This window comes from Lycorma delicatula, chromosome 1 (assembly GCF_047948215.1).
Source record: "Lycorma delicatula isolate Av1 chromosome 1, ASM4794821v1, whole genome shotgun sequence".
Classification (NCBI taxonomy): Eukaryota; Metazoa; Arthropoda; class Insecta; order Hemiptera; family Fulgoridae; genus Lycorma; species Lycorma delicatula.
Window position 1 is genome coordinate 174,081,908 of NC_134455.1, and position 558,218 is coordinate 174,640,125.

General features: G+C 31.0%; 1 protein-coding gene across 3 annotated transcripts; it reads right to left on the reverse strand.

Annotated features, from left to right (window-relative positions):
* Positions 1-34,650: 34,650 nt before the first annotated feature.
* Positions 34,651-422,057, reverse strand: LOC142325557 (uncharacterized). 3 transcript variants are annotated; one of them, XM_075367460.1, is made up of 9 exons: positions 421,990-422,057; positions 417,590-418,000; positions 254,764-254,936; positions 114,728-114,941; positions 110,105-110,161; positions 88,544-88,734; positions 82,967-83,129; positions 62,372-62,518; positions 34,651-34,778 (listed from the first exon to the last, which is right to left on the reverse strand). In XM_075367460.1, exons 2-9 carry the CDS (start codon positions 417,708-417,710, stop codon positions 34,666-34,668), a joined length of 1,179 nt encoding a protein of 392 aa, XP_075223575.1. In that variant the 5' UTR covers positions 417,711-418,000; positions 421,990-422,057; the 3' UTR covers positions 34,651-34,665. The 3 variants fall into 3 exon arrangements, with proteins under 3 accessions (XP_075223575.1, XP_075223565.1, XP_075223585.1); XM_075367450.1 differs by lacking the exon at positions 421,990-422,057 and adding an exon at positions 421,040-421,125; XM_075367470.1 differs by lacking the exons at positions 34,651-34,778; positions 421,990-422,057 and adding exons at positions 51,811-53,343; positions 421,040-421,116.
* Positions 422,058-558,218: the final 136,161 nt, after the last annotated feature.

The window sequence follows — 558,218 nt, forward strand, 5'->3', positions numbered from 1 at the left end:
TTTGCTTCAGTTTCAAGGAAGCCCAAAAAATCTCTGAAAAGCTGGAATAAATCTAACCTTCGTCCAAAAAAATGGCCCAAATCTTTTTAATCCTTTTTACACTTATACGTATAAGGTATTTTTGGCTATAAATTTTCAATCAAGTAATTTAAAGTATTTTTAAATGAATTTCTTCAGGTATATTAAAGATTTACTTAACAATAGTTAATTAAATCTAGTAATTCTTACTATTGCATTGTTGATACATTTGTCATTAATATTTATCTCTTACAGATGGTGATTTTTATCTCGTTGATATACTTTAAACTAAAGTATTCATAAATATGTTAGATAACAAATATTATTTTTGGCAGAAACAATTTGTTGGGTAAAGTTAACAAAAAATAGAAGAACACACAGCTCGTATTTGCCAAAAGAAATTGGACTTTAATTAGAAAGAAAACAAATGAACTTATGTTAACCTTAGATTAAATGAAATTATGAAATAAACATGATTTAATTCTATATAAGAAATATCAGCTGAAATCAGCATATCAGTAATAATATTAAATGAGAAAATACATGAATATACATTTTTCAAATACACATTTTGAAAATCTACAATTTAACAAAGCCTGAAAACACGAGAACAATAAACACCTTATTTACAATTATATACTTAGAAACACATAACATCAACAAACATAGTATGATTGAAAAACTATTACATTACTGACATATGCTGTAATATTGAAAAAATAGCAATGAACAAATGGCATTAACTTAGAAAATTAAACTACAGTAAATCTCATTATTGGCACTGGTCTTTTCTAATTCATGAACATCCAACTAGTTTCTGTAGAGTTGTCTAGTTTAGTGTAGAAAAAGGCCACAATAATGTTCTAGTACAAAAAAGGTTAATTACAATAATCAAATTGAAATAAATAAACATATAAATAGAGTTCTTTATAGAAAATAAGTTTTCTTGAAAATATTAAGTTACAAAGAAGCCCAAAAACGTAACTTCACATCAGGAGAAATTTTCTTTAGATTAATTTAAGAAAATATGAATTCAGTTCATGCGTAGATAATAATTAATCTTAGCGATTAACAAGTTAAATTAGATTAAATGATAGAGTTAATTGCAATAAACATTTCAAGTAAAGGTAATTTACTCTGAGTAACTGACGTTTGAACACAAACTTTTGATGAACAACCCGAAATATAATAATGGTTAACAATAATAATACATGAAATACATATGTTTTATAATTCTGAAGTAGTTTAAATTACAAGTAGGTTTGATAAGAACGATAGTTGGCATTTAATAACACATAGAATGTGCTATACATGAACAATGATAACATAAACGTTTAATATGAATAATAATGAATAATTTGCACTTGCCTGTATCACACACAAATATAAGTAAGAGATGAACTCGTGAAAGCAAGTACATATGAATACATACAGTAATCCTAGGCGTAGTCTGTCTGCAATGGTGTATCAGGAATACAGGGGTGAAACGTGGTTTAAAGGTTGAGCAGGATGTGGGGCCTCAGATATGTAGCAACGAATTTGGAGAGATTCTGCATCGATTAAAATGTAATCAGCAGCTGGAGAAGATTTGGCGTCGATAGAATTGGCAGTTTGTATTGATTGAAACACTGACGAGTAGAAACTAGCGAATATTTTGACAGAGAAACACCACAACGTTTATGAGAGTATGAAGACGATGAAAGTATTTAAACATTATACGAGAGAGACAATTGCAAGCAGATCCTCCAAGTCTGGAGGATCGCCTTGTGCATCCGCACAACGTGAAAGCCTGGACTAGAATGCCAAAATGGTGGCGTGGTGAGAAGTAGGGGGAAGCAAACCTAGGCAGTGGACAGGAGAGTGTGTGTGTAAAATACAAGAGATATGTGCATGTATTAGTATGGGAACGAATGAAAAACAGGGTGTGTGAAGGCAATAATAAATAATACGAGAAAAGAACAAGCGGTCACTAATAAGATGACAGAAATCGCCCGTCTGACTGACGGCAGGTCTCAAACAAATATAATCAAACAGATACAGATATGACAAGCCCAATACGAAACATAGTAATAAATTTACCAAGCCGGTAGCAAACAAGGCCCAACCCTAGCTTTGAATTCATAGGAAATAACGCAACTTTACGCAATGGCGTCAACACAAGTCTTATTGACCGGAAAAAAATTCCTAAAATATTGATGCCTAGAAAAGGTTAACTTTATTAGCAAAGTATTTTCTGACGTTTCTAGATGGTTTCTCAAAGTATTTGACGGTTTAGACCATAATAGATAGAATAATTTTCAATGGCTCCGGTGATTTTAAACAGCTAGATGAATGGAACTGCATAATTTTTTTGCATGTCATTCAATAGCCTAAAATAAAAAAAAGTCATTGTTTAATAGAGTCATTTTTGAGGAATATTTTGAAACTTTAATTATTGTATTTAATGTAATGGCTGTAATTATTATATTACCAGCATTATTATGTACGTATTTTAGGCAATAAATTTCGCTTTCATTAGAAAATTATAAACACTGTGTTTTTTTTTTTCTGAGAGTAATGAAAGATAAATATGTTAGCTATTGCATAAGAGTATTTTTTTTTGGCAGAGACAATATTATTTGATTGAAAAATTTGCTAAAATATTGATGACTAGAAAAGGTACCAACTCATGTTAACACACGAATCGTGATTACGGTACCTTATTTTATCGTGCTCAAACATCCTCAAATAAATCACATTACAACTTTGGATAAACAATACTATTTCAAAATAACTCGGTAAATTAGTTAAAATGATTATTATAAGTCATATATTATTTCCCTGGCGCAATTTTTTTTTTTAATATAAATATATATATATATATATATATAACTTCTTAATATATTAATTTCTTCACTTATTTAATTTGTTGTGTGTTATAAATTATCTTAACTATAAATCAACTTATTGCAAAACTGTTGAAATATTTTATGGTATTTTATAATAAATGATAATAATTACTATACAAGTTATACTTTTCTGATTGATTCAAAAAACGTAGACGTTAAAAGTAAAGCGTGCACGTATTGTGATTAAAAATAAATTAGATTAAAATTATAAGAAAAGTTACAAAATTCTTCATATTTATCAAAAACATTCATGAAGATATTTTGAAGAGATTATTTATATTATACTCTACATTATAAGTGGCATAAATAATTAAATGGACCTATTTTTTAACCAGCTACAGTCTAAACCCACCAATTAGAGCTCCTGATAAGAAATAAAATTTTGTAGATAGCAAAACCAAATATTGTAAAAATTCTACTCAATTATAAAGTAATAACAATAGAATTACGTGTAACAAATAAAATTATTTTTTATCAATCATAATTATTTTTTTTCTATTATTTTATAATTTGTGTTAAATAAAGAGTGTAAATGATCCATTTACCAGTTCCGAGCTATTTTTATTAAAACAAAACAATTTCGTAGTGGTTACATAAAGTAAATGTAATTCAACTTTAATATTTATATATATGAAAAAATATGATTATTAAAATAAATAATACCATCTGTATATACCTAACTAAATAAATTCATTTACTTTGAAGATATTCATCATATAAATTCATAAATCATTGTTCACGAGCTAGCTTGTAAAAAGTGTTATGTATAATATACATAATTAGTTGAACATAAATTGAAGTAAAAATTCAACTTTGTTATTGTAAATAATCAAATCTAATTAAGTTAGAGAATGTAATATTTTATATTATGTGTATAAAAAATATAATTTCAGGTGTTATTTTTTTTTAATAATTTTATTTCTAAATTTAATTTTGTGGAATTGAGACATTTCGATATGTGATATATGTTTTATGTTAAATGTTACTTACTAATAAAGTGTAGATTTTGTCACTTGGATTATTGCAATAAATGATTGTTTTAATTTAAACCACACAAACGGCTAAATTCAATGTGGATTATAAACGGCACAAAGTGCAGTATAAAGGTTAGTGAATTTATTATTTAAGAAAAATTACATTTACCTTGATACTTACCTACTATAATTGTTATATGTTAATACATTTGTTACATGTATGTATTATATTTTCGATAATACAAACCGGATTAGTTGCATTATTTAATAAAGGAACTGTTTGCTACCCTTCCCGCCAACACTAATGACCGATTAAGTAACTTATATTATAAGCTGAATTACCCGTCCCCTACATCCGATAACTTTCATATATTGTGTAATTCTTATGTATTTTAGTAAAATTCAGTTTTTTGTTTGTTTTAGATACTGATTCTGTTATTATTTAAACTATTTATCACTACTCACTGTCTCGTTGCTCAATACATACCGTGTATTACGTAGACTGATACTATTGGAGGTAGAAGTACATACCAGTGAAATTATTTTAAATGTTTTTTTTATTAACTTTGTTTTTTAGTATAATATACTCAAACATTTATAGATTAATACTTGAGATAAGGTCATACTAGAACAAAATTACCTTTATTATAAGAATAATTGTTTAGACTATTAAATTTTAATAGTGTAATTTTAATAGTTCTTCTATTTAAAATTTACTGAAATTCAGTGTTTTAACGACTGTTTTGAGATAATTTTTCATTTTAATGTTGCAAACTCATTCAAATTTTATTATATTTTAAGAACTACGTAAGTTATATTTTACTATTTTATTTTAAGCATCTTAGAATTTTGAATATGTTTGAAAACAATTGAAAGTCTGCATAAACGCCGTTGATTAAACTCCAATACCACTGTAGTACATATAGCAGCAAGATGTCAGTTGTGTTCCGTCTGTTTCATATTACATTAAATAATAATGCATGACAAAAACAAAAATCCATTAACATGTGCAATGATTTATGCGTAAAATACATAAATTCTATTTTTGATTGTATTCAATAATTTAATTAACTGTATTGTGAAATTATTTAATGTAATTAATTTGATTATGGAAAGAAAACACTTTCCATAAAACTTAATTTTACACTTTTAAACTTTATTTTTCCTTTTTTAATTTTAAAAAAATATAATTTTTTTGTTTGAGAAAGAAAGTATAAAAATCTATCAAACCAAAGCAGATAACAAGTAGAGTGTTTTCTTTGGAGGTTCTTTTATCCAAAGAAAATTTATTAATGTTTTATCCAAATTTTAAAACTTGGATGTGTAGAAAGGGTTTTTTCTAAACTACAACCTTTAAGAGAAAGATAGATGTCCATAGTGTTTGCCAGGACAGTAATCCTAAGTATGTAACAGATAATAAATGTGTTCTCGACAAACTTTATATCAATAAATATCAATGTTTTCTTTTAATTCACCATTTACAGAAGTTCTAATTATTATATAATGCAAATTAATATTAGTAAATTAAAATCATTATTTATAAACTAATTTTTTAATGTTAACCATTGAATTTCTCCGTTTTGAAATTACAGTAAAAAAAAGTCAGCTTTAGTTGTGAGCAATTAGTTCCAGCAATGTTGGAAACAAATAACTAAAGTTTGTTAAAATTAATTTAAAACATCGACCGTTTGCCTTTATAAATTTAATATTTATTTGTTCATAATTTTATTACTCGCTTCCGGCATCTTAATTTACTGTATTATTTAAGTGTATTTTAAAATTCATTAAAATTCTAAGAAACTAAACACCTTACTACATCCATAAAATATTCACTTCGAACTAGAAATATATATATATATATATATATAAGAATAGATTTTAATAACAACAGATGAAACTTGATCAGGATAATTTTTTTTTGCTGTATTGTTTTTTATTTACAATTACTTCCTCTTACGTTGAAACCAGAAGTAAATTGTATAACAAAACAATACTATGAAAGAGAAGTATCAAGCGATACTTCTCAAAAGAATAAAAAGTATTAGCGTGCAATACATGTTGTTTGAAAAGCATTACACTGTGAAATATTATAATATAGAACAATGAGTAACGTAACGAAAATAGAAGAATTAAAACAACAAAACCAATGAAATAACAAAACTAAACATAACAAAATCAATAATAATTAGTAGAACGATGTAATGAAGAAGAATTACATATGAAGGGAGAATTCTCATTTTACTCATCACGTATTACTCCCCAGATTCAACAAATTATCAATATAGCATAACGACTATTCTTCGATAAAAACAAGGTAATGAAGTATGAAATCAAAACAGGGGAGAATTATCATCTCGGTTGTTAGCAAGTATTTCCCAGATCTAACACATAGAGTCTTTTTAGCCTTTTTAATATCTTCGCTATTGTCTGATAAGATCACAGATAGATGATTTACATAGGTAGGAGTATTTAGCTTAAATATGTATTTCGAGCTTGGTCGTTGATCTCCTCACGAACCTATGAGATCCCAGATACTCATGGGTCTACTTGTTTCTTACAATCCATGGCGCTTCAGCTATATTCCTGAGTATTTTATTCTGAAACAGCTGGATGACGTCAATGCCGCTGCTGCATGCTATACCTCAAAGTTGAATGCCTTAACTCCATATCGGTTTCAAGCATACCTTATAACAGCACTTTGTTAGATAATGACAATTGAGACTCTCGCCCATCAACCAGTGCATCCGCTTAAACTTAATATTTAGTTGTTTTCTTTCTTCTCCCACATTCTCTCCTTCATGTCAAATGACGGTTCAGATGCAAACCTAGGTACCGGACATGTTCGTGTATAAGGTACAAACATTATCCAGATGGATTCGTGGGCAGTTTCCTCTCCTCATTGCAAACGTTTCATGACTTTACTTTGCCGGATTAAATTTTATCTTCTATTTACTTAGTTTCTCGCAAATATCAGAATGAATCCGTACAAAGTGCAGTTTAGCCGAGGCCAGAGTCGGGCCACCGTCAACTGTCAAGATTGAAGTGTCATCAGAAAACAGTGACATAATACAGACTAGGAAGGTCTGAAGTGAAGGTGAAGTGTATTATCGGTTCCAAAAGTGAAACTTGAGGAAATCCCGACTGGGTGACAAAAACGTTAGATAGCTACCGATTAAATTTAACCTGCGAAAAACAACTTTCCAGGGAGCTACAAGTAGTACTATGAAAAAGGAATAAGATAGACTCGACTTCAACTTACGAAGTAGACCAGACGATCAGACTTTGTCAAATTCCTGCTGCACATACAAAAATGGCGCTGAAATATACCTTCCTTCCAAACACCTGTTAGTAACATTAATAATTCTGGAATAATCACTTCGGAGGCCAACTGCTGATAAGGAATAACATCTTCGCTTAATAATATAGGGCATAATTTTCGAAGGAAGAGAGATCTTAGAAATACTTGGCAATATGTTTATAGATCTGTTCGAAGACGCATCTAGCACAGGTTTACTCGGTTTCAATAACATTACTGTCTGCTATAATTTTCATTTCAACGGGTAATACTGGTGCGAAAGATTGCACGAAAAAAGGGAGTTATGTACAGTATAGATTTAGATGGCAACATAAATATCATCTTGTGAGTAATTAATTCGAATCCTGGAGCCTTTTTAAATTCCCTATTCTTCTGAATTCTTGCGATATCTCTGCTAATGAAGACTGCCTTATAGAGCGATAGAGAAATCGGGCTTTTCAAGAATTCAACTGTTTTTTCGTCATGAGCTCTCCTTATCGTATGTAGCTGAAAGACCTTGCTGAGGTACGCTGCAAACATTTTAGCCTTTTTATTGCCGCTACGACCCCACTAATATTCTTAAAGGTGGAAACTAGATTGGAAGTTGTTGAAACTTCTATGTGGCTTTCCACAAGGAGCAATCATTTCTACTAAACGGGGAAAGACTTTCAACGTAACTCATAAACGTCTCATTATTGATAAATTTTAACTGCCTATTAAACCTCCAAGCAGCTTTATTCAAAAGTGTTCGATTTTCAGACCTCTTTTAACGCTGGAATCTCCTCTTAAGCAAGGCTAAATAACTGCCTAGGGCAATCTGTGCCTTCCCACTTGTTATGAATCTCCTAAAGTGCTGAGCGCCATGCTACCTCCTGTAGGGTTGAAGTCAAATTTAAGTTGCATCATCGATATCAATTGCAGATTTAAAAAAAAACAGCTGCAGGCGACTCGTCTTCTATCCAACTTTTCCAGTCTGTCCTATAATTATAGAGGATAGGGGAAATGCTGTTTTTTATAACCATTGTACTAACACTTAAGAAAACAAATGAGTGGTCGGACGTAGATTCGGAGTTATTCTTGACGTCAGTGTAAAAGGTATAAACTCCTAAGATGACGTTGCATGTTGATTATATAATCCTTACGGCCCTTGTACGAGCTATCATGAGTGTAGAATCCCAAAGCAGATGTTTTTGTGTTTCAGTGCCTCCAACTATAAAACAGGAACCTAGTATCGAAGTATTCAGGACACATGTAACCTATGACCCCATAGCAAGGGGGATATTGCACTGCTGATAGGTCTAAGCCAGTCCATTATCTGAACCGAGGTTACTTGAATTTGGTCAGTGCTAAATGGTGGAAGCTGATTTTGCCTTAATGTATTTTTTAAAAGAACCGCAGAATCTCCAGGTACTCACCCGATAGTTAGTCGTGTACACTGAATATCCTCAAAGATTTAAATAACTGCAGTCAGTAAAATGTGTTTTAGAAGTAAGGATTACGTCTAACAATTCAGTGTAGACCATTGCCTCCAATTCTTCTCGTTGATCGTAAGACCATTGATTTTCCATGTCGCAATTCGCAGATATTTTGTCACCAAAACATTTAGCAATCACTTTCGTGAGAAGGCCTATCACGTTCCCGATCTGTTATAACAAAAATTCAATGTTGCATGTCAACTTTTGAAATTTCTCTTCAGTAACACAATCACCATAGTTGTTACCCTCTACAGCCTCAGCATTTGACGGGAAGATTATTAGAACGTACATTCAAATTTCCAACTGTTCTCCGATCCAATTTGCGAAAATTAATATTACCTAAGGATCAAAAGACGTGTCCAACGTACCTCAAAACTCTGAAGAAGGAACAGGTTTTGCTGCATAATTCATCCGCAGTTTTCCCTTTCTTTCTAGAATTTCTTTGTAGTTTACCCTTTTTAGTTTGCAGGGTACTTCAAATTGCTTAAGGCACAAGTAGCCGGAGTACTTGTACCATTCTTTGGGCAATCTTCGATTCTATGGCCATCCGTGCATTTCACTCAAGTTGTTCTTGGTGTGTACATATTCTTGGTAACGCATACATTGAACTATCTCAGGAGATCTCCTAGGTATTTCAAAGTTAACACTACAGTTAACAACCTAATTCAAACAGATTATCTCCTTTTTTGACGTTGAATGTCTTTCTTGATCATTTCAATTAGAACTGAGTAATGAAGATTTTTAGCACTACACGAAATGCTCGCTCATCTATTCTCGTAAATGTGTGTTCTATAAGACTGTGCTTCCGGACTATGTTAATAACTGTAATGTAAGCATTGAAGTCATTTGATACTACTTGAAAATGTATGTAATTAATTGCTCGTACACTATTGTCGGAGTTAGTTACAACTGATTCTAGTAGCTCAAGTTTCTTAATGTGTATGATACCGTAGAGAACTAATGGTGGGGAATTAACATCTCCCTGCTGATTAATTTGCTCGCTAGTTACTTCTAGCGTTAGGTGTGATCAATGAATAGACTTCGGTGTACGCAGTATCGGTAGTCTAGCACGGTAGATTGTCTGTTACCAAATCCACGATATCAGCATCACCCTCACTCCCCGAAACGTCACTTATATTTTCGACAATATCATCCCTAATTAGTCTACAACGTATTGTTTTTCTAGGATCTCGCCTTGAAGATATAAGAGATCCTCACTTTCTGTTGTTACTAGGAAAAACTAGCAGATGATCCGTAAAAGTCTGCCGAACAATAAGATATATAGGTTAACTTTACAAATTGATACTGATGAAAGTCTTAACAAATGCTCTAAGAAAAAAGAAAAAAGCAGCAAAAATAATATTGTGTAACACAATACCCACCTGAAGTTTATAAATATTAAAAGAGCACTCAGTAAACACAATAACAGCGGATATCGACCAATTTAAATCGCATCAGAAAATTTTAGAAGGAGTTATTCAAAATCGGCACTGATAAAAGTACACATGCTACAGGTTAATTAATAAATAATGGATTTTTTTTTTCAAGGATTTAGGTGTTTTTGAATTTCCAGTGGATGCTAAACTATTTGTTTATATCCTGTAAAAGACACTAATATAAAAAAATATATATTGGTATATAAAATGATCCTTTGACAAAAATCATAGCATAAATTCATATAACATTTTTTTGTACCTTTCCCTTTTTATTTTTTGCATGTATAGTGTTGTAAAAAATCCAAAATTTTAAATTGTTCTTTGTTCTTAATTGAACTGCTGAGTTATGCAATGAAATTAATAAATTGATTTGTGTTAAAAATATATTTTAGCAAATCACTAAATTCGTTTCAGACATTAATAAAAAATGAGATAAAAAATATATTAATAAAAATTACTTCAAAAACAAAATGTCATCCTATTTAATTATACATGTTTTGGAATCAAAATAAATAAATAATTTCTACGTTTCAAAACGTAGCAGAATTGTAATATTTCATATTATTAAGACGAATTGTTTTACTTTTTTTTTACAAGATTTTTATTTTTTTAATGAAGAAAGAATTTTTTGTTTCTAAAGTTTACTTATATGTAAAGCAATATTGATGAAATTTCAATAAATAACCTATATTATAGATAAATTGTTATTCAATACAAAAAAAAAATTTAATTTCAAAAGAAAAGTGAATTTTTATATTCTTGATATACATTGATAAAAAATGCATATAACAAATTTATTATTATTTTTTATTTTTTTACTCTTGCAATTTGTTGGATTTATAGGCCTATTTAGTGAGTAATTTATTTTTCAATAGAATAATAAATATCAGGCATTACTTATTAATTATACTCTTTCTCTTATTTATTGTATTGTATGTTTTTTTACTGTTTTGTGCTTTAAATATCATTTTATTAATTTTTTAAAATGAGATTTTTTTATAATTAAAAGGTTATTGATGTACAAAGTATTAACTATTATAATGAATACGTTATTAAATAATTAATGAATAAGAAATTAGATGTAGATAAATTTATTAAATAAACATATTTTGAAGAAAAGAAATTTAGTTTGTTTTCTCCATACCTGTTTAAAAGTCCCTTATTACATACATTTGTCAAATTATAAGCAACTAATTGTTTCCAAAGAAATATTTATGCTTTGTCTTAATTCATTTTATTTGACAAAAATTTTGTTTTTTTTTCCACTAACTATAATTGCAACTTGTAAAAATTACTGAAATGATGAAAAATTATATACAAACCGAAACATTATTTATTTCTTAGCGTATTAAGGTTTCCTTAGTTTAAAAATACTGAAAAATAATGTATTATGGTTGTGTCTACTTATGTTTGTACGTTTGTATATATATATATATATGAATAAATATACGAGTATGTAGGTATGTAGGTACGTTTTGTGACTGTGACTGTTAGCCTATAATTAGCAACTAATTCAGTCAAGATCAATGTTCATGAAGTAGGTAGGACAGATTTTGGTAACTACAGAAAGGGTATCTTAATTAAACGAATTAATACAATTTAACACGCGTATACTGAAATACCGTTTGAACATGCCATTGAAAAACATTTGAAAAAATATTCTAATTTCTCTAATTTTCTCCAGAATTTAGAAAATGACTGCTGCAATTTGTTGGGGCGGTTGGAAACTATATAATATGTTTCAATAAGTTAATCATTTTTAGAGTGTTAATAATTTTCAATCGTTACTCAAGGGTTACGGGTAGTATAGGTAAGCATAACATTTAATAAAATTTTCAAATTTTTATTCAATCGATCAATCGAAATGGATATTTTTTTTATGGTTATTTTATTAAGGGAAGAGTTTGTAAGCAGAATTATGGCGGTAGAGAAGTAAATTATGTCATTTTTATTAGATTTTGTCAGAATAGAATATTATACATTATTATCACTTTTCATGAAAACTCCAATAAACTTTAATTTACATTACTCAGAAGCCCTCAGTAATTTACAATGTTTTACAGATTAATCTAAGAATAGCAAAATAAATTTTGGAGTACAAAGTAAAAAGTACTAGCTATACTAAATAATGATTAATATAAAGAATACTAATGCAAGTTTACGTATTAAAAATTTTGTCTTTTTTAAATTGTTGTATTTTTTCAAGTAATAGTTTTTTTTAAGCATTAACTATGTGTCAATACTGTTTTGAATTACCTTGAATTACGTAACATCCGTTCCTAAACATAAATACAGGTAATAACTTTTTTTGTAAAATTAATTTTTAATGCAATTTTTACAATTCTAGGAGTGCTGAAATGAATCAGAACTGCACAGTTGAATTGCTGTATTATCATATTATCACAAAATTTTCATCTTTTTTATCCTATATCTTATTTTGCATTTTATGTCTCTGTCTCTAAATAAGTTATATATTTTAAAGCAGATGTTTAATTATAATTCCCTATTTATGTAGAAATATAAATATAAAATATTTATATTAATAGTTAATTAATAGCTTAACAAAAAAGAAACCTATTCAACAAGGATTAAACAGATTGAAAGCAGAAAATCGTAAGGTTGGCGTCTCCAGACTGGATTAACTGATTTTTTTTTATTATGAAATCTTGTATCATGACTTCAATCTATATAAGGGTAATTGATGTCATTTACTTTTGGTTACAATTGATCAAAAGGTTGGAGATACGGTCACCATGGGTACCGTATCACAAAATTTTAATCAGAGTAGAATAATCTATTTAAATAATTTTTTACTTGCATATTTTATTTGCATTTAATTTTTCTCCTAAATATTTAGCCACAACTGCATAACTCGTTTTCGGTTATTTTTATAGATATGTTCATGAGTTATAATATTAAAATAAAACTACGTAATATAATAAATGTAAACTTTCAATGTAATATGTGTAAAACTCTCAAATAATAAAATTTTTAAGGTTTCGGCGAGAGTTTGACGTCAATTGAAACATAAAAATTCAACTATTTATTTATTTATAGTTCCTGAAAAAGACATTGTCCGAATCAAAAAAGTACAGATATGTATGAAAGGCGAGATAATTGTTATATATTTTTCCTTCTTCATTTTCTCAAACACAACAATATACACCGTTAAATATTTTATTCCTATATATTAAATATTTATAAATATTAAATATTTTATTCCTCTACTAATATTGCAACTGAGTGATAGAACATTTTTAATCCAAAACAAATATGAAATCATCGAGAAATAATTCGAGATAAACAATTTTTTTGTATACTTGTATATATATTTAATAACGCAAATCATATAATGAAAAAATTCGTCAAATTTTCTCAAATATGTTTATTGAAATTTAAAAAACTCTTTCCGGCCTGATTTCATACTTTTAAGAACGAATCTGAACGAAACTTCGGTATTTGACACTTAACCTTATTTTTTATTGTTCCAAGCAAATACACTTAACTTAAATCAGTTTCTGATTTCAATAAAAAGATCACTTAATGAACCGATCAAGAATTGATCAAAGATCTATAGTATTAAGAGCATACACAAGTATGCCCTAGTACAAACTAGGGACATACAAATACTATAGTACTAGTGGCAGTACGAGTCGTTGCGACAATTTAAAGTGAATGTTGTACACCTTATTATGTGAACTAATTATCATTCGTAGGTTTCCATTGATACAGTTATCATATGTTCCTATTGGTTAAAAAGTCACAGATATTAATCATATGTAATTTTACCTTTAATATAATATTTCCTTGATAGTTTGAAAATTCAAAGTGACGAAATCATTTCTAATATCACTCACTCTAAAGTATCATACTACCAGTATAGCCTCTAATTAGCTTGGGAAAAAATTAACTTGGTGAATAAAAAAATTATTAAAACATATTTCAATTTTTTGAACGAAAATTACGTTTTGTTTTGTTATTTTGAAATTGTATAACATTTTTTCTAGAATGGAATTAATTTTCGAAACAAAGAAAATTACGAATCGTTAATATTTTTTCAGCTAATTAATTAACTATTTTCTACCATTGAATCATTTGATACTGTCATGAATTAAAAATAATAGATCGATTTTTTTTTCATTAACTTTAAATATTGTCAAAAAACCAAAAATAAAAAATTAAGTTAAGAAAAATTCGAAATAATTATACAAATTAAGATGCACATTATTTTCCAAGATACTTCCGAATTGCATCAAATTATTTTATACCATAGAAGTTCTTATAAATGACTAATTAGGATTTAGAACTAGAGATGATCATTCTCATATTTTTTTCATTGGGAATTATGGTCTTTTAAAACCAAGTAAAGAAGTAAAACACTCACTTATGGATCATGAATTATTAGGATTTATGAAGTAAGAAATCAGGCCAGCAAGATATTTAGCATTTTTAATCAACATATTTGAGAAAATTTGACGAACTTTTTATTATATGATTTGTTAAGTAAACGAGTATACACAAAAATAAGTATAAGTAAAATGAGTATATAAAAAAATTGTGTATCTCCAGTTATTTCCCGATGATTTCATATTTGTTTTGGATTAAAAATGTTCTATCACTCAGTTGCAATATTAGTAGAGGAATAAAATATTTAATATTTATAAATATTTAATATATAGGAATAAAATATTTAACGGTGTATATTGTTGTGTTTGAGAAAATGAAGAAGGAAAAATATATAACAATTATCTCGCCTTTCATACATATCTGTACTTTTTTGATTCGGACAATGTCTTTTTCAGGAACTATAAATAAATAAATAGTTGAATTTTTATGTTTCAATTGACGTCAAACTCTCGCCGAAACCTTAAAAATTTTATTATTTGAGAGTTTTACACATATTACTTTGAAAGCTTACATTTATTATATTACGTAGTTTTATTTTAATATTATAACTCATGAACATATCATATAAAAATAACCGAAAACGAGTTATGCAGTTGTGGCTAAATATTTAGGAGAAAAATTAAATGCAAATAAAATATGCAAGTAAAAAATTATTTAAATAGATTATTCTACTCTGATTAAAATTTTGTGATACGGTACCCGGATTTCATATTTGTTTTGTATTTAGAAAGTTCTCCATCACTTAGTTACAATATTAGTAGAGGAATAAAATATTTAATATTTATGAATATTTAATATTCAATATATAGGAATAAAATATTTAACGGTGTATTTTGCTGTGTTTGAGAAAATGAAGAAGGAAAAATATTAACAATTATTATCTCGCCTTTCATACATATCTGTACTGTTTTAAATTACCTGGACGTTATTTTGATATCGGAATCGTACTTTACTGACCGGAACTACCGCAGGCTTCACGATTATTCTGTGTATGTGACGAATCACCCAGATGGAAAAGCACATGGAGAAACCGCGATTCTGATTCGGAGTTCTCTGCGGCATCATCAACTTCCGGGCTTCTGCACTGACCAGATTCAGGCAACCACGGTTGAAATTACAGACTGGTTGGGGCCTATTAGGCTGTCCGCTGTGTACTGCCCTCCACGGCATACTGTAACTGATGAGTTGTTTTCTGATTTCTTTGCACTCTGGGTTCTAGATTTATTGCCGGAGGAGACTGGAACGCGAAAGAACCATTATGCGGTTCCCGGTTGACTACGAGCAGGGGTACATCGCTGAGGAGATGTGTTCAAAATCTGCACCTGGACGTGGTATCGAGATTCCAGCCTACTTACTGGCCTACGGACCTGACGAAGATCCCGAATTTGCTTGAATTTTTTGTTACCTCTGGTATATCATCTGCATACACTCTGGTGGAGAATAACTATGATTCATCGTCGGACCACCCGCCCGGGTTCTACTTACATTGAGCACGACAGTGTTAAGGAGGAAAGAGAGGCCTATTCTTCATACGAGACGAACGGATTGGATTTCTTACCAGGATTGGATCGAAGAGAAACTGACCCGTTTCCACACGATACCCCTGGGGATATTCATTACGCAACGTACTTTTTGACGTCGGTCAGGCAGGAGGGAGCATGGCGATCTGCACCTGATGATTTCCACTCAGCCAGAGACAATACCTATCCGAGGGAAGTGACAGAACTAATTGTCTCGAAGCGACGTCTTCGGCGGAATTGGCAGCGTTTCAGAAGGCCAGAAGATAGGACTGTTCTTAATAGGACGGCACGGAGGCTGAGGAGGTTGTTGAGGACTATCAGAGACGTGACATTCAAGGAGTACATAGGAAATCTTTCTCACCTGAATGGGTTAGGAAGCTCCTTATGGAAGACTACAAAGGGACTGCAACGATCATCAGGAACACTCCCCTCCCTACAGAGGCGTACTGGATCGTGGGCGAGGACTGACAAAGAAACGGTAGCTCTGTTTGCTTCACACCTAGATGTAACGTTCCGACCCCACCTTGCAGAGGGCCCCAGTGATATGGATGTTAACGACTTCCTTGAGAGCCCGATGCCAATCAGCTTCCCGATTAAACCGATCTCTTCAAGGGAGATACTGAAATTAGTCATCCAAGGAAGACGATTAAGGAAGGCCCCAGGCTTTGAATTAGTGACGCACAAAATGGTTGTCATGTTACTCCTTAAAGGCATCGAATACATCAGGAATTTTGTTTAACGCTGTTCTGCGGACGTCTTACTTCCCAGCGGTATCTGGGACATCACCTGGATCGGCGTTTGACCTGGAAGTGTCACGTCAGGATGAAGAGGAAACAGCTAATCGCAAGGTTCAGGGAACTTCATTGGCTGCTACAGAGGAACTCAGGCCTCACGTTATCCAACAAGATCTTAATCTATAAGGCTACCCTGCGCCCAATCTGGACGTACGGTATAGAATTGTGGGGAACGGCTAGTACTAGTAATGTGGAAATTATACAACGATTTCAAACCAAAGAAGCTCTGTGGTTCACGCGGAATGATGAGATTCAGGATTATCTGGAGCTCCCATCGGTTCGTAAGATTGCACAACAGCGCAATGTCAAATACCTGCAGAGGCTTGAGAATCATGTAAACTACTTTGCAGTTAATCTACACGATAACAGCAGAGACGTCCAACGATTGAAACGAGCCCATGTACTCAACTTAGGGTCTGCGTAACATTTTGGAATCTAACACCGTCAAGTTTAGTGGTGTCGTATCTAATTTCTTGTTACTTCTCTTTCTTTTTCTTTTTTATTTGTTATTAAAGTTTGTTTTGTGGACTATATGGTGCTGAAATTTATGGTTTGTGATTTATGACTGAGCTTGAAATTTCATATTTGACTTTAAATTTGCAACTATTTATTGTGTATTATTTACTTTGGGGGTTCCTTAAGGACCTTCTTATCATGGGCTTTTATCAGTAAACTTACTTATGGCTCCGTAGAAGAGCCGATTGTAATTATAATTGTTATTGAGCAAAAAAAAAAAAAAAAAAAAAAATATATATAATTTTCTAGTTGATAAAGTTTTCAACTTTGAAATTAGATACAAAAGTATTTTTATTCATTAAAATATTAGAAATATCAAAAACTTTATTTTATTTATTCGTTTATTTATTTGACTAACAAATGCTTAAGATATGCCAGAATAAGGTCAATTCATCTTCAATGAAGTTTTTAGAAAGATTAAATTTTTAGTGTTCTCTGTGAAGCGGTGTATCATGAAATTGTTACGAAGGTTATCAAACTTTACTTATTCAAAATAATAATAATTGTAAAATTATTATAATTGTAAAATTTATAATCATATTCAGACCTTTTTTATTCACAATATATAATATCTGTTAATGACTAAATAAATGTTAAAATTATGTTATTTGCTAGAATACATTTCATCTTATAATTAAGTAATTTTAGTTTAGCTTTATATCTCTAATGTGATTATGTTAATATTATAATCAAGTTTTTACTTGAAAAAAATATGAATTGGACGTATACTATCTACAATATCAACCTAATAAAGACCTATCTAAAATTAATATTTACTTATTTATTCAAAGGTAAAAACAAATTAGGTTATGTTAAACTGAAGCTATTATTAAAAAATATTTTTGTTTTGTGTTGATATTGTTATGAATGAGAACATCAGAATTATAATTCAAATTACGTATGAAGCTAATAATACGTAGCTGATGATCAAGTTGAAAAGATTTTACCAAATGCACTGAAAAAAATTTAACCTAAGAAAAAGAAAAAGATTCCGCTCAAGTAGAACAGTAAGAATATACTAAATCTGAAATACAATTAGTTGATTGGTCGATATATCAAGTCTAGTCAATAACTACTCATCCTAGTTAAATTGTTAAAAATAACAATTTTACCAATTTATTTCTGTTTTATTTATTCCTTTTCTAATAAAAGCAGTAGAATATCTTTTAAATTTTATTATTTCAAGTACGCGATACCTAGTACTATCAAGTACTGCTATCTAGGGATGCGATTCGTAAACGGGTTAAGAAAAAACTTAGGGTTAGAAGAACAAAATGTCACATTTTCAAATAAAAAAACGCAAAATTACAAATATTATCACATATTTATATTAAATAAACCTGTATTCATTAAGAACATATATTTCTGCGATGATATGTAGCTTTATTTCAATATTATTTTATATTTCAAACAATTTTTTAAAATTTTTAAATTTTGATTTGCGAGTTGATCAGAGTAAATAAGTCTTCGGTGTTTCCGCCTCGGACAAAGTCTCGCTGGCGTCATTCTACCGAACGACTTGATAAATAATTTGTTATTATAGAAGTACCAATATTTATTTTTAACGGCATAGTTTATTACACTTTAAAACGATTTATTATCATCTCGTCATTGTAATAATCAAACCCCATTTTTCTTAATTTCATTTTTACGTAAAGTGAATATATTCTATTGTATATTATATTCATGTTATTTCTCATTATATTATTTTACTATATATATATTTTTAGCTATCATTTAAATAATTACTCACATAAACAACACTATGGAACTTCTCATTTCATAACGTGTAATCATGGAATATAATACACTATTAAATACTGCATGCTCGCGTATAACGTAAAACCGTATAAAATCGAAAAATAAATATAAATTATTTACCATGAAAAATTAGTAAAAATTTGAATATAATTAAATAATACTAGTTCGGACTAATAAAAATGTATCAGAAAATTACATTTAATAATAATTATCGTATTTGTTTTAAATAATTTTTTTTATCTCAGATTAAATTTACAATCGGTTTCATGATTAGAAACCTTAAGTAAATTTCATCCCGATAATCAAGTTATATAATAAAAGAATTTCCCTTGAAATACCTTAATTACATTTTAGACATCAACAATAAATCAAATGTAGCACAAGCATTGATAAAGTCCAGCCAGTAATGAATTAGCCAGTAATAATCATAATGCCTAGTACTGCGTATAAAGCCGCAACATAAAAGAATAGTAGCAATGTAGGAACAATTACTTAGATGATGCACAACTTAAGAAGAAATGACTTGTCCTGGGTATTACTTTTAGGTTCCCAGAACCAAAACATTTACAGGCATTAATCTCCTTACATCTTCACCATTTTTCTAAGGGTTAAGAGCTAAATAGTTTACATCGCTTTAACTCTTATTTTGCAGTAAGGTGCAAATTAATCGACTTCTCGAACACACGGTAACCCTAAGTACTCGGGAATACTGTTGTTCCGTATGAATCAAGGAGTCTGTGTAATGCATCTCTCAAATTTATTCTAAAAACGCTGAATAACACTGAAAAACATAATTTTTGTTTCCTAAAATGCGATACATGATTTTAATCTGCTTTTTGATGCCTAAAACGAATATGAACTCAGAATCTTTCTATCATCCACATGATATCAAACATTTGTAAAACACTTTAAACATTTTGTAAACAACAAACATTTCATTCAAACATTTGTAAAATTTTATTAATGGATTTTTTTTTCATTTTTCAACGTATAGTTAGCATTTTAAGTTCCTACATTATATATTTTGTTGACAGTGTCCACTGCACTGCGGCCCTGTCGAAAACCACATTGTTTATCAGAGAACTTCCTGAATTCTGTAGCTCCTCCTGCAGCCTGTTCGTCAATATAATTTCGAACAGCTTACCCAGGCAACGAAGCAAGCAAACTGGTCCAAATGTTGCAGCATCACTCTCTCCTCCAACTTTTTTAAGCAGGAAGACCACCCTCGCCATCTTCCATGGTGTCGGAATACTTTCTTTAAATAAGCAGCCGTTGAAGACCTCGAAACAGGTGGGAGCAGAGGCTATCACCAACGCCTTCATCCCCTACACAGACATGCCATCCTTCTGGGCTCTTCTTCGGATAGAATCGAAAAACCGTGTACCGCAGCTCCTCCGAAGTAACACGCTGAATTCCGCCATCTCCCTCTATCTCAGAGCTACATCTCTCGGAAACAAAACTGCCAATTTATCCCGGAGGAATCTCAGAAAGTCTGGGCAATGACTTTCCTAGCCTCCTTGTCAGTAACTTAAACGCCAAGCCCCAGGATTCTCATCTAACTGGGCGCAGACCTTCCTCCATCTATCCTGCTAAGAAGTATTAATAGACCTTCGTGTAGAATTTCTCCATTCTACCATAGCTTTCTCGGATGCCTCTTGATTTTCTCTTCTTCGTATACGCCTGTTGCGGAAATCCTCCACAGCTCGGCGATCTCCTCCTACCACCAGTAGATCTGCTTCGGATGCGTCCACACCGTTCTTCTATTCAGGGCCAATGTACATGCGTCCTGGATGACGTTATCAATATTAACTTCCTCTCCGTCCTCTTGTGCTTGCGCCGATTTCTCTATGAAGGTCATCTATAAACGCTGGATGTCCGAGGGCCTGAATATTCATGGCCCATCCCGTTCTTCCTGGCACTCCTCCCGAAGCCCAATGACCACCTCAATACGTCGATGGTCGCTGAGCATCTCTTCATAGAGAACCCGCCGTCGTCCAGCAGCCGCCATTACCTCGGAAACAAATTTCAGGTCGATGACGGATTCCGATGCTCCTCTCTAGAAGGTAGGTACCCCTGCATTTTGATATATACCATGTTCAGCGACGCCATCACCTCTGCCGGCAGTCTCCCTCTCTTATTGAGGGTCATTCCTCCTATTTCTGGGCTCTTGGCGTTAAAATCACCGAGCATGATTATAGTGTCCGTGTGACCTCTTACCGCCACCCACAAATCATCCAGAAACCTTCTTTAATGCTCTATCCAACTGATGGGGGGAGGCATAGAAACTAAAAACCACCTTCCTCTCAACACAAGCTCATACAAAGCCATCACCCCAACCCTGTCGGGTGACAACTAACCCCGGGCTTGCCATCAATATCGCACCGCCCAATTTGGCTCAACAACTGCCATTATATCTTCCCAAACCTCCCTAGTAATAGCCCATAGGAGGTCGTGGAAGCGCCTACATCGTTTACAGTTAGTTGTATTATCTTCAGTTTTTGGCACATTGTCCGCTGTGCTCATAATGGCCCTCCGCGCCACATCTTCTGCAAACACTCTTTCTCGGCATCCCGCCTTAATGCGACCTTCCTTGACACATTGAAAATATTTATTTGACCTATGTGGGCCATTACACGAGGCCGCCTTGTGGCCAAGGTCCCAGGATCGGTAACACCTCTCTTGTTCCAAACCCGCGGCCAACCTGCCAGACAACATTCTTATCCGCAGGCGACCCTTCTGTGTTAAATTCTCAGCTTCTCCACCGGAAACGACCGGAGAGTCCACTTGGGTGTTGAAGTGAGGAGGTCTCAGTTATATTGCCTGTTTTCTCTGCTCATCCAACTTGATTACCGCCATAGCTACCTCCTCCTTGTTGGTAAGGAAATCTATATCCTTAATATCGATTCGCTGTAGTCGTTCTCCTTTCCGCAGGGCAAGCTTCATTCCCTGAACCCCTCCTTTTAATTTTTTAATCAATAATTCCGGGCCCTTCGCTTTATTTGTGACCCTTGTAAGAATATCTCCTCCTTGACTTCTTTCCTTGACATTTTTTAAGCAGGTCAGCAAACGTCTTCTTCCCCACCATGCCGGCTGCCTTAGCAACCAAAGTCATGGTATTCTCGGCAGGTGACCTACTGGCCGATATCTCCCTATTGACCTTGTTCTTGGCCTCTCTTTCAACATAAAGGCCAGTCATTCTATTTATTCTGTTCCCCGCATACTCAAAAACTTTCCTGGTTACGCGGACCGCATCACCTTCCTCTACTCCAAAGACTGTTGTCTTTCTAGCGGCAGAAACTGGAGCACAGAACTTTATCACAGAACTTTGAAGTAGCAAAGACTGTAGTCTTTGGAGCAAAGCAGGAAAAGCTGCTCCAAAGCTGTTTCCTGCTTTGCTAGCAGAAAGATCTCCACAAGTCCTTTCCTTAAATGAACAATGTTCCCCTCCCTGATCGATGAGTTTATCACCAGAGTGAACACCCTCGAAATCTTCCAGGTCATCTTGAATAATTGTGGCCATCTCCGTACAGACGAGAAGTTTGCCTACCTTCAACTGTCGGCCGCAACCAAGTCCGTAATTCTCGGAGCCGCTCTGAAGATGGACTCCGAGAATCTACTCTTCGATTTTGCCAGATCGAAAATAACTGGTAAGTCCTTCTCCGTCTCCGAGAATACGGATTCTTTCAACTCTACTATCTTTAAGGACCATTCTCTGTTCCACTTTGTCGCAACAAGTTCATCTATTTCGTTATTTTTTACTCCTTCCTCCAACTGACGCAACAGTTCACTGTCCCCCGTATCAGTCCTGATCTGGCATGCTACCTCCTTTTTCTCCATCTTTCCCTCGAATGAATCAGATTCTAAAAATCCATGAAAGGCCGCCACCATTCTCATCATGTCTACAACAAGGTCGTTCAACTCTCTGGCAGTATGGCTCTTCTCCGCATGCTGGATGAGCGTTCCGCTCACATTGAGTAGTTCTTTAACACATTTTACTAGCTCCCCCTGCGAGGTGACCTAAGTTTCTCCTCCCTCTCCATTTCTATACCAACGGAGACTTTTTTCACACAGCAGCTTCTCTACCTCCGCTCCTTCCTCTTCTCCTCAACCAATGAATATTATGCTTTTGCTGATTCCTGCTTCGTTTAATCACTTTTTAGGATAACAGAACGACTGAATTGACTTTAACCTTCAAAACATTCTGTAGCACTCAAAACCACAGTAAAACTATAAAACGGTAAAACGATGAAGCGGTAGATGTAAAACTTCAAAAAAAAGGAAGTTAAAGAACCGGGTCCAAGTCGAGCCACGGGGGGATTGAAATTCCCAGTTAATTTTGCCTGCGTGGGAGGTAGGAAGAAAAGGCGATGAGGAAAGAAGAAGAAAGGTAAAAACCGGGTCTAAAACGGACCACGGAGTATTGAGAAATCCCCGATTTAATAAACCAGCTCGTGTCACTTCACTTACCCTACTATAGTTAGAGTGTCAAGTATCTTCATTACAAAAATAGACTATAGAATAATTTAATTTTCGAGATGACTTTAATTTAATTTTAATAAAGTAAAGTCATCTCTTATATATGATAACACAGAAATTACAAATTCTACATGTATAAATCAGAAAAAAGTACACGAAAGATATAAAAAACACCTATAAAAACCTATACGATCTATAAACACCTATAAAAACACTCTCACACAAAACGACTAACATTCAATTACAGTACGAACACTCACGCACAGATACATAACAAACACTCCATAAAAGATTCAAAAACACTATCAACAAAGTACAGTAACTCAGATGAGAAACAATACGTCCTCTGTTTCAAACCAGCAAGAAAAGACTCCAGGAAATTAATCATGACATTCTTAAACTGTTAACTGCAATATGAAATCAATATTTCACTACCAAATTATCCAAAAGACAACTTTTAAGACAGTTCATCAGTTAGTAATAAAATACTTACTATCTTATAAAAAGTTTTCAAACAGTAGAATGACTTGTAGAATAGAATATACTTAAATGAAGTTTTCACTACAGTGCACTATTATTCATCAGATGTCTAGCGTACCGAAATGAAAAAGTCATTTAATATTGCATGTTATATGACACTTTCTCAATTTATTATTATAAAGAGCATATTATTACTCTCGTTCCCCATATAGGAAGTATAAGATCTTGATATTAGTAGTGGTCTTGTGTAAATCATTAATTCTGAGCTAATAGATAATAGCTAATAGATTACCTTCCAAGGCAGACAGGTTGAATTTTGTATTCTTCACAAAATTCCCTGTCGATATCGATATACAGGCAGATCTACAGGCAGTTAATCTACAGGCAGAAGTCATTGGACTACCTCCCCATATGATTCTTCAAGTATTATGTTAATGGTAAACTTTACTCTCGTCAAATTATTCGGAGATAATATCACTTCTCTTTTATGGAAGAGGAAGCAATTAGAGAATTTAAGCGTAAATAGGCCTGATAAATGGAAGAAGATTTCTAAAGCAAGCAAGTTAAAAAATCTAAATGAGAGATATAGAAGAAATAAGCGAAATGGATAAAATTAATGTAGGGAGAATAAGAGTTGAAGGAAAATGTGAGGTTAAAAACGATAAGTTACATGATATCACTCAGGAAATGTAGAAGAAAGGAATAACCTAGAAATCATTCTAAAAAAAATACGCGTATAAAGAACGATTTATACTATTAGAGGATAATTGCAGTCGTTCAAGAATGAATGAAAGGATTCACTTTTAATACAAGTGTACAAGGCAAGTGGTCAGTAGGAAAATGATGCAGTTGAACACAATACCAGTTTCATAAGGAAACTAAAATTGATACATTACCAATATAATTACTTTTTCCAAAATTTCCAAATTAAAGAACTAGAGACTAGTAAAATCTTTAATATTTACAAAGAAACATCGTCTGGTCACGAAAAGTATGAGCATTTGTCTTGTCTACTCATTAAAACCATTCGCATTTATATATTCACAAAAAAGCTCGAATTTTGTTACAATTAAGCAGCAGTTTAGTTATCAAAATTCAGAAAAACATGTTGAAACATGTTGTTCAAAACATTATGAAGCTTTGCATTTTATCATTTCCCTGTACAATCGGTTCCAGTTTTATCTAAATGGCAATAATAAGAATTCATTTTGGGAGAGGTAAATATATCAGTATCATTTACGTCCTACATAAATTTCTTAAATAGTACTTACTTCTTTTTTAAAGTTTACTCATATTATCTTTTTTCAGTATCCACTTGACAGAATGAATTAAATAAATAAACTTCATTAATATAATTTAGTGAAACAAAATGTTGAAATTTTACATTTTTCTTGTTTAATTTGTCGGTATTAAATTTAATTTTTATCTTTTTCTTTTATTAATAACTGCGTATTGCTCTCCAAACTTTCTAAAAGAAATTAAATTTTCCCTTTAAATGGCTGAATATAGTCGGTTGTTCTAGACGTAAAATACCTCACCCGCTGGCTGTAAATTAAATGGGAAAAAATCTAAATTAAAAATATAAATAAGTAGGTAATATATATATATATATATATAGTTAAAAACTGATTGGTTTAATGAATTGTTAATAAATCTGGTTCATTTCCAGTTGATGCCTAACAGGATATTTATGTAAGGAAACGTACTTAAAATCTTGCTGAACTAATTTACTTCTACTTAATTGTGACTAAGTGAACTAACTGTTCGTTACATTATACTAACATGCAAAAATTCTCTAATTGTAATTTGTATATTTTAATTACATAAGAAATAAATAATACTCACATTAATTAAGGCTAAAATGTAACTAAATATCAAGCTTGTAACACCTAATAACTTTTGAATAAGGCAAACAGTTATATATAGTTCATAATAATATGTTAAAACAATTACAATAGTAATTCCCTGAGAACGTTTTCACAAGTTTACAACACAACATTGTATACACGCAAATGTTTACCTCATTTGCATGCAGAATACCGGAATACTAATACAACTTCAAATGGTTCAGGTGAATGTGGGTGCCTCGAAGTAGGAGGTAACAGAAAGTTGCGCTATCTTAAGGTACTGTCTTGAAACTAGTCATCTAAATGTAAGCAATCCACCCCTGTCTGCATTTAAATATTTCTACTTTTTATTTGCTTGTTTTCAATTTGCTTGTTTTGTTAATTCTTTTGTGTTAAGATTAAGAAACAAAATAAAAAACTAAAATTTGCTGTTATTGTTGTGAGACAACTCTGAATTTTATCGGTGTTAAAGAAATTAAAATTTAATTAAAAGTAACTACACTTGAAAACGTGAAACTGTGCCTTGCAGCAAATCATAATAGCTATCCTAACAGCTGTACAAATAATAACTTAATTAATCGTATGGTTTATCGTAATTTTCGTTGAATTATTATTAATATTATAATCATTATACTAATACGTTAATTAATATCGCACATAGTCAAACATAGTCAAACATTTGAAGGAAGAGAATTTAAATAATTTCTTTATTAACCCCCTCCCAAAAAAAAAGAAAATAGGAAAGAAAATACAGAAGCTCATAAAAGTAAATTATTGCATAATTTAAATTAATTATTTTACTTACCATTGTTATATTTCTGAAATATTTCATCATAAATATGATTTAAAATATGATAATTCAAGAGAAATATTCAATTCTCTTTCGTTTACCAAAACTTTTCTTGTAAATTTTACCATGTTAGGAGTTACAGAATATCTAACCATTCAAATCATGATTACTAATTACGCATACATTTTTTAATTAAAACTAGAAAGAAGGTGGGCCTTTTTAGAAAAAAAGTGCCACGAAAATGATACATGGTTTATGCTTTATTTGACATGATTTTCTTATATGTTTTTGGCAACTGCAAGTAAATAAATTCATGAATTTAGCGTACTAAAAACAACAAACACGTTTACCACGAAAAGTTTCAAAATCTTGAACATTTTTAGCTGTTTCTTGACATGGGATTTTATAACAGAGCTCTACTCTAAACCCAGTTTTTTCCTTTTTTATTCCCAAAACAAATATAATTTTAGATAAATCGTTTGTATCACGAATAATAAATAGTTTGTACGCTGCGCCCTGCTGCCCGACGCACCACGTGGTCAACACTGCTAAATTAAAATATAATGTGGACAACACATGACTTCCTTGTACGCCTACTAAATTACATTTACACGTTTTTTTTGTTTTTTTTTAAGTACATAAAATGTTATTTCATTAAAAACTTCTGTTTTTTTATTTTTTATTTTTTGTTATTGAATTATTATTCAACGTAAAAATATTTTACAATGAGAAGTTTTGAATCAATATATTTAAACTTAAAAAGAAAAAAAAAGGAGATGAAATCTGATTCGAATCGATGTGCCTTCCCCTAAGATCCAAGTATTTCATTAATTAAAATTTTCTTTGGCTCTAACTCTGGAAAAAATGAAAATAACTACCACATATAATACATTTTTGAAAAGCTCTTAATGAGAGCTTATTACTGCAGTTAAGAAAAAGTCCGAAATCCAAGTGTTTTGGATTTTGGGCTTCTCTGGACACTTTTGGTCCAGTCGATTGCAATTAAAATGGAAGGTGCACAACTAGTTGTTTCTACACTTTGAATTTCAACACGCTACGGCTTATCGTTTTTGATTTATGCGAGATACATACGTACGTACAGAAATCACGCCAAAACTAGTAAAAATGGATTCAGGGATGGTCAAAATGGATATTTGCTTTGAAATCTGGAAATCGAGGTTCTTTCGCGATCAAAATTCTTCCTTAATACGTACAAAGTAAAAAAAAAGTGAGCACATACATCAAACAACACACGCACCTGCCATTTTTATTTGTACGAAGAAAAGGAAGTATTATGATCGCGAAAGATTTTGGTTCAGGGATGGTCAACCCTTAATCCATTTTGACTAGTTTCGGCGTGACGTCTGTACTTACGTACGCATGTACGTAAATATGTACGTATGCATCTCGCATAATTCAAAAAGGATTAGCCGTAGGATGTTGAAATTTCGAATTTAGGACTGTTGTAACATCTAGTTGTGCACCTCCGTACAAAAAAGCCCAAAACCCAAAAAAATTTGGATTTCGGATATTTTCTTAACTTCAGTAATTTGAGAGCTTTTCAACGATACATCATAATTGGTCCTTATTTTCATTGGTTCCAGAGTTATAATAAAATAAAATTTTAATTAATGAGATATTTGGATCTTACAAGAGGAAGGCACATCTATTCGAATCCCACTTCATTTCCGACTTGTTATTTTTAATTTAAATATATTGATTTATTAATAATTATTAGCATCTGATCGTAAAAAAAATGTTTACAGTAAATAATAACTCAATAATAGCAATAAAAAAATAAAAAGTTATCAGTGAAATAAAATTGTATCTACTTTTAGAAATGTGTATATGTTACTAGAAAACACGCAGCAAAAGAACGTTTGTTACATTATAACCAGATTATCTCTAATTATTAAAAGAAATAATAAAAATTTGATATTGTTAAATAGGTTGACTGATTGGATTGTTAATAAAGCCGAAATTATTAACATTTTTGTGTATTGTTTATTACAACAGGGATTGATACATTTATGACACAAAATCTTTTTCTTCAACCCTTTTTCTTTTTCAAAATTTTTGTTATCATATGTACCCAAAAAACCCCAAGAAAGGGTTTTCTGTGTTTTTACTTTTCAAACATTTGCGTATAATGTTTTTTTTTCTTACTATCACAGTATAGAGTTTTACTATTTGGTTTTAGATCACGTAAAATTAATATTTTTGTTTTGATATGATTTCAAACAATTTGAAGTTAACTTTAAAAACATAAACATTAAAAACTTAAAAAAAAGGAGCGTAGAATACAGTAATTGTACGTGAAGAATTAATTTAATATATTTTATTATAGTTATAAGATGGTGGTTGTAAGACAAAAAGAAACGAAAAAATGTTGATTACAGTCGGCAGACAGCTGCTATTAACAAACATTAAAGGAAAAAACATATGTGACAATCTTCCAACAAGGAAGTTGAAATAGGTCAAACAAAGCATATTAAAATTCGTTTATAGTATTTTGATTGTCTTCCTTACTTAAAGCAGTTATAACTAAAGATGATGATGATATTAAAATAGGAAGTTTAAAGCAAAGGATTATAGATTAATTTATTTCACGCATAGAAAACTGGCCATACCATTGCAAGAAATGATAATTTAAGATATAAATTTATATTAAAAACTCTTCATTACTTCAAGCTCAAAAAAATTACGCTTTATGAAATACAATGCAAAGAAATAATGTGGTAAAATCTTTAATGGTCGTCATCTTGCAAAACCAAATACCATTCCATTTGTTTTTGGTAATGTAGAACCACAAACAAAGAGAAATACTAACGTAGGTACAAATTTATTTCTAAATTCATTACTATATATTCCAAAATTTGAATTATCTAAACAATGTAATAAAAGCTATGATTGTACTTCTTTAATATAACATGTACAATGATGTAATATCACTGTTGAGATATTAAGAGTACCGATTGATTGTGCCAATAAAATAAAATAAATAAATACAATCAACGTCTGTATTTGACCCATTGTATTTACGAGATTATTTGAAAAATTAAAATGTTTATCTCCGCCTGAAATAGTAGAAATTATAATAATAGAATCCCTGAATAGAATGAAATATTCTCGGAATTCAGTATTTCAGTAGAATAACAAGTGGAAAATTCCTTTTGACCAAGAAAATTATTCCACACCAATTTCCATTCATTATTATGTAAATATATTATATATATTCATTATAACAGACACGTATTTGGAAAATGGAGACTGATCGATCAGTAATTACAGAAAAAATGATTTTCAATACTTTTCAGTCGTTGAGAAATAAAGTACAGTTTATTAATAACTTCTTCATAAGATTTGGAAGTTAAATTTTTACGAATAGGTCATCGGAATTTAAATTAACAATGCACGTCGCTGTCAGTATACAGGGAACTTTAATTAAATTTAACAAACTTTAGGCGACGTTATTTTATTATCTACTGATCAAGGCTACTAAAAAAAATTTTATCCATTGTCTGTTAATTGCCTAAATGAATTAAGAAGATTAAACTGCCAGAAAATTTTATTTACCTGTGAATTTAAATTTGTAAAATTTCCAATACTTCAGTGAAAAAATGTGACCTTAAAAAGTAATTTAATATATATTATGTAGTAAAATGTAGGAAACATTTTAAAGGATTAGAGAAACTTTTCAATATAACAAATGTTAAAAAAATAATATAATGAAACAATAGTTATTTTAAATATTTCAGATTCATCTTTACTTACACTTTATAGTACATGTTTAAGTGATTATATTGATATTTTCTAATCTTCATAACGAATTCGTAGAGTCTCTGCCTTCAATTCAGAGATTCTGGGTTCGAGCTCCGGTCATAATTAGCATTTTACATAAGCTACAAAGAGAGATTCATTTATCATTATCATCAATTCGCAGTTATTGCAGGGTACCAGCTAAATAAGCGGAATATGGAGGAGTTATTCGGTGTTCTGCTTTCTAATCTTCAAGTCATATACAGAAAATCAACATATTTAATCATTATTCCAAGAGAAAAGATTGTAGATATATAATTTTGTTAAAATATTGACGTATATTAATATAAATTTTCTGTAAATATTTAATAATATGGAAAAAAGTTTCCTATTAGAATGTCAGTGACCTGTCTCCTACGCATTATTTGTTATCGAAATTTTTCTTTTAGTTATTGAATTACTTGATGCAGTAAAAGCCAAAGTATAAAGTAGTTATTTATTTATAAAATAATAGTCTAAGTTTTAGTAGAGACCGAATTGTATGGATTTACATATGCATTTGCATATTAGGCTAATTCTCACCGGTTATTGCACCTTTTCCTTAAAATCTAGTGATGATACATCCTCATATTTTTGATATATTTACAATATTTTCGGTAGGGTATCTAGTTAATAAATGAGATCCTACGTTGTCGCCGCTCAAACCTATTACCCGCACGGCTCGTAGATCGCAATTAGCAGCCACCTGTCTGTTGTTTTTGTGGGATAATATTAAAAGACCAAGTAAAACACAGACCCACGCGAGAGAAGGACGGACGATACCGTTCTGCGTCGCGCACACCTACTGCAGCACTCCCTCCAGCCAATTAAATTACGCACGTTATTGTTGACGCGCTCATTGCGTCAGTTTAGTTGTTTATTTATTTGTGTACCATGTCTCCCGAAAAAAAGTCTATCTTTGTGGATTACTGACTATCCTGGAAAATTTACATACGCCGGAAATATTTTATATTGTCGAGTTAGCGAGAAAAATATTTCGTGCAGAAAAACGTTTCAAATAGACCAGCATGTCAAGTTGCCTTGACATGCTGGTCTTGTCATGCTTGACATGCAATATGAAGACTTGCGTCTTCATATTGCAGTATTGCAAGAGATAGGTTTACGACAACAACTTATAATAGCGGCAGGTAACAGTGATTTCACTTCCCAAGGTAAAAAAAAAAAAACTCTAGAACTCTAGCATGGATTTATGTGTAAGCTCTGCTTACGAGTAATATTCCTCTTCACAAACTTACAAATCTTACCTTCAATAGTTTTCTGCGAAAATATTGCTTGAATTAAAATATACCAAATTAATCAACATTGCGGAAAAATTACATACCAACAATTTATATAGAAGGATGGAATTATTAAAAAAATTATCTGGAAGAAATACGCAGTGAACTCAAGGATAGCATTATTTGGATTTCAGCTGACAAAACTACCGGCAGTTGTGACCGTTACCTTGCGAATTTAATTATCGGTGCATTAAAATTAGAGACTTCTTCTTCCTATTTGATGACAAATCATTCTACGATCGCCAGATTTATGTGAATAAGGGTATTAAGAAGTTATTTCCTGAATCTTCTGCAGATGAAAGAGTGTTTATATTTTTCTCAGATATTGCTCCCTATATGATCAAGGCAGCCAACGCCTTCCAGGTATTTTATGACAATTAGATTCATGTGACGTGCTTTGCTTACAGAGAACATTGACTCGCTAAAGAAGTACGATCACCTTTGGGAATATAAATAAACTGATTTCATCAATAAAGAAAGTGTTTTTTAAGGCACCTGCTCGCAATAAGGCCTACAAAGAAAAATTGCCAAATGTGCCTTTACCTACCGAACCAGTGGTAACTTGATGGGGAAAGTAGATTGAAGCTGTACTGCTTTACAGTGAACATTTCGAGGCCATCAAAAATGTAGTAAACGACTTCGATAGTACAGAGGTTATGGCAGTTTGTCAGTCCTAGGAAGCATTTACCGATCCTATTTTTAAAAAAATATATAGCTGTGATTAGCACTCATTTTTTCCATATACCTGCGAGTATTAAAAAGATTGAAACTCAAGGTTTGGCGTTGACTGAATCTATTCTGTTAATGAATAACATCCGCCAAATGAACTCCGCATTGCCAGAGGTATTCCCGTGTAAGCTTAAAGAACAATTTTTAAATATTTTGAACAATAAACCAGGCTTTGAACGTTGCGTGAAATTGATAGTTTTATTAATGGGACGGTTGAACCTTTGCCAGAAACAATAAGTGCTTACATAGCATTCAAATTAAAATACTGCCCAGTTACCTCAGTGAGTGTGGAACGATCCTTTTCCACTTACAAAAATATTTTGAGTGATCAAAGACACAATCTTACTTCCGAACATTTGAAACAGTACCTGTTTGTATACGTTTACAAAATAACAAAATTTTAAATAATTGTTTAATCATCAAATTTATCGATATATTATTCAATTACTAACTATTTGTATGTTGATTTTAATATTAAAAAAAAAACTAAAAATGACTATTTTACTTTATTATTTAAAGTTGCATATTTTGACATTTTTCACGCATATTTGAAGTACTTTTTATACATATTTCAAGCTTTTTATGTTGCATATAATCCGGTCCGTGTTATTATTATTATTAATATATTATTATAATCTCATCGTGAGTATTATTATTAGTAATAATAATCATGTGATTATGCATTATTACTCGATGGAATTTATCGCAGAGTAAAGTTTAATTGAAACAAATTTCATTGGTAATTGTTTTTTATGCTTGTTTTTAAATAATAAAAAAAATCGTTATTCAAGGGAAATATCTATAACGTTTAAAATGATTGCATTGTACTCTAGAATATAAAGGATAAAAAACCTATTTGAAATAAAGAAAAAGGAGTAAATGAATTAAAGAACCGAAGAAAGAAGGGAAATAAAAAAGAAGAATAGTTTTAATGCTATATTTACATGTTTCAACCCTCATTCTACGTTCGTGGGCTGGTTCGTTTTCTCTAAGGCGGTGTGAATATCAAAGAAGCCCTACGGCTATAAATCTGAGAAAACCACTTCTAACCGTCATGCAAATAGGAAAATAAAGTCAAAAGAGTTATGCTGCAGGAGGAAACAAACACAAAGAATAGTTGATGGCGTGCACATATATACACCGTATATTCATACTCAAACCACTTACCTACTTCCACATATCAACACTAACGTATTTGCTGAGACAATTTAATAAAAACGGTACTTTGTTTCAACTTAAAGTAATAAATCAATTTTAACTTTGTAAAATAAGTATTTAATTAGCTATTTTTAGGCAATACTTTTAATTCCTTGAAAGCAGAATATACAGTTATAAAAAAAAAAGTAAAAATTTGTAAAGTTTCATTTCATTCCGTTTTAAAAAATAAAATTAAAAGATAATAATAATTAATTCAGTACTTACTGTTTTTCCCAGCACTGAATTGCAGTAATTGTTAAGCTCTTTTCTATCGGTTTATACTAAGCGGCATTGACTCTTCCCATCGTTCTTTATCCGGGAGTGAAATATTTTGTAATGAAATATTCTCGACTTATTTATAATTTGAATATTCGTATGTGTTGAGTAATATGCCGCCTTTGTTCAATACTGCGGTTATATTTAATTATTCTAAATATTTTATTATTCGCTGGTTCGTTCTAGTAAAGAAAAGCCTTTATTTCGTTTATAATATAATTTTTTTTTATTATAATCTTTGAACTTATAATTAATATATATAAAACATTATTGTATTAATTAATAATACATTCGTAATAAACACATAATGAGTCTTTGAAGGATGGAAAAATACTGGGTAACTAATAATAGAGCATTATACAAATTCATTTAATAAGAGTAACAAAACAAGTTAGAATTTATAAAGAGTAAAAGAAAAAGTGACAATTTTTATTTTTAGAAATAAAAAGTAGGAAATGAAATCTGAATCTAAACAATATGATGTGATATTTATAGTATCAGCTATCTTAATAATTTTAACTATCTTGCACTGTAAATTTTTGAAATCTATTTTTATTTTAATGATCCCTAATTTCCTTACGCTTTTGTTATAAAAAAAGTTATTATAAATATGTTGTTATAATGACTATTTAAAATTTAAAAATTCCTCGGTTTTACCACACGTAGCCCTAAGGGTTTTATATGAAAATATTATTTACGAAGATAGTAGGAGCATGTAAAATTGCCTGACCAGCAATCAAACCAAGAAACGTCTGAATTTAAGGGTAGACTACCGCTTTTAAATTCCATCATACACCAGTATCCTGAAAGAAATTAACACAAATTCTCTTAAACAACTATGCACTTATTTATGATTTTAAAGAACATCAAACGTTTCTCCAAAAGAAGCATTTTTTGTTGTTGTTTCATTTCATATCGGCCGAATAACTTAAGCGCAATCATATTTTTTTATTTATTTTTTTTATTATTTTTTTTTTGTTATAGATGAGTCTGAGAAATGCCATTTACGCACACCCTCATAAATGGCGGAGTGTCGTACTCGCACGAGTTCGGCTATATGTTATTAGGAGCTTATGTGTATCCGCACCCTACCGACTAAAACTCATATCTCACCTTTTCTCCTCATCCGGGTTCGGGCCTGCAGTTTAAGCATTGCGTGGGCCCAGGAGGAGACTTTAGGGTCCAGGGGTCCAAAGTTCCCATGCTTCATCGCCGTCGCCCATCAGCACAAGTGCAGACGCACGACGGTTACACAGAGGGCTGTCCTTCACCCCTTCACCTTCAATTTTTATTTTTAGTCACTTTCTTCGCGTGAGTCTCAGATCTTGTGTATGGAACTCCGATTCCTTGCTGGTGATCTTCAGTCCTCTTACTGTTCTGGATCCTGAATCAGGCTCTATCCCATTCTCTAGCTTCTCTCGCTTTAGTTTTCAGGATTCTAGTAGCTATGTGTACTTCCTTGTTCCATTCCGTTCTTCCTGTCAACATGTACGGAACTGTTTCTTCCGGAGAAAGTCAGCTTAGCCCGACATTTTGTCTTACCACATCCTACCGCTGGCATTGGTAGATGGTGTGCTCAACGGTATCCTCAAGATCGCAGTACCTGCATAGAGGAGACACTCTCCTGCCAAATCGATGCAGGTAGGCTTCAAATTCGCCATGTCCAGAAAGGAGCTGGGTTGTATAGAAACCTACCTCACCCAGTCCTCCCTGCACCCATACATCTATTCTTGGAATTAATTTACGCGTCCATACACCAGTAGGTGAGGTGTTCCAGGCCTCCTGCCACTCGGCCAGAAGTAAGTCCTTATCCTCGGTCTTAGTCATACCAAGATAAACCCGCCGGAGCATCAATGCACGCAGCCACACCGGGGAAATCCCGGAGATAACCTCAATAGCGTTTCGCGAAACCGTGAGGTATGCGGCTGCAACGTTCAAAGCAGCACGTCTTTGAAGTGGCAATCATAATTTAACTTTTTAGTTATTAATCTCTTTTTTTAGCGTACAATGAACTAGCTTGAATAGGGAACCGAGTAGATAAATAAATAACCATTTACAGCTTACTTTCAGAAACCTCGATTGCCAGCAGAAATAATAAAAATAATTTCAATGTCATAGATACACAAAATGTTGCATAAGTAAGTAAAAACTACCAAGTAAAATCTCTCTCCGTATTCTCTCTCCGAGAGTATTCTCTCTCCGTAAAGTAAAATCTCTCTCCGTATTCTCTCTCCGAGAGAGTATTCTCTCTCCGTAACATTATAAATTCTGAAAATTACAAGCATATACCAATCTAATTAATTGTATCCGTATAAAAGTTTAACCTATGAACGAAACTTCTGTAAACTTATCAAGACAAGACAACGACTTTTTGCTTAAAATAAAATTTAATGTTAGAATTGGCGTTGGCAGGAAATTATTGTTTTGTAATTACAAAAAAAAAATGTATATAGACATATTAATATATATTTCAACTGTAAGTAATTATTTTCACCCAAATTTATCCAATTTTCTCTTTATGAAAACAAAAAAAGATCTCAATATTTACTTAATGGTATGTTTTTCTGTGTTGAGAGCTTTTGCAGAGATCTATTATTTCATTTAAATGTACAAATATGAAATTATGTTTTTATAACATCGTTTTAAAAATCAAAGTAAAGAGGCATGTTAACACACAGTCTCTGATAAAAATGAAAATATACTCAATCTATTTTAGTCTGTGGCAGATAATAAAACAGATGTTTGTTGATGCCATAAATGTAATACATTTGTATATTTAAATTTGAATAATTTATTTTCTACTACTTTCTAAAGCAATCATCATATTGATAATACTTTACTTGTACGTTAATAAAATTTTTCTACATATAAAAAAGAATATATATATATATATATATATATAAAATTAAAAAAAAAATATATATATATATAAGTACTGTTATTAACAGAAAACATATATTATTTTTATTATTACAATATCTATTTTCTGTTTATAATAATGCTTGTTCTTAAACTGTTGCTGGAACCGATTTTTTTTATTTTTGTAATTCATTTCTATGTATATTTTTTACAATTTGGTTTTCCTCATTCAATTTTATACACTGCTGCTTTATTATAAATATTATAATAGATTTCTCATTAATTATTTCAGCTAATTTTTTATTTGTTTTGAAGCAACTTTCTAATTAATTAGTCTTTTATTTGGTCTCGTAATTATAAATTGATTTATTTCATGTTTATGCGTAAATTGACATATTCTAATTATATTAATTATGAGTGTGTTTTTTGTAAATAATTATATCCTCTTTTTAAGATGGAATTTTCTAAATTGGTAAACAATTAACAGAACATTCTACAATCTTGTCTTGTAAATTAATTTAAATTTGTTCTAGCTTCAGAGGACAGAAAACTTAATAATTTGAAGATCATATGCTAGTAACATTAAGCAGTATGATCTCGTTTTATAGAATTTTCAATTATAAGGGTAAATTGATATAATAACGCTTTTTCATTGACGTTAAATACATACTGTGGTTGATTCTAACGCAAATGAATTTAATTTGGTTAAAAATTAACAGTCTTAATGAGGAATTACTCTTTTCACTTTATAAAATCTAAACACAACTGAAAAGTACTGAAGTACTGAAAAGACTGAAACTTTTATTGAAATTGAGAAACCATTACCAATTTTTTTGTCCTTGAAAGACTGCCTAGCTTATTCTTACTTATATTAGACGGATCTTAATGAAATGCAACCTAACACCAGTACATATACATATTTTAACCGTTATACAACACTAACAAGAGTTGTTATACACCAAATGGTATTTTTTTTTAAATTTATAACCTATTACAATAATGGTAAGGTCTGTTAATATTAGATTTTGACTAATCAATGCAATAAAAATCATTTTTATAAATTATAATAAACGAGAGAGGATAGCTACCCATATTCAATTTTATATAATCAAGATATTTTTGAAAATTAATTTTTGTGGTATGAATTTTTATATGAATATGGATTACAATTTGCATTGTTCACGTAAGTAGAAAATAAACTGTGTAATCTTACAAGCTAATTATTCATTGCATGTTGCAACATTATTATACCTTCTAAAATTGAGTGTTAAATAACGAACAACAAATAATCCGTAAAGTAGCCGGCTCAAATAAAGATAACGAATACGACAGAATCTTTTATACTAACAGTATCGGTAATATTGTAGTCTGTATGATGCCTACGGCTTTTAGTATGATTCAAAAGATCTCTTTACCTAATAAATTTCATCAGTTTGTTTATGGGTTAAATTACATCAATCAGCTTACATACTGATATAGTTATATATTTATGAAATACAATTTTGAAATATAATAGTGCGTATCTACTGCCTTAAATATTATAGTTTTGTATTTTATTCTAGCTCATCTAATACTATGTTACTATAAAAGAAAATTAATTTGCTAGCTTTTGGGATTTTCCGTCAATCATTAAAAGTGGCATTATACTATATTTCCTTTACTGACATCGATATGCTTAAAAAAATAATTAAAAGTTCCTTTTTAATGAGGGATTGAGTAACATGATATATGAAAAGCTTCCGCTAATGTGAAACAGATTTATTTAGTTAGGACCCAAATTATTCGTTTCTTATTTGTAAAATTAGTGCACGGTAACCTTTGTACATTGTAGTTTTGTCAGGCAAGATTGTATTATTAATTAAAATTTAATAGCAGATAATATCCTGATCAGGAAACCTACGAACCGTCTGTTACAGTGTTAAATTCTATTCGAGCTATTGAAGTTATCCACAAAATAAAAAAAACATTTAATGTTTTTTCTCCAGACCTCATAAAAGAAATCTATGTGGTTAAACCTTTTTTCTTTAATTCCACTTTATTCTACACGTATACTATAACATTTACGAAACTGGTACAGTAAAATTATTATTATCATAATGATGATTTTTCGGCTAGTTAGGCCTGCCTAACATCTTAGGTCTTCTTTTACTTCCTCTAAATCCTTTTCTTCTTCATTGGACTTACCCTCCAGTTTGATTTCATTCAGCATTTTACTATCTCCTTTCCTCCCTCCAAAAATGTATACAACAATGCATTACATTCTTATCCATTACTAGATCGAGTTTTGGCCTCTCTTTTAAATGGGATTCAAAATTAATACCTAACATCCCTCACTTCTCACTCTTTCCCACCCGATCAGTTTTTTCCACAAGTAAATTTATCTCAAACTCTGAAAATTAGCCTTCATGATTATCTCCTTCGTTTTAATCAAGTACTTTACCCTGTGTTTCTATGCTGAAATATTTTAATTAGTTTGGTCCTTCGATATGTCACAAAATTTTGAAATAGATATGAATTTCTAAGGAGGCCTGTGCCTGGTACCTGAAGGTTAATAAATATAGGTTAAAAAAATAATTGTAGCAGTAAAGAATATATATATGTATTCTGTCTGAATAATGAGTATAATCTATAAGTGTGTAATATTTGAATTTATGATGTGAATAATGTGTTGTTGTGTTCCGAGTAATAATAAACCCGTAACGTTAGAAATTGTAGGTGGAATGAAAGCTCACTTCCCGAAGAGCACTAATTAATTAAACACAGATTTTCACGTTTATACATTTCAGTTTTGTCCTTATAATTGAGTAGAATCGTACACATTATATTGCTTCTAAGGTCATGATGCTTTAACAATGTTACATTACACTGACAATTATAAATTTTGCTGATTTCACTATGTAATAAATTCCAAATATCCGGCGTGTAGGACGAAATTATGTTTCGTTAATGTTAAGTGGACTGGAAATAAAACAAATACTGATTGGAATTAACAAATGTACGAGGGCAAGTCAAAAAGTAAAGTGAAATTCAAAGAATGAATATATCTATTTGAACTTAAATTAATGATATGTGCATTATTTCCCAACATAATCCGTAATTAGCTCTATGCACTTAGTCCATCTTTTAAGAGCTTTTGAATTCCTTCCTGGAAGAAAGTTTGCAGTCTGATGTGCAGAAACATTTTCAACGCTTCTATGGCCTCTTCATCAGATCGATAATGATTCCCTCGCAACTTTTCTTTTAATGGGCCAAAAATATGAAAATCGCTTAGGACTGTATGGTGAGAGATCCAGCAGCTCAAAACCGAGATTTTTATGGCAATGGACTGCTTTTTTGACCATATGAGGTCGAGCGTTATCTTGAAGAAATTCACACCTTTATAAAGTTTACCTTGTCTTTGGATTTGATGCTTTGCTTCAGTAAACCCAGTAGTTGTCATTGTTTACCGATTGATCTTTAGGTGTGAAGTAAACCAGAAGTGAATATTCCATATTACAGAATATCGCCATCACCTTTCCTGCAGACATCTTAGTTTTAAACTTTTTTTTGCAATGGGAGATGAAGGGTGTTTCTGCACTAAACTTTATCGCTTACTTTCGGATTCCAAGTGATGGACCGTATTTCATCAAAAATTATTATTCGCTTAAGAAATGAGTCTCCTTCATCTTCGTAACTTTCCAAAAGCTTCTGGGAAATTTTCAAACGATTCTCTTTGTGGATGCTGGTCAATCGACTTGAAACCCAATGAGCACAGGCTTTTAGAAAGTTTAAAGAATGATGGATGATTTAAAATGCTGATCCATGGCTTATATTCAACTCACTTGCAATGTCATCAACTATAATTCGTCGATTACCGAGAATCATTTGTTTAACCGCCCAAATATTGTCGTTAGTTTTTGAAGTGGAATCCTAAAATGTTTAAAACGGTCAATCCATTCGTAGATCTTACTTCCACTCAAACATCTATTTCCATATTGCTACTGCATTTGACGAATTATCTCAGCTGGTTTTACCCCGTCTGAACTGAGGAAACATATCGCTGCTCGAATTTCTTTCTTGGTGCAATCAGACAAAGGAGTATTCATTTTAAACAGATTTTTAAACATAATCACAAATAGCTAACAATGAAACAATACTTTCAATAGATATCTGATAGAGGTTACGAGTAAAAGCAGAACAATCATTGGTGCCATACGTGTGATTGGGAGGAAATCAAAGTTTCTCTTTTCTATTTGACTTACCCTCGTATATTAACATGATCATGATTTAATTAATTATGTTGAAAATAAGGAAAGACTAATATTTAACATCACATGTAGCCAGACAGCAGTACTGCCTGTACAACCTTGTTTCCAGGTATCTATGAGAGTAACTGTTTATTTTACACTGTCCATTACTTTTGTGAATGCCTGATTTTCTTTCCCGTTACTATTCTGTAGGGTTTACCTAAATATCTCCTTCATGGATTCATGGCAAATCCGTATATTTTGTGCTTTCTTGCTGTTTATAAAGTTAGTTGAAAGCAGATTTTCTCTACAAACTTTATATGACTTTTTGACTAGCTTTATATGAATTTATGATTTTACGACCTTTATATGACTAGATTTAAAGTTGTTTTCAAATCTAGACATCTTAATCATTGTTTGCTCTTAAATAAGCTAGCTATTTTATAATGAAAAAATTAAGGTACTGATATTTATGCATTTATTTTCCATAGTGGTTTGATTGGGCAAGAATTATTTTTTGATGAAAAAATGTTATCTCCTGAATTTAAGTTTTAAAATGCAAAAATCGGTTAGTAGGATCTTTAACTCCTACATAAAATTTCGAAAAAAAAAAAAACAATAGATTAATTTTTCTTGTTATTTTAGAGTAAAATATGAAAGAAATTAAGTAATTTCATTAATAAAATATAGCACAATTTAAATGTTCAATAAATTGTTTTCCAATTATGAAAAATGTATCATTTAACTCTCAAGTAAAGTACACTTTAAGTAGTTGAATCTTAGAAAAAATATTTTAATTTACCAATAGCTGCCGAAATAGATTTACAAAACATATCATAAAACAATTTGAAAACAAAACATATTACATAATTGCATATCATTCTATATTTAGAGAGGATATCCATTTGTATTAATGAGTAAACTGATATACGTTTTTTTTAAATCCATATTTATTAATTATTGAAGAATACAATAAAGTTTTTGTATCAAAAATCTGTAATTTTTTTACCGCTACATTATCGAAATAACCCGCGTTCTAACGGTGTTTATGAAATAGTTGCATAACTGATACTTGTTTCCTAGTAAAATTCTTCTTTTCGGAAAATCTTAAGTAACAATTTTATTAATATCTACCAAATACTACTCAGAACTTCAATGCAAATGAGATAATAATAATAAGACAAACACAAATTAATAAAGATAATTTATATGTTTATTTCTTAAAAAAGAATTTTGTTATTATTGTTCTAATGATAATCTTTCAAAAACCTAAACCAGACACGAATTACAAACTTATAAATTTTGAACATCAATAGCGCTATAGACGCTATTCTCAAATTGTTAAAGCGTATAAAATTACGTTCTTGTTAATCTTTGTGGCCGCATTTTAAAGAATACGTATTGATCGAGTATTCTTGGAAAACGAATTAAAACTTAATTAATAAACTTATTACAAATAATCGTAATCGATGCTATCTATAAAAACACAAAGTATGTTTTGTATAAAAAAAATTTAGTAGCTTTCGAATCAAAACGAAGAATTCCTACAATTTTAAAAGCGATTCCTTCAAAAATTCTATATAGGAAAATATATAGTAATATCATCACCAAATAACCTGTAATTGACCTTTCTTTTGTACTGCTTCATGGTAATAGATAATACTATTACTACACAACCAATGCAATTTATAAATAATATTCAACTAACGATGCATTCTGTAAGTCTTTTACAAAAAAAAAAAATAAATAAATAAACGTACCATACGTCCATAATCTTTGGAATTTGATTTTTGATGACCAGAATCATCGCTAGAGTTGGCGAGGAAGTTCCTATAATCTTCTTAGACCCCATATTGGACTTTTACATTCTAAGCCCCCGTTTAATTAACAAAAAGTGAAATATCCTGGAATTCAAATGTTACTTGTAAAAATGTGTTCATCAATCTCAATCCTAATATAAAATAGTCACTCTGATTAAAAGGCTCAGACCTTGTACTTTCCTCTAAGTAAGTAAGTTTTTATTACCAAGCCTTTTTATCCTTTCTAATGCTTTCAGCACAATTAACAAAAAATTGAATTGTTTGATATTTGAACTACTTTATTTTTTAAATGGATTTTACTTAAAAAACAACTAAAGTATGAACAACTAAAGCCTTTTATCCTCAATGGCTTCCATCCTGTATCTTAGATAACTGAAAGTTTATAATATTCAAAGTTTATTTAAAATATAAATTGTTTTTCAAGGAAAAATCTCATTTATGTTAATGATATTATGAAAATATGAAGATGATAGCTCCTTCTAGAGTTTTCACGTGTTTTTTAAGCCCCTTTTTCCTATTACTTTTTTAGGGTAGGTGGAATTTTTATCGCAGGATGAACTTTCTGATCTCAAGATGCCATCACTTTATATTAGAAGGAATTAATCATGAAAAGTATTTATAATGTATTAAAGAGGTAAGATTTTAGTTTGTTTGTCCCTGATGATTTCACGAACTGTGAGTCGACTTGGAAAAATTATCTAACGTTTTTAAAGGAATATTCCTTTCCAAGAAATACTGGGTAGTAATTTCATAACTCCCTTCTATTTTAAGTTCTTTGACGCCTCATTGTAATAATTATTGTTAAAAATAAGTAGAAAATAAGAAATTGTGAAAAGGAGAAGACTGACAATCACCGGTATACGAACAGGTTTTTAAGGGAGTGGAAAATCTCTTACCTGTAACCTTTCTAGTGTAGGATTATTACAAACAGAAATTGAAATATTTAGAAATTTTAACATAATTTTTTTACAAAAAATGAGTTCAACTTAAATAAAAACCTAAATAAAACTTAAACAGTACTTAAGAGGTTAATATTAAGACAAAGTAGTGTCTTATCAATATTTCTTTCTTCAGCTTGATTTCAGTAATTATCAGACGATTCCTTTTAACATTATTTTATTTATCTCCTGTACTACTACTACTACTGTATTGACTTAGTTATTCTTCCGCTAATTTACTTTGACATTACAAGAAGGAATTTAGATAAAAACAAAACATTTAGTTTAAAAAGTTTTTTTTTTGAGTTGTTTTAAAAATCTTAAACCATTATGTATTATTTCTATTTGGGTCTATATTGTAATTTTTAGACTTATCGAATATAAGCGGTAATAATGCTATATCTAAATATAACAAGGAATTTTAAAAGAAACATTTTTTTAACAGGAAATACTAAGAGAAAATAATGGTAATCACTAAACTTTATAAACTATATCACTAGCCATCATTGAATATAAATAATACTATTATTTTTATTGTCGTCGTTGTTTTTGTTGTTGTTATTGTTATTATTACTTTATTTTATAAGCATATTTTATTTTTTGTTACTTACTCCGTTATTATATTTTTTAACAAAACTTAAGCCTGAAATATTAAGGATTACATCAACTTTCTCTCTTCTAATCCGTGCATTGTATGTGGAGTGAATAATTGTACGATATGAGTGTTATAATGATGTGCGTTGCACACTATGTTGTATATACAAGTATGTATTCATGGCAGTATAAAAACCGTACCCTTTGTGCGTACCTCTGCCTGTATTTTGTGAGTCTGTGTAAATGTTATGCGTACTAATAGAGATACACTATACATTTACGTTTGTGTTTCATACTACCTAGCCAATAGTAAGTAAAACAAAATCATGAAAATGCAGTTGCATTTTATCTTGGAGAGAAATATTAACTCAATATATTCATCATATTTTTGTAGTGTTAAAATTTTTGTGACATAATTATAAAAAAACCCAATTTTTTATACAATTTTCTTTAAATTATTAAAAAATTAAAATAAAGTAAACATAAAGAGAACATTTTGACGATAAGCAAAGTCAGTTCTGATTTACAAACAAAAAAAAAAAAGATTTGCTTATTTAGATTTATTTAAATTTTTATTTTGCAAATGAAATTTTATATATATTTACTTCTACAAAGTTAAAATAAATTTAATTTCTTTCAAAAAAATTCCACTCAGCAAAATATTTAATTGACTTAATTAATTAATAGTTATTAATTAACGAAGAGTAAAATATCAAAGTAAAACTTTTATTGATGAGGGTATAACGTTGAAAAAGTAGTTCAATCGCGAATACATACAAAAGTTGGAAATGATGCTGACAAATTGATCTCTATTTAACTGTTTTTCCAAATAAATAAAAATCTAAAATTTAACATATTTTTTATTAAGGGTATTTTGGAAAAGAAAAGAAAAGTTTTTTAACAGAAACTTATGAATTAAAAAGGGATGGTGAGATGAGAAAAGCAAGAAACTTGAATAGTCCATTTAGATATTACTATAAAAAAAAATTTTTCCTACTACTTTAAAATAAGCATTAAAGGGACTTCTTCCTCGCTTTCCTTTAAAAGGGTGAAAAAAAAAGGCACACCGATCTCTTAAAATCATAGTACCTGGCTCTAGATACGATAAAACTTGAAATTTGTTAAGAACATTTAAATCAACAATATGCGAACTGGGATTTATTGTTTGTTTAAAAATTTCTTCTAGAAGACATATAGAGCATTTAACTTTCATTCGCTAAATCACTGTATATCTCATTATGTGCTGTAAGAGAAAGTGAAATTAAACACAGATAATAAATCAAAATTCTATCAAAACATAATCTGCGTTTATGTTTTATTCCTCCTTCAAAAAGGTGAAAGTGATTTTTTTTCTATGTTCAGTGCTGTTTACTTTTCTTAGCTTCATTCTTTTATTACATGTTGACGGGTTTCGGAACCACTTCACTATCAAAATTTATTCTACTGGTACTTTTAAATTTCTGTTAAATTTATATAGAGTTAAGTCTACGCCCCTCCCTAAGGCGAGATAAGGCATGACGTCAAATAAATGGAGAAACGTTGACCAAACGCTATATAAAAATTAACAGAAATTTAAAAGCACCAGAACTATAAGTTTTGACAATGGACTGGTTTCAATTGCATCAACAAGTGATAAAAAATAAAGCTAAAAAATAAACAGTACTCAACATAGAAACTATGCAGTAATCTTAAGAGAAAAGATAATAGTTAATATTATTTTAATAACAACAATTTTAACAGGGAGAAAGTGATTTGAAGTTGGATTTAATAGTTCTCGCACAACTTGCAATTCTAATGCGTTAAACGTTGTAATTGAGGTTTGGAAGAAACTTCAAAAATTCGGATAAAAAATTAAGACTTCCCTTAAAATAACTTTTATGCAAATCTTTTGAAAACATATTTCTGATTTTCCTTTAAACCAAATAAATATGTCCCTTGTTTCTAAATCATGAATATGTATTTCCAAAGTCAAGGAAAGATTTAACATATATTACATAAGACAATACACTACTACCAGATAGACATTTATGAACAGAAGTATCCCGCTGTAGATGATATGCAAGAACAAAATTAAAAGTTCGGTTTTTGCAACACAAGTGAAGTTAAAATTTTGAACTAACTGATTACAGAAATTATTTGTTAATTTGCTTTCACAGAATAGTTTTTTTAAGTCAAAGTGCCAATCATCACTGTAAAGAGAGTTTAAGATTTCATAATTTACCAATGCCTAAAACGAGAACGTCAGGTGGTCGTGTAATTTTTAAGAATTAAACTTGTTTGGTTTGTATTAAAACTTTCGATAAGATTAGTTAATATTTTATTTTACATTATTTCATTATATGCATTCTCTTTTGTAGTTGAAGAAAATAATGTTTAATTAAGGTTGCAGAGATTACTCAAAATATGACTGAAAAAAGAACACAAAATAAAGAAAATATTTTCTAAATTTAGTAATAAAAAATAACGCAAATTTTATAAAATTATATTTTTTTGTGATTGAAATAAATCTGTTTTTGGTATTAAAATAAAGATGATGTCCACTAATTCTTTATGTGATAATTGAAATCTGGTGGCTTCTTATTAATGGCGAGGCTTCTCCGGTGAATTATGCCGCTAGACTGTAGAACTACTTTAATGTTGATACTTCACTCGATTATCGTTGATAAAATTGGCTGAGATCTTCAGACAACCGACGAAAAAACCACAAATATAAACTCTTTGGCATAAGCGATCAGGCAGCTCAATAGTTGCAAATCATCCTATTTTTTAAGGTGAAAGTTTATTTCAGAGTTACGCGTATTTTAATTCTGGTTCAATGGTAAGTTTATTTTTTTTTAATAAAACCTCTATTTAGCCAATTTATTAGAATGACTGAGGGAAGCGACATATACTTAAGAAGGATTGAGCGGTATCCTCTTAGCTATTAATTTATTATTACTTTTAAATTAAATGTTTAAAATAAAATCATCACTGAATAATTTAGTTATTAGTAAGAATTTGTTGAGATAAACACCTGTTCTATGATCTTAGTTGTTCCAGAAAGGAAGTAGAGGAAGTTATTATTAAGGAATAATTAATTCACCAATTCCCGAAAATTATGCTGCAGTTGGGAGATCAATAGTGACGTTCGGAGCAACGGTATAAAAAGGGTAACGTAACTTACTGTATACTAAACTGTTTCATTGGAAAGATACTTTACTCAAATAATGAAAATTTAATTATCCTCGTAGTTAAAAATAACTGCTTCGTTGCAGCTTAATTTACGTCTTCTCTAGATGAATTGTCTTTGCACTTTTACATACACACACAAACGGTTGGAGGGTGAACTTTCTTTACATCTGGTGACAATAATATCAGTTATGAAATGATTAACTGAAAATTTTAATTATAGAAATAATATAGTTATGCTGAACGCAAAAATAACGCTTAAAACAAGGTACTTACAAAATACAGAATTCAAGCGTAAATGATGTGAATAAGACAAACAACTACTGGTTTTAACATGAATGAGAGTTTACGGAATGTTGTAACTATTTATTTCACAAAAAAAATCGTATACACGTTAAAACCAAAAAAATACATTTGTATTTATTGATTCTGTGTTCTAATTACATATCAAAATAGGAAAAACTCTTCTATAAAAATATAGTATGTTTATTTGTGATTAAATAAAATATGTTTCAATAAAATACACAGGTTTTTGTACAAATTAATAACAACAATAATTGAAAAAGCTTTTAACAATATGGTAAAAACTACACGAATACAAGTCTAAAAAATATTAACTTTAATGGTAATAACTAACATTTATTTTGCTTTTACAAAAGAGTTAAACATTTTTCAGTTCTAATTGTTCATTTATTAATCAAAAAAGATAAATATAACTGAAAGTATTGTTAATAAAGATAAAAATAATGTGTATGTGTGTGTGTGTGTGTGTGTGTGTGTGTGTGTGTGTGTGTGTGTGTGTGTGCGCACGCGCGTGGGTTAATTTTAAACTGTAAATGTAGTTTTACATGAATTATTTTCTATTTTAATTTATTTTTTGTAGTGTAACACTTTACAATGTATTTTAATTTTTTTTTTCTTTTAAAATAACAAACGGGTTTAGTAAGATATAGTTTCTTAAAGAAGGCAAAGTTACCCACCGATCAGTTATCATTAATATTCATTTTAATAGATTAATATTTTTATATAAAAAATATTAATGTTTCATTTCGTTAGAAAATAATTTTTTTGTTAATACAGTAATGAAAAGAAGCAATAATTAAATTCTATAAAATAATTTCCGTTCTTGAAATTTTTCCCGAATATTTTTTTATATTTCATGAACCAAATAATGATTGCAATGATTTATGTTATACGGATTTACTCTTTATTATTGGCTTTATTGAATTCAGCAAAGGAACAGACAGATATTTTATAAAAACAGAAAACTTTTATCAACGATAATGAAAATGGCATAAAGTAAATGACGTGAAAATATAAAATAATAATTGTCGGAAAAATCCATAAAAATAATAAGGCGTTTCAAACTCCTGGCCTTTCTGGTTTGATATAATAAAAGAACAAAAGTGATTTTTATAATTGTCTTAATAACTTTTAGGGTAGTTATATAAAAATAAATAACATGAACTTACTTTTTTCAATTGATATTTTTATTTAGATTTTAGAAATAATTCCGTACACGAGACCATATAAAATATAAATAAAAATCCGCATGTGATAGAACTTGTAACTATAGTGAGCGTGGCATATATAATTGGCGTAGTTCCACCGAACCGTTTGAAATAGTATGCGACAATTACTGGAAAAAACATGTGCACATGACGTTGATGTAATGGTATACTTGATTCTGTTTCATTTTAAAGCACCTAATAATTGCGAATTGTATACGTATTATTAACTAAGTTACTTAATTCATGAATGTTTGGTAGAAAATTTTCAACAATAATTCTGTTTTAGATATAAATTTTTAAATACATTTCCTAACACTATAAATTTAACATGTATTTTAGAACATAATTTTCTTCTTTGCATGTCTTAGTTTTATAATTTCAGTTGTATTTATCTTTTTATTTTTCAATTTATATAACAATGTTAGTAACAAATCAAAATAAATCAAACAATGTAATAAAGGAAATAAAAAAAAACTTGGTATTATTTCTTTAGTTAAATGTATAACTGATATAACATCGAGGAACATAATAAAATAAATTATCATAACTATGAATTTAAATCGGGTAATATATACATAATTACAAAAACTTCAATAAATTACTAATGTAAAATAATTTTATTACATTGTATACAATCCTATAAACTAGGGTAACAATTCACACACATTTTATTAAGCAAAAATACTTTAAATAAATTGTTGTAAATAACAGTATTTTATGAAATAAAAAAGACAACATTTTCATTGTTAAGTAAAATATTTACAAAATATTTTATTAAATAAATTTTTGTTTTACCCTTTAATTTCCAACATCACGTGCAGGTGACACTATTTTAAATTAATTTTATTATTTTTATTTAACCTGGTTTTTAGGAAGTGAAGGGTTGAAAACAAATATTAATGAGGTAGCTACGAATAATAATATATCTAAAAGAAATATTTTTAAAATTATTATTTACAAAAATTGTTTGTCCAAAGATAATTAAATAGGTATCTGAATATAATTTTTTTATTTTTTTATAACTTTATACAATAAAATCATTACGGTGGTTATGTATTTCTTGTTTTGAATTTTATTGGTAAAATTAAAATAATACAACTACACCGATTGCCGGCCTTTCATCCGGAGGTCCCGGGTTTGAATCCCGGTCAGGTATGGCATTTTTCATACGCTACAAAATTCCATTTCCATATCCCACGCACAAGCTTCAAGCTTATGTAGCGATATCATAAATAAAAAATAAAAATTAAGTCCATTCGTAAAATACATTCAATGCGTTATTTAAAGTAAGTTATATTATCGACTATTCCTGAAAATTTTAAATTAATACATAATTCATTACTCATAAGATTATAAGTTTTTAGAGAAATGAAATTTATATATAAATTATTTATTGTTCTTCAACTTAGACGAAATATATTGCCTAGGATAATTTAAAAAAATTAGCTGAAAATTTTTCAACTTTGTTTAATAAGAAATTCAGCAATATTAACATTAAATAATTAGAAAGTAAGAAAACAATATAGAATGGAAAAACTCAACTTTTATATACTGTTTGCTTGCAAATATTTAATAAAATAATTTTGCAAAAAACTATCATATTAATAAATTAATTATTAATTCTAGTAAAAAAAAATCAGTTTAAATTTTATTCCTTTAATGATTTACAGTAAACAGTATAAACATTAATTGCTTTTCTATAATTTCTTTTCATTCAGTAAATATATATAAATATATTTTTTTCTTAAGTAGAGTTTCAAATCATGTTTTAATGTTTCAATTTCAAAATCCTTTTAATTGTTAATAAAAACTCATTCTTATTATAAATCTTAATGTAAAACACATTTTGTTGACAGTAATTTTATGATTACAAAGACAGATTCATATAATTCTTTTAATACTAGGCCTACTCTAAAAAATTTCCATTTATTATTCTTTTAGATGAATATAGATTCCTACATGATTTTTTAAAACTTTTTTCATTTACTGAAGCAAGTTCAAACATATTTTTTCAGAAAGACCGACGTGGTTTATCGACTAATGCGAGATCCTTAATACATAAATGTGTATTACATAATGTATGTATGCATGATTGCTAGAAAGTTAGCTTGACGGGTTTTACAAATAGCTTAAGTATTTACATTTCAAACAGGAGTTTAAGGCGTGTGAATTGATAGGAAGATTTCGATACCTAATTCACGAAAGTCAGTGTAACTGTTTTTGACTCATAATGTCATTAACATTTATGCAATATTTTTAAATCATTTTACAAAATTACTGAATGTGGATCACAACTATTAATATAAAACTGAAGAAGATAAAAACGTAATTACGTACAATAAAATTAATTACTCTACAAGAAAAAATACTGACAGAAATGTGATTGGTTTTTCTTTTTATGTATTTTTGTATAATGTACTATTTGCAACTATTGCAACTGTTTACATTATTATTATTAAAAAGAAAAAAATTTAATATTAATATATACTTCAAATCTCTTTTATCTTATCGAATCCATATTTTTTTATTTTATCATGAATTAAAAAAGTGTATAATAAACTATTTCTTTTATTGATTATAAATTAATATTATTATTTATTCCAAAAATAATTAAAAGATTTTGTAATGAAATGAAACGTAAAAGGAAATTTAAAAAAATTTCCTCCACTCGTATTTAATATTAAAAAAATTAATATAAAAAAATGATCATCCGATAAAACTTCTGTTTTATTGTTAGTTTAATGCTATGAAATTATATGATTTAAATTTATTTGTTTCTGAGTGAATATCTTTAAGAGGCTTAATACATTTTTTTAATGTAATAATATTTTGTAATATGATTAGAACCGAGTTATTGGAGAATGATATATAAATACTATATTTATGCTAAGCTAATAAAATAATTGTGGAAGTACCTGATGATAAATAAAGCACACTTGTTTTACTATTTTATTAGTACAAATTATTATTTTTCAACAATGCAAAGCTGAATTAAACTGTTTATTGTTTTCTTAGAACAGAGTAAATCCAGCTAGGAGGAAAATCACTCCAAGAGAATAATCATAAAAGAATATTAAAAAAACATAATAAAATTTAGATTAGAAGAAAGAAGAGTATAATGGATTTACTAAAAACCTATTTTAGATTTTTAATTATAACAACGAGTGCTGAGTAAATATAATTCGTTTTTGTTGAAGAAGTTATATTGTACAAATTTCAGACTCTTTAAAACAGACAGGATATTTGTTAGTAAATTAAAGAGCTCTTAATTTTAAAATACAGTATCGAAAAGTGAAGTTTTTGTGGATTAATCTTTTTTTTCGATTATATTATTATAATCGAAATTTTTATATTAGGTTTATTTTCTGCTATACTGTATGTGAAAAATGAAATACAATTTATGAAATGGAGTACCGTGTTGGCTGTATGTAGGATATTTAATTTAATGAAATTTGATAATATAAAATATTATGGAAATAAAATAAAACAAGTGAGTTTAGATAAACACCACAATTTTTAGTTACTTATACACATTCATCTTTTTACACACCATGTACTTCCTCCCTCTTCAAAAATATATATTTATTACATTAAATACAATGAAAGTTAACACAATGGAGGTCAGAGATGTTAGGCAAGCAATCGATATGCATAGTTATACAAAAATAAAATACTTTTTCAGTTACGAATTATTTTATTACTAAACACATTTTAAACTATTCATAAATTCTTCCTCTCTTTACTTACGCGTTTTTTGTTTTGTATAAGGCCACTTAAAATAAGTATATTAATGGCCAGTAATTAACGTACATTTAATTCCATTGTATAAGTTTTCCAAAACATCAAGCCGATTTCAAAAACTAAAGCGAACATATTATTACTATTATCTGAAGTATAAATAAGTATTAAAAATTGCTTTTCAAAAGCTAGGAATGCATGGAAATTATATATTATTAATTATATAGTATCACAAATTTTAATTAAAATGTAAAAACTAAATTACATACACTCACGTGTGCTTAAATTTTTATTTTATACGTTATTGTAATGTTACTTTAACTATTTTGAAATCAAGCTTTTTCATCAATATCTCATTAAGGGTTTCTCCAAAAAGGAAAGATCATTTCTAATAAAAGTTTTCTTTATAAGAAGAAATACAAAAACATCGTTCTTCTTATCCTTGACCGCTTGGGTCTGATCAACAGGAACTTTCCCAAATCTTGAACTTGAGAAATTTATTTATAACAGGCACCTACAAACATTTGTTAAGTGTCATAAAAATTATAACAAATATCACATTATTTTTACAAAATTTGTGTAGATTATAATTTTTAATTATAAATACCAGTGAAAAAGAATTCCTTCGTAAAGCCAACAATGGAGAAAATAAGAAATTTTATAATAAAATATAAAACACATTTCTATTTATAAAAATATAAATAAACACAGCAAACATTTTGAAAAGTACGGCACATAACAAAAGGAAGTAATTAGCTTTTGTAAATCAACATCTACAAAACGAAGATTTAAATAATTATGACAGAATAAGATTATGATTATTATACATCAATAAGAAATAAAGAATAAGAAAAAATATACCAAATGATTGTAAAAATAAAAATACAATAACTTATTTAAAAATAAACAAATAACTCAACTATATTCTCACAATATAACTATTGTATTGCAAGTAAATGACGTAGTATTACAAATGATTCAGGACAACAACCAATATTGTAAATCGTATTACAAATCACACAAAGGCCAATAGATTTTATTACAATGGAAATACCGGTATTTGTAAATCTGATTATACTTATATAAATATAAATATTTTATAAATATAATAAATAGTTTATACTTATACTGATTATACTTATATAACAGAAAGCCTGAACTTTGGAAAGACATTGTTAAGTGATCAAAAAGGAGATCGATTAAAAATCGATACAGACATAAGGGAAATAAGATATTTTACAGAATCTCCTTTATCGAAAATTAGGTCGTAGGAAGTTTCTAAAGTTCTTGGGACCCAGTCAAATATATATTTTTACTCAAACAACTGCAAAGGTAGGATTGAAGTAACTGAGCATTAATTCTTCCGCTTTTACTATTAAAATAGAAGTAGAAATTGTATTGTCAGTAGAAATTTTAATCGTGAATTCTAGGACCGGTAGAAGGTTTTTAGCACCTTAAATTATATCCGAAACCAGTGAAAGATAAAATTTTAGATAGTTTATAGTAAGGATATAAGAAAAACTACGAGTCAAAACTTTTGAAAGCAATCCCAATAGTTAACAGAAGAGAATAGAACACAAACAGGGGTTACAAATAAATCGTAACTAATCGTTTATCCATCTCTAATTAGTTTCTTCTACCTTTATCGAAATATAGGTAGAAGAAACACACTTTAAACGTAGTCTCCACTAGGATCTAGACGATCAAACAAGAGGTTTTCTTTTACCAGCAAAAATTGATCATTGTTTGGTGTGGTCACTATGTTTACGAAAAGTCAAGGACATAAAACTTGAAGACTTTATGAAAATTATTTGTAAGTTTTAAGTTGTGAAATTTAAGTTTCCATGTTCCAATAATTAAGTTATTTTTAAACAAGTATTTGCTATGGGTAATACAATAAAATATCACAATGTTATTGCATCTTGTAATAATTGTGTTAATTCTTATGCAATTATATTATGAGTTTCAAATAAAATTAAAAAATAGTAAGCAAGAATTAATTCACAAATTCTATTTTACAGTATAGTAGGTTGTTTTCTTTAACGTGGTGTTTTATTTTGATATTAAGTTTTCAATAGGGAGTACATGTCGAGATCTGAGAAAATGAAGACGTCTTGCTCGAGCTCCGATATTGACATACGATTATGCGTGCTTTCGTTTTCCGTTTTATGTTGTTCGTTTACGTTATTAGTTATTTTATTGGTTGTTTTGTCCTGTTTTGTAGTTTTTTTTTGGGGGGAAGGTTGAGTTTTTTTTGGTTTTGTTGGATAGTACCCTTTTGTTTAGCTTCCATGCGAGCTAATCCTCCATTAATCACCAATTTATTGTTTGTGACTTATTTTATTTTATTTAAACGTTTTCCTTGTGTTTTGTTTGTTATTTGTTGTTAATTTTATTATTTTTCGTGTTTTTTGTTTAATATTTGTAAGTATAGCCTAAGGTTGCTAAGGTATATTTATATTACTTGCTTATGTTCGACTTGTATCAGTTCCTAAGTCGAACAACTCTGTTGATATAGACTAAAAAACTTTTTATTTATTTTTTAGGTCAGCTGATTGATACGAGGAAATTTTTGTGAAAAATTTCCTCATACAGTGTTAATTTGTTATTGTGATTGAACGTGATCGATTTGGGAGTATGTACCCTTCTATAGAAGATGAATTTACTCCTGTGGAACGGCAGTGGACTAATAGGACGCCAGGTGTTCGCGTCTCCGTGAGGTCCTTTCGAGGGTCAACGGCACTGATAGTGCATCGAGCTGCGACTGTGAATCACATCGCCGGTAGTTAGCTCGGCAATTAGAGGCCGCCAGATGGAAGTCTGTACAGGTGAACGTATCCAAGCGTTGTCAACGGGCTGAGGCTCTGTATATGGAGTTGAGCGATATTGATTTTAGTGGAAATGAGATTGAGCCCCCTTCACCGCTGGCTTCTTTTGTTGAGAATATTGGGGAACCATCAGCGGAAAAATCATCAAAACGCAGGTTGCGGTTCTCACCCCCCCCCCCCCCGGAAGAGAAGCAGGAAAAGCCTCCTGCGGCTGGGTAGTCTGATCAGGATGTTATAGTTGGGCTTCAACGGTGGAGCCGGGTACGTTGGCGAATAGAAAGGAATGTTTCTTTTACAATCTATGTTGTCTTCTTAAAGATGTCTCTGACCTGAGTGGGTTAGTACATCACACTAACATGAAATAATAAATCAAAGACTGTTCCATTTCGAAGATTGTTCCTTTGAAATGGATAGTATTGTGTTTGTGGTTGAAAAGTTTTGAAACATCTGAAGGAACTACCCTCAAAGGGCATGAGGACGCCAGTGGAGGCTGTGACGGTGGCCACCAAAAAGGCGATGGTGATGGAATCGAGGGCCGTCCAGACGGAGGACAAGTCTTCGCATGGACGTACGACAAGCACTGGACAAGGGTGAGGCTCATGGAAATCATCCTCGGTTGATTCTTCATCGGTGGCCCAAGAAGGCATTTGTAGCTATTGAAGTTCTTGAGAATGTTGCTGGTGTGGATGGACTGGCCTGGGTGATGGACTTAGCCCAGGGTGTGGAATCTTGAGCTGACTTAAAGATGTTGGAGGAAATGCCCTTAGCAGGGCCAATGCTCCGGTCGGGCTCGCTGCAGGCGAACCAGGTAGTCGCAGGTAGTACTCGGACCGAGAAACTGGCTGGTAGGGCGGAACCAGTGGGTAGACTGAATGGCAGCATTTGATTTTTCCGACGGTGACGAGCGGGTGGTATCACGTATCGTGGAGTCCGCCAGATTAGCGTTGGCCGCAAATCTTAGAGTTTGTTTTTGTGGGCTTCAGGTGATGATGGGGCAATACATTCATAAGGTGGCTGAATTCTTGGCCCGGAGGTGTTCCACTGAGTTTCGAATGCATTATGATGGGTCTACGTTCGGGGTTAAGGGGAGCCAGGCGAAGAATTCACTGCCACCCCCCCCCTGAGACCCAACCTCGAATGTGGAGATGGAGGCGACGGAACGATCATACGCGAATCTTCTTCGAACGGGTCGAGACACTGTTTCATTGGATGAAGTGAACATCTAGTCGGCACGCAGAAGTCAGGGAGAGGACCTTTACACACGGGTCCAAGACACAGGAAATGGGGTTACCATGTTAAGGCAACCAAATATTAGACAAGGTTGAATCCAGGTAGGGCCTTCAACCCTAACCGGTGGGTAAACATGCTCATTATGGACGTTGACACCCTTTTCTCGGAGGAGGATTTGGTGTGTGAGATGCGCAAGACTCTTTGTGATTCGGTTACCATCGATGTCCTCTCCCAGAGGGCGTCATACGGCGAAACAAAAATGGCAACGGTGGCGGACCCTCCTCTGCTAGTGACAGAATTATTGAAGGTTGGTCCAATTAGAGACGGATATCCAGGAAGTCCGACGAAGAACGTTGCTATCGTTGTTGGGGTATAGGGCACCGGGCGGGGACCTGCGGCGGTCCGGCCAGAAGGAGGCGATGTTTCAATTGTGGATCTCAGAGGCATCTCTTAAGGACTTTCCTACGGAGGCTAAGTTTCTGCACTGCAATGCCTGTGGGTACGCTCTTGGGGGCCCTGGCTGCAGGGCTGGCGCCCGGAAATGAATTCTGTCCAGGAGAGGTGGCCCGCTTCCGTCCTCCACTTTCGATGACTGGGTGGGGACTTCCACGTGGCTTCGGATTTTGATGGATAAAGTAAGACCGTAGTTCTGGCGAGGGATCCTTCCAGGGGTTCCTAACTAGAGGTAAAGCAGAAAGAACCGAGTTCCTGTAGAGAGACGTCGTTGGGGCCCCCCATTAGAGGCATGGCATATTACTAAAAGACCCCCTCCCCGGCTGTCTAGGGACAATTAGTTCTCAGCGAGGTAGTTTGAGGCGAAGTCAGCTCCTGGAGCTGTGTTAAGGCTTAGTTATGTGTCCAGCTTCGTGAGGGGGGGGGGTGGATAAGAAATGATGCATTCAAAATGAAAATTTAAATAAGTAAAGAATATAAATATATCAAAAAATTTATACAGACTGATATTTAAGAATGGAAACAGCGTTATGTTTCATATCTTGAGGTATTTGAAGGTAAAAGAATTGGGGTTCAACATGGTTAAAAAAATTTGTATTATGGTGGTGTTTAATTTTTGTTCACCATCTTGGACCAGCCATATTGAATCAAACTTAATAATTTTTAAATAGAAAAGTTAGAAAATGACACGTGCTTTTGGTTTGAAATTTTACAAGAAAAATATCCTGAAACCTGTTTTATTGTTAATGCCTTATAAGTGTTCCAAGTTACAATGACGGAAAAATGTGTTAAAATAAAACGAAGTAAAACGCTCTCCATATACAATTTTATTGCATTTTACATTCGTAATAAATGCAATAATGAACTATAAACAGTGCTATAATATTGATAATGTTAAACAATAACTAATAATTAACAACACAAAAACACATTAAACGACTACATCAACTGATGTGATTTACTTAAATATTAAAGTATTTATTTTAAAATGTTAACTTTTTCGATGGTAAATCAATAATTAAATAAATTTTGAAAGCATAGCATTCAACGATAAATGTGCAAAATGCTTTCCTTTTACAGCTTGGCAATGTGCTAACCTCAAGTAATATCCGTTTATAACTTGTCTGGTGGTACACGAGCAGTTTTATTGTTAACACGATTTTCCCGTCATTGCAACCTTGAAAGCTTATAACTCGATAACCAAGTCATTAACAGAAAACGGTTTCGCCATTTTTTTCTTGTAAAATTTTAAATCAAAATCAAGTGTCATATGTCGATCTCCCTGTTTATAAAAATTAAATTTCTTGAATATGGCAGATCCAAGATGACGGACAAAAATTAAATACCCACAATAATGCAGATATTGTTTTAAATATGTAGAACCCCATCTCTTATTGCCTCAAAATACCTCTCAGATTAAAATATATAAAGCTGCTTCTGCACTTAAATATCGTCCGGTATATAAAGTAAAAAAATAACAATAAAAATTTTAGAATTTTAATTGAATCGGTAAAAAATTAAAATTATAAAATAATTTAAAATTAGACTATTATAAAAACTATCACTTTTAATTACCACAGTATCACTGCATCATTATATGTTTTATCCTTTTAAAGAAATATAATATAATTTTTTTTTAATGAAATTTAGTTACAAATATGAAAAACAATTTTCAAAATTTTTAAAAACTTTCTTTATACTTTATAGTCAATCTTTAATCAAATTATTATCATATATTGCATGAGTTTAATTTGCAGGTTGATTTTAATTTCAAAAGATAAAATCATTTATTGAAATTTCTAATATATTTATTTATAAAGTATCAAAAAAATTTCAAACATTTACTAAAAAAGGTAACGAAATTGTGAAGTTTTACTAAGTAACTTTGTAACAAACAAATCTAGTAACTTTGTAATAGCAAAATTTAATCAATCGGCAATATCTGGAAGTATGTCAAATTAAGGGTACAAGATTTGTGAATAAACATTAAAAAAACATTCTGAGTTAAATAAAAGCAGTAAAAAGAATCTTGCTTCAAAACAAAATTTTTCCGGTTCTCGAATTTGAATTTTCTAATCGACTGAGTCTACGAATTCCATGAGCATTCTGCTTGCAGTTAAGAATTTTAATCATGAAACTGAATTTAAATAGAAATGGGTCAGGAATACTTCTTATTTTAGATTACGCAATATGAATATTTAATGTCACTTGAGTTTTAGTAAAATTACACTGGTCTACAAGTGTTTTCTTACACGTAAGTTTGGCTTACTCATGATTTCTGGACGCTAAATCCAAATTGACTTCAAAATTTGTCCTAAGTGCTTCATTACTTTTTTCTTTCGTCCTTAAAAATGAAAGTTGGTAAACTGCATAACATTCTATAATAGATCTAAACACTTGTAGTGATTTGTTGAGTAAAGTTTATACGTATTAATAATGAAATATCAATGACTGAATTTATTTATAATTAGTTCAGAGTGGAATAATTTGGAGGAGTGTTCAGTGAGATTAATATGATGATATAAATCATAAAATGACATCGTAACTATCTGTTTATTACTACTCATTCCTTTTTGGAAAACACAGTTACATGATCTAATTAATAACCTTTATTAATAAGACCATATGGTCATTTCAATCGTTATTTTTACTAAGGAATTACCCAAACCAGAGATCAGTTTCATTCTCACTTTAATGCTAATAAATGCGAGTTTATTTCTTAGCGAGCGAAAATCTTCATTTCATACATATTGTTTCGTTTTTTTTTTTATTAGAAATTTATACAGAAATTTTTCGTAATAGTATAAATAAACGAAAAGTCTTTTCTAATTGTTTGGTGAATTACATTTTAGGGGTAAAAAAAGAAATAACAGTCCTTTGATTAAAAAGTTTTATGAACTCTATTTTGAGCGTAATTAAGCAGGTCAGTACCTATCATATCTACTGTAATTGTGTAACTTTCCCACCCAGGTGGCCTCGACATATGCTTTTTGTTGTTTCGTTTGGCATGGAGAGAGCCTAAAGAATACTTCACAGAACGTTATTATTTTTGAATTACAAAATCAAAGGCATCAAAAGAAAATTCAAGAATTTTGTTGCATATTCTAGTCTTCCTTCAGCCATAAGAACTATTCCATATAGTAATAAGTTACCTGTTCTTGCTCCGCCAGAATATGGAGTTCAGAAGAAAATGGTAACGATTATACAGGTTACGGTGATTTAAGAAATAATGAGAAAGAAGAGTATCATAATTTCCAAGGTGAGATCATTGAACTTTACAAAGTTATTCAAGCAGAACTTAATGATCTGATCTTAATGAACAGTAATCTTAATCTCTCTAAGTTAAGTCAGATGTATTGTCTTCAAGGTTGTTATTTAATGTTATTGTCTTCAAGACAGGAATCTTCTCGAAAGTGACAGCTTTTTCGTGTTAGGCAGCAAGAATTTAAGCACCTCCTTAAAAATATAGATACTGTACTACAGTGATGTAAATGCTTTATTGTCTATGTGTAAACTGTAGGTAAATTCTTTATCTTTATTTACTGGGAAAGCACCACATTCCTACGGAGGGAAGATTTTTTATAGATATCTCTAAAAAAAATAAAATAAAATAAATAAAAGAAACCTATAACAATATGATATTTACTGACGATGTTGAATTAAACTAAGTGTTCTTAACACGTATGTGGAAAGGTAAAGATGATTAATTAGGACTGCAGTTCTGTTATACTAAGCGCTGTTAATTCTTTTTATACGAGTGAGGCACTAGATAAAAAAAAAATTAAAAACTACTGGTCATTGGAAGCATCATAACTAGACAGAAAAACGTTATGCGGTTGTGAATCTAATGAATGTTTATCTTTCACCATCACAAGTAAACTTTATCATAGAATGAATCGAAATGTCTAAGGTTTCATATATTTCTTAAGAGCAAGTCTCCCAGGATCAGTGAGAAAAATTCAAATTCAAATTCATTGAGTGTTTTTTGGAATACATGTACGTAAACTAATGAAGGGTTCAAAGTTTGAACGAATCTGTGAAAGCAGCACAAATATCATTTCAAAATATTGTTAAGTCATTCACTGACAAAAAAAAGGTTGAAAAAATTGTAGAATTAGTGACTGAACTTATTGAAAACTTTAAAAAATTAAGATGCAACATGTCTCTAAAAATACTCATGTTGCATTACATTCTTGACTCAACTGTCATGAACCAGGATGTACTAGTATCAATGATGCAAAAACGCTACCAGGGAAAATAAAATCTACATGTGCTTACTGATAACTGCAGACTAAAAGGGAATATTACAGAAGCTGACGATAGGATTAACCTAAAGAAAATCAGACATTTTCTGTGATAATATCCTGCTACCGTCTGTATATTTCCTTAAAACTTAGGTTTTGTTTAAACTCTTAGGTTTCCTTTGGATTTAAAAAGTAGATTTTAATTATCAACTGATATCGATGTTTAAAGTGTACAAATTATGTTAACTAACTTTGACATAACAAAATAAGATTCGTTTTTTAAATAAATAAAATACTTTAAACTTTTATGAAGTTTAAGAATATTGCCTTCCATTCAGTTTTATTTTGCAGATTTGCAAACAACACAATGAAAATTCTACGACAAACGGTTTTCCTTTGTACTTCTATTATGTTTTAAAAAATGTTATTAAATAGTCATGGTTTGGTTACATCTTATAACTAATCTATCATTAACCTATCAAGTTAGTCTAGTGATTAAATTCGTCATCGCGAAATCAGTTGATATTCGAAGGCAAGAGTTCTAAGGTTCGAGTCCTTGTAAAAGGCAACTGCTTTTACATGAATTTTAATACTAGACTGTACATACCAGTGTTCTTTGGTGCTTGGGTCTCAATTATTCACATTGGGAAAGCAATGCCAAACCACCTGTAAAACCTGCCACGAAAATTCCAAGGAGTTGGAATCCCCAAGGGTCGAACACGACTGACTGGCTAAATTTATATTTTTATTTTAATAACATTTTAATATTACTCGTAATATACTTTACCTGAATTTCTCCAATTAATTTTAAGTTCCTTAAAAAATGTAAACAATACAATAAAAATGACTGAATGAGCATTCGAATGAATTTTTTGGATTGACGAACTAGAATGCTGACCATCTCCTTGTAAGCCTATTGCTTCCATAACCCCTCCTGAAACAATATACATAAATATAAAAATGAAATAATTCAAACTAATAAGATTATGATGTAAATAATGTTATTTTTAAATTATCACTTTTAAATTAATGTTAGATAATTTTTCACTTAATTATATTATTTTACAAACATTTTTGTTTACTTCCCTCTTTTGATAGTCACAACAATGAGCTAAAAATGAATTAATTAGTTATTATTTCATCCAATCGGCTCTTATAAATATGAATAAATTTTGCATTTTTAGAATTGACCAGCCATGCTACCAGAATGATACGGGTTTCATAGTTTACCATATATTCCTAGGAAACTTTGAAAAAAGTTAACATTCCTTCCCAGATCCTTTAAAAAAATTGGTAGAGAATTTCCTACCTTTTCTTTGTCATTTTCTCTCTTATTTTACCTTCTATCAATAATGCATCGAGAAAATAATTTTTCTGAAGCTTTATGTTTACATATTTTTATGAACATTTGACAGGAGCTGAATTCCACTTTCAACAAAAAATTATTTTGTAACTTAAAAATACTGATGTTGTTTATTATAATAAAAAGAACGATGGATAAAATTAAATCCTGTAGAATTTTCAAACATGTTAATTTTTAAACAATTCATCTTTTTCCAATCTTAACGACCACTTTAACATCTGCTTGATATTTTAATTTTAAACTATGTACATTTATAACATTGTTTTATTTCTCTGATAATTCTGCTTATAGATTAATAAGCTTACGTTTTCAGTTAAAAGGCTCATTTGAACTACATTAAAATGGTCCATCTCTTTGAAATAACTTACAAGCCCATGACACTATAGATATTTGTATTCGATTTCTGAATTTTATTTACATATCTTAAGTATCCTTTTTTCTTTCTAACACCAAATACCTACTTTTTCAAACAAATCCATCCCTTCATATTATCAGTTTTTTTTTATTTTAAAATGCCTTGCTTACCTTAATTTACAATTGATATCAATATATTAATTTTATAAATTATGTTAATCTTGATATAGCAAAATAAAATAATTCTATTATCTCTGAACTCTGATATTGGTATATCTTAGAAGTGTGAAGATTAATAAGAAAAATAACATAATATATATATGTAGATAAATGTATATATATCTACTAACTAAACCAAGAGCTACAAATACATATATGTCGGCTTTAAATCTTGGTTTTTAACTATCGCCCAAAATTTGAAAACTACTGAAGGGTGTAATAAAGCAATTATGGGCAGGTAAATTAATTTTCCCTATCGAGGAATATATTAAAAATAAAGAAATTATTTTTGTTATAGTCAAATAAAATGTTTAAGATACAATTACGAGGGTCATCCAGAAAATAAAATCCGCTTATATTTTGTAACACATTTAATGTTATTTATTCTACATTTAATATATTTATCGTAATCTACATTTTTAAGCTATTTTTAACATAATCATCTTCTAAGCTTAAGCATTTGTCATATCTTGACACTGGTTTTTACCGTCGTGTTTTTCAACCTCGCCAAAGAAGTCTGCTGCCACTTTATTAAATTTATTAAACCACTTACGAACAGCTGTCTTGAAGTCATCGTCACTTTCATTCCTGCCAAGAAACTCCTTTAATTTTGTAAACAGATGGAAATTGCTTGAAGCTAGATCTGGAATGTCCAGCGGATGAACAAAAACATCCTATCCGAAACGTTTGAGAAGTCCACAAATTTTTTTTTTGGACGTGGTTTTTTGTGACTCATGTGAATATGCATTGTCACAAAGCAAACACACTCCACGACGAATTAGACCATTTGAAAAACTGTCGCAATATATGGTAGTAATTTGACGATGAATTTTCACAGGACGAACACCTTGCACATTCAGAAATACATATGACCGATCGTAGCTCACAATTGCCCGGATTTTCAATTTTTTATTCGTTGTAAACACAAGTAAAATAATGCCTTGTCACAGAACAGCTACGAAATTTTGAAGAGCACTTGCAGAATAACAACTGAGACCGGCTTGTTTTCAATAAAACTTCGACATCGAATGTTTTAAATATGAAGCCAAATATAAACTCGGTAATTTACCAACGTCAATAAACCAATAACGCTGTTCGTTTAACTTTTCAAAAACTTTAAATAGTACTGTATATAACTCAATTTATTTAATTTTAATCTATCAAAACTTTATAAACATTCTTCTGTAACAACATATTACGAAAACCTCTACTCTTCTCCTGCAGCATGTTATGGTTTTATTCGTAGTACTGGACATTATTATAATGTCTAATTCATTACTTTATCAATGCTTTTTCTGAATTTGATTTTATATTAATGTCTAGAATGTATTTTATTAGGGGGTTTAAAGATAAACTCATGTATTGATGATAAAATTTACTTATGGTTTCTAATCTATGAACCCGATTGTAAATATAAATAAAGATCCTTTTTAGTAGCTGATTGTTTCTGTAGTACAACTGGATACGAGTGTTTGAGTTGTGCAGGCTTTGTTGGGTTATGCCTGTTTGTTGATTTTAAGAAAATCCTTACTCCATTTATATTTTTTATCTAAATAGCAAATTCTCCAAAAAGCAGAAAAGTATGTTATTTTAGTAAATTTTAAAATGCAATGAATAAAATTTATTTTGTATACAAACGAATTTATTACTATGTAAATTTAAAGATGTTTTTAGGCCAGTTAGATAGTTTTGGTAATAGAAATAACTGGTATTCCTGAAAGAAAAAATACAAAAGTGCAAAGTAAATAATTTAAAAAAATAAATAATTAAAGATTGCAGACGAGAAAAATAAAATTTTAATATTAAAAAAAAAATGGATTAGTCGGTTCTGCAGAAAATGTAAAAATCCAGTAAATAATAACATCTAAAAAATTAGTGAAAGGGTAATATATATAAGTAGTGTCTGGTGATTAATGGTTAGTTGTAAGATCAGTGAATAGTGTATGAAGAAATAAAATCAGTAAGTTCGTAAAAAGCATCTGAAACCTATAATGTTGGAAAAAATATTTTAAATTTATTAGATCCGAGAATATTTTGAATAAAGAAGGCCCACTTTACAATAATTACTGAAAACCTGATTTATTTACCACTATATATGTATACTCCACAATCCCAGACTTGCTCCGTAATATTTTCATAAAATTTAAATTGACAAATTACCACAATATACTTAATAAAGTTTTGTTATTTTTGAAAACATTAAAGAAGATTCATTTTTTTATCAAAGGTAAAATTAAATATTTATCAATTTTAATTTTTTTTAAATGCTATTTTAATGTTAGTAAACGTTTATGGAATATAACTGTTTATAAATTTGAAATGGTGCTTGAAAGAACTGTTCTACGTACTAACTCAATTTGATGTTATAGAAAAGAAAATTTAAATAAATATTAGGAAATATGGATTAAACGGCCCCGAAATACCAATCATGCAATTTTAAATTATGGGTGTTTGAATTTTTTTATATTGAAAAAACGCTGTGTAGAATATAATTTTTATTTATGCGGGTTACGCGGAATGCTTAAGTCTACTCATCTCATTACAAGATTCTAATATAAACTTATATTGAAGGTACAAGATCCCAAATAATTCTCTCATATTTGTCTTAAGACTTCTTCATTTTGTATTTTATTAATATACTTAATTTTACATCCTCGGGTAAAACTACCCGAGGATGGAAAATTATGTATTTTAAAGGCTTGCAATGTTTTCATTTCTGTTTTTTTTTTTTTTTTAACTTGGTGGTTTCGCTAGCATACGTTTCTACACTATTCATCACGCAAATATTTAACAGAAAATCCTAATTTTTAGATCTATATTATATGCTATCAGATTTTATTCTATGTAAAAGCTCCCCTCGATTGTGCGAGTCTGTTTATGATGTCTAAATTGCAGCTTCCTTTTTTTGTAATTTTGTTTCCTAAATAATAAAACTTGTATGACTTCTTGTTCACTACTTTCATACATTTTAATATTAAATTTTTAATTCTCTCGCGTTTTATTTGCAGTGTTTTACATTTCTTTCTTTTTAAACTGAATTATTCTCCTACTAATTAATTCATGCCGTTAAAATTTCTTCAGATATCATTTTTTGTCAAAAAATACAATTTTATCAGTAAATATGAATGTTTTTATATTTAAATCTAGGGTAGTTACTTTTCTCTAAAATTTTTCTTTCAACTCATAGATTTCTTCTATCATATAAAAGTGAAAAGCAGTTGGCTCTCTCTTATCCTACGATTTTCCTGAAACCGTAATGATTTTTATCTAATACTCCTGTAATATGTTCTAGTCCCATTAAATTATCGTAGTATTTTAGGTACATTAGACAGTGCAGTGATAGCTGAATAGTTACTCTAGTTTATCACTACTACTTTCTTTTCTAACTATACTAATTAATCAAATTTACAAAATTATTTATTTTCATATTTCAATTTGAGATTTGTTAATAATTACGAAACTAAAATAATTTCCACACATTTCCGACAGTAATATTTACCAGTCTGTTTGAATTCTTTTTAAGAAGTTTTCAGACAGAAGCGGGAAGTGGAAAATTGCCTTTACTAGATTATAAATTGATACAATTAATATCTGCTTTAAAATATTTTTTATTTCGTTAAACCTGACAGTAAAAAGAATGTTAATTCATATTACCTTTTATTTATTTCTAATATTTATACTAATTTTGTTTTTATTTTTTCATTATTCATTAATTAGCAGTTTTATTCATAATTCAGTAGGCGGTAGTTAGTTCAAGCGCCATTGAGGTTATGTTGCCGCGACACTATCGCAACATTAGCTAGTTCCCGGCCATCAGGGGAGATACCGGCTGGTGAGTTGTATCGACCTGATGATAAAGATGCAATAATATATGCCAGTTGTATCACTTTACTTACTCGAATACAGTCCAGTAAAGTTACTTTATAAAGATACTCAGTCTGTCAAATACCATCAAATACCAATACGGAGTGCTACAAAAACACTGCAATGAAAAAGGAAGGTGTCATAAAATTTCTGGATGATATTACCGATGATATTTCCAATTTACTTATCGAATCTATCTCACCACTGGATTCTATAAAATTCAATATCGCTAGACTGTACGTATGAAACAACTGTCTACGTGTATATCAAAAGAAAGAACTTTATAAAGAGAAACGACGCTGAAAAACAACATAAAAAAGAGTATGTTGAAATGTGTAAGAGGGAGGATATTGAGAGTATTACTGAAGGTGCAATCAGTGAATTAATAGAAACGGTGTTTACATCGAAAGACTGAAACACATGTAAACATGTAGACGGTTTACTGATGGAAATTAAAACATATAAATCACCTTTAAAGGTTGGTAGGTACATAAATGGTTGACTGATCGAATACAAATGGGATGTGAGAAGTACAGTTTGGTTTACTAAAGATATTCCTTAATATATCAGTATATATTAATATATACTGATATACTAATATAGACTAATATAAAGTATATTAATATATACTTTTATTCCTTGGTAGTATAAAAAGGTGAAGTGTCAGAAATTATATTAATGGAAAAATTCAAATGTACTATGAAATCGCATTGCATGTTCCCGGCTCGATCAGGATATTGAGAGACTAACAATTTAAAAAAAATATTTATATAAATATTATTTATTAATTTAAGAGCATAGAGAATAAGGCAAATCAATAATAATAATAATAATAATAATAATAATAAAAATAATAATAATTTATAATTTACATACAGAATAGAATTTCCAATAAGGTCAGGATTAATTTGAAGGTAGTTAAATCATAAAAACCAGAATATAGTCCTATTGACTAAAGGCATTATAATGACCGCTAATACTAATACCAAGTACTACATTAATAACAAGATAAGATTAGACCAGTTTACGGTTCATACAATTTTATTGACTGCGAATACCTTTCCTATTTACAATAATACTACTCTAACAATTTAGGAATGGATTTAATACTTTATCGCTTTCACTAATGTCTATTAGTAACTCACAATTTCTTGTATTCACCCCCGTCCACACTGGAATGTTTGTGACTCACTTAGAACTTTGTTACTGTAACGCGTCGAACACTCCTCGCCAAGCTACTCGCTTATCCTCGCTTCATATTCCTCGCTTAATACTAACTTTATCGGAATGGAATGGAATGGAATGCAAAGTTGGCAGGAGTCTATTACTCCCTACTTTATCGCAGAACCTGGACAGAGTCCCTTGCTGCTGGATCATTCTAATCGGGCTTGTTTTTAAAAGGGTTATTTTTTAATCTCGGATCTAATTTTTCAAGTTTTGTCTATTATTATTTTAGTGAATTTAAGACGGATTTAATTGCATTCCAATCCGTTGTTAAACCAGCGTTATCGAACCCATTTCATGGGCCGACCGCGGAAGGCTAGGCTTATAAAGCCTGTCCTCCCGACGTAATTCCCCTTCAGACCGTCCACTGAAGTCCTTTCGGTGCTAACTCTTTAATAGGCTAGCAGGAATACGCCACAACGGGGCACTAGCTATAAGGAGCGAGCAATGCGTCCCCTTTTCCGGAGGAGTCGCAATTGCTGGGATATTTTGTCTTACTGTAAGTTTTTTTTTTTTTTTTTTTTTTTGTTTGTTTTTTTTAAATTTAGACCGCGTTTTTGTTTTATGCGCGACTTACCGTGTTTGACGTCTTCAAACTATATAACTCGCGAAAACTTTTCACTCGCGACCCCGGAAACGCGTCTGACGCACTATTCCGTTTATGGCTCATGCGATATGGAGGCCCCTAAGCCTGGTTTGTCGATTTTCGGCTACCGCACCGCACCATCACGGTGGTTCGTCCAGTACGGCGTGAGGCCGCTTCCTTACAACTGTCGGAGTTGGCTCCTCTCGGCAGATGTCCCGAAGATGACTGTGTTCGGACACAGCCGCTCTCCCGAACAGTCTGCGCGCCTGCGCCACCCTCACCTCGGACACGGATTGAAATCTCGCATCAGATCGGAGAGTGGCGTTCCTGACGAACCACGGAGCTCCAAAGATCGTCCGCAACGCGATGTTTTGGACGGCCTCGATCTTCTTTTGAAGCGAGGAGCTCAACACTGCCCCCCATGCCGGGTAAGCATATGTTAGAATCGGCAGTACGTACAGCCGAAAAATGAGGAGCTTAGTTGCCAGTGGGTACGGGCTGGCACTGTTCAGCACTGGGTATAGCGAGGCTCTGGCGGCCTTAGCCCTCCGGGTCGCATAATTTACATGTTCGCCGAAGGTAAGCCGCCTGTCCAACACCACCCCCAGGTACTTAACTGTTTTCTCAAAAGGGATTTTCTCCCCTGAGATTTCCAGCTCTCTGGTCGGTTTACGTGTCTTGCATGTGAACATCACGGCCACCGATTTTTCACCGTTGACCCTGATTCTCCACATGTCGAGCCACGGTTCCACTAAGTCCAGCTGCCTTTGGAGCCTCCGGACCGCGTAATCCACATTTGCGGATTCGTAGAAATATGCCGTGTCGTCTGCGTAAAGGGCCGTTTTGACCCCTTCCGACAGCGGCATATCGTTCACGTACAAAGTGTACAAGAACGGGGAAAGTACTGCTCCTTGGGGAACCCCAGCGGCTATTTCTCTGGTAGAGGAAATCGTTTCCCCTACGCGCACGACAAAATGTCGGTCTAGCAGATATGACCGCATCAGTCTGACATAGCGGTACGGGATCGCCGATCGCGCTAGCTTATAAAGCAGCCCGCTATGCCAAACTTTGTCAAAGGCCTTGGCCACATCCAGAAAAACGGCTGCAGTCACCCGTTTCCTGTTCAGGCCTCCGACAAGGTCGTCTATTATTTTTACCAGTTGGAGGGTGGTTGAGTGACCCTCCCTGAACCCAAATTGCTCGGGCCGCACTTCTCCCTCCATGTATCGCCTCAGTTTTTCGAGAAAAATCCTCTCGAACAACTTAGACAATACCGGTAACAGGGAGATTGGCCTATAATTCCGTGGGAAAAGTAAACTTTTCCCCGGTTTGGGTAAACATACGACTTTGGCCGTTTTCCAACAATTCGGGAAATATCCAACGTACAAAATGGACGTGAATATCACCGAAATTGCTGTAATCACGGAGGCCGGTATGTTCCGGAATGCACGGGCGCTGATCCCGTCGACACCCGGGGCCTTGTCGGGGCTTGTGGCCTTAATGGCTGCGGAAACTTCCGCTTCAGTGACTTGGTCAATCTCTAGAGGGGCGTCCTCCACCTGTGAGAAATAATCTACAAGAAAGGATTCCACCTCGGTTGTGTGCTCGTCGTTCGGGGAGGGAGGGGGGTTTGGAGTGAACTGCTCCTCCAAGGTATCGGCGAATACCTCGGCCCTCTCCGCCTCCGAGTATGCAAGAAAACCTCGCTGCCCCACAACCGGATGGCGAGGCTTCTTCCCTTCTCGCAGTCTCCTGTTCAACCTGAACACCGAGGAGATGTCGTCAGAGACCGAGGCGAGGTATTCGTTCCACGAATCCTCTCGATGGCTTGTCAGCAGTTGTTTTACCCTGTCCGTTTGATTATAAAAGGCCCGCTTATCAGCGGGGGACAGGGTGATTCGATATCTCCTCCTCAGTCGTCGTTTCTCCGTTATGGCTTCGGAGATATGAGGAGGGAGGTCGTTTCGAACAACTGCTCGAGTTTTGGCCGATGAGCTGCCTGCCAGGGCCTCGGTCATTGACGACGTGACGCGCCCGACAGTGTCGTCGATTTCCTCCGGGGTGTTCAGGAGCTCAGGATTTACCGGCCTGTACTCCCGCTGGAGGGTCTCGTAGAACCTTTTCCAGTTGACTGACCTTCGGGGTATAGGCGGGGGATCTCGGCCACCCCCTGCCTGACCTAGTTCCAACAGGACAGGGGAATGGTCCGAGCTGAGGTCTTCTATCGTTTCAATCATGAATGGGAGGGTACCCCCCTTCATGACTGCGATATCCAGCACGTCAGGCCTAGATCTGCCTGAGCGATGCACGAACGTGGGCACCTCAGGGCCTACGACGACCAAGCGGCGGGCTCTCGCCCTTTCGTACAGCAATCTGCCATTCGGATTTGTCAGAATGCTGTTCCATGACACGTGTTTGGCATTGAGGTCGCTCATGAGTATCACGGGCCCATCCCAATTTTCCAGCACGGCATCCAGATCTGCGCCGGTTACCGCGTCGTTCGGCTTGCTATAAGCCGAAACCAGCCGATACACCGTGCCCAGATGCTCCACATGCACACACGTTTGCTCCATCACGTTTGTATGAAGAACAACGCGCGTATGCATGTGGCGTCTGTGGACTAAAACCGCAGTTCCACCAGAGGTGCGAGATCCGGGTCGAACTGGCCTATCCGTCCTATATGTAAAATAGTTCCGAAGGGTCAGTTGCTTGTTTGGGTTCAAGCACGTCTCAGACAACAGTATCACGTCTATCAGTAGATCCTCGGCCAGACGGCATAGTTCCTCCGTCCGGCCTACTACTGAGTTAGCGTTCCACTGCAAGAGTCTGAGGGTGGGCCTAACCATACCTTGACAGTACAGCCATGAGGCACTCTATTAAGGACTGAATACAGTCCTTGAGAGATTTTGCCTGGAGCAGGCGTGGCAAAACCATCATGATATCTGGCAGGATATCCTTCACTGTCATCTGCGACAGGAAGTCCATGCCAGTGGTCTCCAACGGGGTAGCCGGTTTCGGATTGCCGCTGGGGGTGCCTTTTGGCGCGGCCGCCCTTTTGGTGGGGCGCGGGGCCACAGGGGCCGCGGTGTTTTTAACAGCCTGCTTGGCCTTCCCAGCCGGAGCAGGCTTTGCCTTTCCCGTCGAGGAAGGCTTGGCCTTCTTCGCCGGGGCCGGCTTTGTCGCCGCCTTTTGTTTTACCACCTTCTTGGTGGTTGCCGCCGGTTTTGGCTTGGCGGGTGTTGGGGAGGTTACCTCCCCTTTTTTCACGACCGCTTTTGCCACGGGTGCCGGCACCTCCGGTTTGGGGACTGTTTTTCCCCCACCGGCAACACGGGCCCAGCTGCGGCCGTCCAAAGTCGCGGGCTTTTTAAGTCCCTTGACTTTGTTTGTCTGCTCCTTATAATAGGGGCAGCCCCTGTAATTGGCCGGATGTGGCCCCTTACAGTTGACGCATGAGGCTGGTTCCTCACGCGGCTTGACGCAGGCAGAAGTGTCGTGGTTTCCACCACACTTTACGCATTGCTGGGCCCTCTGGCAGTAATTGGACGAGTGTCCAAATTTCTGGCATCTGTGGCACTGGGGTGGCCCCCCTCGTGACACAAATGCAGTCACTGCGACCTTGCAGTAAAAAATACTGCCAAGGTCATAAATGGCCCGGGCCAAAGGGGTCCTCTTAAGGGCCACTAGGCAGGTCGGGGTTTCCCGACCGTCCCTTGTGAGGAGCTTCTTAACCGAAACCACCTCATAGCCAAGGGAGGTCAGTTCCTCCCTTACTTCCTCCGGGGTAACTTTATCCCTTGTCCGAGAAGACTTATATATACTCTGATCTACACAGATTTCCTAACTGTTGAAGAGTGAGTATTGTCATCCGCGCCCTTTTATTTCCCCAAAAATTTCTTACGCTGGTTCAGTAATCCTTTTCATCCAAGAAGCTGTTGTAGCTATGCCATTGACACTATTATAAAAAGGATTGTTTAACGGTCATTTTACCTGAGAAAAGGATCCCTTCTTGATTCCTTTAACTGTTATTTTCTCATACTTTCTTTTTAATTGGAAGGAATCGGTTGCCCAGGTCCGTTATACTGGTTTTGTAGCAATACATTTGGGTATTTCCTGAAATGAACAAAGGCAACAAAGAACGTGAAACTGTTGAAGTTGCCTTTCACAACAGAAATCGTTTTGTACTAGACGTAGCACAAAACAAATTTGAACTGTACAAACTGTACGTGTACGATGCTACACGTTATAAAATCAACGATCGTTTCAAAAATTCTAACAGAAAGGCATCAGTTGGGTGATGAGAGAGATTATAATAATCTTTCTTTGACTTGGGAGCTGTTATTTCTGATTCCTAAGTATCTTCGCTTTAATGCTATATTTATTAAATTTCCATAAATATTAGAAAATACTGCAAAGTTGTTAAAAATTATAAATTTATTAATGATGTAATAGTTATTATTACTTGGATTTACAGCTACGACTTATCCAAAATTATATAAATTCAAACCATGCACTGCTTCTTTGAATTTAATATCCTGATAAAGTGATATCATCAGATAAAAGATAATCTTAATAGAGATATCCAGCGCATATAATAATAGTGAAAAATGAAAATCTGTATAAAGTTCAATATTTATCAAAATAGAAAATGTCAATTCGTTAGTAAACTACTGAATATTTTTTTTTTGACACTATATTTGAATTAAAGTATTGTTTTTTGAAGACAGTTGTTATCAATGCAAATTTTAAAAGCATTATACCTGGCATGCGCAGTTCATTTACAAAATAATATTTCTTACGTTGGACACACAAAAGATCTATACGTTGATTAGAATTTAAATAAATATTTATGATTCAACCATTGTAAAATATTCAATGTTTTACAATAACAATGTTTTATATTTACCATTAAAAAGGGATAAAATTACATTTTCGATTAAAAAGATATTTTCATTTAAAAAATATTAATTATAAATAAATTTAATTCAAGAGTTTTAAAGTATTCTGTATCATTTTTACATTAGTAATTAGTAAAGTTTATGGGGTTGAATAATAATGACAACCGTATATTTCAAGGTAAGTAGCTTGTAGTGCACTAAATTTGGAAGGAGCTGACAACGTTTTCTCATTTGATATCTGCTACACTGTTAGCTAAATCTGATATGCTTCCCTATTTTAAATACTGGGCTGTCTGATTTAGATTTTAGTAGTTTAGTAAGGTAAGCTTGATGTGGTTCAAAATCATGACTGACTACTTTTAGTCGTAGTATCATGGTTCAAAATTACTCTTTACGTTAAATATATTTTTTTAAATTGGAATGATCTTGGTACCACGTTGACCTTAGTATCTTAATATTAATTTGAACTAGCTGTAATGAAATACTATAAATGAATAAATAGCAGTACAACATTAATACTGTATACTGTACTCAATATTTCGATGTGTCTTCTGTGTTAGTTTATGTTTCAGGCGGAACTAAGCTATAGATAAATAATGAGCTAAAGTTAGCTGTTGCGAATAATCGATAAGTTACATAGAGGAGATCTACAGTAATACTGTGATTGATTGTCGATTGAGGAACAGGTTATTTTATAATACGAAATATATTCTTGTAAGGTTAACTTCATAAATCAGTTGAATTTTTCCTGAGACAAAGTCCTGAGGGATCGGGTTTTGTCATGGATGTGTTGGATGGTAACTAGTTTACTATTCTTTTTCTTATTATTTTTTTTAATTGTGTGTGAATATCATTGTTTTTCTTATCTTTCTTCAATTAAAGTATTAAAATTGATAGTTATCCATTTATATGTATTTATGGTGTGTTTTTCTCCGTAAAAGAAAAAGGTTTATTGAAATGTTTCACTTTTTCGATTTATTAAATCGTTCTAAGTGTATGTATTAGAACTTATTTACCTATTATAATTTATTAAGGGATCATTTCTTTTTTTTTTTTGGTGTTGTTTTATATTTTTATTTGCGTTGTGGTAATTAAAGTATATATATATATATTACCAAGTTGTAAGTAAATTTGGAACTTTAAATTTTATGTTAATCAAACATACTTTAATGCGACTCAAATGCCAGTGTTACAAGGTACTGTGAAAGAAATTCAATTTACACCATGAATTAAAAATCTGTCAGACTTGTACATAAAATGCACATTCATCTATGTTTAGTCGAAATCAATTCCAATATATAAGATTAAAAATCGTATCATTATAGTCCTCAATGAAACCTTGAAAGATCGAAATTTATGTTTTATTGAACACAAAGTATACATAAAATCTAATCTATCGAACTACAGTTAAACTAAGAAAATTAATATAAACAAAGCAAACATAAATAAATTGAGGCAAGTTAATTGAAAAGGACGTATCTGCTAAAAACAAAACTTTTCACAAATAAAAACATTATAGCTGGGCTATTCGGTTTCAGGAAGATCTAAAAAAACAGGATCAATTAAATTTAAATTGACTATTTATTTATAAACTTAATCGTTTCACTTAACTATTTTAACATTTAAATAGAATTCCCTTGAAAATGTTGAAAGTGCCATCACGGTTTCATAGAAAACATGATTCTGCTTCTGTCTGTGATCTTGATAGCTGTAAGTTCAATAACTCTTGCATTAGGAAAGGATGTAAGTGGCTTCTGGGTTATTTTACAACATCCAATTTTAACATGGCTGGGTTTGAGATTCAACCTTTTTCGTAAAACCAGCGGGTGACTTCCACCCATCATGCAACCTCGAGGCAGTTTTTAAGAAATAAACAACATTTTTACGTTTCATTAAACCTTTTTCACGTTTTTGGTGATGCTACTTTAATGAGAATAATTTTCTGGCACTTACAGCCTTTTTTATTTACATGCCTCAATCAAATATTATTAAAAAGATTTTAGTTAATTATTTAACTAACAAATTTAACAACAATTAATTATTTAATTAACAAATTTAGTTAATTATTAGGTGAATAGATTAATGGTACACTCGTAAATTCAAACAAAATTTAATTTTAATTGATATTTGAATAGCTAAAACGTGAATTTTCAAACAGTTAAATTAAATAAAAAATTTATTATAGCAAATTAAAAATTAAAATTAAGATTTCGGTTTATGTGTTGTGTTTTGAAAAAAAAACTAAATTTTATGTTATAAAACTTATTAATACTTTCTAATAACTTAGTAAGTGAATTTTCCCTTTCGATATTTTTCGTTATGGTTTGATATAAATACGGTTTAATTATATTAAACACGTTTCAGCAATGATCGGCCTGAGTATGTACAAGTCTACATTTATATGTCATAGATGTCATTCTCATCAAATTGAGTTCGGGGGGAGTTACTTATTGTTCCCTAATTGAACAAATAGCAAGGTACACATTAGGAAAAAGGGATACTTTGAAAATATTTATATTGGAAATTATTTATTTTTTTATTTTCATAGAACAGTTTATTTGCTGGCCAACTAATAGTCGCCTGTTAATTATTACATAATTACTACTAATAATAATAATCTTTTCGTAGTGCCAAAATTTTAAACTAGGAACCCTATTTGTAAAATTTTGTTGATACTTTCAGTTTACTGATGATTTTTTTTTGGTAATAACAAACTAGTCTAAAAAACGAGTTTTTAATAACCTATAACATGACCATTACATCTTATGGTTTTAATATCAAGATCATAATTGTATACTCAAGATCAGAAATTAAATTTTAATATATTGCACAAGACAGTCAGTCTGCATACCCAATCTCCGGGATCTAAAATTACAGAAAAATTATAAGTTCGAATTTTTCTTATTGAATTATGTCATGTTCTGTAGTTAAATAAAATAAAACGCAAATATTTAAAAATTAATAATGTATTTCTGGTAGTTAGTTCTTTTCTCCATTTTATGTTTGAGAAAAGCTTTTTATGTTTTGTTCTGTCTATTTTTAGATGGATTTAATGGTCGAGAATAAATTAATGAGTGCTTCTTCTAAAAATTTTTTTCTGTTTAGCTGTAGGGCGTTAAACGTTTTGTAATGCAAATTAATTGCAATAATAATCAGATAGCTGCTTATACTTTACATTGAATTAGCCAAGTATTTTCACTTTAAATGAAAGAAAATTATTTAAAAAGTTATTTATGGACATTTCTGATATTATGGATATACTTGACAAATGGTTCAGTAATTAGGCATACAGTTTTTTGTATAAAATTAGGATAAAAAAATAAAAACATTGTTTTGATTTATAAGTAGATTAAAAATTTGGTTAGTAAATATTTTACGGTAGAAAAAAAAACAGAGTTACTTTTGCAGTTTTTTAAAATCTTTTTAACTTTGTTAACATTTTATAAAGTAATGCTGTTACACTGCAGACCAAATTTTAAAATACATTGTCAGGTTTATGATTGTACAATCAATTGAACCATTCTAAAATTCACGCAACTTGTAGTAGTACCAAAAAGTAACAATTATAACAAACACCTGTTGGAAAAAAGACAACTATGTTTATTTAGAAAAAATCTGATGTGGACAGCACATAGTTTCCTTGTACGTCAATTAAATTACATATACACATTTTTTTTTTTAAATGAAAAGTATATACAATTTTATTTCATTAACAACTTCTGATATTTTTTATATATATTTATTTTTATTGTCACTATTGAATTATTATTTATCGTAAATTTTTTTTGCAATCAAAGGTTAATAATTATTAAAAAATCAATATATTAAAATTAAAAAAAAGTAAAAAAAAGGAGATGAAGTCTAATTCGAACCAATGTACCCTTATAAGATCCAAATATTTCATTAATTAAAATTCCATTTGGCTGTAACTCAGGAAACAATGAAAATAAGTATCACTTATGGTATATACTTTAAATGCTCTTAATGAGAGCTTATTACTGCGAAAAAGTACAAACCTGAGTTAAGAAAAATTACAAAATCCAAATTTTTGGGTTTTGGGCTTTTTTGACACTTTTGGTTCGGCCGATTGCAATCAAAAAGGGAGGGACACAACCAGATATTACAGAAATTCTTATCCAAAATTTCAACATCTCACGGCTAATCGTTTTTGAGTTATGCGAGATACATACGTACGTACATACAGATGTCACAACGAAACTAGTTATTATGGATTCAGGAATGGTCAAAATGGATATTTCTGTTGGAATGGAAATCTGAAAACCAAAATTTTTCGCGATCATAATAATTCCTTTACTTCCTACAAAGAAGTAAACAGGATATTTTTGAAAATGTACAAAATTGTTCTATCCTTTTATTTTCTATTTTTGAATAGAAATAAAAAACGTACTATAATAAATTGCTCATTTAGATGAGCAATACAGTTAAATGCTTGCTCAGAATTATTTTATGTCTTTATTGTACTCTTATGCCAAGAAAAAAACGGTACACTCCGTTTGCCTCTATGCATTTGTCTATTATAACGCATTAATTTGTTTGCAGGCTTTTAAGATGCAATGGGAATGGTCGGTGAAAGCTCCATTACTATAAATATATATTGTCTTAGTCATCAGCTTTTTAATAGAACAGCTGTGTAAAAGAAGTGGAGGAATAATCAATAACTAAAAACGTTTTCCTTCGATGTTACCGTTATCTTTGTTTACCAACCAGTTTTGTTTAATTATAAAATAGAAATCATTAATAATATACTGATTAATATTAAAAGCCGATGGTTTGTTTCATATTTATTATTTAAAAGAAATGTATCCTTTCTCAAATATTACACAGTTACAATTATTTCTAACACATACGTATACCGCAAAGGACAAACTTTAACTGAATGTTTGCCACAAAAATTCTTCAATAAAAAATCCAGTAATAATAATAATAATAATAATCAATAATAATTAATAATAATAATCCAGTAATAATTAATAATCGTGTAATAATAATAATGTATAACAGAAGAAATTTCTTTCTTTCAACAAATTAAAAAAAAAGTGTGAAAATAAGTTTTATCGGAAATATATCTAAGAATAAATAAATATCGTTTTATGAAAATGTACATTCTCAACTTGTTCATAAAATAAAATTTGCGTTATTGAAAAATATTGTCGTATTGCTGTTGCCTTTGAAGTTTTTTTCTTTACTTATGCATATGTTGTTTCAATAAAAAAATAAAGAAATATATTTTTCAATTATTATTAATTATTCATGAGTCATTATCTCATTTATCATGAATAATCCTTATTTTCTGATAATTATTTTATAACTTGAAATAATAAATAATGATTGGTTATAGTTGTAATTTTTATTGCGTTTCTAAATTAGTAACTTCAATTCTAATTTATGTTGACGCTCAAGTTTCACGTCATATTTAATATATGAACAGAGACAGATTATATTCTATTTAATTTTATGCTTTGTAATAGATTTATAATTTAGCTACTGAGTTCAGGTTAATTTAATATATGAATCAGTTACATGCCAATTATTATAAATGAATCAGAAAATGTCTCTACTTCCCTAAGCTTGCACAATAAAAATTAATTATTTTATCGCAATATAATTATAATTCGTAATTAGGAATTTTTTTCTGTAATCTCTAAATTTATATGAAAAATTTACACGAAAGTAGTTAACAAGATTGAGTTTTATAGAGGTTATTGTTCTCAAACTAGACTCCAAATTTTGAAATCACTGCGCAACAGATAAAGTTACACAGAAGATTTGCATAATTTTCTGTTAACAAAATTAGCAAATAAGTTAACAGAATTTTATGTTTGAAATCGTATTATTTCAATGTGTTTTCATTAAAATATCTTTTACTTTTTAATATTTATTCGTTTTTGTTTAAAATAAAATAAATTTATTTTTGAACGATAAGTAGTGTTTACCTAATACATTATCTCAAACATCTTCTGGCAGAAAGAACTTTATTAACGTATATTTATAAAAATGTTGTCAAAGAAAAATTATGTTTTGATATTTATTGGGAAGAGAAATTTCTTTCGTGTTGATTCACAAATAAAATTATTGCAGTTACGAAAAACACACAATTTTTATTTAAAGATAACAGAATAAAAAAAAAGGAAATAAAGGATTGGCGGTATTGAAAATATAAGAAAGAATCACAGGTGCGTGTATAGCTGTTTCTGCTCCCTCGGGGAAATAAGGGAAATGTTAGACCATGTGTAACAGACGAGGAGACGGGAAGCGGTGAAAAAAGCAGAGAGGTATGGTCTTGTCAATGCTTTTCCCCCTTTATCCCCCTATAGTACTTCTAACAAATATTTTCCCCTTCAGCCGACTGTACCATCAATCCATCTCTTTATAGTCTCTCATTCACTTCCTTTTCCTCCAGCCCCTTCTATCTTTTGTATCGCACCACATGTTCCAGAATCATAGTCGCTGATCCTTTTGTCACATTCTTTCAATATATTTGTAGTACTACAATGAATACAACTGCGTCTTCAGGTGGCTTCATCACAAATGTAAAATATTCATTCGATTGATATAACGCAATGCTGTGAAACTATTCTGTAAATTTAATTCTACATAAAGCCTTTCATTTTAATGCATGTTTCGTTAAAAATAGAGTTTTTTTAATCATGGGTTTTTAGAAAAAATAATTTACTCAGAATTAACATGAAACAATAACTAATTTTATTTAGTCAAAATGTAGAACTAAATTTACTATTAAAAACATCAATTTTTTATCTCATTTAAAGAGATTTATAATGCTACAATTAAGAAAAAAGAAATGGGTCAAGAAGAAAATATGTTGATAGAACTACCAAGCTGACAGAATGAGAAAATTAAATAAAATATTTTTGAACTAGTTTCATTTAGAAATTACAAATAAATTATCGATAGATTAAAAAAATGATATTAATGATCTACCAAATTACGCTGTATAAAATTTGTTCATTACTGCTATTTGTCTATCATTTTGTATTACAAAAAGTAATTCACTTCTATCGCAAACATTGGTAAATCATCTTTTGAAAGTGAGTTTCAAATATCTGCAAATTTAAGTAAATTTCTACATTAAATTAATGATCTTAACATTGTTTGTTTTATTCTCATTTTTTCGTTTCGCTGTAACAACACAGCGAACAATTCATTGCCGATCAACAACACGGAGAATTAATGAATTTGTCAGTTCAGATGAACTGAAAAATTCGATTTTTTTAGACAACCTGTTATAAAATATTATTCCTTATGATTGGTACTGAAAATCATTTGAACTGACAAATACATTAATTAAAACTAAATACTGCTTTCAACCACTCTACTTTAAATATATATTTACGACTAACAAAAATAATTATCGACATTTTGACATTTCTTCCATATTTTACTTTACAAAAATATAGTGGAAAATAATAAATTCACGTGATATTCTTTATGGTATTTAAAGGCAACCGGAAAAAATTTATTCTTATAGAAAATTAGTAAATGGAACAATCGTTATTTCCATATCTTTCAATTACAATATGATAAAAATCTCCACCGAATTATTTTTGGATGCAAATGATTTTAACGTCTAACTACATGTACATAATACTCAGTAGCATAATGTACCAGAATTCCATTTTTCTTTATATTATTAAACGTGATATGACATGTATTACTACTAAAAAGATAAATATTTATAGATCGGTAGGTGAAAACGTACATGATCTTAACCGGGAGCAGAAATCAAGAGCAACTGATCTGGAGCCCAATTCGCTTTAACTTTACTAATTAACAATTATTATATCTCTCACAAAATTCAATTAACGTTGATTTCAACGTACGAATTAATATTAATTTCTTCTATATTGATTTACAACTATATTGCAGTATTTATATCGTTTTCAGTTTATATATTTTATTTATTATTACTAACTAATATTGTTTTTTAACTTTTGTTTCCTGTTTGTATGGGCGTTGACTTGCTGTTGAACCTTACTCAACAATATTGTTAAAGTCGCGTTTAAAAAAATTATATTTGATAAACAATTATAAATCTCGAGAAACGGATTTTATGAACGTCCATGAGGTAAAATCAACCATAAACGATTACAGGGAATATATTTCATGTTTTTAGGATGTGACTGTTTACACCATATTTAACTTATTGTTTGTACAATAATAAAGTGTACTATTTGATTTACGTAATGAAATTTATTGAATTTTTTAGTGATCTATATATATATATATATATATAGATATGTATACTCTTTTTTTAAATGTATATAAATGTATTACGTACATGTTGTTTGCTAAGGGAAAAACAAATTGTATAAACTATAAAAAAAGTTTTGTAATCAAAGTTAGATTGTAATTGTTTAGTTTCATAATATTTATATCACTGATTAGCATTAACCAAGTCATTTCAATTGTGTAAGTTATAGGATTGCAGTGCTAATACATTTTTTGAGAAGCCGAGTTCAAAACTTGATTCTTAATAAAATATATACTTATAGACTGTGCTTAAATAGCACAATACTATTTACTTATTTATTTGTAATAAAGTCATAACATATCTCTAAACAAGAACTGTATACTGTGTATCATGAATTTAACTAAATAATTTCGACAAATATATTTCTAATAACTATAAAAAATCTGTCACAGGAAACCATCATCTGATTAAAAAAAGCATAAAATACATATATAGTATATAATGTTAAAAAAATAATAGAATTTGCAAAATCAAAAGAAAATCTAGTTCATATTTTTTTTTTTAATATTAAAAAAATAACTTAAAAGTAATGACATGATAATTATTTTCCAGTAAATACAATAATGAAAATTGTTTTAATTTACCATCTACAACAATCAGTGTTACGATTGCAGGTGGTGCGTTCAATGCTCTGCAAGTGTACCTTCCAGTGTCATCATCAGTAAGCCTAGGCAACGTTAGTCGACTCCACACATGACCATCACTTGTTCGATCAGTATCAAGGTAAATACCCCCTTCTCTTGGTGACTGAAAACAAAAATTAAATTTTAATTTTATTCCTTTTGGTAAAATTATATGATAAAACTGTGTTTTGAACTAATAACAAAATAATAATAATAAATTGGCAACATTTATTCATTTTATTTCTTATTCTTGTTCTTTGAGGTAAGTTTTTATAAAAGTAAAAAGTAATTTGTATTTTTGATAAGGAAAATTTCGACATGTAAACAAATGGATGAATATTTTATAACAGGTTTGGTTTATTCATTCTTCGGTACAAAATTTGTTGAACTAATTAAATAATAGATTTCTCTTTACAACTTGCTGATATTTACTGTGATCTCGTTCAAAAATATAAACATTATTATATTACTAACACAAATTAAAAGGCTTCTTTTATTGTTTGGCTTGAACAAGGCAATTATCACCAAAAATTATACTCGTATATATGTATTGTTATCACATGCTGTTCTTCTTATCGGCGAGCGCAACTCTAGCCGGTAAGTTATCAGGGAATCTTGCAATTTACATATTCACCTACCAGCCACCAACCCACCCTACCAATCCAGTTGAGTTGACAACACCCCACCAGCACCGGCGGCTTTATAAGCAGCAAGACGATAATACGCAGCAATTTTGGAGATCCCACATTGGGGAGGACTGGCGAGTTTGTACCTCCTAAAGAAGCTGAAAGTCGTCCAAAACATCGCTCTGAAGACGATATTCGGAATCCCGTGGTTCGTTATGAATTAAGCTCTGCGCAGAGATGCCAGAATACAAAAGTTTGTTAGGTGGAACTGGAGCAGGCGAGGCGGTTCTTCAATTCAACAGCTTCGTCAGAGTTCCAGCACATCCGAGACATATGCTGGGAAGACCCGCAGCCAAAAGAGGTCAGGAAACGGCCTCATGCAGTCTTGGACCAGCCACAATGTGGCAACAGCCAACCAGGTGAGGTAAAATCTCCAAGGACAGCAACAGAATAGCGTGTTTGACCAAACTCCTCAAAACCCAATGTGTTCCACGTAATATGTGCCGATAACCAACAAATACCTCCAGAAAATCTCACTTAATAGGGGAAAATATCACACCAAATTCCTTACCCTCCATCCGAACCCCTTTTTTCCACATACTATGCAAGCTCCGTGACGCAATGCCCTCGAACTGCCCAACCAAAACAAATTTCTTTAATATTAAACAAACGTAATGAAGTACAGACCCAAAAATCGCCTCCGGCGCTCTCTCCTGTCAAGAGGACAACACCTTAAACAAAAGATTTCAACCAATTCTGGGCGGAAAGACAGAACATCACGAAAGATAAGCTCATTATCGCATCGTTCCGACAGATCCCTACAGTTAAAAACCTTCATTGGATCGGAACGCAGTCCAAATTTCACCAAATAAATCAACGCCACATTCTATTTAAAACTCGTCAGCTCATTAGAATCATCCAGCAGCAAAGGACGCAAGTCCGTATATTGGGATTAATAGGAGGGTATTGCATTCTTCCACATCCTTGCGTACCGTTCCATTCCGTTATCGAAAGAATTCACTCTCGGACCACCACCCTAAAATGACTAAGAAGAAGAATAGGAAGGAAGCAGTCTCCTGACCGGCCGCAAAGTGGAATCTGTTAATGTCACCACTACAGAATTTCCAACAGCCCTTTTTAGGTTTACAGCTACCACAAGGTTTATATGGTGCCATTTGCCGTCGGAACAATTTGGTAATTTTATATATATATATTTTTTATGAGAGATCGAAATTAATATTGTTAGAAAAACTTTCGTTTCTACTAGCTCTTAGGCAAATTCTTCACACCAACACACGCACACTTGAAAGGTGTGTGTTTTTAAACGAATAGGCAGTTGTAAGAATCACAATTTTATTTAAGCTTACAATCAAGAAAAGTAAGGTGAAAATCGACAAATTTTATTACTATTATTGAAAGTGTATGGTAATCCACATCATCAGTTTTTAAAATTAATACTAATTGTACGCTAACTGTTTAGATATTCATAAAAAATCCACAAATTAAACTCAATGTTATATTTTTTACCTTTCCTTATATACTTTTGCAATATAATCTACTTATGTACAATATATATATATATATATATTTTTTTTTGAGGTTTTTAGGGGCATCGACTACTTTGGTCATTAGCCCCATCACACTTCAAAAAAAAATAAAAAAAGGGTTCAATATTTCACATTTTCATGTGCCAAAAAAATGATCAAAATTTTACTTTTTCTTATAATTTCTGATCCAATTAAATTACTTTCTAGGCTTTCCTTTCGGCCATCCTTTTTTACACCGTTTTTCCATTCTGCGAACGGCCTCAACTTCCGACGACAGTGTGTCTGAGGCTTCGGACATGGCATCGTCTTCTCTTTCTGACGCCAATGACGTTCGCCGGCTTACATCAGGTGATGAAAGCTTCAATGGTGCTGTGAGCATCGTTGCAATTGAATCTAAACTTGCAACCGATGCACTTTCGGCGGCTGATGAACTTGATTCAATGTCTAAGGCTGTGCTTGGGCCGGCTGATACAGATGCTCTCGCCACAGTTGTTCTCTGAGCTTTTGGGGCCTCTGTACGTACAGTTTTATTATCGTCTGTGTCTGGTGCTTTTTCGATAGTTACTTGCACCTCCATTTTGGTTGACGCAGATTTTTCCTGTACTCTTGTCACAGTATCCTTAACTATATGACTCGTCATCGGGGTGATCTTTTGATCTTTGTCGATAAATCAAGATTTTTCTTCATTACGTCTATTGATGGAGATATAATCGAAGATTTTGCCGGTTTTTTAAACTGCGCTGGTACGGGTCTTCTGTCAACGACGTCAGTCCGGGAATGAGCCTTCTCATGTTTACTTTGTTGTGTCTGATGAGTCGACTCGATCTTGGAATCAATGATTCTTTCTATCATTGTCGCGAGACTTGGTGCCATCGTATTAAGCAACTGCTCCACGTTGATTTTAGGTGTGGGGGGAGCAGCAGCAGCTTCTGCGTATGTAGTCGATGGTCTAGGTGTACGTAGGTTTACAATCTTCTTCGCTTCAGGGTAGCTGACTTTTTGAAGCGTTTTAACCTCCTGAATGGCTGTTTCTGATTTGTATACTGGGCAGTTCCTAGATCGACAGTTATGGTGCCCTTTACAATTAATTCAGACTGGAGGGTCTTTACATGGATCGCCCTCATGTATCTTCATTCCGCATATACAAATTTCCTGCGCTTCACATCTAGCTGCAGTGTGTCCGAAACGTTGACACCTAAAACATCTCATCGGCTGCGGAATAAATGCCCGTACATCAAGCCGATGGATGCCAGCTCGTACCTTTTCAGGAAGATTTGGCCTATTGAATGTCAAAACATGAGATGCCGAAGGAAGAATCTCACAATTTCGTCTCATAGTAAGTCTGCGATAATGTGTCACTCCTTGACTAGACATTTCCTGCACTATTTCTTCTTCAGTACAGTTAAGAAGATCTCGGCAAACAACAACTCCTCTGGATGAATTAAGTGTATTATGCGGTTGGACAGTAACCGCAAATTCACCGATCTTCTTCAACGCCGGGACTTTCTGGCTTTGCATGTCGTTGATAGTTTCGACATGTAATCCATTAAACGTCTTACGGATTTCCTTGACAGGACCACCAGCACAATTTGTAATCTCTCTGGCAATTAAGAATGGACTTACCTTTTGGAAGTTACCATTCTCTTTCGTAATGACCAAAAATCTTGGTTTGGGAACATTATTTCCAAACAAAGCTCTTCTTAAATCTTTACTGATTTTATCAGCATCTTTTCTCATGTTATCACTCTCCTTACTTTTTTTCCTCTTCGCTTGTGGCGAATCGGCGGTTTCTAAACGAGGGTGTTTACGTGCACCCTCTGCCACGTTAGTTGGTTCAGGAAAATTCATGAACATTGATCCCTTCTGTAGCAAGGCTAGCCGCCGGGGTACACCCCCACTCCAGGGCTACTATCCTTGGAGGTCCGATCCGGTACTCCGGTGGAACCGGCATATGTCCTGGCAGAGAGCGGATGCGCAGTCTCTGCACTGACTCCAGGCTCCTACTCACCGAAGCTTTCAAAGCTCCCATGCACCGACATACATGGGCACCATTGCTACATGCTTGCCATCGCAGGGGGCATGTGGACAACGGAAGGGTCTCCGTTACACCTGCAATAACATTGACCCTGGCCGCCACACCGCCAGCTCTAAGAGTGGTATGAATCCATTTCCAAAATCGTTTGTTATTCCATTTCCTGCAGGTAGCCAAAAATCCAGTCCGTTTAGTGACCTGAAGTTGGAACCAGGTCAAACTTAACAAAGCATAACCGAGGAATTTACTCGGAACCCCGTTAGCCAGCTATATGTAATGTACGAAAGTACAGCTGTTGCCGCCCTGGACGTGGAACATAGATGTTGTGTTCCGGACGTGGGGATTATCTACCTCAGGGCTGTACAATATATTATCCACATTATCTATTTTTTTATAATCATATAATAATCTACTTTTATTTTTGATAGAACTTCTCCGGTAAATTTTCTCATCTCATTATGTGTTCAATACTTTTATTTTTATATAAAATTTATATTATTATTTGCAAATTCTATCAATTTTTTTTTTCTTATCTTTTACTTCTTAATGAAGAATAAAAAAAAAAGTTCAGAACCATGGCATAATTTTTCTATTGGGATCAATTGCTGCAATGTAATTGAAAAACAAAAAAAAAACAAAAAATGATACTACAGCTTAACATTTAGAATGTAGGAGACCACTTTTTTATTCATGGTTTGTACATAAAAATACCTTCCATCCCTTTTCAATAAGCAGCTTAAATTTTTACTTCTAATCATGATGCATTTAAAAAATAACTCAACCCAATATATGTAAAATAATGGTGATGAATAATTAAACTACAATAATACGTCGATAAAAAAAATACTGAATCACAAAGTATATTAAAATAAATCAATTAATTCATTTAACAATAATTACTAATTAAATTAATTTCGTCTTTTCCTGCATTATAATCTTGGTGGTTGTTTTGAACTATAATAAGGAACATAAGTTGAATAAAACAGTGAGTGCATAAATACACTTGCTTGGAAATGATTTCAAAGCAATTTAATTCATAAATAAACAAAATTATGAGTACATTTCAACCAGCCATTCACTTGGAGTTATCATTCTTCAATGATGTTCAAGACTTACAAAAATTGGTGATCATAATTGGTTTTCCCTGAATGCTTAATACAATTCGTTTTAACTACAACATATAAGTATCTCAAAGTCTCAAGAAACGATGTTATTTGTACCATTATTAAATCTATTCTGTTTAAAATAATTATTACATCTGATGAATAAATTATATAACATATTAATCTAAAGAAGTATATTCTATAACATTTGTTACTTTAAATTAAGTTACCTGATAGTTCAGAATATGTCCTTCAAATAACCAGTCGACTTGTCTTATTGATGGTTGCACATAAATTTTAGGTTGTGGCATTGATTGCTGTGTAACTGGAATATTGGTTCTTACTTCACAAGTAAGTGTTATTGTACTTCCTTGATTAACCATTTGTTCTCTTGGACCCAAGATTCTTGTTAAACCTACAGCTGCAAATAAAAGGATTTTATATTAAAAATTCATAAATATAAATTAAAAGATGATAATTTATCCGAATATCATCGATCATTCTTTGAACAGAAATGAGCAATTTCTAATATCAATTTAGTAATAAGTATGGCCTCTACCGTACGATTTTTTGAAGGATTATCATTTATATATATATATATATATATATATATACATAGGGTATATATATATATATTTATTATCCGCAATTTAGTTATATTTTTGTTTATGTTGGTAGTACTGGGTGACGCATGTGTGGTTTAATTGTTGTAATGTCTGTGCAGGTTTGATTCTGCTAGGTTAATTCCATTATCGTTGCCCTGCCGTTAGCTGCTCCGCTTTCTGTTTGCACCAAAGAAGATCAACGTTCAGTGACCCGTATTTTGTGGTCGGAAGGTGTATCAGGGACCGAAATTCAGCGAAGACTTTCGGTACAGTACGGGAACAGTGTGTTGTTGCAACGAAGTGTCTAGGAATGGATTGAAAAATTCAAAAATGGTCACACAAGTGTTACGCACGACGAAGGAGCCGGACAACCGTTTACCGCCACAAATGAGGAAAACGTTGAGCGTATACGTGATATGGTTTTCTTAGACAGACGATTAACTATTGATGAAGTGGCACATCGTCTGCAAAATAGTCACCGTTCTGCCTACGAAATCATCCGCAACATACTTGGGTTTCATAAAGTCCGTGTAAGATGGGTCTCAAAACAACTCACACAGTTGTTATCTGCCAAATACATTTGGAGCGCTATGGTAACGAACGGGACATCTTCTTAGACAGAATTATCACTGGTGACGAAACATGGATCCATCATTACGAGCCGGAGAGTAAACGGCAGAGTATCGAATGGAAACATCTAAATTCGCCCTGCAAAAAAAGTTCAACCAACCGTCCGCAGGAAAATTAATGCTTACGGTTTTTTGGAACTCACAAGGCCCAGTACTGGAACATTATTTAAAACATGAAATATAAAATAATTTTACTGTATTAAAATTATTAAGATGCAGCAATATTTCCTGCATTTTTTTTTGTAATAGTTAAATTTTAATATTATTTACTTCAGCAGGTATATAATTCTTTTGTGCAACCGGATTCGTGATCAGCCCATCGTCAGGTGCATTATTTTAATATATAAATTCCACGTATCTTCAAAATTCATATACAACAATAAAATCATACACATCATATATAATTATAAAAAGTCTGTGAAGCATTTCATATTGTTACTATTTTAAAATCTTTAATACAAATAAGGATAATATCCTTGTTCTTTGAAAACTAATGTTGAACAATTATATTGTTAATTATATTGTTATTGCAATATAGTATATTGCATACTTTTTTGCATTGACTGTCCTATTTCTTTTTGTTCATTTGTTACTATGTTGTTGATAACATTCTTAAAGATATTTAAAGCCTCATATAATGTTAAATTTCCTTCCATTGTTTATTTGCTTAATCAGTTTTACATTATGTTCTGGAAATGTATGTTAATTTTTTAAACAATGAACGACTCTATTTGATTGATAGATTTTGGGCTTTACGTGTACATTCCTATGTTCTTTATACCTTTGAAGAATAGATTATTTCATTTGTCCGATATAGACTTTACTGCAAGATGAACATTTTATTTAGCCCGTTTCTTTTAAATTAACGTTTACATTTGAGATGGCTGGTTTCATTTTTACTTTGATTGCTATGCCAATATCATTCATACGAAATAATTTTGCTATTTTGTTAATGCTGAAATAATTTTTATCATGATGGATAATCCAATTGGTAAATTTTTTATTTGTTTTGTCTTACAATTTTTTGGGTCTAGATTGTTATTAATATACTTATCATTATATTCATTTTCTTTCCCAATCTGTGATGTTTATTTCGCTATTTTTCACTCCTTTTTGAATGTATTTATTCTTTAAGTAGTGAAGGGTTGAGAGTATCTTTAATAATAAAATTTGATTTTTCAGAAAATAATTTGATTCTGAAACTTTTTTTTTTGTATGTGATATATGATGATATAAACTGCAAGGTATAATTGAACTGGTTTTTTCCAATTTTTGTGTAAAAGTTTATCAATTTTTTTTTTTGTTTAGTTAGTTTGAATTCTAAGTAATTAATTGTGTTATTAACTCTACTTTTTGAATAGTAAATTGATTTTTTTTTATTAATTTCACAGAGAAACAACAATAACTCATTCAAATTAATGCTATAGTTTATATAAAAAAAAATAATCGTAGATGTCTTTTGTAATAAACGTTTATATCGAATGTTTTTAATATATATTATAAATATTTTCGTCAAATTCTTGTTGGAAAATTTTTGATTGCTTACTATTTAATGGACATTCCATACGTAGGCCATCTATTTGCGTGAATTATCTGTCATTAAAATTGAAGTAATTTTAATTTAAAATAATTTTAATAAATTCATTAATTCCTCGCTATATTTATCCTTTATGTTATTATTACTTTATAGTTTATTATGTATTACTTTTAAAGTGGTATTTACATAGAGGTATATAGTGGTATATTAGAATACACATTTACTATATTTAAAAAAATCATTATAATTATTTTCGAAAATGTTTTTCTTTTTTATGCCTTCTAAGAATCTATTACTATTTTTTTTTTAATTCTATTTTCTATTTCAATATACGTTTCATCTATTATAAATTATTTTAGAAATTTTGCAAGGAGGAGCTGTTGTAAAATTCACTATTCGTCTTCACTATTATGTGTTTGTTTTGTTTCTGAATTTTGATAATAGTTATCAAAATAAATTTCAGAATCAAATTATTTTCTGAAAAAATCAAATTTTATTATTAAAGATACTCTCAACCTTCTACTACTTAAATCGATAAAGAAAATGAATATAATGATAGTAAAAAAATAATAGTAAGACAAAACTAAACAAAAATTACTAACTGGATCATCCTTCCTTGTACGAATTATTCTAGTATTAACAAAATAGAAAAATTATTTCGTATGAACGATATTGGCATCGCATATAAAGTAAAAATGAAACATCTAAAATATAAACATAAAATTTGAAGAAAATGTCGTTTATGAAATAAAATGTCCATCTTGCTATAAAGTCTATATCGGACAAACAAAAAAATATTTATTTTGAAAGGTATAAAAAACATAGGAAGACATACGGTGAGCCCGACTTTTTTCAATTAAATACAGCAGTTCATTGTTTAAAAAATAAACATACATTTTCAGAGCATAACAATATAAAGCTGATTAAGCATATAAATAAAGGAAGGAAATTAGCATTATATGAGGATTTTTTTGTCTTTATGAATATTATCAGCAACAGACTGATAAATGACCAAAATAAATACAAGAGGCAATGACAGAAACATTCAGTTATTAATATCATCAGTTGAATGTAATAAGGTTTTATTAGAAAACCTTACTTCTATTAAAGATTTTTAAATGGTAACGTCGTGAAATGTTTCACAGACTTTCTTTAATAAATATAGTTGTACATAATGAGTCTATTTTTAATGTTACATAAAATTTTTGGAAACTATATGGAATTTATCTATTAAAATAATGCACTTGTCGATGGGCTGTGCCCACCATGTACAAAAAAAACCGGTTGTACAAAAGAATTATATTCCTCCTAATCTACGTAGTAATAAACTAACGCCTCGGATAAAATCCAAACTATACCTCTGTGCAATAACATCTACGCATACGTCCTGAACGGGCAACAACATGGTATTTCGTTACTTTCGTAAAGGCAAAGGTACAAACAGAGAAAATCACTATTCAGAAATTGAGCTACTATAAAAGAAAGAGTTCGAAATCTAACGATGAAGCCTCCAAAGCCAGAGATGCCTTTAAATGACAGGCTAAGCACTTCAGCCACCCAACATGCTTTAGCGGGGAGTTCGTAGGATCTTGACTCTGATGCATTGCTGAGCGAAAAATCAGAGCCAATGCGAGGCCTCAGATACCCTGGAGTTCGATATTGAGGCCTTCAGCAAAATTTAAAAAGAAAGAAGAAAGGAGGATGGATGACTTAATTTAAACCTAGGCGATAAAATTTAATATGTTATTTTATATGTGCTAATAAAATTAAATGTGCTTTATATATATTACTTGATTATTTTTTGACAACGTTTCATTAAAATGTTAAGGGTTTTTTTAGTGTCTTAATTTTAAGTGTCAAGGGCCCATTACACCTTTTTCTATCTTTGGTTTCTTTGGGATTTTAATATCCTTCGATATTTCTATGTGAACATCTATTTCTGTACGTTCTGTTATGGCAAAATTAATCATTGGACTACGTCGCTAGTGTTTTTGTCAGGCAGGGAAATAAATTTTAACCTTTTTTTTGTATATGTTGTGAAAGGGACTAATGAAGTCTATACCCCAAAAACTTTTAAAAAAATCTAATGTAAGTAACCTTATTTCTGGCCTTATTATCACCGCTCCTTGTTGGAGTAACGATATGTATTAGCCTAAGATTGAAACCTCCTCTGCTCCCACTTCTGAAGCATCAAGATAATAGACTGTTAGAGCTACTTGTTTTGAAATAGAAACTTGCACGAATTTCGCATACTGCAGAATTGGTTACCGGGTTCTGTCGATCACCTCAAGAGACGCGTAAATCAAATCCTAATTGAAGTTTAGTTAGCAGTTTGGCACCCGCTTTGCTCACTCCTAGTCGACAATTGACTCATACAGAATAACTAACTACATTAAGTTATCTTAAAGCTTTTTAATTTTATTTTTATTTTTATTAATCTTAATAATAATTTGACCCTGCTAAGATAGCATAATAATACATTTTTAATTGAGGCCTGGAATGAATGGTTTGACGAGAAATATACTTTATCAAAGATATTTTTTTTAAATTTTTTTAAGTTAAAAGTTTAATTACGAGTGTGTGTAATGTAATGTAATATAAAATTAAAGATAAAATAGAAGGTTGATATTGAAAATTGGATCAAATTGTTTACTTTATTCTAAATTTTTGTTATTGGAAATACTGTATATAGATTAAGGATTGAAATAAATTTCAATTTAGTCTAGAATAGTGACATAATAAATGGCATTATCTAATAAACAGTACAGACAAAATTCGATTGCGAATAATGGTGAACTGGTATAAATCAATATTTGCAAGGATCTATAATTAAATTTAATATTATTTCCAAGGTACTTTATTGTTCTTAAATTATGGTTTTATTCTCAAAAACCTTTATATTGATTGAAAGTTTTTATACTGTTAATAAGGAAATTTTAGTTTACAAATTTTTACCAATTCTTTGTTAAGACAACTCTATCAGCGTGATACAAGCAAATGTTAGTTTTAATTTTCTTTATAATTTAAAAATTTGTTTAAACTTGAGGATTAACTTTGTTGCAGTAGCTGATAGAATATGACTGACGGATGATATGATTATGAATGATAAATGAATATTAGAATAGTAGCTGATACAAATGTACTGTAAATAGGTTTATAATCTCTGTTTAATTAATTATTTTTTATAGTATTTTTATAAACCTGCCTACTTTTGTAAATGTTAGTGAGCAGGTGCATCTACGTCATGTTTGATTTGAATTTGATGAACAAAAAAGAAAGATGTTTTATCGCTTTTCCCGGTTACAACAGATAATTTTAAGTTTCGTTATCTGAAATTTAGATGATTTTTATCCATCGGTGTAGAAAAAGGACACATCTATATTATATTCTTATTGTTTATTGTAATTTCATGCTCCCCTGAATTTATTATTCTACTTTTCTAATTTTTTTTTTTAACTAGGTACAAGTGAGTTTTTTTTAACGTTATATTATAAATCATAACTCTTTTTATATGGTATATTGTTCCAAAAGAGATTATTTTAATAAAAAAATTAGTTTTTGGCAGTTCTACGCAAGAAGATCGAATTTTCGTTTCCGATGCCCAGTCTAAACTGCAGACAGAAACGCACTGATTTTCAGGGTACAACTTATTACATACGTTCGATAACCAATAAATACTACACACAAACAACAAGTTTCAACACGCTAACCAGTGTGACTCACTGTATAAGAACGTATGAAAACTGTACCACTCCACAGCCAACATAACCTCACATTTCTTAGACCTTAAATTGAGCGAACTCAAAAACGACTCAACCTATCTTCATCAAATTTTCACATGCACAACTTCAGGTACGCTATTACAGCATAATGAAATTGATCTAGAAGTTCAGAAAGATTTCCACATAAGCCAATAAATATGTAAGGAAACACCATTTTAAGTGAATAGTGTTTTCATACTCCTCATATTACAAAATGTAAAGAAAATCCATTTTCACTTCTCACTTCCACCATGCTATCAAACGTAATACCGTACTTTTCTTCGAAAAGTCGGTAAAGATTCAGGAAAACACATTCTCTTACGTAAAATTTACCTTTGTTTATGCACTGGAAGTATATATACAAACTGAAACACCATTAAATCAAAAATTTATTAGACAATCCTTTTATAAAAATTAATGTCATAGACTATATAAAATAACGAGCGTTTATGAAAAATACTACATTAAAACATACTATATTATTTATTTTTTTAAACTAAACCTTTTTTTTTACAAAACGCAGAGCATGATCTCAGAAAAGTTTTACTCCCCACAAAAAAAGTATCTGTAAAAACAAATTTTTACCAAACTATTTTATTAAGAAAATTTAACATACTACCCATTTTAACATTGTGTCTAACTAAAAAAAAATAATATAAAATTATCATAATGGATAACAATAATGTTTACACATTTATAATGTAAGATTATATAAATTACAAGATGAAAAGACGCTTAAACACATAAAATAAAGCAAGCCTAAAAGAAAGTAAATCATTTATGTAAATAAAAATGAGAATCACCAGATTAGAGAAATTCAAAAAATTTCAACCTGAAATGAACAACACACACAGATCTCAAATGGAATTAGAATCCTATCATACTGCATTTTGAAAACCTTATTAATAACAATCTATAATTTTTATTTGTTTATAACACTATTCAATTGAATATTAAATAATCTTTTCCAGAAGTAATAGACAAAAAACTCATTTACCCTCAATCTGTATTATTGTGAACTGCACAACAGCCAAGCGAAATTTTAATCAGGGAAATTTAATTAATTTAATTGTAAAAATCTTAATACAGCTAAACGTTTGATGATATTGGTTGGAAGTGAATTTTCAATAAAACAGCCGTTAAAAGAAATGTGGTTCGGGAAGGAGTTCAATTATTTGTCACTACCTTCAGCAATCAGAAGGGATTTGGAACGGTTCATTCTGTATCATAATAGCTCTAATTAATTTTTATAAAGAAGCTTTAATTAGAAATAATTTTCTTTGTTTATCTTGTTTAGCATATAAACCTCTAAAGAATACCTAATAGTATGAGTAATAAGAAATAATACTTTCTTATATACAGTTTAAGTAAATTAATAATTATTTTTCCATTCCTCTTAATATAGCTTAGCAAATTCCGAATGTTTCTATATGTTTTTTACTTTATTAATAACAATAAAACATCGTGTACATTTTCTTCAAGGAAAGACATTTATGCTAATTATAAGATATTCTTGACTTAACTCAATATTTAAGTAAAAAAAATGTTAATTTGGTAAGAAAAATATAATAAAATATGATATTTGATCGTAAATAAAGAAATAAAAGAATACGCAATTAAATTTGAATATATATACAGCCAGTAGTAATTAAATTTACACGTTACTGATATACACATAATATTGTTATTTGTCGCTTCAGGAAAAAGCTTAAGGGAACAGGTTTATTTATTTTCATGAAGGTGTTAATGTATTTATTAATACATTCGATTCATTTACAATAGATTTTCGTATTATTATTATAATGACTTATTAATACAAAGTTGTAATACAATATCATAAAAACGACTAATAATTCCAAAAAAAAATAATAATAAAATAAAAATAACAGATGAAATTGATGTAAACAAAATAATTTTCGCTGTAGAGTAATATTATAAATCAGTGACAGAATAAATTTTGCCTACAGGATTCATTACAGGTAAATAACAAGTAACTGAATACAGTATGTATTCAGTTCCTATCTAATGTTAGTGAAGAGTGAATTTTCCAAGAAATACAGGGCACTGAAGTTGCTCGTTATTACTAAGTTATTCATTACTATGATTTATACTCATATTTTATTTGATTATTATAATAAAAATAATGTGAAATTGACTGATTCTATTTTTTTAATACAGAGAGTAATATTTTAGTTTGTATTTAAAAATTTAAGCTAATTGAATGAATAAAACGACAGAAATAAACAAATCAAAAAATTGAGAATACAAAATTCATTTTCGAAGTAGGTTCTGAGAAGGGAAATGTATGGAAAAAAGCGGATTAATTAAAAGTCATTGACTACTTTAAAATAAAAACCAACTTCAATATCGTTGATCAATTCTGTGGAAAAGGTTATAATAGAAGATTTAATCAATGGGGAAAGAAGGGTGTTTTTTTTAGATCTAGTTGACTGAAATGAGTTACTTTTTTTTTTTTTGGTTTGAGTTACTTATGTAAAAGAAACAATACTACCTGTTTTAAAATATATACATATAATGTTATAATTTTAAATATTTATTACTTTTTTTTCCGGTTTTATATATTCAAAGAGGTATATAGTGATTGTTATAATAAAAGCGAGTTTAGATTTTGAGTTAACATAATTTTTTAAAAAGTATTTTTGAGTTTTTTTTATTATTTATTCTATTATGTGTTGTAAGGGATTTTTTATGTCGCTTTAGTACATTTATTGTTTTACATTTTTATTATTATTTTTTAGTTTATTATTTTGTTATTGCTCTAAAAACCAAACATTAAGCCTACTCACACTTAATTCAGTCGAAAAAACAAACCTTAAACCTAAATCATACACAAAAAATATTTTACACTACATCAAATAGAAACAAATCCTCATGTGTGCGTGTGTGTATATAGTAATTACAAGAGCAGGAGGATTAATAATTATATATTAGAACTTAAATAATTCATAGAGTAAAATAAATTTCCTAATAAAAATAAGAATTTTTTTTTTGCAAAAAATAATTGACTAGAATAAGTAATAATATGCAAAAAAAGATTTTTCTTTTTTGTATTTAGTTTTAATTGAACTTTTCTTGTTTTTGAATATATTTTAGTTAATTTTGCAGATTCAATAATTTTAGCTCGAACCATTTTAACCTGGAAAATTACGAATTAATTCATTGTTATTGAATTGATTAGTTTATTGTTGGTAGATTTTAAAGCAAGGTTGGACTGTATGTTCATAGGTGATGAATGCAGACAACGCCTTGTTTGTTGAATAATGGTTTAATGAATTGTCGTCTTGACAATTAATGAAATGAATTGTAACATAACGTATAACTTGACATATAGAAATAAAAAAATATAAAATTAAATAAAACATTAAAGCTAACGTTCATCCAAACAAAGAATGGAGTCCATCCGGACGAAATTGTATGACGACCGCCTTGGATAAGATTCGAACGCCGAATGCTAGTACGAGCGGAACTCTCCGGTGAGCGCTAACACCCTCTAGATCGCAGCACCGGGCGGCTCGACGTGGAAGGGAACAATTGTTTTATCTAATTACAGTGTTTTTTTTTTTTATTAAAGCAAAAGATTACAATTAAAAATAATTACTTTTTTTTAAATTTTAAGTTAGACTTACTGGAATTTTATTATTTTTCTTTATCTTATTTACGAAAATAGATTTACTGGAAAGTATACTGTGTTTTCGTACATTATTTTTCTACAGTAAAAGCAGTACGTTTGGCTGTTTACTTCAATCAAAACTGATTTTCTTTTTTTTGTTTAATTTTTTTTTAATGGTTTTAATTGTTATTGAGTAATAATTGAAATTACAAATTTGAAAAATTGTTAGTGGAATATTTCCTTGTTAAATACACGGTTCTACTTATAGTCATAAAATCTCCCATAAAATAAAATTAACTTCAAACATCAAGATTTATTTCAACTTGTAATTATGTTTGTATGTGTCGATTAATAATAACGATAAGAAAAAGATAAATTTTGAACGTTGCATGTCGTTTTATTACAACACATAAATCCAGCACATATTTGCAAACATTTTAATGAGAAATTCAACATTCACAGTAAATTATATGTTAATATGCCAAGGGAATAGAATTACATACTTTTAGGAATTCGACTTCAGTATTAAAGCAGGTAAAACTATAAACTTTATTACACTAATAAACTTTGTAAATTATTGCATTCCAGAACTGACAGTCACTGAATCAAAATAAAATAACATTTAAAAGTTATTTAAAACATTGCGAAAATATTAATCGGTCAATAAATACTAAATTTATTTATTAAATTATAATTTTCAAAAAACAGTTAAATAAATATAAATTAAAAGAATGCAAAACGTCATCAAATAATATCTTGAACTAACCATTAAAAATAAAATGTAATTAAATAAAACCAAAATAGATACATAAAAGTATAAATTACGTAATACGCAACAAAAGATTACCAAAGAAGCACTCAAACATAAACGTATAACGTAGTAATTCAAATTAATTTTAGTAACAAACTTTAAACGAAGGATATATAACGTAATTAAGAACTAAAACATTTTTAGTACAAGCGAATTTATACTGTTATATTGCTGAAATTGTCCATGTTATTTAATACCAACACACGCTATTTAAACCTCTGTTAAATCTAAAAATCTCAGTTATTGCGTACGTTACCTCTTCATTGAAAATGGAAGCAGCTTGCATTCTTTTAGCTTGTGTAATTTAATGATCTTCTAAATGTGTAAGTTTATGTGTGTGTGTATATATATATATATATATATATATATATATATATATATATATGTATATTTTTTATGTAAAGGATCATGTGGGACCACGTAGAATAGTTCATTTCTGGCTAGTTTTTAGCCCTCCAATACTTCACTTTTCCCTGTCTTTCTTCCGACCACATTAAGTTAGAGCATCCTTTCTTCTCCTTTCTTTTAGACCATTTCTTTTAATTCAAAGATTACTTTTCTAAGCGCTTTCCTGTCTTTTAAATCCATCACATTTACGTTTCCTACCCTTAGGTCCTCTTTTTAACTTGCTTGAACCATAACGTTTTATTACATAATGTTTTCAAAAATAAAATTCCTACTGTATGATGCAAACCACTTTTTCTAATTTATTTATATGAAAATGAAATGTTAATTTCACAGCCATAGGTAATCACAAATAATTTATATAATTTTTTTCTTTACTTAACTATGTCACAAATATAAGGTAGTTTGTGGTGTTTAATTCTGATTATTAAAATAACCAAGCCGCTCAGTTTGAGAGTTAGATGCTAGTGTGCAAGATGTTTTGTTAAATTTTAATCAATCCGTTTCTTTATAACCACCATTTTAATTTGCTTAAGTCATTTTCTACTATTTTACAGAATATATTACTTTTGAGAGACTTATAGCAAAGGACTTTAGCATAAACAAAAGAAATAATCTTCCACTGAAATTTCCTGTGCATAAATTATTTATTTTAATTAAAAACAAACCTCCTTCTGATAATGAACCTGTGGTACTCTATGTTTAATTATTATTTGATTACTATAATAAATGTTTCATTTACATTTTGCATCTTACGATGTGAATAGTTTATAAACGAATTGCTATCGTTTCTCTAATTCTAGCTGTATTCAATTTGTTAAACAGGTCATGTTAGGGTACAAAAAAGCTTATTGCATATCAATAAATAGACCACGCTTTTCAGTAATTTATTTTTAATAACCCTCAGTATTTAATATCCAGTTGTTTTCGAAAGTCAAATCTGTTATTACTTTGATAATAGTTTTTATTTAAAAAATTGATTAATAGAATTTTACCTACTTGCTTCTCAAGCCCGATAAAAATTGAGTTAATGAGCTGCAAGTACTGCAATTGAGTTAATAGGTCTGCAATTACCGATTGAAAATTCGCAAACTTTTTGTACACTGAAACTATTATAGTTTTTGTATCAGGAAATATTTATATTTCTAAGGTTAGATTAAATAAATATTAACCTATTAAATAAACTAGAAATTACAGCTATTTATAATTCCACGCAAATTTAGTCAGATTCTATGGGAATCTAGTTATCGATCATAATTGTTTTCAAAAAATTGTTTTAACTTATAATAAATTTGAATATTTTTTTTCAATATAGTTTTTATTTTTTTTTTTAAATTATTAACAATGCAAAAAAAATAAGAGACAAATTTATCAAACATCCCTTTTATGACCTTAATCAAGTTCTTCTCATGATTTCTTTCAGCAATGTTTTTTGTTTTGAAATTACACCTAATAAGGTGTTAAAATGTTTCAAGTTCTATTTCGTTTTCACAGTTTTACTAACATCATCAAAATTAGAAAAAAAGTTTTATTATTCGCTGCCATAAAGCTATCTATCTAACACCTTATTTCTAAAGAACATTAATTTTTACGTTGAGTATGATTATGGCTTTAAGAATTAAATAATTTAAAAATAATAATTGTATTTTTTTTTTAGTTTAGTATTAAAATGTAGTTTGATTTTTACCATTTTATTTCAAAGATGATAGAATTTCATGTGTACAGATTAATAACATCTAGAAATAAGTTCACTTCTTTGTTTACTTTGTTCACATTATATTACTTTCTTTCCATTATATAATACATCCTAATTAATTTTACTTAATTCTTCCTTAAAAATGTTATAATTCACATAAGTAGATTTTTTGTATCTTTTACTTTACCAGAGTCGTGTAATAACAGAATGGAATTGAGAAATTACCAAGTTGTCATTTATCAAATCTGATAATAATATGGTCAAAGCTTGAGTTTGATTGCAACCTTATAGGCGTATTTATAAGAGATATTCCATACAAAACTATCATACAACTACAGGTAGTAACCAGTTTATAAAGTGATTAATAGGTCCGGATTTATTCATGAGGTCTCAGGTTGAATTTTGCACAACAATCGGGCAAATTGATATTTGTCCGAAGAACAGCCGAAGTCTTCTCCTATACTACCTGGTAATAAGGACTTAGTGAATCTACAAACACTCAAGTCCTTCTTAAGGGGTCTATGCGATATTTAACAAACAACGTTAGAATAACTAAGGAAGAAGGGATTGAAGAAAAGAGATAGATGGTGAGAAATGGTTATTCAATCCGCAGAAGGAATACAGAATGAAACAAACAAACCCGCCTAAGTAGCTCCTGAAAGGAGCTTTGAATTGTGGAACTTTAAGTCTATCCAAGACCATTACATAGATCCATTCGGCAGAATAGGAGTGTAATAGCTTTTAAATGATCATCATAATAAATTAAAGGATCTACTATTAGTTCGATATAACTACCTTTAGTTACTAAATGTTTATTAACCAATCCCTACTATTTCAATATTAAAAAAAAAATTTAACTGAAGAAATTAATTTCAGAAATAATAAGTAGTTAAATCATAAAAATGGCTCAGAAAAAGAAAATTCTACTAAAATAAATTTTCTTTCACTGGTAGAAAAGGTAGTTGAAGATTAATATTACAATGAAAGGTCTGTATGTTTTAACCGGTGAATCTTAAATTTTTCGGAAGATATTAAGAACAATTAAATAAAGTTATAGTTAAGGGGTTTGTGTATTTATTGCACTGCAGTTACAGTTCATCCACATTATGAATAATGATACCCAAAATGAAATAATAACACTGGTTTGAGATTTTTATTAAGTAAAATTCTTACCATAACTCTAATTTTATTTTTATTTTCTGAGTCATTGAAGTGCATCAGCATATACTGCAAATTGAATCTTTGTGACACATTATTGGTAGTCTCATGGATTTCATTAAACATCAGTGAAGATATAATTCATAGTTGGTTTCTCTTAAAATTCTTACTAAACTAAAAGTAATGTTCTGTTCACCAACTAAAACGGCTGGAATTTTATTCAATATTATTACTTTATTATTAATACATACTCTTTGACGTAGATTGGAATTCATTTATTATTAGTGACGGGTAATTCATAATGTACTATTTATGTAATAGAAAAGGATACTTTTATACTTTTGATGAAGTGATTGAAGATTTTTTTTTGTAATTAATGTTTTCAATGTTATAGTACATAAAAAGTGTAAATTATAGTTTTAATATCGAATAAAATAATTATATTTTATGCTTTTTCTGGTATTTATATTTCGTAAATAGAAGAATATGCTTAATATAGAATTGATGTAACAGAAAAAAGGGGTGATGCAATTTACATGAACAAAATTGAGCGTCCTCTCATTTCATGGCAACTCATCCCTTTCTATCGAAACGACTACTTTAAAAATGACATCAACCCAGCCGTCCTCTGTAATACTATGCTAATTTTTAAATGGAAAATTTTACCACGAATGAATAAGCAATAAGAATATTGAGATGAAAGGTTTCATCATGTGGTAAAATTATTCTAACCAATTGATTCATTGAAAAACAATTATTATATATAAAAATTTCCTGGAAAAAAAAATCACTATAATTTATATTATATAATTATTATTTTTTCAATTAGGTTTAAATTAATAAATTCCATAAATACATTTTAATCTTTAACTTACAAAAAAAAAAATTATTTGTATGAAGTCCTAATTTTATGTAACATTTGCTTATTTGTTTAATGTAAGATGAAGGACAACATCAATATTCGTATGATTCAAAAATTACGTAGGATATAAAGATTTTTAAATATCTTAAAACATAATTTATAATTTAATTTTGTATAATTTTTGCAGCAAAAAAAAAACCGTTAATTACGATGGAATAAACATTGCATTATAAATAAATAAATATTAATAAATAATAAATATAATTAGTAAATAAATATTAATGAACAGATAATATTTTAGCTCACAACTACAGAAAAAAAATCCAATTTGCAATTTTCGACTTAGAAATGGTCGGCCTGAGTCTACAAGACCTAATTTATATGTCATAAATAACTTTCTTATCTCATTGGGCCGCGGGAGAAGAGAATAGTTGTACAGATTGCAATGTACGTATTAGGAAAAACTATTTAAAAATGTACGATTTAAATGATGTACCCTAATGTAAACAGTGTACTGCGAAGTTCTCCGTAATCTTTCATAACCTATCGTACTTGTAAAAACAGTGGAAACATTTCTTATAAACATATGTCCCAAAATGCTTCGTTTGCGAGTTACGGCTACTGAAAAATTTCGTCTGGATTTCAGCTACCTGGAGAAATAAGATCATACTGAATTTTTAGGAAGTTATTCAAGCAACAGAATTAATCGTTTCTAATGGTTTTGGCCTGAAAAATCGAATAAAATAGGTCGCAAACCATTTAACCAGTAGTTTTTGGGAAATCTGGTACGAAAACCAATAAATTGGTGTAAAATATCGTGCTTCTTGTGGTCGACGTTCAATAACTTTGTTAAAAGGGTAATAAACACGTAACACTTTAAAAGAAACTTGTAATTTTATTCTAAACAAAATAGTGTAAAATAACTTGAATAAATCAAAGAAGAGTTAGAGAAATTCAAGTTTTATTTAGAAAAAGTATTTAGAAAAGGACTAAAGTTCATTATACTTACCAGTTTATAATAAATATTCAATAATAAGCCCCCCATTTTCAACGCATTTCTTGAACACTTCTGTACTGCTTTTGTTACTCTTTTCAGTTCTTGAGGGCTGTCCTTATGTTACTCAGTCGCTTAAAATATTTCCCTCACGACAATGTATTTTTGTTTTATACAATATTTTTTATCCATCCCCAGACAAAAAAATTTAATGGTGTTAGATCAGGCGATTTTCGTGGTGAGGAATGTGGACCTCCAGGACCGATAAATTTTTAAGAGAAATGATTTAAGTCATTAGAAACGGCACATGAGATGTGGGGGGGTGCAAGCATCGTGCTGCGAGCATACTTTGCGTCTCAGCGCTAGAGATCTTCAAACAGCTGCGGCAATTCTTCTTGCAGAAGAATTAGATTAAATACGTACGTTTTTGACAACTGTAGTAATGTACTGTTTTTTAAATAAAATTACAATTATTCTAATTATTCTTTGTTTATTGAATTTATCTTAGAACATTTTATTCATAATTAAATTTTTACCGGTTTTTTTTTAAAGTTTTATGTATTTATTACTCATTTAACAAAGTTATTGTACGTTGAACATAAAAAACATGGTTTTTTACACCAATCTATTAGCTTTCACATCAGATTTCTCAAAAACTATTGCTGATACAGTTCTTAAACTTATTTTATTCAATTTTTCAGGTCAAAAACCATAATAAATCATTCTTTAATTATGTTCCTTGAATAACGTAATAAAAATTTCAGTACGACCTCATTTCGCCCGAATAGCTGAAATTCGAGCGAAATCTTTCACTGCCTGTAACTCATAAACAAAATAATTTAGGACATATGTTTATATGATCTTTTACGTTATTTTTTCGATGATAGTAGGTTATGAAAGAGCTGGGGAGAACTTCGTGAGACACTCTGTATATCAATTTTTTTAGTAATACAAAATTATAGTTACCCAAAACCGGTAGAAAACCAGAGTTTACAATGTAAAAATAGGGAAAACTTTCTTGAAACAAGCAGTTATATTAATAATGTTTATTTATGAATAAAAGAATATTTCATGAATGTGTTTTTACATTAGCAAAGAAAGAAGAATAGGATACTGAATTTACATTAAAAGAATAATTAAAAAATTAGTTGGTTTCTCAAAGAATAAAAATGAAAGAGCTTTAGGGCAGCTGTAATAATGTATTATTTTACATATGTATATATATATATATATATATATATATATATATATATACAATAGAAGTTATAATTAATTATATAAAAATTTTTTTTTCAGTTTTTCTTAAGGCTAATCTTTAAAAGATAGATAAGAAAATCTTCAGACTTTAAAAAAAATTAATTCCAGCAAATATCAACTGTTAATAATAATAACATACCCTTTTTTATAATTAAATGGTTTGTGATACATAAAATAAATATCAATATTTTTATTTAAAATTTATGTTTTTAATTTTGTTTTGTTCTTATGACAAAGAAGTAATTACAGAACAAATATGAAAAGTTAAGCTGTATTAACTCTTATTTTCTCCTCCAAACTCACTACTTTAATCGCATTTTTGATCGCAATTGGGTCGTTTTTAGAATGTCTTTCTAGGTTAATCGGATGTAGATTTGACCAGACTTTTACGGACCTTCTTAATCTATTGATTAACCATTGAATTTCTGATGAGAACTAATTCTGAATTCGTTCATTTATGTTCGTTTCATTCTGCTATATTTAATGAATAATAAAAAAAAAAATGCTTGCAAAAGATAAGTAGTATAAAATATATTCTTACTAAGGTAAAAAGTAGTAAAAGATATACTTAATTTGACAGGTTCTCTTACATTTCTAATGTTTAATTTGTTTATAGAGAAAATATTATATAAAGAAAAGTAATTTAAAATAATATCGCAAACGACTATACTCTACGTATCCAAACGTCTAAGGTTAAAAAAATAAAGTATAAAATAAAACACTATTAGTTTTGATTGAAATTCACTAAAAATGAAAGAAATAGAGAACCGATAATCATTTCCTGTTTTCAATCGCAGTCTTAAATTAAACGTAGATTGAAGTACATTTTGTAACAAATTTGAAAATAACATTGCTTGGTAGATAAAAGTTGGCGGTGTGTTACTTCATACACACTTTGATACTTTGAATCGAAATATCTTATATATATATATATACACACACACATATAATATGTTACGTGAAAGACTGAAATTTGAAAATGTCAATATTCTCGAATGTCGATACATACCAAATATGCCGTTGAAAACCCGAAATATTTGATTATATTATTATCCGAAACGTCGTACATTCGGACCTTCGCCGTTGTAAGCGACAAATACAGATAAACTCTGTATATCTGGGAGTCAAAAGTATAACTAGAAATTATAAAAAAATTATCCAATATCACTCTCTAAATTAAATTACGAGAATCCTTTGTAAAAAAAAAGGAATTTAAGCCAAACATTACCTACGCTCGCTTTGCTCCTTAACCTCGTCTAATATACAAATACGTTAAATATACAAATGATGAAATATTTATATATCATTGTCTAACGTGAGAAGCGATTGATCAAATTTACCGCATTCAGCATGCACTGATGGCTTTATAAAAATATTTTTATAAAGCAATTGAACAAAGGGCAAATCATCTGACCATTTATTTGAGTCGTTATTGTTCATCCATGCAGTTAACATATTCTGTATATCCTGAATGACCCTTCAATTTGTAAACAGCTGAAAATTTGATTAAATTCTTTTATAAATGCGGTAAATTTGATTTATCCCCTCCATTGGAGAATAACTTATATAATTTGTACATTTAACGTTAATTAGTCTACGTTAGCGAGCGAAGGGAGGGTAGGTTTTGTTTGGCTTAAATTTAAACTTCCTTCTTTTCTTACCAGAGTTTCTCGTAATCTGCTTACCTTAGAGATTGGTACAGGGTGATTTTTTTTTTTTTTAATTTCTAGCTATCGTTTTACCCCACCAGAGCTTATCTGTGTTTGTTGACATATGCTGGCAAAAGTCCGAGTAAGTAAATATTTCGTCCTTTCACCGATGTATTTGGTATGTGTTGACATTCACCGGAGAATATCAACATTTGCCAGCTATCGGACTTTTACGGTAACATATATATTAAATTGATACAATAAAAATACAATTATCTAACATGTATTCATTCAGAGATTACACAGCGGCAACACAAAATCGAAGCAAATACAATTGGATTCTTTATCCATTTTATTGGAAACATTATACAAAGTATAATGTTTAATTTAAATCTGTGCGAACGTTTTTTGACACTTCAAACGATGAACACAGCTACAGTTTAATTACATCGACTTTTACTGAAATAGTGGGTCTGTTTCCTTTCAGCGAACCCTGAACGTTTTGTCCGTTTAATAATTTTATGTATTTTCTATTCTGTAATAAAATGTGTTCTGTGGAAGTCACAATAAAATTTATTGAAGATTTTCACTCCTTACCGTAATCACCCGATGTTACATCAGGCGACTATCAAAACATAAATAAAAAGAAAGTTCCCTTGAAAATATATTGAAAAATCCGAGTTTTTAGAAATTTTTTTTAATCTTTACTTAGAAATTTTTTATGTATATTTTTTAAATAAATTTTTTTATCATTTTTTTTTTTTTGCTTCTGTGTTAACAAGTGCATGGATTGAAATTTCAATTTCGACTCGGAGCACATTTTAGATCGTTTTGAAATCTATTACAATAATTTGAATCTCTGATAAGTACGTGTACATCTACACCGTTTTTTTCTATTTTTAAGAATTCTTTCTAGCTTAATTACCACTGTTAATGTACAAGCAGGCTTTACAACTTCAACCGATATTGTTTTGGGTACTTGTGAAGCCCTACAGACAGCGGCGTAGCGTGGGTTCAGCCGCCCGGGGCGTACTTCAAATTCTCCGTCACCTTATTTAGGTGTTTAAATCCATAAGACTCCAAAATTTACAGAAATTCTAAAGAACTTTTCGGCAATAATAAATTTGTTATTGTGTATTGCACAGGGTACAAATAAAGATGTCATGTATGTATGTTTTATAATATAATAAACACATTTGTTACAAAGGTTCTTACACGTATGCTACTTATTGATATATACACATTTATAATACACGTCGACAAGATTAAATTATTTTTATATAAAATTAATAACACAAAATGTTTCGACAAAGTTCAATAATTTAACAATCAAAAATCACAACGTGCACTTAAAGAAAATATTGAATTGAGGTTAATCGAGTGAATGTGAATTGGACGACTGATATTGCAGGTGTTATTAGACAATATTGTACTCTATTCTTTATATCAAACAATTACGTCTCGCTGAATATTCGTTGTCATCAATCTGAGCACAAAATAAAACACCGGGAATTACCACAAGGCAGCTGGTTAATACAGACGGAGTTGCCAGTTGCTAAAGCCAGCGAGATCACTGCATTCACTTAAAGAAAGAAGATTCCCGGTCCTGTTGCAGATTAAATAATAAAAAGTTCCTTGCTCATTTTAATCGGTCCAAAGGTGCGACAAAAATCTGTAAAGCAATGGTTCAGATCTTTACTTCAGATTACAAGATATTATTATTATTTATTGTGAAATTTTGCCATCCCCAAAAAGTGCCACTCGAGGCGCGCCGCCTCCACCGACAACGCTACGCCAATCCTACAGATTACAAAAAATATAATGGCATGCGTTATAGAATAAAAACGGTATCTGAACTGATTCGATTCTTCATTTTAGATGCAATGCGTATATAGAGTACATACACAATGTATCAACACTTTGTATTCAAATGCACTCGTAGTTTTACGATTACCATTAAGGTAAATATACAATAATAGTAAATATATTGTCACGGCTAATACATATTTACGGAAAGTAAATACACCTTTTTCACCTACTGAGTAGTAACAGTATATAAAATATATTTCTTCGACGTTGTTGAATATTATTGTTTGAAATTATCTGTCCTAATTTTTATATTCTCATGATAGACTATCTAAGGTACGCAATACTTTATACCTTTTAGTCATAGTTGGATTCTCCTACATTAATTCAGTGGTTACTAAAAAGACAGCCCCTGCTGTGTAAATAGTAAAGACATTTTCCTGTTATGAGGCTAAATCACTGTCATTACGGAGGGCATGATGACATACTGATTTGCAGATGTAAATATCTGAGTAACAATTCGCAAATAAATCACTAAAATTCTCATCTTCACTAATAATCTTGGCAGGGAACGTTGTTTTTGGGAATGGCTATTTAATTTTCGTGATTGATTTGTTTCTTGCTTCAGGTCACCTGTACCTGTCGGTTATTGCATTAAACATAATTACGATCAGTTACGTTTATACGATAACTATCAATTTATGCTTTGAGTATTTCAATATACGTAATAAGGGAATTCAGTTATATAAATTTCAAATGGGTACAGATTTTTCTGTATTTATGTTTTAAGGTAAAGAAGATCTACTATTATATTTCACATGATAATTAAAAAAAAAATAACTATTATAATGTTTATTATATCAAAAAATATTTAAAAACTACCTATAATTAATATTTAAAACTATAATTAATATTTAAAATTATAATTAAAAAATTTGTATTATGATAAAAATAGATACTACAGTAATTATTTTTTTGCACTTTACTTACTGCTGTTTCTCCTATCGTTCGAATAAATATCCATTGGGGAATCTCCTAGTTCAATTTCTGAAAAGGAAGAATATGAATATTCCGTGAATGCATTCAAAAAGTCATTTATTAATAATTTTGAATTATCATTTTATTTTAAAAAAACGTACGAATTAAAAAACAAATTAAAAAGTGATTCCTTGTAATTATAGTAGGTGGTCTATGTAATAAATTGTAATATAAAATATAGTTTAAAAAGTAATACATAGCATCGAAACTTATAACAATAATGATTATTAAGTTGAGATACAGAATTACTTAAAAACTGCAGTTGCGTCTACCAGTTCATCTGAATATCTCAAGAAAAGTATTTACTGATACTGCGTTTTGGCTAATATCTACATTTCAGGTAATAAAATGGAAATTAATTTACTCATAGTTTATACCAATTAATAATGTATAAATTCTAAACAAATTAATAACATTTCTGTGAACACAATTAGTTAGATATTTATAACCTGTTCCTTTGTAACAACAAATAGATAAGGTGAGAATGATTATAAATGTCTTGAAGAAGAACAACTTAACAGCACTTAACATATAATTACCTATATATTCGTACCCTATATGTTAATTCTTACAAGCATTTAATTTAACAAAAAGCAAGCAAGATGTAAACGCCGTAAACGTTGATTCACTGTTTTACAATCGGTTATTTGCCAGAACATTTGGATGATCATTGAGTCTTGAGTACACTTTGAAGCAAACCTTGACATCTCTTCTGCAACTATAGGTAAATTAATATAAGGTAATATATAGGTAAATATATATATAAGTTTCGATATACAATATTATTTGCAATCAACCAAGATGAATGTTTGGAGGTGTGTAAATCTTTTGATTGCAAACTTACTCTTATTAAACGTTATTGAGGTTCACCATAACTGGATACCATAGGTCCATTTCGGTTTAAGGATTGCTTTGCAAATCCTTGACTTGTCAGAGAAAATTTTGAGTTTTTATTTAAAATCCACCATATATACCAATTTTAGTATCTATTTCTTTCCTTTTTGTCCAAATGTGAACTTTTGAATAATTTGCTGAACCAAATCGTGGTAAGTGAATGTTATTCAGTGTAACATGTGGGCAGATGTTTGTTCGGAAAGTGAAAGTAACACGTGTACTTTTATTTTAGTTATATTTTATACGCCTTAACTTCTGCCATACTTCAATGTTGTTTAACTGTTTTTGAAGATACTGTGACGCGGTATCTGGTGGCTCTTGAGTTGCTTGTACAGCGATTTCATCAGCAAAAGTAGATATTTTATTGCTTACGAGGGGCAGACTTATCGGTGGTGAATATAGAGAACAGGTTCGAAAATAGAACTCCCTTGAGGAACCCCTGTATTTGTGAAAATATTTGAGACGATTCAGTTTGGAATTTAACCATTAAATATCTATTACTTAAAAAGAAACTGAAAATGTTAAACACTAAGGATTTGAACACTAAAGGTCGGTTTGAATTGAAATAAATGTTCGATGTGACACCCTTTATGGAAGGTTTGCCAAATGTAAAAAAAATCAGGAGACTAGAATATTTTGCTTCTAAAGGAATCTAAATAATAGACAACACAATGAATCTATTTGATGGTACTAATCACTGCTTGAAAACCAGACTGGTGGCCAGGTATGTCGTTATGACATAAAAAGATTATAATTTTTTAAGTAGAAGTTCGTTTTGAAAATTTTTGAAAGTACATGTAGTAAGCTAGTCAGCCAATATAATGTAATATCATTAGATATTGTACCTGGATTTAGAACCGCAGATGATTTCTTCTATATTACGTAGTTTTACGAAATTTTCAATTTTGATAATGGCGTTACAAAACAAATTAATTATTCTAAATGTAATTTTGTGGCAATTATTTCAATGTACTTCCAGTAATGATGTCCAAATTTGGAGATTTAAAAAAAAGTAATTTTCTATTAACGGTTTAAGAAATTTCGTAAGAAATGTTTTAAGAGAGGAGATAAAAGTTTGAAATAGAGACGAAAGAAACTCAAAGATCTCATCATTGTTTGGATTAGAAAGGAAAGATTAAATAAATATATTTGAAAAATGATGCGTAAATCCTTCGCGTTTTCCTTTTTGGCTTCTTGTCCAATTGCCATCAGAAAAATTTAAACGTATCAAACGTTTTAGCGACCTCTACAAAAAAAGGTGTTGTCGTTTGGAGACAGTTATTCCAGATATTCTTACAATAATTTATTGAAATATTTTGTAGTATTCTTTGAAGATAATGCATAGTTGTAGTTTTTTTTTGCCCAAGTGACTTCGCAAAATCTGTCATACTGATCTTAGGCTACGTGTTTGAGGGATTAAATTTTTAATGTTCATTGGAATATATATTTTTGTATTATAAATGTTGTCTTTATTACATTGCGTAGGATGTAGAAAGTCTGATACAGCCTGGGTTTTCTTAGTTAAATAGTCTAAAAAATTATTAATATCGGTTTCAATTTTCAGTCTGAAGTTACAAGTGGTTTTTTTTTTTACCCACGCACAAAATGGGTTTTTTGCGTGGGTCAAGTGCGTGGCTTAAGTACTACTATCCTTCATTGGAGACTTTCAGTCAGTTGCGGACTTGACGCTCCAAAATGGGTGTCTACCGTACACTTTTCAGTGTTCATAACCTTAGCACCTTAGACAATAAACAACATTTAATTTTAACGTGGAACATTTCAAAAGAAATTTTAGCATGAAGTATATCTATGTTGTTAATGTTGCTTTGAAGGCCAACAAAAAAATATTGACGGCTTCTTTGAAATTCTATGTCGTATATTAAAAATGAGAAACACTGTGTGGTCTTTATTCTTTATTTCAAGCTTAATATCATCGAGACAAGCTATGTAATACATGCTTTTAAGAATTACCCTGAACCATCTGTTGGTGATAACTGATAATTATGAAAACTAATATCACAGTTCTCAGGTTTAGCGTTGACAATAGTATGATTTTGTGAATTTGGGCATCAATTTTATTTGAATTTAATTTTCTAATTTTTAGCTTGTATGAGTATAATTTATTTCTAGCTTTCTCGAGAGTAACTATAATTTTAAAACTTCGTTAATGTTAAGGAAATTTATAACGAGAGTCTTCTATTTTTCCACAATGTTTTCTTCCTCCTCCTACTCTTTCACTTTCATACATTCTTCACCAGTGAGTGATAATTATTTAAACCTATTTGATAAATTGCCCTGGATTGAATTTCTTTAAAAATATGAATATTGGTAGAATTTTTTGTTTTGTGCTGGGTGGTTCTTCTAAATTTATTTGCACCGACCGATGAAATAGAAGAATCATCACTATAACGCCATCTCTTCGATTTTTGCACGGTTAAGAATCAAATACAATCTTCAATAACAGTTATCATGTTATTAAGAAGGACGCCATATTTAAAAAAGGATAGCTTAATTAATCGACGAAAACTTTCAACTGAAAATTCGCAGACATCAAGATAAGTAATTATTATTATTACTTTCATGTTTATTAATAACTCGATACATGATATGAAAATGAAAATAGTTAATTAAAATAAAGTTATGACAAGGATCTAGTTACATTAAACTTGTCAAGTTAATATCAGCTGTTCAACTTATAGGGCTGTAACTGAAAAAAGGTAATAATTAAATGTTTTTCATTAAGAATTATTCTTAATCTAAATTATCTGTTCTCGATGACGTATCAGTTGAAAAATGATTATTTACTTAAAAATTTAGTAAAATTTATATATATTCCTCTTTCATTTCAGCCATTTATTAATATTTTTATTTTATTTATTAATTTTTCCATGATATTTACATTTTATGTTAAGTTGACTTCTCGTAATAATTTTGGCTTGTAAAGTTTGGTTAATTTACTGTATGTTGTTTATATAATAAGTTCAGTTACTAATTACGTACCGTATACATGTTAGTTTTCTAATGTAAAAATTTATACGAAAATTTTTTTTGGTCGGAAGATCATGAACTCTCATCATTATTAATTTGTAATATGACATAAATTTTACATTTCTAAATTTAAATTTAAAAAAAAATCTCTTACATTAACTTAACTTCTTGTCAATTTTTACTATAATTTTTTTAATAATTGTACATTCTAAATTTGAACAAAAATAAAATTTAAATGTGAAAAACTGTATTATATATTCTTTTGCAGGATTTAATTATTAAGAATATGCTATTATAAATATATCTTTGAGCGTAATTACATTTTGTAAATTATCTATTATTTTACATTCTAGATCAATTTTTTCTGTTTTTGAGCGATTTAACTTCATTATAACGGGAAAATTTAGGCAAAAAAAAAGAAAAAGTACTAGAAGCAAAGTCTTTATACTCTTAAAGTTTTTAAAAACTTTTTATTCTTTAAAAACATAGTCAATACATTTGAAGAAGAATAAAAAACAGCAGGGTGTTGTTAATTTTTAATAGACATACCTAATAGCTGGTAACCCGTATTTTTTGTTTACTTAGTTTAGTGCAAATCTAGATGGATACATATGTATAAAAATAAAAATTCCTACATGTAAAGTCAGATTATACAATATCAGTTGTCTGATATATTTTACAAAAAATACGTACCAGTAATGGTTAGCATAACAGCTTGTTTCATTTTAGGTTCTGTGTTAACTTGACACTCGTATAGCCCTTGATCTGCAGGACGAGCACTTTTTATTTTTAAATCCCAAGAAGCTGAATCTCCATCCGGATGAGAAACAGAAAATCGAGAATCGGATGTGAATATGAAAAAACTAGAAGATAATATATGTAAATCCTTAGTTCGAATCCATGATACCTAAAAATAAAGAATAGATTGATTTTATTACTTACTAATTAAGGTCTAATTTTTAATTTCTTATAAATGGATTGATGATCAAAGTAAAATTCGTAATATGAAGGTACAGTCTCTCTCTAATTCGTGAATAGAAATTGGTAATTACTGAAAAGAAAAAAAAAATGTGAAGCGCAGTTCTCCGTGACAGAGAGTTGGCATCTTCGTCTATCATCCGGAGGTGCCAGGTTCGTATCCCGGACAGGAATGGCATTTTTCAAACGCTAAAAATTTCCATTTTCATATTCTCATATGCAAAGCTCCATGTTAGCTTTTGTGGTAAATTAATCCATCAGTAAAAAAGCAGCTAATGAATATTACTAAAGTACGATTATACATAAATATGCATATACTTTAAGTACGTTTTGAACAAAAATATAATAAATTATATATTTGTACTTGTCGAAAAGATATTTTAACAAAAGAGAAAAAATTATAATTGAAAAACTCTAAAACCGTACATGGAAAATATTGAATTTCTTTCACTCATTGAGATGCACTTTGCATGTTGTTTTTTTTTAGATATTCACAAAAATTAATGATTTCTTTATTTCAATAATTTTTTATTATTACAAATGTCATAAAGCACTGTTAGAAAAAGAATTTATCGTCCGAGTTACGCAGTTTAATTCTTTACAATGGTCATTTGTTAAACTTTACTTCTATATTCGTGTCTAATTTCCTACATATGTGGAAACTTAAAGGACATGTTAAAAGAAAGATTGGCTATAAATGATGAATTCTTGGGAAAAAAGATAGTTTTCGTTTTGATAGAGAAGTTACTATTCCATGTTGTGTGGGAAATTTAATATTAAGCAATATACACCGTTTAAAGCAATGTGATTTTTAAGACAAAATAACTAAAATTACAGCCATATATTTAATTACTGTAATACCGTTTCTGAAATTGTTTAACAAAACATTTAACTCCCTTCTCCGTTGCACCAGTTACTGTGACTTGTTGTTGAGATTTCATGGAGTTAGGCGTAGTTCTTCTTCATCAGTAATTACCTTCGTACCCGAAAATCACATCTTAAATTTAACACTTTCATCCTCTTAAAATTACACACAGTCATTCAATTAAAAAACACAAAAAAACAACAAACTTATCAATAATATAATGAAAATAAAAAAGTAGGTTTCAACATTTATAAAGTATTGTATAGCAACATTAATAATAGCATAATTACCCCCCCACTAACATTCTAACTTCGATTTTTGCTTAAATACGTTTTTCTACAATAATACTTATAAGAAGTACTACAACAAAAGTAAACTGACCAATATTATCCTTCCCTAAACAGTAAAACCTATCGGTTGCCCTTGTTTCACATCGTTTCTTATTCTCATCCCTATTCCGTTCACTTCATTTCAGCTGAATCAGCTTATTTCAACCAACTAAACTACTTTTGTTGAACTTCCAAGTTCATCTTCTTTCAACCACTTTCTTCCATTTCTCTCTGCTATACTTACATGTAATACACTAATAAAAATAAATGGTCGCTAAGAAAAGCGAACTACTAAAAGAACCTAACTGATATTAAGTATTCTTTTGTTATTTTATAAGCGAATAAAAAAAGGTTTTACTAATCTTAGAAAATTAGAAAGTCTTTTATAAAGATAATTAAAAAAGATAATCGAAGAAATTATTTTTTTTATTAATTTCAGTACTGCCACTATTTACCGTAAAGTGAGTTTTTATTCTTGAAACAGAAATCTTTTTTTAAATAAAGATCTTACAAAATCATTGATTGCTCTACTTCTAGAAATACTAAAAATATAATACTGTGTTTGCTCACTAAAAGTGAAAGGCTTTGAATTCTACATGATCTTATAAGCTTAAATTGGTTCTAATGGGGATCTAAAAAAAAATATTCACGGTTAAGAAGGGATCAGTGATACGGAGGTAGAATACCTGAAAAGAAATGGACAATCTACTATTAGAGAGGCTGTGAAAAAGGATTCAGAATTCAGCCAAAATTCACCCAAATAGATAACAGAAAGGATTTTTCCGTCCTGTCTAAACTTTGAAAAGACGAAATTATCCTTTGAGGAAGGGGGCAGTACATTACCAAACAAATAATTTCTTGTTCACATGCTCAAACATATATAAAAAATTGTCTTACTAAGATAAATATTGAAACAAATTTTTCCTTCGACATATGAATATTAATGAATCACCTGATAACAGGCTTTACACGACGAAATCGTTTTCGTATATCCATAATAACGTGAAATTTTGAAGTTTCAACTGTATCAGAACTGTTGAACTGCATAAAATTTTGGAAATACCAGAAACTGTGTATCTATTCTTCAACTCGTTACATTCACGAATGAAATGGATGTTCAATTATTACGAATCCCGGGATTGTCTAAACACAAGTTAAGAAGTTCTGCCAGAAAAAAATTGGTGGAGATAATCACTTCGTTTGGGAGACAAAATATGACCCGTGTAAAGCCTAGTATATGGTTAAATTTACATGTAAATAAACACGTATATTTACTAGGGGTAAAATATTTTCTTCAATGCTCATTTGACTGTTTTATTATATTATTCTTTTTTATTGAGCGTCAGTGTTTTAATTTAATAATAGGTTGATTCTATATTTTGAATTATTTGCTTTAATTTCTCTTGTTATATTCTTAACCTTAAACTTCATTCTTTAAAAATTGTTACAATATGTTCTTGTTTTAAAAATTATTTTTTAATAACCTTTCCGATTAGTTAAGTTACAATAAACTTTTTTATAATAAAATCTATATTTGATAAGACGATTTTTGTTCCTGTGTGAAAGTCATTTTTTACATATTTTGTGCTCTTTTAAATTTGATATTTGGCTTTTAATGACGGCTTTTTATTTTTACAGCCTAAATAAAAAACTTTATTTTTTTAAGAGATATTTCCTTAATAATCAAATTTTATTAATTTGCATAAGAGATGTACTCTTATTTAAATCCTTATTGATTTTCTCTTATTTAATTAATTTTTCTTACTTAATTCTCTCTTACTTTCCCTTAATTAATGTTGTTTGGCATTTTTAAGATAAATACATATTCTCATGAAATATTATTTCCTTAATATATTCATTTCCCAATCAATAACATTATAAACTCAACGTAAACGCGGAAATAAAGTATAACAGATTATTTATCATCATTCGAAATATAGTTTAAAGAAACGGTTTGTAGAATTTTATAAAAAAAAAATTAACATGAATTGTAATCAGCATGTTGTATTTCCAAATTTTATAACATTTTCGTAGTAATTTAAATATAAATATTGCATAAAAGGCTGAAAAGTTTCAAAAATGGCTGGGGGCTTTTTTACACTAGTTAAAAGAGGAGTTTTACGTTATATAAAATAAAAATACCAAAATCGGATATAAAAGAAAAGTTAAGTAAGTTGTCTGTCAATCGACAGACAATAAGAATCACATATAATAAGGATTATTACGACAAATACGGTCATCCAAACTTGAATTTTTTAGTAGTTTCGTCAACAGAAACTACTAAATCTTGTTTTTAAATAAATCAAACATTATTTTAATGTCATTATTTTAAGATCATTCTGGTGCTCGCGTATAAACATAACTGGTTTTCAGCATGTAGTAGGACAACATTTGTGATTTTTAATTTTAGGAAGTGATAATAGGCAAAAATTACTTTTAATGTAGTAAAATTTTGCGTGCTGTTTTGATACATACTTAACATTTTAATCAAATTTATTGATTAATAAACCAAAAATAAAAGTTTTTCATTAATTACTGAATTTAATAGACAACACAAAATCTTTTCCACTTGCATAATTTTTATTCACCAATAAATAAAATTCAGTGTCTGAAAAAATACAGTGCCAATACTGAAAGATATTGCATTACTAATTTTTTATCGTTCTAATATTGTAATTTTTAAGAGCAGATGCTAGGAATAATGTTTACACTTTTTATGACTCATTACCTTTTATATTGCTATCCTGAAAACCTCATACAGGAAACATTATAAAATAAATTGTAATCAAGATGAAAATTTATGACGTTAATATCACTTTGCGATTGTTTTTTTTATTGAATAAGTTCCTCTTTCTTTGATTTTAATGGAACGAATACTCTCCAAATTAAAAAAATAGATGAAAAATACTTTATAGATGAAAGAACACAAAAAAAGATTTAAACCGGATATATTACTGAGACGGAAGTGTAAAAAAGGATTTTTATATCTTCATTGCAGTAGTACAAAGAACGTCGACATTTTCCTAATAAGAGTCGGGTACATCTAGGTAAGTTAAAACGTACACAAAGGGATGGGGACTTTCACTAAACCTTTTGTTTTCACCAATTAAAGTGTCCTTGATGTGAAATAAACCCTAACGAAGATTAAAATTGCTTAAGGGTACGAATTCTACTCATTTACAATTCCAGCTGAGTTCTCCAATTTTACCTGAATCCATTCTCAATGTAAACTAATGTATTGTATAATTTTTGTACATTCATTTAAATATTTATAGAAAATTTGAATTTTAAAACATACTAGAAAAAATAAAAATTATAAATTTTTAAACAATTATTTGATAATTTTGGTTAATAAGTAATTCACATTTTTTTGCGTTTTATATAGTTATTACATTTATCTGCATTTTTGAACAAATATATTATACTAATATAAATAAAGTACAATATAATTACAGTAACTCAAAAATAAGAAAAAGGGAGGTAAAGAAATAATTTTTTCATAAAATATTGTAATTATAAGTTAAACTTTTAAATAATAATATTAAATATTAATATGAAAAAAGTAGAGTCGAAATCTGGAACAACCTAAATCATCTAAATCGAGGAAAGTCCAACTGAAGAGAAGTTACCTCATGTCCGACAAAAAATTACATTAAAAAATTTAAAACTTTCTTTATTGTACTGTTTAATTAAAATTAGCATTCGCTTATTCTTGCTACTTATTATTCTATCCCTATGTACTGGTTAGAAAATTTTACCACAAAATAAAAGAACATTTATAAACAATTTATTGTTTATTCTCCGATATGGCAATATAAGTATATATAATGTAACAATATAATCCTTTGTAATAATTTATTTAGAATTAAAGGTCTACAACGAAAGTATTGTTATATACAACTTTCCTAATTTAATTTAAAATCAATGTTTAATTTACACTGAAATTACCAGTATTAATTTTTTCAATTGACCTATACTAAAAAAAACTGCGAATTATTGAAGTTTAGAATAGCAGTCTTGTTCTGTCGTAGAATATTTTATATACATTTTACTTTCCTACATTTTATTTTTTGATAATTTCGTCTTTAATATGAAGTAATAAATTCTACAGTTCACTAAAAGATTATGTAATATTTAGCAATACTAATTGATTTATATTTATATTCATTTTACAGTAACATTCCTTAAATTTAGGCATTAGAGATTCTAAAATTTTAACCCTCATTGCAATTAAAAGTTAGATATTCAATAAATATTAAAATTTCTAGAATTATATTCAACTAGTCTCTTCATACGATTGTTTAATTTTGTCCAATTTACCAGAAGTAATAGTTGATTCAATAATTCCTTATTATTTATTTTCCGGTTCTATTATGATCCAGAAATTTTGATAAATATTATATACTTCATAATGTTTTTTTTTTTTTTTTTTTTTTTTGAGTTTTATGGACATCAAATGCTATGGTCATTAACCCGATGGAAATTTGTAGCGTATGAAAAAATGCTATGCCTCACCGGGGTTCGAACCCTGGACCTACGGACGAAAGGCCGAGAAGTAATATTTTGAAATCTCATAAAGACTTCCGTAATCTTATCACTGTTAGTTGTGATTGAATGACAGGGTGAGGTAGTCGACCGCTGCTATCTGAAGGTCATCTGAAGATCTGAAGGCTTCTTTTCCAACTAAAGCAATACTAAAATATTGTCACCGAATGGCTTCAACGGCACGTGGCACTTCATAACCTTATGGTGGCCCTGAAAATAGCCGTCTTTGTCGTCGATTGGCTTCGACAGCTGGTTGTAATTTCTAACCTTAGGGTAGCCCTAAGAAGGGCTGTAGTCGTCGAATGGCTTCGACGGTTCGTAATCCATAACCTTGTAGTGGCCCTGAAAAGACCGTTCGTTTGCGTTAGCTCTGAGAAGAGCAGTTCGGTCCGGAAGCTGGTCTCCGGCGAAGTCGGGAAGTTGCGGCTCGTCCATTGAATTCCGACTGGGCTTTCCATCAGCGGCAGTTGAGTCCCCACTGCCACAGCGTGACAATGGTGGCCGCCCAGAACCCCGCAGTATCGGGTCGGCGTCGGTCGTCCTTCGCCGGTGCGGCCGAGGCTGTTCTCCCCGAGCAATCCCACGCTGCGCCGGCTACTGCTGCTGAGTCCGCCGGCCAGGGCGATTGAAGCCCGTTGAGCTGGAGTTGAAGCAGGAAGGTAGCATCCACGTCCAGCGACTCCCTCGGCGGACCGGCCAGGCATGCTACTCCGGCGGGGATGTTGGCATCCGCCGGGAGGTCCAACGTTGAGCCGGCCAGGGAACTTCCATCTTCCTCTTCTTCTTCTTGGTCTTCTCCAGGTGAGGGTCGTCGATGAATTGCGTTCACTCTTGTGTGAACGCTCTATTATTATTATCATGTTGGGAGAACTGCGCGGTCATCTGCGCAGCGGTAGTGATGCTGTATCAGCGCGTCCGTATACTTTGCGCCAGTTCGCATCTGAGTTGCTATATCGTATTCGGCCGCCAATATTAAATTAGGCAAATATGTGGCAACAATATACAACATTACTAAAAACCCTGAATATTAAATTTTTTTAATAGACTAGTAGAGTTCCGTTTTTTTAACGATATTAACTCATAAATCCAGTTGAATACTAAGTAAAAAAAAAAAAAAATCCGGATGTAAAGAGGTGAAAGGATAAAAGACGAAATATATTAAACTCATTTTGATCCTGCCGTCTTATTCTTGCTTAAAATGCTTACAGTGTTATTTTATTCTGGCTAAAACGTAGTTTAGACCTTTTCCCTGAAATCATCGTCAATTTCTTTTCACTGAATTATCTCACTAATTATTTCAAACTCTCAGAGTTTCTCTTCTTTCCAATATTGTAATATGTTTATTTATTTTTCCAAAGAGCATGCATCCATCTTTATCTGTTATGAATGCTCATCCATTTTTGTGTCATTTTACTCATTTTTTTTCTTCAGAAAATATATCATTTTTTTAAATTGTGGTTCGCAAATACAGATGAAGTATGAGATCCCTAATGTTAGGGATGTGACCTAACTAGTCAGTTGCTGCCAGTATTTTTAAAAATAAAAGTAGAAGCTGATCCACATGTTCAATGTTCAAAATTAAATTTAATCTCATTAGATCAAAGCACTGTTTTACGGTAAAGTAAGAAATTATGGAAGAGTTCTCATTTAAATCGAACATTTTTTTTTCTATTATTTCCATGTATTGGGATTAGCGTTTGACGGTTTTTTACATTATTCTATTTTTCATTATTCTCTCTTCTGTTAATTTAATTTAACCTAAATGTATATGATAATATAGTCTTTAGAAATCCTCAACCAACCTATTAATTTTTTTTATAAAGTTTCCTAAATTCTGGTCTTTCTTCCACATTTATCTTCAAACTTTACAATATTTTTCAAATTTTACAAACTTCAATACCTAAACATCATTGCTATTCATTATTTTCCTGAGTATCCTAGAGCACATTAGTTTCTGTGAAGCCTTAATTTTCAGATAAATATGTATATAGTTCTTATGGGTATTTGATACATTCAAACATAATTTCAAACTTTATTTTGGGCTGATTTTGTTAGTACATTAACTTGTACACATATGTAATTTTATTAATTTAATCTTTAGATATCTGCGTAAGACAGTTAAATAGCTAGCTGCATTTAAAGATTAATTTTACATTTATAAACTAATATTTTCATCTTATAAACAAAATTTCCGAAATATCTGTTACTAATGTTGTATCAATATTAGAATTGTCAATTTCACTCTTTTCTTTTGCACTTGCCTTTGTTTTTATATTGTTTATTTTCAGACTGAATGTCTCTCTGAGCAATAAATCCACGGTATTCGGTATTTCTTCTAAACTTTTTCGTTTCCATCAAAAGAACAATGTCATCAGCGAATCTTAACATCTTCGTTTTATCTGTTTGTATTGAACTCCGCTCTCAAATTTTTCTATCTACTCCTTTATTGCCTCTTATGTATACATCTTGAAAAGCAACATGGATATCCTTATTTCATTCCTTTCTGTTATAGATCCTAACTTTTACGTATCTCTACTCTTATTCTAGCTACCTTGTTAGTTCACATAAAAAAAGTACAAGTTAACATGATAAATATTTAAATGTACGAAGAAAAATTAACTTTTATATATTATATGTAAATTTTATTTATGTGATTGTGAGCTTCATGAGCAATTTTTATGCAGGGTGGTTGGTCAATTTAAACAAAAACAATTGTTTGTAAGTAGAAAATTTAAAACAGTTGCTAACTTTGAATTTTTTATTATCTTTTCTTGTGTCTTTTGATTAAAATCTTTTCAAATATTTATGTTTTGTTTTTTGAATTTCTGCAAATTTTATACGATACTCAGTTTACAACTTACTTCATATTAGATCTTTTATTAAAGCTACTAGTATTCAGAAAGAAAACAAATAACATTATTACTCGAATTTCCAAGAATACCCTGAAAACTAATATAAAAGTTTTAATTAAAAGTAATGTAGCAGGCCTACTTCTTAATAATAATAAAAGTTAAAACAAAACTTTAATCCATTTAATAGATGTCACGCTTCAAAAATCAAAAGAAAAACTCGTAGTTATTATGTTAAATCATTTCAAGAAGGCTTAAAGATAATTAAGTATGAGTTTTATATTACATCAATATTTAACAAGATTTTTGCATGACAATTTCGTTAAGACATTTTAAATATTCCATATCAGCTACTCTAGGCTCTCGATACCTGGCGAGGGTTATAATTTTGTAATTTAGTACTTCATTCACAATCCTTCCCTTTCAACTACGTATGCAACTTGTCCAAACATTAATACTAAAATATTGTTTCTTAATCAAAATTTTATTTATTGTTCATTATGTTTTAACATTTACTAAGAAATATTTTCCTCATAGATGTGAGACAAGATTTAATAAACAGTTACCTGTAATTTAAATTTAATAGAATAATACTTCCTTTCTGTTTAGCCTCCGAAACCACCGCAAGGTATTACTTCAGAGGATAAATGAGGATGATATGTATGAATGTATGCTATTGGTGCCGTCCAGAATAGCGCCTTAATAGTGTCAAGAGTGGTAGGATAAAGATTGGCTGGGTCTCTTGCCAAGTTACTCCTAGCAAAGATGTGGAAAAATGTTACAGGTGTTGGGCTGTAGATCATAAGGCCAAAAAATGTGATGGTAAGAACAGGAGTAAGTCCTGTTTTAATCGTGGCAAGGTCGGGAACTTTAAGCCCAACTTCACGGAGTACATCAGATACGGAGTACGACGGGAGGCAGAGAGCGCCAGACATCTACGAAATGCAGATATTGCTGACAAAGACCAATAGAAGTCCTCATTCTCATGAATTATTCTAGGAAATCGCGAGCCGATAAGACGTCAATATCATTTTGACCTCTGAATCGAATAAGGCTGTTGCTGCTAAGAATGAATAGTGCACGAACAAGAAGGGTGATGTGGACATTCTGATATTAGTTGCAGACTGGGCTGGTGGTTGTTTGAGAGGAGGAGCGGCCTGGTATTGGAAGAAATCGCAGATGCTGTGCTCATAGGAGCATATATATACGCGAATTATGACATCGTCCAGTATGAGGAAATCATGATCCATACAGCAAGAGGCAATACCCCGAGCAACTAGGAAAACTATTCTTATGGGGAACTTCAACTGCAAAGCCATTGTGCAGGAAGTGATTAAATTAACAGGCAGGAAGAGATCCTTACGGAATTGAAGCACCTGATGGGGCTTTATAGTACTAATGACGGGATGCTAACTTCTGAAGCTAGAGGGAACACATCCATCCTGAATCTAACCATTTTGGATGGAAGGTTGAATCACGATTTGAGCACCTGGACGGTGCTGCGAGATGATGCTGCTCCATCATCTCCTAGACCATCTCACCTAGTTTTTATAGGTGCGGGAACAATCATTCAGAGTTACGGACCATGGACTACCTCCAAGACTGTCTGATCACTAGGTGGACACCATAGTTAAGAAGAGACTACGGGACGGGCTTCAGTAGTCACGGTTGGATACTGGAGTTTGTCAAGGACAAGATATCCTGGATAGCAGGTGGACGTAGGAATCATAAACCAGTTTACTGGTGGATGCCACCTTTGGCATCCACCATGGTAATGACCTTCAACGGAGTAGGAGGCTTATACAACGTCTATGACGGTCCGGCAGAGAGGATCACGAGGAGGCTTCCCGACAGTATAGGGAGTGCAGGAGAGCCTTCAATATCGAAATCAAGAACGTCAAACGACAAAAATTACGAGAGTTACGTGAGGATCTTGACAATGATCCCTGGGGGCAGGCTATCTACATCGTTATGAAGAGATTTGGTAGGCGTCTGCCAGTAACCCATCGGTTTGGTTAAGTGAAGAGCTTGTCTTCGCAAATCAGCTTCATTTGGAAATCGAGAGTTCCAGCGTTCAAGTCCTAGTAAAGACAGTTACTTTTATACGGATTTGAATACTAGATCGTGGTACCGGTGTTCTTTGGTGGTTGGGTTTCAGTTAGCCATGCACTTCAGAAATGGTCGACTTGAGAATATACAAGATAAAAAAGTCTGGGACATGATGGGATCCCGGCCAGAGTGCTCAAGGGCCTGATTAGTCAGATCCCGTGGAGCCTTGTGGATATGGTGAACCGGGAATTGGAAGGCGGGTCTTTCCTACATGCTGGAAGGAAGCATGCATGGTCTTCCTCCCTAAGAATAGTAAGAAGGACTCTGTTGAAGTGTACCGCTCCCTTTGTTTGCTGAAAAATACAGCTAGCCCGGTTGAGAGGATGATAGCAGTCCATACTGTGAAGAAGTTAAACTGAAATTGATTCACGCGAATCAATACGGATTTGTTAAGGGTAGATCAACCATACAGACCATCTCTAGGATTTTGAGCTGGGCAGCTTAAGCCAGAAGTGGAACATGGAGGACAAGGGGCACTTCGACGCTTGAGCTACTGAAAGTCTGGATTCATTTGGCTCAGTACCGTGGAATTCTACTTTGCCAGCCCTGAGGGATTAGGGCATATGCAGTACCTTTTAAGACAGGTCAATGAATATCTGAATAACAGGTGAATTTCTGCTGAGACGCTGGAGGATGGTCTCCGTTTCCAAATGTTTGCGAGGGGTGTTTCATAAGGTCAGTGTTGGGTTCCCTACTTTGGAAAATCATTTTCTACTGAGTTTTTGATGTCTCGATCGCTTTTGGCGATTCACATAAAATTTGTTCTAAACTGAGAGACAGTTAATTACCTATTGTGTTAATCTTATTCTAAAATGCTTCGCTCATGAAATTACTTTTTTCCATATTTCCTTGTTCCTTGTACTTATTCCAGGAAGTTGAAGTTGAAAGTAAATACATGAGTTTCCTTTTCTTGATAGTCTAAATAATTACAATATCTGTGTTTAATTCGTGCAAAAAGTCTGCATTGATCACAAAATAAACGCAAGAAATCCTAAACTTTTCCCAATATATCACCAGCTCAAATGTCTTTTTTTTATAAAAATCTTGCCTAATAGTATGCATCGTAATATTCTTTAAAACGTACATATGAGGAGGTAAAAATTATTAAATTTAATTAAAATTTATTATTAATGTTATTATTTATTGTTTATAAATATTTAACAAAAAATCTTGATTTTTTGACGAGCATCATCAACTTATATAAAAGAGAATGTCCTGAAAAATTAATTATGTCACTGACTCATAATCAATGTACAACAAAAACTATTATAGGTAGAGGCTTGAAATTTTCACGGTATCTTCGTATCTTTTTTACTAGAAAAAAGAGGATAACCGAATAATGTTTTACAATTTTTCTTGTAAACCTCTTTCAAACTTTAACTAAAAAATAACTATGTAATACTTCAAGATTGCTAAACAGAAAATGCACGATTTTATACAGTAAAGAAAACAAGATAATACTACAAAAATAAACAATGTACAATATTTTGTTACTTCTTTCCTTCAGAATCTTCTCATTCATCGATAAGTAGGTAATTGTATTCAAAATTTCTGAATAAATTGAGTGATTAAAGATAAACATTCATATTTTAATGATAAACATTCACATTAATTAATTTACTATTAAATATGCTGCTGCCTAAATATTACAGAAATGTTTTGTCTTTAGTAAAAATTTGACTAGACTGGATGCAGCCCTCCAAGCTTCCCTACCTGGTGCTAGTTGTTTCATTCCGGTATATTCCCTACACTCTACATTCCTGGCAATCTGTTTTTCTTCTTCCAAACGTTGCCTACCTGCAAACTTTTTCCCATTAACCTTTAATCTTTATTTTTTTTTTTACCACTTGAGAGCAACCGGTAACCGCCTAGAAGACGTTACTTCGGTCGCCCCAAGTGACGTGGCTGAAAGCTAGCCGCCCCCTGTTGCCACCAATATCTAAGTGACTATTACAGGATGCTTTAAGATGTGGCCTTTAAGTCTGCCTCTTCTTTGAGCTAGAATTTTTCAAATGCTTCTTTCTTCATCAATTTGCCGCAACACCTCATCATTTGTCACTTTATCCATCCACGTGATTTTTAACATTCTCCTATAGCACCATATTTTCAAAGCTTCAGATCTTTTCTTCTTGGGTACTCCGATCGCCAAGTTTCACTTCCATATAAAGCTACTCTCCAAACACATACTTTCAAAAACATTTTCCTGGCGTTTAAATTAATTTTTGATATAAATAAATTATATTTCTGATTGAAAGCTCGTTTTGCCAGTGCTATTCGGCAACCTATATCGCTCCTACTTCGTCCACCATATTTAGTAATCCTACTTCCCAAATAACCTTAATAAATTCTTCTACCTCCATAATATGTTATCGTCCTATTTTTATATTTAATGGTCCATATACTTTACTTCTATTACATTTCATTTTTGTCGTTTTGTTCTTGTTTATTTTCATGTAGTAGTTTTTGCGTAGGACTTCATCCATGACATTCATTGTTTCTTCTACATATTTTTCACACTCGGCTAGAATTACTAAATCATCTGAAAATCGTATCACCTTTATTTTTTCACTTTTCACAGTTAGTCCAGATTTAAATTGTTCTTTAACCTCATTAACTGCTAGTTCTATATGAAAATTAAAAAGTAACGGGGATAGGGAACATCCTTGTCTGATTCCTTTTTTTATTACTGCTTCCTTCTTATACTCTTCGATTGTTACTGTTGCAGTTTGGTGCCTAGGAGCCTTTCCGCCACTCAAATTTTTTAGTGCTTTATTAAATTCAGATCTCCCTTTTTATACTTCTTCTACCTCTACCTCTTCTACAAACAGACTACTTAAACAAAATTATTAGTATATTTAAAATTTTTTAATTATATTTATTTGTATATTCTGTTAAAAGTTCATGACATTACTAAATAAAATTCTTTGTAAATACTGCAAATTATAAAAAAATTAATAATAATTTTAAAAAAAAATTGAATAATACTGGATAAAACGGAAAGTAGCCAAAACACATAAAAATAATTGTATCAATTTACTCCAAAGTATTATTAGAAAAAAAATTTAAATTTCTTTCATGAATTAATTCACGTTTAAATTAACCAAAAAATTTATTAAAATGCGTTCAACAAGAATTACATTTATAAGTACAATTATGACCAAAAAATACAATGGAATTACTTTTTAATAAAAATTTTTTAACTAAATAAAAAGTTGTAAAATATTCTACAGCAACGAGGAAAATGTAAAAAGAAATCAATTTATTTTGCCGGCATAAAAATTATAAAAAAAGGAAAGAGAACGGATCCGTGAATATTAATTTCGTATGAATATTCTGTGATCATAAATATTCAAAAGATTCAATGAGAAAATCCAATAACAGCTGAAGCTTACGTATATGTTATTCCTGCTGCTATACTGATACCGTAAAACACTTAATAAAAATTTCACACAAGAAAATGCTTAATTATTCAATTACCTTCATATTTAAAAAAATAATAATTTATTGTGCTTTTAAAATATTACTTTTTAAAAAGTATTTTTAAATATTTTTTAAAAAGTAATTTTTAAAAAAATTAGATTTTGGGATTATCTCCCGTAATCCCATTAATTATTACATTCAATGTTTATGTACTGGCAAGAATTACGAATCTAGTTTACAGTCGATAAGAATCTAAACCCCAATTAAGGACTTATTCATCTATCAGGTAACAGAATAAAGGTCCCGTAAAATCATTTAAGTTGAAAAGCTCATAAAAAAAAAGAATATAAAAATTTTAAGAAATCGTAGCGGTGATGATTTCAAAATTCTGGAAAAGTTCAAGTAGGCGGTAAGCTTAAAATATCACAGAATACATCATTTTGTAACAAAGGATTGGATAAGGAAAGTTTTGGTCTGTTTTTAAGTGTTTCAAAATACTCTAATTATTTTGGGAAAGCACCATGGAATTTTTAACGGGTTTACGAGGTCAACATTTGGTCAGCTACATGGTAAATTTTGAATACTAGAAATTAATACTAAAAAATAAATATGTATTCTTAAAAAATAATGCCTCAAAAAAAAAACAGAATTTACTTTTTTTTATTTTATTATATTTTATAATTATTTATATAACGATAATAGAGAATCTATTAGTAAATTTAAAAACGTTTTAACAGTAACTTTTTCAATCGAACTTTGAATTCGTTAAAAGTAGAATTAAATATAGTAAGTATTTACGGCTTTCAAGAAAAATTAATTTTTCATATTACAATTGTTCGAGAGAAGAAATAATTTATATGTTTAATAACTAATTAATCTAACACTCCAAATGTTGTAAAATATATGGGTTCCATTTGATACAACAACCCAATATATATATATATATGTGTGTGTGTGTTTAATATATGTAATATATATTTAATTCTTGAAAAATATTTCATGAAGTATCTGCCCGTTGCTTGGTCAATTAATTAAATACTAAAATACAATATTTTTTATTTTTGATTCACTCACTATATCCATACTCCTCTTACTAAAAAAATTAATCTTCTACTGGTAAAAATAAGTAATAATGTAAAGTTTACTAGTATAAAAAAACTAAAAGGGTATCGGGATCTTTTATTATCATAAAAAGGAAGCAATCAAATTCATTTAGATAAGCAAGCAATTATATGAAGTGATAGGAATATACGTGCGTGAGCCTTAAAGAATGTTTATACGAACATACTCTACGAAATGTCAAAGCTCATTATATGAAAAAATAGAATTGATTATAATGGTAGTCAAATACTCCAAAGTTTTACTGGTGAAAACGTTTGTCGTATGCAATTACTCAAATATTTCAGTTTAATGTAAAATATTAAAACTGGGATTATTAGAAAGACTATTTGAAATCCATTCGATCTGATGAATTTCCTTTGATATATATATATATATATATATATATTAATGTGCTTGTTTGAAGACGTTATTTTTTACAATACATAAAATTAAATAATAAATAAAAAAAGTAAATTAACAGAGTACTTTTTAAAAAAGTAAATTAATTTATTTATGCTACAAAGAGATAACTTTGTTTCTTTTACATCAGTGTTTCAGACCTCTTTTGTAAATATTCAAGCGAGGAGATGAGGATAATGAAATGGTATTACAAATGAAAAAGGAAAAGACTAAATCCTAAGCGGCATTGAACTCGAGTGCAATTGATGCAGATGTAAGAATGCTGAGCACTATACAAAATTTTGATTTTAAGATTTGTCAGTTACTTTTAAGATTAAGGTTTTACGTCTACTTTCCTTTCTTAAACGATGAAATAATTTTTAACGCCCTTTGAAGTGATTTCAATAACATAGATTCATTAATCTATCAAAATTAAAAAATCAGTCTGTATTCTACTACAATTTTTTTTTTTTAAATTGTATATGAGTACAATTTACTCATATACTGATGAACGAAAACAGTTTTAAGTAGTACCATTATTTAGATTTAAGAAAAAATAATTCTGCCTGTTTATAAAAAAACATTTCTTTTAGTTATTTATGTAAGGTTTGGCCTGCTCAGAGATTTTAAATAGCTGCAGGCTATTGAATTTTTTCAGTTTACGATTTTTATTTCAGTGTATAATTCTAGAGGATGAGTTGTTGGATTACATGTATGGTTGTTGGTTATATATGGGTCTTATTTTATACATTTACTTTTTTATTTGAAGATATTTTATTTTAAATCGATTTTTGGGTAATCTAACTTCTAGTAAGGACTGCAAGTATGAATGAGCCTTTATCTCTGTCCATCTATGAGAAAAGGTTGGCAACCAATAGTTCCGGTCCAACGTCTTCTAGAAAGTGTGGATATACATCGGCTTCTAGTAGAGATCCAATAAAACAGTCTCGACGCAGAATTATCAGGGACGATATTACATTTGATGTATCCGATGACAGCGAAACTGAAACTTACAATACAGAACCGCTTGCAACACAAGTAAACTTTTAGTAAACTCGGATGTGAGTATTTTGCATTATCTCTCTACTCTTAATTTAAAATTTTTTATACGTACTTTTCTTTTTTTTTTACATCGATTCATCTTTTTTTACTTCTACTTATTATGATACATTGTTTGCTTTCTATTGTTCTAGTGATGTTGAGTGTCATTCATCATTTTTAACTTTATGTGCTTGGTTGGAATAAACGTTTTTATTATACTGTTGTTTACTTTTTGAGGAGTTTCACTGATAATTCCTTACCGCGTGATTTCGGAAGTAATACAATTTACTAAATGTTTATGTAAATGTAATCGATTGTAAATAAGCTATGAAACAATAAAAAACATATACAGATTTATACACAATATTATATTATTACAGCACAATATTATAGAATAATACGTCCTGAATCATTCGTAATCAATGCCCAGCAAAGAGCTACTAAAGATAAATGGATGAAAATTTGTTTGCCCGTTCTTCTTATGTTGTAACCGCACACTAGGAAAAGATTTTTTTTTAAATTCGACCATGTAAAGAATACTTACTCTATGATAAATTTCTATATACGTTTGCGTTATAGTATAAAGCTTTCTTTTAGGATCTATTAAATTATGCGTTTAAGTTAAGATTTTTAAAATGGCCGATTTAGTAAGCTACAGAAGTTTCAATTTTAAACTTTCTAATGATAAGGATTGTTGACTTTTTATCAGAAAAAATATTTTGGTTGGCCTGATGTAGAGTAAAGTTTCCAATATTGTGAGTGGGAAAGCCGATCAAACATGAAATATTTAATTTCATGTTTGATCGGCTTTCCCACTCACAATATTATCGATTCTTTTAATTTTTTATGCTTTTTGGGTTTATTTAATCATTTAATCGTATTGAAGATTTAAACAATAGAATTTTTTCAATAATATTACAGTAACATTTCATCATAATTCACTGCCCTATCTCCCAAAAAATCTTAGATAACTTTTTATTTGTTGTACATTTTTTGGTAGATTTTTTTAGTTACTTCCGTTTAACATAGTAAAGACAGAAAAATTTAAAAAAAGGTTTGGAAGGTGATTTTTGAGGTGATTTTTGATTTATTTTAAAATAAATAAATATCCATTTTTTTAATTTTGAAAAGGTTTTTGATATATTTTAATATAAAATACTGATAATTTTACAATAAAATTTCATCAGAAATTACTCCCACCCGAAAAAACCAATTTTAGGTAACTTTTTTAATGTATAATTTTTTTTCCACTATATAAGAATAAATAACCAATGCCAGGAAATACTTAAAAGTTTTTTGTCGGATTTCTTTGCTGAATTATTGCAAGATATGATAGATTGAAAATAAAATGATTCTCATATTTAACGATTAAACTAGATGTAAATAAATAAATAAATATAGCCCAAACAAGAACTTTATAAATGAATGAGAATGTGTTAAAAATGACATAAAATATAAAAATGGAGGAAACTAATAAAAAAAAATTAAGGTGGAGGGAAGAGTGGCTAATAAAATTGAGGAACGTAGAGAAAAGAAAAAATTGAGTTGGAGTGAAGAGTAGCTAACACGAAGAAAAAAGATAAATAGACGATGGAAAAAAATAGAAGTAAGGGCAATATTGCAACACACCTACCTGGAGAAGTTCCAAGAACCTCACTTTACCATGCATACCCAGACACTTCACCGAGTCTCGTGAGAAAAAGCTTACCAGACTAAAGCAACTAAGCCCCGAGCATTAATCTTGTTGGAACTAACTTCGTGTTTCAACCATCAACTGTAGGTAACTTTCCGCCTAAATTCTCTGACAGGCTACTGTATTCACCGTAAAAAAGTGTGAATTCCTTCAAGGGAAGGGGTAGTATTTTTTTATAATTACATTATAGCTCTTATTTAATATTATTAAAGTACGTTTAGAATATCGTAATATTATATCTAAAATAAAGTTATTTCTCTCTTTCTCCAATCTAATACTCATTTTAATCCAGCATCTTAAAAAGAAAAGAGAAAATTAAATATTTTCAAGAAAATCTTTCCAAATAGGTAATACACAAAATAGACTTGGTATCAGTTAACTTCGTTGAAATTATTTTTTCTTTTCTTTAGAAAATAATATGTTAAATTTCAATTGTTATAGTTATTAAATGAATATTTTACATTAATCAGAATATTAGGGTACTTTATTTCTACATATAAATTAATAAATACATACTTTACGATTTATGAACATATATCTAACAGTAAATATAAATTGTCATTTATATGTACTACGAAGAGTATCTAAAAATTAGAATAATCAAGTTGAATTTTTAATATCATTACAGATTGCCCAGGCTCAAGGTACCAAAAATATATTAAGAAAACCAGTTAAAACATTTAATTAATCATTTTATAATAAGCACAGCAACTCACCAAATTTTAATGTACGTAGGTTAGTCTAGATCAATATGTGCACATTTTCTAGACGTCTAGATGATAATCTAAATCTTGTCAGGTGTTCAGGAGCTTCTGTGGGGAAATTAAAGCAACGGCTTCAACAATTTTCTGTTATATATCGTCCATATCTGTATCTCGTTGGAAACTAAAGTCTGCAGAAACCTGAAGAATAGTAAAGTTCTTAAACATGTGTCCTCTCAGAGTGAGCTTCATGAAAAAAAAACCGACCGATGACGTAATTTTTGTGTAATACTAATCAGAAATTGGCTTTCAGAGTGTAAACCTTCCATTTTCGATTACTGTGTGGAAATTTTCACTAACGAAAATTCGACAATTGCTTACTTTCGCGCATGTATAAAAGTTGCTTCATCAATAAATCACAACGTACCAATGTAATTAGCATTTTTTTCGACATGGTGTGTGTTACCTTTGCATCTTAGACTGCAATCATTTTGTTAATATGACAAGGGAGTTGTAACTTGTACGCTAGCAAACAGGGTCTGTTTGCTAAGCGACCCGCTTATGAACAATCTCGTGAACAGTGGAACGAGGAAATTGCAGATTATAACTAACCCGTCTAACTGACTTTCCAGGACTTGCAGTGATTGCATCACATACACGATCTACAGTCTGATCACTCACTGAATCATTTGGATAGTTTTCAGTTTGTTAAAGCGAGCTTCCCGTCTCGCTTAAAGTCGCATCCCACTGACAAATAGACTTGGATGTAAGAGGATCGATATTCCTTTCAGTTCGTGCAAGCCATTAAACAAGTGGAACTGATTTAAACTCAGCTAACCAAAGCACGCATTAAACCTTCTGTGTGGTGACCACAACTCTATTGACAATTGCTGACTACAATTCCACTGTCAGTTGGATAATCTACGCATGCATATACCACTGTCCATGAGAGTACACGGAACGAAACATGGAGATATTTACTGTCGATTGAGTCAACGTTTAAGAGATTACAACGACTGGTTTTCTAAATATAGGGCATTAACTCTGCATACGTTTAGGCCGGATATCATGTTTTTATTTTAACGAACTAAACAGTAATATAAATAAAATTACACCATAATAATACATTATAATCAAACAATATAAACGGACATTTTTGATAAGTAGTGCGCGATGAGAAAATAGGAAAGTAGCAGTAATATAAAAATAACAAATAAGTGAATATGTAATGCTATAACATTAAGTAGAGTATTAAATGACGTAGATAGATTAAGTCTATTGTGATAGTTAATAGCAATGGACTAAACCACCTACAGACTGTCTACATATGTAAACAGACACAGTGTTAGCGTTTGTTAGATCATTCAATTACGCATCAGTTAATTGCCTCATGAGACATATCAATTAATAAAAGCGTCGTATACTTATTTTTTGTTATCGATTTAGTCATTTTATATCGTTTAAAAAAATATTGCTCATACTTGCTCAATAATATCAAAATAATTGTATTATCAATCTGTTAATATATACTCACATATTTGTAAAATAATAATTTACTAAAAAAAAAAAAAAAAAAAAAAAAAAAACACTATTCAGTAACAGAAAATCTAACTTCTTCAAAACACTATAAACGATTCCATTTCTGTTATTAAAGTTTTATAATTAAAGATAGTTTTTAAATTTGTAACTGCTTTCCGAATGACCAAACAATATTTGATTTTATTTCTGTGTAAAACATCAACATGTACAAGTCATGGAATATAAATTATTCCTAATATTAATTATATTTTATTTAATCTACATGATCTAAGAGTTTCTCACTGAGAGAAATAGAAAAAAATTCTAGAACTGAAAACTAACACTAAAACCATAATTCCCAAAAAACCGAAAATAAGATGAAGCAATTGAAAAAAGTTACAATATATGATTTTACTAAGATTGCTATCAAAAGAACAAATACATAGTTTTTGTTTATGTATGAAAGTGTGATGTTAAAGAGTTTACTAATAAACGTACACCAAAAAAATATATTGTGCGAGAGCTGTCTATGTGACGTGATAGTTGTACTATTTAAGTGACCTATTTTCAATATATTTTTATTTAGTTTGTGACTTCCAAGTTAAACTGTTTCGACGTTCGGCCCACCTGATCGTCGTTAACAAATATCTCAACTGTGCTGCTTCCTCTGAGTACAAGGGAATAATTATGATTGTGACAGACCAAGAACAGATTTGTAAAAACGTTTGTGAGAAGACACCTAAGACACCTGACAGTGAACCACAGAAAATCTTGACTAAACATGGTGACCAATTGAATGAATCTGATCGTTCTGGGAATGACACCCGTCTTACTGGACAGATGAAGAGACCAGGAAGTTACGCCACCGTGGCCCAGAAACTGACTTACCCTAGCAAAACTCAAGCCATCGTACTGGATGCCACAGGACATTTTCCGATTAGTGCGTATATCGTGGGCATTGGTAAGCTGGTTATTCCTAAGAATATCTTACATGTAACTAAGATCTCTATGATCCGAATTTGTATCTACCTGTCAAATAGAGATCTTGTTAAATCAATTACCGAGAAGCACAATAAAGTTAATGTTGGGGATCACCTCCTGGAGATTCGCTTTTTGTTAACTAATTTCAAAAGAGTAGTCCTCTCTAATGTGTGCCCAGTATCCTGAATGAGTTATTAGAGAAAGAACGTAAGCATTCTGGCATCCGCCTTGGGTCGGCTACTACCTCCCTGCGTGTTGTTGCCCCAGAACCGGGCTACGAACATGTCCTTAGTTTTCGTCGCCAGGTATAGTACACCTTGAAGATCTTAAAGTATAAAGTTACCAAGAACCATGGACCTAACCTACGATGAGTGGTAGTACTGGATATATCTCTCGGCCGATGCTGTGTCCTGCTTCCTCTGTAAACAACCACGGCATGTAGCGAAAAATTGAAACCTGAAGAAGGAAAACCTTGCAGACTAGGAATATCTCAAGGACCAGATTTCAGAGACCGGTTTTCCTAGCCTTTGCCAACCTTCAGGTGCTCCGAGTAAGGCACAGAAGAGGGCACTGTCCACCAACTCTAGCACAGACGATCATCAGGGAGACATTGGGAATGTAGTAGGGGCGCTGAACGATCTTCCTTGCCAGAGACCTGTCAGAAATACAAGAAGCCAAAAAATGATAATGACAGGCTTGACGCGGGCCTAGAACCCCTAGCAGAGCACTTGCAAGCCAAGGATTACCTTTATGTCTTGAATTACGTAGACTTCAAAAGCTCCCAGGAACGTTGCAGGGGTAACTCAGCAGTACTAGTTATAACGAGATTAAACATCTAATACGATGGAACTGATATGATATGCTTCCGGAAACGTACCTGAAAGTACCAGAAAGAGGTATTAAAAATAGGTCCACGTGTGTAATAAATAAATTGGCGCATCATGTCTCGACAATTGAAGCTCCTGAAGCTACGAGTATGTCTGATGAGGATTGTAATGACAGCACCGCCGAGTTACCTCTCGACGGTAGTCCGCTCGCTGATATTACTTTTAGTCGCTCTTGCGGAGAACTTATATACAGACAAAATTCACCATCTCCGTGATCCAATCCTACAATGGAATATCAATGGGCTCAACCCCAAGACAGAAAATTTACAGTTTCAAGCACTGAGTCGATTGACTCAGTGCTTCTCTGATATGCCCGCAAGAGACTAATTTTAAGGATAACCACTACGTAGTTCTGAAAGGTTACAATATCGTTCTCAAAACAGGTTGGATGTCTCCCACGCCACACGCCAGCGGTGGTGTAGCCATCTTGGTTAGTGATCAACAAGCCTGTAGACAAATTCATTTGCATACTAGCCTTGAAGATTTAGCTGTGACTTTGACACTTGCTCCTGGAGCGTTTCAGTATGTAATATCTATCTTCCTAGCAGTCGGGTCTTTACTGTAGAGGAACTGACGGACGTAGTTAGATAACTCCAAAAACCATTTCTATTGATGTGTGATTTTAATGCTCACAGCATCAGCTGGGGCTGCAATAATTTGGAAACTAGAGGTAAGTTAGTGGAAAGTTTCCTTGAGAGGACGGATCTGGCTTTTCTTAGCCTGGGCTCACATACACATCTCAACAGCTCGTACAGGAATTTTAGTGCCATTGATTTAACAATGTGTGATGCCTCCCCAGCCCACCTCTATGAATGGGGAGTCCTACAGGAACTACACGGCAGTGACAACTTCCCCATTGAAAAAGCGATCAAACACTGCAGTGTAACCGGTATTCCAACCCTAGGTGGCTACTGCAGCACGCTAACTGGGATAGATTTAAGGAACTGGTTACTGAAAATGTTGAAGATTTACATTTGACAGGTGACGGAGCTCAAATAAATAAATACGTTAAGGACTTTGCCGTTCTTGTGATGCATGTTGCTGAACTCAATATACCCAAAAAGTCTGGATTCATTGGTAAGAAATGTATTTCCTGGTGGAACAATGAATGCTAATTAGCGATGCAGGCGTCAAAGAATGCTTTTAACAGATACAAACGGATTTAACAGATACATCGCAGTAAGACAACATTTCTCGCATATAAAAAGCGACGCTCGAAGGCTGCAAGGACATATAGAGATAGTAAACGTCTAACCTGCTGCAATTCCCTAGCCTCACTTAATTGACAAACTCCTATGACTGAGGTATGGAACAAGATCAACAAAATCAAGGGAATGTATTAGACCAATCATGCCCTTGATCTGGTTGAAAATAGTCGCGTAATTCACAACCCTTACGAAATAGCGAATATTCTGGATGACAGGTTTTCACGGAATTCAATGACTCAAACCTTGTTAACAATTTTCTGAGAATTAAAAACAGCCCTGAATTCAGTTAAGAGGACATACTTCACGGAATAACAAGATGAACCAGGATCTGAACTCCCCTCTCACGTTGAATGAATTACGAGATGTACTTGCACGTCTAAAGTCTTCTAGCCCTGGCCCTGATGGAATACTGTATGTCTTCATACGGGAAATTTCTAATTAGGGTCATTAGCAACTTTTAACCTATGTTATGTTTTTAGAGCTAGTATGAACTGTATTCGGATGAAATGAACTGAAACCATATTTTTCTAGGACAGTTAAATTGAATTTTGCCACATTAGACACATTTAAAACATTACCCAAGACAAGCCTCATTAGAATACTGAATGAATGACCGCACCAGACGGACTTATACACTAGGCTGTTATTAATGAACAAAATAAGTCCCATTAGACTGTAGAATAACAAATTCAACTAATCACATTAGACTACGAATTGCATAACCGCCCAAGGCGGGATTCTTTACTAGAATGAATGTATGAGCTTGACTCACAAGCCAGTGCTAGTAAAATCCAGAGCGCAGCATAAGAAGGCTCAACTAGGAACGTAAAAACCTGTTCAACATTATCTTAGAGGTAGGAGTGTTTCCAGACGTCAGAGAACGGCTGTAGTCATCCCTGCGGCTAAGCGTATTCGTGACTTCACTTCAGCAGAGAACTACCGTCGGATTGCTCTAACGTGCACCCTTTGCAAGGTGATATAGAAGATGATAAATAACAGACTGGAATGGTATCTTGACAGAATCAAATTCTTCTCCCATTACCAATACGGATTCAGAGAAAAGAGATCTAACATGGACCACCTTGTATCTATATAGAAAGATGTCGTGAGACATTCGCCTCCAAGGAACACCTCCTTGCGCTGACCTTAGACATTAAAAAGGCTTATGAAATGGCTTGGAGAGAGAGGATATTTGCTACCTTGTTACAGAACGATGTTAATATGAATTATTATAAAAATATGTTGCGATTTATAGCTAATTTTCTGAGTAAACGGACAATCCATGTTAGACCTAATGGGGTCCTTTCAAAGATTTTCAAAATTGAATATGAAGTCCCACAGGGATCAGTCCTTATTTTACTGCTCTACTTGGTTGCTATCTATGATTTGGCTGATGTCATCACTCCGACAGTCAAGAAATATCTTCGCTGATGATATCACTATCACTTGACAGTTAAGAAAATTTGAACTACGAGAAAAATAATGCAGAATCCGTTGAACTCGGTGCACAGATGGACACAATGTAGTGGTTTCAAATTTTCACTAACCAAGTCTACATTTATTGTTTTCTCTAGGCAACCAGTCAAATGCAAAGACTTGGTGAGACTGCACTTAGATGAAGACTAGATAATGGGAACAAACGAGATTTAGCTTCTTGGTGTAAATTTTGATGACATTCGCATGTCAATAAGGGCATTCGCCACTTACCCTATATCAAGCTTACTGGTGGAATCCGATGAATTCTCCTTACGTTACAGAAGAAAATACAAGACCATCAAGCACGCGTTCAACTTCTCACGGCAAATAACCAGACACGCTCGCACTTTGCTACTCGAAGGAAGAACGTCCTTACCGCAGTCTTTCAGCCTCAGGCTGCTTCGGTAATTCCAAGAGCTACATCTGCCTGTCCCGAAGATCCTTGAAAAGGGAATAGGATGCGGCGCCCTTTGAATACGCGCGTCTCCAGAGATCGTATACTTACAACCTGGAAGTTGTTAACGGGACACAGGATTTCAGCCTGTTAGAGACCAATTTAACAACATGAATCAATTTAACACGTACAATGGGTACACTCTCATCTACACAGACGGATCTGTCTCAGCCGATGGATGTGGCTGTTCTTCCTAACACCGAGATATTATATAAACTTAATGCCTGTTCTTCTGTGTTCTTTTGCAAGGACTTTGCGATTTACTCCGTCTTGAAATTTATCAAAACCCGTAGCTATGACAGCTTCCTAATAATTACAGACTCTAGGAATGTACGCGAGAGCTTGAGCTGCAAACATTCTGAATTCATCCTCCGGAATAATCATGATTTCCTTTCAAGGATAAATAAGACTGTGGTACTAGTATGGGTCCCTGGTCATTGTGACGTTCTCGGGGACGAACGGGCTGATGAGGCTGCCAATAGAGCTGCAATAAATGGCATCCGAGTACAATCGACGTGTGAGAGAGAGTTCATGAGATCAGTCCGAGTAAAATTGTAGGCTCAGTGGAATAGATTCTGGCTGCTGAGTCCTCCCACGGCGTTACATAACAACCGGGAGAATGTTCTCGAGAAAGCTCGTTCCCGAGCAACAGAAGAGTCATGACTTGGACTCTTTCAGAATGGACTCTTTCAACTCGGTTCAGAATTGTACACACCAGGCTTACCCATGCTCACCCTTGACTCTCCTTAGAAGATCTGCGAGGCTTGAAAGGTCAAATGGTCCCTGTACCACCTGCTCTTTGATTCCCCAATCTTTGGAACCATCCGACAAAATTTAGGCCTGGGTTCGGGTATGAAATTTCTATTAAACCAGAACTAAGGTCTAAAACAATTGTTGCGGTACGTCTCCTACGGTGGAATGAAGAATACGATTTAGTGATCTTTGTCTGATTTATGTATATTTTCTTTTATTTATTGTTGTCACTTGTCTATGTTTATTATTTATTATTCCTGTTTCTATATTTTTTATTTTTGGTCTTTATGATTTTTGTTGTTTTATGTAATAATACATGATAGTGTTACTGTAGTCGCTAATGACAATAATAATTGTTGATGCGTCTGTAAATAAAAAAAGCATTAAAAAATAGATAAAATAAAAAATAAATAATTTTGGCACAGATCGTTGTTTCTGGCTTTGAAAAACAAAATTAAAATCTGAATTTTTGTTTTTGAAAAATCAAAATTTTATAGTTTATTTTTTAATTAGATTTTTTATGAATTTACTGTAACAACTGTTATTAAAAATAAAATAACACTATATATTTATTACTGTAAGAAAAATGTGCTATATTCTGTGCTGATCACCCTTCTAAAATTTAAAACAAACGTATATCAGTATACATTTCTTTAAATAAATAAATACGTAACAGTAATATAGTTACGATTAAGTAGCTGTAGAAAGAAAAAGCAAATCTTTACTCCTTATGGAAAAATCTTTTCTTTTTTATCTTCAGTCATTTGACTGGTTTGATGCAGCTCTCCAAGATTCCCTATCTAGTGCTAGTCGTTTCATTTCAGTATACCCTCTACATCCTATATCCCTAACAATTTGTTTTACATATTCCAAACGTGGCCTGCCTACACAATTTTTCCTTCTACCTGTCCTTCCAATATTAAAGCGACTATTCCAGGATGCCTTAGTATGTGGCCTATAAGTCTGTCTCTTCTTTTAACTATATATTTCCACATGCTTATTTCTTTATCTATTTGCCGCAATACCTCTTCATTTGTCACTTTATCCACCCATCTGATTTTTAACATTCTCCTATAGCACCACATTTCAAAAGCTTCTAATCTTTTCTTCTCAGATACTCCTATCGTCCAAGCTTCACTTCCATATAAAGCGACACTCCAAACATATACTTTCAAAAATTTTTTCCTGACATTTAAATTAATTTTTGATGTTAACAAATTATATTTCTGACTGAAGGCTCGTTTCGCTTGTGCTATTCGGCATTTTATATCGCTCCTGCTTCGTCCATCTTTAGTAATTCTACTTCCCAAATAACAAAATTCTTCTACCTCCATAATCTTTTCTCCTCCTATTTTCACATTCATTGGTCCATCTTTGTTATTTCTAATACATTTCATAACTTTTGTTTTGTATTTGTTTATTTTCATGCGATAGTTCTTGCGTAGGACTTCATCTTTGCCATTCATTGTTTCTTCTAAATCCTTTTTACTCTCGGCTAGAATTACTATATCACCAGCAAATCGTAGCATCTTTATCTTTTCACCTTGTACTGTTACTCCGAATCTAAAGTGATGGAAAAATAATAACAATGAATAAATTCTAAGATAAAATTATAGAGTTTGACTGATCAACTAGATAATTAAGAGAAAAGCCTTCTTTCTTTTCCTGTTTAGCCTCCGGTAACTACCGTTTAGATAATACTTCAGAGGAAGAATGAGAATGATATGTATGAGTGTAAATGAAGTGTAGTCTTGTATCTCAGTTCGAACATTCCTGAGATGTGTCGTTAATTGAAACCCAACCACCAAAGAACACCGGTATCCACGATCTAGTATTCGAGTCCGTGTAAAAATAACTGGCTTTACTAGGACTTGAACGCTGGAACTCTCGCCTTCCAAATCAGCTGATTTGGGAAGACGCGTTCACCACTAGACCAACCCGGTGGGTTAACAAAAAGAGAAAAGCCTATATTTTCGCAAGCTGTTTTGTCTTCTTGTACGGAGTGAAGTGTTTGAGATACTGGTAAGATGTCTATTAATGCAATGAGGAGGGAAGTACCCTCTCATTGATCAGGTTGTACAAGAATTGACTCATATTTATCGAAAGGTAACTAGAAGTACAATCAATAAGGGCAACGGAAGATTAAATATTCCTTTCCCCTTTGCTTCTAATCTATCTTCTCTTAAGATAGTGGCTACTAGACTGTTTTTTATTTCTTTTATATATATATATATATATATATATATATATATAAAATCAGAGGTGAATTTTGTAGCGCGAAAAAATTCCAAGTTAGTCCGGTTTTTTATCACAGACTTTTCGAAAGCAAGGTTAAGGTCTACACGATTTATTTTATCCCATTCAGTGTGTATTGATCTAACATAGATTACGTTCTCTTCACCTCAATGAGTAAGTCCCTAGGGAAGAATTAACTTTCTAGTTCAAAGCTTCACGGTTATACCTACTGCTGTATTTTATGACGGAATAAGAAGGTTAATTCAGTTCAAATAAAAACAATTAACTATAACCTAATTAACCCATACTTTTTATATTTCTATTTATTTATTTTTTATTTTTTGGGTTGAATTAATTCACCGTAGAACCTCGAAGTTTGTATGAGAGAATAAAACATAAAATTGGAGATTTATTAGTGTATGAAAAATTCTATGCTGGACCGGGATTCAAACCCAGAACCTCCGGATATAAGGCTGAGACGCTACTATTCCACCTCGGAGATCGGCCGATATGTTTACGTATTTTATTTTTGGTAAACAAGAATTCTACAATGATTAAAACAATTTTTATAAAATGGTTTCTATTATAAACGACATAAACTTTATCGCATATAATTTTTATTAAATTGCACATAAAAAAGCCACAAGCCTTTACGAAAGCGAAGTAAGAATTTAATATAAAATTTATCTAATAGATTACATTCTGCGCTACGTGAACATTTTTCCAACAAATATTTCTGAATTTAATCATTGTGTGATGAATAAATCGCTTAGTTTCCCGATTATGAGCTAATTTTTCAGTTCCAACGTATTTCTATTTTCTGTAATTTCAATTAAGTCATGAACTTATTGTAATATTTATATTCCGAGGATGATCAAAATTTTCAAAATTCAAATTTTAAAAGATTGAAATAAATTAAAATTCTCTCTCGTATTTACAGCCACGCTTCTTCAAACTTTATCTATCCTATTTTAATTATAACAAATTTATTAAAAAAATTAGAAAAATATATACATATATTTAAAATTTCATATTTATATTTAAAATTGTAATACTCAAGTTGTATAAGTAATGCATGTTAAAGAAATTTACTGATAATATCCCTGTCAAATGAAAATGTTTTTATAAATAGCAAGTGAGAGAAGTAACGCTTTACTGAAAGTATCTCCTCAAATATAGATATTTTATAAATAAATATAACTGAAACTATTTTATTTTTTGTTTTTCTGTTGTGGTCTGAGAAAAAATATTGTGTGACTTGAGGAAGAAAAGGTTTCCTTGCTGATTTCAAGAAATGAGAAAGTATCATTATTTTTTTTCTTATTCCCCTCATACAAGAAATAAGTTCAGGTATACAAATCGCACCTAACATTAAGGAAAATAAAATGGTAAAATTATGCTTGGGAAAGAATAATATGCCTAATATTATTTGACTGTTGTATTTGGTGGCTTGAGTTGTGTCGAGATTTATTTTTCCACTTATTTCCGTTAAGGTAACAGAGAGTAGCTTCATGACAAAAACAATTCATAAGATAATTCAAAGCCCTACTCGTTGTATTATACAAAATCATTCAATAATTTGTTATTTTCTAATGTGAATTCCATATTTATTTTTATTATTTTTAATTTTTATTGCTTGTTTGGCTACATTTTTACCTTTTATAGGATAGTTCTTGTCCTTTTCATTTTTTTACTTAAGTGTGATATAACCTAAAAAATTGTTGGAAGTGACCGTAGTGGATTAATCAATCTCCGTAGAACTAGACCATTTTTTGTATGTAAACATATACTTGCAAACATATATTAATATTCATTTATCTAGAAGAAAATTGCATACAGTTGGATTCAATGAAAAAGCTTCATTGGATTCAAAAAAAAAGATTGACCTGAAAGCTTACAATTATAATTTTTTCTCCTTTTCAATATAATTGAAACCAAATACATTCCTTTATTATAAATTGAGTATAATTAAGCGGTTTATTTCAAATTAAATATACCCCAGTAATAAAGAAGTTTAAATTTAATGTAGGTTAAGGTGTCCCGAACAGGCTTAATGAAGGAAAAAATGGAACTTGCAACTATGCCGGTTAATTCACTAAGTTTGGTAGTAGATATAAGTATCTGCAAGTAACGATAATACAGCAAGAATCACGAATCAGACCGTGTTGTAGAGGTCGTATTTAATGTTTATGTAAATTAGAATTTTGTTTTATAGCCTACCTGTTATGACGTAACATACAGTAGAAACTAAGGTGAGATTCACTACTCCCTGGATTGTAACGACTTGAGTATGCAAATATGAAACCATTGTCAGCAAACTTTGATGGTGTAGCACAATCACATGTCGTGTGTTGTACCCCTGAATTGTGGTGCTTGGAGTAATAATTTGACATGGAGAGAACGTAAGATACGTTACAACTTGCAAAACATATAACCATCTAGTTAACTGCGTGATCATGCATATAACAAAATCAAATTGAAATACCAAGTGAAACCAAGTTGACAATTCTACTTTTTATAAAACCTTGCATAAAAATTTTATAATCCTATAAAAATCTAATGTCTGTTAATTTTAAATATAAGAGAAAATATTGACAATCCGTCTATCTCCAAAATCTTTTGTACTAAAATAAGAGGTAAAATAATCAAACAATTTCTGTAGAAAATCAATGAAATCGATCAATAAATTTTTAGGGTATTTATAAACTTAAAAAAGTTTACAACTCTCCTGCAATATCACTAACGCTCATTATAATTCAAATATTTAATTTTATAGGCTTCTGTTATAAACTTCGGATTACCAATTAAAATATTTCATATTTATATTAGGAGTCCGCCAGGCTGCACTGTGCTCCCAGGTACAAGAAAATCATTAGAAACATATAAAATAATACAAAATTAAACAATGATAGTGTTTCACATATATTTGTAAGCAAGTAACAAAACATGAGACTGACAATCCTTTGTTCCGAGTGTCCGAAAATTATCTGAACAACTTTGATGTCTTGTTAGGAAAAAGTAATATCACGATTAATAAATGGTTTATCACTCTTTAACCAGTAAATCGTAGTTTTTCTTGGAAAAAACTAGATAGCTCTGTGATTGCATATGTAACCGCATACATCAGTCGCCTTATTGGTGGCCTTATTGGAACAAAATCAGACACAAAAGTTCGACGCAGTTTTAAAACTCGGTGTAACTTAGAACCACCCTCTAGAGCAAGTATTTCTTCGTGATATGATAAATTTAAAGAAACTGGCAGTTTTGTAAATATGAAGGGCAGGCCTAGAACATCAAATGAAAAAATGAAGATCATTCGTTTGTGTTTTGTTACACCCCTAGGAAGTCAACTCTTTGTGTAACATGCAAATTAAACCTTCCGCGATCTACCATTCATAATGTTTTAAAGAAACTATTAAAATCGTGTCATTATAAATTTGTAATATTGCTGCTTGTTACATCACAAGTTCACATTCCTAGAAAGAATTTGCTGTGAAAATGACTGTGTGTGAAAAAATTGAAAATGATTGTTACCTTAAAAAATTTATGTTCTCAGATGAGGCTACATTTCAAGTGTCTGGAAACGTGAACACACAGACGTTCTGATATGGAGATCAGAGAACCCACATGTTACGTTTCACCGTAATAGAGTTAACCCAAAAATTATTGTTTCGTGTGGATTGCTTCAGGATCGTTTGATACGACAATTTTTTTTTATGGAAACGACAATTAACTTGAATATCTATCTGAACTTGTTAGAAGGAAATGTTTACCTTCAGCCTGAAGAGCTACAACAAGAAATCATATTCCAACAAGATGAAGGTTCTCCACATTGGGATTTATTAGTGAGTGATTCCCTCAACAACAAATTTTCAAATCGCTGGGTTGGAAGCGATGGACCAATCGCTTGTCCACCTCGTTCACCGGATATAACCCATGTGATTTTTTCGTAAGGGGTTTCATCAAGGATAATATTTATAAAACTAAAGTAGTGAATATTGATAACCTTAACGAAAGCATTGATAACGCCTTCGAACACACACATGTGGATATGTTACATTGTATATGGCATGGAATTGACTACCGGCTGGATATTTTGCAAATTACTAATGGTGGACACATTGAATGTCTTTGATGACAAGAAAAAAACTTTCAGTTTTAATATTTCTAAATTCATACAACCCGTTTTTGTATCTTAAAAAATAAATTATTTACTGAGTATCAAAGTTGTTCAGATTATTCTCGGACATCAGGGTATTGTATTCGATTGGAAATATTTATTGTGCTGATTCTTTAGTTGAAGATGCTGATAAGAAATCTTGTAAAAACTTTACTGTAGTTACACCTTTTCTAACTAGTTTCTAGCAAGATTTCAGATGTGGGTCATTTTAGGTATTGAGAAAATTTATCAATAAATATACATGTTTAAACTGCAAGAAAATAGGATATTTCAAAGAATATAAATGACAACCGTCATTTATATTCTTAAGCAAGTAATTATCACTCTTAGTTGTGTTAAATCATTGAAGCAATTAGTGAAATAATTCGCTATTTTGCGGATAAAATTTTGCTAATTTATTTGACCTATAATACGTACTTTACATATAAATCTAGTACATTAATGCTAAACATTAAAATCTAGTATTAAAATTTACCAAAGTAAATAATAATACGATAACATTGAAAAAGTGAAATGATACCAACAGATCAGGTATTACATGTGGTCTGCAACAAACAACAAAGCTCATCACACATTGCGAAGTGATCAAAAAAGACTTTCTACATTGTTACAAAGACGTTTATTTTAAATATTTATTACGAACATCGGTATTATTTTGAAAAATAAGGCTGAATAGTTGGTGTCGTGGTCGCCATATTCTTCCCATTTAACAGTTTCCTATTTTTCTGGTTTCGATTACTAGTAAGACTCTGCAACTTTGATTACATCTGTTGTGGTAGTAAATGTAAGTTCATATCTATATACAGATACTTTAATGCTAATTCATTTAACAAACTGCAAGTAAGTAATTTTCCAGCTTTCCCACCTAAAGAAAGGGAATGTGTTTTGTGGTATTTTTATTTGAAAACTGGTTTATTAGCAAATTTATTTAGTAAATAATATATATATATATATATATATATATATATACACACACACACACAGTATAGAAAGAGATTATAGGATGGAAAAAAATGAAAAGAAAATTATAAATTAATATATATGTATATATAATACATTGATCAGCTGAAACATTTTTCAAGGACAAATGTGAAATTTTCCTTCGAAAAAAGATATATCTCAGAAAGAGCTGTATGAATGAAAAAGTATTTCAAACATTTAACTGCCAAAGGTACGCAAGGAATGATTAATGATCTCCCCAGCAGCAACCTTTGTATGGAAATGTCAATACAATCAAATGATAACTATGAGTGGAATTTAATGGTACCAATCAAACTCATATCGCAAATGCATTTTTATAATAAATAAAAGAAAAATATGTAATTAAAAAAGAAGCTTCATCTTAATAAATAAACCATAAAATAAATTATGATTACCGTTTCGAAAAATATTAAAATTTGTTTTGATAATTAATTAGCCCATTTTTTAAATTAATTGGTCTAATTAAGTTCTCTCTAATCAAACTAATCAGTTTCTTTCTTTTAATTATCCTCTTTTTCGCTATCGTGTACTATGCATTAATTTTATTAAGTCTTTCCATCGATACCAAAATTTACTTAGCTTCAGAGTTTATTCATTAGAGCAATTTCGTATTTGATATAGTCTTGACGTAATATTTTTATGCCTGGGCCAGACTTCAATTTTATTAAATATTATTGTTAATTTTTTTTTGAAACTAAAAATAATTATTTCTTATTGGTGTTAATTTAATTATTAATACGTTTCATTATTTTCATTAAACACATGTTTCTTATCGGTTTATTTCCATAATATTTTTTAATGTTGTACATTAATTTTTTCTTAAATAATTAGTGTATGAATTGGTGTTTTATTTTATTATTATTATTTTTTTTTTTAATTATAATCATTTGACATCTACCTTATGCTTTAAAAAATTACAAATTCATTTTCGTTAGCTAAATTATACAACACCTACAAATGTAACTGATTTTGTTTATGTTTTTATTAAGTCTTTTAAAATAATTTATTTCATGTAAATAAGAATGTATATTTAAATATTTCATTATTAATGATGTAAAAATAACTAGAAGATATTTGATATTCCGGTTTCATTAAATCGACGTGAGTTGAGACGAAAAATGATGTACTGACATTTTTGTTTGTAAATTTCAAAGACGTATTATGAAATAGATGTACGTTATATATATAAAAAATCAAGTTAACTGAATTGTATTTTGTCAATATAGCCTTTATGACTAAACACCTGATATTTAACTGATTTCAAGCTGTTGCTATGAGCATGGGCGCGAGTGTGTGCTCGAATAATGCGTAATTAATATGTATTTAATACACGAATTGATATACACCTAATAATTTTAATATTACTTCATAATACTATAGTAACATAATTAATATTCAAATAACATTATACATTTTATGTTATAAGAAAATTATAATTGTACATTTTTATGTTTTTCTAATCGTTTTATAAATTTTAAGATAATTTTACTGAATATTTTCTCATAATGGTTACATGTTTGATAAAAACATATATTATCTCTATATATATAAATGTTAAGTTCGTTTGTGTACGCTTCAAAAACTCAAAATGTTCAGCACCGATTGAGCTCAAATTTTAACACGATATATCACCCGCATCAAAGATTGTTTTCATCTATTTTTAATAAATCTTTCTATCTATTTTTAATTTGGAAATGTAAACAAAGGAAAACCAATCAGATCAATGCAAGATGGCCGCTGTCAAACACAACGACCAAATTTCTTTGAATTATATTTAACAGCTAAAACATCTGTATTTTATTATAAAAAAAAAAAAACACGATAAAAACATTTTTAGTATGATATATAACACGCATCAAAGATTGTTTTCATCTATTTTTAATAAATCTATCTATCTATTTTTAATTTCAACGCAGCGTTGAACGCGAATAGATTATTTGTTTCAATTTTTTATTTTTTTAATATATAGAACAATGTATAAGAAGGAGAAACAAATGATGGAAATTGATAGATTGAATAAAGATTTTAAACGTAAACATGCGGCTTTCATGATGGGTTTAGCCGAAAAGGAAGCTTTATTCGCTAAACGTTTCAAACCGAAAATCGAACCGATCCAAGAAATTAGAGAAAAAATAGATAAACCAAAACAGTTTCCTTCACCACCGACCGATGGGGAAATTGATATAGATAGATTAGGACGCGAATTGGGCGATGGACTGATGAGTAATTTAGAGAAACATCAAGAGAGATGTGAAGAGAGTATATTGGAACAAGATTTAGAACTTTCAGATGATGAAGAAGACGTAGCTTCTTCTACCATGCTATCTCAACAAACAACTCTACCATGCGAACAAACTCAAACTGCGTATGAAGGTGACGAAGACCCTGTTAAATATATACATATTTTGCCAGACACTCCATCGACACAAATTTCTGAGACGCAAGAAATAATTACAAGTGAAGATTATTCAGAAGCTATGAAACCGTACATACAAATGTTGAAGACTGGTCCAAAGGTATCTCTAGATCATGTATACGGTGTGAAATACGATAAAAATACAGATACGGCTTCATTGGGCGATATTAAAATTGAATTTGTCGGTGATAAAATACATTTGGGAGAGATGATATATTCGGCCACACCGGGCGTCCTCGAGCTGTTGTTTAAAAATCCAGATCTGACAAAAGTTCACACGGCAGATATGCAAACTTATGGTGAAATGTTGAAGCGTACCGGTGCTCACTTGACGGACGCCGGCGCAGTAAAAACAAATAAATCTTTCAAATGCAACGAAGTCATCAGAAAACTTTTCCCTTTAAAAAGACCCGTCAAATCAATTTCGCCTTATAAAACACCATTAACATCGTTCAGCGGCACCGGGCTGTTGCACGCGCAACTCAATTAAAATCCGGTCTATTTATATTGGCACGATCCAAACGATCTGGTAGCTAGATTGCATACTCTTGTAGGCGAATATGACGCCGGAAACAAGGGCGTTTCTAACGAACTGATATCCATAACAAGTTGAATTTGAAGAATAGGTTATTTGTTTTTAATTTTTATTTTTGCAAATATAGAAATGTCACGATTAAGATTAGGTCGTAATGGACGTCGAACAGCGAGAAAACGAGGGCCTCCTGGGGAAGGTTTTTCGTTGACTAGTGATGGAAATTATGATATAAATCACCATAGATTGTGCAACGTGTCCGATCCTATCGGTGATTCGGATGCGGTGAATTTGAAACATGCCAAACAAATTTCGTCGGGTTTCCCCAACACAACCGATGGAAATTACGATATAAAACATCATAGGTTGTGTAACGTGTCCGATCCTATCGATGATGCGGACGCGTTGAATCTGCGTCGAACCAAAAGTATGTTTGATGAATACACAATCAATCTGTATGAAAAGTTTATAGGTTTGGAAAGATTAAATGCATACGATGCGGTTATTAGAAAATACATAGAAGATGAAATGGAAAGGCTTGCTAACGTTACTTTACAATTTATAAATGATGAAAACATCAAGCTTAAAACAAAAGTTGATAGATATATAGATTATGCGATAGAGACGGCCATTAAGGAAATTTTGGAATCGATTAATAAAAACAATAATGATGGCATAAAAATAAACTTGGTTTGTCATGATGAATAATTTATTTGAATGAAAAAATATTTTTTTTATATATAGAGATATGAAGGTAAAGAAGAAGAATATTTCCAAGAAAAAAGGCGGACGCGCTATAATCGGGTCAGTAATCAATAAGGCTGTAGATTTATTACCGTTTGAAGCTCATATTCCAGGTTACAATTATTGCGGTCCGGGCACGAATTTGGATAAGAGCTTGAAGCGTGGTGATAGAGGTATAAATAAATTAGATGAGGCGTGTAAACTGCACGATATAGCTTATTCGAATTATTCAGATAATAAAACAATATCTCAAGCCGATAAAGCGCTTGCCGAACGGGCTTGAGAACGAGTGCTCGCACCAGATAGCAGTTTGACTGAAAGAGCGGCCGCCTACGCAGTAACTAACGCGATGAAACTTAAATCCAAATTTGGCGGTCGATTGAGATTGAAGAAAGGCAGCGGTACGGCGCTTTGTACGATCGCGAAATGATTGAATACGCGAAACAATTGAAAATTCCACACTTCCGCGGTGTTTTTATGTTGGACGCTTTACCGAAAAAGATTGGGAAAAATGAATATTCGATAGTGAATTTAGACACTTCAAACGGCCGCGGTACGCATTGGGTTTGTTTCCGAAAAATTGATAAAAATGTAGATTATTTTGATAGCATAGGCGATGCGCATCCGCCTCCAGTACTGATGAATTATTTCAGAAACTCCAACGTAACGTACAATTGCAATAGATATCAAACCGACGATGAAGTGATTTGTGGTCGATTATGTTTAGAATTTTTATCCGAATAAATTATACGTTTTTTGTTTTTTATTTTTTCTGAATAGATATGTCGTGTCTATTATCGATTGATGGTAACAGTCGATGATTAAAAAATCATTTTTTCCACCGATCGACCTTTCAAAAGGCCAATACGAATTGGGTCTCCAATGGTTGATGAACGCCAACACTATCCCGAACGTCCAGGAAAACAAAAATAATAAATTTTATTCGCTTTGGAAAAGGATGTCAAAAAAGATGAAAATAATAATTATGTGTTGACAAAACAGGAATACATAACAATATCAACAGGTAGTTATTAAATTGAAGATATCAGTAACTATATACAGAATAAAATGAATAAAATTAATCAAACCATCATATTGCAAGCAAACCCAAATACGTTACAGTGTGAAATTAAAAGCACCGTATGGATAAACTTTTCGGATACAGATTGCAGTATCGGCATGCTGTTGGGCTATGGGTCGAGAATTCTCAAAGCGAATGCGACGCATCTTTCGGATGAAATAATAAATATCGCTCCCGTGAATGAAGTACGCGTGAAATGTAACATTATTTCGGGCAGTTATAGAAATGAAAATCAAGACCGCATTTTATATGAGTTTCCGCTGAATATAGATCCGATCGATATGATTGAAGAATATCCTCCTTATATTAAATTTCTGCCAGTAGATGTGAGAGCAGTTTACGATTTAGTTATATCGTTGACCGATGAAATTGATAATTTATTAAATTTGCGCGGCGAACGAGTAAACATGATGTTAGTTTTGAAAGAATCAAGGACCCATCGGAGTTCCTGAATAGAATATTGTAATTTGATTTTTATTTTTGTAATTTTAGATAGACATGCCGCTAGTATTTGAAAGTGATGATGAAATTGATGTTAAAAAACGTTACAAATTGACCGAAGAAAGCGTTAAAATATCAAAATCTTTAGGTTTTGAAATCGTCGAAGGGAAACTTAAATGCACCATTACGTTATTGAAATAAAAAATTAAACTTTGTCTATAGAGATGAACTATTTAACAGTTAATAAGATAGCGCGTTCAGATGAGTCCCTAACATATAATCAATTTCACAATCACTATTCCTTAGCGAATAAAATCGAAAAGGAGACTAAAATCCCTATAAATCAACCGGATGTGTATACCGTACCAGGTGAAAGTTATTTGATTGTTTCCGGCAAACTCGTCGGAACAGACGGAAAAAAATCGACTACTTCAGAATTAGTTAATTTTGGTGTGGCCTTCTTATTCCAGGATATACGATATCATATTAACGCGCAAGAAGTAGCTTCGGTGAGAAATGTAGGCGAGACAACTGTTATAAAAAACGTTCTTTCAATGAAAAATTCTATGCTGCCTTGTGCTGAAATAGCGGGATGGATTAGTGGAAAAAATAAAGTCGATTTAGATGAGAATGGTAATTTCAATTTATGCATACCGTTATGAAGACGATAAAAAAATAATCATAAACAACAGGCAAAAATTGGTGTTGAGACGTTTTGATAGCGATGTGAACGCGATACACGCTACGGTTCCCGACCTCAAATCTAAGATAGAATTAACAGACATCGTGTGGGTTGTCCCATACCTCAAGGTGGCACCCGAATATGAATTGGAATTAGCTAAAATAAGAGATCAAAATAAAGATGTGCGTATGGCGTTCAGAGCATGGGACCTTTATGAAAATACAGCGGTTCCTCAAACGAATTCTTTTATATGGAATGTGACAACGTTGTTGCAAATAGATAAACTGCGCTATGTTATTGTAGGTTTTCAAACCATAGGAAAGATAAAGCCATGAAGGATGCGTCAGAATTCAATTCGTGTAACGTTAAAAATATTTGTGTAATGATCAATTCCAATAAATATCCGTATGAAGATTTACGAGGGAACCAAGCGATGATGCATAGAATGTTTATTAATTTTCAAAAATCATATTATAAAAATATAGATTCGCTGTACACGTTTTCCGATTACAAAACCAAATATCCTTTATATGTGATCGACTGCTCGCGTCAAAATGATTCTGTAAAGATTGGTGTAATCGATTTGAAGATTAAAGTTGAAGCGGAAGAGAATTTTAAACCAAATACAGTAGCATATTGTTTATTGATATACGATAATGTAATCGCGTATTCTCTGCTGACGGGCAAAGTGATAAAGCAAGAAATATAAGTGAAAGGTCGCAGATATTTTTATTTTTTTTAACATCAGTAGATTATTAGTTTTACGCGAACATAAGTCAACGCTACAGACCAGGGAATCCCCATATGTGATGCACACGCTTTATTATGTTATAATAAAATACATTTAGTAACAAATAACAAACTATGAATTGTGATGTAGAAGCTGTTTGATCGATAAATTTACTGTATTTTGCGGCGTCTTGCAAATCTGAAGGAAGATACATTAAATAAATATATAATTTTTTTCCCTCAATAGAATATTAGTTTTGTATTATTTATTTTGTAAATACAGACATTTCAGATGTAACTTTTTAAAATTAAGAAATTGAATAATTTCGTTGATTTTCCTAAATACGCTACCGAACAAAGCGCCGGTTTAGATTTAGTTTCAACGATCGATACGATTTTAAAGCCGGGCGAAATAAAAATAATCGCGACAGGCATGCTATATCGCTGCCTAAAAAGTATGAAGCGCAAATAAGACCTAGATCGGGTATGGCGATGAGCTATGGCATTACAGTTGTGAATTCACCGGGCACGGTCGATGCTGATTATCGCGGTGAAATTAAAATCGGTCTTATAAATTTGGGCGATAAAGAATTTACGGTGCAAAGGGGAATGAGAATCGCTCAATTGGTAATATCGAAATACAAACGCATATCGTGGACGGAAAACGAAACATTAGATGGAACCGAACGTAATGATAAGAGTTTTGGTTCGACTGGTCTGAGACAATAATCTGTTACTTAATTCGTATGAATGAACTATGTACAGATAAATTTATCATCAAGGCCGCGCTGTTAGATAATTTAACATTAATAATGAATATAATGTTTATTTATATAGAACGATAAGTATATTTTATTTTTTCGTTTTTGTAAGTGTTGTTCAGTAACGTATACAATAATGAATCATTAATAAGAAAATTGTGATTGCAAAAGAGTGTGAAATATGTAAATTTTGCTTGTAAATGCTACATGATATGTAACTTTTGTCAAAAATAGAGTGTGCGCGGCTTAAGTGAGTTGATTAATAATAATAATTATTATAATCGTTAATGAGAAAATTGTGTTTGCAAAAGAGTGTGAAATATGTGAATTTTGCCTGTAAATGCTGTTTTGCTAAATCGGTTCGATATTGTATTTGATTGCAAGCGGTATAAAATGTTCATATATGAGATGGTAACGTAATCGTGTATTCTCCATTGGCGTCTCGACTAATTATTAGTTAATTAGATAATTAAATAATTATTAATGAGAAAATTGTGTTTCCAAAAGAGTGCGAAATATGTGAATTTTGCCTGTAAATGCAGCATGTATATAACTTTTCTCTAGAATTGGACTAAGTCGCCTGCTGCTCTCTGATTGATCCTTCCTTAATGTATAGTAATAATGCTGCTCTCTGATTGGCTGTTGTGCTAGAAGGAACGTATTATAACTACTAATACAGCCACCAATGACCGCGAACTTTGGCAGTGGGCTCTTAAACGGCGCACTCGAGCGGACGTTAATAAAGAGCTGCCAGATCAATTTCCCAGCCGGTATTAGCAGCCAAACTTATATTTTTATAATTTTACGTATTCTATTATCATCTTGAGCAGTAACAGCTCAAAGTAAATGACTCTATTATTCGATGTTTTACAACAATTTCTGGAGGATATCAGACTCACTTTTCAGTGGAGATCGAATGCCAGACTAAAATGAAACATTCTTTTACAACCAAGAACAAAATATACTGTACGTAAAAGTTCAGCACTAATCAAACATTATCGACGAGACAATTTTTAAGACTAGATTAATGGCGCCGCGAATCCGATTCCAGCGAGACTCCGAAGACAATTGTCGCATTCCATCGACAACATTATAAATAAAACAAATCAGTTTGTCCCACGACTTAGCAAATCAGTCTTAAAAATCGTCGCTACCTCTCGGACTATAAAAAAGTGATGAGATGTGTGTCCTATTTGTTTAGTATTCATCCTCGTATTAGTTGACTAAACTGCATGGTTTCATAATCATCAGTATTTCATTATATTGTCATTTTCTTAATTATTGTTAAATTCTTGTGTTTTCCCGAAATCTTCCTCTTCTGAAAGTTTTCCTTCATATTTGCTACAACAATGAAAATTGTTTAACTTACTGTACTTTTAATTGGTTATTAATTACCCTACCTATTACTTTCTTCATTTAATGAAAAACTTTTGCACAGATTTTCCTAAGGCGCACAACCAGTTGATATTATAACGTAAAGTTTGCTTACATTTTGCTCCTGAATTACTGATGTTTTTTTTTGTTTAAAAGTAATATCTCGAGGATGAGGATTAGGACATAGCTTAATTCAACAAAATGTTGTATAACTGATTTTTATTTATTTGTTTTTCTGTTCTAAATCTATTTTGGGTTAACCTATATCCTGGGCAGGAGGTCGAATGAAGAACAGTTTTCAGCTTTTCCAATTGAAAAGGATGAGCGACAACTAGTGGTCACTGTCAAATATCGTTTAGAAAGCTTGGACTCAGTGCTATTGAAAAGGAAACCAAAAAGCAGTTCCGCCGACTGAGAGGCAATTAGAGGCAATTTGGCGTTTCATGTGCATAATGCCTCGAAGGTGACACTGATTTTCTCACCACAGACTCGCAGATAGCTTCTGTACAATGGCAGACAGTGCCAGTTTTGCGTGTCTCGAAGGTATCACATTCTCACGTTTTTGCTACCGATTTGGTTGTACACGTTCTGGACCTTACTAATTCTATAATGTAATTATACCCGCTGAGTGTGCATTAATTAATTCTTCTTTCCTTTACTCTCTGTTTCTGTTTTTACTATATTTTTTTTTTTTTTTTTTCTAAGTTTGCATCTATCTGCTATTTTTAACATTCTTATTATTAATATTATTTGTTACTACATTACTGATAGTACACAGTTGCCCAAAACTATCTTGTTTACGTTGTAGTACCTTCAGAAGTTCTGTATAGTACTAGTACATAATTTTTGAGGAATTTAAATGGGGATTCCTTTTTAATGTGAATATATGTGACATAGTTTACTTAAGGCTACAACTATGTAACCGATTATAATAAAAATTTGAAACAAAAAAACGTTTCCCCTAACGCTACTTTCTTCACACCTCTTCACAGCTGTCAATATTTCCATAAAATTCCTGTAGACGACACTTTAGAATATATTAAAAACCTAAAAGTAATTCTTTATTTCAAAACAACGCTTAAAATGTTTATTTTGAATTGAGGCAATTTTCTTTATAAGTACTACATGGCAGAAACGTTTTCCCTCATAAATTAAAAAAAATTCTAACAGATTTTAAAATAAAATTATTCTTTTCGTTCTGTCTCTTGAAGATTATTTATGCGTTAGTGTTTGTCAATTTTTATTCTCTACAAGTAAACCGCAAAACTTTGAAATTTTATAAATTCATTATTGTATAGAATTTATTTAGTGAATTATTAAAAAAAAAAAAAAAATTAAAGATTAAGATTATTCTTTACTTGTACAAAATTGTACTAAGATCTTTTTTTTCTCTTTTAATACTTTTATTTATAGCCGCATCAACAAATATAGTCATTAGAGACTACAGTAAAACTATCATGTAGTATTATACAAAACAACAAAAACATAAAGAACAAAAATAAACGATAAAGAAGTAGGAACAATAAATAAAAAAACATACACAAGTGACAACAATAAATACAAAATAAAATACATAAATCACACAAAAATCACTAAATCGTATTCTTCATTCCATTGTAGGAGAGGAACCGCAACAGACATTTTATAACTTCGTTCTGGTTTAATAGAAATCTCCTGCCCAAACCCAGGTCTAAGTTTTGTCGGTTCAAAAGATTGTTCAATGAACGAGCAGGTGGTACACGGACCATTTGACCTTGCAAGCCTCACAGAGCTTCTGAGGAGAGTCAAGTAAGTGAGCGTGTGTTAGCATGGTGTATCCAATTCTTAGCCGAGTTAAGATGACTTGGTCTCTTCTGTTGCTCGGGGAAGGAGGTTTCTCGAGCACATTCTCCTGGATGTTGTGTAATGCCGTGGGAGGACTCAACAGCCAGAATCTATTCCACTGAGCGCACAATTTTACATGGACTTATGTCACAGCTGGGCCGAACGTCGAAACAGTCAAACTTGGAAGATTATATATGGTTATGTAGCTGCGTCACCCCAATTATAGGATATTAATGCTCCAGCGGCTATTTTAAATATTGTCTACTACTTACCAGCCCCAAGACCAATTTAAACACAAATAAAATAAATAGAAAATGGCTCACTTAAATAGTACAACTAACACGTCACATAGACAGCTGTTCTTAAAAAAAAATAAAAAAAGATCTTTTTTAAATAATAAGAGACAACCGATTTATCTTTCATGAACAGAGAAAATCACTCTTTTGATTTTACCGTGGTTTGCCGGGATTGTACATTTTTAAGTGAAGTAACATAAATAAAACAATTTCAATCAACATGAATTATCTTAACTTAAAAATAATAATATTAGTAATACTAACAAATAAAATCAACAACAAAAAATCGATTGTCCTGTCGTTTTCTGCACAAATTTTTTAATTTTCACAAACCAATTATTAAAAATATGTACGTGTTTAAAATTTTGAAATGGTGGTTGAAAAGTGTACTTAAATATACGTATATTTAATTCTCAACCGAACAAAATAAAAAGTATTATACCAAGATTAAAAAAAAATAATTTTATACATATACGGGTAGAATATGTATAAAAACGGTTATATTTATAGATTTATAATGTGAAACAAAATATTAGAATAATAAATCTTTTATATAAGGTATGTGTGAGTGATATATATATATATATATCACTATTTTGTAAAAGATCTGGTGTAGAAGTCGAGGTTAAATAATCTGAAATTAGATAGGAGTAACGATAAAGTTCGTATGTTAAAGTTGTCTTAAGCACTGTATCCTACTATGCCTTAGTGAATTGCTCTGCCTTTTAGGGAGAACGGTTAGAACTGTTAATTTTTGGTATTAATAGACCAAACAACATTGTACAGATTGGTTAAGCCATTATTTACTTATTAATTAATTAACCGCCGTTTTATATATGCTGTTAGTAATTTTATACGTATTAATTCTCTACCTTTACATCATCTGTAAGAACAGGCTACGAATGGATTTTTATCCTAAGGTTTAGTGTAATCATAACCAATTCCTTTATGTTATCAACTGCTACTGTTTTCTGAGAGTATGTTTATGTTTAATTCCTCTCAAATCTTTTGTTTGAGTTCCAGTTTTTTTTTCAGTAAAATTAATTGAAAAGATATTGTTATAATCAGTTTGCGCTTGATTTACAACGCGTAAGCAATATGCATTCAGCAAATTCTTAGATAAGTTATTTTGTGTTAGAGACAGAAAAAATCTTGATTTTTTTTTTTTTTAGAATAAAATCATACCATTAGAGTTGGTATCGACCTAGCTATTATATATTATGATACACTATGCCCCTAATATTAATGCAGTACGCAAACATCACGCACTGTCGCTGCATAAATATTTTCTTATTATCAAGAACAAGCTGTGTTTTGAATTTCTTTTTTCTATTAGTTAAAACAATTTTTTTTTAATAAGAAAATATTATTTTTAATTTTAAACAGTATTAATTAATCCGTGAGATTAAGGGCTGAAGCAAACACTTTTAAACATTTTTATTTTTAACATACTCTTTCTTTCAATTCATGGTTATCGGTTGAACGTATTGAGATTTATATCAGCATTTTGCAACTACATTTTCATTTATCATTTTAATTTATTGTAAGAATAAAATTATTTATCGTTAATTGTTTTTTATATTGTTAATAAATAATAATAATGAAAAGAATAGCTATTTTTTATTTATAACTATTTTTGCATGAACTCGACATAATTTTATTAATGATCTGTTGGAGATTGCATATTCCAATTATTTGTATAAATAGTAGCTTCAATATACTCGAGAGAATACTCGTGGTTTTGTATTAATTTGTAATTACCCCTCAGGAAGTTAATTAATGTCATGGTTGTTGATTGATAGTTGATAATGGTAAGCGCCAACTATCACCGTTATACATTACACTTCACTTCAACTGCATTTATCTAATGTAATGAGAATGAATATATTTTTAAATAACCTTTAAATTTTCTTTTTTTCGTAGAAACACAGGATCAGAGAAAAACACGATTTAAGGTTTTATTAAAATTAACCTAATTTTTAGTTTGTATAATTAAACCTATGTTCTATTTAAAGGTTTATTTAACTTAGACCTAAAGATAATTACAGAAATTAAACAATATTGAAATCTAGACTTCGTATAGTATTACAAACTTTATTTTGACTTTAGTCAGAAAAGTTTTTATAATAATTGCCTTCTTCTTACACTACATATTAAACAGAAATTGTATAACATTCCTGGCTTCAGATCTTCATTCATAAAAATCCTAAGATTTTTATTTTAAATATCTTTATTTAAAATGGATCAAATCAATTATAAAGGACAAGATGGAAAACAATTTTGATTTTAGAACCGAATCTAGTAAACGATTTTAAATATCAATTTCTGTAGATTGTTTCTAAAGGTTTTGGCGATATATCACAAGGTGATCGGAGATTTCCGAATATAGCAACGTTTACTTCTCGTAATTTTTGTTTCTGTTTTGATTTCAAAGTAAGAACAAAAATACTCTTGCGAAACGCATCAATCTCAGGCTGGAGAAGACGAAATTTAATTGAGTTTGGTTTTACCGTCGTAGAATAAAAGAATGCCACAAATACGTAAATCTTTAGGAATAATCAATATCGTAGTGTAATTATTTTTTTTTCGATTTTGCAAACTATTTCTAGAATAGTTAAACTATTTACAACCAAATTATGCAAGTATTTCTACGCAAGGGATTGGTGTTTGATGTTGAGCGTGTAATTTCTTTTTAGATAGTTGTGAAGACATAGTAAACATTTAATGCAGCCTCACCTGCTTTAATTTAAATGTTGAATAATGGCAATAGACGAAACAGGATAAATGTAAATCTGAAATTGGGTATTGCCTTATCCTGTTGTCTGTAGAAATCCGAAACCTAATACAATTATGCATGTGAATAGAAGTATTATAGAAGTACTATATCATATGAATAGAAGTACGTACTTTGGCCTAATTTGGTATTTAGTGGTTTTTCTTTTCTCTCTCCTTATTTACCCCGTCCCTTCAGAGCCGGACCCGCACTTAATCATAACAAAGTTCCGGGGGATGCTATTGCCTCAAACCGCTTGGGCCGAAATCCTGAGCCCCCGTTCCCGTGGCCCACCCAAGCAGCCGGGACTCCGGTCTTCACGGTTCCATGCCTCAAATGAGAAATCCTCGAAGGGATCCCTGACCAGAACTGCAGTCTTCACTTTCTCTCCAGGTGCTCCGGAAGGAATCCCTGCCCGATCATCGAGAGTAAGACGCCGCATCCCACCCCTCCCGGCTATGGATGTCCCTCTAGAACCACCAAATAGCCAGGCGTGGTAGCAGCCAAACCTCACGCCGCACAGCTCAAACCCGTTCCGCAGATGAATGACCAACATGGCGTTCACGAGGTCCTGCAGCTACGACTCCCGAGTGAATATCCCCACTCATTGAAAGAAAAATACCTAGCCTCTTTCTTGCAATCCTTACGCTGGTGACCAGCTTTCTCACAATTAAAGCATTGTTCTCTCCTACCCGGCCCGCTGCAGGACCCCGAACGGTGTCCTACTTTCCAGCACCGAAAATAGCGTTCTTCTTGTGACCACCGGCAGGCTATCCCCCGATACAGATGCGACCTCCGGTCAACAACGCACCCGCTAAGATGGATGGCACAGAGACACTCGCCACCAGCGTGGTCTCATACCCCGGACGCATGAAGAGCATGTCGACGGTCACTGACACCCCAGCGAACAAACTCAGATATCGCAGTTCCTCCTCAGTCGTGAGAACATCAATCTCTTTAACCAGTAGGTGAACCCGCCGGGTGCCACCGCCGGTCAATACTATGGTGCCCTCCACCTTCTCCCTTCTCGAGATGAATAAGGAGCGTAGTTCCACATCTCCTCCCTGCGTATTCTAACAGACGGTGCAGGATCTGCTCCACCGGCCCGGCAGGTCCACAAAAGCAAACCGAACAATCTTTTTCCACTATCCGTGGAGTGGCCGTAGCAAGGCTGGAGACCACCTTAATCTCACCTCCAGGTGTATCAACAACGATATCATACCTCATACCTCCAGTATCCAAGTTCTCCCCCCTCGCCAAAGTAAGATCAGCAACACTCGTTTTCAAAAGGAGTATTTGACCCTTCTGCAGCTTTCCAGAATGAACCAGGTGCCCCATCCAAGGCAACTGCTCTAGGAAGCGACCCCGCTGTTGATGGCCCACAACTGTCGCCAGATCAAAGAGCCAGACCTGCTGACTCCTCCACCAACTTTCACGATTCAAAAACGTCCACCCCCCTCCCCTGTAGGATGAGCTGCATCAACTTATCGGTAACCACGCCGCTCTCAAGCGCTTGTCGTAGATTAAAACTTCCAGGCGACCACCGTATGTCTGGGCTGAAGCTACCCTCTGTTCTGAGTAGCCGTGATCTGAAGAACCACAGATGTGGACGTAGCATCATCCACTGTCTAAGGAACCGTGTCGTACCAAATATCGTGGTTAATATTCTTCGCGATCCAACTGAGCTCCTTTGGGCACGTCTTAATTTCCACTTTAGTATTAGGATTCCTCCGAACTAGGGACTTCAAGCTTCTAATACAATCAAGCAAGTCAAGTATATCAGCCTGGAATTCCTCCGACAACGAAGAGGCCCTACATCCTCGTCTGCATCGTCTGTCTCCTCCCCAAACTCCATTCTGACCGTCCCATCTTGCTCCTTGTCGGACGTCCCCACCACCACTGTGGCTTCCATCGACGACGATGGAAGGTAAGTTTTATATAGTTACTTTATTCGATTATTTTAACTTTTATATTTTAACGACTTCGTCTGTGGTATTAGTTTTGAGTTTTATTTTGCCTTATTCGCATGTTTTAATAAATTTTTATTATATGATTAATATTACATTTACACCTTATAACTTTGGAGTTATTTTACCCTTTTATTAATAAAATTCCGGAGGCGTTTTTCGCCCACAAACAAACAAAAAATCGCGTTCCTTTCAGCGACCCGTACCTTCTTTTGATCTTCCGCGTCAGAGGAGAGGCACTTAACCGTGATTCGCTGAAGACTTCTGTAGCAGCCTTCCGTCATCTGTACCCATATTAAGACCCTCTCATGACATCACTTCAACGGCGGGAACTCCATCTCATATTAATCAATACTGATATCCGTCAAGTCACCTTCCTCGACTCCGTCATAAAAATCGTCATGATGAACCACATCAATGTCTCCAGGAGACACCGTCAGGTTACCCGGTTCCTCCAACCACTCTTTTTATCAGGGTCAGTCATGTTGAAAAAGAAACACAACAAACAGCTTCGAAAATGTAAACAATTTGAATACTGGGCACTTGGCTACCAAAAATTTTCAGTGCCTAGCAACCGTAGGCAACTGTGAAAAACCCACTGCAGGCGTAAATACAGAAACAAAAGAAGCCAAAAGCACCGAAAGTGGTTCAAAAATAACGAATTGCAATATGCAGCACTAGAATATACCACAAAAAGTAATATTACAAAGTTTCGTAATATAAATACGAAAGTAAATAAACCCACTTAGCAACCAAATCAACAATCCTTGATTACCGTAGTCTAATAGACAAATAAATACTGTTAAACACTAAATTACCAAAAAATCACACACAAAAAATTAACATAAAAACATAAATAAACGTCTAACACAACGAAATAATAAACGGAGCACGTAACGTAAACAGGTCAAACCACGAAATAACGAAACATAATAGTTCGAGTAACCAAGATGGTTACCCGGCCAGGCCACTACAGAAATTAATACTAAATTTGATAAAATAAAACAAAATAACTACAAAAACGAAACGACAGCAAAAGAAACAACTACGAAACGAAACAACACAAAAGACGTATAAGGGAAAATGTGAAACATCAGCAATAACAGCAGGTAAGCGCGGAGCGTAACGAGACCCACGCGCAACTTCGCCAGCCTCCGTGGCGCGAATGGTAGAGTCTCGGCCTTTCATCCGAAGGTCCTTGGTTCGAATCCCAGCCAGGCATGGCATTTTCACACACACTACAAAAATCACTCTAATCTTCTGAAGCCAAATACCTAACAGTGGTCCCGGAGGTTAAAAAAAAGAAGAAAAAACCTCGAGTCTTCATCGTAACCTATTTAAAGGTTAAACTTGACGAAAATAAATTATTTTGTTTATATCTTTGTCAGATTGAAGAAATATTTAACAAAAGTTAAATTTTTTTCAATTATGAGACTTGGAAAAAATTTCCAACTCACATGATTATTTAGCTAATTAATTTTTAAAAATAAAAATTCTAAAATAATTAAGCTAATTATTTACGCACCCTTATGTCCAACTCACTTAAAATATCAGAAATTTATACTACACATACAATACTACCATGGCACCAAATTTCAAGCTCCTACGATGTCTACAAAAAATGCAAATTTTAAAACAACTGCAAATATCTCACATCCTCTGTCTGACGAAACTCAATATTTAATGATATTAATATTTCTTATATAGAAATATTTAAGCCAATTTTCAAGTTTTAATGTTCAGGCAGTTCTGCTGTATTTATCAAGAGGCCAATCATATGAATTCCATAGGTTTATCATACCAATTTTTTATTTCTCGACCGGAGAGATTTATAAAACATCAAAATTTGCAAACAAATTTTAAATTTGTAATAGATCTTTATGGGAGTACAGTAAAATTAAACCAACTGTTGTCAGTTAAGTAAAATTTTTCTTATTAGAATATAAGGTTGTTGAATACAAACGATGCAATAAAAGTTAATGAAGAAATATTTTCTTGAAATATAGCAGAAAAATGTAATTCGACTAATGGAATAGTTTTTTATCGGCTCTATTATATATATATATTTTTTACAAAATATCCTATACTGTTTTAGTCGTGGACTAGATTCGCTTTGCTTCAATGATTTGGAAAATAGTTATCTCTATTAATGTGCAAGTTTTGCAGGATAGAGTTCCAATGCATTTGTAGCAAAATAGTTTCATACTGCAGAATGAGGTTTAGAACTATGAAGCGTAACGTAACAATAAAGTAAGGTCAAAGTGATGCAGTTAACATCGGTACTTGATGTCGAGTTAGTTACAGGAAAATGTAGTTGTCATTTACTCTTTCTGGTTGGGGGAGAAAAGATAATATCTAATAAGTAGCAGAACTGTTAGGTAGCCACCTAACAATTCTGCTACTGAATTATACTTTGAAGAAATTAAAAACAGACTACAATTAAAATTTCAAAATCAATGACATTTAAAATAGAAATATGGCGTTCATATTTTATAACGTAATTTATGTAAATATTCCATTGGATTAATCCACTAAAGAGTTGCCGAAACTGTATTAATTAATTGGTACTTTGAAAAAAAAGAATGTTGACCGACCATACTTTCAGCGCAATTTGTAGGATATATTGTAAATGTAATTTTTAATTTATTTATTTTTTTTTTTTTGTCTTCAGTCATTTGACTGGTTTGATGCAGCTCTCCAAGATTCCCTATCTAGTGCTAGTTGTTTCATTTCAGTATACCCTCTACACCCTACATCCCTAACAATTTGTTTTACATACTCCAAACGTGGCCTGCCTACACAATTTTTCCCTTCTACCTGTCCTTCCAAAATTAAAGCGACTATTCCAGGATGCCTTAGTATGTGGCCTATAAGTCTGTCTCTTCTTTTAACTATATTTTTCCAAATGCTTCTTTCTTCATCTATTTGCCGCAATACCTCCTCATTTGTCACTTTATCCACCCATCTGATTTTTAACATTCTCCTATAGCACCACATTTCAAAAGCTTCTAACCTTTTCTTCTCAGATACTCCGATTGTCCAAGTTTCACTTCCATATAAAGCGACACTCCAAACATACACTTTCAAAAATCTTTTCCTGACATTTAAATTAATTTTTGATGTAAACAACTTATATTTCTTACTGAAGGCTCGTTTAGCTTGTGCTATTCGGCATTTTATATCGCTCCTGCTTCGTCCATCTTTAGTAATTCTACTTCCCAAATAACAAAATTCTTCTACCTCCATAATCTTTTCTCCTCCTATTTTCACATTCAGTGGTCCATCTTTGTTATTTCTACTACATTTCATTACTTTTGTTTTGTTCTTGTTTATTTTCATGCGATAGTTCTTGCGTAGGACTTCATCTATGCCGTTCATTGTTTCTGCTAAATCCTTTTTATTCTCGGCTAGAATTACTATATCATCAGCAAATCGTAGCATCTTTATCTTTTCACCTTGTACTGTTACTCCGAATCTAAATTGTTCTTTAACATCATTAACTGCTAGTTCCATGTAAAGATTAAAAAGTAACGGAGATAGAGAACATCCTTGTCCGACTCCCTTTCTTATTATGGCTTCTTTCTTATGTTCTTCAATTGCTACTGTTGCTGTTTGGTTCCTGTACATGTTAGCAATTGTTCTTCTATCTCTGTATTTGAACCCTAATTTTTTTTAAATGCTGAACATTTTATTCCAGTCTACGTTATCGAATGCCTTTTCTAGGTCTATAAACGCCAAGTATGTTGGTTTGTTTTTCTTTAATCTTCCTTCTACTATTAATCTGAGGCCTAAAATTGCTTCCCTTGTCCCTATACTTTTCCTGAAACCAAATTGGTCTTCTCCTAACACTTCCTCCACTCTCCTCTCAATTCTTCTGTATAGAATTCTAGTTAAGATTTTTGATGCATGACTAGTTAAACTAATTGTTCTGTATTCTTCACATTTATCTGCCCCTGCTTTCTTTGGTATCATTACTATAACACTTTTTTTGAAGTCTGATGGAAATTCCCCTTTTTCATAAATATTACACACCAGTTTGTATAATCTATCAATCGCCTCCTCCCCTGCACTGCGCAGTAATTCTACAGGTATTCCGTCTATTCCAGGAGCCTTTTTAATTTATATAATATTAAATAAACTGTATTATTTACAGTAGCATTTGTGCTAATTTTGTTACAAAAAAATAATGCTATATGGAGAATTGTAAATTCATTTTTTTTTTAAATATTAGTAAGAGTACAACAAACTGCAAACGTAAGCAAAATGCATTATTATTTTATCAATAGTATTGGAACATAATTTTATTATAATAGAAAAAACATATTCATTATTTAGGTCAATTAAATCAACTTTTATAACCAGTTATTCCAATCATTTATACCAATGTGTTAGTGTGCTTTGTAATGTGTGTAGTTTACTTATGATAATTTTAAGTGGTAACTATTCGAATACATGTCGTTGGATGGAAAAGTTTACATTGTAATATTTTGTTATTACTTTCTTCACCTGTTTTTTAACTCCGATAAGTACTTTTTGCTTTTATTGTTTTAGAACTCTCTTGATTTTCGTTTCTATTTAATCACAAATTCATTTAATTTTTGGTCCGGTAAAATCATGGTTAAGTTTTATAATTATTAGATTTCTACAATAGTGACTTTTCTTACAATTTCCTTTTTTATTGTACATGTATATATTTAAATGAACTAATTGTTGCATCAATCTACATCTACATAGAATAAGTATGTTTTACCTGGAGAATTAAGTTTCTTTAAACACTCTCAGTTCAAAAGGATGCAGTTAACAAAGATCTTAGTTGAGGTTGTTCTATTGGATCTCTGGTGTCTTCTTAGTTGTGTGTCCTTTTTGTCCCTGAATCTAGGTAGGTAAGAAACGTCTAAAAAGGAAGATGGGAAGTTGGGAAATATTATTTTTATTATCAAGCTAACCTTTCATTTTTAATGTACTGTATATCTACAGATGGATGAAAAAAGCCTAAACTGTTTTGTGCTACTTGATGTTGAATGTATATATATATATATATATATATATTTAATTATTAAATTTAATTATTTTCTTATTCACAAGTTATATATATATATATATATATATATATATATATATATATATGCAAATAATTGTTTAGCTTTATATTGTGCTTTCAAAGTCGATTAGCAATATTGTATAATTTTCCCTCAAGAAATAAAATGCAAATTTTTAAAAATATTAATTAAAATTTGTTGCATTGTCTATTTAAACCTAGTAATATCCGTAATTAACCAAGTGATGTACGGAAATATAGAGTAATACACTTTATAAGCACCAAAACAATTCCTTGTTAAGTAAACAAGGCTTAATATAATTACAGGCCGTACACCATTCGTGTATAAACATAATCAAGTGCGCGCGCGCGCACAGAGATAGAGAGAGATACGAATGGTTATAAACAAATATATATATAACTATTAGCTAATAGATATATAAGCTAATTATTTGACATTTAATTTTTCCTCCAAACGTATTTTAATTAAGACAGAGAAATATTCATTTTCTCTAGAAGGAATTACAATTGAGCTAATGTAAATTAAATACAAATATTTAAAGTTGAAAGAATAAAACATCCGACCATAATGTATATGTCATCAGTTTCCAAAAATACAGTTACTATATTTGAGTTGTTTTTATACGTTTCTTCTGAAATAATGTAATTAATTTAAAGAAAAAATTATAAGACTGAAAATATTAGAATTTACGACCTAACCATAAGTTTGTAAGCTATAAGGATATTTGCCTATTTTTAATATCCTTCTACCATTGGCATTTAACAGCACGACACAATATAAAAATCCCAACAGTTTAAAAAAAAATCATTTAGACAGGGTCTAATAAAACTTTTAAAGGTATTTATGTTTCCTCTTAGTATAACATTTATGTAAATTCTTTTGTACAGTATGTTCTAAAAAATAGAGAAGTATAAATACAAATGTTTGCTTTAAAATTATCACGATAATTGTAATAGCGTATGCTATTACAATATAACCCCTACGTTAGTAAATAAATAGATTTACAAATTTAGAATTAATTTATATGTATGAAAAAACATGTCGTATCATAAACAATGCCGAACTAAAACTACTGAAGATAATTGATGAAAATTTGTATACAGTTCTTTTTATAGTGTAAGTGCACTAAGAAAGGATTTTTTGAAATTCCTAATTGAAAGGGTTAAAATGAATGATATTAGATTTTATAATTATTATTTTTTAATTTCTCTATAGCAAGTGAAGGTATCAAGTTGAAGTTTGGTGTGAATAATCTCTATGTGAATATCTAAAAACTAATATATAAAATTTTTGAAATTAGAACTTGAAAGGGTGAAGAATGGTTAAATAGTTTCGAACAATATTTGTAAATTTTCTCCATTCCTGACTACACTAAACGTGTTATTTAGTAGATATCGGGTTGCAAATATTCTTCAGATAAATATTTAAATATAATTTTCCGGTTTTTTGAATTTTATTATTCAAGGATAACAAAAAAACATTGTTTTTTACATTTTTTTTCCGTTTTATGCTATCGCTATTGAATCAATCTTTATGAGATTTGGTAACATTGTGATGCTAATTTATGTTTGTAATTCTGATTATATATTTCGTGAGAGAAACCTAGACGGGAAATCTGAAAATCAAATACTGATAAAACTATTGATTTGAAGAAATTACAATACATTAATAGTTTTTATAAATTGAACAGGTTTTAATTTTTATTTATCATTACTATTCTCACAAGCATGAGTTTAATGAGTAGGAGTGTCCAGTAGTCAGAGCCCTGACCGGATAAATATCCCCTGATCCCTTTGTGTAAACTTTGTACATCTCGTAGCTACTCGGCGTCAGTCTACTCCTCGAAGGACGACGTTTCAGGAACGACCCCTGCCCTCAGTGAAATCGAAATGGTTAATTCAGCCATCAGACTGTTTCCCTGAGTGATGGCGGCTCGGAGTTGCGCAACACCTTAACTAAAGGATGCCCTCAGGGCTGTGTTATGAGTTCCCTTCTTTGGATCATAGAATACAATTCCATGTTGTGTTTGAGGTTGCCATGAGGTTGTCGTATCGTCGCTAATGCTAAATACGCGCTGCTAATGATTGAATTGGATTCGCGTAACGAGGTAGAGTTCCGAACTGCTATTGCTTGTGAGAGACTCCGACTAGAGTCTCTGGGCTGAAAATCACCTTATTTCTCCAACATAAGATTATTTTCAGCCCAGAGAAAACCACAGTGATGTTGTTTAAGGGACGATTTGCTGCTTCCCGACGAATCCGGGTCCAGATGGCTGGTCTCCCCATTCGGTAAGTTACGGCTCAAAAATATCTGGGTGATCCTTGATGAGAATTTTCGGTTCAAGGAACATCTACAGTATGTGGTAAAAAAGGCCGCTGATGCTTTTTATGGAATCCGTAGTGTCATTCATCCCGAGTGGTGGTGAAATTACTGCACAATGCGTATTTTCTACAAAGGAGTCCGTGAGACTATTATGCTATATGATGTACCTTTCTGAGCTCACCATTTGGCTTTTAGGTATTACGTGGACATTTTTTCTGTGAGCCCAGCGACTCCTCTTGCTGGCTGGTTATAGAACAGTCTCGGGAGGCAGTCTGTGTTATTGCCGGAGCCAAACGAAAAGATAACTTGGCTAATGAGCGTAAGGAACGTTACATTTCCAAGGTAAATAACATTTTGACGTCAGAAAGAATACAGGAGATTGAAGACAGAGACCTTGCACATTGGCAGGTAAGGAGGGACGAATCCCCGCAGATTGCTACAGGAACAGTATATTTTCTATAGTGTCTGATTTAGGTGTGATTGGGCGGTCTCCTCCAATCAGTATATCACACAGTTTCTGTCCGGGCATGGTGGCTTTCAGGCGAGTTTAGCTAAGTTTCGTTTGGTGGATTCGAGTCAATGCCCGAATTGTGAGATTGATGATACAGTAGACCACGTCCTCTACGTTTGTTCCCGATTTGAGGTCGAACGTTCAGAGCAGTTAGGGAATCTAACAGTATACATTCTTTCCGGATCTCAGTATTAACTGGACTCGGCGACGAGTGGTCTATAGTGGCTGATTTTCTTCGCTCCCTTTCGGTATGTAAGTTTGAAGAGGGAGGTTAATCGAGATATTTGATCGTGGTAGGATCCTAGGTGGCTAGGGTTCCAGCCTAAGCACTGAATTGGTTGGAGGTAGAAACATTGGCATCGTGCGGCCAAAAACATATTTGTATGTTTTGTGATTCGATTTGAAACTCCCGCTGGTGTGGGTGGTCGCGCTGCCGGGGTGTGGTAGCCCGTGAGACAGGAGGCGGTCCTAATTGTGACTTGGTAATGGCTCTTGCGCGGACTGGAATAAGGTTATCTTCTTCTTGTTAGGTAACCTAAATTGATCGCCTTATTTGGGTGTAGGTCTGAATTTCTATGTTGCGTAAGATATAATTTTGATTGGTATGGGTAGCACTGATTTAACTTTAAACTCGTTTGTTTTCTGAGGCATTCACAGTCAAACGGTGCTGTCATCGGAACTAGGCGCGGTGTTTTCGCTTCCGCGTTTTTGGTTAGTTAGTTTGAGAGAATCATGTTAGGTTGAATGTGAAGATGTCCATTTGAAACCTACCTGAAGGCAAAATTTTATTTGTATTTTACTGATAAAAATGTCTGCCGAGGCATTTACAACGGTGACATCCCGACCAAGGCCTGGTTGATGACTGTGAGGTTTAATCAGTTACAGGGTCTAAAGTCGACCTCCGGTAAAGCCCCTCAGGGTTCAGAACGGCGGGGGTGGTATTGCAACAGGTAACGTCACATAGTGGGTGTTTTCACCCTACGGGATTGGGATGTTGGTCTTTTCTTTTCCTGTTTAGCCTCCTCTATTACCGTTCAGGTACTTCTTCAGAGAATGAATGAGGATGATATGTAATAGTGTAAATGAAGTGTAGTCTTGTACAGTCTCAGTTCGAGCATTCCTGAGATGTGTGGTTAATTTAAACCCAACCACCAAAGAACACCGGTATCCACGATGTCTTATTCAAATCTGTTTAAAAGTAACTGCCTTTACTACGACTTGAACGCACGTACTCTCTACTTCAATATCAGCTGATTTGGGAAGACGTGTTTACCACTAGACCAACCCAGTGTATGGGATGTTAGCCTTAAGAATCTGAAGCCACGGACTAGCCCGGGACCAGATGGCATTCCCACGAAGGTTTTGCGCATTTTAGTGGAAAAAGCCCCAGTAGAACTTTTCAACATCATGAATGGCATGCTATGGTCCGATCATCACCCGCGGAGGTGGAATGTATCCCGTTTGATTTTAATGCGGAAGCCAGTTCGCAACTCGCCAAGCGGTTACCGGCCGATTTGCTTCACTAACTCGTTATGCAAATTATTAGAAAAACTGATTGACACAAGACTGAAGAATGACATCGACCTTCAACAAGGATTCTCCGAACTGGAATACGGCTTCCGTAACGGGAGATCAGCCCCGATGTGGTAGATTGTCTATATCATCTAGTTACAGAGGCGGCGGCCGGTACCTGGCGTACTAGACGTATCTCAGCTGTAGTTTTACTTAAATCAGACATTTTTTCAACACGGTATGATGAATAGCCGTGTTTGAGGCCTTGCGGGAGAAGCGGATCGACAATGGAATACGGAGACTTATTCAACGGTATTTCGACGAAAGACATTTGATGTACGACTGCACGAATACCAAACTCTGATTTCCAGTTACGTGTAGAATGCAACAGGGATCGGCTATTAGCCCAACATTGTGAAACCAAGTGTTCGATGATGTACTTCGATTATAATATTCAGCCGGGGTCATGCCAGCAGCCTTTACAGATGATCATGCACTCTTAGTTTAGGCGAAACACGAAAACAAGGTGGTTATAATCGCCAACAAGGCTATTGGGCAAGTACAATGAGTATCTTGTTAGACCATCAACGTACGTTTGACTTGCACGTCAAGGAAACAGCGGAGAAAGCAGGGACGATTGTCAAGGTCCTAAGTAGACTCCTGGATAATATCACCAGACCGCGAGCTTCAAAACGGAAAGTGTACAGCCACGTCATTAACTCAATATTGCTAAACAGAGTCGAAGTCTAGTTGACAACTTTAGGATGTGAGCGGAATCGTGAAATACTGGTGGGTGTACAGAGACGGAACGCCCTACGCGTCGCTTACGCATACTCTTCCATCTCAACCGAAGCAGCACTTCTCATTGCAGGTGTTCCTCCATTTCAGCAGTTAGCCTTCAGCAGTTAGAAGTGCATTGAAATCAGCCAGGATACTGACAGAAACGAGATTAATAGACGCCTTTGAGAGTGGCAAGCCCGCTGGGATCAAGCTTCCACTGGCCAATGGACTCACCGTCTAAACCGGCAGACCGAGCCGTGGGTCAACCGCAACTTCAGTGAGGTATCCTATTGGTTGACCCAATTTCTGACTGGCCATGGCGTGTACTGAGTATACTTACATGCCTATAGGAGGGCAGAGAACCCCTCTGTTTATACTTTGAGAAGTTGGACACACCGGAACGCGTAGTGTTCGGCTACCGGACGTGTGTCACCGATCGCTAAGGCTGTGAAATGGTCACTGGGCTCCTAGCAGTTGCGAACATCGTTGAACGTATTTTGACTGAAGTGGAGGACTTTGGTGCAATAACCAGTTTTATCACAAGTATTCTTTAACACAAAAGTCGAGCCAACGGAACGGCGAGGGGTTGAGTGACAGCCCCCCGTGAAGCTGCCGTTCGTCTGTGCTGGCACTAATCAGCGGTAGTGATGAGGCAGTGGGACTCTCGTCCGTTCGTGAAGAAGACGGATTTCCTGTGTGGGTCCCCTTCACGGATCCCCACATTAGAGGCTAAGGCGTCAGGACCGAGTGTCAGCATGGAAAGGTCCACTGGAAGGCTGAAGAACGCGACCAGAGAGCGTGGATGGAGGTGAAGGACAGCTCCCTGCGGAGCCGTTATTTGTCCGCGCTTGCGGTAGTGGTGGGCGTGATAATGCACGGAGACTCCGGAATTCCCCTTGCCCAAAGGCCCATGCTGAAGTCGTGTAGTGCTTAATTGCTGATCCAGCCCCGGGACGGAGAGTTGATGAGATGGTTAGGTTTAGTCGGTAGGGCGTAGGCATACATATCCACTTTAATACCAACTTGGGGAACCTGTTGCGGGTCCGACACTTTTTTCTGTAAATGGGATCCCCCATCAGGAAAAAAAATTAAATCAATGATAAGTTTTCTATCACATAGATCCTATCAGATGAGAATAGTTGTTTTGCTCCACGATGAAAAAAGAAAACATTGGCCGGGAAGAACCGAAGAAAACCGTAATCATAGCGGTGCCAATTAAGAAATTAAAAATAAATAAAATTAAAACGTATCTATATTATTTAAATTAAATATCAAAGGTTAAAATACGTGAATATTAAAATGTTTAACAAACTAAAACCGTGCATGAAAGCTAATCATTTCAACGGTTTTTATCAAAATTATAAAAATCGAGTAGTTGTGCATGTTAAACTACAAGCAGGAATTTTATGAATTATATGGTTTATATTTTAATCTTTATATATTTATTAATATCGTTTAGAAAAAAAAAATCTGGAAACCTAAGTTTGAGTAAATTAGGGAAAATAATTTTTAAATGTTTACGTGTTTAAATAGAAAGTTATTGCAATTATAAAAAAAAAAGTACTGTGGTGTGTAACGCGAACATTCCTGTTTACTGATTTGAAAACTTGTGTTACAGCTAAATTACTCAAAAAAAAAATCGTGTAACAATATTTTATTAAAAATCTATAGCTTTTTAGGTTTAATTTTCCATTGCTAAACGATCAGAATTTGGTAAAAAATATGAAAATAATTAAAAAATAAATGTTAGAAGAAAATTATAAAAAACATAAAAAACTAAAATTATTTAAGAAACACTATAAAACGATTAAGGGCGATTCTTTAATAAAAAACGAAAAAAATACATGCAATTTTTTTTCCGTTTTAAGTAATCAAAAAATGTATGTTCTGACTAAAAATTAATTTTAACCAAGTGCATAATTAAAATAAAGATTATAAAAATAAATAAAAAAGATTTAATTTGAATCAGTCGTAAAGTAAATTCGAATAAAAAGAATCTGGCTGATATTGTTTTCTTCTTTTTTTTATACCTAGGGTGATTGAATGAATCGATGTTATAAAGGACTTACCATTGACCGTTTCTACCTTTCTCCATTTATTTGATTTTTCTTCTTTTTTTTGTTGGGCTGAGTTTTGAGGTCGCAATTGACTTTCATAAGGGCCGGACGAAATGAGTATCATCTAACTGAGTAGATGGTAGAATGCGATTCTTTCAACTCTGACAAGTCTTATACATATTTATTTTTTACCCTTTTGAGATTTTATTTTCCCTTACATCCCATTCGTATCCACTCAGTCGTTTTGCTCTTTTTTGTATGCACTGCTTATTTTTTCTCTACATTTAATAATTGGGAACGTAAATTAAAACACATGGTATAAAAATGAGAAAGATTTAATTTTTTGTTTTTAAAATACTAAAGAGTTTGATACAACGTTTTATTTTTCTATGCCATTACCGGAATGGTTATAAATACAAATTATTTAACATATGCAAAATATTACTGTAAGTCTAATAATGGCAAATCATTTATTTTTGTTTATTTGTGATTTAAACAATATTTATTTTGCATACTTTTACATAATATTTTATTTAACCATACTTCTTAAAATAAATATCTATCTAAAACTGCAATTCTAGACTACTGAAACTTGCAAATACGTAAAATAATTATTATCACCTATATGTAAAGATATATTTTCCCCAAATTTAGTCGTATAACCACCAATTATAAGATTTTCCAGTTATAAGATCTTCTTTTACTGAATTTTTCATCTTTTTGATTCAATGATTTAATCAAAATTCTTGTATAGTCTCTAAGTCAGTATATGTTTTCAATTATCCAATTTACTTATATTTTCAATATTTGTCATAGAGGTATCTCCTTTTATTTAAAATGTGTAATCATTTTATTATTAAAAAAAAAAAGAAAAAAAAAGGTGTTTCAGATTTAATGAAATGAAGACATAATAATATCATTGTGATAAAATTGTAGTGAAATAAAAAAATTCTAATTCTTAGATAATTATATATAACCTTGGAATAAAAAAAGATGTATTAGTAAATAATCTGTTTGTACTTTTCCGAAAGTTCTTCTTCATAAAGTTTTCAAATCTCTTGTTCGTAGTTAAAATAAATTTTGTTCTAATTACACCATATCTATAATTTCACTTGTGTGGACTTCAATTTTTTTAATTACTATATAATGCTATAACCTAAAAACCATGAAATTTGGCGACAAATACACAGTATTAGAGTGAGTACCTCTTATAAATTAACTCTTACGGTACAACCACTGATCCCGTAACAAATTTGAAAATGAACGTTTTCAAATTTCAAATATGATATTTGCTGTAATAAAATATCTTTTTTGCAAGTTAATACCTTAGCAGTAATGTTAGTTGGTAAGTTGATGAAAATGATCAATATAAAATGACAGATTATAACGAAATAAACAGAAGATGATAGATTAAAAACTTTGTTGCGGTAAGTAATATATAAAATATATGGCCAATCGTCATAAAACAATTTTCTGAAAAATGTTAGGAAAGCTGGAGAAAATCATGTCTTTAAAATTGTCATAGGAATAAAAGAAAGCGCTATCATCCATTATTACTCACTCTTTAATTCCCTAATTATACGTTTTCGAATATTATATAAAACTAAAATCCTCTAAATAGTAGATATTATCTGTTAACAAAGGACGAAAACCCAATTTAAAATTTTGAATAATTACTCTAAAGTTATTGTTATTTTATTTTTATTAATTTTTTTTAATTGAAATTCTTTTCTGAGAAAACGCGTTAAATATGAAAAACTATCATCAATTTTTGCAGTTTGTGGAATATTCCAACGAAATGGTTAACTTTATTTATTTTAATTGTAATTTCTTAAACATTATCTTAAAAAAACAACTCAATCAATGGAGGACAGGATAAAGAAGGAGTATTTTACAATTTATTTGTACTTCATTTTCAGAAAAAAAATATATTCTGAAAACGTAACGAAATTTGGGATAAATTCAATTTAAAAAGAAAAAGGATTCTTTAAAATATATATTTATAAAATATATATATATATATATATATATATATATATATATATATATATACATTTCTTATAATATTTTAATTATAAAAAAAGCTAATAAATGCTTTATGTTAAAAGTTTGTTTTTCTAGAGAAATATAAAAGTTTATTTTATTCTAGTTGAATTATTTTCTCTTGAAAATATTTTATTAATAAGACATTATCAATGACTACATTAGATAATGTATACATAATTTTTCCATCAGGAAGTACATAGCGACCTACATAGATATTTTAAGTAAAGAGGTTCAGAAAGATTAAAAAAAAATATAGAATCAGTTTGTTCATTCTTCCTTGTACAGATAATAATGAAAATAACGGACTCATATCTTGGAACTTTATGGAATCAAAAATGTCATTAAGAAATAATTTCACTTATATTACGTTTCAAAAATATATTTAATAAATGGATTTTTAAATTTCAATCATTTTACTTCTAAATTTTTCTAATAACCTTGACAGCTCCCAATTTTGAGAATGTCTACGTCATTTTTAGGAGTAAATTATTTGTCAGTCACGTTTGGGCGCCTAAAACCATTACGATTACTAGACATAAGAAACCACATACATAATACATACATGAATACGTACATAATTCTTGCAAACATTTATCACTGCTATTTGGACTACTTCATGGCTTAATAAGCCCTTTTCACAACTTATAAGAAATGATTGATTGATAGATTATTTAAACATCATCTGAAGTGAATTTGCAGTAGGTTTAGTTTCCGTTATCCCATGGTGTATTGCATTAATAAACATCGTATTTTTAACTGCTTTGGCTAGAAAATTACTGTGATTTAATTTTTTTTTTAGGTATGTAATATTTTCAAAATTTATTGATTTTCATCAAATTGACATCAAAACGGTAATACATAAATCCTTGTACTTGTTATAGATGTTATATAAATAACACATTGATTTAAAATTCTGTCAGAAAAATTTCTTGCAACCCTTTTTAGAATAAGAGAAATAATGTACCATGAAGTATTTTGTATCGTTTTTAGCATGGTGATAAAAAGGTAGAACAAGTTACACACAAGAGGAATAGAAAAAGAAGCAGCGGCAAAGAGTCATGGTATAAGAAGGTTGGTATAAAAGGAAGATGAAGAGGCGATTGGAAGGAATAGCGAAGAAAAAAAGAGTGTGTGTATATTTGAATCCTTTCATGGTCCATCTCACGCACTCACTTTGCTGTCTTTTCACATCAAAGGATTTGTCTAACACTTTTCCTCCATCTCATCATCATTTCTTTGCAAAACTACTTTGCTTTTCTTCATATTTTAGTACTTTTTTATCACATCTACTGATGTGATTCATTGATTTAAAAAATTTCGTATACAATATCTAAGCCGATGTATATTTAAAGGGTATTTATTAATAAAAATATTAAATAAACTAAATAACCGTTCAGCTGTATCATATGCGTTACAATTAATAGATATTAGAAAAAAAATTCAATTTTTACTGATTCGGTTTTCCAATTTACTTCTATTTTCAATATGAGTATTTGTCATAGAGTCTTTTATTTAAAATATGTAATCATTTTATTGTCGAAAAAACAGAAAAGCTAATTCAGATTTGATGAGATGAAATATAATATTATTTTATTTTTACGTACGTATTCTAGTTTGGAAAAGGATTTTACCTAAAATTTAATCACTAACCACTACTCACTGTAGAAAAGTAAATAAAATTATTTAACATATTTTTACCAGTAGATTTATTGTAACCATTAAAAGTTATTTTAATGGTTAAAAAAAAATATTTTAAAATTTTAATAATTTGTCTTTGAAATTTAGTCTTTCCGACTAACAGAATGAGTATGAAGTGATTTTTCTTTCTAGGCTCGTTTTTACAAATTAAAAAAGAAATTGCTGCTAAAGATCAAAGCATATTCCTCTAGATATTTGAATTCTTCAAGATTTTTAGGTCCCCTAATCCAATGACTAAATACCTCCATTACTAAAATATGTATGAATGAATATCCGTATTGGTTTTTGTATACGTTTGTTAATTTATAGTTGTTTGTATAAAAATATGTGAGTACTTTAAATTTATATCTCAAAAATTATTTCATCTAAAATCTTGAATGTTTCTAACATATATTTCATATTAAGGACTGACTCTTTTGTAAAAGAATGGGAAAAATAGCAAGATAATTTAGAATAAGAGCTAGATCTGGAATGGGAGTGGATTTATGAAAATTCTATGTGTAAGTGCTTTTTTATGCTCTTTTTTATGAGCTGTTTTATGCTCAAACCATCACCTAAAATATCTCTAAAACAATACAGTTAATATACTACTAAAATAAAACCGGTCACTAAAGGATAAAATTTTAAGAAATTTTCCTAAATTGATATTTTTTTAACCAATCGATTTCTTAATGCTGTATTATTTTTCTCTGTAAGAAGTCATATCATATTGAAAATAATTTTCGAAGATTCAAACAAGAATTTAGAAGAATACAATTGTACCACTAGAATTTAGTTCTATATCATACAATTTTAACCTTTTCAGCTAATTGGTTGGAATTTCCTATTTATATTTATGTTTTCCAAACCGCAAATATTGGTGTTGGAATAGTATTCAACCTAGAAGTTTGAAAAAATTACATTCTGCATCAATCATCCGGGTTCGTTATTAAATGTATAAAAAAACAATCATTTGCTGCTAACACGTCCAATGGGAACCATGTTTTTAACACCCCCTTCACCATTTTTCTTTTCACCAAATCCACTCTTTACTAATAAGTTTCTCAATATACGCACATTAATCATCGGAAATACATTCTCCATGAAAGGCTTCTTTAATGCATTTTTTAATGTTTTTTTCATCCACTTCAACCGTTCTTTCACCATACATTTTGCAGCAAAATCCATTCTTTTATTAACAAATTTTTCATTAAACGCATATTCATAATCGGAAACATACCGTTACATTCTGCATTAAAAGTCGTAGTTTGTTATTTAATGTATTTTATTATAGCAGCTACTATAGACTGTTGAACACGTCATCACATTAGTCGGGGATTTCCCTGGCTGACAATCTTTTGCGCATGCGCAGAAATTATTAGTGATAACTTAAATACAGTATTATATGTGAAAAAAATCGTTCTTAGAGAGAAAAAATGCTCAACTTTAATCAAATCAAATTATTAAAGGATTTTAATTTATATGGCCAACATAGTACACTATTCTGTTATAAAAATTTATATCATAACAAATACGATTTAATTATATTCTTAGATAGCATACAAAATGACACTGAAAAGTTATAAAAATTACACTCCTACTGAATTTACTATTGAATAAAAATCTGAATTAATACTACTGAAAATCTGAAACAAATGTCAAAGCGGAAAAAATAACACTTTTGTTCAAAATAAATCCTCTATTAATAGAACTTTCGACAATGTAACTGAACAGTAAATAAAATAGTTGATGAAAGTGAAAACTGTCGCGATAAAAACAAAGTTTGGAAGATTTAAAAAAAAAATGAATGTGATCCTCAAACAATTGGTATTAAATATTCATTTACTCCATCTAAAAAACCAATGAAACGTGTAACTGAAGATTTCATTGAAGATATCGCAAGTTTTCTTGATGAAAAATATTTTTCTTGGAATAGAATGTGTATAAAAATAATTCTTCATGGTGATGGTTTTGGCAATTTCATTGCAAAAGATGAAATTTATATCGAACATGAGGAATTGTACTAGAAGTCTAAAAGTCCGTACCATTTACTTCCAATTACTAAAGTCGATGTAAACATGCTTATAAATATCAATAGTTTATTGAAACGTCACTTGTAGCTTTCACTTCACAGATGGGTAATATGAAGCTTCGAAATAATAAAATTGTTAGTAAAGAATTAGTGGATGATGAAGGTTTTTCGTTGTATAAATTTGAATATTCATTCTTCCCAGCTGAAGAAGCGCTTAATTTTCATGCAGTTGTAGAGTCTGAAATTAAAAAATGAACCTACTTCTTTATGTTATTTGTAAAAGATTTAGATGTTAAAAAACCTTTACTTCCAATTGGTAGAGCTGATTATCAACTTGTATGGGTTAGCATCTTATTATTTAACAGATTAACTGTTTTCATAATTAGAGACGTATGATGAAGGAAATATAACAGAAAACAAAGTTTGCCATTGCAAATGCAACATTGTGATGCGGTACATACATATGAAATAAATATCGTCCTTGTTACCAAACATTATAAGATGCATTGTATGCGGTTCCCTCAAACTGTGGTAAGAGGATCGTTGTTTTTAATCTTTTAATTCACCAAAACGGATTACGCTTTAAAAATTTGTACATTTTTTCAAAATCCCTCCATCAACCCCTGTATAGAACGTTACCGGAACTGATGATATTCCAGAAATCCAGAACTGATATGATAAATCCAGAAGTCGGTTACGATGAATATCCCAAAAATGATCAAATAACACTGCCGGAAGCGGCCCAACCGCATCCGATATGGTGTTCGACGACGTAATCACGGAAAAATAAAGCAGTATCGGTGAATATTTTGCCAGAGGTCGCCATAACAAGATCGATTGTTTTTATTTGGCGCAAATGTACTCTAAAATACCAAAACAATTTATATGAGACAATTGTAATTTGTTAATTTTATTCAGACAAGACGAATTAAATTTACAACACATTTACAAAGAATACGTAAACGTTGACATGTCGTTTGATGATTGTAAATATTTATGCGATTATGTTTGGAGCAAGAGCCATTACGATTTGCTAGTTATCGATAAAGATTCCGTTAAAAATAAAGATCTTTATAGAAACGGTATCGATAAAATTTTAATCGTCGATTGAACACCGCGCATCGATACCCGTCGCGATATCAAACGCTACCCGTTGCGACATCAAACGTGAACACTTTCACGAATAAAATAATCGTTTGATTTAAACCTTTTTTTTTATAGAGCCATGTTTGAAATGGAAATAAAATTGGTCGAAATTGAAAGATTGAATAACGTAAACATTCAGCATTTATGCTGGGTTTGGCCGAAGAAGATGCTTTATTTGGTAAACCCTTTAAACCGATAATCGAGCCCATAAAAAAAAATTAAAGAAAAACTCGACGAGCCGAAACCGTTAAAACCGCCACCGGCTGATACTGAAATTGATATTGCTAAGTAGGACCCAAATTGGATGATAGATTGTCAACTCTAAAAAGATATCAAGAAAGTTTTAGTTTGTTAGTGCAAGATTTAGACGTCTGTTATTATGAACAAGATGTGGGACGTTCAACAATGTTATCACCATAAAAAAAAATCACTCTAGCTGAACAGACTCAAATCTCATAAGAATGTGAAGAACCTCTTAAATTTACAAAATATACAGACAATGTGGCAGACACTCCATTTACACAATATTGTGAGATACAAGATAAAATTATTAGTGAAGAATATAAAGAAGGTACAAAACCGTGTTTAGAAAAATTAAAAACCGATCAAAAAGTATCACTGGACCATGTGTATGGAGTAAAGTATGATAAAATTACAAATACAAGCACATTGGATGGCGCTAAGATTGAATTTATAAATAATAAAGTCCATTTGGGAGATCTTATCTATTCGGCTACACCGGGTCATTTAGATTTGTTAGTTTATAAAAATCCAGATCTGAAAAAGTTCACACAGCAAATATGTCCACTTATGGTGAAATGTTACGCCATACTAGTGCACACTTGTTAGATGTCGGTACAGTAAAAACGAATAAATCTTTAAAGTACAATGAAGTAATAAGAAAGCTCTTTCTTCCGAAAAGAACCGATAAATTGTTTTCACCGTATAAAACACCGTCGATATCGTTTAGCGGTAGTGGAATACTGCACGCGCAGTTAAATTGTAATCCAATCTATCTACACTGGGACGATCCAAACGAGTTGGTCGATAGATTGTATATGCTTATGGGTGAATACGATACTGGAAATACCACTGTTTAAAATGAAATCGTATCCATAATTAAAGAACTGAAAAACGTCGAATTTAAATAGAGTATCTATTTTTGTTTTTAGGTAGATTTCATAAGAAACCTACCTATTTTAATTGGTACCTTTATTCGACTTCCGGAAAATTTCTACATATATTCGCGTTTCACAACCCCTAGACCCCAAAACCACCATGAGTTCAAAAATGTATATATCTTTTCGCCGAATGGCTTCGACGGCTCTTGGTACTAAAACCTTGTAGTAGTCCTGAGAAAGGCTGTTGTTTTCGTCGATTGACTTCGACGGATCGTTGTAATTTATAAGATTGTGTAGCCCTCAAAAGGGCTGTTTTTGTCATTAGCTCTGAGAAGAGCAGTTGGGTCCGGAAGCAGGTCTCCGGCGAAGTCAACTTGACTGTAGTCGGGGAGTTGCGGCTCTTCCATTGAAATCAGAACGGGATTCCCCTCAGCGGGAGTTGGGTCCCCTCTACCATGTGGCAGAAGTAGCCACTAAAGAGCCTCGCAGGGTCGGATTGGCGTCGGTTGACTTTTGCGGCCGAGGCGGTTCCACCCGAGAATTTCCACGCTGGGCCGGTTCCTGCTGCTGAGTTCGCCTGCCAGGGCAATTTAAGCCCAACGAGCTGGAATGGGAAGGTAACGTCCTAGTCCAGCTACTCCCTCGGCGGGCCGGCCAGGCCTGCTGCTCCTGCGGGGATGTTGGCATCCGCCAGGAGATCCCACGATGAGGCGGCCAGGGAACTTATTCTGTCTTCGTCCATGTTCTTCTTCTTCTTGGTTTTCTCCAGGTTGTGGTTGACGATGAATCAATTGTTCACTCTCGTTCACGCTCTTTTATGCGAGCCTGATAGCGGTGGGCCGCAGCAACTTAACAGTAACTTTTTTATTAAGTAAAATACTGAATTCGTTTAAATTTCCTGATATTCACAGGATAGGGCCTAAAACTTATGCAACTGAAGATTTTGATATCACCAACTAATAGCTCACAGCTATTGGGGATTGAGATCCCCAACTATTGGGGATCGAAAAATGGAGTTTAAAAGATTAAAAAAAAATCATACTTCCCTTAACAGGCATAGTATCGAATATTGTCGTCTAAATATGTAAAACATTTTTTTATATGCAACCTTTATCGTATTGAGTAAATGTGAAATCTTTCTTAACTTTAAGGTGGAAATATATTTTTATCCCCTACTTAGCACCAGTGAAATCTACCTCCGCGTTCGGCGGGCCGAAAGGGATTTTTTAATTATTCATATGTAAACACAATGTCACGTTTTAGATTAGGCGGTGGCAGTGAAAGATGGGGAAAGGACCGTCCTCCAGGGAATGGTTTTTCAATGACCGATGATGGAAGCTATGATATGAAAGATCATAAATTATGTAATGTATCAGATCTACGTGACGATGGTGCGCGGTGAATTTTAAACGAGCTAAAAATACGTTTAACGAATACACAATCAATTTCGGCGAACAATTTTTCGGTTTGAAAAGATTGAATCAGACGATAACCGACTATGATATAAACATTAAAAGCCACATAGAGGCTGAAAAACTGTCGTGGGCTGAAGAAACTAGAAAGTTTATAAAAGATGCAATAGCATAGCTTAAAACAAAATTTGATGCCTATCTAGATGATTAGTTAATAGCCGTGTTACAGAAGATCTCTTGAATACTACCATCACGACATATGAAGAAAATAAAATATAAGAGATATAAATCGATTATCATAGAAATGATTCACGAAATGAAATGACAAAATTAAAAATAATTCATCAAAAGTAATGAAATAATGTTTATAAAGAATTACTTTTTCATTATTAACTTTTTAACAGAGATGTCTGAAATGGAATTAAAATTAAGGAATTGATTAAGTTTGTTGATTTTCCCAAATACGCTACCGAACAAAGAGTGGATAACATTAATTAATAACATCGATTTATTTTCAATAATCGATGCAATTTTAAAAGTCAGCGAAATAATAATCATCCCAACCAGAACCGCTATATCGCTACCGAAAAATTTCGAAGCGCAAATAAGACCCAAATCAGGTATGGCGACTAAATACGGCATCGCCAAATACAGTCGCCAGTTCGCCTAGAACGGTTAACGCCAATTATCGCGGTGAAACTAGTAATCCTTATTAATTTGGACAATAAAGATTTTAGTAGAAAGGGCTATGAGAATTAATACTTTTTAACACTGAAAATGTTGTTTTTAAAGATTGCTATTTATTGTAAAAATATGGTGGAAAAATTAATTTATACAAAATATTTAGGGAACCCGAATTCGGGTTACGTAAAACTTACCATTTACAAATTTGCAACATTATATGTTTCATCAATAAATTTATTTTATTTTTGCTTTAAATGAAATATTTTGTTGACTCGGATCTGAAGGATCAAAACTGACATATATTAAAGAATCATTAACACTGAAAATGTTGCCATTAGAGATAACATTTTATTGTAACAATGTGGTGAAAAAAATCCTTTATACAAAATATTTTTTTGGCCAGAATTCCAGCCGACTAAAACTGATTATTTAGAAACTGCATAATAATCCGTTTAATCAATAAATTTGTTGCTTTACATGACATATTTTGATGGTCGGGAATCCGACTACCAATATTTAGATACATTAAAGAATCATTAACACTGCAAATGTTGTTGTATTGTAAAAATATGATGAAAAAAATTACCTTGTATGAAATTTTTGTCATTAATCTCATAAAAAGCCGCGGTCGGAATTCCGACTTCGGCTTTAAAAGCCGATCCTTTAATCTGAGGGTCGGCTTGAAACTTACCAATAATGTATTTAAGTATAAATAATTTTTTTTTATATATCTGTATGAAGTAGATGAAGAATACGAAATAGGATGTGGTATAACCGGTTCTATAGTCAATAAGGCTGTAGATTTTTTTACCAATCGAGGCGCATATTCCAGGTTATAATTACTGTGGTCCTGGTACAAAATTAGATAAGATACTGAAGCGCGTTGGAAAAGAGCCATCAATAAATTTTACGATGCTTGCAAACTGCACGATGTAGCTTATTCGACATATTCGGGTAATAAAACGAGATCGGCACCAGATAAGGGTTAGCCGAAAGAGCTTGGGAACGTGTGATCTTGCCGGATAGTAGTTTGACTGAAAGAGCGGCGGCTTACGTTGTAACTAACGCGATGAAAATTAAATCTAAATAAAGAGCCATATTGAGTCTAAAGAAAAAAGGCAGAAGATTAAAATTAAAGAAAGACAATGGTACTGCTAAGAAAACAAGTAAAAAAAAAAAAAAAATCATAAATTCAGTACTTAAACGCCCTTTATACGATTACGAATTGGTTATATATGCAAAACAGTTGAAAATTTCACATTTTAAAGATGTTTTTATGTGAGATTCATTACCACAAAGATTAGAAAAAATGATGCGCTGTAGTTAATTTAGGTTCTTCAAATGGGCTCGGTATGCATCGGGATTATTTTTAAAAAATCGATAAAATATAAACTATTGTGATAGTACATTCCCCTACAGAACTGATGAATTATTTCGGAGAATTTAATGTAACGTACAATAATACTAGATATTAAGATGATGATAATGTAATTTTCCGTCTATTATGTTTACAGTTTTATGGGAATAAAATATTAATGTCGATGTTATTTTTTATTCTAAATAGAGATATGTCGTTCCTATTATTCATTGATGGTACTAGTTTGGTGTTTGAAAGTAAATTTTCCCACCACTCGATCATTTAAAAGAACAATAAATTGGTTGATGACGGCGAACATTATTTCGAATAACGAAGCGAATAAAAATAGTAAATTGTGTTTCGCGTTTGACGAAGACGTAAAAATAGATGAAAACAATAATAATTATGTGCTAACTAAAAAATATTACATAACCATAGCGATGGGCCGTGATTAGATTGAAGATATTAATGAATATATACAGGCTGAAATGAAAAGAAATCACACACCATTTACAATAAAGCGAACATCAATGCAATACAGACTGAAATTGGGCTAGATTTTAACCCACAATATAGTTACATTTTTTCAGATAAAGATTGCATTATCAGCAATCTATTGCGTTGTGGATCGAGATTTCTCAAACAGAATCTAACACTCGTATCGGATCAACTGATAAATATCGCTCTTGTAAGTGTAATACGTGTAAAATATAATATATTACAGTTTCAAAAATAGAAAGGGAAACAATATTTTGTATGCGTTTCCATTAATCGTCAACCCTGATCGACATACAACCAAGTAATATTATATTTTTACCTATTGATGTGAATGAAGTTAGCAATTTGGTGATTCAATTGATCGAAGAAAACGACAATTGATTAAATTTACATGGTGAACGAGTCAGCGAGATGTTGATCAACCTGTATAAACAATTATAATTGAATGGTTAATATTAATAGACAAATACAATATTTCTCGTAGTGGTGATGATGTTATTAAACATTAAAAATTAAATGAAGAAAGCATTAAAAAGTTACAATCTCTCGAATTTGGAATCGTAAACGGAAAATTAGAATCTAGCCGCAGCTAGACCAATAAATTTTTGAAATTGAAAATTAATTTTTTTATATGTAGATCGCAATCGTGTGATTAATTATTTAAGCACTGAAGATATCCACGTCAAGATGATTAAGTGTCATATAAACAACACCATTCACATAGTTCTTTTGTTAAACAATTCGATATTAACGCAGAAATTATAATTTGTATAAATCAACCACAACTATATACTGCTCGTCGTGATAATTGGTTGACTATTTGAGGAAAACTTGTAGGTCCACTAATAAAAAATAAACATCAGAATTGGTGAATTTTGCTGGTACAATTGTATTTGAAGAGATTCCGTATCGTTTAAACGGTCAAGAAGTAGCTAATACTAAAAATACGGATGTAACAACAGTTAAGAAAAACATGCTTTCAATGAAATGGTATTCCACTTGAATGGTTGAAGGAGCCGGCTGGGTAAAATGCAATAATAAAATTGATATAGATGATGATGTCAATTTTAGTTTGTGTATTCCTTTAGAAATGTTAATGGGGTTTTCTGAAGATTGTGAAAAATCATTGTAAACACTAGACAAGAATTGGTTCTGAAAATAGCAGTAATGATGCAAACTCAATAGCCGCCAAAAGTGCAGATAATAACTCCAAATTACAAATAACTGTAATCACATGCGATGCACCACATTTAAGAGCAGCACCTGAATTTCAGTTACAACTGGTTAAATTGAGAAATAAAAATACAGAAGTGCTTGAACCATTTAGAAAATGGGAAAGTCATCAATATTCAACTGTTCCACAAACGAATTCAATAGAATTGAACGTAAAAAAGTTATCACAATAAAACAAACCACAGTATGTTATTGTTGGTTTTTAAACTGACAAAAAAATAATGCCGTTAAAGACATGTCTAAATTCAATTCGTGTAAAGTGAGAAATATTAAAGCGATAATAAATTCAATTTCATATCCGTATAAAAATTTAAACGGAAATTAGACGTGGATGTATAAAATGTTTACGGATTTTAAAATAATCACAATCATCATTTTTAAAAATTATCCGTTATACGTGATTGATTGCTTGCGGCCAGATGAATCTATAAAGATGGGCGAAGTTGATTTGAGACTTGAAGTTGAAATCGAAGAAAATTTCAAATTTAAAACCACGACATATTGTTTAATAATATACGAGACCATATTTGGGTATACATCGTTAACTGGTGAAGTAAAGAACAAGAATAAGTGATTAGGCGAAGTTACTTCCGCAGAAAATTACCGCGACATATATGAGATTGTAATCGGGTATACACCATTAACTGGTGAAGAAAAAATTACATTTTATTATTTTTGCTGGTGAAAAGATTAACACACATACGCTATCGTTGTTTTCTATGATAAGAAAATAAATTACCATTCCATATAAACTATTATTGCTTTATACAACAAGAAAATAATTAGTGTTTATAGATATATAATATGTAAAATATACATAAAACAAAAAGGGAGGACACTCTAACATTATATATATATAGTAGCGGTTACATGAAAAAGTTAACTGCATGCTCCCGGTCTGTATGTACAATTCCTTTATGTAGTAAAACAGCCGAGTACGTAACAACCTCTTCGAGCTGCTATAGTTGATCTTTTTTGTGAACTTTTTTTTGGCTTCGATCGCACATCGCACTTTCCGCGGGTCGCGGTCGTTTGTCTATCGCTGTAGAGGGCAAGCGAAACGGGTAGCCTTTCGGCGGCGTTTCGTCAACGAGATCGGCCGTCTGAACACTAGTTTAGTGCAGTGCTAACTCCGCGTACAGGATACGAGGTGTCGTATCGGGATGCTCTTGGAACCGACCGCAACTAATGTAATGAATGGTTGCAATTAAAAACATAACATTGCTGTTAGCTGTTACTGTATATATATATGATACTGATTCTTTACTGCAAGATGAATAGACAGTTTTTATACTATTGATAATAGATCGAAGATTACATTGTAAAAACAACTTGATTAACAGTTATATACAATGCGGGGACCACATGACGTCATCAGCAGTCTACAGTATATAAATACAGTAAATAATAAATTACGTATAGTGAAGTAGAACTGCAAAATAAACTGTTTCATCGATAAATTTGTTGCTTTGTATCAAATATTTTGTTCACTATAATCTGAGAGGCCAAAACTAGATACGTTAAAGAATCATTAAACATGACCTCATCAGCAGTCGATAGTAGCTGTTATAATAAAATATATAAACTAACAAACTACGACTTGTGATGCACAATGTAAGGATATGTTTCCGATGATAAATGTGCGCTTATTGAAAAATTTATTAGTAAAATAATGGATTTGATGAAAAGAAACAGTGTGAAGGGGGTGTTAAAAACATGGACTCCATTGGACATGTTAGCAAATGATTTTTTTATGCATTAAGTAACGAACCTCGATGATCGATGCAGAATGTAAGGTTTACATACTACTCGACCTTTATCACAGTTATGTGAAGGTACTATTTTTATAGTTTTTTTTATTTTTTCAAAATAGCTAGGAATATTGAGTTTTTTACACTTTGTGATACTGTAAAACAAGTACATAATACAGAAATAATTCTTCGAATTTTTATAAAACTATTCTTCTAATTTTACTAATTTAACAATTAAAATTAAAAATTATTTTTATTTCTTCTCTTTGAAGAAAATCAAATAACATTAAAACATATTTATTAAATTTAGAACTAGTATATTTACTTATATTTAATATTTTGCAAGTAAATGTGAATAAAAGATAAAATTGAGAAAATTTCCACGAGTGCTCGGAAAGTTGTCTGATATTTTGCTTGCTGTGTGCAATTACCAGATCTCTACAAGTTGTCACGTATACCTTCATAAAAGAACGTAAAATCGTATAGGAATCTTATAACCTTGTGATTTTACTGTATTTTCTGTTGCTAAAACTGTATGTATTAATAATTATTAATAGATTTTGTAAAATGATGAAACGTGGTAACAAATATTTCATACAGATAAATAATTATTGTATTTTAAAGATGCCTTAAATATTTATTTTACCTACTGTTTTATTGTTGCCAACTTGCCTCTTCTTAAAAATGTGTTACAAAAAATTAGCCTAGCGTCTGGCTAGTTAAAATTTTATTGAATAAAATAAAACCAGCTAAAATAGAGAGATATTTTTCAAATTTACTACTATAAGGAATTTTATCACTTATTATACACTATATATTAAAACATTATATTGTTAACTTAATGTCCCTACGATCATAGCAAGCGATTTGCTGAATTGGCAGAAGTTATAATTCATTGAAAATAAAAGAGAGCTGGAAAATGAAGTATGGGTCTAGCTTAATAAAAAAAAATAGAATAGAGGGATTTTTTTTTTTAATTTAAACACTAGAATACCTATAATGTAATCATGGCTTGAAAATATTAAATAAAATATTTTGTAAATAAATATTTTAGAATTTTTTTATTGTTACAAAGTACAATGTACGACTTTATCCTGAAACTTCGTGAGCAAATAATTTTATTAAACCAGTTCACGACTCCAAGTACTCCGGCGGCGTTCCTTGGAGTCGTCATCCGTCAATGGCCTCCTAAGGACGTCATCGCCGCTGTTCTGTGTCAGCGCTAGGTGTGCTCAGGCGGTTGCACTGGAGCTGTGTACATGCCTCACGGATTAGTTCCGGCCCCTGTGCGATTTGAAGGGGAGGTTTTTCAGCGGGTGTGAGCCCCACTAGCCGTCAGAGCGGACCTAGCCGAGGCTGGTAGAGCTTTATCCTCCCCTCACAGAAAAAAAATGAAAATGCACAACTGAAAAGTACTAGGAAAGACGCTTCTTAAAAAAAAAATTTGTTTCGTCAATTATCTCCTGAGATATAACCGATCAAAGTTGCCCGCCTTTGTGCAACATTGTGCAAGAAGAGCTATCTTTTGATTATTTTTTAATGACTGGAGAAAGTTGGCAAAAAAAGATTAAAGTATAATGTAAATGATCGAAAAAAAAATTATTCTCGATTATTTAAAGCTTTAAAAAAGGTGAGTTATAAGGCCACGTTTAGATTCTATGTTTATCGATAATTAATACTTTATTAATGCAATTAGCTTTTCAAAAGAATCAACCTTTGTTTTTTTACCAAGATGAATATTCTGTACGCTTTTATCTGTGAACGTAGCTTCGTGCTCACCACTATAGTATACGTATAACATCTTAATGGCGTATTGTCAGGATGACTCCAATATTTTTGTAGATTATTTTCATTAATCCATTTTCATTTAATATCAATCTATTTCACATCTGATACATTTACTATGGTTTACTTTTTAACCACAATTGCTGAACTGTATTCTGGTGATTGTGATATAGATTGGACGTTTTAATTGTATTTGATGAACAAAAGCCAGAAATTACATTGGGAAACGAAATGGTTTCTGAAAAGAGTAACATTAAAACTCAGAAGAAGATTTACAACCGTTTAAATCCAGAAATTCGAAATTAATCGACAATGTAAAACTATGTATGGTTAGTTGTTAATGAATTTGTTGAATTAATTTTATACAATAATATTAATTTACATGCTAATTCAATTTGTACTTTTTGATAATTACTTCAAGCAATCCCTTAAATAAAGATGAAAAACTTATTTAGTCGAAGTTTCTAATTAAAAATAAGTAATTAGTAAGCAAGGAAATTCATGGATGTTTTCATTACACCTTATATTTTAAACGGGTAATAAAATTCACCATTTTCTACCTTGTAAATTGAATATTATAAACCAGTTATAAAAATGTTTGAATCTTGTTAGTTATTATCGTAATATCTATATATAAATTTTTATGTTTTTTGAAATGTATAGCTTTTTATATAAATGACACAAACACATTATTTATTTTTTTATTAAAATAAAATCTTTGAAAACTCAATTTAGTTTCCTACATTGTCTCTAATATTTTTTTTTACAATAGTACTATTAAAAAATTATTAAACTTAATTAAAATGCTTGTTTAGTAAATTTAAAAATCAATAAATGATAGAGAATACTCAAATTATTAAATAACAAGATAAAATAATCAGTTACAGATATATGAACTGAAATCCATTTTCAATCGTAATTTGGTTAAGTTAATTTACATTCCCTGCACTACCAAAATAATTACAAAAAACTTTCGTAACTTTTGAAAAGCAACCTATTAAATAAAATTGTTAAAGATAAAATTTACGTTGTAAAACATTCTTCACGATGTAAACTCGTGTTTTTATGTCTTCATTATAAAATTTTCGGTGTAAAGTATGAAATTTTCGCCGTAAATATTACACTAGAGTTATTACGTATTACGTAATATTAGAGTTTATCACCTTACAGACGGTGTTACACCTGTAAGGTTTAACACCGTCTGTAAGAAGTTATTTTAAGACTCTTTTGACATACAAAAGAATATGTTAAAGGTTTTTCTTGTTTATTTAAGAGATATATAAACACATTTTTTGCACTAATGTTCTATTAAAAAATTCTTCTTTTTTTTTTATTAAAAACTCATGTAATTTTAATTATTGTTTTATCATACATTTATCATCGGAATTTTCTACCTGTTTTTCCCCGCAACAATGTATCAACATCATCAGGGATTGAAAATATCCACAAATACGTTTTGTCAGTCTTAAATACGAAAAAACAACATAAAATGACACCACAATATTAGATGATATTGTATATATTCACAAGTACCGCAAGCATTTTGTCGTGTTACCCGTTCTAAGTTTAGGCTTGAACTGATTAAAATTCTACTAATATTTTTTTGACAATGCAGAAAATATATTATGAGATTCAATATTTATTTGTTCATTAATGAGTTTTGAACGGAGGAATTTTATATTCTTATATATTTGTAAACTTTCCTACGCATTCATGTTATAAACGGTAGTATAAGTTCCTATTATCTTCATCATTTCATCAGTTACATTATATTCATGTCCTGTGTTCAAAATATGACGTGAATAATTTGATCTTTCTGGTTGATTCAATGTTATAGAAGTTTTATATATATATGTTGTTTTTACCTATTTTTAAAATTTGTTGTTTTGGCAATATATATACTCGGATACGATTCATAAGTCATTTTATACCCACCAGAGAACCGTTGTACTTATGTTTTTGATTAATATTTATGTTAATTTTGTATTTCTAAATTATTAATAGTTTTATATGCTGTTTTTATACCAATTGTTTTCTGAATAAATTTGTGATTTTATAAACTTCAGACCTAAATAGTATATGTTCTTTGTCCCTAACATTACGACTCTGCGAAAAAGATTGTGTATATTTATTTATACGTAACTGATTATTCATTTTTATTTTTTGTGCATAGTTCATCTATCATAATGCACGATAATCATTAAACATTACTACTTTTTTTATGAATTTAAGTTGAAATATTCAAAATTTAATGCGGCGAAACTTGTAGGAAATTCCTATGACAAATTTAGGGTAAGACGATAATTAATAAGTATATACACCATATGATAAAACCTCTGATCAAAAAGTTAATTAAAAAGTATTGTCGTTTAAGTAGTTATTGTTTAATGAACTTGTTTTTTTTTTGTATATGAAGTAGAACTGAACAGTAGACTAGGCCGAGTATACGTCTATCAGATTAAAAAACAATAGGCAAAATAATAATAATAACAATAATAAAACCAGATACCCTTAAATTTGTTTTCAATTATTTTTTACATTAATATATATTTACTAGGAAAAATATTATCTGTTTGATTATCCTACTACTAGTAAGTAATAAATGGCATTTATGACTTTTTATAGCAAGTACTAATAGATTAAATTATGAAGCATTAAATATTTCTTTAGATTGTTGCCAGCATTTTAAAGGAAATTATCATGCTGCTGCTATTAATTCTCAAACATTCACCGTCAAAATTAAGGTTTCCTTTTCAAATACAACTAAAATTATTTTTCTTCCAATAGTGAATCTTCAGATTTATCCCAATATTTCTGATGTTGTCGGTACAGTTAGTTGTTTTTAACTGTACGTTTTTGTTTACTGTAGTTTTTTAAAACTTATTAGTTTGCGTTATATTTGCTTTGATATAAATGTATTTTATATTTTAATGAATACAATAAATTCTAATAAACATAATGTATTTACATTTTGTTTATTAACTTATCTATTCAAATGGTTATATCTATTTCTTAAAACATAAATTTAATGTTTAAATAACGTTTTGTTATTTTGTCCATCGGACAAAATAAAATCGCCTTTGTTAATAGTGTTTTGAACAAGTACTTTTGAATAAAATAACTTTATTTGAATAAAAAATGTTTTTGTCGAAAGTTATATATTACATTTTTTATTTAAGTATCAAATACAGGGCAACATTATAACTAGAGACCGGATTATATGCAACATAAAACGCTTGAAATATCTCTGCAAATACGCATGAAAAATGCTTAAAATATTCACGAAAAGTGTCAAAATATGCATCTATAAATTATAAAAAAAATAGTAAATTTTAGTTTTTTTATTTCAAAATCAGCATACAGTTAGTAAGAGTTGAATAACATATCGATAAATTCAATAATTAACAATTAAAAACATTTTGTTACTTTTGTAAACGTAAACAATCAGGTACTTTACCAAATGTTCGGTAGTAAGATTTGATCACTCAAACTATTTTTATAAGTGGAAAAGGATCGTTGCATACCCACTGAGGTAACTGGGGAGTATTTGAATTTGGGTGCTATATTAGCACTTATTGTTTCTGACGAAAGTTCACCCGTCCCAGTTGATAGTTTTGATAAAACTATCAATTTGACACACAAGTTCAAAGCCTGGGTAATTATTCAAAATATTTTTATATTTTTCTTTAAGTTTACTTGACTTGGAAGTTCATTATCGGATTTTATTCATTAACTGAATAGATTCAGTCAACACTAAACGTTGAGTTTCAAGCTTTTTAATACTCGCAGTATTTGAGAAAAATGAGTGCTAATCAGAGCTGTTTTTTTTTTTTATACTAGAATCGTGAAATGCTTCCTAGGACTGACAAACTGCCATAGCCTCTGTACTATCGAAGTCGTTTGATGTCTTTGAAATGTTCATTGTAAAACAGTACAGCTTCAATCCACGTTCCCCATCGAGTTAACACTGGTTCGGGAGGTAAAAACACATTCAGCATTTTTCTTTATAGGCCTTATTGCGAGCAGGTGCCTTAAGAAACACTTTATTTGTTGATGAAATTAGTTTATTTACATTCCCAAACGTGGATCGCACTTCAGCGAATCGATGTACTCCATGAGAAAAGCAGGTCATATGAATCAAATTCGGATAAAATAGTTGAAGGACTTTGGCTGCCTTGATCATATAGCGAGCAGCATCTGAAAGAAATATAAACACTCTTTCATCTGCAGAAGATTCAGGAAATATTTTATTAATTCAGAAATCTGGCAATCGTAGAGTGATTTGCCTTTTCAAGGTCTTTGTAGGCTACCAGATAGGAAGAAGAAGGTTCTATTGTTAATACACCAATTAAATTCGCAATGTAACGGCCGCAACAGTCGGTAGCTTCGTCAGCTGAAATCCAAATAATGCTAGTCTTGAGTTCATTGCGTACATATTTTAGAACATGTAAGTAAATTATTTGTTTGTAATCTTTACGCAACGTTGATTCATCTGGTATATTTTGAGTCAAGCTATATTTTTGCAGAAAATCTTTTAAGTTAAGATTTGTAAGTTTGTGAAGAGGAATATTACTTGTAAGCAATGCTTCACGTAAATCCATGCTAAAGTGGTTTTTTTTTGTTTACCTTTGGAAGTGAAATCACTGCTACTTGCCGCTGTTATAAGTTGTTGTCGTGGGCCTTTTTTTTTGCAATACTGCGATATAAAGACTTGTCTTGACATGCTGGTCTATTTAAAACTTTATTCTGCACGAAATATTTTTCTCAATGTTCAGCATTTTAAAAAAATTAGGGTTCAAATACAGAGATAGAAGAACAATTGCTAACATGTACAGGAACCAAACAGCAACAGTAACAAGTGAAGAACATAAGAAAGAAGCCGTAATAAGAAAGGGAGTCCGACAAGGATGTTCCCTATCTCCGTTACTTTTTAATCTTTACATGGAACTAGCAGTTAATGATGTTAAAGAACAATTTAGATTCAGAGTAACCGTACAAGGTGAAAAGATAAAGATGCTACGATTTGCTGATGATATAGTAATTCTAGCCGAGAGAAAAAAGGATTTAGAAGAAACAATGAACGGCATAGATGAAATCCTACGCAAGAACTATCGCATGAAAATAAACAAGAACAAAACAAAAGTAATGAAATGTAGTAGAAATAACAAAGATGGACCACTGAATGAGAAAATAGGAGGAGAAAAGATTACGGAGGTAGAAGAATTTTGTTATTTGGGAAGTAGAATTACTAAAGATGGACGAAGCAGGAGCGATATAAAATGCCGAATAGCACAAGCTAAACGAGCCTTCAGTAAGAAATATAATTTGTTTACATCAAAAATTAATTTAAATGTCAGGAAAAGATTTTTGAAAGTGTATGTTTGGAGTCTCGCTCTATATGGAAGTGAAACTTGGACAATCGGAGTATCTGAGAAGGAAAGATTAGAAGTTTTGAAATGTGGTGCTATAGGAGAATGTTAAAAATCAGATGGGTGGATAAAGTGACAAATGAAGAGGTATTGCGGCAAATAGATGAAGAAAGAAGCATTTGGAAAAATATAGTTAAAAGAAGAGACAGACTTATAGGCCACATACTAAGGCATCCTGGAATAGTAGCTTTAATATTGGAAGGACAGGTAGAAGGGAAAAATTGTGTAGGCAGGCCACGTTTGGAATATGTAAAACAAATTGTTTTACATATTACATGTAGAGGGTATACTGAAATGAAACGACTAGCACTAGCTAGGGAATCTTGGAGAGCTGCATCAAACCAGTCAAATGACTGAAGACAAAAAAAAAAACATAAAAACAAGACAATATAAAACATTTCCGTAGTATGTAAATGTTCCAAGATAGTCAGCTATCTACGAAGAGGCACTTTTTTTCGAGAGGCAAGGTAGACATTAATCTTTGGTCATACAAATAAAAAACTAAACTGACGCAATGAGCGCGTCAACAGTTACTTATGTAATTTAATTTCCTAGTGGGAGGAGTGGTGCAGTATGCGTGCGCGACTCAGAAGGGTATCGTCCGTCTTTGTCTCGCGTGAGTCTGTGTTTTATTTGGCCTCATAATAATATTATCCTATCCTACCAAAATCAAAGACGCGCGGCTTATTAGCAGCCGTGCGGCTAATAAGTTTGGCTGGCTACGATGTAAGATTTCATTTATTAACAAGGTACCTTAACGAAAAATATTGTAAATATAAAGAAAATATGCATCATCACTAGACTTTAAGGAAAATATGCAACAACCGGTGAGAATGGGCTTAATATGCAAATATACAAATGCATATTTGTATATTCTCATAAATATTTTGATAAATTATAATTTTTTACTTATATTTTATTTTGAGGATTTATTTAGCAGTCATTCATAAATAATTTTTTTAAGATTACTTTTTATAAATTTAACTTATTAAACACATAGTTTTTATCTTGTTTATAAAACAGTGCCTTGTTTTTAATTGATCTTTAATGCGATGAGAAACAATTAATCAATTTATGTTGAAAATAATTATAAAGTCCTTATTATTTTAGTAGAGACGTTTTGTAAAATATAATATTATTGACCCTCAACCATTAAATAACAATAGTAGAATATGCACAATGTATCATGAAGTTCTTTCGCGACTTTGGTAACCTATTCTACTCGTAAAAATAACGGAATAATTCATATAAACATGCGTTCATATAAAATTTAAATTAATTTAATTTTGCCAGGTTCTTTTCTTTACCCGACAAATACCACAAGATCACCATACATCGCTTCTCATTTTTTGTTTATCTTTTAATTACTTTATTTTATATTTTTTAGTCACGTAATTAGAAGTAGCTGCGGCCAGTCGTGTCGTACGCACAGTAACATTGTATTGGCTGTGTTGGCTGACCCGCCGCGCAGTACACCGTCGCCTCGCATTCAAAAATTGAAATTTAAAAAAAACCGAAAATGGTTTTTAGATATTTGTCTGAAGAGTATTTGCAAGCTCTAATCTAGCGAATATGTCATTTAATGTGTAGTCGAATATGGGAAAAATTTGTAATCATTGTTCAAAATATTTTTTTTTTCTCCCCTTTCAAGGTTGAATTTTGAAAAACCTAGAAATTACGTTTTGGATATTTGCATGAAAATTACGTACACAAAAAATCAAATTAACATCTTCATTTGTTACCGAGAAATTGAGAAAAAAATACACAGGAGTTTAAAAAAAATCAAAACTTATTTTAACCCTTTAAACTTGCAATTTCAAAAAATTCTTTCTTAGTGTACACTCACATCTAAAAATAATATGTATACAAATTTTCATCAATTTATCTTTGATATTTTTGGATGGGCGTTGATGAAGCAGTCAGTCAGGACTTTATAGGTACAGATACATACAGCTGCCAAAATTTACTTTTATTAATAATTAAACTTAAGGATAATTTTTTCTGCTTTTCTTTTTCTAACAAATACCAACAGTATTCATAAGAACTGCAACCAGCGTCCCTTAATTTCATTAATCAATGAAAATTTCATTATTAAGTGTGTTTTTGGTCAGTGGAATTCTACAGTTCTAGAATACAAAGGAAACATTAAGGTGAGCACTTTAAGACCTAACTGCTTCATATTTATTATTATTATTATTACTTCTACAATGTCACAAGAAGATCATATATTTCTTCTAAATTCTTTACAGAAAATACATTCATAATGTATTTTAAAGTACTCAGCTAAAAACGAATATATTTATCCATAAATCAGAAAGTACATTTGTCTGATGTTTGCTTAAACCTCATGTATCACTGTGACATGTATTAGGTGTAAATTTATTTAGAAAACTTCCGTATTCATTAAGGCTTAAACCAATAGAATTTTTCAATTTACAGAATCGTTTTTTATCATAAGCACAATGTTTTACCATTGATTTGCTTATTAATTTAATTCTATAAGACTACTAAGTTTTTAAAATATTATTTTTTAAATACACCGAACTTACATAGGCAATCCATTTCTAAAAATTGGGTAAAATTTTCTTTCTATGTAAACTATTTAATAAAAAATCTGATTGCTTCAACATTTTCAGGGTGAAGGTTTGTAGCAAAAGCTATATACATAATATATTTATATACGTATAAAGTTATTTTTTGCGTTTTATCTCCATATTAACTTCGCATTTCATGTGAAACATTTAATTATTAAATCTGCAAATATGTTTATAGAACCACAAAAATTTATAAAATTAGATTTAAAGATATTGATTTTTCTAGTCTTAATAAAGATTCAACTTTACAATCAAATTAAAAAAAAAAAATTCGTAATTAAAGTTGTGTTTCGGTTTGAAATGTAGAAGTTCACGTTAACGTATGAAGTTTAACGCGATAGGTGTATGGGAATTTACCAGAGATGGTAAGGCGTTATTAATATAATTCACGCTTGAATGACTAGCGTCGGTGGATAATGGTATGAGAGGTTTGCTGATACTAACAGGGATGGGTTGGATATGTTATTGACAAGGGTGGGTTTCCTAAGGCACAATCAATCAATCTATCTATGTATCTAACTCTCTCACTTCACCCTCTCTATGAGAAACGGGAACCCTGCCCCACAAAAACCTCATCACACTTTCATTCCATCAAAATGTTCCCCTAAATGCTTCCATAAAGTTCCTCCCTCCTGCCACTCTTACTTTCAGTTTGAAATCTGCCAGATACCCAAAAGGATGTTGTTCGTGAGCGAGAAACGGGATTTCATTCACTTACTTCCTTCCTTTAATATCACTATCTGAATATATGTTGCGTGAACAATTTTTTGATGGAATAATATCTTAAGACTCTAAAGGCCACACGAAGAGCTAAAAGAAAATAAATAAAACTTATTGACTTATTTATTGCAAAATTGTAAGTGTAATAATTGTAGGCTATAAAAATTAAAATTTCGAGATATTCTAAGATTACTGTCAAATTTTAATCAAAAACAGTGCTTTACAATGAAAGTTCAACTAAAGTAAACTAAGGTAAAGTAAGTAAGATAACATAAATCTTACTTATGTTATCTTCTAGTTCATAATTGGACTAAATGAATATTATAAAAAATCGCATGTACAAATATTATACTTGCAACAAAAGGAAAAGATTATGACATTTGCATTGAGGATGAATGAAATACAAAATTCCTGAAAAATCAGGCCGCATTTTACTCTTCTCGTGGTAAGAAATGGTTTATTTTAATTTTTCCTGTCCTTTAGTCTGAGAAAGTCAGAGAACGAAAAAACCTTACTATATATATAATCATGTACAATTATATTCGTGAAATTTTTTTAAGAGTCCTGAAATAGTACTGCGCTGTAGGAAGAGTCTGTACTGATCAAGATAAAACGGGCAGTTTTCTATAATATGTACTAAACATTTCCTTTTCTTTTTTTTTAATGAGCACAAAACCTAATTACGCAAACCCGTCATATTTAATTTTAATAAAATATATACATATTAAATTGCTTAAATTATTTATAAGAATGAAGTTCTGTTTTCAATGCAACAACTAATCAGATTAGGTGTACTAAAAAACCATAAGCAAACGAAATTATATAAAAAAATCCCATTGTAAATAAATATTATATAAATATATATTTGAACTATAAAATGTAAAAAATAATAATTTCAATTAAAAGACATCTCGAATTCTACTTCAGTACGCATATGTATATATAATGCAATTAGCAAACTGATTTAAAGTATCGTAAAAATACATCATTTGAACTTAGATCATTATTTTCATAAAGTAGGAAACTCGCTAATAATAAAAATTTCTTGATGACAAAGACTTTTGAGGGAATAATATTTTGAGTCTCTATAGAGCCACATGAAGAGGTAAAAGAAAATAAGTAAAACTTATTGCCTCATTTATTTAAAATTGTAAGTATAAAAATTGGGTAAAAATTATGTAACTGGGTAACGATAAATGAGTATTTCAACTTATTACAAAGAAGAAACTATTAACTTTGAAATGTATTCCTTATTTTTCCTGTTTTTTAGTTTATAAAAATTTTCAATGTTTTTTTTTTTGGGGAATTACCACCTATTTTCAATCACCTAAAATAATTTAACAGTTTTATTTAGTCATGTAAAAGTTTTCCTACGGAGTAATACAACTTCTAACTCGTTTGTAAATAATCTTATGTTTCGTCATATATAAATATATTTGTTCCAGTTTTTTATATAAAACATATTTCTTAATAATATATTCAATTTTAAGTCAGGTGTTCATCGTGAAAGAGAAAAACAACTGGAAAACAGAATAGAAATTTTCTATTAGAAACTTCACTACGGATAACCGATTTAAAATATTTATTATCATTCTTGGCGAAGAAAATACTAATTTTTCTATCAAAAGTCACGTCAGGAAAATCTACTAACTTTTATGGCTCACATTTCTTTTTGTATAATATATTAAAGAATTTTTTTCTTGTTTACACTTTCTTTTTATTTTTATTCTTTTTAACAAAGTTAGGCTGAGAATACAAAAGGTATGTTTTCAAGAGATAAGTCTTAGAACACTGTCGCAACAACTCTTTCTCGCTACAGGTCCCAGCATTTTTCTGTTTGATTTTAGAGTGAGATTTCTCTTTACGATTTAGAAAGCCATTTCTTTTCGATTTACATCAGGAATTGTGTTACGGCTTGCTGCTACAGTAAGTAAGTCAGCGGTGAACCGATCGTGAGTGAGTAAGTCCTAACTTTACTTTTCTACGTTTTATTTAAAATGCCTTTGGAGAAAATAACAGCGACGGGGAAAAAAGAAATGAAAGAAGAGACATTGAGTGAGAATAAAGTAGCAGAACGGGAGCTATCAACCAATCTCCTATTGTTGTTTTTTTCCACTAGATTTTCGATTTCTATTTCTTATATCGAACACTATACGATATAAATGTTTTTTTATAAAAACTTCATCCGCATTATCAAATTACCATAAATTTGTGTTCTCGCATAATCAAAAAAAAAGTTAATTATTAGTACATAAATTTAGAGATAAAAAATAAACAAACTTACACATTCTTAACAAGTGTGAATACCGATAGAAGAATTCAGTTAAAAAATATAAAATATAAACATACGGGATAATTTTGGAACATTTTTTAAAACAATATATGTATTCTCTTTAAAGTTTTTTCTTCAGCTCGTTAATACACTACTTCTAAACGACTCTATTTAACAAAGTTTGAGAACTTTATTTTATTCTCTGATTTAAATCACAATTTATAGCAGAGTATTAGCTACAAAAGAAATTTAATCACAGTCATCAAAAGCCTTTTCAGAATTATAAAAATATATTCCATACAGACTCAGGTTTCTTAGAAAACCTTACCATGTCAATAAAAACAATATTTTCAGTCTAACTTATTAAGATATCATAAACGATTCACATCATTTCTCCTGACGAGATCAAAATAAAGGCATATGAAAATAAATCCAGAAATATTTTATCCATCTTCTCGCTTAAAAAAAAACTTTTCATCGAGCTTAATGATATTAAATCATATCTCCATAATTGTATGGATGTATTCCTTACAAATTTAATGTTTTGTGACATTCTACCAGTTCAATAAAATTAAAAATTAAGTCTAAAATACTAACACGATCTACTAAGGAGAATTATTTGAATTTAGATACACATCAAAATCTAAGTATTCATATTACCAAGACGACTAAACAGATTACGGTGAAGAGATCTGTAACAATAATATTTAGCCCTCTTAATTAATAGTTTTTAGCGCAATATTTTACATTCGTAAAAATTTTATCCTATTTAAATATACAAAATTAGACTCTTGATTAGGAAATTAAAAAAAAATTGGAAAACTTCTAAGTTCCGCTTAAAAATTCAGAAGTTAATGTCCATTCACACTAATGTTTCTTTAACATTTCTGTAATTTTGTTGAACACATGTATACGTCTCAGTTATTGTATATTACTTTGTAGACCAGAGTTTAAAAATTCCTTTTCGAAGCATAACATACCCTTTGACGTTAAATTCCGTTTTCTTTTGCACAGCTTTACGTACTTGTATTTGACTTAGCTGTTTCATAAACGTAGAAGAGATATTTCCAGTTTTATGTAGTTATTACTCATACCTAAACTCACCACTGTTAATTAAATTTCCAAACGGTCATTCAAGCTGAGATTCATAAATGCCCAACTGTCTCCTATCCAAAGTAAATATTAATTTAATTAATTTACATCGGTCGCCTATTTATTTGTAATTTTTTTTACGAAATTACTGTTTTGCAAACAGAGACATGAAAAAAATGTTTAATTATAATCCTTTTGTTTGATTTGAAATTAAAGCTTAATTTTTCTGTCATATGTATAACGATGAGGTACTGGAAAGATATGTTCTGTAAAATAATAACTGTAGTTTTCTTTTAATTATTTATTTAAAGTTTATAAAATTATTTATCTCAAAAAATCAAACTACCTATATATTATCTAGTTAAGAAATGCATCATTGATGCATTCGACTCATAATTGTTTTTTAATTTTAATTTTTTTTTTTTTTTTTTAGAAAAAACCTATTTTTTGAAAAGAAAGGTGCATTTAATCATTTTTTGTGGTATAAATGAAGATAAGAAGAACGGAAAAATATGAATAATTAATAATTACTAACACTGAGTAGCTAACGCTGTGTATCTTTACTTCTGACGATAGTAAAAAACCTTAGCTTTCTATGAGAAAAACATTTATCTTCTTCAATGTATGAATCTGTTCGTTCAAAGTAATAAGCGTGACAAACTTGACAAATGTCTCCAAAGAGATTAATAAATTTTATAAATGTAAGTATTATATAAATATTTAAAAATATTAATTATTGTTTGTAAAAAGTAATTTTTTTTTTAGAAACGTTTAGTTTCACATGACACGCTGGACTAAAAAACAGAAAAAATTTTGTATTATTGTTTTTTAAATTTATGCAAGAAATTTTTAATTCAGTAGATGATCACAACTGGGAAGCTGGTGATAAATATATGGTTGAGCTTTTAAGTTCAACCATATATTTATCACTGCACTAAATTTTTATATCTGCACTAAATTTTTTAACTAGATCATTTTGTAATCTATTAGTGAATATTATCAGCGTAATAAGTATTAAAACGTCATCCGGAGGTTCCGGGTTCGAATCCCGATCAGGAATGGCATTTTCACGTGTAAACAAATTGTCATTCATCTCATCCTTTGAAGTAGTACTTAACGGTGGTCCCGTAGGTTAAAAAAAAGAAAAAATATTAAAACGTTATATTTTAATTAAATTTTTTTAAACTTGTCTAATAGAAAAAAGTATACGAGAACAGGTAACTAGGTTTTTCTCAAGGCAATTTAAAAATATTTATTTTATTCATGGTTATGTTTTATAAACAGAATAATTCTGTTTTACCATGCTACTATATCCACCTCCATCAACCCACAAAAGAGAACAATTTAATGTGGTAGTTTCAACCATCATAGTAATTCTGTCTATGAAAAGAAATATCACAGTTACCATTTTCAATAAATTAACAATATTTTTTGTAAATTACCTTACCATTAAAAAAACAACTCGTTTAAAAAAATATTACCAAATCTCTTTTACAAAACTGTCCTTAATCTTGGATTTTTTTAATACTAATTACACAATTCTGATATTTCTCTTTTTTTAACATGTTCAAAAAATGTTATTAACACTTTGAGATTGTTATTTAAATGTTTACTGGTTTCATTTATTTATTTTTTTCATATATTTTGTTTGAAAATATCTCATTGTATATTATTTTAATATTTATTTAAATTGGTAATTTTTTGTAATTTGTGTTACTGGTCCAATCAATATACACAAAGCAGTTGGTGTTATCATTAATTTCCTTGATCCTTCTACTAATATGATTACGCAATTCCTTTTATTATTCGTGCGCTATCGTATAGATAATTTACATATATATACAAATTTCTGAGAACTACATAATGTACATTTATAACGTACATCTAATTAAAAATTTAATTATTTAGCAAAAATTTATCTTAAAATAAAGCGTTCTATTCTAAATTAATTTGTTTCCATTACAACTTGTACCATTAAACATAAATTTAAAGAACTGAAGAATATAAGCAAATCAGCGAAACAGTGTAATTTTTTCCCAGTGAATTTAAAGTATTTTATTTATTCTTCTTTTTTCATTAAACCTGTTTTATAAAATCATCCTTTTTTTATAATTTTTTGTATTCATTTTAAGTATAAATTAAAGTGAATGTGTTGTTTCTGGAAAGGTCAGAACTCAAAACAATTTTTGTCAAAAAACAAAAATTAATAACATAAATACCAGAAAACAAAAATGTATAATATGAAACACGTTGAAGAATTTCTAAAAAGCGCCTCTACACTGAAACAAAAGACAAAATACGCTGAAGATGTGTCTCTTTCTAATGGAGTTGTTGAATGTAATATTTGTTTATTCATAAGGGAAAACGGCTGGCTTCAGTTAAATTCTCTATGACGTTTTAAAATAAGTAAATAAAGTTCTGTTTATCACAACTGTTATTTTATTCCAGTTAAATTATTTTATGTACCTCTTTTTATACATGCCGCAGAAGCTAAACTGTTTACACAAAAACTAAAATTAAAAATACCTTTTTAGCAAATTTAAATCCGAGTTCTGTCCTATCACTGAATAGATGTCATAATGGCTGCTTTAATAAAAAAAATGTAATATTAAACTTATGAATATGGAAACCTAGGGACCCGATGTATAAAAGGGTTTAAAACTAACAGGCATAATAAAGGGATTTTTGCTGATTTTCTTATACAAAGATGCTTGAAACTATTTATATTTTTTTTGACTAGTGATTTCTGTTTTAACCTATTTTGAAAATAGTTTGGCTATTATCTTTGAAAATTTATAATTTAATTTTTATAAACATTAATAATTTTATGGTTGTGGCTTAACTTTATTATCAAAATATTAAACAAAAAATATGCTACCGGCAGAGTGGTAACATCTCGGCTTTTCATCCGGAGATCTCGTGTTGAAATGTCGGTCAGTCATCTCATTTTTCTTACGCTTAAAATTAACATTTTCATATTCCCACATTTAAGCTTCTTTGGCAGCTTCTGTGGTAAATTATTTTATCAGTAAAAAAAATAAAAAAATCAAACAAAATTATAACACTGTGTATTACCGTTTAGTGATCTAGAAACGTGAATAATGGGATCTAGATCTTCAATGATTCTTGATTTTTAAAAGAATTGAGTAAAAGTAGAGGATAATCAATAAAATTATATGTCTCAGTATGAAATATATGCGCTTCTCTAAAACAATACCGCAACTGCACTATTGTGGACGTTATAATTAGTGAACTCCTCCGATTATGGAATATTATTATAGTTTACATAATTGTCTATAGGGAAAACTGTGTTTATTTTTGACTTGATTGGTGATACTAATATTTTTGATTATTTTTTCAATTAGATGACTAACTGAAAAAATAGTACTTTGATAAGTTTAATAATTTTAACATTATATTTACATAGCTATGGTTAGGTAGTTAATATACATTTGATAACATTCAGAAAAACAATCTGTGTATAAATGATAGATTGATTATTGATTTGTGTTGTAATAGTCATATCATTTTTGCATGAGGTCGCTCAAACTTACGAAACACATATTAGTATTATCAATTCTGTCTGTTTATATTCACAAAAAAGTTTTCATTCAATCCATTGCATAAAAACCAATTATTATACCTCTTTTCGGGTGATATATGTTTTTAAAAATCACACATCGTACTAATCGTAGAGCCTACATAGATAAGAGAAAAAATAAGATAGTATAGATTTTTCTTCTTGTACAAAAAAATTTGAACATTGTCAGTTATGACGAAAACCTGTTAAGAATTCTTTTTTTAAGAGAATTTGAAAATCACCGTAACGCTAAAACAGAATAATTTAATTTTCAATTAGACATGATTACTGCAGTCTTTTAAAGTTTTAGTTAATAGATACTAAGATAAGTAAACGATGGAGAAGATTAGAAAATTGTTCCTCCTGAAAATCGTAAAAATATATATATGTGTTTCCCCTTTCACAACAAACTTGAAATATTAATATTACATGATTATTTTATGTATCTAGTTTCCTACAGCTCCCGTTTTTATTCCTTTCAAAACAGATGTTAGTTAGAATTTTTCCTTACTGGTACTGGACAGTTGAACTATAATCTATTATATTTTATTCAATAGAAAAAATGTATATTTATCTAATAAATACATAAAAATTATGTCTTCTCTTATTCCACACACTTATACGTCTAGGTGTTTAATTATATGTTGGTCTAATTTTTCACGTTTTTCTACTTTTCCTTATTTCACGTTTCTTTCAAGGACTGATAAGATGGAAAAAAGAGGATTACTTTTTTTATTGTATATATTACTCTCGGAGAAATCTGTATCGCTTGCAGTTCAAAACTAGGCTTTGCTGTAGACCTTTTCTTCAAATATCTTAATTCATCAGGATTTCTAACATTAGCTTTCTTCTTTAGATGTGTATATTAGATATGTCCATCTAAGCTCATCAAATGTATTTTTGACTTTATTGAACTAATTCAACTAGTTCTTTCCTAAATTTCTATATTTATAAATCCAACTCTACTGCTTTTAATGTTAACTTCTGTAAATTTTTTTTTAGCTGCTTGTAATTACATCACCTTTCATGCAAACATAGCTAACTATCCAAACATATCGCTTTAATTAAAAAATTCATTTTAATATTTTTGAAAATTTCTTATCTCATCATATATATCTAAATTTTTTCGTTACCACCTTCCTAAAAAAAAAAAAAAAAAAAAATTTACTTCCACTGGTAGAAATGAAATGTTTGAATTAACTTATGACATGTTAGTGTATTTTAAAGAAAATGTTTCGAAAAAAATAGTAATTAATTAAAAGAAATTTTTCCTAAACATTTCATCAGAATAAAATATTATGCAATTTTACTTTCGGATTGAATTCAGTAAGTTTATTTTTGTTTCTAAGCTGAGTAAATATATGATCTGTAAAGATTTAATTAAATTTTATAAGAGGTCATTAACATGGGAATTTTTCTGAAAGAAATGTGATAGTAATACAGAACAGAAATATGTTATTATTGTAGGTAACGTTTTTGTAGATTCTATTGATTTCGTACATCAACTTTCACCAAATACATCTTGTCTGTAGTGTTACATTCTATGCTTTCAAATAGTTCAGTAATGTTTTCTCCGGTAATTTATTGTTTGTAAACTATTTTAACAAATTTGTTTTTAAAAATATAAAATGTTAAATTTTTAATGAAAAATAAATCGTAACTTCAACGTTTTATCATTTAACCGCTTCAAATTGAAGCGGTTTCATTTGAAATGTAGATTTTCATTTCAAACTATTGAATTTATTTATGATTTTGTATGTTGTAGTTTTACACATTAGTAAGTTCATAGTCAATGTCGATGACAGATTTTAGCCTAAAAAAATTCCTCTGATGATTCCGTTAAACTACTTGAACATAAGACAGTGTAAAGATTTTTAAATATACTTTCCTTACTTTAGCTTATTTAAATGACCATTCTAGCACATGTTTATTTTTTTGAAGTCATAATATCTTAATGTTGTATTCTGGTAGTATAATATTATGGTTATTATTATTATTGTTGTTATTTGTTATTATTATTGTTATAACTAACCCTAGTTGATATAACCCTTGACTGAAATCATTCTAATATTAAAACGTCAAAGCATTCGAGAAAAGAATTTAAAAAAATTCTAGGATAAATTGAAATAAAAAATCATTTTTTCCCCTCCATTCCAAAGAGAATCACTCGCAATTCATATTTAACGTCTTTTATATATATATCTTTCCTTAATTTTATCGAAATATAGATTTCTCGCCTTTTCATTTGTTGTAGGTGCGTCTTTTACTTTGTAATACTACTCACCATTTTTAAATATTAAAAATTATTTTATAAAAGTAAAACAACTTAAAATTGCATTTAGTTTTACTAGTATTCAATTTTTGTTTAATTAATTTTATTTCGACATAAAAATAAGGTTTAGTAATTGAAAATCGTTAGTTTTAATTTCTTGCCTACTTTAAAACATCTAAATATATTAAATAATTGAAGAATATTATTTTTGTATTTATTATTTCGTTCTTAAGTCTTCACTTTGTTAGTTTAATATATATTAGTTTTAAAACACTTACTTAAATGTTAATTTACTGTAAATTAATATTGGTAATGGTTGAATACAACACAATTATGTTATCATGATAAAGAAGGTAAAGGACTGTAATTTGGTTAAAATGAAACCCTCAATTATCATAGATAACAAAAAAAGTATGCCCGATCGTGGGCGGTCTTCTTCGTTACTCAGGCCTACCTGATCTTTACGTGAGAGATATATTTCTTTTTCCCCTTTCTTTGCGTGAGTTTTAGAGAATATTCCGTGCCAGAGGAATGATCATATATAAATAATTCTTAATTGGACACGTTTTAGTTACAATTAACCTATCATTCTATCGATAAATCATGTTTATCTTATTGTTCTTGAGTTCTTTTTACTACTTATTGAATTAACGGTTGGTTATTTTGGGATGAAGCGCAACAATTATTTGAATTTTTTTTCACCTTTTTTGTTTTTACAACCTTCTCTTTAAGCATGTTTCAAACATTCACGCAAGTTGCAAAACCGGTAAAATATCTTTCTTTTCATATCTTCTTTCTTTTCATTTTTATATATATGCTCAAGTATGGTACAGTTTGTCTATTTCACATATTTCTACTAAGCAGTTCTTATTTACACGGTAGGAAAGTAATGTGCGATGGAAAAAACAATCGGTAATGAATGGTTTACTATCTTAAAATATAAAATATTGGTTTACTAAATGATTATTTCTATTTTAGAATTATGCATATGTATGTATGTAAGAAACTTCCATTTAAATAATAGTTAAATTTAAAATTTACTTACACTTATATAATTAATATAAAATTCGAATTCCAGTACTGAACACAATAGGTCGATTTATTCAAGTAAGTAAACGTTAGTAATATTTACTCTAAGAGTAAATATTATTAACATTCAGTTAATCGAGTTAATAAATATTTTTTCTTGCTTTTTTCCTATTAATTCTTTATTTACGTTAATTTTAGTATTACTGAATAAAAGAATAGTAGTCTCCGTAATTTACAATGATAGCATGTTGAATTTGCTGTGGAATGCCAATAGGGAAGTATTTTTAGGCTGCATAATACCTTAAGAGTAGTAAAAGCAACAGCCTCATAAACAGAAATTCTCCATACAGTAGGTATTCCTGCAAGTTGTATATGTTCTCCAGCTGGAATAGAAGAAACATTTAATAAGAATTTATGAAAAAAAAAACATTGGCATAATTTCATTACTGTGCTTCTATAATTAATCACATTCCTTTTTTTTCCAAAGTAATGCACTTTAACCTATAAATTTCTATTAATTTTTGGAATATATCTTCATAATTTTCTTAGAAAAAAAAATTATCTGAAGCGTCTAAAATTTTGTTTCACTTTTTTATATTAGTATATTTTTTCAAAAATTTAACATTTCCTATTATTGCGTTATTTTTTCCTCAATAATTACTTTTGCTGTACCGTTTTGTGAATAAGTAATCAATTAATCTGTTTTAAATTCTTAATTAATTCATTGAAATATTTTGCTAAACATAAAATATTTTGGTGACAGATGAAATAAACAATTTTGCTGCAGTTTGGGGGCATATAATGGTAGTACTGTTTTTGACACTATAATTTTAGTACATAATAGGTAGTCTCAATGTATTGAACCTTTTGCATACGAGGTAGCCGTTAGCGTATTCCGGGAAAAGTCGAGGAAGACGTAAGCAGATGATATCGCCGATGGTGACATCCATCATCAAACAGTGTTAAACCATTTTCCAGTAACAATAAATGTATTCTCAATTTTGTTCTCTATAGGGCGAATGTTTTTAGACAATCTGATATATTTTATATATAAGTTATATAATTTAAATAAGTATATTATTTCCCTAATCAATATGGTGTTTCAATTTGTTATTTATTTATAATATTAGCATTTTTTTATAATTTTGAAAATGTCAGTTTACATTATCTATAATGTAATCAACGAACGGAAATACAAGTATAAATAGATTTCTATTTATTGTATTGATATGATTGCATATGTTCCCGAAAGAATTTTTCAAATTATCTGTATAAAATTTCTTTGCAGAATATGGAAATTTTTACTGTTTTTTTCTTCCAAGATTCTATTTAAAATCTAGTATTTTGTTTTAATACCTAAACTAGGCATTAATTATTTTATATAACTTTATGTTGTTAGTTTTTAAAGCTACATGAAAAAATTAAGAGATTTCTTTTTTATAATTATACATTATTATTATGATATAATATATAATAAAACTATAATATAATCTATAATATCGCTGACGTAAATAGACGTAATAGACGTACATAGATTAATTTATTTTATTTTTATTATTAAACTTACATTTTTTAAATAATTTCTTCGTGATACTGACGTCTTTCAGTGGTTATATATTTTATTAAATATTTTTTTACAGTATTTTTCTTTCGCGAAGTTTTTCGTAAAAATGATACTTGGGAGGTTGAATGAAGAAATTATGGTGAACGGAGGATTACTGAGGACCAATATGGTTTTAGAGTGGGGCGGTCCACGCAAGACGCGGGACCGTTATGTTGATCGGCATAAGAAATGCTTTTAATCAAGTACCCTACGATGTGATAATCAGGGAACTCCAGAGAAGAAAAATAAGATCATATCTAAGGAGAATAATAATCGATTACTTCAACGAATAATATGTTCTGGGAAAGTCAGAGAGCGGTGAAGCAAGTTCCCACTAGAGAGGGAGTTCCTCAGGAATCCGTACTTTGGCCAGCGTTATGAAACATAACTTTCAATGGCATATTAGCCAGAACTATTCAGATGGGATAAAGCCAGTGGCGTTCGCTGATGATCTGGCTCTAGTTATGGTAGCCAGAACGGAAACAGAGCTTATGAACATTGGCGATAAGGCAATCCAAATAGTGCGAAAGTGGCTAGAAGACAACGGGTTGAGGTTTGTGGAGGAAAAAACTTAAGTAGTAGTCATACCCATATGTAAATGGGGTACATACCCCATGGATTAGATCCGGCCTCTGTGCAACTTGAGGGAAATTTTTTTTTTTTTTTTTTATTTGCATGGCATTTCTCCCGCCAGCACTCCATTCAGTCGCTCTAAAGCATAAGACCGAATGCCTGTACCACAAACGGCTACTGAGCCTCGAATCAGTTTACCAACCAGTCTTAACTAGCTGGTAGAGCTAACCTAATTACGTGAGTGAACTAATCATGGTGCCACACACCACTTGCTTCGTGTTCCACCGCTCACTTATCATATATTTTAAAATGGGTAGGCGCTTCCCATCAACTACTAAAATAAATATAAGATGCAATAAATTAAATTATCACGTCAAGACAGCAATTCGCTGCCACGCCTAGATCACTGAATCCCAGGAAGCACCTGTAACATCCCAGGAAGAACAATAACATTTTTTCACGGAGGTTACATTTTTTCTAATTTGACCTTTTATTATATTCAAACATTTAGTTATTGCACTGTTATCGCGAAAAATTAAAGAAAATTCTTTTACGAAATAAAACTGAATATAATGACATCTGAAATGTTTACGATAACAGCATTTAAACTATAAACATATCATAAACTATTAAACATATATTTAAACTATAAATATATTTATCTAAAATCTCACTTTATATATAACTTCATGAGAATATAATTCCTATTAGAGAAGAATTGCAATTTATTTATAGCTAGAAAAGAAATTTTAACATAACTCTGAATTGTGATTAATTACATTATGAGATATAACAGCAAATAAAAGTTATATTACAGTACTCTTGTTTTATCAGTAAGCTGCACTGATTAAAACTAAAGAAAACTTCTGTTAAAAGTCGGGTCGTTCTAAACTAAGATAAAATTAATAGAATCAACTGATTTTTTTACATTTTTTTGAACAGACAATAGTTGGAAAATTTCATAGTCAGAATCTGTAAACAAAAGTAAAAAAAAATATATATATATTTATTTATATAAATAAGATATAAAAGTAATAAAATAGAATCGAAGAAAGGAAAAGAAAATAATAGAAAAAAATGATAAGAATAGCAATCAATCTTCCTTCTTCATTTTTATTTACAATTGGCTTTTTTACAAACCTACTTCTATTGTTCAATAATACCGTCTGACCTCTATTTAAATGTTTTCCATTGGCAACCCTCTTTTGTGTTTTTATAATAGTATAGCTTTACAGTATTTCTTTATATATCATTGGAATGATACAAAATAGTTAAACTCGTATAATATTATCGCAAATTTCATTTCCAATGTTGAGTTATTTAAAGTGTTTTTTACTATCTCTTAATCGTACTAATCAATTCTCTCATTTTCTATATACTTGTACTGTCTACATTCTATCAGAATCATAATGAGAAACTAATAGAAAGATTTAAAAAATAGTACTTTTTTAATTACACGTTAAGAAATCTTTATACAAATGGGAAATTTACGTATTTCAAAGCAATTAACTGCCTGTTAAAACACTCTAATTTCTGAACACTTCATTCTGAGAGTATCCGCTATTTTTATTCAATAGTCCACAAATTAATACGTACTTATTAATCACACGACGTAACATATTTCGAAAGATTCTATAATTTCGCAACGAATTGTTAGGAAAAGTGCAAAAGAAAAAATATCTTGCTTTAAGATTCAGCCATCTGGTAGCCCAAAGAATATCATGTTCTTATTTTGTTGTTAATCCTATAATTGGTTTGCAACTGATCTCCATACATCACGATTTTTGTATGGAGAGGATTGCTTCACGGCTTCTGGCACAATACTGTAAACTTGCATTTCATTACCGGTTGCTTCTTCAGCAAGAACAGTGTTCTACGTTCTCGTGGTCGGAGCTGTACAACAATCGGTGGCGGTTAATCAACCTACGTTGTTGAGATGTGTTACACAAAACAAAGGCGTAATGCCACCGTCGGCTAAATAAGGACGATTCCTTTTGTATTTCGGTGTCTCCAATTTTGTAGTTTGTGAGGCCAAGGAATTTTTCAGATCCTCGGTATGTTCGGAAAGCAATTTCGCCCCGACCTCGCCGGTGATCTACAGTAGGAGCTTTTAAGATGTAGCTCTGGGGCTAATGGTTTGGGGAGGATCAAGGGGATTCAGTTTGTATGGATTAAATCTCCTCAAAGAAGAAGTCCCGGATTTCGGTGGAGGGACGGACCTCCACCGCAAGTCAGACCTGCCAAAGATGTGGCAGATCTTAATGGCCGGTGGTCGGCTGTTCCTTTGGTTGTCGCATGGCTCTCTTTGGCTCTTTCATGGTTGTCGATCATACAGAAGTACCCCGGTGCTTCAAATGTCAAGGCTTTGATCACTGCTTTCTCCGCTGTAGAGCACAGCCGGAGATGTGTGGTCATTGCGTCCTTGCTGGGCACAGGGCAGCTAACTGCCCCAATAAGACTGCGCCTGCATAGTGCGCTACTTGTGCCTTGGTGAAAAGCACGAGGGTGCCCCTCGTGACTCGGGGCACCCCGACACAGGGTGGGGGGCAAACAATGCAGGTTTCACGACATAGCCCGGGCAAAGATCGTGCATGAACGGCGAATGGCAACGCCTGAATTGGGAAAAGGTTTCGAGGACGGTCGTCACCATATCAAACGCTTGCGCTTAGTGTAGTTAAACCTGCATCACTCCCGCCCGGCCACCAATGAAGCCATGAGGATCCTTGAGGAGTACGACCTCGAGGTCCTCTTGGTTCAGGAGCCATACACGGTCGGGGATAGTGTGTTCGGTTCCCACGGGTTTGATGTTGTTCATTCTCGTGGGGGGACGGCTGCTCTCTGCGATCGTAGTCGGCTTGGTTGTCTCGTTGTTTGTCTTATGGATGCTCCAGATTTAAAATGAGAAATTCAACAGTCACAAGGGGTACGCTCGATGTCGTACTAGTATCGGGATACTTCCAGCTTGGGTGGAGTGTCGATGACTTACTGGCGAATTTGGGAAGGATTCTGGACGGTCTCCCGGGCACCATAGTGCTGGTTGTATTGGACGCTAACGTCAAGTCTGCCGTCTGGGGTTCACCATTCACCGACTCCAGTCTCGCACAGTTTGTAGAAGCCAGGATACTCTACTTACTTAATGAGACAGAACAACTGCCTCATTGCATCTTTCTCTTGCGAACTGTCAGAAAGTTACATCGACGTCACCTTGGTGACGGGCGATCTGCTTAGGAATTTAAGTAGGTGGACTCCTACGTCAACCCACCTCAGCACCTCCTCATTGGACACTCTAATCTACTCTATTCACTCTATTTAATCACTCTATCCAGCCGAAAGAAATTTTATCAATATAAATAATTTTAATTGAATTTTCATCAATCTGCGATTACATCGCAATATCATGTTGTCGAAAGATAAGATGGACGAAAACAACTGTTTAACCGCATTCACTGATTACCTAGCTGTGAATTAGCCTAAAGTTGTTGCCTCTATTCTGTTGAAACCTTACCTTAGAACTGATTTCAGATTTCTCTAGGAGAGTTCTCAGATGCTTTTTAGGAAGCAAAAATTTTTAACAATTAGGAGATTTGTTCTGAAATGACATTCACCGTCAATAAATCACTTACTTCTTCATTTTTCTTCAAATAAAAAAATTGATTATTCATAGAATTGTGTTATACGATATATAGTGATTTTAATGCTGTGAAATAATTTTTGTGGCATTTCACAAGTGTATAATGATTTGTAGCACTAAAAGTTTTTCTCATTTATAAATCCAAAAGGGATGTAGAAATGTAACTCATAAGTCCTTAAGATAGTATAAGTAATGTTCGTAACACTAACGGCAAAAAGTCATACGACTTACTCAATCAGTGTCACCTATTAGCTTTGTTTTTTTATCTTCTGGCGGTAACCGCGGATACATTTGTTTCGTACCTATCATATTTGATTCATATTATACTAAAAATAAAATTACCGACATAGTTCATAATGTATTTCTAAATTTAACCTAATCAATTTATTAATTTTTTATTGTTCCTTTGTTTTTCCCTTCCACATTGAAGTGGATTCCACAGTTAAGCATAACACAATCCGAGTATGTCGTTCCTGTTCCACCACCCTAGGAGCCGGAACTCGGTCTTAATGCCTTGCTTGCCTCAAACGAGAAAAATCCAAAAGAGCATTCTCGCCGGGTCTACGGTCTTTTCTACAAGGGGACGAGAGAGTCCCCGTGCCTCACCACTACTACCCATCTATGCATGCACAAACGAATAGCATCTCAGCAGGGAGCTGTCCCTCATCCCCTCGTTGCCCTAACAGCCCTATCCTTCTGTTCAAGGACCCGTTTGATAGAATGAGATATAGCATGGAATTGTACTTCATTCGCCAACATTCGGCCCACGAATACTCTCCACCGATGTGGCCCAGTAATCAATTCATATTGCAAGCGCTCCCTGTCCAAGGTCCAACAGGTAAACACAACATGCTCCGGAATAATTTCATAAATTATTATTTAACCACTTCTTTTAGTTTTTTCCAATTGTACCAGAGTAAAAGGTACATTACAAAAATACAAAAAAATATATATAGTTTCATTTGTATCACTAAGATGTATTGTGAACATGTAATTTTTTTCTGAAAGGAAATGATACATTTCTAATAAAGGTTTTATTTTTCAGAGTATTGAATTATCCAATAAAACGTGAAAACAATGCTTTTTAATAAATTTTTCCTACCAATTTTAATGGGTTTATTTATATCATAACATTTAGTGACATCAGTTACATTAGGTAAGAGAATATTGTCTTCTACCTCAGATAATTAAAAATGTAATGAACTTTTTTCAACACCTTAAAACTTTCAAATAATACGGGAGAGCAAATTTATATGTTACAAACTTTTTTTTTTGTACATGCTAATGTATTAGTAGGGATGTCTGACAATTCTTAATGTCGATTTTGATAAATACTCATATTGTTTTATTAACAATATTAACAATAAATTAATGTTTTATTAACAACGCACCTTCTCCAAAATCCCAGAATTCTTCCTATAAATAAAATAAAAAAAAGAATTTTACTCAGACATAATTGTAAATTATGACTCAACACATTATACATGGCAACAGTGGCGGCTCGTATATAGGCACTGTGGAACTATAGCACCCCCTATTTCCACTTGATATTATCGATAACATTTAGCATAATGAGTCCTTTTTTCTATAATTCTTTCTTTATACTTGTACAATATATAATCCTTAAACTTAATGTCAGTACCCATCTCCCAGTTTATGAAAAAGATGCAAAAATCTTTGTATGGAACTGTGCACTTCACAGTTCTAGCGGCGAGGTGTTTCGCTGCTGTGCGCATGCACACATACGAAGCTGCACGCGAGGCTGTGAGGGATAGAGAGCACTGTCGTTCCCGCAGTGCCAACCGTGGCGTGCTGGTGAAAGGTAATTTTTTTTTCGGCGCTTGTATGGAACGTTCCTTGTTCGTTCCCTTTTCTAGTTTAGTCGGTGGAAGGAGTATGAAAGTGATTTAGTTTTTCATTCAGTAGTGTATGTAGTTTATTTAGTAGTTTATTCACTACTTTTTAATTTTACTACTTTCACTACTTTTTTTTTCTGATCACTACTTTTTAATTTTAATTTATAGAATAAGCTTGGCAACTATACCTTCTCAAAGGCCTGTTGGATATCTAAGAATCCCAGCGAGCAGAATTTTCTTTCCTCCAGACATCCGCTGATGATCTTAACGACTCTATGGGATTGTCGATGGTGGAGAGGCCATACCTGAACCCAAATTTGTGGTCCGGAATTACCTCCTCACCCTCTAAAACTGGCCTAAGCCTGCGAAGTAACAGCTTTTCGAAAAATTTAGATATGGCCAGTGAGAGACTAATTGGCCTGTAAGAAGAAACCTCGTGTGCAGGTTTCCCTGGTTTCATGATCAGTGAGATTATGAAAAAACAAAAATTCACAATTGAATGGAGAAAATATACTTCACCTAAATTTGATATAACGAAAATTGTTTGATTCATGATCGTCAAAATGTGAAGAAATAATACATTCAGCGCGTAGATTAATTTTTAGATAGTTTAATGATAATTCTCTATGTGACTGAAATAATTCTGCCTCATAGTGACTCAGTACATAATCCGAACATCTCCAGTCAAAAATTTCTCAGTCGGCTTAGGGTATGAAAAAATTTAATTTTTAATTTAGAAATTTTATTAGTTTTTGTATTACAATATAACTCAGATTTCCTTTTTATATTGTACTTAATATATATTTTAAGGTTTTAAAAGCTTTTAAATTTTTTTCTGGTGCATGTGCATGTGAAAAAGTGTTTAATGTAATTTTTGCAAATATACGCGGTATTGTCGTCGTCCGCGTCATCTAATTTTCTTCCACAGTAAGTTATTATAAATTATAATTCTTATTTCTTAGCCATTTGTTAAATTCACTTTGTTGTTTAGAGTAGGCACGACTAGTCTATCCAATTTTTTTGACACTAATTATTCCTATCAATATTTTAGAAATATAAAATCATAAAATAATAGTTAATTTAGACTTTTCAATTTAGCATATAAAACAAGTATTAAAAAATATTCCAAAACCTATTAAAATTCTGATTAAAACTATAATTATAATATTGTAATAAATGCAAATCGGAGTATTGATTATTCCAACGGTGGCCTGGTATGTTTTGTAGGTAGATTAGACATACGAACACAGACTGATAAATGTGTTGTACCCTGGGTCTACAAAACCATCATCTCCCCCTCTCTGGCACAGTCATCTCCCTTCATCTGCCGCAGGGCTTGAGATGTTGGTTAACATTAGCTTATAAACCCTGTGCTAGCTAGGTTCGAGCTTAGAAATCTTTGAAGATAAAGTACTATCCTGTCCTTCCCTTTATATTATAAACAGACAAACATCTAAATGCATACATACATTCTTATTAACAACGCACCTTCTCCAAAATCCCAGAAACTAAACGTAAATCAATAAAGACATAGGTTTTAGTTTTATTACATAATAATTTTTAGTATCTCCTTGTTTATGATAGTTGATACGATTTTGAACGATATCAATTTCTAAATTTTCATTGAGGTGCAATTTACACATAAATAATACTAACTCGTTAAACAATATTTACAATAAGTGAACGATTGATGTCTTTAAAATAACGAAGTAAAAGGAAAAAATCTTCAAGCTATATTTGCTTATATCACATATAATGCATATATATTTACCTAAGCAGGATATATCTTACCTATAGCAGGATATATTTACCTAAGCAGGTGTATCTTGTAAGAGGATCATTACGTAACACTTCTCATCCAGGGTATTATATTTTAGATAATAGTTTTTACTTTTTTATTAAGACTTTCATCTTTAATCAATTACTAAAGTTAACCTATATAGTCTGTAGTTCGGTAAAGTAATTATGGATGAGCAGTCAGTTATTCCTGATAACAAAGGCGAGACGACATGTGCAAATATCATTTTACAGACTATAGAAGGCGAGGGCCTCTTATTTAATCAAGCAGAGATCAAAGTGTCACGGCGTAAGCTGATTAGGGATGATGTAAAATCTATGTAACGACTCCAAAGTGAGGCTGATATAGATACTCTATCATGGCAGAGAAAGACATTGCTTTACCCTGGCAGTACGAACACCAATAGATGGATTGCACTGTCGAAGAAATTAATCAAAAGAAGGCTGTTAAGGCCCCACCAGTTGCGCTCTTTGGCATCACTGACGAAATAAAATTTTAAGAGTGAATAGAAGCAATTGTGACAAAAAATTACTGTTGTGTAAGGGTAATTAATAACAACCAATTGAAAATAGTTTCAAGGATATTGATGTTTACAAAAGAGTTATTGACATAGTCCGGGAGCACAACTTTATAGGCCACACTTTCACAAAAAAGATAAATGTTCATTTCAGATGGTCGTAAAGAATTTGCATTATTCAATTCCAATCAACATGACAAAAGAAGAAACTGAGAACAATAAGCATAAGATCAGGAGCATAGTTGATACCAACTACCGGGTGACAAAGAAGCCATTACGAACTTCTTTACGTTACCAACTTTTTTCGTTAATTTAAAGGGGAAAGAAAACAACAACGCAATATTAGGTTTGAAGTACACCGCCAATGAAAGAATGGTATAACAGAGGATGAATTATGCAGCGAAAAACACTCTTCTTTGAAGGTCTAGAGGAATACACGACAGGATACATTATTTAAGTAATTCTAATTTTCAATCACTCAGTCAAAGGATTGCAACCTGGAACATCAGTGTTCTTACGAATCGACGACAAGAATTCGAGACAATGATTTTTACTGAATTACTTGTTTTTGAGATTATTCTTATCTCTGAAACACCCTATAACGACCGCAATTATTTTAACCGAGTATATTGAATTTACACCACTAATTATGAGGATAGGAGAGCGCATGAGAGAACTGCGATTCTCATATAAAATACAAAAAGGCATCATCAGCTTCTAGCATTCTCCACTGACTATATTGAAGCGAGCTCAGTTGAGATTTTCAACTGACTTGGGCTTCTCAGGAGGACAGTAGATTGCAGGTAGCCTGAGAAGCCCAAGTCAGTTAAAAATCTCAACTGAGTTCACTTCAATATAGTCGGTGGAGAATGCTAGAAGCTGATGATGCCATTTTATATGATAATCGCAGTACTCTCATGTGCTCTCCTATCAACAATTCATCACAGATGAATTGTTTTTTTGAGTTTTTTTTACTCTAGGTTCTCGTTTTATTGCGGGAGGTGACTGGAACGGAATACATTTAGTCTGGTTGACTAATAACAGCTCATGGATGGGCCTTAAAGGATTGTTTCGTCAATATGAGGCTCAACATATTCGCAAAAATATAACCCGGAAACTGACAATCAGATCTAACGACGGTTCCTGACTTATATGTCACTTTATGAAATAGTTGTTTTTACTCTTATATTAAGAATAACTACGATTTTACGTTTCACCACTCAACTCTTCTCCTGACGGTTTGGATCGTTTTGCAATTAAAAGAGAGCTTAACAGGGGATGGTAATGTTATAGGACACTTGAGGATAGAACGGCTTAGAAGAGGCCTGCTCGTAAGTTGAAAAAGGTTGTATGTCGCCTTAATCCGTTCGGCTACACCAGCTACATAGTTGAAAAAGGCTGCTGAAACGTTTAGGAGAAATCTTAAAATCTTTCCACTTTCGAGTAGAGATCACTATTCTCTAAGGAAAGCCGCAAACAAGTTTCAATAGCCTCCACTTTCGTTTTTTCCTTTAAAAATATCAAACTGATGGGTTCACAGCAACAGCCAAGAGGCCGATCTATTTACTTCACACCCCGTCAAGGTCTTGATGGGAGACCATCAAGGTCTTCATGGGAGAAGGGGAGTTGGTGGTTAGGAACTTCTTGAATTTCTGAATATTCTGACTCGCTCTGTGTCTTCCGATTAGGCTTTTTTCATCTGCAGAAATATCAACAGAGATCAGGAAAGAGCGGAATTTAAAGAAGGCTCCCCAGGATATGATTTAATTATTCACGAGATTCTATTTATTTTTCCATCTAAAACTACCTTTACATAACGAACCTTTATAATGGCATCATTCACATGTCGTATTTCCCGTTGGGTTAATAAGTGCCGCAGATAACAATAATCCAATACCTGGTAAACCATTGCGTCTTCATATAGACATATAAGTCTACTGCCTATTTTCTGTAACATCTTTGAGAATCTCTTACTTCGAAGATTATGGCCTACTTTAGTGAGCAAAGATATAATTCCTGACTCTCAGTTTGGTTTCCGAAGTATTCATTCCGCTAGTGAACAAAAACATAGGAATATTGTCATCTGTAGATATTTACAGAGGAAGAAATATTGTTCAGCAACCTTCTTGGATGTCCAGCGGCCTTATACAAAGTCAAGTTGCCTGGTCTACTTTATAAGCTGAAGTTGATTTAGCCTCAGCCGTTTTACTTGGTTCTGTGTAACAACCTGTATGATCGTTTTCCAAGGATAAATATAATCTGGATTTGTTCAACATTTTTGCCACTCGCTAACGAGTTGACCAAGATTAAATTTTAAGACTGATTTTATATTCCATTTTCACTGCAAACCTTCCTAGTCCGAGTCATGTCACTGTTGCGTCGTTTGTGGATGACGTTATGTTTTATTTTTTTATTTCATTTTTTTTGTTGTTTTAATTCGGTTTTATGTTATGCTACTCATTTTTCTATTTTTATGTTGCTTCCTGTATATTGCTTTTCATGCATGTAATGCATACTACTATTTAAGGTTTATGTTTTTTATTTAAGGGATTTTAATGGTACTTCTCTTTGATGTTATTGTTGTGATCCAATAGTTTCTATGTACATGGTAAATAATACCTTTTAGAATAAAAAAAAATTAATAAATAAATAAAGAAGTGTAATTTTTAATCTATATATCCCAGTATATAATTCCAATAATTGTAGTACCCCAACCGTACAAATTTTCTACTATTTCTTTTACATACATTTTATTTTAACAATATAAAACTTTTCTTTAAATTTTTAAACGTCTTGATTGTCATTAAGTTAACATTAGGTGTAACTTATTATACTAATAGTTAGTGGATTTTAAGTACATTTTCATTGAAAATTGTAATAAATTTATCGTTTAACATTTCCTGCCTTGGTCCTTCATAAAAATATATTTCTTACAAAGCAATTTTACCAGTCTTTTAGAATGTCCTTCGTGAGTTTACCTATTATTTCCAGACAAATCACTTTAATGTGATTCATGTCAAGTATCATTTTTAATGTTCAAATTCCATTGTAATATCGTTGATTAAATTTTACATATTTCTAAATTTTCTGAAAATACAAAAATTTTAAAGTAAATTATTCTACCTCTTAGGTTTTAATGCTGTCACGATATAAAGAATGTCATCAATTTTCAACCAGTTAGCTAAAAAATATTTTTAGAAACCGGTATTTTTAATAATTCACTTAGAAAATAAGAAAGGCAATAAATAGACAAATAATTGGTTCATTTCTAATTAGCGCACAGTAAAAAAAAAAGATATATATATATGTTTATATTTATGAAAATAAATCTTAATTCAATTAGGTAAGAAAATGTGAAAATAATCTCAATATATAAATAATTTTTATTTGTTGCGTATAATTTATTTAGATTATAAACTGTCTCGCAAGTCAATTTTTTGTAAACACAGGTAAAAACACCAACTACTTTAGTAAATTTGAAATTAACTTGAATGAAGTTAAAGTACAATACATCTTTCAGAGACGGGTGCGTGAATTTACATTAATAAAGATCTACGAACAAACTTATACTATCTTTTTGGCTCTGAAAACTAAAAGAGAGGTCTTTAATGGTAGATTAGCGTGTTATGTCTCATGTTAAGAATGAATGAGGTTATTTGTTTAAGTGCACTAATATAATAGCTGGCAAATAAAATACTGCTTCTAATGCACGTATTTTGCCTAGTTTTCTTTGTTGTAGGTTGCACAGAATGCATTTTATGAATGGATGATTTAATGTATATGTGTTTTCTTAATTTTTGTTTGTGCTACTATTCTGGAATGTTTTTAATGCCATTAATACTCGAATAGATAAGTAAAACAATATTTCTGTAATTTTTATATTGTTTTAAGTCAGAGCAGTATTTATATTATTAACTCAGTAGTTTAGAACAGCAAAATATAGTGAAATTATGTAGATCATTTAAATTTACTTATGAAATTATTTATCATATACGAATATATATATATATATATATAATTAAAACTTACAATGGTATCTATGTTAGTATTACAAGGTAAACAGTTTGCCTGTGAATACCTTTGACTTAAATTGTTTTTTTCCTAGTGATCTTTCTAAAAAAAGATATCTTTTTTATATCTATTTAAATTTATTTTTCATGTTTGTATTTGTTTTGTAAAGGTTTTTTCTTTAATTTATTGTTTTTTTTTTTGACTTACAATATAGATGAAGTAACCGAATAAAATGGAGATAAGAAATGGTGCTTTTATATTTTTTTTTACAGACACAGTATCTTATTTACTATTAGAGAATAATTTAGAATAATACAATGCTTGTCTGTACTAATTTTAGTTGCATTTAGTTAAATAGAATCGTTTATAATTTTTTTTTTTTATAGTAATAATAGTGAAGCCTTTCAAGAAGCAGACGATATTGATCAATATATATATATATATATATATATATATATATATATATATATATATATTAATTATACAGAAAAATACGAAACAATAATAAAACATATTCTCTTTCATCAATTATCACTAATATCTCCACAATTTCCTCGTGACGGTTAGTAATCGTGGAAATTATCCTTCGATAATTAACTAGGTAAAAAGAAGTTATTAAAGGAAATTTAAATTATATTTCAACTTGTGGGAGGTTTGTATCCCCTTACTGGATGAATAAAATTGTAAAATAATTAAATGGACTTCAAAGATGATTGGAAAAAGCAGAGAAATCTAGGAAGAGTAATTTTATACCAGCTAAGAAAATTTGTGTTTGGAAAGTTCATTAGCCACTATATAAATTGAAAAAAATGCCTCCCCGGTCAGGCATGGCATTTCTCACACACGCTTCAAATCATTCATCTCATTCTCTGAACCAACACCTATAGGTAATTCCAGAGGTTAAACAAGAAAAATTAAAAATTAAAAAAGTATTAATTTTTAATCCAAATATTTACAAAGAATATAAAAAAGGAATAAATGTAACAAAATTCTAATCCCTTTAAATTGATTTTAACTGATGTAAAATTTCAATTATAGAAAACTAAATTTAGTTAGAATTGTGGAATTATTAATAAGTCTTTCAAATGAATTTTTAATGTTAAAAGTCTACAATAAATCACGTAATTAATATTTCAGAATGATTAGTTAAAAATGTATTATTTTTTTTAAGAAATCAAAAATAAAGGTAAATAATAAAAGTAAATAATCGCCTAGTAAATTGTACCCACAACAAATTTTCGCTGAAAATTACATTTCATTAATTTATTTAGATTTCCATTACGCTCTCTACGGATAACTCTTAAATTATTCCTGTTATTTTTTAGTAAAAATAGATTGGTCAGTAAAAAATAATTGAATTTATAATAGTTTTATTTACTCAAAATCAGTTGTAAATATTGGATCTTGATTTCCAACACCCTTCTTGATGTGGTATGGTTTACGTGTGTATTCGATAGCCATAAAACCGTTATTCATCATTGCACGACAAGATTAATGTTGCAAAGTGTAATTTTTAATCGTTAGGTGAAGAGTGCGTTGTGTAATATAATAAATACCAGCTTACTTAATAATAATTTTTTACAAATCATTCCAAAAAAAGGAGAAACCTTTGATTAAACGATATATATAAAAATGAAAAACTGAATTATTATTTTGCCAAAATAATTAATTTTCAAAATGTTATTTAACTCTATAATATTCCTATGTTTTATTCATTGGCATTAAATCACTAGTAACATTAGCCTGAGTGTTAAAAATATGAATTTAGAGTTGCATTTTCTTAATTTGTACGGCTTAAAACTTAAAAATACTAGTAAATAAAACATTAAAATAAAACAAATAGTTCTTTATAATAATTTGACTTTATATTCATCATTTTATTACTTATTATTGTTTGCCAATAATGAAATTTTTTCCCGTCATAAATGCAGAAGAGCTTTTATGATAATTTATCAAACTAAATCTTTAATTTTTTAAGAGTGAACAGATGATGAAGATAAACTAAAAATGCTCGTTAATATATAAATTTAAAAATCTCTTTCAACTGTTTAGATACATAAAAATTTAGTATTATCTTTTTTTGGTATATTCATCTTAGGAAACTTTTATTGGTATAACTACAATTATTTCTCAATCTACAACAGAAACATTTGAATTCGGATAGAGATAATAATTTGCTATTATTAAATTTTACAAATTTATTTGAATTTTGTTATTTTAAATTTAAGGACATGCTTATCATATTCCTACATGTTCTTATGACACAACCCGCATTTTAAAATAAAAAATTACCACCTGATTTTAATCCCAAACAGTATTTAATTGAAGTATATAAAAGATGTACGTTGTTTATATTTAATTATGAATAATAAAAATAAAAAGTCATTGGGAATATTTAAATGAAATTTTGTATTGTTATAATATGTTGGTCTGTTTCTAGAAAACCTTTTATATATTTCAAGTAATCAGCAGATACATCACTATTATTATCTTTTATCGTATTTCATAACAGGTATAAACCGTTTTGAGAATACTCGTATTAAAGCTGAATTAGCAAAAGTCTAAACATACTTGCATTAGTAGGGTAATAACATAAGGCAACTTATATCACTGAAATAAAAAATACTGATGAGGAGGAAATTAGATAATTTAAATTCCAATAATTTTTTTATAAAGATAGTGTTACTATATTATTGAGGAAAAGAAGTTACATAAAAGATGAATTCTTTGGCGTTCCCAAGCGATTTAAGATAAATTCCTCATTGAAGGACCGTAACACTTTTTTATGAAGAAACATAATGAGGCTGTTGTTCATTTCTTTATTTTGAAGTGGATATGTTCCGTTTTTTATTTCTATTATTATTTTTGAATCGATATTCCATCCGATTTAAAATATGTAGTACAAAGAATCGTAATAAATTCTTTAAAGGTCTTCCACATTCTATTTCATTTTTTCTTGTCTGCTCTTTAAATGACTAATTGATTTCATTCTATATTATAAATATATATATATATATATATATCATAATAAGTTTATTATTATTATTTTAATAATAGGCAATAATAACGTTGTCTATTACAACAGTATGTTATACGATTGACTATTAATTGGTAGTTTTATTTTTAGTTCAAAATTTGTGTTATGAAACTAATCAGCTAAAAATCGTGTTAATATATAATAATAATACAACCTTTTCATTATAAAATAAAAAATATTAAAAATATATTCGGCATAATTTACGATTGAAATGACTGTTATAACTATAATGAGTAGAATAAATTACTAATTCTAATTGTAATGAAAGATGATTTTTATATTAAAATATCTGCCGTTTGGTTTAAGTAAAAAATTTTGTCTAGCATTTTTTTGCAGTCAAAATTTGGCAGTAGTCTACTGATTTTATAAAAGATACGTGCGGAATGTTTTCTGTGTGTTCTTTATACTAAAAGAAGCTAACTGTTCTAATTGTAGATCGGTTAAAATATTCAAACTATTTAAATAATTTTACAATTTTTTTGTTTTGTTTACGAATGCATGTATTTAAATTTAATAATTACTCAATTGTTAAATTTGAAACATATTTCAAACACATCTTTTATTAATGATGGCTAACATCTAAAACATGGTCGCTGATAAACATACCTGATGCATTTTCTATTTTTAGTAAAATATTTTAGATCAACATTATAAGATTTAATTCGATTTTCTAAAACTATAATATACTTATTAATGCTTTATAAAATATATTAAAATATAAAATAATAAATATTGTAAAAATATAAAAATAAAAAAAATCTAATATAAAATTCTAAAAAAAAAAATAAAAATAAATTATAAAAAATCTAATATAAAAATTGGCAGCATTTAAAACTAAAATTCTATTTATGTATATAAATTTTAATCACAAGCATATTCAGAGCCTTATTCCATTAAATTGAGATTCCCTGAAAATGAAAATTTGTTTTATTCTATGTTAAGTTGATTATCGTAATTGAATCATTCGTGTTAATTGGACTTAGAAATACCAGGATTTTTGAGCTAATTAAATTTAAGAAAAATTAATTAAGTATGAGTATGTTAATTTTTTTCAGAAAATCTGTTAAAGATAAAAAATAATAAGAAAATATTATCTCAATATAAAACTAAAAAAAATAAAACTTAACATATTTTCTGTCAATTTATTTTTGAGATTTTTTCAACATTTGTTATAATTTTAATAAAAAGGTAAAAAAACATTTAAATTATTTGCAGTAAAGTAAACGTGGAATGGTGTAACTAGATTTTATTTTAATACACAATCACATATTTAGTAATTTTAAGCGAAAACTTTTCTACTAGTTATACTGCATTAGAAAATTTCCTACTCTAAATTTTTTTTATGATTTTTTATTATATTTGTATGAATTTCTCTGAAAAAAGATACTTTAGTACTAAATGGGTATGCAAGAATACTTTATGTCACTTAGAAGTTTAGCTGTAGAACTTTAATTTCTTTTAGTTTTCTTGCCTTTTTTTAAAGACTTCTTTCTCCTAACTGAAATTCCTACTCCAGATTTCTTTTAAGAAATTTAATAAAAAATGTTTAGCCGTTCATGTATCATCCTCATGAAGGCGCATGATAAAACCTTAATCAAAATAATTTTAAAGTAACATCACAATAATGGGAAATAAGTAGAACGATTTGTCGTTATGAAATTTTAAAGTGTAAAAAAACAATGTTTTTTTAATAAATAGAAAACAATTTTCTTCAAATACTAATTCATGGGCTTATCAATGGAATACGACTTTCGAGTGTTTCTTTATTTCTTAGCAGATTGTATTCATTCAAAAGTACTTAATAAACTATTTAATAAGTCACTCGAAAATAAAAAGTAATAAAAAAATAATAAATCACCAAAAGAAATTCAGACGGTATTTTAAGTTTTGTTTATGGGAACCATCTCTGACACACGTGATTTCATCAGCTACTATTAAACATATTTGATGCTGCGTAAATATGATTATAGTATGTGGCAATTTGCCAGAGACTCATTGCTTTTCCAGTTAGATGATAGTATCATGATAAAATTTATAACTAACACCTTGAAAAACTTTCATTATTACGTGTTAAAGGATTGCTCAGATCAGTTAGTGATTTCAAAGATTTTGGCAATATAATAACAATCATTTGAAGAAATGCACAGATGAGTTATTACAATACATGGTAATGAAATAATATTGTGGTCGTCAGGAACATAAAAAAATCTGGCTATTTTATTTAGTAATGCTCAGTACATTCATCATAGATTTGATATTCAGATACCTCATGGATTTTTGTTATTATTTAGGTTTTCTTATTTAATTTTACTTATCAACAGTACTTTATTACCTCAAATTTTTTGGATATCGTTATTAACGATGTTTTTCGTTTTAACTCTAATTAGGTTATTAGAATTTTTGTGCAGATTGCAGTTTTAAAATTATTTTTTTGGCTCAAACAAATTATTTTTTTGTCTTTGGATCGATGCAGCTCTCCAATATTTCCTATCTAGTGCCAGTCATTTCTTTTCGGTATACCCCTACATCCTACATCCCTAACAATTTGTTTAACGTATTCCAAACTAATTTTTTTTTAAATGCTTAAGATTTTATTCCAGTCTACGATATGAAATCCTTTTCTAAGTCTATAAATACCACATAAGTTGTTTCGATTTTCTGTAATCTTCCTTCTATTATTAATCTGAGCGCTAAAATTGCTTCCCTAGTCCCTGTACTTTCTTTAAAACCAAATTGGTCTTCTCCTAACAGATCTTCCTCACTCCTCTCAATTATTCTATACATAATTCTAGTTAAAATGTTTAATGCAAGAGAAGTTAATTATTCTGTATTACTTACATTTATCTGCTCCTGCTTTCTTTGGTATCATGATAATAACACTTCTTTTTGAAGTCTAACGGAACTTCCCCTAATTCGGAAATATTGCACACAGTTTGTGTAATCTATCTATCACTTCCTCACCTACACTGTGCAGTAATTCTGCAGGTATCCTGTCTATCCTAGGAGATTTTCTACCATTCACATTTTTTAATGCTTTATTAAATTCAGATCTCAGTAATGTATCTCCCTTTTCATCCTCTTCGACCTCCCTTTCTTCCTTTATAACACCAGTTTCTAATTCATTTCCTCCGTATAACTCTTCAACATATTCCACCTACCTATCGACCTTTTCTTTCGTATTATAAATGGGTGTATCATCTTGTTTAACATATTATTAGATTTTAATTTATGTACCAGAAAATTCTCCTTAACTTTCCTATATGCTCCATCTATTTTACCAATGATCATTTCTCTTTCTACTTCTGAACACTTTTCTTTAATCCAGTCTTCTTTCGTTAATTTGCACTTCCTGTTTATAGTATTTCTTAACTGCCGATAGTTCCTTTTACCCTTTTTCATCACTAGCATTCTTATACTTTTTACGTTCATCCATCAGCTCCAATATATCCTTTGATATCCAAGGTTTTCTACCAATTCTCTTTGTTCCGCCTAAGTTTGCTTCTGATGTTTTAAGAATTTTCTTTTTAACATTGTCCCATTCTTCTTCTATATTCTCTACCTTTTTTTTTTTACTAAGACCTCTTGCGAATCCTCCTCAAAACTCTTCTTTACCTCCTCTTCCTTCAGCTTCTCTAAATTCCTCCCGATTCAGGTGAACTTTTTCTTCTCCTGAACTACCCCCTTAACATTTGCTGAAAGAGGTGCTGCTTTCAGGAATCATTCCTTAATGTGGCTCTTCAAAAGTTCCGATATGGTTGCACCTTCGATCCAGTTACTCTATATCACTGAGCACTCAAGTCCCCTCACCATCGGCAAGGTCCCCCATGATTCATACAGAGAGATTTTAAATTAAGAGCATTATAACCATGTGATCTTTGGCCTAGAATTGTCACTTTTTTTTATTTATGAACCAATTTAATAAATGATATAAAGTTGAATGTTGCGCAACTTTCGTTAAATTATTATTACAGATAAGGTTATAATTTGTTTATCAGTTATGTTTTCTTTTTTTTTCAACAAAAATATTGAAAAAAATTTTTCTTTATTTTTACCAAGAAAAAATATGTTGTAATTCAATAAATACGTTATTAAAATATATCTATGGTTTTTAAATATCTTCTGGGATTTAATTAGACTGAAAATTTTAAGTAAATTAAATTTTAGTTGCTATTTTCGCATTCTGAGGCATTAATTTATGTTCATAAGTATATAGCTTGTTGGCTGGTTTATTATTTATACACTACTTAACATAATCCATATAAAAAATCTAAAAAAAAAAATACAATCGACTAAATAATTATATTGATTCTTACAAAATTTATTCTTTCTTTAACCCAAATCTAATTCATTAAAAGTAAACTTCTTCATGATGACTTAACAATATGTGGCATTGGCGTGGCAAGAATAAATATATACATAACTTTTAATATTTGTTTTATTGTAGACAGATTATTCTTATGTTTTAACAACAACAAAAATCTACTCACTTTTCAAATATTGTAAGAATTTTACAAAACGTTGCAATTGAAATAATACCATATCTGGGTTGATTATGTGAATGTGTGTTGTTTCTGTGCATGTAGGATATATTTTATACGGTTAAGGGTGGTAGTCGGTTGCCTTCATAAACAAGGCTCAATGTATACAAACTTTAACACAGGCCCCTCCCGGTAATTCATTCACTCTTTCTCTTCTAGTCTGTCTCTCTTTCTCTATGACAGTCTGTAATTCTCTTACGCTCTCCCTCCCTCTCACTCATTCTATCTTTCTCATTACCTCATTTTTACTCTCTCCCGCTCATATGCACACCCTTCAGCCGCAAACCACGCTAATCTGTACCAGAAACGTTAACACCAACAGCATCTCTCGGGTTTTGTACCATTTTATTCATAAAATACACTCCGTGTGTTACCAACAAACCCTGCATTTAAATTCATTCTTTCGGTTAAATATTTTAAACATACAAACAACAATACCATTTTAAAGAAATATTTACAATACCGATTTAAACATTATGTACTGTTTGCTGCTTAAATTTACATTAAATTCCAGCAATAAAATGAAACTAACAACGGGTTCATTGTGAGATTCTTTCTGTGTAATTTATGCGTAACTTAAGATAGAATTTTACTTATAGATGCTTATTAAAAACGTTATGCTGAACATCCTACGTGAACAGCTAAAAATATCAATAAAATTTAGATGTTTGTGATAAACAAACAATCGCTTCTGTGAAAAAAGTTTTTTAAAACTATTTTCACAATTACATAAAACGTTACATGTTCATGTGCTTTCCTTATCTTTATAACACAGCTATTCACAGCGTTAATTTACAACTGTATCCGACAAAATTTCTATGTTCCTTAATCAAAAATGGTGAATCCTTGTAGAAAATTCTTGTGTTTTGAAGGATATGTTTACTGCTGTATACAAAAAGAAACAAATGCTTTGCTCAAACTTACTGATTATATCTGTCTACCTATGTATCTGTGTAGTGGATTGTATCTGTTGTGAATATTACACTACTATGTTAAGGATACATAGATTATTCCTTTCAAGACCATTACGAGTAAACCGGATTAAAATGTACAAATGTGCTTGTTGCCTCATTTAGTAATCAGTTGATAAGGAAAGCAGAGAAGCGCAAAGAATAGACAAAAATTGTTTATGGATTAAAACAGTTAATTAATAAACTGAAATTAATTTATTGTGTTCATGTGTACCTTAAATTAACAAAACTTTATTTAAAATTTTCTCCCTGTAAGACTGATCTCCATTAAACATTTCTTAAAACAAATCAGTGGCAGTATGATAACTATCCTTACTAGAATCTAATAGAAGCTCACTATTGCACTCTTGGAGAATGCTCTTTCACATCCTTATTGAGTCTTATGTTTATTTTTTGATAACAAATATGATCTTTTAACTAATAACTAATAGTTTATTAGTTAAAGAATCAGAAACATTGAAGAAACATTAATATGATTACTCGTCGAAAGGTAATCAATATGAATACTCGTGACCAATTTACTTGATCTGAGAATTGTCATTTTCTGTCTGCCTTTAATGGCCATATGATGCCTTATTTTAGTCTAGAATGTGAAAATTTTAAAGGTGAAATCTAATACCATTCGAGTCTTATTGGACAATTGCAGTACGTTATCTAAATGAATGGTCATTACCCCCATTCATACCTTACTGTCACCTTTCCTCTCAAATTCTAAAATAGTTTCATTAAAATAACAAAATTCCTGGAATACCAACTAGAGATCAATTATAAATTACTATCAAGGGTGATAGTATGACTCAAGTTTCTAAGCCCAAACAAGAACTATAGTTTCCTTCGATTACATACAATGGCTTGAAAGAGTGGAATTGACCAAGTATAAAAATATTCAAAAACTGAAACAAAATGATGAGTTTGATTGATGAGCTTGAGAAATTTGACAAATACTTGAGTGCATTTATTTGTAATAAAGTTCATAAATCTAAAAAAATAACGGATGAATTAATTCTGAATCCCAGAATAATGGTGTGTTTAAAATAGAATAAAAATAAAAACGGTCACCAGTTAGAAGGAAGTGGTTGATTTACTAATTTTAAGATTTTTATAAATGTGTGCATAACCGGATATTTGCAGAGTAGGGATTTAAATACAATTTACCATTGTCAGCAATTGAAAATATAGTTGTGTCGAGACCCATAAATAATTTATCAGATCTCTGATATCTTAAATGTAATATAGGTTTAAAATAAGCCTATTTAAATAATAATTAATTCAGAGTTTATTACTTATCTGTAGAAATTATTTCATTAATATTATTCTGTTATAAACATTTCTTAGACGATGCTTTCAAAAATGATGACGTTTGCATACAAATCCATTAACTCTCCTCACTTAATCGTATTTCTAAATTACATACATGATTATTTTATCACATAATTTTTGACATTATCCTTTATTTTCTATAAAAAAATATAGTATATATATAAGTTTATGCCACTGTTAAAGAAAAGCTGTTGTTTGAAATAAGAATTATGTTTTGAATAAGAAACCTATCAGTCTTCATCTAAATAAAAATAAGGCTACCTTGAAATTGTATGAATCTCTATTACCAGTAGATATTTTTCATAGCGGAGTGTCGTTAAAAAAACTAATGCAAATAGGGATAAGAGACAGAGGCACTTTGTCTTTTCGTGGCAGAAGGTTGAATAAGATAATAAAGGTTGGATTTTGTTAGCATAGGACAGAGTTGAATCAGGTTAGCAAATAACCCCATCATACTTTAGAACTTTAACGCTATCCCTCGAAGAAAAATTTTATATTTGTTAGGGAGGTATGGCTAACGGATGACAGCTCATGATGAATTGTATGACCCTGACATCTACGGAAGGATGGGGAACTTCATGGGCGGTTTGTTAATGTCAGAGATTTTTACTTAAACCAGAAGTATCGTAGAACAATTATGTTTACACGTAAATTCAACTCATGAATTCTTTGTTTTGTTTTTTTCTTAGAGGGTTATTGAGTTAAGAAAAAATGCACGAAATGCTATTTATTAATAAACTTTGACCACAAAAACATAAAGATGTCAAAGTGGGTGACTAATTAGTAAAAGATTGATAAACATAAGCAATATATAAATTCAACCTTTTAAACTATTACGAGTAATGTGTTTTTATACTCAGTTGAATCATTTTACCTATCCATTGATTATGAAAAAAGTAAAATTGTAAAATAAATAATATTATTCTCTTCAACCGTTATTTGTGAAAATTATTTTAAAAAATTAATTAATTGATTATATTTTTTACTGGAACTAAACAATAAATTGATAAAATTAAATAGTCAAATATTTTTCAGTTGAAATCGATTATTCTATAAACTAATTTCACCGATCGGAAATTCGATTATTAGTATATTCAGAAGATGAATATGATATAAACAAACAATGAAATAATTATATCAAATTAAAAATTTATGTTTAAATTCGTTGCTTGCTTACCGTGCTAACTCGTCGTCACAAATCAGTTGTTAAGAGCTGTATATCAAAGTCGAAGGTTCTGAGGTTCAAACCTTAGTAAAGGTTAGTTGCTTTTATACGGATTTAAATATAGAAAATGGATATCCGTGTGTTTTTGTAGTTGGGATTCAATTAACCACACGTCTGAGGAATGGTTGGCCTGAGTCTATACAAGATTACCTCATTTACATGTAATCCTCATCTCATTGGGCCAGTGGGGAAGTTGCTTATTGTTTAGTTGAACAGATTGCAACGTTCACATTAGGAAAATAAAAAAAATTCATTGCTGTTCATTAATCAAGTTACTTAGTATTTTGTTTTGATACCCGATTAACATTTAACTTTATTATGTAATATTATGAAAAATCACATAATTTTAAGTTAAAGTATTATAAATTTTTCATATTGCTATAACATATTCTAATTTTATACTACATTAAATACATATACTACAGTCATTTTGTGATTAAAAAATACACATAAAGCTTGTTTTTTTAGTTCAATTTACTTCTTAAGGAAATATTGTAATCGCGAAAAATTTGGGATTTCAGATTTCAACAAATATACCCAAGGATTTTGTAAATCCTTGATTCCATTTTGACTAGTTTCGGTGTGACGTCTGTACGTACGTATGTATCTCGCATAACTTAAAAACGATTAGCTGTCAAATGTTGAAATTTTGGATTTAGAACTGTTGTAATATCTCGTTGTGCACCTCCCCTTTTGATTGCAATGGACTGGACCAAAAGTGCTCAAAATTCCAAAAAAAGGTGGATTTTGGATTTTTTTCCTAACAACAGTAATTAGCCTTCATTGAGAGCTTTCCAACAATATACCATAATTGCTACTTATATTCACTGGTTCCATAGTAAGAGCCAAATAAAATTTTAATTAATGAAATATTTTTATTATACAAGGAGAAGGCACCGTTTCCTTTCCAACTTCATTTCCTTTTTTTTAAACTTTTTTTTTAATATATTGATTTATTTATAATTATTAACCTCTAATTGTAAAAAAAATGTGTATATGTAATTTAATAGGCATACAAGGAAATCATGTGATGTCCACATCAGATTTTTTTTTTGTTGGTAAAGTTTCAATCCTGATAGCAAATCGGTTTGAGAAAATAAGAGATGTAACAAAAATTATTACCTTCACTCCAGAGGCACATAAATCAAGCAGAGGTTCATTCTCTGCCAATTCTGTGTTTATGGAAACATATGTATACTTATGTTCGTATACAATCATAACCTAAACATTATACACGTAAAATTGTATTGTAATACATTGTATCGACAATGCAACAGAATATTTTGTATACATTTAGCATTCACGGTTATTTATTTAATTTCACAATAACAGTAATTATTTCCTTGAAATAATTAAGATTATCATATTTCATGAATAACAAAATTATATCCAAGGATAGTCGTGGTTTAAAAAATTTGTAATAATGAATTAAATTTTTTTCCTGGGAAAAAGATCATAATAATTGGAATTTTTATTTTACTTGGCTGACAGAGCTGTTACTTGAAAGATTTATATGTACGTACAGGACTAAAGCCTAAAGTTGAGCATTGCTAATTCTTGGGATATTTACCTCCTTATTTTAAAAATTTAAGTCTAGTGTTGATTTTTGTGAAGTGAATTTTAAAACTCACAGATCTCCAACTGACCTCTCTATTTCTGTATGTTTTTTCTGGTGTTTTAAAACTTTTTTACAGTTATAAAGTTACTTCTTATAAAACAATAATAAATTTATTCTACATTAAAATTAATTAATCGTTAAACGATTACCAACCGAGAAGAGTTTTGCAATTTAAAGCAACTTATTACACATACTTATTAATAATGTTCATCCAGAACCACATTTCCTTGTAAGAAATTTTTTTAAATAAGTTTATAATTTGAAAGAAAATAAAAATTTAATCGTTTTTAAATTCTATATTTTATTTATTTAAAAAAATACAGAGGTTATAAGTGGAAACAAATACAAATGGTCCAATCATTTTTTCAATGATTCCTTACTTTTATCGCAAAAATGCGATTAATCATAGAAAGATTTGTGTCATATTTAATATTTAAGTATATTACATTATCACCTAGAATTGTACTTTTCTTAATTTTTTAAATAATCATGTTTGTATGTTATATTTTATTGTACAATTTCTTGTACAAATATATTTTATAGGTATTGAGAAAAATGTACCAGATGGTGAGGCGATAATTTTAATAGAACTTTACATTGTGGGGTTTAATATAGTCTATAACGTACAATTTTATTCAAATGTAATTATAGAGGATTAACTTCATATTACCTTAGAGTCTTTCCCTTGAAAGTCGATATAAAAATATTGAAAAAGAATAGAAGCACTCTCACAAAGGGAACGTATGGTTGTGAAATTTATTCTTTCTTATACTTGAAACAATATACAGTATAACTGAGCAAGTGGTAGAAATTAGGAATCAATTATTAATTATTCTATGTAGTATATGAGCTTGTAACATTCACACGGTATCTAGTACTTTAGGTAGATTTGATTTCAGACTCTTTCCTCCATAGTAATAAAGATAGTAAAATAATGATTAAAGGAATTATTTCAAAATTTTTCTTAAAAATAACAGACCAATCTCTGTAAAATCTTTTGTTGAACGAGTGGTTGTATAATAATTATAATCGGGAACTTCTTACCTAGTGAAAACGTTTTATTGTATCTTCTTACTATGACGCCTTATAAATTAACATGCTGATGCAAGATACATCATATAAGACCATTTTTTGTTGGCTCAAATAACTTATTACAAAATTAATATATCCTCTATATAACTAATTCCAAACTAGCTCATGAGTTTTTATAACCTCAGGCTAAATTGAAAATTCCATATTTATTCTCTCAATATATCTTTACAATACTTTTAGGTTACTGATTTTGTTTTTAAAACAAAGAATACGATACATCATGTTCCCATTTTATGTCCTTTAATAAACTTTCTTTAATTCTTCGTATAATTTTTTTATATCAAAGTATTTACTACGGTCTGACGAAATAATTTTAATATTTATTTTAAAATATTTTAATTAGATTAGTTAAAACGATCGCTAACTTACACTCCCAGTTTTGCTGTAAAGTCACTTCAGATGCCAAGGATTTTTGACATGATAGCTGTTTGAAACGTTTCTATTAGAAAGTTTCAAAAAATACATACTTGTATCAGCCTATATTCTAATATTTATTATAGGTATTAGAAATCTAATTCTGATTTGAAAGATAGCACGAAATTATAACGTTTCCTCATTTACATAGTTTTCCAAAGCGATGTCTGTATATAAAAATGAAAATCTGATACGAAATTATTGGACAGACAAACAAGTGTTCAACTATTCAGGTATAACTCCCAAAAAACCATTTCGATTTTTATTACGCTGTTAGATTTGATCATAAGTCTGAATCTACTTAGGTTCCCCTAATTAATAATGATTTATAAATTGTATACAACATATATGAACTATCGCGATTTCAGAAGATAGTTTTACGATAGTTGCGAGAAGATACTTTGCTCAAATATACATAAAACAATGGCAATAAAGTTAGAAAAAGTCAAAATTCAGTAATTATACTCACTTATACTCACTATATATTAAATAATTTTAGCTACGGAAAATAGTTAAAATTCTTTATTATTCGGATTGCATATAATATAAAATTATAACACACAATTAATTAAAAGTTTTATGTTTAAATTATATTAAATGATATTGGTATATAACACAGAAATAAACAAAATCTTACTATCGTATAAAATATAAAAAGTATAAAATAGAATTAGGAAAAAACTCTACTTGGCTTTAAAACCTCTTATAAATATAAAAAATATCAATTTCAGTTGAAAAATTATTTGTTAACTTTCTGTTGATATGAGTATTATTGAAACAATTGGTACTGCAATGTAGAGCCGAAAATAAATTTACTGAATGACTAAAAAACTTTTACTCTAATTTATTCGAGCAGCAGATATCGTATTAATAACTACCCCTCTAATAAGTCGGCTCAGATATAAATTAGTAGCGATACGACGACGACAACTTTTAGATTGAAACTTAATGGAAAGCCATGAAATAGTTTGTGACAAATGTAATATAGAAAAATACTTTTCAATCGTTATTGAGTAAGAAAAATTATACGAGAACTAATGTAATCGACACATACCACTACCATGATCTTAAAAATTAATACTACATTATTCATTTGTAAGATATAATTTTAGAGAATTGGTGAATCTTTATTATTAAAGTGTTGTTCTTGCGACTCTTTTGTTAACTCTAAATTAGGCCTTTTCTAAAACCAAGTCAGAAAAAAATTTTATAAGCGATTTATGTTTTATGATAATTACAAGTAAAACCTATCAAAGATTTACTGGTGTCATCTCCTTTAACCAGAAAGTTAATTTTGATAACTTTTTGATTGTAATTTTAGTGAAAGTATTATGAAAATATATTCATACAACCAATTCTGGCTACCAGCTAAATTATATCCACATTGCTTAGAAATAGAGAATAAAATTATGAAGAAATATAAATTAGCACACCACACGATTTCTGATGATGGAATTCTTTCAAAAATGTTCAGCTTTTCAGCTGAACATTTTAAAATACATCAACTTAAAATACATATTTTGATACACCAAGAACACCAAATTAACAAAAGTTTTACATTTATGAAATGCTTTCAACTTTGTTTTTTTTTCCTATTGGTTAATTTTTTTTCTTAATAGTTCCTTTTAACTGTTAATTTTTCGTTTTTAAAAGTTTAAAGTTTGTTAAATAGATTCATCAATTTATAATTATTTTAATTTTAGTCCGTCCAACAACTTTTATATTTATACCTAGCGATAAGATTAGAGAACAACTTCTTATAAACAAGTAGGTTTTTACAAGTCCTTTATTAAAGTGTGTTATGGTGAAGACAAAATATTAAAAATTAAAAGTATTTACGTGTAACATTATTATAACACATACGTAAATGCTTTAATATTTTTATTTTGTCTTCGTTGCCACATTTAAATTAATTTCATGTAATTATAAGTCGTACGTTATGATGTGAACTTGAGCCCCTTACATGCTGTTAAACATAGACTTTAACAGATGGATTCTGTGATCCATTTTTAATGTACTCAATTTCTGTTTTCTAAGAGAGATTTTTATTTTAAAAATTAATAAATTATAAATTAAATCTGAGATTAAAAAAATTATATTCAGAAAAATCCAAAAATCCAATATGTATGTTTCATAAAGAAATTGGCAATTATTATTTTAATATTTAATTTTTTTTGTAGAAAATGTACTCGGTAAAAATATATAGCCGGGAATTTGGCAGCGCTTTTTTAAGGTATTTCTAATTATTATCTATAATATTTCTTGTTAACATATATATTTTAGTATGGTTGGAATACAACAATATTATGGCAATTCATACATGTATCTTATCATACATGTTAATATATTATGGCAAAGTTGTAATACTGAAATAAACAAATACGTGCAATACCTAATACAAGTACAGTTAATTTTATTTATGAGATTAAAGAAAAGGGAAATTCCATTTATAAAATTAACTAAGAATTAATTTAACACTCATATATATATATATATATATATATTTTACTCGTACTGAAAGAAGAAGCGAATAGTAGTCAAGGACAAAACAAATCAGAGATGTCCAAGATTAAAAAAAACAGTAAAAAAATATTTGTAACCGAAGAGTGGACAAATAAAATGGGGTTGATTTGTTAGATGAAGAGTTAGGGTAGCATTTGCAACACCTGTTCATAGAAAGTTTCCACAAATTTTAAAACAGCGGTTGATGTACAAATCGACCGATGGTTTGGGAAAAGAGGAAGTTACTGTTTTTCATGAATGTTTGGTTCTGTGTACCCTAAACATAAATAAATCAAAATTACTGTCACACCACACATGCAAACAACGAAAATACACCGCATTTTCGAACATAAATATACGCTTGGTTCGATTTACGACTCCACCAACAGTAATTGCAATAACTTCAGTGACAATAGATCGCAGTGTATTATGTGTTTATTTTTTTATTACAGTTTTAAAAATTCAGAACTATTATTTGTATTCCCTTTGAAAATATAATGTGATCACTTTCGGATTATCAGTGTTTTCCAGAACAAAAAATGATATCTGAAAGTAAAGTAACGAAAAACCATTTAATTTAAAACCATAAAGTTTTCTCATTGCGACCATTATATTGAAAAATCATTCCAACATCAACCTTTTACATAAAACTAAAAGTAATGTAATTTCTATACTAGTAGGTTTATGTACTTGCTAGTGAGTTTGTTGCTTAATGACTTTGTACTAAGTTATAAAATCGAGGGTAACAGTATATTATGTTTTAATCGTTATTATATTTAAATAAGTAATTTCATTCCAAGACTATTTTTCTTCTTTTTAAGTAACAAAGACTAGATATTTTTTACCATACTAAGGCCCATGGTGAATGTTTTTTGTTCCATCAGTCATTTGACTGGTTTGCTGCAGCTTTCCAAGATTCCCTATATAATGCCAGTCGTTTCATTTCGGTATACCCCTACATCCTACATCCCTAAAAATTTCTTTTACATATTGCAAATGTTGTAATGTTGTCTGCCTGCACAATTTTTCCAATCTACCTGTCCCTCCAATATCAATGTGACTATTCCAGGATGCCTTAAGCTCTGGCCTATAAGTCTGTCTCTTCTATTAGCTATATTTTTCCAAATGCTTCTTTCTTCATTTGTCTCAACATATCTTCATTTGTCACTTTAACCACCCACCTGATTTTTAACATTCTCCTATAGCACCATATTTCTAAAGCTTCTAATCTTTTCTTCTCAGGTACTCCAATCGTCCAAGTTTCACATTCATATAAAGCTACTCTCCAAACATATACTTTCGAAAACGCTTTACTGATGATTAAATTAATTTTAACTGATAGAAAGCTCGTTTTGCTTGAGGATTCGCCATTTTATAATGCTCTTGCTTCTTCCACCTTTAGTAATTCTACTTCCCAAATAACAAAATTCTTCTACCTCCATAGTATTTTCTCTTCTTACTTTTATATCTGGTCCATCTACTTCATTTCTATTACATTTCGTTAGTTTTGTTTTGTTCTTCTTTATTTTCATCTGGTAATTCTTATGTAGGACTTCACCCATGCCATGAATTGTTTCTTCCAAACCTTTATTACTCTTAGCTAGAATTACTATATCACCAACAAATCTTATCATTTTTATCTTTTCACCTTACACTGTTACTCCGTATCTAAAGGGTACTTTTAACAACACTTTTTCATGTACTTTTATCAATCAAGATTAAAGACTAACGGGGATAGGGAATATCCTTGTCTGACTCCGTTTTTTATTACTACTTGCTTCATATGCTCTTCGATTATTACTGTTACAGTTTGGTTCCTGTATATGTTAGCAATTCTTCTATCTCTATACTTGAACCCTAAATTTTTTTAAATGCTGAATATTTCATTCCAGTCTCCATTATCAAATGCCTTTTATAAGTTTATATATGCGATGTATGCTGGTTTGCTTTTCTTTAATCTTCCTTCTACTATTAATCTAAGCGCTAAAATTGCTTCCCTTGTCCTCATACCTTTCCTGAAACTAAATTGTTCTCCTAACACTTCTTCCACTCTCCTCTCAATTCTTCTGTACAGAATTCTAGTTAAGATTTTTGATGCATGAATAGTTAAGCTAATTGTTCTGTATTCTTCACATTTTTCTGCTCCTGCTTTCTTTGGCATCATGATAACAAAACGCTTTTTGAAGTCTAACGGAACTTCCTTTCTCGTAAATATTACACACCAGTTTTTATAATCTGTCTTTGTCTTCCGTACCTCCACGATGCAGTAATTCTGCAGGTATCTGTCTATCCTACGACGCTTTCTACCATTAAAATTCTGTTATTCATTATTAAATTCAGATCTCAGTACTGTATTTCCCTTTTTATCCTCTTCGATTTCCTCTTCTTCTCTATAACACCAATTTCTAATTCATTTCCTCCGTATTACTCTTCAATATATTTCACCCACCTATCGACCTTTTCTTTCGTATTATAAATCGGTGTACCAGCTTTATATAAGACATTATTAGATTTCAACTTTTGTGCCCCAAAATTTTTCTATATGCTCCGTCTATTTTACCAATGATCATTTCCCCTTCCACTTCTGAACGCTTTTCTTTAATCGACTTTTCTTTCGTTAATTTGCACTTCCTGTTTATAGTATTCTTAATTGTTGATAGTTCTTTTTACCTTATTCATAACTAGCATTCTTATGCATTCTACAGTCACCCATCAGCACCAATATGCTATGATATCAACGATTTTCTAGCAGTTCTCTTTGCCCCGCCTAAGTTCGCTTCTACTCATTTAAGAATTTTTTTTGTAACATTCTCCCATTCACCACACTCAAAATCAGTATTATGCGATAGTAGTGAGCTTCTTACATTTTGCGATACTATGTGCCACCTTGTATGATATTAGAAAGCATTGTTTGGTATTAATGTCTGTTTGTAAAATATACCCTTTTAATTGTTTGACTCCTTTAACTTTCTTCTAAAGCAGAACAGAATTACTAACAATACTGAGTTTTTTTTTAAAATTGAATTTCAATTTACTTCGTAACGTGCACTCTGGTTCAAAATTATAATACACAGAACATAATGCGGCAGCTATTCGCCATTGACGTCGTTCGACGTAAAACGAAAAAAAAAACAGCTGTCATCATATTTTCGTTTTTTACGCTTCCTAAAATTTCTATCACTGGTTGATAGAACTTTGTATTTTCACTCTTACAACGGTTATTGCTGTTTAGTATACTTGATCCATTTTTTAAAACGCATAAAAGAAAATACTTAAAAACTTTACATGACTTGATCATAACAATATTCAGTTGATCCGATCTCTAATAACAAATTCAGCACTAAAACCACGCGAAATATACATTTACGTATATACGAACACAAAATACCAGAAAATTCGAGAAACTATTAAAATAATCGAGAGATTTGTGACGTTTTATCTAGTAACTATTTAACTAGGCTTCTGCGAACAGCTAGGTTGTTCTCATTATCTCACGAAGATATTTAGTCCCATGCTATTGAATTGAAGATCTAAACAAATTATAAAAATTATGAAGTATTTCGCCCCACACTTGTGGGGAAATCGCTGCTCACCAGTGCGTCTAGGCGCACTCTGTGAGAATTATAATACTAACAGAGTGTATTGAAATTATAAAATATAGTTTATGATACACTTATAAATTTATTCTTAGACATTAAAAGAAGATGAACACCAGCTTAACAGGTTGTTCATATGTACTTATCCAACAGTAAAAATAATGATTTTCCTTTTCATGCAGTCTTCAGTCATACTGTATTCTATACCACTCAAAGTTTGAAAAAGAGTTTTATGCGTATTTTAAAATATATTCTTAAATTCGAATTAGATAGCTTCATCAACTATTAAATGTCACCATCATCCATCAGTGTTGTCAACCAAGAATAAATGATATAATCAGTCGCGGCACCCCAGGGCACCAAGGCGTACATTTATGAACCATTGTTCTACGATATTATATATTAACATATATGTTATAATAATATAATTATATTATAAATAATGTTATGAACGATCTTTACTTTAGAGAGAACAATTTCTTTTTACTTTTTATAATTTAGGGTTTCTATTACGTCATTTTTCGTTAGGGATAAAAATGAATTTTATCCATTTGCTTACCATCTACTTATATATATATTTCCTTAAATTTGTGGTATTACTATTTGTTATTTTTCAAGAAGGCTATTTTCATTAAGTTTTAATATTTTAATATTGTTAGTAATATTAATTAGAAAATGGTGTCATTAAAAACTTTCTAATGTAACTATTTTATAAGCTGAGAACCAAGCCGTCTATGACATAGTATTTCTACGTGGTTAGTAAAACACATTACAATTATCCATTGATCATTATTAAATGATTCTTACTATATTATTTTTTTATATGTTTCGTTTTTTTACTGTATACTGAGTTTTGCATTTTATTCAGATTTCGGTTTCGATTTGACTTGCCTCGTTCACTTTACAATGTTACAGTTTTCGGATTAAAATGAAATTCTTAACAGAGTACTCCTGAATCAAGTGAGCTTTAACTGGCTCAGCTGTTAGAAGAGAAGACAGGAGATAACATATATTACAGTTAGGGAGATGACATATTACATGCATAACCATATCTGAGATGATATTCTGACGTTGTCTTTGACTCAGAATTCAGGCCAGTAATTTACTAACTGAAACTGTAAAAATTAAAATTTGTCCTTGCATTTATTTCCTTGTAATAGTACATTTTAAATTTTATACAGCTAATCAGACGTGAAATTAATTGTATTACTACAAGAAGAAGATGAAGAAAAAGTACATACAGGTTAAGAAATTAAACAAAGAGAATAGGAGACAATAAGTAAGTGAATACGTTTCCGTAAAAAAGGGAAAAATTGAAAAACACAAAACGTTTGAGGTACTTAAGGACAATGGTAGATTGAAAGTGTAGTAGACTGATAAAGGGAAACAAATTAAAAACATGAATAAGAATAGTTACGCATTAAATAGAAAGAAATATTAATTATGTGTTTAGATAGTATTACGCCTGAAGAAGGAAATGTTACTTTAAAGTGTACTTATCTCTGTATAGGAGATGTGGCAGTGCTGGGAGCCTGGGCACAAGGCTGTGGAATGCAGGGGCCCTGATAGGTCCAAAAGATGCTATAACTGCGGGGCAGAACGGCACTTCAGAGCAGCCTGCAAAGAACCGGCCAGATGAGCAGCATGCGGCAAGGAGGGTCATCGGATGGGTAGCCTAACGTGTAGCAGAACTGACCGACAATGAGGATACTGCAGATTAACCTCAATAGATGTAGACTCGAGCACGACCTGGTATGGGCAACCGCGGTACAGCAGAAGTATGATATCATCGCCGCGGTCGAACCCAACAAAAATGTAGTGTCGGGAGAGAATGGGCTACAGATAGGAGAACTGCTGTTGCCATCTATGACCTCACCGGTACGTACGCCCATCTGGGCGTGAAGAGGGGAAAAGATTACCTATCGATCAGGATGAGTTGGTGTGCACTGGTACTGTGCTATGTATCACCGAACTGCGCCGATAGCGAGTACGATGAATATCTCATGAGAGTGGCATGCTGTCTCCGAAGAGTCGGCCAAGAGATCATCTTCATGGGAGACTTCAATGCAGTCTACGTGAAAGCGGGCGCAGACCACGCCAGTGCACGCGGCGACGGACTGCTCGTCATGAGCAACGCGTTGACGCTCACCTGTGTAAAGCGAGCATGAGCCGACCTTCGTAGTCAGAGGAAGAGGCTCGATTCTGGACGTCACTTTGGGTCAGAAAGAATGACGAAGAGGATGATAGACCAGGACCTCGCCAGTGACCATAGAGGCATCAGGTTTGATGTGCAATGGGGGCTGGCGAACCTGGGTAGAGAGCCTGCAGTCTGGAGACCGACAGAGCACAGGCCCAACGGATCAAGGATACCTGTGCTTTCAGGTTTGAGCACCATCCACCGCGGTGGATGGTGGATTAAATGCCGTTTCCGGTCTCGGATGGTGAGGTGCAGGTTACATACGCCGTAACTTCTGCGGAACCTATTAGCGATCCCGACACTTTGTCCGTAAATGGGATTACTACTCTGACCAGAGGAAAAAAAAGAAAAAAAGAGATGAGATATGGCAACTAAGAGAAATGAAAAAAGAAAGGATATAGATGTGTGAATCGTGGACTTGGAGAAGACTGGATAAATTACAATGAACACACAAAACGAAAAATGAAGTGATGAGAAGAATTTATAGGATTAGAAGCTCAAAATCCTCAAAATAGGAAGCTAACTGGCCGGGATATACCATGGAAGATGAAGGATTGATTAAACCAGTGATAGAAGGATTAGTGTAACATGTAATAGAGTTTGGAAAAAAAATGTGGAAAATTTAAAATTGAATTTGTGCTATCAGAATTTTACTGTTGTAAAATTAGAGAATAAAGAAAGAATAGGAAAGAATAAGGACGTACATGGTGTAAGGGATCTGCCTCACTGCAGATAAGATTAATATAAATGTTACCTGCAATAATAATATAATACATCGGAAAAGAGTCTAAAAACAAAACAAATCATTTATTTCACTTATATTAACTATTAATTCGAAAATTTTATTTGATTTTATAGGTTAATTAATTTTAATTTTCTTAAATAGTTTCTTAAATTATTTTCTTAAAATTTATGTTTGAATAATAATTACGAGCTGACAGTAAAATTCTCATACCATGTTTTTATTATGGTATCGATTATCTTCTACTATAAATTTTCGTAAACGTCAGTTTATTAAAACATTTTCTTGATTTATTTATATTTTAATGGATACGATTTTGATGTTACGTTGATTAAATTTATGAAAATACCGACTTTAATTTATTGAATTTCCCAGTTATTTGTTTACAATTTAAATATATATATATATTATTTAGTACCGTAATTTAATCTAAAGAATTTGTTGATCTTGTCAGACTTAATAAAGTGTAACGAAGTTTCTCGTCAGATAGGGTTGTTCTGAATTCACAAGTCCGCAAATGTCTTAATTAAATTACAGTTCCCGGACCACGTAAAGAGTGATGGGAAGCTGTATAACGAATTAAATTATTCTGGCCGTTTTGCTGCATCCAGAAGAAGTGCGGAGGGTAGTCCTTCCCTAATCTGACTTTCCCTCTTTTCCGACCGTTCCTCTTTTACCCGCACCAGAATATCTCTTACTACCAGTCATCTAGTTTGCTTATTTTTCAACAACGTTAACAATTAAATAGAGTTTTCTATATTTTATCCAAAGAAAAAAATTAAATAAAAAAACTCGTTTAAATAATAAAATTTAACTAACACTAACAGTAAAATTCCCTTTATGTTTTTTCCATTATTTTATGTGATATATTACATTTATAGAATTATATTGCCTATATGTAAGAAGTACAACATTTCTTTGTCTTCACTGTTATTGATGAAATTCATATATACTACTGATCGTCAGTAACCATTAAACGAAGAATATTTTAATAAATAATTCTTATTTATTTTTTTCCGACAAATTATATTAATATAAATAAATATTGCTTTACACATTTGTTAACACATTTTAATACAATAAAATTTCTAAATCGTTGATGAATTACTCTGGATATTTACTTTTCTTTCTATGAAAAAGGTAACTTTTTCTCAATTAAATTTTTAGCATTGATCTTAATCTATTTACTACGACGTGATCAGCGTACTTATTAATTCGATAAATAAAACTTCAACAATTTTAAGACTTTTATAAAAAAATTTGGTGAAATAAAATCTTACCATAGTTTTGATAAGAGTGCGATATAATTAGGTACGCACTTAAGTAGAAGTGAGTTGCAAGAGATGTTGAACTGTATAATTTCATTGCTTGAGGGAAATTCAAACTAGAGTTATACAAGAATAAAAGAAAATGACTAAATAAATAATGGGTTTTTAAAAGAAGATAATTTTTTAAATATAACAGATTGTTTTTATAATATAGCAAAGAGAGATCACTAACTACATATTTCATGTGAATGTCTTGCTTATGAAATTATGAAACGAAACAAATTCCATTTGACCTATCCTTTAAATTTCTCCAGGTTTAGTGGATTACGCGACGTTCACTTATTTTTTACTGTTTCGTCAGTAAACTTATTTTGATTTGAGAATGAAGAAACAATGTATACTCTTACTGAATAACGATTTAAAGCTTAATAGGAACTTTTATTATTTGTACAAGGAAATTGTTAATTTCACGAAACTTAGTGTTATAATGATAAAATTTTCATAATATTTTATATTTCCGCTAGGATTAACATAATTAAGTGCTATTTTTCTGCCTTCAAGAGCTACATTTAAAGAAGTACTAAAGGTAGTTTTGAGAATGAAGGCACTCCGAAACGCATCAACTACGAACGTTAAAGTAACAGTGCTATGAAAGGCAGAAAATAGAATTCAGATCGATAATTCTATTATGATCCTATTTTAAGTTAGCATTTTTTTACCTTAAACTGAAAACCTCTAATTTTTTATTTTTATATTTTTTGAGAGTAGTAAGCAAACCTGTTAAGAAGGATTAAAGTAATAAACGTACATGCAAATGTACGAAAATGTATGAAAAGAAATATTAAAGACAAAATAAATTAATTTAATCATGTTGTATATTGTTATGAGTTAAATGAAAATCGTATCCGGAAATAGTACTGAAAATTTCATCAGTTGTTAATGTTCGATATAAAGAGATTCTAAGGTGAACTGAAAAATAACAACTATTTATATCGTTAACTACAAATTAAAAACCATTTAGCGAGGAAAGTAAAATTCAAGGTAATTAGCATGAACAAAATTAAGTGTTAAAGAATAAAGCTAAAAGAATAGAAGTTATTGAAGTAATTAGAGATTTTAACTGTTGAGAATATGTTAATAATAAAAATTGTTAAATATTTTATACGCTTATGGGGATGTACTCTCTATCCTTTATTTCTTTTCATTATTAAGCTCTATATATCGTATTTTATTCAACAAATTTTTTTTTATCAGTTTTAATTTTATTTTTATTTTTTCATTTATACAAATATCATCATGTACTATTTTTTCATATACGTATTTACATCTGTTATATGAGAAAAATTTAATGAAATTTTGTTCATACCAAGCTCCAGTATTCGAATTTACGTAGATGAGAATCAGAAAATTACATTTTATTACTACTTTATAACCCTTATAAACAAATAGAACCTAATTAATTACACATGAAAATGTGTAAAATTAAAAAATATAACATTTAAAAACCTATCCATGTAAAGTAGCACTTGAAGGACAGCGCGTGGAATATAATAAAATTTATCAGAACACTCCATTCGATGTACAGATTAACGGAAACGGTTAAAAAATCGCAATCTACAATATTAACACTGAATAATATAGAAAATGTAATTAAACATGGAAAATATCTTTTTTTCTACCTTATTCTACATATATAAATAAATAATATAGCAATTTTTATGTAGAATATTAGGTGAAATTATGTATTATTTTAAATTTATGTAATATTTTTTAAGTTTTAGTTACGTTGATAAATTATACGGGAGATAAAAGAACAAATTATATACATATTTTTTCTTTTTTAAAAGTAAATTTGTTCTATAATTTTTCTAACGAAGGCAGAAAATAATAATAACAACTTTTAGCAGAAATAAAATTAAAATTCAACTAATTTTATAGCAAAGTTTAGAATTAGTTGTGTTTTGAAATTTAGGGAAAGTTAACACACAAAGTATTTTACTGCCTTGTTGCAGACACAATTTTTTGATCAGTAGTAGAGTTAAGTAAAAGTATTTAATGATTACTCGTTTTCCAATAGAATTTCAAATATAAATAACTGTTTCAAAAGTTTGTCATACACTGCTAGATTACTAACGTCGTTAGATACATGTTAGGAGAGCTTGATCGACGTCTTTTGTTTGTAATAACAATTTTATCTGGAATAAAATTAAGCATTATGTAATTTTTGGTAAAGACTGAAGTGCTGTCTCAGTAACAATTGAGGAGGATAAAATTAGGTGTAGATTGACAAGAGAGAAGCATAATGATCCTGCGAAATATAGTCAAATTAATTAATTTTTAATTCTAATAATTCTTCGCTTTTGTATTTTATCCAGCGTTTATTATTTTATTATGATAACAACATATTCAGGCTGCTGTTGACTGTTGATTTAATGTAGCTACTTAATGTATGCAACTTGTCAAGCTACTAGATACGAAAACGGATCCAACTATCTATGGTTTTAGATATTTTACGCTATTATGACGGCATCTGACATCTGAATCATTTCTGTAATACTATACGATTTACTTACAAAATGAAGGGTTTAATAGCTGTTTAAATCTCCTGATAAATATTGAGAAATTATTCTGATATCGTTTGAAAGTATGGTGTTGCTGTAGAATGATACTGCGTATTGACGTGCTTAACGTTGTGTGACCTATCAATCGTCAATCGTCGTCTATTGAGCGTTTTCATATATTACAGTCAACTATACTGAATAAATTTATATTTACTGAAGCTGATCTCAATAATGCATTCTGATATTTGAGTTTAACTCTTGAAATATTTATTACTCCAATAAATAGAGGGAAATGTATAAAACATAATAATAATAATTATTTATATAAGATGATGTATTGAATCTCTGTGATTTGTTTTACACTTTTCATAAAATAAAACAACTTTATTTATCTCTGTGAGTGTGTGTTTGTAATATCTAGATTGAACCGTACGATTGCTAGTAAAATATTAAATTATTCTCTTAATGGAATAAAATGAATACAAGATTTTAAAGACATTTCCTTTTTTAATTAATCCATCATATCCCGTAGCAGTGTAACAAATAATACTTAATGTTTTTCCATTGTTTCTCATAATTGATCAACATGTGTTAGAAAGTACATCTTCCACTAAAAATGAATTTTTCACAAAAAATGATGGTTTTGACTTTTTGATTTATGAGTTGTACAGCTAAGATTATTTACTTGTTAAAAATTATATGAAGTATATTACCCTACGTTTTCTTTTTTTCGTGTAAATTTAAATTATACTTTGTAAAAAACCATATCACTATTTGATTATAAGTAAATATTAAAAAAATAATTTTTAGCTAATGATTTATGTAACTAGAGTTTATCTTTGTAATTTGTGGAAGTATGAGTATGAAATTACGCTTTTTTATGTAAAGTTAAAACAACACAATTTATTAAAGTTTTATTGCACTAAACGACTTTAACCTATAAATTTCCTGGATTTGCTTACTCAATAGAAATTTATCAGAACTCCTAGAATGTATCCGTAACTGATCTCTTTTTTCTTTTAATATTTTTTTTTTTTATTTGAAGTGTTTATATTTTTAAACTACTAGTTCTTTTGAGGTAACAGAAGATAATTAAATAGAAAGAGTAGAGAATAGTGTGTTGAAAACAAGAAATGTTTTAATTAAGTTAAATAATAAGTATAAGAATGCATTGAAATGAATTTCAAATTCTTCGATATCAAAGACGGAAATATCAATTTATTTAAAAGTATTAAGTATTAATAAAATGTGAGGAAATTTTAGACGTTAATTCCACTAAGTTTATTCTTGTAAAATATAAACATTATGAATAATGGGAAAATAAATAATAGAAAGTGAAATGAAATTTTATGTTTTAAACTCACCACTTTGTCACCCAGGTTTCTCACACGGCATGGTAATATTACGTCTCCTCCTGGCTTACTGACAATACTGGCGGATGTCACCTCAAACAAAGGTCCTGGTGTTGGTTGAGGTTCCTCTGGCAAAGGTTTTTCCCAAGGGGGTATAGCGTCTTCCTTCCAAACCCAAGGGAATCCTACAGAAGTACACAAAAGAAAACGAATTACAGAAAAGATTTATCCTTAAATGTTGAACCAGACAATCAAACCAACAAACAAACTACACATTAAATATATATATATATATATATATATATATATATATATATATTTAGTAATAATATGTAATTATTATTAAATATATAATTATAGTTAATATATAATTATAAATATATAAATAATATACGTATAACATAACTTATGCAACACTAATAAGCTTAAGCTCCTGTTTTAAGTGATATAAGAAATTTTATCTTCATAATATCAACAGATTCGATCTCGTAGAGTGTCGCTGGTTGAAGTTCCTATCAGTATTGTTACTTTTCACTTATTATTAATTTCACCTTTTAAATTTCCTTGAATTAATAATCCTATTGTGAATTAATAATTTTTCTATTGTGAATTAATAATTTTAACATTTGTTTTGAACCGATGCATGGGTAAACGTTGTTTGCGTAAAGAGGAATTAATATTTTTTGCAGTATGATATTACAATCGTCGATAACTAAACAAACCCATTTTTCAACAAAAAATTTCGTTTAATGTTTAGTGGTAGAATATTTTTTTATTGTAAGCGGAGTGTTTATTACGTCAATAAACAATTCTGGAATTTTAAAGATAATTATTTTCTGATTTTTTCATGTATATTTAGAAATTAAATGAAAATTAAAAAGTATTATAATAAAAAAAAAAACACTTAATAGTCTTCAATTTTATAAATCGTATTTTGAATTAATTATAGAAAGTAAATTACATTAAAAATTAATTAAATTTATGTAATAATATTGTTGCTTACATAATATGACGGTTTTCATTAATTAATAAATATTATGTGTTCCGTTTCACGTTGAGCAGTCCGGTGCTGCGATCTAGTGGGTGCCAGCGCTCATCGGAGAGTTCCGCTCGTCCTAGCATTCGGCGCTCGAATCTGATCCAAGGCGGTCATGTCATACTGTTAGTCCGGATGGACTCCATTCTTTGTTCGGATGAACGTTAGCTTTAATGTTATATTTAATTTTATATGTTTTATTTTTATATGTCAAGTTATACGTTATGTTACAATTCATTTCATTAACTGTCAAGACGAATTCATTAAACCATTATTCAACAAGCAACAAGGCGTTGTCTTCATTCATCACCTATGAACATACAGTCCAACCTCGCTCTATAATCTACCATTATGATAACAGTCTCATCATAAAATTAAATCATATTCATATTTAACATTTTTTCATAAGAAAAATACGATTTAAAAATAATTTTAAACAGTAATAATCAATTTTTTTTTACAATTTTCTAGATGAGAGAAGGTATTCCTCAAGATAAATTATCTTATTCATTACAGCTCATATACAATTAATATCTGAGAATTTATTAAAAGTAATTCTATAATTTAATGAATTCAACTTTGTTGAAATAGTACAGTTGATGTCAATATAGTCTCAATAATCACATCCCTAGTTATTAAATGCAATTATTAAGAAATAATTGCATCTATAAATACGATGAATTCAAATAAGAACAACAAAATAATTATAAAAACTACTGATCATGTTGATTCGCAATTGCTGTTTATAAAATCCGTAAACATTATGTAACAACCATTAAGAAAAATACTAGTGATAAAAAAATTTACGGATTCCATGTAATAAATAATAGCCAACCAATTTTAATTAAAGTTGGCACCTTTAGTTGTCAGTTGGTTCAAAAATATTCATGAATGAATATTGATCTATATCTGATTACCAAATGAGTCGTTGAATTTGTGAGTAAAAAAAAAAAAAATGATTTATATACATAATATGGACAATTAGATCAGTTAAAAATAAATTTACATAATTTTTGAGACTGTAGTATTACATTAACTTAAATTTTTAATTTTCCCAGCATTCTTACGAAATAGCGAATTCCTAAAAATGCTATCAGTGATAACACTGAAAATTTATTATTGAAATAAAAACTTAATCTAGGTTTATTTTTTGAAGTAGTTCGAATGGGGTGAATGTTAATTGATTTACAGAACAGTAATTGTTTTCTCAACTTGGTGTGGTTGGAGAAACAACTGTGCATGAAAGGTTTTTTAACGACTAGTTAAGTGTGGCTTGTCCTCTTAAGTTGCAACATTACGTTTATTTTATTTCTGGTTCTATACAGGAAAATGGACAAATTTGCTTTGTTAGTAGTTCTCAATTTATAAAGACATTTTAGGAGTGCATGCATAATTAAGTTAAAACAAAACTTAATAGGTTATCTGCTTATCTCTTATAAAAATAAAAATTAAATTTAAAGCAAAGAAATAACCAGATCTTAAACTTTATTAATCGAGAGTAAAATATTTTTAATAACAAAATTTTATTTAATTAGTCCTGAAGACAATAGAAATAGACACATTTAAATGATTTATAGGTTATTTTCATCATGAGTAAATGGTGTTTTATTAAATTTGTTTTTTTATTTATGTGTATGCAACATTTACGACAAAAAATAAAAAATATTGTAATTAATGTAATAATCTCATTTTTGTTTTATTCTTACAAGGAATAGAATATTCCGAGTAAGAAACGTGCCTTCAATTTCCGTACTGAAACTTCACACCTTTATAAATTGTAAAACAAAAATATTGGTAATATTTTTTCTAAAAAATTATACATTTTCTACAAATAAAAATTAATTATCTGCGAGCACAAAGATTTATATATTTTATATCAGTACAAATTTACAAAAATATATTTTTATACCAAAGATGTCTCATCTGTTTACTCAGCAAAAAGTGTTTTTGTTTAAATCAATAGAACTAATAAGTTACTTAAAAAAGTGATCATTCATTTTGTTTTAACAATTAAGTTTGATTATTAGTTGTAGGTTTTATTAATTAATGGATATTCATTAAAATGTATTAAAATTGATGTTATTTTCAAGCAGTTTACATATTGTCTAAGGACTGATTCTACACAATATGGTAACACCAAATGTATTACAAAAACGTTTCATTATGTATGAAACAAAATAAGTGAGCGAAAAGATCCTGTTATACTTAGGTTATTATACAGCTGTTATCGATTTGCCTAACTTTTTGACAACATATGTTTCCAATTTTCTTTTTATTCAAATGTTAACAGCTGATGTTCTTACATAGGTGATGTCATTCTAGACGAAATTATTTGCTGGTAACAGTTAATCATGTGACATGAGCAATTTGCTAAACTTTCCAGTTTGTTTCTTTCATTGTGTACTATATTTATTTTGCTTCAACTTCCTTTGATTTTTATACCTTTTTTCTCTCAAAAGGATCAGTGTTCTTAAACACACTCACGCACATAGAAGAAAAAAAATAAAAGATTATTGTTGAAATATAATGATTAATTTTATCAAATTTTAAATAAAATTTATGTTCTTTAATGAATGAAAATAAGTTCTGAAATTGTAAGATCACATATATGTTCTGTATTTTTATTCAATGGAATGTGTTTACAATAATTTTGTCTTACTTTTTATCATAAAATCATAGACGAATATGTACATTTAATTTAAGATGTTAGTAATCAATGCAAGTTAATCGCTACCATAATTAATGTGGATGATAGGCTACTTCTGCTTTTATCTTTAAGGTTCCGGGTTTGAATCGCAGTTAGGTTAGATATTTTTTATATCATACGAGTTATATCTTACGCACAACATTCAAGTGATGAATTAACTCAAAAGGGTTCTTTGCTAATTGTTAGAAAACAATTAGAACAAATAGCCTAAAATCAGCTGAATATTGAAAACCTATTTATGAATACGATATTTAAACTGTAAATGAATCGGTGATATCAAAAAAAATTACAATGAAATTGTAAACTGTACGGTAAGAGTCTCGCAGATATCATTTCTTGTGGTAATACGGGGCATTTCATCAAAGACTGTAGGCAAGCAATGAAGTGTCTCGATTGCAGAAGTACAGAACACAGAACCGGGAATATGAGCTGCAATAAACATAATGATTAAAATATTATTAAGTAATAATAATAGAAGCCTACTATCAGGAGACCTGACGCTGGAAATAGCCACAAGATACAATGTCGACTTTCTGGTGTCTACGGAGCCTAATGTGTATTCGGCTGCCAGAGGTCAATGGATACCCGACAGGAATGGGGCTGTGGCCATCAGAAGAATACTCGATAGAGTGGATTATAACTTGTACAGCAGAGAAGACGGAATAATAGCTATTGAATTAAGTGACACGATTATTGTGGGTACATACATCAGCCCCAATTGCACTATAGAGTTTTTTCAAAACCAGATATTTAACCTACAGCAGATCATGACCAGATCGCGGAAAAGAGTGGTAGTGCTTGGAGATTTTAATTGTAAAACTACTGTAGCGGGTGCCAATTCTACAAATGCTAGAGGTAGAATTCTCGAGGACTTGTTGGAGGTTACGGGTGCGTGCTGTATAAATGATGGGGCTCCTACATGCAGCGCAAGAGGTCACCAATCAACAATAGACCCGGTAATTGTGGATATTAGGTTTAGAGCAGATACCGTCGAGTTTGCTGTCCTTACCGAAGAAACTGGTAGTGATCACAAGGCCGTATTGGTTAACATCAGAGATTGCCCAAGGCGGGTAAGGCAGGATAATATTATCTCTAGATTAACGGATTTCCAGATACACCGGGTGTCAAATAATGCGGCAAATAGGATTAGGAACTGTGAAAACATAGAACCGGAGAAATTTCTAGAAATAATCAAAGAGGAAATTGCTAACATACCGCAGTCCGGTAATAGATATCATCCGGTGTACTGGTGGACCAGAGAAATCGAAGACCAAAGGAAAATCATGCAGCGTCACAAAAGAACTGCTCAGAGGACGCGAGCAAGGAATAGTAACGATGAACAAAGTCGACGTGCTGCCCAAGACTATAGACAGGCCAGGAAAAAGCTTAACTTTCTCATTAAGCAATCTAAGAGGAATAAATGACAAGAGCTGTGTAACGAACTTGACACTGACCATTGGGGGAAAGCTTTTAAGATAATTACCAAAAGGCTAGGTAGACAGGTGCCAACGTTGAGTAAGGAGGAAGCGGAACGACAAGTTAGAATTCTTTTCCCTAGACCTGAAAATCTGAATAGGGAAACAATTGTTTGTGAAGGTGGCAGATTCACAGAACAAGAGGTAATGGAGGCCATTAAAAAGTTGAAAAACCGGAAAAGTCCAGGGCCGGATGGCATACCTGCGGCCGTCATCAAGACTATAGCAGGAATAATACCCTGGGAAATTGTGGATCTGGCTAGTTATGGTCTACAAAACTGTAATTTTCGGTTTTTATACGGTTTTTATACCCAAGGCGGGGGTAAATAATGGATATAGGCTGATTACTCTTATTAATAATATGGGAAAGGTGGTTGAGGGGCTGATAGAAGGCAGGCTTAGGGCAGAGCTTGAGGAAAAGGGCTGTCTACATCCACAACAATATGGATTCAGAAAAGGCCGATCTACCATAAATGCCTTAGAGAAAGTTAAAAATTGGGCTTTAAATAGCAGGAGCGGTACCTGGAGGACCAGGAAAATCCCCCTAGTGATAATGCTGGACATTAGGAACGCGTTCGGATCAGTACCCTGGTCATCTATAATTGATGCATTGCATGAGATGCGAATAAGCGAATATCTAATACATCAAGTTAATCACTATCTACATCAAAGGTTTCTTGAGATCAAAACTTTGGAAGGTAAGGCAGTTTTCCAGATGTTTGGTGGCGTTCCTCAAGGTTCTGTGCTGGGCCCAACCTTGTGGAACATTTTTTATGACGCAGTCTTCATACTGAATTATCCTGAAGGAGTTACTGCAATTGGCTATGCTGATGGCATAGCAATCCTCGTTGAGGATAGGGATGTAGATAACTTAGAACGCAAAGCCAATCTGGCATTAGGAATTATAGATGAATGGTTACAAAGAAGCCAACTACAGTTAGCCCCAGGGAAGTCCAGTTGTATTGCCCTTTCCGGCAGAAGACCTATTAGAGGTATAAATTTGAATATCAGAGGAGAGCCAATTATGCAAGTCAATGAGGCAAAATATCTGGGAGTCATACTCGATAAAAATTTGAGATTTAGTAGACACATCGATATGATATGTAGTAGGGTCACTCCAATGGTCAAAGCTCTGAGAGGACTCTTCCAGAACCATGGAACACCAAAAATAGAAACTAGGAAATTAATAACTGCTGCAACAACATCAATGATATTATACGCGGCCCCGGTTTGGGGACATACAATTAGTATTAAACGGAATAAAGGAAAATTGAGAAGCGGAGAGTAATGGATCATTTCTTCCGCTCAAAAATGATAAATTTCTGTAATATAAATAAGACCATTTTTAACAAAATGATATTGGTGTTTAATACGTTTATATGTAATATATATCACATTTACAGAAATAATACAATTCTTAAGATTATTAGTTGTTTAATAAATGAAATCGGGGCGGTAAAAGATTTGTTACAGTATTTTCTATTTTTTGTTTATTGTATGTAACGCTTAAACATTGTTTATTATCTATAATTGTATACCTATTGTTTATTGCATATATTTAACATGTATTTTTTTAAACAAAATTCTAAATTAATAACAAATTTTGATAATAGAATTGCAGTGTCTTAACTTTTTTAATATCAGTATCATTTTGTTAAAAACAGTCCTATTTAATTCCGAAATGTTTGTTTTTTTAAGTGGAAGAAATGATTTCTTTTTTCTTTATTTCTATATCCTCCCTCCCAGGGCCGAATCCGCTGATTCAGCATAGCTCAGATCTGGGAGGTGCCGGTGCCTCAAATCCCGTAAGTGGCTAACTGAACCCGGCTACGCAGTTCCCAGCTTCACCACCGAGGAGGTCGGGTGTCGATCTTTTATCAATGCCTCTTCTCAAACCGTCCGAACAACCCGTTTAGCCCGACTACATCGGTCCCAGCAAAATCTCCCAGACGACCGGGTCTCGGTCTTTACCAATGCCTCGCCTCAAACCGTCCGAACAACCCGCTGGGCCTAGCTATAGCGTTCCTACTGGAACCCCAGAGGTCCGGGTCTCGGTCCTAACATACCCCCTCGGCGAAAATACCCAACCCCACCCTTAAAACTAACAAAAATACTCTTCATAACAAATAAAAAAAAAACTATAGATCCTCCTCATCCTCCATAAATTGCCGCTCCTCTACCGCCTTCACCTTCATAATACAAAAAATCATACTAGCGATCAAATTCCAATTTGTGGTTCCATGTACCATCGCTTCTACTATATTCTCGAACTTAACATCCCCAATAGCCGCATGCACCTCTCTCCTATCCTCAGCCCACCTGTTACAATGAAAAACATTGTGCTCCTCTGTATCGCTATTTCCACAATAGAAACACTGCTCAGTTCGCTTCAATTTCCTTTCAAAAAAGTACTTATTAAAGCAGCCGTCGCCTCGCCAGCCATGGCTTCAATACTGGAATTAATCTATCATACTGGGACCCCTCCACTTCGCCTGCCATTTTTCCAATAATAATTGCCTCGTTTGAGTCTTTGCTAAGCCTTCTGCTTTATTGATAATCTTTTCCGCAGTCAAATCGAACGGAGCCACAGACCCCCCCTTCCAGATAATCCAGCAGCAGTCTAATCAAATACAGACTAATCTTACAACTTCGCAACTCTTGGCCAATCCACTTGAACGGCAGCGCGTTGAAGGCGTTGCTGATATCCAACAGCACCACCGCTGGAATGGAACTCTTCCGTCATGTACCGGCCGCCGCTGGTACATGGCGCAAGAGTCCTCTTCGAAATCTGTATTGTTACCGGCTGAAGTCCTCACCACTTTCGATTTATTCTATGAGCCTCTCTTTCAGAATATTTTCGAAAAGCTTCGTAAAACTGCTTAACAGGCACAGAGGTCGATCCTTCCCAGGTCATCGACCTCTTTCTCTGGTTTCTGCTGGAGCTCTAGCCTCCCACACTTCCACTCCGGTGGAAACACCCCCTACAACAGGATACGATTAAAGGCGTAAAGCACTTGATTAAGTATGACCCTTACCGCCATCAATGTCATCTCGTCCGTGATTCCGTCCAATCCCGGACTCTTCTTTACTCCCACTCTTGACGCTGCCTGCACAAAATCGCCCTGCATGAATTGGGTTATATTTACTGCTGCTGGCTCCTACTTCCGCTCGCCAGGTATTCACGGAAACAAATGAGATACACAGTCTTCAAATAACTTCACAGAAAGTGACCGCAACGTTCTCCCAAATTTTCTACACAAACTTTTGTACGCATCCCCCCACATATCATTATTTAGGCGATCGCACAGTTCCGACAATTTCATCCTCTTAGCTACCATAATTGCGTATTTGTATTCCTTCCTGCTTCTACGTAACTTCCGACGTGCAAGCAACACTTCTTCGGCAATACTCCTTTTATTGGCCCGCTGAAGTTGTCTCTTTATTTCTAAGCATTCCTTCCTCTTCTCCGCAACTCGCTTCGTCCACCAATACACTCTTCTAGGGTGAGACTCCTTGCTCAAAAATTTCTCGTCGCATACCTTCGCCAGTTCATACATTAGAAATCCAGAGGATATCACCTTCAGATATCCCAACCTCTCCTTCACCATTTTCTCGACCCTAGCGAGTCCCTTTCTATTAATGGTTTTTTCTGCGAGGTCCCGTAATGCTCAGCGACAAGAAGAACCTATTTCAAAACTGACCGCCTTATGATCGCTGAGCACCTTCCCATGAAGTACTGACAGCTGCTGACAGTACAGCTGCTCACTCCTTCGCTCAATGTCGTAGACACGAAAGTTAAATCAATATGTGAGGCTCTACTCTCTCTCTGACAAAGGTTGGAGACTCACCATCATTTAAGCAGGTGAAACCCAACCCCGCCATCCCCTTCTCAAGCAACTTGCTTGTTCCGTAATTCCCCCCCCCCACCATGCAACATTATTAACATTAAAGTCTCTCGCATTGATGAAACCTTTCCGGTAGTCATTCCTCGACCTGTGCAGGCCGTCCAAGTCAGTCACATATTGATGAAACCCACAATTTGGAGAAATTGATACACTACATACAACAAAATCTCCGAATAATATCCACACATATCCATAACCTGCACCATGCTGTGAGTATAAGTGTATTTAATCGAAAAAGTGCAGCTCCCTGGGACCCGTCCGCAAACCACCCTCCATCAGCTAACTTTCTTAAATTCGGTTCTGCAATAATCATAACGTCCGCCTCAGTCTGCCTCGCCAACCCAAATGTATTATCATGAGCAGTGGAGCTCCTATTCACATTCATTTGAATGAACTTAAAAAACCTTTTTTGTAGAACGATAGAAAATGATATTACGAAATGGATATTATGATTGATTCAAAAGAAATAATATCTGCGAGGCTCTTACCGTACGGTTTACAATTTCATTGTAATTTTTTTGTAGTATCACTGGGTTTTGTTGGATTATTCTTTTGTTTGTTTTATGAATTTCTGATTGTTATCTTATGGATTTATTATTAAAATTTATTGCCTCTCTAAAACAAACAATTTATATATTTTTTGAATTTCTCTGGCAATTTTTTTTTGTTAATAGTCATATCATTCACTTCATACCATATTTTTTCTTTTTTAATAATACTAGATTAATGATCTTCACCAATCGAAGATAGGTGATGTAAAATTCCCCTTATTATTTTATAAGTGTAACCCTCGATTTTTATCGTATCTATGGACACACTTTTCTTGTTGTTATTAAATGATTTTTTTTTATTTCTCCATAAATTAGTTCAAGTTGTTCTAATTGTAGAATAGAAATTTTACTATTCGAATTTATTTCTGTTTTTGTAACAAATTTTTGTTGCCAGATTTGCCACACTTTCCTTATGTTCGTGTTATTAGTTTTTGTATTATTAGTTCGTAGAATTAGTTTACACTGTTCGTGTTTTTTGTGTTTTATTAGCAGCTCTAATCTCTTGTAAACTAATACTTTTATTACTTTTAATGAATTGATGGGAATTAAAAAAATTGATTCATCTTCAGTACTTTCATTTACCTAAGAGCATTTACTATTAAAAAAACATGCTGTGGTATATTTTCTTTTAAATTTTATTATTTCGAGTACATTATCAAGTTTTTGCACGAGATCACTCGTAAATTCAAAAGTGCCGTTAAGTACTGCTATCTAGCGGCCCGATTCATAATCTCATCTTTCTGAGGAAAAATTAACAAAATTGAATCCCGCGGTTCATCAGTCATAATTCGAGGTATTTTTTTGAAAGTATTCTTTATTAAAATTCTAATTGTACTGAAATATAATATTTTGATGTTTATTTTTTTATTTTTTTCCCTATCTTTATTTCACTTTTAGGTTAGGTCGTATTTAGAACCGTAAACATAGTTCGTTGACTTCGCCGTGCCGTCCCGTTCTGCGGACTCTTACCGGCGAAGTTATAACGAACTTCTTGATAAGAAAAAATTATAAACAATAATCAACACTATTTACAAAAAGTTGTTTTAATTTTATAGATTAACTTATACAAAATATATTTACACTGTAAATGATAAATATATAACCAATGTTTACCCATTTAAAAGTACATTATGATTTCTACATTATTGCGTTTACATCAACAAAATCTATATGAAAGTTTTTGTTACATAATAGCAATTTAAACTTTCCCGATTGAAATCAATCTTGCATGAAAAATTATCAAAAAACGGTAATCTGTTTGTTTAAAAGGTTCAATTTTAGCTCGGTTCCATCCTAAAATATTTACGTGATTAACTTAATTAAAATTCGGAAACAAGCTTCTAATAATTTGCCTGTTTAAATTTATTTATATAATATTAAAAGATTTAATAAAAAAAGAGAAACGAAAAAAAATTTCTAGTTCAGTAAAACAAAAACCATTACGAGTAAATTTAGAAGTAAAGGTTAATTAAATTTTATTTTAAGAATCAGAGTAAACAAAAAAAAAATTAGTTTTGAGCTTACTGCTTTATTTATAAAACAAATAACTTACATTAAAACGTGTTATTGGCTGTAATTCTGATGGTTGTATCTTTAATTAAACAAAAATAATAATAAACTAGCTATAAACAACTTCGTTTGATAGTTTAAGTTCGTTATTTTGTTTGCTAAAAAAATAAAACCACTTATAATAAAACAACCTAAAGTTAAAGAATAAAATCAGGTAACATACGAAGGAACTGTATAATTGTAAGTTTTCCTATCAAATAAAAGCTTTGTAACTTAAGCGAATAGAATTAATGGAATAAGATGAGTAAAAATTATTATCTATAAGGTACTGTGATTAACTGAAGGCTAAAAAAGATTTAAAATTAATAATAAACATAAATAAAAAATAAGAAAATAGGTCGGTTTATGTATTCAGTTTTTCAATCCTGTTATTTAATTATTTATAATAGTTTAATGTTAATGATTGACTGTGTATAAAAAGAACCCATATTTGCTCTTCTATTCTTTATTTTAAAAAATTCATTTAATTAAATCATTAAAAGTAAAAAATTATAAAATGACACTCATTTAGATTGTAAATCAATTATTTTACAAAATAAAATAATTTTTAATGAAATAATAGTAAACTTCATAAAAATATAATTAATTAGTTAAAAAATAGAATACATCAAAACATAACTAAACCTAGATTGTTTGTGGTAACCATTTTTAGTTTCCAAAAAATAACAGGGTACATATAATCTGATAAGCTGATTTGCTTTAAAAATCTTTCGGGAACAAAGTGACCGATTCAGTAACTGATTCCTTTGAGATCAGGAAGATTAAAAAGATCTAGTTTATATTATAGAATTTTTATTATGAGAGTAATTAATTACAAATAAATATACAAATATGAATCGTGACTGGGTCATTTGAGTTTGTGTGTCGGTAAATATGAACTTATTTAAGGAAGCTTTTTTCTATAACATTATTGTCTTTTAGAATAAAACTACTGCAATATTTCTTTCACCCTAATAAATATGTGAAAATTGCATGAAGGTGGTTTACTTTTTAATTCTGTAAATAGCTGCGCAATGAAATCAGTATGAGCTTCTCTCATTTAAATTATTATTTTAAACAAATTATATAACGTAGGAATCAATTTACTACGGAAATGCAAACTTCATTCTTACATCTGAAATTATACTTAAATTTATGGATCAAAAATTGAATTTCAAAGGCTGTGATCATTTCTTCGTCTAGGATTAAATAGCAAAATATTTCCCACAATGTATGTGCAAACCTTTGAAGGAGCTATTGATCAAATAATATCAATCTTCAATAACTGTTGAAGTGAGGGTTGAAAGTGAAGGTATCGAGGGAAAATGAAATTTGGAATGAAAATAGACTACATAAAATATAAATAGATACAGGAAAATTAATTCCTTACAAAAATAATATCTTATTTGTGCCTTATCGCCTTTATTTTAGTTGTTCAAATGTGTATTAAAAAATTTTGGATCTTTCAAATTTAAAAAAAAAAAAAATTTTATACATGTGTAACTGTGCATTCAATATAATCTTTTCTAGTAATTATTATTTTTCAAATGCGATTAAGACAATAAAACATTTTTCAAAACTTGCATCATCTTTACATAATTTTAAAATATTTTGCTATCTATACTCTAAGAGTAAGAGGAAACGGGATATGAAAATTAAAACCATCGTTTTTCAAAATCAACCGCATTTAGAGCTGTAATTGTGGTTAATTCCCAAAAGTTTGTAGTTCCTTACCAAATAGGAAGAAGTTATTACTTTGATATTAAAAGGAGATTTTATTACTTGGCCCACGAAGACGATTCATACATCACGCTTTGTAGGAGGATACTCTCTTAAACAGCTCTTCCTTTATTAATATCAGAAAAAAAATATATGTAACCATGTTCTGAAAGTAGCCTTCCGGTCTCGTCTAGTGATTAACTCGTCGTCACAAATCAGTTGTTTAACAGCTGATTTTCGAAGTCAAAGATTCTGAGGTTCAAATCTTGTAAAAATTAGTTGTTTTTATACGGATTTAAATACAATACAGTGGTTAAAGTTGTAATTTTATGGTTGGGGTTCAATTAACTCCACGTCTCAGGAGTGGTCGGCCTGATTCTGTTCTAGGCTACACTTCATTTACCAAGCATACACATCAATGATATCTCATTGGGCCGTGAGGAGGGTTGCTTATTTTATACTAGTGAACAGAGAGCAACGTGTAGATTAGAAAAACAGAATAAACATGTTCTGAAAGCGGTCTGTCCGAATTTTAACAGTGGCAGGTAAAAAATAAAAATAAAAATCCAACAAGAAATATTCAGCTCTCCGCTTAATAACGTGAGGTATAAAGATATTTACAAGTATTGAAATATTGTTATTTTCTTACTGTTTATTTTTTATATGTGCTGCGTTGTACGACGTGATAGTCCTGTGCTAAAGACAAGGATAATCTGTGAGTTCAGAGCACCTTTTATTGCCAGGTATTCTGATTCCAGGTCTTCTTAAATGAATAAACATTTATAAATTTAAGTATTCTTGTTTCAATATATTACTTATTCAAACCAAACTCTGAAAATCACACTGTGAAATCAAACTGTGAAAATCAAACTCTGAAGTTTTCTTCACAATAAATAGTTACGATTGCATTTTATAAATTAATTAGAATATTTAGTTTCGTCAACCTTACTGGAAAGACAAATAAAAAATTTTAATTAATATCCTTTTTTATTTAAAAAATATTACATTCTTTTTCAATGGCCTCAATAAACCGTGTGTCAAATTTTCGAGTTTTCATTTATATTTTGAAGTTATTTTGTATAATTTTCTTTTAAGAAAATTGATTGACAAAGTTTTCTAATTTTTCACAATTGAAAAAGTAAGTTGAAAATCACTAATAATAATAACACTAATAAATCAGTATGATGATTACTTCTTAAAAAATAATGCAAAGATTTAATTTTTAAATTTCGGCTAACTTCACTAGATAGTTTATATTTGATAAATTTTTATCCTTCTAAGATTAATACAAGTGCCTTATCTGTATATGAGAATAATAAACCGATTTCGCAAAGATTTGCCATCTATTAAATATCGGATAAATACAGTTTTGATCGTAAGTGGTTTATGACGATCAAGATTTGAGTATCAATTCACAATGGAGTTTCGTGTATGCAACTTCAGTTTTCAGTTCATTATTAACTGTTTGCTTATAAAATATATCTAGAAGCAGTTGCCAAAAGATCACATTTTCAAGAAGTTAACTTATGATTATAAAGACGTTAAAACACATAACAGTCGTATCAGTAAGCTAGCAGGCGAAAAGTAAACGTTAACCAGGAATCAAGAATATGCCGAGTTTTTTCAAGAATTTGTGAAAAGATTTATGATCTAAAAGATATTTTTAAACATAAAGTCCGGCATGCAATGTCCTGTTTATATAAGAAATGTCAGTTCTCTCAAAAAAATAATCAATCATACATCATAATAATGATTGTTTTTAATTTTCAAAAAAAGATTGCATAACTCATCAATAACTATTACAAAATGAATATAACAAGAAATAAAAAATAAATAGAAAATATGCTTGTTCATTTAAGAATATGTTGCAAAAAAGTTTAATTTGTTTGGCCAGGGACGTTTGTAGCACTATTAATTTTGACAAAGTCGGATTTACGAATAACAAAATTAAAAAAGAGGCATTCAAAGTATTTAAAATTGAAGTTCAATATATTTGGTGTCATATACTCGCACCATTTTTTATTCTGATAAATCTTTTGAAAAAAGGCATGGATGGTAACAAAAAATAAATTGGTCAGTATAAATGATGAAAATGTTAAACATGACAACTGGCCAAGAAATTGAGAATATGCTTATCTCTTTATAACAAAGAAGGATCAAAACCTGAAACTGATCGAGATTCATAAATATCTATATGTTTTCCCGATGACAAATAAGAAAATTCCTGGATATAAAATGTTTAATTATTTATTTTACTTCACCCATCAAGTTGTTGAATTTCATACAATTTGATAAAAACAATTGAACCAAAAGTACTGATATCACTCCTCAAAATTTGTTCCATTGCAAAAAAGGAGGAAGTCAGACTTAATATATTTTACGAAATCGTACTGGGAGAAAACTAATATCAAAGCAGTACGCTAGTACCTTACTCCGAATCAGAATGTCGCAGTAAATTTTTAGACTGATATATTTATTTAATACTGAATGACTAGTGAGAGATATTGTTGGTAGGGCAATCTGAAAAATCTTATTGCAGTGCTCTCGTACTCGAATTACCAGATTTTCCGCTTTGAAATTTTAAATTATGAACTTTCTTCACATTTATCATGTCTTTTTCATGAAATTATGATAATGGCATGAAGAAAATTATATATATTTAAGAATTTTAATAGTAGCATTCTAACTGATTAAGCACCCCATCTCTCAAACCAAAATTATTTAAATCCAATTCTTGCGTATTAAATTTAATATTTGTAAAAAAAAAATCACAAAAATGTATTACTTTTGCTTTCATAATTCTAACAATGACGATATTTCTCACTTAAAGATAAATCATTAACAAAAAGTAATTTATAAAGTAAGTTAGTTCAAAATTAATAAAAAGATACAATTGTCATTTTTTAAACACGCGCTCAAATAAAAACTGGTTTTGTGCTGCTCGTAATAAGAGCCTTTTCGCTAAATCTACAAGACTAATGAGCAAATTATGTATTTCCAATCATAATATTGCATATATTATTTTTCAGTAAATGTAAAAAGATTATACAAGACAGTCAAGGAGGTTAAATAAGTGTAATATAGAATGGTCCAGGAGAGAGGATAAATCAGGGGGAATAAGGCCCCTTTACCTTATCGATAAAGGAAACAGACCGAAACAGTTATGCAGACCTCGACCAGCAGGTGAAAACGGGTCTAGGATATGACCTTGCTGAGGTTATTATGGCAGTGAAAAAGGAGAAATCGGATATGATGAAGATCAGGGTCAGGAGTTCATCTACGAAGAGGGAGGGTATGTTGAGGCGTCTGGGCACCAAAATTGAAAACGCTGTCGTGACAGGAGAGCCACAAGATTGGAAAACAGCGGTATTTCATATCAAAGGGATGGACTCAAGATACCACAGCGGAAGAGATACTGAAGGCGATTCATAAGGAGGTGGGAGCAGATAGACTGGTCCGGGTGTCAGGATTGAGGCCGGCTTACGGGGCGACCCAAAAGGCAACCATTCACCTTCCGCCCTAAGAGGCCAAGAAACTGGTAAACAAGACCGTATAATTCTGAGATGGCATTCTTGCAGGATAAGACCGCGAATGCATGACATGAAGTGCTATAGATGTTGGGGGTTTGCGCATGCGTTAGCAAATTGGACAAGACCGAACCGAGCCGATCTCTGCTTCAATTGTGGGGGAACAGGCCACAAGATCGCAGAATGTGTAGAACCTGCAATTTGCCTAGACTGTAGCGTGAGGCTGGGAATGTCAGAAACATCGAACATGAGATTTCAACAGCTATACGGGGAGTTTCCGGCCGCTATGCAATACTGGTGAATATTGGTGAAAGGACAGGAACGGGTTTCGTTGCCTTCAATTTGGACCCATGTATGCTCATCAGCTTATATGTGCTTATATATCAGCTTCTAATAGCAGCGGCTATGGCTATAATTTTATATGCTATACCGATGTGGTGCAATGCATTAGACAAGAAAAGAAATATGATTATGAATAATAATTATTAATCACAAACCCTAAAAAACAATTTCAGTGTAAACGTGTCGGTGAATCTCCTTACTCTCCCCTCGAAGCTGTTTCAATTACAAAATAGTAAATAACAAAATAATGTTACTCCAAATAGACGTTGCTCTTAACGACTGAGTAGCTAAAAACAAAAGACAACCTTCGATAGAAGAGTATAGAAAAAAAAAACAGCCCGTGATATGTGATTCATTTTAATTTTTTTCAAGTTTTTGTATACTTGATTATTAAATATTTTTTCTGGGTTTGAAGCAAAGAATAGCCTTTTTAGAGAAGTTTGAGTGTTCAGAAACAAGTAGTATTCAGTTTCTTTGAACATCAATTTCTTTTGAATTTACGCAAACAATTGGTTTTTTTGGGTGATGCTTTCATACGTAAGTGTTTTTCGGGGGCTTGTATTTTAATAATTTCTTTTATATCATTCTGTTTTTACAATTGCTTTTACATATTCTGTTTTTGTTGGTATTCCGGATAAGCAATTTTTTTTTCGGCCTCTTTTCAGCTAAAGGGGGTTTTTTTTAAGGGGGCGGTTATTTTGGCGGGTGTAAGGATATTCACTAATACTTTTATACTGAAAGTGTTATTTCAGTAGTTGTAATTTTAAAATTTAATGCACATAAATAAGCTACAAAAATAAACATTTGAATATATTATGTTAACGCAATTCCTAAAAATTACATTTCTGATAAAAGGGAAACCTTTTCTTTTACAGACCTGGTAATACTATACTTTTTTTTAGTAATATAATTTGTATTACATGATAATTGAATAAATATTTATGATTATTAATATTCTATTTTAGAATTATTCAATAAATATTCTCAGTGGTAAAAATTGTGTCATTTTGCCAGAATTAATATTAATTCTGATCTTGATATGAGTAGATGCTTTTTATCATAATATCATTTGTAACTGCCTAATTTCGACTATATTTTCTTTTTTTAGTTGTTCTATTATTTTGTTAAACTCCCTCGATTAGAATGAAATAAGTTTATATCCGAAATTATAACTAACATCTGAGAATCAAGAGTTTTGTTTCTGGATATGAATTTTTAGCTTTCCTGTGTTTTAGCTCGCTAGATGCAACAGATAGATTATCAAGAAAATGTTAAAATCCTGCAAAATCTTATATAAGATTAGGGTAGAAAACACTAAGCTAATATATTAGGGATAATATTAGGTGAGGTATGGTTTTTTTTTGAGAATATTTACCAATTTAAAAATAATTTAACTCAGTTAAATATATTCATCATTTCGTTTATATTTATAAAATTTAAGAGTGTGACAAATTCTAAAATGAACTAAAGTTAATGAGAATATTTTTAATTAAACGAAAACAATAAAAAATTAGTGACAGTCTTGACTGTTTACATCATTTTAACGTTTACAAAAATAATATTTGATATTAAATGAAATGTTAAAAAGAAAAATTCATTAAGTAAAAGATGAGGGAAGAAGCGTCGTTGTAGTTTATTTTTAATTTAATTAATCCAGATCTGGCTAACGAGAAATGAAAACAGAGAAAAGATAAAGTGAAAAGCTTTAGAGAGATAGTAAATAAAACAGAAGGGCCATGAAGAGCAGCAGAAGAAATGATGATAATAAAAGAAATTCGCTTTCCGTTTTTCTCTCTCTTCTAGCATCATACTATATCACTCTAGGTAAGTGGATTATAACGAGGCGAGTGTAACGAGGTACGTTTCAGTCGTAGGAGATGGAAAACAGAATAAAACAGGAGATAAGAGGGGATTTAAGAGATATTGGTGGAAAATTGTGACGAAATATACAGCTTCTAAAGATTATAGCTAAAAATAAATAAGTAAAAAGAGAAGCAAAAAACTACACAAGAAGCAACAAAAAAAAATGTTTTCATTAACAGCCTACAGAAATATGCGGAAGTAGACTTTCTAATGTTAATAACAGTTGATTGTTCTATGACATTAGTACCTTGTTAAACGGCATGTTACCTCTCATTAGCATCGGGTACCAGCTTTATCTTTAACGCTTATACTGTTACACTAAGTAAGTATACTGTTATTGCTATCATTAACTTTCTAAAGATTCTGGGAAGTTTGCATTTCATTTAGACCAAAAAAAAAAACTGAATTTTATTTAAACTTATATTAATTATGTTAATTATTTATACTTCAAACTAAATATATTACTCAAATAACAAAAGTCATTTTAACGTTATTAACATGAAATCTAATTTGTAACATTTTATTTGTCGCGTTCATTTGTAACAAATATTTATCATCAAACTGAAGTTTTTTTTTTTGTTGGTTTGAAGATTATTCTGGAAATTATCCTCTCTCTAAATTTACGTGCGCTAGTTGAATTAAAATAGATGATAACTTATTAGATAATCATCGTTTTGGAAATAACTGAAAGTTCCACTTCAATTTTTATTCTTTAAAAAACAAAAACGTTTTCCGTATATAACATTTAAATAATTTTAATGTTCAGTTCTGATCTGAGCTTTCTGTCTCTGTTAACGCATAATCTTATAAACTTAAAATATTACCTTGTAATATTTAATAATAATAACTAATAATAATATACACATCATTTTTCTTGTCTTCTTTTATAACTGAATATATCAAGAATGAACTAAGATGAACCGTTATTGAAATAAATTAAAAGAAGCACTGAGAGGTTATTAAAAAAAACTAGATAATGGTAAAATATCTTGCGCTCACTCCCTCTCTATCAATCTATCTGCGCGCGCATGTGTGTAATTAATTATAGTTAATATATTGTAAAGAAGTATATACTTGTAATAAATAATTATAATAAAGAAATAATATAAAATTAGACTGTAAATAATATTTACTTACTATAGCAAAACGACTGTTAACCACACTGTAAGAAATATAGTTTCAAATCCCCATCTCTAATTTCTTCTTAAAAATTCTAAATAAATAAAACCATCAACTCTGACTGAAAAACTTAATGAAACAACTTAATGAAAGTTCGTTATGCAGATTCGGATATGATAAAAGTTATCATATGGTAGATAGAGACAGTACAGATCTTAAAGCAATTAGTAATATATTCAATCAGATAATCAAAATTTATGGGAAAGGATAACATTTTCATGTTCTTGCCAGCAAACAAAAAACTTCTTCCACAAATGTCTTTTTAACATGAGTAAATTTGATATGTCTTCCCCAATATTTTAAAATGAGGTTTCTACAATACTCTTGATAAATTAATAACTAATTATTGATTATTCTTGAACTAACAGTTTTTCTTGCCTTCTTTATTTATAATGAAACCAATGTTCCTTTTTTCTAAATTAAATTGTTTTCTCCTTTTTTTCTTTGCACTTTGTATTGAAGTTATTGTCTTTACAAATGAGTTCATAAATTCCCGTTCTTTGGAAGGGTTTCGCTTAACTTTAGCGTTATTCAAGATACAGGCTAATTTTTAAGACGCAGCTATTAACGTTGTGATTATTAAGCTAGGTTTTCAGCTTGCTGCTATTAGAAAGAGCAAGATAAAAATACCTAAACAACTTGTTCATCTGAATAGGGATTTCAATTTGACATACTAATAATCCTACCTGTACGTACTACTTTCAGTAAGATTGCTATTTACATTCTGAACGGATTTAATACACTTGTATTTCCAACCTAACTTGGTCGAAGGAGAATGTAATGACTGTGAGATGGGTGTGGAACTAATTCTATTGTTTGAGTAGAGGCCAACACTTTGGGTCAGAAGTGGGAACTCTAACGAATCTCGATTCGAAGCAACTGAAAGGAGGGAAGTTTGCGGTCAATTAAATCTTGAATTTGTAACTGAGTAAAATCGATTATAGTTAATTGTAAATAATTATTTCATGAGTCTACCTTAAAATAGTTTTAAATTAATTTAGTGATAAAATTAAAAATGTATTATGAAACTGAAATTGGCCTTTCACAAAAGAAAGAATAACCAAACCTTGTTAGTACATTATGTAAAGAAACAAAAACAAAATAAAGTAAAATAAATTAGTTACAAAGTAATGATATCAAAATATACTAGTAACACTCAATCATTTTGTATGTTTTACACGAGAAAATGTGTATTCGCTACAAACCTGTAAGCCAGCTTATAAATGTTTACTCCTTGCCCCCTCTCAATCTGGACTTTATATAGGTTTTTTTTAGGACTTCAATCACCAGTAGACAAAGTGATCCCCTTAGAACAAAGTTAATATTGATCAATAAAAAAATGACTTCTCTTTTATGTTTCAAAAATTCAACTCATTTGTGGAATGTTTAAAGAATCTCTGTTTATAGATGGTTCAAGGAGAAAATCTAAGATATAGTTCACAGAATATTGAAGTTATCATCTTCGTGGAATTTCAATCTTATATCATTTTATCACCCATGTAGGTTGGTATGAACCCATTTTTAATCCCCCTGATATAAGACGTAAAGAATTTTCTTTTTAGGAGCTGATTCTTTACTAGGAGCATCGTTCAAACCAAGCTTCAAGTTTCTAAGAGACTAGCCTAATTTCTTAAACCCTTTTTCAATTTCCCTGGAAATTCTTTACCTATAACCTTTTATTGTAGAGGATCCACAATAAAATGTCAGCGAAGTACCAAATCAAGTAGCACGGAAATGACTTTGGGAGTTTTTCCGAAAATGCATAGATTTTTTAAAATATATGGTCAGTTAGTATCCACTTTTATCCCCTTAGGCGTGAGTGGCGAAAACTCGGTTTAAGTCCTATCTCAGTTCCTATCATTACTGCTAAATTTTAACTTTTTACCCGTCTTCTCACGTTTCTAACCCCTAATTTATTAAAACTCTTTTCTTACTTTTTAGGAAAAAAAAAACTCTTTACTTTTAGGTAAGAAAAAATGAGAATTCTTTGAAAAATCTCAGTTTTATACCCATTTATTGAGAATAGGAGGATTTTTGGTAAGCGTTTCAGTAAGGTAATAACTGTATTTAAATTTTCAGTCAATGTCTTTTATAATTTTTAAAAAGTGATTGAAAAGCTAGAGTAAAACAAACATATATTTATTTTATAACATTTGTTCTCACTAAGTTGTGCGTGAGTTCCTTCTCATTGACTGACAAACCATAGCCTGTAGTAAACTATTTATTTGCGTCCACTAATCACATTTCCAAAGATAATTTTATCACAATTTTTCAAAATATATTTTGATAAATTAGGGTAGTAAATACAGAAATAGATAATCCAAAAAGTTATTTGTATTGGTCCTTTTGTGTTTTATATCTGTATAAATTTTTTTTTCTAAGTACCTTTAACTTTTTTAATTCATTGATTTTAAATATTATATTTATATTGTATTTCTTATATTTTCGATGAAAAATTAGTTATAGATACTTTTTTTAGTTTCTTGTACGAAGCAAAGGAAGTATTGTCATCGCGAAAAATCTCAGTTTTTAGATTTCAACGGAAATATCCATCTTGACCATCGCATAATCCATTTCAACTAGTTTCGCCGTAATGTCTGTATTTACCTATGTATGTACGTATGTACGTATGTATCTCGCATAACTCAAAAACCATTAGCCGTAGGATGTTGAAATTTTGGATTTAGGATTGTTGTAACAATCCTAAATCTAGTTGTGCACCTCCCTTTTTATTGCAATCGACTGAACCAAAAGTGTCTATAAAAGCCCAAAATAAAAAAAAATGGTTTTGAACTTTTTCTTAGCTGCAGTAATAAGCCCTCATTGAGAGCTTTTCAACGATATATCATAAGTGGTACTTATTTTTACTGGATACAGAGTTATAGCCAAATGAAATTTTAATTAATGAAATATTTGGATCTTTCAAGGGAAAGGCTCATCGGTTCAAATCCGATTTCATATACATATATTTTTTTTAATTTAAATATATTTGATTTATTAATAATTATTATTAACCATTTATTCAAAAAAAAAATACAATTAATAATAAAATAACAATAAAAAAAAATTATATATAAGAAAAATCAGAAGTCATTAGTGAAATAAAATTTTATGTACCCTTCATCTTAATAGAAACATTTTTCAGAGGTTAATAATTGTTAATAAATCAATAAACTTAAATTAAAAAACACAATTTAAAAAACATACATGTGTATGAAGTCGGATTCAAACCGATGTGTGAATAGTTACGGATCCGACACGTTCTATCATACACCACTTAACTACTTCAGCGACGTGAAATAAAATTAATATTTAAACTAATATAAAATTTTGATACGGACACGGCAAAGAAATGTGATGTCCAACACAATGCAATTGTGTGTATACTATCCATTTTATTAAATAACTGGAGGATCGTATCTCACTTTCAAATGAATTAAGTTTAAATGAAGTGCAGCAAAAAATATGTGTATGCAATTTAATAGGCGTACAAGTAAATCATGTGATGTCCACATCACATTTTTTTATAATTGAATTCTGTAAATTTTATTAATATAAACCCGAGACGCTGATAATTAAACAATTTTTTTTTAATTTTATTCAACACTAAAATGTGAATATCTTCTTTAACTCTGACCAGATTCTGACAATTCAGATTAGGGTTTTCACAATTAATAAAATAAATTGTTAAATTAATATAAAACTATCCTTTTCTGAGGTTTCCATTTGTCAGGAGATTTTACTTTTTATACCAGATGGACGTAGGGCAATTAATAAAAGATATATATTTTTCTGCTGCTGCCTACGAATGTATAATATACTTTTTTTAAATTGTTATCTCATCTAACAGTGACACTCTCTTCTTTTATATATTTTTGTATCTTGTATAGTAAATCATGCTAAAAATATTCTCTTTTTTGATAAATTATTTCATTTTCATTTAATTGTCTCATAAATAATAAGTCAACAGGAATTAGTTCAAATATAAATAACTTTTATCTTTTAACCATAAATATCACAAACATAATCATTTTTACGAGTATATATATATATATATATATATATATATATACATTGTTTTTATTTTTATAAGTTTCCCCTTTTTTTTAAGATTATTCTCATTTATAAACTTAGCGTTTCCCAGATTATTTTCAAAAGTAAGTTTATCACCAGTAGAATTTTATTCAGGTATCAAGATGTAGCTGCTGATCAGACACTCTTTAAATGAGTCTTTAGCATATAAAACTATAGTATTATTTTAAGAGTTAATCAGGTTCGTTAAAAAGTTCACCTGGTACTGGCATTATACCCAATAAAATGAAAACAAATAGGTTTTGCAATTTTTACTTCCTTGTACGAAATAAAGGAATTATTGTGATCGCGAAAAATTTTGGTTTTCAGATTTCAACGCGAATATCCATTTTGACCATCCCCGAATCCATTTTGACTAGTTTCGGCGTAACGTCAGTAAGTAAGTACGAATGTATATATCTCGCATAACTCAAAAACGATTAGCCATAGGATGTTGAAATTTAGGATTTAGGACTACTTCAACATCTATTTGTGCAGATCCCCTTTTGATTGAATTCGACTGAACCTGAAAAGTGAAAGTACTTTCAACTGAAAAGTGTTCAAAAAAGCCCAAAATCCAAAATATTTGGCTACTTTTTCTTAACTGAAGTAGTAAGCCCTCATTAAGAGCTTTTTAACGATATATCATAAGTGATACTTAATTTCATTGATTCCATAGTTATAGCCAAATAAGATTTTAATTAATGAAATGTTTGGATCTTAGGGGAAGGCACGTCGGTTCGAATCATATTTAATCTCCTCTTTTTTAGATTTTTTCTAATTTAAATATCTTGATTTATTTGTAATTATTAATTAACTTCTCATTATAAAAAAAAACTACGATGAATATTAATTCAATAACAAAAAAAAAAAAAATATCAGAAATATTTAATGAAATAAAATTTTATGTACCTTTCATTTTAAAAATATGTGTAAATGCAATCTTATAGCCGTAAAAATCATGTGTTGTCCACATCAGATTTTTTTTTATAATGATCACTTAATGTATACAATGTTATTGATATTTAGCCACGAAAGAAACTGTTTTAGTGAGGTGTTATAGGGAAGCAAACACCGCATATCCTAACATTGGTCTGGTCATTGATTTTTCTATTAATGTGTAATAAATACACATCACATGCTATTTTATACGAATTTCGTATAAATCCGTTTTATTATGGCAACTAAAGTTGTTGTATTTTATGTGCAGTCTTTTCAGATTTAAATGAAGTGCAATCTCGATTGAACAAAACTTGGTAAAAATATTCGTGGTGGGAAAATAAATGTTCTAAATAAAATAGTTTAGAGTTGATGTCAGTGTTAGAGTCGATTTTAAATGGATATTTCTTCCAAAAAAAAATCTGCAATGAGAATAGAAGGTGGCTCCTTGATGTATTGACCATTCAATCCTTTTTTTTCACAGATGTAATTACAATGTGTGCGGAATATGTTAAAAGAATGACTCGGATGACGAATTGTAATTTACCGTTGATTGGCTAACATTATTTTAATGTTAATTCTCCTTTGTTAGAATGGTATTTTAATTTTTAAGAGATCGGTTAACAGTAATGAATCTGTTAATATAATGATACTTTGTCTTATAAGTGACTAAAATTTCGAGAGATAGAATTACTAAAATGTTTTGTCAATTTTAAGGCCCTTTTCTATTTTAAGAGGAAAAAGTATTGTAAACTTGAAGCATAATATTTTGTGTTCATGTTGTTTTGAAGTTATGCCTTTAACTTCATAAGTGAACTGAATTTGAAAACGTTAAATTGAAAAATGGAAAATAGGTAGTAGATTTGTATTCTCAAACAAAATATGGCAGCTGACCTAGAAACTGATCATCCTATTTCTACAGACATAAATAAATTGAAACGTTGAAATCAATATAACTATAGAGAAACTTTTTTCATGAGTTCACTGGAACATTATTATATTTATTGGCATTGAGATGACTGTTCTTGATTTTGTTTTGTGATTACATGAGACAAAACCGATTTCTCTTGCTTCTAGTTTCGAGTATGAATTACGAAACTGTATGAAATTTCTTATTTTTAATAAACATTCGTGACAATGAAATATCTATCATATTTGTCTCTATCCTCGTACACTGATGTTGCATATTCCGACGGTTGATATGAAAGCAGATTTATACACGTTAATGAAATGCTAGTTGCTGAAAGTGAAATTTTAACGATCATTTAAGTTTTTGTGATTATGCGCTCCTGATGTAGATGAAATTCCATCTTTTGTAACCGCAGGTTTAAAAGAACGTACCACTTCTGCATCACAATATTTGTTTAAGCGCAATTCCAATGATTTGAAACCCTAAAATCATAATATAGTCATGTCCTATAACTGCTTCCCTTTCAGACAATTGAAAATAATTTCAAACTTTTGATATCTTTTAGGTTGATATAATGTAATTTAAAATTTCACATGTCTTCAATGACTGAAGAGGTAGATCCTTTACATGGACAATAATGTGCTTAAATAGATAAAAATGCGCTTTTAAGGAAGGAGTTGATCAAGGTATTTTACTGTAAATTGAAGGAGTAGACCAGATCATCCTTGAAAAGAGGTTAGTGGTGAAAAGATAATAGGTGGTCATTTCTAATTTTCTTGTGACCAAATCCGTTGTTAACAAACCCAGACACACCATATAATTTTATAAATGTATAGTTTCATTCTCAAGAAAGAATGCAATATTTGTAATATAATGTAATTAAGATTTTTAATAAAGTCTTATGTAGGAAATGTGGTGGAGTGTAATGAAATGTTTCAATAGAATGTTATGTTCTATTAAGTCATGATTATGTTTTTATATAAAAACGTAAAAATCACTCAGGTGACGGTGTAAATTTACGAGTTCGATTATTTTTTGCAGTTGTTAACTGATGTTATTTTTTTGACGTAAGTTGAAGGTAAGGAGTAATAATTTTAAATAAAAATAAATCTTTAATATTTTTAGAGCGAAACATTGGAATTGAATTTAAATATGTGCTTAAAATAATCCCTTAAGTTAAGAGGAGCCGTTGACAAAATCGAATTCGTGATCGGTGATCTGATGGAGTACTGTTTCTTGTCTTCTTGAAGACGATTCGTGATCACCGAGTGTTTGGTTGGGTATACAAATTTATTCATTTACAATAATTATTAAATCCTAAATCCATGTAAATATTTCAAAAAAATATCTCGGCTTCATAAACAACCACTAATCAAGTTAAAAGATAGCAAAAAACCATAGGTTTTAGCTTAATCAAAATAATTTTAGCGATTTTGTATGTAAAAAAAGTCATATACTCCTAAAGTTTTAATTTGAAAGAAAGACTGTCTCAATGTCAGGAAACTTAACCGACTCAATTTAAATAATAAAGTAGTCCAAGATATATTTTAGTACAACGTGATCATAGTACAACGAATATCATAGCTAAGCATCACTCAAATGAAACTAGTTTATTGAATAATTCATCATTCGTAAATTGTGTGGTGACTTGTTGGCCTTAATTTTCTCTTTTATTTTTGTTTAAAAATTATTTTCTTACCGATATTATTCGACTAAATTGGCCAATTACGATCTTTAAACTAAGCTGAAATTTCTTTGTAAATGTTTATATTATCAGAGACATTGTACGTACACCAGTGTAAAGAAAAATTATGATTGCATTAAAAAAATATATTTTTAAAGTCATAAGGAAAAAGAAGTTTTAACTTTCTTTACGTCCTCAGTGAATACGTTGCAGTGATAAACATCAAAGAGGTGAAAATGAGGAACTTTTATTATCTTCAATAAATTAAAAGAGAAAGATGTTAGGGGAAATGTTAATAAAGTAAAGAAAAACCAACGCTTAATTAAAATTTCAGAACATCTATTAATTGTGTTAATTAAATAAAGAACGCATAAAATAAGTTTTTTTAGAGAAAACAATCATGTAATTACGGCCGTTAAACTATTTTAGTTTTTACTTGTTAAATTTTGTATTTCGTTAGAACCAAATATTGAATAATATCAATGTTTGTTCAACTGCATATTAATATATGCATTAATTATAACCTTCTGTTAAGAAGAATATTAAAAAACCGCAATTTTTACTCAATGGCAATATACAAATCAGGTTAAATACGTATTTTTTGTTTCACAACATCAGTGGGTAGACATATTAAAATTTGATTTTGCTGTATTTGAACAAACACGCTGCACAAAATTATACCAAAATAATTTAATAATAAATAGGCTATAAGCTGAATATATATATATATATATATATATATATGTATATTTCACAAATGAGAAAATTTATTAATAACAAGAATTTATGAAATAATAAAAACCGTGATCATGCAAATAAATAAATTTAAATTCAATATGATGTTTAAGTTTACTAAAAAAGTAACTGAAAATTAAACTACACTATTTCTATTAAAGACCAGAAGCACAATAAGATTTCTAATAGTGATTCCCAACCTTGGAAATATCTGCGACTTTAATGATGTAAAAAAAAAATATTTTAACATTTTTTGAAGATTTATTTTCAATAGTAACATGTACATACTCTTCCTCATTGGTTATTGATACATTTTCAATATTTTGTACACGCAAAGAAAAACATTTTTAAATTTTCTGTAATCAATATTACATTTATTTATCAATTTAATTTACAGCATGTGGGTTCGCTCTTTTTTTTTTTGTTTTCGACAAACATTATGTCCAAAATCAGTAAATATAAGAATAATTTTAAAATTAGCATATTGGCATCAACGACCTGTTTACTGAAACAGGGATTACACCGGGATTTGCTATTGTAACATTTTTTATTAGTTCTTCGTGTAACTTTAAGCACTATTATGTTTAATGTTAATATGTTTATACAAAATATAATTAAAAGTGTAATCAGACCTTATTGTGTGAAAATGATCAACAATTATTAACCCCCTCAAAAATTAGACGAAACAAACTGTCGAATAATTTGCCATTTTGGTGTAATACCCCGGTTGGGTTAAAATTATTTAAAGTATTATTTTATTCGCTGGTTTATTGAAATAAATAAAAGTCTTTATTTTGATTATTTTTATTATAATATTCAAACTCTGCTTCATATATGTAACGTTATTATAAATTATTATACATGACTTCAATACATGTTGACTCACTGATGGCTGTTAGACTGACCAACAAGAGCGTTAGACCATAATAAAAAATTCATTTAAAAAGGAGTTACAGAAAAAGTGAGATATTTAAAAAAAGTAAGAAAAAAATGAGAAATCTTCATTTAAAGATTAAATAGCTCAATTAAATAACCGATTTAAATAACGAGAGTCTTAACAGCATCATGAGCGAATTACAAAAGAGTAATATTTTTTATCCATTCATTGACTCAGGAACTAAGAGTAATTCCTTAAGGAAAAAAAAAATAAGTAAAATAAAGTTCCTATTCTGCAAAAAATTGCCTGCAGCATAAATAGAAAATTCATGAAAATAACAAAAAAATTATTAATTATGAATACGTGCTGTAATTACACACGTAATCTTTTCCAAACCTGATAATAAGTGGAAAGAATAGTGCAAGAACGTTTTGATTAATAATACGTTTCAATTTCATAGATATAAAAAATAACTATACATAATTCTAAACACTCCTAGAATTAATTGTAAAATAATCCTACCCTGAAGTAAATTCTGGTAAAATTATAACTAATTTAGTAATAGAATTTAACAGGAGTTAAGTGAATATCCAGTTTAATCAACAAATGTCTCGGTCAATATTGCCATTGCACTGAGAACAATAGGGCGCGATCAAGTACTTGACAATCAATCCCTAGTTCCTCCCTAATGAGATCACCCACTATGAACTTTCGCTTAGTGCAACATATCAGACGCTTCAACAAGATACCCGACACAATAACATTGTAATAGCCCATAAATAGGGTCTACAGGATCAAACAACGGACCATGCAATACCTTACTCTGCTCCAGGTAAAGTTTAGTGGTTAATAATTCCACCTTAATGTTGTCTAACTGAGCACTGATGATCGAGTTAAACAATGTATTGTTTTACAGCTATAATAACAGTGCATTTTTTTAAAATTAAAAATTATAAATAAACTTGAGTGAATAAATTTAACAGTTCGAAAAGTTATTTTATAAAATATAAAATATCGGTATATGGAAATTTTTAATTTAATTGTATATGGCTACAAAAAATTAAGTTTGAAGTAAATAACAGAACCAGCTCCAATCGCTGCGTAGTATTAAATCGCTTCCAATCTACACGTATTCTAAAATAACGAACGGTTATTCAACTGATATTGTAATATGTAAAAATAGAATTTAACGGTTTTTTAGTTTAATAAAAAATATGCTAATTTCAGAACTTAACGTTAACGATTCTTTGTAGAGTCACGTGACACCACCTTTTTAAAGATTATTAAAATTCATCCTAGTACAAGTAAGCCCCCTTTGTCAATGCTTGCTTTTTTTAAAATGCACCCTAGCAGAATAACTATGTCGTATTTCAATCAGCATATTAAAAAACGTCACCCACAATTTAACTAATTTAAACACCTAAACAAATCAGATTACGAATATTGATGCGCCTGTAGAAAGATATGTGCATATAAACTACAAAGAAAGATAATTGTAACATTTACATAATTTGTATTGCATTTTAGAAAACCACAAATTGTGATGATTCCAAAATCAGGTAATCCTGCACAGACCGACAAGCCGTTTTCCAGACCGATAGCTTTCTACTGATTCTATCGAAATTGTTTGAGAAACTATTTCTTAGGAATCTGAGTCCAATCTTAGAGTAAGAAAATTTTATTCCAGATGATCAGTTTGGTTTCATAAATGAATATTCTACTGTTGAACAGACGCATAGAGCAGTAAACGTCAACATCAAGTATGTGGAAGAAAAAATCTCTTTCTAGGTGGCCTTCTAGGATGTTCAACAGGCCGTAAGAACTGGCTGTCTGGATTGTTCCATAAGGTAAAATACTGCCTTCCTCAGCTTTTCTATCAAGTCTTATAGAACTACCTCGATAGGCGTTTTTCCCTGGTCAGATAACAACATCGAGTTATCTGTATTCTTCATCCTTAGATTGGGGATTCCTCAGAGCTTTGTTATGGAACCAGTCCTGCACTCAATATTCGCTGCGGACCTTTCAGCTCCGGGTTATACACATCGCCTCATTTTCTGATGTCACAGCGATCTTGGTTGTTGATGAAGACCCTTTTCTGACCTCGGGGAAACTTTAATCGGCGTTAGAACTGATCGGCAAGTAGCTAGCAAAGTGGAAAATAAATTTAAATCATAATGAATTGGTAATGTCACCTTTGAGTTAGGGATTAATCGCTTTCTCCAGGTACCTAAACTGTGTTTTCATCTGGCATTCGAACGAGGACAGTAAATCGAGCTCCACCTTGATCTTCTCTTAACATGGATGAACAATGTGAAATAAAAGAGAAAGCATAAAATACTAGGTTTAAGGAGCTTATTGGTTACTAATCAGAAATTTACATTTGTCGCTTTCAAGCAAACTTTTAATATACAAGGTCATTCTGACCCATTTGGACGTATGGTAAACGGCTATAGGGAATGACGAGCAACGTTGAGGTTAGACAACGCTTGCAAATGAAGTGGGCGTGAATCAACACCGAGGCGCCGCGGTTTGTATGAAACGGAGAAATTGCCTTACATTTTTCATTGGAATTGCCTTATGTCCGCGAGAAAATTAAACGATTCAATTATTGTTACTAACAACTTAGTAATCATGTGAACTATCTAGCGCTGAATCTCCTAACAACATTGAGTATGACCAGCGATTCAAACGTCTTCACGTGCCGGACCTGGGAGAGTCTGAGTGACTCTTGCGCTGGAACAACATCGATTAAGTGGTGAGCATTTTCTTTATACCTCGCTGAAGAGCCCGAAGTCCTTTTAAAAGCTGTTTATGCTACTGTTTTGTTTTTAATTCACTTTGACTTCTAATGTTTTTGTAAGCTTTATTTGTTAGGGTTTTACGGACTATTATACTTTTTATGGAGTGAATCTATGCAAGAGTATTTATATAAATGAACTATTGTCTATGTATTTATATATTATTTTATGTTTATATCATATTGTCTTACATTTTTCTTTTCCTTTGTCTTGTAATATTATTTTATTTTTAGTTCGTTCTTTGTCTTTCTCACTTTTGTACTTTTTATGGAATGATGCATGTGTCTTCATGCAAATGAAATAGTACCTTATGTATAAATGTTTAATTGAGGGAATTTAGTGGAAAGCCCTCATAAAGTATTTATCTTATCTCTCTTTAATTATGGTTCCTTCTTGGAACCGATTGTAAATAAACGAATTGTCATTAAAAAAAATAAAACTACTAATTATAAACAAAAAAATTCTACACTGAAAAATAATTTGTAGTATTCAAGGATAACTAAGAAATTTAAACATGTAAATTTTAAAATCTGGAAGTGTTTCAGATAATTACCGATCAACCGGTATCCAAAGGTTTTCGTGGATTAAATAAAAAATAAATAATTGTACTGGTACCAGAAATCGATTTGTATTATGAAGTATTATTTTTTTATTATAAATTTGAATATTTAAGGGTAGAAGCCATTTCATGCAAAATTAAACAAGAATTAAGGATCAATTGTAAATTGATACGACGAACAGCCCTTTTCACTTACTGTACAAAGAGTTAATACCAAAAAACGAGTATATAAGTAGTAGGATGTAGTTAAAATTAGTTAAGTGAATTTTTAAAGCAGGAACTGAGTTAAGATATTTAAATAAATATTTATAAGTAGTATCAATATTTTCTCAGTGGCAATACGTAGGAAGAAGATATATCATTTTTATATAAAGTTGTCTAATTCAACTGGAAGCTAACTACAAAAACGGTTTTCACAGGTATTCTCAACTTCAATGAATTAGAGACATCTTAAAAGCAAAAGAAATGCTGGCTGAATAAGCGTTATATTTTCAAGCTCCTTTAAAGTATACTTATGAACTTATTAGAGCATTTAAATATCAAAATTTTGTTGGTGTATGTTTTTGTTTATACTGTACTTTGAATTATTTTATTTTTATGGCTAACTTTGAATTAATAATAATTTTTTTTTTTCTTTCAAAGGTTTACGTTTATATTGTCTCAAACTTGTACATTTTTTTAATATATTTACTTTTTTAATTCTTTTTCTTAAAAAAAAAACTTTTTCACTGAAAAGAAAGATATTTAATTGGCCTAACTTGATTTGAAATGTTTAGAAAAGTTATTCTAAATTTTCTATATAGAATCATTTAATTATATATCTTGCTACTTAACTGAAAAGTTGTTAAAAAGAGTTAATTTTAAAAGTACCCAAAAACAGTTATGTACTATTTTATGCTAAACTACCATAAAAAAATATGTATTACAATGACATGTTTTGTATTTCATTTACTTTCTATTAAACCCAGATTTCTCTTCTAAATTCTATGCAGCATTCATCTTGACTAAACAATTTAAATATTTATTTGATAGATAATAAAAAATAGCGTTTTCTCGAATAAACTAAAGATTGGGATACATTTGAAGTAAAATTAAAAGTAATTAATTGTTGTTACTTACTTTAGATTATTCTTCATGTACTGTTTTGTCCTTGATCTTATAATTTCAGTACAAGTATCATTCTGATAAATCATTTTAGAAATTCTTACTTTTACATGGTGTACATTGTACATTGTCCTTGTGTTTGGTATACAAACGCAGAAACTTCATTTTAAATTAGAGACGGTTAAAATTATCGAATTTAACTAAAAAATTTTATGAAATGATGATCAGATCAGTAATATGTCAATCAGCCCCATAAAATTAAAATAAAAAACTCTTGCGCAGTTCTGCACAAAAAGATCTACTTTTTGTTTCGGATGCCCTCACTATTTTGCAGTCAGAAACTCACTGATTTTCAGAGTAAAACGCATTAAATATGTTTGAATACCAAGTAGACCCTACAAACAAACATCGAGTTTAAACTAATTCACCACGTAAGCGCGTATGACACATACACCAATAGAAATTCAATATAACCTCAAACTGAGGTTATGTAGCCTGTTGTCGACCATAAATTGAGCTTAACTCAGGAATGATTCAACCAATCTAATGAAAAAGATAGAGATTCCTTGTAATTGAAGTAGTCTTTATTTGGAATCATTGTTAAAAAAAAAAAAATCTAAATCGTAAACACCTTATTTTGTAACCATGATTGCTAATACCTATGATAAATTTTCGGGTTATTGCACGTCTTTCATAACTATAAAACTAATAATATTTTCACATGGTCAACTTCAAATACACTATTACAGCATATATAAATTTCAATTAAAGTATCTGGTAGTTTGTAATTATTTCTTACATATATAAGAAAGTTATATTTTAAGTGGATGTACCGGTCACTTAAACCCGTAAAGAAGATATAATTTCACATCCCAATCCCCCCCACGTGCAACTGAAAGTAATACCGTATTTTTCTTCGAAAATCTGTAAAATCTTCTTCAAAAAAAAACAATATTTTTAAATAGGTTGAAATAAAATAACCTTTTCTAAGATTATCAATTTCAATTTACATCAGTTTGAACAAAATTTCGATGGTATAATAAAATCTCCTGTTTTAAGAAATATCGCGGTGAAGACGTAATACTGTCTTCTGCTCTCATCTACAATGTTTTGGGTTCAATTCCGTGTCAGGTTTGTCATTTTTTATACGCTAAAAAATGATTAAAGTAAAATGACTGTAATTGAGCTTGTAAACCTGTTGTTTCTTAGAGGATAAATAGATAAAGCGGCCTTTTTAATACAATTTTTTTTAATCGGATCTACATTTAATTTTCATGGACAATCGCTACCAATTTTTAAACAATTAACTGAATTTATAACTTAATCTGTGACCTACCGCTCTTTGTTTAATATATATATGTGCATAGTTTCTTTTATGATTTGAATTATTCGTTAAAGATGTTTTTATTACATATTCAGCGGTTTTAAATTAATTGATTAAGTGTATTATCAGACAATAAATAAGTAATACTGAATATAAGAAAAGCGGGTTTCTAAACGTAGATGGTAGTAAAAATTTTTGTATAATAATATAAATATAAATTACTATTGTGTTATTTATATATAAAAAAACAATAGTAATAATAATTTTATTTTTTGAATTAACAAATAAAAAGCCTAAATTTATCAATTTAGACAGTAAAAACATGATAATTCGTCAAAAGTGCATTAGCTAAATAGTTAAGATGACTTACAAAACTGTTTAATAATGGTTTTTATAGGTTTTTTTTTTAACTTGTAATGTTATGTGTGATATTAATACTATTATGCTGAGATACTTGAAATTCAAATAGAAAACATTAAAATTAAATTCTAAAAGTTATAAAGTTTCAATCTAGCTAACGGTAAAGTACCTTAAGTAACATTAATAGTTCATTAGTTTGAAAATTACAGTGTAATTACGAGTATGTACATAATTTTTCAATGAAAATACTCATACCTATCAATAAGATATAATATAATATATGTATGTGTGTACTCCGCTCTGATATTCAAATATATTGCATCCGCTGGAAGGGACTTTATGATAAATGTTTCATTTCTGTGTAAGCAGGGAAATTTTTAGATTCGAAAATGATATATTCTCAAGTGCCTCAAGCTATACGGGAATACCAGTATTATATGGGGAATACCGTATTATAAGTTACGGTGTATTCTGATATTAAAATGACAAGTTCTGATAACTGGATTTGCGTTGATATATTTTTTAATTAAACAAAATCAAAAAGTAGTAATTTGTTTTTTTTTTTTTTTTTTTTTTAATAATAAATTCCAAAAATTTTATTCGGTAAAATAAAAATAGCAAGTCCTGACAATTATTAATATTTATTACTTTCTTTGAAGTCAAATGATACACTTCCATTCAAACAAGTATTTCCTTTTTCCATAAAATGTTATTAATGAAATGTAAGAAAACTGATAAAAAAAATCTGTGATTCTTTTTTTTTTTTATTTCTATTTTTTACATTATTGATCCTTATTACAAAATTGTACTTCATATAATAAAAGGAATACCTACTGTATTTGAGTATTATTATGTAAATACGAAAAACTAAAGAAAGAGATAGAGATTGCTTATAATTGAAGAAGAATTTACTTGGAATCATTGTTAAAAAAAAAAAAATCAAATAGTACCCGCCTTATTTTGCAACTATGGTAATTTCACTTGTCGCTGTAAGTCTTTCAGGACCGTATAACCAAACAATATATACCATCGCAACAGGTCTTAACTTGTAAATATATCACGATAAAGAATTGTTCTTGAAATAATACAAAAACCCATCCAATAATTCTTTAACTTAAAAAAATTCTAAAAACTTATTATTGTCGTTGCCTAAACAAAAAATCATAACTAATGTGTTAATTACTGTGCAGTTTAAAGGAATAGTAAATTACTAATATAATATATATACACCGTAATATAACTATTCATATACTGTAGCTCTGTGAATCATTTTAATATAATTTTCTTGGGTTTACAAGTGTAACTCAACTTCTACTGAATTCATCGTCTCTAAGAGTTGTAATTTGATAGTACTACAGGAAATCCATATCACTTAGGAGAAAATTAAAACTACAAAATTTAAATAGAATTACTGTATACCTGAACACTTCCTTTTTAATCGATCAATATAATTTTCCATCGCTATATTTACTGCACATTTTCTACTGATGATTATTTCTTTGATGATCTAATTCTTACAATCCTCTAAGAGAGGATTCTCCATCAACAGAACCAGAGCTGACGTTGTAGAAAGTTAAATTGGTTTTTAAGAAATGTTAACGGCAATTGGGTTAAATATCTTTTTCTAACTTAAACCAAATTTAGAAATACTAAATGAGTCTGATAGACACACGGTTTCAAAGGTCTAACTGATCAGACTGCTTTTTCTTTAAGCTTCTATCTTATTAAAAATATAATTCTAATTTTCTCAACAATTTACTGGTATATACATTTTTTTTTAATTTTAGACAATAAAAATTAAACGTAAAAACAAATAGACTTTCTTTAGGTTAAAACTGATGAACACTAAAGAAATGTGTTTTACATTTTCATAATGAAACAGCCTTGTAATAAAAGGCTGAATGCAAATTGAACATGGCATGAAATGTAACATGTGAAAGCAGGAATATAGAGTTTTGTTGTTGTACTTTGGCAACTATAATATGATCCACTATAGCTGTTTTCTGACTATTCAAAATTTTGTATTCATCTCCTGCAATTCCCATTTAATCAGTAACGGAATATAACGTAGCTTTTTTAGTGCGGTGTCTATTTTTTTGTTGATGCTCTTGTTGGGTGATAAAACATGGGTTTTAATATATCCATAATAACAAAAGCAAAAATTCTGCTACAAATTTTTTAGAATGATTTTCACATCTGTTTTTATTAAAACCATATATTTTTACTATATTTTCATTCATCATTCCTTTCGATATTATTACCTCTACTCGCACGTTGTAATAATTTCCCGAACTTCTTGAAATTGTATTTCTTTTTTAATATTTTTTTATAGTTACAGATATATTGCCTGAATTCATTGAAGTTGCTCACTAGCATTTATATTAAAAAAACAATTTACATAATTTTAAGTACATATTTTTCCAGATGTTTATTCAGAAATATCTTAATATTTACGGCTATATTGAATAATTAGTAAAAATGTATTTTAATATTCTTCTTACAGATCTCTTAATCGTATAGGTCCCTTACGTGCTTGGTACGGCTTCCCGATATCATCGTTAAAAGATTTGGATAAGCCCGCACCTACAAGTATCGCCAAGGTGTTTCAGCGATAGACGCTATCAACAAGATCATGAGTACAGTTGATAATGCTGTGAATGGGTCGAAGAAAAGAATAAGATTCCACAATTCATCTTCTTTGACGTTAGGAATCCTTTTAACAATTTGCAGTGGCCATCCATCTTAAAGTTGCTTGCTAATTAGAGCTCAGTGCCTGTTTGCAGAGAGTGTTTCCCTCTTATCTGTGCCAGAGAGACATTATCGCATCTAGCGTCAGAGACGAGTACGTCGTTTTTCAATGCATTAGAAGAACAGACTCAAGGGTGCGGTGTGCGGTGATAACAGGGCGGGCTTACACGGAGAGAATAAATAAATAGATAATTGATAGTTATTTCTTTAGGTATGAAGCTTTCATACCGCAAGTGTATGAAATCACATGCCACTTGTGGCATACGATCCGAGTTGAAGCATTATCGGGGAATAAAACACGGAAGAGAAGGTTAGGAGGTCAGCCTGCAGGAGTAGGTGGGGTTCGTCTGCGTCGGGTTATTGATGTACATCAGCCACTTATGCTCGTGGGACTCCAACTGAGTTCCATTTTCCCTTTTCATAAGGACGATTTTGCAATGCCCACTTAAGACTTTTTTTGCTTATAGGGAGTCCGGTTATCCGTGTGCAGTAGAAACGGTGTGTTTTTGTCGGTGAGAGCCTGATGCAACCACCTGTTCACCGGTACGGATAGTTGGTGTGTGGGAGAGATTTTCCCTACTCCAACGAGAAACTAAAATGTCCGTTAGGACCAGAACCAAATGGAACTCAAGAATATTGGGAGATACATATCCTCCTATTCATTGCAGAGTATGGACATCAATCCCTTAGTGATGGGGATTTTTAATTATCGGATGGTTATTTGTTATATCATGATGAATATTTTTTTATTATGGCTGTATGTTTGTTTTGGTTTTGGTCGGAATTATAAATTGCGTTCCCATCCCTACAAATTAAATTAAACATAATTATTTAGCTTATCATGGAGGCTAGCAATGTATTTACAGTACCTTTGCAATATATTTGTAACGCTAGTAATGTCTTTATCCCGGTACGATTCCCTTCAGTCCGTCCACTGAAAGCGTTTCGGTCTAGAAGGAATGCGCCTGATAGGACGCCAGTTATTGGAGGGCGCAATCCACTCCCTTAACAGGAGGAAATCACGTGTGCTAACGATAGGTCAAGATTGTATGCTTTCTTATTTTAAAGCAAACTCTTTATATTTTAACACACTGAGAACTCACATCGTTTTTTCATTCATTGTAAACAATCTGATTTTATAACAGAATACCCAAAAGATTTGATCAGTATCTTTAATCTCCTTTTGGGAATCAAAACCAACAGAAAGTGGATCGTACAACTTAATGATGAACAAACAATAAAGAAATATATAATGTAGAGATACTCCTTAGTAATTACTTTTAATCTGGATATTTTTACATTTGTAGATTATGTTATAATACGAAGTAAGAAGAAGACTTCTATATTATAAAAAAATCAAAACTACTTTATTAGCACTCTGTAGCATACCAACTACAAAAAAAGGGAATCTACTAAAAAAAGGGATCTACTTTACCGTATTGTACTTGATATTTTTGGATCGATTCCCTATGAACGATCTGGAAATTTTCCCGATGATCTTAACTTATAGAAATAAAATCTTGATTAGCAGAATTCCTTAAAAAAATTCCTTTATACTAAAATAAATGGCTTAATTTACTTTATTAAAAAAACTACCACAAAGATTTTACCAAGAATTTCTTTGATTCTACACACGAAAATATATAAATATAATTTTTGTATTTTACAAGTAACAGAATTGAAAAGTACGTTATATGTTCTTTTTCGAAAGAAATAATTACGAATTTCTTGAAAATTAAATTTTCAGAATAAATAACTTATATTTCCAATATTATTTAATTTTCTGATACATCAGAAAACTATTTTTCTATAGAAATCTAGTCAATTTGGCACTAACCTTATTTATATTTACATTCTTCGAATTAATATGAAGATAATAACATAACGTATAGAAACTCAGTAACATAGTGATCCAGTAAGTGTTACATCACCTGTATTGTTAGATTGTTTGGATCATATAGAATATAATGCAAAATATGTAATTGAATGTGATGGTCGGACAACTATGTAGGTTACGAGAGCACTTTTGAGCTGTAACCTATTTAGTAATTTTGTATACATAACAGTTATAAAACTATTATATTTATTTGAACTCGTTTGTGAATGGCTCTTATCTCGGTTTAAGTTTTACAATTATGATTATTTTTTTACTATATAGAACTCGAAAACGGGGTCATGCATTTCCTCCAGCTCTTCCTTGTAACTACTTAACGGAAAGAACTAACATTAAAATTCCTGGTAGCCCCATTTAAAGAGAGATAGATTATATCATGATGTTAAATCAACATTTATTTGGATGTATGTGCGTATAAGAAATGATAACGATAGACAACCTACACCATAACGTATGGCTACCTACACCTTAAGAAAACACTTGAATAAAAAATAAAACAAAAACATATTCTTTATGTTTATGACAGCACATGGGTTGTAATTAATTTTCTTTTGTTTTTTTTTTATATGAAATGGATATCTTTTCTTAAATAATTGCTTTTATGAAATAAAAGTAATAAACAGCAAACTGAAGTTTGCTGTTTATTACTGTAACAGTAATTATTATGTATTATACTTACTATTGGTATTGTAATGCTGGGCTATTATTGTACTGTATATACAACACAAGTAATTTCGCAACTAGTTCATTATGATTACTTCTTGTTTCCATTAAGCTTATGCAAACTGTTACGAATTGTAGTGTATTAAACAGAATTGTTAACAGAATTAATACAAATATTGAAGTATGTTATCTTATTTTACCAACTTCTATAAAGAAAGTATCAGTTTCAATTATTATTTTATTAACTAGAATTTTATTGACGATCAATTATTTATTTTTTATATGAATTTAGTGAGATATATTAAGTCATATATTATTCAATTCCACTTTGTAACCTATGCAACTATGCTCCATAAAATCTTAAGTGTAATACTTTCTTTTCATTACAATGGACTATTAACTATCACTTCATTCTCATTTTTCTACTCATTTTTACTTCCTTATACAAAGTAAAGGTAGTATTGTGATCGCCAAAAATTTCGGTTTTCAGATTTCAACGGAAATACACATTTTGACATGCGTGAATCCATTTTGACCAGTTTCGGCGTGATGTCTGTAGGTACGTACATATGTATCTCGCGTAACTCAAAAACGATTAGACGTAAGATGTTGAAATTTTGGATTTAGGACCGCTGTAACATCTATTTGTGCACCTCCCCTTTTAATTGCAATCGACTGAACCAAAAGTGCCCAAAATCAAAAAAAAATTGGATTTTGGACTTTTTCTTAATTGCATTAAAATAAGTCCTCATTGAGAACTTTTCAATTATATATATCATAAGTGGTACTTATTTTCATTGATTCCAGCGTTATAGCCAAAATAAATTTTAATTAATAAATATTTGGATCTTATAGGGAGAAGGCACAGCGGTTCGAGTCAGACTTCATCTTTTTTTAACTTTTTTTTTAATTTCAATATATTGATTTATTAATAATTATTAACCTCTGATCGTAAAAAAAATGCAATAAATAATAATTCAATAATAACAATAAAAAAAAAAAAAATATCAGAATATACTAACGAAATAATATTTTATGTACTTTTCATTTTAAAAAAAAATGTGTGTATGTAATTTAATAGACGTTTAAATAAGTCATGCGGTGTCCACATCAGATTTGGTGAAACATCTGATTATTCGTTTTTGTTTTAATTTTGTTGATGGTTACATCATAATAATTTTTTTTTTAAATTGTATTACATAGATATAAGACACACATTTATTTAAAGAATAATAAAGGACTTTTACTCTATCCTAATATTTCAGGTATGATTGTTCAATTAATAATTGTATAAATATTTGATATTAATAACAAATATTTTAGCAATTGTGTGATTTTCAACTTTATTAAAGAAATGAAGAATTGTATCTCACTTTTAAATTAAATAAGTTTAAATGAAGTGCAGTAAAAAATGTGTATGTGTAATTGAATAGACGTACAAGGAAGTCATTTGGTGTTCACATCACATTTTTTTAAATATTTTTAAAGGACCGCGATTTAAAGGAAATTGTTTCTTAAAAACTTCTCTGGAAAATAGTTCATGCATGAGATAGTATACATATTCCAGTTTACACAAATATTTGTAGAAAATTATTTCAATATATTTTTTTCGATATTTAAAAAGAAAAAAGTGCGTATAAAAAATTATTAGATATGAAAATATCGTATAATGAAATCCCCTTCATTTTAATTATTGTGAATGTCAGCTAAAAAATAAACTACTTCTCAATGAAACCAAAATCGTTTTCGGAAAACGTTTTCCAAAGAAATAACCGAAAATTTATGTTCATGTTTCAGAAGAAAATAAACATGTAATAACTTTTTCGAAATATTAAAATCTAGTGTTATTAAATAAGAATCATGATTAATTTAATATCTTCACCTGCACTTATGTTAGTATATTTGGTAAGCTGCTCATCTTACGAGAACAATAAAAACAAATTACCAATAGCTAGATGACTAATAGCTTAAAAATTGAACTTCTCACACCAACAAGTTTTAGCATTTTTAAAGTAAAACAGAATTCACTAAATATTATACGAAAACTATTAATGATTTTATTATATTTACTTGTTTATCTTTAACTAGAAAATATTCAATTATAGAAACCATCTCATCATATTTGCAAAATTAGAGGACAAAATATGTAGATTGAGTAACAAGCAAATTAAATGAATTTTTGTAATAATGTTTCTATAGATAAGTTAATGTTTCCAGCTAACGTTATGCAACCGTAGTCCAATCCATCCGTAATCCGTTCTAGTAAAGCCAGTTATTTTTACACGGTTTTGAATACTATAACGTGGATACCAGTGTTCTTTGGTGGTTGGATTTCAATTAACCACACATCTCAAGAATGGTCAAACTGAGAATGTACAAGACGACTACACTTCATTTACACTCATACATATCATCCTAATTTATTACCTGAAGTATTATCTGAACGGTAATTACCGGAGATTAAACAAGGAAAAAAACCGTAATCGAAGGTCGAAACTATCGTTTCGTAGCTCTACGGAGTGAGCCTTAAACAATATCCTCTGAGCAACAGTGTAAACCCAATTGTAAGCAGTGTTAGCTTCAGTACGCGCTTGAGCGCTCTATTGGAGCGGTCCGTTAAATCGCCGGTATTCGTGGAAACCATATTGGCAGTTCCATACAATAATCTTTCTTTTTGGCTGTTGGTCTACTTGAAAAACCAACAAAATTGGCGGTTTGAAGAGACTTCAGCCGACCTTGTCAACCGATATATCTAGAGATAAGGTTACGATTAACGTTACAGAATGTGTCAAATATTCTTACCAACATCATCGCTGGTTTTGACCTTTTCCAGTGCTACTGTTCCTGACAGAATAAATGTTGGTTACCTTTCTGTTCGTGTGCAACTATTTACAATAAAACCCAGATATATCCATATAAAACAAAACTTTCATTGTCAGGGATTTTTTCACACCAAAACTGATAGAAAAAAGGAACAGATTGTTGTATAGGCCGTCATGTCCCATATGGCTGCAACGTGCAGCTATATGGGACATAATGGTAGCACTTGCGCTGAAGAAGAAAAATGTGCAATCTGCAAAGGTCAATATTCGGTCATGTCTCGAGAATGACCTCTTTACAAGAAAGAAAAGCATATGTTAAAGATCTGTACTGAGCAGAAAGTGTCCTTCCCTGTAACCCGTCGGGAATACAGAAAATCCCTCAGCATGAGAAATCCTGTGTACAACCTGGTGTTACTTTGGTACAGGCTCTATCAAATAATATATAAAACGAAAAAGAATACGCATCGTGTAAAAAACTGGCTAAATTGCTTAAAGCTTTGTCAAACCAAGCAAAATCGCTCACATCTGCTATCACAGCTCTGAGTATAAGGAAGAAGGTTACTTCTCCTAGAAAGTCGGAAAAGAGATTACCAAAAACCACTTTAATCAATCCACCATCAAAGAAAATTTCTGCTGCGCCAACAACGCATCAATTTCCCTATGAAGGGTTCCACTAAAACCTCATTGGTACGGTAAACCAACCTGGTACGGTAAACTCATCACTCCGGCGTCCCTGGCTTCCAAGTCCCCACCACCACCTCGAGGACACTGAGGATATGAAGGCCGATGAAGTGTCTGTAGAAGCGAAGCACTTTTTAAAAGTTATCAATAACAAAAATAAAAACCGAACAGTATTTGATAAGTACATTTCATGCAGAGTTTTTATATCTATAACAGAAAAATTATTTTTTTAAGACTATAGAAATTAATTAGTGAAATTTTTGCTGTCTCTTTTCTTACCGTGAGGATATTAAAATTCTATTAAAGGAAGAAAATCCTTTAATAGAATTTTAATATCCTTTAATACTATGTCTGCAAGAGATTCTACACCTTCTCCAGAATCATGTATCCTTTCGCGTATACGTCTGCAAAAGATGCGATCATCAAACTGAAGGGAGAGGACGTGAAGCTGAGGCTGTTTTCCTGCAGGAAATCATACTGGCCTCCCGTATTCCGCTAGGGAAAAACATCACTACACTCTCAGTGAAGATACTGGAGCCATTAAAACTAAATATCTCCAACTTATGCCTTCCTCCAAAGTCCGAAATCAGTGAAGATGATCTGTCCAGTCTTTTTCCCCAGCTTTCTTTACTCTGACTAATAATTGATGATTTCAACGGTCATCACTATTCATGAGGCTCACCATCATGTTCTTTCCCAGGAACTATAGTTGATCGACTGAGGCCCAACTTAGATCTGTGCTTATTGAACTATGGATCATACACGTTTTTATCATATACATCAGGTACATTTTCGTGCATCAATCTGTCCTTATCGTCAACAATCCTACTCCCATGTCTTATCTGGCGTGTCTCCAAATATTTATTTGGAAGCAGTCATAGACTCTTGTTATTTCAGTCGGTAATATTGATTTACCTCAGACTCAGCCATTCTGGTGGGTGGTTCAGAAAGCAGGCAGGATCAGCTACCATTATTCCTTTGGCCAGTATGACAGGAGCGATAGCATGAGCCAGCCACTTGCCAAGTTTACACACCAGATTCTCGATTGCGTGAATAAATTTATTCCTTTAACATCCAAGCCAAGGAAAGCCGAGGCACCCTGCTCTTCCTTAGTGGGATAAAGACGATAGCCGTTCACTAAGGGATTGGCACAAGGCTTTACGTAATTTCAATCGAAGATCTACGACTAAATTGCTCTACGCTTTCCGCAACGTTAACACTATTTGGAGACAAGTGTTTTGGTATACTAAACGGAAATCATGAATGAATTACGTCGACACCATTTCTCTGACAATTCCATCATCGGTTGTTTGGAGGAACGTTCTGGCCATATGTTGATCCGTACAGGCACCGCAGAAGACTGGACTCGAAAGCTGTGGAATAATCGTTACTGTGCCAATTGAAGTGAGGAAAGTATTTTAAGAGTTGTTTAGGAAGTTTCACTTACCATTTACATCACCATGATTTCCTGAGTTTGAGAGAAATAAGTTGCAGGTGGAAAATATCTCGTTCGTGACTGGAGACTCAAAAATATTTTAAACATACCCTTTTCTTATAATAATAAGCTTACTATAATCTGAGGTAAGCCTAAATAATTCTCGTGACATTTCCACTGAAAATGGTAATATCAGGCTCAGAATGTTATCATACCTCCCAGATACTTTATTAAGAGATAATTTGTGTTTCTATAATAGAATATTTCTTACCAGGTGTTTCCAGATCCTAGGTCAGAAGGACTGGTGATTCTTGAAACCTGGTAAAAAAAAAAATCATGCTCCTGATCTTATCGTCCTAGTTCTTTGACCAGTAGTCTCTGCAAGGTGTTGGAACGAATGGGCAACCGTCGTCTAGTGTAGCATCTTAAAAGAAACGTTCTAATTGCCCCCCGAACAGTGCGGTTTCCGCCAAGGGAGATCGTCTATTGATCACGTACTTGTCGTGGAAGCTGTTATTCAAAACACCTTTTTACTTCGCCAAGCCTGATTACTGAATTTTTCGATTGGCAAAAGGCGTATGACACGGCATGGAGGAGATTAATCCAAAATATATTACATAATTTAGATATAAAAGGAAATTTCTTAGCATTTATCAGGGCTTTCCTCAGTAGTCGGTCCTTTCTATTTCGAGCTGGAACGACGATATCAGAATATTTTACTAGTAAACGGAATTCCCCAGAGAAGTTCCCTAAGTGTTACTTTGGAAGCCGTAACCATAAAAATTACAACAAAATACATCCGAAAACCCGTTATGTGTTTTTTATTTGTAGTTGATTTTCTATTTTCGTAGCATATAGAAAGTTAGCTACTTGTGATAGGATGCTACAATGAACATTAAGTTGCTTACAAACGTGGTGTCAATTGACTTTATTCAGGTTTTCTCTTGAAAAAAACGAAATGATTTGTTTTCCCCGGGTGATTATATATTTTTATCCTCAAGTGTTTTTATACATCATGACCCCGAACGGAAAGATCCCACCATGTGACGATTCCGGTCACCACGCTGCCCCCTCTGTGCCTAACCCCGATGGGCTTTATCGGATATCATCTTCTAGACCCATAGACTGATTGACGTCTCTCAGACATCATCTTGGTCTCTGACAGAATGCCACCGATGCAAATACCACGAATACGTATAGTGTAGGATAGTGTATATCCTACAAACTAACATAACAAAAAACAAATAACTAAAACTGCTGACACCAAATAGACTGAATAGAACAAATTATAAATATTAAGCTAAATGCCGTACAACAAAAGAAAATTAATCGAACAGCACCGCAAAATAACAAAACAATTAACAACAAAACATACTTCAAAAACGCCTATCATGGCAACTAAAACGACCAAGCGACCCTAGCCACCCATGTGACACGGACATCCATTTTTATATATCCTCCCCAACTCACTGAGTAACCAAATATTTAATAAAACTCTCTACTATAACCCACTCGGCCCGGCTTTTCCAATTGACAGTCAATTGGAAAATCTTACTTGGATCTTATTCAAGTAAGATCCAATATCTCCAAGCTACCAGACACATAAAACGATATACAAAACGTGAACAGCATCTTCCATTATACCACAACTCGTACTCAGACCCAAGTTTTTGTACAGTAAACCAGTTGATGTCTGGACACGGGTTACATTTCTAGGATTGTGATTTGACCAACTGCTGACGTGGATTACAAATTTGAAGGAGGTGAAGGTGAAATGTCTAAAAATGTTAGACATGCTTTATCCGTCTTGCTACAGGTGCATTTCGTTCAAAGCCCTGTGGTAAGTCTACTGGTGTAAAGTGATGAGTCATCCCTTTGGAATAGACGAAATCAAATTATTTGCTTCTGTGTAACTCGCATTAAAGCGCAACATCATCCAAATGTTGATGCGGTGTTCTCCAACCAGCAGTTTAGTCGATATGAGGAACGCCGTCATCTACTCAGAGCTCATCGCCTTTTCTTAGTTCTAAATATACAATTACTTCCAGCTCTAACAGCTGCTTCATGTTATTATCCTCCATGGCGGCCTTTTCTAGTAAATTATGGTTTTGATCTTTGTCGCTATGATGATAAAAACACAAATCCGGTAAAAATATAAGAAAAATTCTAATCTTATAAATAGCGTGAATCCTGATGCTATAGTTTATACGACTGTCTTGTAAACGTTAATTCTGTTGGTTGTTCTTTTATGATTGGCGACAGAACATCATGTTTGGCCTATCCAGCATCGGCAGTATTTTCATAGCACAGGTGTATGCTAGTTATAAGGCCATATCTGATGAGTGGCAAAGTGAATGAAATGCTGCCACCATCAACACTAAAATTCAGCTAAGAAAACTGTTTCACCGTGAAGCTCCTTATGTAGGAATAACCGCCGAGAAGAGGTTATTATTTGCCGTTTGCGAGTAAGTCACACTAGGCTCACTCAAAATATCTGATGACTCAAAGAGGTGCATCTATCGCAAATTCAAACTAGACACTGACATGCAAAGTACGTTGGAAAACAATGTACCAATATTATCTAATCTGTTAAGATTTCTTAGGGCCGTCCGTATATATTCAAATACTTTAGTATTCAGTAGTAGCTTTCTGCTATTTATACCATTTGATGTATTCAGATGGTAATTTTATTGATTTAATTTAGATAATTGATGTAATGTTACATTGTGATTTTATTTCACTTTTTGAGTTTTTAGTTTTTAATTTAAGTTTTAATATTTATTTTCGTACTCTATAACTATCGTGCCCGTGATCTGGTAACGAAACGTCAATGTGCGCCCAAGAAAACTAAACTTTTAAATGCTGCCTATGATTTCATCTGACCTACGGTCTAAGTTTCTCTATTCCATGAGATATCTATCGTGGAAACATCAGTATAGTAGTTTTAGCTAAACACAAAACCCATCGTAAGCCTTGAACTAAGTTAGGTCCTTCGAAAAAAATTCCTTGCTTTCAATAGGATCACTGAATTGAAGGAAGATAAATTCTGCCAAACCCTCTCGTGGTTTGGCAGAATTCTCACTGGGGTTTGATTTGAAATTTGAATAACGGTGAGAGAACTGCAGTCATTCTTGTTCATAGTTCAGAGATGTGCGTTGACTGCAAGAGAATAAACTACATTCTCATAAGAGCCCTTATGAACATGTAAAGCTAGCTTCCAGAGCAATAGATTGGTTTATGTATCGGGACCGACAATATCGATGGTTGATTACCAACAAATATAGCCTGGTGACTTCGGTTTTGCTCTCAGGGCTGAGTGGACCGCGTAATTCAGGAAAGACATCAGTAGTTTTTCATTCCTTATGCTGTACTTTTAATATGAATAAGAAATCAGCAAAGGTGTGTACTTAAATTTTAATTAAGAATATCCTTCTATTGTAAAGAAAGTAGAGAAACTACTGTTTTAACTGAACATTTGAAGTTACAAATACCAACTGAATGTTTGGTATTTGTCCATAACTTTATTTCCGAGCAGTTACGACCAAACACGTTTTCCAATTTTTATGAAATTTTTCACTAAATTTAAAAGAAAATTTTTTTCACGTTTTTATCCACTTACTTAATACTGTACACCACCGTTCCTTTTTTTTGAAATCATAAAATTTTTAATTTTATACTTGTTTTTGATAAATTTATTTTTTCGCTTCAGAAATCTTATTTAAAATAAAGATACATTATAAGATTTAAAAAAAAAACGTACATACATAGGTCAAATCTAATAGTAGTATGTTTGTATTTACTCTAGCTAACTGCTTATCTTAATAGAAAACTTTTCCCCTAAGAAACATACAGTGGGAAAACGAAGAAATATCGGCAATGATATATGTCTACTTTGTACTACAGTTACTTGTCGGGTAGATTTAGTTTATCCACCCTTACGGTAAAACACTTACATAAATAATAAATAACACAATTAGTACTATGAGGAGGTTTATAGCGTGTAAGGTTGAATACTTCCTAAATCGCCCTGCAGCCGGCTACTCATTACTTAGATGACGTCAATCGGTGAAGCGCCAACAGTGCTATATAGTACACGTTACTTACCAGTAGCAGTATTTTCCTGGCGTTGGAAGAGTTTATTTTATTTAAGTACATTTTTTTTGTATTTATGAAAATTTATAAAACGGTCATTTAAGTAACATTCATCGCCAAGTAAAATTAATTATAATAATCATCCACGGTTACGAAATATTGTAAATATAATACCCATAGATCTAAAAGAAAAGGGTTTAATTTAAATTTCTTTAAAATGATTTTCTTAACAATCATTTTTTTTATGACTTGTACTGAAAATTTAACATACTTACCGTTAATAAAAAAATAATAAGTGAAATATAATTTACCATCGTTTTACTTAAAAATGTGGAAACTTGATAAATATCTAATAACAATCTGTTTACATTTCTACTCGTACCGTTTACCTTCTCTCAGTAGATATACAGTATAATTCACCAGCATACATCATAAAATTCTTTCGCTAAGAGCTTAGGTGAGACTTAATAATAGTAAGTTTGTATTTACTCTAGCTAACTGCTTACCTTAATAGAAAACTTTTCCCCTAACAAACATACAGTGGGAAAACGGAGAAATATCGGCAATGATATTATATTATTGTTTAAAAATAGATATATAAAAAAGAAATGATGTCATATTCATGTCGTTAATATAACCATAAAAAGATTTTGTTTTTGTGTGAAGTTCCGACAAATTGTATGAACCTGCTGTGATTACGTGACCTAATACAATACATAATTACCCAGTTCATAATTACGATATATAATTATTTTTGCCCTTATAAGCTTCTTGTATCAAATTTAAAATGTGTCCAATGTCATAAAAGAAGTTCACAGGAAGCAGAAAAATTATGTACCGTGATTTATTTTCAAGTGTATTTAATATATCTGAGATAAATGATTTTCTTTTCACTTGCGTAATATCTCCAAAATCAGTTGTGTATAAATGAAATTAACGTTAACTGGCTGAAAAAAAAAACAGATTAAATACATTGATCGGATTATTTTGTTCTGAAGAAACAAACCAGTTTAATTATATTAATTCATTAAAGACAAGAGGAATAAGGATCTTTTAAAGAGTTAGTAGTTAGTTATAATGCATCACGTAAACCACACCAACGTTCGAGGTAGATCACAACGTAAATATGTAAGATTGTTTTAGTTGTTAAGATGTAAATTCGTAATAATAGTGATAATTTAATTATAAGTGATTAATTATGAAAAATGCAAATGAATAAGTAAAATTTATTATTTCATATATAAATCTTAAAAGGCAGTACAAATTGTTTTAGTATTTGCATATTACTGCAATGTAAATTTAAATAAGCAACCGTCTAAAATAAATTCTAGTGACGTCTTTATTAAAGTATAACCACATTCAGTAGCTTCACGTAGAGAACACCAACTGCAGGTTAAAATTTATAACTTTTTCACGGTAACTATTTCTTTTCTTCAATTCAGTGAAACCAGTTCATCCTAGAAAAGACTTCTATATTATTTTTCAAACTTGAACTACGTGGGTAGTCGCCGAAGAAATATCAATATATGAAATCCGCTGGAATTTTGGAAAATGTCCAGATAAATATTAAATTATAAAATAAATAAATATTTTATTATAAATTTAGTAAATATAATAACTTTTTTATTTAAAACACTTGTTAATTTACTGTAATTACTTTGTGTTTTATTTTCATTTATCATAAATCCTTAAGCACTTAAGAACATTGGGTCAAATAACATGATGCTTAACGTATGTTTAAGTTTATTAAATAATTTTATAACTGCACGAGCTTCAGTCAATTTATTACGTATAAATAATAATAGAATTTCTTCATTAAGAATCATTTTTTCGATACTCTTCCAAGATTATAAGTACAAGAAGAGTAAGGAAAATTAATGTAAATAAAATCACTTAAAGAAAATAAATTAATGTCAAACCACATATCTACTGAATATCTAGTGAATATTGGTTCTCGTAATGATCTTAGACGGTAAAATTGGATCAAAAATGAAAATGAAAATATAAAACCATATTTTTTAAAGTTGGTACGATTAAATAAACCAAACAGAGCTTAAAAAATGAACATTACAAGAAATACACGAAAGCAAATGAGATAAATTTACTTATCTCAACATAAATGAGAAAACCCCGTTATTAAAGTTTTCTTATATCAATGTCTTGGACTTTCTTAACTGTAAGAAAATCTTTACTAGAGCAGCAAATGGATTAGTTTAACAATAGACATTTAAGTATTAAATAAATTAACATGCTTTTATTAAAGTAACTAATGATATTATTTGCTACACGTATTATAACTCAATCATAATTTTAAGATTATGACCATGTAATGAATTATTTACCATGAATAATCGAATAACATTTAATATTATATTATAATTATTCTAAAAAAAGTAATCTAGTTAGAAAATGTTCAGAAACAGTTGTAATTCTTCAATAGAATTAAATGAGACAAGTGTTTCAGTAATAACGATGATAGGAAATGGTTCTTATAAATAGGTATGATTTATTATGGCAAGAGATTTAGTAGTTATTTAATAACAAAATCCATTTTTTCTGATTTCAGTTTTCAGCAGGGAACATCAATTTTTTCTGTAATTTCAGCTTTGGAGTCAAGAAATATTGAAGTTATATCTTAATAAATCTTGTTTATTTATTTAATGTAAATTTTAATGTCAGTATGAGAATGCAAAATAATGCTAATTATTTTTAAATGAAACTGAAGCTTAATTTATAAACATGTGCGAGGAGAATAACATAAAAAATGGGATTATGGGAGATTTCAGCCTTAAAATTCTAGCATGAAAAAACCAGCAGACTATTGAAGTTTTCGCTGGTGGAATAGTGATAGATTTTGTCTCTTTAATCAGGTTGCACTTTACAAATGCATAGGAAACTCACCTCGCGTCGTGTCACTTTTCAATCTGAGTTAACATAAACAAGCTGGGTCAAATCCCTATTGATAGTTGCACATAAAAAGGAAAATCTGTCTCATGCTGTGAGTTTACATTAGCTAATTCAGTTAGCACGATAAGTTTGCCTTGTAGTAGCCTATCGTAGACTCTGATCTGCTCTCGACCTCACCTTCATTGAATTAATGACAAAGTTTATTCATGTGGTCTTCAGAAATGCTTAATGCCAGCTTTCTGATTGGTGGAGGTAAATAATAATAATAACAACAAAGCAACCTCCATGAACATGAAGACATTTCAGACTTTCTTATTTATTTTATTCATTATTTGTTAGTTTTGGTTTTTCATCTGATGCATATCAGACACAACACTTTAATTCAAACATTAGTTGCATTATTATTACAGCGATTCAAGATTTTACCGATTCAAACACCGAAGGTGGTTGGCAATATACTCATCATATAAACGATCACCACCATTTACAAAAAGTTTAGGCACATTAAGCATTAAAGTAGAAGTCAAATTATCCAGATAGAAATTGAAATAAATCTGTAACTTGAAAACAAAAAACAAGGGTTTTCACAAAATCTTAAAATATATCAAATTTTAAAATAAAACAAGAGCCGCCTCGAAAACCGAACTTTCAGGAACAAGAAAAAAGTCACACAAAGTTGTTCAATTAGTTAAACCCTATTACAGCCTGGCATCATCCTTTCATATATGATTAACCGCTTTGAAAACACAGAATGACTCGTAAGTTTGTTGAGTAAAATCTATGAGGAAATTTATCAAATGTCTTTCGTGGAATCAAAATAAGACTAACGAAGTAGTCTAGTTATCTAGTCTAGTCTATCTCAGCTAAACGTTAAACTGATCCATCCGTAATTAATGGTATCATTAGTCACCTTCAGGAAGACAGTTACACTACCGTGGTGGAAATGAAACTGGAATCAAATTATGAAAAAAAAAAAGTTAAAACTGGTCAATTGTTGGATTTATAGATCTTCCAAAGCTTTAGAAACAGAACAAAGGATACCTATGGGTGGAAAGTCAGAAGAAACAAAAACACTAGAGTTTAAGAAAACACAACTGGATAAAAGAATATTTCTATTAGTTGGAAAAAACACCAGGTTGTAGTGAATAAGTGTTGCTAAAAGTAAAGTGTCCGGAAGAATCATTTCTATTAAAAAAAAATATCTGATAAACTATCAATACTCTTGGAACTCTTCCCTACTCTGAATATTTTTCTGTGTATTATATCCCGAGACGTATCATAAGAAAAGGTTTTTCACCAGTAAAAAACTACGGCAGAAGAGGATCAGTAGTTTGCTGGAATTTTACTGTTAAAAAAAAAATCAACTAAAGATTACAGAAAAAATAATTTCATTATTATGTTCATCGAATATGAATCCAACGGATGTCAGATTGTTAAACGATTCCATTTTTTGTCACACAGAATCATTTGACCACACAACAGATGGAGGCTGATTATGACCAAATAAATTATGATAAAAAATTATCTCGACATTACTGCACACGGAATTTAGTTTACAGTGTAAATTTTATACTCATTAAATTTAAGTTCAAGGTAGATAATAAAAAATAAGTGTATCTTTTTCCACTTTCATTTGAATATTTCGTCTGTGATCCAATAAGAGATCTATGATTTAACCAAGTATTACGTCCATATGAACTGGTTTTAAAAATCAGAAAATATATTGTTTAATGTAACATCTTTAAATTAAGATCAGCTTCAAATATTAGCTTATCCCAGAGTATATCAAAAGCATCACAAAATGTTTGAAATCGTTGTAAGTGAGAAGTATTTCCGTAGACTAATTTCAACTTTACCGTAAATTATATCACCGATTAATTTTCCAGGATTATCATTGTGAACCTGATATTACTACTGATATAACACATTACTAATTAATTATAAAGAGAAAATACTTAAACAATTTTAACGAAAATAAAACGAGTTCTGTCTAGTTGTTTCTAGTTAATAGTATAGCAGAAATAATACACGTACGAAATATGAATATGACAGGAAGAATATGAATATGTATACAGAAATAATAAAATATGATTTGTTAAGAAATTGATTTTTTCGAAATTAATTTCGCCATTTCAAAATATAATTTTTACACCCATTTTTGTTTAATTCATCTCCAAATAAACATACATCGATATAACACTAAATGAAATGCACTTGCATAAATAGTCAATTCTATTAATTTCATTGTTCAGACATCTCTGTTGATCGGATTATCTGTAACTTATATAAACCATTTCATGTATCCATATATAACGAAATTAAGTTTTCTATCTAGTCTTAGCTCTAATGTAAACATAGATATTTAAAAATTATTTTTGAAGTGGCTTAGCCCCGTCACAAGCCAGAGAAAATTTATATAACTAATTTATTTTACAAGTATAATTATTAATATGTTGTTGTTTTTCATATAAAATGATTGCATATGCATTATTTAAAACTTTAAAAAAAATAGTTATTCCCTTGTCTGGTCAAGTGTCACCAATAAAATGTGTGGGTGATCGCAACGTTACAGAAAGTAACGAACAGTTCCTGTAAAGATAAAAGTTTAATAAAATTAATTACATATTTTTACAATACGTAATCAACTACGGTTACATTATTGGTGTAGTTTTTTTTATTATTTACTCTCTGAAACATTATCCTAAGTAAAAATATACTGAAAAAATTGAATCTAATAAAATTTATGAATATGCAAGTAATTAATTATAAAACATTTTTAAGATTATTCACGGGGTGTCTTCTTCCTTTGAAAGAAACAACGTTTTGGTAATTCTTTCATAATGAAGTTTTTCTAACAAATATTAAGGTGAGAAGGTAATACTTTAAACTTTAAAGGAAATGATTTTTCAACCGTGTGTATGGTTGTGGTATAAAGTGAAAATCGGAAGATATCCATATTATCTAGCTCTATCAAAAGAACGGTAGATAAAAATTAAATATTCGTGTAATGAACTTTAGTTTACTTGTGACTAATTAACTGAAATTCTGCCAAAAGAATATTTTTCTTATTTGCTAATAATATTATTTCTTTTTTAAGATAAGTTTATTTTAATTTGTCTTATTTGTACAAATAACGATAAAGAATACAATAAAAACTCTGCGTTTGAAGCTTAATATAACAATAACACTATTGATACGGTACATTAGAAATTGATATGGTCGAAAAGCAACAGAAACAATGATTTAAAAGAAGAAAAGACACGTGATTGTGATGTGAAGAAGGAATAGATTTAGATGGACAAGAAAACTAAAACAAAAAAATAATAAAATTTAAGGAGGTGAGGATGGGAGAGAATATTAGAAGATGAGTCGAAGGGTAAGTTACCAACACTAACAATCTTGTTTATTTCGGTGAAGAGTTTGAAGTCACAAATTCAAAACAGTTTATTTCCGTGCCTGGCCAGTCGCCATCAAACAGATGACGTGCCCTTTCTTTTTTTTTTTTTCATCACAACAGGTTAAAGTACTGTAGCAAGGAAAGTTTACATTTACTGAAGTAATTTGGCTAAAGTAACAGCCTTTATTCTAAACGATACAGCATGTGCTGTTGCACGTTACATTTATCTACAACTCAAAATTACATCACCCAACATCTACAACTGGGAAAAAGGCTTATTTACAGTTAGTTTTTGTTAAAATTAATTAGTAAATTACAAACAAGCTCTTGTTTGAATAAATAAAAGAAAATTATTGATAAGTGGTAATTAATATGTTACTCATCTCAAAAATGATATCTCTTAGTAAATGATCAAAAGAATGATGATGTGAGAATTTTGCTTTATAAAACTTAATAAAATAACTTAGGAAGTCTACTGCTCATTAGATACTGTACTTCCTAGTAACTTAGGATTTAAGAAACTCTACAGTCTTTCATAAAATCAGAATTACACGCTTAAAATTAAAAATTCTCGACAATATTTGCTTGCCTTTTTATATTTCATTACACTTGTAATAAAAAATGTTATCTTTTTTCTTTACAAATAGTTACATAATTGGAAAAGAAATACGGTAAAAAAATATGTAAATTATTAATTTTCAATATTGCAAAAAAATAAAAAAAGCAAAACAACAATGAATTAAATTCGATATGAACTATTTTCCCCCAAGGGATATTATAACGTTCCATATAGTAGTCATTTTATTTTTAAAAGTGATATGTTAAACGTTAACAAGACAAACAATTTACGAATTGCAGTATGTTTGAAAATTTTTAACACAATTATTAAGCACAAAAATATTAAAATTATACTTGTAATATACATGATGCATATTGTAGAGATAATGATGTAAGAATTATAATAGAGATAAGGTTTTTCTGGCTTTTGTTCAGCAGTTTTCTTTAAAAGTTAGTTTCTTGTTAAGCTGCATTAAACTTTCGACTGAACCGCTATTTAATAGCTGCACATCCACTTAAGAAATATGTATGTTTTAAAAAGGCTTTACCGAATATTCTTTTCTATAAATATATATATATATATGTTTCTATATATATATATATATATATATATATATATATATATATAAATATATATACATATATATATATTTCTTGATTTGAAAGGTTTACAATTTTTTAATCAATAACTTCAGTAATACAAAAAATCAAATAGACATGTAACTATCCTATTAATAGTTTGTATAATTAATATGGTATATAATTGCTCATCTTATTATTTTTAATTTAGAAGCAACGTAAGCTGTTTTTCTTCCACTGCACGTCGCACTTAGGATGAAAATAATCAGTAGTGTGATTAATTATCCATCCAATGATCTATTTTATCTGTGAATTAATTAAACTCAAATTTAGAAAAATATTTACAATGTTATTATTATGGTATTTTGCATTGCACTTAAAATATTATTAATAAAAAACTACATGTAATTATATTATTATCTAAGGAATTGTATATTTTGCTACCTGTAAGAGGATGGGCTTCTAAAAACTACGATGAGGAGGAACAAGGAAAAAGTAACTTTATAATACAACCACTTCCTTCATAGAACTGAAATTCTACAGAGCAGATTTCAAACATTATTTTTCCAATGATACATGAGAAAATTACCAAATAAAGTTGTCAAAATTTTGTTTTCTTTCTATATATGTGTATGTATAGCAGTTGTTTACTGTTATTAATTTCGGTAAAATTTTATGGTAGTAAAATTCGATTACTTAATAACAGACTAAAAATAGTAAATGTAAGTAATGCACATACAAATGTAAATACTAGTTAACCTATGTTCTCGTTCGAAGATGATTCTTAGACCTTATCCAATATTTATAAAAATAGTTCATAGAAAAATAAATAATGTTAAATAACATCAAATATGATGTGATATGGATAGTGATCATTGGGCGTTTTTGACATGGTTCATTCGGTAAATATCAGGATAGGCATCCAACTGAAAGAATTCGTCATTTATTTTCCTCCAAATCTTATTATAAGTTAATGATTATAAAAAATTAATATATTAAAAATATAAGAAAAATTACACTTAAATCTTTTATTTATGACTTAAAACATAAAAATTTACGGTAGTTAAATTAATTACAACAGCGTGTTCTTTTTATTTCCAGAGAGACCAATGCTGGCAACACACATCCCACAGTTTTATCCATTAAAATAGTGGCATAAAAACAGTAAATTTATTTACATTAGGACACTGTTTTGTATAACAGGTGTAATTTATTTTATATGTTTAAATAGAAAAAAGCAATGTATAGTAACGAACAATAATGAGAAGGGAAATGTCCATAATTAGTCTATGCTAACGCATTAACAAATTAAAATTAAAAGTTATACTTAGCCAGAATTTTTACAGCATTTTCTTAAGTTCTATAACGGTACATGCACTTTATTTTAATATTTTTGTTGTGTTTGTAATATTTATTAACAAAAGGTTGGGTTAATATTCTTTTTTAATATTGTGATTTTAATAATCTAAATAACTACCACGGACAAATTAAATATTTCATGAAAAATTACTCTTACTATAAGTAATTTACACATTATTCGAATTTTATTTCGTTACCGACATCTCAGGATTTTCGTAAAATTAATAATTACAGATACAAGTTTTAAAAAAGCAAAATTTATCTATTATGTATTTCATAGTTAATATTTATAATTTAATTAATCTTCATTATCAAGTTAATACCTTGATAAAAATCAAGATTACTAATGTTCTAAGTGGAGAAATGAAGAATTTTGATGATGCACAACACTCCTAGGGTAGCTGATTTACCTCAAATTTCGGATAACATACAAATTTAATATATGCAGTCACTTTAGAAGCCAACATCCTCGTTGTTATCTAGGAGGTTAACCGCAAGTCAGTTCACATGTTTGTTCAGTCTCGTTTTGTACCTTGTACCGAATCGCCGTCTCTCCTCTCGAACGGTTGACGGTGTTTTTCGTAAATCACGGCAAAAATCCGTTTCAGTCTTTGTTTGAATATTTATTCTTTGTGTGTAATAAGACTATTTTTGGCGTTTTCTTTTCATTTTATGTTCTGATATTGATCAGTGTTCCTTGGACTCATCTTTGTATTTACTTATATATGTTTATTGTATATTTAGATAAATTGTAATGCAAAAAAATTGCATTTGTATACATAAGCAATTTTTTGAGAAATTTCAATGGAAATCCCTTTCTGCGTATAATTTTTTTTTTTTTTTACTTATGGTAAACAAATTTACTTATGGTTTCGGTAAATTGGAACCGATTTAAACCGTAAATTAAACACTGCAGCAAAAAAAATATTATAATTATAGCATAATACATTATTTTATTAACATTTTACTAGTTGAGCAGCATCAAAACTTCAAAACCCTAAATTTTAATGAAAATATCACAAATTTGCAAGTCATGCTTCGAATATGTAGTATTAATTTACACTCTGACTTCACTCGGTGCCTTCATTAGACCATTATTTTTACAAAGGCTCTCTTTTTACTATGTTGTATTAATAAAAATTTGCTCTTAATTAAATTTTATTTACTTTTTTTATACACTTTTGATTTCAACACATTTTAGGATGAAAAAAGTAGATTAAATTTACATTTTTTAAATTAATTTATAACTACCGAAAAAAAATTTAAGCTGACAAAATAAAAAAGACTCTTAATATTGAAACGGACGGCGAATGAAATTTATTTTTTCAGGAAATAAAAATACAGTACGAGTAGTTATATTGATTTATTACCAACATTCAGAGATAATTTTGGAATGTATATTAAAGCATAAAACATTCTTTTAATAAGCTGAAAACAGCTTCAAAGAAATATTAACTGTTACTTATCGGAGGTAGTATTAGATTAGATTTGTATTGATATATTGAAATGAGATAATTTTTAGATGTTTAATTATGTATCTAAAACTTTCCTTACCCCTTCAATAAAATATTTTTTTTATGAAATTGCTCGGCTATAACCAAAATCAACTGTTCTAATAATTATGATGTTAATTTGTTGTTTCATTAATATTAATACATAAAACAGTACGCTAAATTGTTTTTAAATAGTTTATTAAGAGAATATATGCTAACTATACAAAAATATATGTTTTATATTGTTTGCGGCTGATCCGTTTAACCTTGGTATTCTATAGGATTTTAGTTATAGTAATTTGTTGCCTGTGATTCGTCTTATAAATTGATGCCCAAAACACCATCAAGAAACATTCTCAAAAAGCCAGTGGCTTACATGTAAAATAAAAATAAACGAAACAAATTCAAACGTCACGTTCACCCTTCGTAAGGAACACTGTCCTCCTGTTTCTATCTGCAACGTTCCGTTTCCGAGATCTCAAGGCTGTAAATATTTGGGTTTTCATCTTGATCGACGACTTACTTGGGCGAAACATATCACTTCTAAGCGGAAACAGTTAGATCTCAAGTTTAAACACATGTACTGGCCGCTAGGACATAGATCTCGGCTTTCAGCAGAAAGTAAATTATTGATTTATAAATCCGTTCTGAAGCCTGTTTGGACTTACCGGCTTGAATTGTGGGGTATAGTGTGCAACTCCAGTATTGACATACTTCAGCGCTACCAAACAAAGAAACTGCGAAAAATGCTCAATATACTCTGGTGCATAAGTAATAGCCAGGCAGGAAATCTCTGGTCAGTGTAAGGTATCAAAATCGTTTGGATCGGCACCCGAATTATTTGGCGGTCAATTTATTAGATAATAGCATCAGTGATTTTTTTAAGATTGCTGAGGAACAATATTGTTGGTTTGCCTTAACGTTACATTTAGGTACTTTGTGGTCTGGCTGTACGGAGTGTTCTTCTATTTCATTATTAAATCACAAGCCGCTGGGTGTGTGGCAACTTAATTTTAGTTCAAATATATCTTATTTACTTAATATGCAATCTTACTGAACAGATTGTAAAGTTGCTGTGTCAATATAATTTTTAAACAAATAATTATTTATTTGACTTGAACAAAAATTACCGTACTCTATATACAAACAATTCAGATAATTTAAAATATTTTAAGTCATGAATCCATAGAAGTTTACAAGTTTAGATATATTTAATAACAGTAAAAATTACAATTAAAAAAGTAAATAAATAAATAAAACCACTGTGAAAGCAGTTGATAAAGATGATGTGATTAATGAACAAAATGTAAGATGTTTTCTGTATATAATTCATATATTGCTGCTTAGTTAATATTTACTTAGTTAACATTAAAATAATTATGGAATATAAAAGATGTTTTTAGGTCGTACGAGTGAGATTATAAAATCCTTTGTGTAAATGGAAGTACTTAATTATAAAATGAAATTAAAAAATTATATCCTGCAGATTGCGTACACACAATATCTATTTTATTTAATTTTAATTCTTTATCTACTTCAATATATTTTTCTTTAGATTCAATTCAAATAGAAATTTCAGTTAATTTTAAAATCTATTATTGTCTCAGTAATCCTTTTATATTTTCATTTAACACTTAAGTACTTCTACATGAAAAAATAAAGTATTTAATGAATTCATTTATTATATATGACCTTTTTAATATCAGAAAAATAAAATAGAAAATAGAAAAAAAAAATTTTAAAAACGATATTGTAATTTAATAAGGTGGAATTTTTTATGCATCGTTCATAATTATACTTATTCAGAGCCTACATTGCTGTTGTGTTAATAACAACGAAGCTTCGTAACTATGCTTTGCCACAATCATCCACAGTACACCCTTCTCACTATTATGGACAAGTACTTTACTATCTCTCATCTCCGGTAATAGAATTAAGTTATGGTTTTTAGTGTTGCCTGAATTATTCGTGGAACTTAACTTCAAAGGATTCCAAAATAAACGGAGAGCGAGTAAGACTAAATGAAAATAGAAATACTTTTACTTTTGACCCATTGCTTTATTTCGAATAGGATATATCATCATCAGAGGTTTATATTACTATAAAATTATGTTTTTCTCCTTTTGCTAGAGTTTTTGGAAGATATTTTTTTTTATTTTCAACATTCATTTAAAACTAATGTTCTACTATGTTGTTATTTTAAGTGAGCCATCTCTTTTGACCTTATGTGTTCATGATTTAGACATAGAAGTTATTTAACTTTATATCTTCATTTTATTTTATAGTTCCCTGATAAAAATCATATCAGGTAACATATATAATATATTGCATACATATAAAAACACACACACACTCTCACTCTCTTTCTTTCTCACTCTCTCTATCTCTTTCTCTCTCTCTCTCTCTCTCTCTCTCTCTCTCTCTGTGTGTGTGTGTGCGTGTGTGTGTTTGCGCGCGTGTGTGAACTTCTATTAAAATTGAGAATTTAAGTTGTAGTAAGTTCTTGGAATCTAATTTAGAGATTTGTTCTTGGGAACATGATAGAAATTATCGCTTAAGAAGCAAAATAACTTTAGAGCTGATTCTAAGAGTTAGAAAACATTTTGGACACCAAAAAAAGTATGCCTGCATCGCCATATTTAATTCCGTTCACTAATCTGTACGAAACATGAAAAACGAAATAATTTATTATTCTCTTGATCACAACTGTCTGCGAATAGGAAGAATTTTGAGTTATGTGACTTCTCTTTAAGATTCTGAATGGCATTTATAATTTTTTGACACATTGGCATCTTCTTAAAACAGCCAGATAACAAGTTGAAAAGAAATTATATGTTTTCGTGAAGGTCGTAGAAACTGTTCTGCTGTTAGCCGGTTGCATAAACCTTATATATTTGCTCTGATCTGAATAGAATTTGCTGAGAATCAAAAAGTTGTAGGGGGAGTTGAAAGACTTAAAAAAATAAAATTGTAGGACTGCACAGTGTAATCCGTTAGTATAACTAAAACAGAAGAGCAGCAGTATTATAGTCTCTATTCTACTTAAAATTTTACATACAAATTGAGTAACCTTCAATAAAACTGTTATGAAAAAGTAAGACTAAATATTCAGCAAAAAAAATGAGGAAGTCGGATTCACCAAATAAGGATTAATTTTTTACTTTGTTAAAAACTTTTCTAGTGGGTAACAACTTCTAGGAGATTAGTATCATGTACTTTTTTGTGCAGTTTGAGGATGTTTCTGTAAATTCAAATAGATCACAGAGCGTTTGACATGTTTTTTTTACTGGCACACATTTCGTGTGTTATTATAATTTTACAAAATGTAAATGAACTCTTATGAGACACTTATTGAATTGTTTACAATGTTTTCATATAAAATGTAATATTATCTAGAATACATCAAAATGTTATCATTCTTTGTTCTAGGCTTTCCTTTCGGCCATCCTTTCTTGCGTTTCTCCATTCTTCTGACGGCCTCAACCTCTGATGACAGCGTATCTGAGGCCTCAGATATGACATCGTCTTCCTCTCTTTCGGATGCCAGTGACGTTCTGCAGCTGACGTCAGTTGATGAAAGTTTCGTCGGTGCTGTTAGCATCTTTGCTAGGGAATCTAAACTAATAAGCGATGCAGTCTCCGCGGCGGATGAGCTGGACTCTATCTCTACTGCAGTACTGGGTTGAGCTCCAGCTGAAATATATGCTCTCACCGAAGCTGATCTTTGCGCTTTTGGAGGCTCTATTCGTACAGGTTTTATATTCTCTACGTCTGGTGGTTTCTCAATAATAACTTGCACCTCCATTTCCGTAAATTCATATTTTCTTGTCACAATTTCTTTAAGCTTGTGACTAGACGACGTAGTGATCCGTTTCTCTTTTCTAGATAAGTCAAGATTTTTTATTCTTACTTCAGTTGGTGGCTTAGTAATCGCAGGTTAAGCTGGTGATTTAAACTGTGCTGGTGCGTCTCTCATGTCAACGGCGTCAGACGGAGAGTGAGCCTTCTCATGTTTAGTTCCATCCGATGAGTCGACTCAATCTTTGAATCAATGATTCTTTCAATCATCGTCGCAAGACTTGGAGCCATCGTGTTAAGCAACTGCTCCACGTTAATTTTAGATGTGGAAGGGGCAGCCGCTGCTTCTGCGTAAGAAGTCGATGATCGTGGTGCACGTTGATTAACAATCTTCTTCGCTTCAGGATAACTGACCTTCTGAAGCGTTTTAACTTCCTGAATCGCTGTTTCTAATTTATATGTAGGGCAGTTTCTTGAACGACAATTGTGATGCCCTTTACAGTTAACGCAGGTTGGAGGGTCATTACATGGGTCCCCTCATGTGTTTTTTCTCCACATATGCATATTTCCTGCGCTTCACATCTAGCTGCTGTGTGTCCGAATCGTTGACACTTAAAACATCTCATCGGCTGCGGAATAAATGCTCGTACATCAAGCCGATGGATGCCAGCTCGTACCTTTTCAGGAACATTCGGCCTATTAAATGTTAACACATGCGAGACCGAAGGAACCATTTCTTCGCATGGTTAGTCTGCGACACTGAGTCACTCCCTGACTCGACATTTCTTGTACAATTTCTTCTTCTGTACAATTAAGAAGATCGCGACAAACAACAACTCCTCTGGATGAGTTCAGTGTGCTATTCGGATGGACAGAAACCGCAAATTCACCGATCTTCTTCAACGCCTGGACCTTCTGGCTTTGCACGTCGTTGATAGTTTCAACGTGCAATCCATTAAAAGTCTTTCGAATTTCTTTAACGGGACCACCAGCACAATTTGTAATTTCTCTTGCGATTAAGAATGGACTAACTTTTTGGAAGTTCCATTCTCGTTTGTAATAATTAAAAATCTTGGCTTAGGTACACTATAGCCAAATAAGCTTTTACGTAAGTCTTTACTGATTCTATCAGCATCTTTCTTGATTTTCTCAAACTCTATGCTATTTTTCCTCTTCGCTTGTGGCGAATCGGAGGATTCTAAACGAGGGTGTTTATGTGCACCCTCTGCCACGTTTGATTTTTCTATTATCATGAACGGTTGATCCCTTCTGTAGCAAGGCTAGCCGCCGGGGTACACCCCCACTCAAGGGCTACTAACCTTGGAGGTCCGATCCGGTACTCCGGTGGAACCGGCTTATGTCCTGGCAGAGAGCAGATGTGCAGTCTCTGCACTGACTCCAGGCTCCTACTCACCGAAGCTTTCAGAGCTCCCATGCACCGACGTACATGGGCACCATTGCTACATGCTTGCCATCGCAGGGGGGATGTGGACAACGGAAGGGTCTCCGTTACACCTGCAATAACATTGACCCTGGCCACCACATCGCCAGCTCTAAGAGTGGTATGAGTCCATTTCCAAAATCGTTTATTATTCCATTTCCTGCAGGTAGCCGAAAAATCCAGTCCGTTTAGTGACCTGAAGTTGGAAACAGGTCAAACGTAAAAAAGCATAACCGAGGAATTAACTCGGAGCGCCGTTAGCCATCTATATGTAATGTACGTAAGTACAGCTGTTGCCGCCCTGGACGTGGAACATAGATGTTGTGTTCCGGACGTGGGGATTATCTACCTCAATAATTATTATTATTATTATTACTACTATTATTATTATAAACGTTATCTGAGTAAGAAGAATATTTATTTTAAAATTATATTTTATTTTTTTCTGAAACATTAAATTCTATTAATGGTCATCCACTCTTCTAAAGATTGATTTAGTAATGTAAAAAAAAAAAATTATTTATTTTTACTTTAATCTTTATAAAGTACTTTTAAGTAAATGGAAAATTAAAAATACATTTTAATTTTATCACAACAAAAATTTTGCTTCAGTAGTTAAATCGTAAGATATTAAGTATTAAAGAATAAATTGTTGCTTCAAGAATGATCGATTTTTTTTTAGAAATTTGTTTAAAACATAAGTAAACAACATGTTTTTTGTTATAATAAAAAGAATTAAATTATAAAATGTAAAACGGCATATTTACAACAAAAAAGAAGTTAATTTAAGAGATGCAATAAACATTTATTTTTTCTTTTAAATTAAAATAATTCTGAAGATTTCCTTCGAATTATACGGGAAGATGAATTTAATCTTGCAAAGGAAAGCTCAGCAATAAAAACTAATCGTTTTGAAAAACAACTTGTAAAACTTAATTATTTTCTTTTATAAGTATACCTGGTTAACAAAAAATTTCCAACAAGCAGATTGTTCTACCGGTAAACAACATAGGCTATGGTATAAATATAACAGAAAAAGTAGACTTTGATCTTATATATTCATAACGGCAATTTTACACCAGCGTTTAAAAATGTTTATATCCTAAAATATTTTCCACAAGACGTTTATTTATATATATATTTTTTTTTATAGGAGGAAAGAAATATGGTGATTAAGTAAATGTTTAACAAGCAACGATTAGTATCGTCTTTTTAAACGATACGATATAATATAATTTTTTTCATATTCACAGAACAGTTCATTCAAAGGGGCAGAAATATAATATAAACATATATACAAGAAAAAAAGATGATAGACTCTCTGCAGAACGTTAATTTTAATGACTTTGTTCGCCTACATAATTGGTTCTTTCTAAGTTTTGAAGAATATTAACCGTAAAGCAATCATTACTGTCATAAAATTAATATTTTTTTAGGATTTATAATTGGATACAAATATTATAAGACAGCTACATTATAAGATAAAACATTTAAAAGGAAACTGCTGTCGTAATAATTTAAATACGTTTTTATTGGCAAATATTTCATTTTCGTGTTTTCGTAAAACTATTTTACAAGGACAAGTTAATGTAACTCATATTAGCAGGCATCATTTGTAAGAAACTTAGATCTACGGTATATGCGTATGTATGTGTTTTTTCTTTAAGAGATACATCCAAAATAGTTTTAACATGACTTTATATTAATTGTCATGTAATGTTTTTTCTACAAATAAAAACGATTTGAAAAAGTTGGGTAGTTCATAGATCAGTTATATACAGCTTAGATTAGTAGAGATTATTTACTGTGTACAACACTTTACCGTAAAATATTAATGTAAGCTATTGTAATTTGTGAAATGATAACAATTTTACTAGTCCGAAAATATTTTATTCACGATATTCCCTATTGTTACATCTGTATCAAATTATAAATATACCCTGTTAAGAAATTCTTTTGTAATAATCAGTTTTTGATTGTAGTTTGAGAAGTATATAAAAATAAATAAAAAACAACGAGAAAAAGGTATTACATAATTTAACTTTATATAAATTAAATCCTAAAATACATTAGAAATAATCTATAATTCATACAATTATTTATACGGAAATGGTATGAATAATTCTTATTGGACAAGAGTAATCTCGCTTAGAATGAACATCTCATAATTTCGTAAATAATTTTATTTGGTTTATTTTGAATTTTTTTAATTATTTAAGAATATTATACATCTTCCTCTGCCTGGTCTTGAAATATTCATTTCAATATGAGAAAACTGTCGTAAAATGTTTCAATACAATTAACAAACATTTGGCCCCATTTAGAAATTATATATTTAATTGAAAAGTGAGGTTTTTGGGAATTCATATGGTAAATCAGATGCTTGTATAAAACCCAATAAATAGAAGTGATTAATGGATATTCATCCTATAATGGCTTTTGAAATATTTATTCGTCTTATTAAGTTTTTGGTTGTACTACTTTTACACACATTTCATAAAAAATGAAGTAATTAAATTAACATTGAAATAAAATTTTCTTAATAAAAGTTTTCTAACGACCTCCTTAATTTTTTTTCTAGCATTACTATTTCAGCAACAAGAATATCAGTATTCGGAAGAGCTCAAATCGAAGTACGCAAGCTGTACTACGCCGCCATGAAAGTAATCATCAACCTTCAACTCCAAGCTAGCCTTCTAAGAGACTTTACTTGTGCTCTGACAATTGATGTAAAAGAGACGACTTCAGAAGTGTAATGGGTGGAACGGAAGTGTAGACTAACCGAAATGAGAGCCATATATAGAAATAAAACTGTTCATTTTATCCGCAACTTCCTGTCACCTATACTTTTTTTACACGTAGCAAATGACCGGTATTCTGGTACCGTCATATATAAGCATATGTTGTAATATATAGGAATGCAATAAATTTATATGCAATACTAAAGGAATTGAATATTTCGGCAGTACATAAGAAAAATCTTTAACGCAAAGCTAAGACTGTGAGGAAAGATATCTGAACCGCAGAACGAGAAACAGAATCTGACAGGTACCTTATCCCTCTTTTACTCCTAGTCTTTGTGTCATGTACAAACTATTTCAATTGACAGACGTATACATCTGTTATCATGTTAGTTTTTTCAAGTTATAATGTTATCTCTCTTGTCAAATTTTATACTCAGATTTTTCTATTATTAATCTCTCTATATCAAATTTTCTACTCAGTTTCGAGTAAAAGGGTGAAAACAGTCAAAATTTCCTCAAATACTACTGAGTAAAAATAACGAGTTTTTTTTTCAAAGTGGTCGGATTTTTTCTTTTTTTTATATTAATCAAATTAAGCAATTACTTTTTCCTTTTTTATTAAAAATTCTTAGCAATGATTGATTGGTATATTTACTTTATTGGCAAGAGAAGGCTGATCTTAATAACAGTTACTCTAATTGTATGATTACTTTTTATTCTTTTAAGTCAAGAAAAATCTCAAGCTTAATCGGTTTTGAAGACACAAAAATCACTGCTGTAAGGCAGAGTTGCGGTTTAATCCATATTAAATTATTTTTCTTTTTATTACTTTTTATTTATAGATGATATGAAAAAAATATAAGAATATTATTAAACTGTCAAATATTGAGAAAAAAAGATTAATGTATTTGTGCTGTAAGAAAATTAATGTAACATCTTGAGAAGGTCAGATTATTTTAAAATGATCGTGTTGTAAAATGCTAACATATGCTAATATTATCCGACTATAAGATGCGCGCAATTGATAATTTAATTTAATGTATTCGTATTTTGTTTATTTTGATACTACAAACGACAACTTTCAATGATGTCTTATATTTATATATATATATATATATATATATATATATATATATATATATATATATATATAAATATAATATTACATATATATATATATCATAATCTACATTATTTGCATCAATCACGGCATAATAATTAACTGCAAAATTTTCATAATTATACAATAATATATGTTACAATTAAGGTCACGTGAACTCCAAAATACACATTTCAATTGTTAAATTCAGAATTAGAACATAGTAAGAAAACAAATGCGTATGTAATATTTAATTTTCTCACATTATGAGAAAATTTAAATATTAGTTTATAATATACAATAACTGGTGGATAAAGTTTCATTACTTTTTAGACCATTTAAGAATTTTTGGATATTGTTTATATTTTAGATTTTTTTACGTTTATTTCTCATAGAAAGAAATCGGTCAGTATTCTTTTTCTTGTTTAGCCTCCGGTAATTACCTTTCAGATAATACTTCAGAGGATGAATGAGGATGATATGTATGAGGGTAAATGAAGTGTAGTCAAGTACACAAGTCTCAGTTCGACCATTCCTGAGATGTGTGGTTAATTGAAACCCAACCACCAAAGAACACCGGTATCCACGATCTAGTATTCAAATCCGTGTAAAAATAATTGACTTTACTAGGACTTGAACGCTGGAACACTCGACTTCCAAATCAGCTGATTTGGGAAGACGCGTTCACCACTAGACCAACCCGATGGGTAGTATTCTTCTATTCAACCTTGAATTGAAGAGGTTATAGAAAACTTCACTTTTTTATCATATTGAAATTTGCTAAATTAGACAAAAAATAGTAACTGTTATCGCGTCAGTTCACAGGTTTCTTAATCAGTGGTAAATAGTGCAAATTATGTAAATTTATTTCGACACTGATGTTATTACATACAGTAAATTTGGGAACTGACCCCGCTTTCTTGGTTCTTTTTTATTGAAAGTAAGGTTTTTGGCTAAAACACTACATTCTCTCTTTACATAGTTTTTCGTTTTACTTTCCCGGCTGTAGCTCTGTTGATGTTATACAACACCTATAGATATATAAATTAAAAATATATAGTTCGCTCAAAAATTTCAATGAAACCGTAGACATTACCGGAAGGTGAATTTACGTACATACTTCTTTTAGCATGAAGTTTATTACCTCCGTTATGGCTCAACATATATTCTCCTAAATGACTCAAAATAATGTCTACGTAGGGTAATTGTCACCAATTAAAAATAAAAGGTAAATAAAATGAAATAAAATTATTTATTTAAAATAATTAATATTTTAACTTTTGTTAAACCTACTTTAGGTAATTTACTTTTGTAGGCTTCGTTACTTTTTAATTTTAATTTTTTTTAAAATTAATTATTTAGTAATTTTTTTTAAATATTGGAAAAAAATTATAGTAATTTTCACCGTTTTGAATTTTTTTATTTTTTTAAAAGGGCTGGTATTGACTGCTTTGGTCATTTTTCTCTATGAGAATGGAAATTTGTAGCGTATAAAAATGACATGCCTGACCGAAATTTAAACCCAGGATGAAAGGCTGAGACACTACAACTCAGCCATGATATCGGCTACCTTTTTTTTACTTTTTGTATTGCGGTCTTAGAAAATTGAGCTTTAGCGCAGTGAAAATACTTAATAAGTTATTTAAAATTCCAGAATTTTAAATTAATCTGAATAACGGTAAGGAGGACATTCAACATTATTTTGAAAGCAATTTTCCCTTATATCGTAAGAGATTATCTCACGATTGGCTGATGTTGGCTAAAACAGTTGAAATTTAACACAAATATTTCACTACATATATCCCAGTTTATCCTGTTTTTCGACGAAATCCGACAAGAAGAATCAGTTTACTCATTTTTTAAACTTTTTATCTTTATTTTTTTCCGACAGCACGTTGTAGGAGATGTTGGCCAAAAATAAGGGGCTATTTCAGAACACCAAATTAAGAGTAAAAAAAATTTAATTTGAACAATTTCTCTGTCTAACTTCGGTTTCCCACAATTTGCATCACCTTTCCGGCAACAGCTATACGAGATCTCCTGTGAGGTTTCGGCCAAACTTAAGACACTGATTCATAGAATCAAAATAAACAAAAAACTTCATGTCGAAAAATACCCTGTGCTAATTTTTTCTGCTGTTCGCCATTATGGATTTTGTTCAATAAGTATTTTAATTTGTGAGCGGATTATCATATTTTATTGAAATTTGGTATATCTGTACGGAACATTTTCTAAAAAAATTAAGCTTTTTAAAATTCAAAATCACTTTTTTTATCTTCTTTGATATCTACATTGCTATTTTAAGAATTAAAAAAAATTTCTCAGTTTCTCGTAATAGTCCGATTAATCTTAAAAGAAATTCAAGTTGTTTATTGTAATGCTCACCCCTTATTTATTTAATCCTTTGCTTACTTTCTATAAAATTTATGGAAAATAGTTTCACTCCCTGCCCCACCCATTTTATACCTTTCTGACCGTTATATCTATATAACAGTACATTCAACCAAGCACCTGAAGACAGCCATTGTTACTTTGTTGATATGTTCAAAGTTCAGAATTTAAGCTTTTTGTGAATGATAATCTTATCTTTTAGTTATAGCATTGAGTATTACACTTTTCAGAAAATAGCGGACAATACAGAGTCACGAATCAAAACTGCCTAAAATGAATACAGCAATCCTTCTTGATCCCACATGTATTACTTTGTTTTAAATTTTTTCTCTGAAAAGTTCTATAGTCTTAAAAATGTTTCATCTAACCAAACCGCATAAAAAATTATTAAGATTTATCTAATTAATACATCTGATAATAAACAGCTAATCTATTGGACTAGAGACTCATCTACAAATATTGTAACTGAATAATTTTATTGCAAATCTTAAAATTTACATGAATATTAAGAAACTGATTTTATATTTGCAAGCTTAATAGAATGCCGAAAATTATTTTTGTTGTTTTGCCTATAAATTCTGAAATATAACCTCTCTGAAAAAATATGCAATTTTTTAATTATAATGATAATATTTACCAATATTTTTACACGTTTTATGTATTCACGCCGTCTGTTAATTTTAACAGTAAATAAGCTTAATCAGCACTGCCAGCACAACAGCATAAATTTAAATTTGAGAGAAAAAATGATAAAAACTTAGATAAACCTTCTTCATTAATAAAACATTTTTAAATACATTTATTTTCAAAGCTTTAAAACCTCACTGATGTTTCCGCTTTTATAAATTATTGTTTTTTAAATGATCCATTTAAACAAAAGAAGCTAAAATTTGATTTTAACGGAAGCGTATTAGTACCGAGATAGAGATATGAGTCAGTGTATAGAGGAGTATAAGTGTAAATTACAATAAGAATCCATTTTCTATTCGAAGCATCATTCCCTCCGCTAAATGATGATTGTCTGGATCATGCTGTTCTAGATCCCGAACACGTACCGTGCAATGTAACCAGCTAGTGTATGAGTACTTTCCTACCTTCTGGAATTCCCTACCCGTCTTTGGGATAAACAGGATAGAGTAACCATCTGTTCTCTTATAAGTGTCTCTCCTAACTCATCTTGCTATCGTAACTGGTTTTCTATCAGAACGCGTCCAATTTTGTTTTCATTTATGCTTTTATATTTTCCAAAAATATCCTTTACTTGTTTCTTTGGTGGATAATATTTATCTAACGTTTTACGAATACAACAAAAACATTAAAAGAGGACAATTTTTTTTTTAAATACCTAAAATTACTGTCCATTATTTATAGTTCGATTTTTAAATCAAACGTTCTGAAGTTAGATTTTTAATAGATCGTACTTATGTATTATCTTTTAAAATGGTTTTAAATTTATTTATAACATGATTTATCTTTCCTTCCCAGATCAATGAAAATATTTTCTTCTAAGCTTTTATTTTAGCTGTGTTCATTTTTAAAATTCTTTTGTAGTCGACCAAGCCTGCCTATTCAAAAATCACAAAGTTAGAAAAATCATATTTTTTTTTTTTTTAATCTCAAAGTGGAAGTAGTTGGACTTTTAGATATACTTGCTAGCATCCTTTGGGAACGAGTCATGAAACTGATAATTTTATACGGTTTTATGGTTAGGTAATAATTAGTAAATAAAACTATTAGATTTTTTAAATTTACAATATTTTTATAACTATCCTAATTTTGAATTATTATTTTTTTTAAATTAGCAGAATATATCCCTTAAAGGTGAAGAATTTATAATTTTTATATTTCAATATTCTAATAACCATTCAATAAATATTCAAATTCAAATAAGATAAAAAAGTTTTCATTACACTCGTATTTGAAACCTATTTTTGCCAGATATTACATTTGTAATTGAAACTCAGGAGTCTTTCTACAAAATCTGTAAAATTATTTCAGAAAATAAAAAAATTGAAGATGCAGTAGCTAAAAAATTAATGTTTGATAGAAAAAAACGAATTTTGATTGCTTGCACTTTGAAATATTTTAGTCTGAATTTAAGGTTGTGACTGAATCCAACGACTGTATTTCGAACACGTAAAGTAATTAAAGTGTAATCACAAACGTCTATAATGATATCTATCATTACCGATGTGGTCTTCTGTACCAAATGCCCCGGCTAGCTTGTAATTTGAAGAATTTTCGAAGTCCTTTGATTAAAAAAAATCATTCTATACGCTTATAATTCACCAAAATCATAAAATCATCAATGTTTTCGCCACCTGCCGGAAAAATTCAACTTGTAATCTGTTAAAATTAATTTATTTATTTTAAACATGGAATGGTATGAAAAACTGACTGCCAAAAGATTTATTAGATGTTATTCCATACATAACTGCAGTACTATTTATTTCGTTTTTATTGATTCATTTTAACATTTAAGAAAACTAGAATTTAATTTGTTTAAATATAAAAAGTTTCTTTAAATTATTAAAAAATAAATTCGTTTGGTCTCTTTGTAAACATTTATTTACTTACTTTTGGTAGTAAACCTCTTTGCTGTCCAGCTTTTGTAGTTACGAGTACAATTTTTATAAACTTACCGTAAGTTGAACCTGGTTCACTACCTAGAATTTGAAGTAAGGAAATAAACAAAATATAGAGGCGATCCTGCATATTTTAGTGATCGTTTTGTTGATTTTCGGCTATTTTTTTTTTTTTTTTTTTTTTTAGCTCGTGTCAACTGCTTTTTTTTTATCTATTATCCTGCGTTTATCGGGTTATAACCATTTCCTTTTTATTTAAGATGTTCTGACATAAAAGTCATTCTAATCAGTTGGTTTTAAAATCTTTACCATCCGGCACAATTTTTAACGTTCTCCAATAACATCATAGTTAAAAGATTTCTTTTAATTTTTTTATTTCTATTCGTTTGTCGCAATCATTAAATACTGCAATAAAAATAAAGTTAAAAATTTTTTCAAGATGAGAAAAAATATTTCTGTCTATTTCTTCAGTAGATTTATTTGATGTAGGTATAGGTATAGTTTGATATCGCCAGAATTTTTTTTCACAAACATCTATCCTTATTCGTCCTAGTTTGCTTTTTATGTTTACTTTAGGCCATTTCTGAATGTAGCAGATAGTTTCATTGTAGTCTGGTTATTTTTTCTTAATTTTTTTTACTTTTATGCAAAGTAATTAAGTTGCTGTCAATTATAATAGTGTAAATAATCAATTTTATTTTTAATATTAGAAACCGCACTATTCTTTAATCTCTAATATTCTTTTTAACGTAATGTATTTTCATATAAATATAGAAAACTGCAGGGATAGGTTTTATCTCTGGAACATGTTGTGTTTGTATTTCATTGCTTTCTACTTTATTCAATTTTGTTTCATGAATTTAATTTAATTATAATTGAGGTTATATAATTGATATATTCATATTTAAAATAATGTTGTTGAAATTATGAATAAAATAAACAGAATTTATTTTCGATGCTGAATTTGTCATGTATCACATGAGGTTACTATACAATTTATTACTGGTGTATGAAATATATATTCATGTAGACGCTATCAAAGCACACCAGTTTCAATTTAAAATGACCCATTAACTTTTCATCATGAAAAAATCACACATTTCAACTTCCCTCCATATACATCTAATTCTTCGTAAAGTATGCTACTCTAACCCCTGACATATTTTAAAAACAAATGCAATTTTAGTTTATTATAGAATAATAAAAATATTAATCAGATGAAAATATATTTATTCAACAAAAGCAAATCAATTCAACAATTCGTATTTTTAATTAATAAAAACTTTAATAATTTTTTCATTATTTTAACTTTTTTTTATTTAACTATTATTTATATTTTTTATTTATACAAACTTTTTTTAATTGCGCACATTTTTGTACAAAATTTAGAAAAAATCTCTTACTCCATTTACTGCATTTCAACTCATTTACTCAATTGCAAACCATTTTACTCTATTTCAAAAACCTGTGTATTTAATCATGATAAAACAGTTGATTACTCGTAAATATAATAAAGAGTACTTAACATTTTTTTTATATTTAGCTGTTTTCGAAAGAATCTGGAAATCTTTACTGCGCCCGGTCATGTTTTTACAAATGTATGTACGTATAAGATTTTTTCTTTCGCTCTACCGGACGCAAATTTTAACCGATTTTGACCAAACTGGCTAGGGTGAAGTAATTTTATTGCGAACAGAGCCCTATTGATTTTCAAGCAAATCGGTTTTCAGGAACTGGAATTAGGGCCAAAAAAGAACCGACTTTTCGTTATTTAATTTCGATCTTCTCCGTCATCTGTTACCACAGATAACAGTGATATACTGTGTATACCACTGAATTAAATTATGCACTTACACTAAAACCGTCATGAAAATTACAGCTTCATTTATGTTCACATCAAATATTATGCTAATTATTCTAAAACATGTGTAACAAGTATTATTTTTAAAATAATAACAATAATGAAGACAAAATACGCAAAATAATTAGCTTATTAAGTAAAATGAGAAATAAAATTAGTAAAACATATTTTAGGAAAAACTTCCATAAATTGTACTTTCAATATAATTGTATGTGATGTGATCTAGCGCCTTTTATTAATTATTAAATAGTTCAGTACTTTTCATGAAAGCACTGGTTTAAGTGAATGATTTAATTCAGTGGCGGCAGATATAGGGGAAGATACTTTTTTCGATTATAAATTTAACCTAACTCGAGAATGACTCTACCAATCTTCATAAAATTTTTATATGTACAACTTCAGATACACTACTACAGCTTATCTAAATTTAACTGAAATCGATCTAGTAGTTTTAGAGATTTTTGAGCCACAAAATTTTATACATAGCCTACACCGAAAATAATATTATTTTCAAAAATCATTACAGCAATGTTTCCTTTCTTTCTTGTAAAATCGTAAATCCCTTCTTATCCGCTTACTGCGACAGAATTTTTTAAACATATGCATTATAAAATAGTCCTTTTTTGTAAGAATTTTAAGTTTGTGGAAACTTTATATAAAATATATTTCTTTTTTCAATAGCAAAAAAAACAACTAACAATTGACTTTTAAAGAATGAGAAAGTTTTCTTCCAGAATATCTATTAGAAGCTAGTTAATTCATACAAAGTGATGATAAAGAAGCTACTTTTAAATTATACCAAAATGTACTTTCTGGAAAAATAATTTACATATGATTATGAAAGTGAGTTATTCATAGTGTGAATAAGTTAAAAAATATATTAACTGATGTAATATTCCGATTTAAATGTATAAAATAGTGATAGAGTAAAAAAAAATTGTAATATTCAGACAATAATTTATAATCAACATTATTCCCAATTTTAAATATATTGATTTAATAAAACTTATTCTCAAAAATGAATTAATGAATGTTGAAAGTAATTTTTTCGTAATACAAAGAAAGAGTTTTCTTGTTGACACACTCGTTTTTCTGTTAAAAAAATGAAACGGTGACTTCATGTTTCATTCTGGAAGACATTGAATATTCGTTTAATTATTCTCAAGTTAAGTGGAATATTTTCATTAAGTAATTTTTTACTTAAAATTTTTCGTTAAGTAATTAAATAGTTTAAATTAATAACAGAAAAATTAATAATAATATTGTAAAATACTTTGAGGGCCATCGATTTTAGCGAAAAATTGTATTACTCCTATAATAAAAAATAACATTTTTCTTTATTTTTATTTCATATTATCGTATAAGAGAAAAAGAAGAGTTACAAAATTTATTTAATCATTAAAGAAAAGACAAGATATATTTACGGATAGAATTTTATTAGAAAGTGTTAGTATTTCACGTAATAATGTGATGAATACGTTTAATGGTTGCGAGAGTGAGTTAAAACTCCGCGCAAAAATAGATTTACTACATCTCTGTAGCAGAAGCATTGTTTCTCTGCTAGCTACCCCCACTTCTTTACTATTACTGCAACTTAAAATCCCTGGAAGATGTCGTGTCCTGGGGAATCCGCTAAGAATACCAGGGTAGTGTTTATTTGTGAGTAGGCTGGAGAATAAAATTCTAAATACTTTGCTTCTTCTATTTTTAGAAGTCATTTTAAATTTTACCTTCAAATAACTATTCTACCTTTTTCTCTATTCTATCCTTGAACCATAGACAACTTATGTCTTTTTCTAATTGGTTTTTCTTCAATTTCTTTTATTATTCGTTAAAATTATACTTTCTTTGTTGTTAACGATTATATTAAGCTTAGTAACTGTTTTACTTTTTTATACAATTTACCTAACTGTTTTTCGGGTTGTATCAGCCTTTGTTCTTTATTTCTATTCTATAGTTATCATAAAAGATACACTGGCAGTATTTGTATTTGGTATAAAATTATTATTATTTATAATACTTTCATTATGTACGGAAAATTATCTTAAGTACTGTTTCTATTTTCACTAAGCGTTCAGAAACAATCTATTTGAAAAAATAATGACGGATATAAAAATAATAAAGCCTCATTCTTTTCAGCAGATAAACCTGTTCCTATATCTCCACATTCATGATATGCAAATTGAACATTTTTCTGGAATTTCTTATCTCCTACAATACGATTTTATGTCACTCTGCAACGATTTTCTTAGTAAACTCGGTGAGAGGTGATGCAAATTTGGTAGAACCCAACCTGTAGTTTTAATGGATGCTATATAATTTATAATTAATTCCTTGCTGCTAAAAAATATTTGTTAAATACTTACGTTAATATAAAGTGATATAATTAAAAGATTAAGAATTAGATGATTTTATTTTTTTTTTTCAAGAAGTTCGTTAGAACTTCGCCGGTAAGATTCTGCAGAACTGGACAGCACGGCGAAGTCAAAGAACTGTGTTTACAGTTCTAAACATGACCTAACCTAAAAGTGAAACAAAAATGGGAAAAAAACAATTAAAGAATAAGCATGAAAACTTAATATTTCAGTTCAATTGTATTTGTAATATAAGATACTTTCAAAAAATACCTAGAATTTTTTTAATCAACGTTTTTTCCTTCCATTTAAAAACCGCGGGACTCGAATACAACACTTTTTTCTCAAAAAGGTGGATTTACGAATCGCGCCGCTAGGTAGCAGTACTTAACGGCGCTTTTGAATTTACGAATGATCTCGTACAAAAACTTGATAACGTACATGAAATAATAAAATTATAAGAAATTATACTACAACTTGTTTTAATAGTAAATACTCTTATGTAAATTAAAGTACTGCCGATGAATCAATTTTATTATTTTCCATCACATATTTAAAAAAATATAAATAAATAAAAGTATTAGTTTACAAGAGATTATAGCTGCTAATAAAACACAAAAAAAACACGAACAATGTGGTAACAAAGATTTGTTACATAAAACAGAAATAAATTCGATTGGTAAAATTTTTATTCTACGATTAGATTATTTTCAACCAATTGATGAAGAAATAAAAAACAGATCATTTATTAATAATGGAAAAAGTGTGTCCAGGATCCGATGAAAATCGAGGTTACAGTTATAAAGTAAGAAGTGGAATTTTACATCACGGATCATCGATTCATGAAGGTCATATTAATTTTATGAAAAAAGGAAAAAAATGGTATGAAGTGAATGATATTAAAAAAAATATATTTGTTTGTTTTAGAAAGGCATTAACTTTTAATAATAAATCCATAAGATAAAAATCAGTAATTCATTTAAAAACTAAAAGAATAATCCAATAAAACGTAATCATATCAAAAAACATTACAATGGAAATGTAGACCGTACGGTAAGAGTCGCGCAGATATCATTTCTTCTCCTCAAAAACCAAATATTTCCGTAATATAAATAAAACTGTTTTTAACAAAATGATGCTGATATCAAAAAAGGTAAGACACTACATTTCTATAAGCAAAATCTGTTACTAATTTAGAATCTTGTTTAAAAAAAATACATGTTAAAAACACGTAATAGACAATACATATTCAACAATAGATAATAATTAACATTTAAAGTTCTATATAGTAAGTAAAATATTTAAAAAAATTGTTACAAAACTCGTACCGGCCCAATTTCATTTATTAAACAACGAATAATCATCATATGAACTGTATCATTTCTGTAAATGTGATTTTTTTTGTCCTCAGTTATTTGAGCAGTTTGATGCGGTTTGATGCCATTCTCCAGCATTCCCTATCTAGTGCCAGTCGTTTCATTTCGGTATTCCGCTACATCCTCATCCCTAACAATTCCAAACGTTTCCTGCTGCACAATTTTCTCTTTTAATTGTCCCTCCAACATTAAAGCGACTATTCCAGGAAGCCTTCATATGTGTCTACAAGTCTGTCTCTCCTTTTAATTATATTTTTCCAAATGCTTCTTTCTTCATCAATTTGCTACAACACCTTATCATTTGTCACTTTATCCATCCATCTGATTTTTAACATTCTCCTGTAGCACCAAATTTCAAAAGGTTCGAAACATTTCTTCTCAGGTACTCCGATGGTCCAAGTTTCACTTACATATAAAGCTATGCTCCAAATATATAATTTCAAAAATGTTTTCCTGACGTTTAAATTAATTTTTGATGAAAAGAAATTATATTTCTGACTGAAGGCTCGTTTCGCCTGTGCTATTCAGGATTTTATATCGGTTCTGTTTTGTCCATCTTTACTAATTCTGCTTCCCAAATTAAATTCTTCTACCTCCATAATCTTTTCTCCTCCTATTTTCACATTCATTGGTACATCTTTGTTATTTCTAATACATTTCATTACTTTCGTTTTGTTCTTGTTTATTTTCATGTGGTAGTTCTTGCGTAGGACTTCATCCACGCAGTTCATTGTTTCTTTTAAATATTTTTTACTCTAAGCTAGAACTACTACACATCAGCAAATCGTAGCATCTTTATCTTTCCACCTTGCACTGTTACTCCGTATGTAAATTGTTCTTCAACATCAATTGGTCAATATCAATGTGTGCTCCAGTTTAATCTTTGCAGCCGAGTTGATTTCTAAATCTTTACTTAACCACGATATAATCTATTTGATACCTTGCAGTATCACTTGGCTTTTTCCATGTGTATATTCTTGCATTATGGTTTTTAAACTGGGTGTTGGCAATTACTAAATTATGCTTTGTGGAAAACTCAATAAGTCAGTCCCCTTTTTCATTCCTTTTGCCCAGCTCATATTCACCCACAATATTTCCTTCCTTGCCTACAATTTCCAATTTCCAATCTACAATTATTATTAAATTTTCATCCCCTTTTATCCCCTTTTATAAAATTCTTCAATTTCTTCGTTTACACGCTCTACCTCATTATCATTATGGGAAATTATAGGCATATAGACGTTAACAATCGTTGTCGGCTTAGGGTTTGATTTTATATTTATTACAATGATTCTGTCGCGATGCATTTTGAAATACTCTACTCACTTCCCTATCTTCTTGTTCGTTTCGAAACCTACTCCTACCTGCCCTTTATTTGAAGTTGTGTTAATTATTCTAAAATCACCTGACCAAAAGTCATTTTCCTCATTCCACCGAACCTCGCTAATTCCTACTACATGTACATTTAATATATCCATTTCCCTCTTTTCATTTCCTAACCTACCAACCTTTTTAACCCTCTAACATTCCACGCTCCGACTCGTAGATTGTTATTTTTTTAATTTTCTTGTGACCCGTTTCTTAGTAGTTTCCACCCGGTCCCTTAGTCCCATAGTCTGGCTCAACAGATACCTTTCCGATATGGTTGCACCTTCGGTCCAGCTACTCTGTAACACTCAGAACTCAAGCCCCCTCACCATCGGCAAAGTGTCTTGATTCATAGAGGGAGTAAATGTGGAATGCATTACAAATAAATGAAATCCGGCCGGTAAGAGTCATGTTACAATTTTTTCAATTTTTTGCTTATTATACGAAACGGTTAAAAAGTTTTTATTATCTATAATGTATATCTATTTTTGTTACGTACTTTTAACATGTATTTTTTTCAAACAAAATTCTAGAGTAATAACAGATTTGATAGAAATGTAGTGCCTTATCTTTTTTGATATTAGTATCATTTTGTTAAAAGCTGTTTTATTTATATTAGACAAATTTTTACTTTTTGAGCGGAAAAAATGATATCTCCGAGACTCTAACCGTACGGTTTAAAATTTACTTGTAATGTTTTTGAATTTAAATGTTGATTACTTAAAATTTACGAAAATAAATAAAAAACAGAAATTTGGTTGAAAAAAGGAATTTTTTTGGATATGATTAAACATATATATCTAATCATGTTATTAATTAAGTATAAAAATTCTTAACGAATATTTCTGACAGGAACTACTGGAAAATTGCAAAATTCGATTTACTCGCTGCTTCCTGAATTTATACTCGATAATCCTATATAAGTCTGTACAGTTTAGAACCAAGAGATTTCCCAAGTATATCAGATTGACTGTTAGACTGTTGAGACCATATTTCTTTTCTTAAAGTAAATATAGCGATGTTTTATTTGCTTTTACGGGTTATAGCTTTCAGTTTTTATACCAATCTGTAAATCTATTGAGAAGTTCGTAAAATTTTTTATTTCAGAAATGGATTCATTCGTTATAATAATAGTGTATCTTGTATTGACGTGATGACGATGTTGTTATTTTTGCGAAATGAAACGTAGAGTGTGTGAAAATTTTCTGGTATGTTTCTTGGGATAGCTAAGATTTAGATTTTTTTAGAGTGAATTGAAAAGAAATTGTTTGGAAGTTTAATTTAAAGTTACTTCTCTGAAAGAATTAATTAACTTTGTACAAAAGACCGAACTGAGATACTTTATCGAATACATTAGCTATATTAAAAAATTGTTTGTACAGAATTAATTTCTAGTGAATTTCGCATGGTTTATAAGCCTTTGTACTAGTTTTTTCTAGCGTGTCTCACAGTAAAATCGAATCGAAGTGCTGGAAATACATTATTGTTATTAAATAGAGATTACAATACATTTTAAGCCTCTGTTTAACAGAAAATTATTTCTATTTAATAGAAAATCCTCAAAGATCTTAAAGGTAATAAGAAGCAGATGGATTGCCTGTACACTTAATTCTTTACCTGATATATAAAATTTTTGAGGCCTTCCAATGAGCTGGAAAACAAACAATAAGCAAAATATAATTGAAAATTCCTGTAACATTAGCCGTTTTTCGGAATTCCTCGAAATTCAGTTGTAACCTGGAGATATGCTGGTACTGTGGTGTCAATGAATAATATGCTTAGTCTCAGATGGTGTGAACTTGTAATCAAACATGAACGGCGCCTTTATATAGTCACGATTTCTATAGTGTCGTGTCCGTAAGGGGTCGTAATCTCCATTCCTTCGTTGTGGTCACGCAATTGAAGCAATTTCACAAAATGAACAGCAAACATTTCAAAGTTTTTATTTTCTTTCTTTCCTATATTCCTGTAGAAATGTTCCTGTTGAATGTTTATTGGTTTATTGTAGTTTGTCATATCCACACTACACAATCTGAATGTTCAAAAGAAGAAAAGTGGTATATTTTGTCATCAAAATAAAAATATTCAGCTCCGTAAATCCTGATTTAATCTTTTAAAAGCTAAGGTTAACTGTGTTTTGTTGGCATAATTCCTAGTATACTGTCAAATACGTAACATCATTCGTTTTTTGAAATATTTTCTCTAATTTCAATATGTAAACAGTGTTAGTTACGAGAAAAGAAAATTATATGTGTTCAGTCCAAACTGCATCCTAAAATTATTTTTTTTAAATGTCAGTTCATCCAACTTATAATGTTTAATTTCTAACCTAATTTTGTTATTTATTATTATTAGTTTTGCCAGTCATTTGTTTCTTTTACATAGGAGGTTTCTTTATTATCGGAGGTTTTTCCAATAACAGAATGGTGAAATTTAAATTACTATTACATTGGAGTGATCAAATGATAAATGAAGGTAAGTGTGTTTAAGGAACAGGTTTTGATAGAAAATAACCGATAAGAAGATACTCGATAAGAGGATAAGAGTATATATCTTATATACTCGATAAGAAGATCAGCAAGCAGCGTATTCTCTTGTTGGAAGAAGATAAAGTTGTTATTTTTTTCTACTTCTGGGATTCACAAATACTGATCTCAAAAATGAAAAATGTACTTGTAACATACCCCATACATCACCCCAACATTGAATTGTTTTCCAAGCGAGCCGAAAAAGATACACAAATATTTTTTTGGTATATATTGAGGTATAACACAGAAACTATTAAAGGGTGTTGTGGATTTTCTATAAAAGTGGTGGTAGATTAAAAATAACTTATGTCAAATTTTTTGAGTTCTAGGAGTTAGTGTTTTTTTTTTGTTTCAGTTACCGTAATTCAGCTATAAAGTGCTCCATCTGAGTGAGTAGTGTTATAGATAGAATAGCTGCGACACAAAATGAAAGGTCTGTCAATGAAATGCGTCTCAGAAATCATGACTGTTTTTTACGTAATTCTATTGAACTCTTGACTTTCTTCTTCTAAGGCTTCAGCGATTCAGAAAACAGTTTTAAATAACTGATTCAGGCTATTTTTTCTATAAGGATATAGAGGTTTATACCGTTTTTTTAGCTGCATGAAGAGTGTTTTATAACACTAGAAGATCTTAAATCAGGTCTCTGAATTTCAAAACTTAGCTGGTTGTTTTTTTTCTCATAGCAGAAGGAATCTATCCTTCTGAGTTCATATTGGAACACATCACTGAAATTCATTGGATGACTACCGTTAGACAAGACAAAATTTTCTTCAAGGGCAGACAGAATTGCAATAGTTCTCATTGTATTTTGTGCAAATCAGTTGTCCAAACAGATAAGTTTATGTATGATCATAAATCTATGGCTTCTTTTGTAGTGACACTTAGTGGAAGGAAGCTCAAATTGAATTTTAACAGTATAAATATTCCCTAATTAATAATATTCTTTAACATTCAGAGTAAACTCCAGATTACATATCCAAATAGCGGCAGTAAAAGTCATTTGTCCAAATGATTTACTTTTTTTTTTAGTTTTATGTCCTGAATCAGTCCCTTAAGTTTGACCAAAACCTCACCAGACACCATCTAAATAAATTTTGATATAATAAATAACATTATCCAGTATTAAATTTATATTTTAAGATTGTCGTCAGTTTGGGATTTATATTCAGAACCTAAAGTGATTTATTATTTTGTTTTATAAAAGATTAATTTGCAAGTAATTTTATATTTCCGTTCGATAAATGTAAGAAAATTTTAATCTATGTACCGCTAAAGGTAATGGAAAAAAAAAAAAAACTAGTAGCTTCTTCTGTTAAGGTATTGACGTAATAAAAGAAACACGACGACAGATAGAGAATCTATTTTATTGCTTTTATTTTTTTATACGTATTACAGGATTATTTTAGAATTCATTAAGCACTTTTCCCATAAATAGTCTACAGCGTTGTATGTAAACTGGTACTATGTTTTTGCATTTATGCATGCATATAATATATTATTTCGGTATGTATTTATAATATGCTACAACGATAAGCCTTAAGATTTCTAATACTAGTAAGACGTAAAATAATATAACAATGAACCTGTCTTTTTCCTGTTTGTCGGTTTTGTCGTTTTTCCTTATTCATTCCTTCTCCTTGCCGGTATAATATTCATCTTCCGACAAAAGTAAGTACCCTTTTGTTTTAAGTTATACTGCTAGTGTTTTGCTTGGTATTCTTATGTAAATTAAAAGTTTATATTCATGCTAATTCATATTCACGTGAGTTGTAAATAATTTAAAATACTCGTCATACAAATTTATGAATTAAGTTGTATTAATATGATATTAATAAGGATTTAAAAAATCAACTTACTATATTTATAGCTAAAATCATTAACCCATTTATAATATTTTATCTGGAAGAAGATTTTATGATTGATTGCAGAATAGTTCATTTAAACTTTCAAAAGATTTTTTAAATATGATGAAACACAATAATTGGAACATTTAAAACAGTATTTCAAGATATAGAGTGTATATAAGTACACTAATTTGAAAATGAAAATTTTATGCAGAATGGAAAGGAATTGAAATAATACAAGAGAATAGTGATTTCCTTTAAATTTGAAGTAAGAACTATAACTTGTGAACGCACCACATTCTAAAAGTTTACAACTGCTCATTTTAGACATAAAAATTTAATATGATCTACCTCGTAAAAAAATAACTAAAAACTAAACAGGTTTTTTCGAAATAGAATTCCATTTTGAAATCAAACGTTAAATTTTACACTCATAATAAAATACTTTACTTTCTGAATTCCTGTTATTTAAGACAACGTTGAATTTATTCTTATACAAAAAATAAGGAACATACTATGTATACAAGTTCTCATGAAAGACGAACATGCTTCGAGAATTAATATTACAGTTAAAAGTAGAGAAAAAGTTTTATACAGATATAAGTCCGAAAACAGTTTTATTTCTTTTCACGATTACCGAAAAATTTATTCTTGTTTTCAGCTCATAACTTAAAATAATCCTACACAAAAATTTTGTACAGCTTATTTTATGATAAAAAGTCAGCAATTCATTTTTGCAACAAACTTTCTGGCAACTCTATTTGTACCTTTATGCTAAAATAATTCGTTTTTGTTGAAAAACAATAACACAACTTATGAACTTTTTTCACATATATTTTTTTTGTAAAAATTATTATTTATAATTTTATGACGCATAGGATAATCAACAAATTCAAAAAAAATAATTTGATTACTTCTATACTTCTGGAGGACCTAATGAAAGCTGAACAGTAGAGTTCTGATACTCAAGCGAAAGCATTAAGGTTAAATTTTTTTTTTTATATCGCTACATGGTGATAAATTTAAAAAGCAATTTTTTTCAATTATTTAAAAAATACAATAATATCATAATTCTAAATAAAAATAATTGTAATTTCTAGGAAGGGGGTGAATGAAAATTATTATTTTTTTATTCAAGAAGTATTAATGAGTAAGAAAATTAAGTTTTATTTAAAATTCAATGTGTACTTGTGACGTGGATTTAAATTAAAAATATATTTTTTTACAGCACATTTTTGGAGAGGATAAAGCAAAAAATCTTTACAGTGGTTTGAACACCCATTGATGTAGAAAATATAAATGCAAAAAAATTCCATTAACTGTTTTTTAAGGCAAGATGTAGCTTTTGAGAATAAGATGAAATGAAAATTTTGTAGAGAGTGAAAATGCCATGCCTGACCCCAATTCGAGCCAGGTACTCCCCGATGAAAGGCTGAGACGCTACCATTTGCACCACAGAGGCCGGCTAGCAAGTTGTAGCTAAAAAAAAGTAGCATACAAAAAGGTATTTTTTTTGAAAGAGGTGAATAAAAAAAATTTTTGTTCATTTGAAATTTTGATAGAAAAATATTCAGCTTCTTTATTAAGAAAAATATTTTGCTGAAGTTTCCCAGTAAAAATGTAAACTTCTATTTCGACCAAAATATTCCAACCCTCTTTTTTTCGATTTTTGTAAAAATTTAATACATTCTTTCTCTCCGAAGGTAGTACCACCTCTCTAGCGTTAGAAGAAAATTGGTCAACGGATATCAGTTATAAGACCAAACACAGCCAAAATGCATTCGTACATAAGTGCAAATGAACGTCTGAAAAAAGTAAATTTTTTGGATTTGTATGCATTGGAATAACACATTTTACGCAAATTAATTAGTTATTTAAATTTACTTTTGATTACAATAAATGTTTTCTTTTTAATTGACCCGTTGAGGTACAAAACTTAGATATCACCAAATTATTTTTGACCGATCAAAATACATTCCTGTTATAACTATAGTTGCTATAGCAGCATACATCGTTATAACCGGGAAAGTAAAAATTAGTTGTTTAGATGATATTAATTTGACCTTAAAATGTTAAAAAAACATTTTAAGGATTATACTTTCAGATTTATTTGAGAAAATTTTCATTAAAGCAGAATTAGACCTTACAACTATAAGAACACGTTATTTTAGGTTTGGCCTAAACAGTTTTTATTAATTGGAAATATATTCAAAAGTTAATTCTGAAAAAGGTAATGAAACTGAAAAAAACAATCAGTTTAAATCAGCCGTATTCATATTCATTTTAGTACAAATTTAAAACTAAATTTCAAACGAAAGATAAAATATTTTCTATAATAAAATGAAAAACGTACTACGTTATCTTCTGTAAAGGACTTTATTGACATTCTCTAAACGTAACACTTACGTTTATTCAGTAGAGGTTTTACAACTGAATTTTATCCAGCTGATTCAGATCGCAATAAATATTTTCATTAATTAATTATAATGACATCAAATATTAATTGATAACGTGTGGTCAGAAAGTAGTAGGATTCGTTAACTGAATTTGCAAGTTTGAGCATGTTAAAAGTAATAGTAATATTAAGATCAAGTACAAATATGTATCATGTAATATATGTACATATATTTATGTATCATAATAGTGACTGAACTGGATTTATTTTAACATTCAAGTAAATCATTTTAAAGAATACCTAGGTAAATCAATATAAATTTGTAATTGGTATAATGTTCCTAACATGAATTTTGTTTATTACCGTAAAATAATCTTCCTTTTTTTCGTCTAAATAAAAGTAAAATTTCTTAAACTTAAACTTGTATTTCATTGTGATCGACTTTATTAATTAGGTTTTCTCAGGATTAAAACATATGTAATTGCAAGTTTATAAATATATAATATATATATATATATTTTTTATCTCAAGGATTTTGGTTTACAATTTTCTTGGAAAATACTGTTCTGGATGTACAGTTCTGGTGTCTAGTTAGAAAAAAATGTTTAAAGTTAAATATGAGCAACCACTAATTTCCTTCCCATAACTAAGGTCAAAGATATTTTTAAACACAATTTTACTTTTGAAGTAGAAATGAAGGCGAAAGGTTACCAGCTGTAATTTATAAAAAAAAATTTTTGGCTAAGTTAATATTCTGTTTTTAATGTATACCTTGCAATCTGTTCAACTAGTGAACAACAAGCAACCCCCACATGACCCAATGAGATGAGGATGATATGTATGACTCAGGCCGACCATTCCTAAGACGTGTGTTTAATTGATCCCCAACCATCAAAGTACACCAGTATGCACTATCCTAGTAAAATTTAAATACTTTTGTACGGATTTGAGCCTCAGAACCTTCGACTACGAAAATTAGCTGTTAAACTATTTATTTGCGATGACGAGAAAACCGCTAAACCAATTCGATGGGCTATGAAGTGAAGTTAATATGAGATGTTTGTTTTATTTTGAACTGCATTGTGTTTCCAGAGTTTAATATTGATTTCATACTAGTTTCCTCATAAAAACTCCGTATAAGCATACGAAGTATTGCTTCGTATCAATGAGCATAACGCATTGACAATGCATTTTGCTCTTACCTTACTAGATAAAATAAGCATTATTTTTTTCTTTACTTGTGATTCTACAATCACAGTAACAAAATAACTAAAAGTGTTATTCAGTTATTAAATAATTATAGAAGAATTTTTAATGGTCGACAAAATTTTTAATAGTTTAGTTATAGCGTTATATTTCAGTGCAATAATACAACAGTAGGATCTGTTTTCAACCTAATTTGCTTATTATATGAATGACATACTTCATTCTCATCTCCATTGTCATGAGGTTAGCGGGGTGCTTGAAAGAAGTGAAACAAAATTCATCATTGAAGAAAGTTAGTTTTTATAAAAATATTTTATTTATAGATAAATCGTACGTATTATAGTAGTATATGTAATACTAGAATACAATTACAGATACAATTATATAATTAAGGAATGGCTTCGTATTTTTTTAATAGTTTTTTTCACTGTATCGCTGTGAAAAGATGGATTGTACTTTTTTCCAACAGGTCAGTCCATTTAGTCATACCAATCTTAACAGAACCTCTACTTTCCCTTACAACCCATTTACATACGTTAATAACTGAAGTTATCGAACGATTTACTCGTATGAACCACAACAGAGTTGTAAAAATTCAAGAAAATACAAAATGTTCCTATTTCTAAAATTAGACAATCCTTGCTTTTAAAATAAGGCCACAAATTAATCATCATCGAAAAACACTTTAAACGATAGATAAAATTTTGGTTTTTAAATATATTTTATTAACGCTTGATTATTTTATGTTTTTGAAACTAAGTAATTCAACGGTGAAATCAGTTCTATGAAATAGGAGAAAAATAAATAAATTTTTAGATAATTTTTGTTAATACGTAAAGGCCTCCTTAATATGAATTGCAACCCAAAAAAGTAATATAGGAGAAAAACTAAAACGCTATGAAAATAAATATTTTTTCAGTAATGTTATCAACAGATCATAACAAAAGTGATTTCTTGAAAAGAATAAATTTTTTTTTTTTTTTTATTTTGTAACAAAATATCAAAACAATCAGAAAAATATTTTAGATAATAGATAAAATATTTTAGTATATCTTTAATTAGTAAAGAAAAAAGTTATAATTTATTAATGTATCAATAAATAAAATTATAATTTCAAGTCATATTATTACAAAAAAAAAAAAACAAACCGGGATTTTTAGTTGAAATATTTATTGGTGTTATAAAAAATGTAAATTTTCCGTTTCATGTAACATTTCTATGACGTTTAAACGAGCTCTATCAAATTTTTAACTTTGAAAATTTTTTTATAGCTTTTTTCTTGTTATAAAAAATAATTATTCTTATCTTAATGTTTTTAGAGGTTTAAATCGATGATTAAATTTGAAATAAAGACAAAAATTAATCGCTATCTGTAAAAATATTGTTTTCTTTCAATTTTTTTTTTTTTTAATCTTGATGCTGTTATATTTTTTCATCATCATGACGATCATAAGGTGTAACGTCATATTAAACGGAACCGTACATGATTTAGAATGCTCTTTTAAATACAATACCTACTGTTTACTACAGTCCCAATGGAAATGAATTTTTAATGAATGAAGCATAGTTACCGGCAGGTTGCTTTATGTCGTATATACTTCTATAATTAAGCGGTCTACATATATATATATATATATATATACTTTGTATTTTTTATAGTAGCTTTTAATTATATTAAAAAACTATTATTCTAATTTATTCTTTTAATTAATAAATTTTCCGCAGTTAGTAATTATTTACTTCTTTCACTTTTGTTTTAAGAAAGATTCAGTTGGATACTAATTATATATTTTCCCTTACACCAAAATTAATTAACTTATATAAAATCAAGAAGTTGTAAAATTTTATTTAAAATGCTAATTATAAACTCACAGACACGCACAATATATAATTTTTTATCTTATTATCGATTTTTTTTTGAAGGTACTGAAGTAAAAACGAAGTTTCCTATGTTGAAACCAATTCTGGTCTCAAACTATTCTCGTCTCACGTTTTAAGTTTCTTTCTCTATATCAAATAATTTCTTCCCTTAGAAACTGCTGTATATTCATAAAACCGACTTATCATGTTACATATCTTATTACTTATGACCTCGCTGTATTTCACCCGTAAAATCATTTTCAATCTAGCTTTTCCGATACTTCTATATAATAACTTCATTATTACAAACTTTTCTCTAACTTTAAACAAACTAACTTGCATCTATTTTTCACAAAGACATTCTTCTCGACCTTACTTCAATTCTCCTTTAATCTATCATAGTTAGTGGCTTTTAATTTAAATTGATTTAATTCTAATACTGGTAAGCTCCTAACTAAATATTCTTGGAAATTTAACTTTCTATATTCATCCGTAAATTCTAATATATTTTTATACATAGTAAATTTTAACTCACGGGAATTATAGTATGTCAAAATAAAACATTATATGCATCTCATCCTATGATGTCTTAATTGTTTTGCTTATTGTATTGTCCCTTCAACTTTAAAAAATGAATTGACGAAATAACTTTTGTAAAAGCGTCTTTTCACAACTCATTAATGAGTTTTTACTTTACCCATTTTTAAAAAAGAAATTACTAATTATAACTGGATACTAAATAAAGCCAAAAATTCTTAGAACATATTTCCTTTTCCTCATTTTCAAGTAGTTTATATTCCAGTATTTCCCGTGTACCTCCATCACCTAATTCCAGTGTTCCTTTTTTGCAGACATACCTAGCTCTATTTTCTGATCGTTCGTCGATATAAATTATCTTGAGAAGAAATTTCAGACCATCCAAAAGTTACTATATATTTTCTATACAAAATGTTACTATAAAATGAAAACAAATTAGGTGAAGATGTGTACATATTTGTTACTTATGCATAATAGAGTAAAATTTTGGAGCAATATAATTTTTGTAATATAAAGCTAATATAATGTACGTGATTTGTTTAGAGAATTTTTAAAATATAAATTCTGAATATTACGAAAAATTTTATTTATTATAGTAAATAAATTTATTACAATAAATAACATTTATTAAAATAAATAAAATATCATCAACATCATATGGTATTCTGGCTGTTCGTAAGTCCCTGGAACTGTAGTTGTCTCTACCTGTTTCTGCCCAATACTTTTATTTCGTCTCATCATAACCTTCGCTCCCTTTATTCGTTAACTTCAGCCTCTTCCTTCTTCTCCTTTTTCACCTTCAACAGAGCGTTCAAGAACTGTGTTTATTATTCCTTTTCCTCTAATTATATGCCCGATCCAGTTTCTTTTCCTCCTTCTGACAGTCGTTAATACTGTTCTATCTTCATTTATTCTTAACGCTTTTAAGTTACTTTCTCTGTCCATCCTTTTATCTTCATCATCCTCCTCCAGACCCATCTCAAAAGTTTCGATCTTATCTTTTTCCTTTTTTCCGGTGTCCATGTTTCACTATCACCAAAAGTATACTTCAAACATAACATTTTACCAACCTCATCCTCAAGTTCAAATCCATGCTGCTGCAGAGTATTCTTTCGTTTTTAAAAACAGAACAAAACTTAACGAAAAAATGTTATAAATTTGTAAAAATTAAACATAACTGTTTTTACAGCAACAAATTTAGTCTTTTGAAAAATTAAATTATTTTTAATCTATTTAAAAAAAAATTGTTTCTAATGCATTAATTAACAATGAATCTTCGAAAGTTCTACAATAGACTTCGATGCACTTTTAAAACATTTCCTTACATTTTCTGTCGCCAGCTTAATGATATCTTAGTGTTCCTTGATAAGGGCAGCAGCATTGAGAATACAAGCGATCAGTCGATCACGTGAGTCAACTAAAGTTGTTGTATACCTCACATTTCATTCATCCCCATAATCTAAGGTCTGGTGATCCAGATGGCCAATTTACCGGCCCATTACATGCATTACATCTACCGTTCAATTTTTCATCAAATATATATTTGTCTTACTTCATTCGAAAAATATATTGGTGTTGCATCAAATTGATAGTATAATTTCATTGTTTAAAAATTTCAAATAATATTTCCCCGTGACACGTTGTTTTGGTATAAAAAGGACTGATTAGTTAGTTATTTATCATGCTACACCATAAATTCACCAAAAATCAAACTCGCTGCTAGAAATTTGATTCAACTACGGCAGATCACCGATGTGAATTCGGATTCTGTGTGTTGTTTGTTCAATCAAAGGTAATTGTAGCTTTATCCTAAAAGAGTATGAACGGAATTAATTAGAAATTATTGTTAAGCTATTGTTTTTCATAAACTTTATTACCTCAATTTTCTCATAAATAGATTTTCTACACGTTTTAACAATAAAATTTATGAATTTATTGGTCATTTAACAAAGTTATTGCATTTTGAACGTTAAAAAACCTGTTTTTCACCACCGAATTTTTCTGTTTTACGTTGGATATCATAAAAACTATCGGAGATATATTCTGGGGTTCTGGAACCTATTTTAACAGATTTGTCAGGTCAATGAACATAAGAATTGACATCCGTGCGAAATTTTTCGCTAGCCGTAACTCAAAAACAAAGCGTTTTCGGTCATATTTAAGCTTTTTTCCTTATCTCAAACTCTAGAAACAATTGTCAAATTATTTCCTTTTCCTCCTGAATTGCTCAGTATAAGATCATACTACACTGATTAAGACGTAAGTTTAATAAATTGTTTACCTATGAAGCAGCTTTTATTTTGTACAGCATTCTAAATATAATTCATGTAAGTTTTTATCGTTAAGAAGTTTGCATTATGTACTTTTTTACGTAACATAATAAATAATAGCTTTATGGCAACAGGAAATAAATCAGATCCAAATACAACATGAATAATAAATAAAAATTAAGTGTCATGCAATAAAACACGTCAGAAATAAAATATAGAAATGATAAATACATAAATAATAAGTGATATGTAAGTTATTTATTTTATAGTAGTACACATAATGTGTATGATTAAAATCTTATTTAAAACATTTAAATCAAATAGGAAGCCATAAAATTAACTTATAATGTTGCAAAGTAATGTTAATAATAATAACTTTTAAATGTTTCAAATGTCACAAGTACTTTAAACGTAACAAACAAAACTTTTTACAAGAAAATTAATAACAATTTTGATTAATAGAAAAAACAGTAAATTTTATTCCCAAAAGTACGCCAGAGTAATTAATTTTGTTAGAATGTTTTATTTCAAACTGATTTTATAATTCGATCGAAAACGATTTGCAGTTTTTTTATTCTTGGAAGTTAGCCAAATACTAAACGTATTTCGGCTAATCTCTTGGCAGTATACTTATTCTGGTCAAGACTGAACATTTAAAAGATCCTTCCAAGATGTTCAAATTAGTAATGTCATTTAGTTTTAGTGTAAAATAATATATTTATTGTTCAATGACATTTCATATTAATTATAAAATATTATACATTTTATAGTCACAAAATGTTATGTTGACCTGCAGGAAAAAACAATTTAAATGCATTAAATATTCATTATTTAATAAACTTTACATTACCTTGAAAATATATTAGGAATGCGGCTGTGAATCAAAATTAGGATACATAAGAAAAAAATTATTATAATTTCTTTTCTCATTGTTCAGTGTTGTAGTACCTCAAATTAAACCGTGTGAAAAATTATAGTTCAGTAATAGGTATCTAATTAAGAAAAAAATTATTTTGTAAATTCGTTTTATCATAACCCAACGACGATAACACCTAATATTTTAGTTATAAGGATCGTAGTAAGTATTCCTTCAGCTTTTATTAAAAATAAAACTGGTTCAGTAGCATCCTTGAATATGTAAAGGTGCCGGATGATAACAAATGAGTTGTTTTATGACAGTCTTTCGCCCAAATAAATACATTTTGTTATAAATAATTGATTTTGCTGAATGATTAAGGAGAAGGTTTCATTTTAACAAAGTAAGCTGGCTTCCATCATTGATTTCTAAATGGGTAGTTTAGTAGATATCCATCCGATATGAAATAGATAGTTTTATAAAGAAAATTAAGGTTAATAGGTTAAAATGTTGTGCGGAGCAAAATAGATAAGAAATAGACTAACTACTCTCTAAACAACTGCTATAAGAAACTAACCTAATATTTATCGTATCGACATTAATTGTTTATCAATACGCATTATAAGGTAAACTTTTCGTGCAAAACAATTACTTTCACCACAAAGACAAGTATCTCGGTAAGGAAAACCTCCTTATTATCTCCTGCCCCTGTTAGATTGCATAAAGCAGTATCTGTAAAATTAGGTAATTATGCGATTGAAGTAAGGAACAGAGAATGCTTGAAGAACAATATACTAAAAGAATACTGAAAATTGTTGAATTAAGCCATAAATGTAGTTGTCTATAAATTTAAGGACAAAATACTTAATCATAACTTGTTAACGTTATGACAGCACATTGACAAAAAACCTATTATCAATCAAACAATACCAGTCCGTTGGAAGACATCAGTAACTTGATTGATTCGATTGGAAGAAGACAACAGTAACCTATCATAATTTTTAAATAATTTGACAGAAGAAGAGAACAGGAACAATTACACTAAAATAAAATAACAGTTGCAGCAAGATATTTTGCAAAGCAAATTCCTTGGTATATTTTTACAACAATATTTTTAATTATTTTTTTAATGGATGTGAATTTGCTTAGGCTCTACAATGTTAACGATCAATTAAGAAAATCATTTTTCGTAATATTATTTTTTTCCTTAACCATTTTTTTCTTTTTTTAAATAAACATATACGAGTACATCAAGCTAAAAAAAAATGATTTGTTCCAATGTTTTTTATTCTTTAATCGTAATATAAATGAACAGGAACAAAAAAAGTCTATTTTCTAAATTAGCCAAAATAAAAGTAAAATGTCAGTTTCATTGTATATGTTATACATGAATCAATGTTATGAAATTTAAACAATATTTTCTATGCGTGCGATTGCTTGTCTAATAAGGTAACAGTGATACAATAGACGCAGCTGTTATTCTAAAGAAGTGAATATTTAATTAAAATATTTCTTTAATGTTTTAATCAGTTTGAACCATAATGAAAAGCTTTGTTTTCTCTAGTCGACTTTGTTTCAACCTGGCTTAAAGTGGAACTCCTTACGTCTGTGTAGCGTTCTATAGGCCAGACGTAGGCTACAATGGGTAGCAAGTAATTGGTGAGGGTAGACTGGTTGGTTTCTCACCATCGGAGAAATTTCTTCTCTCCTATAGCAAGTAGGCAAGAGCAAAGGGAAAACTTCAGGTAGATTGAATGATCCAGCCGGTAGTCTTTAATGACAAGAATGTTTCACTCAAAAATACGGTTTTCTTCTCGATGTGCCATTAGGTACGATTAACTCACACATCTTCCTTGGACAGGCACGAAAAGTGTGAGCTAGATTTTGATTGGTAGCTGGGTTTCCGGTGGATGAACAGCATTAAACAGTTTTCCTTAGCCTCCGTGACTTAGGATGATAACTGATGCTTTCATTGGTTGGATAAGAAGGGGATAGTGAGTATTATTATTATAATCATCAACACACCTTCGTTCTGGGTTAGGAAGTATTATTACCATCATCGTCAGATACTCGTTCTATCAAGGGACATTAGTAATCGCACTCAAAGGTAAGTAGTCAAAAGCGGTGTTACAGTCAGCGGTAGCGAGATTCATGAGGTTAATGCAGCCCTATAGTAAAAGAAGTGGGAGCTACGATTTCGGTGGTTGAAGAACATTAAACATTTTTCTTTGTTAACTAATACAACGGTCATATCCCGATCGCCCTTCTTACCAGATCTAGCTTCGTGCAAAATCTTTCTGTTCCAGAATCTGTGGAGGGTAATATACATTTTTGTTCCTGTCATTACGCAAGGTTGCACTGTTCCTAATCCCTTGCTGACCAATTCAAAAGGATAAATTTTCATTATTATAAAAGTAATTTTTAGTATTATGTAAATATTCTTTCAGTTTAATTGTTACATGAGGACATGTCCATTTGAGATTTAGATTTAATTACCAACGTACATTACCATAATAAGTTAAACTTATTGATAGTTATGAGCTGGGTTATAATATTTAAACTGACAAAATCCGAATATTTTTTCTTTTATTTAAAAATAAATTATTTTCACAATTATACTGAGGCAGTGTAAAAAATTTACATTTTACTCGTACATCAGTATAGTTCTCATATTACTTTATTACATTAACTATCTCTTCCAGTCTCGCTATAATATTTAAACCCGTAGAAAGCATCTAAGGTACAAAAGGCACTAGCCAGGGTTGCTTTCTCCAAAAGTAACTGTATTCAATATTCAACCATTGTGATAAACAAAGTGAATAAATGGCTGACTGATTATCAACCCCTATTCGTATTGATGTTATGAAAACATATGTACGATTCAGTAAAGAGGTAACGGGAAGTAGTTTTAAACCGCTCATTTTATGATTTATACAGAAATTTGGTGCTTGTCAACCTTGGAAATGACTAACCTGTTAGAGTTTTGCATCTCTGTTCCCACAGATATTAAATTATGCCAATTATAATCGTAAAATTGAATTTTAAATGAAAGAAAAAAATTTGTTTAGACAACTCCTCAAAATTATTTTATCACACTTTTATTCAGAATAATCATTTAATAAATTATATATTGTTACAGTTTAGTCTATCATAAAATTTAATTTATCCTGATTTAGTTATCAATAATATAATGTTTAATTAACATTCATAAAATAGAAAAATGATTAAAGTACACTCTAACAGAAATATATTAATTGCATTTAGCCCCAAAATAAAATAAAATCAAAAATCTAAGTTCGCAGTTTTCCATCATAGTAAAATAGTGTCATTTAAATTCAAATTGAAAACCTTCAGTTAATTAAAAATAATTATATTGATAACTTATCTAATAAAATCTGCATATATTAAATTATATGTGTTAATCACGAAAATTCGGAATTTTAATAAATGAAAAAAGAATTATTACTAACTACATTTGCATGCAAGCACTTACATCTTTCCTACACTTTACATTATTGTACTAATACAATATACAAACGCGCTTGAAACCTTTAAAATGTTTCCCATTAATCCAAGCACGAATGTATCAAGGTTGCATTGCGTGCTTATTGAACGTTTGCTTTTTTATAACTTGTGCATTATTATACACAGTTTATTTTTATAATGTCAGAACATAGCGGATTACGCTGAACTGTAGTCATACAAATCTAATAATATATTACATGAAGAAACGAAAAATGTTCTTCGTAGCAGATATGCAATATTTATTCTAGTACTTTGACTTGTAATTTACAAGCTGCTGTTAGTACGTAGATATTACAGAAAAAATGTAACATGTAAGTATACACCTTCCACATTTTATGTTTCATCCTTTTTTGATATTCTGAATAAATTATTAATAGTTTACTTAAAAAATTCTTAGTGCTTATGTGTAATGTCTCTTTTGTTTAAGATTGATTTTACTGTATATATGTGCAACACCTAAAATCATGAATGTTTGTTGGATTTTTTGGGTATTACGGACATCAATTTTGCAACATTTTCCCTAATCGGAAGATAGTATTTCACCGTTGCATATATTTAATTTCTACAAAATCATGCACCTTCTGCGAAATTTGAAGTGTTCTAAAAAATACCACCAAAGAGTAAAATTATAAAAGCAAATTCAACTAGAAATATTAAAACAGACAAATGTACGAAATACTTTTAAACTTAAAATTTATAATGTTTAGGTATTTAAAACTGTAATCAATATTTGTGATTTTGTATCGTCTTCGATAATATATGTGTATAAATCATGTATTTACCCTTAAAACTGTAAAACAATCACTTTCCGAAATATACTACAACAAATCATCATTTTATGATTGCAGTTTAAATAATTCTTAAAATTTATGTAAAACAAACACCAATCCAAAAATGTAAATGAAGATAAACTCATAATAGAATTTGATTCACATTAGAGACAATTTTAATCGGTATATAAAGTATTTTCTGATTTAGAAAATCTAAATTGCTAAGTAAAAATTAAATACAAACGGAAATTTCTTAATCAATAACAATATTTATTCTGTGTTTTGCATGTATTTAATAGCAAGAAAACTTAAAATGATACCATTGAAATAACAACTAGAAATTTCCATTAGAATTTTTTCAGCAAAAATTTCATAAAAAAGCTACATTTTAAAGTTTTCTGTGGTGTATAACTTTCGCTATTGAGTATTACAACTAAAAATATTGAATTAAGATATAAATAAATGCATAATTTTCTTTAAATGTGCTATTATCAAGTTGAAAAAGTATTTTTTTTATTTTTACCACAAAAGTTGGATTCATCCTAATCCCCAGAAATGACTTTTTCAATAATTGCTTTAAAAGCTTTTTTCAGTTCGTACTTTAAATAGTTTTCAAATATCATTACACGTGTAGGAGGTACATTTTAACATTTTTTATACATAACGTTTTTAAAGCTGGCTTAAATTAAGTTAATTTTTTAGGACATTTTACGATATTTTTTTGAAAAAACTACCTTTGCATAGATCGAGATTTTTTAAAAGGTTATAAGTTTACGTATTAAACAAATAAATTAGTGTTTTTATTATTAAGCAAGAAATTAAGTAAATGAAAAAAAATTTGTACATAAAAAATTTCATCATTATATCTATGAGTCAGAATTAAATAACCTTGTATACAAAAACGAACCAGAAACGCTACTGACACCGCTATCATCTTTTTTTCTTAACAAACATTTTTTGGGTAAATAAACTGGATCAAAAATTTAACTCATACAATCAAAGTAACCTAATGTTTACTGAGGAATCTTTTTTTCTGCAGAAGTAAAAAATGGAATCATAAACAAAATCAAATTATATTTATAATAACGAAGATGGGAGTAGTTCATTACCTACTGCATTTTAGTAATATGTTTAAGTTAAGTGATAGCAGTTTAACGCTTATGACCATCAGTACAGTCACATAGGCTATAAAATTTGTAAATATTCCGTGTGTTTAGATTTTGATTTATCCTGCTGCGATGTATTTATTTATTTATCACTAACGTAAATGTCTGTGGTCGTGCTTAGGTTCTGTTGCAGTTTTTACTCTTATTATAATTTTCTACTACAGGTGAGACGTTTGCACGTGCTGTCCAGTGTTCGATGCGAGTTTGGTGGCCGGGACCACATTTTAACATCTGTGACAACTTACCAGGCGTTTCTGGATACACTGTTTCCAGATGCTCCGAAGGATGCATTCCCTGGCGTACGGGCTGTGGATCCCGTAGATATAGACCAAGTGGTTTCTCGAATGACACAAAAAGGCACCGAGGATTGGCCTGCATGACTTGCACATATTCTATCATCTGCTGCCTGTCTTAAGAGAACTGCTTGGCAGGCTCTCGGGGTGCGTGTTAGCTGGGGTTGCTTTCCGACTCGTTGGAAGGTAACTTTGGTGAGGGTGCTCTTAAAATCAGGAAAGGATCCGAGTGAGGTCAACAGTTATCGACCCATCAGTCTCTTGCCAGTAATCGGCAAGTTGCTTGAAAGGCTGGTTGTGGAACGATTCTGGGGAAATATCGATATGAACGATTTTCTAAATCGAGGCAAATACGGCATTCAAGGATTGCATCTTAAATGCTTAATCCAAGGTGGAAGGCGCCGATTACAAATATGTTTTGGCAATTTTTATTGATAAAGTGGCGACATTTCCTTCCTTGTGTTGGAGTTCTCTTCTCTTTGAGTTGGAACGCCGCAATGTTACCGTAGCCTTGCAGGCCGTGGTACGTGACTATTTGGCTAACTGCATGAGTCTGTTTAAGGATGCGCATCTAGTTGTGGAAACATTAGTCACCAGGGGAAGCTCGCAGGGTTCCGTTCACGGTCCCTTGCTGTGGAACCTGGTACTCGACGGATTTCTGGGATTGACATTCCCAGAAGGGGTCACGGTCCAGGCTTTCGCCGATGACTGTCTCCTGTTAGTTCGTGGTAATTCACGACCACAGCTAGAATACCGGGTGCAAGAGGCTTTGTGAACCGCAGAGGGCTGGAAGCTCATGCAAAATTTAAAGATTTCTGTCCCCAAGACGAAGTTTATGATTCTCAAGGGTGCAAAGAAGTTATCATACAGTTGTAACCCCCGTATTAAGTACAAAGGCTGTGTAATCAGCCGAGTTTGAGTTCATATGTACCTAGGTGTTTTGCTTGATGAGAAGTTGCTGTTTAGTAACCACATTAGGCAAGTAGCAGCGGACGCCGTCTCTGTGATGCACAAGCTTAGGAGAATTGCTCGGAAGGATTACGGGCTGTCGGGCCGTCATTTTACATGGTGTACCGAATTGTCTTCAAAAGTATGACCTCATATGCTGCGTCCGTTTGGGCGCATAGGTTGGAAAGAAATCAAGCACTCATTCAAAATTTAAGAAGTAAGTGCCCAGCGCAGAGCTTTAATTGTATGTACTGGTGTGTTTGAAACAACTTCCTACGAGGCTGCCACCGTATTGGAAAAGGCTCTTCCAATCGATATAGTGGTGAAAGTACGGAGGGTCATCTGGAGATTGGGAAGAGTTAGGGAGGCCGAGGTATTTGGGATGCAGTTTCGACCGGCTTGTACTGGAGCTGAACGGTGATCGCAATGCACCGGTTCTAAATTTCGAATAAATATGATATGACATGATGAATATAATATCATCTCCCGCCTGCGGAAGAGGCTTGACAGCCTCGCGATGGAACCATGGCAGCACGAATGGCACGCCACAACTAAGGGTTGGTCCTTGTATAGATTTATACAGGATTTGGGTACGCCTTTGGTACGCCTATAGACAACGGGAGCCCAAGTGCTCTCCAACCACGTGAATTTAAACCAATATATGTTCAGTTCCACCTGGCAGCTGATGAGCTGTGTGTCTAGGGGGTGGTCCAGTTAAACGAACACATGATGTTCGACTGCCCAGCTCTTGGGGAGGCTAGAACTCAGGCCACCTGAACTTAGAGGTCAAGGGGAAAATTGGCCACTCATAAGCGGCGAGTCAATGTGGCTTGAACCGCATTTTTGGACCGTGTGGGTTCCTTAATGCCGTTGCTTTGTTTAACCAGCATCAGTAATTTAAGGGATATAAGACTCCTATCGCTTGCTGTGGGAAGCTAACCTCGATAAATTGTTGGCCATCGGTCAAATATAGCTCCTAAATCTATAATATGGTGGACAGGTATTTTCTGGCATTCAGCGATCTAGGCGTGGCAGGAAATTGCTGTCTATGACGAAATAAATTTTAATTTATTGACAAGTCATATATTTTATTATATAGACGGGTTGCGCTTACCCATTTTAGTCATTTCTGACAAATGAGCGGTGGAACACGCAAACAAATGGTGTAGGGCACTACACTTATTCTGCTCACGCAGTTAGGTAAGCTCTAGAAGCTAATTAGGATATCGGTTGCTAAACCGTTTTGAAAAACAGTTGCCGTTTGCGGTACGGAGATTAGGTCTTATGCTTTAGGGCGACCGAATGGGGTGGTGGTTGGAGAAATTCCAGACAAAGCAATGTACGTGAGACGTTCGTAAAATGTGTGTATTTCTTATAATAAAAATAATGTAAAACATAAACTGAATAAAATAATAGTGAAATATTTAAGCAATAATAAAAAAAAAAAACAATCAACTCAGATTCCATAAGGCATTGGAGGAAATGGAATCATAATGCTCAAAAAAAGTATCATTCCTCTTTAGAAAAAATATGGAGTTTCAAAAAGTTTAAAAAATGCTTTTAAAATTTTAGGTGAATGTTAAAAAATTGGCATGTAGAGTAACCACAGAAATATATAGAAAAACCTTCCCATTTTTTTTTTAAAGTTTCAATAGTTCAAACTCTCTGTTTTCTTCTCTTATCAACAGTTTATTCTCTTACACAAGTCACTTATTAAAACTGATTAGTTGAAAAAAATAAATTGCGCTTTTGTGTATGTTTTTTAGTAGGTATCTTATTAGAGGATAAACTGGCGTATAACTATAGTAATTTTTTTAATATTAAATTTTAATATCCTTTGGTAAAGTCATTTTTATCCTTTGATCCTGTTCGAATTGTAAAGGTCTATTTTGATGTGAAATAGCGATGAGAGACCGATTAATAAAACTTTTATAAAAACTTTTTCAAATTACCACTTTTTAACATCTCTGGTACATCTCTACACATTTATGTTTCAAAGTAAAAACCTTCATAATAATAATTTTTTTTAAAATATACAGAGAAAATATTTTATTAATAGACAGATTGGCGTTTATGTATTAGTACACTAAATTTAGTTTTAATCAAGTTTTATAAAATTGATAATTAATTTTGTTTACTTTGTCTAAAAACAAAAGAGTTAATATTTTTTGTAGGGTTTAGCTGCACATTTAAAAACAAACTAGCTCCCCATCGCAGCTTCGCTTGCGCTGTATGGTTACTTGCGTTTCTCCGTAGCGGTCAATTCTTTTATTTTATGTTCTTTAGTCAAGTAACCGGAGATAGCTCTGTCACACATACACTTACGGTGGCAGTGGCTGTGTTGGTTGAGCCACAGCGCCGTATCCCTTTGCATCCCTTAAAAATCGGAATTAAAAAACCTTAACATAGTTTTAAAATATTTATCTGAACAGTATTTGCAAGCCCAAATCTACTGAATTGTTTACTGACATAAAGGTTACATTCCCCAAAAATCAGGTAAATTTCTACATTTGTTACTGAGAAATTAAAAATATAACAGTGTTTAAAAAAATCAAAAATCCATTTTAACGCCTTTAATCTCTGAATTTAAAAAAAAATGCACAAACCAATTTTTAGATATTCATATTAAGATTACACACACCAAAAATTAACTTAATATCTACATTTGTTATCGCAAATTAAACAAATCTGTAATAATTTAATTGTAACTCCATTTTAACCCATTAAATTCGGAATTTCATAGTGGATTTATGCACTTAAACCGTAAGGAGAAAGTGTATACAAATTTTCATCCATTTATCTTCAGTAGTTTTTGCTGGGCGTTGGTCACTCACATGTTATTTTATATATATATAGCATACCCCGTCACCGCTTGGACCGAGAATATAACGTAGTCACTCCATCGGTATTAAATTAATAGACCTTCCGGGCATATGATATTTTTGCAGCGTTTTGATTTTCTGGTAGCAGAATATATTTACGAATTTATTGACTTTACTTTTTAGTTACGGAAATTCCAGAGCCGGAAAACCTGCAAGATTAAGAGAATAATATTATCGTGTCTATCAGTAAATTTTTGCCCAGTGAATAGCGTGTTTTTTATTTCTGGCTAATCAGATTGCACGTAAAAGTAATAAATAAATCTGAAAGCCCATGTTTACGCACGTATGTCATAGCTTCTTGAGATTTCTCATGAATATACCGAGGTGAACCAATGAAAGATGAAGGAACTATGACACTATGACTCATGTTGTTAGCATTGCTGTCTTGTTGCACAGTATCTCGAAAATGAATGTAACCATCAGCACGTAATTTTTTTTTGTTATTGTGAAAAAAGGTGAATCTTTCAGTGATCATTTTGGCTATCATGTCAACAAAATATTGATTAAATAAGTTTTTGTAATGATGTAAAAAATTGTCAATATTTTCTCGAACCATAAGTAGATAAGCGTAAAATTTCATGCAGTAAACTGTTTTGTTCCTTATTATTTGGCGGAATAGTTAGATAACAACCATCTTTATCCTTCAATCAAAGCATAAGGGGATATAGAAAATGATCATAAGAGCATTGAAGCTCAAACACAAGTTACTTTTGACCGTCACGACTACTTAAGATTATATCTCTAGATCCTTTATCTTCATCTACCAGTAAAATAGCAACTTAATTATTAGTTGAATCATTACAGCGACCCCTACGCTGATTAACAGGTTCAACGTGCATTATTAATCTAAAATATTCCGCGTTACTCAAAGGTGTGTTGTCAATATTGCATTTAAACTCTCTTATCAAATTATTGTGTTCCAGCAAAACTTGCTGGAGTGCTGTTATTAGTTCTTTCTTCAAGTTTGGAACAATATTACTACGAAGAGAAGTTTGATCTCCATCAAAAAGGAAGTAAATTTGTAAAAATTGGTGATTGACACCAGGTGCTAGCAATAAACTTCTTACGCGATGGTAAATAACCCTTGAATTTTTTGACGTACACGTAAATTTCCCTTCTACAATTTGTTTAGCCCCGAAAGCAGCCATCTGAATTAAAGTTTTCCAATATTATCGAGAAAATGTTTTGACAAAGGATGAGATCCTAAAACTAAACTGTTGATTGGATGTGATGGCTCATTAAATGTAGCAAGTGAAACTTTCCCACCAGAACAACACAAACCAGGTGCTTCATCTTTCCATTTTTTTTCAAAACAATGATTGCATATTTTTAATAATTGTACCAATATGTAAATATTTACTATTAATATAATCGAAATTAGGATCACGTTCAAAAGCAGATTCAGAACTTTATGTGGCTTTCCTATATTGTATAGCATCGTGAAATACATCCTCACGTTCTTCTATAGTCTCATGTAAACGCGATATAGACATTCGCTTCGCATCTGTAGATTTTCCAGCAATATTACCTCTCTTCTATTTTGGCATGATTTTATAAAAAAAAACTCAACAAATACCGACAAAATAAATAAATCACAAAATTACGTCGTAAAATTTGTCGTAATAAATTACGACAAATCAATAAATAAATTTTAATAATCAAATATTTATTGCTGAAAAATACCGGTAAAATCATTCTGTATAAAAATGATAGTGCATGGGTTTGTTTGTCGTATGTGCTCACATTTTTATTTTAGCTGCTATTGGTGTAGAACGGACCAATGGTGGTGGCCGGGCGGCTGCACACGGCTCCCTCCACGCTAAAAGCAAAACTTTACTTTACGCTCTCTCTCGCTAGAAGCAGTCCGTTGCCAATTAATTTACAGATTATTTAATTTAATTTCTAAGCGTAAATTATTTTTATTTATATTTTATATTTGTATGTTTATTTACTTATTATTAGGCTATTTATTAATTTTATTTATTTTATTTTATAAATTTCAGTAAGCCAATATTTATTACTCAACAAATAAAGCCAAAATAGATAGATAAATAAATAAATTAATTTGAATAATGAAATGTTTATCGCCTATTACAGAACAAATATATCATATTACCTGAGAAGTCGAATACAAGTGCATTAACCTAACTACTACACGTATATCAAAGAAACGAATTAAAATTTTCTGATATTCAGTAATTACCAATTATCAGTAGCTTACGTTCTCGTGTTTAAGTAGACTGAATTTAGCGCAACATATCCGCCGCCTAGTGGAGAGTCAAATACTACGTATAGAGGCAATAAAGCATTATCTTTATAAGGTGTTTTCTTGTTGTTGTTTTTAATGGTTTTTTTTTAGATTTTTCTAGATGAAATACATCTAAAAACTTCTCAGTTATGCCAAGAAACATGAGTAAAAATTTGGTTGCGATTGATAGGGTAGTTTCTTTGTTTATCCCGAACAAAAAAACTTTTCCTCTTTAAATAACAGTATTGATATACAACACATTTAATAAAATTAAATTTATCTACGGGGCTACTCGTAGCTGGTCAATTCATAAATATTATAAATTTAAAAATTTCGGTTAAGCTGAGACAGTAAAAGACTGCATCATAACTTTAATTTTTTTTTTAAAATTATAATTAATTTTTTGATAAGAAGTTATTTACAGGAAACATATCATCAGCGTACTGTACAATGGGTAATAAAGAATTACACCAATTCGAATTGTTTTCCTTTGATTCAGAAAAAAACGTTACAAAGGAATAATGAAAAAAAGAAAAGCACTTAATTAAATTTTTAATTAAACATTTAAAAATAAATTTTTGTAATTAATTTGATTTTTTTAATAATATTGCAATGTGTTTGTCGTCAGTGACCTTGAAAATAAATATAACTGAGATCTTAGATTCATGTGATTATAAAACGATTGTTAAATATGTCAATAAACCTACATTTATATGTCTGCTTATTCGATATGAATAACTTCTGGCAACTCATTAAAATCATTTCTAGATGTATCTACGTCGGTACAAATGTGATTCTTATTTCTATTCATTTCATAAAGTCATTCAACATAGTAAATTAAATATTCTTAATAAATATGTTTTATTTTTATTGTAAAAACATTTGTCTTACAATTTAAAGGTTTTGACTTTTAGATACATACTATCCAGAATGAGCTTCACTAATTAAATTTTTTAAATAATCAATAGTAATAATCTCTTTTATCTTTAGTCTACCTTACGCGAGAAAAAAATTTGTTTAATTCATTATTACTTCTGATTCAAACATTTGCTTTATACGATAATAAATACGCAACCGATTAATTAAAAAGACATATGCTCATTATCTTCCACTGTTTCTTATAATCGTAAGTTATCATTGTAAATTTGCCAGTATATAAATCTATTAATTGCCTGCACAAAAAATCTTACTTCATATATAAGTTCTGATCAAAACGATAACGCTTTTCATTTTCATAAGCGACAATTTACCGTATATTGAAGTTTTCATGAGTGAGCAATTGTAAGTTCCAACAGTTGTTCATAGCATGGTTTTTAAAACGCAAAAATAAATTATCTATCAAACAGGATGATCCTATCCTAAAGTATTCTAACAAAATCCGTTTTTCTTGGTGTCGGTTCACTTTATCTGCAAGGCTCGTTACTAAGTCTGTAGCTCAGGTATAGTACTGAATGTTGATTTTCAATGACAAATCCTTTAGATGTCTTTCTCTTAAACATTTTTTCCGGTCATATGTGAAGTTTGATACTTCCTTGGGTTGTAGGGGATACACTCAATAGATAGGTGGCGTGAGTCAGTTGTTTGATATTTTGCAATGTTACTACTCAAGGGAAACCGTAAGGTTTGAGAATGAAGTTTCATTTCATTTAATTGTAATTTTCCGAAGTAATCGATTATAATTTTGATTCTTTTTCATTCAGATATATACTGGGAATTACGTTGGCAATTTTTAGATTTATTTCCTACTTAGTATGCCTTTAAAAAATTATCAGTTGTATATAAGGTTAGGCAAAGAGGGATCTCTGCGTTTCATCTCAAGAAAAAAATATTTTCATTACAAGTCATCAACGTAAATGATGACTTGAAACATCCTTATTTTGTATTTTCTTTTTTCAAAGAAGAAAGAATAATCTTCCTTAACGTTGCACATAGTCTATTCGGAGTTGTCTTCAACTGGGGAAAAACAGCCTAGGCGGATGTTTTACACTAGAATTGCTTCAATAAAAATCTTTTAGAGTAATTATTAGCTGTTATCATTATAAAACCTTAACTTTTTAAGTAAAGCAATATATAGGTCAATATTAAAAAATATAATGAATTGGTATTAACGTTTTATTTCATTTTATCATGATACTTCCAAACTTTACCAAATTTGTACTCGTATGTAAGGAATATATCGTCAGTTTTTTCTTAAATTATTATATTGTAACTTAAATAATTGTTATCTTATGATGATCAGTCGCAGTAAGTTATTTAAACATGAATAAAAAATGTTCCAACTAATAATTGTATTTTTGCATAACTATTGCGCGGGGGGAGGCAAGAAATTTCAACTTCTTGAAAGTGACTATTTGGTGATTATTTATTTTCATAGAAATTGGCTTATCGAAATTATTTTACGACTATATTATGTTGGATATAAAAACACAAGCGACCTAGTAACCCAGGGCTAAGAAATTGCAAGCCCACTCCATATATGACTAACGAACACAGCTGTTTACGATCATTAATTTAATAAAGTTGCAGTACAAATTTCCTGTTACCTACACAATATCATACTCAAAAAATAGTAGATTATTTCGCTTACTAAAATAAATAAATCCTATATGCACACTATATTATATAATATTTACATTATATTATATAATTTAATTTAGTGTGTAATACAATATAATTTTACTGATAACAGCACAACTAAACACACACATACACACACACACACACACACACACACTCGCGTAATCGCTCACGCGCGCACTAATGTGAAACATTATTTTTTATAACACAACATTATTATACACAATACACATTTCAGTTAGACATTTTTCTGTATAAAATATGTGTCTCATTCTTTGTTCATAATAACTCTTCTCTATACCTACCATAATTAGGATAAATGCTTTTAATAGAATCGTAAAATATGTATTCAAAATACGAGAGAACAGTAAGAAAGAGCCCATAATAAATGTAAAATCGGTTACAAAAATTCGTTTTTGTTTTGTTCAGATAAATTTATTCGTTATGCATATACTATAAAAAATAATTAAAATAATAATAAAAATGTAATTAATTAAAACGAGTTTATATCAAACAAAAATTTTCAACAACTTCTTATGCGTTATTGTAGGCAATTAATAACCGTATTTTATGGATATCCACCACTCGACTTTTCGTAGATTAATATGAAACCAAGTGAAACATTTTGTTTAATAAATTTTTAATTAATTTATTTTTGGTAATTACGTTTTCTCGCTTATTATTCCTTTTTTTCATTCAAATATTTTACATTCTCTAAACAATGAAATGACATGAACAATTTGATGTAAAAATAATTACAAGAAAAAAATGTTTTTTAAATATTTAAATCTTCTGAGGAATAAGTAGTAGATTAAAAAAAAATTGAACTAGTTTTTTTTTTAAATATTTGAGAAAGAAAATCTTATTTGGACATCAAATGACTTCCTTGTACGCTATTAAATTACATGTACACTTTTCTTTGGAATAAAAAGTACATCAAATTTTATTTCACTAATAACTTCACATTTTTTTCGTTTTTTTTACGATCAGAGGTTTAAAATAAATCAATATATTTAAACCAAAAAAAGGGAAATGAAATCGGATTCGAACCGATGTGCCTTCCCTTTGTAAGATCCAAATATTTCATTAATCAAAATTTTCTTTTGATTTAACTCTGGAAACAATGAAAATCAGTATGATATATGGTTGAAAAGCTTTTAATAAGGACTTACTTCTGCAGTTAAGAAAAAATCTAAAATCCAAATTTTTTTGGATCTTGGGTTATTTGGACATTTTTTGTCAAGTCGATTGCGATCGTAAGGGTGGTGCACAATTATATGTTACAACAGTCCTAAATCAAAATTTTCGAATGTCTACGGCTATTCGTTTTTGACTTATGCGAATACATATGTACGTACAGACGTCACGCCGAAACTAGTCGAAATGGATTCAGGGATGGTAAAATGGATATTTCCGCTGAAATCTGAAACCTACATTTTTCGCGATTACAATACTTCGTAAAAAAGTAAATATCCGCTGAGAGTGTGATTTTTTAAATCACCTAAGCAGTAAGGTAAATCATTATACGGAAGTATTTGATCTATTCGAAAAAGTTATAGTTTAAAGAATAGATAATGAGAAACCGGTTTATAAGATTTATTTTCAGTAAATCGACTGAAGATTTTTCACGAAATTTAAAGTTCAAAGTAACAAATTAAATCTTGTTTTGAAAAACATTAATATCGTTAATCTATGACATAACATAAAGAAAGGGAATTTTTTTGTTTACAACAGTGAAGAATTTTTTTTATTTTTTATTTTTATCATATTTCTCTACAATAGCTTATCTTCTCATTAAATAAGATATTAAATTTTCAAACGAAAATACTATTTATGACATGCAATAACTATTAATTAATTAATATTAATATTCATTTGTACTATTTAAAATATAGAAGCACTGATTATGAAGAAACTATTTAAAACAAACATTTTGTTTAATAAACTACTGAAAATACAGTTAAACATTTCTTCTTTATTCCCCTTTATTTTTCGTTTCTTTTGTTTGTTTTATCTTCTCTTTGCAGTAATATTTTATTAATCGAGTATAAACACGGCTGTGAATTCAAAACTTACAGTATTTTTGCACGGGCTATTTTACTTTTCACCAAATATACTAATTTTGATAATTATTTTTTACTAAGAGGAAATTACTCATATGGATGTTTTGTATGTTTTTCAGACATAATGAGCGGAAGTAATTTTAATATAAAAATTGCTTTCTTCACAGACGATCGAAATTTTTTTTCTTATTCGTCTTCACTGAGTATAATTTATTGGGCTGTTAAAGAGGAACGAGAGGTTACTACCTTCACTTAATAATTTGAAGAAACTTTCTAGGAAATGAGATGTAAAACTTGGAGTAAAAATAGATGTATCTGAATTTTAGATAACGTTGCTTTATCCTCAGTAGCAATTCTTTACACCATTTTTATGCATTTCCTTTCTTATTTTTATTAATACATAAATCTCTGGCTTTTGTGTTTTGTCCAAGCGTTTTTTTCATGTTACTCGATTTTGTAGGTTCAATTTAAAATTTTATTTTTGCTATAGGTGTATAAAAGAAGTTTATTACAATATTTTAACTAAAAAGGAAAGCTTTTTAATATATAACAAAATAGAAATATTAAAAAAAATTAACCTAGGTTGCAAAATAAAAGATTAATTTCCCTTCAGATTAAAATATTAAACGGCTCTTATATTAAGGTTTAACAAATTGTATTAATTTGGTTCCAATTTCTTAAAAGTTCAATTTAAAGTGTAAAAAATGCTATATTTTAGTTATTGCAACATCTTTTTATCATTACGTTTTGCACATGTGCTTATTCCTAAAGTTATCTAAGTAATATGTGTTTAATTACTAAGCTGATTTAAATAACTCTTTCTTTACTAAACTTTTTAATTAGTACACACACCAAATTTATTTAAATTAAAACTCTAATTCCACAACTGAATAACAACACAATTTATCAACAAAACCACTTAAACTTTAATTAAACTCATATATTAAAAATATTTTTTTGTAAATAAAATTTACTTTATTACTCTTAAACAGGTTTTCTGCTATTTAACACATGCATCTACCTTTAAAAAATCTATGCTTTTGTGTGAGATCACTACACTCCAAGCACCCACATAGCCCCTATAGTTTGAGCAACTCAAACATTTTAATAAAAAGGTTATAATAATAGATATCAGGATGAATAACACATCAGTACTTCTTAAATAACTATTCAACAGTGAAAACATGTGAGTTTTTAAATTTAGCAAATTCACCTACCTCAGAATGGTTTTTTGTACCTTAGGCCATTTTTAAAACTAATAAAAAATATTAAATGGCTGGCCTTTTGCTTAGGATTGTAATAATACGATATTTATAGGTTTTTTTTTTTTTTTGTTTTTTTTTAAAAGAATTTTAAAACTATTTTCACTTTAAAATCTTTTTAATCATTTCATTTAAAATTGTTGAGTTGCTCACTATGGTGTTCTGTGGGTACATGGTTCATGAGGTGAAGTGATTACAAACTGAGAAATAGATCGTTTCTGGTAGGAGCATTTGCTAAATTTCATTTATCTATCTTCAATTGTAAAAAAGTTACTTAAGGGTTTGTATGTATACAAAATAAATTCTATCTATATCTAACTTCTAAGAATATTCTACAAGAGATTGTCGCCGAATGGCTTCGACGGCACATGGCACTTACTAACCTTATGGTAGCCCTGAAAAGAGCCGTTGTTGAGGTCGATTGGCTTCGACAGCTCGTTGCATAATCTTATGGTAGCCCCGAGAAGGGCTGTTGTCGTCGAATGGCTTTGACGGCTCGTAATTCATAACCTCTGTTGGACCTGAAAAGGGCCGTTTTTGCGTTAGCTCTGAGAAGAGCTGTTGAGTCAGGAAGCTGGTCTCCAGCAAAGTCGGGGAGTTGCGGCTCGTCCATTGAAGTCAGACCAGGCTTTCCCTCAGCATCAGTTGAGTCCCCACTACAGCGTGGCAGTGGTGGCGCCCAGAGCCCCGCAGTGTCGGGTCGGCGTCGGTCGTCCATCGCCGGCGCAGCCGATGCGGTTCTCCCCTAGCGTTCCCACGCTGGGCTAGCTACTGCTGCTGAGTTCGCCGGCCAGGGCGATTGAAGCCTGGCGAGATGGAGCGGGGAGGTAGCGTCCGCGTCCAGAGGCTTCCTCGGTGGGCCGGCCAGGCCTGCTGCTCCGGCGGGGATGTTGGCATCCGCCGGGAGGTTCCACGTTGAGCCAGCCAGGGTACTTCTTCTGTCTTCTTCCATCTTCTTCTTTTTCTTAGTCTTCTCCAGGTGGTGGTGAACGATGAATTGAAAATTCACTCTCGTGCACGCTCTTTTATTGGAGCCTGAGAGTGGTGGGGTTTCAATGCCGCTATGGTGGGAGAACTGCGCGGTGGGAATGATGCTTGTATTAGCGCGTACGTATTCTGTGCGCTAACTCACATCGTTGCTACTATGTTCGCCTGCCGATATTAAATTTGGCATATATGTGATAACAAGATGTTATTCCAAATTTGTCCTTTGCGTTACATAAATCGGTAGATAAAACGATGTTTGGATTTGTAATTTAAGAGAAAAATGTGCGTTTATATTAATATTTCTTAAAGTAACGAATAATAATTTTTTTTTTTGAGAAGGGGTTTCAATAAAAGCTATTTGAAATGGCTGTTTCATCCTGATTTAAAATTTGTTTTAGTTTATAGATTATTTTTTTAAATGTCATTCCCAGAGTTTTTAGAATATTTTATAATTTTTTATTAAATGCAGGACTGTTGTTTGTTTAATTCTTGGATAGCCAAGATTCATAGTATAAGTTTTTAACTAGATTTTATGATTTTAGAATGTTAGATTGTGTAGGTTTCATTTATTTCGTTTTTATTGAACACTATTATAAGTTATGAAAATAACCATGAAAAAATATACTTTCATATTTTAAAATTCATTATTAACTTAAATATTCATTTCCTCTACACATCTGGTTTGTTTTTTATGTGGCTTTTATATATTTAATATACAGTTTATATATACATTTAAATTAATCGATTTTGTATTTTATTTATTTACTATTTTTTTCAGACACTTCCCTTCTGGCGTAGTTCTACTAATTTAATTCTTTTGTAGCATTTTTATCACATTTAAATCGAATACTTCACATAAAATAAAAACGAAACTTACTTAAAAAAATTTAATATCCCCTCACATTTACAACTAGAAAGCATAATTTAAAAGAAATAGTATAAGTTAAGTACAGAATTCAACAAGTTCCTTTTTTTGTTTTAAAAAAAAACATTATTTTATTACAATTAATATTACAATCTATATTCTCTAAATTATTTATATTAATCGTGTAATTATTAAATATGCATTTAATAATATAAATATATACAGTTAGACGTACAAGCCAATGTAATTTAAAATAAGATGATGTGAGTAGAAAGAATACTAAGAAAGAACTAATTAATAATATGTTACAATAAAGCATAGGCTGCAGCTACAAGACATTTCTAAGCGTAATTATTTCCTGGAATTAACTGATATCCAGGCGCTCGCGGCAGTTATTACATATGTCAGGTATTTAATATACTATAACTTATATATATATATATATATATTTTATCATCAGTCATTTTACTGGTTTCATGCAGCTCTCCTAGATTCCCTATCTAGTGCTAGACGTTTCATTTCGGTATACCCCCTACATCCTACATCCCTAATAATTCGTTTTACATATTCCAAAGATTTCCTGCCTGCACAATTTTTCCCTTCTACCTGTCCCTCCAACATTAAAGCAACTATTCCAGGATGCCATAACATGTGGCCTATAAGTCTGCCTCGTCTTTTAACTATATTTTTAAAAATATTATTCCTTCATCAACTTGCCGCAACACCCATCTGGTTGTTACCATTCTCCTACAGCACCACATTTCAAAAGGTTCTAATCTTTTCTTCTCAGGTACTCCGATCGCCCAAGTTTCACTTCCATAAAAAGCTACGCTCTAAACATGTACTTTCAAAAATATTTTCCTGACGTTTAAATTAATTTTTGAAATAAAAAAACTATATTTCTGACTGAAGGCTCATTTTGCCTGTGCTATTCGGCATTTTGTATCGTCCTCCTTCGTCCATCTTTAGGAATTCTTCTTCCTAAATAACAAAATTCTTCTATCTCAGTAATATTTCTCTTCCTATTTTTACATTTAGTGGTCCATCTTCATTTTTTATACTAGATATCATTACAATCATGTTTATTTTCATGCGGTAGTTCTTGCGTAGGACTTCATCCATGCCGTTCATTGTTTGTACTAAATCTTATTTACTCTCGGTTAAAATTACTATATCATCAGAAATCGTAGCATCTTTATCTTTCCACCTTGTACTGTTACTCCGGATCTAAATTGTTCTTCAACATCATTAACTGCAAGTTCTATGTAAAGATTAAATGTAACGGGGATAGGGAACATCCTTCTCGGACTCCCTTTTTTATTACGGCTTCGTTCTTATGTTCTTCAATTATTATTGTTGTTGTTTAGCTCCTGTAAATGTTAGAAATTGTTCTTCTATCTCTGTATTTGAACCCCAATTTTTATTAAATTCTGAACATTCGATTCCAGTCTACATTATCAAATGCCTTTTCTAGGTCTATAAATATCAAGTATGTTGGTTTGTTTTTCTTTAATCTTCCTTCTACTATTAATCTGAGCGCTAAAATTGCTTCCCTTCTCCCAATACTTTTCCTGAAACCACATTGGTCTTCTCCTAACACTTCTTCCACTCTCCTCTCAATTATTATTATTATTATAGGTATGATTTTTAATGCAGGAATAGTCAACCAAATTTTTCTGTATTATTCACATTTATCTATTTCTGCTTTCTTTCGTTCCACGACTATAACACTATTTTTTATGTCTGACGGAACTTCCCATATTTCGAAAAATGACACACCAGTATGTACAATCTATATATTGCTTCCTCAACTACACTGTGCAGTAATTCTACAGGTATTCTCTCTATTCTAGCAGCCTTTCTGCAATATAAAAATATTTTAATTCACTCTTAAATTCAGATCTCAGTATTGTTTCTCCCCTTTCATCCTCTTCGACTTTCTCTTCTTCTACTATAACACCATTTTCTAATTCATTTCCTCCGTATAACTTTTCAATATATTCCACCCACCTATCAATCTTTCCTTTCGTATTTTTAATTGATGTATCATCTTTTTTTAATAAATTATTAGATTTTAATTTATGTACCACAAATTTTCCTAAACTTTCCTGTATGCTCTGTTTATTTTACAAATGTTAATTTCTCTTTCTACGTCTGACACTTTTCTTTAATCCACTCTTCTTTCCCTAGTTTGCACTTCCTGTTTATAGTATTTCTTAACTCTCGGTAGTTCCTTTTACTTTCTTCTTCATTAGCACTCTTATATTTTCTACGATCATCCGTCTGCTACAATATATCCTCTGACATCCAAGGTTTTCTACCAGTTCTCTTTTTCCGCCTAAGTTCGCCTCTGCTGATTTAAGAATTTTCTTTTTAGCATTCTCCCACTCTTCTACATTTTCTACCTTTTCTTTTTTACTCAGATTTCTTGCGATGTCCTCCTCAAAAATCTTCTTTATCTCCTTTTCTTCCAACTTCTCTAAATTCCACCGATTCATCTGACTCCTTTTCTGCAGGTTTTACCGCAATCTAGATTTCGTTATCACTAAATTATGGTCGCTATCAATGTCTGCTCCAGGGTAAGCTTTGTAGTCGACGAGTTGATTTCTAAAAGCAGCAGGTACATCTCAAAGCAGTACAGGTAGAAGTACCCGAAATTTCAGTCCTAGACTCATCAACTCCTGAAGAAAAGCAGTCATCAGGCCGTACCTCAGTTATGGTATCACTGGAAACGGATTTATTCCGCCTAGCTTTCCCCTCCAACCTACCTTCTCAGGAACTTTTTAAATATAAAAACTTAAAAGATGACACAAACTACAATGTGATAAATATTGTAAACAAACTTCAGCAATCAGGTAAAGGTATACAAAGCAACCATCAATCAGGTCACTGCACTGTGGCCGTCACCAAGGTAAACAAATTGCGATTAATTATTAGTTTATTTGTTTAAATTATAAATATTTCAACTAAATAACCAAAAATTAGCTAAATAAAAGCAAAGAAATAACCACCTAAGAAGGGTGATTTAAACAAATAAATCACCCAACTGAGTTATGATAGCCTATTAGATATCCTATTAGGTTAGCCCACAAAAAAAAAAAAAAAAAAATTAAAAACCCCTAATAATATCACAAGAAAATAATATCGTAAAGTCCAATGAAAGTATTCTAAAACCCTTACAAACAGTAAAACAAATTCAGGACCAAAAACTAAATAATATAAATTTATGTTTTAATTTTTTTCTCGGACAAATGAAGGAAAAACACTTTTTCCTACTCTTTTTATTTTATGAGTCCACTTAAACACGTCCTGTCTCTATGAAGTTATGTGTCGAACTCTATATACATAAACAAATAATAAACATATTCAAAGTAACATTGATAAAGTTGAGAACATAAAAAGCAAAGAAAACACCCAAAAATAATCTTATCAATAACACAAAGAATAACTAATCAAATAAAGATTCAGTAAAACAAATCAAAGAATCAATAAAAGTAAGTGGGGAAAAAAGTGAAGAATTTTGACAGTGCACAACACTTTAGGGTAGCCGATTGAAGATGAAAGTTAATCCGGTTAAGTCTACACATGTTAAGCGTTTGTGATGAGGAAATGTGAATTCCTGGAAGTTCATCTTAACGGCGTTTCCATCCCGCATGCTAATAGCGTGCAGTATCTAGCACTCTATCTGGATTGCCGTCTGATATAGAGGATTCATATCAGGGAGAAAAGGACGCAGCTTAAAATTAAGTTCAGGAAGACGTACTAGTTGTTAGTTGTTAGGCAGGGAGTCACAACTATCATTAGGTAACTAGCAATTGCAACTACCCTGAAACCGGTTTGGATCCGCGGAATCTAAACTATTGGGCACGATAAATGAGAGTAACATCGAAGTCTACAGAGATTCTATAACAAACTATTGAAATAGTTTACCGAATATAGGATAATCTGGGATTGTCAATCGTTCAAGAGAATTTACGACGATTCTGTACAAGCTACAAAATGAGACTAAATAAACATGTGAGCTGGGTCGCGGTTAACGTCCAGGATAAAAGCGAGGACATTAGGTGCCTAAAGCGACTGTATATTGTAATAATAATAAAAAACAATAATAATAATAAAATTATTTTTATTATTTGTTTGATAGACTAATTTACATTACTACATTACATTTAGCTTGTTTTTTTTTTATAAAATACAATTTAATTATAAGTAAGATACAATACTAGTGTATCTTACGTATAAGATTAACATACATATTGACAATTACTTTATTTTTGCCCGCACTCCATTAAACAATGTGATTAACAGAAGTACAAAACTGCACAACATAATAAAAGCATAGAATATGCAAGCTGATAATTCTTTGACAGTTTTTATTTTCTCCGCTACATGTAATAAAAATTATTAATAATAAATAATAATAGTAAATTAATGAAAATTATCAGATTGCATTACGGAGCGTACTGCCGGGTTAACTGTCTGAAATATCTCGAATTTTTGTCAACGGATTTATACAATTGAGATGTCATTTTGTTCAAATACACAAAAGAAAATGCTTAATAAATTTTTTAATAGTTAAAACTTTTATCAAACAAATATTACAATGATATTAAAGATTAAATAATTAAGATGGCTCTAATTTTGTAATTTTTGAAGCTGACATGTTCAAAATCTTTTTATTTTTTAGAATAAGATACTAGTCTTAGACTTGCCGAATTCAATTAAAGTAGGTTTACCCGTTCCTGAGATATAATTTTTTTGTTGAAAATCACAAAATGGCGGCCAGAAGGAAAACAAAGCAAAGTTGGACATGAACTTTTTCCTCATTTCGGTGTCCTGAATCAGTACATGAAGTTCGGTAAATACATTACGGAACACTCTGTATGTATATAAAACGTATATACTTACGTTTAACAAAGTAAGACTCAAAACTAAACTAACTGCTACAATGACGTTACAGATGACATTACATCTGCCCTAATGTCATGAATCTTAATTTAAATGTTACTATTACTCAAATATTAAGGATAATATTTTTTTTGAAAATTCCATTTTAAGCTATAAATAGAAATAACATCTAAAAAGCTGACTAGAAGGTTTTATACTATCCTGGCATCAGTTATTTATTCTTATGTAGTGGAAAATATAATGATAAATGAAAAAAAAAAATTTGTTTCAAAAAATCGTTATTTTATTTTTTTCTGTTCCCCAACCACCAGAATCATCTCCCAAGAAAATCTTTTGATTTGTCTACGTTTAGTATGTAAAACGGAAAAAAGTTTTAAAAATTCACTGAAACATTTACAAGAATAAAAAGTTACCTAAGATTTCTTTTTTTTGGGGGGGGGGGTGAATTATTATGAAATCTTATTGTAATCATATTATTAATACAATTTTTAATAAGCCAAAAAAGTTTTAAAAGATTATATAAGTCGATACTTTTAGTCTGATCGGTTTCCGTACCCCCAATATTCCCTCAAAGTATTTTTTTGGGCCGTTTGCATTACTACTATACTTTTTATGCCTATTTTACGTTGGCGTAAAATAAAATACATATATATATATATATATGTGTATATATATATATATATTATATATATAAAGCATTTATATTTATATATAAATAGATAAATATAGAAAAATATTTATTTATATATATATATATATATATATATATATATATATACATATAAATATTTTTCTATATTTATCTATTTATATATAAATATAAATGCTTTATATATATATATATATATATATATGTGTGTGTATGTGTGTGTGTGTGTGTGAATATAAATATTATATACCATTATTACTATTACTTTTTCATAAAAATTTCGATTAAAAATATACAATATATAAAAAGATAGATTTTTTCGATTTTGGGAGCAGACGGAAAGTTTGGTGGATAAAAAGTTTTTAAAGAATGCTAAGGTAAGCATGTACGCACGTACTGAGCTTAATATAAATCGGAATTATATATGCAGAATCTTGAGAAAATTAAGCCCAAAAAAGTAGCTGCCCATCCCTTGGGGATTTTGAACCAAAACTTTTATCAAAAAAATGCCTCATATTTTCCAGTCTCTGAACCAAATTTCATCAAAATCGGCTTACGCAATAAGTGTTATTAGGCTTCATGCACGCCAAAACACATATACGTACGAAGCTTAAGTGTTACGTACGAAGTGTTTTGGAATCCCTGAATCATAAAACGTCGAAAAATGAAAAAAACCATACCCCAGTTTTTGAATTGTTATACTTTTTTTCTTAAGCATAGCTCTAGAACCGTGATTCCAGGAATGTAATAATTAATTACCTCAAATGCTTTGAAAAAAATCTAAAAAATAAAAGAAGATAATATCATTAGATTTATTTAAATTATCAATCTTGGATAAGTAACTGATTGCACCAATGGTTCCAAGAACACTGAAGAATACGTACTGTGAAAGACTATAAAGCATATTTTTATTAAGGAAATAAGAAACAAACGCTCGAAAATTTATTCTATAATAACTAACCATTTTCTCATTCTAATAACAGTAGACGTAATTGCATAACTTGTAGAGTATTACGTTATAGTACAAATCGCATCAGTGATTAATGCCAATAAATATAAATTACAATTTTATCAGTCAACATTAAAAAATTTCGGTTTTCAGATTTCAACGGAAGTATCCATTTTGACCATCCCTATGTACGTACGTACGTATGTATTTCACAAAACTCAATTACGATTAGCCGTAGAATGTTGAAATTTTGGAATTAGGATTGTTATAACATCTAGTTGTGTACCTCCCATTTTGATTTCAATCTACTGGACCAAAGATGGGCTTTGTTTGAACAGTTTTGGTCCAGTGATGCAAGATTTCAATTTGAAGAACAGGCCTGCTAACCAAACCTTGTCGAAGGCCTGTTGTACCGCCAATATCATCTGCACACGTGAGTGGAATATTCAAAGGCAATTCTTCCTCCATCCAGCCATCGTAAGAACCCCCCCCCCCCCTACATCGGATAGATTGTTTGTTGTCTGTGCATACACTGTACGAAACCAGGAGTTCTTTGGATTTTTCAATTTTTACGCAACAATAAGCTATGTACTTGATTTCAAATACATCTTTAATGTTGCTTTGGGGGTTCTAAATTCACAGAGAAATGGGAAGTGGTTCTCTGATATTTGTATGACGTTCACTGACAATAGTCTTAATTTTATGACCATTACTCTCAATGTCCTCCTTTATTCCAGTCAGAAAATATAATGGTGAAGGTTTCTCAAGACCGCTCTGAATGCTCTCTCATCTCGCCTCATGAACGTGTGACCTATAAGATTATTTTTTCCTATAACCTGAACAATTTTTTTGTAAGTTTTTATAGTGCTAGAAAAAACCGAAGCTCTTTGTTACTTATAAACCGCTCATTGAAATCAGTTTCGTCGCTACGGTTTTCAACAATTCATATAACTTTGTGATGTCAGCATTTCCGTACACCATGATAGGAAAAGTTTTAACATGTTCATCCTCTTCAACGGTTGCTGAAGATTCCTCAATCGGTAGATGCTCGTTAACGATTAGTAAGTGGTAGGTTGTCACTAACATCACCTCGCGACACTTTAAGTATGCGTAAAACAGGAATCGTTTCCCGCTCAGGAGTCACTGTAAGAAAGTCCATGAAGTCCCACTTAGACCCCCTTTCACTCCCTGAGATTCCCTTCATGTTGTCAACGATCTTATGCCTGATTAGATTACGTCGGATAACTTTCCTGGGATCACTTTTGGAATAATCCAAAGACACGTGTTTCCTTGTAATTGATGAAGAATAATTTACAAACGTCGTTTCACAGTTGTGCAATCCAAACCAGCCCAAAGCTGTTCCATAGCAACGCGCTAAGCAATACGTTATGTAGCTCAATATGGTTCACTCAATTCATAAAATGAAAGAACATACCAACATATGTAAGCACCAAACTTATCACAATAGAAAATATAAAATTGTTTGTTATACAGAATCTCATAATTATCTTCATTTCGACACTAAAATTAAAAGTAAATTTCACTAGGAAGAAAGGATCACTCCATCAGAAACAGGTAACAGGTGACTGTGAATAAAAATTTTAAATGAGTATTTTTTCTTTACTAAAATGTTCATTCCTATTTTATATTCAATAGAACTACCACTAACTTTGTAGTCGTATAAATATATAAATATTCCTAATGGAAATTTTTAGTGCATGAGAAATGCCATTCCTGAGTGGGATTTGAACCCGGAATCTCCGGATAAAAGGCCAAGACGCTATCCCTGCGGCACAAGATCGGCATTAAGTTGTTTTCATTTAAAAATTTGAATAAAATTGATTTAATAAAATTATAAAAATAATTTTATTAAATCAATTTTATTTAACATTTTAAATTTTAATTAACATTTATGATGTTAATGTTATTAATAAAAATGATTAAGTGTTGATTTTATTTTTGTATCTCTATTTCTCATGTGTTAAGTATGGATACCTACTTTTTTGCATGTGTTTTTTCTGTTATTAGCACTCTTATTACTGTTACATGAAATAGAGAGTATCATAGGTTTAAAATAAATTTAGGTTATTTATAACGCAAAATTCACTGTATAAAGTAGTTTTATGTAGAATAAAGAACTAATAATTTCCAGACGTTCATGCATGAACTTTAGTTCAATCCCCTTCAGAGTATCTGTGTGTTTGAGTGTGTATATTGTATATATACGAGTTTTAAACATTAAAGCAAATAGTAACAACAATTTTAATTGGGATTCCCTTTGTCACTGGGATCAGTGAAATGAGGAGCTGGACGGTAGACGGAAAATAGTAAATGGAATAACAAATTAGTGCAATGTCGATACAGAAGGTATATATGTACAAATATGTATAAGCAAATCAGGGAGATTGCGTACATAAATATATATTTTACCGTATTATGATAGAGAGAAAAAGACAGGTGTAGAGCTGGAGGGATAGATGAGGAGGGATCCTGTTTCATATGATGTACTGTACTTTGGTATTTGTATCCATTCAGATTGGTTCAATTCCAGGAGGATTTGCAAGATTTGTTAATTCCACAAGATTAAGCTCGGACCAACTGCATCGTATCATATTGAAATGGTTTCTCTATACACGAGCGCGCGCACACACTCACATATAAATAAATATATATATTTATGTATGAATAACTACAACACAATCTTATGATTCGTATAAAGATATAATTACCATAAATATTACAGAATTATTACTGAATTTGTTAAAAAATATCTTATATATTTCTAATTATGCAATTTTCTTTTACAATCTTTATGTACAATATGAATAATTTATGAAACAAAATTTGTCGTAGATTATTTTTTATACAATTTCATAATGTATGTAAATATAATTTGCTTTTAGTTTGGAGCTGCTAATTTCGGATGCGTACTAATTAAATAGTTAAACTTTTGTATTGTTATTAATTATGTACGATGACAGATGACCAGAAACATTGTAGAGTGTTTGTTTTCTTTTTTCCCAATAGCTTTCTTTTAGTCTACTCGACTACTTCGGTGGGCGGTTCATTTCCACGAATCTATAGTAGTGGTATTAGATTAGATTGCCATCCAACAGGTGTTGCAAGTCTTCTGAAAGCATTTTTCCTTTTTCGGGATTCGTTTGAGGTTCCCAAACAGAGAAATTACTTCCTTTTAAGCTTTAATTTGTTATCCTGTAGTACTTTACACTTCTGTACTGGCCGTTTATGTAAGGTTTGCTTGTCTATTGCTTATTATCTGCGGTCAAGAGAAAAACGTAGCGGCAGTATCCGGTTCATTTATCTAGTCGTGTAAGCACTAGTTATATTTGTGATAATTTCAGAAAATAAATCAATCTATATTTTATGAAATTATATTAAAATAAAATATAATAAATTATTAGAAAAGAAGACCAGTTTTTTCCAATAGAAAATTAATCCCAAACTCATTAAATTTTGATCATAACTAATTAATGTTAATTTGATGTTTGCTAGTCAAGCTTTACGTGTTTTATTCAAAATTATTAAGTTAAAATTGAAAGAATTTCTTTAATGAACAGTAATACTTTTAATAATGTTTTAATATTGCATTAATTATTAACTAAACTGAAACAGAATGAATAAAAGTCAGTTCATTCTGCTCTCAATACATTCCTCCTTGCAATGGTTTATTAAAAACGGAAATAAGATTTAATTCTTTTATGTTACATTGTGTTTATTTTAATATTTAATTTTTTATTTCTTGAGTCAGCCACATAGTTTAACTACGATTTTTGTCATTCATACAACCAGAATATAATTACATTAAAGAAGTGCAAGATTGTTTTTATTCTTAAAGCTAGCTTTAAGAATAACTTAAAACATATATCTATATGTTATTAATAAAAATAATAACGATAAATAAATAATTATTTATATTTTTTAATTATAAATTATGTAATTTCTATCTATATTTATTTCATTATGTCTACTTCTACTATTATTCAATCAAACAATTGTTTAAATGAAAATTATATATCTGTATATATATTTAAGTGTGTATAACTTTTTAATTAACGTGAGTAAATTTCATTATTCATATTCATACAAAAATAGTTAAATAAATAATGTTTAATTATAATTAATTTTTGTTGTTTGCTTAATTTAACTCCATTTCAAATATATTTATTACCATAACTCATATCTTAACTAAACTCAATTACTCTCCTGCATTCTTACAAAAATTATCACAATATTGATTAATTATCTCATAATAACGATGAGTGCAAGTTTGATGATAATTAAGTATAACTCTTGCTCTCATATTTTTGAAACCTAACTTCAAAACACTTCTTTTCTTTCTGTGTTACGTGTATACACAATCTCTATTTATTTTCTCAAGAAAATATTTTGTAGATCCTTTTTTCAGCCAAAAGGGAGGTTCTACCTTCTTTCAGACAGCTATAGACTATTGAGTCTAAGTTTAGGTTTAGACAATTGGGTCAGGTTTCTCCTAGTTTTTGTTTTTCAGCTATGTATCCAAGCATTTTTCAATAATATATTTGATAATTCACCAATTATGTTATATATTTAGCATACTAGGTAAATTTTACTGTGGTCGTCACAGAAATATGTCGAACCGAAATTTGTGACATACCTTCTCTGAAGTTCCCCTTTGACAAAATCTGGTAAGGGTTCCCTTGTTAACAATTAGTGATGACCATTTAGTTGAACCTTCCCGGCCTTTGCTCAACATCTGGTCCACCGTTAGGTATTTTCAGAAGATATCATTTTTCATCGAAAGAACCGCTCAGAGATGATTTCAGTACTTTTTTCAGTTATCAGTTTCGATGGCCAAACGGATTCTTCGCATAAATAATTAATTACCTCTTATAAATTACGGCATGTATAAATTATTGAAAATAATTATTATTCAAGAAAAAATGGAACAGCTTTACAATTTTCAAACGTAAATAATCAATTCTTAACTTGTACACAGTCTGCCTAAATATAATTATCATGAAATAAATTTCATTTTTTACATACGTAGTAGTTGTAAATAGACAGCAATTCCTCCTTTAAGCCGAAAGTCTTGTATACGAGTAATAAAAATTGAATTCCATTATGAAAATGTCAGATTTTGTTACAGAAAATTTAACCAAGGATTTTACATCTGGGGAAAAACATAGTACGCACTTATTATAGTGGTTACCGTATAATATTAGTAACAAGTTATTTTCAGTATAAAATTTGAGTGGTTTAAAATATTTCAATTTCATTTAAATTGGAAATCATATTTTCTTTTTTTCTGAATGATTTTTCTTTGGAATCGATAGGCTCAAATTTGTATTGATCAAATAGATTTTACATCAGTACCAAAAAGTTATACGAGAGCAAGCTCAAACTCCCTTACGAAAACTCTTCAGACATCCCTTTAAGTGACAAGGAGTGAATAAGTTTATACGGTTATCCATAAGAAACTATGAATTTTGCAGATCTTAATTTAAATAAAATATTTTTTTAAAGAATTATTTTGCAGTTCGTAAAAAGTTATTTAGTGAATTTTAACTTTACTATCTTTATCTTTAACTTACTTCAGGTAATTATTTGTAAAAAAAATATTGAATAAGTTATCGCATTGCGTTATATATTTAATTATTTATGAGAAAACAATTTTTGGTTAAAAAATATTTGCATGTTCATTAAAGCCGATTCAAAACAATAATATTGGTCTTTTAAAACTTATGTGTTACATTATTATTATTATGTTTAGAATTAATATAATTAGTTTTTTCTTTACATATATCTTATCAAAAATTGAAATTTTATAGTTACAAAACAGAGATTTTACTATACTAACGAGACTTTTACCTAAAACGTAATTATTGTATTGCATCTAGACCATCTTAACGGTGGCATCCTTGGAATATTACGACTGCGAAATGGGGTAAAATGACTTATTGGCATTACGCTCACCAAAGATGCCAGCAATGGGCTGGCCAAAAGTGCCAAGAAAACCGTTATAACAAATCATCATAATATTTCCACCAAATCATATCCGTTTTAAACAGAGTGAAAGTTAATATCCGGCAAAGGTCTGAAATCGAGACCACGTTGGATAAGATACAGAAATCGTTATAAAATAATCCGGGTTCTCCAGGTTGGAAGTTAGGAATGGTGTTGACAGCTACACTCTGGGAAAACGAGATGGTTATGTAACCATAATTTAAACCACGGAGCATAATATCACTAAGGAAAAGCCAAGGTCCATCGGTCATGTTTGTCATTAAATCCAGGACTGGTAGCTGGAAAATGTATACAAGAGATGGAGTTTAGTTAACTATTCATTACCATAGACCATAGACAAACGAGTATGTCACACTCTCCATATATCACAACATTTTCAAAGCTAATTTATCTCAGAAAAGTAGGCATATTCTTAAAAGGATTTTTATGTAACAGATTCTGTAGATAACTCCCTACTGAAGTCATGTTGTGCTTTCTTGTGACATAAACGCTTGGGCTAAGGATTTTCTACTTTGTTCTACTATACTACAGAATTCGTATTCTTGTGCATTCCCGATGAAAATTATAGTTCAGCAAACGGCAAAGACCTTGCAACTACAATTATGTTTCTGTATCAAATCAATGGCAACCTATTTGAATTTATTAGTCTATAATCTTGAAAACAAACAAATATTGAGTTTTAAATTGATAAATTATTAATTATCAACAATAATTAATAACTTTATCTAATTAATAACTTAAATAAAGTTATTTACAGATATAATAAGTTCAGGAAACCACGCCAAGTGCTACTTAGGTAGATCTAAATTAGGAAATTATTCAATCCATCACAAGTATGATTATACATTAAAGAGGAAGAAAAATTATATATTTTTTTCAAAAATTAATGTGCTTCCCTCAATTACTGACTATCAATTATTAATGAATTGCAACCGTGATTTGAGTTAAATCATTTGAAACTACGACTCTGTATTCTCGGTAGTAACAATGGTCACGTAACCTCAATTTTTAGTTACCCTAATTTTTAAAAGAAAATTAAAAATACGATATTTTTTCATTTTCCATTATCTTGCAAATGAAGCTACTATTGTCTCAATAAATTATCTTCGAATACAGAAACGTTAAATATAAGTTCAGATGATGATTTTAATTGTTTATTTACTTCATTATACGAATTTCTACAGCAGACTCGATAAAGATGAGATCTATTATTGTTATATTAAGAGGTGTAAAATATAGACGAGCGAGAATTCGTGTTAAGTAATACAGTATAAAGAGAATGTCATTATCAAAGCGTTTAGAAATCATCAATCAGAATTGTCTTGATGGATCAAGCCTTGTAATTACAACCGATTGTTGTAATAGCTTTCGGTGGAGAAGAAAGTTTTAAAGGAAAATTTCGAAGGAGGAGGAACAGAAGCGTTGTCCAATTTTAAACAAGATCTTAACACAATAATATTTCTTTCTCTTTCATTATTTCATGCACTCGCACTCTCTTACTTTTCTGTATTTATACATCTCTAACACAACCATTCTTTTTACTCCTCTGTAAACATACACACACACACACACACACACACACATATATATATATATATATATATATATGTTTGTAAGTATATACACAGAGAGAGGGTGAAAGAGAGAAGTTCTCTATGAACCCATCTTTCTTCTTTAATGTGTTACCTCCCATCCAATCTTAAAGACAAGTCAATTGATACAAGTCTTGGACCTGCATGAACATATCACGTTTTGTTCTTTTTTCCCATCTATTCATTCCTGCCGTTTAACAACTGTTCTTTAATTCCTTACTCAATACTACACTACCCTACTCTAATTATGTACTACATAACTACAATACTCTGTATTTAAATAAAGAAAAGTTTAATTCCTATTTTTATTTATTAAACTCTCTTTAGTTATAATTACGGAAAGTAATGAACGTGTACTTATGTGGGAATGGAATTCACGTAAATTAATCTTTATAATGATGTTTATATTTGTTATTTTCTTTCTTTCCCCTTTTACCCCTATATATAAAATCCCTTAAAACTTGACTTTATAGGAACTACATGAAAAATTTGGGAAAGTAAATCATTAGAGAAAAACATTAATAATATTTATTTCTCAAAATCGAAAAATAATGTCTAAATTAATAAATAAAGAAATAATGTTTATTTTCGCCTTTCTTACAGAATGGTGTTCCCTAAATTGTTTAAAGCAATAATATTTTAGTGACTCTCTTCCTTCTTTTATTGGTTAAAGCCGTAAGAATCTAATGTGAAAAGAATGACCCGTCATTTGTACAATTTGATGTCAGTATGAATTTCAAATCCTACTTCAATTTGATTATGAAGTAGGTAGATTTGTTTTAAGTGAATCTTTATGTAATAAATCTACTCCGTATGTTATTCTGCGGCCATTTTCAAGGCGCGAATGGAAGCGTCTCAGCCTTTCATCCGAAGGTCCCAGGTTCAAATCCCGGCTAGGCATGGTATTTTCTCAAACTACAAAATGGCCATTTCATCTCATGCTCTGAAGCAATGCCTAACGTCGTGGTCTCAGAGGCCAAAAGAATTTTGCGTACTTTAGAGATAAATCGGCTTAGATTTTTTGTTTAAATTAGTTCAATTTTACGATTTTACTACGAGATATTATAAATAATGAGAATAAGCTATTTTTTACAGAGTTTTTTCGTCTTTACTTGTTTTAAGAACAGATAAAGAAATTTAAAAAATGAACTTTGGTAGATTCCTTTTAAACTAAATACGATCAGGAATGAAAGAGACTTACACATTTTTTATAATTTGTCAAAAAACTAGGAATGTAAAGTAGGAAATCTTTGAAAGAAGTGAATATATACCTCTATTAATTTAAAAAAGGGAGTTATTAGTAATTTTACCGTATTTGTTCAAACGTTTAAAAAAAGGGTTAAACACACGGATTAATTTTCCTGCACAGTAATAAGTTTTTTTACACTAAAATAATGACAAATAGTAAACCTGCTAATAAACATAAACTAAAATACGATTTCATAGACCGTATTTTATTATACGGTTTATGAAACCGTATCATAAAAATTATCTTTATAAGGTAAATTATTGGATCTCTTGTCCGATGGTTTTATACGGAGCCACACCAAAGAACTGTATCTATTTTAAGTTAAATGTATCATTATTTTACTCAAGAAAACAGAATAATTTTTTACCTAGGACAAATTTTACCTACAACTAAATGACTTCCATTTTTACCTTTCTTTCTTACTACGTTCAATTTACAAAAAAAGCTCCTTCCACAAACTGCTTAAATTACTGATTTTCACTAAAATTGTGCTGTAACGGAGACATTCTAATGATATTCTTAAAAGGTGTTATCAAGTGAAATTAAATTTCTTAACATTACAAAATAATAAATTTTGATAAGAAGAAAATATTAATATAACCAAAAAAAAAAATCCTGTACATAATATGATTAAAATAATTCATCAAACCAGAATTATTAAAAAATTACAACACGTTAACAACCTGAGAACGAAAGATATAAAGATGCTTGTTATAAAGTACTTGATATAAAGATATAAAGGTCGCTTGTTTAGTGGATACTCGAAGAATAATCCAAAACTGAATAATTCTAATAATCGAATATTTTTGTATGGATAATGAGTAATTGATTTTAGGTGTAGACACTGACTATGATAAAATTCTGAGTTAAAAATAATTATTTCAGAATTATTAATTAATACTTATTAGTTATCTCAAATTTCTTATTAAGATAGAAAGAATTCATGAAAATTGTTTATTTCTATTGTCAACAGTTAATACGATAATTGGTTGACAAAATCTTTTAAGTCGTATGTTCTTGTCTATTCCTAATTAAACCGTATTCTCTCCAGACGATTAGTAGATTTAATGATTACACTAGTAAAAGACGCAGTTTCCAACGATCATCAAGATACCTAGCACTAGATTTAAGGAGATATCCAGAATATTATACAGGAGTCGGTCAGGTAATAACAAAATATATATACTAGTAAGAATTTGTACATTTGAGATTATTCATGCCATTCATAATCGTTGCAGCAAACTAAAGTTTTACTCAGAAAGAGTTTGATACGCAGTTGTATTAATTACCAAGTTCTCTTATATTACCAAAAGCATGTTTTAATAGCCTTTATTACTACTATCACGTATATAAAATACGCATTTTTTTTCAGTATTAAGTTCTGAGAATTGTTCCCTGTTATATACGTAAACATGGATCAGTTTACTAAAATAAAATAACAAATTCTAATTAAATGGGATTGGTTAGTTGAATCAGGGCAATGAAGATTAAATTAAAAGGTGTAAACAAAGATCTGCATCCTTATTTTACTATGTAGAATTAAATATCGATGACCTAAATTCGCACTTAATTGGAAATTTTCTGAAAGCTCATCTTTCTTTTGTTAAAAACGGGATTGTTGTTACTCTATTTTCACAAAAGCAATGAGAGGCAAACTCCTGCGTATATTCAAAATTGGCATAGTTGCCTCTTCAATCACAGAGTTCAGTTTCCAACATCAGCTATCATTTAATTCATCCTAATTTTCTACGTAAACATTTATAAAAGTCCGTAATACATCCGAGATCGAACTGAAAATTAACTCTTAATAAAATAAACAGAAGAAATTCAATGTGTAAGAAGTCAGGTAAATTTTATTTGAATTGAATTTAAAATGAGGTTAGGATAGTCTTAAGTTAAAGAATATTCGTACATACGGTTTTATTTTAATAAAATGAAAGCTGAAGCAAATCTGGAAATTCCACACACAACTCAATAAGTTGAGACTTATAATACAGAACTAAATACTTTAAATAGTTATTACCTACAAGAAAAGTTAAAAATTGTTCATGTAAAAAAAAAGATACTAATGAATAAAAGTATCTTAATGGAACTTTGTAAGAAAAACTATACGATGATGAAAACTAGATTTTACTGTCTAGCCTTGAATTTCATTATACATCGAAAACAGTAAATCGATATTATAACTTCATTTTAACCTTAACAGTATCTTTTTCCCGGAAAATTTTATAAAAGTCGATAAATGTTTCCTTCTAATTTCAGATCGCCACAAAAAAATTTACACAGACAATACCATACTGAAAAAATCTGCAGGACTTTTTAATCGTATTCATATTATTAATATACTAATAATTTATATACTGATAGTTTATTTTTATAAAGTACCAACTGATGCAAACAGTAAGTCCTGCAAAAGATTATCAGAATCTTTCTTCTTGAGAATATCCTAAAACTTCTGGAAAATTTTAAAGAATTTTAAATAGCTCACGTCAGAATTAAAATTCTAAAAATATATTCTTATAAGAAGCTATATAGTCTTTTTTAAAGTTCGTGTATGTAACATAGATGATTCGCAACGGTTTTCCATCTACAAAGACGGTAGCGTTTTATGTGAGCGAGTTATTAATTACTAATCCACAATATTTTCTATCGGCATCCATTCTGTTGGTGATACTAACAAAAATACATCCTGGCTTGGGGATTCAGAAATTTCAATGCTTAATTATACTTAAAAAACAAATCCAGCCGCCTGATACTATGCATTATGAAGCTATACACAGTAATCAGAAATTTTGTTAATATCAAAAGAATTTATCATCACATATTATAACTCCTTACCTAACGTTAAACTAACGAAAAAGTAGTAAATTCTTTAGGGGCTTGGATGAAACAATTAGAAAATCGAAATCTACGAAACATAATTGTGTTGTTAGGAATCCGTAAATAACGTACATTCTATTTTCTGCAAAGCAACGATATGATTTTAAAAATTACATACTGATTAATTGGAAAATTCTGTTTTTTTTAATACAGATTATTTCCTCTAAAACCTTTATAAACAAGAATGAACATCTTTCCGTGAGAGAATCTGAAGTAGGAAAAAATAAAAAAAATTTCCTTTGATAAAATTAACCTGAAGAAGTTTTGCATATTTTTAAACGTTCAGAATTCATCAAATACATTTATTGTTTTTTTTACATCTACAGTTTCCCCTCCCCGAAGCCGGATACGCAATTAAGCATAAACTCAGCTCCCGGGGGTGGGTGCCTTCGCCTCAAACTTCTTCAAAAGGACGTAAGTCCCCGCCCAGGCAGCCGGGACTCAGTTTTATGCTTGCCATGTGGTGGATATAACACTTTTTTTTTGGACTGTTTTTTGAAGTGGACTGTAAAACAAATTATTTCTTGTTATCGTTCTTATTGTTGTGGCTCAGCCGATCCCAGACATGTTATAAACATACAGAACATAAATAATCCTTTATTTGTTTATTATAAACAAATAAACCATTTCACAATATCATCCACCATCTCTCAAATGAGGAGTTCCCAAAAGGTAACTCCCCACCGGGACTCCGGTATTGACGCCTCACCTCTAGTGGGGAACCCCTAGAGGAATCCCCCACTGGGAGTATGGTCTTACATTCCCCCCAGTGGCATCTCAAAGGAGTTCCCTCCCGAACATTGAAGGTGGAAGACCGAAGCTTCCCACCTCTCCCGCGTGGAGCTGTCTCTCAAAGACACTATGACGTTACTGAGAAAACGCAACTCCTGACGCAGACGGACTCGTCCTGCAATCTCGACCGCCGGGCGCATGACCGTACAACTTGCAGGCTCCTGCTTACAATCTTTACGTATATGGCCGGCCTCACCACACGTAAAACAATGGTCACTTCTATGTTCGCCATTATAGAACTTGGCCCTGTGGCCTCCACTCTAGCATCTAACGCAGAGTTCGTCGGAGGCACGTCGCGTCACCCATAGGCTTATTGAGTTAGTCTAAGTAATCAGCACGAATCGAGGAAGGATAAGGTTATATTTTATTTATATACTAAATGTACCAAATGACCATTGTGGCAGTTATTTTAACCTTTTTGTAATTTAATAATAATTTGATAATAAAATTTCTGTTTGACTGAAGTATAGAATTTATTCACTTGTATAATGATAGAAGATAATGAATGATTTTTACAGCCATATTTGCAGACCTATGATGAATTTCCAGAATTACACAATTTAGATTTTTCAGAATTTCATAAGACCAAGAAGATGGTTACATAATATTACAATATTTATTTCCACATAAAATTTTTGTCTGTAATAATTTAATTATATAAATATAACTGTTAAATGATAATCACTGAATTTATAAAAACAAACTAAATGGTTATAAAAATGAACATTTTTCTTTTCTGGAAAAACTGTTGTAAGTAGTAACAATGTCACACATTGTTACACATTTATATTCAATGTCACACACTTCTTTACAATGCATATACAGCTAGGTATTTTTAGTTTTGTATAACCTTGAATATAAACTATAGAGAATATTTATTTTTACTGAGTGCTAGTACAAAAACTAAATGAGTGTGATAACAAAAATTAGAAAAATTAAAATTCATTTTTTAAATGTGAAAAAAAATTATTACAATTCCATTTAATAAAGTATATATTTTTAATTTAAAAATTGGTATCTGAATTAATAGAACATAGTGTTATTTTCCATTAATGTATACGTTCATAAAATTAGTTCTTTATTCATAAACCACGTCTAAACATGCCGTAATTCAACATATTATAGGATTAAAGATACAAAAAAAAAAAAAAAAAAAAAAACATTGCTATTGATATTATGGAGTAAGTGTACATAGTAAGTACATTTATCAAACGATGTGTTTTGTTACAAATAATTTTATTATTTAACGTTAGTTACTGCAACATTATAGGTTTAACTTTAAATTTTCTACAATCTCTAAATGTATACTGTATTTCGGATATGACTAATCGTTATAATTCGATGAAATTCACCGTTCGAGATTTGGTGCATCGAGAAGTTCTGAAGCATTATCCACGGATTCGTGAAGTACGAATGCGTACCGCAATATTTTTTATTATGTTGATTATTTTTTTTTTTTGTGTCTTATCTTACTAACTGTTAATAAGTGAATATGATGCATATTCTCTGTACATTTGTACAGTATTCCCATGAAATATGTAGGGTATCTTGGTTTGTTTCTCATACAGGATTTATTTTTGGTTCTTTTCTTAGTAAAAAATTGTATATTTTTGTTAATAGTATTGTATTTTCTTGAAACGAGAAGGACAATAACTCATATTACCACGGTCATGTATATCAGTAATAATTAGAATTTCGGATGCATGGTATAGGAACACATACTGGACAAACAAACGAATAAACAAACATTCATTTTTATATATGTAGAACATTAGACAAGATTAAGCTAATTTAATTGGAATGAATGTGGTTAATATGCAATTTATAGCTATCTAGCTTACTACATGAACTAGGATAATTAATTTTAAAAAATCTGATGTGGGCAGCACATATCTTCCTTGTACGCCTATTAAATTACATATACACATTGTTTTAAAATTAAAAGTACATCAAATTCTATTTCATTAATAACTTCTGATATTTTTCATACTTATTTTTGTTATTTAATTATTATTTATCATAAAACGATTTTACAATCAGAGGTTAATAATTATTAATAAATCAATATATTTAAATTAAATAAAAATGTTAAAAAAATGAGATGAAGCCTGCTTTGAACCGATGTGCCCTTATAAGGTGCAAATTTTTCATTAATTACAATTTCATTTGCCTGCAAATCTGGAACCAATGAAAATAATACCACTTATAATATATCGTTGAAAGGCTCTGAATAAGGGCTTATTACTGCAGTTAAGAAAAAGTCCAAAATCCAATTTACTTTTGGATTTTGGGCTTTTTTGAACACTTTTGGTTCAGCCGATTACAATCAAAATACGAGGTGCACAACTAGATGTTAAAACAGTCCTAAATCCAAAATTTCAACATCCTACGGCTAATCGTTTTGAGTTATGCGAGATACATATGTACGTACGCACAGGCGTCACGCCGAAAAATGGATATTTTCGTTGAAATCTGAAAACCTAAATTTTTCGCGATCACAATGCTGCATTTACTACGTACAAGAAATAAAAATCGCATTTAATTATATTGAATTAGGCATGTACAAATACGATAAAATGTTTATTTTAATATAATACGTAATATTAATTTGTTCATTATAATAATATAAACTTACTATAATATTTATTGGATTAGTTTTAACAGCATTTTAAAGTGTGAAGGAAGGAAGTGCATGTGCTCCTAGCTTGATACAAATTTATCATATTTTTTTGTGCTTTCGCTAGGCCAGTGATGGAGTGCAGTTGGAATAAAAACCTATTAAAAAACAAAACATCCGACAATTAATTGTTCATATTTACTAGAATTATGAAAAACGAAAAAAAAAGTTAAACAAGTTTATCTTTCTTTTCTTACAGGTATTTTTTTAGATTACATTAAGTTAGTCAGTGTTCTGAAATTGAATATTACTTTACATTTTATGTTGTATTCGGGTTCCTGTTTTGGTTTTGGAGACCATTAAAAGCCATCTCATATAGCCTACAAAGGCATCCGATTACAATATAAAATGTAAAAGTAATATTAATTTCACATCTCTGAATAACTTATTGCATCCTGAAAAATTTCCTAAAAATAAAGTAAAAATTAACTGTTTTTTTTTTTTTTTTTAATTTTTCAGAATTACTCTAGATAAATTTGTTCAGTTGGTCGTTTCTAATAGAAAGATAAGGTACACATAATTATAATTTTTGTGAAAATTGAACCAAATGTGATCTACCTACCCCAACCTCTAGAGATATTGATCCCAAACGTTTAACAAAAACGTCACATGAGTCCCTGTGCCATATTTGATCCAAATCGGTTTATCCAGTCAAATGTTATTAAGCTTCAAACACGTCAACCCACTTAGATATCTACGTACATTACCCCCTACTTTTTTATATTTTTGGAGTCCCTGGGTCATTAAACGTCGAGAAATTAAAAAAATCCATACTCCATTTTTTAACGGATTGCCATATTTTCATCCTGTAAACAGAAAGAAATTTTCGCGTCCTTGATTGATTTTCACTTCGATATGGTTGCCTTGACCGAGACTTGGCTCAGTGATGAGCACTGTGATATCAATCTCTTTCCAGACTGTTACTATGTTTTTCGGGCTGACCGGAATTATACTGCTTCTTTACTTCAGCGTGGTGGCGGTTTGGCTATTCTTATAAAATCAAGCATTAGGTGTATGAGGAGGAAGGACCTCAAGACATTTCCTGTAGCTGTGTGGATTGAGCTAATTCGACCAGGCATGAAGAATTTGTTGGTTTGTGTTATGTATGTTGCTCCGTTTTTACCTTCAAGTCTCCTCGACCATTATTTTGATTTTCTGTATAAGAACGTAGATATTCTCTGTTTTGATATTTGTGTTGTGGCCGATTTTAATGTATCTGGAATGTTCTGGTTTACTAGAAGTCTTCCTCCAAGTATTGGGTTTTATGCTAAATGTAAGACATGATTGCTTTTTGATTTTGTTGACATGAAGAACTTAGACATCTTTACACACGAAATAATGAATCCTTCTACAATAACGGTTTGGATTTAATTTTGCCTAACTGCAGGATTTTCACTAAGAATGCTGAGGGTATTGTTTACCCTGATAAGTTCCATCCTCTACTTAAATTGGGTTCCTTGAAGTCGCAACCGTTGATGTAGCGAAAACGGGCCTGGTTTTTCGCTATGATTGTGGTGACTATCGTGCGTTGTATGATGAGATGAGGTTTGCTGATTGGTGTAATATTCTCTTAACCAACGATTTGGAACAATCTGTTCTGGGTTTACAGAAAATAATTACTGCAGCGATTGATAAACATGTTCCTGCCTTTCGTCCTAAGTCAACCAAATGTCCACCTTGGTTCAATAGAAACATTGTTAATCTTCTCAAGAGGAAGAAGGCGGCTCATCGCAGGTTTAAATCTTCTAGTCTGTCAGATGATTATTTCTTATTTCCTCGGCTGCGCAGAGATGTTAAGTACGCAATAGCGGATGCCAGAGTGGTTTGGAGTTGAAAGTGTAAATCTGACCTTTGTTCTAATCCGAGGAATTTTTGGAAATACATTTCTCGACAGAAATCTAACTCTGTGAGGACTCCAGCCCCCATTGTCGATGGACGGACTATCTCTGATACTCGGCTGAGTAGTCAGCATTTTGGTGAATATTTTCAATCAGTATACCAAGACTTTCCTACGCAAACTACATCTGGTAACGCCTGTATCAACAACCATCAGATTCTTGACATTCCGATGGTTTCATCTTCTGACGTATCCAGTGCTATAAACAATCTTAACACTAGATGGGCGGTCGGCTTGGATCGGATTCCCGCGTTCGTTATCAAAGGTTTAAATGATATTGTGTCTCCTGTCCTGGCTTCCCTGTTTAATTGGAGCTTGTCATCTTTTTCTTTTCATTCCCTACGGAAGCAAGCAGTTATTACTCCTGTACCTAACCCTGGTGTCCCTTCTCTAGATAATTTCAGGTCTATTTCTATCCTCGGTACGTTTTCCAAAAGCTTCGAGAGGATTCTATTTGGAGATATTTATATCCAGATATTTATATCCTGAAATGACGATAACATCTCCCGATGTTATCGTCATTTCAGCATGGATTTATTAAAAATCGCTCACCAGCTTCTAATTTGATCGCCTTTTTGCAGGATTCAGTTAATGCAATTGAGCGTGGGTGTCAAGTAGATGTGATATATTTTGATTTTACCAAAGCTTTTGACAAGATGCCCCATCACTTGTTGTTGTGACCAAAGACCAAGGTCTTCGGATTCAGCGATCGCCTTAATGACTGGCTGTCCTCTTATCTTCATAACAGGCGCTTTTCGGTGCGTTTTGGTGGACAGATGTCAGAGGAATACTTCTTGGCTAAGTCTGGAGTGCCCCAAGGCTCTGTTTTGGGTCCCCTTCTATTTACTGTTTTTATAAATGATATCGGGGATCTTTTGACATGCAATTTTCAGATGACGTCAAAATATATTTTCCGACCAAGAATAGTATGGATCACCTGTTGCTACAATTGAATATTAACAGAGTTATTGAGTGGGCTAACCGCTATTGTATGCCCTTAAATTTTCGGAAGACCAAACATTTGACTTTATCTCGTAAGACGTCAAACTCCCGTTTTCAGCTATAGGATTGGTACACACGCTATTGTCGCTGAAACATTGGTTGAGGACCTTGGGATTTTATTTGACACTAAATTGTATTATCACGAATATGTTGCTCGGATTGTCAGTAAAGCACGCCGGGACCTTAATCTTGTTCTTTGGATTTGTGGACGGTTTAAAAATATTTCCAATTGTAACCTGGTATACAAATCTTTGGTGAGGAGTAGCTTGGAGTACTCGACCGTGGTATGGAATAGTACACGAGTTTTTACCTCTGATCTGGTTGAGGGTGTTCAGAATAGATTCTTGAACTGGATGCGATTTAAGTTTAGAGATTGTTTTATTGACGCTAGTAGAGAGGATATGTTGAAGCTATTGTACCTTTTCAGGTTGTCTGATAGAAGAACATACTTTGACATGGTCTTCTTTTATAAAGTTCTACACAATAAACTTCTGATGCATTACCAAGTTGTCTTACAAAACCGGGCCAGGTAAGTGAGGTCTTTTAGACAATTTGTAACACCAATTGGTTCTACCATGTCTCGGATTGAGCGCTGTACCAGCATTGCAGCGAAGTTCCAGGATAAGCTAAGTTTTTGGGAAGATGCGAAGACCTTCATTGAAAATTTGAGGGGGTACGTAGCAATGGATTATTATCCTTAGAAGTGTAATAGTAGAGGTGAAACAGGAAAATACAGTTAAAAAAATTTTAACCCTGTTCTTTGACTTTCTTCGAAATTATAAACCTGGTAGTAATGCTCACTTTTATGATTTTGAAATTATTGTTATTTTAAAGAATTATTACTTATAACTTATTGTTATATTTGAAATGTATTAATATTAATTAATACATTTAATACAAATAATAACACAATATTAATATTAATGTATTAATATTGTGTTTTTGTATGTTTTCATAAATGTGTTTTTGTTATCACTCCATAACTACCATATTTAAAGTTCTAATTATTTTTTTTTGTATTTGAATATATAATTGTTATTATTATTATTATATTTTAAATATTGTGTTTTTAATTTATATCTGAGTTGTTGACTTGTAGCTGTTGTTGTGATATTGTAATTGTTCTATATGATTTTATGTATTATTGTGCAACATACAAAGGTTTTGCGTAGCTGTTCTGTTGCACAAACAAAACAAATAAACAAATTATTATTATTATTATTAATCATGTCCGTCACCTCATGAAACATACACTGTTAATTGTACGAAAGTGCCGGTACTGTTTCACAGACCAATCAGTGTGCAGCATTCCCCCACCATTCTATAGCCCCGCCCCTTTATCCATCCCCATTACGACGGCCCCCCGAATCCCACTGCCACTCCCTTCCCATTGTCTACGCCCCCTTCCCATCTAACCACAACTCATCTGGAGGCCAGTGAGTCACTCGCCGCCATCAAGGATCCGCCGTCTATGAAAAATTCCCAGTTTCCTGTTCCAATTTATCTTTTCTGTCACGAAGTTCCTATCTATATATTTTTTTTTGTATTTTATACTTACAATTAATTTTTCATATTGCTGGATCGTCAGCTGTAGTTGGCGTCTAAAAAATTGCGACCTCAAAGGTCAACGGTAGAATTAAATAAAATCATAATAAATACATTACTAAATATATTAATTTTAAGTATAATTAAATAAATTATTTTTAGTGTATCTGTGTAAATGTCTCGTTTAATCAGTCATAATGCGTCTTCTAGAGTCAGGGTTGAATTGATGACAGTAAGGTTCCGTAAGGACGGAATATTTATACCCGACCTGACATCCACGCGCGCGCTGTCAGCACTTCTCACGAAACACCAAACACAACCGGTCGCATTAAATAAACATATTTATAACTTCAGTTGTTTTGAAAAGTAATTGAATGTGTTCGAACGTAGTTGGCCACTAAATAATTTGTGATTCTATTTCTCAAATGCACACAGTACTTTGTGAATTTTCATAATCAGTACAAAGGTAAGTATTACGAGTTTTTCGTTTTTAAAAAAGTAATATTAATAGCGAAAGCACACAAACACACACTGGAGCTGGATTCACCTAAAGCTCGTCTACAATGACCAGTAAATATTTTTAGTAAAAAGAACTCAAATTGTGAAAAAATACTCGGTTATAAAACCGAAAATATCTCGGTACGCATCAGGTACATTTTCAGTCAACTGAAGATAACTATATCCGAGTTTTCAGATAGAAAATCTCTAATCTGACGAAATACTTCATTTGGTCTCCTCACCCATCATCGAGGGTAACATCAAGGTGCCCATAGGAGGCTTATTTGTGAAGGGGAATTCAATGAGGTGCTCTTGTATCTTCGCAACAGTTCTTCCGATTTTCACAGTTCAAATGGGGTATTGGTTAGTAGAGTGAAGACTAATTGTTGTATACATCTAGTTTACACTAATTAACCAGATTTACTCTTGATCAACCGGAAATTCGATTAGATCTCATGAACGGCATGACCGATTTTTAAATTTCAAAAGGATTCTTATTATATATAAACTAATCACGCTTCGTACGGGTCATATAAATTCAGTTCTTTATAGCTTGCTAAAGGAGCGTTAGTTATTAAAAAATTCAAACGGCATTGTAATTTATAACAATTTTTTCATAATATTTTTAGGCTACCCATGCTACTCATGCCATGGTGAGAAAAAATATAATTCTGTATATATCAGGAACGGAATGTCAAATTTTAGAAAATTTTAACAGATTATTAGTATGTATCAGCCAGGGTATATACTAACCATGATTAGCACGGATAAACAATTTAAAAAAAAAAATGAAATAGCTAATATTTACCATAAATTTATAATTATTGTAGATATTAAGGCCAGTAAAATTAATTTTCTTATATAAGTATTCTTATCTCCCACACACACCCGGTCTCGTACTGGTTTTCTGATGTACTGGTTTTCACCCGTACCCGGTTTTCTGATGATTATCCGTCACGCGGTGATGGTATGGAGCGGAAAGCGGTGTAATCATAGTGGTGGTGAAAAGGAAGGGGTCTTTGGTTGGTTGGGGGGAAATTCTGCGTTCTGTTTGATTAGTGGTGCGGTACCGGCACCTTCATACTACTACTAGTACTACTACTATTCATGTACACATTATTACACAGAATCAAACAGATACAGTCAAACTTTGTTCCAAAAAAAAGAAATGTATTGCTAATAACGTTTTGAAAAAAATTGTTTTTAAAAATGCAGCTCAGTATCGTTAAGCTAATAACCCAACATTTTAAACTCAAAATTTCTCTTTCGCTTCCTTTTATTCTTCACATTCCAATCTACCTAATTCCATATTATTCCTATCTGAAATCATAAGAAGACTCATAAGAAATTTTCAAATGTAAATATACCTATCATATAATCCTATATATTTATTCATTTACGGCAAAGAAAATGCCTTTCAACGTATTTAAGAATATTTATATTTTAGAGAGGATTTTGGTAGTTTTTATCTAGTTTAACGATATGACTAAGTTTTGAAACTATAACATAATAAATAGTAAGCAATACGCATAGAATAAATAGTAGATTAGGCACTCAATCTGTTAAGATAATTAATTTGAAGTTTTATACATGCATATGTACATACAGAACATATAGGGAAAGATTTTGCTTGACGTTCAGCTAACCAGGTGGAAATAAGGTTGTACTGAGATTTTTAGGACTTTAATTAAGGAGGACGAAAAATATTGATTTATTATGGTTTTTGATCTGAAATATCTAATAAAGTAGGTTCCAGAACCGTATCTTCAGTATTGTTTTCATAGTTTTTGCAGATTTTTCCAATCTCGGGGGAAAACCAATAAATTAGAACAAAGAATTTTTTTTTCACGTACAATAACTGTTACATGTCTTATAAACACATATAAATTATAAACAAAACTTATAAAGCATTTAATTTTGAACAAAATTGCATAAGTTGAATAAAACAGGGAAAACTTAGAAAAATTCGAAATTTATTTAGAAACAGTACATTTGTCAGAAACCTACTTATTTAATGTAAAAAAGCTAAATGTTTTTGGTGATGTAAAAAATTTGTAAAAAAAATTTACTGTTAAAAAATTAATAAAAAAGTGGAAATTATGCAACAGTTGTAAAATAAAAATGCGAATAATAATTTTTTTTATTAATGGCAGAAGTACAATAAATTATTTGAAAACTATTTCAAATTTGGCAATAAAAACAACTGATCAACAATGCGCAGTACTGTATTAGTGTTTAAATGATTCTGCAAGGTACATTAAATACATCGATTATGTATACTGTGCTGTCGTTAGAGAACGTTTTCTGTGAATTTTAGAATGAACATAATCGGTTTGCGACTGAAGTAATGCCATACTTTTTTACAACAGGGGAATATGCTAATAAGTTATTAATTTTTTGAGTGTGTAATGGTAATGCTATAACTGCTGCAGTAGAATATGAAATAGATTTTCAGAATTACAGAATCTAGATCCCTAAACAATTAGCGCGACTTTTTGCGATGTTCTGGAAACAGGTTCTCTACTTGTATTCGTACCAGATACGAACGATCTGTCCAACACGACGCTGTTATTGTCAATGAAGTTCAGGCGTCAATACAGGATGTCTTTCTAGGCGGATCGGCGTTTCGCATTCGATGGTTTTGAGGGTACTAACACAAAACAATTTTTTTCCTTGTAATAAACAGCCAGTTCAACAAATTCACCCAGGAGACGGTCCTCTTCACTTACAGTTCTGTAATTGGTGGAATACAAATCGACAACTGTAAAGTATGCTTTGTTTTCCTACGAGGCAAATTTGACTCGAAATGGCGTCAACAACCTACGCATTGAGCAAAGATGGGCAAAAGTAAATCCTCATGAAAAGGAAATTTCATCAATTTAGCGTCAATTTATGACGGTCTTTTTTGCAGTCGACTATTTGGACCGTTCATATTAACTGGCTCCTTAAATTCTGAGGTCTACTTGTACTTTCTCCGAGAAGAAAACTTTCATCTGCTTGAAAGTATTCCTCTAGCACTGAGACGCAAAGTACACTTTGCGCACTCAAAGCACGATGGCGCATCTGCCACTTCTATTCTACCGTCTCTAGTCACTTAAATCATCATTTTCCTGAGATTTGGATCGGTCGTGGAGGTCCACATTCCTGGCCACGAAGATCACCTAATCTAACACGGTTTGATTTTTTGCTCTTGGGATGGATGAAAAATATCGTATTCAAAACAAAAATACGTTCTTGTGAGGAAATAAGTGTCCGAATTATGGATGTGGCCGAGCAAATTAAGTACACCCCTGCTGATCTAAAAAGAGCAACAAAGCAGTATAGAAGCGTTCCAAAATATATGTTGAAAATAGCGGGCTCATTTTTGAACATTTATTATAAACTGCAACGTTTAATAAACTCATTTTGGTCTAGTTACTGTGTCTAAATAAAATTCGAATTTCTCCAACTGTTCTTTATTCTGTTCAACTTATACCCGTTTTGTTCAGAATTAAATTCACTACAAGTTTTAATTAAAGGTTTTATCTGTTTATTTCCCATTTAACAATGTTATCCTACGGCAAACATAAAAAAACATGGTTTTTTCACCAGAATTTAATTGGTTTTCACCCCATATTTCTCAAAAACTGCTGCATATACGGTTCTAAGACCTATTTTATTCAATTTTTCAGGACAGAGTCCATAATAAATCACTAATTGTGTTCCTTAATTAACGTCATAAAAGCTTCAGTACAAGCTCATTTCACTGGGGAAGGGTGAAATCCAAGCGAAATCTTTCACTAGCCGAAACTCGTAAACGAAATATTTTTGAACATATATGTTTATTATAGTAGAAAAGGGGGAAAATTTCCAATCACTGCTCCAAATTTTTTATCTTTTCACCTCTTTCAAGGTCAAATTTGAAAAAATGTGCCAACTGGATTTTAGATATTTAAAAAAGGATTTACACACACCAAAAATCACTTGATATTTTTGTCTGTTGCCAAGAAATCCACAAGATACTAAAATAATACAAAAAATAGTAACATTTTAACTATTTAAACTCAGAATTTCGAAAAATCTAAAAATTGTTTTTTAGACATTTACATTAAGATTACACACACCAAAAATCAAGTAGATATCTTCATTTGTTACCGAGAAATTCACAAGATAGTAAAATAATACAAAAAATAGTAAAATATTTTTTCACTACAATTTTAACTCGGAATTTCAGAAAACTCCTTTCTTGTAATGCACTACAACCGTAAAAAGAACATATATACAAGTTTTAATCAATTTACCATCAGTAGTTTCTGCTCGGTCAATGATTATCATTCAGTCAATGCTCTATCACAAATTAGATATACACACACGAGCGTTTGCGCGACAGTCAAATCTGTTCCATAAAATTCTTTTGCAAATGAATTAACCATGGAGTAATATTTAATCTTAACTTATTAAAGCAAGATACATGTTTAAATTCACCAACACATAAATTCAACTTAATAAAGGAATTATTACTAATACTCTTATATAGGTAAATGAAATAATAACTTTTCTGGTGTCTAAAAATATTTGAATACTTCAGTAATTTCATGACTAATCCCTTCTAATGCGTGACAGATTTCAATAAATGCAATAAAATTAATTTTATCTGCTATAAAAAATTAGGTTTTTAATAACATGCCACTAAATAAAAATTATAAAGCTATCCTTAGATTTATTTCAATCGAACTCAAAATTTTACTTGAGATTATTATTTCATTAATAAATAGTGGTTTTTGTAAAATTAGACATCAGTACTATTAATAGCATATGATTTACATATAAAATTTCCTTCCTTTTGCATATCTTAATTAAGAGAATGCGAATATAATATAAACACACACATATATGTATATGATAATAATGAATAAATAATACACATTTCGCGTTGTACTTGTACAAATATTCGTGTTATGTCTTCAAATTATTTTACTTAAAGAGAATTTTTAATTCATCAACGTCTGAGATTTTTGAGAGAAACGTAATAAGTAAATAGCATTTTAAGGAAAAATACTGTAAAAGTTACGGTATGTTATCTGTCATATACTTGTGCAAACATAGAAAGAGGTATTTATTTATGCTTTTCAAGATTTAATTTATTTACACAACTTTTTTCTTCTGAAATGCAAATACGAGTATTTCTTCAGTTGCATTTTTAAAGATTTTTTTGTGATTAAGTCGTGGTTCTGTAGTTTTAAAGTTGATCTTATTTAGGAAAACTTAACATCATAAGCAGCTATTTTTATTACATCTAGAGGAGTTTATTTTACTCGTTACTTCGTCAAATGTGCTACATTATCATTTATGTTTCTGTATTTTCTTAGGTTTACTCAAGCATCAAATTATTTTTAAGTTTTCGATCACTCAAAGTGATGAAATGCAGCTTATTAACGACGTCGACTTCATGGCTGGAAAATTATTTCGGTTTCCACTGAAGCTGGAAAACATTATACTGTTCTTCATTAATAAAAATCTTTTCTGTTTTAAAGAATGTGTTAGTGCTTGGAGATTCTTATACAAAGAGCTTTACGTACTCAAGAAATAGCTTCTTCAGTCTTATAACAATATAATTTTTCTTAGAATGCTAAACAGTAAACTTATAATATGAAAACAATAATGAATAAACTAGGCCTCTATATTTACAATAGAGAACAGGAGTGTCAGTAACACGAAAAAATGTACCTTATTGAAAAATTATGGATAATGAAATAATGAATAAAATTATTCAGTGGAAAACTCAAAACTGGCTTCAAAAAATTCAATATACAGTAAATTTAATTTTCAATCTACAGAATTAATGATTCTGTAGAAATATTAATGAGTAAAAGAGAAGGATCTAGTGATACTCCTCAAAAACAAAATAAATAAACATGTAATGAACAATATGTAAATAACCATAATAATTGGATTTGAAATACAAAATAATTGTAAAGTCCAGAAATAATCAATACAGAACTTGAATAATTAACATATAAATAATCGTAGAATATAGAAAGTAAATAACACATAATCTGAATAATAGTATTGAATAATTCCGAAGTCCAGGAGTAATGAACACATAACCGAATAATTAAATAATTGTAATAACAGATAAAAAATCGCAGGGGCCAGAAAGTAAAGAACACTTAATGAAAATTATAATAAGCCGCGAATGTATTATCATCATAATTACCCTAGTATAACCCGTTGGAGACACACACCATCCTCCTGAATTGTTCCTAAATTCAGTTGTTCAACATAGGAGGCTTAACATCTCAAACACCAGGCTCCGATCACTAGATCCAACAGGAAAGCCTTTGAGACGTCTAAGATTCTCGCTATTGTCCAACAAATTTAAAGTGACATGGATAACATGAGGGTAATCGAAATATATACTTCATGTTGTGATATATAACTCATGCTTAGAAATCCAACTTATTCGACGTTAAATTGGATCCCCAGGTACTCGTAAATCTAAGCATTCCACAAACCACGGTGGTTGGAATACGCTCCGAAAAATTTTGATCCGAACCTCTGGATGATCTCCACGTTGCTCTTAATAGAAGTGCCCAGTAGTTGAATTTTGTATGTACATATTGACTTCAATAACGTCTGTTATATTAGCACGTTATCCGACAGAGGGAGTTGAGATCCCCTACCCACTAGCCTGTACATTCTCATAAATTCGACGGTCAAGCTGTGTTTGTTTCTCCCGTACATGTTCTCTCCCTGCATGTCATTTGACGTTCTAAATATAATTCTACATACCAAACACTGATAGAATGTGGGATATCTACATCGCCAAAGAGACAACTTGGACAATCTTTCCTCTTCATAGTAAACGTAACGTGCCTGCACTTTGCCGGGTTAACTCGTATCTTCCACTTACATTAGCCATAAATTAATCAAATTCAACGACATTTGAATCTTTTCCGAGGGCAGACCCGGGTTGCCGTAAACCGCCAGTATTGCGGTACCATTTCCAAAGAAAGCAATGGTCCAGGGTCCATTTCCAAAGAAATAAACAAATATGACTCCACAACAGAACAGTACTGTACGTCTGAATTAGTGCCAAAACGTCCGACAGTTCCTTCCAAAATTTAACTCGCGCGAACTGACCATCTAGGTAGCTTTGCTACACTAAATAGAAAGGATGGGAGAGCCATATTTTTACCTTATAAAGACGTCCATACTAAACTTTATCAAAAGCCTGTTGTACAACCAGGAACGCCGCCGATAAATATCCTTTCATTTCTAGGGATTTGGTGACTAGTAATCCTACACGCGTAGATCTGTTCGACGGATGTCGAACAGACATAGGGGAAGACATAGGTTGCCATACCACCTCTACCGATCCTATCCCTGATAGATCTGTTCGACAACAGACTGGTCAGTTCGAATATTAAACCGGTGGCCAGGTATCACATCATGGTTCTCCAAAACAGTCTATCATCTTCGAAGTAAAGCCACTAGAATGCATTAGATATAATCGGTAGCAAGCCGATAGAACCGTATGATAGGACTGTATGATGACCGATCATGAGGTATTTATCAGGTTTTAGGAACATTTTAATCTGAGGAAGCTTCCATTCTGTCGGGAACTAATTTGTTCAAAGGATCTAATTGAAAAGGTGTCTTATACATAATACAGCTTTAGTTGGGAGCATAAATAATACCTTCGTAACAATATGAAATCAGGGAGCTTGTTCGAGATCTCCTAGACTCTCAATTTCAAATGTTATCCCTTTTGGTTATCGGTAAACTCAATGGAATCGGGGTATCCAAGAAACTAGTAATTTCATCACCTCTTAGAATCTCATTTGTCTTGAACACTTGAATTTGGCTTGAGATGAACCTTGGAATGAATATTAAAACGATTACCTACAAAGTCATTAAAATGTCTAAGATTTCTTTGTCCCAGAGATGGGAAATCAGTATGCCCCAAGTCAAGAGGCTTATCTTGTGATAAATAAGATATTGAGATAAGGTCTTGAGACCTGTAGTCTCTCTGGGATTAGTGTTCTTCAGTGCATGATCCGGTTTTTGCATCCCCTTTCTCAGGAGAATTTCTTGGTATACAACCCTCGTAGTTAGGAGGTGGTCAAGATGTCATAATGCACATATAGCCGCGTGTTCCTATATATTTCTAGGCAGTCAGCAGTTCTATGTCCTCCTGCGCATTTCACACGCCAGTACAGCCACATACAACTGTTCTTAATATGGCTATATTACTGCCAGCGCATTCATTGCACTACACTAGGAGATTTGTTCTGCGTCTCAAACCTGACACTGTAATTGACTACATATTTCAATTTGAATGCCTCCTTATTGTTCTCTCGAGATTCCAAGTTCACAAAAACAGTTGATAAATGTTCTTTCGATACCCGATAGCAGGCGTTCCCAACTCTCCTAACCTTATGTCCGCGGATTTCAGTATCATTCTGCATTACATTTAATTATCACGCCTCGTAAAGTTGTGCCTTGTAAGCTTGTGTTCCCGTATCACCTGAATGATACTTTTGTAATTTTCAATGTCTGTCGGGAGCACATGAAGTTGTTTACTGTTCATTATGCGCATATTGTAATCCCCTTTGGATAGCACAGATTATTATAACTCATAAACTGTTGTTATTTCAGAAATCTCAAAATTTTCGGTGAGGGTTTAACCTCCGTCGTTTGCTAGATATCTCTGCTAACTATTCTATGAACAAGTGCTCATAACGATTGGAGAGCGGCAAGCCATCCTTAGGACTAGATTGAGATATCTTTGGTGTGTGCAATACTGGTATTCCTTGTCAGGAAGGATTTGCTACACTAGAATTCGTAATATCACTTTCACTCTCTTCTCCTAAGACGTCACTCATGTTATCGATAATGCCGTCTCTAATTAACTTACGCCACGCTGATTTCCGAGGGACCCTGTCAGAACACTTTAGAGGGTCTCGTTTTCTATTACCTTGCAGGTTACAGTTTATATGTGACATTAGGTTATTGTATAACTCGGCACAAGAGATTTTTTCACAATGACATATTTTTCACTAGAACTCATTAAACACGTCTTTCTTACACATAAACAGCTGTTACTTAAAAACATGAAATCTTATTTTATTATTTTATATTGATGCTGCCAAAAAATTGATAGATTGATGGAAACTTTTAAAAAAGTTTTCGAATTTTACTTTTTTACTGAGATTAATGATAGACTGATAGACAAACTTTTGATTCCAATTGTACATCAGTCCACATTTAATACATTCATTTCTACCTGCCAAAATAATTTTTATCAGATAGGCATAGTTTAGAAAATGTAGAGGCAGATAGCTAAGTGAAACTTTCTGCTTTGATGAAATAAATATCACCTTTTAAAAGATGCTATATTTATAACTTTACACGGCAAAAAACGTAGCTGCAAGTCGTTAAAATGTCTCTTTGAATTTCATATTTCCTACATATATAACATTTATTTATACCATGGAAATCTTCAGATAAAAATATAATATAATGTAAAGTTACACATCCCATTAAACACAACATACTTCATACGCTATGAAATTTCCATTCTATATTCTCAAGCGTAAGTTTTGAGCTTCTGTAATGAATTAATCATTAAAAAAAATACTTTTTTGTTTTAAAGTTGTGTTTTTTGTATAATCTTTTGTCTATAAGGCAAAACCTTTATAAAAAATTCGTCAGGCTACAACCAACGTATTTATGACTGTTAAATGTCGTTACTCTTAGTCAGTCTTCATATTTTTTATTATTGGAATTTTATGTTGAATATTTTTTATAAAAAAAAAAAAAATTCTGATGTGGACACCACATGACTTCCTTTTACGATTACTAAATTACATATACACATTTTTTTGCTTCACTTCATTTAAACTTATTTCATTTGAAAGTGAGATACGATCCTTCAATTCTTTATTAAAGTGGACAGTTACATAATTGCATTGTGATTGTCACCACATTGCATCACATTTTTGTGGTGTCCGTGTCATCATTTTATATTAGTTTATATATTAATTTTGTTTCACGTCGCTCAAGTAGTTAGGTGGTGTAAGTGAGAACATGTCGGATCCTTAACCAACCAAACACCGGTTCGAATCCGACTTCATATGTATATTTTTTAAACTTCTTTTTTAATTTAAATATATTGATTTATTTATGATTATAATTAACGTCTATAAACATTTTTGAATTAAAATAAAAAGTACATAAAATTTTATTTCACTTGTAACATCTGATTAAAATTTTTTTTTTTTCAATCGGGGTTAATAATAATTATTAATAAATCAATAAATTTAAATTAAAAAAAAGTTAAAAAAAAAGAATTGAAGCGGATTAGAACCGGTGCGCCAAATACAAAAGATCCAAATATGTCATTAACTGAAAAGCTCTCAATGAGAGATTATTACTGCACTTGAGAAAAAGTCCAAAGTTCAATTGTTTGGACTTGGGCTTTTTAGGAAACTTTTGGTCCAGTCGATTGCAATCAAAAGGAGAAGTGCATAAGTAAATGTTAAAACAGTTCCAAGTCTAAAATTTCAACGTTCTACGGATAATCGTTTTTGAGTTATGCGAGATATATAAGTGCATACAATCGTCACGCTGAAACTATTCTAAATGGATTCAGCGATGTTCGAAATGGATATTTCAGTTGAAATCTGAAAACCGAAATTTTTGTGATTACAGTATTTTCTTTACTTCGTAAAGGGAAGTAAAAAGTATTTTTAATTTCCCTGCTTGCCTATTTATTAAAATGGAAAAGTTTCATACTAAAAGTTATTTTTGTTATTTTTATTTTGTAAAGAAATTTTTGTTTTTCAACAATAAAAATATTTAAGTACATAATAATTTTAGAAGTGTAATAGCAATAATTATAAGAACAGCCATTAATTATTTCAATAAATATCACCAGAGTAGCTATAAGTAATATCGATCTGGAAGATCTGTATTTCTTAAGTATCATTATAAACACTTAAGTAATTTTGAGTAATTTGTCAGTTCCTCTACAGTAAACTCCCGACTGCTGGGGAGGTAGGTATTACATACTGTAACCTTTCCATGAGGAAGTGTCACAGACAGCTACAGCTTCAAGGCTAGTATGCAGATGAATTTCTTTATAGGCTAGTTGACCACTAATGAAGATGGCTACACCACCACTGGCGTGGGAGATATCCAACCTGTTTTTTAGAACGACATTGTAACCTTTCAGAACTACGTACTGGTTATCCTTAAAAATAGTGTCTTGGATGCATATCAGAGAAGGAATGAGTCGATTGATTAGAAACTATAAATTTTCTATCTGGGGGGGAAGCCCATTAGTATTCCATTATAAGAATGGGTAAAGGAGATGGTGAATTTTATATGCAAATAAGAAATTCTAGGCAAGGGCGACTAATATCAGCGAGCAGGCTGATATTACCTTCTGGAGGTAACTCGGCGGTGCTGTCATTACAAACCTTATCAGATATGATCGTAACCTCAGCAACTTCAGTTCACTCAGTGGAGGAGACATGACGCACCAGTTTATTTATTACACGCGTGAACCTATTTTTAATACACCTTTCTGGTACTTTCGGGTATGTTTACCGAAACACATCTAATAGGGTGTTTAGATTATACATTTAATACGGTGGAACTGAAACCAGTTACGCCGTATTATATGTGTAATCTCGTGATAATTCTAGTACTGCTGAGCTACCCCTGCAGCGTTCCAGAAAGCTTTTGAAAGTCTACGTAATTCAAGACGTAAGAGTTATTCTTGGCTTGCAAGATCTCTTAGGGGTTCCAGGCCTGCGTCAATCCGGTTCTCATCCATTTTTGGCTTCTTGAATCTTGTTTTCCTGATAGGTCTCTGGCTAGAAAGATCATTCGGCGCCCCTACTCCATTCTCAATGTCTCCTTGGTGATCGTCTGTGCTAGAGTTGGTGGACAGTGCTCTCTTCTGAGCCTTATTCGGTGCATCTGGAGGTTAGCAAAGGCTAGGAAAACCGGTCTCTGAAATCTGATGGTCTGTACTTCCTTGAGATGCTCCTAGGCTGCACGGGTATCCCTCTTGCAGTTTGCAATTTTTCGCTACATGCCGTGGTTGTTTACAGAGAAAGCAGGATACAGAATCGGCTGAGAGATATATCCAGTACTGTGAAGCATCGTAGGTTAGGTCGATGATGGTTGGTAACTTCAGAAGATCTTCGAGGTGTACATATACCTATATGGCAGCGAAAACTCAGGACATAATCGTAGCCCAGTTCTCGGACAAGAAGAAGCAGGGAGGTAATAGCCGACCCAAGGCGGTTGCCAGAACGCTTAAGTTCTTCCTCTGATACCTCATTCGGGATAACTGGGCACACATTAGAGACAACTGCTCTTTTGAATTTAGTCAGCAAAGGGCGAATCTCTAGGAGGTGGTTCCCAACATCAACTTTATTGTGCTTATCGGTAATTATTTAACAAGATCACTATTCACCAGGTAGATACACGCCCGGCTCATAGACATCTTAATAAAAGATATTAGATGCATAAAAGATATTCTTGGGAGTAACCAGTTTATCAATGGCCACGACATATGCACTAATGGGAATATCTCCTATGACCTCGAGTACGATGGCTTGAGTTTTGCTAGGGCCAGTCAGTTTCTGGGCTACGGTGGCGTAACTTCCTGGTCTCTTCGTCTGTCCAGTAAGATTGGTGTCATTTCCTGAGCAATCTGCGTCATTCAATTGTTCACCAAAATTAGAAATAATATATTTCTTGGTCGGTCACACTCACAACTATTCCCCTGTTCTCAGAGGTAGTAGAGGAAGCAACACAGTCGAGATATTTGTTTACGACGATCAGCTAGGCCGAACGTCGAAACAGTTGAACTTGGAAGGTTATTTAGTGTTATCTCGCTGCGTTACCCCAATTATAGAATCTTAGTGCCTCAGCGAGCTATGTTAAATATTTTCTAGTACTTACCAACTCCAAAGCCAACTTAAACACAAATTAAATTCCTTAAAGTCACAAATAAAATAAAAATATATAAAAAATAGGTCACTGAAGTAGTACATCTAACACGTCACATTTTAAATTTAATTATAATCAGTATAAACAAACACAGCTGATATTTTATTTAAACACATATTTAAATTTTTATATTGAAAACTGAAATTCGAATCCGCGGTCAGGTATGGCCTTCTGCATAGCCTCTGAATTTTTACGTACAAGCTTTATGTACGAGCTGTTGTGGTGAATGGTTAAATTATCAATAAATAAAAAAAATGTATACTAACTCAATTCCTCTCAATATGAAACTTAGTTAGATACTAACTTAGTCAGATAGTTTAGTTAGATACTAACTAAACATATAAGCAAATACATCATAGTTTTACGGATTAATAAAATTATTCGGGTATTTAAATTTAAAATATCAGTGATTATTTTATAGCAAAATTTAGTAAATAATAATGAGATTATTTATTATTATTATACCCTGTGCAATTTAGAATGTTGGAAATTGTTTGGGAATAAATGGAAATATATGTTTTGTGATACATTCTATTAAACTTTTTATCAGCTAGTGCAATAGAAAAAAAACAACTAAACATTCATATAACAGTTTTACCTATTCCATAACTAGAAATAAGGATATTTAATAAAACTTCAATTATTTAGAGCAAAGCAATGTATTACTATTTCATTTCCATTCATAAACAATTTTATAATCCGTTTTACATTAATAATTAAAAATTCTCTTTAAAAATAATAACATATCGATATTTTATATATTGATACCTGAATGTATAATTTTGAATAATAAAAATTTAATAGAATAACATGAAAACCATGCGACCTCAGAATATTTTAATACATATAATATCCCTTTTTATATAAATGATTTCTCTTCTTTTATTTCACAGTCATTTTTAATCACTCGAAAAGAGAAAATTTATTACAATTGTTATATTTAAGTAGAAAATAAAAATTGAAATTAAAAATACAGTGGAAATTAATCAGTTTTGTACTTCATTTATTATTTTTATTACTAAACATGAGTATGAAATAAGAACTATAAAAACTCTCAAACTGAATTAATTTGTAAAATGTGATCATTGTATAGTATGTAAAAGCAATTAATAAATAAAAATTAATTTAAGTGAAATATTCTCTAGCATTCTCAAAGTTACTAAATGCTATATACCAGTCTCATAATTATTTTCTTGTGTTTTGTTAACTGAATTTGTTCGCTAAGCTCTCTGGTATAACTATTACAAATATTTATTTTACAACTCATTCCTTCACCTGTTTTCGTAAACCATTGATGTTTTATTTTCCTTTGATCTATCACAAAGTCTTTATGGATTATTTTACATATAAATTTGACGTTTATTTATATATATATATGTATAATTTATATATATATAATATATATAAAATAAAATATTAAATATTAAATTTAATAAATAAATTTAATATTTAATAAATAATAAATTAAAATATTAAATATTAAATATATATATATATATATATATATATATATATATATATAATTTACGATAAGCATAATTTATTTTATGAATGATTCATTCTCGTAACCTATTCACCACATAAATTATAGATCTTCTTGCCTAGAAGAGTTTTAATTTTGCATTAAATGTGATAAAGAATAGCACAGTTTTTTAATTTTATTTTTAAAAATACTAGGACTATTTGTTGAAATAATGAAACAAGTTCAGAGTACAGAGAGATTAGATCATTATCACCACTTAATCCACATATTTAGTTTTTATGTAAAATTAAATTTTAAATTAATTTTATGTAAAACAAAATCAATAAATTTGTTTTTCATAGCGTTTAGAATCATAATGTGAGGGAAATTTTATGTTTTAAAAAATGTATGATTTTGGATTAACGTACTGCTTATTTATGCCATTGTTTTATACTAACGGAAAAAAAGTCAGTGGAATATACAGCAGTGATAACAAAGGTAGATTCAATAATGGAGTATTTTGTAATTTTAATTCAGAAACTTACAAGAAAGCTGATGAGCCTGTTCAGAGGAGTTGAACATTTTTTAACATATCCATATGTACGGGCATAAGCTAATAATAACAATGGTAGTTGTTAGAAAACGGTCTATCCTGAAAGAAATAATTATATATATCATGGTTATACTATAGGATGGAGACTGAAAAGATTGGGTACAGGTAACTGAAGGAAATATTAAGTTCAGAAAAATAGAATACATCAAGATACTTTTATTTTTTTGACAAAAAGATATCTTTATGGGAATAAGAAACATCAGTCAGTTATAATGGGATTTAATTAAGTTATGATAATGAAATCTAATAATAAAATTAGAGAATGGAATAAACAAAAGAAAATTTTTTTTGCAACGAACATTTTATAGCCAAATTAATATCAAGGTTAACGAAATAGAAAGTGTATATTTACTGATAGATGTGATGAGATATGAGTTTTGGCGACCGAAGTGGGTATACATAAAGAAATTGGGCAGGAACATATTACGAAGGCTTTTTAGTGCAATTTAAAAGAGTAAAGAATAGAATACTCAGTGATTCCGAACTTGGAGTTTTAATAAAAATAAAGAAAGTAGTAAGAATTATTACAACTCAAAATATTATAAAATTAAATTGTTTCTAGTAGAGACTATTTGAAAGAGAATATTAGTGTCAGGACAAAAGATGAAAGTTAAGCAAACTTAAAAATGTAATCAATGAGGACTTTGTTTTGACAGGTCTATAGGTCACAGAGATTGGCGAGGAATGGATGCGAGTAGAGGTACAAAGGGCTGTTTCACCCCAAAAAATGTAATTTCCGGCATAATAACAAAAATAAAACAATAATTTTTTCGTTTTATGTTTTTCCCCATTTTATACTCTATGTGATTTATGGTTAATTATTTTTACAAAATCCCAATGTGAGATACCAACAATAAGAAAACCCTGTTTATTAATAATCTATTAATATTACTAATGACTTTTAACTCATTCATCGGTAATAGTACCATTACTTTGTGAATGAGTGACAGATAGATTGAGTAACTATAAATTAAAAAATAGATTATATTCAGTAATTTTCAATTTTACGAGATGTACGAATTTATCCGGTCACATTAATTATGTATGTTTTATTATACTTTTTAATATAATCGAAACTTCTCTTTGTTTATGCTTAACTTTTGTTTATTTTTCAGTAATAAAAAATAAATATTCAGAGAAATAATTTTGTTTAGATATTGTTTGTCAAGAAATATTTCACGCACGTTGCCAAATTGCAGAACATTTGAATAATAAGGTATACAGAAAATATATTAAATTTATCAATTAACATGTTAATTTAAAATCATCACGGTTCCCTAAATTCACATTTTGATTATTATATTTTTTTCGTTGAAGGCTGTTTAATTTTGTTTTCGATTCATGAACAAACATGAATCATTGATGTACAATTTTACTGTCAAAAGGAATTTTTTCATTCATTTAGATGCACAGTGCAGCGTGCAAATGATACCGCTTTATCGATGATAAAGTAGAAATTGGTTTAATTTCACAATTAATTAATACATGTAATTAGTCAGCGAATCATGTTGCTAATAGAAAATGACGTTTCACTTCGTACGCAGTCAAGATTAGTTAATTAAGATGAAGACGGTGTCACGAGCAGAAACAGTTTAAGGCCTGATCGCTTTTCTCCGTCACTTCTCCTTTAATTGGATTATTATTTATGTCTCCATCCCTTTTCTCCCGACTACCGACTGTCTCCGTTATTCCGTGTTAGCTTACGACATATTCTCTGTTGAACCGTAGCGCAGGTGACATCACTTAATGAATATTGCCACAGACGTTACGTCGTAAATTCACACTATACATCCTCTATCTCTTATTTCTCATTCCTCTTCACAATCTTTACTTCATCCCCAAAATTATCAAAGATTTCCATTGCTTTGTTTAATGGATTTTAATTAAACTTTACCAAAATAATAAGTTAGTTAACTGTGGTAAATCAGTATGTATAGCGGAAAAGTTACGTCCCATTTCCTGGATGAACTTTTGGTGATAATGAAAAAAATCAATAAATAAAGAAAAAAAAAATTAATATTTTATAAGAACAAAAAATTTTGTCTTTCTTCAGATTCTAATTTAATAAAAAGATGTTTTCATTTCTATGCTACCTCAGTAAAAAAAAGAAAACCATCTTAGCTGAAACCTAATTAAAACAACCGGTCTCATTAGAATACACAAGTCACCTTTATACCATCTGCAAAAATCTTTTTCAGAATGGTCTTCTATTTATTTTTGAAACTTTTGTATTTAAGCAAATGTATGAATAAAATGTTTTAGATTTTTCAAAAATTAGTTTTTATTCCATTAATTCAAATAAATCAAGATCTTTTAATCAAAATTTAACTATTTTATAATTCCCCATTTTTTAATTCTCAAATAAATGACTTACTTCTGGTAACAAAATTTGTTTATTTCTTATCTTTATAATATTTTTTTTTAATTTTTAAATGTAGTATTTGCTAAAATACTAAATAAAAAGGTTCAGATGATTTCGAGAAAACTTAATGATGTACCTACAATTTTATGAAGTTGTATCGTGTTCGTGTATTATGAAGTTGTATGACTTGTATCGTGCACCTCTGTTTTCAGCAATACACTCTATGACAAAAATTATCTGTTACTTCTTTTCTTTCATATTGTGTATACTTTCGCTATATTATATTTAATAGACCGTTATTAAAATCCACCTACATTTTACAATTCATTGCAATGATGATTTCTCATTGCCAAAAGTGCCAAAAGTATTAGATTACTTGATAACTGTATTAAGCTATTAATCAAATTCACATATTGAGCTCTTGTAACTAAGGCTAATAGTTCTCCAGAACTAATATTGGTATGTATTTATCAAACTTAGAATATATAAGTATTTAACTATAGACCTTTCGTTACACTGATGATGTACAAATCTTTAACAATGAGGTAATTAATCCCTTAGGAAAATCTCTACGAGTGTAATTAGTCAGATTCACTGTTCAAAATTATTTTTTTTTTAAATTTCTATTTCTTATAACTGGCTTTTTTACCAAAATGCTATGTATAAGAGTTTTTACAGTGGAGAGAAAAAATAAAATTATCATGTACTGAATTTGTGACAAATAAATTATCGTTACTTTCCTGGCCAAATGCTACGAGTAAAACAATTTTTTGATAAATTTCGTAGAATAGACTTCCAAAAATTAGCTCTGTATGTTAAATCAATATTTTCTATTTATATGTTAAAAGAAGATAATTAAACAGATTTGACGGTATAGCGAGATGTTTCATAATGACCAATAATCAATTCATAACTAAATACTATGCCGTAAAGATATATTGATAAGAAAAGACTATGACGCACTTTAATGAAAAAGAGATCGAAAACAAAACAGAACGTTTTACTATAATATTTTCTTTATTATAATAATAATTATTATTAAATCAGTTAGTGTTTATTTTTTATTTTACATTCTCTCTTAATCAAGAAACTAGCTGAATTTCCCGGCTTCCAACAGTTCTTGACTTTTGCTTGTAACAAAACGTACCTCAGGTAAACGTTTGTTAGAGAAATCGTGTTCTATTTTTTATTTTTGTTTTTAATTTTTTTTTTTTTTTGAGTGCTCAATTCTCTTCCGCCCCTCCGGAACCGGACATACAACTAAGCATTAACATAGCTTCAGGGGGTGCCTTCGTCTCAAACTGCCTGCAGGCAGCCTATACCCCAACATCGATAGAATCGTTCTTCGTCGGACCTTCTGGACACCCGTTAAGACACCCACCCGACTATAATTCGGCCAATCTACAACAATTCTGACGCCTTAGAGGAGAGACCGCCACCGTTGCCACTTTTGTTTTGTCATATGACGCTATCAAGGCGTCATATGACAACGATGATAACTGAATCACCAACAGTCTTGCTCATCTCGCGCACCAAATCCTCCTCTGAGGTAAGTGCGTCAACGTCCTTAATGAGTAAGTGTACCCGCCGAACGCCCCTACTCGCCGTAACCTTGGTGCCTCTAATCTTGTTCAATATTTGTTGCCTTAAAATGACAACCACACATCTCCTGTGTCTTTGACTCGTATGTAAAGATCCTCTCCCTTACCTCTGTGCGCCAACATTTTCACCTCATCCGTCGACACAGGATCTCGAACCGTTCAGAAAAGGTCCGCGGATAATCGTCCCACCGCCTTCACTACCACACTAGCGGTTGGGGGCCCAACTGATTTCTTCTCCTGGGGTCGATTCCCCTTAGTACTCAACGAATACGTGTTATAATGCATACGAAGCTTAGTGGAACTCCTCCGGGCCTAGTATTCAGCCACCTTATGAATGTATTGCCCCATCTTTCCCTGAGGCCCACTAAAACAAACTCTAGGATTTGCGGCCAACGCTAACCTGGCGGACTCTACGATACCAACCAACCGCTCTTTACCATCGGAAGAATCGACTGCTACCATGATGTTCATTCTACCCACTGGTACCGCCGCACCAGCCAGATCCTCGGCCCGAGTATTACCAGCAACGACCTGGCCCGCCCGACCTGAGCATCGTCCCCTCCCAGGGAATCTCCTCCAACATCTTTGAATCCATCCAAGATTCTGCAACCTGAGCCAAGTCCTTCTTCCAGGCCAGTCCATCAGCACCAGTACTGTTGTTCTCAAGAACTTCAGTAGCTATTAATGCCTTCTTCGGCCGTCGATGAAGAATCAACAGAGGAAGATCTCCATCGTCCACCGCTTTGTTCAGTGCTTGCCGTACGTCAATGCGAAGTCTTGTCTCCAAAGTGAAGTCACTGTCCTTCGTCTGGACAGCTCTCTATTGCATTACCACAGCGTTGGATGGCCACCGTCACAGCCTCCTCTGGCGCTCTCATGCCCCCCGAAGGTAGTTTCTCCAGGACGATCCAAAACCCTTTAACCATTAACTCAAAACGATTCATTTCGAAGGAACAATCTTCGAAATGGAACAATTGTGTTAGCGTGAATACACACTAACTCACTCAAGTCACAGACATGTTGCAAAAGACCACGAATATTGTAAAAGAAACATTCCTTCTTCCTAGCCAACGTACCTGGCTTCCCAGTCAGACCCAACCCACCGACATTCTGACCAAACATCCCAGCCTCACGAAGCTTCTTCTGCTCCACCACCGTCGGAGGTGGAAGAGCCGCAACTTGCGTTTTGTGTGTTTCCCGTTGATGGGCTCCTAATTCTCTCAAAAAAGAAGCCAGCGGTGGAGGGGGCTCAATGACACTTCCATTAAAATCAATATCGCTCAACTCTATATCGCAGCTCGACGCACAATCAGTGCCGCTGTCCCCCAAAAGAATCTCATGGACGACATCTGGCGTCCTACTATACCGCCACCCTTCAACAGGAGTAAATTTCTCTTCCATAGGAGGGTGCATCCCCCAGATCGATCAGGCTCAGTCATAATTACAACCAACTAGCACATATGAGGGAGTTTTTCACCAAAATTTCCCCGTATCAAACACCTGACGGAAAAAATAAATAAGCAATTTTTCTAAGTGAATTCCAGTAGAATTGTTTGACTAAGAAACTACCACAATCCGAGCTCAAAACAAGTAACATAAATATAAATCAGCTGGGTAACTACACCCAGGTGGTAAGATAAATACACCTTAGCAACCGTATAGGCTATACTTACAAATATTAAATAAAACAATAAACAAAATTAACAATAATTATTAATTAAAAAGAAACAAAACACAACGAAAATGTTTAAATTGAACTAAATAAAAAGATTTGCAAACAATAAATTGATAATCAATGTCAGGATTAGCTCGTATGGAAGCTAACCAAAACGGTACTATCCAGCAAAAACAAAAACCCAAAAAACGAACAAAAACACGAAAAATAGCACAAAACAACTAATAAGGTAAACGTACAACAAAAAACAGAAAACGAAATCACAATCGGGTGACAAAAACGGAGCTCAAACAAGACATCTTTACTCTCTCAGATCCCGACACCTACTCTTGTTTTTAATTTTAGTCGGATGCAGCTTTACTTCTAAAACACTAACTCAGCTAGTAAATAACAAAAATTGTTTTCCACTTGAGAAGGAAGTACCTCAGTTTAAAATTTCAAAAATGTGCGTTAAAGTTGTCAAAACTTCCTTTCTTATTAAAATTTGTTTCTTAAATCTAAAATTAAACTTGTTTACCCTCCAGAGAAAATTCACTTCAAAATTTAAACATTATCACATAGAAGTGATGGTATGGTCACATAAGAGTGTGGTTCATCCTCACAATGAGGATGAACTTTATATTTTGTTTATTAGATACAATTTACGACGTTGTTAAACTATTTTCATCCGAATAATGTTGTTGAAAATAATGTTTATTAGAATAAGTCTAGCAAATATAGAAGAATATAAAACAAGAGAATAAATGTTACCTGGCGATTACCTAAAAAAAAAAATATTTGTGTTAAGTGATATCATTGTGTTACAGTGACAGAATATAAAATAGTATTACAATATTAACACCATTTCTGGGTACTAAAAAAACATTCATATTTTATTTAGATTTACTTTTCGTTCCGGTAAATTGAAACTCTAAATTAAATATTGCAAAATATAAAAATTTTTATGAAAATAGAGGAAACAAAAGATCCTTCATTATCTTCTTTTTTTTAAAGATCTGAAAATTTGAATCTTTTGGAAATAGTTTGATTTTTTTTTAAATGTCAAGCTGCTTTGTTTATACGTCAAAAATATTACCTGAGATGAAATTTATGCGAATAAGTATTCACTATAATTAACAGAATTTTTTTGAATTTAATTTATTAATTCTTAATTTGGGTGGAAAGCAGTTAAAAATGTAAATAAATAGACATACTACCAACAGGTTTTTCAAAATCTACATCAACATTTTTTCTGAATAGCGACGTATTCAACAGTTGTTGAAATTTAAATTCATAAACGGAAAATGAATCAAGAGTACTTATCAATTTTGGTTTATTGTTGTTTCTGTTTCATTTTCTCGCTCACTCATTCTCTTTATTTGAATCATCAAGTAAATAAAAATACGAGCTTGTTTTCTATATTCAGAATAAGACGATAACAGTTAAAACTAGGTTACTTTTGCTTGGGATTTTGCTTTGTTATTTTTCAAGCGCTAAAGAAAGTGTGAGTGGAGTTAAAGCTGAACTTACCATGGGAGCTTCCTGGGCGCACTGCCAGTAGAGTTGCTGCTGCGACAAATTCCAACAACATTTTCAAATTTTGTTTTTCAAAATTAAAAAGTGAACATGAAAATATGAGAGGTACAAACATAAAGTTTATAAAATCTAAAATAAAATATTTTATAACTTTTTCGTTAATACGCTGTGAATACTACAGACACTTGTTTAAATAACTCGCACAATATATAACACTTCAATAAAACTACAGTAATTTTGCGTAGTCACCACATGTTTTACACTAACATTCTAAACGATCAGTTCACAAAACTATATTTTACCGTTTTCATGTAATCACTATCGAATCATTTTTAATAATTTTAACATTTACAGAACTAAAGGTAAATATTGCACTATATTCTTGTTTCAGTGAACAAAAGAACACTATTTAAAAACAAAAAAAAACAAGAAAATATAATAAATAGCTAATGTTAGTTAATATAATCCGGTTAGCTAGAAAATATCAACCCGTTTATTATAATGAACAAAAACGTCGACTGAAGATTGTAAAAAATTCGTTCATGAACGAAGGTAATTTACAAAGTTAGACAAATTCAAACTCATGAATTCACGAACTAAAATATTTATTTTTTTAACTTAAAAATTACTGCTGAAATGACGTTTAATTTTAAAATAGATGTAATATATGTCTGGTGTTAACCATAAAAATGACAATTTATTTTAGCAGTCAAGATATTTTTAGTTGACAATGCTTTTGATAAAGTCTATTGATGAGATAGTAAGACAGTGAAAAATAGTGTGTGACCTTTCGGTTAGTACAACTCTACGAGTTATTATTGAGTACAAATTTAATTTTACACGTAAAATCAAGTTTTGAGTATTATGTTTTGTACTGCAACTGTCATTCTAACTCTGGGGAAAATGTTAAAGATAATTTTTTATTGCGTCATACGTAGAGGTTTTTTTTGATTAAATTTAATTTGTTTAAACTAATTTTTCGGCTTTAATTGTCTACGATAACAGTAACAGTATTTAAATACTTATATTAGTGACTATGTAAGTATAACAAGCGATGAAAAATAACCGACAAAAGTATTAACTATGTGACTTGATAATAAAAGCTATTGAAATTATTTGCTTATCTTAAATCTAAAAAATTGTAGAAAAGTTTTAATTATAAAATGAAAAAAAAATAATAAGTGAATGTATTTTTGGGTATGTGATGGGTTTTTATAAATATATTTATACAATTGTGTAACTTTATTGAGAATATTATATTTTTTATCATAAAATCGTTGACTTAAGTAAAAATACCACAGACCTATTTCTTTATGGTGCAAATATTTATGTATAATTTTAACCACTTTATTCACCTTAAGCTAATTAGGACTGATTAAATAGATTAAAAGCAACAAATAAATAAACGCCAATCTCGAGTAGCGGAGTGGTAGCGTCTCGGCATTTCATCCGGAGTTTCTGGGTTTGAATCCTGGTTAGGCATGGCATTGTTCAAAACTCAATTTCCATGTTCGACACACAAGATTCAGGCTTGTGTGGTGATATCATCAAGAAAAAAAGGTAGTGAATTTTAACGAGAATGCGATGATTCGGTAAATTAGTATTTAATCCTATATTTTATTTAATAACGCTTTATTCTATAAATTAAAACATTGTGTCAGCAAAATTTTTAAATAATGTCTAGTTTAACAAACATTATAAAGTTAGGCATTTTTTGTCCATCTTTCCAGTGAAATATTCTATGTATTTTATTTTCCTTAACAACCGATGTAAACAGTGTACTTCTCCGATCAGAACTGTACTTAATATGATGATTATTTTTTATTAATGAATGAATAAAATGAAAATTCAAATAAAGTAAAAAAAATGTTTATTGTAATTAAATGCGGGAGGTTAAACAAAGCCCGAAAGCAGCGTTTTCAGGAACATCGCACCTGATATCAAGCAAGTAGTTTCTTTATCAAGGAGATACATACGTAATCTAATTATGTACGTTATTGTCTTAAAATAAGTCAATAAGTTATAAGTCAATATGTTATAAATTAGTTATAAGTCAATAAATACTTGTCTATTTCACTTACTATTTTTTTAAATTTTTTTAACAAGATTATATCTCTAAACAATAACAAAGTATGTACAGTTACACAAATAGTTCTAACAAGCTGTTATTATTACGCAAACTCTTAGTTCTCCTGACGAGTGTCCCTCTGCTAGGCACTGTCTGAGTAACTGAAGGCTACAGATACAACAGTGGGTTACATTGATTTATGTTTGACAGTTTTCACAAAAATAAAGTTGGACACCATTTAAATTCGAAAATTATGAAAAATTATTAGTTACACTTGCATAGTTTCTAAATAAATAAAAAAGTCAGAGTAAAATTCATAGAAATCGGTAAAAGATTAAAAAATCACTCGAAATTTCATAATAAACGCAAAAGCAGACAAAATGTAAAAAAATGGAGCTAAAATAGGACTTTAATCTATTAAACCTTTAATCCTTTAATCTATTAAACACAAGTTAAATGTTTAAGAATTTATTTCATTTTTATATATCTTATTTATGTTATCTTGTATTGTACTCGTATATCCAGTAATTGTACGAGATCTGCGGCTTTTATGAAGAAACGGATTTTACACTAACGATAATATGAAAAACTTTATCAATGTGCGGTTATATTATTATAATGAAATTTGGTTTGTGAATTACCGAGTAATATGAAATTTTAGAAACAGGATTATTCTTCAAAATATTTAATTTAGTTTTACAAAGAAATACGTTAACCAAGAACTGAAAAAACTTTGTAAGACTTGTGTTATGCTCGGTTACTGTTAAAAGCAAAACGTAAAAAAATAAAAGTGATTAAATTTTAAGGAAATATTAATTATTCTATAATGACGTATTTCACAAGTTTTGGAAATTCTTTTCTATAATACCACAACAATCTCTTACAATATTCAACTTCGTAACAACTGAAATCAACTTATTTCAAATACCAACTTTTTATGTAAATAAATTTTTCCAATTAAATTACTGAAGGTGTGAAAGATAAATTTTTGAACTAAACTCGGCTCAAATTTGATAAGATTTAAATTTTTACCTATATTTGCGTTATAGGTATTTGATATGCTCTCAAATAAGCGGGAATATAAACTTCAATGAATTAGTTAATGAGTATCAGAAACATAAAATAAAATATTTTTAAATTATGAAAACAAAATTGTATTTGACCATACTAGAAAATAAAATATTTTCGTTTGCAATTTAAGTACGGTTTCCATATTTGCAAGATATTTACCAGATTTAAAGGAAGATAAGCTTGTGATGTAATGAAATTTTTATTTAAGAGAATGAAAATATGATTTTAATTAGTTTCTATTTCTGTTTTGAAAATTTAAAAACTAATTAATTACTTAGAAAGGGGAGTAATGTGTGTAAGCATACCTTTCTGTAATTTTCCAAGTACTGTAAACGTGTTTGCATTAATCTACTAAAATAACATCCAGTTTAATTGTTCGCTAGAAATTAACTATAAAATTCACCACTTCATTACATTAGGATAACTGAAATTTAAAATTGCAAAAGAAGAGAGCAAAGATAGAAAAAGCTTTAACCCAGGGAATCAAGTTTATTGTAAGCTCCATAATGAACATAATAACCTTCTGAATTAATTAATTTAGTAAGCGTGAGATAAGTTATAAAATGGATGCTATTCATACCACGGTATGAAATATATTAATTAAGAACTCAGCCTGAGTAATGTTTGTTGTACAATATGAAAATATTTAAATCATAATATTTCTATTTAAAATTCAATTAAGTGATTTTTCATAGACTTTCATACAAGTACATCAACGGATATTATTGTGGAATGAATATTTTAATAAAACAGTATTTTACGAAAAGCCAACAAAATCTTTATTTGTTATGATAGACATATTTATGTGAGTATTCTATTCTTAAAAGTCAAAAATTTATTCATAAAAGTAGATTTATATTTTTATGAAAAAATATATTATTGTCACGCTTGTTTTTGCAAAAAAATATTTTATGGAAATGTGAATTGATGATAGATTAATTAAATAACATCCACGAAAAAAATAAATTTGTACTCGCATTCAGACAAAACATTTATAGTAAAATAAAGATTATTATGAACTGTAAATAAAATGTTTAATGAATCCGCTGTAAAATTTTAACCTAAAAACTTTAAAATACTCGAATCAGATAAAAGTTAAATAACGACAATAAAATCATTATTTCACTACTTGAACTTTTTAAAAATGACCCAAAATGAAAATTCGAAGTATTCAAATTTCGTATTAATTTCGTGTTCGTAGTTATCAATTAAAAATACTAAGAAATTAACATGATATTTTTAGGATCGCACTAACACGCAAAACACTTGACTGATTAAGAATACGTTAACATAAGGAGCGGTAAAAAAATGACGTATATACATAACGAACCAAACGTCGGCCGCGGACTGACTTCTTAAACCGCGGGTTATTAAAAGAAACAGTTTGCCGACTCAAGGATAGTGGGGATGTAGACTAATATAATATTGTAGTGGGGCTTCTTTAGTTAAAGAAATCAGTTTATAAAAACAAGAGTTATGTTGTAGTCTTTACGCGACCTATAAGAATAATGTTCAAAATGCCTTATATTTCCATTTTTTATATGAGCTGTTGAAAAGAGTAAAAAACAGTACTCGTAAATTAAAATTAAATGGTTCATTAAAGTATGTCAACAAGAGCTGACGGTGAATAGAATAACGCATAATGACTACATGAAAATTTAAATAGGAATTTCTTCGACAAACCATTTTTACCTTCTTTTTATCAACTTAAACACAATACACCACAATGTAATTGTTAAGTGAAATTACTTTTAATTATTATTTATAAAATCTTTTGTGAATTTTGGAATGAAAAATGTTTATTTACCTGTAAAAAGGAGAGGGACCAACCCTCACATTTAATATAATCTCTTCCTTGTTCGGTTTTTTGTTGCTATAAATTTAAAGACTTTTTTTTTTCTTTATTTATACATTTAAATACATGTTTTTTCTCACAAAATGGAATGATTGATTCACTTTAGTCCTAATGAAAGAAAATGTAATTGTAATCAGTCAGTGAAAGTGTATGTACAGCTGCTAATAAGACGCTTTATGGTCATTTAATTTCTTTAAATTTTTTTTTTTTTTTTTTTTTTTTTTTTTTTTTTATTAAAGCTTCTTCAGTTACAAGAATTGAAACTACAGAAATTTTATTTCTACAGAAATAAAAAATTGAAAATTAATGTAATTTTTATTTAAATTAAAAAATATTTATATGAATATTATTTTACTGAATAATATATTCATGATAATAAATAAACAAAAAAATTGTGAATTAGTACATTTAAGAACTAAAATTTTCATTTTAGACGGATCAATTAATTTTGAGGCTATCATCCTGGTGTTTAAGATCCGCCTTTACATATAGCAATAAATATAATGTCATTCCTTTTTTTTTATATAGTTTGCATTAAATAAGGTAAGGTAATATTTTTTTATTTCTTTTTCTGTTTAGCCTTCGGAACCACCGTAAGGTATTACTTAAGAGGATGAATGAGGATGATGTGTATGAATGTAAATGAAGTGTAGTCTTGTACATTCTCAGGTCGACCATTCCTGAGATGTGTGGTTAATTGAAACCCAACCACCGATGAACACCGGTATCAACGATCGAGTATTCAAATCCGTAAAAACCCAACTGCCTTTACGAGGATTCAAAGCTTACAACTTTCGACTTTGAAATCAGCTGATTTGCGATGGCGAATTCACCACTTGACCAACCCGATGGGATAGGCAAGGTAATCTAAGGATATCTAGATTTGATATATCTTACATTGCTTTATATTGCTATTGAGTGCAGTGAAGACAACGTGAAATTTTTCATCTTTATGTTGCTTAAGGTTAAAAGCAATTATTTTTATCAAAATAAATACCCCTAATATTTATTATAATAAAGGTTTTCATCACAGGGAAAAGAAAGGCAATCCATTTTTCCCATGGATGAAATCTGGAAAAATAATTTAATTTTCTTGCCTGTAACATATAAATAATTATTATATTTTATTAAAATTAGTGTTACTTAAAATTTTCCGAAGTGATTAAATACAATGACGCACAGAGGACAGAAGTAGAATGTCTCAAGGTGCAAAACTTTAATTATTGATTACGATAACATTTTTAATCATGAATTGAAACATTACAAAGAAAAATTCTCGTTATTTTTTTATAAAATTCATTGAAAATATACCCTGCATTTTACATAAAAGAAAATAATACATTTAACGACTTGATATGATAAAGTTATACTGAAACGAATATACATTTTTATTATCAGAAAAATTAGACAGACATAATGGACGGCTGGAATAATTTACAGGTTGAATATTTTCAGCAATGGGCAATATAAAAAATCTATGGTGACCAGGAAGTTTCTGTAAATGATTCTCTTATTTTATAACTAGGTACCTGGAAGTCAATTATACTGTGCAACTGTGAAAGGTAATGTACCGGAATATCTTTCTGGAGCAACGAATAACCTCTGTGACCTCTTTAAAATGAAAATAATTCGAGATGAAAGAAAATATAAAAACACATTTTTATTATTATATTAATTTTAATAAAACTGACATTCATTCACGAGAGAAAAAGTATATAAAATTTAAAATATCAAAATGCCTAAAAGGTTTTAATATGGTATATTTATTGATTAATTTATATATATATATATATATATAAATTATATATATGTAGAGTAAGAGATCAGAGATACTACATTCTATGTGATGAGAAAATTAATCGATGTCTCTTTTACCTTGGAAGCTTTTTTCATTTATGATAGGCTTAAAAAGTCTCAGAAAAATAATGTGAATGTACAGATTAATTAATATATACCTCCTCTTCTATTTTATTAGTTAATGCGTTTTACATAAGTAATCTTAACTCAATATTGGAAAATATAACATCGATTTAAAAAATGAAAATGATCTATCTTATAATTGACTATTTTTAATCCTTTCCTAGAAGTGATGTATATGATAAAACTCCTAAAATTGAAAATGATAATAGGATTAATTATATATAAGGCCTTCAGTACAATAGAATAAAATTTGAAAATAATGAATATTTTCGAATAAGGAAAATATTTCTTCTTTTGCTATCGATATCAAATGAAGAAGAGACATGAACTACATGAATTTGTGTTTCTAAGGTAGGAGTAAAAGAATTGACAGAGTATCTGCACTTTAACAGTTAACAACATTTTTAATTGAGGCAATTTGTAAATAAAATTAATAAAATGAGGTTCTGCAGCCTAAGTCAAAAGACCTTTCAGAGGAAGTTCAGATAATGCATTGAGGTTTTTTCATTTATTTATTTTTTTTTTTTTATTACCAGTAATAATAATAAAACTAACTGGTGGGGTATTGCATCTGTTTGGTAAGTGAATTTTCTGTATGTGATTGTTTTTCTATCTTAGACTATTACTTTAACGAAAGTCTATTTTTTTTTCTTTTTCTTTGCTTTAGAATCAGTGTATTGAATTTTTTCCATTGGTATTTGGATTTTACATGACAACTGTGAAAGCTGAAATCAGAAAATTTATGTAAATTTTCATTGTTTTTGTAAAGATGACACTGATTCGAAATGTTGTTAGTACGCATATCTTATTATTGTTTTATCATTTGTTTTCGCTGTTGACCATGGTGAAGGTGAGGAAATTGCTACCTGTAGGAAACTTAATATTTAGTTTTTAGTGTTCATAAAAGATTAAATTAATAAATGTACCTTGAAAATAATAGAAAGAGTTTACGTTCCAAAATATTATCTTTCAGAATCTTTATTAGGATAGTGTTACACTTATGTTAACAGTATTCATGTATTAAAACCGCGAAATAAAACTCACAAACAGTTAACGTAAAATATTTAAAAATTAACTTATATTTATTTTTTAGAATTATTTTTTATAATTTACCCACGTAAAAACAACTGCTAGCATTATTTTTACTTTTATTTAGAAATTTTTATTAGAAATAAGATAATGTATTTTACGGAATATATCCATTAGGTTTGTGAGAAACCCATTAATATAATACCCATTTAAGTTTGTGAGAACTATTAGCGAAACTAACATTAGCTTACTTGGTTACAGTTTGTCATGCACATTAAATTTATCGCAATATTTTTTTATTAAATTTAATAATCCTAGTATAAAAATTCCGTATAAACGTATTATTGCTGAAGCTTAACCCAAGAATATATTTCAGCATAATTTGAACGTGATCGGTTTCTAGATAGATGATTTCTTATGATATATCGGAACTCTCTAGATATCCAACGCATCTTTGTTGATTTTTGGGTTGTAAGCACCTGTTCGTGCAGTAAAGATAGTGTAACTCGTTACGACTCTGGGTCACAAAACCAGGAAGGAAGTCACATACCACGATATTAATAGTTGGCTTTAGTAGAATCTATCTCTTCCATACAATTTTGTAAATTTTTTTACGGATGGATAAATACAAATACACTAGCTCGCAATATTCTATTATATTATACATATATTTCTTACAATATCTTTATAATTTTTTTTTATTATATTTTCTTAAAATATTTTATTTTCTCACCATATTATAAAGAAAAAGTAAATGTTAATCTTCTTCTCTCTTCTTCATTACATGGATTAGGTTGTCTGACCTGTTCCGGTACCCATAGTTTCCTCGGTCTCTCTATATCTCTTCTTCCTAGAGATTGATAAGCTAAGGTAGCTGCTGGTACCCTCTCTTGCGTCATCCTACTCAAGTGGTTGCACCATCTTTGTTTATTTTGTTTTATTCTGTTGTATAATGCTTGTACTGAAAACTCTCAATGTATATCCTCATTCCTGATCCTTTCCCTACGTTGCAACATATATACACTACGTACAAACCTCATCTCCGCCGCCTGAATTCTGCTATCCAGTTTTTTGGTGTGTACCCACAGTTCGCTATCGTATAATAATTTTTTTAAAATATTTTTCATATTTTTAACATTCCTTATGTAACTTTTAATAAGTAGTATGAGTTTACTTCACTTGCAAAAAAAGGTAATGAATTAATTACTAGGACCTGAAGTTATTTGTTCTATATTCCAACACGACTGAGAATGGAATATACATTACAAGTCTGTTTCGAGTATTTACAAATAATTTTATAATAATTAATTTTATTATAAATAATATATACATTCTTATAAATGTATAAGTTTACTTAAATTAATTATAAATAAAAAAAGGTTGTTTTTAACCAAAAAATATAAAATTTCAAAACATAACCCGTTTAGGTTGATATTTAAACAGATATACTCAAGTATTTGTATTTTATAATAAAATTTATTAATATTAATGTCCTTGACGGTGTGTTTGACATGTTATTTATATTTATTTACAAGTATTTATTCTGTGTAGATACATAACAAACATAACCTACTTCAATAAATACCGTATATTTTTGTAAATTAATTTCTTGTGATCTACAATAAAAAGCTCTTTTGGTCAAAGAAAATAAATAAAAAAATACTTAATTTTGTTAGGTCCTTCGCTACCGACATGAAAATAGTGTAATCCTGTCTGTTTTAATTATGCGGGTTATTTAATATTCATTTGTTTTTTTTTTTTGAGAATTTGTATATTTAGATTTATTATTATCGTTAAGAGTAAAAGACAAATTTATAATCTAAATAATTTCTGCCCTAATAATAAAAGATATTACACTGTTTTATCGACATAAATATTTGCTTGTATTTCCATCAAAAATTAAATCATCTTGATCTTTTTGTTGACATATATTTCATACGTAACAATCGAGTTGTGTGTATGACATGACATGTAGAGCTCTGTCTCAAGAGACCGAACTAGGAGTAGAGGTACAGTAAACAGACGGTTTTGTAGGCCACAGAACCGTTTCTGGGAGGTTGGACTCAGGGGCGGATTGTTACACAGTATGACTGCGATGCTTATCCATGTCTCTCTACGTCTGTTTGACATAACTCATTCTCTTTCTCGTTTCTCATATTTACTGTTACTGTCCAACAGATTTACATTGCAAACCTCTTTTACTCTTTTACCTTTTTTATTTTTTCGCATTGGTTTTTTCCCATACATTATATATACCTTATATTCTATTTTCTACAACGTTTTTTTTTTTTTTTTTATACTGTCGTTCCATTCCTTAACAAGGTGGCGTTGTCTCTTATTTCAAAAAAATATGTTAAATATTTACTTATTAAAATTTAAGGTAAACGTTTGTACAGATGACGTTCTCGGAAGAACATAATATGGAGTTAATTAAAAAAAGAATTTTTTTTTATTAACATTATGCAACAATGTATTTAATGGTTTAAATTCGGTCTTCACTATATATTATAAACACGAGAATTTTTAAATAAGTACGTAATCTAATTTCCCAATATCTATTTTTTATTTGCTTTTCCATAACAGTATATATATACTGCCAAAGGTGTAATACAAATTTATTTTTCTTATATTACCCAACACAAATTTTACTGTTGTTATTTATTTGCTGGTTTATACTACTTCCAGTGATCAAGAAAAAATTGTAGCTTTAAAAATATTTCCAAGATACAGGTTAATTATAAATATTTGTGTTTTACATAACTGAAAATTACATTAAAAAAATACAGGTTCCTCTACCTCAATCTGATAATTTATAGGTATTTCTTTTTGAAAGCAGTAAAGCAGTAAAATAAAATAACCAATTTTTATAATTTTTATCATAATACGCACACACACACACACACACACACACACACACACACACACACACACACACACACACACACACACACACACACACACACACACACACACACACACACACACACATACACACATCTCTCTCTCTCTCTCTGTCTCTACATATATATATATATATATATATATATAGAGAGAGAGAGAGAGAGAGAGAGATTTGCCGGTTGAAGCACAAACTTTAATGAACTGAAGAACTGTGAACTGTGAGCCTCTAACACTGTGTGAGCTGGGTTTGAATGAGTCATTCAAATCAATTGAATGAATTAATTAATAATATTACAAAAATATTAGAATTAAATGTGGTTTTGGGTTACAGAAGTTGTGTAAAAACTTGGTGGTGTTAAAGAGTTACATGATTGAGACATAGAACCACTGAGATTTATACTTCGAGGTCTTGTTGAAATACAGTAAATCAGTAATGATTTGGCTGGAGGTTGTGTTTAGTGGTATCCTCTGCTACATTGAACGTGCAGTCCATATGAATAAGTTTTATTAGATGCTTTGCCATTGGATCACAACCTCTTGGTGACTACAGTTGGCTGGCTGCCAATAAGGGGTGGTGCCAGTGTAATTTCTTGGATTGGGAGGTTAGTGTAAAGCGGACGGATAGGCTGAGGTTTCATGAGAAGCATGAGTAGCGTGGGGCTGAAGTTTGATGGCTGGTATATGGATAAATATATGGATGGTGTTACAGTGCTATGGGATAAAGGTTTGATATCAGTTACATGTCTGTAGCATTCTTCTGGTTACAAAATAAGCCAAGTATAATGCGCATTAGCTAAGGAGGTGAGAGGGGCTCCTTGCCGTACTACTTGGAGTGCAAGGAGAATGCTTCAGTGGATGTGGAATGTTGAGAGAAATAGAGCTTACAAAGAGTGTATGTACACCTGATATGAGATTATTTATGCGAGATACAGTGATGTAAATTGGAGGTTTGGAAGGGAATTCTAAATGTGTTTGGAAATGAGGATTTTTGAGTAATGAAAGAGAATGATAAGGATCAGGTATTGAGTATTCTGTTGTTGGGTGAGAGTTGTATGTGTGATAAATGTTAAACTCTAAATTTTGGAGCTGGAGAACCTGCTCCTAACTGATCTTTCTTAGTGATACTCTGGATCATGTTTTAATAATGGATGAGTGTGGATGAGAGTTTTAGTATGGGTATGAGTGATGTATTTTGAAGAAAGGCTAGGTGGTTGAAATAAGTTTAATTATTGCTTATTCAGTTATTATGCTTTCTTCAAATAAGGAGGCATATGGCTTAGATGATATCACAGCAAGGGTGTTGAACAGGGTAACTGCAGATCCTTGATAGAGTGACACAGTTGATGAACCATTGGTTTGATATCGAATACGGATAATCTTTTGATGTTGCCGAAAGAGCAGGAGAGACAGCCTGTGCTTTCCAGGTCATACAGGACAATATTCCTTCTGACAGAATGCTTGACAGCTTCACTGATGGGAGTGTTGAGGGATATTTTGGCTTAAGCTCCATTTATAACATTAAGAAATGGGAAATATCAATAAACTCCTGAAAAAAATTATCAAAAGTTATAGTTTTAAAAGCAAAGCAGTTCACAATTATTTGTTTCTTCAGAATGCTGAATCATTCTTGACACTTAGAATGAACTTCTTCAAAACAGGAGCATAATTAGATACGCAAAATCTATGTAACAGTATGAAGATGAAAAAACCTTTATGTTAATTTTTTTTCTAAATTATTTAATGTAAATTATTAGCAAAGCATTCATTCTATATTATTTAAATATTTAATAAGTTAAAAATGAAGAACAACTGTATTTGTCATTCCATAATTTTGAATTGCCTTCTGTAGAACAACTGTGTTTACAGATTGTTTTCTACTTTTATCATCTTGTTGGAATATTCAAAATAAAGTCCATATGATGGGTGTTGTTATTTAAAATTTCTGGGCTCCGCTTAATCACCCACTCCCTCAATAAAAGGGGATAAATTTCATTAATGTTTTTATTACTAGAAGGTAGAGAAACTGACCCATAAACTCCCTATATGTTTCTCCATCTGAATCAGCCTTAAAACTAGAAGGGATTGCAATATTTTTGATTTAACACTGTGCAAACATACACGCACGCATACATCTAGATCAGTATGCTGAATGAAAAGACAGAAGGTGTAATTTACTTACATTAAAAAATGGTTTTTTAGTGATAGCGCTGTGTTGCATGTCTTTGGATACAATTAAGATTGTTAGGAATTTTTCAGTCCTTTCATTATTGTTTTCTGTTCAGATGCCATTAATCAATGTTGTACTGAGTGAAGAAGGGTTGGGGTTTATTATCACTTCTTGCTAAGTTGAAGTGGTAAAATGAAGTGTACGTAAGCAAAAAAGATATTTTAAGAACAGATTAGATAAATTCAATGTGAAGGGATTATCATAGGATATAAAACAAATTTTGTGTGATCTTATGATATTTGTGGCAGTGGATGTCAAAAAAGTAATATTTTTTTTATAAATGCAGAAGAATGAATCAGCCTTCATTTTATGGGAGATATGCTAGCGAGGAAAAAAGCTACTTTTAATTTCTTGATATTGAAACAATATGTTCCATTGCAATTAAAGGAGGAATATGTAGAAATAGAGAAATGTTTAAAATAATATATAATATAATATAATGACATGTGTAAAATATCTTTCTGAGTTAGTAAATTTAAAGGTTTAAAAAATATAATACTGTGTGGTTTTTGTAAGAAAATATAACCGTCATTCTTTTAAGTTCAGCAATGCTGTTATGTCATTGATTTGGGTTGAATATTTTAATTTATTATTAAATAATATAGGTATGGTTAGTATTACCACTTATATCACAGCATAATTAGGGTGGAAGGGAATTTGGCTAAAGAGAGTGTTTATAATTTTAATAATGTAGTGAGACTAACTTTTCTGCAGCAGTTAAAGCCTTTGCTTGTTTTATAAATTTTAAGGCAGTTTTCAGTTAACATTGTAGTAATTATCTTTTCTGTAAACTGTAAAATTTAGGACTGTTTTAAGTTTTGAAAGTTTATGCAGGAGCTTAAAGAGAATAATCATCGGTTTGGGGTATCTGTTACAACACTGAGGGATTATATAGGGTTTCCTGCTTGTTCCATTTATTTTTCCTTTATTTTCAAACCATTTGTGAACCAAATTTAGGAGAGGGATTTTGGGAAGATGAAATTGAAATGAGGTTATTATTAAATTTAGATGGCATGGTTTTATGGCTCTGATATAAGTCATTTAAAGAATGATTCAGAATTTTAAACACTATTTGAAGTCTGTGGAATCTGATAATGAATTTAAAGAAATCAAAAATTGTCTTTACATATTTGAAAAATCAAAAACACGTGAAAAATGATTTTTCTGCCCAGATTTTTAGAATGGTATTAGAATGATAAATGAAAGTCAAGTTAATGTAATTAATCATTTTAAGTACTTTGAGGTTACACTTAAGATGCAATTAACTTTTTTGACTTAAAGGAAGGAAAGGATATCAGTAATATAAAGAATATCAGGTAATTGGTAATTGGTTAGCTTGGCATTTCTCCCCCCACCACCCCATTCGGTCACCCTAAAGCATAAGACCAAATGTGTGTGCCACTAAGCCTCAAAAGAGTTAAGCGACCACTGTCCTAAGAAGCTACTAGAACTAACCTAAAAGCGTGAGCGAAATAAGCATTGTACCATACACCACTCGCTTGCGTGTCCCACTGCCCACTTGTCATATATCACTAAAATGGGTAGACGCACCCCATCAATTACTAAAACATATATGACCATCAATAATTAAATATATCTCTCAAAATTCGCTGCCACTCCAACGCCGCTGATGCCATCAAGTACCTGGCTAGTAGCCAGACATATCTCTTGGTTAGCTTCCCACAGCAGTGAGGTAGGAGTCTTTTCCTTTAGATAAACTTCTGATGTAAGTAGAACAAATCAACCGCATCAAGGAACTAACACACGGTCCGAAAATGCGGCTCTCGCCACATTGACTGGCCGCTTGTGAGCAGAAAAGTTTCTCCTTGACTTCTATCTTCCAGGGTGGCCTGAGTTCTGGTCCCCCCCCCCAAGACCTGTGCAGTTGAACATCATGTATTCGTTCGACTCGACCATCCCGCAGGCGCACAGTTCATCGGCTGCCAAGCGGAAACGAAACAATTAGTGGTTTAAATTTACATGGTTAGAGAGCACTCGGGTTCCTGTTGGCCTTAAAAACGAAGAAGAGCCATACTATCCACCTAAATCCTGTATAAACTTATGCAAGGATCTTCCCTTAGTCGTGGCGTGCCATTCTTTCTGCCATGCTTCCATCGCGTGGCTGTAAAGCCTCCTCCGCAGGCGGGAGATGGGCAACAATTCAAAATTTAGAACCGGTACATTGAGATCACCGTTCCGCTCTGGTACAGGCCCAGCTCGAAACCTTATACCAAATACTTCGGCCTCTTTACTTTTTCGCAATTTCTACATGGCCGCCCGAACTTTCACCCCTAAGTCAATTGGGAGAGCCCTTCCCAATACAGTGTAGCCTTGTAGGAGGTTGATTTAAAAACACGAGTACATAGAATCAAGGCTCTGCGGTTAAATTTTGAACAAGTGCTCGATTTCTTTCCAAACTTGCGACCAAACGGACGCCGCGTAAGAGGTCATACTTCCGAAGACACCTCGGTAAACCATGTACAAATGACGGCTCGATAGCTCGTAATCCTTCCGAGCAATCCTTCTAAGATTGTGCATCACACAGACGGCGTCCGCAGCTACTTACATTATGTGGTTGCTAAACAGCCACTTCTCCACAAACAAAACACCTAGGTACTTATGAACTCTAACTCGCCTTTACAGGTAATACGAACAGCCTTTACACGTAATACGCGGGTTACGACTTATGATAATTTGTCTGCACCCTTGAGAAGCATTAACTTCGTCATGGGCACAGAAATCTTTAAATTTTGAATGTCTCCGACCCTCTGCGATACACAAAGCCGCCTGTGCTCGGGTTTCCAGCTGCGGTCATGAGTTACCACGAACTAACAGGAGACAGTCATCGGCGAAAGTCTGGGACCTGACCACTTCCGGGAATATCTGTTTCAGAAATCCGTCAAATACCAGTTTCCACAGCAGGGGACAGAGAACGGAACCCAGCGGGCTTCCTCTGGTAACGGACATTTCCACAACCAGATGCTCATATCTAAACAGAGCCGTATGGTTAGACAAATAGTCATGCTCTACGGCCTGCAGGGCTACGGGAACATTGCGGCGTTCCAGCTCATAGAGGACAGAACTCCAACACAAGGAAGGAAATGTTGCCTCTATGCCAATAAAAATTGCCAAAACATATTTACACTCGGCGCCTTCCACCTCGGCAAGAGCATTTAAAATGCAATCTCATAGGTTATAAGCCTATAATCACTCACACTGGCCTCGAATCAGACAGTTCAACTAATTGTACACCTAAGCAGATCGCCCGTCACCAAGACGACGTCGATGTAACATTCCCCCAGTTCGGAAGAGAAAGTCGGAGGTTGTTTTGCCTCGTTACGCAAGTAGAGGTTCCTGTCTTCAACGAACTGTGCGAGACTAACGCCTCTGGTATCAGTGAGTGGTGAACCCCAGTCGGAAGACTTGGCAGCAACGTCCAGAATAACCAGCACTCTGATGCCCGGGAAATCGTTCAGAATCTGCCCAAAATTCGCCAACAAGTCATCCATATTCCATCCAAGCTGGACGTATTCCTATACCAGCACAACACCGAGCGTACTCCTTGTGACTCGCATGACGGTGAACCGCTCGTCAGAAAACTGAGGCATCCAAAAGATAACCAACGAATCCGAGCTGACCACGATTGCAGAGAACGGACGCCCCCCACGATAATGAATAGCATCAACTTCGTGGAAGCCGACCACCCTATCTCCGACCGTGTACGGCTCCTGGACCAAGAGGGCCTCGAGATCGTACTCCACAATAATCCCCATGGCTTCGTTGGTGGCGGCCCGGGAATGGTGGAGGTTTAACTGCCCGAGACGCAAGTGTTCATTATGGTGACGACCGTCCTGGAAAGCTTTCTCCAATTCAGGCGTCACCAGACGCCGTATTATGCACGATCTTCACCCGGGCTATATCGTGCGACCTGCATTGTTTGCTCCTGACCCGGCGTCCGGCATCAAAGCCTTTCATCAAGGCATAAGGAGCGCAGATTTTAGGCGCGGTCTTACTAGGACAATTAATTGCCCTGTGTCCTGCAAGGGCGCGATGGCCACACATCTCCGACTGTGCTCTACAGCGGAGAGAGGTGTGACCAAAGCCTTGACATTTCAGCACCGGGGTACTTCTTTATGGTCAACGACCCTGCAAGAGTTCCACCCAAGGAACAGCCAGCCACCGGCCACCAAGACCTACCGGCAAGGTCTCAATCACCCAGAGGCTCTTTTAGGGTTCCTTCCGCTCCAACTGCCGGACTACCCTGGTCTCCTTGAGAAAGTTCTCGATAGCCATATCCATCGCTGGATTTTGGCTGTGTATCGCCTTGAGGATTTCGGGCTCCTCTGCCCTCGTTGCCCTTGATTAATCATACACCAATATAAGGCCTCTCCTCGGCTAGCAACTGAGCCTTCAGCCCTTTCTTCTTCAGAACATCTGCCTCCAGCGGAGGACCAACGACGCCAAGGACCCTCCCCGTTACGGGTTTAAACTCCGTGACTCCTTCCACCACCTAGTCCACATTGCCCGATAATCGATTAACAACCGAATCTAGGGCTCGGTTAGCGCCCTGGAGGCCTTCGAATTTCAATGTCAGCTCAGAAACATCAAGACACACTCGGAAAGGTACGAGTCGACTAACTGTCAAAGCTTGACCGAAATGCGTGACTCCTTCGTGGAGGATATTTTGGTCCATGCGGACCGGATACCTCGATTCGCCCGATCCCTTCAGATCCCGAGCTAGACCTCTGCAAAGCAGGCTTCGCCCTGGAATCCTCCGTGACAGAGCCGACCACCTCACCGCTGTGCTCCACTACCCTCGATTTCGCAGGGAGCTGTCTGTCAGCGTTGGCTCGTCCTCCACTGCCTTGCTCTCCCTGCATGGTTCCGACCGACATCTTCCTCGCACAGTTCGACGCAGAGGTATTGACACGATTTTTCGTGCAATCCACCGGTGCATGAAAGGGTAGGGCCTCCCGCCTTGTAGAGACGGAGGTCTCCTTAGAGGATCGTGGCCTCGTCGGAGACCTGCCCAGAGACCTTCTTTGCAGGCAGGAGTCACTGGTAACCAAGTCCTTGCATCAGAATGTTCGTGGTGGTGAGGACTAAACAGGATGAAATTTCCCCTCCTTAGTTGATTTACACTTCGGCATGGTTGGCTTGGCTCAGTGATAGCCAATGAGATGTTAATCTGTTTCCAGACTGTTACCATATTTATCGGGCTGACCAGGATTACACTACTTTTTCACTTCAGTGTGGCAGTGATCCGGCTATTTTTGTAAAATTAATCATCAAATGTACGATGAGGAGAGACATAGAAACATTTCCTGAAGCTGTGTGAATTGAACTTATTCGACCAGGCATGAAAAACTTGTTGGATTTTATTCTGTTTGTTGCTCCGTTTTTTGGCTTCAGGTTTCCTCGATCAGTATTTTGATTTTCTGTATAAATATTATATTTATGTTTGATATTTGATATTTTATGTTTGATATTTGTATTCTAGGCGATTTTAATGTATCTCTTATACGCTAGTCTATTAAAAGTCTTTCTGGAGATATTGGGTTTTATGCAAAATGTATGGCATAATCGGTTTTTGATTTCATCGACATGATGAATTTAGAAATTTTTACACATGTTACAACGAAATCTTCCTTCTACAATAACGGTTTGCTTGACTAACTGTGTGATTTTCACTAGAGATGCTGAGGTTTTTGTTTATCCTGATAAGTTTCAAACTCCATTTGAAATTATATTTCTTGAGGTTGCAACAGTTAGTGTGGAAAAAACGAGCCTGTTTCTCGCGATGATCGTGGTAACTATCATGCGTTGTGTGATGAGGTGAGATTTGAAAATCAGTGCAATTTTCTCTTAGCGAACGATCTGGAGGATTTAGTTATGGGTTTACAAAAGATAGTTACTTAGGCGATTGATAAACATGTTCCTGCCTTTCTCCTAAGTCAACCAATTTTCCATCTTGGATCAACAGAGACATTGTTGGTCTTAAGAAGAAGAAGGCGGCTCATCGCATGTTTAAATCTTCTGGTCTTTCGGATAATTATTTCTCATTTTCTCGACTGCGTAGAGTTTTTAAGTATGCAACAGCGGATATCAGAGTGGTTTGGGCTCGGAAGTGTGAATCTGATCTTTGTTCTAATATTTTGTTTTTCTAATGTAATCGTTTTTGGAAATATATTTCTCGACAGATATCTAACTCTGTGAGGACTCCGACTCCCATTGTTGATGAACAGACTGTTTCTGATCCTCGGTTGATTTGTAAACATTTTCGCGAACATTTTCAGTCAGTGTACAAGAATTTCCTAAGCAAGATACATCTGGTAACGCCTGTGTCAACGACTGTCTGATTCTTGACGTTCCGTTAATTTCACCTTCTGACATATCTAGTGCTGTAAACAACCTTAACGCTAAATCAGAGGTCGGCTTGGATCGGATTCCTGCGTTCGTTATTAATGTTTGAATGAGATTGTTTCTCCTATCCTGGCTTCCCTATTTAATTGGAGCTTGTCGTCCTCTTCTTTTCCTTCCTTATTGAAGCACGTATTTGTTACACTCATATGTAAGCCAGGTATCCCTTCTCTCAACAATTTTAGACCTATTTCTGTCGTCGGTACGTTTTTCCAAAATCTTCGAGAGGATTGTGTTTGAACGTGTTTATAACCATGTTCTTCTGATGTTATCGTCGTTTCACCATGATTTTATTAGAGGTCGGTCACCAGATTCTTATTTGGCCGCATTTTACAGGGTTCTGTTAATGTAGTTGAGTGTAGGGGTCATGTAGATTTGGTATATTTTAATTTTGCCAAAGCTCTTGACAAGATGCCTCATCACTTGTTGTTATCGAAGACCAAAAACTTCGGCTTCAGCGATCATCTTAATGCTTGGCTGTCCTCTTGTCTTTATAACAGACGTTTCTCGGTGCATTTTGTCGGACAGATGTATAAGAAATCATTCTTGGCTAAATCCGAATTGCCTCAAGGATTTCTTTTGGGTCCCCGTCTTTTTATTATTTTTATAAATGATATCAGGGATAATTTGACATCTAAATTTCAAATGTTTGCGGATGACATCAAGATATATTGTCAGATCAGGAATAGTATGGATCACCTGTTGCTGCAATCGAATATTAACAGAGTTGTTGGATGGGTGAACCCCAATTTAATGTCTTTGAATTTTCAGAAGACCAAACGTTTGACTCTGTTTCGCAAGACGTCGAACTCCGTTTACAGCTATAGAGTTGGTTTACATGCTATTGCCGCGGAAATATTAGTTGAGGACCTCGGGGTTTTAATTGACGCCAAATTATACTTTCACGAGTATGTTAATCAGGTTGTCAATAAAGCATGCCGGGGCCTTGGTCTTGTCCTTTGGATTTGTGGACGATCAATATTATTTCCACTTGTAATCTTTTGTACAAATCTTTGATGAGGAGTCGCTTAAAATACTCGACTGAAGTGTGGAATAGTGCACATGCTTTTACCTTTGATTTGGTTGAGGGTGTTAAAAATAGATTCTTGAACTTGGTGCGTTTTAAGTTCGGAGATTGTTTTGTCGACGCTGACAGAGAGGATATGTTGAAACAATTAGACCTTTCGAGATTGCCCGATAGAAGAAAATACTTTGATTTAGTTTTCTTTTATAAAGTTTTACACAATGAACTTCTAACGCATTACCAAGTTGTCTTGTGGAACCAGGCCAGATATTATCCCATCGGATGGATTTCCAGCCGATGCGGTATATTGCAATAACTCTTGAGACTGTTTGTTTTGATGTCAATTTTTAAATCGTTTCCCAGCATCATGACATAACTTTGTAACATCGAAAAAACCTGTATTCGTCTCGATAATTTGCTTGAAATCCCCCAAAATACCGTACGAATAGTGGTTTTTTTATTTGTTCGTAACATCCATCGATTAATATGCTACTGCGCATGTGTAAAAACTATAATTTACATTAAGTAGAGATCAAAGATCAGTACTATTGTATTATTTATCTAAACCAATATATATAAAAAACAACTAATTATGAGTGATTGACAGTTGCTATGGGGAATCCTCTGATGTCATAGACAGTCTATAGTATGTTATAATAAAATAAATTTATTAACAAACTATGATTTGTGATGTAGAAGCTGTTTGATCGATAAATTTTATTGTATTTTGCAGCTTTATATGAAATTATTTCATTCTCGCAAATCTGCAGGAACATATACAATAAAGAATCATTAACTTGAAAAATGATTCTCTGATTAAGAATGTTATTTTATTTTATTAATGTTATATATTTTATTTTTGTTATGACTAATAAGGTCACTATTTAGATAATGAATTTTTTCTTAATATACATATATAATAACAAAAATATATATATATAAAAAATAAACACGAAGAGACCATATATATATATAGATAGATAAAATAAAAAAAAGATATATATATATATATATATATATATAATATTTATATCAATACATACGCTAATATATATGCTAAACTGCCTGCTCTCGCCCTAGGTTGGCGTTTATTGCGCCTCTACGGCGGGAACAGCACTCTAAAGCGTTCAGGCGACATGTGAACTTTTTTTTCTGGAACTCTGTCGCGTGAGACGACTCTGCCGTTCGGGACACTCTTAGTTTGCTTTACTTTATATTATATACTTACACGTAAAAGATAACCTGCAACTTAAGTAAGATAATTTTCACTATCACACCAAGCCGGCATAGCCGAAAGGTTAAGGCGCCACTGAACAGCGTGTATTAGTGAAACGGTTCGGAACCTAGCCCATTTTTTTTTCAACATGTAAATTTAAACTGAAGCCGCATTCATCATTAAAAGCAGCCGTTCTTTAATGCATTTTTATTTGATTTGAAATGCATTTTGAGTTTTTATTTAATGTAATAAACAAACCCGTGAAAAGAGAACCTTACGTTTAACCACCATTTTGACTGTTGGTACGTTTAATTTTTTTTTTTTTTTTTTTTTTTTTTGAGGAGCACCTCAAACACATGTTTTACTATGAATTTTTCAGTGAATCCACTCTTTCACCTTATAAATTCAACCGTAAACATACATTCATCACTGAAATCGTTCAACAGCCAAGAAAATTAAATAAAGAACCAATAATCAAAGTGGCGGTTGAATGTAAGTTTTTTATTCTACTCTTCAAATTAATATCTAAAAACCGTTTTCAGGTATTTTTAAACTTCAATTTTTTAAGGGATGTTACGGTGTACGGCGCGGCGGCTCAACCAACACAGCCACTACCACTGTTACTGTACTTCGAAGGGACTTACTTAGCTGCTTGACTAAAAATCATGAAATTGAAAAAAATTACTACGACGGGAAATGCAAGTTATATAACGAGAGCGAAGCCGCGACATATCTTTACATTTTAAAAACACCTCAGAAAGTTTTTCCAAAAATGTGCGATAAGTTAGTTTTATTAGGACTGCGTTAAGATCTTACTGAATTTCCACCGTAAAGATTCTACACCGGATAGAAAGAGCAGTTTATCAGTTTATTCTTATAGTAATAACACAGCGTTTTCAACACTGGAACTGCGATCAGCTTACAGTTAATGTTTCTGGTTTTTAGTTTGTTCTGTTTGATATAGCTAAAGATGCTAAAAACCTATATAGATCATATTACGTAAATATTCATAATGCAAGAATGGGTAAATGTCTTTTCCCAAGCGTTACATATTCAAATATTTTCTTATTAATAATGTCTCTGAGTAGGGATTAAATAATTATTCTGAAGAAACAGTAGTTTCCTTGAAAAATTAATTATTAGTTACAATTAAATTTCAGTGTGCTGAATATTTTACTGTTTACGTTTTGTTGTTTTAGTTACCAAATAGAGGAAAAGAATCTTAAGAATTTGTCCATCACTCAATTTTGTAAAATATTTTTTTACCTGAATAACAGGAATTATTTTTATACATCCAAGTAACGCAGTCTTTACCGTATGTGCAACTGATCTTTTTCTATTCATTTAACATAAAGTAATATACAATTTTTTTTAATTTTTAAATAGACTTATAATTTTTTGCATAAATCTGGTGGCAAAAGTTTGGTATCTTCCCCAAGGCCCTCTTTGTGTACACTTTATACAACCAATCTGTCCGTAAAAGAATTCGTTGGTATACACCAATTTAGTGGATGACTTGAGATATTGAAAATTTTTAAATTCATCTTAATAAAATGAAGTCCGTAAAATAAATATCAGTAAAGAATATCAATATATAATTTTTTTTTAAGAAGCAAGACGTTCAGGGCTCAAAATCTAATGGCGCAAACACCTGAGTTGTAACAAGATGTCCTCACAGGGGGTGAATTTTTCGTAATGTACCTGGATACACTACTAACATATAAGGTACACACATAACAATATGGATAAAACAAACACAATTAGACTTGAAACTGCGTATTGATGCAGTTTTTTGAGAATTTCAGTTTTTTCAGTTAGAAAAAAATCGCAGCTCTCCTTAAATAAGGATGTTTTTGTAATCATTTAATGTAACATTACGTGTATTATACATTTGCAGGAAAATCTCTCTAAATCATCATTATCAGTTTCTCACGAAAATTGTTGAATACATAAGTAAATACTGCAAGTTTTCAATCAAAATCCATACTATTCGAAGCGCCGTAGTACATTATGAACAATCTGATACAAAATTTTCATAAAATTATTAAAATAGAACTTCGCTTCTAGACAAATATATTACCATTTCACCTCGTAAGAAAATTATACTAACAAGTGGGAAACATCAAAATTAAACAACACTAAAATCATTAGCATTTCCTTTTAGAAAACTAATGCTAATTGACTTTCTGTTAAGGAAAGTTTTCTCGTTTTATAATAATTTTTATATATATATATATATATATATATATTTTGCACAATGCCGTTTTTCAGTTGTCATGATTATTTGTTCATTTTGATCAATTTAGGACCAAATGACAACATAAAAATGTTATTGTAGTCAAAATATTATTATAATTATTAAAAATAATTAAAAAATAAAATTATTCAGTTATTAATTAATTAATAATTAAAAATTTTATTGTAGATTGGTTGTTGTTATACAATTAAATTTCCAAATCTTACACACTGTAGGACATTAGTTTACTACTAATTTTTATTTGAATATTTATACATCAATATGAATATTTCTATTAGAAACTTTTTGTACTGCACATGAAAGTAGTTGTATATACCTACAAAAGTTGGTGACAGGATAAACTACAACGCTCAGAAAGGCTTAGTATTACAAGAAAACAAGGGATTAAGGAAGCGAACTAAAAGAAGAACAAGAGGGTTTTCAGGTTTAAGAAGCGCGTAGTATGAAACGAACTTGGCAGGGCTACGACGGATCTCATGCCTTACTGCTCTTCTCAGAGATTAAAATTATACACAAATTTTCTCAGAAAATTTCAATCGAAATTTTCGCCATCAGACAGAAAATTTCAATCGAAATTTTCTGTCTGATGGCGATCAACATCATTAAAATGAAATTTTAATGAAAGTTTCAATCTCGTTCAATCGTATGGTCATAATAATAAAAATGTTAGTGTAATAGTTATCTTTCAGAACAGTAATAATAATAATAATAAAGATTCATAACATTTTAAATATCATTCACTTTAATCTTTCTATTTGGCAATATTTTGTAATTGTAATTTTTATTCAATATATCCTTCCAATCGTAAAAGGCAAATTTTATATCGCTTTAAACAATATTCTAATACAATAAATGTAGTATAATATTTTTAATAATTATTAATGGGTGAATTTTTCACCCATTAATAATTAGTTTACCAAACAGGATTTATTTTAATAAATAAGTTTTAATAAGTAATAATTAAGTTTCCTTTTGATTTAATAAAAGTTTGCTTTTAGTTTACTCAAATTATTACATTCCTTCTTTTTTTTAATAAATCGAATATTTTACTTCAATTAGCTTAGATTACGAAAAGGAATAACTTATATTACTAAAAGATTCCCAAAGGAAGCTTTTAGACCAGAGAATAGATAAGTGATTAAAAATAACATTTTAGTTTTAAGGAAACATAATAAACTAAAGTCAAAATCATGAAGAGAAGTTTAACGTATGTGTGATATTACAGTATAGTCTCAAAGCGCTTTCTCCCATCACTCTTTATTTTCATTGTTTCTGTCTTCTTCCTCTTTAAAAGGTATCGCTATTTATATAGAAGAGCAGCTGTGCTGCAGTAAGCCCTTATCCCTCAAATCCTAACCCTTCCAAATTGCCTTTAAAACGCGTATAGCTAACACAAAACCAATCTTATGATAAGCGCAATAACCTTTAAAAAGATTTATAGTGGTAACGAACGTAAAACGATGCTATAACTCAGTTCATAGGGTAATGAAATATTTATTTTATATAAATCATTGACATTTACATCTTAAAATAAGTTTTAACTAAATTTTTATGAGATGAGAATAAGATAAAATATACCTTTCAAAAACCTCTGCAACTACATTATTTCCATTTTCATTATTTAATTTCATTATTTATCTGTTGTTTCAACAGATCACCTATTCTTTGTATGTTCTGTTTTGTATTTATTTATAGCGAAAGTATTACTACTGAATTGTTCATGTTGTTATGAAACAGGAAGGTTATAAGCCATGAAAATAGAATTCGTTTAGATTTTTGTTAACATGCTTTGCTTTAGTGTTAACCGAGATAAAAGATAGGAAAATAATGTCGGTTTTCAACTTTTTCTATAAATTTTAATAGTAAATTAATAAATATGTTCTATACAAAATCATAACGATAAACATTATACTTAATTATCGACTTATGTTTTTTTCCGATAGACAAATCAAATGATAATACACATTATATTATCACTACTGACAGTGAACTGTTGAATAATGAAATGAGTGCCGTTAACTATTAATGATTCACCAGCCTCTGTGACGATTTTCACACCAAGAACGACAACAAGGTCTTTCTCTTCTATCAACCTTGAAGGAAGTCATTGAAACCCTTTAGGAGGCTCTCTTTACCAGAAAATATTAGGTCATTTCACTTATTAGCGGCTTGTTTCCCCTCTCTGTTACGGGGAGGTGAAAATCAAAATATTTTTCTTAAGTATAGGACTGATAAGCGTTTTATTCTCAGCGGTACTTTTAGAAAGAAAGCAAGTAAAATGAAAAAAAATTTCTTCCCAAAACTGAATAAAATCTTTCTGAAGATTTTAAAAACAGATTTCTAAATATATTTAAAGTTTATAGTAAACAACTTAACATTTTTCCACAGACACTCTTTTTCCTTCAGAAGATTTGATACTCCGTAAAAAATATCCCCCCTCCCTAATAACACAAATAGATTATCTCTCAGAAGAACTATCTGAATCCAATCCTTTTAGAAAATTCTAAATCACTCCTAAATTAATTTAAGTGTACAGAATATATTTTTACTGGAATTTACCTATATTTAATAGTTGGTCATTTCTGGTAATTTTTTTACTTTAACTCCTTTCTAAGTTATAAACCAATAAATGAAATGAAATGAAATATCGAATTTTGTGTTAAAATGATGGAAATATCAATCGTTAACGTAGTAAGTACAAATTTAATTGAAGAAGGCGTATTTTAATTGTATATTCTCACTCCTCATAGCATTATCAAGTATTGCATCTAAAATTTTTGTTACAGCCGATAATATAAATAAGTGTTTATCGAATTATTCTATACTTTGTAGGTAGTTCATATTTTTCTGAGTCTGAAAAATTAACTACCAAGTAATGTACGACATAGCTATACCACTCTATGAGTTGCACAGTTTTAAGCAATTGGTTTATTACCATAAACTTACCTTCCTCGAATGTATGTGTACGCTAATATTACGTAGAAGGAGCGCGTTTTGACTTAAGGAGGATTTTCGCTTTTGATATTATAAAAATTAAACCGTTTACTTCGTAATTTAATCTTTGTAATATTGGTTACTCAGGAGTAATAATCAAGAGATGAGAAAGTTTTCTTTCTCATATAAGGAATTAGAAAGAACACTTTCTCATCTCTAGCTCTTTAAAACATAAGAAAAATTTCTGAAAGCTATGTAAAACTTGTAAAAAAACTGAAAGAAAATTTTCCCAAAAAATCAGTTACAATACTATTTTTTAGCACAAAGTCAGATTTAATAATCAAATAATTTTAATAGTCAAATAATTTTATTACATAAAACGTTATCATATTTTTTTTTTAAATATCGTATTAAATTCAATTCTGAAAATAAAAATATCACAGACTTTAAAGTCTTGAATAACAGCAAATTACGTGGTTAAGTGTCTTTTTGTACAGATCAAAAACTTTCTACTTGATTCATTTGCGATGTTATAAGATGAGCTATAATTGAATACTGACTCGTTAACTTAATTCCATTATTTTAAAAAAAATTAAGATTTTTTGCAATAAATTTTTTATTTGTTGATTATTTACTATCAGTTTTTTTTTTACATCCGAGTGTTTTTTTTTTTTCAATTTGTTATTTCCTTCGTTAAAAAAAGTTTATATGATAATGGATTGTAGAAATATGTAATAATAATAGAAGAATAATTCGAATTTTGTTTTTAGAAGGTCTAACAGATTGTCTTTTACTTTTGAGGTCTATAGAACTTAATAGCACAGGATATACTGGAAAAAAACACATTTTGCACGCTTCTTTACTTTATATTTTGTTTCTCTTAATAAACAAAAATGTACAATAAGAATAATGGCTCATCTAAGGAACAGACATTTTGGAGTTACGAATTGGGAATCTTCTTTTTTTCTGGTTTCTTTATCAAATAATGCTATAAAGAAAGTCCCTATCAGAAAGGGAAATAAATAGATATGTTTTAGAGAATTATTTGCAACTGATAATGAATAAATTTTACTGTTGTAGTGAAAATTAAACGAATTTATTTGATTTCTTTTTCAGGAATAAGATTTACATTTGTTGTGGAATTAACACATAGAGTAGTCATTGTTTTTCAGAAGTGAGCAGAATTTGAGCGTATGTGTATTATTGACATCACAGCTTTTTTCATTTTATTTCGACTAATACGCTCATTTAACTAATAATACCATATTTCTAGATATTTCAGAAGGCCAGAAAACGTTTTCAAACAAAAGATGAGTTTTTGTAGCATACCAGATTTGTTCTGTACTAGTAAATAAGAACTACGATGATTTTTGGTAAATTAAAATTTCATTGTCTCAACGTGGTTATATTTCAAATTTACTAATTTTTTTGTTGGAAATCACTAATTATTTACTATTTCAATGGCACAAATTTAGCAAATTTTTAATGAAGTAACAATTTTCACTTTTATTTATATTTTATAAAGCAAATATTTTATCCTATGAGAAGGGTACTTATCGTATATTTCTTTTACCATTCTAAGTGTGGTACTTTGCTATCTGAATAATCTTAAGACTAACCAATTTAACTTCGAATTAACAGATTATTTCCTTTTATGAAAACAATATTATTCTCTTGGAGAGATTTTTTAAATTATAAAATACTCAATATATTTACAATACTTTAATTACTGGTGTATATAAAATTACGCACTGATCTAAGCGGGATTTTTGTTTATTTATTCCGGTTTAATGAAATTAAGATATTTTTACTTGTATCCTAAATTTGTATCTTTTTAATAATTTTTATGTATTTCTATATTTGCTTAACTCAATTAACGATCTTAAATTAAACAAATAGCTCTTTATTCCTAATTAATTCCTGCGATTTCTTAAGAATTAGTATTATCTTCGTATTTATACAAAATAAAAGCAAAAAAGCTAGTAAATATATGTGATCATATAACCCTTGACACGAATCCTTTGCAACAAAATTTTGATTGATCTATCTTTTTTACAGAGTATTTTCTAATAGAGTTGCGTCTTATTTACGTATACGGTCTATGCATACATAAACTGACAGCGGTTGAAGTTCCACGGTTCCTTTTTTTGACACAGTTACTACCTTGCACAATAATGACCTAGGTTTTTTGAAATTATATTCATACCGATAAAAAAGTTTCAATAGATTAATTGTACCAAGAACTGATGGATTTTTTAAACTTTGTTTTATTATTATTTAAATAAATTAGTGTCTTGTACAATAACTCAATTTCATATATTATATTATGACGTCGAAGCTGTTTTGTTTAAAAGTGGATTCAGTTTTGTTAAACAGACTTCTTAATGTAAAATATTCAGAATCATACGATGAAAGCATTTAAACCATGAATAATTAATAACGTTGAAGTTCTTCCACCTTATAAATAAATATTAACTTATTAAATATTTCTTAATAAAAAGAGGTAAAGTAAATTTTTTATTTTCCTTGCGATCGACCTATAGAAATGGAAAGAAGGAGAGGTATAACGTGTAGAATACACGTATACCTCTCCTAGGTATACGAGAGAAGAAATACGAGAGGTATACGAGCAGAAGAAAAAATAGTTCTTGACGGGGTGAGTAGGGTTATCGTCGAGGAGATAAATGCTTTAGGGGTACCTGATTATGTTAATAAAGTAAGTGCATATTTGGAAAGTATTTTTAATTGACGTTGTACTACTTTACAAAAACTTCTATTTCAACATTTATGTGTTAAATTATTTCATACACTTTATTCGTAGCATTACTAATCAATAATTAATTACAAATTGGTTCGTAATACCTATATTATAATATGTAAAAGTTTTTCCTCCTATAGTATAATTTTAAATGTTTTCAAGTGAAAACAGTACTGCTTTATTTTCAGTAAAGTAATACAAATCTTTATTCTTACAACGTTATTACGTGAAATTTAAAATGTAAAATATATATACCCTACATTATATACCAATAACAACGTTATTATAAACTTTACATAATTGTTTTATACATAATTTAATTCTGAAGAAAGGTAAATTATTGCTTTTACACAAGATTTAAAAAACATGTTATTCTGATAAAAATATTTCGTTAGAGCAAAGCTGAAACAACTGGTTTTAAACACCTGTCGTACTAATCAGTGAATGAAACATAGTTTTGCTGAACATAAAATTTGTGATATTAAAAGCGTATAGTTGATTTAAAATTTCCGTTTTCCTTTAATTCCAGCAAATTTTTTGGTTTCTGATAACTCCCATTTTTGTTGCAATCATAAGTTTTTACCCTTTTCCTTCTATTCTTTACAAGTTCTACTGATCGTTTAGCATAGTTTTAATCAGTCATTCTCTTAATACGATTCTTTCCTATTCGAAATTTTTTTGATTAAGCAACCTACCACTCTTGTTCAATTTCCTTGTCACTACTTTTCGTCTTTGTCAGACCATTTAATTTTTCTTTCTCCGAACTTCTCTATTACCGCATTGTAATGCCTCCAATCAATCTCTTGTTTTTCCGTTTTGTTGATAATCATCTTTGAAATCTTTGCAGAGATACTCCCTAAACATAATATTTCTTATCACGCTTTCTCAAGTCTAATCTCATTCTATTACTTAAAAATATTTGTTTTGCTAAACCTCATACTTATTTCGATGTTTACTACATTTACTTTTCCAATATTCTTTTATCATGCTATTTGAATTTTATCTAGTTCAACTTGTATGACAAAACCCTCATTTTTTGTCTGGAAATTCATTGGTTTTTTTCTTTTATTTCCATTACGTGTTTTCCTAATATTCATTTTTATGTATTATTATGAAATAATCTAATCTTGAATAATCTAATCTATGAAATAATTTAATCTTCTAATGTCTGTACCACTTAATATCCACTGCTTCACTATTAAAAGACTATTCATCTTCTAATCTTATAACATTAATTTTTCTTCCTCCTACGCTAATCTCTTTTTCCTTTTATAGTAAGATTATGATCGTATTAGAGTATTAAAATGTACTAGGGATAGTTGGCACGCTTGTTTTACACCTCGTATTAGATCATATCACTCAGTTTTGTAGATCCTTTAATTTTAATGTAGAATTTTCTTCCGGATTCAGATATAATTCTTTAATAAATATTGTATCTTTTTTATCAACACTATGAACTTTTAATATTACACTTAGCTTATTCCATTGAGGCGATCGAATGTTTTTTTCCGTATGCATAATACGTGAACATTTTCCCCTCTGTAGATAATCACAACAATTTTTGTTAGCTAAACTACACCCTTAGTATGTTTTAAATAATTATTTTAAAATAATAATTTTAAATTAACAGTGTAATTTTTACAAATTATAAACATAATGTCTTACTAAAAGGATTTGGAATAATAATAATAACAACTATTTATACGGTACAAAAAATATATCAGTTTAGAATATTTCACTGATTATTTCGTAAGAAAACAAATTTTTCATTAAATCAGAAATCACATTAAATTATTATTAATTTAATTCTAAATCAATTATGTGGAGTATTATTGTTTACAAGAATTGCCTTTTTTATGTTAAAAGTAATTTACTGGAAATTTAAAATATTAATTGTTTTTACTGTATACATTTTATTATGTTAAAAATGAATTTGGCTAGCTTCTTAACTTGTGAAATAGATCTAATACACATTAAAAGCGATAAAATTAATATTAGATTTCTTATTGCATTTATCCACTCTAATATAGTGAGAGGAAGCAACTCGTCACTCATCAGCTATTATGAGCTCTATTTCGCTAAACTGTGGAATATATTCTACGTCACATTATTCCAAGTAAACTAATATATAAATTTTTATTCAGATCGGAACGTAATAATACATTATACCAATCACATAGTAGAAGGCAGTACAGGGCGTTTAGAGAAATTAAGTTTTAGAATGGCCTTTCCCAACCAAATTTTCTGGTATTTATTATTTATGATCTACTATCCTATCATGAAATTTTAGGTGACTACGTTTAAAACGTTGTAATATACATGTTATCTCTCATTATGTGATCTAGATATTACGTGATTCAAAATTGAATATTTAGTCTCTCTTTGAAAAAAATATGAATTGTTGAACTGATGTTATTTGTTGTAAAAACGATTGAAAAATACATATTAATTGCTTCCTTTATAATTTTCTGACACTTGATTTAAAGTAGAATTTTCAAAAGTCTTCATTAGTTTGAGTGTATTCAAAGAATATTATTTAACTTTCCAAACATTTACTGCAAGATCACCTCTTGAATTCTTTAATAAAAAGATCTTACAATAGTTATATCTTCAGAAATTAAAATCTTCTTGTTACCAAGCATTGTAAATTTCAGGGTCAACATGAAGGACTCTTTATCTGTTTGAACCATAAACTAAATGATTGTAATAATACGTCCTTCAGAATTTTAAAGCAGAAATAAATCTATCAGCATAGAATCATCATTTATCAGAAGATAAGTATGATCTAGTTGGTAGATTTAATTTTTCAATACTTGATTTTTTTAAACTATTTGTTTAACAATGAACTGTTGTAACTCTAGTTGTTTCACAAACAATAATAATAGAGCAGAATCTATATCATCTGAAATACAATCACAAATTTGATTTAATAATGAACGTTTTGTTAAATAATTTTCATAATGAAATTTGTATAACGCTGAAGAATATTTTCATTCACACTTCAAATATGTTTCAAACTTTGTAAATTTTCCCTCTCTTAAAAATGAACTAAATAAATTATGTAAAGAATTAATTTTTTTTAAATCTAGTAAATATGTGACTTCATAAATGACTGTAATTATAAAATCCAGAATGGTTATTAAATTGATAATTTATAAACAAAATTATAATTTATAATTATCTCCAAAATTTAAAATTAAAACTTGTGGGAAAATTACAACATATGATTTCTTAATACAAATTACTTAAATCTAACGTAGTTTATTTTTGAATAATAAAATATATCAATAAAATACAGGTCGGCAAGACTGCGTTATGGTACCAGGTAAAAAATAATTTCCTGGTATTGTCTCCAGTTAATTTTAATTTTTTTGCGTTTTAAAAAATATATTAAATACGTGAAGTACACTGAAAAATGCAGTAAGATTGGCTGTATATATAACAACAGTATATTAAATTTTGATAAATATATTTTTCTGTATATTTTTTAAAGTAATAGTAACATGAAGTTGAAGCATTGTTAATAAAAGTGTATGGACAGACTATTTAAAAGAAGATAAAGTTCTTTAGTATAAATAATAAACAAAGCTTTTAGCAATAAAAATTTATGCATTAGTAATTTCAGTTGTAAGGAAGCTTTGGTTTGACAGAGTAAAAAACAAATATTCAGTGTTTTCAGTTGTACTGCAATGATTTCTTTTGCTATTTCCCTTCTAATTACGGACTAGATACAACTGAATTACAATAGTACAGTAGAAAATATGAAAACATGAATACTTCTTTCACATGCGTGAAAAAGTATTCAGGTTATTAAATAATTTAAAAAAAAACTATCTCTGCATTATTTAAAATTAAATATATGAATTTATATAAAATTTTTAGGCAGAAATGGAAAGAAAAGTATCGAAATTACTGGGAAAACTACATTCATCAACTCTAATTCGATAATGATTAAAGTTAATTCTAGAAGTGCCTCAGATCTACTATTAAGAAAAAATACGTTTCTAGTGTTAGTATTAAGGCATTTAATTGGGTTCAGAATTTTAAATACTTTCCTAATCCAATGATTTCTGCCTGTATACTTTCTTTCACTGAACCCTTTATAGAGAGAATCATTGGATGGTGCTCGGAACTGTCTATTTTAAAATATATTCTTAAAAATACTACAACTTACAAAGCTCCGAGAGAATACAGATTATCTGTGAGGGTTTTTTATTAAACTCAGACTAATTTTTACAGAAGATATTGGAAATTTTTAATCGGATTTATAAACTGGCGTGATTTCCAAGTTCTTTAAGAATCTATATATTTCTCGTTCATGCAAAGGGGGATCAAAGTTCTGTCACTAATTATAGTGATATATCCTTCAATAATTCAGCCGATAAATTTATTTGCAAGGCCCCTGCTGCATAGATGGACCATTTGGATTGAGAGTAAAAGTATTTTGAAAGAATTTTAAGGTAGTTTTAGGAAAATCTACTGAAATGTAGGCTATAAATAACTTTATCAGTATAATTGAAATTATAATAATTAAAAAGCTCTACAAGGGGTTTTTCTTGCCGGTTTAGTGACAACACTTGAAAGAGTGGATCAGCATGCACTTTTTTTTTAACTTAATGAGCATGAAAAATTTCTGGAATGCTGAATTCACCGGGAAATATACATACCGGCAATACATACATTCTATATATACATTCGGCTATATATACATTCTGTAGCTGTTTGGAACTGAAGCGGCTTGTCGGAGTATTTTGTAAGTGACACGGGTTAAACAAGTTTGTGTATTAAATCCACCGCTGTTTGCTTTGTTTCTATATAATCTTGAAAATTGTTGGACAATTGTAAATACTGGTGGTCTGATTACCCTTGGCAGATGATACTGTAATGTTAGCAGCAGATAAGTACAAGCTTCAGTATATTATTATTATGTTTGAATGATATAGCGTCAAATTTGGAGTTTACATGTCAATTTAGTTGTTAGTAAATAATTTGAATAAATATGGTTGAATTCTAATCGATAAATATTGTGATATAAGACTGGCAATTACATTACATTAAGAATTTAACTTTAAATTTTATGTATTGAAAAAAGAAGTAAATAGGTTGTATAATATTATTTTTATTTACTTAATACTATTTTTACATCCTTTTAAAGAGCACTTAAAAAAAATTCTTTTGAGTTTTGCTATTGATATCAAACTGTAATTTTATTTTAATTACATCATAATTTTTGTTATCAGTAGTTTTTCTGTGTAAAGTACATTAAATTTTATTTCATTAAAATATTATTTTTTTTTTTTTTAGTTATTGAATTATTATTAACCTTTATTTATGAAAGGTAAATAATTACTAATAAATCAATGTATTTAAATTAAAGTAAAAATTAATAAAAAAGAAGATGAATTCTAACTCGAACCGCTGTTTTCTTGTAAGATTCAAAAATGTCATTAATTAAAATTTCATTTTGCTATAACTCTGGAACCAATGAAAATAAGTACCATTATGATACATCGTTGAAGAGCTCTCACTTAGAGCTTATTACTGCAGTTACGAAACAATCCAAATTCAATTTTTTTGGGATTTTGGTTTTTTTTTTGGATTTTGGTTCAGTCGATTGCAATCAAAAAGAGAGGTGCACAGACAGATGTTACAACAGTCGTAATTCCAAAATTTCCACATCCTAAAGCTAATAGTTTTTGAGTTCTGCGAAATATATACGTACGTACGTACAGACATCACGCCGAAACTAGTCAAAATGGATATTTCTGTTGAGATCTGGAAACTAAAATTTTTCGCGATCACAATACTTCCTTTACTTCGGACAAAGAATAATAACAATAGTAATTTTATTAAATGAAAATAATTTTAATAAAAAGAATATTTTTTTACAATACATTGATTTTAATAATATGATCATTTTATGTGCGTTATAAAGATTTTTTCTTTTTATTTCACAGGTATACCAACTACCCTCTAACGGTTTTTGACCATGAATATTGTCAGCCTTATTTATGTATTCCATTATGTTCTAGATACTGAAATGTTTTTCTGCTAAATAAAGACTTTTATTATTATTATTATTATTATTATTATTATTATTATTATTATTATTATTATTATTATTATTATTATTATTAATATTATTATTATTATTATTATTATTATTATTATTATTATTACGTCAATGAAATAGAGAAAAAATATAATCATAGTTTTAGTTAAAACTACTTACTATACACTTATTTCAATCTAGGGGAGATATAAAATAATTATATACTCTGTATTATATCCTGTAATACGATTAAATTTTTTTAAATTAAAATTTAAAGAATGAAATAAAGAAATTTGAAGTACTTTTTTAATATAAAAATGATATATTATTAGTTGAAGTCAAATAATTGAATTTTTGAGAGTGTAACGGTTTGTTTTATTAAAAATATGTTCGTTCATTCTTATGATTATTAAAAATTCTTTTTCTTTTTTCACGTTTTCTATCAAGCATTCACACAGGCATTTTGTAATATCTACTAATATTATCAATAATATTAATGTGTTTCGTGAAACATTTCATTAAATATGTTAATGAAAAATTTTCTCAGATGGAGTTGAGGCTACAAACTGAAGAAAAATAATTGAAAAATAATTATTTTCAATTATTATTTTCATTATTAACTTATGAGGTACTCCATCATTCTCTTCATTGAATAGAACTGTGTTAAATTTTTTTAGTTGTAGTACAATGATTTCTTTTGCCATTTCCCTTCTAAGAATGGACTAGATAACACTGAATTACAATAGTTGAGTAACAAATATGAAAGTTTGTTTTTAAATAAATTCAAAACTATATAATTATGTATATATATATATATATATATATATTTTAATTTATTGATCTAAGGTCATAGCCCTCATCATATTGTTAAAAAAAAGAATTAAATCACCAGCAGGTTTGTGAGATTTAAGTTGTATACAAAAATAAATGTAACATGAGGCATTTAAACGAAACGCACAATATATCACTTACAGGAAAGGCCCCTGAAATTTACATAAAACATAAAAATAAAATTGAATTATTAAACATACAGGAAGATAGTATACACAAAAATTTTGAAAAATACAGTACAAATATGAGAACTTTATGTTCGTGTATAAAGCTCCTTCACACTGAGGATTTTCAGTCGAACGTTACATACATGATTTCGGTAAGGAATATTATAAACGAGCATAGTAATTTACTGACATGTAGTTAAGCCATTGTTCTTCCTTCATTGCCATTTTCTAAAACAGCAGCAATATTATTTCTAAGTCCGTGCCTCTTTCTGAGGTTTTAATATATTGTATAATTTTCCAGTAGGTGCTTAATAGTAACTGGTTTATCATATACATCGCACATTTCTTCTGTGGTTAACAAATATGAATTTAATATTTACTTGTAATATTTAATAGTTTGGCGAACTGGGATTTTGACTGACACAATTCCTCCCCGGCCATGGAGTCTTTCGTTCATACCTATGTGGAGGAAGGAGAGCTGAAGACCCCTTCTGCCCCTACTGTCGGAAGTTAGGACGCCGGATCACGTGATATTCTATTGTCCGCGGTGGGACGAGGAACGCCGTGACTGTACTGCCGTAACTGGGCATCTCGAGGTGCGAACCATCGTTGGAACGATGGTTCGTTAGGCAGTTCGTTGGACTTCGACACTGTGACGGGGTTTGGTCGAAAATACCGCAAATGAAATATCGTGAAGCGAGGGGGTGAGCGACCACTCCGTATGAAGCTGCCGTTAACCCGTGCTTGCAGCGGTGGACAGTAGTGATGAAGTGACTCTCGAGCCCCTGAGCTAAAACATTGAGTCCCGGCGCCTCTAACAGGGATACCTTCTAATAGGTTGTCCCCGGTAGAGGCGAAGCTCAAAGGACCGAGTCCGGGTTGCTGGATGTTGGGGCCGGGAATGGCGTAGCTGGGCCTGGCGTTTCCCTTGTCTGGCCACTAGAAGCTAAAGCACCTCCCAGAACCGTGTTCATTTTTAATTGGGGTCTGGTTCCAGGAGGCAGGGAAAAAAAATTTGCGTGTGACTGATTCTGATTCTGGTCTATACCACCTGTTCGCGGCGAGTCGGTTTCGCTCTTTCATCTATAAGTAGTAGTTTTAATTGCATTTAGTTTTGTGATTTTAGTCTTCTCTATGCATTACTTCACGTGGTTCTGTTAGTTATGGTAAAATGATTTTTAACGTCTGCCACTTGAACAAGAATCATTTCAATATTTTCAAAAATTGTTGCCATTCTGTCATCTTTGTCTACGCTTTCATTTCCGGAGATTCCAGCGTGCCCTGAAGTTCATAAAAATACATATCGCTGTCCCATTTGGTTTAATACATATAGATAGACAGGATATTTGTGATAAGGACATAATACTCAATGTTCTTGTTCCAAATAGCAGTTAGTGCGAAGCGCACTAACTGCTATTTTGAAAAAAGAAAAGGAACAAATAACGCGCTCTTCGCAGAAGATTCCGGTGTAACGAAGAGCTTACTGTATAGCAGCAATAAGCTCTGTCTTGTAAACACTTGCCACATCTGGCAGGTTCCACGAAAGAACTTCTCCACTTACGTATATAGAGCATCCTATAACAAGTTCAGTTTTAGAACTATCAGTAAAACCTTTCATACATCCCTCGTAGTACAGACGATTGTCCAAAATTCCTATTGGATGATCACTGCTGGTTCTCTTCTATTTTTTCCATGAAACATTTCCACGCTAAAGCCATATTGGTATTTCTCGCATAGAAATTTTTAACCTATTTGGTAAAAGCAAATTATGTTTTGTTGCAAACTCACGATATCGTCTTCCATCTGCTCTGGAATAGATAGATCGGTGTTCATATAAAGTAGCCAAAGGATAATTATTAATAGTTTATATTTATATGGCTAGAAAAGGCCCATATATTTATTGCATATCTTAATAGCAAGATCTCTTTTCTACAGTGTAACATTATTGTGCCTGCCCGCTTCAAATATTAAACTAGACAGGGCTTGTACAAAAGGCATCTGTAGCATACCTGATTCGCTGTTACTTATGACGTCTAATTTTCTTAGATCCGACTTTCCAGCTAATGAGTATTCATTACACTCATAATCGAGCTTCAATTTAACCATTCTTTTATATGACTGCAGTAACTTCTGCTGTTTTCTGAGAATCAATTCATGGTAGATAAATAATTAATTATGTTTAGGGATTTCTTTATCTGAAATTCAAGTCCTAAGTAAGGGATTTCTCTAATAATAGACCTATAAAGCGTACATTATCTTTGTGCTGATAAAGATGGTAAAAAAACGACTACGATGAGGATTTTACTTCCTTCAAAAGTGTACACAACAAGTTTTCTCTGGTGAGAGTTTGAAAATATTATTCTTTGCAACTTCATTAAGGGCATTTATCGCTCATTGCAATTTACACTTCACTACAACATTACTGTTATATATTATTTTCTATATATTATATATATTATTTATTTGTTATCTGGCATATATGATTGCTAGATCATCGATGTTGAAGCTTTTGCTGATTTATCCTGGAATGACTAATGTAAGTTTATTAATGCCGATCGTAAACAAGGTAACGCTCAACGGTGAGTCTTGTGGAATGCCTTTTTCCAAACTTTCTTCTGAATAGAACGCATTATAAACTTGTGCTTGAAAAATACAGTGATTCATCTAATTGGTATGATTCATCTAATTAATTTAGTAATACCGGTAAATTGCGGCAAATGCCCCATTCATGTAGTTGGAGCATTATTCCATGACGCCAAATCTTATCAAAATCCTTCTGCAAATCAAAAAAATCTCCTACACAGTGTTTTCTGGTGATGAAACTGTTGTACGTAATATTTTTGTATTGATCATTCGGTCAGTAGTAGAAGATTTTCCAATAGCACACGTCAAGGAAGTAAGTAGAACGGTAACTATTGGGATTCTTTATTTTACTGCCGCGGGTAAATTCCATCCCGCTTAAAAAACTAGATTATTAAATAAATTATGGACTAAGAAAAAAGTTTAACTTTAGAAATTAACTAAGATTAATGTCTCTCATATCCTTTGAATAGACTAGTCAGTCCTAGGTTATTTTTCTCCTTATCTTTTTACTATTAATTTACAAGAGTTTTATAGAAACTATTAGGCAACAAAAATGCTTTATTTATTTTACTTTTAATGAAATTATAAATTAAAACTGTATAAACATTCCTTGCCTAAACAACATATTATATATATATATATATATATATATATTTGTATTGATTCGTATTATCACTCAAAATAAACTCATTAGTGAATGTTTATGTGTTTTTACTAATGTAGAGGATTGGAGAACGTCTTTCGGCCAGCCTCACAAGACCAACCGATCAATATTTGCGTCCGCCACCACATTGTCATCCGCCCGGCAAAGTTCATCAAGTGTCCAAGACCGGGTCGTTTCAAGCCTCCGTCCAATGATGCCATATCGCTGATTATATGATACGATTGAGTAGTCTTCTTCGTCGTCATCAATCGGGTAGAAAGTCCCGCCTGTAATTCCAAAGGTACCGCATCTAAAACATCCTCAAATAAGTTCAACATACGAGCACTTCTGTTCAGTTGGCTTTATTTCTATTGGTAGTCGTGTGTTGTTTAACCAAAGTACTAACTCTTTAACATTACACAAGAGAAACACCAAATTATACCGAAACAACTCTTCCGTGACGAATAGCGTTCCTGCGAGTCCTACAGCACCAATTTCCCCTTCCGATACATCCTCCTCCATGTACGTGAATGATTTACACCCTTCCGAGTAAAAGGGGTCATCTGACAAATAAAGATATCTCCAACCACTAGCCTTAGATTTTTCATCTCTTCACCAGTAGGCGGGGAGCCATGCAGCCGTCGCTTCGGAAATATAATTCAGTTTTTGTTTTATTTGTTATATTTAAAACTAAAGAATAATTTTTAAATATTTAATTAATAATTTGTATTTATTTATTTTCCTCTTTTGTAGTTTATGTTGATTTATTTTAAATTTAAAAGAAAAACGGTATAATGTAAGAAAAATAATCTCTCTCTCTCTCTCTCTCTCTCTCTCTCTGTGTGTGTGTATGTGAATGTATATATATATATATATATATGTGTGTGTGTGTGTGTGTGTGTGTGTGTGTGTGTGTGTGTGTGTGTGTGTGTGTGTGTGTGTGTGTGTGTGTGTGTGTGTGTGTGTGTGTGTGTGTGTTAACAAGCGAGAATTTCCACATATAATAAACACCGAATCCTTATTAATTCTTTGTTCACTTGATAAAACTTTACTTCTGAAAATGTATTATTAAAAGACAAATTCTTAATTTTCTAAATGTAATATTTTTTACTTGAGGCCCTGGATATTTTTAGGTTTTGCTGAACTCTATTCATAAATAACATTGATCTTGAGAGAACATTTTGCTCGTTTTCTTTTTATAAGCGTAAAACAATGAAGGCAAACTAACGAACAATTAGTTTCTTAATGTCTAAATCTTTTATTCATTATCATGTACTTAAATAAGTAGTTACAGAAAGTCGTAGTTAAACTGAAACATGCCTTTTCATAAATTTACTATTCTGACTGAATTACACTCATTACTCAATAAATGTTTTACCACTTAAATTTTTTTACCACTTGAATGCATTGTTATTAGTAACACTTACTTTAAACATTTTTGAAAACCTAGCAATAATAGTTTCATACTGCTCAGTGATGAGCAGAATGGAATAAATGTTATCTTTCTATTATATATATATATTAAGTGTAATATGTCTAAATTCTTTTAGATTATACACATTCATTACCTGATCTCTTCAGTTAAGAAAAAACAAAAATATAAAAAAATTAACTATTCAGTTAATATTACTCTGCTAATTAGCCTAGCTAATTTATTTATTTATATTGGTTTTAACATGTTTTATTGCATATATAGAGATTTTTCTTTTCTGAAAATATTGTACTTTTAATTATTTGTTGTGGTTTTGTCCATAAAGGCAAAAATTATTTACTATCAATGTTTATATTTTCCAAAATCCGATCTGGAGATAGTTTCAGAATAATGACATACTGCTTGGCTTACTTTTTGATGTCATTAAATAGCATTAGTTAAAACATGAATTGTTTTAACAAACGTCTAATTGTCTATGTACTTAAATTTTCGTACAGTTTTTAACGTTTCGTTTTTTAAAAATCTTTTATTTTCATATTTAAAAGTTAGTAAATTTTGAATTTTTTGTTAAAATTTTAGTTTTTTTTTTATAATTTCTTATCTGCTACGATAATTTAATAACCAAAATACGAATATATTTAAATGAAATCGAAACCGGAAATCTAGCTTGCAAAGAATGGCAATCTATATAACGTTTCAAAATAATACTGGTGGTAATAACACCTTTTAGCTTTACCATTAAAATAATATCCCGTGATCTTCCTAAATTTGTTATATTCCATTAAAACATGTTCTAAACAAAAATTAAACCCCGATCATCAAAAACTTTTCTGTAACATACTAGCAGAAACTTCTTTTTTGGATCCATTGATTTCATTTTCCTGTAATTTTGTTGTTTATTTTATAGGCTTCAAAAGAACTTCTTATGAATAGAAATAAAGCTCGTAAATTTTTTCAACAAATCAACAAATATTGTATCTTATATTGTAATCACCAAATATACTTACATACACACTCACAATACCGAAGCGCGCGCGCGCGCGCGTGTGTTTATTTATTTACTTTTGTATTTTTACCCGAGTCTTTCTCTCTAGGAATACGATTTGTGTTTCTAGCGTTTTACCGTTAATTAAAATCTGAAATCAAATAATTTTGCTTAGAATTTCTAACAATAAAAATTTTTCAAAGTTGTTTACAACAATGGAATGTTATACCATTGCTTTTCATTATTGATAAAATCTATCTCGGATATCCGCTTCCCAATTACACAAGAACCTACAATTTTGTAGTAAAAATTAGACTTTAAAATATAATTAAAAAGCTTCTCTTTAAAACAACATGCACTCATTTAAAGTTTCCGGCACAATTACCTAATGTATTTTTGTTATAAAGTTTTGTTTACAATTCCAACAAAAAACAATATAAGTTAAGTTTTTTTTTTATTAACTTAAAAGTAACTTAAAGTTTCCCAATTAACGAAACTGTAAATAAATCGAATAAATCAACAATCACCTGAAACATATGTATTCATTGATACCACCCAAAACAACACAATAAAAGACTGAACAACGGGTAATACAATTAAATGTAAAACGAATAGAATAAAACTAATAATGCACACAACGTCCGTAACAAAGTACCCATAAATCAATAGGTAATGAGAGCAAAAAGGGTAAATGGCCAACACAACAGTTAAATTGTCAATAAAACAAAAAAAGGGACAGTTTATCGCAGAACAGTCTCAATATCTAATAGATGCAAAATTTTGAGTCGTTTCACAACCTCACTGTTATCCAATAGGTTAATAGGCGAATTTCTTCAAGAATAAATGGAATCCGTTGGTAATCGTGGATCTTCTTGTTCTTCGCAAACCATGGCGTTTTTGATATATTCCTCAACACTATGTTCTGGGAACTTTGAATGATGTCGATATTGCTACTGCTTACCGTACCCCAAAGTTGTATCCTGTAGGTCCCTATTGGCTTTAAAAATGCCTTATACAACAGTTTGTTACTTAACGATAATACTTCCTAGTAATCCTTCCTAGTAACCTGTTCAACCGCCTACATCTAATATTTAATTGCTCTTTTTCTCTCTCACGTGATTTTTCCATTTTAGGCGGTGGCACAAATAGTGCAATAGGTATCATACGTTATCCAAATGAGGGATGTGAACTCCATCTATACAGACTCCACTTTTCATTTCAAGCGCTGCATGACTCGACTTTGCAGTATTAAGGTATACCTTCCATTTAGCTAGCCATTCATTGTGAATGCAGTTGCATTGTGAATGCTCTGATTGCAGTTTTTCCGACGGGAACTGTTGGGTTACCGTCATCCTCCATAATCGCTGTGACATCAGCAAAGGACGCAAGAGTTACGTAGTCCGTGCTAGGAAGATCGGAATGTAGATTAAATACAAAAACGGCCCCAAGATTGAACCCTGCGAAACCCCCAGTTTGGTATCAAAAGAAGCTGTTTTCTTAGCCATATTTAACCTGCGAGAATCGTCCATCAAAGTAGTTACGTAATACCAAATAATATGGTTGAGAGGGGCTCATCTTAACCTTGTACGGCAGATCAGGCAGCCATACCTTATCGAAAGCTTGTTGGATACCCAACAAAAAAAAAACCGCTAAACAATATCCCTGTCTTTCTAAACAACTGTTGAGGTTTCTATCTAAACATAAAAAATTCTATGAGTTTGTTCAATGCTGTAGTGCCCACTCGGGAAAAAAAATTAGTGATCAGAAATAAACAGACTTTCTACTAAAATAGGCCTAGTTCGTCCAAGGAACAGCCTCTGAAAGATCTTAGAGAGATTTGGAAAAAGACTAATAAGTCTATACGAAGATAAATTTTGTACAGGTTTATCCAGTTTCGGGACCATCGTTATTTGTGATACCTTCCACTCCGATGGGAAATTCGTCGTCCGAAGAATGCATTTAAAGTTGCGTGTTATATCTCCGATGGTCCTAAGTGGCAATATAAAAAGCATCCTATGAGTTATGAAGTCAAAAACAGAAGCCATGTTTAAGTCTCCTACTTTCCTGATCATTTGAGACACAAGTAAAATGCTGTATAAGTAGACGTAAAGGAATCGAACTAAATAAGCAGTCATAAATTTCTTTATCATCTGCTCCCTCATCTCAATCGACAAAATCGGCAACATTTGGCAAGATCGGGAAGATCTTGGTTAGGGTTTAGCTTTCTGACCCACGAGCCCTTCCAGAGTGTCCTTATAGGTGGAAATGAGAGCAGAGGCTGACAATGTCTCCTCGTGACTTCCACAACCAATGTTCACCTCACCCGAAGAGGAAGGACTTTCCACGTAGGTTCTGAACGTCTTGTTCTTGACACTCTTAATTAGTTTTCTTAACTTACCAGCACTTCTGTTCGTAGTTGTCCTATCTTCAGACTTCCTGAATAATAGCAATCTTCTCCGAAATCTTTTATTGACCATAAGAATCATTACTTCTCTTGTATAGTCTGTTCCTTCCCGACCTTCATGCCCCCTCTCGGGAGTCGAGCGCCGAGCTCGACTCTGCATAGTCAAGGTCTGACCTTCTGCATAGTCAAGGTCATTTATCGGTTCGCATGATCGGTGTCATTTGAGCATTTTAAAGGAACTGATTTATGCAACCTGTCTTCCACCCAGCTTCCAGAGGATTTCCAGTCCGTTTAGTTATAAAGCAGTACTGACGATTCCTTCTTCTTTATAACAATCGTGCTAACGTTCAATAGAACTAGTGAATGATCGGATAAGATATCATAATTATTATCACAATTAATGTAAAAAACATAAATTCCCGAGGCGACATAAACATTTAATAATCAGGCAACTTCGTTACATCTGTGTACTGAAAAACTACCTGATGCTGACAATACTTTCCTGTAACCTTTCAGTAGATAATTATACAAATATACTTTCAAAAGCATATATTCTACTATTCAAAATATTTTTAATAAACAAACTGTATACATTTGCATTCAAATTTTAAATAACGATATAAATTAAAATCATACTATAAAATAAAAATTCTTGGGATCAAAAAATGTAAACCTCTAACTTTATTCGATTTAAAGTAGTTTCTAGTTTATTTTTTATATTTGTAGCCCTATTGTATTTTATATGTATATTTAATAGCCCCTTTATTCTTTTTATAATTAACTCTTTTATAATTCTATAGTCCTTATGTTTGACCGTATATTTTGTGAGTTTATGCGAGTATGCATCCTATCTTGTACTCTTGTATTCTTAAAGATAGATTGAGGTATAATTTTTCAAAATATTGCTACAGCAGCAATCGACTTTAAATCAGTACGAGGCCATTTAAAAACTGTAGTATTTCTGACATTGAAACTGATTGAAGCGAAAAAAAAGCACTGCTTAATCAATTAATATTATAGGTGATATAATTTAATTCCTATAACTCGAAAAAATGAAATTCAAATATGCTGTTTTATTAACTAATATCACTGTTGTGGTTTTAAAAATAACTGTATTGATGATTTATGGTATTTACCACACAAATAAAATTGAAAAAAATTTACAATGTCACTTGTTACACTATAAAGTATAAGTAAGTTACTTTAGAATAGGTGTTTTTACTTTTAAAAATGTCTACGTAAAACAAAAATTTTAATTAGATAATTTTAAAAATATTTATCTTTAAACATTTTAAAATAATAGGCATATAATTTTATATACATTTTAAACTAGGATAAAAAATTAATTTCATTCTAGATATAATATTTGTCTGTTTATACATAACATAATGTTGAAGAAAACTACCGGAATAATATGTATTAGAAAATTAATGCACATTTATATAATTAAAAATTGTTGCTGCAATAAAATCTCAAAAATTAAAACCGCAAGAAATTCTTGAGGATTAAAATTCAAGATAAAAAGTACATCTCATATTATTCTTTTATTATTATGACAAAAGGTTATTATTACTGAAGTACAACTGTATTTTCACGTACGTATAACCTACTACATAATAACGTTTGTCTGTGTGTTTGAGTGTTCATATGCGTTTTTATAAGGAAGGATGGGTTTTTGAGTGTAATACATTGATGTAACAGACGGAGCCGTAAAGAAAGATAGAACCAGAGGAAATGAGTACGGTGTTAAAAACTGTTTCAGCTCGTTAAGTGTTTAGATAGAAGTATTATACCTTGAAACGATGTGCTTCCTTCCATTCACTCAGTCAGATATATATAACTGCCTGTTATTGAACTAACAGCCAATCAAAGTATGCTTTTAAACTCACACTCTACTTCTTCTCCCCTCAAAACTGTGTTGAAAATAAACACCTTTTCATTTCTGGCTGTCTTTCATGATGGCAAAACATATTTGTCAAAGTAGGATTAAATAGATATTAAAACTTTTAGGTTACTTTATAATATATTTTTTTTAAATGAGTTCATTTTGTTTTGAATCATTATTTCATTATAATCGTGCACGTTAATTTATTTTTTAAAGAATAATAATAAAATATGGATGTTCGGATGCAAATTAAAATGGAGTAGTAATATTTTTACGACAATAAAAAAAAAAACTTCAGCCTTTATAACAAATTTATTTTTTTCTCAATACATCCAGTTTTTCTTTTATAATATTATATATTTTAGATTATTCTGTAACTCTCCTACGGCATTCTTAAACTATTTAAAACATTTAATTTATAGTTTATTACATTTAGAATTCTCAAAAAACCACTATTTTTGTAAATAATTTATAAAATAATTAAAATCACAAATATGTTACAGTTTTCAATTCCAGCTATGATTCTTTTTTTCGGATGAAGCTAGTTCTTAATGTACAAGACTGATTGTTTTTAAAACAACTTTACAAATTATTAAAATCAACTTATTAATTATGCTGCATGTGATGCAGAAGAATGAATTAGTGGTAGCTTTTCACGTAAATGGTGAACAATAAAAGATCTATCTAGAAGATAGTCACTTAAATCACATTGCAGTAAAAATTTACATAAAATAAATAACTATGCTAATTTTCAAAAATAGATATGTAATTATTATTAATTTCGTCTCCTAATAACAACGTAAAAATATAATATCATATTTCGAAAACAACACACTTTTTCAATTCTCTAGAAGCATGATGGTCAGTATCTCATGCTGACAAAGATTCTACATGATGAATAACAACTAATTCATGTGAGCCTATCCTGTTCTTATAAAATATAGGCTAATTTCATCAATAAAATTTTTACATTTCACTTTCAAATAAAACACTATTACGAAAATGAAATCAAAACACATTCTGTCTAGTATTTTGCATAATTTATTAGTAGTATAATATTTTCACTATATACTGGATTAATCTTTCATTCGACAATTTCCTGCTATATAATATTTACCTAATTTCAATATAAGACATTTTTATTAATTCTACGAAGATTTGAAACTCTATCGACAATTCCATCTTCTACTCCATACAAAAAATGAAATCAAAACACATCCCGTCAAGTATTTTTCATGAACACTGTTCACGCGTACAACCACGCTTTTTCAAAACAGAAATTTGCATCCGAATTTATTTTCAAAATTAGTGATCATTTATCTTTTACAAAAAGGATTATTTAGAAATAAGTAACAAGTGACTTTATGGTTCGCACTACATGGAATTCTATGGACAATCCCATCTTCAACTCTGCAAAAAATGAAATCAAAATACCCTCTCTGAAGCTTAAACTTTTATTCGATCATTTTCCTTCAACGTAGATTCATTTTTATTTCAGTATAATATAACTTTTATTAAACACATACACCTTCAATGTACAACTTTTCTATGTAAAATATGAAATCATAACACATTTCTGTTGTTTTCGATTAAATATAAATCGAGTAACGATGTGGGTTACTTAGTCGATTCAATTTTTTCTATAAGGACCTTATTTTAACACAAGACATATAGTTTTATCCTACAACGAATTCTACAGGATGAATTCAGCAAGATACGAAAGATTATTAAGAATACGTTTAAAAATAAGTTTAAAAATAATACATTTTGTTAATCACATCTCTTTCGTTGAGATGTAGTACGTAAGTGGCTTGCAGAAAACATCAGCTCAACATAAATATGTTTAGGCACAGAGTTGTATGTAGAAAAATATGTCTTATATAGAATTATAAAAGAAATCTCATGTTGTAGGAAAATGACCGAATGAAAGTTTAAGCTTGTAGAATGTTATTTGATTTCATTTTTTCATAGAGTTTAAGATGGAATTTTCCATAGATTATAAATAAATATTAACATAATTGTAATTGAACACTGCTTATCCTTTTTTCAGACAAAGGCATTTTTTGAAAGATTTATCTCAGGCAGCTTTATTTATTTTAATAGTAATTTCTTTTTCTAAGGAACTGAGGAATTATAGACACTTGCTGAAAATTCTTTGATGGTACAAAGAGGCTTTAATGTACTTAATTTTACTTAAATAGTTTAAAAATTATTAATCGAATTGCGTCTACCCAGCATTAATGTATATTTTTCAATTCTTAGCCAGATATTACTAAAGATTGGATGAATAACAATTCGCTCCCAAAGAAAAAATAAAGGGAATACCTGGAAGAGTGTTGAAATTCAATGAAAAGTAAGAAAACTGAAGTGAAGAATGGTGGGAAAATGTTCTGTGTTTTCGTTACCTGGGTAAATTGTTTAATTAAAGTCTTACACAAAATACATATATAGCAGTGTTTTCCAGCAAAATCTTACACTTGAATCCTATAAATCCAAAACGTAATGGAATTTATGAAAAGTTAAAACATTGAACTGACTGGGCTGGACTGGATATTCCCACTCCACAATCCTGATGGGAATCTGTAGGACAAAATGTAAAATTAGAAAAAACTGAACTGCGCAAAGAGTTAGTGATTTTAACTCTATTCAACGTACGGTTATACTACGAATAACTGAAAAAAATCTCCTACACCATCACCCCATATACTGGAGGATATGGTTGAAGAACCTCCCGACCCAAAGGCGTCGGAATTATCTGAATTATAGAACACGAAAAAGAAAAACCGAATCACATACAACTAAATTTCATATGGTTTCCGAAGTGTATTTATTTTTTATTTATTTATTTTTTTATTTTTTATTTTTATTTGTTTATATTTTTTCCCTTATGATCATTATTCAATGGAATATTGGAGGTCTTCAGTCCCGCATTGAAGATATTGGAGTACTGGCACACGTACATGATCGATAATCATGTGTTTCCAGGAAACTGATCTTCTACAACATGACCCAATAGCACTCAGAGGATACTTCTGTGAGAGATACGACTGTATAGTAGACGGTAGAGAGAGTAGTGGCTATTTCATGCAGGCTCATCGGCTACAAGGATTCAACTGACCACTCTCTTCCTGCTGTTGCAGTAAAGATCTCTATCCCCTTCAAGTTACATATTTGCAATCTGTATCTCTCACCGAACACTGAGTTCAGCGCTCTGGATATCTCAAATCTCCTCACACAAATACCATCTCCATCGTTAATAGTAGGAGACTTCAAAGCCAACCATGATTCCTGGGGCTCGACCTTTCAAGCTCCACTCGAGGAAATATAGTACACAGTGTGAGATAAGACTTCGACCTTTGCTGAATAATGGATCTCACACATTCATGTCTTTATCATCTGGTATTATGTCGGTATTAACGTCGATCTCTCCATATGCTCACCGAATTTACGCCCTCATCTTGATTGGTCTGTTTGTGATGACTTTCATGGCAGTGACCACAAACCAATTATTATTGGTTTCGGTGTGTACCACGAGATAACGAGAAGGCCACGGAGGTGGATTGTTGAAAGGGCAGATTGGGATGGATATCATAAAGCCTTCGAATCACAGTATGACGACGGTGCGAACATGCTTTAGCAATGTTCCTCTTTTACGTCCATGATACTTGAAACTGCCAGCAGATATATCCCACAAACATCCGGTAATCCTAAATGTCCTTCCGTTCCATGGTGGAATGATGATTGCAAAAGTGCTATTAAGAATCGACGGCGAGCACTACGCAAATTTAATAACAGACCTACCACTGAAGATCTAAATTTGTACCGCAGGGCTAGAGCGGTATGCCGTCGGGTCTTCTTGAACGCTAAGAGGAATTCATGGAAAAAGTCCATGCAATTTTCGGATCGCCAAGGCAGTCTATTCTCGGTCTCATTGATGAAGGAGTACCCTTTCATCATCTTCGGCTGTAGCAAATACTTTAGCAACATCTTTCCGCTCGGTGTCTCTCAGTTGATCATATAATAACGACTTTCAGAGGTACAAAGTACAGATAGAAATATTGGCGTTAAACATTGGTGATTCGGTTGGTTAATAGAACACTCCATTCGTATTTAAAGTTGCACCCATTTAAGAACTCACGTGACACTTCCCCTGGACCAGTCAACGTTCGCCTTTGTATTCTTTCACACCTTCCTAACTCAGCACTACATCTTTTGAATATTTACAATGGTTTATTCTTCGAATAAATTTTTCCACCTGGCTGGTCAGAAGCATTTATTATGCCAGTACTAAAGCCTGGTAAAGACAAAACCGATCCCTCAAGCTACCGCCCTATTTCTTAAACAAGCCTGTTGTGTGAAATAATGGAGAGAATGGTAAACCGCAGGCTTACATGGTACTTGGAGGGACATGGCTTTCTTTCTGACAAAGGACGATCTTCCATTGACCATTTAGTGTCAATAGAAACAGCCATACAAAACGCCTTCCTGAACCGCCAACACCTCGTTTCTATCTTCTTCGATATAAAAAAGGCGTACGACACAGCCTGGCAACGTGGCATTCTTAACACCCTCAAGAGATGGGGAATCAATGGCTATATGCTTGCTTTTATCCGGGAATTCTTAAATTACCGAACGTTTTGGGTTCGTGTAGAGGATTCACTTTCAGACTGTGTCGTCTCAGAAAATGGGGTACCTCAAGGTTGTGTATTAAGTGCCACCTTGTTTTCTGTAGCCATAAACAGCATTACCAATTGTGTACAGGCTCCTGTCTCATGTTCTCTATTCGGTGACGATTTTGTTAATTACATTGCGAGCCGTTCAACGCCCACTGCAGATCGACTGTTGCAGAACACTATATTTCGCCTTGAGGCTTGGTCCAGAACTACTGGTTTCACATTTTCATCCGACAAAACGAAATGTGTAGTCTTTTCTCGGCTAGGAAACCCTTCTATTCCGCAGGTTTTTCTGAACAGAGAGCTTATTGCTATCTCTCCTTATGTCAAGTTTCTACGTTTGCTTTTTGATAGCCGTCTTACTTGGGTCAAACATATAAAGGAATTAAGGATAAAATGTTCTAAACCATTAGATATAATGCGGGTCCTTAGTAACACCAACTGGGGAGCGAATCGGTCATGTATGTTACGTTTTTACTATTCCCTTGTTCGTTCCCGTTTAGATTATGGTTGTGTCGCCTACTCTTCAGCTGGTCCAACTGTGCTTAAAATGCTGAATGGTATACATCATGCTTTTCTTCGGCTTAGCACAGGTGCGTTTAGATCAAGCCCTGTCGCAAGCTTACTTGTAGACTGTGGTGAGCCATCACTATGGGATAGACGAAACCAGCTTTTGTTATCTTATTTTGCCCGTCACAAAGGACAGCCAAATCACCCGGCTTTTGACCCAGTTCTTAGAAATCCTAATTTAAGAAAGTGTGAGTACCGTCTACGCTGTACTGCACCTGTAGGTGTCCGTACCCGACGTCTACTGCAGCATATAAATATTAACATTCCCTCGTTCTTTCCATCATGTCCGTGCTCATATCCTACGTGGAGAATAAACCTTGTAAATTTTACATTTGACCTTACAACATACGATATACAATCAACACCACCTACTGTTTTCCGGCAAATGTTTCAGTATATTCTAACCAAGACGAGCCCAGACGCGGTGATATACACTGATGGATCGAAACAAAACGATACCGTTGGCTGTGCTTTTGTTGTCAATGAAAGAACTTATATGTTTGGCCTACCCGGTATTACGAGTGTGTTCACCGCTGAACTACTCGCTATAAATAAGGCTCTAAATATCATTAACCCTAAATATAGAAACATTCTTATTTGCAGTGACTCGTGTAGTGCTCTCCAGGCGTTAGAAAACGTTTATTCCAAACATCCTGTCGTCATTGAAATTTACAATGCAATCGCTGAGTTCGGTAATCCAACACAGAAGTAAATTTTTGCTGGGTCCCTAGCCACGTAGGGATTCCAGGTATTGAACAAGCAGATTATGCTGTCAAAGAAGCGTGTATTTAACCTCCTTTTATCAACCGAGTTACTACCTTTGATTTTATTAATCGTGTAAAACAATCACTGAGAGCGAGGTGGCAAAGTAACTGGGCGACTACCGTCGATAATAAACTCCGACGGATTAAAGATGCAGTGTTGCCATGGGGCTCCTCTTGCAGAAAAACTCGTCGTGAGGAAGTGTCCTCTGCCGGTTACGGATAGGACATACGAGGATCACACACGAGTACCTAATGTCGGGAGGAATCGCACCCCTATGCACACGATGCAACTGCCGGCCGCATGACTGTGCACCACATTCTCGTGGACGGCATATGCTATGCGGCGTTGCGTCGTAAGTTTAATCTACCTAGAAACATCCGTGGTATCTTGTACAATAATAACGAAATTTTGAACCGGATGTTTCTGTTTTTGCGTAGTACTAGGTTACTGCAAAAAATTTAATATTATCATATATATTTTTATGCTAGAAGAGTTTTTGATAATTTTTAACCTTTACTTTCAATTTTGATTTTTTTTATGTCTTTAATTTTATTACCTGAGAAGGGAGCCTTTTGCACAACCTATCGGAATTAGGTAAGTTTTATATAGTTTCTTTGTTCTATTATTTTAAGTTTTATATGTTAAGGATTTCGTCTGCGATATTAGTTAGAGTTTTATTTCACTTTTTTGACTTTTGTTTTAATAAATTTTTATTTTATGATCAATATTAATTTTACACCTTATACGTTTTATTATTTTGGAGTTATTTTACCCTTTTATTAACAAAAATTCCGGGCGATGATAACGCTCAGGCGTTTTTCGCCCCCAAACAAAAAAAAATATATTTTCTAAAGCCACTCCGGAGACCGAGATGAAGCCCTATCGCTTTCATTTTGGCAATGATTCGCCATGACTGTTCATCATACTTATTAGCTTTTAAAATTTTTGACATACTTTCATATATTTCTTTCATTCCTACAGCAAGTGCTACCGTTGTAGAAGAAAATTTATTCCAGTTATGCAACAATGCTGCCTTTAAGCTTCTTTTTGGTGAGTCTATAAATAAACACCAATCATGAATAATATATTCAATATCCTGTTCAGATATTACTTCCCTTACATTATGGCCGGATCATATTTAACCATCTTTTCTTAAGTATTTCAGTAAATTTTCGTTTAACAACAAAAGATTGAAATGAGTTTTGCTTTTGAAATATAGCATGCAGAAAACGCTGAAAAATCAGTAGACTTAAAGTTAAAAAATAACTGCTATCTAAAAATGAAACGGGTATTTATTTATATTTCTTAAATAGTATTTTCAGTATTAAAATTTGTTGATATAAAATTATCAATACGTAACATAATTTGTTATTAAGATACAACATAAAATAGAAGAAGTTTACAATTTGTTTTTTTTTACTATATATTGTGATCTACATTATAGTTTCTTTTATTCAACATTGTAAAATACACATAGCAGTAAATTTATAATATTTTAACATTTGTGATTCCTTATATATTTTTGATATGATATTAGAATAGAATGCAACAAAAATAGTAATTCAGATAATTTTAGATTGTAAACCTAAAAATTAAACGGAAAAAATTCCAGATTATACGAATACATTTTATAAGAGTAGAATAATGAACATATATATTGTTAAAAATTCTAAATGGCGATTCATTAAAATACTCAATATACGTTCTAAAATTTGTTGTTTGTTGGATTAATGATGATATCAAGAAAATTTCTTGATATTTTAGGCTGATAAAAGTGTTTTGTAATTTTAGCACACTAATTCTAAAATTCCAGAACTCAAAACTCGTTAATATAATCTGTTTACAACAAAGGAAGAAAAAACCAAATTGAATTAATACAACACTTGTTCACAAATTCATAATTATAAAGTTTATTTCGAAATGTAAAAATTGTACCGGATTGGATAGATTCTTAATAAACTTTGGTTTTAAAAAATAATAAAATATTAAAGCACAACATTTTGATTATAACTTTTTAATTTATAAATTTTCTTTAAACAAAAAAACATTTTTTTTACAAATATATTAAAAAAATATTTGAATCATATAAATAACTAAAGAATAATTATTATTTACGTAAGGTGTAACAATAGCAATACAATGTTCCTTCATTAAGTTCGTTTTGCTCAGTTATTTTACAAATTTTCATGTAATTTATGTGCTATTTATTTGTTTTATGTAGTTAATTTATTTACTATTTTTAACTGAAGTAATTGTAATTAGAAAAGAGTATAATTATGCTAATGGAACACTTCCAGAGAAAAAGCAATCTGTGCGTGTAGTTCCACTTGATAAACAAGTTGTGAACTAAATACTATATTTGTTTAGGTGTAAGCAATTTTTTAGAAGTAAACTGAATGAATGGTTCAAAACAAATTAATCACAACAATTTCCGAATAGTATTTTTTTATAAATAAAACATTTTAATTATGTTAAATTTAAGATATTGTAAAGCATGACAAATTGCTATTATCAATGTGGAAACTGATTGTTTATTTATTTTTTTTTAATTATTTATTTATTTTTTTATTATAGCAAGATTTATCTGCGATACGTCATGTAAAGTGTTCGAGACTTGTTCACGAAGAGATTTTCTTTATGTTAGTTCTTTTTACAAATGAGAAAAAAAATTACTAATTTTCGGCAACTACAGTCTACCGCCCTATTAAAATTAATTTTGTTTATTACTTACAATGAATTATTTATATCTACAGGAAATAAAATGAATTTTATAACAGTAAATTGTCACCGAATGGATTCGACGGCACGTGCCATCTTAAAGCTTGCGGTAGCCCTGAAAAGGGCTGTTTGTGTGATTTGTGAGGTAGCCGTGGAAGGGGTGTTGGATCAGGAAGCTGTCTCCGGCGATGACGGCTCAGTTGTCGTCAGGGAGCTGAGTATCGTCCGTTGGAATATGACAAAGCTTCCCCTCAGCGGCTGTGGTGGCCCCCAGAGCCCCGCGGTTTCGGGTCGGCGTCGGTCGAATCCGCCGATGCATTCGAGGCGCTTCTGCCCGAGTGATCCCACATTGGGCCGGCTCCTGCTGATGGTCCCGTTGATAAGCCGCTGATCAGGGTGCTTAAAGCCCGGTAAACTGTGACGGGAAAGTAGCTTCCGCGCCCAGCGGCTCCTGCGGGGATGTTGGAATCTGCCGAGAGGTCCCATGTTGGGGCGGCCAGGGAGCGTTTTCCATCTTCTTCTTCTTCTCCAGGCAGTAATCGGTGATGAAATGAAACTTCGTCCTGCCATTCACTCTTATATAGGACCTGTGAGTGCTGGGGCCGCAACGCCGCTGTGATGGAAAAGTTGCGCAGTCAGCTACCTTAGTGGGAGTGGCGCATGCAGGCGCGTACGTATACTGTACTCCCGCTGACACTGTGAAACTAGCGTTGCGCTCGCAGACATCAAGCTCGGCATGTTTGTGAAAACATAATAAAAATATGTACATTATTTTAATAGCATGAGTAAATTGCATTTTCTTGATGCGCTAATTTATTTCTCTCATTTAATTTAATTTCATTCGGTCTGTGGTAATTGATTTTTGAATAAGAGGTTTAAATTGATTTAAGTAACAAAAAATTAACATATATTTTTCATACTAAAGTTACAGAATTTTAAATTATTCTGGGTGATATTAAAGATTGTAAACGGCTTTATATTACAAAATTATAAGATACTAGGAGATACAAACAAGAATTAATCTACATAGTTACAAAATTATTACTTTATGATGTATTTGAAACTTTTCTCAGCCATATTGAATCCGTCATATTGAATTAATCGTGTTTTTTAAATAGTAGGTGAACTTGTGATATATGATTTTAATATAAAATTTACGAGAAAAAAGCAGGCAAAATCTTTCTTGATAAATGCCTTCGTTTTTGAGTTATAAGCAATAGAAGTGGGAAAAACGGAAAAATCACGGTAGTAATAAAACGAGGTAAAAAGCCCCTTGTAACTTTTTTATTTCGTGTTACCTTTAGAATCACATCCAGTAACAATCTTTAAATGCAAGTAGTTAATTAATGTTGGAATTAAATACCCAAACACTAATAGCAATAGCTTTCACAATAATAACACTAATAATACAAATATAATAACTAATAATGATTTACAGCAATGCTGAATATTAATTGGCTAGCTGATTTTATTTCCTTTACATATCAAAGTTAAAATTGATTTACACATTTTCGGCCCTAAATTACTTTATACTTCCCTCTACGTCTTGGCAGTGCGCTACCGTTATTAATGTTAGTTTATAACATTTATCGTGTTTGGTGATATACGTGCAGATTCGTCAGTTATACGTCTTTTCAAGTCTTTAATTTTTATAGTTTTTTTGTATACATTATTTTTTAAGTAAACTAAAAATAATAATCTAGAGGACACAGATCTGGGGACCTGGCGGACCATTTCATGGTTTCTGTACGACCTATCCAATAATCTGAAAAAGTTTCATTTAAAATTTGCCATGCCGTTTTTAGTAAGGTGGCATCCCACCATGCTGAAACGATAAATTATCTAAATTTTATCCAAAATTCTCTTGAATATTTGATAAAAATTCTATTGGCTAACAAGTTGTAATAAAATTTCCTGTAATCTCCATCTGAAAGACAATATAATACGGTTACCAACAATTCTGCTCAAATGTTACTTTTTCAGAGTACCGTGTATGACCTTCTAACAGCCATCTCGGATTGTCAGTGCTTCAGTATTGAAATTTTTACTTATTCATACGGCCATTTAACATGGACATAACTTATTTTTTTTAAGTTTTGTCAAACTGAAAAATAACATCTTTCTTTTCCTGTTTAGCCTCCGTTAATTACCTTTTCGAATAATACTTCAGAGAATGAATGAGGATGAAATGTATGAGTGTAAATGAAGTGTAGTCTTGCACAGTCTCAGTTCGACCATTCCTGAGATGTGTAGGTAATTGAATCCCAACCACCAAAGAACACCGGTATTCACATCCGTGTAAAAATAACTGACTTTAATAGACTTGATCGCTGGAACTGTCGACTTCCAAATTAGCTGATTTTCGAAGACGAGTTCACTAGTAAACCAACCCGGTGGGTAAACTGAAAAATAACTAATGTTATGTTAGATAACTATTTTTCAACAGTTAATCGAGGGTTCTTTAGAAATGTCAGCAAAATATCTAATGACTAAGCACGATTAGTGGCAGTTTTGATCTCCTGAAGCGAGAATGATTTCTTGTAGTACCATTTTCTTCAAATTGTACTCTCTTGGTTATAGTTGATTTATTTGTTCTCTGTTTGGAATTCTACTATTAAATAGATCACATACCTCTTGTAAAATCCGTACTCTTTCATCGTACCCGTACATCATCAACAGATATGATGTACGGGAGATGATGATCGAGATGATATTCTTTTGGTTTTACGTAAAGGATGTTTCCTATTTGATAACGATAAATAAATACACTAAAATAATAATAATAATAAAATTTGTACTAGATAACTAAGATCATCTACCACAACTTTATTCTTCGTTACTTAATTAATTTAGAGACAATCAATAGTTTATTTCTATGTTGAAGTAAGAAGCCAAAATATGAGAAGTTAATAACTTACAATGTTTTAAACTAAGAGCTGATTTACTATTATAAGCTGTATAAATGTGTTATACATTTTTTAAATTGATTAATTTTTTCAAAATGTATTGTATTAAGGAATTAAGGACCAAAAATATTTATTTTAATTTTAAAATGAAATACTGTGATGATTAAAATAAATAATATCAATTGACCTAGCCATTTAATTTTTATTAGTGTTTTAAATTATTATTTGCTGTGTAATATGATTATTATTATCATGTATTATTATTGATAACCTAGGAACAAACAAAATTAAAAATAATCTGAATAAAAATATTAAAACAGCTTTTTCTAGAAGATAGTTTTTTTGAAAGAAATTTGGTATACTAGTATAGAAATTTGTTTTATTGATCTTTTTATACGAAAATAAAATAATATTTAATTATTTATATATATATATAAAATAAAAAAATTAATTATATAAAGAATTAATTTTTATTTTGATTACCGTTAAAGTTAAAAATCAAAATTGTTTAAAAAAATATTTTTACGTTTATTTATAATCCCAAGTGAAAATTTTGACGGTAGGGAAAACGTTCTGTTGTTTACTATTCATCCCAACTTTATCTCGCAAACTGCCCTACTGGTTTCTTTATCATTCTGAAGTACCATTTTCCCTTAGAATTTTAAGCCTTTTATCTAGGTTACAGATAGACAGCTTGCCCATAACCATTTAGAGATCTGAAATGCACTGCTATAAGGCAAAAACGGATCAAGTGTAGGTATTAACCGGATTTCCAGTTGTTACGGTCAACAGAAGAAACAGAACAGCAAACCCGGAAATAGAAATTTTTGACAATTCCTCCCATTGTCCTTCCTAATTACATAATTTTCTTAACTCTAGTTAAAGTTAATCTAAATTCTAAGCTAATCTATTTCCTACATGTATGCTCGTGCTGCTTCATTACTTGACGGTTAAAATTAAGTCAAAGTTTTAACGTTTCTTACTGAAAGTTGTCTCTTGCTATATACATTCGTTAAGGGGCATGTAAAAATTCAATCTTCTTAAATTTTAATCATCCACCTTTAAACAAACCAAGTTGGATCGTAAAAATGTCAGCCAAATATATATCAGTTTATTCCATGATCCTTGCATAATTTACGTTTCAACAACAATTTTAACCTTCTTTAACTAATATATAAATGTCCTATGACGTAAGAAAACTGTTTCAATAAAAATTTCAGGGTCGTCCAGTTTTTTAAATCTCTTGAGAAATAGACGGTATGAAGCGATGTGTAATGTGTCAAAATGAACAGTATCCCACCTCATTTATTACGATTTCATCCATTCTAAGATGTATTCTACCCGCAGGAGCTAGTAACCTGCTTGCTTTTTTAAGGCCCTATGTAATAGAATCAAGAAAACTGACATTGGACTTGAAGACCTGCTATCAGTTTGTTCCCCAAATTGATAGATATTTTAAAGAAAACATAATACTTAAATAGAAAATTACCTTATTATGTAAAGTATGGAGAAAATGATTTTCTGTTGTTTTTTCTTAGCGAAAAAAAATTATTGAATTTCGCCATGAAAAACTATAAAAATTAACATCATATTCATTCTTACAAGTGAGTAACACCTTCATTTACTACATCATTAATTTCAGAGAAAGTGATTGACTTGAGTTATATCTACCTAAGATATTATAATTTGTCAGTGCTATAAAAAATGCTGAAAAAAGGAAAGTAAAAACATTTTTGTATCTCTTTATGTAAGAAATAAAGCGTCAAACACTTTGATAAATAGAAGTGTGGACTTAATAATTACAAGTAACTTGAATCAATAAAAAGTGGTCTGCGTATTATTTTGACCAGCATACGTATCTGCTTGTGTGTAAATTAGTATATGTATATTTTAAATCTGTCAGTTATATAATTTAAAAATAAAATAAAATCACAATAAACAACATTTATATTGATTACAACCCTTATTATTATTTAAAATTAGCTGCACCCTCTCAGATTTTTCACAGTCCTTTTACCTGTTTCTTCATCTTTATATTCTCCTTAACATAATAGTAACATTAATAATCTGGGTTAGAGTTACTATAAATTGCCTAAGGCGTAGTAATGTAGTTATAAAATTGACTGAGGGAGAAACCACCGACATCCAATACCGGTAATATTTCATTTTCTATTAACGAATCGTCTGCTTATATTAAAATCATGAATTTATTACGCTACAGGCTATTTAAATGCACACTTAAACTCACAAATCACTGTTCTAAATATCTTTCCGTTTCGTAATGCCTGTGGCCACTCAAGTCTGTATTAATACATATATTTTTCTAACAAAGATCGAAAACGCAGAAATTAAAAAAACACTGTATAATATTGATTCTTTGAAATGTATGACAACTTTTTATAAAAAAATACAAATTTAAATATAGCAGGTTCTACTGCATTTCTATGCAATTTTAACTTCACATTAATAATTTTGTTTCATTTGATTCGTATCTCCATTTATTTGTGGATACGCAGAACATTTGATTTAAAATTGCTATGTAAGATAGATGAAACATTTCCTGAAATGTTTCCTTTTCATTTCATGAAAAGAGCTAAGGCTATGTTCTTATCGCACTGGAATCAAAATTCCTCCGGTTTTGATCGTGTTATAGTAGGATAGTTCCCAATAATTTTCCAACTAAACATAGTCGTAAATCTTTTAATAAACGTTAACCAAGATAATTCACACAACTATACACATATTTTACTCAATTTTTTTTACTCAAATCTGCTTACTCGAGGCATAAAATGAAGTAAGGTATAGTATTTCGATTATAGTAATTGTTGGACACTATTCTCTTCTTCATTTCATTTTTTAACAAAGCAATGATTATCTAAATTATTAAAATTGTAAATACATAATTGAAAGAAAAGTACAAAAACTAATTAAAACATCGGTGTAAAATAATTTCTAACACCTTTTATTTTAATTGGAATTATTTTATAAAATTTATCTCATAAATTTTACTACATTTGTTCAGTAATATTTTAATTCTTATCTTCTTTCACTTTGTCTTTGTAGTTCTTAACATAGAATGCAGTATTCATCTAATGTAATACAGAATTAATTGGAAACAGTTTGAAACGTGTATATCGTCACATTCAATTAATCTTTTTCGTTGTCATTTTTTCTAACTACCTCTATTAAAAGATAGCTGTTTTAAATGAGTAAATTATAACCCTCATCTTAATCTGCAACCTAATGCACTTACAAGTGTATTTTTTCTCGACTGTAATTATAATTCATGTATATATATTTAAGTATATAGCTACCATCGTTTATATAAATACTAGTATTTGATGTTAGTTGTTTGGTATTAAATAAATTTAATTAGACAAATAATTTTATATAATTATTGCTACTTTATTTTTATGATAATTGAATAGCTAATCGTTTTTATCCGTTGTTAATGGAATGGTATATAACCTACATATTCTGTTTTCTTCTTTTCATACATTTTTACTCAGTATAATAAAGAAAATGGCAAACAGATGAGTAAAATTGCTCTGCAGTTCAAAACTAATTTTAAAATTAAATTTTCGTTCAAAATTTATCTATAGTTAGGATGTACTCAACCACAACTTCGTCGTTCTAGAGTAAAATTTTTTTTATACATAGTCTTCTTCACTTATGATAGAATATTTATTTGTACAAAATAAATAATTTTATGTACAAAATAATTCAGCGGTTTTTTCATCTACTCTTTTATCGTTGCTGGTTTAATCGGCTGTTATTCTTTTCAAATAATTATTATTAGATGTAAATTTTGTTATGTTCTAAAAACGTTTCGTTTAATTTAAAAACATTTTAAAATTTAATTTAGAAAATAATGATATAACTTTTATAAAAAAATATATGTTAAAGAAATTAACTTTAAACTAAATTAATCTTCATAGAGATTTGCTGAAGTGAGTGGGCGAGTCTCTTCAAAAGACTTTTACACAAAGAGCCTATGATTAGTTAAAAAAAGTTATGAGATTTACTTATATTTTCTGATATTTTTTGTAATTTATATTTCTTTAGGAAAGTTTAGTTGATACTTATGAATATTTTATTTTTAAAAAATGGGTATTTGTGTGTGGGGACGAGTGTGCGTATATGTTAATAAAATTAAATGTAATTGCTACTGCACTATGTACTTACAACTGAAACTCAAAACCAGGCTTAATAACGATAATAATAATATAATTTTATAAAAATATTTAAAAACATGAATATTTATTTTTTGGTTGTGGTTGTTCACAATTTAACTATAAGTAGGATGTACTCAAGTTAATAAGTACATTACTATTTTATAAAAAAGTGGTAGAATTTTATTTTGTCATGGAAATAATATTATTGAGAGTACATTTGGCTCAGATCACAGATTTTTAATGAGTTATTTATTAATTAAACAATAAAAATATTTTATTAGTCCAATTTTCATAAATTAAAATTCAATAATTTGGCCTTTTTGTCTAATTTGTTAAAGTCTGATATCAATTTCTTATAAAATAACGGTAATAAAATACAATAGGATTTTATTAAATTTTTTTCTGCTATTTCATCTCAAATTTCTCATTCAAGAGAAAGTAATAAAAAAGCAATAGAAGTCATCAGATAGGAACTTACAGATAGTAACTTCTATCTTTGTAAAGCAAAAATCGTATCTATATAATTTAAACCATAGGAAATATTATAATTATAACTTAACTTATGTATAAATAAAGATCATAATGTTTTTAATATTACATTGATGTAAACTTAATATGTACAGCGATGTACTATGTAATAGTTATATGTACAGCGTTGTACCATGTAATATACACACCACACACGCTGTAATATACACCATGTAATATACACACACACACCATACATGGTGTGTATGGTGTGTGTATGTGTGTTCGTAGGGGGTGTGAGTGGGTGATTGTGTGTTTGTGTGTGTAAACGTGTTTTTTCGTAAAACCCAATTAGCAGTCGGGTTATATGCTACATATATGTTAACTTTTATCATCTTTATGTGTTTCAGATACCGCCGTGTATTAGAAGTTTACATTCTTTGTAAGAAGTACTGAAAGAGCTCTACATATATTCTGATCACGTATTTGTAAATAATTTGATGCCGAAAACCTCGAATAGAAAAGTCGGGATTCAATCGTCCCCAACCTCATCACGTATAAATTGAGTGGAGGGGTAGTTTTATAAAAGATGTAAAAGGAGGGTAGATTGTCAAAGATAGAAGATAGAAGAAATAAAAAAAGAGAAAAAAGGTAGGGTGGTAGAAAATATCGCTGGTAGGAACATGCTGTGTCAAAGATCAGAAAGGTTAAAACTTTCACGCAAGTTAATAAAAGAAGTTCAAAAATTATGTTGCGGTAAGGTCGTTCGCCGTATGATTCGTTTTATAAAATAACTGTCATTGCAGGTGTGTGTTTGTAAGATCTTGACTTATTTCAAGATTTCTTGTTAGTTTACTTCTAAATTATTTTTTTAAGTTTTATTGGAAGTGACAATGTTTAGAAGGTAAGATGACCATCAATTTTTTTCCTATCGGTAGAAAATATATATGTGCTCGTATGTACGCATGTTTAATTAGAAAATATTTCTGATATAATTAAAATATTTCTAATATAATTTGGTAATTATATTCCAATATGGAATATACCTCTAATTAACTCGTTTCAGCATCAAGCAAACATGAAAGTTCTTAATTGAATAATGCATAAATATATACCATTAAAATATTTAATAAATTAAAATTTATTATATTTGTATAATAATATGCTAATTTTTTAATGAAAAAAAATTGTCTTATAAAATTCGTTTTAATTATATTTAATTCATTAAATTTTATCAGCTGACTACTCAACCCATACCAACAGTTAAAGTTCCTTAATTTACAAATCCAATCACTAAATGTTCTACATTAATCACCAAAATGGTAAGATCTTTAAATTACTGCAAATTAAACAACTTTTACTGAAACATTTGATGTTGTTTTTTACAAGTAATATTAACATGTTATCCTCATAACTCAAACAATCAGTGAATTTAATAAAAGTGTTTTATCCATTAATTTAGGGAAAATTCTCCAACTCTCTTTCCAAATTGGAAAACATTGCATCTCGATTATAAATGTGCATTCATTGATAAAAAAATTGGATTTGGTGTACAGTACACAAATTTATCCTGAACTGAGAAAATTAAAGGGATATTTATTTGATTCATCTACTTCGGTAAGTATAACTGGAAATTTAAGGTGATATTCGATCTTAGCAAACCCATTATTCCACTGAACGAACAAAATTAAGTTATTCTGAAAGTTATCTACTTAAAATAATTAAATTTTTTTTAACTAGATCGATGTCAACTGAAATTTGAATCCTTATAACTAATAATGTTTCCTAATATATAAAGTCAGCATATAATTTAAAGTGTCTCGCAAAAGAAATACATTGATTCTTGCTTTACAATGTTCATCCTATGTAATTGAAGCATCTGTGCGGTAAAAAATCCTGCAATTTGTTCTATTCTCCTAATCAATATTGGTATCTCTTAAAAAACGTTCATCTAATGAAATGAATGATTATACTACTTGTTAAGGTGTGTGACACCTTTAAGAAACGTTGGTGTAATAATTTACAGGTGAAACAAAAGTTGAAATTCAACTGTATTTGGCTCAGTATAGAAGATAATGAATAACTAAAATAACATCCTCCCTTATTTTTTTTTTTTTGTCTGTCATGGAATATTAATTATTCTCGTGCACGAATTCCAAATTCAGAAACGGTTAGTAACTCAAAATTACGAACAAAGTTTTTCGTGTATTTCACAAAACATACTTATTATAATTCTATTCAAAATTGGAATAGGTTCAGTATGGTGCCTAATCAATCAACTGGTCCCTTGATATGATTCCCATCAAGGATCCAACCTTTTTTTATTCGTCTACCATTTTGAAAGTAAGTCATAGTGGTTTAAATAAATATAATTATATATCTATATTATTTTCTAAGTAATTGAAATTTTGAGATCATCCAAGTGATTTTTATAACCATATTGATTTCAATTTTTTCTGTATTCAAAAAATTATTTGTTATAAAAAAGATATTTAAGTGAAATATCTTATAGCGACCAAACTTTGGTTCTTAATTTACTTACAATAATGTTTAACAGAATTATCTTTATTTTTTATTTAAGGAAAAAATTAAAATTGATTTATTTAATAACCTTAAATTTCTGAAATTAAATAATTATTGTAATTTTGGTTTATTAATTTCAGGATATGATTTATAAAGATTGATCTAAATAAATTTTAATAATGTCACGCTATTTAAAGAATGAAAACCACATTCTCAGAAAAAATTACATATTTGTAAAATTATAAAAAATAATTTCTTCATTTTTTGATGAGAAGCAAGATCATAAATTTGGATGCCAATGATATAAATAATTATTTTATTCTCTCAAGCACGAATCGACTTTTTTGTAATAGAAATTTGTTACATCGTAACAATCCTAAATTAGCCATATCTTGACAAGATAAATTTAATGGACGAAGTAGCAAAGATTAAATCTTTAAAAGCCTGATGTTAGGAGGAGGGGATAAAGGCATGCCAAGCATTATACCGTTAAGCATTTGAGGAATTTGTATAGCCCTTTATACGTCAGTTACAGGATAACTGGGCACTCAGGCTAAACTATTTAATCGAATAAAACCATGATAGTAAAGTCCCTTAAACAAGCTTTTCCAGCGCACATACATTTCTCTTTACGTTGTTGTTGCTGTGGATTTACGTTGTTAAGTGAATTCATGACATGTCTAAATTTTTCTATTGGCTTCTTACTCTGTCATTTTAAAGAAAATATTCTATATTTAAAAAACGAATGAAATTTATCATTTATATAAATAAGAAATTAAAAAAATATTTTGCAATGTGGCTAAAAAACCATTATCCTCTCATTTGTTCAAACTTATTTTCTGACTTGATCGTAATATTATCTGCCTATTAATTTACCTAATTGAAAGCTAGTAATATAAATTAAAATTTAATGCTACAGAATCTATCTTTGGTGTTAGAATACTCATAATATTAAATACTCATAATAATATTAACAAATTTCCAAAACAAGACGAAATTATTTTGAATCGGAACTAATTTGCAGGTCATCGCTTTTTAACTTTTCCGATCTCCGTGGCGGAGTGGTAGCGTCTCCGCCTTTTATCTGGAGGTCCCGGATCCCGGTTAGGCATGACATTTTTCATACCCTACATAATTCTATTTTCATATCATACGCACAAGCTTTAAACTTATTTGGCGGTATCATTATGCAACAAAAAAGTAAATAAAAATCTTACTATCACTGATTGTAAAGAAAATTCTCTTCAGTACATGTTAATTTCTATAAAAATAATAAATACTTAATGATAATTAGTGCATTGTTAAAATAAATAAATATTTAAATAATTAAATATATATTATAATAACGGATATCACAACTTTTATTTGTCACGAGGCAGGCGTTATACCACATTCCTCTCCATTCTCTTTCATTAACGACTAGAGTTTTGAAATCTTGATAGCTCCCGTTTCCTTTAAGATCATAAATCATTTTTTGTCTTTTTCTAGATTATGTATCATTTTTCTTTTTCCAGCCTCTTCTTTTCACCTTTTATTAATTCTTCTATCGCTGTTTTAATCAATACTTATCATCTCAGGATAATTCCCGGCTATTTTGAATCGTTTTGAGTAAGCTTTTATTGCTTTACACCTTACATGATATTTGGTTTTTCATTTTCATATATATAATATTCTGCGTTCTTCATTTCCATATTTCAAATATACTCGTAGATATCGAGAAGATATCTTTTCCATTTTTCTTAGTGCCCATATTTCACGTCTACACAAAAACCTCTCTAAATCTATCACTCAAAAGTAGCTTGTAAGTCTAACATTATCTTACTATATAATGACTTTCTAATAAACGCTTCATTATTGAATAGTAAAGTACGTTTTATTAAATTTCAATTTTTTCTGTTTTCTTCTAACATCTTAATATTTGTATTGTACTGATTGAACAATTCATCTTATTTTTTGTAAATATTCATTGGCGTCTTGCCCGTTATCTTTATTACTTCTGTTTTCTTAACATTAATATTCATTCCATATTTTGATATATTGTCTTCTAATTTCATTATTTGTTGAATTTCTTGTGCCTGTTCGCTTAAAAACACTTTCATTTGTAATGTTTTTACAACCTAATTTCCTTCATTTTATAGTGATTGCCTTATCTTGTAGAATATTTTTATCTAATCTGTATGTTAACATTCTACAAGATTCGTGACAGGTAGCATACTTATCTTACGCCTCTTTCTAGATCAAATCACTCATTTTGTGCATCCCCTATTTTAAAAACAATTCAAATAAATTTCTTTAATAAATCTCCTATATCTTCAATCATAGCATTTTAATATTGTCTTTTATTTAACCTACTTTACTTTATCTAATCCTTTTTCCACATCTATAAAACAACCACTTACTTCTTTATCCCTTTCTACATACATTTCATCTGTAGTCTTTTAATTAGACCAATTACTTCCTTTATGTTTTTTCTCTTCCTTAATTCATATTCTTCTTTTTAACCGTTTGCTGCATTTGTCTACGTACAAGAAAAGAATTTGTTGAATGCGAAATTAAACTAATTGTCCCACAACTTTGATAATTTACTATACTATGCGTTTTTGAAATTCGAACCATGACTTTTTTAAGAAAATATTCTGGTAACATTCCAATAGTGTAGATCGTATTGCATATTAATTTTTCCCTATCTTCTGTTATCATTCTTCAATCAGGCTTCTTCTGCAATCATTCTTCATTCAGGCTTTTAATCACTTTTGTTAGCAAATCATCTATCATCCATATCGGTTTACACCATCTTTTAACTGCTTCCTAAACGTCTGACATTAGAATTGTGGCTTCTAGCTAACTCATCCACCTCCAGGACTTCATACTGATTTTGAGAATCAAATAATAATATTAATATTATATCCTAATTTGATTAATTTTTTATAAGTTTCAATTTATGCAGTACGATGAAATTTTATCCAGTGTGCTTACATTGTAGTTTCTTAAAAATTGTACCAAACAGTATTAATTTAAATGAACGGTTTTCAAGCCCAACCCGTCTCTACAATTTGATAGTTTTGACATCTTGTAGTCTTTATAGCGAATAATCATGCATGGCAGTCATGATATCAGTGACTTCGTTTAATTAAAAAATTTAGTCTAATTCATATATTAAAAACTTTCGCTTTCACAGACAGTAGATTTAATGATTTCTTGACATTTTATAGTAGTACTGAGGTATAAAAATACCAGTATAACAGTATAATTCATCGTCATATTATATATTTTTGTCTTTGCTGTTATGAAATAATTATATTGGTGTGGTAAAAACAAAATTCATTAATAAAATTAAGAAGAAAGCTTCTGATTTGTTGTTATGGTTAACCAAGGAACTTATGCCTTGAATTAGGTTTGACATGAATTAAAAATTTATCTGATGAAATTCAAGATATCTATACCGGAATTTAGAATTCTTTAAAATACTTGAAATTCGATTTTTAATAAAATAATACAACGGAGGCCTTGCATATAATGAATATTTTCTGAGAAAAGGTACTTTCTAATTGGTTTACACTATCTTTCTTAGTCTTTCTCATTTATGTAATCCAAGAGATGAATCTGAGATTTAAGGAGTGGTTCAGTGTTACATTGTTATTTATTAAACCCCCAGTCCGTTTAGTGAACCTTGTAAAGTTCTTATGGTAATTTTTGGGGTTCAATATAATTTGTAGTTTGGAGGATTCCGCAATATGAACTATATCGGCTTATATATAGCTAATTGGTTTATACTTGGCTTAGAAAATAATGGAAAGGGAAACCATTTGTCTTGTATTTTCCTCCGTAAGCTGGTATGAGCTGTTATTTTTAAGAATTTATGCTATCTTCATGAGAACTTGTTTCTCATGTGAGACTGCTACACGAATACAAATGCGTTGAGAGCGATATAAAATAATTAAGAAGACGCCCAAAAGACGTTTCCATAAAGTAACTATCAGTTCAGTGATCCTATACCTTGCTCATTTTATACTTATTTTTATTAATAGAGTTATATAAACAAAGTGAATTAATAGAGAAAATTAAAATAAATGGACTTATGGACATAAATGATTGGAAAAGTTTAGCCAGCGTAAAAAATAATGCTGTTATAATAGCAACATTTCATTGAATGTTGCAAGGCGTAGCCTGATATTATTGGTCGATAACTGCTTAGAAAAATATATTGTAAAATCGTTATATCTATCGTTCTTCTCCCTAAAAATGAATGAAACACTAAATTAAAAAAAGAGGACAACCTCTATAAAAAGTGTTGCAACATTTTTTTAGGAACAGTAAAACGTGTTTGATCTTAAGTGCATCAAAGACATACAAATACCAAAACCCATGGAATTGTAAAAGGTCAAGTGAGTTCAGCTTTGCTCCGTCAAAAATTAACAACTAATTTAAAAATTTACGCAATTTGTTAAGCATTCACAGTAGTACAGAAGTTAGTAAAAAAATTCTGCAAAAATATATCAACATAAACGAATAGACCAGAAGAAATTTTTTTATAAATTAATAAAAATTAAATAAATGGAATAAAACCGAAAATTAATATTAACTATTTTTTAATTTTCAGGTTTTTTGTTTTTGTTTATTTTTGCATAAGCCGTATTCAATGCTTTTTATTTAACAATGAATATGTCTTAAGAAAATTATTCATAAAAAATTATTTGTATAAATAGAAGTAAACAGAATTTATTTACTCTCTTAATAACTCTTGTATTATTTGAAAAACTGTCATTAACATTGTAATTAGAAAATGTGAATCAATAATGAAATTTTTGCCCAATAAGAATAGAATAAATTCAGTAAAAAAAAACAAGATCTTACTTATTAACTAAATAAATTATCAGATTCATTATTTGAAATACCAAAGAAACTATAACGAAGACAATCTATTTGAGTAGGTATTGTGGTAGTGTTAGGTATAAGAACAATTATCTTAATCCGTGAATGCGTTATTAATAAAAAACCATTACATTTTGTAAAATGTAGCGTGAAACGTAGAATGAGAAATTATTTTACTCCTTATTTGTAGGTTTTTATTTAAAAAATCATTACCAAGATTTTTACAATTTTACAAATTGCCATAACAAAGTTCTAGTTATAACCGTAATGTTAAATATTTCTAGTTTATCAAACAATATATCTGATTATGATGCGAGCAACATTTACCACATGCGGATATCTAGAGATCCTTTTACCTTATAATATGGGCTAATACAAAGTGATGCTAATAAACAGAAACATGCGTTTATAAACATACACTGTTTATACCTCTATAGAAATTCTGGCTCTTGATCAAAAACTGACAGATACTAGTGTTATTCAGTTGACTCAAACGATTACAATTCCCTTTGAAATTTCTGGCAGGCACCTGAGCTCCGTGTCCAGTAACGCTGTTCGGGACAATCTCCTTTCCTCTCATAATACTCCTCTTGCTTTTATAATAGAAGAACTTTTGGTACTAAAATAAATTCAATCTTTTAGCCACATCTCTAATTTGTTTTATTAAATACATTTTCCAAGGTAGGTTTGTAAAATTACACATTATATTATTTTTAGTAAACGGTATTTACTTTATCGATTTTTTTTATAAAATTTAAATAAACCGCAATTTTTTTAATTGACATAATTGATCCCTTATTTTAATTATTATATAAATATTCTAATCAATAAATCAGTCATTATAAATTAAATTTATCGGCTTTAGTTTTTAGAGAGATTAAGAAGTAATTTTAGTCTTCGCGACAATTAATTAAAAAAAAGTTATTAACCAATCTTTTAACTAATTTAATTTACACTTTATTTTCCTTTATCTTATTATGAAGTTGCCCTCTTATTATATTACAAGTTAATAAAATAAAGAAAAGATATTAATGAAAAGAATAGCTTTATTTTATAGTTTAACATTCTTCACCAGCAATAAATAAAAAATTTCTCCCAATAAAAAAAACCAATAAAATAAATACGTTCGAGAAATGAATATTTGTTGCAAAGAAGAAGGCACAAATAATATTAATAGGAAGGCTCCATATTTTAGGAAATAACTCTTTTCCTCACACACACAAACAAACACACACAGAGACGATCTACAATGAAAAGAATGTTCGACAGTAATAAATTTTAAACAAGAAATTATTTAAAAATATTTATTTAGTACTTGCAGCACTTAGCATATCGGTTACTGTTTTTTTTTCCAAGAACAGAATTTTTTTCCATTTTATTTTTCAGTTTACACGACGTAAAACATAAAATCGAAAAAATAAACACATGACCTTGATCCCTTTAAAAGCCAGCTAAGAACTATTAGTTTAATAATAGATTTAAAACATTGGGCTATAATATTTCCCAGCCAAATTTCTGAAATTCCCTTGAGTTCTAATCGAGTGAGGATGAGAGTCAGTATGAAATAGAGAAAGTCTATAACTTCTTATACAGCAAAATATCCTGCAGAAAATTGGAACTAATATTTGGTTTCTGTCAAAGAGCAGTGCCATTGGGTTTATTTCTTAATGGTTTATTTCTTCCGCTAAAAAGTTACTCCGCTCAAAATGCTGCCTTTCAGTACCTGCTTTTTTATATAAATGGTTAAAATAATTGCGAATGACCATGTCCTTATCTCACGTCTTTCTTAAACCCAGATTTTCTGCATATTCTACAACATAACTCCTGCCTAATTTTTTTTCCAGTTTGTTTTTATTCCCGAAAGAGTATTTCTACCATTTTTCTTTATAGCAGTTAACAAATTGGCCCAATCTATATAACCAAATTCCATCGTTATATCTAAAAATACAATTTAAGTGACTTTATTTAATACAACCTGCTTTCAAAAATCTCTGTAGAATAGCTTCTCTTATATCTATAGTATTTCTAAAATCGAATTTGTTTACATACAATACACCTTGTCACAATTACTGTTCACCTGTATATAGTAAAGATTATGATAATGATGCTAGTAGGTATTTTAGCTTATGTCACATTAAACTGATTGTTCTCATATTTTTTTCCTATTCTCTTTGGATATTTCTATTTCCTATTTCCTATTAGATTTCCTACTCTCTTTGAACCGTTATCGCTCTTTAAAATTTGAGGTTATTTCTCCACTCTCATAAATTGTGCTATACTAAAGTATAACGTTTATTTGTCGTTTATATACCTTTAAACAGTATATGTAATTAATAATTCAGATGGTGTATCATCGATATACGTACTTCTATTTCTGTTCAAACCATTGATAATTCAATTAAATTGAGAGATTATCAAAGATTTCAACAAAAATAATGGTGAAGGGATTGATAATACACCATATGAAACTATTAATTACTATTCTGTTTAGAAGTAGGACAACGATGATTTTACAGTTTTTCCTGACATCAGCATAATTTTTTCTCCTTCCACTTTTTATAAAGTCCTATATGTTCCTCTGCTCTGACAGTTCTTTAATCCCTCTGAAAAAAGATTTTCCATCGTATTTTTAATGTTTATACATTTTCGCTTCACTTTCACAAAGGTTTCTCTATCGTACATTTATATAAACTGCATCTAATTTTATTTATATCATACCCACTTTTTTAGTAGTAATTCTTTTCTCTGCCTCACTACCTTTCCTCTTCCACTATTTATCTGTACCTGAACCTTTAATTTTTCAGTTTTTTGAAACTTTAAATTTTCAGCGGTACAAATGGTACAAAAGAAAATAGATCTCTTGATAATGTAGGGAGATCTCTCTGTGGAGGGGGTTCACTCTAGATCAAATCCCAGTGAAGTATCGGAGGAGTCATCTAATTTATAAATGTCAACAGAATTTTAGTGAACATGGAAAGATTTTGTGTACAGCATATTTAGCTTAAATTTAGTTTACTAAAGGAACGGAACTGTTTTCACTTTTAGATTTTCTCCTGTAAGTGTAATATCGAATGCTTGTTATCTTGAAACTGTTCTGATTAAAAGTAGAAGTATACTACCTCTAATCTGATATACTAAAACAGAAATTCTGAACAGCATCTAAAAGCACTTATTAATACGTATTAAAGAACGTAAAAATAAAAAATTCATTTTTATATGCTATGAAATCTTCCTCACACGATCAGCTTCAGACGATTTCCAGACAATTCCAGAGGATTTGGTTTTTCTGTACAGACGGTCGCCTTAGAGAAGATGTATGTCGGCGTGGCTATAATCATTTTTTAAAGGTGTGCCGGTGAGGCCATAATAATTCTCGTTAAAGATTTACGAAAATTAATGTTTTTAATAAAAAAACTTAATTGGAAGTACTAAGGAAATTCCTTTCATTAGAATTACACAAATTTAGTCAAACATATATATGTTACTCAAAAAGCACGGATAATTTGGTTGATGACAACAATGAAAAAAATATATATTAGTATAAAGATGAAACAGGTTCTTTTACCGTAAAAACGGGTAAAAAGGTTTTTTTAGTTATTCTTTAACTATTTAAAGAAAAGATTTAGTAATACAAGGTAATTAGCTTCGGGAATAGAAAGTGATTCGTGAATAAAATAAGTCCACACTGAACTTTTGATGGAGCAAATGTTACAGCTACAAGCTCGTAAAGAGTTATCCTACCAAGTATAGCATATTAACTTATGTTCAGGGGTATTAATTTATAATGAGATGTTAATTTATTGGTTTATTTAATTAAGATAACTGACTATAATATCAGCAGAAATAAGTGAAAACTTGAATAATATAATTTTAATTGACTTTTATTAGATTTTATCATTACAATTTTTTCTGCTGCAAAATTTAATATTATTAAACTCTTAGCAGTAGCAGTCGATGAACTACATAACAAATATTCCATGTAAATACTATTCAGAACATAACTTGTGTTAACTAATTTTACAGCAATGGACATTTACTAAAACTCATTGTAAAGAAATATAAATAGAACTAGCCGTTCCTAAAACAGTATTCCCGTATTAAATCAAGCTGTATGAACTTAATTTCAAAAAAAATAATTATTTATAACAAATTCTAAAATTATAGCCTAATTAAAAAAATATAATTTTAAAATAAATAAGCCTATAATTTACATGAGAATCTCTTTTTTGTTTTTTTTTAAGTTTTCTCTATTCTTTTCTTATCTTGTGCGTTCAGCCGCTTGAGAGGTTTTACAGGTAAACAAATTGTCTTAAAGGAATCCTACTTAAAAGAAATAACATAACCAAGCGGATTCTATTATTATGTATAAAAAACTTCATTGTATAAACTAAATTATTTTATAACAATTATCAAATTGGCTGATTATTTTACTTAGTTTCATTGAGAGTATGCAAAAAACATATTTATTTTTTGTAATATAACATTTTTATTCATTCACTCACAGCTACGCTTCATTTCAGAGATCAGTATATTTAATGGTGATAAGGATAAAATATCGAAAGTTATTAAAATCTTGATAAAATTTGCAGTAAAGCTAATTTAGTTTCACTTAATTAAAAACACATGCTGGTCATTAAACCAAATAGATCGCCTGACACAGGAATGATTTTAGTAGAAGTAACATGTAGCGTTTTTTCGTCGGGTACGTTCACTCAGCGGAATGATGATATTGTTTCGTGTATTGTATTATAATTTTTTTAGGACTACCCTTACATGGGCTTGAATTTAAGCCTAAAATTTTAAAATAAATTGTTAGTTTCTAAGTAAACTATCATTAAAATGGAGTTTTTTGTTTTAAAACCAATTTTTATTGAGCATTCAGACATTTATTAAATTCTTTCAGATTTTCTATAATATAGTTTAGAGCAAAGGTTTTTCTGTGAGAAAACTGATACAAATATTTTCCATGAACACTAGGCATTCGTCAAACTTTGTTTCTTTCAAAAAATAAATTATCGATAGTGTGAAATTCAGTGTAAGATTAAAACTCATATTAACGATGTGACTTTAAATAACAAAGTGAAACTTACTCTCTCAACTCAACATAATAGAATATTAAGTAATATCAGTTATTTGTCTTATGTAACATGTTATAAGAAAAACTGATTTGATAATTTAAATCTCGAGTTACTTAACCACATAGAATATAGTAATAATAAAAAATGTATAACAGAGAAAATAATTAATTGTAAGTAATAAAATATTAGTGAAATAATAGATGAGAGATATTAATGAGAATCTCACACTAATAAATAGAGATAATTTCTGCTATTATTCATTAGTGTTCAAGTTGTTAATCGGTCTACTAACTGGTTACCAAAAATATATTAAATCGCTATCGTACATCTTAAAGATTTCAAGATCGTATTCTATTTAGGCTGGTTATTTTCTAATAACTAAACAAAAATGTTCGCATAATAGCACAAAAAAGTTTTTGCTGGTATAACAAGATTTAACATTATGTGGTGAATTCATTCTTATCAAATTTAATAAGAAGTGATATTAAAACAATCAATCTGTTCAATAGTCTACTTTGCATAAATTTAACAAATTAAATTATAATTGTGATTTAAGCCACACAGTTATTTCGTTCACCTGGCAGACTGATAGCTAGGATACAGAATTTTAAACTTGAATCTTCTATGAGTTGACGATTTAACTGTTGGGAGATTTGAATGTTTACTACATAGCAAATTTTATAACTATTAGCTGCAAAAAGCTTCAATAAAAAACACAAAAAATAATAAGAATTCGAATAATAAAAATAATATTTTGATAATAAAAATTCGATTGATCTTTGCCTAATGTATTAAATAAAATAAAATAATAGTAATAATAATATTATACGTAATGAAAAGAGACCAGAGTATTGGAGACCAGAGTATATTGCCCTGAGGTAGATAATCCCCACGTCCGGAACACAACATCTATGTTCCACGTCCAGGGCGGCAACAGCTGTACCTTTGTACATCACATATAGCTGGCTAACGGGGTCCCGAGTAAATTCCTCGGTTATGCTTTGATAAGTTTGACCTGGTTCCAACTTCAGGTCACTAAACGGACTGGATTTTTGGCTACCTGCAGGAAATGGAATAACAAACGATTTTGGAAATGGATTTATACCACTCTTAGAGCTGGCGATGTGGCGGCCAGGGTCAATGTTATTGCAGGTGTAACGGATACCCTTCCGTTGTCCACATGCCCCCTGCGATGGCAAGCATGTAGCAATGGTGCCCATGTATGTCGGTGCATGGGAGCTCTGAAAGCTTCGGTGAGTAGGAGCCTGGAGTCAGTGCTGAGACTGCGCATCCGCTCTCTGCCAGGACATATGCTGGTTCCACCGGAGTACCGGATCGGACCTCCAAGGTTAGTAGCCCTGGAGTGGGGGTGTACCCCGGCGGCTAGCCTTGCTACAGAAGGGATCAATGTTCATGAATTTTCCTGAACAAACTAACGAGGCAGAGGGTGCACGTAAACACCCTCGTATAGAAACCGCCGATTCGACACAAGCGAAGAGGAAAAAAGTAAGGAAAGTGATAAGTTAAGAAAAGATGCTGATAAAATCAGTAAAGATTTAAGAAAAGCTTTGTTTGGAAATAATTTTCCCAAACCAAGATTTTTGGTCATTACAAAAGAGAATGGTAACTTTCAAAAGATAAGTCCATTCTTCATTGCTAGAGAGATTACAAATTGTGCTGGTGGTCGTGTCAAGGAAATCCGTAAGACGTTTAACAGATTACATGTCGAAACTATAAACGACATGCAAAGCCAGAAAGTCCAGGCGTTGAAGAAGATCGGTGAATTTGCGGTTACTGTCCAACCGCATAGTACACTTAATTCATCTAGAGGAGGTGTTGTTTGCCGTGATCTTCTTAACCGTACTGAAGAAGAAATAGTGCAGGAAATGTCTAGTCAGGGAGTGACACATTGTCGCAGACTTTCTATGAGACGAAATGGTGAGATTCTTCCTTCGGCCTCTCATGTTTTGACATTCAATAGGCCAAGTCTTCCTGAAAAGGTACGAGCTGGCATCCATCGGCTGATGTACGGGCATTTATTCCGCAGCCGATGAGATGTTTTAGATGTCAACGATTCGGACACACTGCAGCTAGATGTGAAGCGCAGGAAATTTGTATATGCGGAATGAAGATACATGAGGGTGATCCATGTAAAGACCCTCCAGTCTGCATTAATTGTAAAGGGCACCATAACTGTCGATCCAGGAACTGCCCAGTATACAAATCAGAAACAGCCATTCAGGAGGTTAAAACGCTTCAAAAAGTCAGCTACCCTGAAGCGAAGAAGATTGTAAACCTACGTACACCTAGACCATCGACTACATACGCAGAAGCAGCTGCTGCTCCCCCCACACCTAAAATCAACGTGGAGCAGTTGCTTAATACGATGGCACCAGGTCTCGCGACAATGATAGAAAGAATCATTGATTCCAAGATCGAGTCGACTCATCAGATACAACAAAGTAAACATGAGAAGGCTCATTCCCGGACTGACGTCACCGACAGAAGACCCGTACCAGCGCAGTTTAAAAAACCGGCAAAATCTTCGATTATAACTCCAGCAATAGACGTAATGAAGAAAAATCTTGATTTATCCGACAAAGATCTAAAGATCACCCCGACGACGAGTCATATAGCTAAGGATACTGTGACAAGAGTACAGGAAAAATCTGCGTCAACCAAAATGGAGGTGCAAGTAACTATCGAAAAAGCACCGGACACAGACGATATTAAAACTGTACCTACAGAGGCCCCAAAAGCTCAGAGAACAACTGTGGCGAGAGCATCTGTATCAGCCGGCCCAAGCACAGCCTTAGACATTGATTCAAGTTCATCAGCCGCCGAAAAAGCATCGGTTGCAAGTTTAGACTCAATTGCAACGATGCTCACAGCACCATTGAAGCTTTCATCACCTGATGTAAGCCGGCAAACGTCATTGGCGTCAGAAAGAGAAGACGATGCCATGTCCGAAGCCTCAGACACTCTGTCGTCGGAAGTTGAGGCCGTTCGCAGAATGGAAAAACGGTGTAAAAAAGGATGGCCGAAAGGAAAGCCTAGAAAGTAATTTAATTGGATCAGAAATTATAAGAAAAAGTAAAATTTTGATCATTTTTTGACACAAGAAAATGTGAAATATTGAACCCTTTTTTTATTTTTTTTTTTGAAGTGTGATGGGGCTAATGACCAAAGTAGTCGATGCCCCTAAAAAAAAAAAAAAAAATAATAATAATATTATAAACAATTAATATTAAGATAAAAAAAAAAAAAAACATTAGTTCGTCATAATTTTCAGCGTATCGTTTGTTGTTTGAATATCAAATATATTTTCTGTATAAATTAATTTTTATCCATACACGAAAAATATTTATTATTGTCCTAAATCCATCGTACAATATAATACTTCATTAAGTGTTCGGTTGAAAATAACATAGTTAAATTTTGCGTTTAGAATTTACAACTTGTATTTGAATTGTAGGCGTAATAAGCTAAGGGTAATAGCAGTTATTTGAATCGCAGTCGATGAAGCTTTTGTTTTATTCGGCTTTGATTCTACAAAATCAGATAATAATTAGCGTTATATTATAGTACCCATGAGTTATTATTTTTCATGTACAATTTGAACTATTCAGAGCTAACTTGATCGTATTTATGAAGTTTCTTGATTAGAAACGGCGTGAAATGTAGCAAATGGTTCTGGGATAGAGCGAGCGTCGGAAGAACTGTTATTGTAGGGTTATTGCGCCCTGAGGCGCTGTCAGGCAATAAACCGCATCTAGGACGGTGGGGGTCTGTTTCCCAGTTCTCTTAACCCTTGCCGCGGCTCGCGTTTAAAACGAACCGTCAGGGACAGAAACCTGATTAAGTTACCTCGTATCTGTATCGTTTTACTCTGTTCTCACCCTATCAATGTTCTGTTTATGAACCTAAAACCTGTTATTATGAACGATCCGAACATCTTGGTTTTTTTTTAATTTCAGTAGAAAGAACGTGAATTTATTGAAATATATTTCTATTTTTTAAAATTCTTTTCACAGTAAAGATACTACTTTATTATTTTGACCACAAAACAGATTATAATTCTTAAATTTTATGAAATATTGAAAATATACTTTTTTATTTTGCCATAAAAACTATCTGAGAGTAATGATTTTATTTATATTATAATTATATTTTTTTAATTAGGCTATAATTTTAGAATTTGTTATAAATAAATTTTTTTTTGGAAATTAAGTTCATACAGATTGATTTATTACGGGAATACTGTTTTAGGAACGGCTAGTTCTATTGTATTAATAAATATTGTAATAATAAAATTAATACTTTAAACAATATAAAATTAGTAACAGAAAAAACTAAAAAAATATTTGAAAAAAAATAAATACACGCCATATAGTAAAAAAATTAACATAACACCGGCTTACGCTACCAATAATAAATTAATTAGATATATTAATAATAATTATAATAAAACATTAAATAATAGCGATTCTAATTTTAATAAACAAGGTGTATATAGTCTAAGTAGTAATGATTGTGATATGATACATATCGGTATCAACAACCGTAAATTAAGCATAAGCGCTAAAGAACACTATAATATTTAAAAATAACAAACCCGAAAATTCCAATTCTGCTAAACATATTATAGATAATGGTCATACATATAATGAAAATACTTTTATAAAATTTTTCGATATTTTCTATAATTATTTTAATATACATAACTTAGAAAAATATCTATATAGTATCCATAAAAATTTAATTAATGAATAAAAATCTTTTAAAGAAGATAAATTATTTAAATATGTCCTAAACGCAAATATTACTAATAATCATAAACAACCAAATTATCATATTTATAACATAGTGTTCATTAATTATATTTTATTCTACATTCACTGTATCATCTTCAGCCTACTTTTGAAATTGAAACAGTGATGACTGTATTATCATTTTAATTTTTACCTGTAATATTTTTTTAATCTCCTGATGATAATCAGGAAAGATCTTGAGAAAATGCATTTTTTCCTGGTAAGGTTTTTGACTATGTACCTTTTTATTCACTCAACTTACTTTTTACTATTTTGAAATGAAATAAATTATCTATATTTAAGTAGTGCAATTATTTGTGATTCTATTTATAAAAGTTCAATTCTACATTATACTTTTTATTAAAATTTTTAAATTACAGTCCTTCTGTAATTTTTTTTTGCCTTTTTTTTCTTATATTTGTTATAATTCATATATTTTATACCTGTATGTGCAACCTTAGTTAATGTACAATAATGTTAACTCAATTAACAAGCAAAATTAAGATCTTAATCCTTGTATTTTAGTGGGATAGCTTTCTAAAATATATCGTTCAAGATTGTAGGATTTTTAGTACAAAAATGAGAAAATTTCATAATTAAGTGTGTCGTTAAAATCTTCAAATGTTTAAAAACATTCAATCATTTATTTACACCTAATTTACATGTAATACATATCATCCTCATCTTATTGGGTGATGGGGAGTGGTGTAAAAAATTCTCTAGTTCACAGATTGCACTAGTTAAACAGATTGCAACGTACACATTAGGATAAAAATGTAGATAATATATATTTTACATGAACGTTGAAATGTAGTTCAAACAACATTCAACTAAATAATAAAAATGGGGAAAAACAAATACAGAAATACAACCCTGTTTCAAAATTTCAATTATGTAAAATGAAATATTTAAGTTTTTTTTTTTCTGAGACCCCCATAGGGTAAAAGAAGTTAATTTCACTATACTGATTCATAATTGCTTTTGTAAACTAATTTTCATACTAATTTTCTTAGCGAACGGGCATGTAAAAATAATGCTACTTGATTACTAAGTCCAAACACCATTTGTAAACTAAACTATTGTTTTGTCCGTGTATTTACAAGATGAGCCGACTATTCAGATAAAGTATAGAAACAAAACTAAAAAAAAATAAGGAATTACAATATAATTCCTACTATTGAATCTTCAGTATAAATATTTTGTTACCGAACTTTTTTTACGTTAAAAGTAGAATATGTCAACTAAATTAATTTTTTTTCGACAGGATTACAACCAAATTCACAACTACTGAAGGGAGAGAAGTCCGTATCTCCTGTCCGCTGACACATTTGCGCCTTTCTGAAAAAATTTCAACGAGTATCCCAAATTTAAGTAATGTTGTATAATGTTTAAATAATGTGTTAAAATAATTATATTCTACTTTACTTTAATCGCCCGATAAATCATACTTTATTTTCTGAAAATAAATTTAAATTATCACAAAAATATTTAAATATACCAATTTTTACAATTTTTTTAAATTACGTAAATGTTTTAAATAAATTAAATCATAAAATTAATCATACAATAAATATATAATTTTAAATATTTAAAAATATTTAAAATTTTATTTTTAAATGAGTGCAGTTAGTTTTTTTGATTTATGTAGTGAATAGATCTTAAATATTTAAAAGCACTGTAGAGTCGATTCCGTTTAAACAGTCAGAATTTAATTCTTTTTATACCGTTTTATTGGTCTTGAAAAGACCTTTAAAAGGGTATCACATGACCATATGTCCCTTTAAAATCTTTGATTCAGATTCAGTCACCATAGTTTTGATTCTATATCTGTTGGAGCGTTTATTGGACACTACAAAATATTATTTTTCTGCTTTCTCAATCGGAATCGTTGTAACAATAACATCCTTTAATCTTCCTAGCAACATTTCCTTACATACAAAATTAAATTTCTTTTTGCCCTACGTATGGAAATTAGATATTGATTTAAACAGTAATTTTTACGTAGTATAACAGCTGTTAATTACCGGATGGAATGCAACTATTAAAATATCTAAATTCGGTTTATATATTGAGTATTCAAAGGAAATCTAAAGAATTCCGAAAATACAGGGAAAAATATTAACGCATTATCCTGCCGTGTTTAATTAAAAACAGCACAACCAATTCTCATATTATAAAAAATTATATATATATATATATATATATATATATATATATATATATATATATATATTTATATACATATATAATTTTTATATAATATATATAAATATATATATTTATTTATATGCATATATACATTTATACCAGGTGGGCTGTGAAAAGTGTTTTTCCTTACCTTTGTAATTTAAACTTTTTTAAGCTTACTAATAGAAAAACCCAAGACTTCATCCAAAAAACAACAACAGTGAAGTTACAATTCAATATTTGATAACTACTTATCACAAAATCAACAATGAATATAAGTTTTGAAAAATGTAACTTTAATTATTATTGATCAGCTGTTGACATTGCCAACTTACGAAATAAAAATTAGTTTTGTAGGTTTCTTATGAAATAAAATTTTAATCTTAAAAAATGAGTAAACCAACTATTATTTAATTATTAAATTATTTTTCAATTCAAGCGATTAAGTTTAATTAAAAGAGTATTTGAAAAATTGTAATAATCATCTTCTTCAAATTTTAAATAACGTATTGATATTTGCAGTCATGATTCTGGTTTAAACAATCAGAATTTAATTCTTTTTATACCGTTTTATTGGTCTTGAAAAGACCTTTAAAAGCGTATCACATGACCTTATGGCCCTTTAAAATCTTTGAGCCACACCTCTCACCTCATCATGAAGGCCGAATACTCTAAATTAGGCTTATTGAATTAACCTTTCTTATCGGAGAAAGTTTTCAAAGGGAGAATCGGGATACTTCAAATAACAAAAAAATAAAAAATAAAGGGAAGCCACAATTTTAATTTCAAAGCCTTAAAAGAAGTGCAGTTCTAGCTATCTGAAACAAACACATTGTTGCCGCCATTTTGGATTGGGCAATCAGAATTTATTTCTGTGTTTCTGTGTGTGAGTCTGTAGTGTTTTTGTGTGTCTATAGTGTTTCAGTCCCCGCGGTTTCTGTGTGATTAGCCCACAACCTCCTGTGAAGGCGTCTGCTGCTAGGGGTGCTGACTTCGTTCTGGTGTTGGAGTTCAATATTCGCATGGTGACGAATGGATGACTGATTCCAGGGAGAACGTGGCCATCCGGCACTTGACGAGATGACTTACTCTTTCTAATCTGAGATGAAGGGCCGGCTTTGTTCTGGTTGGGGGGGGGGGGGGGGTCGGAGCTCTCATGGGCGAGGTGGCCACGCGCGTATATCTATTGTTGCTCAGCGGAGATTGGTGTCTTGCGGGCCGAGCTCAAGAAGCTGCAACATAGACTACAGCGAGTGTTAGCGAGAAGTGGTCCTATCGCTATTGCTAAACTTTGTTAAGGTATTAAGCTCGCCCGGTAGCGACTTTTTTTCTTTTTTTTTTGTAGAGGTGGGGAACATTTTACAGACGCCAAAGCGGTGTTGGGATCGCTAAAAGGTCCCGCTAGGTTTTAGGAAGAGCGTATGTGTACCTGCGCAATACCGATTAAACCTCCACCCCTGGCTATCCATCCGCCCTGACACAGCTAATAACGCATTCCATCAGGAAGGGACCGTCATACGTCATATACTACAAGTACAGATCATAAGTTGAAAATACAATACACATTCTTACATGAGATCATTAAATAATGATAACAAAACACAATACGAACATCAAATAATACAAATTACACACGATATATGTACAAATACAACTAATATATACAACAAACAATGTAAACATTTTTCTTTTCTTCTTTTTTTTTAATAATACTTAAAACTATTCATCACATTATCATTCAGAATAGAATGCATATATGTTACATAATACCCTTCAGCTACCCTTATGTTTTACTTTCCCTTCAGCTACAGCTATCGCAGTAATGCTCCGTAAGTTAAGTTTCCCAGCGAGTGCCTCCTTGTCATTTTGACAGCCAGTTGTCGTTTTCCTACCATGCCCACGTCTATCGCCGTCAGTGACCGTCAATGATTATAGGCCGGTGGTCACTGGCGTAGTATCTCTCCGATACTGTCCAACCATGAACCCAAGCGGCCAAATCCGGGGTGGCAAATGTGATGTCAACTTTGAAACCCGTCGACCCTCTCCTGAATGTGTATGCAGAACCATTATTAAGGAATACCAAATCCAAGGCCGCGACAGTCTCCATCATGATTCTTCCTCTAAAATCAGTCCTTGTAGGACCCCCATGCAGCGGACCAGGCGTTTCAACCGTGTGCGTGAACTTGCCCGGTATTTCATCGTTTCGTGCTTAGGGAAGTCTGCCTCCTTGGGCGACTAGGTGATATTTCCGCCCCGTCATCCTCCCCCCGCATTTCAATATTTTCCGTGTAAAGTTGGCAGTCGAAGTGCCGTATAACTCCGTTTGGAGTTCGCCCAGCTTTCCACCATTAAATTTTTTGAGCTTGTTAAAAATTTTCACAAGGGTTTGTGCAAGGCCATTGTCTTCTCTGAAGTCCACGTAGGCCACGTGAAATGTATTCTTGACAGAAGCCTCATCAACCATCCCCTCACCAATTAACCTTGCTTCTAATGAGCTGAAAAGAGATTTCCCGCTCTGACTCCTGGAGCATTAAATAACGACGCTACTTGAGGGTGCCTTGTAGCCAACTTCTTGCGTAATTTTTTCTCCTTTAGTTCGTTCATATCTATTACCTCGATGCTATCCATCTCTTTTATCCGGCTGTCCTGTGTAAGTATTGCTGTACGCGTTCTTGGGCCATGTCTTTTTGATAAAGTCTGCTGTGTCTTCATCGGGGACTCCATTGCTAAGTCCATCTATAATGGGACAGCCAGAGACAGCTACAGTCTCTGTTGCCACCTCCTCTGTTTGTTTCTTGCCTGTAGTGAGGATACTTCCACTTACCATTCTTCTTTGTTCTTTTAGTGTGCTGCTTAGTCCCGCATCGACCTCCTTTATGCTTTGTTTTACGATCTTATTGATTTTTTTCCGGAGGTCATTTGCCAGCCGCTCCAATTCCACGACAAGGTCCTCGAGTTCTATCGTAAACTCCTCTTCCCAATTGGAGGTTTTCTTTATAATGTGTCTTTCTATCTTTTTTCTAATATCTGTACCGTGACGGGGGTGAAGCTTCCCATTCTGTGCATCAAGTGTCAGCACGTTGGTGCCGGCCTTAGCAGGTGTAGCCTCCTTGTCAGCATGTCTTTCTGATCTATTCTTCTGCATTTTGGTTTTACAAAGATCGTCTGTTGTTAAAAATATTCATCTTTAACTCACGCCGAGTTTTGTGATGCCTCATACATCTTGTTCGGTGAAAATAAAAGCGGGGGTTCTTGGGGGATCTGACTTGGAGCTCAAAGGGTTTTGGAGCCGGGACCCTAGAGGTATGTTGTAGAATTGACTGTACTCTAGCTGAGTTTTAATGTTTAAGTGAACTAAACCTACAATTGATCTTTCGAACGATTCACTATAATAGAAAAAACAATTTTTTGTCATTGTGTACACTATATCCATCCGCGACTTCCTGCACAACTTTCTAAAATCACGTGTTTCTAATAGTATATAAAACGTTTATATCTCGCTTAATATTATTCCTACAAAGGCGAAATTTAAACCTAACATGTATCTTTTCCTATATTTAATACGATAAACTCTTTGTAGAAATAATTGTTAACCTACAAATTTGGGCCACCTGGTAGCATCGGTTAATAATATAGCTAACTTAAAACTACCTTTATTTGTTAAATTAAGAAACGAAAACCTTTCAAATGTTAATTACTCACGTATATTGTTGTTTTGTACACACTAATCCGTAAACCAGATAAAAATAATAGTGTTTACACTTATAAATACGGCTCTCCACGTGTTTTTATCACTATACCTTAATTTGTTAAACTTATTAACAGGTTAATATTTTTAATCCGCACTCGGACGAATGTAAATCACTTACTATCTTAAGTTTTAACACTAATTTGGAATAAAACAACTAAACAATACCACTCAAAATAGCACTTAACGGCGAAGGGAAAATCATCTCGTAGTGGTAAGGTGCACATTTTCTATGAGACTCTGCCCGGCAGCGACTTAAACAAGCGATACGGAGGCGGAAGAGTGAATCCTGGGGACACTTCCTTGAGGATTTGAAAGACGACCCTTGGGGGCAGGCATTCCGGATTGTCCCCAAGCGATTGGGCAGGAGGTTACCAATGATCCCTGGCGACAGGATTGGACAGATTATACACAAGGAAGGAAATGCTGCCTGTATGTCAAGACTCATGGCAAATACGGCGGGGCCGCGGGAAAAAAAAGGCGTGTGTGTGATCGCCATAACTGTCACCTCGGCGATGCTGTATGCGTTCCCAGCCTGGGCCCGAGCTATCAGAATACAGAAGTAGCACATGCAGCTGGAATCGGTTGATAGGAGGCTGCTCCTGCGCATTATGTTCGCATACAGGACAGTCTCCTATGAGACTTCCGCCTCACTCAGTTCCTGACTGGATATGGAGATTTAATTTCTTATCTGGCGAGAATCCGGTATTTGAGTATTTGGCGAGAATCCGGCGTCTGCGGCGTTCCGGTATTTTGGCTCTGCTGATACACTGCAATACACCTGGTTCTGTGACAGGTGGATTACTTTCCGGTCTCGGCTCTCGACGGTGATCGCGCCTGATATGGTCGTAGGCCACATGCTCCGCTTTCGAGAAAGATGGTCCGAGGCGGCTAAGTTAGCCGGTTTCATACTAACCCAGAAGAGGGAGGATGACCGTTTGTGATCGTCTTTTTTCTGCTTCGTGGCTCTATTATGTGCTTGCCATTGGACTCTGTTTTCCTAGTCTGTACCTTCAGTGACTTCCTTTTATCTTCTTCTGCTTATTTCCTGTATTATGTATTTTTTTCTGCTTTCATGTGTATTTCAACATTTTAGTTTACTGTGAGTGCCGATTTGTACTGATGTGTATTATGATTATGATTTACAACTACGTATTATGTGTTATGTCTCAAGTTTTATTTTCTTCTTTTTACTTTCTTGTATTGATTTGCTGTATTATGTATTTTCTTTGTCTTTCCCGAAATATGGTGGGTTCACCGTATCTCGGGATAGACAATGGTATGTCTATTGTAGATTGCTGTTTTTGCGACTTGTTTCGCTGATGCGTATCTTAATACCTTTACAGTTCTTATGTGTGTCTTTCCCTGCAAAGCCAGAGTGGAAATAAATCCGAAGCTTGGTGACGTGTAGGGCCAGGTAGGCAGTCTCCTTCCCTACGACAACCTGGTTCGCCCGCAATTAAGAGCGGGAGAATCGGGGTGCTTCTGATGTGATTGCATGGGGGTCCCTTGTGGTGGAGAGGGCGGGAATAAGGAAAGGCAAACGCAATGGATGCCTGGATCCCGGCAGGATAGGAACGCGGACAGGTAGCCCTCGTGAGGAAGGGCATCTTGGCTGCCCAGAAGAGGAAGTCGGAGCGTCCTTGTGATTCAGTGGGGACCCCGGGGGCTGCTGCCACGATATCCTGAGGCGACCGAGTTATGTCTGAGTGTGGCGGGGACCGGTTGCTTTAGGGTGTTTAAAAAAAATATTCTAATTAATTAGATGAAACATAATACTTAATACAACATGAAGCATCATATCATTTTCAACTTAATGATTTTATACTTATCCATGGGGAGTGGGTCTGTTTTTATGACTACATCGATAGAAGTTCTGAGCTTGGGTAGTTTAGTTGGAATATTATACATACTCCTCTCCTCGACTACTGTTCTCTGTTGGAGTTCACCAGAAGTCCACAAACTGAATATAACTAGAAAGAAAATCTACATTTTCTCTCTCATTAGACTATATTATGGAATGGTTTAGCAATGATGACCTTCATTACAAACCAAGTTGTTATAGTGATAATTTGCAGAGGGCTTATTTTTACACTTATTCGTCGAATATCTTGAATTTGTATTTAGTCAACTTAATTTTTTTTTTTTAATAATTGTCTATAGTATTACATTTCAAAGCCTTAATTAATTTCATATACATTTATTTTCAACTGACGATGTTGCATTACTATAAACACTTTACTACAACACTTGGATTTACTAGTTTCGTATTCCTAAATGTATTATTGATTTCAAAAACGGTTTCTTTTTTTAAAATTAGTTTCTTATTTACTCTGTTCCTAATATAGACCTCTCATTAAATTGCCTGTACTATATAGAAAATTTATTTACCCCAAAAAAATTTTTATTCGATTTAAAAAAATGGATATCATTTACTGTACATTTTAAAAGATTCTAAAGTAATCCATCGTAAAATATATTACTGGAGGATTAAAAAATTTAAAATAAATGTAAAATTTTATATTCAATTTAAACTTCATTACCTCATAAACATTAATTTTTATTACTTTTAGCAGGTTTTTTTTTTTTTTTTTTTTTTTTTTACTTACCTCTTCTTTGTTCCTTTTTTTTGTTTAAAAAAAAACTGAATGATTTTACATCCCTTTGAGTTTTAACTGTAATTACTCTCTTTTTTTTAACTAGCCTCTACAAAACTGTATCTTTAATTACATTAAGAGAATATATTTATAAACCTTTATACTTACTCTACACGTTCTTTTTATAAGATTAAATCCAGTCTTTAAAATAAATACTAAGTCCAAAATACGCATTTATTTGATTAAAATAATTAAAATAGGACATGATTTTAACTAAGATTTACGTAACTTGGTGAGACGTTAAATGTGAAGAAATAAACTAGATTCTTCATATTTAGGACTGATTTCACTCATCTGATAACTAAAATATGAGATGACACAAACAAGATTCTTGACATGTACTTTTCAAAATTGATTTTTAAATCATCTGTAAAAAGGAATATGTTGATTCAGATATTTTTTAAATAAATATTAATTTCCCAAACCTTTCAGCTGAACGAACGGAAAACAACATTTTACGTCTCAATTTCAGTCAGTCGGCCACCTGCAGATACGAAATTCTTAACGATTATGGAAATGGATTAATAACGCCTTTAGAGCTGTCGATGTGGCGGCCACGGTCAAAGTTATTTGCAGGTGTAACGGAGACCTTTCGTCGTCCACATGCCCCCCGCGATGGCAGCATGTAGTTAAGGTGCCCATGTTCTTAGCATGGGAGCCCTGAAAGCTTCGGTGTGTAAGGGCCTGGAGTCAGTGCAGAGACTGCGCATCCGCTCTCTGCCAGGACATATGCCGGTTCCACCGGAGTACCGGAACGGACCTCCAGGGTTGGTAGCCCTGGAATGGGGGTGTACCCCGGCGGCTAGCCTTACTACAGAAGGGATTATTTGTTCATGGAAACTGAACAACCAAACGTGGCAGAGGGTTCACGTTAACACCCTCGATTAGGACCGGCCGTTTCGCCTGAGGCAAAATGGAGAAAGAGCGCGGAATCTCGTAAAATTGAAGTTGAGGCTAGGAAAAGCTTGCAAAAAGCTTTCTTCAAAAGCAACGTTCCAAAGCCAAAATACTTAGGTGTTACAAAAGAAGACGGTAATTTCTCGAAGGTGAGTCCATTCCTCATCGCTCGAGAAATAGCAAAATGTGCTGGAGGCCCTGTATGGAAATTAGGAAAACTTTTACAGGAGACTTCATGTAGAGACTGTAAATGATATACAGTCACAGAAGATCCTAGGTCTTAAAAAAATTGGAGAACTAGCTGTACGTGTTGATCCCCACAGCACGCTCAACACCTCAAGGGGTGTTGTGGTCTGTCGGGATATTCTTAACTGTACGGAGCAGGAAATTGTAGAAGAATTAGCGCCGCAAGGAGTATAAGAATGTCGGAGGTTGAACATGAGAAGAAATGGCGAAGTCCTACCTTCAGCATCCCATGTTATTACATTTAACCGGCCTACTTTGCCGGAGAAGATAAGAGCGGGCATACATCGGTTGGATGTGCGGGCATTTGTCCCGCAACCAATGCGATGCTTTAAATGCCAACGCTTTGGAAACACCGCTGTTAGGTGTGAGAGGCCGCAAATATGCGTGTGCGGGTATGAATTTCATGAAGGAGAGCTGTGTAAGGAGCCTCCTACCTGTATAAACTGCAGAGGACAGCATTCCTGTAGATCCAGGAACTGTCCTGTTTACAAAGACGAAGTAGCTGTGCAGGAAGTAAAAACCCTGCAAAAAGTCAGCTACTTTGAAGCAAAAAAGATCGTAAACGCCCGCAGACCTAGAGCACCAACAACCTATGCTCAGGCTGCGGCTGCTGTTCTTGCTCCTGCTCCAGTTGCTGTTGATGAGAGAGTGCAATCATCAACAAACTCGCACCTACCTTGGCTGGCTTAATTGAGAGGATAATTGAAAACAAAATGAAGCCTCTCAGCACTAAAGAACCTGTCAAGCCAAGAATAATTGTACAGCCTCCTGAAGACATATCTCCAAAACAGAAAGTCGCTCCAGTACAGAAGAAAACGGACACTAAACCTGAAATCCAAGTCCGTCTTAGTGAGATTTTAGTTGAAGATAAGAAAGTGACAACTACAGAGTCTGTTATGGAGGCTCCCAAGCCTCCTGTAACTGAAGTGGCCTCTAAGCCTCAGAGGCCACAAAACATTTCACAGGGGGGACGAGTGTCCCCCCCTTCCACAGGCGGTGACCGGTGCGACCCCCGTGTCGGGGAGCGGCCAGGTTGCCGCCTCTCAATCGGCGCCTGAAACCGGCGCCGATCCATGCCCGTCGTCGTCGGCGGCTTCGGTGGTCTCCGATTCGGAGGCCGGAAGCTACGCCGGCGACGACGTCGCCGGCGTAGCTTCCGGCGAAACCAGACCAGGTCAGTGAGGTCTTTTAGGCAATTTGTGACGCCAGTTAGTTCCACCGTGTCTCCGATTGAGCGGTGTACCAGTGTTGCAGTGGAGTCGCAGGATTAGCTAAGATTTTGGGAAGATGAGACAACCTTCATTAAAAATTTGAGAGGGTTACGTGGCGATGGATTATTGTCCTTGGTGTAATGCTCACTTTCATGATTTTAAAATTATTGTTTTTTTTTTTTTAAGGATTATTGCTTATAACTTGTTTTATTTGCAATGTATTGGTAATATTGTGTTTCTGTTTTTGTATGTTTTCATCTATGTGTTTTTATTATCACTCCATAGCTACCGTTTTTAAAGTTCTAATTATTTTTTTTTTGTATTTGACTGTATAATTATTATTATTGTTATTTTTATTGTGTTTTGAATATTGTATTTTTAATTTATATGTGGGATGTTGACTTGTGGCTGTTCTTTTCTGACTTTATGTGGTATTGTGCAACATACAAAGGTTTTGTGTAACTGTTCTGTTACACAAACAAAGCAAATAAAAATTATTATTATTATTATTATTTTATCATCTTAGTCCCCCGAAAAAAAAATCCTATCTATCTGCCTGTTATTTAATACTAAATTGATTTTTAAGATAGCGGAAGCTATCAATTTATTTATTATATTTTGCTTTCAGTATGTGTGTAATATTTTAGTACTTAAGTTCATCTTAAATACGTCATTAGTTCAAATTATAATTCAAATATATTTATATTGTTTTCTATAATATGCAATATTATTTTTAGATGTTAATTTGCTTTTATGATGCGTTTGTATTTTAAATATCTGCCTGTGTTAATTTTATTCATTTATATTTGTGTACAATATACTGTTTGTTGCACCTCTTATCGTGCACCTGTAATGAATTGGTAGTTCATGAAACGAATTTTTTCTAAAATTATTTTTAAGTAATATTGTAACAGGTAATTTTTTTTAATATTTTCAAATTATTTTTATTATTTATTATACTACAATAAATAAGTATAAGTAAATCGTACAAATATTTGTAATTGTAAAATTATCATTATACATATCTACGTTTAAATAAACTAAGAAAGTTGTAAAAATTGAAATAATCTGTAGTTTTTAATTTCTTTCTGGTGCTCCACCTCAAAAATCACCTTCTAAAAAACGTTTTGATTCTTCCATGATTACTATGTTAAATGGAAGAAAGTAAAAAAAAATTCACTGAAAAATTTACAACTAGTAAAAAGTTACTAATGATTTAATTTTTAGGTGTGGAAGTTGAAATTTTATGTAATATTATCACTAAATATTTATTATTTAAACTTTTAAGAATATGAAAAAGTTTAAACCAAAAAAGAATTTAATTAAAAAAATCGTTAATTTTTAAATTTTGATCGGCTCCCTCAACCCTAATATTATACCCAAAATATTTTTTAGGGGTCATTTGCACTACTATTATGTCTAAGAAGACATAAAAAATTCGGGTAAAAAACATGAATAAAAAAAAGATAGGTTTTCGATTTTTGGGAAAAGGGCAGGCAGTTTTGGGCCATTTTTTTTTTAATTTTAATATAAGCATGCACGAATATACTAGCTTAATATACAGTGGGGTTGTGTTTGTAATATTTGAGAAAACTTACCCCCAACTATCCCAATACTTGGAGATATTAAACCGAAAAATTGAACCAACAAATTGCCCCATAGGCTTGTGCTTATAACAAGTCTCTGTATAAAATTTCATCAAAATTAGCTAATCCGGTCAAAATTTATTAACCTCCAAACACGCAAACACACGTAATATACTTAGGTATCTAAGTATAATACCTTCTCTTTTTTTTTAGGGTTCCTGAGTCATGAAAATTCGAGAAATAGAAATAACCCATAACCCATTTTTTGACTGATTACCATAATTTCCTTCTTGTAGCATAGCTCTAGAGCTATGATGCCAGGAAAGTATGTTACATAAATTTGACTTCTGAAATATTTCATTTTCGAATTATATTTTGAGAAAAAATTTCGCCCTGATTTCTATACCAAGGATAAAATGAAGTCCTAATTAATTTCAGGTACTTAAATTACATGGAGAGGTAGATAAAAAAAATTTGAAGTCAAAACTCGTACTTTTTTTACAATAACTTTATTAAATTGTACGTTAAATAAACAATGAAACAAAATTTGTAGAGAATTTAATTCTGAAAATATTTTTGTACGTAAGGTGGACTAAATGCTAAGATTTTACAAAATTTGATTTTATTAAAAACAAAACAGAAGAAAACAAAAAAAAAGAAACAAAACGTGACAGAAAAATATTGCATTCTAATTTTAAATTGAAAAAAATCAGTAATTCAGGATAAATAAAAAGAAAAAGTAATCAAAACAAAAATTTAGAGCGTTTGTAAATTGCATTGTGTTACATTAAAAACTTTAAGAAACGAATATTCATTAATATGGAAACAAAAGATAAATTTATTTTGTAAGTTGTCAGTAACAAAATATTTAATTACTAGTTGATTAACAAATGAAATTTTCTTCTTGCATTTAAATGGTTTTTCATGCTTTCAAAATTGAAAAAAAATTAAATTGTTTGATTATTACTTTTTTATAAATGGCTCTTCAGTATTCAATTGAAAAATATGCAGACATTATTTTTCTTTACGGGTATTGTAATGGAAATACGCTAGCTGCACGTCGTGAATGTCAAGAAAGATTCGGTAATAGAAGGATTATATATCTGAACACCTTTGCATATTACAGTGTTTACGTGTGATTGGTTCTTTTCCATCAAGTTTGTATTCTGTTGAACGCTATGAATAACGTCAACCCGAGTTTAAAACAGAAATTTAAAAAAAAATATAATTTACCTCATCTTTTAGAAGTTCTATTATTAACGAGATAAATTGATTTTTCATGTTGACAGGTCTATACCTCTATTTCTTAAGAAGTTTAGAATTAAATGTAAAATTAACGAACAACTGGATTGGTTAAGGTCGACAATTAATTTGCCTTTTTCATCAACTAAAGTAACTTTACGTCAGTGGACTACTATCTACGGGAGTCACATCAAGTTGTTCGTTTACGAACAAATAGTGATTAGAAAAGAGGAATCAGGAACAAAGATTTTCAACCCAGATGAAATAATACGAATGATTGTGATATATTTAGAATGGAACCAAGTAATTTTAAATGGAGTGGAATATTGTGTAAACAATAAAGGAAGATATTTCCAACAATTACTGTAACAATTTTCTTTATTTCTAACAATCTATCTTTAATAAATATTTTCCAACGTTAAAATGATTCTTAATTTCGTCTAAAATTATAATATAGTAATTTTCTGCCACCTTTCAGTAAGTTTTTTTTTTTTAATAAATGTCAAATTCCATAGTTCTTCATGACGTTAGATAGATTTTACTATATTAAATTATAGTAATGAAATGTAGTAGAAATAACAAAGATGGACCACTGAATGTGAAAATAGAAGGAGAAAAGATTATGGAGGTAGAAGAATTTTGTTATTTGGGAAGTAGAATTACTAAAGATGGACGAAGCAGGAGCGATATAAAATGCCGAGTAGCTCAAGCTAAACGAGCCTTCAGTAAGAAATATAATTTGTTTACATCAAAAATTAATTTAAATGTCAGGAAAAGATTTTTGAAAGTATATGTTTGGAGTGTCGCTTTATATGGAAGTGAAACTTGGACGATCGGAGTATCTGAGAAGAAAAGATTAGAAGCTTTTGAAATGTGGTGCTATAGGGGAATGTTAAAAATCAGATGGGTGGATAAAGTGACAAATGAAGAGGTATTGCGGCAAATAGATGAAGAAAGAAGCATTTGGAAAAATATAGTTAAAAGAAGAGACAGACTTATAGGCCACATACTAAGGCATCCTGGAATAGTCGCTTTAATATTGGAAGGACAGGTAGAAGGAAAAAATTGTGTAGGCAGGCCACGTTTGGAATATGTAAAACAAATTGCCCATTTAGGATGTAGAGGGTATACTGAAATGAAACGACTAGCACTAGATAGGGAATCTTGGAGAGCTGCATCAAACCAGTCAAATGACTGAAGACAAAAAAAAAATATATTAAATTAAATTTCCATAGATTTTCGCAGAATTAGATTTTTTATAAATTTTATTTTTCAAGGTATATTTCAAAATCTAAGCATCCAAATTTTGTACTAAATTTTCCCCTTATTTTTACTTGCAGAATTTTATTTTGCTTCATTTTATTATTATTTACTTTTTATTAAAGATATGATAACCTCTTTAAGTGACACAGCCCTTAATGAAATAAGCCGATTCGAAAAAAATGTTGCTGCAAGAATCTCCGTCTTAATGAAAATAAGGAAAGGAATATATGTTAAATTATTGGTACGTTTTGGTTTGCTTCCATGCAGGCTACTCCTGACACTAATTACCAATTTATTGTTTGTGACTGTTTTTATTTTATTTAATTTAAACGTTTTCCTTGTGTTTTGTTTTTTTTAACCTCCGGATCCACCGTTAGGCATTCTTCAGAAGATGAGATGAATGATTTGTAGTGTGTGTAAAAATGCCATGCCTGACCGAGATTCGAACCCGAGACCTCCGAATGAATGTGTTTTATTATATGTTGGTTATTTAATTATTTTCCGTATTTTTGTTTAATATTAGTAAGTATAGCCTATGGTTGCTATAATATAACTATCATCATCCAGCTGATTTATGTTTATATCACTTGTTCGTGGTCGACTTGTAGCAGTTCCTAAGTCGAACAACTCTATTGATATTGACTTAAAAAAATTTTTATTTATTTTTTCAGTCAGTTGTTTGATACGGGAAAATTTTGATGAAAAATTCCCTCATGCAGTGTTAGTTATTTTCCTATGACTAAACGTAATCGATCTGGAGGTAAGCCCCCTGTTATGGAAGAGGAATTTACTCCTGCGGAAAGGCGGCGGTCTAGTAGGACTCCAGGTGGTTCGCGTCGTCCGTGAGGTCCTTTCCGGGGACAAACGCACTGATGGTGCGTCAAGATGCGACCGTGAATCACATTGCCAGTCGGTAGCTCGGTGTATCCATGTTCTTTACTCTATAAAACCAAGTTAGAAAAAGTAAATGATTAGAAGTAAAATAAGAGTGACTGTTGTTTAATTTTAAAACTAACTTACAATTACCTAGCTACTTTCAAAATAATTTTAACACACATATTCAAATTGTATTATGATTTTATTTATATTAAATAACTCAAAACATTTTAAGTCGTTTTGCGACCATTCACAGTAATGTAAATCATGAATCTCTGGGAAGATAGGAAAAATTATTTCAGTTAGTTTTATTTTGACATTTTTTTTATACCATTTAGTTTGGAGTGTGAAATAATATCGGTAGAGAACATATTAATATAAAATATTTTTTTAAGATGCACTTTGTAACCACTTTTATTATTGAAATAGAAACACTATTATTTCTTTAGGAAATAGAGACTAGATTAAATATTAGCTTAATGGGCTTACCTGAATGTTATTTTATTGACCCGCACACGCTGGTTACGTATCGCAGTCATCAGCTAGACCTTTACTAGGATACCATCAGTGCAAATGCCTCTGAAAACATTTCTGGTATTTATGACACATTTAGGATTCTTCAAACATCTTCAATTTTCTGTCCTATAATAAATTTTCTGTCCTGTTAATAATTGTGAGGGCCCTCACAATTATTAACCGTTTCCACGGAAGAACGAATCTCGTGCCTCAGTCTATTTAACGGAAGAAGTCTATTTATATTTAACTGTTAAAATTTGTCGTTTGGTTTAGTCTATTTCATAATTGTTTTTTATTGACTAAATAATTTTTGTAATTTTAAAAATATTTTGTGATTCTAGTTTAATGAAAGGTTTATATTTTACGTTTCTACAAAATTTACATTCGTTTTGTATAAGTTAATATGAAGTTTTATGTAATTTTACAAATAATTTAAAAATTCGAGAGGGTAAGCGCGCGCGCGCACACACACATATAATACAAATAAATACAGAAATCTACCCCCCCCCCCCACAACAAGAAGTAAGCAATCATTCTTTACCACCTCAAAACCGTTACACATTGTATTATTGATGAATCAGGGACGAATAAAAAAAAAGAACTGTCAGTTTTCTTGAATTATTATATTTCGGTTCACAATAGTCGTGTGGACATACAAAAAAGAATTTAAAGCAAAATTCTTAAGCTTTTAAACAATTTTAATGCAGTGTATTAAAAAAATTTCGTTTCCCTCCGCGCTCGATGAATCCCGAAAAAACTTTCAAATTTTTAAAACTTTTCTTTTCACGAATTTTTTTTTTTTTATTTTGATGATTTTTGAAATCTAAAGTTTACTGTCAAAAAGTAATATTCAAGCTTTAATTTTTTTTATTCGCCTCTGTATTCCTCATAGTTTCAAAATTAAAGTAGTATGAATACAATAATTTTTTATCATAGATTTTTGGGGTACCTTTAATTTTTTGTCCTAGTGTAGCAGGTATTTAATTTTGGTTTGAAATACCAGAAAAACATAATTTTTGCCTTTTTTATAATCAGTCATAGTCTTCATAGACCGCCTGAACGCCCCCAATTTTATGTGGGCCTCCTATCGCTCCTCCTGAAGGCCTCAGCGTCCACAAGGGGGGGTTTATCGCCGACTTTGAAAACAAATGGTTTATATTATTTAATGAAAAAAGGTAGTTTATATGTAAGAATAAGACAAATGAGTTAGTTTAATGTGGTAAATGTATGATAAACAACGAGAGGTCTGGTTGAGGGGGTCTCGGTAATGATGTAGACTTTCTGACAAGAGGACACTCGATTGTCATTTTTTTACGTGTTTGTAGTTAATTATAGAAATTAGAAAGTTAGAAGTAATATTGATACTCTGTATATGATTAATAAATTAGGGAAAACGGTGAATAGATAAATTTTAAATAAAACATCCTTACTTTTTTTATTTGTATAGAGTTATAAAAGTAATAATCTAGGTTACAGACTAAAAATATTTTATACCCTTCATCGAGCAGCTACAGTAACATATTCAACAGCCCTACTTAGCACACGTCGTATTGCTTATAATTTTTACATTTGTTTTACGTATGATGTATAAAGAACACGTCATCGAAAACCGTCTTACAATCAAGTCAGAATGGGCAACATAATGAAAATCGCTCTCATCCTAGACCAGGTATCATAGCAAGGACAGGAGTACAAGTAAGTTAGTTTTTAGGGTCTATCTAAACATATGATAGGATGAATTTAGTCTTTATAATTAATGGTTTTATCGATTCATGATATGAATCTTAAGAGTAAGTTACTTACCAGAATTTAATAATTCTTGTAATAGGGAACAAGCAGACTAGGCACAGACTAGTAAAAAAAAAATAAATAATATAACATTCAACCCTCAATAATTTAGGCAGATACGAAGTACATAAATTAGACTTATTTGTATGTATTTTTAAATGGCAATGTCACTTGTTACACATAATAAATTATTACAGTAAGAATTTAAGGATCGGTTTCCAAACAAATCTTGCATCGCTTCATCGTTGATATGCAACTATTATAAGCCATTAAGCAGTATCATTTGCAGCATAATTCAAATATTAGTGGTTATAGTTTGCTAACATATAAACCTTCAATTAAACTTTCAGAACCAGCTTCATTCTAGAAAAAAAAAATTATCAAAAATTGTCTTTATCCCAGTAAGGACTGTATAGCGACAATCACTATCACCCCCGATATAACAAAATAATAATGTATGCATATAACGGTAATTATTTTTATGTATTACTTTTTATGTAAACTGCGCATCTATAAAATAGATTGTGCAAATGAAACTTACCTTGTAAAAATTATAGATAGTACGAATTCACAAAGAGATATTCCCATCTGTAAACAAAATTTAAGGGAGTAGAAATTCACTTAAAGTAATTTAATTACTGCAATTATTATTTAATCTTGTAGTTGTGGATACTAAGGGAAAACTGAAAGAAAGGTTGAAATGAGAATAAAAAAATATTTAGTTCATTATAAATACAGAAAACCATAACGGCTGTAGTCCAGCATTACCTGGAAACTGGTCACAAAATAAGTTTATTAGAAAAACAATAATTTTGAAAAACGTGTTCAATTACCACTAATACCAACTTACTTCACTTAATTTATCAGTTATTTAATAGTTATGGGAGAACTTCATTGCTGAATAAACAATGACAGGGGAACAATATCTAATTGCTTTTACGATTTTTTTTTTTGGTTTTAATAAAAGTCCGTTGGTCAAAGTTTTCAGTCTTAACATTAAACAGTTCCTTCCTTTCTTATATTTTACGTCATGAACAGGATTACATCAATGATTGATTTAAAGGTCATGTTGCCTAATTTCCTTGAGGTAAATTTTATTTATTCCACCGTCTTGAGAAGGGTGCATTAAATCATGGTGGGCAGATTGAATTGGACATTTAGGTTATTTAAATAGTTTTGAGATAAATTTACAACTTTTCTTGTGATTGCCTAAAGCTATAATAGTTTTTATAGTGTTTTTATGTCCTGTTAGTTTTTTAATTAATATCTTCTTTTTTTAATTTATTTATTTTACCCATTTTTTATTTTTGTTATTTTATTAATTTTTTTTATTTTAACACGTTCAGAATTTTTAACTAACAAAACAAAAAACTTATAAATGGTACAAATTTATAACGGTAATTTTTGGCTTAAAATTTATTTTAATAAAAATTAACATAGCTCTACATTTTATTACCATGCGCGAGTTATTTATATTGTTTAGTTTTTCAGTGTGAATAGATGACGTGGTGTGGGTAATTAAATATGGAAGATGCATGGATAAATCTCACTTTTACCTTACAATAATTATTTTATTTCAATTAAAAGAAACCCTGAAATGCAAAAAAAATTATATTATGCTAGCATTATGTGCGTCCGTCAAGTATGTATGTGCGCCTATATATATATATATATACATATATGTGTGTGTGTGTGTGTGTGTGTGTGTGTGTGTGTGCAGCATTTATTTTGGAAATAACGTGGGGTTTTTAACAGATACATTTTTAACGTATTAAAGCATGAAAATATACGTAAAAGAACTGTAAATATATATCTGCATGTTCGATATTGTAGCGATGACAGATGTTTTTTAGCGAGTGATTTAATAGCCTGTACAACTTATTTTTAGACAAATATAAAGATTGAAAGGGTGTTTAGACGGAAAATGTGAACATAATAATATAGCTTAAGCACAGTGTACATGAATGAAAATAAATCTTTTGAAAATAATTTTTAGAGAATGCAATAACAAATTATTCATAATTTAATAACCAATTCACCAATAAAATTTATTTATGCAATTCTAAACAATGATTTTCAGAAATAGTTTTTAGTACTCAATATGTATATAAATAAAACGAAATACATTTCCATAATATTGATTTTTTTGTTACTTATTTTTTTTGTTTTTCATTAAAAGTAAGCAAGAAGCTTAATTAAATAATCATCTATAGTAATAGTAGGTCATATTTGTAGCAATTATGAATTTAATTATTCATTTTGATATTTTTATATATACACCATTGAATCCGACCATTATTTTCTACAAGTGAAGTGACAATTTGTTATTTCAATCGTTTCAGCAGAAACGATTTTTTTTTATTGTCAATTATAATGAACTTATAATACGATAAACGAGTTATTTTCTTATAAATGAAAGACTTCTATAAAACAAAACATATATAAAATCGTTTTTGAAAAAAAAATTATTTAGATGAGGAAACAATTTAGAACACATCAAAAAGATAAAAAAATATTTCCTTTAATTCAAGTTAAATGAAAACTTATATGTCACTCAGGACAGAAAATTTGAATGGAAACCGGAAGGAAATGAGAAAAACCATTCCACATGTGGTAGTAAATGTAATATTCAGCACTGAAGTTGCTTGAAGAAATAAACACGTAGTAACACTGAAATAAGGTTGAATTTCTGTAGCGCTACTGTAAAATGTAGTAATCCATTTCCTCTGGTACTTTGGTACTGAAAAATGGTAATAAAAGTTCAATTCTATAACCAATGAAATGAGCATGCGTACGCGTGTTTACATGTGCCTCTGTGTTGGTCTGTTGATATAATGTATTATTCGTAATGGAGAACATAAAAATGAGAAATGCTTCTAATATTCTACATTATTTTTTTAATTTTATAAGTACTACCATTCACACAACATACGTGGTCTGGAAGTATACACACACTCTTCATATAGCTTGTGTTATAGTAGATAATGTGTAAAACTTCATTAATATGGAAGCAATATTTTTTACTTAAAATATAATTGAAAGATTGTATTTAAATACTTTTAAGTACGCATTTTAAAAACATATTAAACGAAATTATTACATCGTAATTAAATAATTTTTGGACAGTACCTTATTTTCCCCCTGCTTAAATTCACTGAACTCATTTTAAAAATTTCTAAATAAAACACACCTCTTTTTTTAATTAATATCCAAATTTATCTCCCAAAAATTCGATTTACTCAATAACTCAAGTTAAATAGTACGTGAAACTTACGGAAAATAAAAATTGCTTTGAACTTTTAAAAAGGAAAAATAATATACTTTTATCGGTTTAGTTACAAAACTAAATCATATTCAGAAAACATCAGTCCCTAATAAAATTTACTCAAAAAGGAATTTTGATTTCATATTTTGTACGGGAAAATTACTTTTTATTGAATAAAAATTGTATATATTACAGAGAAAATTCGGTTTAATTAACTTGTTTTTAATGTCAGTACATTTAAAATTTTTCTGTACGTAAAAGCCATAAAACTAATTTACACGTCTCTTCTAGCATTATGATTCAATAAGATAAAATCCTAGCGTTAACGAGACCCGATAATGTTAAACAAAAATTTAACAAATAAACTATGATATTTCTAAATAAGTTTTAATTTTCTTATAGTATTGTGTGAAAGCGATTTCGTATTTATGATCCAATAATTTGCTTTACAGGTGTGCTCACGTTATTGGATTGTCTTGCAGGAAAGTGCAGCAAACGACAAAGAATATGCCCCTTTTGCAACTTTCCTGAAAGGACCTATCACGCCTCATGACACACGATATACTCTACCTGTACACTACAGTTATCAGCATACAAAGGATTTCTGATATTAAGGTATATTGAAAGCACTAGTAAAGCACTAGTAAAGCACTAGTTCTCCAGCACTAGTAAACCCCAAATATGCCCAAATAAATGCACATCCTCATCCTGACGACATTGGTGTTACCTTGCTGCTGGAATTAACTGTCACCTGTGGTACCAGAAACTCTGGTCAGATAGTCTAAATTGGACAAAAAACGTCAAAACAATCGCCTAAATTGGTTATCAATAGTATTTCCGAAAAAAGTGACCGGATTTGATTCGGTAATAACCTAGACTTAATCAGCTCTTATGATATAACTCAATTGTACTGAGATACATCAGCTGATTGATCAAGATTTGATTAGTGATAAATTCTTTTCATGCATTGAATTACCTTCAGTATCTACCAGAGTTATGTGTATAATTTCATAAAGAAATATTCCTCAAAACTAACCTGAGAACCCTAGAAAAATTATCTTTCTAGTTATACAACAGGGTAACTTGAAATAATTGGAAGATATAAAAGATTAGCTTCATGACCGAAAAAAGATTTTTATGTTACAAATTCAACACGCTACATCACACATCGTGAGGCTCTTAGAGCAAAGGGTTTTTCATGAATTCATTGTGGATCATTCAGGAGCTCTTAAGGTAAAACTCCTCTACATGTATATTGTGAAGATTGAATCATGTACTTGATTGAATTAATATACTTTAATCTTCTATACTGATAATGAAGACTATCAATTTTTTTACTTAAAAATGGGGTAGTAAGAATGTTTAGCGTTGGTAGAAAGGATTAAAAAAAAAAAATTTATTTTATTTTCTTGCTTTAAAAAGGCTAATATTACTTATTAGAAAATGTTATGCTAGATAAAATACTAAAACCAATAGTGCAACATTTTCCCGTTTTGAGATATAAGAAAATACTAATATTATATTTAATTTGGAAACAAATAAATGCCAAATATTACAATTAAATCTATTGCCTTACATTGTATAAAGTTAAATTAATTAAATTGTTTAATTGAATGAAAAATTAATCAGTTTTCTCAAATATTTACGAACTTCATACTGGCTATTTTGCTATCGAATGAATACCGATGACTGTATAATTGTTACTCTTTAAAATTCTTTTTTCTACCCTGCCACCCGGAATCAGACCCCCAATTAAGCATGAACACGGTTCAGGGATGTGCTTTCGCCTCTAGCCGCCAGATAAGGAAAACACCAGGCCCAGCTATGCCGTTCCCGGTCTCCTTTACCCGACAACCGGGATTTGGTCATTTGTGCTTCGCCTCTAACGGGGGTGTCCCTGTTAGAGGGGCTCAGTCTTTTAGCTCAGAGCCTCGAGTTTCACCACCGGAATGCTTCATGTCCTGCAAGTGCCCGCCGCTGCTGCATCCACAATTTTCATCACCACGTTGACTGTATCGACCGTCGACCGCCCTGGTCGAAAGCCATACTGTCTCACGTACAGCCCTCCGTTCACCATAATTTCCTCACGGAGCCTGGCATTGAGTGAGCAATTTTAGTCTCAGAGAAGCGAACTCAGGTTGAGTTATTTCTACTATTCATTTCTTTACATAAGTAATAAACTCATGTAAATATAATTCACTCATTACAGCCATTATAAAGATGTGGAGCAACCACATAAAGCAGCAGATTAACATATTCATTTCTGCTATTCCATTCTTTTTTATAATTATAACTACTCGTATTTTCAGTTTGAAAACTTCTGTCAACAGTGAAAAAATACTCAATTATTTGAAATTTAAAACTTAAAAACATTATGAGAACAAATTTTGTTTTATTTTGCGTCAAGAGACCCGGCTAAGCCTTATCAAATACCGTTCGTGTGATACCCTGCATAGCGTGAAATGAAATTCTCATATTAAATCTTTAAAACTGACTTAACAAATGTAATTAATATTATATTTAGAATTTATTTTTCAGCAGTAAAATAAAAAAGTCACATCTATTCTTTTATCTCATTTCCTATTTCAAATGCTTTTTGGTCTAAAATATAATAGATAATGTATAACAAAAACAAAGAGAATGATATATTTAATTAATATTTTCTGAATATTTAAATTAAAACTCGGTAGAAATAGCGAAAAGTACTGTAATAGACGTTATTAACTTACTTTTTGTTCAATAAATATTCACAGGGATGTTGGAGAATATAAAATGATTTTTTTTTAAACTAATTATACATAGACGTGACTAAAGAACGTTGTAATTACTGCTGATATCTTTGCCTAAAATGTTTATAAAAACAATGATAACGGTTTTTATAAGTAAATTAAGCGTTTACAAACCGAAATAAAAGGATTTAAGGAAAAGAAAAAAGAAGAGAGTAAAAACAATACAACGAAAGATACTTTCTTAACGGCGTAATCCTAACGGAAGGGTAGGGATGGGGAAGACGGCTGAATCCTTTTGTCCCCCGACTCTAAAGAAAAATGTAGAGGGAGGTATGCTACAATAAAACGGATGTAGCGGGGAGAAAAAGAGACTTATGATCCTATATCCGGAGATATCCCACTAGTGCTCCCCATACCAAATGCAGGGTACAATAGTAGGCACCACCGTGGGCATAACAATCGTTGCATAGGCTACAACGATATATATAATGTATCTAATGCTGTATATTACTATTTGACCTGAAATAAAAAATTTACCAAAATTTTCGTAATTCCTTTTCATATAATTTCTTACTAATGAATTAGGAAATGTGTATTTATTGTACAGTAAAAATAAATTAAAATGTACATTTACATGAAACATGTAAAGGTGCACCTGTAGTTAAAAACATAACTTCAAGTTTTGTTTCGTTATTTTCCCGCACGTATAGATTGGTGAGCACCTTACTGCTTTGTTCTTAGCTCTTACGAGGAAGAGCATGTAGTGGAGTGAATCGCATGCTTATGTGATGCGCGGCCACTTGTGGCGCAGCCTGATAAAAAGCCGTTTTCAAATTGTTCAACATTTTTTGAACTCGTCGCTTTAACCAAACAGTTAGATTGATAATTTTAATTTATATATGAACAGAGAGTTGTGTTATTATTAAAATCCTTCTATGTTACCCCGGGGGTCGTTAATTTTACCATCGTCAGTATTATCCCTAGTACTCCTATTTTGTACGTAAGGAAAAATAAATACCTCCGCTTACCATAAAAGCTCACCAGAAATACTAGTGGAACCTCTTTTGGTTCTCATATCAGTTGCTAAAATATTGATCTAGGTTTTAAGAGTACTCGTAACTCAAAACTCTTACAAACTGAAACCAAGAAATACACGTCTTGGTGTCTGGTTTACTTATAAATGCCTAGCTCAATGAAACTATTCGTAATCCGAAGCCAATCAATCATCGTCCATTATCATTCTTAACGTCCTTCTGCGGTGAAGACCAAATATCCCATTTTCAACTCTATGTCTAATTCTTCCATGAAAACCCTAACAAAAAAATTTATTCTTCTAAATACCTCCCCGCACTTCCAACAAGCTGCAATAAAAGGCATCCTTTTATTTGTCCATTAGCACCATCATTTACCCCATTATTCTTAACATCCTTGCAACATGCTTAAAATTCTCAATAACGTGAGTGATTCACTGATTTCACGATTCTCTTTTGGAGCTTCTTATTAATTGCATTTCAATTTCGAGCATTATTTTTCATACACTGGTGAATAACATCTGCACTACTGTAAATTACAAATAATTTCTCAAATTTCATCTCGAATTTCGGCTAAAACAGAAATATCCACTTGAAATTACTTACTTCCAGAAAAACGTTTTCGAAAAAATAGAGAATCCCGTTGTTGAAACCGACAGCCCGTACACGTCTACCCGTATTCTGGTAAATTGGAGACGAGATAATTTCTGGTCGTGATTTATCTACTTCCGACACTTAACCCTCGTTATGGATGAGTTGCGTTTCACCCGTGTACATGCTCACGATCTCGTTGATCTTACAGGGTACAGCGATGTTGAAGTGAAAACTCGCGTCCTTCGGATTCCTTCGCCCAGCCGTTGCATGTGTTGGCCAAACACGTACAATCTTTTATTTACGAACGTCAAAATGTCCTCGTTGGGTCTCTGGTACATTTCACGTTCCCTTCCTTAAATGAGCTGTGGAGAAATTTCAACCTTCCGGTGATCATCAGCTATTGCTATTCTATTGCTTTTGGAATCGTAGTTTTTGTCGGCCACGTCGATTTCCATATCAGTTTCTTGTAGATGACGTATCGTTTCTCGTTGACAAAATGTAATGGACCTTACCGCCGTTGCCACTCCTTTCTTTCTACTTAGAAAATAATGAATTGAATGGTAAATTACAAGTAAGTGATACACTCAAAAATTACTATTCAAAAATGTTAAAGTCTGACATGACTAACATGACTAACATGACTAACATGACATCACTAACATCACTTAGCTGATAATAGATTTATCATTTTATCTTTCTTTAAAAATTATAAGATTCTGTTTTAATTTATTTACATATTAATATATTTGTTAACATTAACCTAATAAAGTAGTTTAAAATAATTGATCAAATTGTATTTATTTATTAATAATTCATAATTGTTGAAATGCACGTAAGACAGATTTATGCACTTCTGCAAAAAAAAAATAATAAAGCATAAATAGTATTTCAATTCTTTTCTTTCTTTTCTTTTTTGTTCATTAAAAAATAGCTAGATTACGTAAATTGATAATGTTTTTAAATGATATCCTTCAGTTTTCAGAAAATTTGATCGGTTTAGAGTTTTGGAATAAACAATCTTCTTAAAAGGGAAGCGTCTTTTGGAAAAGTATTGAGTCAGTTTGTTTTTATTATGAAAGATGCTCATTTTCACTATTCACTCAGAGTAAGAAAAATTTACTTCTAAGAGGTTTGACATACTCATAACTGACTCATTCATACCGTTAAGTTTTAATTTCAGTAATTCTCATTACTGAACTTTTTTTGTAGTTTATTTCCCTATCCCCCTGGGCTGGATTCCCCATGAAGCATAGCAGAGCCTAACAGATTGTCCACTCTAACGGATCGTTTCAGTGCCTGCCTCTAACCCCTAGGGCAAGGTCTCTAGGCCCGACTATGTTGTTCCTGAACGCCACCCTAGGGCACAAATGCAGGGACGTCGTCCCTGCATTTGTGCTGTAGTATCCTTGTTATATGTCCGGACACAGCTCTGAATTCGACTCAAGCTAGCATGTTCGTTATAATCGTGTGTACATAGAACAGTTAAGTTAGTTGTTCGCAGATGACTCTTTCCACCATCCACCATCGAAACACAACATGTTCAGAGGAGTCATAATTTTCGCAATATAGGCACTCAGAAGTGACAACCCTCCTCTTCCCGAAAAGATATGACCGAAGAGCCCGTGTCCCGTTTAAAACTGGGCTAGCCTGAAATTGAGTTGGCCAAATTTGCGGTCAATCCATCTCTTTGATTAAGCGGTGGGTCCTACGCCCCGTTGATGATAGATCCACTCCTCTGTCACTTTTGTATCATGCCCATTCGAGCAGCTACTTTGTTTCCCCCCCCCCCTAATGACGTCACACCGCATCATTGCCAACTAGTGGAGAGGGGGAACTTCAGCAATAACTAGGGCAGCCTGTGTTGAGAAGGAGGAGTAGGCAGTCGCGTTCCTGAAAGCTGTTCTCCTTTAAACCCCTTCCAGGATGCGCTTGCGAGTCCTTTTCCAGCGCAGTATCACAGACCGTGATTCCATAGAGGAGTACTAAGTTTACGATATGAGCACATACCCTCCTGCGAGATAACTTTGGACCAGACAAGTTACTGGGCAGCCTGTGTAATGCCTTTACCAGTCGTTCGGCTTTTGCTGAGGTTTCCTCGGCGTTTACTGAGAATGCTCTTCGTTTGTCCAGCCATACACCTAGATATTTGACGGAGTCTGTGCAAAGTACGGGTCTGCCGTCGAATCTGATTAAAATGGGAGCCAGCGGTCTTCTGCCGACCATGGTAATGAACTTCGTCTTTTCATGAGATAGGCGCAAACCTTTCTTCTACATTTAGCCCTGGACCCTCCGTTACGTTATGTTGGCCATAGTCGCCTCACCCTTCCCCGACCCTGCTCACGCTACGAGGACGTGGACATCCGCGAAGGCAATCGAGAAAACACACTGGGGGTAATTCAGTCGAAGAACACCATCATATATTATGTTCCACATCGTATGTTCAAATACCGAACCTTGTGGCACCCCACACGTGACTTAGAAACCGATGGATGAATCAGTTGAATAAAAGAACTGTCTTGAAGGTATCACTACATCATTCTTCACAGGTTGTTGTAATCCCTCGATCTTTGAGAACCCCAAAAATGGCATCCTAGCGCAACAAGTTGAAGGCATTTTGCATGTCCAAGAGAACAACGACAGGAACCTTCCTCGTGCGCCAGGTACCGGTTGGTGTAATGACAGGAACATGTTAACCATGTAAACCAATTTACTAACTGCCTCAGGGGCTGACCTCTAAAGTCTAAAGTCGTATTGTTTATCTGAGAGCCACCTCTGTTCTCGATGTTTTGACGAAATCTGGCGTCTACGATTTTCTCGAACAACTTGCATAGCCCGTTTGGCGGTCAGTGTAGCGTTCAGATCCCACCTTCTTTAACAAGACCAGCCGGGATTCCTTCCATTCTAAAGGAATGTATCACTCTCTACCATGTCGTTCACTACGCGCAAGATCTCAAGCGGGGCCCTGTCCACTAGTATTTTAATTAGTTGCATAGGGATCTCATCTGGTCCTGCACTAGCATAGGATCTCAAGCTCCGTCCAGCCGAAAGCAGTTCGAGAAGTTCAATACGAATAACCTTCTCTTCAACTATTTCCTCGCGTGATGGATCGGTACATTGCGAAAAAGGGCTATAATGGAGTTCCTCATTCGGTCACTAGATAGGGCTGGCAGCCTTCTCACTAAGTTTGCCTGTCACTAAGCTATAGCCTTAGCCGCGGAATTCATGATAGCAGAGGTCCCGTCAGCCTACTTAATAGATTTCTCTTTCGCCTACTTAATAGCTGTTTTATAGGCCGCCCTGGCTGTGATATACATCCGAAGAGTGTCAGTCAGGAGTTCAGAAGGATCCCTCCTGGCTGTTCACTGACGTAAGCGTCTATCAGCCCATGCCTTTTTCTGAAGTGTCTCGATGTTCCGATTCTACTAATATGTGTGTCTGTTCGCCGGGCGACGACAAAACATCCCTGCCCTCTGACATTCATCCTGGATCCTCTCGACCAGGTTAACAGGAGACAAGGGACCCACCATTCCAGCTTGAATCCTCCCGCTGAACCTTTTATTTCCCTGTGTGGAGATGACGTTTCTCACCGGCAATGCCGAACGCGAAAATGTGCGTATCTCAAAGATTAAAAAAAGGTAGTCCGATAATCCTTCCTCACCAAGGACTTGCAAACCGATGAACTCATTGACAGAAGTATCAGACACAAAAGATAAGTCGTTGTTCTATAACGAGGGTCTCCTTCTGAACGCTGGTATTTGATCGCTCATACAAATTAGGCCTAAGACCTCGGCACTGTTCCGGAGGTGTCGGCTCCGTCGACCATCGACCACGCCCGTGATATCAGGGCATTTTGTGTTAAAATCGCCTGCAACTATTACACTTTTGTCCCTGTGCCTCTTAAGTTCCATGAACCGGCCGTCTAGAAAGGCCTTGAACAGGTTAATCCCTGTATTTGGAGAATAATAGCAGGAAAAGATGGTCTAGATTCAAAGTCCGCCCAAATGTATCCGTCAATCCTTCACTGGAGCCACTGGATATGATAAAAATACCGGATTCGGGACAGCCGATAGCTGCAGAGAAAGATTGATCCACTAGCCGTATCTTACTGGATGTGACCGATGCAAAAAGCTCCGATAGAATGATGACGTCTATGGATTGACGCAAGGCCACATCCCAGGTTATGTTTAGCGACCTCCTACTCCTGACTCTATTAATTTGGAGATAGTTCATCGAAGAGTTAGATAGACCTCGGTCCTGTGACCTTCCTTATCATAAATCAGGCATTTCGTCTTGTTCTGACACTGGGCCCGCCTGTGGCCCGGCTGCCGGCAGTTGAAACACAATCCAGAACAGGTCGGGTCCTGTACAGGCGGCTGATATGTGCTCCAGGGCCCAACACCTAAAGCAGCAATCCTCAGGGTCCCTGACTCTACAGTGGACCCAACCGATCTTAATCCTCTGCTCTGTGAGTTCTCCTCGCTATGCCATACGAGGTGATAATGGTGGCATTTTGCGTATCACTTACGCTAGACGGAGTGAGGTCACTTTAAACTCTCCACCTTCTCCCACCACCACTCATTACTGGACTTTTTTTTTTTTTCATTACTGGACTTAAGCTATAATAAGTAAACTTGCCCACATTGGTTTATTGATCGGTAAATCTACTTAATACCTTCTGGTAAACCTTTACTGATAACCGAATAGTAGGAAAAAATGAGGTATATTATTCATTAGTAATCGATAATAAAGAAATCTTTTATGTTGAGACAGATTAATGGCTCTGGCTAGTCAGTTAATACAAAATTTAAATTATTACAGCAAATAAAAGATTACATTTTTTGTTTAAGAATAAAACACTGACATTAAACATTACTGTAGAATGAAATTTAATTAAATCATTTACATTGAAATTAAATCTCATTCTTGAAGATTTCTAAGATCAGAAAAATAAGTTAATTAGAAAATTTATAATATTAAATTAACAATGCAGAAAAACTGACGAGGCCTAGTTAGAATTATATATATATATATATATATATATATATATATATATATATATTATATATATCATCGGCATCGGCAGTACTTTAAATGTACTAGTAAAAGTCTAATATTCGTACTTAACAAAGAACGCACAAATCTGATGAGACTGATTATTTTAATACATATTTTTAATTTCGTACGTTGTGATAAAGCTACTCAGAAATATATTGTACAAAAAAAATCGCTTATGTTTATTTCATTTTATAATTTATTAAATTTATTTTTTGTGGACTTTTATGAATTAAAAACATTTCAAAATCAAGAAAAATATTTGGTTTTTCATCGATTTGTTTTTTTACCAGTGAGTGATAAAATTAGCATTATTATTTTTGGTTGTTCAATGTTTTTTAAGGCAGCTTAGTCCATATTTATGACATAATTTCAAATTTATGTTTTCATGAATTCAAATGAAATTAATCCCAGTACTCGTAATTATATAACCATCATTAAACCTGACGGTGTTCCTAATTAGCCGACAGATCCCTCAAATTTCGGCGTGAATTGACAGAAGGCACCATCCTACAAGAGGAATGGTGTACACAATCCTGGCGAGAATACTGTCCCTATCCTTAGCGAAATTATAACAAGTAAGAGTCCAACACCAAAAAGTGGGTACGGGTAGCACTCCCCCGTGAGACCTCCTTTAGCACCAGTGTCAGCAGAACTATCTCTACAGCGTTTGATCGGTCTCTGCTGTAGCCTCTTGCGGGTACTCCCACACAACAGGCCTCAAAAGTCATGCCTAGGCCGCGCCCATTAGCCCCGACAAATCGTGTATTGAGTAGCTGCATCTCAGGTTAAAGGTGCTCTCGTGTGGTCAAGGGAGTGCCTTTAATAAAAAAAAAAGATTTTTAAACATATTATAAACTTATCTTATTTTCTATCAGAAACCAGTATTACTGGAATACAATTAACTAAACAATTAAAAAATAGTTCCATTATCTTCTAAAATCTGTATATTTCTATCCACTACAGTTTTTATGGTACAAAATCAAATCACATAATAATGACATGCATTATTTGGTAGATTTATATATAGATTTTATTTAGGTTGTTTTTAGCGTTTAACATTAAATTCTATATACATCAGAAAATTTCCAACGTTCTTTGAGTCAAATGATTAGTTTTATTGCGTTCTTTAGAATGTTATGTTACTAATAAAATTTACATAGTACTAACCCAACTGTTGAAAATTTTGATTAAAATTGTTCTTTATAGTTAAAAGTTAAAATGTTATATATTATTCTAAGTTCTGCTTTGTATTACAATATTCATTCTTAAAATTTACGATATATAAAATGTTAGTAAGCTTGAAAAAACATTAATAAATTGATGACAAACATTTAAAATATTAAGTGTGAAGAAAATATATGTAGTAGAGCTGAGGAAGAGATTGTGAATAGGAAAAAGATGAAAAAACAGTGCTTCGGTTAGAAATTTCTTCTTCATAGAAATACAACGAGTAATAAATTACATTTATAAAACAGAGCTTTATATGGAAAACTCTTTTCATGACCTGGAAACGTCCGGGTGTTAACTCGACTAAGAATACACATATAAGTTCAACTAACTTTACACAATTACTAGCAAGTATACTGCAACAGAATTGCAATTGTTTTAATTAAATAAATGCACTGACTAGCTAGCTACATTCTCCCTCCCCTATTAAAACAAAATATAAATAAAACAATTTTTTATTGTGCATAAACAAAACTTCTGAATATCAATGTTTTTTGAAAGTAATAATTTTACAGTTTTAAAAGTACGAAGACATTTAAAATCGTAATCATTTGTGTGTTTTTGTAAATACCATACATGCCACAATTGCAAAATTTTGCACAAAATATAGCAAATATATATTTTACAAAAATTTATACATTTCTTAAAATTCCTCTTTCCAGAAAATGTAGAAAAGTACAACATAAAAAATTATATTACAGGATCAAAAGTACTTTATATTAGGTCATTTATTTTCTTATTTTTGAATATTGCATGTCCCTCCTAGAACAGTTTAAAATTTGAAATATTCATTTGAAGAAAGCAAATAAATACTTAAATATACTTTATTTAAGACTGATATAGTTTTTCAGACAATTCTGTCAGGATTAAGAAATGGCACAAGTTGAGATATATTAAAAAAATCTTTGTAAAGATACCATCCCACTTTTTATTTCATTTCATTGTTAACATTCTTACAATTTGTTTCGGTATCCAAAGGTAACCACTTAAAATACCTTTGTCCAGTTTTTTCTACATTTTTAATTTTAATAAAATTTATCATCTACGAAGTGAATTTTCAAATATATTTTCCGAGAAGTTGATCTTCAGAAGGAAATATTTTTCCTCTTCAGAAAATGAGAATGAATTGACGTTTATACCATACTCAGATCTGGTATGATGACTCATCTCGTAATATTATTGTTAATAATAACAACAAAAGGTGGCCGGTGAAGAAGCGGCTGATGTGGTTAAGAGGTGGCTAATAGCCAGACCACCGTAGAGGTGGTAACCAGACCACCGTAGAGGTGGTCTACGGCTCGCTGAAGAAAAAGTGAAAGTGGTTGTTATGGCTGGAAGACGCAGACTGCATCCATTGCGTTTTAGAGTGGGACTCTTGTACGAGATATCAGGAACTGGGTGGAGCGAAAGCATGGTAATACAGGCTACGAATTTACCCAGTTCCTGTCTGGACATGGATGTTTTCGAGACTACCTGTACAGGATGGGCAGATGCCATACAAGTCACTATCATGATTGCGGCGGACTGGATACAGCAGAGCATGTAGTATTTTTTTGCCCTAGATGGCGCAACTTCCGCGTAGTGCTCGAGGGTCAGGGTGTGGAGGGGTCCAACAATATAATCGAGGAAATGCTCAGCAATGGCAACAAGTGGGAGTGTGTCTCGACTACGATCGCATCAATGATACGAGAGAAGGCCAATGAAGAAAGGAGACGGCAGGCTGAGTTGATGCGAATCTATGGAGGCTTGGAGTTTGATGACGGGTTATCAAGGGAGGCCAGCTTCTGGGGGTTGGCGGCGGGGGCTCCTCGGAGTCGTCGCTCGTCGATCGCCCCCTGGGGACGCCTTCCGGTCACACGGATTCGGATAGTGGAGTGCCTGGGTGATCATGCAGGGGCTATACATATCATATGGCTTAGATCCGGCCCCTGCATGGTAGAAGGGGAGGTTTTTTAAGCGGGTGAGAGCCCCGCACTGCCGTCAGTGCGGGCCTGACGGCGGCTGGCACACCTTTTTCCTCCGCTACGGAAAGAAAAAAAATAATTACAATAATAATAGTAGTAGTATAATATTTAATTGACTTTAAGTATGGGCATTATTCGTAAACAAAGGAATAGAATAATATTATCGTATAAATTCATGTAAGAAGCACACAGAAATTTTGAAAATTGAGAAAAGTAAAAAATTACTGCTTCTTTATTGGTTTTTATTTAAAAATTCACCGCAGAAGATTTAAAAATAGTAATATTTGTGATTTACGTAATGTCAGTTAATCAATCTGGTATTCTAAATATTTAATTAAAAGCATATAAATTACAATTGGTATTTACCTCAATTACTGTCATCAGTCCTTGATTTTACGTCATCTGCAGAATTTTAATTACCGTTGTAATCACTTAACCACCATTAATTGTCCTTAATTCCATCGAGAGTGTTCAAAAATCACTATTCCTTGAAAGATTTTTTAATCAGATCATTATTTTTTAATCAACTGGCCAATCTCTGAGGCGGAGTGGTAGCACCTTGGCCTTTCATACGGAGGTGCCGAGTTTGAATACCGGTCAGTCATGGCATTTTTCATACTCTATGAAATTTTTTTCTATTTCCATCTTTCATTCTCAACCTTCATACTTATTTAATTTCAACTTATTTAAAATTAAGGGTGATAGGATAATTGTATTTACAGATCTGTAATGTACGCAAAAAAGCAATTCAAGAAATGGTATCACACTAAGAGAAACATTAATTTTTTTTTTTGTATCAGTGATATCAAATGCTAAATCATTATTTATGCCTGCCTTCGAGGCGCGATTGGTAGCGTCTCGGCCTTTCATCAAAAGGTCTCTTATTTGAATCCCGGTCAGGCAGGGCATTTTCATACGCGCTACAAATCATTCATTTCATTCTCTGAAGCAATATTCAACGGTGGTCCCGGAGGCTAAAGAAAAAAAAATTCATTTGTAGAAGGAATTTTAACGCACATTATAAATAAGTAAGTGGTATGAATTAATTCAACATTTTTGTATATGTTCCCTTAAGGATTAATTAACCTTACCTTGAAATTATTTGTGAGGTTTATTTTATTGTAAAAAATATGATATATCGAAAAATGTGCTTTAATCCCCTAATTACGGAAACAAGAGATATAGCTTTTAACGCTTTGATATTCTGAGAACCTTTTCTGTTTCCAAAAAGCTTTCAGCCTCAATAGCTTATGTTTATCCTCTTGCAATTTTCGTTTGTTTAGTTCATTCAAAGAAGCTCCTAAAGGGAGGTATTTTTAAAACACAGAAATATTAAAAATTTAGGGTGATCCCAATGAAATTTCGTTTCCTTTCTTTTACAGTAAACTTTTTTACTTCCTTGTACGAAATACAAGGAAGTATTGTAATCGCGAAAAATTTTGGTTTACAAATTTCAAAATGGAAATATCCATTTTGACGTTCCTGAATCCATTTTGACTAGTTTCGGCGTGACATCTGTACGTACGTAATCTCACAACTTGAAAACGATTAGCCGTAGAATGTTGAAATTTTGGATTTAGGACTGTTGTAATTCCTAGTTGTGCATCTTTCCTTTTAATTGCAATCATCTGGATCAAAAGTGTCAAAAAAATACCTAAAAAAAATTGGATTTTGGATTTTTTCTTAACTGTATGTAATAAGTTCTCATTGAGAGCTTTTCAACGATATATTATAAGTGATACTTATTTTCATTGGTTCCACAGTTATATCCGCAGTCTTATCTTTAGTTCATTACTCCTCTGATATTGTTGGACAATATTCTTCTTAACTCGTGTTTGATCATCCTTTTGTTTATTTTTTTTTCCACTCATTTAATCGCTCTTTGGTTTGATATAATTTTTCTGATCTTAATTTGTTCACACGTTCTCTAGTTTTCAAATTTTCTCTCTTTGTATTCATTATCCTCTCTTAATCTTTTTATTTTTTCCTTGTTCTTAACATTTTCTTCTTCTTTTTATATATCTACTCCTTTTTTTTTAATTCTTCCCTTTTTCTTTTCTTCCCCTTCATATTCATCTTCTTGTCGTTTTCTGAGATATATTTCTTCAGGTTATCTTTCTTTTTCCTGAATGATTGTTTCGTTTTAGTTTTTGATTATTCACCAAATAATCCAATAACAAAAACTGAATATTTTACACCGTTAGGTCGAAATTAACATTTGTAACCAGTATACTGGACTTCACTAAACGAAATAGTTTAATTATTATTAACTTTTGTTAATACGACACACCAGAAATCTAAAACCTTTGTTAATCAGCAACACACGAAGATACGAATAATACTGATCTAGTAATAAGACTAATAAAGGGAATTTTATTCTACCTAATATTTCATGTAAGATTGTTGAATTAATGCATTTATAAATATTTGATGTTAATAAAAACTAATATTTCACTAATTGTGTAACTGTCCACTTTATTAAAGAATTGGATGATCGTATCTCACTTTCAAATGAAATAAGTTTTAATGAAGTGCAGAAAAAAATGTGTATATATAAAAGGCGTATAAGGAAGTCATGTGGTGTACACATCAGATTAAAAAAAAAAAAAGTATTGGTAAAGCTCATAATGTTAGAGGGATTTGTTAACAAAAAGCTTAATTTTAATTATTCTTTTATAGATATATATATTTTTTGTTAAATATCAATTTCCAATAATATATTGGATCAATTAACAATATCCTCTCTAAAATATCAATGATAGTATCAGTGACAATGATCCTTGCAGACTGATTTGGATTTTAATACTGATCTAAGACATTGCTGAAAATCAGACTTACCTTATCTTTATTTCGATATCATTAAACTTAAGTATATCATGACACGTTAAAATTTTTGAAAATTTTCTTTAAAGACTTATTTTGCAAGTAATTTTTCTTAAGTTTCTTTATAGTTTGTTAATTCATAACATTGTAATCACATTTCCAATTTAAATTACACTCTCAACTTTAAAAAATTTTGCGAAAAAAATATAATAGTTCAATATTACTTTCTTTTGATGGAAAATGTTTAGAATTATCTCTCACCTATTTACCATTCTATTAAAAAATGATTTGATAAAACTTATGACACGTAATTTTTAATAAATTTTATCTAAATCAATTTTTTTTCTTTTATCTTGGGTTCGGGCCACTTTTCTACGTGAGTAAAAAGAGTTTTCGACAATTTCTCGTTTTATTCTAAATAATCTAAAGGTTTAATTCTAAATAATCTAAGGTTAGATTGATTTCACTTAGAATTTTAAATTCTGATCACAACTTCATCAGAGATAAATTAAAGCCCAGGTAATTAAAAATTACTTCTTTTAAAAATATCCTGAAATCTCAATCTGTAACTTTTGATAATAGTAGAAAATCTCCTCTTTTTTAACACGCTTTTCTAAAATATGTTTTAAAACTTATACGAAGTAAAAAATTCCACGTATTTCTCATCTATCAACTTCAGAGTTTTTAAAAAATCATGAAAAAATTAATTTGAAAATCTTATTTTTAGTGAACCAAATATTACTAATAAAATAAATTGTTTGAAGCAACATGTCTGTTGTTGAAATTAAATGCCATTAGGTAAACTATGTCTCTCTCAAATCTGATTCTCATACTTACATGATGTTTAAATACAGTATACATATGTATGGTTCTGTAATGGAGACATGCGTTTAGTATTCGCTCGACATCATTGTTAAACGACTCTTGTACGAAGTCGCAGTTACAGATAGTATAAAATATTTTTTGATACGTGAAGAACTTTAAGTCGAACAGCTTAAAATTAGAATTATGTAAAATTATAAATTCGCAGGAATGTATTTACATAATATATTTGATTTTTTTATTTCTGTAGAGTGTAATTTATTTCTGTAAATGAATTAAAACTGTTTTTTCTTCATGGTGTATCCGTAATAATAAGATAATATCCATTATATTATTAAAAATACAAGCTAAAAATTAATGTTCGGCAACACGGAACCACTAAACAATATTTTACAAAACTTTACTATATCTTTATACTTTATGATATTATTGGTTTTATGAGTGAAACGGTGAGAAAAAGGGTTAACATTTGTGGTAGAATGGTGGGAGGTTGGAAGTGAATAAATATTTTTCATTCTTTTTATACTGAATGTCGTCGTTATAAGTAACAACAATAAAGAGAGAAACAATATAGTTGTCAAATAAATCTATAAAATAAAAGCTAAAAATGTTTCTGCACCATTTCTCCGTTTATAAATTTATTTATAATAGCCTAATATTTTAAGTAAAAAACTGCTACTTAGAGATACATTCACTTAATATTTTTTTTCTTTCTATCTGAAAAATCATATTAGTTTCACGAAAAAAATATAAAATAAGTACAAAACCTATTTATTGGAGAGATGAATGATTTCATATAGGTCTCCCTAGTAAAGGTATTTTTAAACCAATTCGATACCAAATATTATTTATTTAAATCCCTATAAAATAAATTCAGTGGTGCTAAAAATTACAACATCCTTAGGAAAAAATAAAGTACAACTCGGAACGCCCGTTCATCCTTCCTTGTGAATCAATAATTTTCTTATAGACATCTACATCTTTTGAAATTATCCAAAGTTGTTTATTGGTTTTTATCCATACACTGTAGTCAAATTCGTCTACAACCGTCCCAAATAAATCATACAATTACAATACATCCGTTATTCAGTAAAGGATTATTGGCGGGGCTCTTACAACCTTCGTATTTGTATTTTCGGTTTGTTGCCTAATCTCTTCCATTGGAAGGTGCTCAAAGTGATTCGATAGAGACAATTTATTCATAGTTGGAGGATGTGATACTTCCGGTTAGTGTAAAATTGAGACAGTCTGCAATGGGAAGGAATTCGTCCACGAGTCCGTAATATCGTCACCACTTCCAGCGATATCACTCATGTCATCGATGACGTCACCGATATTTTTTTAAAATGTAGTCTCTTATATGCTTGTGCCGCATAGGTTTCTAGAATCCCTATCTGATCAAATCACAGGTCCTCTTTTTTTGATTGTCTGAACACTTGTACTCAAATTTATCAAAATATAGTTGCTTTTATTTGAATCATCTAATAGCTGATACATAATAGCTCCCAAACAAAGAATTTATAGGGTAACTAGGTTAATCTAACTAACGTACTAAAGATGAGTTAAATTAAGTAAAAAATCTTATATGGACACCATATCGCATCCTTGTACGCCTATTAAATTACATAGATACATTTTTTGCTGCACTTCATTTAAACTTATTTCACTTGAAATTAAGATGTGGTGAACACCACATTGCATCACAGTTTTCTGTTGTGTCCGTATCAGCCATCTTATATTACTTTATATATTAATTTTGTTTCACGTCGCTTGAGTAGTTGGTGTAAGTGAGAACGTGTCAGATTCGTAACCATACACACATCGGTTCGAATCCGACTTCATATACTTATATATGTTTTTTAATTTTTTTTAAATTTAAATATATTGATTTATTATTAATTATTAACCTCTGTAAAAAATGTTTAGTTAAAATAAAAAAGTACATAAAATTTTATTTCACTAATAACTTCCAATTTTTTCATTTTTTTTTTATCATTATTTAATGTAAAACATTGTTTTACAATCAGACATTAATAATTGTTAATAAATCAATATATTTAAATTTAAAAAAAATAAGTTAAAATTGATGTATGTATATGAAGTCGGATTCGAACCGATGCGCCTTCCCCTTATAAGATCCAAATATTTCAATAACTAAAGTTTTATTTGATTATAACATAGGAACCAATGAAAATAAGTACCACTTATGATATATCGTTGAAAATCTCTCAATCAGGGCTTATTACCGCAGTTAAGAAAAAGTCCAAAATCCTTTTTTTTAGGATTTTGCACTTTTTGGACAATTTTGGTCCAGTCGATTGCAATCAAAAGGGGAGGTGCACAACTAAACATTACAGCAGTCCAAAATCCAAAATTTCAGTATTTTATGGCTAATCAGTTTTGAGTTATGCGAGACACATACGTACGTACGTACAGAGGTCACGCCGAAACTAGTCAAAATAGATTCACGGATGATCAATATTGATATTTCTGTTGAAATCTGAAAACCGAAATTTTTCGCCATCACAATACTTCCTTTACTTCGTTCATAGAAGTAAAAATAGACTATTAACGGTAAAAAAACAATATCTGTTTTCAAATATTATCAATTGACTTAAAAAAAAAAATAAAATATTAGGCTTCATAGTATAATAATAAAGCAGTTAGTACATATTGTTTGATACACCCAATTACATATCCATTCTTTCATAAGTTAATTATTTTTTAACTTTATAACTTTCAGCAAATAATTCATTATCCAAATAATTACCACTTATTCATGCCTTCGTCTGAGCAGTAATACTAAATTTTGAAAGTACAACAGTTTACAGAAATAAAAAATTTGTCCTAAATATCTTTATAATAATATACGTAATTTTAATTATTTTTTAAACAATGATTTAAATTACATTTAATTATTGTTTAGTTCAATGTGACTAAAATAATAAATTTATTAATATTAACATAAAATATTGTGTAATTATTTATATTATTTAAATAATACTGATTTAAAAATAATTATAAAATAAATCGAATAAAAAATACGCCAATTGCTTAATTTTACAGCTGTTCATAGAAACGTAAAAGATGTAGAAAATGTTTACGTTGAAGTTTGTAGTTTAGTAGTAACAATGGTTGTAGTAGTACTCGTAGTATATTTAATCTATATTATAAACTACATTTAATTTATTTATGCTTTGTACTACAAAAAAAAAACCCTCCATACAAATGAAATTATAAAAAGAAAAACTTTTATAGAGAATGGCTGAACAAATTTCTAGTTGACTACGATCTAGGGGAAGTAGTTTAAAAAGTAGTTTTGCATTAAACGGCTTTCTGATGCTGCTTATGTCAGATAAAGTTACGAAAAACTAAATATCAACTATAAACAGTTTTTCTATCCTGAAGTAAAGTTTTGTAACTTTATGTGTATTCAAAATATATCGATCATATCTAATATACACAAGAGATGTATACACTCATAAGGATTTTTATGCTATTTTCTTTTTCAAAATATAATATGAAAAACTCTTCAGTAACTTAACCCTTCTAAAACAACTTTATATATATCATAAAATAGCTTAATTTTTGCAAAGTAAATTTGATTATTTTATTAAATTTTTTTTATTTATTATTTTCCGATATATTTTAATGGAACTTTATTTTATTAATTTGAGTGTTAAATAAAATTTTCCACTATGAGTTGGTACAATAGACATCAAATTTTTCCTTCTTTAAAGGAAAGTAGTAACATTCACTATCAGCTATTTCCTGAGGTTAACTGAGTGAAGTTGTCATTCGAAAGAAGAAATATCATTTGCATTCTTGATCGGTTAAGTAAAGTCCCTAAACCAGCCTGTTCCTCAATTTATGCGCTAATTCTGACATAGGTTAACTGATGTTATTAAGAAAAGCAATGTCATTTTTTGTGTTTTGTATTTATCCTAAGATCATCTCTAAGTAATACTATCAAGGCATTGTACACTCAATCTTAGTTTAAGTTTTTATTACGTATAAACTCACTAAAAAGACAATTATCCGTATGAAATAATATTTTGTATCAGTAATAATACGTATTATTTTATTATCAGGATACGATCTTCTCTGATAAATTAAAAAAAAAAAAATAAAGATAAAAAAATCCTACTAAATAAGAACAGACATACATTTTATTAGAATTGAAATTCAACAAAATTGAAATACTAATCTCACTGCAAGTTTTTTTAATCAGTCCAATTATAGTATCTTTTTATTTTTCTTCAATTTTCGAATATGCTTAATCATCACTGTATTGACAAATAGTACATCAGACAACACATTTGTAAATGCGTAATCGATGCAAAGAATAGATCGTCAGGTAAGAATAAAACAATGGCAAAGGAAGATTAGGAGAGGACGCTTTCTGCAGCTTACTGCGGTAGCTAACGATGATTATATCGTCCTAATACAGATTGGTAATTTCATCTACAACTCTACGCCACCACGTTCATGAACTTTGATTAAATTCCATTCGTCCTTTCTATCTCGTACATTCTGATATTAACACAACATAATTTGCATACGCTCTACGTTTTGAAGCAAATAGAACTAATTAGTAATTCATAATTTTTATATCAAAATTTTTCACGACTTACTTTTTTCAAAATAACCAACAAGTATTTTTAATTAATTATTCGTTCTTTTCTTTTAATTTTCTATATCACTTACATGTTATATCTCTGCCTATAGGATTAAAGATAAATATTTGCTTCAAGGTTATGATAACTGAATTTGTTTTGATGAATTCTGGTTTGCTATTATATTATTTTCATATCCTGTTCCTGTAAATCTTCACAATTTTTTTCACTAAATTCATTGTAAGTTTCTCAAAAACATGAAGAAAAAAGGGACAAATATTTTAACTTTTTTTTTTTTATAATTTCGATTTACACGTGTATGCACAGTCTTATGAACATTTGATAGGATATTTGTACCTATTTGCTTCCTGGATTATATTAGATTCGTTTAGAAATAGAATTAACATTTCTTCATCATATATGTTCCCCGTATCTGTAAGTGTTTCGTACACTAGCGGCAGCGTATTTGTTCACACAAGCAATTAATTATTATTAATATTGATATCCCCCTGAATATCCAGTTATGTTGAACTATGTACCTTTCCAGTTGTTTTTTCTAACAATAAATTAGATTTTACTGGTTTTTTTGTTCATATTGAGCTCAGTACATGCGGGCCTGCATATCTTACAAAAAAAAAAAGTATGCCCAAAAGATTACCCCTTCCTCAAAAAGTTCTATTTAAAAAGTACTTTTTTATTTATTGCACACTTTTAGCAGTGCAAGTGACCCCAAAAAAATACTTGAAAGCAATATTGGAGGGGGAGAGCCAATCAAAGTTTAAAAATATAGATTTTTTGAATTTTTTAAAACGTTTTTTGTTTAATTTAAATAATAAAATTTACAATTAATATTATATTAAAATTTCATCATAATTCACCCTCACCATCATTAAAACAAATCTTAGGTAACTTCTTTACCGGTTATTAATTTTTCAGCGGATTTTTGTTTTGTTTTTCCATTTAACATAGCAAACATGGAAAAAAAAAATTCTACGAAGGTGATTCTGGAGATGGGGGAACAGAAAAAAAATATTGAATTTTTTATTTTTATTTTCTTTTAAACATATAATGATAATTCTGCAATAAAACCTCATCATAAATTACCTCCATTCTTAATAAACAAATCTAAGATAGCTTTTTACATATATATTTTTTTATATGTAAATAAATATTTATTTATATGAATAAAAATAAAAACATTTTTTTTTAATAATTCGATCATTTTTAAGACGAAGCCAAATTATGAGATGCCGATTTCAAAAGTAAGTGGTTTGAGGTTTTTTATTGGTAGTTTGGCTCAAGGTACAAAAAGTTAAAATTTAACGAAAAATTGGTGGTTAATTATTTTTTTTATTTTTTGAAATTGGTTTTACTTTTAAAGTAAATGTTATTTCTCTTTGTAGCATATGTAGGTATTAAAATTTATGCTCATATATATATATATATATAAATTATAATCGTGTAAATATATTCCTGTAAAATCAAACATATCTGAAAAGATTATTATATGAAATAAAATGAAAAATCTAATAATAAAAATTAAAAAAATTTATTTTTGTTATCTGAAGATAAATTGAACTGATATAAAAACTGTTTGATGATACAACCTCTTCGGTTGATTATTGTCTCATGAATGTCATCCAAGAGATTTTCTGAAATAGCTGACTACATATTCTAATAACAAAAGTACAAATTTTTGCAAAATTGATTTTAGCTGAGACTTGTTTTAGAATTTAAAAGTCACAGCTGAATACAATTCTCAAAAATAATTTTTTCACAAAAATTTCTAAAAACGGGCATATATGCACTTCTTGAAATACAGCCTACTCTGAACCACACAAATAAAAATTACTTTTTTTAATAAAATAATTTTTGTTAAAAAATAGTAGTGTACATTCTTCTGGTGAATATGTAATAGTCAGCACACAATTTATCACACGCAATAAAGCATAAGAACGCAATTCGTCAAAGTTATATCTAAGTGTATAAATACATCTGCCCAGATTTCATTAGATGAAACACAGAGCGTACCAGCATGAGTATATTTCTATTCCCTAAGAAAGCAATCCGTCATAAACCTAATTTCCTCTGAATCGGTAACCTCTTCATTAAATCAACCTGCCTAAGAACGGCGTTTTGAAAATTTTGAATCTATTTAATATATAACTGTAAAATTTAGTTTCTCAAAACTACTTGTACTAATTTAAGCAGTATTAGTATATTTTTGTTAAACTTAAAGACAAAAAAAGGTTTTTATCAAAAATAAATAAATAATGTTTGGTGGAGAAATAATGCATAAATTCTAAAACTAATTAGATTATAACTTGATACAATATAATTATTTAAAACACTCATCACAAGTTTATTAAATATTACACTATTTATTTATAAAAATTTATAGTTTAAAATGTTTTATGTCGTAAATATATGTACAAAATATTATTCTAAATATCGAAGCAAACATTCATAACCCCAAATAAATCATATTTTATAAAATACATATTATTGTAGTTTTCAATTAGATTCATTTTATATTACACAATTTATTGCTTGGTTTTATTATTTGTTCTATTGAGAAAACTGTATGTAGCATGATTTAATTCGAAATATGAACTATCGATTCAAACATATGTTATGAATATGATATGAAATTGATTACTAATATGTTTGTATAAGTTTTGAGCTAAACATTCTGAAATTAATCCTTTTTTAATATTATCTGAAAGTGAATTAATTAGATGTTAGACATTTTTTTTATTTTATTTTCAATTTTACGAATTTAAATTTTAGCAGCATGAGTAATGTAACGTTTTATTTCAGCCTCATTATTTAATTTTGTTTATTATTTACGAGTAATGTATGTATGTATGTCCTACATACATATGCGTTTGCATTAAACATGTCAACACGCTGGCTCCTGTGTGGATACCGTTCATTATAATTTACTAGTACTGGGAATGTTAACTATACTAATAGGTGTGACTTTTTCTATTAAATACAATCTCGCAGCATTACTTTGCAGGTTTGTCTCAGGAAGAACAGCCGATCGTAAACTTAAACCAATAAAAGTAGATGAAAAAATGTATTATTCAACGAAATTTTAACAGAAATCGCTATAGACATTACCATTATATTTAGCATGAGAAATTTGAGAACCTACAGATAGTAACCTACGTGCTAGCCAGTACGTTGACTTGACACTGTTGTTGTATCTACTTTAAAAGTTGTACATTGTTCTTGGGACTTTCAGTCTATTTTTTTTGCAATCATTCTCATTTACCCAAAGATGTTTCATAATTTCTTATGAACTGATATCATGAACTTTACATGAACTATTACTCTATCTACTTTTTCTTCATAAAATATCATTAAATTAAATAATCAGCAAATTAAAGGAATAAAAAAGAATAAACTGCCATTTTATCCAGGAAAGTTTATTTTATCTAATGGTGATGTAAATCCCAGCCGAAAGAAAACGTATCATTAAAGACTCAATAAATATATGACTTTACGTCCAATATATATATATATATAAAGCATTACTTAGGAATAAACTGATTTCAATAATATCGAGGAAGGGTTAAGTAAAGCTAGAAACAATAAAAGAATAACAAAAAAGGAAAAAATTCTAATTATTTCGTCATTAATAAACAGGTGAAAAATATAAATTACAATAAACTCTTACGATTTTTTGTCAGATAATTTTGATACGAATACGGAATTTACGCCTATTGAACCAAACCACCTTCGAATTTAATCCTGAGAATTTCAGATATGACGCTTATATTAATTACATTAGCGAGACAAGTTATATTAATAAAACAATGCCACAGAAAACCATACTTAATTGCTAATAATTGTAGCTCGAATTCGTGAATACGATCTATTCGTGATTGTCATTCCAATTATTCGTGACGTCTGAACATCGTCGGATATCTTGACTACCTAAAAAACAATGAATAAAAATTCCAGAACACAAAGAAAGTAATGACCTAAATAAAGCATGAATTAACAAATGAATAAAACAAAGAGATAATGAACCAAGAGAAAGAGTAAAAAATATATATTCCTAGTTGTCTCAGAGTAGAAAAAGCAATAATCTTCTTTAAATCATTTTCTAGACAAGCGGTAAACCCAGATAAAATTATAGTAATTAAAGAAAGAACCATTAAAAAATAGGTATCACAAAAATAAATAAAATAATTAAAACGAATAATTAAATATTCGTAATTACGAATTATATTAATATTATATTATATTTATATTAATTATATTAATATTCGTCCTTGTAATTTAATGTAAATTTTTATACTTAACAGAAATTCTTCAGAATGATTCTATTACTCGTACACTCCTGTACGGACATATTAAAAATTAAAGAGAAACTTCAGAACTCATGTTCATGTAACATACTTAATATAGTTAACAATATAACTTTGTTACTTCACTGTAACATACGTAACAGAATATAAAAGAGACAGTCTTTATTTTACATTTATATGAACCTAGCTCTTAATAAGCAAAGGTTTAAAAGATCATGTCTATTTTTCTGATAGCAAACTCTGTCAAAGTATAGTGATTTAGAAACCACTGCTATTCCTTTGTCAGTCAATGAACACTTTCCCATCTGTTACAACTAAATATCTTTAAAAAAAAAAAAAAAAAAAAAAAATTAAAAATCCACAAACTGTAGTTCATCCAATACAGGCACCGAGTTGTATGGTCTTGAGTTGGGAAAAAAGGTAGAAACTATAACAGAACACAAGAAAAACGTACTTGGTTATAAAAAATAAAAAAAAATATAAAAAAAATATATAATTGTCACGATTTAAAAATATTTGAAACCACCTTCCACCTAGAAGTACCAAGAAAATGAGTAAATTTTGATCAAAGTGAGATACAACATTCATTCAACTTGAAGTTAAGAAAACTATTTAAAAAAAAAAAATATTAGTTCAAAAGAGTTCCAGATTATAACTTACTAACCGAAGTGATCCTGAAGAAAAATTCTACAAAAGACTGTTGTTACTTATCAGACAATTAAATGCAATTCCACCTACTAACTGAAGACTTTTTTCCATTATGGAAGATTAGGTACTCGTAATAATCGTGAATCCTGAAATGCAACATGTCACATTATCTTACATCCCAATGTACCCCTTATCAGTGACGTCAAAATCCTTCTAAAATGTAGCTTATCTTCTGACAATCAAATAACCGTATTCCTGACGATTAGGTTAGATCAAAATAAAAGCTGAAAAAAAATTACTGTAGCAAAAATTACCAAAAGGTATCAGGCTTTTATCAAAGATAAAAGGTATTTATCAAAGACAAAGGTCATTCAAGTTCATTAGGCTATTATCAAAGATAAAAGCCTAACACTGAGTCTGAGTAAAGAACTACTATACAACAAGAACATAATATTTCAAACATATTCAAAATGGTTAAGAAAGCAGACAATTTTCTTAATGTTATCTTAGTTATTAACGTGAACAACAACGTCCAGAACGTTGTTGTCCTACAAAATTAAAACCTTTACCAATAAACTGCCCCATATATACGAGTCTTTGTAGAAAATTCCATCAAAATCGGTTTATCCATTCAAAAGTAATTAAGTTTTAATCCTGCCAATACATGTACATTTGGGTCCTGAACCATAAAGCATCGAGAAATGCCAAAAAACTCACAACCCATTATTTAACTGATTACTATTCTTTACTTCTTACAGCATAGCTCTAGAGCAGTGATTCTTAACCAGGGGTGCCCGCACCCCTGGGGGTGTGGGAGACGCCTCTAACAATATACATATGTTATTTTTGCGATATTTGAAAAGTATGTATTTGAATTTTCGAGGACATCAACCAATTGTTTTTTGTTTAAAAACGGTTAGGTAGATTTGGCTGCGTCCGCTCCCGCTCCATTACTCTCTACCTGAGTCTATTATTGTTTCTGCGTCATCGCCAGTTTGTTGAAAAACCTCTTGAGACGGACACGTGTACGCATTTAAACATCCGATTATTTACATTACTTATCTATTTAATACATTCGTATTGATCAGTGATTCAAGCCCAAATAGGATACATCGATAATACAAATGTACGAATTTTTCTCACTAATTTAAAATAATACACTCGAGCCACAATTTATGCCACAAACATATGTTTCAATGAAACATATGCCACAATTTATTCATCCGTGTTATATAAAACCGTGTTATACGAGGTTTGGGTGAATTGATTATAGTAAACCTTGCCATGTCAAAAAAAACGCCAATGGAACGACAAGTATGTTGCTTATGGATTCACTTGTACAACAGAAAAAGATGGTACGCAACGACCTCAATGCATCTTATGATCCAAGATATTTTCAAACAGCAATCTCAAACCATCAAAGTTATTAGAGCATTTCAATAATCTGCATGGTGGTGAAGGTGCAGGTCATAGCATGAACAGAGTCAAAAAAGGCTCGATTTGATACCAGTGGTACTATCTTAAAATTATGCCAGCCAGCAATTCAAAAGCCCCTGTTAGAAGCGTCATATCAAGTGGCTTATTTGTGTACAAAGAAAAAAACCCACACGATCGCTGAGGAATTAATAAAACCTTGTGCATTAATAATAGCTGAAACTGTATTGGATTCTGAAGCACATAAAAAAATTCAGCAGATTCCGTTATCGAACGATATAATTCGATCGCGAATTCAAGATCTCAGTAAAGATATTTTACTACAAATAATAGAAGACATATAAGCCAGTCCACTAAAAATAAGCATACAACTGGATGAGTCAACCGATGTTGATAATTGCAGCCAGCTCTTGGTATTTGTGTGATGTGGGTGCGGAGACCTTTTTTCAGATTCAAAGGGGTGCGGCTCACTTAAAAGGTTAAGAAACACTGCTCTAGAGCTATCATATCAAGAAAGTAAAATATTTTTTTCTTATTAGTGTGTTTATTGAACTCGTTCTCTTTTTTTTTACTCTTAATAGTAAATGAAATAAACTACCCAAAAGAAAAGTGAACAGTCGTATAGTATGTACTATAAAAGCAATAATAACAATCCTGCATTTTGATAAATATACGAAAAGGAATGAAGGTGAAGGGGACATTTAATAGGTAAAATTAAAAGAAAACCGTAGCTGGAATTTTAGTATTTCCAGCTACTTCCAAAATTATATTAAGTCAACTTTTCTAGCCAATTTGGTGAAAATATTTTGAATATGAAAATTATGTATAACATTACGATATAAAAAAACTAAATGATATGTAATGAAACGACAACCAAACAAAAAATATAATAAAATTGTCTGCATGGCAGTAGAAATTTAAAAAAAAATAAATCTTCCACTAACGTTCTAAGAACTTTTCTATGATACCTCTATAGAAATTTCCTTCACATAATAAAAATGAACCGTACCAATCGAGATCATTACATTTCTTATTAAGACTTAGCCATAATTATTATATATTTTGAAAGTGTACACATTTAAATAGGACTTTTCATCGGCACATATTTTAATAAAACTTTAATTGCAATAACGGTAATAAACTTTTTTCTCAACCAAATAGGCACCACTAACTCATCCTAAATCCATTTACAATGCGAATTCCAGTCTCTCTTATAGTAACGGAATACTGTTGATACTGCCTTCTTAATTACTAACTTACTGACAGTCAGAACACCTGAATGGTCAGGTGTTGAATCGAAGTTACATCGGTTCCAGCATCTTCGGTTACAGCCGAGAAATTTCCTACGTTACGAAAAATGTCAAGTCAACCAGCAGGTATTCTGTATTGTGGGGATTACAACAAATAACACAGTGCTTCACAGCACAGCTCTTACAGTAGGTGAAATTAGTCGGGACCCCCAGAGAGTATATATAACATTACTATCGCCGCACACAATAAAGTATGAACAAAGATTTGAGAAGTTGAAGAAAGAGGCAACAGTAATCAAATGTCGATGAGGACAACGTACTGCAGATACTATAAGCGGCCTAAACCAAGCCTAAAACTATACTGCGCTCGCCTGAACGTCATCTGTTCGGTACTCCGGCAGTTCATGAGGTTTTATAACTACTTTAACTAAACATCGGTACCTCCATGTGCTCGTCTATTGGGATGGCTAGTACAATAAATGGAATAACTTCAAGCACGAAGGAAACTCCGATCAGTGAAATGCCTTTCCGAAAGCAACAAAACGTCTAAAGGATTCACTCACCAACAAATTTTTAGTTCTTCTCTCCGATCTGCTAGTCTATTAATATACCATGTTGCAACTCTCAGGAACTTAACCAAGAACATAGTTTGGTAATTACTTTCTTAAGAAGTCCTACTACATTTCTACTAATAAAAAAAAAAAAATATATATATATATATATATTGGATGTTAGCTTACCTAGATTGACCTCAGAAATATTCTGGAAGTCCGACCAACAGCCGCAGCCTAAGATCTTGGACAAATGGAGGAGTCCATGTCTGCATCATCACTCGTTTTCCTGCTTACGATGGAAAGGCTACATTATCAAAATTGAAGGAGATAGCCTGCCTATCTTGATTTCTAATTGGAGTAGCTATTGTCCTTGTCAATGTAACCTTTTTCCTCTGTTTTTCTCCATAACCACTTTGTAAACTCTGCATTTCCGGATGTTTGCCGGAATGTTACACTGGTATAGTGCGCAATCAGCTGGAGTATTCCTTTCTTTAGTATAATCAGCAGTCCTGTGTCCTTCACCGCATTTCACAAATCGATAAGTTCCTCCTCCGGCTCCTCAATGACAACTCCACAATTGCCGATATATTTTAACCTATACACATCCTGTTATTATCTCTCAACTCTAGATTTAGAAAAAAGAAATTGATAATGGTCCTTTTGTAATGTGGTGCTTCGATTGATGTTCCCTCACCAAGTAAATTATGTTTTTGTAGCCTGCCGCATCTTTTGAAACAATACGGAGTTGTTCCGTGATGATAATCTAATATTGTAGTCACATTTATCAACTACGGTTTCAATCAATTCGTATAGCTTCAAAACATCATTGATGTTATGCAGGACTATAGATGGAGCTTTAATTGCGTTTTTCCAATACGTTTTCACATTGATTTACTCCATCTAGAGGTCTTTAAAACACAAGACCTCCAAATAAAATAGCAATAAATTTTCCATTGGTACCTGGGACGGAGGTGTGTTACGTCCGTACTAACCCAACACTGTCTGCTATGATAAAGGCGTTACATGCGAATCTGTGTTGTACGTTTTGGTTTCGCTGTTATCAGATACATTCAAGATACATTCAACCTTCTCTGATAAGATTGCATCAAGACTATTTTCTTGGATTTCTACTGGAAGCCGGCAAGGATCCATAAATTCTAGGCGATATTGCACCGGAACTACCGGTTGTCGATCCATTCTCAACGATGGGCACAGCCAAAAACTGGTCAATACTTGAAGCTCTTACCGGAGGTAAAAATTTAACCTAAATATAGATTTACTGACCTGAGGAAAACAAATGTCTACCAAATAAAACAAAGCAAATATGTAAAATAATACCGTTATAACTCGTATAACCTCTATAACCTCACATCCTCTAGAATAATATACTAAAATAAAAAAAGCTGAAAAAATTCAATAGCAAAATGCAAACAAAGTTCTCACTTAAAACAGTTTTCAAATGAAATGTAATATGAAAAAAAATTTCACATTTTTTTTTACCTCCGAGACCACCGTTAGATATTGCTTCAGAGGATGAGATGAATGATTTTTAGCGTGTGAAAAATGCCATGCCTGACCGGGATTCGAACCCGGGACCTCCGGATGGAAGGCCGGGACGCTACCACTCTTGCCAAGGAGGTAGGCATTTGATGTAAATTTCAATGTGCATTCACTGTATTTGATGTGTTTACACATGCAAGCCTTTCAAAAAAATTAAATTATATTTACCTACAGAAATTATATTAATGAAAATTATTAATACGTTAGAATTCGAGAATAGAATGTAACCATTGTAATTTTAGCTACAATTAAAATAATAATCTATTCAAAAAAACGTGGTTTTGAACGCGTCAAAGCTTAATTAAAAAGGCTTTAAAAATGACATGCCTCTCACCTGTACAAAATGAGTAATAACGTTACTCCATAAAACCAAAATGGAATTTTTGAGGTACGCTGAGATAAGTTGAAATTATCTCACCTGGAAAAATAATATAATCATAAAATTAATCAAATTATCACCAAAACAGTTTTGAAAGAATCCAAAAATTAAGCTCGGGCTGTATTACAGTACTTGAATCGTAATGTCGTAATATACCATCTGTGTGTTGATTTTTTTGTATGCATATATTGCATCCCTCCTGACCAACTTCTCTGAACCGATCCGGCTTGAATTTCAGTTATTCGAGTGTCAATTTAACGCTATTGACACTACGCTATTTGTACGAGTGCCTCTACTGGTCAGTTATGTTACTACTTTCGTCTACTGTTGTCAGTAGTAAACTGTTCGCGCTTCAGTGCTGTACAGTTTCGTTTTTTTGCATTTTCTTTCCCTAAAATTACTTATTCGATCGAGGACAGGGTTGCTATATATTATGTGTATTCTGGATCTTTTCAAGAAACAGGTCAAGAATTCTTGGAAAATTCGAATGCCAGTATTCCAGCAAACAGTATAGCTTTAACTGTTTAAAAAATGGCATAAATGGATTCATTATTTTAAATGAAAAATTAAATAAGCAACCTTCCTTTAGGACTCCTGAAGCCATTGCCGATAGTAAAAAAAAAGTCTACCAGTCCGAAAAAATCTATAAGTAAGTTATCATAATAATATGGTTAAAACACACATCTTGCCGTAAGATTTTTCATGATATAAATTTCAAACTATATAGTGTAACAACTTAAGATAATTGGAGGCAATATTTTTGACCAGACTCTAAATACAAAACCCACCGGGTTGGTCTAGTGGTGAACTCGACGTCGCAAGACAGCTGATTTTGAATTCGAGAATTTTAAGGTTATAATCCTAGTAAAGGCAGTTACTTTTATACAGATTTGAATACTAGAGCGTAAATACCGCTGTTCTTTTGGTGGTTGGAATTCAATTAACCACACATCTCAGGAATGGTTGACGAAACTGCACATGACTACACTTCATTTACATTCATACTTATCATTCATTCTCTGAAGAAATACCTTACGATGGTTTCGGAGGATAAACTGAAAAAAAAAGAGAGGACTCTAAATACAAGTGAACCGTACAGTTATTAAAGAATTCTACCTTTAGTTAACAAATTATGAAAACAAGTGTTGTTTCTTCCAATAAGACGAAGCAATATTTCATACAAACGATTCAGCAGTACTCATTCACGCGGTTTTTACAGAACTAACTTCAGCAGAGGACGGTGGCTACAAATTTGTTCCCCATTTCCCAAATGAGTGAATTTGAAATGTCCCAAATTCCCAATTTGTCCCTGTGTTCTTTATTTCAAAAACCGAAAAATCGGCTGGTAGTTCCTTTAATTTCAATAGCACTGATTAAATAAACCTTACTAATCTGCAACTATGTACACATTGTACGAGCGACATTTTACGAGCGACATTTTACGAGCGATTCCTTCTTCATCATTATTTTATTCAATATTGGTTGTATTTATTAACTTCCAATATTTGCATCATTTTAACTCCGTACATGTAATACAAAGTATTATTCGCAATTTTTGTCTCAATTAATATTGCATTATTTGTTTAATTTGATCCAATTTTTACTGCTTCATACATAAATAATGAAGTTTTTAAGAACTAATTTAAGGTAGTAATTAGTCTAAACAAAGAATTTCATGTTGATCTAAAAAAATAACGTATCGTAATTTTCGTATATCTTTTCTATGAAATGTGGGTCGAAAGTTAACACCTATTAGAATTTAAAAGGCTACCACCAATTTGAACAGCTTATTTCAAACAGTTTTATTAGTATCAATTTTTTTCATATTAAATTTATATTACTCGATTATATTCGCATTTTAAAATATCAGTATCACCTCACCACCCTCAGAAAGAGTTACAGCTCTTAACTTTTTATTTTCTAAGGTAGTACACTATGTGATCATAAAATTTTATTAGGAGACTAGATTATTTCTACTGGAATGTGGGAAATTTATTACCTAGATATATTAAGCCGTAGTAAACAGGTATGAATAACCTTGTAGAATTTTATTTCAATTAATATGAATTCTTAAAAAATAAGAGATAATACTAATCAAGAACATTCATTTTTCGATCCATTTGATAGTAAATAAATTGTTTTTACTTGAAAAACTCCCCTTTTATTTTTCTAACAATAGGAAGTATTTACGAGTGAAATAAAATTAAAAATTAAGTAATTTATTATGAATATTAGTTTACAAAGATGAATGAATATTACTATTATGTATGAGTTTTATACTTTGAAAAAAAAAATTAATTTGAATTTATGCTGAAAATTTTGTAACGGTCAAAAAACTCTACAGTGCAGTAAACCAGCCAATTTCTTCCATGATAACTTCTGTATTGAGATTTTAACAGTGTATATTCTGGTAGTGGTTATATTTTTGCGTATGTAGCCTAAAGATTAATTTCTAGACGATTTATTTATTTCTAGCCTAAAATAGGCGTATGAAACATATTTAATCGTATACAGAATTTCATTTTCCTATTCATTTTTGTATCAGTCCTGCATGCATTTTTTAAATGTCCATAAAATATGGGTCAGATGTTTTTATATTCTACCACTGTAGTTGCACATGTTTAGAACGTGAGTCGATTCGTTTGGTGGTATATTAATTGTGTTTTAGATTTGTTTGAAGTTATAGGTTAAGCATATAATGCACAACACACACACATATATATATATATATATATGTGTGTGTGTGTGTGTGTATTAATAATTATATATAAAACATATTCTTAATTTTCTAATAGGTGGAATAAATTTCTAGAGTTTTATGTTGGTTGTTCAAAATATATACTTAAAAATAATCTGTTTAAATAGTAGTTTGGGGAATAGTGAAGTTGACTGCACAAACACATGCACACACACACACACATAACCCACAAAGTAGATTAAGTTTTATTAGTTGCTATATAGAACTTGTAAAGTGACTAAAACGATGCTATTATATATGCTAATTTTAACTGCAGTTAAAACCCAACAGAATCGAAGTAACTTTTAGTACCGTCTTACTGTTGTTATCCGTAACGTTCTGTTTTAGTTGGCTTTTATGATACAATGAGCGCCACATCATAGAGTTCCTACGTTTTGCTAGTATTTAGTTGTAATATTCACCAGTAGATTACAGTGTTAGCGAACTTACGACAAGAAAATCATTTAAAAAAATTAAAAACGTTTACATAAAATTTTATTAATCTATCAATATTTCTGTTATGGTGTAATCAAAATAGATTTAATCTTGTTATAAATTTTATGTTACTTTATGAAATGTTAATTTAAATTGTCAGAAGTTCGTATCTTTACAGAAGTGCTTATGAATATTTTATTATCATGTTATCGTTCAGTAACTCCTCTGCTGCAAAACTGAACATACGTAAAAATTAATATTCAACCTATGATTTAATTTGAGATTTTATTGCAACGTCTTTAGCAGAAATTAATTATGAAGCAGTATGTGACGCTTTCATCGATAAGAGTTAAGTTTTTAAATATTTTGTTATATGAAGAGGATTTAGATGACATTAAAAAATAAATAAATAAAAATTCTTTAAATCTAATTTTTTGGAAATTAATATATCTGCTGCAAACATAATCTGATATAAGAGTGTTTGTAATTACATGAATATAATGTATCTAAATTGCAGTAGTTTCTTTCTACAAATAACACCATTAATTGGAAGTTTAATTAATAAAAGCAGTTTCAATTTACAATTGATGTTAAAATATTTACATCTTTGTTCGAATTGTCATTTCGTTTATTATTTTAATTTTGTTTGTCTTACGTGTAATAATTTTAACATTTCTATAATTTTTTTTTCGTGACCACCGTTAGGTACTACACTTCAGAAGATGAGATGAATGACAATTTTTGTAGCATGTGAAAATGCCATGCCTGACAAGGATTCAAACCCAGGACCTCTTGATGAAAGATCAAAACGCTACCGCTCGAGCCACGGAGGCAATCTTGTGTTAGGTTATTTATACCTGTCGGCCTCCGTGGTATAATGGTAGCGTCTTGGCCTTTCATCGGGTGGTCCCGGGTTCGAATCCAGATCAGGTATGCCATTTAAACACGCTACAAAATTTGTCATTCGTCTCATCCTATGAAGTGTAATAAACATCATAAAACATCCAGGAGGTAAAAAAGGTTTAGTTTTACCTATTCGCTCAATTATCTTATGGCTACAAAATCTGTATTGTAAATTAAAATCATTTACTGTTACACAATACATACCTTACAAAAGCAACAATTTTTTGAGCATGCCAATTGATCTGTTAATATGTCAGGGCAGGGAACGGGGGTTTGGTAACCGGAAGCGTCACAAGGCGGGTGTCTTTCTCTATGAGGTTGGGATGACCGGTTAATATGGATGTAGGGACATCCACCCGTGCAGAAAAAGGCGACCCATTGTTGACCCATTGAAAAAGGCGTCGAAGAGTTTCGTGCGGCCAAGGGGAGACTTGGTAGTTCTACCCAGATTCTTCTTGCGGCTCAGCAGATTTGGATAACCTGTCAGTGTAGGGGCGAGGAGTAGGATTATTGTCTACACTTAATCACGTAAAGTGAGTTCTTTTCGCTCTGGCGGAAGGTTTCGAAAAGTTGATTTCCAGCCCAATAAGGTTGAGGGGTTTATTAAAACTAGTAGACAACTCAGGGATTTCATGGTTGCCCTTGGTGGCAAGCGGAAGAACCTCAAGATTAGGGAAACCAAAAAGACCAGCAAGGGTCTAGCAGTGGTTGCCAATGACAAGAAGATAGTCTGAGTCACCGCGGAGTCTTCTGAGGTGAAAAAGCTTTAGGTCAAGGTGGACCCGAAGCGAAAACGTAGTCCTCGGGTCAATGTCTACAACATTGACCGGCAGGATCACGAGATTGAGGAGGGTCACGAGCGTGAAGATGATTAATATATGCTATCGTGGCAAGAAATTATTGTAATTATCATATTGTAAAGTGGGTACGTACGGTTTAGATAGCGGTAAATGGTAATAGAGTTGCGCAGTCGGGTTCTTTGATCTTCCGTGGGTAAGCTATTAGTATAGCAGTTCCTGAGGGTTACGTGGTAGGGTTATGTGTGTGATGTCTTCTTAGAAAGTAAAACTTGACTAGGGCGGAATTTACTGATGTGAATGTCTTTCGAGTCACTTGCATCGGTGGCATCTCACAAAGCCGATTGATGACTGTAGAATGTGATCAGTTAGAGGGCAAGAAGATGTCCTTCGATTAAGCCACTTAGAGCTTACGAACGGAGGGGGGTGGTGTGGCAACCAGACATGTCACGAGGCAGGTGTTCTTCTACCTCGTGATGGAGGGGGGGAATTGAGATGACTGGTTAATAAGAGTGGGAGTAATAATTGTGTCCTCTTCTTCCTGGTAGACCAGACCGAAGTCCGTAGTTGTAATTAAACAAATGCAATTACTGAATTGCCTCGAATTATAAGACATTTTCTTACTAGTAGCTTACTTAAAATGCGGATCTATGAGCGGGGTTCGTGCTTCCGCGAACTCGGTTAGCTAGTTCAGAGGGAAACGAAGTAGAACAGTCAAGATGTCCAAATGACGCTTACAGCGAAGGCGAAGGCTGAGTCAAAATTTACTGATGTAAATGTCTACCGAGGCATTTACATCGGTGGCATCCCAACCGAGGCCTGGCTATTTTCTGTGAGGTGTAATCAGTTAGAGAGTAAAAAAGACAACCTACGTTAAAGCCCTGCAGGGCTAGTAACGGAAGGGGTAGTGTGGTTACCGGAATAGTCACAAGGCAGGTCTCTTCCCCTATGAGGGGTTGGGATGACTGGTTAATATTTTTGACCGCGCCAATTAAATACAAAAATTATAGATAGAATATTTATATTCTATCGTACTGTTACTGTGCAAAAATATGCTTAAGATTTTGTATGTGAAATTTTACAAAAAATTAATCAGTGCGTCAATGGAAGCTTCCTGCATGTTATTCTATGTGATCATATTTACTTTGGTTTTTTTAATGCCGATTGTAATCAATTTTAAATTTTATTTTGAGTCAAAAAAAATTAGTTTTTTTCATATTTGAAGACAAACCAAATTATACCAAATCACTTAACTCCGACAATGTAACTCTGTTTAACTCCAACAATTTCAAAAATATGACAAAATAATTTCTTGTACCTGAAAATAAAGTAACACTAACAAAAAATAATTTAAAAAATTAAAAGACATTTATTTTTTTGTAATTTTTGATAACGGTTTCCAATTTTTTGAAAAAGCAGTGCCTTATAACATATGGCCTGCAACATTTTTTCTAAGCCACCTAACAATACATTAATTGATTTATATTTATTTATATCCTTTTATTAGTGTCAATAATCAATACGTAAGTAAGAATGGTTTGTAAACATGTGTGTGCATATATATATATATATATAAAATTTAGAATAAATACCTGTTTTCATGTATAGATGTTATTTTCTTATCAATAATTTGAAAATTTACAAACGTTTGACGGTATTTTTCATCATAAAAATAATCAATTTAACTTGAATGATTACTACCGTAATTGTTATTTTCAGTATGCGTGAATACATATATATATATATAATTTTCATATCAAGTGTAACGGCAGTATGAGTGAATAGTTATAAAAAAGGTTTCCGGTAAAAAAGACTACTTATAATTACACATACAAAACACCCAGATAGTCCGGTAAAAAGTTTTATAAATACTTCCTAAAAATTTATTATATATATCCTAAAAAGTTATTCCATTGTCGGAAGGTGATATCCATTTCAAAAATCGGAATCTTTTTCCAACATCTATAATTTTGTAGAAAACAGCCTATGCTGTTGCATTATATAAACTAATTAATAAAGAATTGATAGACCATTCTGGATAAAATGCCCTATCAATTGACAATCACCTTTAATTATATGAGACAATTACTAGGTGCAAATCCTCACTGATATTATCATGTGTCTGTACATCTTTTCCACCTGGTGGGTTATTATTTTCGTCTTTTTAATTTCTTCTTCTTTTCACAGGTCTTCTTCGTTTCACAGGTCTTGGTGTTATTCCCTCTAGATCGATGCTAATCAGAGACCGTGAGCACATGTTGAGGAGGTGATACATCTTTGTTTCCTGGTGGGAGTGTAGTTAGAGTCAGTCTCTCTTCTTTTCCTAATTTCCGTTTATAATCCTAAACCTGAAATGCTCTTAATCTGGAGTACTCGAGTCTTCAAATTCTAAAAATAATAATAATAATTTATTGCGTAATATTCTTTGTTATCGAATACAATGAGAAAAATAACTGTGAATTAGCCTATAGGTAAATATTCATATAAATAATCAAGAATCATATTTCATTTACAATAATTTATTTTGTTTACTCCTTTGATTCATAATGTGTTAAAGTTATATTCAAAGTAATATTTTCGAAAAATTAAATAAATAAATAATAATATTGATTAATAAATAAATAAAAAGTTAAAGAAATATATTGATTTATTTAGTTAAACTTTTAAATAATAGAAAAGAAGAATATAAAAAATTAATAAGCAAAATAATGTTTCCTAAATTTTTTTTATTCCTTTACAAATTTAAATTTCGTGTTTTATAAATTTGTTATAAAATGTATCCTGAGTTGTTTTTACTTCCAAGGGTGGATAGAAAACCCGCATATTTGCATAAATTGCCATGTAGAATCAGAAAGAATACGCGTTCAGACCCACATTATCATTCCTAGCCAAATGAATATTACAAAAAGGATATTAATAATATGTAAGTTTCATAAAACGATTTAGAGTATTTTCAATTTAGTGAATATAAACAGTTTATTGTTTTAAATACGCTTAAACTGCGCAACGTTTCACTCAAAACGAGGTTTACATCTATAGA

What these genes read in the sequence shown, in the direction of transcription:
- LOC142325557 (XM_075367460.1), bottom strand. Translation starts at nt 417,710, where the DNA reads ATGTTTGTACCTCTCATATTTTCATGTTCACTTTTTAATTTTGAAAAA. An exon ending in GAAACCTGGGTGACAAAGTG is followed by an intron (nt 114,942 to 254,763) that starts GTGAGTTTAAAA and finishes CTTTATTTTTAG; the next exon opens with GTATCATGGATTCGAACTAA. An exon ending in GACATATTCTGAACTATCAG is followed by an intron (nt 83,130 to 88,543) that starts GTAACTTAATTT and finishes TTTTGTTTTCAG; the next exon opens with TCACCAAGAGAAGGGGGTAT.